Raw genomic sequence first — 524,062 nt, forward strand, 5'->3', positions numbered from 1 at the left:
CCCTTTCAGCACTTCAGCACTGCACAAGCTGTTTACCTGGACCATTACAACACCAAGGAACTGAATGTGCAAGCAAGCTGGTATCGGTTAAATGCAACCTTCCATTACCACTGAATATAATGTTACAGGATTGCTGCGCAGTTAACAGAAAGAGAAAGCAAAAAAATCTCCATCTTAAATACCGTCTTAAATATACATGTACTAAATAAGGCACTAAATCTATTTATTTCCTATGCAACCCTTAATTTGAGCCTGCGAAATTGAAAATGTTTGTGGCTGAGGAGGTCAGTTCCAAAGTGTCGTACAGGTGAATAGCAGTGGACAAGCAGAGAGCAACCGCTAGCTTTTGATGCTTCCAACCTTGCAAAGTGATAGAGATCCTTGTGGGGTATACAGACCAATGCAGGAGGATGGTTTAGGTTGAGAGGATGAAAACACAATGCCCACTAAATCTATGGATATGGTTACTATCTTAAGTCTCTTCAAGGCATTCAGGGCAGCAGGAGAGATAACAGGCATGAATGGAATTAAACTTCGCAGTCAGACCTCTGAAGTCTACCATCATTCCACATACAAAGCCCATGCTTTGTCTGGCTTTAACTGATGGACAAGGATAGGATTTAATCTGAGAATTGCCTGTAATACTGCATGTACCTACCCAGTGTCAAATTCCTCCATTTTTACAGGTAAACATTTTTGAAGAGTACTAAACTCAACATAATACAGGTCCAGAAATGTAAGTCTGTGCTCCATACAGGACTAAGTCACATTGGCATAAGAAAACGGTTAGTATGAAGTTCTGACTCCTAGAGCAACCACAGATTCCAACAACCAAGCAAACAGCATTGTTGACCAACCAGCCAGTGATACCTGCTGAGTGCTCACTTACCTCTGGGCATGGGCTGGTGCAAACTAGTAAAGGGTTGGTCAGCCCCGCTAGAAATTTTGCCTCCATCACTGACGTATTTAGCTGCCCATATTACACACGTCTCCCCTTTAATACACCAGAACCATCTCATTCCTCTGTCCAGTATAGACTGTTTTCCTCCTGTTTTATTCTTTCCCAGCTGCTGTCATTTCAAGGTGTAAATGAAATGATGGATGGGTGTTAATACTTTCTTCTGTGATGCAGGCAAGTGACACGGGACAGCTTGTTTGGCAGTGCTGCCAAACTTGATGTGAGCACGCGTCTTTGTGAGAGAGGAAAAAAACGCATGGGAGTGACAATTTTAAAGTTCACTGAAGCATTTAATCAAGATGACGTTTCAAATGTGTAGTTAGAGGCAACATCAACATACCTAGCGCCTAGGATCTCGTAAAACCTTGCTGTAAGTGATGTTTCTTATTGAAAACTAGTAACTGCTGGAGACATACAAGTAAAAATTCATGTATATATATTATTTTAATTATGTTTAAACATTGTAGCCAAACCTGAGACATTACAATATGGTGTCAGACACTAAAAAATAAAGTATGGGTTCAGTGATTTGGAATTTGTAGATTTATGGAGCTACTGAAGATTTTTAATAGGAGAGAAAATATTGTAATATACTAACAATGCTACCAAGAAAAAAGTATGAAAGAAAACACTTGCTAAATAGTCTGTACTTATTCAAAGAATCATGTGCAAAATAGAGGGGAATTGGAGTCAGAGTTTAGGTTTGAGCCATGAAGCATGGTCTGCAACACCAAGCTGGAGCCACTATAAACATCTTTTCTGAACCTCTTACTAATCCGTTGCTTTAACAAAACACCTACAACCATCCAAACTGAGAACAGTTAGGAAACAGTGGATCTTTTAAAATGGCAGATTCCTATAAGCAAAGGAAAAATCAGTACTGATTCCAGGGTGCAGTGACTTAATTCTGTCCTGTTAGATACACTTTTTTTTTTTCCAGACAACATGAAATTATACGCTTCACTGATGTCAGCTCTTAAAAGCACAACCATTAAGATATATTAGTGTTATGTTGTCTACAATGTGATGCCATGTCAGAGGAAAATGTAATTTAAATGGTATTTATTTTCACTTCCCACCAAGAGTAGCTTGCCAAAATTTTCTCAGCGATGGAAATTTACACTTATCAAAACACTACTAATTTCATGAGAAAGGTAAGGGAATTCTTGAATTTTTCCCACCCTCCTAAAGATAAGAATTTTACATTTGAAGGATACAGTGACAGTAGAAGCATAAGATAGCAAAAATATTCCATTGGGCAACAAAATAATCACAACCGCAGAAACTACAGCATGAAGTTGATGTGTTCCCTTTTCTCCAGTTCATAAAAGTCATCCCCAGGAACCAAGTCTTAAACAGAAAACCCAGCTCCTTCCTTAAGCAAATACTCTTCTAACTGCATCTTCTGTAGCTGATCTATGTTCTTGCTTCTTAGTATTTTTATGCTTAGCATTGAAGGTGTATACCCAATCCATTTATCACATGCTCCTCTCCCAGGGGCTTTTGCATATTAGACAGAAATACAATATACATGATAAAAATTCTATATAATAAATGGAAATGCTTGTATGACAAAACTATTCATTTTCTCTATCTGAGGTCAAGTTTGACATCCACAGGAATATAGTGTTACTGTATCCAGAGTGGCTCCAGCTCAATCGGTGTGACTAAGTGTGGTATGGTATTCAGATTGAATAACAGTGCAACTTTGAACATAATGTCACATGCAAAATATTTTAAATCAGCAACCAAAAAATCTTATATATATAGCTGGAAACTTTTTAGTCTATACTGAGTAATCTTTGCTTGCATTTGTGCTTTAAAATATTCAGAATCACCTTTAAATGGTTTAAATAAATCAGAGAACCAAAAACCAACAGAGTAGGTAAAGAATGGTGAAATATACAACTGAATAGTAAGCAAAAATCAGCCTGACCACCTTCAACAGATTCATGTTTGCTCTCTCAAGTGGAGACAGAGGCTGTGCTTGAGAGCAGACGGATGAATTTAAGACAAGTTGCAGCATATATTTCACCTGAGCTCCCACGTTGTTCTGAGACCCTTGCAATGCACAGACAAAACCAAACAAGCACCAGAATTTGTGACATGACTCCTTGCTGAAAGCAACTGGAAAGCTCTGGAAATTACAATGTACCTGCCCTGCTGTAGTTGGGAAGGGACACATGGAGTCAGTGTCCCAGTTCTGGGGAGGTATGCAGCTTTATAGAAAGCTGATGTCAGTGCCCCAGTTTTGGGGAGGTTTGCTGCTTTATAGAAAGCTGATTTTAATGTGCTACTTTGAAGCAACTGAATATAAACTGCTCAGTTTCTTCTTTGCCAGACAGTGAAAAACAGGAGTCATTTATGTTTGGTTTTGAAGATAGGACTGTTTCTTTTTTTTTGTTACCCACTGTTAGATGATAAGTGCAAAAAAAGATACAATTCAGGACAACTTATCATGTCTTGGTGGTGTATGAGCCCTGCCATTGCCTCTCTTCCCAGTTCAGATCAAAAAGATGAAATGCAAACAGCAGAAAAATAGTAACATTACCTTCCTGCAGCAAGAGACTCAAAGAGACTTAGGAGGTATCAATGACAGAAAATACAGAACAGCAGACCTCTCCAATATCCTGTATTTTTGAGAAATACCAGAGGCTTGCATCTCAAAGTCAATCTGTGCTCTTCGTAGCCTTGGTATCCCTTCATGTTCTGCCATTCAAAGTAATTTGTGCCAGAAATAATGGGCTACAAAACAGGTTAAGGAAAGAGTAGATTCTGGTCTTGCAAGTTTTCTGTATTTTTTTCTGTGTATCATTACTAGTTTGTCCTTTTTTGCATGAGTTTGGCTGAGAGGCAAGCTAAAGAACCAGGGAATTAAGGAAGAGGGAGAAGTCATAGTAACAGCTACCCTGGCTAGCCCATGGAAACCCATAGTGGGAAGGAGAAAAGGAGAAGGAGGAAAGAAGGCAGAAAGAAAAGCAATAGCCACAAAGATGGAGGGAGGGGGAAGGGAAGAAGAAGGGCTCTGAAGGGAATTGAAAGAAAACTTTTAATGGATTTGTACTGAGGGAAGACTGTTGCTTTAGTGAATTAGAGCACTGTATTCGTGCTATGTTTAAAGTTGCTTATTTGAAAGGTATGCTAGCCCCAAGAAAAATTTGACAATTCTCACCCTCATGACAAACTTCTGGTTTTGTTTTTTTTTTTCTGGGTTCGAAGGTATTTTTAAAGTTGACATTTTTTTGATGTAGAAAATATGTCACTAGCCTTGGACTGTGTAGCTTTCTCAGTAGGAGAGGTTTCTGAAGGGAAAGGAACACTTGGAGACTGATTTGACAGGCAATTTTTACTGTATAAAATTAATGGCAGTTGTTTGAAGCTGCTCACATGTCTGAAACATTAAAAATCCCACAGCTGAATTTTTAATCTAGGAGCATAGAAGATCAAGGAGCATTACACTTTTGCCATATGGTTCTACAGTGTAGGGCATAGTCACTTGCTTCCTTGTATGCATTTTGAACCCTCTTCATAAGTTAACCACATTCCTGTTTCCAGATCTTCTGGAAATAATTTTGGAAGCTACTATAACTATTCTGCTGCACCAGCTGAGACCCCACTTCTCTTCACAATTTACACAAAGGTGTCCTCTCCACTTTTTTTTTTTTTCACCTACAATGGATATATTTTATCATACCGTAAAGAGAGTTACTACACTTTTTTTATAGCTGTTTTTGAAATTAAAAGACTTCATTAAAAAAATCTGTTAACAATACAAATGTTTAGTATAAATAGTAGTAAGAACCATGGGTAGGCAATTTCCAGAGGTGCTATGCAGGTCCCTCCTGTAGACAGCAGCACCCTTATACACTGTATACCCATACAGGGCAGATGTTAGCACTACTGTTAGCCTCAAGGCTGCACAACTTCTTAGTATAAAATGATACAGCATTAAAAAAATAGTTCTTGCATCTTGTATTTCTTTAGTAGATTCTTTTATTGTGGTGATAAATTTGGAACAATGAGATGATTTGATTAAACTTTCTCAGCCACTGCTGAATGAACTACCCTGCTTGTAGAATTAATAAAAAGGCCAAAACACCTCATTAACATGCTTGGTATTGAGCTGGATTGGCAGCAGTGCAGTTTAATCCTGCCAAAGGGCATTTGCTGAGCAAAGTCATAAAGCTTTTAAATCATATTCTTAAAGGTTGAGTCAGGAGAAGATGACCTTGCAAAAACTGACATCCTAAACTGTCTAGACTTCCTCCCCCCCCCCACCCCAAGCCCATTCATGTTAGAGCTTCTTACTGCACAGAACAATATGTTAAATCCTATGGCTTCTCCTTGTGTAATTCAATGCACCAAGCTTCATTTTGCTGTGCATGCTGATTGGAAAGCTAGATACAAAAGCTTAGTTTGGAAAAAGCTGCATGCACTAGCATCCTCTTTCTTTTAGTATCTGAAAGTTCACTAACATCACCTGACCATCTAAAGGTAAACTTTCATTTACAATAATTGATACAGACCCACCACACCACTTTGAGCAGCACCTCACATTCTATGTAAGCAATTACAGTTCAGAAAGACATGGAGAAAGCGGAAAAAAAGCACCAGTTATGCATAATCATGCCTATCAAAACATCACAAAGATGAAGATGAATGCCATCATTGTTGTTTAAACTCATGCACCTATGCCACAAATAACTACAGAATGTTATATTGTCAAGTAAATTACATCGTGTCTCGTACGCAGCAACCGATCTAACAGCCTACCTGTGAATTCAGAAGAGTGGTGTGATTTTTGTGATATTTTCAAGAAAAATGTGATTGCGGTAAAATTTTTAAGCTAAACAAGTGAAAACTTCCTAAAAAATGGGTAGGTCCTTGTGCTCCTTTGTTTATCTAAAGTGAATTTTCATATTCCTTTTTCTAAGCTACCTTAAGTGGTTTTGTACTTAAGGTTTTCCTTTATATGTTTTCCTTTGTTAGTCCTTGCAGAATTCCCATTCAAGTAAAAATAGGGGAACGTGAGAAAATCCAGCAAAGATAAATTAAGCCAACATGACAATCATGAAGCAGCATGTGGAAGGCAAACTAAAAAACACACACAAAGGTAAGGAAGAGATGACATTATGCTTAGATACCTTCATTAGGAAAGGGACACTCACCTTGACAGTCTTGAAATACCAATATTTTCCTTGAAACAGTAATCCAGAGACAAAAATAACATAAAGTTTTCTTAGGCTATAGGAGTCCAAGGCACTTCAGGAAATGACAGTGCTGTGTGAGACTGAGGACCTATGAGAAAGACTGGAGGAGAGAAACATTCTTCAGGCCACTGTGGAGTTTGAGTATTTGGCTATAAAGATAAGCCAAAATGTTAGCCTTGGTAGTCTTCGGTTACAATCTGTAATAAATCAAAAAAGAAAAAAAAACACAACCCAAGGATATTGAAAACTTCCTTAATAGGATTTTTTTTAATGGCTGCCAGAATTATCAGTGTTAGTTGTATGAAATAACTAAAAAATTAGAATAATTCATTTTTATTTTTTCTCCTGCTACACGATGCAGGATGAAGTGGTTGAGATTTCACACATTAAAAGTTTGAAAAGTGGCAGCATTTTATGCTTTACTATGAAGTGAAGAGGTAATATGCACCCTTTGTACCACACCCGGGATTTTTATATTGCTTCAGTGTATTTTCTGTAAACATTGAAATGGAATTAAAATAGCCCCCACAAAACACAGCCATTATTACTACCTGAGCTGCAGCTAGTGCTTTGCCGTTGTCCAATACTAACACACATATATACTAAGAGTTTTATCTCTCAGCAGCTACTAAAATTAATGTCTTGTAACCTTAAATATGGTGTTTCTCTACAAAAACAAAACAAATCCTCATCACAACAGTTTTTTAGCCTGCATTTTGGCACCAATTATGGATCAATATTGTATTTATTCCTTTTGTTGTCATAAATTAAAGGTCTCTTTTTTTGTGGCTTCTCCCATTTACTCTATTGTCAGTTCCTATGATACCATTCAAGACAAAAGCCTACTCACACTGTGCAACTACTGAGGTGGTCATGTCATACCCCATGACTCAAGTTCACTTCGTGCTTCTTTAGTGCATAAAACACTACCTTGGCCTTCCCTCTCTTCTCTAATGGTTGCAGATATTCTCTGCTATATTAAGTATAACACTCCTTACTATTATAAAAAAGCAGAGATATTGTAGTATGTAGAAGCCTTTTTAAGCCTAATCTTATCAGTTAAGTTAAAAAACTTCAACAGAAATACTCAGCTCTGCTCACGAAGTTGAAGAGATGAAACAAACATGTAAGTTATAAATGGCAATTTTTCTGACATTGGAATAATTCATGGGCTAGCAAGCTAATGCTAGGCTCTGGTGTATCTCCCACTAAAGAGTAAATATTCATCTTTCTTCTGTGATCAGTAATTTTGTAGCAGGTGCTTATTTTAGTATTGAGGTATTTTGTGATAGTAGGACAAATAAAACAAAAAATTCTACAAACAGACTGATGAAACATTTCCATTGACTGAAACAAGACCATGAAATTAAGCTGATGAACAATATTCATGCTTATTTAACAATTTTGTTTGTTAGTAAATCGAAGTAGTGACTTCATTAGACCATTGTACAATTAGTAACTAGAACTTGCAAAACAGAACAGAAACAAGAACATCTGCTCTAGGAGAAAATACACTAAAATACTAGCTGCTTCCCAATTCTTCCAGAGTGCACTTATACACCAAAGAGAAAATCTTCATGGCATTAAGGGAACCTGCATTTACCATGACAGGACACCATCTGATCATATGCAAAGGTTTATGAAAAAAACCACCCACACTCCCCAAGAGGCAGCCTAGGGATGAAAGGTATTTTTCAGACTTGTGCATTGGCAGCATGAGCAAAGGTTCATCATTTAGGAGACACTTAACTCCACTCCTGCAGAGTCCTGTTGCCCCGTGAGAATAAAGTAGGAGAGAAAGTGACAGCAATTCCCCCTTTTTCTCTGTTCCTAAAGCAGTTAACTTCAGTTAGCAGATCAGATTATAAACAGGTGGCAAGAAAATGCCATCACTACAATCTCATCGTAGTTTTTAGACTGGGCATAGAGTGAAGACTAACATGAATGCCTTACAGCCATTTGTTGTGAGAAAGAGACAGCACATTCTTCTTCCTATAGCCTGGGACAGGTGAAGGGGCTTGCATCTCAGCAAAAAAACCTTACAGTTTAAATACTGAGCAAATACACATTTTGGTAAGGATAGTTACCAGACTGTATATTAGATTTCTAGAGAAGTGTTGCTGCAGTCTCTCCTACTATGCCATTTAATGTTTTGTATTGCATCAGTCAACAGCTACCTCATTACTTGCAGCCTCCTTGTTTTTTCCATTTTATTACATTTTGGTTGTCAAACAATATTGAAAAGGTATAAATCCTGGGTAATGACTTGTTTTCCCTTTTCTGAATGCTCATTCTCTGGTTCAGAATGAACCCTTTTTCCACCCCTACCCTGCTCCCCCCAGAATTAAGTTATCATTTCATCTGACAAAATTCAGTTTCTCCTGATTCTCATGGCTTACCCATGGATGCTCATCAGCTCTGCTGTGTATGAACCAGCCCAGAGGTCCAGAGAGCACTATTTGTGTCATGCTTTTCAGAAATGCAGTTTGTAGCGCTAACTTTTGAAAAGATTCTTTGGTGATATTTTGTAAAGATACAAATGAAACACAGAAGATACTTCCCTGAAGCCTGCAAAGCGGGCCAGTGCGAGGGGCAGTGCTGCTTGCCTGCTTCCCTGGCTCAGATTTCACCACATGCAAGAGGAAATAATCAAAATGACAAAAGGGAAGCACCAAATCACAAAGGAGAAGCACAGAGTACCAACTAAAATGCAGAACCTTGTCCCACTACTCAGAAGCAGGAAAGGCAGCTTTAGGAGGAGAAAAACCCTGAACATCCTTAGTAACTCAGATTACCATGGAATCGAAATTGCTGAGCATCAGACAAGAAGGATTATAGTTGACTACTTACTAGTGGTAACAGTTATCACACCATTTTCTTACAAAGTTCAGCCTGCCCTCTGTTACCTTGTTCTGGAATAGGCAGGATGACTGCAGAACACCATTCACCACCTTGAGGTCCAGCTGACTGCAGGGGTTTTCATCTAATGGCACCTGTGTTTCAGTATTGCTTGACACCAACCGCAGTGTGGGAGACTGAACTGATTTACAGAAAGTACATGTAATAAAAAAGGAGGGAAGTAAGGCTCCTCATATGTTTGTGATCATTTTTTTTTTAACTGAGGATAAAAAGGTAATGTGCAATCATACTGTTCACCTAAACATATCAATTATATTCTTAACTTGTGTTTTAAAAAGTTCACCCCTCCTCTTCATTTCTATACCTTTCCTAGGCACCAGTTGATATTTAAGGTATTTACCTACACATAGTTGTTGTCGGTATTAAGCAAAGGGCAGTACGAGCTGAAAAGAGGGATAGGAAAATACCCCTGAGAGTGATCTGTGCCATTCTGGAGTGTGAAACTGTGTGGTATCAGCATATACATGGTCTTCCTCTCTGTTAGTGCCTTTCCAACAAGGTGCGAGTGTCTGTATGCACGTTCTAGACACCTGGAGCTCACTGCTCCCATATGACCACCGATCAGCTAATTCTCCAAGCTGCTGTACCAGCTGTGTGCCCTGCTGGAAGCTGCTTACATGAGGCTAGAGCATTTTTGCAGTCTTCTGCAGGAATATAGCAGACCTCAGAGCACCTTCCCAGTATCTGAAGGGGGCCTATAGGGATGCTGGGGAGGGACTCTTCATTAGGGACTGTAGCGAGAGGACAAGGGGTAATGGGTTAAAACTTAAACAGGGGAAGTTTAGATTGGATATAAGGAGGAAGTTCTTTCCTGTTAGGGTGGTGAGGCACTGAAATGGGTTGCCCAGGGAAGTTGTGAATGCTCCATCCCTGGCAGTGTTCAAGACCGGGTTGGATGAGGCCTTGGGTGAGATGGTTTAGTGTGAGGTGTCCCTGCCAATGGCAGGGGGGTTGGAACTTGATGATCTTAAGGTCCTTTCCAACCCTAACTGTTCTATGATTCTATATGACCAGGCCCTAGACAAGCAAAGGATCTAGCTGTAGAGATGTACAGAGAGGCATATCCACTTTCCCTTTCACCACCTGGGATTATACTCAAGCATTAAATTTTTAATAGGACAGTTTTGTAGTCTCTCTCCTCTTTGATCATTGAGGAGGTTTTGAAAAATAACACATTGGTTCCCTTCCTTTTGAAGTTGTACACAGCAGGATCCTTAGTGGTAGATAAGCAGGCAGATGTAGTGCCCAGTGTTAGATCTTCACTGTCACCATAACAACATTTAGTAGGGATGGTGAGCTGCCATCATTTGAAGTGAGACCAACAAGTGCTGCAGAGCTGTGGGCAGGAGGCATGACTTTCATTCTGAGGCTGTTCCCTCCAGCAGTGAGTAAAGGACCTGGAGAAGGGCTTGTTCCTTTTGGACAAGAGGCCAAGGAGTCTCTGTGCTTCACAGAACAATTGGAAACTTTGGTCTCTGCTTGTCATTTGAGAGGAGATGAAGCTTTGCAGGCTTTGGTAATTCACAGTGCAGCTTCTCATTCTGCGTTGTCTGCAGCTCCTGCTCTATTTGTCAAGCTATAGAGAAGCTTCTGGAAATGATTGCCTTCTTCCCCTCTCTCCCTCTCTGCTACTCCAACTCTATGGACCGTTATTAGTAACAAACATAACAAGCTCAGTTCAAAATTTGAGAGTCATTTATGCATAAACACTTCTTTTAGATTTTCCTTTTCTAAACATAGTATTGGTGGAAAGTGGTAGCTGAAAAGTAATATAAGAAAAGTTTCCTTTTTCTCCAGAAGCCAGATATTTAAACTGTGATTAAATAATTTCTAGGCAATTACAAGCATTACCCACATGAATTAAAAATCCTAACTTATCTGCAACAAGATAACACCTCCTGGGGCTCATTAAAGTCATAGCTCCATCCCAGGTGCAGCTCTTCCACTGTGAAGTGCCATAATCTTTCATATTGGTTGCTTAATACTAGATTGGCAGGCAATATACATGGGTAATTAAGGACCTGGTTAAAACTGCAAAGGAGTTGTCAGAATATGTGCTTTAAGGTGAGCTAAAGTGATTCCTAAATTTCTATTGTATATGAAGGCAAACAAGAAATCCCTGAGGTGTGACACTGGATGTTTTGTGTCAGAAGGCAGTGGGAATTGGCAGCAACCTGCACATCACCAGTAGTCCTATGACAGTTTCTAGCCATGAATCACTTCTATGAAAACAGCAATTCTCTGTACTGTAAATATCTTCAACTGTCTTTTAGATTGTGACAGTACAGCATGGAAGAGCTGACACTTATCCTGCACTATATGATCACCTTGTGTAACTTGTCCACACTTTAAAAAAGTCCAACCCCACCCAACAATCCATAAGTAACAGTCTCCTTAGGTGAGATCACCTTATGTCTAACACTTGGAAGTAAGAATAGTTTGACATTCAAACAATAACCCAAGAGTTTGCTGTCAGGAAGAACAGAAGGGAAATAAACTAAGACCTTAATTTAGGACTTGCTTACCATTGTAGTGTTGCAATGTTATGCTGAGCTTCTGTAAAGCAAAATTTCTAGTGACAATGGGCACAGGCAGCAAAAAAGAATGAGTTTTGGTGACATATAGCAGCAAGTCACTAGGCTGTCCCAGCAGACATAAGTGAAAAAAACGCATTTCTCTCAGTTTGGAGAGGTTCATTTCAGAGAAGCCTACAGCCTCCAGGCAGTGTAAAAGCAAGGCTGTCCACAGGTGAATTTAGCACAAAGCTCCATGCAGAAGGTCCTGCTTCTGCCATAATTTCCCACACTAAATTACTGGCACTTTCAGCTGTTTCCCTTGGTGGCTCTACTGTTCATCTTCTTTTTTCTTCCTCATGAATTTCTTGTCCTTTATACAAGCTTCAAGATGTGATAAATTACTATGGCTTTTTTCAAAATATATTTTGCCTTGTCTGTATAATGAGGTCTATTGATCTGTTTATAATATTACAATATTAGTTCCGTTAAACATATTTACAAATTTCAGTGTTAGAGTGAAAACAAATACCACACTAACACAGACCTCTTCATGAGGTACGCATTTGTTAGAAGAATACCAAGTTTGTTTTCCATTGCTCATGCATATAGTTTTCCACTGCTTTGCTGATTATAATGAGTGTATTGATTTTCTCATGTGCACACACACAAAACTCTGCAAAAGAGCTCCGCAGTGAAAAATATCCTGCATACTAATATCCCAGCTGGTATGTTAAAGGGCTGCTTGTGGGCAGTAATGTCTACTTAGAGTTTAAAGAAACAGAGCCTTCATTTTAGAGTAAATTAGGAACAGGACAGAGGCTACTAGACCAAATACAAAGACTTAGATCAAATAACTCCATCAGCAGTAAAAGCCAGCAGTCTCTGCTTACACCAAGGCTAACTCTGAACTCACTAACTGAGCAATTTCTACCTCTGTTACTGTGAAAACTTGTAGGGATCAGAAGCCTCAGAGCAAGCACTCTGGAGCAGAATGACAAAACAGTGTATTTGTGCATCCCAGTACACAGCATTTGATCAGAATAGTCTCCTGAAACAGCAATATCATTTGGCCCAATGGCCTACATAGTGTGGTAGTGTAAATGCCAGTGCCCCTAGGCATACCAGTTGTTTGTAACTTTAATTACATGGATGTCATATGCTTTCATTAGAATTTTTTTTTTTTAGGCTGAAACCTATCCCATACAACTTGGAAAGTTTTGGGAGAGGAAATGCTGGTGCACGCTGGCCTTTGATTTGATGAACGTGAAACCTAGATGCAGTGCCGTAGCAAAGACAGAAGTAGTGAAGAAGAAAGAATGCAACTAAAGGGAGAGACCATTTTCCCGATTAAATTAAATGTCTTAGCTCATATTATAGAGGGTAATACATGTGCCACTCGATCTACCATAGTAAAAGGAAGGAGAAATACAGAAACAGAAATTTAGACTGCTGTTATCCTTACAAATACTATAGGAGAATTTACTGGCCTGCATCCACACAGTTTCGCATTTCATAGAATTAACTCTGTACTTCAGGGCCCTTTGATTACTAATTGCAGAGTGTTCATTACAAGCATGATCATCTGAGTACAAAACAGTTCAAAGAGGATAGATGAAGGTAAATTCTAAACATAAAATTAAAGAACCAGAACAAAGATGACAGATAAAAGCCCTAAGAAAGGAAGGCAAAGACTGCAGGAGACAGACAAAACTCTTGGATTCCACCCTGGCTAGAACTGGTCATGTTCAAGCAGGTGGTGGTATTCATCTGCTATCTCCAGCACTGCTAGATAAAAAGCCCACAAGAGCTTTCTTATGGACACAATGATGTAAACAATTAGATCTTCTGTTCTGTTTCTTGAATGGAAGAGGCAGTTTTATTTTTGCACCCTGTACCCAAAGCAATGAAATCCCAATAATAGAGCAGAATACCTCATGCCTCCATTCTGCCATGAAGGCAGTGCTTTTAAAACATGTACTGAATATGCCTTTAATCAATGCTTCACATTTACGTATCATAGCAGTGAGCTGTATTTAGCCCCTTTACTGAGGATCCTGCCTGTAGCTTTCCCTATTTTTTCAACATTTCACAATGAAAAAGAACAGGACACAGATGTACATCTGTCCATTCACAGAAGGCAGAGTGCACAGCTGAGATTTCTGACCAAAGGAACACACTGGCTCAATGGAGGCAGTTTCTAGAATGTTGCCATTCAATGTCTGTTTTTTCTTGCATATTCAAGACTTTAATCACCATCTTTATACATCACAGAAATTCAGCACAAGCTTCAGAACTTATCCTTGATCAGATTATAGATCTAAAGACAATGGAGGGTGGGGGGTGGGAGGAAAGTGTTTTAAGATTTAGTTTTCGTTTTCTCATTACCCTATTCTGTTTTGGTTAGTAATAAATTAATTCTCCCTAAGTTGAGCCTGTTCTACCCATGACAGTAATTGGTGAGTGATCTCTCCCCATCCTTATCTCCACTCACAAGCCTGTCATTATATTTTCTCTCCCGTGTCCAGTTGAGGATGGGGAGAGCATTACTCTCACTCGTCTGTATGGACAGCCATGGGTCGAAACCGCAGGTGACAAGGTGCATTGAAAGCTGCAGATCCAACCTTGCACGTGGGTGGATCAGGACATTGGTCGCTTGAAATTGCCCCAGGAGATGACAGTCCTGGTCGGACACTTCCTGATTGCCTAAGCACCCTTTTTTTTTTTCCAATCAGTTTTGCCTATCCCACTTGCCCTTGGTCATCGTAGAATGATGTAGAAGCACACAAAAGAATTTTAGTAACACAAACGAATTTTAGTATTGAAGAGTACTGAGCTATCTGAATGCTAAGAATTGTTTTGCTTGATATAAGGCAGATATTGGCATATGCATGCTCTTTCCGTTAACAGGGAGAAAATACATTCAAGCAGATCTGACTTAGCATTACTTTCCTGAATAAAATTCACTTACCTAAGCTAAATGAGGTTTTATAAAATAAAATAAAAAAAAAAAACACAAAACCACCACCAAACAAACCAAAAAAAATTTCCAATCGAACCCAAAACCTAACAGAACTTCTCTCTTTTCTTGCTTGCTTTGATCACCCGTGAGAAAATTAAAAAGGTTGTCACCATGTGACTTCAGCACTAAAATCCTATTGAGATAAATGGTGCAATTAACACCTCTGAAAGCATTTACTTGACCATTCATAAAGTCCAGAACATCATCTTTCTCAAAGTAATTTTTTTTATAGTTGGCATTTATAAATATTGATAAATGTCAGAGACATTAAGTAGAAATCTTGCTGTAATGTACAAAATGCACTTGACAAAAACGGGCTTTTTTCCCTGACAGGACCACATAGGTTTTTGCTATCATGGCTGAGTTGGAAGCTCAAATGTTATCACATTGGAGCTAGAAAAATCACATCCAAATCTCGATTTTCAAAGCACATTAGCTTAAAAATAAATAAAATAAAAACCCCAAACAAACAAACAACAACCCCCCACCTTTGCTTTACTAATTCCTAGATTTTCAATTGTTAATTTTAATTTAAAAGCCCTGTTACAGTGTATTCTTGTATTAAAGTTTTTACTACTTTTCATATTAAGCAGAAGATGCTTATATGGAGGAGAATTTAGGAAGTACTGCAGTTATGCAAGAGTTAATGCTTGTTTAGGTCTTCAGTAGCTTTTGGAAAAGCAGGATCAGGTACAACTAAGGGTGTTTGCCTGAATCTTTCAGAAATAATGTATTTATAAATATCTAATGTATCTTTTCCCAAGATAAGTGGTTCAGAAAATATAAAGTCCACTGCTTTTTTGTGTATACACCTACTAATGCCTATTTAGGACTACTTTAGAAGATGAACTACTGTATTCAGCAGTAGACACCTACTCAGTTTATCATTCAGAAAGGGGCATGGGGAAGAGCTCAGTACTTGGATACTGTCTGGAGCCCTGAGGGGCTGAGGGTGTTGCAGCCCCCAGTAAGCATACCCAGTGACAGATAGAATTGCTGGGATTTGAAGTCAGGCATATCCCTTGAGATGTCTGAGAATGTAATTCAGTTCTGATTCATTCAACAGGTTTCACTGGGCTTTCAGAATACTTTTCTACGGATTATCTGTCTTCAGGAGCAAGAAAAAAACTATAAATCAACATCAAGGAGGTTTGGCAATTTTACCTCCTGCTTTTCTTCAAGCATAGGAAGAGAGGGCACTCTGAGAAACCAGTATGAACAGGAAAATAAAAGGAGACTGCTTAGAGAGGTTTCCTTTACTGAGCTTTTTTGAAGGCTTTCATAGTTCCACAAGACAGATCTCTTACTTTTGCAGTTCCATCAGGTCAGATTTCACTACTGCAGAGATCTCACTGACTTTATACTTCAGTTTATAAGACACAGAAACAATGCTTAGCTTCCAGCCAAACTAAAGATCAAATACAGTTTACTCAAACAGACGTTTTGAAATAGAATAGGTTAGGTTCAAATGGTTCCCTCAACTGTGATAATAGAAACCTATAGTGTCTGCAGTCAAAGCCTTACTAACAGCTTTATGTTACTCCTCCAGCTCACTCCAGATAGAAATAAAAGTTCCAGCAATACCCTGCCAATGTCAGTGAGTTATACATCACTCTCTCAGTCCCACTTTTCCTCTCTGAATATCAAATCCTCTTATGCAAAGAGGAAGCAAGCAGGACTTTGGAGTGAGTAAGAGAAGACCTGTAGTCTGTTCACATTTACAATACAGTTTGAGATGTCTGGAAGGTTCATTTTTACTAACACAGGTTACACGATTTCTATTTTCCACATTAAACATCTATACTTCAATATTCCGCTGTTATTCTTTAAAGGAAACTATACTTCAGAAAGTATCACTGTTACGAAGAGCATGTTATACTATAGGCACAATTCTTAACTGTGTTTTCTCCAAAATAGGAATTAATCCCTTACTCATTAAGATACTTATCCTACTTCTTGTTAACACAATGAATATTTGTGTATAGTAATATACTATAATATAGGTTCTATGAACATGAACAGAAAAAAAATAGTATATTTATATTACTTGTCAAGAAAGTTAAAACTTGTTAATATATTCTTCCTATTAAAACAAATAAACCATAACACTAGCAGCAGTGTAACACAGAACATACATGTTAGAGATCACTGATTCAGAAGCTTTTATAGCTTGGTTATGCATTATGTATGCGATAAGTGACTTTCCCTTTCAGCTTAATCAAGAACAACTATTTGGACCACAAATACTCTCTGTTCTCATATTACTGAAAACAATTATACAAGTATAAGGAAATTTTGCATAATACTTATTTAACTGGAAATATGAATCGGCACTGATCCACTTAATGTTGAAGTACTGCAGTTCTGTAGTAGAAACCAGAGAGCTAGAAGTGTGCCTGAAGTGCATGAGCTTCTGAAGACAGAGGTCGGTAAAAGCATCTCTTTATGAAGGCTGCTTTAAAAAGAAGACACAGTCATTGTGGTTTTGCTAGCAGTTAAGTGAGTTTCTGTACTTTACATGAGAAGTCCCTGACCTAGATTCATTATCAGTATTTCTCAGCATTTGTATAACAGAGGTTTGGCATAAAATTCCCAGCCATATCCCAGAAGGAGACATTTTCAGGGAGCAGTTCTGGCAACTCAGTCTTTCCTTTCCAACAGTCTCTCTCCATCCCTGAGAGCACTGGAGCTCCACCCTCAGCAAATCCTCACCAACAAAGACCTTTTTCATTTGTTCTTCCATCTTCCGGTCTCTGTTCACATTTAGAGGATCAAAAAGGTAACCACATATTACTTCAGCTGAAACAGAACTCCTAGTAAGAGTATTCAGACACAGCTCTTTCTACTCTGAAGATCATAGCCTTTGATAGTGTTCACAGAGATGCAATAAATCCAGAGTATATTCTGTGGAAGCATAAAGCTAACTTATTCCTTAAAGGAAAATATGCTTCAGAAAGTATCATTGTTATGAAAAGTGCATTATACTGTAGGTACAATTCTTATTAAATGTGTTTTCTTCAAAATAGGAATTAATCCCTTACTCATTAAGTATCAATCTGGTTTTCTTTTAGCCTTGCTTTCCATAAAATATTTAATTAAAAAGACTTAAATGAAACTGGTGTTATCATATTCTCTCAGTATCAGTACTGAATTTTGTAAACCATGCTTTCATAATAAACTTTTCTATGAGAAACTGAATGCGAGCCAGCTTCAGTGTGCGCTTGCAGCCCAGAAAGCCAACCATATCCTGGGCTGCATCAAAAGGAGTGTGACTAGCAGGTCAAACGAGGTGATCCTGCCCCTCTACTCTGCTCTCATGAGAACTCACCTGGAGTATTGTGTGCAGTTCTGGTGTCCTCAACATAAAAAGGACACGGAACTGTTGGAACAAGTCCAGGGAAGGGCCACGAGGATGATCAGGGGACTGGAGCACCTCCTGTATGAAGACAGGCTGAGAAAGTTGGGGCTGTTCAGCCTGGAGAAGAGAAGGCTGCATGGAGACCTCATAGCAGCCTTCCTGTATCTGAAGGGGGCCTATAGGGATGCTGGGGCGGGACTCTTCATTAGGGACTGTAGTGATAGGACAAGGGGTAACAGGTTAAAACTTAAACACGGGAAGTTTAGGTTGGATATAAGGAGGAAGTTCTTTACTGTAAGGGTGGTGAAGCACTGGAATGGGCTGCCCAAGGAAGTTGTGAATGCTCCATCCCTGGCAGTGTTCAAGGCCAGGCTGGACAGAGCCTTGAGTGACATGGTTTAGTGTGAGGTGTCCCTGCCAATGGCAGGGGGGTTGGAACTTGATGATCTTAAGGTCCTTTCCAACCCTAACTGTTCTATGATTCTATAATTAAGCAACATAAAAGGCTCTACATATTTACCCTCCTGACTTATAATTTGAAGTCCTGGCTGGTGCGGTACAGGAAGGGTTGTAGAGTTCATTGTTTCCCATCTTACAAGTATATCTTCTGACATGACTGCACCCCAGAACAGGGCAGATCCTAAAATTAGCTTAAAATGGTCTGTGTTGAGGGGTGCTCTACTGTTATTAAAATATGTGATTGTGTCCTAAATGACCTTACATTTGAATTAGGGAGCATGAGGCCCTGTTGCTCACTGATGCTGGAGCCAGATATCCCTGGCTATGATGCACTCTTCAGAAGTCTCTAAATTACCAGTTTCTCACTGGATTCTCACCAGAAATCTTTTTCGAGCTACATGAAGGAAGAATGGGCTAAGGTCATGTTTGCTGACAGTAGACCTAAAAAAAGAAAAGTCTAAATTCCAACTTCACTGCTCTGATTTGATGTTGTCACATAATTGCAGAGCTTCATTTCCTGCCTATAAATTGAAAAGCTCATTGCAATACATTTTTGCAAGCATAATCTCATACCCATGTAATTCAATCCTTCCTGTATTTCATGCCATGTATTAAATGAGTTGCATTAGAAAACAAACTCAACGGTTGTTAGTGGTTAACACATCTGGGGAATTAAATCAAGCTTAAAACCATTGCCAAAGCATTTGACACAAATCTCAAAGGCAACTCTTAATACAAATCTCTATTATGTACCCTGTTCTGTAGTTCCTTATTACCTCTTTAGGTAGGAGAAGGAGTGCGTGCCAATTTACTCTACACTAACAACAGCTTCCAATAGAGTTGTGCACCCCTCATAAACCATGTTTTGCATGCACCTCAGTAGATGTGTGTGGGGAGGCAGATAAAAGCCTCTTCTCCAGGGAATCAATCAGGTGTAATTCCAAAGATGGTTTTGTCTTCATTTACCCCAGAACAGCAGGAACTGACCAAGGTACTCTGCACATCCAGGATCCTCCTCTGCAGGCATTCTGGGTCTACGGACTGTGCAATGTAAAGCCATGAAGTTCCAGACACCTCCAGTCTGAATTTCGAAAGAAGCACATGCTGCCTGTGGTCTGACAGACTATTCAGAAAAATGCCTGACTAGGAAAACAGTTTAGCTGAAACAAAGGGCTGTGGAGGTCATACATACAGCATGCAGGTAAAGCCTTGAACATGCACTCAGCTTCAGCATATGGTTAACCATAGGTTATCTGACCTACATTCCTCCACCAGCAGCACCCCTTTCAGACATGGTCTGTGTTTCCTGTGAAATATACACTCAGGCAAGCATATTTATTATTTACTGCCCGAGTGTACCCAGATGTGTTCCTCAAAACTTCATCAGACCGATTCTTTCATTCACACCGTTTCAAAATTTCACTCCACTGTTTCCTGCTACGCAAGGGAGGTGCAACCACTAGAAGAGGGGCCCAAACCTCTGGGTCTTACACAGTCAAGTTGGTACAACTTAGTTCTTCCCTTTCTGGTTCCTCACAGTTTTTGGCTTGTTGCCTTCACCTGGTCTAATCGAGTTTATAGACACATTCATTACTGGCAGACACAGCTCCTCTTTTACCTCTGGTATGACTAACATAAAATGGTAGAATATTAACAAACTTAGCAAGAGTGGCTGGCATTCTCCAATCTAGCCAATGGGAAGATACTTTGCTTAAATAATTTTGTGACACACTCAGAAAATATCAGGTGTTATCCTGATACAATTTGGACCCCACTGAAAGAATGAGTTACGTCTTTGTTCCAGATCTGTCCACATCTTTGTAACCTGGATCATTATTAGAGCTTTATAAAAAACAAACGAAAAAAATAAACTATAGCGCTTAACGTAAGCCATGAACCAACGGGTGAGTTCAGGTCTCTGTGATCCATGCAATCACTTTCTGCAAATTTCACAGCCTAACACTTCCAGAAACACAAATGTCTTTCTGACAAAAAACAGTCTCCCTGGTGAACACAAGGCTTATTGATTTTTATTTCTTTTGTAAGTCTCCATATTAAAAAAAAAATAAAATCTATAAAATAAATAATGCAATATTTCTTTAAAAGACCGTTTGAGAAATTGTTTATTCTGATTATTTTAACATTGAGCATCTTTAATTAGCAACTAAAATTAGTAGAGGAAAGTTGCAATAATAAGATTGCATAGGAAACAGGATTCATAACAAAATATTGCTTCCAACTGATAATTGCTGCGAGTCATTCCTTTGCACATCCAACCTTTCACAGTTGTGTTTCTAATATCCAGAACCCAAGGAGCAAAGTTTATTTTGTACATCGTGAACAGACAAACTAGGGCAAGGAAACCACAGTTCCCCCCACACTGAACAGTGTGCCAGCTACCAAGTTTTGGAAGGAGATGAGGTAGGGAGTTTCTCTGGACTACTAGACCAAACTAAAGGAAGTGATCACACACAAGGGCAGGTTGAAGGACCCATGACAGTAATTATTCTGTACCCTCCAGTTGTCACTAGGTTAGCAAATGGCAGCTTCCTGAAACATGATTCTGCTGATTACACTGCTTCTAAGGAGGGACATTGAGCCAAAAGCTTCCACCTGTGGTCACACTGCACCTCCTTCAGGAGCTTCAATCTGCTACCTAGCATGAGCATAGAATCATAGCATAGTTAGGGTTGGAAAAGACCTTAAGATCATCTAGTTCCAACCCCTGCCATGGGCAGGGACAACTTACACTAAACCATGTCACCCAAGACTCCACCAAACAAGGGCTCATCGCAGATCAATCTCCCCCAGGTTGCCTGCACACAGACACCCACCATCCCACCACCTAGCCCTAAACAAGACTCCACAAGTTAGCACAACAAGACACTGGCAGATACCGGAGGAAGAACGCCTGGGAATTTCATAGCAGCAGCTGGACCTTCGGAAGCTGCAGCCCATAGGTCTGTTGGGTTTGCTGATATGAAGCACATGGGGAGTTGATTTCATAAGTCCCAACCTTGAGATACGCACATCAGTGCCCTTAAACTGCTGAGAACAAAAGAAGTAATTTGCTGTGGCCCAGGACAATTGATCTTCCAGATGCAGGTGGGAAACAAGAAAGACAAAAGACCAGGTGGGCTGCATCCCCCATCCTCCATACTGCACACCATTACTCCTGCTCACCCACTACTTGTACAACCCTCTCTCTACTTTCAGTACATGGATGTGAAAGTGTAAGCAATATTTACATATATGAGAACATGGGTGAGCAAGATCAGCTTTGTCACTTGCCCCTCCCACAAGAGCCTGCAATGGAGGGTTCTGTTACATTCATTTCCTACATGCAGACCTCATATGAACCCTTCTCATTTCTTACCCTTCTCCAAGGCTGCTTTCCTATCTTCCTCATCCAAGAGCCTCCACGCAGTTTCCCTCTGTCTCTCTCTACTGGCTCTCCAAACGATGCTCTAACACCTTCACCCACTGCTCACCTATGTCTGGAGAGCTCCCTCTTGGAGCAGTTGTGCCTAATTAGCAATTTTGGCAAGAAAATGGAGCAGGAGCCCTTTAACCCTTTAATGATGCTTGTATCTCCATATGGGTTACTATGTGCTAAACTTGAGCCCTTACTGTAATTGTATTGCAAAGGGGGCTGGTCTGACTGCTGGGATAAAGTACACAGGAGACAAAATTTCTCTATGGGCTGGTGAGGCTGATATGGCAATACAGTGTTGAACTCCACTACTCTCATTTTTCAAAGACTATTGCAAAATCAAACGAGTGCAAAGAACTCTTGTGAATTGATCCCAGGGCTGCAGGAAATTCCTCACAGTGAAAGACTTTACGAGGTAGTTTATTTATTTTGTCAACAAAAAGCCCAAAAGGAACATTGACTACATACAGCACATAGCTGCCTACATGGAAACAGCCACCAAAAAATCAGTATTAATGATCTCTGCAGTCAAGAAGTATAAAAAAATTCAAATGAGAGGGCTCATGCTTTAACTTTGCATGAAATGTAATTTTCAAGAAACCACCCATGAAGAAAATTAATGTTTCCCTTTTTTCATTTTTCTTCATTATTTCAGATGTTATAACTTGGGAGCACTTTCTCTTTTAAAAAAAAAAAATAATCAATATGCCTCTGTGCCATTAATAAAATTATTACCTTTAAATTATAAATATTAGAATATATATTTATTAAACAGAAAAGTGAGGCAGGAATGTGAGCATGGTTGGTTAACTTTGGCAGAACCCTAATTTTTAGTATCATTTTTAGAAAGGACTGTAAGTTTCTAAGGAGATTTTAGAACTAAGAGGTGAGGGAGCAATAGAAATAAGCTTCTTCCCAAGGGAAATAGGAAGCCACATACTTTCCCACTTGAATGTTAATCAGTTTATGGGCGATTCCTAGAGAGTCTGTTGAAAAAGCCAATGGGTTTTCTCCCTGGCAGAAAGTCTACTGAATATCCATGGGGAACTTAAATGATCTTTGCAAGTGTATTTTTAAATTGATGTTCCTGAAATATCTCAGTAGACAAGGTATTCTGTATTAACTTCTGTAGTTATGACAATAGTTTCTCAAGCAGTCGACTGCATTAATCTTCATTAAACCCTGTAAAGATTTTTCCAAGACACCTTAACTGTGGTTGAAATATTCTCAGCTTTTGCATAATTTTACATAGTTTTACCTTCTTCATGATGTGCCAGGAGGAGCCGGCAGCTCCGTTTGCCTCCCACTGCAATGGCTCATTGTCCATCATGGCACAGGAGTCACCCGGGGTGATGGTGTGCCTCGAGGGAGAAGGTCTGTGGTGAGCCCTGGCCTCCTGCATAGCCAGGCTGAGGACATGGCTGGATGGAGCGCAGTGCAGAGATCTTCCAGGACACATGCTGGAGTGTTTCTGTCTTTAAAATGAAGCCATAAGTATGGGGATGTGTCTGAGTGACAGGCCAGGGTGTCTGGGAGATCCCCAGGTTAGAAACGACCATTGCAAGCAGTCTCTCTCTTCTAACTCATCCCTAGGGACATCTACTTAAAGGTCTTTTCCTGCCCTTACACAAGATTTTCCATGTTACTTTGCAGGGAGCATGTAAAATGTTTTATGTGGAGTTCAGCAGGTGCATTTTTGGGTGCTCCTAGTTGCTCCCTGACTTCTAAATCCAACTAATTCCAGAAAGTGAATGTGCTTGCCAAAGAGAGCATGGCTGTCACCTCACCAAGCCAGCCCTTGCTCCCAGCAAGGGATGCCATGGGTGCCAACACTGCTGCTGTTCATCTTGGCATGACCCTGCTTCTGGAAGCTGCCCTAGAGAGACAGAAGCAAGAACACTGCAGGTCTCCACATCACCTTGGGCACATCCTTGATCTGCCTGTCTGTGTTCTGTTTGGCCAACAACCTGGCTCATTACCTGTTCTTTTGTGACAAAATCACTGAAGTGGTACCTATAGGAAATAACAGGCCAGCTCTGGGTCCTGGAGGTGTAGAGGACTGCCTTTGATGGCTCTTGGGAAAACGACAACAGGCAAGATGGGAGCATATGTGCAATGTTATTAAAACCTAAAAGACAGCAGTGGTGGAGTGGCAGAGGAAAGCACCCATACTCTCTGAAGGCTGGGATTTAGTTACAACTTTGCCTGTGCTCCTACATTAGGTAGAACTTTAGTAATCATTCTGTACACCCACTTTCATACTTCATACTGAAATACTTGCCTCAGTGACCTCCTGCAGCAATGCAACCCACCAAATAATGAAAAACTTCATAAAGAAACACCAAATGCAGAAAAATGGACTGAGGATGCAAGAAAACAGGGCTGTGACAGCATTGCAGATTTGCAAGGTGTTCAGGTTGACATTTTTAATCTTGAAGTAGTAACTACAAAGTTGTAGTTGTCATCTTATTCATCTTACACTGAGTAAGAGTTTTTGGAGTTAGGTTATGTGACAGAAACCTGGTGGCTGAAGAAAAGGTCCCCTCAGCCACAGCTCTGAAGAACAGCTTGTATCTCTGTAGGTCTGCTTTTAATGGAGAGGGCTGGAGATGCTTTTATACCTCTGTGACTCTGCACTGTAGTTACCAAAGTCCCCATCGACCAAGTAATGACAGGAGAGTTCTGGATTTAGGCATGTTTCTATAGTAACGATAATGTCATCAGAAGAATTTGTTGGTTATCTCCTGGATTAATTCTATGGGGTCTTTCAATATTTGGAATTTAGAGGATCTTTCTGCTCCACAGAAAGATTGTTCTTTTTCTCTCATAAAGAACAACCACAATTAAACATTTTGACTGACACTTCATGTTGACTAAAATAAGACATTTTTACAATTCTGCAATGCCAACAAATACCCCAAACCAGCCATCCCCACTCCAAAATAACTAAGCATGGGAGGGATATCTGTGACATACGCCTGTAGGAATGGGGGAGGGACTGGTCTTTTCCTTTTGGTAGAGTATGGCAACGGCTCATGACAAGAAAAAATGAAAAGGTCCTTTTTCTAAAATGCAATTACTTCAGTTCATAATTAAACTATTTTACCTGATTTAGCTGAAGATGTTCCTGCTCATTGCAGGGGGGTGGACTAGATCACCTTTGAAGGTCCCTTCCAACCTGTACTATTCTACAATTCCAGGATACTATATAGTATCCTTTCATAGGATGCATGGTCTTGTTTGCAGGTGCATTCATACAGACTTTAAGGAGCATGTATTTTTATGTCAATGTGATATAAAAACTGCTTGAATCTCCATAAACACTTTGTCATTCTTTCACATTAACCTGACAGCAGGGGATCACACAACACAATTCCTTCACACTGGCTGTTTGCAAGAGGTCCTTCACACTTTCAGAAGAATCAGTGTATTTCAGTCAGATTCTGCATTGTCCTGAAATTACTTTGTGGAGCAGAGGTTAATGCTTTCAATTTCATTTATTATATTTTAAAATAATAAAGACTCATTTTTGTAAATACAAGCTCTGTGTTTTTTTTCCCTGTGTGGACAGACCTTCAGGGCAAAAGGTGCAATAAACCTTAGATGAGTTTTATGCTAAAGCTCCTTCTGGTCCTTTGACTATGAACATCAAGGGTTAGTGCAGTTTATCGGCCCAGAATGGATGAGTTTGACCTACGTGACATCCTGTCCTTGCAGGGCAAGGAGGCTGTTCTGGCCTCTATTTTTGAATCTGTACCCAATCTAGATATGGCCCTGGGCAACCTGCTCTAGCAAAACCTGGTTGAGCAGGAAGGCTGAACTAGATGATCTCCAGAGGTTCCTTTCAACCTCAGCTATTGTGTGATGGGAGGGTTTTGTTTTCTGCCTTGCCTGCTGCTTTCTGCAGCTGCCGAGCAGCTCAAAGCTGTAAGACTTCTTGTTACACATGCTCATTTTGTACAATGCTGGGCACAGGGGACAGAAGCTTGTCAGCTAGCAGGAGGCAAGGAGAGACCCATAAAGACATTACAGAGGATGTGCAGAAGTTACCCACCAGGGAATAAACATAACTCTTCTCATTCCCTAGGAGGAGTTAACACCTAGCAGGCTGCAAGGTGAGCTGCAGATGTGATGTGTGCTGCCATGGGACTTCACACCTAGGCTCTCTTCTGCTCCTGCAGGGCTCTTAAACAGATTGTGTGGGTTTAGGATGTCTGCCAGTAAGGTGCAGAATCCTTTGGTATCCTATATCCTCCTAAAACACTACTAAGCTCTTCTCAGTCTCCAGTTCTTAGTATCACGTAGCTGTTGGTTGAGCCACCTGAACACGTACATACACAGATAAACATACACATTTTTGCCAACTTGAAAAAGAATATGGTCAAATTATTACATAAAACCTATGAATAAGCATTACTAAATGACCTAATGGAATATTAACACACACACCCCTTTCACTATCACTAATCGAGTGTATTAAACTTGCAAAGAAACACAGAGAAGTCAAAAAAGTGTAGTTTCTGAACACAGACAACAAGCAATAATACCTGAACACAGAGAAATCCTGAGCTATGTGAAAGGAGCAGCTACAAGTGCATTTTGTACTTGGTATTTATGCTCTAACAATAGTGTCAATCTGGCGAAGCAAAACTTGTCACAATGAGTGTTCAGAAACAAGCAACCTGGGGGAAAAATAAATTGATTCTCTTCATGGGAACACTTGTAGATATGACAGATATCAATGTCATGGCTCCTACACATGCAGTCAGATATCTTTGAATGGGTGATTTTACAATCTCTATAGGAGAATTTGGAACTATTTGTCCCAGGTTTAAGTATTTTATTCCATAGAGTTTTCAGGATAATGCTCGAAGACTGCTAATGACATTTATGTTACCACACAGAAAACAGAACTTCAGCCACTATTTTGATTATTACTTCCAAATATGCTCAGATCCATATTTTTGGTATTTGAACCAAAGTACGCAACACTGAAAACTTATGAAGGCTGAGCACCAATTGAAAACTGGTATGAAGCCTGAAGCCTACCATGTCCATCTGCTTCTTCACACAGTCTGAGCAACATGTCCCAAGATTTTGGATTTTCCAGCCTCAGCATCTCTTGTGTTGTGGTCCATAAAATAGGCTGAAGAATTTAGTTTATTATCAGCATTTTTACTGAACTGGAATACACTTGAAATGTTCTCATCTCCTAAAAGAAAGGCATTATAGAAGGTATGTTATTTTTCTATATGTAAGAAACATTGCTACAGCTATATTACACTTTTGATAATAAAAGTAAGTTGGGTAAGTGGAGGGCCAACTTCACAACTGTGCATATGATATTCATACAGATGTGGACAGAAACCTTTAGTATCTGTGAAATCCTAGGAAATAGATAGAGATAGCATTTCTTCCTGAGAAAACTGTTTTCATTTGAAGACTGTTACTTGCTTTTACTAGTATTTATAAGAGTATTTAAGCACTCGCAGTTCAATACACATTCTCTATCTTATCTCCTTACTGCCTGAAATAAAATCGGTGTTCTCCAAATGAATGGGTTGTGATTAGGTGTGCAAACCAGGACAAAGTGCTAATAATACCTGTTAAAATACCTCTATACATTTCTGTGGGACAAATCAGAACAGGTGTCGGCAGTAAGAATTTTTTATGCAAAGTCCGCATTTCCTCTTAGACCAAGTGCTGGTTACTTCAGCCAGAAGAGTCCTGCTTTTCAGCACTTTTCTACAGGTTCATTTGCAACTTTATGAAAGTAATTTTTTTTTCCCCTTAAGACTATTCTAGATGAGTGCTGGGTCAAGCAAGCACGTTGGAAGGGTATCTCAGCTGTTCCCCTAATAGTGAGCATCCCAAGCCACTTTCTCCTGAAATCTGTTGGATATGGCCTTGAATCTGGCTCTATCTGAGCTGTCACCAGCCTCTCAAGAGCAGTAAGCTGAGCTATCCTGTCTATTTTAATACATTAGAAAGCAAAACACAGGGATTTTTAAGCCACAAAGCAAGCCACTTCCAAAGTATACGACCATCTCAACTCATCTTTGAACTGCCAACATCACATGCGAAATAAAAAACTATGCTGCCTTTCTGTTACTGGTGTCATTTTAATACATAACTTTTCCCTGTCACAAGACTTTTCATAGAAACAACACTCTATTCAAATAGCATTATCTGAGGGAGGATGAAGTTAAAGAGCTGTGACAGACTGAAGTAAAAGAAAAAGATAGTCATTATCAAATGGAGTCGTGTGACTTATTCAGTTATTTCATGCCTGTATAAACCCATACGTGCATCACATGCTTTCATTGGTTTTCATAATATAAAATAATACTTAATTTTAAGTCTAATGCGTTTTGTAGAAATACAGAAAGACATTTAAAGGTATAATGGTTATAATCTGCCTATAGCACACAATATTATATCTGGATGCATTTTATTGCCTTCCTTCATGGCACTCTCTAAAGAAGCAGCAGGTATTCAGAGAGATAATGAATCTTCCAAGCAATACATAGATTAAGCCGTTGACTGGCATATTCCTAGACAGTGCAAGTTTCATTTTTGAGTTAAGCACAACTTAATTCATTTTTGGACTATTTATGTGCCAGTGACTTTTCTATATGGGAAGGTGAGACATTGCACTTAAAAATTATTATACAGCAGAGAGTATGTAAGAATAGAGGGCTGGAAAGAAAAGTGTTTGGAAATTGACAAAATTGATACTGACCTTGCAGCCTTACCATGGTGTGCTTATAAATGCACTTTACTCTGGGCTGTGGCATGTGTTCACAGACAGTGTTTTGCACAGGACCTTCCTCCTTCAAATCACAGGATAGAGCTTCTCCTGGAGGGAACCAAGGCTGTGAAAGGAAAAGGACTAAAAACAGCTCCTGTGCCTGTTGCAGGAACTGGAAAGCACACGGTGGATGAGTCAGAAAGGATGAGCTCATGGTTAAGGCAGATTAATGCTGCCCAGGATACAATTCTGTCACTGCCTGAGCCACAGATGACTCTGTGAAGCACCACGAGTCACCTGCTGTAACTCTTTGTGTGTGCTAATAAGATGCGCTTGATGAGATTCAGGGCTCATTTGTCCAAGTGATGAGCTGCAAAAGGGTTTTAGCAGCCGTGGCTCCATGTGCTCCTAAAAAGCCAGCCTAGTTATACCAACCTAGGCACTCTTTACAACTAGAAACACCCCATGTGTAATAATGTGCAGAGGTCCCTCTGTATTCAGGATTGCCCTTCCACATACTTCATTGGGCTAGGATTGTGAACATGAAGACAACAGAGTTTATGGACTAGAGGTCTCTAATCCACAAGCATATGAGTTTCCCCTTTGAAAGCACTGATGTGAGCAGTTTGGAGGAGCTGATAGAGCAGCTAAAAAAAAAATCACCTGCTATTTTGTTTTGTCCAAACAAACCAGCAAGTGAATGAAAACTACCCTTAAGGTAATTTAATTCATTTTATATTAGTTCATTTTATTCAGCTGTTTTCCATCCTCTGTGCTCTAGAAGAATGAATTCAGATAGTGTTAGTTTTGCAAGCCAAACACCAATGCATAAGAAGCCTTGGCATTGTGACAGATTGTGAAATTGTAATATTGTATTGCTTATGGATGCTTTAATATAGTCTTTATTCAAATGATATATGGGGGAGAAATATGGGGACAGTACAATAACAAATTGCACTCGCATTTTCAAGCTATGAGATCCATATGTCTCAGCTGGCAAACTTGTTCCAGATACTACTGTTTCTTCCATGACTCCCTGACCCATACAAGCTCTGCTCCAGCCTCCACTGATTTCAGTAAGCTTTAACTCACATTGCAGAGGGCAAGTAAGGCAGGTTCATGTACATTGCAAGTCAAAATGGCATCTAGGCAAAGACAAACGCTGTTTAAAGCTTTTTGATTAGCCTTAACCTGAATCAGGAAGGAAAGATTATGCCTTCATACGTAGCTTTTCCTAGTACTGCTTTCTCATAAGCCCTTTTCAGACTGTGTTCTCCAGCTTTTCTGACTGCGACCCTTCATATTTCTAAGACCAGTGAGTCTTTTAAGCCAATGGGAAGTAATGATCTTATTTTATGGACAAGAAAACAGAGGAAGAAATGAAAGCTGACTAAAAACCTGGTTAAGCAGACAAAGCTCACAGTTCCTTATTTATTTCTTTGGACCTACGTACTTAATGTGAACACAGTCAGTCTGCTTTAATTCAGTAAACAGAATTAATATAAATAAAAAAAATGAACTGTTAAATACAAACAACAAAAAAGTACTTTGAGTCCAAGGTGAAAATACCGGCAATGTTCTTTTGGTGATAATCACAATAAATTTACAAACTATTTTTGATTCAGCAGGACAATCCTATCTGTTTCAAATCAAAAATTTCATGGTTTTTATAATGTTTTCCTTGAACTTACCAACCACTCAAAACTCTGCTCAGTGCAGTCTCTTTGACATTTCTCAAGCAGCCAAAGGAGCCAAATATGCTGGCCAGAATGCGTTGTCTGGCACACAACTAGTTGAGACCAGAGCCTGGTGTGCTCAGAGCACTACATCTGGCAGGAGGAGATAAGACAATCTCTGGGGCATAAGAAGTCCTTTACACCCAGGTGTCAGAAGACCCCTTCTGTGTTGAACTTTGCCTGTTTCCCTAGTCGGGGTTCTGATAGGCAAGCAGAGATTAAGCTGTTTTTTCTCAACCAAATGCTGCCACCATGTCCCATAGGGCCCTCCAGTGCAAAAGTTCTCACTGCATCAATAGTTTTGCTTCTCTGGATGTCCTGGTATCACCTGCCCATCTGGACCACCCCACATTTCTATGAAGCAACCTCCCATGTTACCTACACCACAGGAAGGGAGGTACCTGTTTCATATGGTTCCATCAGTATCATATGATGTTAGACCCAATTTGGACCCTACTGCAGCAAATTCATGTACAAGATTGTACAGTGCAGCTGTAGCTAGGACTAAATGGGACAGATCTTTCTAGATACATTTATTACATTCCAAGCTGGAATTCTACCATTTCCAATACCTGGAATTTGATCTACCGAACACAAAATGCTCATTACTAGCGGTTTGTAGCTAATCTGGGCTGGAAAGCAAAGGATCTTAGAATACTCTGAAAAAAGAGTATGCCATGGCAAGCCCTGCATGGAGTATGAGGAGAGCAATTTTGACCTTCATGAATATGCTGGCCAAAAGAAATAACCACCCCAGAAGACATACTACCAGTGAGTAAACAGCAGCCTGCATAACACTGCATCAAAATACCAGTGCAACTCACTAGAGGAGAAATACCTCAGCTGTGGCAGAACATCACTGTTTCTGCAGCTCAGGCAACAACAGCAGCATAACATTTAGCAGAGACACACTAAGCCTGAGGCAAAGCTAAAAGTAGAGAGATGTCATTTTGCCATGCATTGATAGAGGGAAAAACACAGCAAAGTTGGGCTTGCCAGGAAGTCTTGATCAAGTGTTGACTTGTTGATCAGTGGCTGCGTTGACTGAGTAATGAGTCCAGATGCTAGGTTTTTAATTACTTCCTGGCCACCAATGTAGGGTCCTGAAGTGTAAGATCTAACATGATGGGAAGATTTAGCAGGGCTTCCTGGCAGGAGGATTTCACTCAACTGGTAAGGTTTTTCTACAAGACATCACAGAGCCACGCTGAATTACTCTGTGTGTGGCCTGAGTTCTGCAAAACTGTTCAAGATGCATATATCCAGGTGGGCTTAGATTAATACATTTTACCCTCTCACAGCTGTTTACAGTTGCTGAGGCTAGAGACAAGAATAGGACAAAAGAGACTGAGGATCTGAAATAGGGTAGGCAGCCATGACTGCCTCTGGTGTGGGTTAGAGCTGCTTTGCACAGAAACACTCTATCTCAACAGTATTCATCTGTGCACAGTGGGCGTTAATACAACTCCAAGCCATCTTCACAAGCTGCGTGGAAGTCTTAGAGCACAGGTACTATTAGGAAGCCATTACTCTCTCAAAGCAACTCCCATTAGTTTCAATAGGAGATCCAAGCTGATATCACAGGAGGTCACAGATCCATTAAAATTTGCAAATGAAAACTGTTGCTTCCCGTGAATGAAACACTTCTACAAAAATGCCCAGCAAATTTAGACAGAGTTTAGTGTATTCAAGCCTGCTCCAAGACTACAGGAAGTGAGAATAGTCACCATTTTTAAATCAATGGTAGCTTTCATGAGCTAGGTGCAATTTTCAGAGCAATCATGTCAATTGTGCAGATAACCATTGTACAAGTTAAGAATATAAATCGTATGACATAAAAGAAAGAGAAAAAGCCAATTCCTTTTGAGTTCACATGATTGCAAATGAAAGACAGCAAGAAATATCACGGAGTCACTTTCCACAGAAGCACGAATAGCAGGGGCTTAATTACCATCAGATCATACGTATAAGACTGAAAATGTGTAATGAATAGCTAGCACTTTCTCATGAGACGACGCTTATAATCTGCCCTATTCTTTCAGGAAACATCTATGTATGCAATGATCCTGGCCACAAATAATCACTCTGCTGTAGACCTGCCAAAAGGATAACTTTGAGCTTAAAACACCTAAAAATGAGCCTTAGAATGTATATTCAATGAGGCTGTAGTTCGTATATGGCAGAAACAGAACTTCCTGCCAGCCACAGCCGCAGCAGAGATGTACAGTTTACCTTTCATGAAAACAACCTACAGTGATCTTTTGAGTTGCTTGGATTTATTTTCCTTGAATCTGACTAAGATGAAGTGTCATGTTTAGTATCTATACTGGGATATATTTGGGACAAATCTGTAGAGCTGTATTAACTGTTATAGGTTTGGAAGTTACTTGAATTTTTGCACCAAACGATAGAAAATAGAGTGAATGGGTTTAGGGCAGTATAGAGAAGCTGCTGATATCAGGGGGAGTTAAATGCATAAAAGTAATCCAATTTGTAAACAAATGAGACACAATTTAGGGAACAAACTTGCATTACTTCTTCATCCACATGTTACAGAGTCTACTAGCACGTCTCTCTCTTCAGCCTCCAGCTTGCAGGCCTGGCCACACCAACCAGTGTTTAGTAACCATTCCCTCTTGAGTCAGTGGCTGCTTTCAAGTTTCTCCTCAGGAAAGTCTTCTACTTGCAGGCTCCTGCTAATGGCTCTCTGCTGACAATATTTTATGAGGTTCTGGCTGCCCCCAGTTCCTCAAAGCTGTCTCTGCAGACCCACTCTGCAGAGCGAGAGCCCAGCCCTGGACAAGTATATGTCTATAATAAACAAAAATGTGAGGGCTCTATGTCTCAGGCTCTTGCTCTTCTTCAAGAGCACTGCTGAGTGACCTGTCTTGCTCTGTCATGGTTTCAGCATTTGACATTTCCAATAATGCTTCCCCCCTCCTTGCTTTCCCCTGGCTGCTGTGGCTCCTGCTGCACAGCCAGGACAATGGCTGTGCCAAATCTATCATGTCCAGTTTGCTCACAGATCTGTCTGCTTGTCTTTCCCTAATATCATGGGAAATAATCCTTCACGCCTCATCCCTGTCAATTTTCAAGGCCAAAGGATGGGGCTTCGAGCAGTATGGTCTAGTGGTATGTGTCCCCGCTCATGGCAGGGGGGTTGTAATTAGATGATCTTTGAGGTCCTTTCTAACCCAAAACATTCTACAATGCTCTGATTTATGAATGTTTCTTCACACAGTGTAGCTCTCTACGCACAGTGTAGCTCTCAACACTATTAATTCCTTCCACAGTCCTGCAAGAGCTCATTTAAATAATTAGACAGGAAATAGTACAAGAATGTTTAATAAGAATGTTTCCTATTATTACGCTTTTCTTACTTTACACTGATTTATCTTTTTTTTTTGTTCCACACTGCAGACATTGACTCCACAGGGAGGAGGACTCAATAATTCACAACAGGAGAATGAAAAATTCAGATTTTCATCTGTATGTTGTTAGTTTTCCTACACAACCTCAAAGGAGACTTTAAACAAGAAGTTTTAATGACCCAAAGAGATTTCAGAAATCCTCCTTATTGATGGAGTTTACAAATTCACTTGCACTTCTCTTATACCAGCATTCCCTCCCGCCTCAGATATTTCTCATAAATCCCTGAAATGGAGCTTTTAAAAGTACAAGGAAACACTTCAGCTGGGAGGATGACAGCTTGACTTTGCCCAGAACTGAGCCTGATTTATAGTGTTTGAACAAGACCAAGAATTAAAGCATGGTGTATGGAGACTGCTCTAAACTAGATGGATAAATCATCTTTATACTTGGATGCTTCTGTTTACTTAATTCATGATGCTTTTACTTTAACAACTTAATATTTCTGTGAACAATCATGAGATAGACTCTATGATTCAGAATTGCTTCACATCTGTATTAGTAAATGACAGGCTAAATTGCAGAAGTTGCCTGAATTGAAACTGACCAGGGAATATAGAGACATCGTAGTTTACTGCCAAAGTACTGAAGATTTCTTTTTATGTTTTATGCTTTTCTCCCTAAACATTCAAATCCCTCTCTTATTCACATACATGGGGACCAGGGTCAAGTCACCTCTTCAACTGAAGTAAGCAAATAGATTAAATTTTATATCTTTTCCTCCCATTTAAAAATCTTTTTGAATCCTTTTGCACAAAGCATTCAAAGACAGACCATTAGCCCTATAGCAGGTCATTAGATTCCTGCTCATGTGATATTTCTCTGCTTGTATATCCTTTACACAGTGCTAGGCAGATACTTTATTGTCACAACAGGTACTTCAATAGTGCCACGGTGCACATCAGAGCAGCGTACTGCATGATCCCCTTTCGCTCAGGAGGCTAAATACAAACCTGTTAATTGATCAGATTTCAATCCCTCTCTTTGTCTGTGATATTGATTGACCATAGACTGTTGTTGGTAGTGTTTTTTTTTATTAAATCCTGTTTATAGAACACGAGACAGGTTCATACCTATACCTACCAGTTTAATATCTTGACTAAATACTCCCTCTGTTCATGCTTCCATTATGCAAATGTCTTTAAAATGGAAGTAAAAAATAGCAAAGACAAATATATACACGCACATGTATAAAATAGGTATTAATGTTAAACATATACTTGTAGGCACATCAATCTGAAATAATTATACTTTTTAGATCTCAAAGGAATGATTTTAAAAATCTTTATCAACATAGCTATTTCGTAACATAACCCTCCTGCACTCAGTTTCCCTGAAGCACATTTACCTTTTGAGCATTACCCCTGAGCTTTTCCTGCTTGTTCCAGAACCACATTCTTTTCCTCCATGAAGCTGTACTCTGATCACGCTTTGCTCATAGGTAGCTGTAGGAATTAATTGTTAAACTAGAAATATTTTTAGAGATAATTCTATCTAGCACACACAGAATAGTCCTGAGCCTGTGCTGATAACTTGTTTGGAAAAATTGTATTTAGAGATTTGACAGGTATTTTGCCATTGGCAGGGATAGCCCTATGGTATGTGTCTTTAGACTTGAAATTACCCATGATAATGCAGATCCTTTCTCTGGATCTGGGACTCTTTCCCTTGATTTGGGCAGGGTTGCAAATTCCCTTGCCTTCCAAACTGTTGATAATTACAGAAGATAACATCACATGCTGTGCCAGTCCCTTCTGCCTTTCACCAGATGATGGTTTACTGGAGGCCCATCTTCTTCTTTTTTAGCTTGTAGAGTGTATATTTAAAAAAAAGAAATCCTCACACATCAGTAGATCCAGTTTTATTTCAAACTGAAGATGACAACCCAGCATGTTATGACTTTATGGAAACTGCATGCAAGTGTTTTGAAAGAGTTTCCACATATCATTATACAGAGCAACCTGTTTATCTGAGTTTGTTATTCAAGATCTTTATTAGGCACTCAACAGCTACTTTAGACTTCTGAAAACCACAAGTGGTCTGCAGCTCCTGAACCTCAGGCTACTTTCTCACTTGAGGCACTTGAAAACTTGTTTATGTGAGATATATATATATATGTATGGAAAATAAAGTTTGCTATGAAAACTGATCTTCCTTTTAAGAGCTAATGGGATTTATAAATCTTATTTCCTGTACGGTTTCACATCTATTTCCCCCTCCCCCCATTAGAACCTCTCTGTGCTTATGAAGTAAATGGATCTAATCTATTAGTATAAACTAAGGCAGAAAACAAGTGGAGATAATATATGACTTCCACTGGTCTCCATCAGAACTAGTGCTTTATGGTACATCAATATTCCATAGACTTTGAGCTCAGCTCTTCTGGAAAAAGAAAATGAAGGCAGCTGCTCAGCCTGCCTATAAGCAATGGGTGGTGGTGATGGTGCTGGAGTTTGTGTGTGTGCCAGAAAGCCTCAGCCTGAGAACAGAATCTCTTAGCTGTGACTAAAGGATGGAAACAGCAGGTAGCAGGTCAAACTGAGTACAAAATCCTGTTAAAAATGAAAAGAAGCACAGAGATACATGACCTGAGCAGCAGCACAGGGAGCCTGTGATGGTGAAACCAGGACGGTGCTTGCCTGGGGATGATCTTCTAGTGAAGTTTAGAGCAATCAGTGATCAGACAGCCATCATTTTAGCAAGAATCATCCTTCTGAAGTTTAAACTAAAAGGGAACATACTTGACTGGTGAAGAGCAACAGGATAAGAGCATCTGAAAAGTGCAGCCTCTCAATTACTTTAAGAGAAAAACATTTTATGTAAGAAGATGTGTACAACACTTGGGCTAAGTGAAAGTGGTGAGGAAAGCATAACCATTCTTTTCATAAATAAGTAAAAACGCTTGCCTGGGTGCCTGGGAAGCAAGTTATGGCAACATGTGTGTTCTACTAATGGAGAGAAGTCAAGGTGTGAAGGCACTGGTCCCTGACTAGTCCTGAGGACCTGCTGGAGAATGAAAACATTCAGGTAAGATGCAAAAAACAAGCCTTCACCAACTGCATGTGTCATCTTTTAAGTACAAGGGAAAGGAACAGCAAAGTGCCTGAAGTGATCAGGTGAGCGTGGGTGATATCTGCTAACACTGGTGCTGGGGAAAGCAGGAAAAAGACACTAGAATGGTGACACCACCCTTCCTCAAGAGTAAATGTGCTTTCTTGCTCCTATTGCAAAGATGAAAAAAGGAGTCTCTGTATCCAGGGAAAAGGTGCTTACACTCATTTTTTGAGTCAGGTGGGCTAATACTGTAGGAATAGAGGCTGCAACTCCTATTTGATATCCCACATATCCCTCCCAGTGTTTAAAGAAGCTCTGGGAAAAAGTCATCTATGAATTTTGGTCAAATTAAGTGTCTAGTTTTGAACACACATAAAAAAAAATGTGGGATTAAGAACATGATTTTGTTTCAGAAATGGTTACTTTAAAAAAACCATATTTTTACCCCTTCAGTTAATTTTAAAAGATCAAATTTATAACTGTCCTAATATGTGCTAACACTCAGTAAAGGGTGATTAAGAGCTCCCTCTCATAGCAGGATTTCTTTTCATATCAAATAGTCTTGTCAAGAACCCACAAACCTGAGCTATTCCTTTCAGATTCAAGTACTTTCATCTTCATTGAAGTCATCAAACCAGGTGGAAGAAACCCAATTCATTATCAATTCCACCCAGACAGAAGGCAGCAGACATCACACAAGGCAGCCCCATTGTATGGGAGACTCTGCCTTGCGTGTCGCTGACTGTTTAAACGTAGTGAGTGATGAACAGGCAAATCAAACCCACATCTGGCTCTTCCTTGCCTCTTCCCCTACCCCCTCCATCAATCAGGTCGTGTTGCTCAAACCATATGCTTTCCCACACCAAAAGCAGCTTCCAAAATGCTGCTTAGTTGCTGCTTCAGCTGTATCACTTTTATTACAGCCATTCTTTTAGCTGTTGTGCCAAATACATAGCATACCTCACAACATTAGTAGCACTGATACTCTTCAGTTCTACAGTTCTAGGGGAAGAGCTATACATTTAAGATGGGCCACATCCTGGCATGGCAGCCATTTACCTTTGGAGAGAATTTGTACTGAACACGCCCGTGACAAATCTCTTTTCCCCTTCCCTTTTCCTGGATTATAATAAACCACACCCTATGACGTTAATGGTCTTGTAATATTGGTTGAACTATTTGGATGCTAGGAGACACCACAACTGAGGTCATTTGTTCAAACAATGTATTGGATTACAGGATTCTTTATGTTTTGCTTTTCTCTGCAGGACCCATGTTGCAACACTGAAAGAAGTAGGAGCTTGCTTAATACAGCCATTCAGTGTTTTATTCACCGTCATTTTCTTGTCTAACCACACAGTATTTACGTTCTTGTGTGACAGACAATTGTCATTTCTACACTTTCTGCACACTCTAACGTCTGAATACATAATAAGTAAGCGTACATTTACTATCAGCAATATGATGTTGGGGGATGTTTACTTTCTCTCCCTTTTTACAGGTGGAGAATCAAGAAACTGAAATGTCAGACCAACCATTCATTGCACGGTCAGCTTCAGACAGGTAGGATTTCTCATTTTAGAGTACTTCTATTATAGGAACTTGTTATATGTGATAATTACATAGCTCTGTAACAACAAATGTGCTGGCCACAAGGTGACACCTGAACTAGTTCAGATATTCTACAGTGCTGGGAGAGTCACAAATGACTGCAGTATTTACATTACGCAAATGAGCACCATCCCTGCCAGCCCAGTGCCACATCATCTAGGCATGATCTAGCTTTGAAGCCCAGTTCCTAGCTATTTAGAAGTGGTGTGTTGGAGAGTTCAGTGCTTTTGTAAGTCTTACACCAAAAAATAGGGGGTTCAAATTAAAGGATTTGTCTGCACAGCAAAATGAGTTGCATAAGCTTTTGTACAAACAAACTAGTACAGCTGATGCCATAGGTGAAGGAGACTTTAGTAGGCTTTGGAATATGTCACCTGCAGAAGGACCCAGGTGACTGTGGGTGCTCACTAGTTATGACCCATGCACACAAGCAAAGCTTTTATTTATGGTTCTGTTTATGGCTTGCAGGAGCAAATACACCACATGTACTAAGTAATGGTAATTCTAAAGTGAGGCCACTCTTTGTCAGTTCCCAAGAGCTGGCATAGTCTCAAAGCAGTGATCCAGGTGGGAGCTCAGAGCTTGGAGGCAGCTTCTGGCCTGATGTCAGTGTTTCATTACCAGACAGCTCCCTCTCACAGAGGTTTAGAACACTGGGTTTGCCAGAGTTGCCCCTCAAAACTGCATCTTCCCACTAAGAAAAGCAACATGATTTATGGACTTTCTTCCACAACCTGTCACTGGCAACAGTCTTTCTCTTCATGTCACTTACAAGAGGTCAAATCATGCCCCTTCTCTACATGACTTACTTATCCTTTTGACAAAGTCCCTGTCTCTAGTCTTTCTACCCTTGGTGCCCCATCCAGTCCCGTATTTCTCCTTTCCTGCTTCCCTCAGCCACATGCTCAGTGTTTGAAGGCTTCTGCTCCACTGGATGCTCTCATAGGAACTCACCCCTGCTCTGCACAACACTTTGTGTAACACTTGTGCCCAAACACATTAGAAAGTAAATGAACATTTCAGCGTGCTACAGACTCAGGCAGAAAGCCCAGAGAGTGGTTTCTTTCTTGCTGTCTTCAAGATCAAAAATCAAAACAATTGATTGTGCTGCAAACAGCACCCGAGAGCCCCAGCCATCTCTTTGATAAGATGAGGTACAAATAGTCCCACAACAAACACAGGGCACAGACAGCAAGTAAGGCCACATAGGGTACAAAAAGCAGACAGCCCAACTGCTGACACAATAAAAGGTCACAGCTGACAGTGCCTTACTTCTTCCATTGAACACCAGCAATTTATTATGAAGACTGATCTGGTTTGAAGGCAAGTATTTTTTTTAGCCAAAAAAATTACAGGTGTGTGAAGCCTGGAACTTCTGTACTATTCATGCCAGCTGAACAGCTTGGGAGAGTCTGGCTTTATACATGTGAAATTCAGGGGATTCAGAATTTCTTTGCCTTTTTGCCTTTCACTCAGCCTTACTTTTTTTGGTGAAACAGAGAACGCAAAGCACCATTTTTGAAAGCAACAACCCTGAATACAGCCAAAAGGGTTTATACTCTGCAGTCTTCAGAAGGACGTATCAGCTGTTAAGGTCTCCATACAGGTGGCCAGACCTGATTGGAAAACGATGCAGAAAAGAGCCAAACATTGCAGAGGATGAAAGAGGAAAAGCAGCTGGCCAACCACACCCTGGACTGAACGAATCAAACAGGAGCTGGAAAAAACAATCCGGCATTTCAGAGTGAAACAGGAGCACTGGGAACTCCCTTTAGGCAAAATCTGAAGAGATAGGGAGGTTTTGGTTTATTGGTTCTCACTGAAGCCAACACAGCAAAGCTGAGGCCTATGGGGAAAGACTGAATAGGTGCAGATAGGTTACTTGCGAAAGGAAAAGGTGTGAAAAGGGATTTCTAGGTAAAACAACTCATGTGATTTGGGGTCTGTGGGTTACCTGTCAAACATCTGTGCAGCTGATCAACACAGCCTGGAGCAATAAACCTGTTTTTGTAACCATGCTGTGTGTACCTAGCTTGCTTCCCTTTCCAGAGGGCTCCAGAGGGTGTCCTCAGATGTCAAGTTGGAAGGGGTTGGAGGATGGACTGAGCACCACTTTAATGTCTGAACATCTTAATCAATCTTCCTAGCATAGACCCACCTTCATACTGCTCACTTATTTTCATTTTAATGAAGATTTAGTGCAAGAAGAAGTGCTTAGAAGTAGTTTATCTTATTGCAGACCATTGGTCTAAGCCTGTTTACACTCCTCTGCTGCATTCACATTTGCAGTAGCCCTTTGCTGAGCACAGCCATGGGCAATGTCTGTGTCTCAGCAACACCTTGGTGTTCTGGCTGTACCGTGTCCTGCTTGTTTTCCTTCATTAATATGCTGCTCAGGGAAAGTTGAGGGACCTGCCAAAACTGGGCACTTCTGGAGTCATTTCCCTTAGTAAAGCAGCACACAGGAGCTTGCGTCAGTCTGTCTTGTCTTTGTATCTTTGTCCTCTTCCCCATTTGTGTGCCTTTCTCTGCATTATTCCCCTGGTTAGCAGGCCAGAAATGAAACTTCAGCAATACAGAGAACACCTGGGAGCACAGGCAATGATCAGCCTCTGCTTGAGCCAATGGATCACTGTTAATTCACCCATGAAGAAAGTTTGGGAAGGAAAAAATAATTCACTTCATTTCCACCTAATAGCCTGATGCATTTGTAGCTGACAGGCAGCTAAGGGTAAATTGAGCCGCAAAAGCTGCAGCGCTCTGCAGCCATGCAGTACGATCATTTCCCAGTCCAGTCACGCAAAGGGTGTTTTGACAAATCAAACACACAAAAGCTGCAATTCCACAAGTCTCGGGCAATTCCCTCAGTGAAGTCTGGCGCAACAGTAAAACAAGGAAATAACCCCCAACTCCTCTGGCAGGCATCACTGGTACCAACTGGGGCATCCTGGTCTTGTGGGCAGAGGAGAGCCTTGCCAACAGCACAGCTTCCTTCAAGCCATAGCTACCCTCAGCTGAGGCCATGTGAGATGCAGGGAGAGCATGAGAGCCCCTTAAGGGAAACACACCAAGGAAGTGCTACAGGCAGGTGGAGGCCCGTAATTGCAACTACAGGTCCACAGACCCTACTTCCATACAGGGCACCTCCAAAAGGCCAAGGCCCCTATTTCAAGTGGACTTTTCCATCGTGCCCTGTGTTGGGCCCTCAGGAGCAGCACAAGAGCGTGGACTTGGCGCTTTCTCTTGAGAATACACTCTCAGCCAGGATGCTGTTACAAACCAAGCACCTTGGGCCGAGATGCACACTTTCTCTAGGAAACAAGAGAACGGTCCTGTCCACACCTCAAGCTTATCCAGAGTGCTCAGGTCCTGTGCTCCCCCCCGTAGCTGTGGGGTCAAGCAGAGCCTCAGCACGTCCTTGCACTCTACAAGCTACTGCGTGGATGAGGTTTTCATACCAGCTCAGACTCAATGTGGATGGGGTGTTTGCTCTTTTGTACACTCCTATGCCTCATCCCTAGATTATCACCTTCTCACAGGCTCTGCACACATACCATGGTTTCTCATGTCCTGCTTTGACAGGTTAGCACCAAGTGGGAAATGCATTTGAATTGCTGCATATAGGAAATACATTTGTTATGCCAGACTCAACTCAGACTAAATCAAGCCAAGCACTGGCCTTATGAGTAGATCAAATGGAGGTCATACCATTACAGGTGTGTTTTAGTGCATCAACATATACCTCCACCTCCCCACAGGCTTAAGGGGATGTCCCCATACAAAAATCTCTTCTAAATGAACACAGTGGGGTCGTATCAGACTCACAGTCTTTGGCAGCCTACATTTTACTCAAGGTTGCTTCATTTTTTGGAATTTCCATCAGCATTCATCCCTAAACCCAGCCTTCAGCTGTTTGGCATTCACTTGGCACAATGGGGAGGTTCCTTGTGAAGGAACCTCTGAGCAAGTGCTCTGAGAAGTGCCCTGAGCAGCTGGGTTTCTAAGGTGCCAGAGACTCGCCGAAAAGGCACTTTTGCATATCAATGGAGTTTAAAGCAGCCAGTCACTTGGTAAACTGAGCAGGGAGAGAGGAATCAGGAGCCCAGGGGTTCCCAGACAGGGGAACTGTGGCAGGTGATGGTCAGAGGAGAGGGAGGACAAGGGTGAAGGAAAGACTGGGAAGAGAAAGCAGTGAACAATCGACTACCAAGTGAGGAGGGCTTACTGCAGTTATGGACTGGGGACAGTGAAATGGAGGACAGCGATACGAGTGACAGCTGTGATTTTATGAAGCATATGAAAGAGTGACATGCTTTTAGGCGTTTTGAGACTTTTCCACTTGCTCTGTGATAAGGGAAATGCAGCTGCAAGAAGGCATGTGGCTCAGATAAGAGGCTAATAAACATATGGATGAGGTTTAAACCCAGCTAGATCAAAGGAATATATTTGGCTATTCTCATAAGAAGGGTTTTATTCTTGCCTTGCTATTTTCCCCTCAGATAGGAAACTCATCTTTTAGTCCCAGGGCAGTTTTTCCCTAGGTCTCCGAACAGCACTTATGAGAGTCTAAAAAGAAAATTGGCTCACACTTGCTCCCAGCAGAGCTCTCTGATTTCTCTTTAGTCTCAGCTTCTCACTCCCCAGCATCACCCTCAGTCCTCTACAACTTGCACCCACCCCAAGCAGTAGGTATATCCCCCCACCAGGTCCTGCATCCCTAGATCAGGCTAGGATGCTACACAGCTCTGGCCCTGGGCTAAGGAAAGGTGCAGAGAGCAAGAGACACGTGGTTGGTTCTTACCTTTCTCTAGGACTGAAGCCAGAGGCATTGCACATACATGGATGCACTGACCTAGATAGGCTGCCTGCAAGGCTGCTAACACCTCCTGCACTCACCAGCACTGATAAAAGACACTATTACTCTCTGCTGCAAGTCCTCATTCCATAGCTAAAGCTGTTTTACAAGATGTTTTTCCTTTACACATTACTTAGATTTCTACAATATTCCTTTTTAGCTAATCTGACCCCCTGCAGAGGAGGAGCTCTTGCCCCTCAAACCACAGACCTTTCCCCACCCAGCCGCTGATTGCTGTTACCTACACCAGCTGCCTGGCACTGGTTAAAGGAAGAGCTGCTTGAAGCCAGGCACTTTTTCCTGTAAGGAGTTCAGCAGGTCACCCTGTGCCTGTTCACTCACATTAAATCCAGTAAAGTTAGCAAATGTGTTTAGCTAAAAGAAAATTACAACATCTTAAAGATGGCATTGAGTGTGATTTTTGGGGCAGGAGTTAGTCCACTGTGGAATAATAACTCCCCTTTAAGGTAATATCTACTTTATCTGTTGAAAAAAAAAAATACAGCTATGTTTATTCTCCATTGGTATTTGCCCAACAGACAATATTGTCTAGTTTTGAAAACACATGAGGCCACACAAAAGAGCTGCCAGATTCTTACTGAGTTGATGATTCCCTTTGTATCCTCGTTTTCCTTATCTTGGGGTCCAGGCTGCCATATCTAATTATTTTAAAATGGCTGCTGCATCTTATCTCTTTTAGAATATTTTATCCTCTCTTCACTCTTGTATCTCTTCCTTATTCACAACACTGAAAGGAAAGGATTGTGATTCTTCTTCCTTGATTATTAGTGGTTGAGCTCTTTGCTTCTTAAATTGGAGAAACTTAAAAAGAACCCTAATTTATATTCAGGTTTCCTATTCTGGTTCTCTGGTGTGAGTGTCCTTCCCAGCTGCTCAGCTCTTCCCAGCAGACTTTTCTCGTATGCTGGATGATGACATGCCACATCCTCCAGTTTGCCTGGAACAAACCAGTTATGTGATGTTGGAGAAGGATCCCTAGAGACTAGAACAGGTGATAGATGAACCCACTTGCTCTGTCTGCATTACTCCACTTCTCCTGCCACATTAACCATGGATGATTAACCACATTGTGACTACTATGCCCCTCCCTGCCAGCCCAAACACCACGGCCCTTTCCACCCTTCTTGACACAGTTTTTATTAATAACTGGGTGTGTATCTAGGCACAGATAGATTTGCATATGGAGTTTGCAGACTCCAGGCTATAATTCATACCAAAGAAATACAGTATTTCACAGTTGTGCTTTACATTGCAAGGAGGAGTGAATATTACTGTTGGTGTACATGAGTACACCTATCAGCATCCATCACTGCCACAGGGCTTGGATGTGGTCTAGGGAGTCAGGACAAACACCAAATGAAGTGGCATTTAGGACAAAATTTTAAGTACTTTTGTTGGAATGGCATAGAGGGACTGAGGGTCTTTTTCAGCTGTTTGAAGTGTTTGTGAGGTGGCCATACAAGCCTTCTTATCCCCTTAGCATCTGATTATTCTTAGTTCTCCAGGACTTTCACCTGCTGTGACAGGTTGTGACAGGGTGGAGAGGAGGAATTGTGATGCTCATAAACCAAGTTTTCTTTAAGATTATTTTAAATGTGGCCTCTTACTCACAAAAATCAAAACCTGATTTACACAATCTAACCCCCCCATAGCACAGACAATATGCTGATAAATGTCTAGGTAGCTACATTTCTATTTCTTCAGCTCAAAATATGCTTCTAGTGATCAATGAAATATGAATTTGGAAAAGTGTGGATTGAGGGAAATAGGTTTTTAGCATTTTGATTATCAGAGGCAGAATGTAATGAAGTCGATTTATGCCAAAACACTCAAACTGGCATCTTATAATGTATGACTGTGCCTGTCAGGAACTATTTAGTTAATGTTTTATCATATTAGGCTTAAAATTAAGAAATATTCTGTACAGAATTACAATGCCATGAGCCTGCAAATACAAAAGGGTAGGTAAAAGCTGGGACACACAGATACAGAGGAGAAGTAAACCAAGTATATGGTTTAATAAGAACTGAGGATGTAACACTGCACAACAAGCTGCACTCGATGATGTCCATGATATGGACACTGAAATAATTGGACGAGGCCCCAAGAGTGGTGTACAGCACCCAGAAAAGAAATCACAGCTCTACTCTGGAGAGCAGAACAGTAACTGGTATCGGAGCAGAAGCTGAAATGAAAGCTGACAGTGGAGCAAATGTTGGTCGGTAAAACACAGGCTGATTATATACCAGTTAGCATTGATTCGGATGCCAAGAATAACAGCAGGCACTGGAACAGAGTAGGGGAGTGTGAGGCACTGAGAAAGAGCTCAGCACAATAGGGCAGGAGATGATTAAAACAAACAAACAAACAAACAAACAAACACTCCACCCCAAGGAGGAAGTTATTAAAGCGGCATGAACAGGGAGCCGCAGCTGCCTTCTGTGGGAAGCAAATACTGCAGAGAGCTGGCAGACTTGGAAAGCCAGCGAACGGCAACTTTAAATTACTGGAGGGGACTGAATCAGTGTTAGCTGCTAGCCAGTGTGTGTTTGACCTTGCTGGGGAAACCAGCATAAGTGCTTTTATTAATGACCATGGCAGGGAGACAGGCCGGTGTCAAAGGAGGTTTGATTTCCGGACCATCTGCAATCCCGCCTGCCAGGCGATGGAAAGGCAGGTGGCCACCAGCCAGCCCTGGCCCAAGGCTGTGTGTCTTCTCACAGGCAAGGGAAGGTGAGACCTGCCCATCCACACTTCTCTTATGCAGGGGGTCTCATTTAAATCTTGAGCACTGGCATATGGATTTGGGGACCTGATGGAAGTTACTGTACAAACAAAAGGCACTGCTTGCTTGGAGAATCACATGTTCAGGCTCTGTGTGGCAACCTCTTGCCAGGAGAAAGGGCAGGATAACAAGAAGAAACAGTCAGTAGGTTAAACCAGGTCCTGTATTTCATGATACATAAAGCTAGTGATTCTGTATCCATCAAGCCATTTTCTTCTTTCAAGCATGCATGGCCAGTATTTTTCATCTCCTTTGTTACATTTTATCAGTGAGCAGGGGTAAATTTAGGCAGGTAACAAAAGCCATCATGTTCACTGAAAAGAATTAGAAAATGTGATCATAGAATCAGCTGGTTATTACGTACAAACACATACAGATGGAGAGTGCTGCAAAAAGGTTATTCCAGTCACTGGCTGGCCTCATCTCTATAGAAGAATTTAGTATAGTTCCTCAGAAGGATTTATTTGTAAACCTGAGATGTACTGCAAGAATAAGAAAGAGCACAAGGACTTGGGTAAAGAGGACAGTATAAGATTAATTGGCAGGGGTGTTACCAGCACAGAAAGGTATCTCAAATCACAAACTGGCCCATTTCCCTTAACGCCTACAGTGCAAGACAAAGCCTGTGTTTATGATGCATGACTGGATTATTTAATAGGAAGAATTAGGTAGCCCCGGAGCTAGTAAAAGAAATGTGGTAGAAAAAACTGTTGCGTAATTCACCTGGGATCAGAGAAGGTGGTCTGCTGGCATGTGCTGAGATGCTAAGAAGGGATGCTGAGGAGAAGGGCGATCTGGGTGCACTGCAAAACGATGCGCTGCTGTTTAGCCTCCTGCCCTCAACAGCCAGGGAATAATGACAGGAGATGCAGTAGGTATCAGGTGAGATGTTTCCCACAGTGGCAGGGAAGGCCCTGGTGCTGGCTCAGGCACTACAACAGCCTCATTGAGCTGTCAGTATGCTGACTTCTCATCACCTGCCTTTCAAATAGGTGATTTTAAACAGACAACTGGGCAAAGTACTTCCCAGAAACAAGAGATGATTCTCTCCGTTTCTTAAGGGTAGATTAAATAGCCTGTAGCTGTGTTAACAGAAGACTGAGAGAGGGTTAGATTACATTTGAGCAATACATACAGGAAGGGAGAAGAATTATTTCTGTTCAGATAAAAGCTGCTACAAGATCAACCATGTGTACGCTGTCCCTGAAAGAATTTGTGCTGGAAAGAAGAAGATATTTAAGAAATAAAGTGCCAGAGCAGTCTCCTTTCAACAGGAATGCTGGGAGAGGGCATCTGTCCGTTATAAGACAATATTGGATTAGGTTACGGAGGAGACTGTGCGAATCCAGAGATGGTTCTCAGTTTTGGAAGTGATGGTGTAAGGTATGGGGTTTCAATTCCTTTAGTATTATTCAGGGTTCCAGTTGAAAGGAAACTTAGTCACGTGTGTTTGTGACTTAACCATTCAATCCCATGCTAGGCTGGTTCCCTGGTTATTCCCAGGCTCCAGGATAGATTTTGTTTCTTGCTTGAGGCTGTTGATTTTGACTTTTAGTTTTCTTTGGGGCACTACAGCTGTTAGAGGCAGCAAAGGGTCTTGGTCCAGGTGTGTGGATGCCTCAGCAGCACAGAGACCACTTTTAGGCACCCCACCAGTTTGTGTCCCCCTGATCCCAAAATAGTCCATGTCAGCTGAGAGAATTTTTTTTTCCATGAAATTTAAAGTTACATCAGATATGATGGGGGAAGACTCTCATATTTGGCCATTGACAGAACATGAAACTGAAGGCAAGAATATGGTGAAGAAAAGAATTGCCATCTGCAATTGAGAAGTCCTTACAGCTGATGGTTTTTTCCTCTGACCTGGAAGGAGGCCAGTCATGCAAACATTTCCACATGTCTGTGCTTCTGGCTGGGGAGAGACTCTCTTAGTTTTGGGGAAATCTGACTTTAGAAACCACAAATATTTGCAAAGTGAGGCTTTCGGCCTTTACCTTCCCATAGCTGTTTGTTCATCTAGACTTTCTTGTTTTATTAGAACAGGGGAATCAAATCCTATTAAGTGACAACAAATAGAGAACACTGCATTTAAATACCCCAAGATGTAAGAAACCATATAAATTATTACCTCTTGGGGTATTCTCTTGACACTTCCCAGAGTGGTATCTCTGCAGAGTGGCTGAGCTGTGGTCATGGAGCAGAAAGGGGAGATGGCAGGAGCGTGGCATCCTGTTTTCAGTGCTGCGTGAAAAATGCATGTTGAAAAACTAAAACAGGAATTAACTGAGCATTTGACAAGACGCTTGCATTCAGCACTCAGAGGAGCTCAGCCTGCTTTGCTTATTAAGAGGACATTGAGGGATGTTCACCTTCTCAGAGCAAGCTGATGGCTAATGTAATGTGGTCCATCACCTAGCAGACAAAACGTAACAAAGCCCTATAGAAATGCTGCTTTTGGAACAACTCATTACAAATTGTGCAGTCAGAAAAATGAAACAGGAAATTTTTAACAGAGAAGATAATTAGTGTCTGGGACACGGGATGAGAGCTAGGACAGCGCCTCTGTCAGACCTGGAAATCTCATCTAATACAGCTACCTCTGATGTGTCTTGGGTCCTGTAAGAGGTCAGGGAAGGGCATCATAATGGTTGTTTCTGCCTTTGAAAGACAGAAAACCATCTTTTCACCTTTCCTCTCAACATCTAATTGTTACAGATTTGCTAGTTCCTACTTCTGTTTCTTTGCAATACACTTCAAAGCCCCCCCCAACTCAGATGATTAAAAGCTAAGTAACTTCAAAAAGCACCCCTCTCCTCTTCCTCTCCTTCCCCCCTTGTAACCCTGATATAAAATTATTTCACTCTGTTCTCCATGCTGCCACAGGTGCAGCTTCTTCCCCACAGGCTGGAGCAGGCTGGCTGCTCCTGCCTCCTCCAAGTCCCATTATCTCCCCTCCCTTGCTGGCCCTCTTTGCTGCTTACCTTAGCCTCAGAGGTGATGTGCTCACTCCTCTTGCAGGTCCCATGGAGCCTGCTGCTCTCCTCTTGGTGCTCCCCGAGACAGCCCTGTCTTCTCAAGGCTGGGGATGTTGCTTGCAAGCCTTCCTAGGGCAAAGACTGCCCGGCTTCACATTCTGCATGGGACTGGAAAGGCAGGGGATTTTCTCAGCTGTGGGCATGGATCATCAGCAGCAGCAGGTCAAGCTCCCTGGGAGGTGGGGTACAAAGTAAGGTCATCTTCTTTCCTATTGATTTTTTCTTTTCTCTGAACATGCAGTTGAGTTAAATGGAGTGTGGATTTTAATTTTTGCATACTAAATTTCAAACAAGGCCTTACTGCTCTGTGCAAACAGGATTAATCTGCAAAAACAGCTAACTAAACATCTGGGGGACTTAATCCCAAAGGTGATATTGTACTTTATTACTGGATAGCAACATTTTTTGCATTTCTGTTCAGAAAGCATGCTTCAAATCACAGCTGCCAATCCCTGAAGAAATTTAACAGATCTTTGCTCATAATCAGGAAACCAGCCCAGGAAAGCAGAATAAGATTTGCTAATTCCCATTTAAGCTGCTACTACAGTTCGCTGTCTTCTATTTATGCAAAGATGCTAATTAATTTTTGCCCATGCGTGGCTGAGACAGAAGCTTTACAGTTGTAGGGTAACGCAGCACTGCAGGCCAGAATAACATCAGAGTCTAAATAATGCCCAGAAGCACAACAACGATGCACTTAAAATGAAAAATAATTTATTTATTCTGGATGAGCTGTTAATTTTTATATTCATTATGGTACTAGCAGCATGAACTTTGGCTGACATACATTGCACAGCCAGGTGAATCGTACAGTCCTTATATGCCAGATATTGTAAGTAGTTTTAGAAATAACTGGTCCCCTTAGTGGTGGCTACGGTTGAAGTTAGCATGTTCTCATGGGTGGAGATGGGTTTTTCCCAGTGACTGCCTGTCCCTTCACCTATTCCCATCACCGCTCCTCCTTCGGGCAGATGGTATACAATTCCCTTCTGCTCTCTTAATCTCACCTTGCTGCCTGCTGAAGTGGCCCAGGTAAGTACCTGTGAGTGCTTACGATGGTCAGTGAATAGCGTGTCACATCCTTGAATGGGGAAGAAAAATTCAGAAGGTTGAGTGGGTTGACTGATCTCAATAAATTGGGCAAAGAGAACCTGAGTGGTAGTTCTGTGTGGTATTTTGGATACTTCTACATATACGCTATATGCTCAAGACTGCAAGACCTCTGGGATTAGTACAAAATGGGTTTGGGGAGCTTTGAGCTTCCCAGTAGTTGGTTTCTCACTTTTTAGGATAGAGGGTTCCCTCTTCTCTTTCCAGATGGCCTGAAGCCTAAAAAAAGGAGGCAGTCCCAGGGTCAGGCAGTGCCCCCAAAAATTTTCAGCAGCGATACTTCCTGCTCACAGGTCTGAGTGCTCAGTGAATTTAATGCAGGAAAACCTGTTATAACAAGCATAATGCACTTCAGTCAGACAGGAACACTGGGGAAAAGCCAGGCTGTTTTCCTGCCTTGTACCGTATGTGGTGTAACTGAAGTAACAGAGAGCCACAGACTATAGACAAATTGTGAAAAAGCCAAATCCATTGAATTTTGTTTCAGATTACTTTTGGCAGTGTCCTCCATAGAATCATGGAACGGTTTGGGTTGGAAGGGACATTAAGATCATCCAGTTCCACCCCCTGCCATGGACGGGGACACCTTCCACCAGACCAGGTTGCTCAAAGCCCCATTCAGCCTGGCCTTAAACACTGCCAGAGATGGGCCATCCACAGCTTCTCAGGACAGCGTGTTGACTGCAACTCTTTGAGCACAATCATCCATCCAATTTCTTATCCACTGAGTGGCCCATCCATCAAATCCATGTCTCTCCAGCTTAGAGACAAGGATATTGTGTGGGGCAGCACCAAATACTTTGCACAAGTCCAGGCAGATGATGTCAGTTACTCTTCCCTTATCCACTAGTGCTACCACCCCTTCGTAGAAGGCCAACAAACCTGTCAGGCATGATTTGCCCTTAGTGAAGCCATGCTGGCTGTCACAAATCACCTCCTTATTTTCCATCTGCCTTGGCATAGCCTCCAGGAGGATGTGCTCCATGATCTCACCAAGCACCAGAGTGAGACTGACCAGCCTGAATTTTATCCCTTTTAAAAAATCCCCAGGTCTGAATTTTATCCCTTTTAAAAAATGGGGGTTATGTTTCCCCTTTTCCAGTCAGTGGGAACTTCATCAGACTGAAATGACTTCTCAAATATGATGGAGAGTGGCTTAGCAACTTCATGTGCCATTTCCCTCAGGACTCACAGGTGCATTACATCAGGTTCCATGGATGTGTGCACCTTCATGCTCCTTAAATGTTCTTGAATCTGATCTTCCCCTTACAGCAGGTGGTTCTTCATTCTCCCAGTACCTGCATTCTGCAACTCGGGCGGTGTGGCTGGAGCTCTTGCCAGTGAAGACTGAGGCAAAAAAGTTGCTGAGTACCTCAGCCTTCTCCACGTCCCAGGCAACAGGTCTCATGTTTCCTCCCAGCAAGGGCCCACCTTCTCCCTAGTCTTCCTTTTATCCCGACTTTTATCTTTCTCCTACCTTCCTATGGAAGCATTTTCCTCTTAGTCCTAGTGAAAGGCAATGAAGCCTAGTGAAAGCTATGTGGTCACTTAGCAGATGATTTTGTTCTGACACTGGCTGTCAGCCCGTGCACCTGCTCCCAGACACACTGTCCCTGCTCATTACCTAAATCTATCATTTGGCCCCAACTGCCACACATGAGGTAGTCTCGTTGTGAGCTAAAGCAACGGCTCTGACAGACCTACATCATCGCCAGAAAAATAACTGCATCACAGCTCTCATAAGCAGTGGCAATGTGATGACCTTTGAAGATAATTGAGACAAGAAATCCACAATAAAAAGCAAGTAAATCATAACTTAGGAAGTGATGAGGCATTAAAAATGACATACATCAAGTACTTAATATGCATTATCAAGCACATGAATTTCCAAACCTAATCCCTGTGACTTCAAAAATGACTGTTTCTGTCTGAAACAAGCAACGTGAAGATACACAATTTTTTTTTTTTTTTCTGTCTAGGAGCTTCTCAATACACACTACAATAACGACAGTTACTAAGGCAGAAAAGAGAAACCACATTCTTTTGTACTGGGTCACATCTGGAGTAACACTGCTTCCAGTTATAGTAACTTTCTTTTGCTTCAAACCTGGTTACTGCAAAGCACTTAACTTGAAACTGCCTTACCGGAAAGTAATAGGTAATTTTCATTTGATCCTGATTGGGACAGTCTCTTACTGACCTTAACAGAAAGCATGCTCCCCAGTGTAGTATGTCTTCTACCTGCACCAACTTTCCACACCTCCTAGATCACAGATTCAGAGCTACCCATTGCTGGGAGCTAGGAGAATATTCCAGGGAACTAAGCACATTTCAACATGCTTATGCTTGCCCTCTCCTTACACAAGTTCATATGTCTGATCTTGGCCACTGCCAGAGACATGATACTGGGCTAGACCAAAATTTAGTGTAATCCAGAACTGCTGCTCTTAAGCAACTATACTGACATAAACACCCAAGTAGGTAAATTTTGTAGGGTGGCATTAAAGCTCCAAACCACTCAAGTCTCTGAAGTTACCTACTTTGAAAATTACTCATTTCAGCCTTCAGCAGGTCTTGTGCTCACTCACACTGTGCCATTGCTGAACCTTGGGAAGAAATTCTTAGGGAAGAGGACATGTTCTCAAAGGGACTGTCACTCAGCTCCAAGATCAAAACTGAAGTGGGTTCTTCCATTTTCTTTCTTCCAACACAACCAAATGGCCTGCCAGTTCTTTCACTTGAAACAATAATAAAACGTTTATATTTAATGACTAAAAGAAAAGATAGCAAATGTAGATATAGCATGCTAGATGCAGCATGCTAACAAAACTAGTCATAGAATGTATGCTTGGATCGACTGATGACAGTGAGGATAGGACCGAGGAAATTCTTTTCTCTGTACACGTAATTTGCTCACATTTCAAACTCCTCTTGCAACTTCTGTTTCAGCACCATTGTATTATTACCCTGTGCTCCATTTGGGTTTATATGCACCCTCTTCGTGGTTTCCTTCTAGGAAAGATACACACATTGTACTATAGTTCCTGCACAATAATCTTTCTCCTTCTAATCTGGATTCCAGTTTTAACTATTCTGATCTTGTATGTTGTCTTCACATGAAGATTTAAAAGGTGTAGGAAATGAAGGCCACTGTTTTCATCAGTAGTACCGATAAGCTGCAGTGACATTTTTTTCAGATTTCCTCAAATATCAGAGTAGTTAGCTTATATAGACAAGATACACATCATGCCACTATTTTTTATTTGGTATAATCAGTCAGCATCCGAAACAAAACCAAACACACTTTGGAATGCCTTTTTTCTATATGAATAATCAACACAGTACTAAGCTACAGTTAATATCAAGGGTAGCTAACACACTGGCGTTAATGGTCCCACCTTGAGCAGAGGAGGGCTAACTAAAGGATGTGCAATCTTGACAAACACAGAAAGGATTTTTCTACAGTATGTGTACACACACATCACTAAAGAAAACAATCTCCACTTCATAGGGCAGGCAGGCAAAAGCCAGACTTTTTATTTAAGTTTAAAATAACAAATACTCGCCTACATCACAGTATACTGCTTAGTTTATCGCTGCTGCTTTGAATTCTGTGCTTTCATTTCATGTGTCTACATTTTGCAATTGTGTACACACTGCAAAATTAACTTTGTATATTTAGCATCTGTGCATATCCTTTAGAGCTTAATATTACACTGAAATAAAAAGAAATCTTGAATTTTAAGGTACTGAAAACAATCAATAAAATTCCACTGGAAAAAAACAGTACAAATGTTTCTTGTAGCACAGTACTCTTAATTTTATGTGTCATTTTAATGCCGCAATTTTCAATTATTGACTGTATAAAGAGATGCCTAGGAAAAAAAATAAAATATCTAGAATGCCATTCCTAAGTCTGTTAAACTCTGGTGATTTATGATATATGTACAGTATATAAATATATTTATGTATATATGTACATATATATTGGTTAACATTCATTATAAATAGAATTGTGTTCACTTAAGCAGTATAAAAATAGCCACTTTCCTGGGAACATGCAAAGACAGTATGCTCTCTCACCTAATCTATAAAACCCAAAACAACCAAAACCTTTAGCTCTGGTTTTCTATAAATATAATTTTTAATTGAAGACTTTCAGCTGATTTAGCCACAAAGTAAGTTTTTCCGGTAAAGATATAAAATCTGTTTGATGCAAGCTATAATTAAGCTCAAACACAGTATATTCTGGGTTATTTACTTTCAAGTCTTTTTCCCATGTGCGCTACATCTGGACACACCCATTTATTTTTTTTCTTTTACAGTAAAATATTCAGCTCTAAATACTAAAAGCCAAATTACACGCAATCTGGCATGCTCGCATCGCAGAGAAAAGACTCTCCTCTACACTACACCTATGTGGGAGGCTGTTCTAGTATGGCTATTTGTGCTCCAGATCTTTTGTTCATTGCAAAGCATTATCAGGACTCCCATACTGTAGATACTTAAGGCCAGAAGAGAGAGTACTACAACCACTTAAGTCTCATCTCCTGCTCACTGAAATTCCCTCTGCGGTCCCTGCATTCAGCACAGTGACTGGTAGCTGGACTAAAATACCTCTCTTGTTACAGCCAAAGAGGTTCCAGCTTTGGAAGTTCAGCAAGATCTTGACTTTTTAGTGACTTTTCCCAAGGGGAAAAAAATTCGGTTCCATCTGAACCAAATGTGACATTTTTCCTTTTTTCTTGCCATATGAAAAACTGAAAAATGGTTTTGCCCTGAAGCATTCCCTTTTCCTCTAAAGTGCTTTAGTACTAGTTAGAAAAGCAAAAGAAGAAAAAGGGCTACGTTCAAAGGTGACACTATTTCTGTTCCTCCATTTACCTATCAGCTCAGCAAAGAGTACACACTGGGTTGGACTGTAGAAGAAACAGCGTTGAGTCCTTCTGCCGAATAGATTTCAATCATCTACTAGGAGAATGGCATAAGGACATGACTATGCCAACAAGGACATGACTATGCCAACTGTGACATATGCTGACTCTTTTTCATCTCATTCCACATAGCTAAAAATGCACTCCTGCCCATTTCAGAGAACGGAGGACTGAAATGCATCTGTCTCCCTTCCCTGCAACCCCATCTCACCCAGCACTTTGAACTGCTCTTGCTATCTCTCAGAGTTTACAAAAGTATTTCATACGAACAACATGGAAGATTCAAGGCACACTCTCTTCAGGACAACATTTTTCTTGTGATTAGATGACCTTTTAACAAGGTAGGAAATTTGAATGTAAATGGCATGGGCAAAGGAGGGACCAGAGCCTTGTATTTTCATTCCTAGAATTATTATCTGCACCTGCAAGTTACTGAGTAATACAGGGATGATCTAGACACTCCCACCTCCAGGAGATCTATATGTACTACTCTGAAAATGTTTTCCAGATTAAGATATTTGGTGTTTGGATTAAATCTGTGACTCACTTTGGATAATCAAAAGTGCACATCCCAAAACTTGCTCTGTCCCCCAGCTGCAAGATGGGGTGTGCAATTAAATGAGTTGGACGTCAGTGAAGGCCTACTCTCCTAAAGATGTTGGATGAAGGTGCTTGTGTAAACTTTTCTCTGGCACCTCTGAAAACAGTACACCTAACTCCTTATCCCTCAAGCAAAATGGCCTAATGTTCCCAGCCACATCCTGCATTTTTTCCCTATTCCCAGGGTGGCTCCCACATTTTTCCCAGAAGTCTTTTCTATGTCAGAAATGATGAGTCCTTGTTAAAGTAGCACAGTCTTCCAGCTTTTATATTTTCAGAAAAAAAAATATGAGGCGTTCTATTTCTTATGGTAAGTAGCATAAATGCACCAAACAACGGTTTGGATACCCCTGTATTAATTGTTTAGAGAGCTGTCATTGGAAGTTGGGGACTGGGAAGTCACAAAGGGCTCGTTTGCCTTCTGATCGTCCTTCATGGAGGCTGCTTGGTCTGAGATGGAAGAGAAGGAGAGCTGGTCATGTTCTATTATATTCACTTGGTCCTCTTCCTTGTCCTTCTTCACATAAAACAACTTCCTAAACTTTTTGAGCTCATGGAGTTCACAGAAAGTCTCAAGAACCACCAACATTGCAATAAGGCCCAGCAACAGATAACCTAGGTGCAAAAAAAAAGAAAAAAGAAAAAGTGTTCAATTATTAGCAAATTAAGTGGGGCTGGAACATTTTAACCCTGTAACTTTTCCCATCCCTGTCATCTCCAAACAGTATGCTAATTTCCTTTATGACCCAGTTTCAGAGCTCTGTGATGCACTTTAGATTGTAAAATCCTATTTTTCTATTTTCATTCTACAATCAACAAGAACCCACATAAAACCCCCCAAAAGTAACACTAGTGGCTTTAAGTTTTGTTACAACTGTACAAGGGTAAAGACATTAAATGAAACAGAATACTAAAACTTACCACATGCATGCTCCCCCACTTATTTACTATCTTCATTTTTTAGTGCTCTTCAAAAGATTTTCCCTTAATATCCCTACATGTTACAAATAGAAGGAACAATGCGGCAGCTAAATATGGTTATTTGTTGTTTGTACCAGTTTAGCAGGACAAATCACATATATTGCATGAAAACTTTTGAATTCTTTTCCTTGGAAATTACAAGAAGGTACCTAACACCCTGAAATGAATGGGAGAACAAAGCAACCAGAAACGTGTACAAACCCAATAAAATGAAAATAAAAAACCCATGAAATTACTGCTATTTTAAAAACCCGATGGAGTTGCTATATCTGATAACAGCTTGAAGATCATTTGCAGTGTTTTACTAATATGCATAAACTATCCAAACCTGGAAGTGTTACTTGAATTGTATTACTGATGACTTTGGTGCTTTACTGACTGATTTTTAAAGGTAATAGCTCTCATAGACTGACTTTTGGAAATGGAGTTTCATATGGTTAATAGCCCGCTCTGCCTTTTTCTCCCCCTCTCCAAACATATGCTTCTTTTTCCTTTTAGTATTTCCTGAAATTTATTTCCTAAGTGTTCTAAATTTTGAGCCATAATTTTTCTTCTGACTTTGAGTCTTCAGAATGGCTAGAATATTTAAGAAGGCCATTACCATGTGTGACTTTCTCCATTCACTTCATCATTTAGCATCCCCATATCTACATATCTACTCTGCTGATCAATAGGGTAGTGATTAAAAGCTACTGCTGGTAAGTTAAACACAATGGGTAGAAGGGGAAATCTCCAGCAATGAAGGCAGGAGAATAAAGTGTTCTGTTGGCTAGTTCAAAGCCCTGCTTCACGGAATGAAAAAATTCAAGGCCCAGTCTCTCTTTAGATAAAACACAAAACCAAGTTCACGGACACTTTACCTATGTTAAGATGGTACAGAGGCAGAGACAAATGCATACCAGCCTAAGAAGGGGACTTGACAGGAAAGGTTTGGTTTGGCCGTTCAGCTCTTTTAGGCGGTGCATCTGATGAGCTAGGACTGCGCAGACTGAAGCTGTACCAGAAGCTGGGACGCTTCAAAGCACTGTCACTGGAGAATAATGCCCTCAGCACATATTAATTCAGAATGCCAACACAAAGGTAATTTTCTTAGCTCTACTTTGAGAAAGTCACTGATCACTATGCCTTTCCTTCTGTGTCAAATGTAATGAAACAATATAAATGTAACACTTGTGGTCTTGCTTTGCTATCATCTTTGTCTACTGGTATGTACCAGTGTCAGCTTCAGCTACCTTCTGTTACAACTGGAGTCAGAAACTTTGCTATTCTGCCTCATTTCCTATTGCTCCTCAATTCATGGCTGTCCACCTCTCATCTCACCTTATGAGATCATTTTCCTGGGTCTGTGATGCACTGAAATTTTAGCCCAAGATGCTCATAACCATTTTCATAACAATAATGTAAGAATTTTTTCCTACTAGTAATAAGAGTAATCAGCTATGGTTTAGCACAATGGAATTCTGGCCTTAGCTTCTTCTTTCTTAACTAAGAAAACTAACCCTATTTAAAGGTTTTCTCCTTGCGCAGCTACCTACAAATGCCCACTTTGCTAGCTGACAGCTCACAAAATCACCATCCCCAGAATGGAGAGGGAAAGCCTCAATTTTTTTTTGTTAATTATTATTATAACATGTCTTTTATTTAGCTGGTTAGTTTGACACTTACATGTAATTCCGATTTTATACAGCTCCCGGAATTTTTGATTGTAGCCTTCTCCTGGCACATAGTCTCCAAGGCCAATAGTGCTCAGGGAAATGAAACAAAAGTAAAAAGATTCCAAAAAATTCCAGTCATCTTCCAGGACAGAAAATATTGCTGCTGGGATTAAGAAGAAGCATGAGACAGTGATGAACCCAAGGACTATAGCATGGATGATTGCAACAATCTGCTTGGAGAAGCCCCAGCGAATGTGGAAATACAGGACAGGCCGCCTGGTGACATATACAATTATGCGCTGTACCACTGCTGTCAGGAAAAGCAGTGTGAATGGGATCCCGATGACTGAGTAGATGATGCAGAAGGCCTTTCCTCCATCAGATAAAGGCACTGTGTGTCCATAACCTGGAAGAAAGCAGAGGAGGCACAGGCTGAGCTGAAGCTGGCAGCTCACATACCAATTTGATATTGGCTACACTGTGTGAGAACCCCCACCCTTTTCCCTCTCATAAATGCTTCACTATTGCTAATCTGAATTCTGCTACTCTTCACAAATGCCATTCAAAGGTCTGTTTTAAGCAGGCAAACAAAGCCTAAGTACTAGCAATAAGAAAGTAAATAAATAAATTTATATTTCAAAATTGTGATGGTAGTTGTATAAATGCTTATTTTGGAGAAGGATTTAATGCCTAAGAAGTGGGAGCCTATGCCAGGAAATCTGTGTTTTATTCTGGGTTTTCCTGCTGACTTTTTTTGTTTAGTTTTACAAAATAATGTAGCATTTTTTACCCACCTTGTTAAGTGGAATAATCCATACCTCAGCGAAAAGTTTCTTTTACTTTGTAGCAACCTTACGTGAAAATAATTTACATTACATTGAAGTATTACAATCAGCATCCACGCTATATACTTCCATGCTACTGCAGAGTGTTTAGATGATGACCCAAAAAGATATCTAAAAGCAGAACAAATATCTTCACAGCAAAACTCCTGGGATCTAACCACTGTGGCTGGATTTTGTAAATGGCTAGCCATTTACACACCAGAGATGTCAATAGTGATCTGTTCAGAGTGCAGGAATGCATCTACTAGTGTATATGCTGGTAATGGCCAGCAATCTCTATTCCACAAAAGTGTGCAATATATCTTGTATCCAGCACAAGCAGCTATTCTGCCAAAACACAGTCTGCCAGTCAGCCTGCTTCTAAATGTAAATCATAGGCACAAAAAAGAACAGTAAATCCAGCATAAACCAGGAATGCTTTCTTCTGCTTGCCAACCAAACAAGTATTTTGTTTTCATTGCAGCAAGGAAGAGGAAATCTCTTGACATCTAGTTTGGGCACTCTATACACTGATATCAAGCCAAGCAAGTGCAGACAGGCCCTAGCAATTCTGCAGCCCCAAATCTGCCAGCTCATTCAGGTTATGCTCGTGCTGTACAGCAAGGCATTTTCCAGAGCTACTGCAACTAGCTATCTTGAGGAGCACAGGCAGAGCCCAGTGCACAGAGGGTTATGCTGCTTCTGCTTCTGAATTGGGGTCACTCTGCACTCACCCAGTCTGCCCAGTGCAACAGTGGACCAAGCAGATATTACCCAATGTCTCCTGGGAACCCCCTGCCTGCTCCCCTGTGAAACCAGCTGCTCTGCAATTGCCTTCAGGTTTTATAAGAACACAAGAGATTTCTCCTCTATATTAATGAATTTTATAGTAGAAGGATTACTGTTTTAAGTTTTCCAGTGGAGTAAGAAAAGGAAATGTTCTTTTTATTTAAGATGCATACAGACACTTCCAGACAAGGAAAGGCAGGCAAAACGTCTTATCACTATGACATATGAAGTCTTAGAAAAGAAACATGAGGCAGTTTCTCTGTGTTAGCTAACTCAACAGGAAACTTCAGTTTTATTTGAATTTTAATGACATTATGAATAATTTACCCAATGTCTTTTGAACCACAGAACAGTGTACTAATTAATGGCTTTTTTTTCCTTGCTCACCTTCTGCTTGCTTTATTTCCTTTGAGATAAGAGAAACAGCACTGCACAGGGCTCACCAGATGCAGCTGAATCAGATTTATGAAGCTGCAGAAATTTCTTACCTTGTGTTCTACTCCATCCCTAATAATGCCGGACTTTTGACTGGCAGTTCTGACTGCCACTGACCTGACACTTTCTTTGCCCAGAATCTTGCCCCTCAGAGGTATGCAGGGATGCCACTTCCTAAGTGCAGGGATCTCACTTTGTAAGTGCAGAGCTCACCACTTCATACATGAAACTATGACTGGCTTTGCTGTGAGCATGACTTAACATTTTATCCACACTCGTTTTCAAGTGTGATTTTATAGCTCTGTAGCTCACCCTTACTGCCTTAAATAATTTTGTGTCTTTAGTAAACTTTGTTACCTCCCTCTTCCAGGTCATTTATGAGTTTGTTGAATTGCACAAGCTCCAACATACACCTCCAAGGAAGAAGCCTTGTGACGTTCCCCTCCTTCCAAGAACTAACCATTTTCTCCTATTCTGTTTTCTATCTTTCCATAAAGAGGGCCAGCCCCAGTTGCTTAGTGTTCCTGAAAGCATTTTGCAACTACCAACTCCAAGTTTGGAAGAGAAGAAAGATGCGTGCTTTGAGTAGATCACAGGTTATCTAAAACTGACCCATGCAACACAAAGGAAAAAAAGGCAATTGCAATGCTTCTTCACATCAAGGTGTCTTCTTTAAGCAGAACTATAGGTGTGTTACTTGAGCAATACGCAGATCAGATCTCAACTGGACTATCTACCTCATTCTGGTACCTATATTTAAAAAATTACACTGGAAGTAGAGCAGAGAAAGGTTATGGAAACCATCAGGGGAATAAAGACTATTTTATGAGAGGAAGATAAAAGTGGTGGCTTCCTTGGCAGAGCTGAACTGAGGCTGAAAAGTGATACAGTATCTCCCTATTAATGCATCAGCATACAAGTACTACCAAGGGAAAAGAAATGCTTTAGATGAAGAATAATATCGCCACACAAACAAATAGCTTTGCTATAGCATGAATAAGTTTAGTTTGCAAATCAGCAAAAGGCTTTTAAGCTTCAGAGAAGAGTTCTGGAGCAGCCATCCACTTTCAGTACAGGGGAAAGAACGCAGCTATATTTCACATGTAGCCAGATGAAACTTAGTAACTTTCTGGATGATGCAGTAAAATAAGCCCATACATGACAAACAGAAACCGAGCTTGCAGACCTAGAAAGTCTCTTGCAAGTTCACTTCAGGGATAGCTGAGATTATGTATCTGCTCCTCAGCTGCTAACAGTTACAGGAACTATAGTACTAAAAAGCATTAACAGTTTCTAACTGAGAATCCACTCAACCAGCAGCAGCAGCAAGACGACATTTTACAAAAGCAATGCAAAAGTAATCAATTAGGAATGATTATACTGAAAAGCTTGAGCTAAATCTGTCACAATTTATAAGGCTATGGCAAGTGAGGAGGAAAAAGATCTATTTTCTCCCCCATATGAAATTGCTTTTATGTGACTTTTCCTAACAATCCCTATAATCTTAGTCATCACTGTGCAAAAGTAAGTAAAAAAGTTCAACATAGCCATACATTAAAAAAGAGGAAATTACAGATCTGAGGCAGGAGACACTCGACACTCCATGTCTGCTTTCAGACAGTTGTGCTCTATTGCCTCCCATCTCTGCTCCTGAACCAGTTTGTAGCTTCTCTGCACTGTAACCTCTTCAGGGAAATTCCCTTCTATAATCTCTCCATAAAGTGCCTAGCAAACACTACTTCTACATAAATGACTAGTAACAAAAAGTATGCCAATTTGCCTTTTGCAGTGGAAACTGCAACAATCAAATGCATTACAACTGCAATTCTGACACTCTTTTTGTTAGGAAAAAAAGAATGCTCACAAAAAGATGACCACTTACGAAGATATTTCTTTATTCTACCAAGGAGACTTGCTATGGGTGACTAGAATTAAATTGCCCATGTAGCATATCTGATAACTGTATTACTGATTATGAAGACAGACAAGATTTACTGAATGCTGTATTTTCATATGTATAATGCAAATATCAGATAACAATCACTCATTAAAGGCACTGACCTTTGAAAAATCAGACCCTCAGACAACCTGCCCAGACTCAGAAGCAAAGCAACACCAGAGATAAAAGGATATTACTCACATATAATCCCTTGTATTGTCTATTCATTGCTTAGTGGTACCATTCCTTAAACTCACAGAAAAAAAAACCAACACATGCAAGACCAGCAGAATTTGCCAAATTAAGTAAGATCAATGCTCCACCTAGCTCAGTGTGTTGAGACAAACTATGTTTGATTGATCATACAAAGAGCAAAACCCCACAATATCTAGACAGTTGAGTTTCAGTTCTGTTTTGATATGGGGATTTTTTCCTTAAAAATAATTTACTCTCTTGTGAGTTGGAGAACTTCTACTGCCATAAGTTTACATATATATATATATACACAAAAATGGCTTTATCTGCTCTGATGTAATTTTGATTGTCATAGTCTACAAAAGTTCTTATTAAAAAATAAGCTTAAAATGCTTAAATCTTTTTACATTGATCTTGTTGCTGCAAGTTATATAAGTCAATTATGTGTTCAATATCTACTCTTCCATTTGCTGTCTTTCAAGTTAGTCTTTTGCTCTTATACCTTTCTAAGAAGGCTTCGTCATGACTTCTCTGTACTTTTCAGTGGTTTGTATCGCTCTTGTGCAAGCTCCTTTAGTTGTTTTCTGTCTTACCTGTGTCTAATTGTTCCTGTCTGATGACTTTGTAGAGAAATATGCAGAAATGATCACTGAATTCCAGGTAAGATATCTTTTCTCCCTCCATTTTTATATACCATCACACTTTGTTTTTCAGAGTCTCTAGGGAGCTTACAACAATGCCCAATTCATAACAGCCTATGTCAAACCCAGCATTGCATACTAGTATTTCACAATAGTCTTCCACCCTGTGTTAGCTTGGTACTTGTTGGCACTGGGTGTTCTCTCCTTTCATCTTTCTCAGATACTGCTTTGACCAGTACAAGCAGTTTGATATCATTACTGCTTTGTCTCTTCATAGTTCGGTGCTTCCTGTAGCTCATTAATTGGTCTTCTCTGTTAAGAGACAGTGGTCTTACATGTATTTTGGGACCCTGAATTGAGCATTTAGTGCCACAGTGCAGAGGTGCCACAGTTCTATGTTCTGATAACCCAGCCTGCACTTCCACACAGAAGTGCCCAGAGGCTGCTTTGAAGGGTAAATGTTTGAATGTGTAAGTGGATCTGGCATCAGGTGAGGTAAGAGACAATCAGGGGTGCCATGACATTGGAAAAGTTTCCCCACAGACAGCCTCTCTTAGGCTATGGTGATGAAGCCTGGAAGTATGCAGGTTGTGGCACTGGCTCCTTCTCTTGCCCCTCAGTTACACTCCCAGGGTATCTGCTGTCTATAACTGTTCTCACAGTCTGGTCCATTAAGGGGAACCAGCATCCACAGCATTAAAGCTCACTTCTCTCCCTTCATGAATTAAACAGTCAATGGTTTTGTGTTGTCAGTTTTCTCCTGCCAGGTGCTGTTCTCCCTCTCTCACAGATTTTCTCAAGCCATTGCTCCCTCTGGTCTCCCTAGCCCCAAATGACCCTGTTGCAACACCAGCAGCCCTATGTGGCACCATCAAGTTTCTCAGGGTATGCAAGTGGTCATCTTCAGCACACTCAGTGTCTTCCCCAACAAACCCATTCAGATGGCAGAGTCATAATACACAACCCCAATGTGGCAGCACAACAGATAAGCTGCTCATCCCTTTGCTGGTTTGAGTCAGTGTCGCTGAAGAGAAGCCAGCCCTTTAAGGCTGCTCATAATCTTAAAATGCCCCATAGATGAAGTGAATCATGTGCTACTTATTAAAGACATGCAAAAATCTTTCATTCATCCCAAGCGTAATATGACTCACTGGAATATGATGATGACGACAATGAAGGTCAATGACAATAATTAAATAATTTATACATTTAGTTTTAGAAACCTTTGACATTCTCTGCTGTGTTTAACAGTGAAATACATCCCTCTTCATAACTGGTCTATGATCTCCTAAGATAAAAAGAACTGTCAGGTGATGGTAGATCCGTGTTGTAAGAGATCACAAGGAAGTCTCATTATTTTTTCCTACTGCAAGGAAGAGCATAGCAGCAACCAAAGTAATCAGAAACTTGCTCTACAGAGTTCAGACCAACAACATTATGATTGAAGTAGATGATTAGGAAATCTATGTCAAGTATAGCAGCTGACCAGGCCATAAATTTGCAGGCAAAAGGTCACCTATCATACAATAAGACAACAATTATAAAAATACATGCTATATTATGCAGCATGCCTACACATGCCAAACCATCTGCTCAGAATCAAATTATTTCAGAAAGGTTATTTTGCTGTTTCTGCTCCAAGGGTGCGCTCTGGCAAGGACCAGTTTTAAAGATAGCTGATAGGCAGGTAGTTAAACCAGCCTGTTAGCACACTGTTGCATATAAGCCTTTCTTCTCTACAGTAGAGAGAAAAAGGAACATAAAGGACTGTAGACAGACATACAAACTGGTCCGTAGCTAAAAATGTGCAAAACAGTTGCACTTTACTGCTAGAAAACACTTTTCAGAACTCAGTCAGAGGTTTGAGACACAGCAATACCATTAAAACCAGATACTAAAATAGCTGAATGTTAAAAAGGGGTGAAAATTAGAAGTTCACGCACACACTTTTGTTCAACAGACCTGAGAACTTTGAATTCCAGCCAGGCTGAGATAAGCTTCCCTATATGGCAGAAAGGAGGAGGAAAAAAATTCACTATGACAGGCACCTTTAAGTAGGGGAAGTACATTCTGATGTTACATTTTGCTACCTCCTCAGTTGAGCTAGTGGAACTGGGTTTGTATGCGCTGGAAAGGAGGAAGAGGCACTGTAAACTGAACTGATGAAATCATTTGGGTTTAAAAAAAAACCAAACAAACACCAACCCAAACAAAAAAACTCCAAACAAACAAAGCAACAACAACAAAGAGAGAAAGTGATGAGGAGCAGATTTGTTGGAGACCTAGTTCATTTCACTAATGAAAGCTTACAGCACAGTACATGCTGAGGGAGGAGATGACGGGTGTGGCAGAAACCTCTTCAACCAGTTTTACCACTAAAAAAAAGCTATTCATTAGGTTCATACATAGCACCAATAAGGGTGATTTAAACTTCCAGCTGAGGTGATTTAGTATAGTGCTATTCCAGCTCCCTTAAATAATACGTCCCTCAAACCTCAGTAGAACAGAAGTTGTAGAAACATATTTAGACAATTAAATTAACCATGAGTATTAGTTTTTCGCTATAATGATTTCTCACATAATCATTCCTCAGAATAGACTTGTTTTGTTTTGCCAATTTCTAGTATCTGCCCTATCAGATATTTGCAAATAACTAGTAGGGACTTCCTCCCCTAAACAAACCCCCACAGAGATTCCAACACACTGATTTGCATGTATCTACTAATGGTACATGGTTTCAGTTCCTTCTAATACTGTCCTTTGCTGCCACTAGTTATCAAAGCCAAAGACTGCTAACTCCTCAATGTCCTACTAGCTATATTTGGAGTTGCCTTGTAAAGGACCAGGTTCTTATGATCAGCTCACAAATGTCACCTGCTGCACCAAGAAAGGCTAAAATGGCTTTGAACTTAGTTTAGTAATAAGGTTGTGTAAGTAATTTGGCTGGCTGTCAGCAGCATCTGCACCCAAGAACCAAGCCAATGGCATGGATATTTTGGCTGCCATGTTAAAAACAGTTTCCAAACCAATTTCTAGCAGAACAGCTGCACATCAGAACATTTACATCTTGCAAAGTCTATAAAGCCTGCCACATCTGTTCCTGCACAGGAAGCAGTATTTCACCTGCCCAAATAATCCAAGCTAGAAACTGCATCCACCTATGCTGGGAAAAGGGGACTGGGGAAAATGTTTGTTTGAGGACAACAGATATCTCCACCCTATTTATGTGAATACATTGAGATAAACAACTTGCTTTATGGTCTTATATCTGATATTGTTTAAACTGTGAGAGGATTTGGGCAAAAATGTGGGCAAAACACTGATGTTTAGGTCCTGTTATGACTAACATGATCTGGGTCAGCCTTAAATAGTTGGTGTGACAGTGGATATAGCTACAAGCTGACATGTAACACATCCACATTCAGAAAGCATGGCGACTGTTAATCATATATAAAGAAACAAAACAAACATCTCATACTGGGAGCAGGAGTAATGATTCTAATTTCCTACTGAGTACGTTCTTAGCACTATGAAAAGTTATCCCCTTTCTTGCAGTAAACCCAATCTCAACTTTGTCTGGGAGTCCCACATGAAAAGCAAGCAAAAGCTGTTACTGACCTAGACCTATGTTCAGGGTGGCACTTCTTGTGCAAAAGCACTTCTATAGAAATAAATAATTACCCATATAAAAATGTATTTAACCCAGTATTTAAGAAATAATGTGTATAATAATGTAATAATAATTTAGAACTTAATACATCAATAAATATTCAGAACCAAACTATCAAATTGTTTATTGTCTTTTTAGTTATCATATACTTACTGTGCCACCAAACCAGGATAAAAATATTTCCTTGTCCCCAAAACATATAAGTTCAGTATAAAACGCAAGGCAGCCAGTGAACACAAACGGAAAGGTGGAAAAGAATAAGGTGATACTGGACAGTGTGCAGCACAACAGCATCCATATGCCACCTGCATCACCTCTACTAAACCAACCCTTTCAAATATTCATATACACTGATGAGCTCCCCCCTGAGCCTTCTCTTCTCCAGGCTGAACAGTCCCAGTCTCTCCCAGCCCTCACAGGAGAGACACTCCAGTCCCTTCATCACCTTTGTAGCCTTTTGCTGGACTCTCTTCAGTAGCTCTGTACCTTTTTGCTCCAACCTAGCTGCTGATGCTGGAGAATTATCTGTTCGAGGAGATATTTCTGTACCCTGTACTATATTAAGGTCGCTGCACACTTTTATATATAAATGTGAGATACAGGAGGCTGGAATATTGATGTTGGGACTGGGCAAGTGTTACCAATCCCATTTTTTATCCAGTTATGCAGCAGGAGGTACACTGTCACCTTTAATATCCAGCAAAAATGACAACAAAGCACAAATCTTTTATTCCTTTCTTCAAATTGACATATTTTCATATGACTTAGAAATGCTTTCTCTCATGCAGAGATTAAAATATAGATGTCTTTTCAAACTAAAAAAAAAAACATGTTCTTGAAGTTAGCTGCTCTCATGACCCACAGTCTCATAAAAATGCATGTTAAAAACATTTTTCAATCAAATTTGAGTGAAAAAAATATAAAGGAGTGCAAGTACACTGTTGTCATTTCATTTTTCTTGTCATTTTGTGGACCCCTGTAAATTAGATATTTAAAGAAGATGACTTTTCATTTTACAAAATGTAATCATTTTTGATATTCTTCATGTCCCACGGAGGTTAATAGGAGAAATTACAAGATATCATGATGAAGAAAATGCTTTTCTGTTGTTGGGCTGGTCAGCAAAACTAGTCCTTTAAAACGTCCAAATAGTTTGGTTTCAACAGGAGATGAGATCTTGTTCTAAAAATCTCATGTGAATGTAATGAAAAAAACCCAACATTGATCATATTACTTAAAGGACCAAGTATCTGCCAAATCCTGTCCAGAACGTATTATTCTGACTACTGGAATGTAAAATATAGCAACAGGAAAAAAAGAAGAAAACAGAATTAATATAACTGCATTGTCACCTTGTTTACATTAGTATTGCAGAACACTGGATGTGGATCTGTACAGAGGAATACTTTGTATTATGGACCTAAATTCATCATTATATGTAGGGAAGCTAGGGTTTATTTCAGATTTGTTCAACTTTGTTCACAAAGACTGGATGCCCAGTCACAGCTGAAGTGTGTTCCACTGCTCTCATAGAGTGACAGTTTCAGGCAGCCTGCACACTCCAAAACTGCTCCACAAGTTTGAACCAAAAGTGGGGAAGTGGGAATAATACGGAGACTTGTTTCAGCAGTACACTCTTCCTCTGAACCAAAACACTACTGTAGGGCCAGGAAAGCTGGCATACTTCAGAGTTTGAAGCTGAAGTTAACAGCACTTCTCAAGCATTAGCTCCTGCACTTGTGTTCAGCAGGGCAATGACAGAGTGCCTTAAAAGCACGGTTCTGAGTATGTGAAGCATTTTCAATTCTCTGAAGGGCTCCAGATTTTTTGTAGGAAAGACTTTCACTTACAGTTTCTGAATTGCTGTCAGGACTCAATAATATGAATGACAACATTATTAACACTCTATGAAGCACAGGTCACTTGAGAACATGGAAGGGTGCTCCATGAAGTGAAGGGAAACCAGATATAACCCTGTGCCAAATCAAAGAAATACTAATATTTTCTACTTCCAACCCAGACATTCTATGCTTCCTTTCATCAGAAAGTTCATCCAGGTCTTGCTTACACCACCGTGCAAGGCAATGCACACCAGATGCAAAGACTACAGTCTGATGGGCATATGGAATGGCTAGCAAGCCAGCAACTGCTGTTTTAAACAGTATTTACCCACAGTTACTATTTAATGAAGTGAAAAACATTCCAACTGTATAGCCGTGATGCTAATGATGAAGTCATTCCCATGCCAGCAGTTAAGATCCCTATGGGGGGGTTATAAGGAAGTGCTCAGTACAGATACTGCAGAATAGGAGGATGAGTTGTACTAGAGCAGTGTAACAATAGATGGAATCCACTGCACAAGAGCCAAATGTAGACAAAAGAGTAAGTACAGAAATTAGCATGTCCCTCCCACATCTGAGATGATTACTGTTTGGTGAAATGCTCTCTCTTCTCAACAAAAGTATCAGAGAGAAATACAACCCCAAAATAATAACTTTAAGTGGAAAATGATAGCATTCTTTCACGTCATACTGCCTGACACCAGATCTTGCTAATCTTGCCTGGATACATTACGGACAAGTAAAACAGAGATCATCAACCCAAGGGAACTGTTAGACCCTTCCACCACAGACTACGTAAAAGAATGCGTTGCTTGTCACCATAATGGGACCTACCATGCGAGAGACAAGGGCAGCGGGACTCCAGGTAAAGGCACATACTCCATTTGAGGACTACTAAACAAGCCTTTAGAAAGGACATGCTATCTGCAGGAAGACACTTCTCCACACACTCAGCTGGCAAAGCTTTCCCACTCACCGTGTGAGAGCCGAGTTTTCAAACCCTATCTCTAAGCTACACAGCTCCTATCAAAGTGTTCATTAAGAAATTCCTTTTTCTTATGACATGCTAAACCTTCAGCCTGATGTGAGGTTCTTGTGGGCTAGACCTGTGTTCCTACAGAGCCCTGACAACTTTAGTCATGTGTTTTGAAGTGATATGTCATTAAAAATGACTTCATGCCCTGCCATATACTTCACACAGTGCTGAGCACAGGAACAAAGACTATGTGAGTGCCTTCTGCAGACAGAGGTCTGCTAAACTTCTGCGGCAAAAGCATTCAGGCTTCACTTCTATCAAGAGACAGACAGGCATTTCTGGGTTTGTTGTTTGGGGGTTTTACCTTGGTTTTTTTTTTAAATTTGACAGGATTTTTATTTTTAAACCCAAAGTCTTTATACTAGAAATCGGTTCTCCTTAGTGCTATCCTGGATTTAAGACCCTGAAAAAGCTAAAATGCAATCAAAGCAGGATCCATCTGGTGTTGGGATATTTTCCCCCCCACAGATGTCTCAATAACAGCACATTTCTAGAAATACATATCCAAAAACCCGATCACATCTTTAGACCTACTTCTAGCAAAGATTTAGCATAAGAAACCTATACGTTGTTTCAACAGTTATTTTCCCTGTTACATTCATTTTTCCATATGGAAAAAAAGAAATTTATGAAAGTCTGCTGAATAAAATGCAAACAACAGGTCAAAAGCAAGGTGAGATTTCCTGAGGGCTCTTCTCAGAATTCAGCCAGGAAAATTCCAATTATTCTTTTATTGGTTTACTTGCCTGCTAGGCAACAGATGGTCGAAAACCTGTATGAAAGAAGAGGCCTCACCACCACACTACTTTATTATGAATGTTTCCTGATAAAACAAACTGTAAGTCTCCAAAATTTAAATTTGATAATTTAAATATTTTGCTTTACCTGCAGTCCTCAGAAATGTTATAAAATACAATGAGGTTTTGTGCAGGTCTTTTATTAGCGATTTTTGCGCCGTCATACTTAGCAGCGTTCGCACAATAATGGATTTTTAAAGCCACTGATCACCAAGATTAAAATACAGCCAAAGAAACAGGTTCATCAAGAACTTCAACATCAACTTCAAGGTATTGAAAGGCATACAAGCCTTTTTGCAGTTCTTCCTGGGAATTACATCCTGAAATACTCAAAGTAGGAAAAAAGAAATCTTAACAAGAACAATGTTTTTGCAGCAACACCAGGAAAGAGAAAACAATGCTGCTGACTACATTTAGCCAGGACCTTGTTTGTGACAGTGATCTTTTCATTTCCCATGTTAATGTGGTAAAAAACATGATAAGACTTTCACCTTGACTGCAGCATAAAGGTGATGTCTTACACAACACTAATACTTCCACATTTTGTCTTTAGATATGACAGTGTCTACCTGGGAAGAAAACTCATTTTAGAAGTTAAAATGCATTTAGCATCTAACTGGCAGTAAAGCAGAGAAGATACACAGCTTCTGAAGAGACTGGAAGATGTTTTTTTCTTTCTGGAAAAGGTCTGGAACCATGGTTTCATTTCACACTGCAACCTTCTCTTTCCCCATCTCCTCTAATTTTCCTGTAACAGGTTTTAAAGTTCTTACCAACTAGTTGGGCCTTGCACTTGAAAGACCTTGTTTATGCATGGTGTACCACAGGGATGTGCCAGCTGCTGGTGAGCCCAGCACCTGTGCAGCATGATATTCTGCTTGAAGCCTGGTGCAGTTCACTGGGAAGAGGTTTCTAAAAATTGGTAATTTGCATCTGTTACCATCCCAAATGCACACTGGGATATGTCAAAAACTTTGAATGTGTTGCAGATGAACATGATTAAAGCACTGCAGTAAGTATCAAATTAGTGAAGAATACCTATCTAGTCTCACTAAGTTACCATTTCTTGCACTGAAATGAGCCACAGTTGTTCTTCCTACCATCTGGGAACAAAAAGAAAGAACCAGCTGCAAATTAGTATGCTTCCCACCTCTATTTCTGAAACAAAAATTGCTTTATTGCACCACCAGAAAGAACAGAACATGAAAACAGTGAATGAAACTGGTATTGTTGGCAGTAAGGAATTATTACACAGTATTAAAAAATTAGGCCATTTCATGCTGTGGAGTTGAAATCAAATCTGTAAGCAGCATCTTTGCATTAAAATGCAACCTCGCATGGAAGAAAATGTTATCTACTAGATACAGCAGTGGAATTGGAATTTATACTTCTAATCTTGTTATCAATTTAACATGTGGAACTCTGGGAAATTACTAGCATCAGCTCTCTTGTTTGGCAGAGGAAGACACAGTACTTAGCTACCTTCATGAGATATTTCAGTAAATCAATCAGACATCATAATGCATTTGCATACAAATGAATCCTATTTCTGTTTTCTGTTCTAATAATTATTTCTCAGAAACACAAAGAATTCAACAGCACATAAAACAAAACAGAAGGCAATCAATTTAACACAAATAGCAAAAATTACTAAAGCAACTTAACAAAACCCCACAGAGCTCAGTGCATCAGTCTCCACTTTCACATGCAGCACATTCTATCTGGAGTATTCATTTCTAACTTGAAAATAATAACAAAGAGAAACTGAGACAATATTTACACAAGGGCTAAAGTGAGATACTTTTTCAGGTAAGATGGCTTATTCTGAACTTTAAATCACAGTCCAAAATGTGACGCTTGATGGTACTCTGCCATCTGAATATAGTCTAGCTGAATATACTCACAGTTTCATGCTCAAAATAAAACCTTAACTTACAAGGCCCAATGGGGAAATACTTCAACTGTTATGAGAACCAGTTTACTGAACCATAAGCAAATTTTATAGATACATTAGTCCTATTGAATCATTCACATGTTTAGGACATCCACATAGCAAACACTAGCTGTGGTAACTATAAAATTGATTAGTTCCACTGGAATCAGGATACCGAGGATAACCACAACTGTATGTCCTACCAATAAATAAAGGGAAAGGAAAAGAACAGCACTGTAAACATACCATTTATGTTCATAAGAGGATGAAATGCAGACTTTTTTGCCTATTTAGAAGAGGTTATTTAGAAACAAATAGTAAAGTAGCATTTAAAAAGGCAATCTACAGATAAAAGACATTTAACCAGCAATGTGAAGACACAGACAAAACGATTTAAATGCTGCGTGGTTTAGCAAAAACTATATTGCCTGCTTAGATTAACAGCAATTTGTTTTGAAACTGTGAGCCTCTCCAGTTGGTTAGAGAATGTCTCCTTGTGTGGTATTTGCTGTTTCCAGAAATTCCTACAACTACGGGATAATTTTCCTAGTGAAAATATGTCATTCTGACATCTCAAGGACAGAATAAGGTAGCCCTGCATATACGGAAAGCAGGCAACATTAAATCAGTAGTACAATTCACAAAAAATACTTCAACTGCCAAATCAGAATCCTCGACCCACCATGTCAGTCAAAGACATCAAAACTGACCAGTGATTTTAAGTCCCATGTCTTTAAATCCCATTACGTTCAGGTAGCACACATAGTAGAAACACTTAGCTATCACCCAGGCTGAAGACTGAATCATACAAAGGTTTCTCATGTTCAACACCTTACTGCCAATGCTTGCATTTGCAAACTTTGGCGAATATGAAAAAGGCTGGGTTGATGCAACCTGTTACTAAGGAAAGCAGGATTCTGTAAGTGGCATCTCTCAGACCTTAGTATAAAGGAAGGAGGAACGTATGACGGTTGGTAATTCCAAAATAAAGGCCTAGCATTGAAGAGCAATGTGTAAATTGATAGTTACATCTTTTCAAGGGAGAAATTTGTTTGCAAGTGTCTGGCCCTATGAATGCATCCAGTTTCTTGTAATTCTCAGTGATCAGAATTTGTAAACTAGTTACAGAAACTAAAACACAACAGCACGACTGCATTACTTCCATACTAGTTGCAAAGACAATGCAATTTATCACATAACAATAGCTACCCAGTGGGAAAAATTAAAGTTCTCCTTGAGATTCATGTACCTGAGGTATATCAGACAGAAGTATTTTAGTGGTGGCATCTGTACTAACAAAGAGGAGTCTTGTAAAGTTCTTTCAGCTTTGTTAGCTGTCAGTTTAATCTTGCTTGAAATAATGCTGCTTTACAAGGGGCAGCCAGCAACTGTCAGATACATTATCATTACAGGAAACACATTCTTAGGTTACCAGTTCCTTTCTTACATCTGCTGTTAATTTGGCCATGCATTTTTAATTCTTTCTGTGCTTTCACCAAGTTGTTACATGAAATGTCTAATGTAACGCTTGAGTCACTGCTGAGAAAGAAGATCCTTTTCTCCAAGTGGGTCCCCTCTTGCATTGGTTGTAGTTTACCTGACTGCAATAACTTAGAACAAACTAATCCTACAGAAAGTGAATATGTTTCTTCCAGTCAGACAAAATGACATGGCTTACTGTTGTGGTCCAGTGGGCAACAGTCCAAGTACAGGGCACAAGTTTGGATCATAGGATGGGAAGCTGGAGTCCAAGACATCTTCCTTCCACTGGCAAAGCTGTTAAGTACACTCATCCCATTTCGCTTCACATCAACATAAGCAAACATTTTACTACGTATAAGGAGAGGCAACCAGCATGCTAAAGCAGAGCAAACACTGCCTTCTTCCCATAAAGGTTACTCACACATTTGGTAAATCATGTGGGATGCATTAACTGATGTTTAGCTTGTTGTCTGCACACAATACAAACTGAACAACTTCATAAAAGGGAGTGCAATGTTTCTCCATCAAAGATACAAAAACGTGTACTGCACACTTTAATACGGCTTCTGTGAGTTCCTATTCAAGTAGCTGCAATTTCCTTTAATAGGACTGAGCAAAAAACTATTACCAAAGCAAAACAGCTGAAGTACATCCACAGGACAGGAAATCAGCTTACTGTATGGGAATGTGTCCTAGCAGAGGAAGTAACACAAAATTCACAAGTTCCTAATCTCAATCGTGCTAATATCTCTTACATGATCTTTTCCAACTGTCTTTCCTCTTTGTCTTAGTTCATCCTTTTGCAAAATACATATGAAAATATGACTCTATTCTCACAAGATGCAGAACATAACAGAAGTGCTCTAATCAGTAAAGCACATGGTATGCACATGGTGCAGAATCTACTGATAAAAGGTGGTTTAGAAACATGAAAGATTAGAAGTCGTAACGGAAATTGTGATAAGATTGTGGCATAATGCAAAGCTAAAACCTGGAACTCAAACTTCTGTTTGAGATGTTAAGGGAGCTTTTATCTTTTGCCTTGGATGAGCTTCATGTCTACTAATAACTTTTACTGTAAATGTCATTTTCCTTGAAGCAGTATACAAAATTCTGCTTGACCTGAAGATTCAGCTGGCTTCACTTAGTACAAATAGCTGTACTAAAAGATATAGCTGAAAGATCAAGATTTATCTTTGCACTATAGCTATGAAGAATGTAAATGCGTAACAACTTTAATAATGAACTAAGGCAGGCATTTGCCCTTATATTTACTCTTTTCTTATTAACATGAATTGTTGATTCACGCAGTGCAACATCATGGCCCACTGTTCTTTACTTGCCCAACTTGAGCTGCAGCAGTGGACCAGAAGGCAGGCTGGGGGCATGGATTTCTCAACAGACATGCAAATGCATCCAGGTAAATTAAACTATCTCTTACCTTCACATAAGAGAGCTTTGTTGAGAACTATTAAACATTCATAAGATTTACAGCATTTTGCATTTATTTTTGTGCATCACTCAGAGTTTACAGTAGCTAGGACTTTCAAACAGTAACACAATGATACATCTTTGGGCATTTTTGCTATGCTAGTCATTTTTGCTATACTGCTGAGTCAGCATTCCAGTACTAAATAAAAATATAACCATGAAAATAAGTAACAAGACATGCTGTGAAATGTTTAACATTTAATTGCCCATTAGTAAATTACACAGCCTAGAGCTTCCAGAACTCTTCATATGATATAGAATTTCTTTGATTTGCTTTAGGGTTTTCTGATTTCCTTTAGGCTGCAGGCTTCAAAGGGAAAGGTCTATGCCATTCTTGTACAACAGATAGTTGTAAAGAGTAAAAAGCTACTTAAATAACACAGAGTAGAGATTTCATGGCCTTCTTACATTAACCTTAAACACAGTGAGCAATTTTCACTAAAATTTTCATGAAGTGATTATATTTAGGATTGTACAATACAGTCCCCAAGAGTTAAACATCCAAGTTATTTGATTTTTCTGAACACGTTGCTACTTTCTGAACACAAGGGTTTTTTTCTCTACAATTTTCTTTAAAGCCATGTATAGTACAATCCCATCCTGCTGGGGAGGAGACAAAAATCAGAATTTTTGCCTTGCCTTTGCATTCAATGACTCTAAAGTAATAAATCCATTTTCAAACTATATTGTAAACAAAATAGAATACTACTCTAGCTTTCCTCTGGACTTTGGCACTACTTCTGTGTGTTGCAATGTCTAAGCCTGCCAATCACATTTTAAAAGGTCAACTGAGCAAAATATGAGTTCATAGCATGCTGTGTAGGTTTAAAGTAACAAAGTAAAAAGCTAAGTGTAAGAGTCAACACAGTACAGGCTTTAAAATTAAAAAAAAACATGCATAAACCCCATTCCAGACAGAGCTGCCAGCATTTGAAGTCTTCAGAAGGATTACTTTTGCCTCTTAATGCAGAGAAATCTTCTCACATTTTAAAATAATTATAGGTTTAGTATGTATTTAATCCCTGTAAGAAAAAAAAAATGGAGAAGAACTTTCTGAAACAATAGTAAATTTTACAGTTGAGCTGGCTGCTTCCTTTTCCCTTGATGCATGAGACCTTTTCCCTACAATTCTGTGTTTAGCTTAGCTATAGGATACTTGTGAGTCACCTTTAGGCACATTACTATAGAAAAGATGCAAAAGCAGATGTGCACTTGTGACGGAATTCCCAGCAGGCTTTATAATTGTGTAATTTTCTGTAAGGCAGACTATTACTCTTTCCCCAACAGAGCACATGTTTATCCTTTTAGTCTCACTGTGTATTTCTACATGAAAAGCCTGGTACACAGCTTTTACCAGCATTGCAGGAAATACGCTGAAGTAAATGTGTAACTTTGCTATTTTAATGGCATACAGTTATACCAACTAAATGCAGTGCCTTTACTGTAAGAGAATACTTTACTGTCAAGAATACTTGACCTCTTCATAAAATATTTTCAGTAAAGTTGAGAAAAGGATTCCTTGAGCAAATACATTCAGTGTGTGGAACACAAAACAGACAAGGAGCAAAAGAGATGACAAAACCTCATTCTCATGGTACCAGATCTCTCAATAGCTGCATTTGCAATGGTATGAAATTATGCTTAAAAACATTCTGTACAGAAGTTCTGGCTACTCCAGAAGTTTTCACTTCATATTAGAGGACAGTAAAAAGATGGAGAAAGCCTGTGAGCATAACAATTTGGATTCACAATTTTTAGGAGAAAGATGGAAAACTGATGTTAAATTTTCTACTGGAAAACAGTATGCAACCTTGTCAGAGGGCACAGCCTCACTTTCTGGAACACAAGCAGTACAGTACTCCACAGATTACTGGGTTGGCTTGTTCCACTGGCAAAACTTGTTTTCCAGTTCAACCTCCTCCCTCACCTACTGCCAGGGAATACTGCCTAAGTGATCTCCCTGCTTCTGTATCTGCATTGCCCCAGTTCCTCAAAGATGCTGTGAAACTGCTTAAGCTACTGGCACAGAATCAGTTCAGAGTAGAGACTATGGTACTATCTAGGAAGCGTCAGCTAGTAAATGTTTGGGGTCTGGTGACAGCTGGTGTACCACTTTGATTCAGATGTGCTTTTCTTCAAGGAAGTGTTCATATTCTGCTTTCAGAGATGAATGCGTATCTTTTTTCTTTCCAGGAAAGATGAAATCCATATGCTCTTGCAAAAACCCCTCTGATACGTCTCTGAAGCACAGCCCCTTGAAAAGCTTTGCTCCATTCATTCCTTTCAGTCCTACTCCTAACCAGGACTACATCACTGATTTGTCCTCACAAGAAACACAACCTCTTTAAGGTTTCAGCTAGGTTCTTAAGTGAAAAACCAAACTGACACATTATCTTAGGGTCTTCTGGGTCACCATCAATAACTACTCTAGGACTTTGGTAAAATTTTGTATAAGTATCATAACTTCCAAGCAACTGAGGTTGGATCCAAAGAGAGTAGGAATTTAGGTAGCTAATTCCCAAGAAACTTCCTATTGCTATTCTTTAATCCTGAAGGCATCAAAACTCTCATACATATCCTATTTTTTCTCAAATTGCTAAAATTTCACTTCTGCACATGCCAATAAATGTCCTGGTCTTCATATGGTTTAGCAGCTTGTGGCCTACTTAATAATTAACCTGGAGCAATGGCTAAAGTAGACATTTCTCCATAGATGATGATGTTCTTCTGCCCAAAAAATCCCACAGATTATTAAAACGATGACGCAGTGGGACAGAGTTAAACAAAGAAAGAACAAGAACCAGCCAACAAGTAAATGAAACAGCAGAAACTACAGACTTAAAAGAAGACTTACTTTAAACTACATTCACATAAAATGAAAATCCTACTCAGCAATGTTCAGGAACTGCAGGAATTGATTGTTAATTTTAGAAGTCCCCCTCTGAGAGTGTACATAACTTTTAGCTTAGGATTTGATTTTGAGATGTCAGTCGAATGGTAATAAAAATTCCAGCTTTGCAAAAGGATTGCAAATAAAAACTTTTTAATGAAAGGCAATTTTTTCTAGAGATTAGTCTCCTCCTTTCAATAAAGATGTAAATATCAGAGAACAAAATACAGCCAAATGGAGTAATAGAGATAATAATAGAGCACTGGGAGGCCACATAATCCATCTATGACAAACAGCAAATAATTTTAACATAGCTAAATTCAGTCAAAAAAAAACCAAAGAAATAGCAAAGGTGACATTTACAAAAACGAGTCAGTTAATAATCCCAGGGTAGAACACCAGTAACTCAGCCCTGACCCCAGTTAACACTCTGTATCATACCAAGTTCAATGGATTTGTTTGTGAATACTTCCTCCCTCCCCCCTCCCAGGTATTTCAGCAGAGGAGGAATGACCCTGGACCTGACATACAAGGATTACAGAGGCAGCCATTGCAGACCTTCACTTGTCAAAAGTTGCTGGGTTGGGTCCACTAGTAATTTAGCAAGCCAGGTGGAACAGCAGGATACCCAGTGGAGACAGAGCTTGTAAGAGACACCCCATCCGTCAGCAGCCAGCACTGCTCCAAACAATAGTACAGTCATGCTACTCCGCAGCTTCTCTGCTTTCTGCCAGGTGATGGTTTTTACTACTCATTGGCCCATAAAGCATAAACACTGGATTAGAGCTACTCTTGCTACCCTTTGTTTCAGCAAGTCCAAGCAGGAGTTTGGCACAGCTGACTGCTGTAATCTCATGAAAAACCCAGAAGTGCCACCCTGCCTGGAACACAAGACAGGACAGACCCAGATTTCCTCTCCACTACTACAGTGGAGAAAACAAGAACTTTGTCCCTTTGTCCTGGGCACACAAGAGATAATGTGACCAGCCTATTGGCTGTAACTTGTAACTAAATTGTGGCTTGCATCCCAAAGCAGAGAGCCCAATATCCTTCCCAAAAAGTTTATTACTAGTACTTTTGACAAATAGAGGTATTTCAGAGATATTCATACAAGAGATTTGTGGTTTGTGGGGCTTTTTTGTGTTTGGGTTTTTTTTTGTTGTTGTTTTGTTTTTTAAAAACAAAAACTTGTTAATTTCCTTCTTTCCTAATTTTTTTTTTTCATTGAATGTTCCCATATTTTTTGTATTTTTAGACATGGAGACCATAAGCATCCAATCTACTTTCTTAGTATTAGTCTATCCATAGTCATCTTACCTCCTCCTGCAGCTTCCCTAAATGGAAGTCGTCTTTTCTTCCCTTTCTAAAGACCGCTAGAAAACCATAGTTCAAATCCTTGAGCTGAGAATGGCATTAAGCAGAACTCAAATGAAACCTCCCACACCTTATAGACAGCATCTTACCCCTGGGGCCAGACTAGAATATGGCAGCAGTAAGTGTGAAGCTGCTCTGTGGTGTATAAAACACAAGAATTTTCCCTGAGAGGAAACCAGACACACCAGCAGACAGAATTGCTCTTTCACTTTGTGTTTATACTTTTAATTGGAGAGGTGGGACGCCTGTTTCCAGGATAGTCTACTCATCTATCTGGAAGCGGACAGCAGCTACAATTACCCCGTCCCGGGACATGCTGTAGCATTCAACTGCCCTGCTGGGGTGTGGCTTCAAACCCCTCCAGCCAGAGGAGGAAAAGAATAAGGCTTCTCACATCCTAAATCAGTGCCCAAACAGTTGGCTTATTGAATGCAACCCTTCTCCTCTGGCATCTTTCTCAACCTTACTCTTTATTTCCTTGCTTTTCTTAAAAGAACTCTAGTCTAAAAAACCACTCTGTTGCAGAGCGCAGTACAACCTCGCTTTGTATCCCAGATCATCCCGAGCAAATTACCTTTTCCTGCGATTTCATTGCTAAGCAACAAACACCACTCAAAAGAGAAACAAAGTTCCTTCCCAAAGTTTGGCATCCCCACCCTGGTGAATAGCTGCAATTTATCACACCTATTTAAATAATCTGAGTGCTACAGTCAGAGCAGTAGTACAAGGAAGCTTCAGTATTCTGCTGGTGTCAGAGGTGACTACTGATGAGACTGATCCGATTTTAAACCATCATCAAGTTTGTACGTTTTCATATAGGAGGCGTCAGAGAAATTTACAACAGGTCCCTTGACATACATTTGGTATGAATTATGAAATTTATTATTACAAATGTATTATTCAGTGTGTATTAATGAGCTAATATAAGCATCCTCTGGGACATAAGCCACATATTCTGATGCCTGCAAAATAAAATATACATCTAACATTAAATTTCAGGGACAAAAAAATAAAAAAAATAAATCTGCTTTCCCTAAAGTCTCTGTGAACTATAATTAAGTTAAATTCACGTTCTTCCATAACGTAGGAAAGACCCAATTAGTCTCTTCCACCTGAGGGCTCTAATGTAAGAGCATATGAATCTTCCAATGGAGTGTTACAAAGACATCATAAGCTTTCATAGCATTCCCTAACCTCCCATGGATTTGTTAAAATCTGTACTCTATGCTAACTATGCACTGGGTACGGGGCCTGTTCCCCTGAGGAAGCTGAAAAATGAGAAAGTCCACTTCTTGACAGAAGGATGTGGAAAAAATTATGGAGACTGACTGGTTTCTTTCTCCCTGATCTCCATATAAGCCATTTAACTTGAATGCAAAACTTTCTGTGAAGGCCATGTTGTTTCTTTACGAGTCCTTCTACCAAGCACTTTCAGGGTAATAGCCACTGTCAGTATTTAGCTACAACTACTGCATAGATGTTCCTTACTCTCTGCAGAATACAGCACCTGAATTCAGTACACCATGGATCTTGGGTGCCATGCCTTGCAATGCAGCATAATACACCCATCCTCAGTGCCAACACTGAAACCAGTACAGGCTAAATTCTGGAGAAGAACTGATATTCACTAACCACCTTGCACACAACCACATTACGGGCTTCAGAAGCAGCTGAATACTAACAGCCCTCTCCTCCCTTCTTTTACTGTCTTAACTTATGTGTCTCAGATGAGAGTCCAGCCTGATCTTAACCACAAAGTGAAAAATATGCATTGCCATCATAGAAGATGCAACCTCTTGTCGCCCTTGCTCTGCTTATCCCTAGATCAGGACAAAGCTATCCTAGCTTTCCTGTAATGTGTACCTTGCCAACTCTGTCACAACAGAGAATGACATAAAGAAGCCCTTTCTCAGGATCCCTCTGCTTTCCAAGTGTTAAATGAAATCCACAGGGATATTTGTTATGGAGGCAAAAATACTTAAAGCTAGACAGTCAGAGTAAGACTGACAGTCCTTCTGCATAAAACGCCCCTGGATAGCATTACATGGAGAAGACTCCAAAAAAAAAAAAAAAAAAAAAAAAAAAGGCAACATATAAATCCAGCCCAAGGGTCCTGAATTGTCATCTCCTTTCCTTCAACAAACAGAAGCCTCTTTACTCTCCATATCTTGCAACACAAGCAATATCAATTACTTTTTTACTCCATCCTGCTTACAAATCAGGGTGCAGTATTCCCATACTGCACCAATACAGGATAAGATTGTAGAGGCCAACCACATGCCAAGAACAGCAAAAACACAATACCTGGGAGAGAAAGCACAGAAAATTACTTCATTTTTATTATTAGAAATGAAACATATTTGTGCAGATGGCCCCACAAGAAAATCAACCAGAAAAAACTCCTTATGCAAGATCACTCATGACATCTAACACCAAGACAACTGATGATCACAGATCTGCATAAGGTCATAATTACAGAGTTTCCAAGACAGATGCTATTTAATGCACACAACTGTATATTCTTGGTGTTTATGTTGTCAATGAATAATGACCAAATTGCTTCCTCTTACACACTGCTCATGTGGCATTCTGCATGACTGCTGAAGTTGCATAGGAAGACATAAAGTTGTTAGAAGAGAACCCTGCTGCCAGTCACTGCTATAATCTGCTGAAGCTTCACCCTATTTCAGTCTGTCTATTTCACTGTCCTTTGTTTGCCCGTCCTTCAGGCAGCTTGTGACAGTCCTGTGACAGTCCATGTGTACAGCAATATAAATTGCTTTCAAACAACAATTTGCCTTACTATGTTTATTCCACAAACTCCCTCCATTTAATATTTTTTCCAAATTCTTAATGAGCCTTACCATTTTATTAAAGGATTTTCTCTAGTGAGTAAGAAGCCAAATAATATAATGAGGATGGAAGGGAACAAGAAGTGGAGTGGAGATCTAAAATTAAACTTTCCCCAATGCTTTATATAGAAAAATAAAAGGCTATGAAACAAGCCTCATCCTCTGTGTAAGGGATAGGTGTGCATTTATTTACACGATGAATGACAAACTCTGTCAGCTGAATGTAAGGAACAAATCCAGTGCTCCCTGAAATTTCACTTATGCACAAAAGCAACCCTCAGTTGTTAACACCACCACCAGGGTTCTCTCTTCGGCATTTGACCTTACTGTACTTCACAAACAGAGGGCATTTCAGGTGTACAGTTTGTAATAATGCAGCAGTTTTTGAACTTCAGACACTTACAAACAGGTCTTTGAGATGACCAGGCAGGTTCTGCATCTTGCTCACCTTTCATTTTAATGACCATCTCAAAAGAGTTGAACGATTTATTGTGCAGGTGTGGAGTAACTTAGGGAGGAAAAATGCACCTTGCCAGAAATCTGTGCACTCTAGGAATTATTTGAGCAAGTGCTGGATGTACTATACTGGTCTGGATTTATACTTGTACAAGTTCTTATTTATATTAAGCAGGAAACAAGTAAAGCTAAAGGCCACTACATGAAACACGTATTTTATTAAATGGGGCCCAACCCAAAAGAATATTGGGCACAGAAGGAAATACACCATCTGATGCCTGGCCTGTTACATCAATGATAACTAGATGAACTTCAGTTTCTGAAATTCTCAGAAATAATGGCAACACATGCATTTCAGCCCTCTGTGGTTCCTCAGTGTGTGCTATTTAAGTTTTCTAACAGGCTTTCAATTTGGACAATGGTACCTTGTGTTTTCAGTACGTTCCTTGTAGGGCCTCTGTGATCATATCAGCTAAACATGCAGGGCCAGATTATGCCTTGCCCTTAACCAGATGTGCAGTGGGAAAGAAAGATATTTGCCTGAATCCAAACACCCTGTATCTGGGTCTGAGTAGGCAGTACTAAAGTGCTGCCAACTCAGTTCCAATCCCACTGTCCTGATCATGAAGGTTTTTTGATTGATTCATCTCTGAAATCAATACTGCCAGATCTAAAAATAATAAACTGCAGGGATTGTGGATTAGATTATTATTTTTTTTTAAATGTGGGTTATTGTTTTATAGAAAAATTAATTCTAATGCAAAATAAGCTCCTGGACAAAATAATTTACATTTTGTAGTACCAGACAGTGTAATTGATTATGAATGGAAACAGGTATCATACGGTCAACACGGCATCTGAAGCTTAAAGTGTTTTATAGTTTTACTGAAAGAAAAAGAATATAAAGAAAAAAAAATAAGTGCTGATGTACTATCACAATTCCATGCTTTTCTTACCAATAGTGTTACTACTACATACATATTGATTAATGCTTAGGAATTTATTCACTGGAAGCATGTAGTTTTCACAAGCATGTCACTCTCTCCCTTCTTGAAAACTTTAACTCTAGTTATTAAGATGGGGGGCTAGGAGGAGATCCAGGGACACACACAACCTTATTTTACTTCAAAAAGAAAATAAAAAAAAAAAAAACAGACCACCAAGCAAAAACCCCACAACAACCTCCTTAGAACAAGCAGACAACCTGATCTGTACCCTCAATGACAACTATTTTTAGGACAAGCATTGCCTGTTTGAAATCAGTCAGGAAGCACCAAAATAAGATCAAGCAAGTTAATTATTAAGTCTCATTATTGATATCAGCTGATTATATTTTCCATAATAGAAATACTCCCCTGTTCACTTGGGGGCAGGGGAAAAAAAGAAAAAAGAAAACAGCAGGGCATCTTTTAGTATCAATGTACTACCTGGATTCAAAGTCCTCTGGTTGCACTGCTTTTGGGGCAATTCTTTTAAAGCTTTTCTTATTTGACAAGCCTTTGTTATTTATTCCAGTGAGCCACATTCAAATCACCTCAGCCAGCTTCCCAGCACAAATGCCTTCACTTATCCTTTACAGGAAGGTTGGCCACTACAATCGTATGTGACATAAGACTGCTGTAAAAATCATAGCATCAACTAGGTTGGAAAGTATGTCTAACCGTTACCCCAGGACTGCCAAGTCCACCACTAAACCGTGTCACTGAGGACATCTGCACATTGGCCAAAGAATGTTTTGAGCTTTTTGAAATATCAGTGAAAACCGCTATTTGGAAACAAGCAAGCATTATCTTTTGATCTTTGACGCGCAAATATTCAACCAAAATTGACAGTACAATATGAAACTGAAATATAAACTTCATTGTTACACCCAGGTTAGCAGTGTGTCCCCCAAGTGAGGCTGAAAGAAACACAAAAGAAGACCAAGAGCTTGAGAAGACATCCCTAAAAGCATTTAAAAGCTCAAAGAAAGAGATGGGCATTTTCAAAAGCACCAACATTTTTGGGGGGAGAGGGGGTGAAGCTGGCAATCTAGCTCTTAAAGATGAACGGTGTGGGTTTAAAATGCGGGTGATGCACCTTACATAAAATACTCCCCGCACACAAGGGAGTTGGGGAAGTAAGGAGTACTCCAGCATCCAGCCGCCGGCCCCGCACCATCCCCGCGGCCCTGGGGCGCGAGGGGGGCGGCAAGCCCGACCCCCTCAGTCACAGGCCCGGTTGCCGAGGAAGGCGGCCCCACACCAGCCCCATCGCCTCCCCGGTGGCCGTGAGGGGGTACGGGCCTCCCCGGAAGGCCTCCTTTTGGCTGCCGTTCGCTTACCGGTGGTGGAGAGGACGGTGCTGGCGAAGAACAGCGAGGAGGTGAAGTCCCAGTTCCAGTTGCCCGAGGCGTTGCTGAGCACCGAGACGCCGTAGTTGCTGGCCTCCAGCACCCGCAGCAGGAACTGCTCCAGCTGCTGCTCCGAGAGGCAGGCGTGCTCCTCCAGGAAGCGCTGCTTCAGCTTGCCCAGCTCCTGGCGCAGCAGGTCCTCGTAGGGCAGCTCCACCGAAGAGAACACCACGGCGCCGAACACCAGGTAGAGCAGGTAACCCAGCACCAGCAGGGCGAAGCACCAAGCGGAGCGGTGCTGCTCCACCAGACGCACGCAGGAGCTGCCCGCCAGCGACTGCAGCATCTTACCGAGCCGGAGGCCGGCTGCGCCCTGGGCCGGGGGCTTGAGGGAGACACGGGGGGGAGCGCGGCCGTTACGGCCACCGGCTGCCCTGTGCCTCTGCGGCCGCCTTGAGGCGCGGAGCGGCGCTGATGTGGCGCTCACGTGGCCGCGCGGCGCAGGTACCCGCGGCTGAGGGACAGCCTGCTGCCGCCAACCGACCGGCCACAACGCCTACGTTGGAACGGCGTTTTTTCTCCTCTTTACGTTTCTTGTCACCCAGCCGTGCGTGACTGGGCCCAGCTAGCGTTCAATGAAACCGACAGAGACTGCCCCTTAAGACAAAAGTGTCTGAGACTGCCTTGCCTCGCTGCTCCCTCCTCCGGGAGAAACCCCCGAACAGCAATTCCTGCCGCTGATCCTTTTATTTTTCACATTTCCGAAGGTGCCGGGTGAAGCAGAAGAAGGTAACACCACAGACACAGCGGTGTGAGGCATGGGGCTGAATTTCAGATCGGGGATGTGATGCATTTAAGGAGGAATCCTGATGGCAGGCGTTAATGTATTCCCTCAGGTCCTCTGGGACATAACTTCAAAATGAGGCCTGTCTGGGATGACAGAACCAGGTGGCCGCCAGAAATCTCATCCAAGCTAATTGAGCCTTTGCTTCTGTGCTGGGCTCCTAAAGATACTTACTTTTAATGATACTTTACTTTTTTTTCGTGCTCAGGGCAGTGTCCACAATGAATTCAAATCCACTGTTCAGACAGCCCTCTGTGTGGTCCAAACCAGTGATCTTCTCCAATTCCATTTCAAATGCTTCTTTCTCCATTCATCTCAAACTCTGGCCAGCAATCATACAGTTAACCTGCAGAGAAGTTCCACTACCACATGAAAAAGAGTAGTGAAAATTGTAGCCTCCCAAAGTGACCCTTAAAGTGACTAAAGGCAGCTTCCTTGGGTAAAATAGAGAGAGAGGAGATTCCCTAGCCACATCCTGCAGGACTCTGCCACTTCCCTTTCACTTCTCAGCTGATGGCAACTTCTACAATCACAGAAACAAAGTAGTGGCTTGTAAATTAGAAACTTACTGGGGCTGAGACAGTGAGTTCGTACAGAGTAAATCGTATCCCATAACCTATGTTAAGGTGTGAGGTACACTGTAGGGACTATCATGGGAAAAGGACAGAAAAACAAAAGGCACAAAACAATTCTTCATGCTAGAAACTTAAAACCAGTGTGTTAACATTTCCTTTCATACAACAGCTACATTAGTCTGTGGGAAGGATCTGGCCTAGCAGAACAGCTCATCCAGTCCCTGGCCCATTCCCTGCTGCCAACTACCGCTGAGTTGTTCCAGGGGCTTAATGCCTCCCTATTCCCCTTGTTTCACGATCAAAATGTAAATGTGTTCATGCATGCAAAAAGCAGCTGCTTAAACGCTTGGTCAAATAGTGCGCTTGGGGGATGTGGTAGGTACGTATGAGACAGTCTGAGCAAGCAGACTCTCGGTGCTGTGCCAAGGGGACATGTATGTTCTGGACTACAGATGCACATCTGTCATGTGTGTGCATGTGCACCTTTTGCATGCACGTTCGATCACACATATGGGGAGCAGATACCCTGTCTGCTTAGGTGTTTTGGTAGGAAGACGCTTTTCTCCCATGGCTGAACATCTGAACTGTTGCGAGGTAAGTGGTTCCAAAGTATTTATGCATATAAATTGTGGCACTGAACAGAGGTGCAGCACAGTGAAATTAGGGGAGAGGCTTGAAACGACCAGCTGAAGAAAATCCATGCTGTATATCATGAAGTTAATTGACAGGAGGACAGACATAGGCAGAGATATCACATCCTGTCAGCACCTTTCATCAGTGTCAGAGTACTTCTAAAATTTTATTTTTTTTTTGCTATAAACCAGTGATGTGTAGGAAAAAGACAATCTAAATCAATAGCAATGACAATTAATAATGGATACTGCCTGAAAAAAAAAAAGTAATGCAGTCACACTTTTCAAGGGACTATTCCAAATGTCTTATTGCATCACACTAAGACAGCATGCATTTAAGCATCGTTACAGAAAAAGAGGTCAAGGAACCTCAATTTGGTATGCTTGGTTAATTCCATCCAAGTACTTAATTACTTGTCCCCTCAAATTCCAAATGACTGAGTACCTCCATCTATAATATAAAACCCATTAAAAACAATATGTATGATATACGGGGCTCCATCTTGATCAAATGTACTCGGTTTGCCAGATAAAATAGGTTTCATAATACTATCTAATTTATGACAACATCTGGTGTGTAGAGTTGCATTCGTGATAGGAAATGGGCATATATTTGCTATAAAACAATATTTTCCCAACCTTCAAGCCAAATATTTATTTAAAGGTTAGAAAATGTTTGCCTCAGAACACACCTCCCTTCAGTGGTGATAGGAAACTGTGACTGGGCAGCTGAACAGTTTTATTTACTGGCTGCCTTCAGTTTTCCATTTTTATGAATCACTCATTCTCTATTTTTAGAAGTCTCTCACACTTGGAAGTTTGCTGGGCTAGAGAGAAAAGGAAGACTCTGCTGAACAGAACTTGCAGTGCTCTTGTAACTCGATTTTTCCCCCTCAGGTTTGGAGGCATGGGCCAGAGGAAACAATGGCAGAGCAGTACAGCTGTGTCACCAAAGCATTCACATTCTTTATTCCAAAGCAAATGTCTGGACAGTGAATTTTAGCCAGCATTGTTTCATTCTACTGTGAGCATCCCTCTGAATAAAATGTGAATCCAGTTAATAAAGCATACCACATCATGGCATCATTCATCTGCTAGCTACCTTCAGTGATTACTGGGCTCCTTACTGCTGGAGAGGTCCAGCTTTTAGCAGAGTAAGGAAACCCACTATTGGTAGCTACTGATGCTCTCTATTGCACCAAACTCCCCTCTGAACTACAGAAAATGCAAGTACAAGCTGCCTATCTACAAGTGCAGAAGAGAAGACACACTAATTCATCCATGGAACTGAGAGAGAAACCATATTCATATGCTGGGGTACTTGAAAAGTGTAAAGGAAGTGACTAGTCTCTCTAACTCTGTTGCCTGGGGAGACAGGACAACTCCCTTATCAAATCACTGGCCTGGCAACTTCTCTAGCGTAGTCCAGAGGCTGAGAAAAATCCTGTCTCATACAAAAGAAATGTAAGGCATTTCTCAGAGCTGTGCGAATCACTGACATTTTCTTTTAGGAGAGGTGAAATTGAAATAAAGAATTTTTGTATTGTGTTTGTGGCAGCCTATTCTTCACTGAGCTTTTTGGTTAACTGAAAAAAATATCCTATTACTGACACATTTCTAGTGAAATGCTGTAGTGCTCCAAACATGGGAAGACAAGGAGATGGTGGCAGCCTGGAGGAAGATGGTGGCAGCAGTGACCAGAGAGGGGGACCACTTTGTTCAGTGAATATAAATGACATTAGACAAAAACAGTAGCTGAAATGAAAAGCAAGAACGGCTCATAACAGTGCCCAGAGACTGGCGTATGCTGAGCAGCATATGGCAAAAAGGAGATTTAATGCTGGGACTCTGCTGCTCTGATCACTGAGCTCTAGACCCTGAGTGGGGGATATGAGGAAACACCCACGTTTGGCACTGTTACTGATATCAAGACTATAAAATGGTTTCATCACCAAAAAGAAAACCAGAAAGTGATTCAAATATACATAAAGTTTCAAGTTGACTGGAAGTTTGGTTAGTTTTGGGGGTTTTTTGCTTGTTTGCTTGTTTGTTGCAAAAAAAAAGTAGTTTCATGGCAAAATAAGAAACATTTTGACATCAGTCTTAGAAGAAAATGTTACTCCTCTCAAAAAAAAGTACAATTTCACTGAATAACCTTAAGTCCTGAGAAGCAGGGTAAACAAAATCAGTTCTAGGCAATACTTGTCCAGACAAACCTGTTCTGCACTGTAGCATGAGCTCATGGTACAGTGAGCAGAGGAGGAGGAAGTGGTGGTGGGGAGGAGTGGGATGATCCAGGACAGTGTGGGAACCAGTAAACAGTTATATGCGGAGAACATGAAATAGTATCATAGCTGTGTCACGGTGACAGCTGAATACTGAATAGCAATAGGGAACCGATTTGTCCTTCAGGATTTTTCTTCAAATTTGGTGTGAGTATAAATTCAGTGGTTATAGCACGTCTAAAGTCTGAATTATCTGTCCTAAATTGTATGTACATGAAGGAAGATAGCCATAAATGTAAGACTCTCTGAATTCACTTGCATTACAGATTCTGCCACATTTAACTGTTCCCATTAATACTTTTTTAATGAAACTGAGAAGTAGAATCCTTCATAATTTGCTGTATGTGTTAAATGAAGGCTGGACCATCACACATTTCCTGTTTCAGAAGAAAATACATCGAAATGGTTGTTTCTGAACACTACATTTGTGGACTTTTGCAGAAGTTAGTATAAGGTTGTCTAGTGGCTCTGATTGAATGTAGTGACCCCTGTGTGGGCAAGCAGGATGCAGAGTTATAAGAATCACATCCTCACAGACACCAACACAAATGTAGTTAAGCTGAGAAGCAGTCAGATGGGTTGCCATATGTTCTGTTTCTGATGGGTAAGGTGTTCTACTTCAGCTAAAGGGAATCATCTAGATTTGGGTCAAATAATATGAATGCTATGAAAATCGAAACAACACAGCCTGACTTTATAGAAAAATAATCTTTGAAGAGGGGATTCGTTCCCATCTTAATATGACAGGAGGATGGAGATGCAGTAGGATTGCAGATGTATTTAGGTCTTTAAAATTTATGACCAAGCGAACTGGTGACAGTAGAAATACTGCTGTGGAAGAAAGTCAGTGAAGTCAGTGTCGGTGCCATTTCTAACATCCTGCCTGACTGCATTCTACTTGAGATGAGGAGAGAAAGCTTGAGATTTAGTGGCTTTCTCAAAAAATCATTTTATGTTGTTAACTTAATGGTGCAACACTGTCCACAGAGGGTAAGACCACTGATCTGTGGTAGCAAAAGAATGAATGTGTCTGGTTTGGGGGCTATATTTAGGGGAATGTTTACGTCACAGAGTAGTAGTATTTAGAATGAAGAAAGTTTATACGCATGGTCAGGCACAATTTCTTTCTCGAGTGAGTCATGGCTTGTTGAACATAAATGTAATTTTCCTTAGAGTTACAGTAAGTATTCATATTTAACCAACAATCTCAGTGTCTGAGTAGCATAACTGATAGATAACTGTTTTAATAGGATAAGAATTGTATGTCATAGAAAAAGTAATTTTAGGTATACTTGCCATCAGGTTTACCCAAAGGCATTGCCCGAAATGAAAAGGAACTTGGTCACTCTTAGGAGGTACAGGTGCAGTAAGGATGAGAGCTGCATGTATGTGCATAAATACAGTCATGTGCATAGATATATGTTTTTATATAATTATGTATATAGTGTGCTTCCTCAAGCTTTTCTTTGTTACATTCTAAGTTGTGCTGTATCTTTGTAGAAAGGTAATTACCCATGATTTGTAGGATTGTGTTAATGCTGAAGGAATGTAATAGCTGAGAGCATACAGGATGTCAACATGACCTTATTAGAGTATTACATTAAACAAAATTCAGTGTTTTAAATAAAGTGACCTTGCCTTCTTAAGTCCTGTGGCATTCAGCCAGCAGAATCACTCCTTTTAACCTCTTGTTCAAGATGCTGAAAAGAGGAAGACCAGCTAAGATACTCAATTTGTACTGAAAATAAGAGTTCACAAGATACTTTGTATGTCTTCCTTCCACCCAGTATAATTTTTACTACCTCTTAACCCTTCTGGGCAGCCTGGAGTTAGAGATGGTTAGGGAAAGAGAGAAAAGTAGCTGAGGGGGACCCAAACAGCTGTGGGTGTCCAAGCCTCCTTCCTGATCTTGCCACCTCTGGGACCACTTTTGGTTTTGTCTCAGAGCGTTGTGCTGGTTCTTGGGCACTCAGGAAATGATAGCAAAGCCCACCAGCTTTCTCTGGGTCATTTTCAAAACACACAGCCCCAGGAAGGGCTACACACTGAATGGTGTCTCTGTATTTACTTTTTTCATTAGTTAGGCAGTATTTGTGTGATATCTGGTTTTGGTGAATTGAGGCCCAGCCCCAGTCTCTCAGTTTGATGCTGCCACTGGGGATTGCTGGTAGGTCCTTTTGCCTGTTTTAATACAGTCTGCATTGCCTTAGAATTTGTGTACTCATAGAACCAATTTTATGCAACAGGCTGAGTTGGACTCGTATTACAGTGGGGTATGTATATGTAAACCAGCAGTGGTGACGTCTTCACTAACAGCTAACACACCCTTTTGCCTATTCATGGAAAGGTCACATTAACTTGACAAAACAGCTTTCAGCTTCAGCTCCCTTTGCCTCTGTTTTGTCAGCTCCAGAGTGTGTACACAGTACAGCACTGCTTGCCAAGGCCTCCCTGACCTGTGTAATCAGTTCAGACTGAACAGTGTGTGTGTGTGGACTTGACTTCATGCATTTGAGTCAGTGTGCTGGAGCCTGGTCCCGACACTGACTGCTCTTTTACTTTGCATTGGACAGTTGGGCTCAGACGGCTGGCGATGTTTTTGAAGTTGTTGCCATTTGTAATAGTGAACTTCTGGATGCCTGCGACCATCATGGCCCATATGAGACCATGTGGCACCTGCACATCACATACAGGCAAGTTACTTTGCTACAATAGGAAAGTCTGGTGCTGGATGTGGCTGCCTGTCTGTAGATCATACAGGTGTCACAAGGCAGGTTCTTAGGATGACTTTCAGATGCTGCCTAGATGCAGCCCAAGAAGTAAGGGAACCTGGAAGAAGCAGGGTTGCAGCTCTGGGAAAGGATCTCTCCTTCCTGCTGCAGCCATAGCTGATAGCTAGAATGCACAGCAACTTCGTTTTTCAGGCCTGTAGACCTAAAGAATTTAAATTCTAAAAAGAGACCCATCTTACAGATCATTAGATCATTGCCAGTCTCTAATACATACAACAGAGATCCTTGGCTATGCCTGAAAAAAACCCTTGCATCTGACCTTGGATATTTCCTGTGCCGAATGGATCCTACAGTTTGAAGGAGTTTAATGTTCATCTGTGGTCTGCACAAGCTCCAATAGTTTCCTATCACTGTCTTCGTGGGATGGAAAACCCAGGGAACACTCTTCACTGGGCACACACTTTATAGCTAGCACATGGTGGGATTGAGCATTGAAACAGGCACACTACCCTCATCATTCCTGCAGAGGAAATGCATCTCTTTCTGTGGCCAGTCCTGATAGCTCTGAGGCCTAATACCACTTCATTGGGAGCACAGCACAAACCCTATTCATATATAGTGTGGACACACACACATACATAAACACACACATGTATGTATTTATACCCTATAAAAACACTGTACCAGAAACCCTTAGCCATGGTGTTTATTCATCATTGCTGAAGGCCCACAATACTGCAGTGAAGTAAGCAGGAGTTACTATTCATAGATGAGGAAACACAAGCAAATATATCTAATTTGTGATACTCCCACCTAGCCATACTATTTGGACAGGTTCATTTTCCAGGCAACAGTTCTGCTTCAGCAGAGTTAAATTTAAGAAGTCCAGTTCATTGCCTCACTGAACCAACATCTGGAACAGCCCATGGGTACCATTGCGAAATGCACCTGCTGTCATGATACCAAAGCCTGCTTCAGTGACCTGAATCTTTTGAAAATTTAGTCCTTTATTTTTATCTACTTAGAGGGAATACAAGCTGCAGTGTCCTACTTTTTCTCAACTGTGTCATCTGACTCATCAATCATAACTGAATTTGAATCCTGTTATCACCCACTGACTTTCAATCAACATAACAAACAGATCAGAAGTACAAAAGGACAGTTTTGTCACTTGGCCCAAGATACCTTTGCAAATCTTGAGTCATGTGAGATAGTTTAAGAAAATTACAGTTTCAGCAAGGCCAAATTCTACACCTTCCCTGGAAAGATACACCTTGATAGAAAACATCACAGGACAAGAGAAAACATTCTGTGAAGACAACTTTACTATGAGATTTTATGCTACTGTGTTGATTAATTTTTAATATAATTCAATAGTATTATTGTTTTACCCACTTCTGACGGAGTGCACTGTACACTCTTGTAATGTTTACCAGATGTTCATGAAGGCACATATGCTGAGAATCAAACACAAAAAATGTCTGGCTAGTTTGTCAAAGAGATGGAGGTAGGTCTATCCAGAAAAGCCTCAGTTAAAAATCTAACAGTTTTTTTGACCTGTACTTTCAGAAATGCATGAAGCGATTAAAACCAGCAACACATCCCCTAGCATCCTCACCACCAAAATCTGGTGGTTTTTTTTGCTGTTATGGCAATAACCAGTGCTCAGGATCATTGTGTTGCGAAAAGAAGGAAATGGGGCAAGAAGGCCAGGAGGCCTCCAAGGATGGATAAGGAGCTGCTAATACTCAGATGGAAAAAAAGAAGCTTACAGAAGGTGGAAGTGAGACAGGTGGCCTGGGAAGAATACAGGGACATTGTCCAGGAAGCTAGGGATCAGGTCAGGAAAGATAAGGGCCAGTTAGAATTGAGTCTGGCAAGGGATGTGAAAGATAACAGGAAGGGCTTCTATAGGTATGTCTCTAACAAATGACAGACCAGAGATAATGTGGGCCCTCTCCTGAAGCTATTAGGAGAACTGGCTAACCTTGATTTGTAGGCTGAGGTTCTCAATGACTCAATGTAGCTGTGCTGCTCAAGTCCGGGAAAGCGAACGCAGAGACTGTGAGAATGAAGACCCTAGGTCCACTGTAGAAGAGGATCTGGTTCGAGACCATCTTAGGAACCTGAATGTGCACAAGTCCATGAGTCCTGATGAAATCCATCCGAGGGTCCTGAAGGAGCTGGCGAATGAAGTTGCTAAGCCACTGGCCATCATATTTGAAAATCCATGGCAGTCAGGTGAAGTTCCTGGTGTCTGGAAAAACGGAAATATAACCCACATTTACAAGAAGGGGAAAACGGATGACCAGGGAACTACAGACCAGTCAGTCTCACCTCTGTGCCTGGCAAAATCCTGGAGCAGATTCTCCTGGAAGGCATGCTAAGGCACATGAAAAACAACAGGGTGCTTGGTGACAGCCAGTATGGCTTCACTAAGGGGAAATCCTGCCTGTGTGAGTCCCTGCTTGTCTCAGTGTGCTGCCGGCTCCTGGGCAACGCCTGGTGAAGGCTTGAGGCTCCCTTGGTGGCTCTTGCTGCTCAGCACTGAGGGTCCTGGATGCTGCATTTCCCCTTGCTCCAGTGTTGAAGGCTCCTGTCTGTTGCAAGAAAGAGCAGTTGTTTTCAGTTTAAATATCAATGGATGAAAAGTCCTTTTAGTGTGAAGTTCTTACTTTCCAAGATAACACGTTTTGCAGGACTGGCCCTTAGTGACTTACTGTGGTTTCCAGGCTGTGGTGGAAATATGCAACATACCGCAGGGATACCCCAGCTGCAGGCAAGAAGCCTCCTCTCATATGTGGCCCATGTAGGACTTTCCACAGGCAAAGGGGATGACAGGCCTGAAAGAGCATTACACAGGAGGACCCATAACAGCTTAGGAAATCCAAGTGGCTTGTGGTTAGTTCCCTAAACCAATTAAGAAACTTGAAGGTAGGCGCTCCAGAATTTTTAGCCAGCGGCTCTTTCTGCTTAGACATTCCCATTCATATTTTGTGATAGATAGGCAGACATTATCTTAGCAGAACAAAATGTACTATTACCACGGGATCGCATAAATCCTGCCTGTCTTCTGGGAAGTTCAGATTGAAAAAAATATCTGAACGTAACCATCCAAAAGCATTAAATATTTATGAAAAATATATATCACAGCATTTTACGTACAATTGTGCAATATACTTTTCGTGAGGTTGCTCCCAGGATACTTCTTTTATATCTTAAGTTGTTGACAAATGGCACGATGCTTTGCAGCAGGAAAATGTGTCTCCTCCAGCCCCCTAAATGAACTTCCTAAGATGTATTTCTTGTGCTTGATATTAAAGCAGAAAACTGAATTTTCACTTCATCATTTTATATTGAAACGGTTTTGGTTATGAAAGTAGAATAATCAAGAAAACGATTTTAAATATAGCCTCACTAAACTACAAAGGAAATTACATTGTCTGCTGAGTTTGAAAACCTGTCTGTAATTAGACTTAAATGTCACCCCTTCCAGTGCAGTTTAGCATTTCTGCAGACTATAGTCCTTATGTAGTGTATAGCTTCAGTGTAGTCTTCTTGTGAAAATTATGACCCTCTGGCATGCTTTCAGAACAGTATGTCTTTATATAAGCTATTAAACATAATATAATAGTTGATGTAGTTGTTGACTAGTTTCCTCTTGTTCCTGTAGCATAATCTGTCTCATTTGCTTTTCACTATGTATTACTGCATACTGTAAATTTGGGAGGAAAATGATTCATCTGCAGCTAAGGATAGTACAGAATTTTACTGTGTCTCTATTTCATATTTTACAAATGATGCTTGTATATATGAAGTGCTATTTACTCCATATAAACAGCAGTGGAATTTCAGCAATTGTAATTTTTCTTTTGCTCTGTGGTCTTACCATAGAAAGGAAGAAAGGAAGAAAAAAGATTATTAGTATAAAAGATATTTACGTGGTTGTGCTTCTACAGGGAAGATGCTAATTGACCAGATGCTGGGTTGTTGGTTTTTTTGTTTCATTGTCTGTATCACAATATCACAATAACACCATCACTTAAAAGGTTTGGTTTTCCACTCGAGCGCTTGTGATAGCTGTCTCCAAATTGAGGCTTGTTTTTTGAAAAATAAACTGAAGAGTATAACGTGAGTCTTAAAGAGGCTGTTGACATCATACTGATATTTTCTAGTTAGTAAGACATTGCTGTGCTTTAATGCCCTCTGGGTACACCTACAACATTCAGTGTGTGAACAGGGTAGAGAGATGGGGAGAGACATGAAGGAGCTGTTGTATCCCCTGGCAACCTCAGCTCTCCCACCATGTCTCCTGGTGATGTGCATTTCCTTAGTAACAGCCACAGTGCTGGGAATCCTCCATGATCCTTTCTTCCTCTTCTTCCAGTCCACTTCTAACATTTTATTAGCTCAGATATGGCCCCTAATTTGCTCTCTGGGTAGTGACAGGGCATGAAGGCAATGGGCAGTAGAGATGCATAAGGTCAGATCATTACCCAGAATTGATTTTAGTAAACAAAATCAACATAGATGGTTTGTCCCACCTGCATTTTAGATGTGGGTGCCCCATCCCTGAGAAGAGCAGAGCTGCACCCCCTCTCCACCATATACTGTTCATTTTTAGGAGTTCAGCCACTGCTAGATTTACGTTTAAACCAATTGAAACATAATGCAGTGGAAATATTTTCCCTTCAGGACATCTGTTTTTCAGAAAAAAATAGTTCCCCTTGTTAGTCAGGAATGAACTGTAAAAATCACACCTCAGCTCTGTCTGTACTTGAAACTTTAACCTAATTAAACTGTTAACTTCAAAGTCTGGTATAAAGAGAAAAAGATAATATTCTTTACGTAAGGTAGGTGAGGCAGCGTCTCCCATTTTGGCACATTTTGTACCATATAATGATGAGTTCAGATATTTCAAATCTAATTAGGACTTTCACAACAATCGTCATGTAAGTAGAGCTAATTTCCAGTGCAAGGAGCTCAGGTGACCTGGCCTGCCTGGCCCTACTGGCTTCCAGACAATGAAACAATGCAATTTCTTTTATCAAGAGCTTCTGGCTCCAAAGATCTGTCACTGCAAACAGCAGTGAGAGCAAATCATATGTCAACCTAAAAAATCAATATTGAAGAACAAATTGAACTATAATAGTGTGTCTGTCTGGTTATTTAAAAATAGATGAGCAAAGAACATGCAAAGGACAGGAAGCAGCGAAAAGAGAGATCACTCAAAGGTGGAAAAGTTGAAAAGAACCATTTCGTTCTGGAAACAGCCTGGTTCAATACCCACTGAAGCCAAAGAAATGGTTCCTTCTCTTGACTTTGAAAGCCTCATCCATGTGTCTTCTTAGGTGCATCATTTGTGTCTTGTCAAACACAGATAGTACTTGATTTCCTTTTTTGCTTACATGCTCATGCTAAGGCCCATTAATATTGCCTACATAATATAAAGGGAAGAAGGGTCTTGGACATGTAACAATCTAGCCTTCAGACCATAATCTTTCAAGGCAATGGAGCACACAAATCCACCAACAGAGTGAGCTAAGATTGTCCCAAGAGGCCTTATTAAAATTTTTAGAGAATGAGAGACATATTCTACTGAAATTTACTATTGAAACCTCTGAACTGTTATGAATATCCTTTGGCAATACTCTTGAGACTTCATTCTCCAGAAGATGCAACTCTCCTTTAAACTCTACAGGGTGCTTCAAAAGCCTGCAAGGGTTATAATTTTCTAATAAATATTGTTGTATTGAACAGTTCTTTTAAAATGCTCTTTCAAAGAAAAAAAGTAATGAAAAAAAGAAAAACACTTAGAAAGCAACTTTTTCACTATCAAGAAAAAGTAGAAAGGGGACAGCTGAAAACATTTGTACGCATGTATCAGTAAATGTGAATGTTGTGAAATTCAGGGATTAAAAAGAAATTAATGACACTAATGAACCGTTGACAGGAATCTAAAAATAATTACATGTTAAAAGCTTCTAAAAGTGCCTGGGTGGCATTCTAAGAAATATTAATAAACTTGGCTATTCTCTCCAAAACTGTGGAGGTCAAAAATTTTACTTAACATATCCTGCTGTCATCTATCTGTCCCAGCAGTTCAGAAATAGTCTTTAAAACCAGAACTAAAACTCTTCATACGTCATCTGGGTTTGCCATCTTGGACAACATCACAAAGATTGATTTGTGATTCCTGCTGATTTGTGATTCCTGCAGCATGTATGGAGGTGTTAAACTTGGGTGTAGAAGCAATATGGCGATTTTTAGAGGGCTTCATGCCCGACCTGGTAAGACCTGCAGGTACATTGTTAGATGTTGTCTCCCTGTGAAACTAGCACAATTCCTGTGTTTCCGCTCTGCAGCACCAAGTCTGATGAGCCAAAACACTATGAACACCTGTTGCTTTATAGTCACTGAGCCTATGGTTCAGCATAGAATCATAAAATCACAGACTGGTTTGTGTTGGAAGGGACCTTAAAGCTCATCCAGTTCCAATCCTCTACCACAGGCAGGGACACCTTTCACAGGACGAGGTTGCTCAGAGTCCCACCTGACCTGGCCTTGAACACTGCCAGGGATGGGGCAGCCACAGCTTCTCTGGGCAGCCTGTGCCAGGGCCTCACCATCCTCATAGTAAAGAATTTTTTCCTAATGTTTAATCTAAATCTCCCCTCTGTCAGTTAAAAGCCATCCCCCCTTGTCCTATCCCTATAGACCCTTATAAAAAGTCCCTTTAGCTTTCTTGTAGGCCCCCGTTAGGTATTGGAAGACTGTTATAAGGGTCTATATAGACAGCTCTATCTAGAGCTAAACTTAGTTTCTAGTAAGAGAGCAGCTTGCCTATAATGATATATTCCTCATCCCACTTTTTTTTTCTTGGTAAGGAAAGTTTAAGGTTTGTACTTCAGTAGTGATTCTCAGTGAGAAACCTAGGGAGCTTGGTGATTAGCTTCAGTAAATTCTCACAAAGCATGATCATATAAGATATGATAACACACCTACTGTCTACACAACTTCAGAAAAACTAGCTGTGATGAATGCATAAGCCTCACTTACATTTCCTATCCTGGTATTCTGCTGCCTGAAAGAAAGTTTGTCTGGGCTTTGAAACTCTTCCTATCTGATCCTGTATGCATTTAAGGGAAAGAGAAAGAACTGATATTACAGTTATCTATATAACATTACCCTGTGATTATTTCTTGCTCGGAGAAAACTGGATATGAATGGCCCCAGGGAATAACAACAGCCACTGAAAATTTGGCATTTTTGAGTTGTCTGATTTCTGACACTTTTGTTGGGTAAACATCTTCTGAGAGCTAGACTCACAGGCATAGACCTTGCTGTGTGCTCTCTCAGAGCGGTAGGGTTTCTCTGGAAACTAACTTTGAAATGCTAATTTTTTTTTTAAAGTTATTTATGAATTATTCCTCAAATTTTTCTGTGCAGCTGCTCCATTTCTCCTCACTGGGATTGCCCCCAAGAAGCAGGGAGAACCTGTGGGCTCCAATCTGTGACCAGTTGCTCCTCAGAGCCTCGCCAGGGGGTTCGCTGTGGGAAGGGCTGATCTAATACCAATGCCTTGAGTGCTGTGCTTGAGTCAGATCCTGGCTGAGTGGCTGTGGAGAAGCTCCTGGTTGCCAGTGAGGAACTTAAGTAATGAATTTCTTCCTGGAGAGGTTTTCCTGAAGAAGCTGAAATAAATGAAATATATTCGCTTGTTTTACAAGAAGAGCATCTTGCTTTTACTGAACTAATTACTTTATAGTCATATAGCTGGTTAAGTTTTTTGAATGAATTGTGAAATCTATTGTATCTAGAGCCAGAGTAATTATGACACATAAGGTGCATTTGTGATTAAAAGCAGTGACTATTCTTGCAGCTCACATTTCATCAGAGAAACTCAGAGCATTTTATAAATACCAGTTCCTCTCAGAAACAGTTGGAGGACTATATCAATTACTAATAAGAAATACCCTTGAACATTATATGCTGTCTTTTCTTCTCAACATGTTTTCCAAATAAGAACTCCATTCTGTATACAGCATATGAGCATCCCCATAGGGTTTAGGGTAAGAAATGAAACTGTAGTTGCCAGTAAAAATGACATAAACAATTCTGAAATGTAAACACTCCAGTTAGAATTTGGCTGGGATATGAAAGCTAAAATCTGTGCACTCCTAGAAATGAAATAATGTTATTTTTAATGACTACAGTGTCAAGGGAGTTCGCTTACAACTGTTTTAAACACAGCTCCTATTAACACAAACCTGAACTTTATGTTAACACAGGGTCAGACATGAGTCAAGTTCAGTGAAGTAACAATGAATCACTGAACCCGCCTATAATAGGTGTTCTCTAGACTAGCTAGGTGTTAAAGGTGTATGACTGCTTTGCTTAAGGTGGTACAACTGCAACGCTCAGCAGGGACAAGACAGGTTTTCTCTCTGCAGCACAGAGCTTGTAGTCGCATCCTGCGTCACACAAAGGATATGCAGAAATGCGTAGAGGAAGGGGAAGTTTAGGTATGGACAGGCATCTACATCACTCCATCTGTTCTCAGGCTCTCTGCAGTAGATAAGGATTTCAGGTAAGGGCAGGTAGCTGATATGGGCAGCAAGAGAAGGAAGCCATCCTGGCATCCTGCATATTCTGAAAGTGCTAGTGCTGGGGCAGGCAAGGGCTGTTTTGTCCCTGTGTGAGGGAGGGCACATGCCAAAGAACCTGCTGATTAATGGTAGGATGATTAAACCAAGGCACAAGGAGGCTGAGTATTTTTGGTAAATTGTGCAGCTAGCTGATAAGAGAGGATATTTTACAGGCAGAGCACTGAGACAGTGATGAGGTGACTAAATTAAACTCAAAGTGTGAGACAGCTAAGAAGTAAACTAACATCTTATTCCCTGCCCAGGTTCTTAGATCAGACAGTGTTACATGCTCTATTCTGTCCCTACATCTTCTGTAAGAGGCTGTCCCTGCCAATCAGTGTGAACTGCATTGCATGCTTAAAAAATACTGAGCATGATGAAAGACTCTGAACCAATAGGGTTGTAGCAGCCTTAATTAAAAATGCAATTAAACCCCAGAATGAGTTATGGTTAGGCAAAGGGGCTAGGAGAAACCAGAAGGTTTGTTTGGTGAGTTTTTTCCCCTAATACGCTGGAGTGAGAATGGAACGACAGCAGTGACAGGGCAATTAACAATGAAAAATGGATGAAATGAATGATGACTCAAGGTGGCTGGGAAAGGCTGAGTTATTTATTTTTACATCTGCCTATTATGTATGAAATAAAGAAGTTTGAATAATCAGTCTTGAATAGTCACAATGATGCTGTAAAATTAATTGTTGATTAAGAACTCAGAAAGATTAATTGGAAAATATAAAATATATGATGCAGTGGCTCCAATAATAACAATCCAAGGGAGCTAGAGGAATTCTGGAGTCTGAACGGATTGAAAAAGTCCTGTAGGGTGTATGCAACGTATGGTTTTATGTACATAAGGGCAGTGCTAAATCATGTTACGAGACTCATCCCTCTGTAGACATGATGAGGGAGTCACCTCCAGAAGACAGCAGTATAAGTGAAGACCTAGGAGTCTCTGAGGCGAGCCAGTCCATTCACCTGAGCATCTGAACTAGTGCCTCAATGCAGGTGATGTGAAATTTCCCTTTTGTTTCATACCACAACACTCTGTGGAGACACCAGGGGAAATAAAGCCTCTTCCATCCGAGATGAATGTGGTAAAATCTGCTGTTCATCCACTCGGGTTATTACAGTGTTCTTACTACCAGGATGTTAGAGCCTTACTGATACTGAGTTCACACTGGCTCTGTATCCCCTTAACTACATCAGCTTGCAAAGGAAAAAAGGAAGGAAACTCTGAGACAAAAATGAGGCATCTTCCAAACAGCAAAGCTGCCACTTCATTTGTTTGTACCAGCACTACGCTCAGAAGGGTAAACTTCAAAGGAAGTGAAGTCTCTTTTCTTCAGCAGCTAGATGAAGTCATTGTAACACATATCAGCACAGATATGGCTTTCCTGACTCTAGAGCTAAGAAAACATCTTTCATGCATCCAAAGACTAGGAAATAAAAAGTGATTCCCTCTTGATTTTATCCTTGTGCCTTTATCCTTTAATTAGAAAATATTTCCTGGCAAGAATCTGTTTTGTTAACAGGAACCAGCAGAGAACTGTAGAGTTGTTATACCTCTCCTGAAACAAGATCAATCTGCTAAAATAGTCAGCGATGGGACGAGGCAATAAGATATCCAGAGACCAGTGGCTCATCCTTCCATTGCGTATCAACCTTGCCTTCTTCATCCACTGCTGAAGATTTCTGGATCTTTGACCATTTGCATCCACTGCCTGCACACTGAGAGCAATGGGGAGTGACTGTACATGGGTAGTCTGGAGAAAGTAGTCCAGCATCGCATAAGGAAAGCCCTCGTGTTCTGGTGTGAGAAGAGATAAAAGATCTCTGACAAGCAGACCATGCATGAAATACTAAAACTAAAATTACCTACCTCGGCTACCGTGGACTTGTATCAGCATTAGTACACCACACACTGACAATGGGTGGCACCAGGGAGTTTAAGAAAGCAAGGGAAAAACTATTTTGCATATTTATTTTTCTTTCATATAGACTGCTAACTAAAAACAAACATACCAAAAACCCCAGAAGAAAGTATTTTCTTTGGTGCCCTGCCTCTGCTCAGCAGCCCAGCTGGGACAGAGCTAATTCCATTCACACCAGCATGCTGTGTCCACTCTTCCAGCTCCCCAGAAACATCCCAGAAAAGGGCAGAAGGGTGGGCAGCACACAGACAGCACATTTCCCTCATCATTTTGAACTGGAGTAAGAGTCGAGATCTCAAGCCTCCAGTTCAGTCTGGAAACAGGCATAGCGCCTCTCCACCTTCCATCTCAGAGACCAGCAAAAGCCATCAATGGGCAAGGTGGGACAACAGAAGTCCACTGAATGGGCAAATAATCTATTAATATCTGCTTCCTGGGCCTGCTCCCAGTGGCCTCCACCCTACCCATCAAATCAGCTGGAATCAGGCTAGGAACATCAAATCCCAGTGGGTTTTCCTGGTTGATTCCCCTTAATGCACATGTGCTGAGGAAGGCAGGAGAGGCGTGAGTGGCAGTTCTAACAGCTTTAATGGAGAAAACGTTAAAGAGCTTAAACAGTTTTGCATTCCCTGATTATCACAAAATCATGTCTGCAATGCACTAAAAAATCCGCTCCATAATCAGTATAATTAAATCCTTATGTTCCTGTTTTCCCCTCCCCCCCATGAGTGGTCATTTGTTAAACTGCCAGATAAAGTTGCTGCATCAGCTTTGCATTTCTCTCTGATTTCATGGTGTCATAAGGCTGGCACTATCACTCTCTCTGCTTGCTTGCATATAGGTGTGTCAGCCCTTGTCTAATAACTATTGTACTAACCAGCCCCAATTTCAATCAAATCTTTGGATGTCTCAGAGGTGTTCTAGACCTTTAAGATTTATGACAACAGAGAAATATATGGAAGGAGAATTTTCTCTATGTGCTTTTTCTGAAAGAATTGCAAAACCATCCACTTTATTAGATGTAAGAGAATCCGCACAAGAACTCAACTAAGCTTTATCAGTCCTCTGGTTTAGCAGACTACTCATAGGTAACATGATCATCCCCTACATGGGCAGAATCATAGGAAAATAAGGACCTCTGGAGGGCTTCTAGAGCAGCCAACTGGATAAATGAAACTGTGTCACACCTGATAAACATCTATCTAATCTGTTGAAGATTTCCAACCCTGAGGTCTCCCCAGGCAATTATATGAGCATACATCTTTATTCCCCACCATCTTGTACTACAACTGAAACACTATAATACATTAGTGGAGCTCTATAAAATATGATTTAAAGCCTGCTGTTCATGGCTGCGTTTGCATTTCAGAAGTCTGAGTAAGGGAAGGAAGGTAAAACAATGCTGCAGCATTGATTTCTCTCAGGGATATGATAGTTGCATAAAGGACTCTGCTAATTATAGCCACCAGCTACCAACAGACTCAACAAAAACCAAAGCAGCACTGCAGCAGTTCGGTGCCTACCACAGTCCATAGCTCTTTAAGCTGAAAGCATTTGTCATGATGAAGAACTGATTTTCGAAGGTAATGCCCCAGCAGCCCCCTTCAGTAAAGCAAGAACGGACTTGACTCTGAAAGGTCCTTTAGATGGTTGAGTCGCTGCCAGACCACTTTCCCCCAGTGCACCTTGGTTTTAATTTATGGGACTTCTCAGAAGGTGGATCCGTTATATATGACTCGCTTAACTTCAGGGCTTTAATCCCAGGGAAGCTACAAGCAAAGCTCCCTTAAATTTATGCTGGAAACAACATGGTCTATCCTTAAGAGCAGACAGTGCAATATTTAGGCAGAAACATGCTGTTCAGTAAAAGACTCAAGAATGTCACTTGTCCAGGGTTTAGCAGTAGCAGTCAAGCCAGGACAATCACTGTATCTCAGAACATCAGTACGTATTTTCCTCTGCTGAAAGGAATGGATTTAGCTAGGTAAAAATTACTGTCTTCACTGAGATTTTTCACTGCCTAAATCTGAATCTGAGGTTACATTTGGAGGGATATGTAATAGTTCTATACACACTTAGAAGCAATGCTCGAGGACAGCTGGGAAGACTGGGAAATGCTGTCCTTGCTCTTTTCTCTGGCTTGAGGAAGTCCCAACTGCTCACTCTTTCACTTTCTTCCAAGATGACACCAAACTTCTGCTCACAGGCCATCTGGGTCCCTGGGATGTGTGTACGTACACTGTAAGGTTTGGGAAAAGAAGTAGAAGAAACAATATCCACACAAAACAGTCTAAGGAATTTTCTTTGACCAGATCTTAGTCCTGTGCCTCTCACAGCCTTTCCCTGGGAGGAAAAAGTTTAGTATGAAGTTCTCTGTGGTGAAAATCCTTGATTCTGATTTCAGCATCTTAAATATCTGAAAGCTTCTGCTGTTGCTACTTGGTACAACTTCCTCCACTTCAGGGGGATCATGTTGGTTTGTACGAGGTTTGGAGCTGCCATAAGCCTATTGATGCAAAAGGATAATTCCTCAAATGAAGGAGATTAATAGAACAAGGCAGTGATGGCATTCATACTCCACTCTCCCCAAGTCTGCCATCTCGCCAAAAAATGACAAAATATTTAAGCATATCATAACTTTTTAATTGTTTGTGGCATTTAAGTTTAAATGCTAAGCAATGATTATGCTAATGAGAAATAAAGTATTTTCTTGGCAGCAGAATACTTTTCATTGGCATTGTTGTTGACTTGTTTATTTGTGGCTTTCTCATCATCATCGCTGACCCCTATTTGTATGCACTAAGTGCCATTTACAGCTGTCCTTGAGGAAATTGCTGCAGCTTCCAGAAACTGCTTTCCCATTTCTTTTTGTTGTTTCAAAAGTAACAGCTTTTTGTCTTTTCAGGCTGTTGACAACTGCATGCCATGTCATGCGGCTATTCCCTGAGAAGGGTAATGACTTTCTCACCAGCGCAGTACAGCAGTGCATTGGGAGAATAAATGTGGGGACTTGCCATTACAACAGACACAAGAGGAATGAAGTGCCGGTCCACTGAGGCCTCAGTTCTGGGTTGAATGAACACAGTTCTTAATTGCACAATGAGCAGGAGGAAATGGAGTAGATCCAGGGGGATCTGCAAAGGAAGAAAGTAAATTCTCAGCCAGAGCTTGCTGCAGAGAAATGCTCCTTTTCAGCTTGTACATTTTGAGCATAAGCAGCAGCTGTATGTAAACAAAGCCATTTTCAAAGGGAAGTCCCTTGAAAAGCTAGTGGTTCAATTATTTTCAGTTACTTGGGTGGACCAGCCCCAGGGACCTCTGAAGATGGGTCTTTGCTGAGCTGGACACAGAGAGGGGTGAACTGGGGTGGAAAGGCAGGGAAAGAGGGCTGGGCAGTTGCACAGTGCCTCTCTGCAATGTGGTGTGCAGGAGCCACCACTGCGAACACTGGCAGCAGAGAGGCTGCAGTCCTCAAAGCTTCTGCCCTGCCTGACTTAGGGCTATCTATGGATGTCTCTGCCTGTAGAGGTGCCCCACCTCCTCATGCAGGATCCTCAGCCTCCCAGCATACCATGAGGAAAGGATGTATCAGTTCAGCTGCAGTGGAAGTGATGCCCCAGTTCACTTAAGTGATGGGTCAGAGTATTGACCCACTCTAATGAATGATCTGCACGAGCCAGAAAAGCCTTTGTTGTGGGAGCAGTGTCACGAGCTCTGTGGCGGAACACTGGTGTACAGTGACTGTGACATGGGCCAGACCAGACGAACCTTTACACAGAGCCTTTAAAATGGATGTGAGGTTGATTTCCCACTTTCCCTGTCACATCAGTGGATAAATCATAGCAGGTTTTTGGCATTTCATAAGAAGATACAACTGACTCCCTCCAGTGACTGAATTATCCTGTGACACTTGTTTGAAATAATGTAAACAGAAAGTGAAATCTGTTTCAGTTGTTTTTGTTTTTGTTTTTTTTTTAATATTTATAGGAGTTCCTGAGATTTGATCATAATTTAATGGAAGGTCTAATTAGTGGGTAATTGAGTTAAACGTGAGATACTGCAAGTGCAATTCACTAAAGCTCAAATCTTAAACTACTAATGTGTGTATAGCTGTTAGAAAAGAGAAACAAAGAATAATGTCTGCTGGATCTACTGTCTCCACATTACATCTTTAGCAAGCAATAAATGACATTTATTTCTTCTTTTTCCCTTCAGGGATATTGCCTGAAAAATCTATTACTTACCAGGTGGGTGAATCAATAGATGTTATTTGTCTCCTTGTGTGAGATCTGCACCAAGCACAGCAAGGAAAACCTGCCTCTCAGTGCATGGAAGTTCACAATCGTTAATACACAAAATGGTCACTGTATAGAAGTTATATGTTAAAGCACTTTGTGCTCCATGTCACTATTTCTACACCTTTGTGCATACTTGGTGAACAGTTGTGCGATTTTGTTTTAATAAAGAGGGTATCCCATTTCCAAAATTACAGAATCATCTGTAACTACAAGAGCCACAGACTGACCAAAATAAACCTTGTTGCTTGCCTCTGATTATAGTAGAAGCAGCAGGGCCTGGCACTCTGCAGATATTTCTGAGTGCTTCCCTGATGCATTATGAGCCACTGCTGATAACAGTCCTACCTCCCCAGCATGTCTCCTGCTATATACACAGCCCCACTGTCTCTAACTCTGTTCCTTGTTGGAGGATCAGACCTACCTAGGGCACACTGCTGCAGGGTAAACAACATCTTTGTACAGATGAATGAAATAAAACCAACCAGGAATCACATAGATGCATGTAAGAACACACATTTTGCACTGACAAACATCAATTCAAGCACATCCCATTGACGATTAAGGCTGTATTCCCTGACAGATGTATTTCCTACTTCTTTGTGTTGGCTTTCATTCTTTCCTCCCTTATTGCTTTACTCAATAGCTATACCATGCAACACACCTGTAATGCTCCAAATACGAAAAACAGAACAGAGATTGAGGGAGCAGGTCACCAGCTCCATAATACAGCATCACATGTACAAGATAGAAGGCATTTCCACAGGGGTTGGAGTGAGCCAATGATGTATCTCAATTTGTTCCTTGACACCCAGGTAAACAGAAAAGAAGGGAGGAGTTAAGAAATTGCTGCCACATCAGGATCTATTTCCTGCTAACATCCAGCCTTGGTAATCACTTACACCCATGTTTAGTGCTTGTAAAACTTGTTTGTCCTGAGCTGCATTGCACATTCATTTTGCACTCTTAAGGAACAACTAGATGACAGCTCAAGGCCAGTGCGTTTCTGCCTGATTTCCTGTGTCATTCACCAGTTGCCCCGCACTTCAGAAACCTCATGATTTTTGTTTTCAGCTACCCGCAAGAAGTAGCTTTTGTGTTCAGCTGAAGGTTACTCAAGAGATTAGCCTCATGGAGATCTGATGCTCCCCATGCCAGCCTTCTGAAACATAAAGGTGACTGAAAATCCCACCACCAATGATACATTAGGATCTAGATATCCTTAAATGTGTGCCTTCAAATATTTCCCAATTCCAGAACAGGAAGGTTAGAAAAGTTACTTTTACGTAACTATTAGTTACTTTTTAAGATAAACGAGGACATTAAATTGCTTTTAGAAAAGCAAAAAACAAAACAGTGATTTAGGCTCTATCCCAAAGTCTGAATTACTTTTTAATTTGTTGCTGAATAAACACTTGGATGATTGGTTTTGCTGCACTAGGGAGTTTTCTTTCAATTTCAAGAGTTTCAGGATCAATTTTCCATGACCAAGTAGCACAGTATCTCTTAAAGATCCAGGAAGGACTGCCAGGTTTCTTAAATGTATTAATGGCTATGTTTTTATTAGTTTAGAAGAAGGATAAGGAGGAGGCAGGTGGTAGTCACTGGACAAATAACCTTCATAATGTGGAAAATACTAAGCCATTTAAAAGTTGCTGGCTGTAGTAAGATTTTTCCAAGCACTGCTGACTAGGTAGGAGATAATTCACACTCGGCTGGATGAAGCTGCCCTTGATTTGTGCAAGACAATGAAGGGGAAATAAGGCAAGAAAGTACATCTTTTTTCTTTTTTTTCTTTTTGTGGTGTTTTTTTAACTACAAGCACTGAGGTTAAGTCCACCAAGTATTGTCTTCAGAGTAGAGAAGCTGCCTGAAAGATGCCTACCTGCTCCAGGTGGCCAGGACTAAGCACCTCTGGGAACAAAGTCAGGACACTCACAGGTGGGCCACTCCACTCCTCGCTACCCAGGCTTTCCACCTGTGGATGGGAGGCCAAAGAGGAGCAAGTACAAAGCCATCACTCTTCAGGTACTGTTTGCGTTCTCATGTTCTATTTTTACACATGCAAAGCTGCAAGATCTGAACATTCATTAGTCAGCAGGGTTTGTAAAAGGCGCACCCTTAATTTTTGCTTATTTTGACAATCTTTGCCTGTGGTCTTTCTTCACATAGCTAAATGTTCAGCTTGTATTTTCTTTTTAAGATACCATATGTCCATCCAGAAATTTCCCTCTATCCCCCTTACACAGCCTGGACAACACTCATATTCTAAGTTTAAAAGTCTTCTGAAACTTTGGGACTCATCACATAACTTAAAGTTCTGATTTATAAAGGTTATTAAATTTCTGCACATCACAAAATGCTCAGTTGAAATCTGCCTTATAATTAGAGCTGAGTAAAACAAGACAGTTTTATTTCACACAAGATTTAGATGTTTCAAAAGCTGATTTTCCTCCAGTTCCCTGGTATTTCCAAAGTTTCTACAAACTGGAAGGGAACAGTCTACACTGAGGTGGACTACAAGCCCAGGTGGTCAAGCTGCCAGTGCCCTGCGAGTGCCCTGAGCAACCCAAACTTCTGGCTCTCCAACAGCCACCAGGGAAGTGAAAACACAGTTTACGTGTATGGGAGGTAGGAGACAATTACTGTCAGGTGGAAAAGTAGCTTTTGAACAAAGACACTGCTGAGGTTTTGCACAGAATTTCGTACATAATATTGATCAAAGAGGTGTTGTGGCTGCTGAGATTATTTTGAATATATACTGCCTTGCAGTGCCATGGTTATGTGTGAAATCTGGAAGAAGTCCAGATTTCATTTGAAATCTGCCCAGATTCTGACAAGAATATAACGAAAGGACAGAACAATCTTCCTTGTGACTTAGCCAAAGCCAGGTTGGATTTCGATATTCACCTAGTTCAAATGAAGCATATCTAAACCATCCATTTTGCTATCCATGGTTCATTTACTAATAGAATTTTATATAATCTTGACAGCTCTAAATTACGTTCAGATACTTCTAAATGCCTTTCAAAGCATCTTAGCTCTTGATGTGCAATGACCCAGTCCATTCCTTGGCAGCCAGACTTAACCACGCCAGAAAACAACAGATCACCACAGAACTCCCACTGTTGAACTTTGCCTATTAAAGTCCTGTCTCTCCTAATTTTACCTCTTCTGAAGAAATGAGAACTGAAGCATATATTACTTGACATCTTCTCAGGCATTTCTGTGCCAGATGCAAGTTTCCTCAGTTCACAAAAGCAAACAATCTTTACCAGAACATTCAGTTTCACATTATAGCTGACCAAAACTGACATTATAAGAAAAAATGTTACATATTTATTGGTTTATCCTTCTGCTCTGAGTACCCTGTACATGCTTTTTGTGTTCATAGCAGGTCTTATAAAGATGTCTATCAGTTTTCTAAGTAGCACAATAACCTTCAAAGGTTTGTAGGTATGATTTGGACAAGTTTTCTAGGATTACACTTAGCAGTTATTTTGAGCTGGATTTCAGCCTTGCTGAAATGAGAACAGACTAATTAGACTTGGACTCCAGCTGAAAAGAGGAGACAGGTGAGAGGGGAGGGAATAGCGGTTTATAATGATAACTGAAGTAAACAAGGAACAATTACTCAATCTTTCACCCACTATGAAAATTAGAAGGCACTCCAATTATCAGTCATCAGGTTTAAAACAAAGAGAAAGAAATACCTTTTCTCATAACATCTAATTAAGCCATGAAACTAACTGCCCATGCAAGTTGCAGAGGCTAATTGTGAAACTGAATTTAAAAAAGGATCAGGCAAATTCATGCAATCATGAATGTTCACCAGTGGTAAAGGAACATGACTGTCTAGATGCAGCCTCTGGCTCAGGAAGCCACTAAAAAAGTCAGTAGCAGGGAAGGTATCACTTTGCATTCTTCCTGCTTTTTGTGCTCTTTCATAAGGACCTGTTGCTGGTCACAAGTGGAGGCAGGATGCTGGGTGGAACTTCAGATTTACACAGTATGGTTGCTTTTATATTTAATTATGGTCTTCACTATGTTGTCATAAGGTCATTTCAGTTCAGACATTAGCATCATGACCAATACCGTAACAGAAGAGCTGTGTGAGATTCTGAGCTCTCTCAGATGCTGAGGAGGAACCAGATGAGTCCAGCAGTGCAGCTACTCTGAGCTAGGCACCATGGTGACCAATCCATGACCCTGAGACAGACCATCTGACCTGTCTTCTGCACAGCCAAGTCACTGCACTAGGACATGCATTCAAGCATCCACCTTGACAGGAGGGTCACCACAACAGCATCTTCCTGTTATGAGCAGGATGGACTCTGCAGCCTCAGCTACCATGGTCATGTCAAAACCTACATCCCCACTCAGCCTCCTCAGGACTTCTGTTGTAATCAAAGACTGTAAAGGCAAACTCTAGAGCTGATCTCTTGGTGGAGAATAATACCACCTGGATGTGGGTGTGCTGCAGTTACTGTATCAGTCCTCGCTTTTCAAACTCTTGTACAGTTGCCTCCAAATTTTGGCATATTATAAATGGTAAAAGGCACACACACACACAAAGGCGCAGAGGTCAGCACATGTAATGTGTTTGCTTTCTTTTCAAATATCACCAACTGGGAGGAAACAGGGGCTGTTTAACCAGTGTTACTCCTTTGTGCCCTCTGCTGCCTGAGACTTGTTCCCTCGCGAGAAGTGTACCCACAGGGCACAGTCCTCCGTTCAGTAGAAACAAAGTTATTAGAGAATCAAGCAGATGATCTCACATGAAAATAAAATGCTTTGTTAAAGGAACAAAAGAATCTCTTTTGACAAAAAGAAAAAAAAAGCCTATTTCAGCTATAGCACTTTATAAAAAAGCAAAAAAAGCCATGGAAATCACTGAAGAACCAAAATGGCACAAACTTCCAATACGGGACACATCACCTCACCAAAGTAATGGAAAGTCCTTTTAGGAGATCGCAAATCAGAGAGGAAAAAAAAGCTGAAAGACGCAAAACTGCATAAATGCACTTTCCTCCTAAATGAAGACTGGTTTAATTCTAGAACTAAACATTCTAGGAAAAAAAGGAGGGGGGTGGGGGGTGGGGGAGGCAGGGGGGAGAGGGGACAGCAACGTAAAACCTCCAATTATATAGGTGCTTTCCATCACAGTTCTTTCAAAACTGATTTCAGATCGTAATTTGCCTGGAATTGCTTCTTGAACAGTCCCTTGGTTTCCTGTCTGCTGTTCCAGGTTGAATGAAAGACAGAGTTTCTGCTGGTAATATAAGATTTCTCTTTTGTAAGTGTGCCAGCTTGCACTGTCTGCCTTCAGCAGACAAGCCAAATGGTTCTTCTGGGGAAATATGAATTTCCAGGCAACTGAGCTGTTGGAAGCCTCAGTGCAATCATACCAAGGCAAAAAAAAAAAAAAGTGCTAAAAAGAAAATAATCCCTTCTGTAGCACCCACAAAGACAAAACAAAGAGATCGCAAATTTATCATCACTCATCTCATTTAAATGTAGGTGAGGAAAGCATCCAAAGGGGTTTCAGGAAATTGCAGCAGCTTAGTTTTACAGAAAAGGTTTACCTGTTGATCCAGCAGAATTCTGTCAATAAACAGGTTGTAAGTGATTCTGTGTGGCAATACAGATGACACCTCACCTCCTCCAAAACAAAGATCAGAGAGCCAGGCTGTGCTGACTCTGTCCACCTTACGCCATTTGCTTCCCAATGCAAATGGCAGAACGTCCAGCCCAGCTTGCTGCTCATGGAGCTGACTCAGCCCAGGTGGGCCAGATGGGAACAGGAGCATCTCCACAGGATCAAACTTGGCAAGTGAGGCTGCAGGACCACCCTCTGCAGCAAGCTGTGGAGAACTTGGGGTGCTCCCAGCCTCAGCAGCATGTTTGGCCTCTCTGCCAGAGAGTATTACACATGCAGCAGGACTGGGAGAGCAAAGCGTATCACCAAACTTCCTTGAAGTCTTGAATGAGCACTTCTTTACTATAATTTTTTAGCTAAACAGTTTTGTATGGAAGCAACTAAGTGGGAAATGCATTTAGTTCCCCCTATCCCCTTGTAGCAGGCCATAACCTCCAGCAGAAGGGCAGCTGCCTACAGCTGGGGGTTGAGGGGCAGCACCATCTTAAAAGCAGTCAGCCGTCTGCTGGATGGCCACGTAGCATCGCCCAGAGGCGGCTGTCTGTGTCTGCACCTGAGTGACTGTGCTAGTGGCAGGGATTAATCATCAGGCTGGTTTTCCTCTGCTGAAAAAGATGTTCTTTCCCTTTTGTTCTGTCTCAACAAGGCACCATTTCATTTTGTCAAGGAATATGAAAAAGCTGTCTTGGAGCCTATGGCATCAAGTGAGGGAGGAAAAATGCTCCCGGCCACAAAGCTCTAATTAAAACTCCACACAGCTATAAAACAGAAAACCATGTTTTGACCTTAACAGTGCTAGTGAAAAAGGCTCTATCCTGGTGATTTTTGAGGCTTTCTGCCTGCCCCTTCCTGAGCAGAGCTGCAAAATCTCAGGCTGGTATCGATCACACAGCAGTGCTTGCATTCTCTGCCAGCCTGCCAGGCTGTTGTTTCCCAATCTGTGCATCACAAAGTGTTCCTGCATTTCCTCGAAAGCTGGAACATTTCACCAGTAAAACCTTATTTCATAACAAAGTCAGGTACGTGGTAAGAAGAGTCAGGTTCCAAACGGCAGCAGCGTGGGAGAGGCTATCCAGGTGTGGGGCTGACCCCACAGCAAGGTCTGTGAAAGCTGGGAAGCCTGCGTCCCTGCAGTCTAGTGCAGTGTCACAGGTGAAAAGCTGGGGGCAGGATAAACAGAAGAACATCAATCCATCTTTCTTGGCCCCCAGTGAGCAGATCCTCTATCTATATTCAGGCTCTTGGCAAATTCAAGGTTCATCAGGATTTTCTACAAAAATCCTTGCAAATCATGATGTCGTAATGTTATTGGACTGCTAGTTACCATATAATACTGATATACCGCATTACAGAGGGAGAAATCATCATAAATGTGAGAAGTTCTGTACTTGCCCAGGAAACTGTTCAGAGAGGGGGAACTTTGACAGGTGTTTCCTGCATAAGCTGGCTGCAGAAAGCATGACAAAAGCCATGTCATGCTCTACCTGGCAAGTTCAGAAGCCCTCTGATCTCAGTCCCAGGGTGACAGCACAAACCAATATTTCCAGTTCACTGTGGTTTGTACACAAAGCCTATTTGAACTCAGCCAACAACACTATATGAGAACTGGTCTTATATTTCAGTCTGGAAACCCATGCCCTGGTCTGTCAGCATGCCTGACCCATGTGAACGTGGGGCCGTTATGGAGAGATGTTGAGAATAAACAGGGGGAAACGAAATTATAAAAGAGGAGAGACCTGATGGCACAGATTCAGACTGCTGTGTATTTTTAAGAATAGTCAGTGGAAAGCAGGGATGTAAGGTTTATTTTACAAGATAACAGCAGCTAACGCTACCAAGGCAAAGACATTCCTGGAAGTTATGCAAGCAGTGTGTGGGATCTATGGATGTTTTCATTGAAGATTTACAACCAAGGCCTAAGGCTGTCTTCTGCACAGGAAGGGCTACCTTAGAGCAGCACACAGAAGGAATGAGGGGGGTCTGACCTGAGAGGGAAAAAAAAAGAGAGATAAATAGGGGAGAAATAAGCGAGTAGCTCAGTGAAGCTTATCACACTTCAATGAGAATAATCCTTTCTCAGACCACAAAAACATTTAGAGAGGAAATGTTGCAATAAACCTCAGAAAGGCACTGATGAGAGACTGTAAATTCAGTTCCAACTGTTTGAGAGGTTGTTAAGTGGACTAATATTAAGTGGGATTATAAATGTAATAGCATGTAATATAGCTTTTAAGTAACTAAGGAAGCATTATATGAACTGACAGTGGTGAACTGTGGCTGTGGAACCTTAATAAATTTATGAGAGTTTATTACTGAATTTCATTTATTGCCATCATAGGGAATGCTTGCGCATGAGAATGTTGCATGAATTGAGATAATTGATCATCCTGGGAAATGTCTAAATGCATTTAAAGGAAACTTTGAAATACCAATTTTAAATGAACAAGAAAAAATACGTTAAAATCTATTCAGGGAATATTGTTATTAGCAGGACACAGTCAAGCCCCTTAGGCAAGAAATGTTCCCTGTTACAAAATATTTGATCTTGACTGCAGGAGAAGAAAAGTTTTAAATCAGCTCTTCCAGTACAGATCCTCTTCCCAAAGACACAACAGTACCTGTGGACAGGTGCAAAATCCCCACAGAACCCCTTAGCACTAAAATCAAGTCACTAGAGGTCTAAGTAAGTATCAGCAACAAGCTCTAGTTGCCCACATGCCCTAGTTGCAGCTTTACATTCAGCAAGTTACTGCCGTGCCTGACATCCAAGGACACATCCAAGCACAAAGCAATGAGTGTTTCTTCAACGTGAGCACTGCTCAGACTGGAAGGTGGCCCCAGAGGCACCTAGCCCAGCATCTGCTCAGCTTTCCCCAAGGAAGTGATAGGGAGAAATGGGAACAAGAGGGGTTTCTGCCCTTAGGCTGAGCTAGGGGGAACACTGGGACAAATCCCCTCCCTGCAAGACTGTCAGCCACTTGTGGATCTACTTTAGCATCACCGATGGCCACAACTGAGCCCTAGAAGTGGTGAGGGAAGGAAAGAAACACATGACAGTAAAAATGATAAAAAGTCGAGAAAGAGTCGGGAGGGAAAGGAAATAGAAAGGTAATGTAAGGCATAAAAGAAACAGCAAAAGGAAGGGTTCTTATATATGGAAAAGAGAGGAAGGTAAATAAAGAGACTAGGCAATCAATCAAAGAGAAAACAGACTTGAGGGATGGGTAAAGGACAGTAAAAATAAAGAACTAGAAAGAGGGAGTGAAGAACAGAAGCTGGGAATGCAGACTCTATTACGGTATTATTGAAGTCCAGTGTCAGATCTCGTTGAACAGAAATTGGTTCTTTTTATATCTGAATAAGATTTTTGATGGATTGCATGGATTTCCACTGTAGTCCAAATTGCTCCCGCTTCAGAGAGGTTGCAATTGTACAGGAGAAGCTGGTGCCAAAACGGATATGAGAAACTAGAGGGAGGCAAATTTAAAAGGCTGCAGAGTATCCAGGGGCGCTATGAGCTACACAGTGGTCAAACCAGCCCTTGGCTGAGACCCGGAGCAAGTAAGAAAGAAATCATGTGGGCTGGAGACACATAACTCAGGTGGGACCAGTCCAGGATTGGGGCAGAGAAAACTACAGCTTCCCAGCTGAAGCTCCTTCTCTGTCTTTCCCTGACCTTCCTGTTTTTTTCTACTAAGATCTCACTCATCTTTCCAACTTACAAACCCTAAATATTATCCCTTATTCACTCCTAGGTCTCAGTGCATCAGTTTGCCTGGCCTTTTTCTCAGGCATTTTTATTTGAAAGCCTTGTAATATATCCTTATATTCAGTACCAGTGAGTACTTGTTAAATGAATTTATTTGAAGGTCTTCAGCAAATTAAACTGTTGATGATGTGAGATTGTTTTCCACAGGACAACACTGGAACAGGCCATCAGCTCCAGGAGCAGCATTGATTTTTACTGCAGCAGAACTGTTAAAACTCTAAGAAAGCATCTGGCAAATTAACAGAATATTAAATACAATCAAATAATGTAAAGTCAAGAGACATTTCCTGTGTAGCTTTGATGGAGTTTACTGAACTAATGTGTTCATTTATTAAAGGCAGCTGCTGACCTTTGGAGCCTCTCTGCTGTACAAGCCTGGGAACCAGGTGGGAGCTGAAATCAAGGGGTTTAGAAGCAGGCACCAGGGCACTGCCATTTTAAACTTATATTTGTGCTTGGCCAAAGCTTTTTTTGGTGACTTACTTCCAATCACAGAAGCATGTGTTTCATTGGCCCCGCATCATCAGGATGCAAACTCAGGTCATCATCACAGAGCCACATGTGATGCAGGTGGTGGGAAAATGAATGGGGAGAAAGAGAAATTAGTCTCCATCACCCGTACTCTTTGCCTTTCCTTTTTCTTTTACTTCCTAGCCATTAGCCCATTGAAAAGTATACCTTAGTTGTCTGGTATTTATCCACTTGTATTCATGAAGAAGCGTTGCAAGTTTGCAAAGTGATGTCTTAGCGCCACAGCATGGGCTGAAGGTTGTTCAGTACATCTCATCTGTTTCCCCTTCATGCCTTTGAAGTGCAAATCTAAACATCCTTGGTCAGGAATCATCATCAGCCTGAGAGGTTTTGAACAGAGGCTGGGCAGCTCAATGAACCAATACATTTCTAATGAAACTGTGCTTTAATGGAAAATTCTCAGTGGGCACACTTACAGCATATTTTCCACCTTATTTCCGTGTACCTGCTGGGGAATGGACATCTAGAGCAAGTAAGGTCAGAAGAATAAACTCTGACTGGAAAGACACTGTCTTCAGCTCTACTTTTGGAATTAATTTCTTGCCTTGCGTGCTCCAAAATGGGAGAGCAATCATGCCGTGTCTTGTGTCATACCCCTGGTAACAAGACTTCTGAAGCCTCTGGTCAGGTTTCCCAGCACACAATAAGTTTAGTGGTGGCTGTAGGAGTCTGAGTTACTGAAATGTTCCTGTGGTGGCACCCTAGGAGGCTCAAAGGACAGACTTAGCAATACCACAACTCTTGCTACACACCTGCCCCTCTTCCAGCTCTGTGCTATCCCATGGTAGCTCCCCTTACTGCTGTCTTCTGTCTGGATGCAGGTGTGAGATATGGACCAGGGACACAGTGATAAGAGCAGGCTGGTTCCATCCCCCCCCTCTTGGGTTCCTGCCAGCACCTGACAGTACATGCTCATCTACCACTAAAATATCAGCATGTATTATTTGCATCCATTTTAACTGATAGCACCCTTATCCTTCTTTACCCCTGCACCCTCTTTCTCGTGTTTTGAAACTATAATAATCCCTGCTTGCTTCTTCATATTTGCTAGTTTGAAATCTTGTTTTTAGAATACACACACACACTTGGGAACTCAAGCCCTTTAGAAATCAGCTTTTATGAACTGATATGCTTGTGGGACCACATGGCAGTGACCTCTTTTTGAATCTCAGCACCAAAGGAAGGAGCTCCCCTGAGTTTTCATTTGAAGTTCCAGAAATATTTTATATTTTCATTTTAAATTGCAAATTCTTGTGTATTTTCAAACTGAAATTAAACTTCTGAAGATCTCAAAAAGATCTTCCTTCTTGAGGGGGAATCCAAGGTGAACAGTATGGTTCTGATACCAGTATACAAAAGAAGTCCAAAATGAGGTAGAGAACATGATATAAAAGCAAATTCATTTTTTCAGTACAGGTCAGACATTGAGGTCGCAATCAACAGATCTTTTGCTACAAAAGATCTTTCAGGGAGAAAGCTTCTTTCATCAAAGAGAATCCCTGGACTGCAGTATGTGACTGTTAACTATCCATTCGGTTTTCATCTTTACTCCCATCTAAGTCATTTTGAAGAGCAGAGATGAATGGAAAAATAAATTATGAGGAGCACAGGCAGCTCCAGGACTAAAATGATTGATACACCTTGCAATGAAGGACATTCAGGAGTGAAGGCTGAATGAGCTCTGGATATAGGTCTAAATCCTGTAATAAGTCATCCAATATTGAATTTTTTCTTTGCAGTTAAGTAAATTGCCTAAGAAATAACAAATTAGTTGAATGCTTTCAAAAGCTTGGATCTTAAACAGAGAGAAAATGCTTTTTCTCCAAAAAAACCCCACATTTTTGTATATAGCTCTGTGAATGATTTTAAACTCCAGAGAAGCAGCACTGAAGAGTCACTTGAACACTGAGCTCAGCAGGGATTGGAAGTCTTGAGCTGCTGCCTCGCCCAGGAAAAAAGTCCTTTATTATGAGAGGTGAAGGGTTTCCTCCTGAGAGCAGTGTAGCAGGAGTCATGAAACACAGACTCTGTCACTAGACTTTTGGCTGTGATGAAGAGAAGCCTTTGCTCCTTTTGTTGGTGCTGAAATTAGGTGGGATGGGTGACCCCACCACATCTCAACTATCATGAGCTTCTCCTGGAGGAGCTCAGGGTAATGCATATACCATTACCTCCCACTTACCAGACTGGCAGAGAGCAAGCCTGGGGTAAGGGGACGGCAACCACCATGAAGTCTCCCTCCATCCTTTCCCTCCAAAAAGATGACGTGTATCACTTCTCTCTATGGAAGCCAGTGGTGACAGTGAAATCTCAGCAGAAGTCTCTCTTAGCGCCTTCACAGCCAGTCAAGGGAGAGGTTTAAGGTCTATGGAAGAAATGGGACTTGTCTTTGACTTTAGGGGAGAGTTTGAAAAAGATTGGGAAAATCTAAGCATTGGAAGGGTCAGCTTGAAGAAAGCAAGCCAGTGTTGCCTCAGAGCAGCGTCATCCAAGCAGATGTCACAGAGACTGGTTCATGCCTCCCTACACCTACTGACTTAGTGAAAGAAATTCAGTTCAGTGTATTTAAGTTCAAACCTTTACAAGACAAGGAAACACTTAGCTTTCCTTAATCACATCCTCGTGAAAACGAGCGTGTCTGAGACCAGCTCTGGAAATTCGCTCTTTGACAAAAGCAGGAACGTCTTTTGTGACACAGGAGGGAACATTTTTACTTGTGCTTCCTTCTGAAAGCCCAGTTGGATGGCCTGAAATTGTCACTTCCACCCTTTCCCAGCCCTGGCAAACAAATCAATCCCAGACTGGATGCTGGTGACAGAAATCATCCTCACATAGCCACACAGCCTGGCACAGTCTGCTTTTCTGGGTGTGCTCTGGAAAGATGCAATAGTGCAACCCCACTGCCTTGTCTCTAACATCCTGCCCTTGAGCAAACTGAGATCCTATGATGTGCTCTCACTGCCACCCAGGCTCACTCCACACAGGGGTGCATTTCGGAGCTTCAACTTCCTGCTGAGTAGAAAACAAACTTTACAGCAGCCATCAGAGGGGTCCAGTAAACCAAACAGGGCTGTGAGTGTGCACATAAGAAACACATATGGTTATACTTTTCTTACTTATTTCCTCTGCTACAGACTAGTTTAAAAGGAACTAAAATTGCTGGGCTTTTACTTTTCTTTATGAGCTAAATATATACCATACCGTTTGAGAAAAAGCATTAATGGGGGTTATTACCACTGATATTCAAAGACATCTTCTCAGTTAATGTTATGAAGTATAATCTAGTCTTTTTTATCATTTTGTAACACTTTATATTTTTCCCATTTTCCCCATTTTTTTCCTTGAAGTTAAACCAAATGTAGGTCTGACATGCTCTGTACAGTGGAGCCTACAGAAACTAAGACCTTAAAACCCTCTTTTGCTTCTATTTTTTATAAAAAAAATAAAATCCACTGAAAAGAGAAAACAATTTAGCTATTTTACAGAGCTAGAGAAAATGTATTATTCAGGCCCCTTCTTACTTCAAAGAACACCAGGCAGAATTTAGAACAATTATCAGTCAATGTAAAATAATGTATAAATCTACACCTGACTCTGTTATGAACTGTAGGCTTGAAATTGCTGCAATTACCACCTTCCACAAGGAACAAATTACCAAAAAAAAAAAAAAAAATACAGTAGATGACCTGAAAAATGTAGCAAAAAAACCCCCACAGTAAACAGCTTATACGTTTGTATGACTGTAATGTTACCTCTCATAAAACATGTGTCCCAGGCAATGGCAGGGGCATTGGAACTAGGTGATGTTGAGGTCCTTTCCAACCCAAACCATCCTATGATTCTATGTGGGAAAACATGTTATTCATATGAATTGGCATGTTTGTGATGCAGATCCTGCCAGACATACCACTTAAAGGAAAAGCATGGTGTGGAAATGTTGCCCTTTTTTCATTAAGGCCCTTGGCATGATCAGTGACTAAAACTCTGATCCACAGTGATGCCACTTTTGCTATTCAAGGCTTACGTATGTTGCATTTTAAAGATTTCAAGGAACAGACGAGTGTAGGAAGTACCTATCTTCCCTTCTCCCTCCCATCAGAATCTTGCCATAGATTTAAATTAGAATTACCACATTTGAAACATTAATGAAGAGGGAAAGGAAGGAAACATGGTTGTGCTACATTAAACCTCAGACACTCCTGTGCAGTGCCATTAGCTTCAAAGAGTGCTTCACTCTGAAGGCAGGAGATAGCTCAAAACCAGATTCAGATGCTGAAAGGAAGCCTCCCACAATCTAAAAGAATGTAATAAAAATGACACATGATGACAGCAGGGGAAGTAAAATCTAAATGGTCAAAAGAACAGCTATTTAATTTTTAAATATAACTGGACAACTTAGATGGAAAATAATAGTAAAAATAAAGAGGCTCATCCCTCTTTTATGAAGGACAGCTAAAAATAGGACTCACTAAACTATACTAAAAATAGGGCAAAGAAGAAAGCACTTACTGAATAAACAAGTCAGGAACCAAGGTCGTCCCCAAATGTACAATAGCAAGGAAACATTTCTAATTTCTTGGAGAAGTAAAATAAAAGGTGTAACAAAAGCTAAGGGGAAGAATTTATATCTGCAGTCTGCTTTGAAGAATGGTTGCAAAAGACAACTGAACACCTTTCCAAAAGCACAACTGCCACAATATGTAGTGAAGTAGAAGTGGAACACTTCTAAGGAAAAGATTTATGATAGGATGAGGAGAACAGAAGAGAAAAAGCTGTATTATCAAAATTCAATCCCTTCCACTTGCAAGAACATGGAGCATTGACTGCTTCTGTGATCTGAACTGCAGGAGCTGGTGCTTAATGCTGACCAGGGAATTTCACCACTGAGTTTCTAATGAGATTAAACCACAGTGAAAAAACACCGAAAAAGTACAGCACAGTTAGTTCTGAATTTCAAATGCTGGTCACCAGCAGCGGGAACCTTTCTCAAGAGAACAGAAGGTCCTCTAGGAAGCTGACTGGAATGAAAAATACTGTCATGTTCAATAAAATCCCTGCTTTTTACAGGGTAATAAATCTTAGCCACATCACAATCCAGATTTAAAAGGCAAAATACAGCTATCTGTGAGGGTGATTAAATATAGAGCACAACTGCAAGTAAGCCAAGGTCTCTCACTGAGCTACCAATGTTTTGGAGCCCCTTCTCCGGGCTAAAAAATGAGATTCTAATGTTATCTGTCAGCATCGTAAGTCCATTATAACTTTGCCATTTACTACAGAGGCAAGTGATGACATCAGGAAAGATCACCTGGTGCCTGCCGTCTAGCGTCCTCTTAATATTTTTCATGTCGAATCATTGGATCAGTCTGAATTATTTGTACATGGCAGCTCCTAGTGTTTTCTTAATCAGCGAATAGCTGCCCTGTACTGAATACTTTGTAGTTTAAGGGTGGGGCCTCAAACTGTATCTAGAAGTAGAAGTATCATGGAGTTCAGCCTAGATATTACTAAGATTTGGATGTGGAAGTGGATCCATTCTTGCCCAGATGTCACTGGCAAAAGACTGAGGTGCAGGGTTTTATGCATCCATAAGCTCCATCAGCACAATGTGTAGTTTAGGTCAAAAATATTTTGCAGCACTGAAGCAACCTATAGTGGTTCTAGATCTAAGCAAGCTTGAAATCAGTCCCCAAAGACTGATTTTAGTATCTTCAACTACATCTCTACATGTGATGATGCAGTCTACATTTTCCAAGTGTGAAATTAGATTAGGAAGAAGGCGAGACATTTTCATAGATGAGTACTGACTAAAACTAGAAATTACCCCTGGCAGAAGGAAAGTAAACAAGGAGAAAATGAGAAAGGTGCCAGTCTCTACTAGTGACATTCGTTTGGTAACTTGCTTGCCCTGGGGTGAAATTGGACACAGTGTGAAGATTGTGTTTGGTTTAACAGTATTTGATAGCAACTTCAGGCAAGAACGTGCCCCAGTCACTCCTGAAGTTATTAACAGATTCCTACTGGGCAGTAGGATTAAGAGGCTTTTTAAACATAAAGCTTATGCCACACAGATTTAAACAGTGGAAATAGAGTATAAAGGAAGAAATGTCTGCAGTTTATTTATACTTTTGAAATTTCTCCGAGTGTGGATTAGCCATTACAAACATCCTGAGACACTGAGACTTGTAGCTGCTTTCGGGCCCATCCAAGTTGATTCTTCCCTTCAAAGAAATAAAAAGCTGCCTTTCTTACACTAGCATGGAAAAGAAAATGCATAAAAACCACCTTCTATTGCCCATATCTTGATTTATGCAACTGTGTTATTTACTAAGCTAATAATGTAAAATTATATAGAGAATCCCAAGTCATTGGGTGATTTGAGAGTACAACCACAACAGTCATTTTAGTTACCTATATGCCAGTAAAGGGAGTGTGAATGAGACCAGATGATGGTCATGCCAGTGTTGGCAAGGAAAAACTATCATCAAAGCAGTAATGGGACCAGGAAATGGGAAAAAAAGGTTAAGATAGGTGTGATACTGAAGACAAATAAGCTTATTCCTATCCAACATGTCATGGAGCAATTTTCATTAGCTTAGTAAGAACCTTCTTGATGTCATGTCTATTGAAATTTTCCTTTCTGCTTTATATACTGCACTGTCCTTGCCGGGCTGTGGGGTAGACAGTGTGGTTTCTTCTGCTTGGAAGGACCTTCTATATAGGAAGTCTCTGTGGATTTGTAAATATAGATTTATGTTAAAAAAGAGAAGGTACATCTGTTCTTATTTCTCTCTTAGAAAATATAATCATTATGTTAAAATTCCTACACACTTAATTGGTTAGAACAAATGCTCCTCATTCAGCATCAAAGGGCTTTGTGAAAGTAATGAACATTTTCTGTAGCCTGTGAGTTTTGAGCCACAGGTATTTTATTTGATTATAGAAATCTTAAATAGCATGACCTAATCAAATTTAAACAGCGAAAGAAATTACTGATACTCTGAATGTTAGAAGACACGTGGATATAAGCCAATAAAATGGAGTCACTTCACTTGGCTAAATGAATATCTAGTGAATATTATCTAAATGTTTTTTCCCTTAGGAATGTTGCTAAGCTTAATTAAATTTATTAATATAGTTTAATAGATGGGATTTCAATAATGAAAAAATAGTAATACTATGAAGCAAGCAAGTAGGATCTTTTTCCAGGTGATCCCTTGTTCATTTTGTTACACATTAGGTTAGCAAAAAAAATTTGCTATGCCTGTGTATGGCAGGAAACATAATTCAGCATGCTGGACTTTCTGCCAGCATTACGCATACCACCCAGGGACTTGGCCACGTCACCTTAACAAGATTATTCCCATTGGTGTTAAATGCTGAAACATATTCTTTAGTGCATCCAATACGTCATTCAGTGTGCTTTGAACACATTAGTCAGGAGGGTAAAATCAAGAAATGAAAGCAACTTTGTTGCAGGAGTGACACAGCAGTTTTCAACAATACTGCATCATGGTCCTTGATTTCAGTGTCCTGTAGAGGTATTCTCTGTATACTTTCCCTTTTCTTCTGAGTGTTTCCTTCTGTTCCCTGTGGCTGAATACCTGTGCAACCTTTTGAAACTCTTGGATGAAAGATACTCAGCAAAGGCAGTGATTCTATCTCACATTGCCCAGCAAAACAGTCAGCAACCCATAGCAGTTAGTGTCCTCCTCAGCAGATTCAAAACTGACACAGCTGTCATTATAAACTTGCCCATTCTCTGAATTATCCAGTCCTTCCTCAACTACTGCTTAAGAACTTCAACCTGTGAGTCACCCTCCCTTTCTAACAAGTATGCTGAGGTACACTGGAGAGATTTCATTAAGAGTTTTCCACAGGCTGGAATAGATTATAATAAGATTACTGTCGCCAGCAGAGGGAAAACAGCAAAGGTAGATAAGAAACTCTGAAGGTTGCTGGAGGTATAAAGGATGCTAAAAAAATAAGTTTCATTCAAAATAAACAAACTGTTCAAATCCCCTTAGGAAAATGTTAGCAGTAAAGTTGCAGAAATGGTTGAAGAATTACGTGGTAGAAACCTGCCACATTTGTAGAAATGCCAGTGGAAACGAACTTGCAGATCCACATGAATTTGTGAAGACTTTGAGGTTAATCATTTAAAACAAGCTTCTCTATCTCACAGAAGAAAACTATAGTAGTCTTCTGAACATACATAACACCATGGTTCACTTTTAAAGAACAGCTGGGATAACATGCTGCTTACAGCTGATAAATATCCTAAAGCTATATCTAAAACTTTTTCCAGACACAGGAGCGGAAGTACTGGGTGCCATGAACCAGGAGACTGCAAGAGAAAGCTAAAAGGGAGCACCATTTCTAGCTCAGTTACAAGCAGACTTTTTGATAAACAGTACCAAAAAATACTGATTTCCACTCCAGGTCAATCCATAACTTCTTCATCCCCCTGTAACATTTTGAAGGAGCAACATTCTAAAGCCACCTGTGTGCTCCCATATGCTTGGAGAGAGCAAATTCAAACTACAGGCAAAGCCAATTGATTGCCACCTTAAAATCCTTCCTTTGCTATTATATAGTTTAACAACTGGGAAATTTAACAGCAATTAATATGCAGGTCTGCGGGGAATTGCTGGCAGTTACAACAGCCAATACTGCCTTAATGTTTCATTTTAGCCCCTCAGCTGACTGCATCCGCCTGCTATCTTTTGTCTGTCTTTACATTTCTGTTCTTTGGGAGAGGAATGACTTTTTCTGTCTTTCTACTAATAGAGAGCACTGCAATTCTGACTGAGCTGCCACCACAGCACAACAACAGCAAAGCATTTGCAGGAACGAATATTAGGCAAAAACAGAAGAGAAGGGAAACTTCCATCCATCCTTTCCTTTTGAGATAGGAGACTCAGCAGGAACACAGACCCTTTTGAGCTTTATTTGTTGATGGGGCAAGATTGGAGTTTGTTATATTAGTTCCAGCATGCATTTTATTATAAAGAGTGGTTTGGTTGGTTTTTTTTAAGATTTTTACCAAAATAAAATTATATACCCCTCTCTCATCTCTCTCAGTCTCCTCTTCCCATAAATGAGTGAAATTTGTCAAGCCTAATAAGGTTTGACATTCAGGGAGGGCTTTTATCTTGAGCAGTAAAATGCAAATACCAGGAAAACCAACAGAATGTTTAGTGCATTCTCTCTTGCAGGGTGCCACCACACATCCCACTTCCATAATAAAACACCCTCTCTTGTTACTAGTTATAAATATTATGAATGCACAACTAACAGTTCCCTGCCTCTTATTTTTCATATAGAGGAAAACCAGTATGTTCTATGTATTTATAGCACTTTCCAGAGATTATATCCATGGAAGCAAAAGTATGGTAGGGATAGAAGTGTGATTCTGCTTAACCAGCCTAGTTAGTTGCAATGAAATTCCTAACATGTAATGATACTCTAGTGTATCTTCACTGTAAGTACCTCAATAAAACAAAACACCCTATATCAAGCAAACAATTCATAGAGTTCTGACCTGCCTTCACAATAACTTCTCCCTGTTCTATGAATCACCACAACATAGGATCTAGTGCAAAACTAACTAATACAAAAAAAAAATGTAAAGACAATCCTACCTTTGAATACGTAAGTTCTATTTCAAGACTAACATATTTCATTCACCCATAGATTCACAGAATGGTTTGGGTTGGAAGGAGCCTTAAAAAACATCTAGTTCCAAACCTCCTGTCACAGACAGGAACATCTCCCAGTAGAACAGGGGGTTCAAAGCCCCATCCAACCTGGCCTTGAAAGATTTCAGGGATAGAGCAGCCACAAATTCTTTGGGCAACTTGTTCTAGTGTCTTGCCACCCTCACAATAAAGACCTTCCTAATAATCTAATCTAAATCTACCCTCTTTCATCTTGAAGCTATTCTCCCTTGTCCTATCCATGCATGTGCTTGTTAAAAGTCCCTCTCCAGCTCTCTGGAGAGGTGCCCTTTAGGTACTGGAAGGCTGTTGGAAGGTCTCCCCAGAGCCTTCTCTTCTCCAGACTGAAGAACTCCAACCCTCTAAGCCTGTCTCCATAGGAAAGCTGCTTCAGTCACCTGGTGTCCTGGGTTCAGCAGTAGCAGTCAATTTTTCTCCTTCTTGGTAGCTGGTGCAGCGCTGTGTTTTCAGCCTGGGAACAGAGCTGATAACACCAATGTTTTTAGTTGCTGCTCAGTAATGTTTACTCTGACCAAGGACTTTGTGAGTCTCATGCTCTGCCAGGGAGGAGGGGAAGCTGGGAGGAATCAGAGGCAGGACACGCCTGACCCAAACTGACCAAAGAAGTATTCCATACCACAGCACGTCATGCCCAGGATGTAACTGGAAGTTACCCGGAAGGACATGGTGTCTTCTGCGTCAGGCTCGTTTCGGTAGGTGGTATTGTATTCTCTTCCCTTGTTATTTTCTCTTATCATTATTGTCATTGGTGGTAGCAGCAGTGATTTGTGTTATACCTTAGTTACCGGACTGTTCTTATCTCAACCCGTGGGAGTTACATTCTTTTGATTCTCCTCCCCATCCCTCTGGGAGCAAGGAAGGGGCGGGGGGAAGGAAAGAAAGAGGGAGGAAAGGCGGTGGAGTGAGTGAACAAGCTGTCTGGCTGGGTTTAAACCATGACAGTTCTTTTTCTTTCTTTCTTTTCTTCTTCTTTCTTTCACAGCTGCCAAGAGCCGCCTCCAAAAACTGAGGGACTTTTTCTCTCTTGCAATTGCTTTGTCAATTCCCCCTTCTCTAGCAAGTGATCCCAGCTGCTTGGCTTCTGTACCTTCTAGTTTGTGACCATTGGCCCCATTGTCCCAGCATCGGAGTAACCAGGTGATGATGTGCTCCCCTGGTTGACAGGTAAAATCTTTTCGCATATTCCGCAGCTCGGTTGAGGTCCAAGGTCGATAAGTTACCTCTTCTTCTTCGTCATGTGATGATGACTCCTGATCAGATTCTGGACCGGGTGGTGAATTCGTTGTTTCTTCATCTTGCTTCACCCTTCTTGCCTCTTTTTTGCTTTTTCTCTTGTGTACAGGGGCAACCGATATTGGTACGAATTGGTCCTCTGGTTTGGCTGCAGTAATTATCACTGTGGTTTGAGTAGCGACTGTACTTGTTGCTGGGGGTGGTGTAGCTGCTGTGCTTGGAGCTGGAGCAGCTGCGCTGACTGTTGCTTTGCCCTCAGATCCGCTGACATTCTTTTCCTTTTGAAGGTGCTGGATAGTGTTGAACAAGGCCCTGTAAGCATAGGCCAAGCCCCAGCACGTTGCCATGATTTGTCCGTCTCTCGTATGGCCAAAATGACCACACACCTCATTTAAGTGTTTTACTAATTCTTCTGGATTTTGCACTTGTTTGGTGGTGAAATTCCAAAGTACTGGAGGGGCCCACTGACCTAGATACTGGCCCATACTATCCCACACACCCTGCCACTCATGGCTGTCCAGCCTCAGGGAAAATCTCTTGGTCCTCCTATATTGTTGTTTAACCCCAGACAAGACCCAAACCCGACTCTGCTTAACTCTTGAAATCAGTCAGAATGGTCCTGGGCAAAATACACTCTGTATGGGTGCCAACATGGTGATCCCCATCTGTCGTGGTTTAAACCCAGTCAGGTAACTCGTTCGCTCACTTCCCCCCCTTTCTTGCCCTCCCCCTGCTCTCGGAGGGACGGAGAGGAGAATCAAAAAGAATGCAACTCCCACAGGTTGAGATAAGAACAGTTTAGTAACTAAGGTATAACACAAATCACTACTGCTACCACCAATGATAATAATGATAAAGGAAATAACAAGGGAAGAGAATACATCATCTCACCACCAGCCGACCGATAACTCGCCCCCCAAGCCCGACCAAGCTCCGACCGATACCTCCTCCAACCCTGCAGTCTCCCAGCCCTTCCGGCTCACTCCCAGTTACCTCCTGGGCATGACGTGCTGTGGTATGGAATACCTCTTTGGTCAGTTTGGGTCAGGTGTCCTGTCTCTGCTTCCTCCTGGCCTCCCCTCCTCCCTGGCAGAGCATGAGGCTCACAAAGTCCTTGGCCAAACCTAAACATCACTATCAGCTCTGTTCCCAAGCTGAAAGTCAAAACACTGCACTACACCAGCTACCAAGAAGGGGAAAAATGACTGCTACTGCTGAACCCAGGACATTATCCACCCCTTATTCCATACCATTCACGTCATGCTCAGGTCCCACATTTTTCAATATACCATCACTCTTATCTAAGTGCATGGACCAGTCCCTATAAAGCTGCTGCGTCCATCTGGTCCATGATGCCAGGCTCCATCTCTTGTAACAGTCTTTCAGAGCAGGAGAGACTGTGTGCAGTGTTCACACTCGTGAATAACCTGGGCAATAGTGTCCATTGCTAAGTCCACCCCTCGATCATGAGTCCATCTCTATGTTGCATCTCTGCTCTGATGGCCTGAAGTGCCATGGGCCCACCAGGCTCAAAATAATTCACTGTCCCCTTAAGCAGTTTCTGCAGCTTGTTGCTGGGGACTCCATACAGCTGCCTTCCATCTCCGATGCTTCCAAAGCACTGGAGGGGCCCAGTGGACTAGATACTTCCCCATACTGTCCCACACACCCTGCCACTCATGACTGTCCAGCCTTGGGGAAAACCTCTTGGTCCCCCCATATCCTCGTCTAACCCCAGACAAGACCCAGACCTGACTCTGCTTAACTTTTGAGATCAGACAAAATGGTTTTGGGTAGAACACAGTCTGTGTGTGTGCCAACATGCTGATCCCCATCACAACCAGCAGGCAGGTCCCAAGGATGCCCAAAGGCCATTCAAAACCTTCAGAACTCTCAGTTGATGCTGCTGTACTTGTCACTGGGGCTGGTGTAGCTGCTGTGCTTGCCGGCTCTCCCACCGCCAGCTTCTCTTTTCCTGAGTCCAGCTCTTCCTCCTCTGCCTTGCTGGGAAATGCTGCCTGGTCTCCTGCATCCTCCTGGGGCTCGGCGGGCGGCTTCCGGGAAATGCTCTCGGCCGTCGCAGGGCTGGGCTCGGCCGCGGGGCTCGGCTCCTCCGCGGGGCTCGGCTCCTCCGCGGGGCTCGGCTCCTCCGCCGCCTTCTCCCGCTGCTCGGCAGCCCCTTCCTTCTGCTCCTCGACCGCCCCGACCTCCTCCACCGGCAGCCGTCCCCGCGCGGCCTCCGGCCCCGCTCCCGCCGCCGCTTGGTGCCCGGGGCCGCTCTCCCGGGCCGCTTCAGCAGCCGCCGGCTCCCGGGGCCGCTCCCCCTCGGCTCCCCACAGCCTCACGAAGATGGAGAGTAGGGTGAGGGCCAGGGCGGTGAAGAGCAGCCGCACGGCCAGGTACAAGTCCTCGGCCACGTCCGTCCCGCCCTGCTGCTGGAGCCCGCCCGTATTACAAGCCATTGCCATAAAGCACAGTGAGACAAGAACCTTAGCCCAGGCCCCACACTTGATAACCACTATCACAGCAAATATCGGCTCTACGTAAGTTACAACATTCTGAAGCTGTGAGATCAAGCGAAACAACTCTGAGAGCCAATAAATCAGCATTGTGATGAGTGACTATTAATCCAGTCAAATCTGTCGTTATCTCAACCCTTCGTGCCCCACGTTGGGCGCCAAAAAGAACTGTCGTGGTTTAAACCCAGTCAGGTAACTCGTTCGCTCACTTCCCCCCCTTTCTTGCCCTCCCCCTGCTCTCGGAGGGACGGAGAGGAGAATCAAAAAGAATGCAACTCCCACAGGTTGAGATAAGAACAGTTTAGTAACTAAGGTATAACACAAATCACTACTGCTACCACCAATGATAATAATGATAAAGGAAATAACAAGGGAAGAGAATACATCATCTCACCACCAGCCGACCGATAACTCGCCCCCCAAGCCCGACCAAGCTCCGACCGATACCTCCTCCAACCCTGCAGTCTCCCAGCCCTTCCGGCTCACTCCCAGTTACCTCCTGGGCATGACGTGCTGTGGTATGGAATACCTCTTTGGTCAGTTTGGGTCAGGTGTCCTGTCTCTGCTTCCTCCTGGCCTCCCCTCCTCCCTGGCAGAGCATGAGGCTCACAAAGTCCTTGGCCAAACCTAAACATCACTATCAGCTCTGTTCCCAAGCTGAAAGTCAAAACACTGCACTACACCAGCTACCAAGAAGGGGAAAAATGACTGCTACTGCTGAACCCAGGACACCATCACAATCAGCAAACAAGTCTCAACAGCATTAAAAGGCCATTCAAAAACTTCAAAACTCTCAAATGATACTGTAAATGGGGGGGTGTGGGGGTGGGGGGTGGGGACTGGGAGGGTAAAAGAATGTCTCCTTCACAGGTTGACCACCCAAGAAGGAGAAAAAAGATGTGTAATTGCTAAGCACTTTTATTATATACCTCCCAAAGTATAAAGGTGGTGACCATACTGGGAACATAAGCCAGATCAGTTTCATGATTAATGATTCTATTGTATTACAAGTCATTACCATAAAGTACAATGAGAGAAGAACCTTAGCCCAAGCCCCACACTTGAAAAACACTAACACAGCAAATACCGACTCTAAGTAAGGTATGATATACTGAAACTGTGAGATCAAGAGGAACAATAAATCAACATTGTGACAAGTGACTATTAATCCGGTCAGATCTGTCGTTATCTCAACCCTTTGGGCCCCACGTTGAGCGCCAAAAAAGAACTGTCGTAGTTTAAACCCAGACAGACAGCTTGTTCACTCACTCCCCCCCCCGTCTCGTTCACTCACTCCCCCCTCCCTTTCTTTCCTTCCCCCCACCCCTTCCCCACTCCCAGAGGGATGGGGAGGAGAATCAAAAGAATGTAACTCCCACAGGTTGAGATAAGAACAGTTTAGTAACTAAGGTATAACACAAATCACTGCTGCTGCCACCAATGATAATACTGATAAAGGAAATAACAAGGGAAGAGAATACAATACCACCTGCCAAAACGAGCCTGACCCAGAAGACCCCGTGTCCTTCCGGGTTACTTCTAGTTACATCCTGGGCATGACATGCTGTGGTATGGAATACTTCTTTGGTTAGTTTGGGTCAGGTGTCCTGTCTCTGCTTCCTCCCATCTTCCCCTCCTCCCTGGCAGAGCATGAGGCTCACAAAGTCCTTGGTCAGAGTCAACATTGCTGAGCAGCAACTAAAAACATTGGTGTTATCAGCACTGTTCCCAGCCTGAAAGTCAAAACACCGCACCAGCTACCAAGAAGGAGAAAAATTGACTGCTACTGCTAAACCCAGGACACCTGGTCATCTTCAAGGCCCTCCTCTGGACTCATTTGAGCAGGTCCATGCCCCTTTTACACTGGGTGTCCCAGAGCTGAATGAAGTGGGGTCTCATAAGAGCAGAGTAGAGGGGGAGAATCACCTGCCCTTGACCTGCTGGTCACACTTTTTTTGAAGCAGCTCAGGCCATGTTTGGCTTTCTGGGTTGCAAGCACACACTGCCGGCTCAAGTTGAGCTTATCAGTCAACACCCCCAAATCCTTCTCTTCAGGGCTGCTCTCAATCCATCTCTGCCCACCCTGTAGTTGTGCTTAATTCATGTACTTATCAACACCCTTCTAATCTTTCCAAACTTCACTCATGCACATTTGAACTCTGGTGAAACAGAATGAACAAAATACATTGCTTTCTAGTTGAAAAGTAAATGCTTGGTCTTGTTCATTTTCTTTGCAACTGCAGCTCAAAATAGTGAACTCTCTAAGACACATTATTTCATAGAAATATGGTAGTGTAAATAAGTCTGAGTTATGCTGCTATGCGAATACTTTGACTTATGGATGATATTTGATTTACAAGTGAAGATCTAGGACATAAACACTGCTCAACAATAAGCAGGCTTTGGTATGTGTCTCTCTACTAAAATCCCATCCTTTTCTTGAGTGCAGGGTACAAATTTGGTTTTTACATGTATTCAGTTCCACATACATCAAAGTATTTTTCAATCCTTATTCAGCCAGTGAATGTACTCAAGTGAACTTTTGTACCTGCAGTGAATGTCATGGTTTTCAAGAACCTCCTTCATTAATCACTGGATTAAGACTTTGGATACAGTTTACACTTCTCCAGAGTCATTGCTGAAACTTACATAATATCACAATTGCAGTAGACTTGTTTTAATCACAATCTTAGTTTGAGAGAGAGAGTTGTCAAGGACCTGAGCATTTGGGCAGATCTGAAGGGAACCCACAGCACAATTAAGAACTCTCTTAATCCTATTTTGCAGAGTGCATTGGATCCCCTAGTAACAAGAGACTGCAGCTACATGAGATACAACCGAATGGAAACTGCTGCACGTAACTCAGTCTACATGCCCATTCAGTCCTTGGTCTGTCTCTTGTGACTGCCAAAGGCATTCATTACTACCAGGGTTATTTATGCTGATCTGTGTGCTTGTTCACTAGGAGTGCAAATAACATTGTTGCCTGCATTCACAGAGAGAAAAAAGAAAAAAAAGACTTCAGCTTGCTAGAAAAGCAGGATTTGGTGCAATGATTTAAATAATGATGTTCCATATTGCTTTACCAGTACTTACACTTAGTTACTACTATGCAGAGCCAGGATGTTTCATCATTCAATGAAGAATATTAGCTTTATAAATATGATCAGAGACATAGATTTTTTTCAAAGCAAGGATATGGTAATATCCAGAGCTTTTCAATCCTCAAAAATTTTTGCAAATGAGCAGACATTTTCTAAGGACACTTATTTCAAAACATACTGGTTTTGGTACATCAATCACAGCAAAATATGTAAAAGGAGCTTTTTCTACTCTTTAAATAGTCAATTTGACAAATGTAGATCAGGCCTTATAGGGCTTAGTTTACAAGTACTCAGCTTACACATTTACATCTATAGTGCTAAGCCATCCTGCTGCTTCCTAATCCTTGAGTCTCTCAAGATGACCTTGTCAGAGATTCAGGGTTCTTGTTCTTCCATCACAGACTCAGGGAAAATTGAGCTGAAAGGGGAAACTACTTTGTCACCTTCCTGCAAGGTCAAATTAGCAGTGCATAAGACATTCATGACAGACTGGCATTTTATTTGGAATTTCCAGTGATGGAGAGCCCACTCTGAGACAGAACTCCAGTTTCACAGTCCTTACTATTCAGAAGATTTCTCCAATGATCAACATACTCCTTTCATGTTCATCTGCTGCATCCACAGAGAACCCACAAAAAAATCTATTCTTCTCTTCTTTCCATCTGTCTTCTAAGTGTTTAACAACCATTTCCATGCACCTCATGTGCCTCTTCGTGGTCCAAGAAACATTCTGACTACTGTGCTGTTATGAGATACAGAAAGAGCTTCCTGTCCCCTCTTTTTCTTTAGCACATCAATCATAATTTGGTCCTGTCCTTATCATAGCGCATACAATTATCTTACTCCATTTTGTCTGACTGTTTGTTTCTTCCCTCCCCTGTTGCAGAATGACTCTAAGAGCAGAACCATAGAGTTCTGGAGGACTGCGCAAGCAAGGCAGGGGGTGGCCCCCACAGGTGGCCAGAGACCAGACCTGGGAGGAGAATGTGGAGGAAGCTGTGGGGGCTAACCAATACTGTTGTGCCAAGAAGGAGTGGCTGAATACCACTCCTATATATGTGTGAACTGCGTCACAAATAAACTAGAAGTTGCTTATCGCCCATATTGGGTTGGCCTGTCTGCTTCTCCTCGCCGCTTACACTCCCCCTCCTGAGCTTTGTATTCACTAAGCAGAGATAGCACAGGGATTGTGAGATCTCCATCCTTGATGGTAATAAGAATTTGACTGGATAAGACCCTCAGCAACCTGCTCTAATGACAAAGCCCTGCACAGAGCAGGCAGTTGGACCAGAGGACCTCCAGATGTCCCTTTCAGACTAAATTATTCCATGATTAATATTTGTAGCTTGAAACATTTAGGATGAATGTCCAGATTAGCCTTTAAAGAAATGTCAGCTGCTCCACACTAATTGCCAAGCAATGGATTATGTGTAATATCTTTCTCCTCTCCCTGTGATAGATGAATCATTATTTCATTTCAAGAGAGAGGTGTGACACTTTACAAAACCCAGTGCAGTTGCACTGGTTTTCTGAATAAGTATGTCCTGAGGTTTTAATAGGGTGAGGGAATTACACCTTTTTCTTCATGTGGACCTAGTCACAAAGTCTTTGCTTCTGATTACTTATTCCGATTGACTGCCACTGGGTTTTTCCATTTCAGATTTTAAATAGGTTTCCTTCCTCCTCACAGTGGCTGCTCTGCTCACAAATATTCATATATTTAAGCATTCATATCTACAGTGCTGGACTAACCTCAGCATTAGCCAGCATAAGTTTTTAACTCTCAGCTTCGTGCTTTCCAGGGGCCAAGAACACAGCAGGAGCGATGGCTGTCACTCTCCTGTGTGACTGAGTCACTGATTCAACTAAATGAAACTGCATTAATTATGAAAGAGTTAGCAATAAATAAATAAACTCTCATCTGTGAAGATTTGCTTTATTCAGGTTTATCTCTAATCAACTGCTTCTTCAGTAACTGTTGGAGTATATGGACAAAATTTCATGCTGGAGCAACTGTACTGGAGTGCCTTTTTAAGAAGCAGCTTTTGTTGCTGATTACATTTTAGTGGGTGAATATAGAAATAAGAAGCCTACTGTCTAAGAGCTCTTGTCTCCTGCTCACCAAATATAATTATTTCAGTTCAAACTCTTACTTTTTTTTCACAGTAAAAGACATAACTCAGTATTTTAACGCACAATCTGCTCTTTTCCCATCCATCATGGGCATTGTAATGCAGCAGAGGTGAGTGTTCTGCCAAATATTTGCATTTCTTTTCCATATTCACCCACATGGGACCAATAAACTATTAGTTAGAAAATGAGATTGGGAGTCATATAGAGTATGCTTCACTTTCCCAAGCAACTAGAACAGGAATTAAATGGGTACAGGCACAAATGGATCAAGACAGCATCTTTCTGCCAGTCATGCCTCTAGAAAAGTCACATTTCTGAAATGTATGGCACAGTCTCACTACAGATTGCAGGAAAAAAATAAAATGCGAGGTGTTTTCTGTAGGTATAGTTTGGTTTAAAGTGCTGAGTGCACCAAGGCAAAGCAATGAAATGTAATGATTGCAATATTGTGAAAGTTACATATCAGATCTGCCCTGCACTCTTAAGCCAGTAACCTCATCAAGTAGGCATTTTCCTGCTAAGGAAAGCACCTTAATCATAGAACAACCATGAAGCATCTCTCCCTGCTTTTCTATGTATATGAAACTGAGCTTAGCAAAGCAACATCCTTGACAAGTAGCTTTCTGTCATTTCTGTGTGCTAGTCACTAATTTTCAGTTCTAAGAGCTGATGCTAAATGCTAAATTAGTATTAAAAACATCAAATATCTCAGGATAAAATTATCCTCTTCACTGCCCTCCTTTCTGTATATGCACCAACAGATAAAATTATTATAATTTTTTGTTCGGAATTTCTCTTATGCAAGTACTATAAAGAAGTCCATTTTCCACTGTAATGAAGTCCCAGGAGTGAAAGGATGAAGATAACCTTATACTGATGAGTAGTGAATGGTTATTTCAAGAATGTCTTCATTGGAGTTATGTATATCCCAGTGTTTTCTCTCCTGCCATGTTGGGACCCTTTATGCAACCATCAAATATCTGAAAACTAATCCACAAAAAAAAAAAATCCCCCAGTTTTTTAAGCTAATAAGAATTTACAAATGTTTGTACAGTTTGCTACCTATCAGAGCGAAACTGGAGAGTGGCAAAGTTGTCAACACTTTTAAAACCTATTCATCATTCAGCCACATAGCTTCCTTTTTTCCCCTTGGTGAGCTGAGTCTGCCAAGAATAATTTATTGCTCAGAGAAGATGTAAGAACAATGCCAAATGATGCTGCAAACAGTGGCATTTGATTCTAGTCAAACCCTCAGCATCACATTATTATTTTTGGAGAGGCACATAAAGAGTACAGCCCTTTTGGGTACAGGACGGATTGTTTTCCTCACCTGTCATGCAGACTGGCCACTTGACTGTAGGATCTGCATTTCCTGCTTGAATTATACTTGGACTTCAAGGAGGGCATTCACAGGAATGGAGAATGGCAATTGGTCCTTGTCACAGAAGGATTTGCTTGTGAGCAGGTGGTGATCTTGGAGCCAAATATAGGGCTTGAGGTACACTCTCAAGCTCTCAGGCAACACCCCAGCCCCAGTATTCACATGAGGATAAAGTCCTGGTTTCAAGCTTGAACTGTAATAATTCACATTAGTTATTAAAATGGTACTTTTCAGAGCTGCTACGTACATCTTAAAGCATGAACCTCAGAGAAGGTCATTTATTACTGATGTATTTTTAATAGAACAACTGTCTCTGAGGAAATCATTGATCTTGTGGCTAATGACCAGAATATGATACAGTTTAATTAATAATCGTATCAGCACCAGATAGCCATTTGAAAAAGAGGTTTTTCCTGACCTTTAAAGAATTTCTAATCCATTCAGAAACTATTTATGTTAGAAGCTGCACAAAAAGAAAGAGCCAAGTTTCAGGCTCAGAAAACTTTTAATTAGCACTCATTTGGATACAAAGTGAAAAGTCTTTATGGAACCATTACATGTAATATATCATTGTTTCTGCATGCAACTGCAGTCACTGAAACTGGAAGATCCCAGCCCCTGTGTACAATGAAGATGTATTCACAAAGGAGAAGAATTACCTCTACTGCCTTTACTTGCAATATGTTCTTGTTCTGTTGCCTCTTATTTTGAGCCTTTAAATAATCTGTTTGCATATCCCCCTGACCGGACAAAAGTACATGGCACACTCACATTGAGTCGAGCAAGAGAGCAAAACCAGGAGAAGAGGAGGACGCCAATAAAAAGGAACAATACACAGTAAAGACCAGTTGGTCTTAGGGAAAAAGGACCTCACTGGAACAAGCATGGCTCATAGATTATTTCATACATTTACTGATTGGGTAGTTAGCTGATGGGAAATACTAACAGGCTGATGCTTCCTTTGAACAGCAAAGATTTGGAGAATATAAAATTAAAATGTTTTATATATATATTTAGAAAAATGAGGCAACAGGTTGAGGACAATGAGGTAGCACAGAGGAAACTGGAAATATAATCTGAGGAATACTGACAGTTAAAGCCTAGTAAAGCAAAAAGGCAACATAACATAAGGATACACTAGAGAGCAATGGAAATGTTAGTTCATACAAACAGCAGTAATACTGTAAATGTGAGAAAACTGCAGGTACATTAAACAATCAAGGGAGGACAAACAAGCACCACCTCACATAGGCTATTTACAGTGGTAATAGTCTCTGTGCATGGGACAATGTAAGAACGCAATGGATTTATTTATAGATGTCTACTCTAAATTATTCTGGCCATTATGTAGCCCCAGTTTGCTGACATACTTTCCCAACTATGTTTTTTCTGTATGAGTACCTTTCTGTATTAATACCTATTTTTTCTGTATTAGTACTCTGAATTCCAGTAGCATATTCTGAGAAACAGCTGGGAAGACTACAACAGGAGAGACCAACAGGATCTACCCAGGGACACAACATTACCTCCATGCTACCACACTGAGCCTGTGCCCATGGGCACATGGCAGCTCTACACTGGTAAGTTAAGCAACGCATGTTCCGCAGACTACTTCTACCAGGTACTTGAAAGTTCAAAAACAAGAAGTCATGTTGTACAGGACCTGGTAGTGAATGTTTCCATCCAGAGGGACACGTGTTAAAAACAGTTACTGATTTCTGCTATTTATGGCATCATGACAAGTGTTCTTCTCAGCCCCTGTGGAGCTACCAGACTGTACACATCTGCCCTGGCAGGAGCCTACAGAGCTTGGGACAGTTCTTTGGCATCTTTCCCCTCAGGCCCCATGATGCCGGCTGACATCCCTTGCAGGCTGCCACCCAACCAGCTGCCTAGGCAAAAAGCCAGATTTCCTATTAAGTGAAGGACTGCTCCCTCTCAAGAGCACTTGTTTGTAGGTTCCTTTCACATCATTGCACTTCATACACTTAAAAGCAACAACAAAAAGAAGTGGTGAGGACATGCACATCCTGGGAGAACCTTCTGCTTTCTGAAAACCTTTCACTGTCTTGCTTCCCCAAAATGGCTTTCCCATTTGTAAGTACAAAGACCAGAGTCAGGGCTGGATGACTCTTCTGGTGTGCTTCAGTAAGAAAAATGTGATAGAAACTACTACAATCTGTGGATAAAATAGCAAATCACAAGTATAACAGAAGCAATTGAACTTAAGGCTCCTCCAAACACAGCCTTCTCCTTCAGTGCAGAAAATCTGGCCAAGGAAAGTGTTTCAGTTAAGTGCATTACAAAGAGAAAAAGCAAAAAGGAATCAAATGAGGCACCTTCCCTGACAGGTCTTGCCTTTGAATCACAGATTCAAAATGTACCTTCTGCCCCTATACTGCTCACAGTTTTCTAGATGATAAATCTCTTTGTTTTTCTCTACTGCCCCTACAGAAGTGTCAATCACCACTTCCATCCACTTTGTCTGATCTTTAATTGGGCTCCCCAGCTGCAATATCATACCTGTCCTTGGGGCTTATCTTTTTCAGCACAAATGCAAACTTTGAAGGACTCCGCTGTGGCAAGCTGAACTGTCTCAGAGGAGCAGGATTTTGACCTCTTTTCCTACCCACTCTTTATAGACTTGCATCACAATATTTCTAGTGCCCACAGCTGCAGTGCCAAACTCCTGGACCACACGTGATCCTACCCTTGTGCAACTCAGACACTGCTGAGGAAGGGGCAAAAGAAGTAAATAAATGAAATCCACACAGAGTCATTGCAACCACTGTTCTATCCCATAATATCACCTCTTTACCTGGGGGGAGTGAGGAGGTGTGCAGAGAGGACCCAGAGCGAGAAGCCCTGAGGAAGCATTCACAAGATTACTCCGGTTCTGACAACCCAATGATGCTCTGACTGAAGCAGATGGTGCTGCACTTGCCTTTGGTATGTTTTAGCTGATCCTCAGAGGGCAATTGCCCTTTAAAGGGATTTGCACAATATGGTCTGGACAGATACTTTTTCCCATTTTCCAGCCAAGAAGTCCTGAGAGGCCAATGAAGAAGGGAAACTAACTTCTTACAAGCTTTTTTAATCACATACTTAGGGCAAGATGAGCCAGGTCTGTGAAGGAGGAATCTAAATGAGAACAACAGTGACATCCAGAGGGCAGAGAGCAGCAAGCAGGGCTTTGTGAAACAGCAGCGAAAGAATAAATAGCAAGAGAAACAAGAACAACAAACCAAACACCACTTGAGGGGGGTTTCAAGTCAATTGATGGTAGGCATCTCACCACACACAGGTGCTGCCTTATCTACAGATCTGACTCTCCAGGAAAAGCAAAGCATAAGGAACACTTAGATGTAGAGAACTACATAACTTTCCTTTTGCAGGCCAAATGGAGCTTCATCTTCCTACAACAAACAGAGCAGGACTGCACACCAGACATGGGGCTACACAGATCAGGTTTTCTCCCGAGTAGCCTCAGCTTTCTGAGCTGACAAGAGAGCTGGAGCAGCACTATCAGTCTGTGCAGACTTGCCAGCACTGCTCCAGGTGAACATCCCCTGCTCTTTTGTCTGCAGCACTGTGTGTGTTGTGAGATTTTTCTGCAGCTTTGGCTGTCTGAAATAGCTTTTGGGCTTCTCCCCATTGCATGAGTGCTCACACCATTACTCAGTCTCTTAAGCTATTCTCCCAATCTTGCCAACTCCTCTCTCCCTCTCTTCTGAATCCACGATTCTACATGCCTTAAAAAAAATACAACCCAAGGTTGTACAGAAGCTGGTTTCTGCAGCACAGGTTGTACAGGCTGCTGGTTTCTGCAGCACAGCTGGTTTCAACAGGAGTAACCAAGTTTGTTTGTGCTAAGGGAACCTCAAGCCCACAGGATCCTTACCATCATGCACATAACACGTGGTGTTCCTGCTACTACAAGAGCAGGGACTTCAGACTCCTACATATAAGACAAAGAACGCTGTATGGGGGACAGACGTGCAGTATGTTTGACACATCCAGATCAAACCGTGATGGTATTAGATCAGATTAGACTTACTGCACATGGCAGCAGGTGCAGGTTTAGGTACAGCTCTCCTGCAGGGCAGGCTTGAGCAGGCTGGGTTTCACTCATCTGCAGGCTTAGTAAGACTTCTGTTTCCTCAGGCAGGAATAGAAATCCCAGAGGGGGAGACCATTATCCTATTTACTGAGTCACGATGATTCACTTAGCATTCAGCTTCCATCAGATACAGCAGCTCCTGGCGTTTAAACTAAATCTGTTTCCATCCTGCTGCGATTTCAGTTTCTCATTGGTTTATTCAGCTTCCCAGAAACTTCCACTTTCTGAGGCAAGAAAGCCTCAGAAAGTTGTTTGTTTATTTACAGTAAACTTGCTTTAAGTGTAAAGTACAAGGAGACTTGGTGGGGTAGGGATAAAACATGCCATATGGTTACAACCTGTAAGAACTACTTGTCTTGTGCAGAAAAGAGTTCTTATGTCATTGAAGGACATGTTCTAACCTACCAGGAAAACAGCTTCAGTGAAAGATATCTTACAAATGCCCTTTTTAAAAAATCCAGCTAACCTAAGGCTGGTAGCCAGTTACATTCAGGGTCTGCCTGAGGTGGGGATCAAGCAGACAGCTGTAAACATGCAGTTAGTAAAGGGCAAGTACACCTACAACCCAAGTGCCAGAGGTAGCAGAGGTGCACAGCAACTGCAATCCTGACCACCTCTGTGACAGTAACTAAACAGCTGGGAGAAGAGGGTGTGAAGACTGACACTGACATAATAGAACCAAGTCCCCCTTAGACCAATCTAGGACAAGGAATTATGCCAAGAAGAGTCTACTTCTCTCTCCAGAGCCCAGTGATACAGAAAATCCTGTGCTGTGCGCCAAGCATCAGATGAAGTGCGCAGCAGAACTGTAGTTCTTTTCCTCCACCCTGAAGGGTACCTCATAAATTCTCAGTGGGCATCTGACTGCCTCAGTACATCTCAGATGGACACAGGAATATTCAGAGCACATTACTAGCAAATGTTTTACTTTCAGCTGCATACCAAACCCTGCCCCTTTTGAAGTCAATGAAATTTCCCATGAATATCAATGGGATTTGGATTTTAAGCCATAAATCCATCTCTCCCCCATTCATCTTGGAAAGCATGGTTTGAACTTGAAGACACACTATGAATTATGATTTCTGCTAAGCAAGACAGACATAACAGTTTTAAGGGAATTAAATGCTATACATGAGCTGTGTTCCAACCATATTCCTTGAAACAGATGCTACTGTCCCACTTTGATATACTCTTTCAGGTTTTCCTTACTGTCTATGAGAAAAGAGGTTTCCCAGGAGTCCTTTAAACAGTATCAAACATTGCAAACCACAGAAACACAGTTCCTGAAAAGTACTCTACAGTGAGCAGAACCAATTCCAGGAGGAGGCAGGTTAGCACTGATTATATATTTCCAAAATACATTTTGACAGCTCAAGTGGCTTGATCTATTTTTCATGGCAAAGCAGCAGCTCTAAATACTAACTTTGACCTCTGTTCATACAGTTGGTGCTTCATTGCCCCTCAAAGTCTATGCATCCTGCAGGTTCCCATCCTTCAGAGCTGAGACTGACTTACCAGCAGAGATCTAAAGTGCCTGGATCCTGGCATGGGAACATTACATTTGTGAGCAATTCAGGACCAAAAAAAGCTATGCCAAAGCCACCAGGCTTCTTAAGGCAGAGTTAGGATCAAGAAAGTCCTCAGATCAGAACTGGTTCAGCTCTCAGCTCTGCTGAAGAACATCCAGGACTTTGTCCAGCTCCAACCTCATGAAGAACAGGTAATCTGAAGTCTCTTTTGAGGGCTTTAAAGCATTCCTGGGTGACTAATAAGAGGCAGAAGACCTTACTGCTGAATAAGGCTGGCATTTTCTTGTGCTACTCTATATGTTCATTCTAAAGGGCAGTTGTCTGCAACTGTTCAAGGAAGAAGCACCTTTAATGAATTAGTAATTTTTTTGTCTTGGGGCTGTATCAGAACAAGTTCTGTTCTTCAGCCAGCTTTAGTCAAGAATATTCTTCCAGGTTTTGACACTTTGTTTTGTTTATACTAATTCAGAGAAGAATACTGTCTGCTGAGGCAAGGGAAATTTCGGCATCTATTCCTGTGTTGAGGTTTTCTGTAAAGGACTATTGCCATGGCTGGTGAGTGGAAGGAGGAAGCAGAGAGCACAGGTTGACAGTTTGAAGACTGCCAAGTCCTTTCCAAAAATTAGAAGCTATCTGATGCAAGTGACAGCAAGTTCCCTGAAAGGCAACTGCTCTGGGTTTAACTGTGCCTAATAGGATAGATCTGTGGTAAACTGCATTGGAAAAGCTGCTTAAGTGGAAGTAAATGCCAATTGGCAAACTTCACAGAAAGCGAGGAGCCAAGTTGGTTGTTCTGCTCTTTATTGACCCTCAGAAAGCTGATACAACAACAACCAATAAAGAGGAAAGTAAAACCACACACTCCATCTAACAAGGAATTCTTTAAACGGGATTTTAAGTTAAATAGAATTAAGCAGAAAATATAAAATACAAGACATATTAATGACAGCTCTAAAACATTTACACAGGCACAGGTATATGGAGACAAATCATTACAAGGCACAAGAGGAGCTGGCAGTATTACATAACAAAAGACAGCTGAAATAAATTCAATAACATTTCAAGGTTGAAAAAAAGAGGAATTATGTCCAGAAATGGCTGAATTTATATTCTCTTTGCTTCAGTCTTCACAAGAACAAAGAATAGTGGCCAAATATCCATGAATTATTTAACATCTTCTTCCTCCATCTGGCCTGTTTTCCCTCCTCCGATTATCTGAGGTGGTGGATAGCATTCACCAGGAGTTACTATAAAGACAGCTAACACACTGTGAACAGTCTTGAACTACAGAGGACAGGAAAGGTCCCACAGCAGTGGTTATGATGCTTGCTCTTCCCATCAAGTTATAATAAATTAATGTAATAAAAAAAAAAGAAGGTCCTGTAAAATTATGCATTAGTCACCTTAACTGTGACAGGAGAAAAGCCAAATGCAATCTATTAAAACTACTATATGCCTCTGACTTGAGTGATGGACTAACAAATAAGCTTCTAAAGAGGGCAGACCAAAGCTTTACCCTTTTTAAGGGTAGGATTAAAACTCAGAGTGTTTCTCCTACTTATCAAAATCAATCTCAAGTCAACAAACTAGAACTAATTTTGAGACGTGCAGAATACCACACTGGAGTGGGTAGGAAAGAGGATGAACTGTACTCACATGGAAGCGGAGGGCTCCTTTGGGCTGCAGTGTTGCAATGAATGGGCACAGGGGCTATCCCAGGCACATAAATACCAGTTAAAAGTGCATCCACAAAAATGATGATGATGATTCAAAAATCATGAAGGTAGATTCTTTTTAGGTACATGAGAGGAAAAAAAATCATTTACAAGATGAGGGAGGTGGTTAAACCTCTACTCAGCACTGGATAAGCACAGACAATAATGAGTCCAGTCTTGTAGAAATTGCACTGAATGAAAAGTGGGTAGAAATTGAAGAGTGTGGAGTGGAGCAACAGAAATTATCAAAGGTTCAGAAATATCATTCGTTAGGAAAGGATTAAAGAGCTGGATCTGGTTTATGTCCAGAGGAAAAGCAAGAGGGTAAAAAAACAGTCATCTCCAAACATAAAAAGGGATTTTTATCAAGAGAGAAAGCAATCACTAAATCATACTCTCTGTCCACCTGGGAAAGGCAGGCAGTTAGTTGAATTTCTTCTTAAAACCCACCACTATTGCTGTAAAAGTGATGGACATCTGTCACGTTTTACAGGTAAAACTAATGGCATCTCAAAGCAGGCAGCAGATCCCTTGACGTCTCTTCTGGAAACTGATTTCTGTGATTTCAGTAACTTGATTACATTATTTTATCTGCCCTTGGAATACTTTTACTTCAAAGTGCCCACACTACAACTGCTAGCAAGAAAAACAGAGGTCCTTTCCCTCTGAAACCACTTTTCTCCACTATATTACTGTGCATAATGGCCATGTAATTAAGTGTCAGCAGGACTAAATGTTTTCTGTATTTTAGTTCCCAAGCACTGAAGCAACAGACTTACAGTTGGTAAATGTAGCACAGTTGTTGCTTTTGCTAATGAGAGGCAAAAAAGGTCAACATCAATACAGAGGGAAAATGCTCCATATGAAGTGTGAGGATAAAAGCAAATGTCAAAGGTAGAAATGTAGATAACCAATGTTCCTTAGCAACCCCGACTGACAACCACTACAGAGACATACAGCAGCTCACCAGGAAAGATGGTGAGGTACTGTGTGTCTGTGTAGCGAATTTCTGTTTCACTGAAATTCAAGACACTGTGTACCCAGTTTTAATTGCTAGTTATTTTAGCTTCTTCACATTAAATACATTCATGTTCTCTCAATTCCTCTATTAATTGAGGTATTTATGGATCCGTGTTAAATAGTCAAAGCTACTTAACCCAATGAAGAAGTTATGGTGCATGTAACACAGAACAGTCCTTCGTTTCCTACAGCAGTGTATCTTGTACAATGCTTGCAGTCCCACTCCAAACCTGTGTTCACTTCCTCCACTCTCTCTCAGCAGCTGGATACCCTCTAAACATGACTTCTCTCCCTCCTCTCTGAAAATATGTGAGTTTTCTCCATTGAACAGAAGAAATCTTTAATTAATATCAGGGCTGATATTTCACAATGATTTATTCACTCAGACATAAGACATGTGCCAGAAGCCTTAACCAATTGGGCGTTATTCAGCCCTGGAGGACTGTTTGAACAGTTTTTCTCCTCAAAACATGCCATTAAAATTAAACTGCACAGACCCAGCATTCCTCTCACCACTTGGCAGACACCAATCAGCTGGATAAGACGTGAAAAGGGTTGTCTGCCCCAGGAGAACAGAGATGCTGTGCTCCATCAACCCCTGCTGAGAACAGAAGGCTGCAAAGCAACCCATGGAATTTTACAGTTCTGCTCTTTCAAGAGGGCAATGAAACAACCACGGTTCAGCTCTTTGGTAGCCAAAACAATCCAATGGTGAATATCAGTGGGTAAGTCCTAACTATTTAAGAGTGATAGCATACATATCCAAGAGGCATCAGAGCCGGTAATTGCCAAGCCGTCAGGAATGAATAAAGGAGCAAATCAGCTGCTGCTATCTCAGCTTCTTACCCTTAAAGAAGCACCCAGAGCAGTGCTTTGCCCTTGATCAGAAAGGGCAGAGCTGCACGACACTATTTTTTCCCAGGATGAAATCTCTGCAACGCTTTAAGGCAAGAAGTTAGGAAAAGTCAGGAGAGGGCCATGTAGGCCAGCCATTCCCATTCTTTGCATGTTTTACATCCCATCCAAAAATGCTGTCCAAGTGAAGACTTTCTGCATCTCCAAGAGAACATTCACATCACAGTTTGCCCCTGCACAAAGTTTCATCTAGGCCCACTGATTACTCAAGAGTTGAGAACAATATTGACTGGGTTGGCTTCAACTCTCTCTATTTTTTATAGCTCAAACATCCTGTTCCCAAATGGCAGTACCTGCCTCCAAATCTCTGCCTTCTGTCCCTTTTCAGCCTGTTACACTCTTTACATCTATCCCTTTCCTTCAAGGCCATCAGCCCCTTTAAATGCTTCCAGTCAAAAGACTTTTGTCTTAGTACTTGAAGAACCAGTAGGAGCACAACTATACAAAGTCTGATGTGCACCTAAAATGTAAATGCTGAAATTGGAAAGAAAAACTTCTGGGAGGATGTCACTCAACCAAATAGACCCCAAGTGATCCAAATGGGCCTAAACCAATGCTCAATAATTGATTGAAGCAGTTTAGTTGAAGTTTTGCTTCAGCTGGAGCTAGTTTGTTTTTTTTGCAGAAAGCACAAGCCTCTTGACACCCAAGAACTTTACATGATCAGAGTGCTTTTCTATCATCAGAGAATCAGACTTTAGTGTGCAGTGCATGTCATCTCCCACAACACACCAGTGATATAGCATCTTCTGCAAAAAGAAAGACAGGCAGAGAAGAACCCCGAGTTGAGATTTCTCATGTGCTTGGGAATGAAATAGGGAACTGTCAAACCTAAGTCTTTTCTGGTATTGAACCAATAAAATGTTCAGGATACTATGGAGCCCAAAGTGAGTTGGACAAGGTTCAGAAAAGGTTCTAAGAAGATGCAGTTATGGAGTTCCCGGAGAAAGAAAGTTAGATTGGAAGCAGAAAGAGAGCTACTAGGAGGATGCTGAGCCAAAAGAGAACAGAGTAGGTCATCAGGATTTAGGGACTCCTTGACACATATGCTGGTAACAGATAGTGAGAGAATTACAGATGGGTAGTAGGCTCTCAGTTCATCCCCCTACAAGCACTGCATTTTTCTTGACGGACAGAGTGAGGAGGTCAAGATAGGAAAGAGAGCCAGCTTTGCCCCTCACTGAGCTCCACAGGCACCTCACATTAAGAGTAAATAACAGTGGATTTACTACGCAACCTGCGTGGACAGAGTTCAATTTTGCGCTGTCAACTATGCTATAGAGAAACGAGCACTACTATTTAATCCCATTTCACTGCTATCCCAAATATGCCCCAGATGATTAAAGACAAGAGACACAGGTTTTTTGAGAGCTGAAGGTTAGAATACACAGGCATCTGTCAGCAGCCAGAAATCACTGCTTAACAAGTACCTTGTGATGCTGTTCTCTGAAGAGCTCCTGATGCAGCCCTGCATCAGCTACTGACACACTGATCCATTACCAGGAGCATTTCAGCATCCTTGACTTTGGAGGCAGATGTGACTTCTGAGTCACACTGTGCACTTCTCTGAGCACAAACAACAGCGCTCAGTTGTGGTTATACCTTCCCCCAGGACTCTCCTAAGTGATTACAATAGAGAACGGTGGCTTACATTGCATAGTGTGGATTTGGCAGGTTATGAAATCCCAGGTTTGTAGAATTAATAGGTTGTTTTTTCAGCTTGATGCTGAACTAGACAATGTGATTGATTGAACCAAATCACTTCATGTTTGTGTCATGTGCCTCTCCTACAAGGCAGGTAAGGGTGGATTGAAGTGGAGGAAACCAGCAAGAGCTGCTCTGAAAAGATGGATGTCAATTGTCCCAAGTTGTTCATGCCAGATCCAGAATTGGATCATTTAATATTTTGGCTCCTACATTTACTTTAGAACTTTATTTATTTACTTAATCTTTTGCAGTTATTTTGTCCCAGAAGACTCCAAAACATCAAACACCATGTATGAGCAAGTTATTTTGTCCCAGAAGACTCCAAAACATCAAACACTGTGTATGAGCAAGGGGGAGGTCACGAATTTTATATAAAGAGAAACTGTAAGAGAGCTATTTTTTCATTTCCTCACATTGAAGAAAAAAAGTCCTACCATCAAATTTTAAGAAATGTTTGAGCACAGCTAGGATTCCCTCATCCTCATTCAAAATGTTACTTGACAGAGCTACAGTACTACTCAAGCTGATAGAAGGGGATAGTTTTCTTTTGGAAACTACTGATCCAGTAGAGCTAAAATGGTCTCTGGCCCTTGTGTTCATCCTGCCAAACCTCCTCATGCAAAGCAGTGCAGCCTTTTCCCTGTCCATGAGCCACCACATGTCCCAGGGCAGCCAGCTCCCACGCCACTTGTGTCCTTTGGGCAGCCAGCAGTTCCCAGGCCACTGGGGATGCCAGCATCATTTCAGAACAAAATTGCCACCAAGCAACAGTTCTCTTTGAACAGGGGCATTGTAAAGGACCTTGAAGGTGTCCTGCAGGATGGTTAAGGACTTGGAAGTACAAATAGTTCCAGAACTGGTGAACTTTTTAATCAAGCATAAATTCAAACTGGTTACAGTAAACATAAAGGAGAGTCATTATGTAGTATAAAAAGTGTATTTGTTACCTGGATATAAAGGTAGCAACAAGTACATCTAGGTTCCTGCCCCCTTAACTGAGTCATAAGCCAAGGAATCAGATCTGGTTCTTGAAACATTACTTACAACAACAAAAAAGAAAAAAAGAAAAGGAACAAGCATCACCTCCCCCACATCCCATGGAAATAAAGGCATCAAACTGCAGATCAGAGACTTATAATAACAAGGACTGGAGGAGACTCTAAATGGAAAGCTCAGACATTAACTACCATGACTAGAAAAGGAATACCTGTGCAGCAGGAGATAGTCACATTAGCAGGGAACCTGTGCATAAGGTTACCTCCTCCTGGGAAGAAGGGAGGCCAGCTGTCTCTGTCAACACCAGGAGATGGAGAAAGCCTCAGAAGGATGTGGGAGGGAGCATGCCAGAGCACAAGCTCAGCTATTACCCAGCAGTATGTCCTGAGGTGCCATAACCAAGCATACACTGAATGATTGTCACTTCTGCTAGCGTAGTACAACTCGAGCATTTCACTACAGAGAAGTCAGCACTGGACCACATCACCCATCCTCTCCCATGCTGGTAACAGGAGACAGTGTTGTGCATGAGCTGCCACATACCGCTCCAGCTCTAGGTCCTGCTGTCCCTGATACTCCTGCCTGATGGGACACATGCACCTTCCCTCACTCTCTTTTCTAACTGCTGAAGAGCAATCTCATTGCTATGTCAGGTGCTTCCCAAGATGGACACAGGCTTCAGGCCAGCTGAGATCTGTACAGCACCAGGCCCATAGACTAAGACAAGGCAAGAAAGTATAACAAGATGGACACATAGTTTATAAAGAAGTTTAACTCCTAGACATTTAGCTGTGTGCCCTGCCAAACTCAGGGCAGCAGAGTGTAGCCAGCTGTGTCCAGCAAAGGGTGATGGAAGCTCTTGTATGCTTAGGCTTTGGCTGTGCAGGAAGCAAGGACTGTCGATAGATATTCTACAGATATTCTTATCTTTCTGAGCACAGAGCTGTGCTTCCAGAGGGGTATTAAAGCTTGTTCTGGGATGCAACCCAGTCACGTAACTTCGAAAGAAAAATACAGATAGCAAGAGTAACAGGATTGGTTTCTCCCCACAGGGTCAGTACTGTTTAGTGAAAACAAACTGAACAGCTTTAAACATATCATAGTCCATGATATACCTATACAGGGCCAGATCATATATAGTTACCACCTTTCTCACCACCTATCAGGGTCAAAATTCTCATGTCTCTGGCTACCACATGATTTCAGCCATCAGAGCACTGCAAGTGTCCTGCAAAAAGCGGCACAGCACCAAGGGCCTCAGAGTGCCTTGAATCCAGAGAGGCCAAACAAACAAACTGACCTTCAAGAGAAGCGATCGGAGTGGGCTTTGCTGAAGAATTGCAGAGCATCATATTTAGAGGGCTAGCCAACAACCTGTCTTCAACCGCAGAGGAGATAACAATGGTACAAAGACAAGATTTTTGAGCACCCTAGGCACTCAGGACAGCAAAACCAAGCAAGGAAACAAAAAAAAAAACCCTTTGCCCTGTCACAGAAATTAGATGATTTTTTTGACTCTATTTAACTCATTACTATTCCATATTTCAGCTCTTGTGCTAAATGAGTCACCACCACAGCTTGTCTTCAATGCCCATAATAAGCAAAAAAAGGTTCTTTTCAAGACCAACAGAGTATCTGATTATATGAGCAGGAACATTCAAAAGCAGTAGCATCATTCTTCCATGGCAGACTCTCACTGGGAAAAAGTTCTTGAACTTCAGCAAATAGAAACTAACATGAATATGCTAAATACCTTGATACACATTGCCTATGCACCTAAAACCACGTAATGCCAAGGCAAAAGGAGTTTTCAAAATCACCAGGAAGGCTAAATTAGGCCAGTATCCATGATTTAAATGGTTATTCAACAATGCAGTTCTGCAATTAAAAACTGAAAGTGCCTAACCTAACCCCTCAGTTAAGGGAAGGCCACGGAACAGTAGACTCCATGAAAGTAGAGAAACTCAGTTCTTCAGTTTCTTGGCCCAGATGGGCAGAGTACCTGGGCTGAGCACCACCCCCCGAAACATAAAGTAAATCACAAGATATCCACCAGTGGGCAAAAATGGGGAAAACACGTTGTTAGGAGCTCACTAGACCAGAGTCTAACATCAAAGGCTGGCCAAGAGGGGAGGCCTGCTCCAGGTGACAAACTGTGCAAGCCAGCAAAGCTTGAGGCACAGCCTGCAGAGTGTACAACACCTACCAAGAAAGCAACTTCATGTTTGCTTTAACCGTTTTCTTTTATATACTCTTAAACAGATGTTTGCACATGCTGGTTAAAACAAGAGGAATCCCACAAAACACAGATGAGCCAATATTGGTTCAAGTGTTGTGGTTTTGTCATAGCAACATTAACAACTCTCAAAGAGCCAGTGCTGTCAAGATTTAAATGAAGCACTGATTGTAGAATGTGAATTTATGCCATCTTATGCCTAGAAGGAAGGGGCTGCCCACATACCAAGAATGGAAAATGGACAAGTCTGGAAAAAAGCCCTTTTGGCATATTGTTTAATGACTTATGGGTCCACTAGGACAAAGAACTCCTGATCTGGACCTTCCTGCTTAGCTTGCCAGCTTGCTGTGAAGCTATCTTGTTAGGGTTTCACACAACTCACTGAGAATCACATAACAGCATTTACATGGTAGCTACATAGGTATGTACCTTTCAGAGAGAACATTGCTTGTAAGTAAATTAAAAAGAAATTTGTATGTTGTTTCTTTAAGACAGAAAGATGCAGTTTCCACATTTCTGGAAGGCACATACGCAGACAAGCACTTCAAGACAGTGAGCTAATGACAAAGCTGGTCTACAAATGCAAGCACAGCAACTTGTCTCTGTCATGGAAGTGCATTTGGCCAAAGTGATTTGAACACAGCAACTGTCAAGCTTTGCAATTGCAATTGCAAACACCAACATACATAACGAAAAGTGATCTCTATCATCTACTGCACTTGAAGTCAATTGCAAAAACCAGTGGCGCCAGTTACTGAGTCATAACCTTCAAAACTTGATAGCAACTTTTTACTACAAGGCAAAAGCAAAGCATTAGTCAGAAAGGACAGTATCAATTGCAACTTTGAGAAAAATCAGTATCCCTGGGATATGAAAGTAACAGGGCCTTTTCCAATGGAAACTAACAGGACATTTGCCATCAGAACTCAGTGTATGCAGATCTCTGGAATGTGTAACCAAAGACAGCCCATGATGGATGCCCCGTGAAGATGCAGCATATGCTACAGGCACGCAGAATGCACTCATACTGGGCCCTGAGGGGGTGTACTGACCCACTATGGCAAGATAACCTTTTGAGTGTATACCTTTCATTCATCACTTACAGTGTTTGACTAAGCCTCCTGTCCTACCTCATCTCCAGCAGCTTCTAGGAAATGCGTTTGGATGCAGTGAGTAAGCAGACAGAAATTTGCTACTCACCAACAGAATTATCCCCAAATATTTGGGTTCAGTTACATCAAAGGCTGCAAGTTTTCAGGTACCACTTTTCAAGACCAAAGCTACATAGTGAACACAGAATCCAACAGCATAGCTTAGGAAAATGATGGCTGTCAGACTTTCAAAGCACTGGATCCTTATCAGGGCTCTCTTATCAAGCCACCTTTTGTAGTGGTGTTGACCATGCTTAACCATACACTCTGGCTGCTCTGCTATGCACTGTAGGACAAGCGTTCAAAGAGATGGTGTATTTTGGATAGCATTGCACCTTCTTTTCACAGTGAGTGGAGGTTAGGAGCCTAAAGACCTTGACTGTATTCTGCAAGCAGCTCCTGCTCACAGACAAAGGAAGAAAGGGAAGACAGGCTGTCCTCAAAGAAGATATTTCCAACCCATGAAAAGAGCTAGGGAGAAAAATGTCATATGTAAAATACCACCATCCCTGTCTGACATTCTGGCAAGTCTCTCAAGCAAACAGGAAATAATACTGCTACCCCAAACATATTTTATATTGAAGTTGCTAGTTATTGCAGCATTTATCTGGGACCCACCTGTAGTCATCAAAAGACTGTTTGCACCAGCTTCTTGACATTATCAACTTGTGTTATTTGCTGCCTCCTGAAATGTCAGCTGCCTAACCTTTACCAGGTTGTTCTTAATGAGTTTTCGAAAAGCAGACTCTGTAAATACAACAAAGACCTATAGTCCTGGGTAAATCTTGCAATCAAGCTAAGATACAAAAGGAACACCAAGATCTCTTTGTGCACTTCTGATTTGTTGCAGAAAAGGTCTGTCCTCATTGTTGAGCTGGGAGAAAAGAAGGGTTTTTTCTTTCCTTTTTAAAATAATACAGGCAGCGCTACTTACAACTACCTTTTTTTTACAAGCATATTGCAATAATCGTAAGTATTCCCTAGCTAGACAGGGAGACGATCCTCAGCAGAAGTTAGCTCAAGGCTTATAATTTGGGTTTCCTGATTTCTTCTAAAATGTGCCTATTGTTTAGATTAATCCCCAGTACAGACTGCTAAATGTCACTGGGCACTCTCTGACTGTCTAGGAAGTTGCAGGACTACTGGTACATCATTAGGCAAGTCAATACTAAGGGCAGATACTAAATACTATGTTCCAGATGTTATGCATAATTAATCTTCTGAAGGGAGAAAAACTATTAAAATAGATTCCTCCTGTCTGATATCCTGTGTATTGTAATTGGGGATTATTCCATTGGTAGGTTGTCACATATGGGATGATGAAAGGCATATAATAATAAGGCTGGGGAAAAAACATGCTCTTCCTTCCAGCATTAGGAAATCTTATCTTAAAGAGGCAAGGTATACATTACTAAGTTTCAGGTTATTTCCTACAACTACTAAAGTGCAGTTCAAAATTTACCTCTCTTGTCAGTTGTACATCAATAAATACACAAGTTACTAGAGTTAGGGCTTGAAATATTTTGGCTGTTTTGTTCCTTTCTGCATCCTTATCTTTATAAAAACATTTAAGAGAAGATGAGGATTCAAGGAATTAAATTCTGTACCTGAATTCCTTGCTTGTCCTTCATCAGTGGAGCTGGACCACTAATACATTTTATCTTTCAATGGATGCGATTCTGGCATTATGCTCCAGGTAGACTTTGCAGATAAGACAGCAACATTGTTCTGTTTTTTTTCCCTCACTGGGGACATTTGTTTTCACTTTATTCTAGGGTACGCTGCAGTGCTCTGCCAAGGTGGAGAAAGAAAACTGTGTTAAATTTCCTGAGGCTGATCAGCACAGATGGCTGGGTAAGAATCATTATGCCAGCTAAAAGGGCTTGGGCAGTGGTAAACACATTTTGTATTATAGGTGAAGGGAGGAATTCAGCAAATATGGTTTATGAAAAACACCTGCAGGAAGCTGATAATAAAAATTATTAATAAAATCAATACAGGTGGTGTTTTGTTGAGTTCTCCCATCCCCCCCCAGTCCAAGACTTTGAGATGTTGCAGCTTTATTACCAGATGTCTTCATAAATTTTAATAATATTCATAATTACTAACCCAGATTCATGGAGCTGGATTTTGTGAAATATTTTAATACAGAAAAAAATCAACCCACACAAATGCTCAACAGTTTGGTGCAATTTACATTGAGAGCTAGAAGATCCCATTAACTCTAAAATTCAGCAACAACAGTTGAGATAACACCAACCACCTCATAAACTACATAAAGAGGAAAGACTTCCTGTCTGCTAATGAAAACTTCCATGCCATCATTAGAGCTAACCGAAATACGGATCATGCCAAAAAACATTATCCTGAGTATACTTACTATTCCTGTTTTGAAATATAATTTCCAGGAATGCAGATGCACCTTAGCCATTACTATTTCTGAAGGACAATGTCTTGGGAGGAAAAGAAGACCCTCTTCAAGTATAAAGGAGGCCCCTACTCAACACAGATGCAGTTCCGCAACAAAAGCCATAGGGAAAAGTACAGGGCGTAAAAAACATCATTTCTTCAAGATATTCTTGAAGCAGCAAAGCTTAAATATTCTTTCCCATCCTTTTATTTATTTTTACAATGGAGAACAAAAAGCTGTTTGTTAAATTAGATCATGAATACTCTGAAGTAAGGCTCATCAGGGAAATATTGTTGCGCCAGAAAATCAATACAGGCTACTCAGAACAATAATGGTTTGAAATTAGGGGGTGCATGTTCTCTTTTCCTGACTTGGACACAAGTTTGTTGCGTGACCTGAAGTAACTTCCTTGTTCCCCACCCTATTTTTACAGAAAAATAGATACTAGTCCCTTGGAGATCTGTAGTCATCTCATATTCAAAGCAAAGCTTTGAAACCAGGTAGTGCAGGGCTTGGTTTAGTTAAGTTTTGAAGGGTCCCAGGGACTGAGAGCCCTCTGAGGACTTCTTCCAGTGCTTCAGAAGTTCATCCCAATACAAGTGGTTACCTCCAACCATAATTCTCCCTTAGGCACTTTGTGACAATTGTTTCTTGTCCTTTTGTTTTGCTCCCTGAGAGCAGAAGCAGAACTGCTTCTTGTCCTTTTGTTCTGCCCCCTTCATCTCCTCTTCAATACACCATCTTATCCAGGTTGAACTAGCCCCTTTCCCTCAGCCTGTCTCTGTACATCCCACACTATAGGCCCCTGGGCCACTTCAGCCACACTGGGCTCTTTCCAGTTTGTTGGTGGGAATACTGATATAAAACTTCACTTAGTAGGCTGTTAGCTGTACTGAGCTATGCCGGAGAGTTTGAAATAGACAAACTTTGCAAGAGCCCCAAGTCTTAAGTCCTTGTAGGCAAAGGGCTCATTAAACTTGCTCAATCACCATGTTTGTTTACCCTCAGTAGCATCCTCTAATATTTGCATAATATAGCAGATGTGATGAAAATAAGCTCCTTCTCCCAGCCTGAAGGTACAGGGATACATGACCAACAGACCTACAGCTCTCAGAGCAACAGATGTGACCCCTCGCTGGAAAAAGCAATTTTAAACACCATGTATTGAATTCAGGACCTGTTTAACAGACCCTGTTTATGATACAATGGGTATACATAAGGCACCTATTCTTATGGCCACCTCAATTTTTTGTCCTTGAATAAATCTTATTCAAGAGACCCTTTACCAATAGATGGCAAGCACTGTGTGAAATTCCCCTTAATTTCACTACCAACAAGCCCAGCTAAGGAGCAGATGTATTTTCACCATTTTTGAGCTACAGACTTACTCAGAGTTAATAAAATGGCCGTGCTTCATATAGTGCTGAAACAGATTTCCATCACTTGTGTAATTAGACACACTCTGCAGTTCATGCAAAACACCAATATTTAAGCAGCAGTTTCTATGACTACCATCATTCTGCTCATTAGCTCTGAAGGATTAACCCAGGGATTCTCTTTAATAGGTGCTAAGAAGTGAAAGTCATGACGGAACACTACTACTTGGGATGTGATGGGCATTAGAAATACAATGAATCAGTTTTCAAGAACATTGCTTTCCAGACCCTCTGTTTGTTCTCCAAGTATGTTTGTGCTTACAGCTCACAACCTGGCCTTTACAAACCTTCAAAAAGCTTTCCAGAGAGCAAACAGAGAGCAGAGTCCACAGCTGCAGCCTAAAACCAGCTCAGTACATTATATGGCTTCACCTCCCCCAGTGCTGCTGCTCTGGCCACTGCACAGAAAAATGGTCAGCAAGCTAGAGACCTAATGTCTAAGACACTACTGACAAAAAGCTTTAATATTAATAAGTTCGGGAAAGCAGCTGAAGGGGACAGAGATTTCCCTTAGGAATCAGAAGGCCACGAAATGATGAATTTATCTCTACCAATTTTGCATCTGTGACAAGAGGGATTTGATTACAAAGCTCCAAGAGGAACCAATTGAAAAAGGAGCTTATCTCTCCCTGAGAAAACCCTTGGACTTCAAAGCACGTTTTCATTCCAAAAAACAGACTAAAAAGGAAATATCTTGGAAACTTCCACAAAAAGAGGGAACAATTTTGTTCCAATGTTATTAAAGACTACTTGAACCCCTCTATAGTTTTGGTTTTGATACAGAATTTTAGAAGTCAGAGCACTGTCCAAACATCCAGAGGAATTTAACACATTTACATGGGAAGTCACCAGCTGCAGGTGCTTTTCTTGAGTCCTGAAACTAATGGCATTGCAAAGTACTAAAGAGAAACTTTGGGCTCTCTCTCTTCTGTAACAGGAATAGAAATTCACAGGAGGCTAACTCCCATTAAGACTAACTCCATTAGTTGCAGTCATTCTACAGCTGGCTGAAAAAAACCAACCCTGAAACCAGCAGTAAAAACCACAAACCAAACAACAAAAACCAACAACCAAAAAGAAACCACCACACCACAAACCCCAGAACATTAGCTCTTGAAGATTTTTGGAGCAATTATGTATTTTTGAGAGGTTAGAAGTACTGTGGGAACTTCATAATGGCTTGAAACGTTAAGTTACACCTTACATAATCGGGCACTAAGTACAGCTCTGTAGCAGCTACTTTAGTATAGTCACAGTGCTACAGTATGGAACAGCATTTAAATCTTGTCAGAATGCAGCCCTGTTGTGCTCAAAATGTGCTCAACACTCTCGGCTCCCTAGGGAAAAACGCTTCCACCCGCTCTGTGTGTGTCAAGGCAGAAATTACTTTTCAGTGAAAATCTCTTTGTTTGAGGGTTGTTGCTGTGCAAAGAATGATAGCCTTTTTTCATGCAAGGAGGGCCCCCACCTGCCCCAGACACTGATAGATACTGGGTGTAGGGCAAGGCATCATACGGCCTACGCCTAGTGTAGCAAAACAATATTCAAAACTAACACCTTGCCTCAAACCTCCAGTCACCTAGATGGGTAGGTTAATTAAAAGATCAGCCACCTCTCAAATTTCCCTATGCCTAGGTACAAAACTGATGCTTGCAGTAGCTGGCTCTGAAGGCCAAGAGGTGGTCCTCCCTGCTGCAAACCTCAGATTTAGCACATGCAGTCATCCCAGCAGCCACAGGCAGGAGAGCAGCAGCTGTAGCTGCAAGAACCTATAATCTATGGAAAAGCGACTGCAGCCATGTACTCCTAGCTTAAACTTTAGTCCCACACATCTTTGCTTTTATGCAGAGATAGTGGTCTTCATGCCTATTTCCCAACAGCAGTTTCTATCATTATTTTCCTTTAAGAAGTTCAGGTCACTAAAGGCAGTGTGGACAATAAAACATACAATAATCTCTTAAACAATTTAAGACAAGTGATGGATGGCTGATGAACCCAGAGGCAGATGAACTCAGTACCCTGGTTTCCTTCTGTATAACTGTCAAATAGATCTGGAGAAGCGCAGTGTTCCTCTGGTGGTGGGCTGCATCTCTAACAGGATAAACTTCAGCTTGCTAATTGGCACATAGCATAAATCGGCTGCCTGTGTGTGCCCACAGGTCCTGGATGACAGACTGAATGAAGCAAACTTCTGCTTAATTGCCCAAAGAGACTTGGACCAAAATCCTTAATCACAGTTTTAACGACAGGACAAGGATCCTGCTATCGTTGTCAGCTCACCAGTTGCGCTGGCTTTTACCAACAAGTACTGGAGGTGGCTCTTGGCTTGATTTCTGTGGTGTGATACCTAGGCCATGCTTACATCTAAACAGACCTTGCTATTAAGGAGGGGAAAGAGGACAAGCCAGGAATACAACACACACAGAGGAAAGGAAACCCCATAATGTTTTTGTGAGGTTTCAGAAAAACCTTTCTGTCCAGTGGAAGTGGTGGGAGGGAAGCCACCACAGGACAGGCAGGAGCAAAGCCGTCAGTCTCCTGCTTCTGGGGAGCAAGACACAGATACAGGCTCTGCTAAATGCAGAAGCAGAAATGGCCTTTTAGTGGATCAGCAGATGAATGGCTGCAGCTAAGGCTTGCAGCTAAACCACCTCAGTACTTTGTCCCAACTGTGTGCCTGCACACCCAGCAGATGGATGGACACTCCAGCCATGTCTTTTAGGGTTTATTCCCTAACTTACTTTCTTCCCTCTCACTAATACATTTCTGGGGAAAAGACTTAAAGCCCACTGGCTTTGTATCCTGCAATGAAGTTTGGCTGTCTTGTTTGAAGAATGGTGTTAGCAACTGGGGAAAAATAAGCTTCATGACATTCCCTTGGATCTACAGCACTTCAGAGGATATGGCAGTGATGCCAGACACAATGCCTGAAAACACACACCTGTTCTCACACTCCTGCTCTCCCCTTTTCACTGACAGCAGACTATGGAACAACCTATGTATTTGTTTACCAGTACCAACGTTATCATACTCAGAAGCTACTGTGAAACACTTGTTTTTAAGGAACATTTTGCTTTACATCAGGCTGGCCTCAGTCAGAAAGGTAACCTACTCCCCAGTGCCTATAACCAGCAGCAAATCTTACAAACTGTCGTGGTTTAAGTCCAGTCAGCAACATAGCCGCTCGCTCACTACCCCCCTTCCTTGCCCCTGCTCCCGGAGGGACGGGGAGGAGAATCGAAAGAATGTAACTCCCATGGGTTGAGATAAGAACAGTCCAGTAACTAAGGTATAACACAAATCACTGCTGCTACCACCAATAACAATAATGATAAGGGTTAAGTAACAAGGGAAGAGAATACAACTGCTCACCACCTGCCGACCAATACCCAGCCCGACCCGAGCAGTGACCTAGCCCTTCTGGGTAACTGCCCCCAGTTTACATACTGGGCATGGCGTGCTGTGGTATGGAATACCCCTTTGGCCAGTTTGGGTCTGGTGTCCTGTCTCTGCTTCCTCTCAACTTCCCCTCCTCCCTGGCAGAGCAAGAAGCTCACAAAGTCCTTGGTCAGAGGAAACACTACTGAACAGCAACTAAAAACGTCGGTGTTATCAGCTCTGTTCCCAGGCCAAAAGTCAGAAAACACAGCACTGCACCAGCTACTAGGAAGGAGAAAAATGACTGCTACTGCTGAACCCAGGACACAAACACAACCTACACACACACACATTCAGTATGGCCATTCTTCCCCCAGACAGAGAATCTCTTCTCAAGAGAGAGGGTCTCAAGACATTACTAATGACTAATGCATCTTTATTCTCTATCACAATACTCAAGTCAATGCTAGTACAAACAATGACAAAATGGACCCTTTTAACCACCATTTTGGAATTTATTTTTCCATACATCACAAAAGATAACTCCTGGACACTTTTTTGTCTTTCAGGAAGACAGATTGTGACAAACTAGAGTACTTTTGTATAATACATAACTGCAAGTTGATTAATCAGTTGTAATATTGATTAATGGATATCTCCTGGCATCTCTGGGATGACAAGAAAATAGACTTCACCTTCTTTAGTGTAAGTTTATAGATAAGAACAGATGTCATGCATAAACCTCACTGATAAGGATAAACTAATCAGAAAGGAGACAAATGACCAAGCTTTCTCCAAGTCTATTTCTTCTTAGCACCCTGGGATTATGACATCCAAGTCAAACAAAAGATGTCAGCTAATGACCCTTTTCAGACATCCACTTCTTTCCCTTTTAGGTACAATAAAGGTTTATATTCATCAGAAAAAGAACTAAAACCATCATGCATGCCTTCCTAGAAGTGACCACAAGTCATTTTTGAAACCGAGAAACTGCTAACAGTTGAGCATCTCCTCTGATAGAGCAAGGTTATTCACTGCAGTATACTAAAAAGCAAGGCCAGGTGAATCATATGAACACAGGAACAGATGAGACAGTGAGCACAAATCTAGTTTAGGATGGCTTTTGTACACCCTTCCCCCACAAATATTGTCAGTGTTTCCACAGGAAAAAAATCTAAAACAAACCAGATGCTTAAAAATGTAGGGGTTTTTAAGTCCCTCGTACCATGAAGGTAGACTGACATCTCTTGATTTCTCCACTTTTTAAACATTTGCATTTCAAAGAATAAGCTAGAGAGAAAGAACAGAGTCCACAGTAGAATCAGTTTAACTAAAACAATTGCTGAATATTCATTTCCTCCTCCTCTCTCCACAGAAAGCTTGGTAGTGCTATAACTGCTGTGTGATGTACATGCTGAAGATCGGAGCACTGTTGAGCTCTAAATCTGTGCTTGTTAGCAGAATTACAATTCAATATTTGCATTGCAACAACACCTAAGCAATCCCACTGAGATTCATTCTCCTACACAAAGTACAAACACATTCACATGACCCCAAAACGGCTGGATGGTTGCCAATCCCACCTCGCAGAAGCTCACATGATTTAAAGGCTTAGTCTACAACAGTGTTTTTTGCCAGGACTTGTACATCTGCCCCTAGCACGAGGCCCTGAACGAGGGAAGGTGAGATGAGCAGAAACCAGAGCTTTGATGTGTGTTTTACCATTGTGCTCACACACAGACTCTGCCGTTGGTTCTCTGCAGGCATCAGCTGAAGCCAGCACAGTTCAACATGGAGCATGTGTGGATGCAGGCATCAGCCTCATCCTCTTGTATCCTCGTACAAGAGGATACAAGCGCTGTCACTTCAGCTGGAGCACGCCATCTCCCTGTGCACCATAAGTGAACCAGCAATTGCTAATGCTTCTTTCAGTCTTCCATTCCCTGTCCTACCTTTCTCTCTAGAAATTATACCTTCTTAACATCTGAGTTTATAGCAGTTTTAAAGAGGCAAAACAGTTCTGTAATTTCATATCAGAAGAAATAATTCACACTTAGAAAGGCAGAATAAATGAATAAATTACCTTATCCTTTGATGAGATGTCCAGCTCAGGAAAAGAGGATATTGCTTGATGCTCCACAAGCAAGCGCAGCACTTTTCATCTCTTACGGTGTTGTAACAGAACCCCTAGTGATTAAAAAAGCCATGGACACGGTATACATTTACACATACTGACACACAGCTTTGTGTGCATGAATAAACACATGACTGTGGGCGTCCACACAAACACACAGACCCCCTTAAGAACTTTTATACTCAGAGGATTGAATTTAGGCTTTGAGAGCCTAAAGCAAACAGCAGGAAAAAACAAGCCACAGAAAGCCCTCAGCAGAACACTGAGGGAGCTGCTCAGCTGCCCTCACACCTTCCCCTGGGATACATGGAAGGATGAAACTCCTGCAACTCAGAAAATTCCACCAGCTTCAGTAAAGCACAGAAAACCCAGGGACTTCTTGAGGTCCACAGTCCCTAGGCCTCATGAGATACAAGAACCCCAAGTCACAGCCCAGCAAGACTGGCACGTATGCCTTGACTCGCAAACTGAACACGGCACACCCTGAACAACATGATCATCAGCTGTGCCAACCCTACCCACCACCCACAAATCCAAAAGCCATTAAGCCCAACCTTGTTTCAATTAGACTAACTGATTACTACTTCGCAGCACCTTCCCCTCATCTGGGCCCTGCTGTTGCTGGATTACTTCCCACTGACTGAAAAAGAAATTTGCGCTGCAGAGAAAGCTATTTGAATGCATTCATACTTACACTGAATAGCAATACTAAAACAAACAAACATTACATTTCTGGCAGCTGAAGAATTGTGCAGTGTTATGCAGGTGTGCTCTCCCATGGTTTGGCTGGATTGGAAGCACAGGAGGTAAACACCAGTCTATTTCAGGGACCATAGACCTACTCCACAGTTAAAGCTCGTATTAGTTCCTGCCATGTTCAGCAAGACCTTTCAAGTTTCAGCTGGTGATGAAAGCTGAGTCTTGGAATACTCACCTTTACTAGCTTAGATGGGCTGTGTGGCAGTGGTGAGGCATGGACTGCCTTTGGCACAAAGTAGGTGAGACAGCTCCATCAGCACAGGGCTGGAGTCCAGGGCTCCCCACTCAGGGGCAAGCATCCGGACATCCGAGCATGAACATCTCTTCCCCCTTCTTTGCAAGCTGCCAGGGACAAGTCAGGGCAGCCCTGGGAGCAGCTCTGCTCTGCCCCTTCCCCAGTCACTAGCTGAAACAACAACCCTGTTTTCTGTCAGTCCCATTTTCAATTTCCCCATCCATTGATCCATCGCTGGCTCAGCACAGTGGTCAGTGCTGGCAGCAAGGCCACTGCCTGCCTTTTCCTGAGACCAGCTCCTGCAGGATCGGTGTTGCATAGACCCCTAAGTCCAGAAGTTTGTTTTATCCAGGGGCTGAGGAGAAGGAAGGAGTCAGTCTCTCGTTCTGAAGCTTGACTGCAGCGTGTCTAGTAATACCTTTCACCTCTGGCTGAGTCCTTAAAATCACTTTTCTTAAAATAGAGGAATATCCTTTAATGCTCTCCTGCTTTGTCATGTTGAAAAATTACCAGATGGTTTAGAAAACAATAAAATGTGCCCAAATTTATTTGTTTGGGGTTTTTACAATAGGAAAACATCCAGAGGTGGTTTCTTAGATTGGCCTTCCTCTTGCACCATGGAAACCAGTGAAATATTTGCTGTTTCTTAGCACCCATTTCAGGGTCAGAGTTTTACTTGGAGCAGCAAAGATTCTAATTTTGCTTCTTGACCTCATTTCAATTAGCTTTGGGTGACAGAAGGAACATGTTATACCATTAGACAGAAAGATTCCCACACAGCCTAGTGCTGGAAGGCAGAGACAGCTTGCTTATCTTTCAGTGACTGTTTCTGTGGCCACAGAGCTTGACAAACACCAAAAAGAGCTGTGCTTTTGCTGTTACCCAGCTGTTTTTGACTCCTTCTAGCCTCTGCAGCATTGCTTTAGCTGATGCAAAGCTCTTCATTTTGGAAAACGAGTGGTGGAGGTGGCGTGTGGAGCTCCCCAAACTTCTAAATGGCTGGGGAAAGCAAGTTAGGACTGCTTTGTTATAATCAGAACAAAAGATAATGGAAAATGTAGTGATGTATCAGACTTATTATTATTAGAAATGGATACATGTTTGCATAAATTGAGATCCAGTCTTAAAAATCTCTGCCCCAGGATATTGTGGAGACTAAAAGCAGAGCTGGACTCAGAAAAGAGACTGGCAAGTTTCTGGATTAACCTTTTCCTTTAGTCTGCTGTGCATGCTGTTTTGTCTTTTACTGGGACAGGGAGAGTCAGACACTCTGCAAATCCCCAGCAAGTGCTCCATCAAGCCTTCAACTCTGGCGCAGCTCACTATCTCACTGCAGCAGTGAGTTCTTATCACGGGCTGTGTATTTCTTTGCAAATAGGGGAGAGGATATGTCACTGTTCCTCTGCATGTCTCTGACGCCTACCTGCTCTGTGTATCTCACTGTATTCACAGAGGTTATCAGTAGCGGTTGTAGTGGAGACGGTAATTCTGCCATTTAGAAATGTCACTGTCTCCATGCAAGACACTGGTATCATACCAGCAAGGGAGGCAAGACAGAACAGCCACTCATTTAACACTAGCCAAGTGGAGCTGGGGCCATTGAGGCAGCCCCAGCTACCGGCTGGGCCCATCACATCCCACTGGGCAGCCTGCACAGGCACAGCTAATGCCATTCATTTGCTACCGCTATGTACAACTCTTCCTATGCACGCTGGGCAGAAAACTGTCCCCAGAGAATATTGGGCTAAAGATGAACTGAGTCTTGATTCTGTATACATTTTTTCTGTAAGGACATTTTGTCAAGAAGTCATTAATTTGCTGTACACTTAGGTCACACGTGTTTAAATCATACACTGAACACATGCATATTTTAAGTGAAGGAGGAGACTGCATGCGACAGCAAGAGAAAGAATGAGTTTTACCAAAAATAAACCTAAACCACTTTAGTTGCAGCAGCTCTGAAAATATATCAGAAACTTTTCAACAGAGTTTACGTAAAAATCGCAAGTGCAATATCACATAACCATATGAGTTACACAGTATTTTCCATTTAATAATTGTGGAAAGGTGCATTTTGATATATCAAAGTAAGCCTATGCAAAGCTATGACAAGGTGCTCAGGAAAACCAGACTATAGGGCTTTAACATTTGCAAAAAAGGAGTCCACAAGGAGTGCTCAAAAGAAATCTCTTCCTTAAATAATACAAATTTCTTCTTCCAGCACTTCTTCCATAATCTGAGCACTCAAACATTTCCAAGCCCTTCCAAAAAAATAGTTAAATTTTTAATTAGCTTTTTAAAAAGACTTTTCTATTACAACACTAAGTGCTGTAACTCACAAAGAAGCTTTGTGGACAAGCTGTGTTCCGTTTTATGGTCTTCATCTTACGCAGTTAATCACATGCTGCTGAATTCATTCTCCTTATTGCACAGCTCTGTAACCTATTAAAACATTTTCCTCTTGTGTACACACACTGCACTCGTAGCTATTTTGCATTGGCTTTAACTAAACAATACAAGAATTATTCTTACACTCCTCAGTGACCCACTCCACAACTTTAGGGTCAGGGAAGGTTAAGGGCACCTGCAAGAGCTCAGAGGCCACGGATGATTTCTCACACTGCTTCCCGCAGCAGCACCTACAGCCCTAAAGTGAGTTGGAGGGCTGTGGGCACAGGGAGCTGCAGGGAGAAGGACAGGGTGGATTTGCCTCTTTGGCAGCAGCAACTGCTCACCAGCCGAGCTGCAGGAGGAGCGGGATCCACAACGGAGATGGAGCGACTCATTCCCACAGCAAGCTCAGCTGCCAGCCGGCTTCGGGAGTCAGTGCAAGCAGCAGCACTGAACCTGCAGAAGCAGGTTTCAGAAATGCTCTCTTCCAAAAGAAAGGAAACCACTGGAAGTTCAGTAACGGAAAAGCCCTGTCAGTGTTTCACAGCTGTGTCTTGGTGACCTAATTAAGTCAGATGGGACACATTCCTTAATCATGTGGCATTGATTCACGGTGAGACCAGATGGCCAAAGGGACATGATTTTACACACGAAAGGTTGTCAAGCGGTTGGCTCCTTCAGAGGAGAATGAAAACACTCCATGAGAAGCACCTGTGAGACAGGAAACTGAAAACCAGTTACCACAGAGCAAAGAATGTCAGAAGATACTTCACAAAGCCAGTTGCTAGGAATTGGGAAATAAAAACAGCATGGAGGACCTGGGAGGGTGAATATCTCCATCAGCTGGAAAACAGTGCAAGAAAACTACTGATTTTTCACGTATTTTGAAGCATGTGCAGTGAGAACACAGCGAATGCACTAATGCTGTTTAGCTGGAGGCAGCACCAGGTGGCAGGGCAGGCTTCTTATGTGGGGAACCTGCATGATCTTTCATGAGAAGTGAAGAACACCCAGATAAGCCCAGATTCCGGGGAAAAAAAAAAAGATAGAATTTAGAGAAAAAAAACAGATAAACTGGGAATGGATATGAAAGATCCAATTTCTACTGTGGGAACGATTTGATTTTGAACTGAGAAAACAACAAACAAAATCACAGCTCCAAAGAAAATTCTGTTACATCTGGGAACAAAGAGCCAATATCAGAATTATTTTGTTTAAAGGGTGTTTAGTTCTGCATTTGATTTAGACAATGCATACAACAAAGGACCAAAAAAAAGGTACATAAAATTAATTTTCAGATACCTTTAATGGGACAGGTCAATTTTTAGTGCTGCACTGTCCAGTAATTCATGCTACCAGGAATATCCTGTCATTAATTCTACAAATGTTTTTAACAGTTTAATAACTAACTGAATTTACCAGGGATAGCAGAAGTAGTAAGTCACTGAAGCAAATATTTAGGACTTGAAAGGCTTGATAAATACAATCGCATCCAACTAGCAGGACATTCTTATCATTGTGACTGAAGCTCAGTATTTTTAAACAATTTTTGATGGTTCTGGCACATTACCCTAGATAAGGAGAGTTCAATGTGCACTTCCAGTACGCTGTATAGGAGCAAACACTGTTACAGACTTCTCTGGTTTAAAAGCTGTTCCTGGTACTTTTTTTTCCCCAGAAGAAAGTATCACAGCTTCCTGAAAGAATACAGGACAAAGCATCTGTCTTGTGGGCCTTCTCTGGAAGGGAACAGGATACCTGGTTACCTAGGACAGGGGAAGGCTGAGGTACTCAACAACTTTTTGCCTTGGTCTTCACTGACTGACCACCCAAGTCACAGAAGACAAAACCAGTGACTGGGAGATGAAGAACTGCCTGCTGTAGGAGAAGATCAGATTCAAGACCATCTGAGGAACCTGAAGGTGCACAAGTCCATGGGACCTGGAGATGCACCTGAGGCTCCTGAGAGACCTGGCAGACAAAGTGGCTAAGCCATTGTCCATCGTATTTGAGAAGCTGTGGCAGTCCAGTTTGTGGGTAAGGGAAGAGCGACTGATGGAATATACCTGGACTTCTGCAAAGCACTTGGAACTGACACACATGACATCCCTGTCTTTAAACTGGAGGGACCTGGATTTGACAGACGGAACACTTGCTGGATAAGGAATTAGCTGGATGGTCACACTCAAAGAGTTGCAGTCCATGGCTTGATGTCCAAGTGGAAACCTGCGATGCGTCCCTCATGTGTCTGTATTGGGACTGGCATTGTTCAGCATCTTTGTCAGTAAGATGGACAGTGGGATTGAGTGTGCCCTCAGCAAGTTTGCTTATGACACCAAGCTGTGTGGTGCAACTGATGTGCTAGAGGTAAGGAATACAATCCAGAGGGACCTTGGCAGGATGGAGAGGTGGGTCGGTACAAAGCTCATGAAGTTTAACAAGGCAGGGTCCTGTACCTGGGTTGGGGTGATCCCAAGTACAGACAGGCTGGTCCCATCCAACCCAACCCATTCCATGATTTTAGATCTATTGACAACATTCTGAGAAGACAAGAACAGATCAGAATGAAAGGCTGCAGAAAGCATTTGACAGGGCTCAAGGAGCAAACTGAAATTTGAGAGCAAACTTGAAGGTCATATAAATAATATTGCTAGGAGAAAGACTGAAAATAACATACAACTAATGCAGAAGCATGCAGGCAGTGAACTCTGGAGGAACATTCATATTTGTCTTGTCAGTCTGTGCTCATCTCCATGTCCGTGTACAGAGACAAGGAGCTGGAATGTCCTCCCAAGGACATTCTATGCTTTAAAATGCTTAAAATAAAGCTATCATTCTTTCATGCTTTTACACCAAAAGACAGAGCAAACACCTCAAAAGGCAACATAAGGCACAGTACATGTGCTAGAATCTGATGAACTTTGGGTGCGACATATGCCCCCAGAATACTTACTGAAACAGAGTTTTACTGCACCCAGGCACAGAGGCATATTCAATGGAGACCAGTTCTGGCAAAAACTGGCAATGGCAATACTGATACATAAAGAAGAACTCTCATAGAATGGTTTGGGTTGGGAGGGACCTTAAAGCTCATCCAGTTCCAAACCCCCTGCCATGGGCAGGGACACCTCCCACTAGACCAGGTTGCTCAAAGCCCCATTCAACTTGGGCTTGAATACTTCCAGGGATGGGACATCCACAGCTTTCTTGGGCAACCTGTGCTAGTGCCTCACCACCCTCACAGTAATTTCTTCCTTGTATCAAAGCTAAATCTTCCCTAAGTTTGAACTCATTGCTCGTTGTCTTACCACTGCAGTTCACTAAGAAGAGTCCCTCTCTGTCATCCCTGTAGACCCCTTCAGTTACTGGGAGGCTGCTAATAGGTCTTCACGCAGCCTTCTCCTCTCCAGGCTGAACAGCCCCAACTTTCTCAGCCTGTCTCCATATGGGCATATTACACCTTGAGAAAACTGGTCTTTTTCAACTGTTATTGTACAGTTCGCCAGCACTGTATGAACTGCAGCATTAGCTGCTGATGGCAGGCATGCTCCTAAGAGCACCTGATCTATCTGCTCTTGAGAACCATGTGAAAAATTACACAAGGCATGCAATGTCCATGCATGAAAATTAACTAATCACAGAAACAACACAGAATATATTTACAGAAGTGATAATAAAATATGATAGAGTTGCAGAAAAATGTTAAAGCTTGCTCTCTTGGGTGGCTGTGAAATTATATACTAAGCCTGTATTACAAATTCAAATTGCCATGGCTTTCTGTAATTGCTGGCGTGCTATTTATGGGTGAGAGAAAAGTGCTGCCAGAAGCCCTGTAGCCTGACCTGCTTCTAAGGATGCATGAAGGTCACAGAGGTATGCAAAGCACAAAAGAAAAATCATGTGCTGGCCGGTATTCTGTTTTCTCTGTCAAGCCATGTGAAACTTCAGCATACGAAAAAATATAAGACAGGTTAGGGCTGTGTCTAACAGAAGCAACTGCATCTTCTTCCTTCTAGAAATAAGCATACAAAGGAAGAGTCCATTTTCTTCAATATCTCCACAAAATGAAGCAAATCTGAAACTCTTGCAGCCCTTAAAGGCATGAAAAGCATCAACAAACAAGAGAGAGGAAAAAAATGCCTCTTTGAAGGTAGCCAGGACATACAGCATACCTGCAAAGCACAACAAGCACTGATAACTAACCTGCACAGCTGAATGAGTTTTGCAACACAATAATGATTTTCTGTTAGTAAAACAGAAAAGAAGCCAATAATAGCAATGATTGCTTCCAGAAGACCCAAAGACTAGGAGACAGACCTGATCTGAACTACTTGGGCCAGGAGATGAAGGCATTGAGAGCAAAAATGTGGTCTGAGCCCTTGGTTTCCTCAAGCAGATCCTTGCTAAGCTTCTTTTATCTTATAAACACATTTAAAGTCTTCTTCCTACAAAATGTATTTAAAGTGTCCTCTTTGAACCTTGCTCCCAAAGTCTAGAAAAGAAGTGGAAGTAAACGCACATCTCCTGTGGTCAAAATGGGAGCTTCAGCAAGATGACTTCTTTCTCCTTCACTAAAGAAGAGAAAGTCTCCACAAAAAGAAATCAATGGAAATGAGGAAAAGAGATAATTCTGCACGTTTCCCTTCTTTTTGGTCCTTCAAATAAAAATTATTTAATATTCTTGTCCATATTTGAAAGCCCTTTACTACCCTTAAGCCTAATGCTGCTTCTCTTTAAATGAAAGGGAACCTAACTGGAAAATTGTGTTAAGTAAATCCCATGGTGTCTCCTCAAGCCATTCTTAATCTCTGCAGGATGCAGCTACAGCTAAAGGAACTTGCCCAAGACTACAGCTTTGTTGTTTAGGAGACCCAGCCTGTACAGCATATTTCTCTGCTTAAACTCTGAAGCTTGCTCCCTGTCACTGCTGCAGATGGTTAACATCACTACCCAAGCCTGTATATAGCAGGGGTAAAATTCAGTACAGTAACCTGTACATACGCTCCCCCAACCAATTCTGGATGGTCAGGGGTGTGCAGAAAATGACACTTTTCCTTCTGTTAACTGGTGAACATCCTGGGGAAAAATTAGGGAAGAGTTCAAAGAGTTTACACAGCATGTGGCAGAGCCTTATCAGAGGAAAAGGGTACTCAAATCAATAACATACAGGTTTTATTCCATGCAACGCCCCTCTGCCATGGTTTCATCCGCTATGTGCTCATTTATTGATAAACACCAACCCCCTTTAACAAAAACCCCAGTTAACCCTTCTGCCACGGTTTTCACTTGGAACAGCATACACTGGTGACATCTAGTGGGCACAAGAATCTTGAGAACAGCCAGGCCAGCTCCTGAATAATTCAGGACGTAGTGTTTTTTGGCTCACACTAGATCTAAAAAAATTTGCCTTCAATCTCTTGAGCTTAATGTGCACATTGTTATGAGATCTACTATCACAAGTCTGTATCCAAACCTAACATCTTACAGCTCTAAGGTCCTCCAGAGGTAGCAAACAATATTCTAGAGACAGCCGTCTATTCCTTGCTTTCTCTCTTATCACACCAGGACTTGTTGCTATCAAGTCCTCCTGATGAGGCTTTAAATGTACGATAACAGGCTTTTTGGGAACAGTAACTGTCTGCAACATTGTCAAAAGAATATTTTTTTTTTTTTAACCATGAAATTATGCTAGTTGCAGGTAACCAAAAATTGGCTCACTTAGCTTGGGCAAGAGAGGTGGAAGGCAGGCTGAGCAAATGGCTTGTATTACTTTTCAGGATTCAAGTCCCAGCTCCTTTTACACCTACACAGCACCATCAAGACCGCCAAGCTTTAAACCTTAATTATTAGTCTCGTGTTCCCAGAACTCAAACACAGGACTGAAGCTTCAAGGAAGCTAGAGACCTCTGTGCAGCTACAAAACCTAATTAAAGGCACTTTTGGAGCTGCAAGGCCACACTTGTAGCAATTTTGTGCTTCTTCTAGTCATTCTTTTTTATTTTTAGTGTTCAAAACAAGGGTTGTATACATCCACCATGATGAGACAATACAGTTGCCCTTGGTCACGATTCAGGGAAAGAAGCTCAGCCACCTGTGTGGCTCCCATTTCCCTGCACTCCACAGTCAAGCCCCTGGGTCCCCGGCAGCAGAACAGCCTCCATGAGCTCTCCCTTTCTATACAGTCAGCAGATGATCTTTCAGCTTCTGGTCTGCACTGCTAGGGCTTCACCCCCTCATATGGGAACTAAAACCAGGAATCTTTCTTTTCGTGCCCAGCCAATTTGTTTGCAATACACTCCCACTCTATGCAATTCCAGGTAAGAGACCCTGAACTAATGCTGCAGAATTTCTCTTCTACAGTCATCTTACAACCTCCCCTCAAACCACAAAGACCTAGTTCTGCCAGCTGTGATCGCATTGAAGGAAGCATTAAGGAAGCCTAGATACAATAATTCCCAGGTAATCAATGAAACCATACTGCAGGAGCAGAAAGACCTCCCTGTGAGCTTTGAACGACACATGGGGAGAGAAAAAAATCAATTAGTCCTACTATGTTTGCATAGGAATCATAGCTTGCTTAATTATCCCACTTGCAAAGGTGGCTTAATTAATAATCCTGATGCATACAGATCATAATGCCTATTAACCCTGATGGGTAAAGGAATTCTGGTTTCCTTTAACTGCTTTTGGTTTTGCTTCATCATTACTAGCAATTCTTAATAGAGTATGTTCTTGTCAGGATTTCTACCTCACACTTAAATGCTCAGGTATTTAATTACATGGAGCATAAGGTTCAGTGTTGTACACCAAAGCTAACCTGCAAGATGATCCCTACTTTCTCAAGTGCAAAGACAACTGTTTTCCTCAGCTGATGTTGCTGTTCCTAATTTCATCACTGTGAGCAGCAGAACTCAGCACTGCTCACATGCCCACAATTACTGGAGGAATAAGTAGTCTAACTGGGTTTGCTAATTGAATGGGTTAAAGTTCATTTTTTCCCCAGTCAGCGGGGACAAGCAAGTGTTGAACATTTATATTTGAATAGCAAACAGCTGCATTCTGTTGATACACTATCAGTGTGGGACAGGGGAAAGAAGAGACAGAATTTATCTCTGTTTCCTGCCTTGGATACCAAAAGATGACAGTGTCTTAAACAGCCATCATAAAAGGCTGTTGAAGGGAAAGAATTTATTTTGGTATTCGATTTTCAGTTAGGGGAAGCAGATGCATACATTAATCTTTGCAGGAGCAGAGCACATGCAGTTCTTACAGCTTGAAATTGTTCAAAAGACCTACTGTTTTCAATCTGCCTTATTCAAAAGGGCACAGCTGATGAACAAAGAATGTGATCAAGAGTTCAATCTGACACCCTGATTTCGGCCCTGGCCTAAGAAAGGTTCCAGTGATGCTGGACAAGTTATACCTTCCAGTTTTCCCCACCCAGAGAGTTTTGGTTGTCAATCTTTCCCATCTACACCTTGCAGTCAATGTTTTATTTGCTAGCAAATTACTTCCCACAAAAGAATGTGTATCTGCCCTTACTGGTTATCCTCCATTGGAATATATAGAATCATAGAATAGTTAGGGTTGGAAAGGACCTTAAGATCATCAAGTTCCAACCCCCCTGCCGTAGGCAGGGATACCTCACACTAAACCATTCCAGCCAAGGCTCTGTCCAACCTGGCCTTCAACACTGCCAGCAATGGAGCATTCACAACCTCCCTGGGCAACCCGTTCCAGTGCCTCACCACCCTTACAGTAAAGAACTTCCTCCTTATATGCAACCTAAACTTCCCCTGTTAAAGTTTGAACCCGTTACCCCTTATTCTATCACTACAGTCCCTAATGAAGAGTCCCTCCCCAGCATCCCTATAGCTCCCCTTCAGATACTGGAAGGCTGCTATGAGGTCTCCACGCAGCCTTCTCTTCTCCAGGCTGAACAGCCCCAACTTTCTCAGCCTGTCTTCATACAGGAGGTGCTCCAGTCCCCTGATCATCCTCATGGCCCTCCTCTGGACTTGTTCCAACAGTTCCATGTCCTTTTTATGTTGAGGACACCAGAACTGCACACAAGACTCCAAGTGAGGTCTCACGAGAGCAGAGCAGAGGGGCAGGATCACCTCCTTCGACCTGCTGGTCACGCTCCTTTTGATGCAGCCCAGGACACAGTTGGCTTCCTGGGCTGCGAGCGCACATTGAAGCTGGATCAAGTTCAGTTTCTCATCAACCAACTCCTCCAAGTCCTTCTCCACAGGGCTGCTCTGAATCTCTTCTTTGCCCAACCTGTAGCTGTGCCTGGCATTGCTCTGACCCAGGTGTAGGACCTTGCACTTGGCATGGTTAAACTTCATGAGGTTAGTATCAGCCCACCTCACAAGCGTGTCAAGGTCCCTCTGGACGGCATTCCTTCCCTCCAGCGTATCAACCGAACCACACAGCTTGGTGTCATCAGCAAACTGGCTCAGGGTTCACTCAATCCCATTGTCCATGTCAGCGACAAAGATGTTGAACAAGACCGGTCCCAACACTGATCCCTGAGGGACACCACTCGTTACTGGTCTCCAGCCGGACATTGAGCCATTGACCACAACTCTCTGTGTGCAGCCATCCAGCCAGTTCTTTATCCACCGAGTGGTCCACCCATCAAATTGATGTCTCTCCAATTTAGAGACAAGGATGTTGTGTGGGACAGTGTTGAACGCTTTGCACAAGTCCAGGTAGATGACGTCAACTGCTCTACCCCTGTCCATCAGTTCCGTAGCCCCATCATAGAAGGCCACCAAATTGGTCAGGCAGGATTTCCCCTTAGTGAAGCCATGCTGGCTGTCACCAAGCACCTTGTTGTTTTTCATGTGCCTTAGCATGCCTTCCAGGAGAATCTGCTCCAAGATTTTGCCAGGCACAGAGGTGAGACTGACTGGTCTGTAGTTCCCTGGTCATCCGTTTTCCCCTTCTTGAAAATGTGGGTTATATTTCCCTTTTTCCAGTCATTGGCAACTTCACCTGACTGCCATGATTTTTCAGATATGATGGACAGTGGCTTAGCAACTTCATTCACCAGCTCCTTCAGGACCCTCGGATGGATTTCATCAGGTCCCATGGGCTTGTGCACATTCAGGTTCCTAAAATGATCCTCTCCGACTGTGGGCCTAAGGTAATCATTCTCACAGTCCCTGCATTCGCTTTCCAGGACTTGAGCAGCACAGCTACATTAAGTCATTGAGAACCTCAGCCTCCAAATCAAGGTTAGCCAGTTCTCCTAATAGCTTCAGGAGAGGGCCCACGTCACCCCTGGTCTGTCTTTTGTCAGAGACACACCTGTAGGAGCCCTTCCTGTTATCTTTCACATCCCTTGCTTGTTTAAAGAACTGACTCTTGGCACCATGCAGTGCTGCCACACAGTTCTTCCATCCGTTACTTTCCTCTGGAATTTGAAGCTGGATGCTTTAAACCAAACATTCTTTCAACTTAATTGGCTTCTCATCTCTCATATCCATGCCCTTAAAGCATGCAGATACTGTGGTGGTGAATAAGGGTAGTAATAATCCAGTTCTCCCACTAGCTCTGCATATACTACTGTACAATCTGTATTTTAGGGAGGGGAGATGAGATTTACAGTACAGCTTTAGGCATTCAATTTCCATAGCTGTCATTAACTAAGGCTTTCTCCATCACTAACTGAGCCTTCAGAGACCCATTCAGTGCTCACTCTTCTTCCAATCCACAGATCTGTATAGTCAGATGCCCAAATCTAGAGGATGGAGTAATGCTTCTCCCTCATTCTTGTGCTTCACATTAATTTATTAAATCTTATCTCTAAGGTAAAGATAAAGCAGTTCCAAGAGAGAATGCTACTGTGAAAAGCATGAGGAACTTCTCATGGCCAGTAAGCTATAGCATCATTCTTCCTTAGGGAATGCTTGCACGTTCACTGCCACTCATAACTGGAGAGCAATCGGGTAACGCAGCTTTACAAAAGTAGTACTAAGCAGCAGTGGTTGAAATATAAAGTTCTTTTAGTCAGACAAAAGACAATACCTAGTATCCGGATGAATTTAGGGTGGAGGAGACCAACTAACACCATTTGCTGTATGAACCAGGAAATCAATGTGGTTTTAATAGCTTTGACCAATCATTAGAATCTTTTAAAAACACCCACCAACCTTTGTGCAATTATTTCCCTAATGTGGCAATTACTGGCTAAATCATTGCTGCCAGTTATTACTGGAAGCATTCCTTAACAAAGTTAAACTTTAACTTGCAAGGAACATGTGCTTTGAAAGAAAAGTATGTACAGCTGCAGTGTGTTTCATTCCCAGGCTAAGAGTTAGAGCTCCCCTTTGTGTGTGAAGTTAAGGCATTAACTCTGCTGTAGCTGTTGTTTACCACTGAAACATGGTGCCTTTGATCACAGCTCTCTTAAGTGCTTTACAGGAACGGATGGAATACTTGTGCCCATCTTACACACCTACAGAGCTCCACTGTAAGAGACAAAGAATTTAAGTGACTTGCCCAAGATCAAACGCAAAGCTTGCCCTGGAACCAGGGTCCAACCTCCAGTTTGCACTGCCTGTAGCTACAACTTTGCTGCTGAACTTGTTGCACTTAAAACTGCAGAAATGTAAAGCTGTTTCTACAAGATGCTATTCAATATTACATTTTCAAGACAAAATATTAAGCATGTCACAAAGTAAAAAGAAAGCATTTACTTTAATCAAATGTAAGTAGCTTTCAGAAGCTTACACCCAATTGACCTTATAAGAATTTGTAGAGCTCCTAAAGTACTTGAATTTTATAGCCCCAAATGCAAACTAAACTGGATGCATCGATCCAAGGCAATTACACAGGCACATTTTTTTAATCTTCCCTGAAATGGTACTGTTAATTATTGTTTGAAGTGGCATGGGAGAGGTCACTGAACTGGTAACACTTAGATATAGGGTTTTTAACTCTTTGATATTGGACACCTCTGTGGACAAGCCTACCTAGACAAGCTATTAGACAAAGACTCCATCTAGCACACCGATTCCTTTAGCCTAGTAAGGAAGATTTTAAATAAGGATTGAATGGAGCGGCTGACAAAAGTACACAGGAAAACAGGCAATTTGAACATGGACCTTAAAAGGAGGGGAGACATTTACTTGTAAATATCATCACAATAAAGGAGAGAGAAGAATGATTGCAACTAGTCCTAGATGGTTGAATAAAACCCCAGTAAGGATGAAGGAACATTGAAAGTCTTAATGTAATGAACACAATAGGACAATTAGTACAATTTATGAGAAGTATTGTGACCAGAATACAAATCATAAAAGGCAAAGCTTATTTAAAAATCAGAGAATGGATGGAACTATTGCTTTACTTAGCGAAGGTTCATATGCTTGCACAGTAGTCCAAAATACAAGGAAGAACTACAGGTGTTGAAAGAAAAAAAATCTCTTGTAACCTCATTTCAAAAGGAGACACCCCTCAATCTCCCTTCCCCAGACTAACAAAACCGGACTTCAGTACAGGTTAAAATTACAATGGAAAAGATCAGTTGGAAACTCTGGATCAAGGGTAGGGCTTCAAACTATTTGAGTGCGAGAGAAACGAAATTATAGAAGACTGCTGACTTGTGTAAACTGTGAATTCTTTATTGATGTGAAATACAAGGCAAAAGCGTGTAGAAAAAGTAGTCTAAAACAATGGCAAGAGCACACAGAGGCAACATGCGGTGAAATTGGAAGAAAAACCTCAAAATAAGTCATATTCTGGATACAGTAGTAATGAAAACAAAAAAATGAAAACCCACACAAGAAAAGTGGCAATACAATTCCCAGCAGGCAGCAAAGCCATCACCTCATTAGTTGATGCCAAGAAATTGTGAGTATTATCTGATTTGCATCAAACTTTTGCAAAAAGATCAGATGTTAAACTAGCACAATTAAGACCAACAGGTGAAGGCAAGACTTCAATTTAAGCAGGCAAAAAGCAACCTAGAGAAAGAAGTGGGGGGGTGGGGGAAACCATTACTAGTAGCTGTGCTTGAAGAACTTTCTTCTGAAGCTGATCTGATTAGAGCAGTCATTTCTAAGAACCACACGAGAGCAAAAGACTGAAAAGAACAAATGGTGTAGTTTTGATTTTCTTTTTTATATGGAGGTAGCACATTACAAAACAGCCAGCCCACCTTCAATTTTCCTTCAAATGCTTGAAAAGACAATAAGGATCTTTTGAAAGCACCTCAAAGATCACAAGTAACAACTACTAAGAGTTCAACAAGACCTAAAAACTTAACCTAATTTCTTTTTACAGCAGGATAACAAGGTTTCTGGCAGCTGGAGAAGCAGCAGGTGCATTTTGATGATCACAAGGCAAGGCTTTTAACACTGTCACAGATGATGCAGAAGTGAGGTCTCAGCTGGAGATTTCTGGACTCTGTTTTGCCTCCCTTCCATACTGTGAATGCAACAGAGAGCGATCTGATTTCTAGAAAGTTATATTCGGAAGGAAAGGTTGTAGAAATTGTATGGTTTACTTTAGTAAAGAAAAAAAAATGAGATGGAATATGACAAAGCTAGAGACTGCCAGCAATAGAGACTGAAACAATCTGTTCCCTTGTCATTACAAGTAGGTGCTTTTCCCACAGATGAACCACCCTCTTGGAGCATCAGCCAAGACAGTGGTGTAAAAACACAGTCTACAACACAGTGGAAAAACTTCCACTTTGCCATGTTTGGCAATAAAACTATAAAATTCTTCTGTGATGTATTTCACAGGATCAGCTTTTTATTCCTTAACAGACAAGAGACAAGTAGTCAAGCAAAATATCTGTGAACGGACTGGGGCATGGGAATGATACTGGTTACTCTTTGCCTCATACTACCCTGACTTCCACAGATATTCATAAAAAAAAAAAAAAAATCAGGTATAAATACATATATATATACTTTGAAACAAAAACTACAACTGTTGCACACAAAAGTTTAGGTAATTCTTTTTTTAAAGGCATTCACAATATAAATCCATATCGTATAGATGTTTACACAGTACTTTTTGTCAGGGAACTATCTTTATCAAAATCTGTTGGGAAACCTATAAACCAGACCCCTCTACCTGGCTCACATACAGGTAGAAAGGGGGAGCATTGTCTATTCTTCTTCCTTCAAAACCCTGAAAGGTATTAAGGGGAAATAAATACTCCAGGAGCATACCTACAGCTACAAAATCTTTTTCCTTTTAGTACCTACTACAAGCATGTAATGTGCAAACACAAAAAGTGCCCCTGACTTTCTAGGAGGGATTCAGAACCCTGTTTTAAAAAATAAAATGGTCTCTGGCACACTTTGCATCAACATATACTCTGCAATATCTCCTACAACTGTGGAAACAGTACCACATGGCAGCTCTGCAGGCCTGAGAATATATTCTCTAGTTCCCAAAACTTGCTACAGTGATTATAGGTGATGATGCCGTGCTATGACACTCTTAATACGCCTTACAGTTATTCAATGTGATGTCAGTGTGGACACTACCTATGCTTTACAACTTCAAGTTACAGATAATGACAATAAAGATTTTCTTCTTAATGGTCTGGTTCTATAAAGCAATAGAATTTGCTTAACCAGAGAAGAGCAACCATGGTAAAATAACCCAAACAAACCTGAAAAAGCACTTAAGAGGTATGCTTTCAGTGGGTCTGAATTGGCTAAGGTATGATAGAAAGTAAGACATGGCTATTCCCTTGCCCACAAACACCTAACAAGTATTTTTGTGGGTAAACTAGGCTGTTTAGCTTAGTCTGATAGCCAACTATCATGTAGTGGCATCACAAACAAGAAGGAATCAGGGCCTTGATTATGAGAATTTCTGCTGTCAAGAGTAGAGAGCCAGCAATGTTACTTTCACAGGCTCTATAGTAAGAAAAGGAAGTATTCTGATGACAACTGCAGCAGCTGATAGAATCACCATTACCTCTTCTGCCTTAAACATTTCAGGTAGCACATGCATTGAAGGAGATGTGTGCTTAGTTCCCTAACAGCAAAGTCCAAGAACGCATCTGACCATGTGCAGGCCACTTCTGGAGCCAAAGTGGATTCCCTTTGTGTGAATAACCTGCCCCTGGAAAGAGCCTGCAAGACATTATCCAGCACTCTCAGGAACCATGCACTCAAAATATGTTACATCACTGGACAGTATGCAGCTTTGACTTACCTAGACTACTGGCAGATACACCTGATGTTTGATCCATCTGCTTCGTAGCGCAAGTACCTGTCTCTATCAGGCTTGGAAAAAAATCTTGCATCCCTCTGACTGCTGATAACATTTATTGGGCAGGGTAAGTAGCATCCAGCACAAGAACATACATCACTTTCCATCTGGAAGGTAGCAGGCAGTAAAAAAGGTCTGCAAAATACTATTTCCTTATCTAGTCTGCCGTAAAAGGGAGTTTAGAAACTTCTGAATTATTCAAGTGATTTGCAAAACAGCAAGGGGAATGGAGTCTCATTCTTTCCGTTTTCTCCTGGGGCCTAAATATGCAGTCTCCCACTGCTTTCATAATGACTAGCAAGCCCTCAGATGACCAGACTATTCGTAGTGACTACTGCTACATCAAAGGTCTTAGATATAGATGAGCTCTTGGCAGGGAGACAGGACAATGAAGCAATTGTAAATCCTATGGTGCGCAAAGAACTCTGCAGTTTCAGTAGGCATGGCTATGCTGGGTACCTTTCCTTGGAGAAGTGCTAACAGCTTTCTGCCAAGGAGTTTGTTGTTGTGCCCTCTTTGCGTTCCCTTTGGAGACTAAAGTATTCACGAATGCCTTCAGAAGCCACAAGAGATTCTAGTTATCAGACCCTGTAGCTACATACTTTGTTGTGTCAGGAGAGAAAACTGATGTTCTCAGATGTAATACAAATGTTTGTATAAAGTCTATTTAGCAGTATTGCAGAGCCCTCATACTGATCACTCAGTAACACTAGATTTGACATTTGATTGAAGTTTGATTAGTTCAGTCACCCAGGCTGAATTGATGACTCTGCTTTTAAAGCAAAGTGAAAAGATTCTGAATAAATACAAGCTGTTACATTAAGGACTGAGCTTGGCCATCCTGATGTCAGATCTAAACCTACTGAAAGCAACTGACTAAAGACTAGATGTGAGAATAGTCATTATGCCTTTATTTTTGAAATGGGGAAAAAAAGGTCTCTGAAAGTACTTAAAGAATAGCAATTATCTAAACACATAGGAAAAATCTTTTACATGACATGAATACAATATTAGAACATATTAATTACAACTTGCTTAAATGTCACAAGTTAGCAGTGAAGTACCCCAGGGGTTGATACTAGGGCTGATACCATTTAACACTGCCATTAATAACCTGGATGCTGGGACAGGGTGTATCCTCAGCAAGCCTGCAGATGATATAAAACTGCAAGGAGTGGCAGACACACCTGATGTTGTGCTGCCATTCAGAGAGACCTGGAAAACTGGGCTTATAGGAATCTCATGAAGTGGGAGGAGGAATAACCCCATGCACAGTACACACTGAGAGCCAACCATCCGGGGAAGCAGCTCTGCAAAAAACAAAATCCAAGGATCCTGGCAGACCCCAAGCTAAACATAAGATAGCAAATGTGTCCTTAAAGGCCAATGGTATTTTGCTTTAGAAGCATTGCCAGAAGGTTGAGGGAGATTATCCTTCTCCGCTGCTCAGCACTGGTGAGGCCACACCTGGAGTGCTGGGTACAGCTCTGGACTCCGCAGTGCAAGAAAGATGGACTCACTAGCACACACCCAGTGCAGAGCCACAAAGACAATTAAACATTACACACTTGCAAGGTCTCTTGCCTTAATTTAAACACCTAATACTGCAATCTTGAGAACCCTCGACTTACAACAAAAAATGTACTAGATAACAGTCTCATTAGCTCCTCATAACGCATGCACTATAGTGATTTGACTAGTTATACTACAAGGTGGCTAGTGAGAATGGGAGCTTTTCCATTACCACACACTTGTATGCAGATATTATTATTACCATTGTAACACTGTCTAAAATAAACTGGTTTTGCAGCTTGTTTTATCATCTGGGCTCAACACTGACACTCAAAGGCCATGTAAATATTAGTTATCTAGACAGCCTCACTGAAAGCTCTATGAAGGCATGTCTTTTTAAAGGACTGGGCTTAAGCCTTAAATTTCACAGCACCATTAAAAATTCTGCTATATATTGCCTGTTGCCACTCTACAAATGGATACTTCATCTTCTCCTTACCAACAAACTGGCTAACACACCTGTGGCATGATGGGGGAAGACAAAAGGGAAGTTCACAAAAGGTGTTAGAAAATATTGCAAGGAAAATACCAGCTTCATTTGCCTAAAAAAAACCCAACCAAGCAAAACAACCCGAGAAAACAAACAAGCAAAAAACCCCTCACACCACAAAGTACTGACCCCCACCAACTGAAACAACAAAACCCCTCCTCCAAAACCAAAAAACCCACAACAGAAATATGTATTTCTCACCTTTGTTCTTGATGCTGAATCAGATGCAAATATATTTACATCCACTGCTCTACCTCCTCCAGGATACCCAGCCGACATTGTAAAAGCATCAAAAGACATATTACAGTCACATGAAAGAAAGAACAAGCTTATACCATATGTTTCTGCCCACATCAATTGCAAGAAATTACAGGAACATTCATGTTACTGTACTGGATAATTAATCTTAAAGCAACAATTACATTTTAATGTTCTAAGAACAGGCTGATCATAGTCTATAGTTTCTGGTTATTCACCAGAGAACTCCTTTGTATTGTTAACAATACAATACATTTTCCAAGAAAATTCAGATCACTTTGAAATACAGTAGCTACAAAACATTTATTTTTTTAAATAAAAACATTTAAATCAACAGGTTTTGTAAAACAGCATGTCAAGTGTTTTTCTTAACCTTTGTATTGTGAGCACCTTCAGTTTTATGCTAAAACAGTTAACATAAATTATTATTTGGTCAGGCTATTAACCTACATTGAAATAAATATACTTTCAACCAAGACGGATCACTTAACGTATACCAGATTCCCATACCTTTATAAAAAGTTTCTCTGGTGACAAGTGAAATACAGACTGTGAAATCATAACTGCAGTATGTTCTTCTTTTTCTCTTTTTAATTTCAGTGAAGACTGGCCTATAATTTTAAACTACGAAAACAATTATAAAGCACTACAGACTATAGCTTAGAAAAACCCCAAACGCCTGTATCACACAAGAGAAATATTTGAGAAGGCTCACCTAAACAGTCTCAGAATAAGAGGTGGAATACAAACTCCTAAATGAGTTACAACACACTGGGCTGGTCATATCACACCTCACTCTTATGGGGGTGGAAATTAGCAATTTAACAGGAACAGAAATCTTTGTTTCGCTACAAGGGATAAGCCACTGATAAGTGAAAACAATACAGCTCACGAAGTGCTTTTTATGCAGATACTACTGATTCCAAAACACAGGGTGCAAAATTCAACATTTAAAATTATATGAAACTTAAAAGTACAGAACAAAACAGAAGTTTACAAGTCAAAATACTTCAGCACCTGAGATTTTTCCTGTAGAAAGCCAGATACTTTCTTCAGGAACACGTAATACAATCAACTCCTTTGCTCGCAGTATTACAAAGGAATAATTGATCAAGAAAGAGTTGAAATATACATAATGCTCAAAAATTCTAATTAAGCCTTCAAGATAAATCTGCTGTCAAACTATACTTTTTGATCCATGTGCATTACCCAACTTGACTTTACAAAAACATTTTGTATTAAAACTGGAATTGATTTCATCTATTAAAGTGTTCTGATGAAATTAAACTTGAAAGACAAAGAACAGTATGCAACTTGAATAATGTTGACAAAAAACTAAGAACATTGAAATAGAAACAGGTTTGAACAAAATGCAATAATCTGCTATGCAAGCATGTATTTTTACAGACAACTAGTGGTTATGTCTTTACTTTTGGTAAACTAATACTTTTCTGCTTTCATCTGGAGAACCGGGAAGTTGCATTTTCTATGTTCTGCTCTGTGTGATTAAGACTTCATGATTTTGTACGTTTAATTATCTGTTATCCTCCAGGTAGCCACTGTACTGCATACCAGTCTTAGAACAGAGGCTTCTTTTTTTAATCCCTTGGTTTTGAAGCTTTAAGCAATTGTGTATTCTATTTAACAACTGCACTCCCAGACCCCAGAGCAAAGAAGAAGAAAGCATTTAAAACAAAGGTCTCAACAAAACAGTATTCTGATGGGAACACAGTACTTTTATTCTAACATGATCTAATTCTATTTATGAAGACTACTTAAATGTCAAATGATATGCAACATTAAAAGACTTCAAACACTGGAATATGAGGGATGTTCCTCTAATTGTAGAAATGCTGTTGTCAGGGAAAGTACACTGTACATTTGGTTTTATTTAATCACTTAGTGATACTGCAAAAAATTAATCAGTGTTACCAAGGTTAATGTTCCTCCCTCCACAATTAACTACTTGGAATTCTCTTGAACCTTTCTATCACTGAAAACCAGTCAAGCATATCTGTTTCAGTCTTTCCATTCCTAAAGAAGAATAACCAAGCACTCAGTAGTAACTTTAGGAAGAAAAGCTGCAGAGCTTATTTTGAAAGATTTAACACTAAATTATCATAGTTTTAAAATCTGAGTGTAGTAAAATGCAACTCCATCTCACTGAAACCAAAACCAATCATCCTTAAACTCATCATCTTTCCTCAATACAAGGTGCAGCAGTTTAAAAAACAAGAAGGGGGTCAAACCCCTCCACAAATAAAAAATTTCCAAACCACGAATATTGTTTTCAGTGCAAACACTGTAGTCTTCAGAAGGTTAAGAGTACAAATATTTACGTTCCAGTGTATCCTTACCTACAAGGAATGTTGTTTCACATTATAAAGTATGTCAAATACCTTTAATCCAATTGCTATACTGAAGTTTACCCGCTCAAATCGATATGGTGGCTGAAACCAAAGTGTTTATACAAGCAGTTAAACTTTCTGGAGAAACTAATGCACACAGTTAAAAGCTCTCAGAAAACCCAAGGGTAAAATCAGGCAATTCAGCTGCTAGTCCTTAACCAATTTCAGTATAAAATGCCAAAAAGTAACCAGATACTTAATGAGCAGTGAACTTAGCCTCCTGCAACCAGCAGCTTAAATCCCCTGCCCCCATCCCTAATTCTACAGGCCACAGAGGAAAGCTGGAGAAAACCACTTAGGCAAAACTCTTCTTGTCAGAACGCACCCTTACTGTATGTCATTCATTTTTCCAATGTGCAAAAGTTAGATTTCTAGCAAAATCCCTCAAACTTGAAGAAAAATTCTGTGACACTGCAGAGGGAGGTGGGCACGTTCAAAATATGCTTATAAAGTTCACCTACGACACTATTTTGCAGCACTGTGCTTTTAGAGTTATGAGCTGGGATTCCAAGTAACATTTGAAAAAGGCACCTACTACGCTCTCTGGATTAGCTGCCCATTTTAATAATTTTGGTACTCTTTGTCACAGTACATCAGGAAACAGCAGCACAAAGCATCAGACTGACAAGAATTTTGTATTTGTTCCCCTTTAGAAAGCAAACATTTTAAAAATGAAAGACACTCATGACAGAAACTCTCTCTCCAGTTCATATATAGATGGTCGACAAGTTTTGCTCTTCATTCTACATAAAGGCACAGTACAGTCTCTGTTTTGACCTTCCACATCAATATCAAGTAATGAGGGCATGTGGCAGTTAGTTCTTTTCTCAGTATCTGGCAAGAAGGTAACATCTGGACCTACACCACCCTCTAAACATTCAGAGTCTTTAGAGTTTGGTTTAATAATATGTGGAATAATCTGCCATGAATCGATTTTACTTCTGAGAGAAGAAGGTCGAGGCCTTGATATAATATTGACAGCGCTTTGCTTTTCAGCTGAAACACCCGTGCGACTGCTTCTTTGTTGAACAGATGGAGAGTGCAGAGTTCCAGTAACTGATAGAACTGGTAATGTGGAGTCAACGTTGGTTGAAGCAAATCCATTAGCTAGGAGAAAGGAAAGGCCAAACAAAAAAAAAAAGCCAATTTAAACCATGTGACTTCTTGATTTCCTTGCCATTTAGTAAAACAAGGTTGCTGCAAACACCTGTGGCTTTTTTCCCCCACTGGAAAAATTAAGATGCTTGTACATTTGTGGGAAGTCTCCTAAGCGATGACCAGCATCACTCAAATAATGTATTTGCATCTATACTCTGTCAGAGGCCATGGCAAATTTTTTTTGTTGTCACGAAAGGAGATATATAGACAATGCATCAACCTCCCAGTAAGAGGATGAATATTAACATTAAAGCCTCACAAATTTTTCCCGTTCTTATATATGTGGTATTACTATGCATACCACATATGCATAGAGTACCATGAAGACTATTATATTTAACCCACCATAGAAAATCAGCACTAAAATTTAGAACTTCTGAAAACTCACTAATTACAAACTTATCCATTTAAATGAAAACCACTTAAAAGACCCTTTTTCCATCTTAAATTTTTATCAGCAGCTTAACTTCAGGATTTATAGAACATGTGATACAACTTCTAGGTCAAGTAAGCACATCAACACTTACCAGGCTTGTTTTTCTTGAGGTTAGTAAGTGTGCAGCACTAGAATGATGCTCAATCACTCCCTAAAGTGGGCTGTGAAACTGTATTAAACAACTGTACTCTCTCAGAAAGTCCACAACAACCTAATACATGCACCTGAACAGTCTAAGTTTATTTCAGTCTTAATGCTAAGATAGTACATTTCAAGAAAAGCAGGTTCTCAACGACATGAAAAGACCAGGGAAACCTATTTTTTTAATACCTGATGAAAACCAGATATTGCCTTAAAATGAATTCTCTCTTCCCTTTAGATCTCCATACCCACACTCTTAACAGGATACAAGTGCAGGTGGTTTAGACAGGGTTCAGACACAAAGGGCTTACCCCCAGGCAGTTACTGTGGCTCAGCTAACACATAACTAACAAAAATCTTAGCATCTCATTAGTGAATGGATAGTTTCTCTATGTTTTCTGTTTCTATTTTTAAAAATTTCCTACATTTTAAGTTCTTAATTACCCACCTGTGATCTGAAAATTATTCCCATCTGATAAAGTTCGTCTGTGACCCAACACACTTAACTTTGTCAAGGAATCATTTTGCAGATTTTGAGATTCTTCCTTCTGACAAAGATCAAAAGGCTGAGTTTTTAATCGAGTAGAAACCGTGTTAGGAGCCAGCTGTATCCTCTGTTCTCTCCTACTTTCTGATGTTTCAGATGAAAAGTCATCAGTAGAACTACATGGACCACAGTCGTCAAGCACAGTGCTTACAAATGCATCTTCACTGTCAGGCTGAAGTAAACATTTTGTAGAAATGGAGGGCATAGAGAGAAGATTCACAGTATTTGCAGCTGGATTTAGGGTTGGAATACTTGTTTCCTCTTTCTTGGTCTGTAGTCGTGTAGGGCTGGCACTCCTACGAAATATTGAAGCTCGCTGAAATATTCCATCACGCTTCTTCTTCTCATCCTTAGGCAAGAGCTCATCTGGACCCTGTGGTCTGTTCAGCTCTCTGATATCTAAGCCCAGAGCAACAGATGCAAGCAGGACAGCACACCCATACAGCACTGAATCAGTCTTCTTTTTCTGCAGTGTCCTGCTCAGACTGTTTGTAGGTGTCATTTGAGGAGTACTATTTGTAGAACTAGCAGAGGTTCCTTCTTCAAAGCTCTCATGTTCTAGTGTATTCTCTCCCTGATCATCTTTCCACAGAGGTAGATTAATATAGGCCTGATTCGGCAACTTAATAGGCTTTGGTCTTTTACTGTCCAAACCTTCAGGGAGAAGCTTCTTATCAGTACAGACACCTATAAAACATCACAGTACACTTTAAGATTGCTATTCAGCTATTTTTTTATTGCATGTCTGCATATGTACATCATGATTTCCTTCCACTCGCAGAAGCATTAATCTTGAGGTATATTATACACCCCCTTTAGATGCAGTCGTAAGTTCAGAGACTTCATTGTAAGATCCAGAAACACACCCTAAGCCTAAACCTCTTCATATACTCTTGAGAGTTTTTAAAATAGCAGAGGTACCATTTTGCTACAATTTCATCTTTTTAGCAAATCAAAAGCAAACTATTAGAAGAAACTTGCAGATAAATCTTCCCGAGTATGTAAGTTAACTGCAAATGAACTACATTTTCCACATCTGGAAGACTTTTATTTTAAGAGACGCTTAATGTATCTCCCAACCTTTATGCACTCAGTTCAGTTCAAGAGCAGATATTTTCTTTGCATTTTCTGTGATATTTGAGGATTTGCAACACTTTTGTAGTGCTTTTCAAATAACATGGAAAGTATTTCGGTGTATGGATTACAGTTAAGTAATTTACTATTTACAATCTGCCAGGTAAGATCTGGAACACATTCTTTACAACACTTTCAATTAAGCTGTGTTCCAAAATCCAGCGATTTGCTGGAAGCTTTTCCAGGCAATTCATAAGGTCATGGCACTCCAGAGTACAATGTAAATCTGACACCTTACACCTAACAACAAAATGGAAGGTATAATTTGACCTGCACATGTTATTCTACTATAAACTACTGAATGCTACAAAATAAACACAGAAATATTTGAAATGCAAATATGTAAACTTGTATAATCCTCTCTGTATATAGGGGTTTAGAAGTAAGCTAATACATCTGTAAAATTACTATTTGTGAAGCTTGATGAAGACAAAAATGCCTTTTTCCTAGGGGGAAAAAAAAAATCCAACCAAAACACAACAGCATCCAAGCAGCTTACCATTTCTTCTTCCAGCTAGCAAAAATCTAGCCACTGGTATGGACAACAACTTATATCATAGGTTTTTTTTTTTTTCCCCTGACACTGGTAATTTAATTTTCTCAGATAAAAGAATCTGTAGTATTGAAAGTGTGTGTAAATTTGAAAATTATTATGGATATTGTAGAGCTATAGCACATTACAGTAGCAGTCATAAAAATCAACATATGGCTATCATGTTCCTGATCCTTAGGGGATTAGGTATGTTTTTCCTTGTAGTTTACCTGTAAACCCCAAAATGTTACCTAAACAACTTTAAGTTTACTTTTTTTTTTTCCATGAAAATTTAGAGAATGAGTCCCATTTAAAAATCAGGAAACTGATATCTGGGCATACATCAGGGCTTACATGTTTTTAAACTATGATTTTTTTTTTTTTTTTTTACACAACTGTGCACAGCCCACTAACATTAAAAGTCATTGATGATCATTTAAATGTCCAGACAATTATTAATTTAGTTATTTCTAAAGAGGGAAAAAAAATCCAAACACAACAACAACAAAAAAAAGGAAACACAAACCCACCATCTAAAGTGTGACTGCAGTGGGGAAAAACCCACATCTGTACATCACACACCATGTACATTTCTTAGCTGCTAATGATGGAAATGTAAGGATTTTAACAGTTGTGTTTTTAATAGACAGGATTTTGTTGTTTTTACACAGAAAAATGATTTGCAGCATGACTACTCTTCTAATAATCTGCACAGTCCTTGAGGAATTCAAGCAGTACAACGCTGGAGGTATACTTAATGCCATTAAATGACAACTTTCACTTTTTCAAAAATAGCTCTTACCTTGGTCCACAAATAGTGAAGCTAAGGGAACACCCTTCTGATTTTTCATTAAAATGGTTGACCAAGGGTTACTGCCGTCTGAAAGGGGTCTTATTCTGAAATAAGAAGTTATTTTGATATTACCATGCTTATGCACTTTGACTGAAAATTACCAAAACATCTTTCTTTTTAAACTATAAACATGTAGTACTTAACTCGAAAACAGTAAAGCTTCCCAAAGGTAAAAAAAATTATATAGCAGAGAGTCATATGATTATCAATTGATACAATGAATACGAGATAAAAGGCATGCAAGACAAAAATTTAAAGCCAATGAAAAACAGGCCTTGACCACTTAAGAACAAAAGCTGGTGAAGACCTGGACAACAGTTTCACAGGGTCAAAGAAATTATGTCAATATTGGAAATTTATTAAACACAGCCATTGTAAAACTAACAAAAAATACCATAATTCTAGTTTAGATGGCCTGGAACCAACTTCTGCTACAGGTGGATGTCTCTACCAACAAAAAAAACCAAGGTGCTATAAATAATTATACTATTACAAGAGACAAGGAAAAAGGATCACTTGCTTCAGATAGAATTGCTAATCTCCACTTCTGAGCAATCAGAAAAAATAATCTGAAAGTGAAGGTGTCCAACTGATTTTCAGAACCATTTCAACCCATGTTTGTCAGTGTAAATGATGTTGCTGGAATGACTTCTGCATCATGTATGTGAAGCCAGTCTTCTTTAATTGTACTGGAAGTGCCCACTCAGGGCCATGCTTATACTTCTTCAAGTCAGTATGAGGAAGGGCAGGAAAGACAAGCCATAAATGTCTGGTATGCATTAGTAGCTCAGCATCCCAGTATGTTCCAAGTCTCAAAAACCAGAGATAAAGAGCAACAGATAAGAGACTCTAAAACTTTAATACAAGTAAATGTTTTATCTTCAAGTCTATGTGGGGGTGCTATTTATTATTAATGTAAATTCCTAAATCAGTTAAAAGGTAGGACTGAATTTTATCTGTAACTAGAGACTGCAGAACATCTCTCACTCACTATTTGTTAGCGATTCAGTTATCAAGAAGGCTTAGTACCATCAAACAAACAAAATGTAGTAGACATACTTGTCCTTACAATCTGCACGATCCTTGCTTTGAACTGAACTTGGTCCCCATGTACAACCTCTCTTTTTAAAACTTCTCTTCACATCTTCAAACTCTTCTTGGTGATAAGTTGTGCTCCTTCCCCAAGTTCTGTTGCTTTCATCTGAAGTTACTACATATTGGATTTAAAAACAGACCAAAAAAACCCCATATATAAATAGCATTTCTAAACCCAAACTATTTTGACAGCATATTTTCTCTGTTGCAAAACAATTTTGACACTTTAAGATTAGTAGACAAAACTTGAGATATTTTTTCTTTTACCAGAACCACCAGATCAAAACCACCACACAAGCTGCATTGATACAAAAAGATGAGCAAGCAAGAAAAATAATGTATGAGCTAACCAAAGACCCAAACTAAAGATAGGCAGTGAAACAATCATATTTTCCATGCTTCATTTAACTGAGAACCTATATTTAGATAATTCAGACAAGTGAGTTAGACTGAGCACTTAAATTCCAATGAAGAAAATATATGCTGTGAAACAATTGGTATTAAAAATAAATAAAATATTCGAATTGTGACAATGATTAACATTTTCTTTCTCACTACACCAAAACAAATTACACTTTTACAGTGTCTAACCTTCATTAAATGCTTAGTCTGTCACTGTCTCCACTGTTAAACAGAACCAGCCCCTTTGAAACATAATGAAATCTTGCCTTTTTTCATAACCCCAATGGGAAGTTCACATTCACTTGTGATATCTACATCTTGCTGGTACACATATACACTGTTTCTTCGGCCATTAGTTGTGTGTGTATCTGTTTTGGGAATCACTGAGGAAAAATTAAGAGAATGTAGTAGAGGTCTTAGTCAAGCTGATTTCAGAAACGGAACTGTTTGCCTTATATTTTTATCTTTGGGTCATTGAGCCCAGGTATCTAAAGGCATTAAGTGTCTTTTGATAGCAGGTTTTTACAGCAGGGTTTAGAGGATCCTACTTCTAGGACCAGACCCAGGCAAGCAGATTTTCACATATGACTAACTAGAAAAGTAACTTGCTATCTATGTAGCATGCTTACAGCTATGATAGTGAGACCTAATAATAAAAAAATAAAATAGTTTAGCCTGTTATAATAGCATGATAAATGAGGTGGCTCTGCTGCTCCTGTGCTGCAAAGTGCTCTCCTCATGCCTAACCGTACATCTTCTAGCCAGTACAGCTTCCCCTCTAGTGCAGCACTCTACTTGCCTTCTTTATATTCACTTTTTCAGCCACATTCCAGGACCAGGCATATGTATCTTCCTGGTTGACCTTCTCCCTTAAAAACACCTTTCAAAATCAGCTCGATTTGTTTTAGTAACAAAATTTACAATTAACTAGATTTTTATTTTAACTTTAAAAACTTTCAGATTTGGAAGCTCGACTTACTCATGACAAAGAAAAGCAACCAAGTAACCAATTGTTAGATACGCCTGTTCCACTCACCTGTATTTGAGCAAGTTTTCTTGAAACAACAACACTTTGAAGTTAAATCAAGATAAAGTGTTATTGTGGGAAAGAGAATTTATTTTGCACAGGTGCAAATGGGTGTGGAAGCTAAATTGTTTCAGCCAGATACTCCTGAGCAATCTGATAAGCTTTTAGGTAAAGTCTTGGGATCCAAACTCAAAAACAGAAGTGTATTACTTTTAAAGGAGAGCCTTTATGTTGTCCTGTATATTCTAGCCCTCCGAATGCAAATGCCTGGTGAAATAAAAAAAAAACAACACCAAAACCCAAAAAAAAAACAAAAAAAAAAAAGAAAGATCCCCAGTGGCACACAGCACACATGCAAGGACTGGCACTGCTATAGCTTACATAAGGCATTTAATAAAACAACCCTCAAGTTTTCAGAATCGTGCCAATATGTGACACTTGCTTCGTTTTCAAGTATTTCCACATAAAGCAAGGAGAATCAAAGATAAGACAGTCTTGTTTACATGTTATGATGACATCTTACTAAGGAAAACTTTTCTTACCTTTCTGCAGTAAAAAAAGCAACCAACAGAAAAAATCCCCATGCAGTTTGAGGTAGGGAAATCATTATCAACAGAGATGCGGTGTTAGCTAATATTTTTTGGAAAAAAAATATAAATTCCTTTCATCTTACTTTTTCATTAAGAAAAGTAAGACAGAGTTTGTCCACCTCTCTCCTTGATCCATAACTTACGGGTAGCAATGGTCATTGCCCGGGTAACTGTATCAGTTACAGTTCAAACAAATCCTAAAGTTACTGCCAGAAAAGATATCACTTCTCCTTTTCCTTTAGACATTGAAAATGAAAGGGCAGGGATATTCCAAAGATGAGAGATCTGGTTCCTATCCAAACTTTACACAAAGTTTCACATTAGTGAAAAATTATATAATAATAACCTCAAAAAAAAAACTAAAAAAAAAATCTTTAGGTACAGAATAGTATGCAGAAAAATCCATTTTTATTTCCCCTCCTTCTTATTTATATCTGATAAAGCCAGAATCTGAAGTAATTTCCTTCAGAGGTGACTACTCTTACAGGAGAAGACAGTCATCATCCATAAGCAATCAGTTGAAACAAGTTCCACAGATTTTATTTAAAGAAAGAAGCTTAAGGCAGTCCACTCTGAATATTGGTAATTAGATAATCTACTTTGCACAAGAGATCAGACAGTACAAATGCAAGCACTGAATCCTGTAGGAACTGTTTTCTATCTCTACATAAGTAATCCCCAAACATAAATGCAGGCTTAACTGTAACAGTATAAAAAGTTTTCTTCCATATTCATGATACCTCGACTACATGAACACATCTTGCCTGCTATCATCAGTATACATAGAATAATGTAGACCTGCTAGCGGACTCACAATCTTATTGTTTCCTTCCTGTTTAAAAAAAAAAAACAAAAACAAACCAAAAAAAACCAAAACCAAAGCAGGCTTTCTTCTTTATTTTCTTATGGTTTTGTATTTGCTTAAAACTTGTTTCTCTTTTGACATAGCAGGCTGGGTTGCTTGCTGATTCTTTGGCCTTTCCATCTTACACAACTTCTTTGCTTCCTGAATCTTTCTTGATTTTATCAATTCCAACATCTAATAAAAAATTTCCATTTTGCACGGTTTTAAACATGATACTTTGCCTTTTGTCATTATAAATTTTGATTCTTCATTGTTATATCTCAGTCAGCTTACAAATGAGCTCCTGAAGTTATAAAAATTATTTAATGCATTCACAATAATTCTGAATTACTGAAAATTAGTTAACATTTTAGCAAGAATATCCCTCCCATCAAAGAACAAGTTGCAAATGTTAGAACAAGCTAAGAGACCTAGAAATGAGATAAATCTGGCTGGAGTCAGACACTGCTACTAGTGTTTCATTAAGCATATAGAACAAGTAGTCTCTATTGACCAAATTAACAAACGGAATGGTGGAAACTTACATTGTATAGCTCGAAGACGAGGAATTATTGTGGGACTACTTGATGGACTGGAGCTGTTACTGTTTAAACTCCTCCTCTTATCCAGATTGGGGGATGCCTGCACTGTTATTTTGTGCTGGAAATCTGCAAAAGAGTAAAACAAATCAGTTTTAAAGTTCTAAATAAACAACTCTTCAGAAGATTATGCTGCTGTACTACTTGTAACAAAGCTAAATAATGAATTAAACTTGATAGCATAAGAGATGTTTGTATCAAAAGCACTGACAAACTAACTTTTAATGTAATAATTTAGAACTTGAGTCAAACAGTTTCACACCTTCAGACACTGTACAATAGATTTGCACTAATATCAACAAAAGCAGGTAGGTCCAACTGGAACCAAATGAGACACATCTACATCAAACTCGTTGGTTATTACAAAGGGAAAGAAAAATCTCAGTATTTCACCTCAAATGAATCAATATTCACGGCAATCAGATTTGCCTTTTTTTAATATGCGGTTCATATACAACATGAAAAGTACTGTTAACAAATAAGTCACATCTAGGAACATATCAGAAAAGCAGGACAAAATACACTTTTTTTATAGCAATGTAGTAAAAAAAAAAACCCAACAAATATTGGCAAGTAGGAAAAATTTTATGAAATAAAATTTTATGATATGCCCCTCTTCAATCTCCATCATAAGTGCAATTAGATTGTATGCTATTCTTACAACAATTTCCTCAAGGACAAGTTCATCCTGATGATTCTTGACAACAAAGAGCTATGTTATTCTGAATAAAACTATTTAATCATATTTTCAAGTTAAATAAGAGCAGAACTGGAAACAAAGGACCAAACATTTAGTTTAAGTTTGTGATCCAGCATAAGCCAACCTAACATGTTTGACTGGGAGGCTGTAGTGTGATTTCTATGTTATTTACTGTTTTTAATTATTTTTAAAGTAAGGAAAAATAAGCTTATTTCACTAGCACTGAAACAGTACATATCTCTTTGTCTGTTTCCACCTACCAGACAGCCATGATTTGGTCAGGCCTGTGTTAGTGTGGAATTAAGTTCTTACTGCATTAGTAATAAACTGACAAGATTTCCGCTGGAAGCCACCGAAAGGAGGCCCATCAACACCAGGATGCTGGAACCACTACCGAAGGCTTTCCAACCGCTAGCACAACTCTGAGTTTCCGTAGCGCCATCTCGTGGCAACATTAAAAAGGAACACTAAACAAAAACCCAACTGTACAAACACATCTCTTTTGCAAAGAGGACATTTTAATGTGTTCGTGGGTGGAATTAAATGCTCTAACATTAAAATTATATCATATTGGTATTTTGAAATAATATCTTCCGTTGCTATTACAGTATTTTTTTTAACAAGGCACCCAAGATTGGAACCGCTGTATTGTATTTGTGACTGTAATAAGCATGCAATTTGGACCTACTACACCTGTACCTCAAGCCTTCACAAAGTGCTGCTGTTCTGCTAGGTACTTCAACGTTTAGGGCAAGCAGCACTAATACTTAATCACGTTAGAAAGTTCTGGAATGTGATAAAAAGGTGGTTTTCTATCTGCACAAAGAGAACAATAGCAAAAATCTGAACTTTGAACCAGTCTTAAACCACGTGGCTCCCATGCGAGTAACCTTTCCCTCCAGATGCAAGGGACTTCCAGCTGAATCAGGTCAACAATTCTTCCAGCTGAAATGAGGACTACTTGACAAGAACATGATATGTATAAGTTGTTTTGGGGAGATAGGGAGGTGCATATACAATTCCTACCATACTTTTTTGCACTATTGGGGTAGAAGGACCTGGCAGCGAATTAAAATAGTAGCCAATGCTGAAAATATTAACCATGGAACTCCATGGTTAACATTAACTATGGAAAGCGTGCATGTTTGATTGTAACATGTATTGTGAACTTAAAAAAAGAAAAAAGCAAACCTGAAGGCAAACTAATTCTGTGTCCATCTTTAAGTTTTAACCTGCTTCTTTTAAATTTGCCCTTCCTCTTCTTTACATTAGGTTTCTCTTGGTTTAACTGGAATATCATGATATTGAGCTCACGCTCCAGTACATCAATCTCTCGTTCTGCTAACTGCTGCTCACGGCGTTTAAGTAATTCTTCTTGAGATTTTTGCTGAAGAGCTGCTCTTGTCAACTCCTCTTCTCGTGATCGAAGTTCCTGAAGATAAGATTCACACAGTGAAACTAAATAATAATGTGAAGGTTGCATTAAAGGAGATGTGAAGTGCACAGTAGGTTTTATTTCCCAGTTTATTTTCATGATGCGCTACATACATATGCACATGCAACCTTCTGACAACCTTCCATTCTGCATAAACCAAGATTCTATATCCAGACACACCAAGCATTATACAGATTCCCTTTCAACCGTTTAACTTCAGTCACTTTACTTAGGGCAGTTAAGCACTGGCAATGGGGACAACACATCCAATCAAAGATTATCAGCTTACAGTCTAGCAGATAATGAGCTCCAAGTACCTCACATCAGAGACTATTCCACAGCATGAGGGCTGCTCTTACATAGCCCCTATGCAGTAATATAAAGCAAATGACCTGACGAATACACAAATGAATACCTTTATCTTAAATTTTCTAACCTTTCTTGTTTTTCAGCCATGTATTAAGTAGCACTTTTCTATCTAGAAAAGCAATCAGTATTACACTGAATGAGGATTACTGTAATAGGATAAACCAAGTCATAAGACAGAAGACAGCTGTTTCTTAATTAAAATCTAGCAGGTATCTGTATCAGATCAAACAATTACTAACCACTGAAGTATACCACAGACTCTCCAACCATCAATCCCATAGAATATAGTTGGTTTTCCCCCTTTATTCTTTTTCATTTTGGAGAAGGAGGAGCTTTAGTAAGGAAGATAGTTAATTTCACAAGGTAAATGAATCTCCACCTTAAATAAATAAACCTACCACCTTAAAATTATCTTCAGCTTCAAGATCTGTTAAAATATATCTGAAATTTAAGTAGACCTCCCTTCATAGTACAAGGCAGTTGTTATAGGCAGTACTTCTAACAAAAGACTACAGGAAAAGGAGAAGCTATGATGGGACTGATACTTTAAGTTTCTCATTACATATATCTTTCATTTTTACATACAATTATGTAAATGCTACCTGGGGAGAAACTGAAATCCAATTCAAACAGAAAGTGAGCATATGAAATTAAGCTATGCTAGAAGTTCTGCATAGAAGAATCTTATTCCTATTCAAAATTAATTCATTTTGTCACTGTACAACCTTACAATTGTGGTGGTGGTCAGGTTTTTTTTTTTTGCTTGTTCGGGATTTAGTTTGGTGTTTTTCTCAGAGCAGACTGCTCATCAGTATCCAGCAATACTGTATGCCAGTACAATTCCTTATCACATACAGTGAAAGCAATATATATTGAATAATTAGTTCCTGAATTATAGTACCCAGATGTTTTCAAATGAGGGGAAAAACCAGATCCGCTCTTGCCAAAAAGACTACGGATGTCAAGACAGGTTAGCACGGAGGCAAACTGGTTCAGTGAAAAGTATCTCACAAAGATACTTGTTTCTTTACAAATACCGCATACATATATTGCTTATTGTTTTTAAATACAATAGAAATGACTGACAAATTTCGTATGGTTTGCTAATTTTGAGTGAGCTTCTTTAACACAATATCTGATTTTTTTTATTTTTTTTTTTTTAAATCTGTGCTGCTTAACATACATAGTTTTGCAAAAGGTAATTCCGCCTCATGGAAATTCAAAGGAACTTGCTTACACAGCATTATGTAAGGTTTTGGGGGTTTTTGTGTGTTTGGGTTGGCTTGTTTGTTTTGTTTTTTGTTTAAGGTATTTAATCACTTCATTTAGAGATCACTGCAAATTTTCACTTTCCTCCTCCTCCTCCCATCCATTCAAACTGGACAACCTAAAACAAGGGCTGGAAGCAGAAGCATCATGAATTCAGTTTTAAAATAAAGGTACTTTAGAGTTTAAATAGAAAATATGTTTATTGCTGCATTACTGCAGTAATAAAGATGTATTAGGAGACACTGCTGATCATCCATGCTTCACTGCCCTCAAAGCCAGGACAAAGCTCAGTAACTAGGCCAAACTTGAGGGCCCATATTGAAAACGCAGGCAGTCTACCAAAAGTAGTAGTGCTTCCTCACTGAGAGATTAAGTATTTACTCCAAATAAACTAATTAAAACCAGACTTAGTGCAATTAGTTATGCAATGCTTCTACACCACTCTACAATTAAAACACCCATTGAAAAGAAGCTAGGAAAGAATTCTATATTTAAGTTGCTCAAGAACGTTTGTCAAAAGAAGATTGTGATCTTCTCCTGGAGTGGGCGTCACCATCACTCATTTACAGCAAGCCCTTGAGGAAATTCCTCCAGCTACAGAAGTTCCTCCTTTACAGGCATGAGACTCCGTGCAGCATTTTTTTAGCTTACTATTATTATATAAATACTTCATAGGCATTATTTTCTCCCCAGTACCTGACAGCAAAATTAACAATGTGCCAAATTAAATAAGCCTGCCCATTGAAAACCTTGTCTAAGTTGAAATTACATGCTTTCATTCTCAAACAAGTTTACCTAATTAGGGCAGATGCCTTTGGAGATGCATTTACTTTGGCATATAAGAAGTAAATTTCATTTTATCTTTTTCCCTCCCTAATTAAGCTTAACTCACTTTCACACCAAAAATGTGACTCCTCTCCCAGAGCTTTGCACCAACTCATTTAATCCGAAACTTGATTTAGTCAGATTTTTCTTCAACAAGGAATTGCATACTGGACTACTGCTTTCAGGGAAAAAACCAAACCGAACAAAAACACCCCAAAAACCATCTGAATGTGAATGCCTGTTACAATTGAGCATGACCAGCAGGTCAAAGGAGGTGATCCTGCGCCTCTACTCTGCTCTCCTGGGACCTCACCTGGAGTATTGTGTGCAGTTCTGGTGCCCTCAACATAAAGAGGACATGGAACTGTTGGAACAAGTCTAGAGGAGGGCCACGAGGATGATCAGGGGACTGGAGCACCTCCCGTATGAAGACGGGCTGAGAAAGTTGGGGCTGTTTAGCCTCGAGAAGAGAAGGCTGAGTGGAGACCTCATAGCAGCCTTGCAGTATCTGAAGGGGGCCTATAAGGATACTGAGGATGGACTCTTCATTAGGGACTGTAGTGATAGGACAAAGGGTAACGGCTCAAACTTAAACAGGGGAAGTTTAGATTGGATATAAGGAAGAAGTTCTTTACTGTAAGGGTACTTCAGGGTAATTAAGAACGACCTGAAGTAACTAAAAGAGAGGGTAAAGACAATTAAGTGAGCACTCATTTAGCACAAGCATATTATACAATATCATCATGGAAAGAAGATCAGTGACAGGGATCTGCATCATAAATGACAGAAAGTGAACTTGCTGATTCATGAGTACAAGGTTGACCTAATCAATCTTCTTAATATCTGGCAAGAGTATTTCCAAAAGTGAAACACCAAAATAGATCAGTATTATCAATCTGTTCAGGACTGAGAGATAAAAGCACTATTCCATTTTTGAAAATAAGCCACATGATACAGTAAAAACAGGATGAAAAGCTTTTCATCCCTACAGCTGAGGAAAATGTTTGAGAACTGAAATTGTTCAACAACTGTTCAACTGCTGAAAATCTGCAGTGGTTAGAAAGATTAGCTAAAGGTTAAATAAACTCTGGTTTGGTAGCTGATGTATTCAAATATCTAAGAAAAAAAACCAAAACACTTTAAAAAGAGCCTATGTGTCACATTTACAGATCTACAACCTGTTTTGTTTTGGGAAACTGGTGTGGGTATGTTTCTTTTTCAACTGCCTGTGCTTCTTGAATGAGGCCGTTCAGATGACAACTCTCACTACAGTAACATTACATTTCCTCTCAAACTTAACAACTCTCACTACAGTAACATTACATTTCCTCTCAAACTTAACATTTCACTTCAACTGAAACACCTCTAGCTATAGTTTCAGCAGACAGTACTGTTTATTTTTGTTAAAGAAGGAGGAGGAAAAGCAAATTGTCTGGAATTTGAGAAAAACAGCATTCAAATGTTTTTTCTAAAGTAAGTTTGCTGCAAGACAGAGTTACCTTAAAATACTGTCCAGAAATGCACTAATGGAATTTAATAGTATATCCAACTCAAGTAGGCAACTTAATAATGTTTTAATGAGAGAGTAAATCCTCTCTTCCAAATAGTTCATCCTCTCAAGTGTATCTCCACTCCTAAAACAGGTTTCTTGTATTATATTGGTAAGCCACAATTCAAAAGTTCAAAACTGCTGTACCACATAAATGCACATACACACATACCCTCCTTTCCCTGCCATATAATTACAAAAATAAACTTACTTTTTCCTTGGTCCTCAATTCATTGAATATCTGCTGAATTTCTAACTTCCAGTCATCTTGCATGGAATGGAAAGACTCTTGAGGCATTTCAGTCATAACTGCCCCTTCTATGGCAGTAAGCTGTTCAAGAATTAAGGCAAACGATGGTCGGATATGAGGGTCCTGCTCCCAGCATTCTAGAATTTATCAAAATCCCATCAGTTTTTAATAGTACATATAACTTTGAAAAATCACATGAATTTCAAGTTACTTGCTATTGTTCCTACAGTTCTAATGCATTCCCTTTACTTGCAAGGTTGCCCTAGTTCCATTTTCTGTTTACAGAAGAGGTATCTACCTACCTGTACTCACAGGACTGTTTTTGTATTGATAGTCAAATTTTTTTCATCTCTATCTTTAGGATCTGAAATAGCAAAGCTAACAGTACTGCACAGAAGGGACACATATAAAAGGTAAAGAGATTCATTAAACACAAGGAAACACCCATTAGCATACAAAGTTTGTTCTCTTTAAAGTTATTTTCACAACATGTTTGTTAGGAAGAAATAACGGGGGGAAAAAATGGCATTTGCAGTTGTTCCCCTTGGGATTTTAATCTTGATTTTGTATTGATCTGTAGTATATCCTAGCTTATCAAAGTGAACGCAATTTGAGTGTAAAAGGAAAACCAGAGCAAAAAAAGCACGTACTTTGTCACTACTGAAGAACTTAAGCAGTACACAGTAATACTGTATGACTTCCTCAGAAACACATTCAACTGTCCCTAATACCAGATTGCTGTGTAAAGAAAACCAAAAGACTTTGTACGCAGCACATTATCAAAGGGGGTGTTTATTTTAAAACCCCATGACTATTACAGGCAAAGATACACACCCCCAAAACACAACTATTTAAATAGATAGGAAGAAACAACACAGGTACCTTTCATAAGTTTTGCAAATGGTTCAGGGCAGGTGGATGGAATGGGCAAAGTAAGTTTATTGACAGCAACTCCGTAAGCCACAGCAAGGCCATCGATGCCACGGTAAGGAACTTCTCCTGTAAGCAGTTCCCACAGCAACACTCCATAACTACAAAAGGTAATGTATTTAACAGTTATTTTCTGAGTATTGACACACTGTTTACACAAGAACAAACACGTATCTGTCCAACCATGTACTGAAATTCATGAGGATTTCCTGTATCAAAGGTGAATACCTTTAAGAGACACCTCTACTTTAGTCACCTTGCTCCTTTCCACTAATTAGCGATTAACCAAATTGGATGTGACTGTAAGACTGGCTTGCACTCCTATTCAAAATGTAGCCTGAAGTCACTTTTATAGAAATGCCAGTACCATTTACATATCTTAATCAGAAGTCTGAATGACAGGAAAACAAGCAACCTTCTCCCCACCAAAATCCAACAAACCAAACCAAAAAAGCAAACCTCAGCAGAGCATTCAGGCCACTCCCTTCCAAACATTCCACGACAATTCACCTAAAATTTTTTGCCCTTTTTTAATAGTAATAGGAAACACCAGAAAAGCCCCAGCTTTCTTTGGAAGTTTGCATTTCTAATTCTGTATGTGTTATATATATAGGGCTGTTAACTTTTCACTTCCCACACAAGATGCAGCAAGACTGACATATGATTATTCACACAAAATTAATTCCTCCATAGTACGAAAAAAGCAACCCAAACAAAACAACACTGTCTCCAGTGAAAGGTGGTGGCATGAAGACAACTCTTCTCAACATCAGGTACAGAAATCAAGGATTATAGGAATTCCCATTACAGCAACATTAATCATAAAAATTTATGCTACGCTCTCTGCTCCAGAAGAGCTGGGTGTTGCTTTTACCTTCTTTGGGTTTGTATGCTTAACGTTTGGCCTGTTCAAATGACCCAAGCCACTACAAGAGGGCTGAGACAGCATGCTCATACTGCTGTTGCTGTAGAGCTCCTATTCCACCACAATTGAAATGGCACAGTTGTTTAAATCACAGCTTTCACAGTAGTTTTTGTGGAAGCAGGAACTACTCCTTTTAGAACACAATCCTAAAGTGGTCTTTACAACTGGGTTTGGTTGTTTCCTCCCTCCTGTCCAGCCTTCTCTTCCTGACAGGGAACCACTACATGTAGAACAAGAATATGAAGGACAACCTATTCCTGGCTTTTGAACAGTAAGGTGAGCAGGCAAAGGGAATACAAGGTATTGCTCTTGCCCTTCTTCTCCAGACGTGTAAAGAAACTACGTACAAGTTTTGCAGGACTGGATTGAACACTCCTACATGAGGAGAAATACATACAGCACTGGGAAGGTAAGGACTACATGTCCCTTAGTACTAGAAATACCACCTCCACTACAGCAGATGTGACAGTGAGCAGAACACACACTAGTTAAGTTTTTCTATTGTGTTCTCCGTAATGAGAAAAAGTCAATCAGCATTGCACAAGACCTTGCAACATCACTTTAATAAATAAAACTATGCAATATCAGCATAAACATCAGCAGTTTTATCTTTGTTCTGTTTATCTACAAAGTTTTGCCTATCATAAAGTCTTAGAAAACTGATGAATTTATAATGGTAACAGTTAAACAACATCTGAGGAATATAGTCTATCCCCCCAAAAAACAGAATAAAAAGGAAGTCTTGGACTTCTTAGTAATTTTCCCCCATTTTTTTTAGTCTGATCTCTGCACTTGGTTGTATACTCAAAGAAGGATAAAAGAATGAATTCCAATTTTGTTTTAAATCATTGGTATTTCTGACAGCTATGAGCACAACACTTCCTGAGGTACATACACATTTTATGTATAATGGAGGCATTCTTCTGAACTACATGGCATCGGTAAGCTTGAAGAAAGTGTAAAAATAATGCCATGCTCTCTCAGCAAGCATAGACTGTTCTTAATTCAAGGAATTCCCTCATTCAGACTATTCTATACGTATTTTAACGTGAATTCTGAAACAGGACAATTAAACTTAACTAAAAAGAAATCACCTCTTATAGACGTTGTGACACTATTAGCTTTAGTTATATTTACAATTCAAACCTTTAACCTTAAGTAGTTCGAGAGTGCCAAGAAGGTGGTTGTAAAATTTTAACCAGATCAATACACTAATAGCCTGAAAGCATCTCTTTTAATGAAAGCAGTCTTAGTACCAAATACCAAGAGCCAGGTGCTGGGGGTGGGCGGGGAAACCGAGGGTACGAACCTTAAAGACATTCTAGTCCTGCCACATTGGAGTTTTTGGGAGGTACTAATCTATCATTACTTAGGACAACAACTACTTATTAAGTACAAATGTAGGTACTTTGAGTATTAAATTTCACCGGCCCACACATAATTGCCCTACACACACAGCCAGAGCTTCTAAGAAATAGCTTTTTTTAAAAGTAAAAGCCATGTCCTTTCCCATCTTTAGCAAAAGGCCAAAAATACAGGCATAATATGCTTTAATTTATAATTTTTAAACCACAAAGCCTAAAACAACACATCTTCCAAAGTATAATAAGTATTTTCATTATTAAAAATTATTCTCCTGCCGTCAAATGTAATTTAAGTCTTACCGTATCTCATTCCAGCAATAAGTTACTGGTTTTACATATTTTAAAAGCTGATAAAAATGAAGGTAATTAAAGTTCTCAAAGTTCATTTTATTTTACAATCTATCTACTAAAGCAAAGGTTACTAATCATTGCCACATGAATCACTTCAAAATTACATGAATGTACCAGGGAAAAGTAGCTGCTAATTCTGCTGTGCAGAAAGTGCTTCCTTGCTCCTCCAAGAGCTTGTATCAATGGAGGCACATGCTACTGCAAAGATCACTGCTGAAGCACAGCACCAGCACTTGGAAATCTGTGGGCATATTTGCACTTTCAGGCTCCATACACAAAACCAAGACTGATGTACCACTAAGAAACGCATGATAATCGATGGAAGGGTAGGCCTGAAAGAGTGGAATTCTTGTTTGGGAATTAGAAAGCGTATGCCAAAGAATAATAAATGCAGTAGTTGTAACTCTGGTTTGGGAAGCAAAAGAATGCACATGCAGGGCCTGAAAAACACCAGCTCTGCTATCTAGGAGACACCTAAGAACGTGCAGCCTAGAAGGCTCTGCATGACGATACACCCACAACATTTCCAAGCACTGGCTGATTCTGGAAAACTATCAGCAAGTGTGAATGTACTTCAGCAGCCTCAAAAGCCTCCCTCCAGTAAGAGGTCTGCAGATTTCTTTTGGAGGCTCAGCACTCAGTATGCGTAACTGAAGTTCAGAAATTTCCTGAAATATACTGTGCTCTTATCTTAGAGACCCCCATACATAAAATTTGTAACCTGCATGCTTTTTAAAACAAAAAGCACTCCTACAAACAGGGTATTCTTTATTTGCATTTCTTTTGAAGAAAGAGTAAAGATAAGCAACAGAATAGATCAAGGTGCAGTAAGCAGAAAATCTTTAGAAGCCAAGAATGTCTAAACTATACTGTACAACACAGCCTTTCTACTTAAAAACCTCTCCTGTTAGATGTCCATCATTAAGCTAAATACTTACATTTTTACAAGAGAGGCGTGCAGGAGAGAAGGCGAAGAAGAGAAATACTGTAGGTTCCAAAAATGTAAACTAATGTTGCAGCAGAATATAAAATAATTGCACCAAAGCATACCCCCTCAGATACCTAAAATCACAGCAACAAGACTGGACAGGACCTGTAATTAAGCATGGAATACAGCTGATTAGGGAAACGCCTACACCCAACCTCCACCCCGCAAAAGAAAAAAAAAATAAAATATGAAAATTAAAGAAAAAAGAAAGAATGGGAAAAAAGAATGAAGCTAAAGATGTTTCTCAACTGGGCATGAACTTAAACTGATGTAAGCAAAATGCTGAAAATTGGTTCCATACACAAGAAAAATGGGTGTCACAAAACAGTAGTGCAGATACAGAATCATCCTGAGAATACCAAAAGTGTTACTTCATGCTGTAAAAGATCAGGCATCTAAGCAAAACGGGACCCTATTTAAGAATTATACAACACAGAAAATGAATAAGAAAGCATGAGAAAACAGATTCAAGTACTCCCCCTCCTTCCCCAAATAGCTCTCCTGGATCCTTCAGAGGGAAAACATTTCAAAAAGAAAGGAAACGTAGACTTTTCAGGGTGAGGCACAGCAGCTTTTACAGCCTATTGTGCAATCACTGCTTCTTCCCCACTCATAAAACAAAACTAAATTAAATCTAAAGTTAAAATTACTTTTTACAATACATGTATCCCACACTACACCACTCAAAAATAGCACCGGTATTGAGAACCATATTACTTATGTGATCCACAATAATGTCTAATGAGAAATTCACAGATTTAATAGAGGGAGTTCCTCAAGTTTAAAATTAGAGATCAAGTTAAAACAATTTTGTGCTAAATACACTCTCCTTACTCCAGCTTCTGGAATTGAAACCTCTATAAATGTAAAAGCTCAGATGTGATGTTCACTTTTTACACATGATCACATTCTAGATTCCTAAAACTAGTTTAGCATTTGGCAAAGTTCTGTTTTGCAACTCATTTTTATTTACCAGGCATAGAAAATAATAATGTGCTGGTCCCATTTCTTTATGCACTATGAGACTTTTCAGACACCTGATATAAAGTAAACATACCAATACAAGATGAATCATATATTAATGTATTAAAAGCATATGGCTGTTTTTATTAAGAATCCAATAAAATACTTAGGTATCTTAATAGATGTTTTAAATCTGAATGAGATCTTACTTTCTTTAAACAAAACAAAAAGTTTTGTTATTTTCCCTCTCCCTCCCCCAGTTTGTAAATCAAATGAAGTAAATGCTGAGAAATTAGCATATTTCTTAGAACAGCTATACTTGCTGTATGTTTGAGACAATAACCTAGGAAGCCCCACACACATAAAAAAACACATCATTCAAAAACATCAACGCAGTTCTACTGAGTGTAGTCTTCAGACGACAAACTTCTTACCTCCAAATATCACTTCCTTTAGAAAACATGGAAGACTTGATAACTTCTGGAGCCATCCATGCGTAAGTCCCTGCTGCACTCATTTTGGTTGTTCTGTGCCACTCTCTAGCCAGACCAAAGTCTGTAATCTTCAGAGTTTTATTACAAATATCATCATGTTCCATCTTCTCTAGCAACAAAACTGCAAAAGATTGAGTTTGTAAATTAATGCAATGGGAGTCAAATAAAAATACCCAGTCCTGTTATTAATTTCACAAACAACTTGTACTGCACAGATAATTGGATACTTTAAATGTTGCAAAAATATCGTTTTTTACAAACGTGAAAAACGTTTTTGACAATTCTAAGCTTTTCTAAGCTATGAAAATGAGAAACACCCACAGTGTCATAAGTTCTTTATGCAACTGTGTGAGTAGATATTAAACTAGCACAAGTGAAGAGATGTAAAGTAAAGCACATAAATTCAAGAAAGCTCAAAACACTAACATCCCACAGATGATGACAGGATGTGAAAAAGGTATTAACTTTCGAATGAGATTCTTAAGTAATAGAAATAGCACTAGTAAACCAAAAACAAATGTTAAGAATTCTTGTAAGAGACCTGGAAACCAAGCAGGATGCACTGTATCAGTTCATAAAATCCATCCTTAATACTACACCCAATCCTGGCTCCTACTCATCTCAAAAAGTGTGTAACAACTAAAAGAGGCATGGAGAAAGACACAACCAGAGTGCTCAAAACAGTATATCCACAGCTAAAAGGAATGGTTAATAGGCAAGGAGTCTTCCACCAGGAAAAGAAACATCTGAGAACAGAATCTATAACACCACCTATGGAACAAAAAAAACTGTAGGTAGCAATTGTTTATGGTTTCCCAACACAAGAAACGGCCATCATTGAGCAAAATTAGCAGATAAGAATCTTAACACGTGGCAGTCGCTCACACAACACTCAGGTAGGTGAACTCCATCATGTCTATGCTAGTAACTGTTAGCTTGAACTGTTAAAATGATCTCCTGGAACAAAGATCGAAGGTTAAATGACAAATAAGAAGAATCATAAATGCATGTATTTTCCAACTACATGTACTGCAAAACACAGTACAGGGAACTCATTAATAAAAAAGCAGATGCAGAATTACCCTCCCTCACCGAGGAAAAACTGATGACCTTGCATATGCAATCACAAAAAATTGCATTTTTACTAGTGCAGATTAATTACACTCTTACAAATATTCCAAAAATGACACAAATCCAGATGAAAAGAACTCACTTTCCATTTTCAGTAAGCTTCTTAACAAAGAGCAGCAGAAATGAAAGCCAAGATGGTAGAGAGACCAAGAGCTCACGAGACAGCACCACCAGAACAAGTTAAATTAATGAAAGAGTTTTTATACTTTTATACTGAATCAAAGACCTATTGTTTGCGATTCCATTTCAAACATGTTCGGCAGAATTCCTGACATTCCTTGCCAGTCAATGTGACCGAAACCAAAAACAGCCAGTCTTGCAAAAGGTAACAACTGGCATATGACCAAGTTTCATCCTACAAAGGGGCAATGTTTCTTAGCAGTCCAAACTTCCCTTTCCGGCCGGTAGCCAGGAAAACAGCAAAACTATACACAGATTACTTAGCAGCTAGGTAGTAAAAATGCTCAGCATAGCTGAACAGTGCTCCAGAAGTGCTTCCTTCACAGTAGCCTAGCAACCTTTACTACAGCATCCTTATGCCACTTCCACAGCAGCCTGGCCCTTGGTGGCTGCTAAACCGCAAGTCATTTTACAGCCTCGTGCTTCCTCTGTTCACTCAGCCCCCACTTGTTTCTTTTCCAAATACTTTAAATTGCCTTTTCAGGCTCTAATATACCTGCAGTGTTAAGTTAGGCAAGAGCCAGTTTAGCAGTTTTTGTTTTACTTTAACTTCTTTCAGATTTCTTAATTTTCCTCAAAAAGTTCATACAAAGTGTTTTACTGCTGGCAGATACAGCTCAAAATATTTAAAAGTACAAAGCCTATTTGAAATTAAATTCATACCTACCAAAAAACCCAAGATTAGAAATGCAGAACAGTAAGAAAATCCTATAACCACCTCCTTTATTTTGACATTAGCAAAACCAAAGACTATCACAGTTTCTGAATTACTCAAAATCTAAGAGAAGGAGACTAAGTTGGAAGTGCAGACTACTTTGCATCAAATTAATGTAAAACTTCACCTTGGACTATTACCCAAATGTTGCACATACTACAGCCAGAAACAAATATTTGACTAAATATTTTAAGGCCACATATGATTCCTATTGATAACACCATTTTCAACTCAATTCTGAGTTTAGCACACCTCCCCCTTTGTGACTCTACCTTTCTGCAGTAAGATCAAGGGGAGAGTAAATTTATCAGCACCACAGAAGCAGAAGTTAGGGTTCCATGTATCAAGCACTGCTTGAATATAGGACACAGCGCATGCCCAGAGCCATGTTCAGCTGGGGAATGAAGAGATGTTATTGCATGTTATTTTCCAATAACTCCATGAAATATAAATCAACAAATTGAAGATAAAAACAACAAATCCTGAAGTCAGAAAAAAATGAAAACATACAAATGCCATGCAGTAAAGTGGTACTGGAATCAGCAGATATGACACTATGCATATTCAAAAAATTCAAGACACTTTTGACAGTGCAGCAAGAATATGAGGATTCTAAAAGCATCCGTAACAAAGATACTGCTCTTTAACAATACAGATAACAGAAGGAAAACCAGCAGATACACGTTGTTGCGCAAGTAGCTTATGCAATTTAAAGAAGAAAATTTTTTAGTAGAAACAGGGAAGTATCAGTAGAATTGTACAGAGCAGAAGACCTCATATGAATACTGGATGACTGGAGCTGCACGTGTTCAACAACAGGAAATTAAACTGAAGCAGATGCAGAAAACAGAATAGTTAGGATCCTGTAATGTCTTTTATTTACATAAAATCAGAAGAGCTTGTCCTTTTTGCTAGGCTAAACAAAGCCTGTGAGAAGTTATGAGAACAGAAGTTAGCCATATCTAGAAACGGGATGAAGGCTTACACTACCAGTGCTCTTACTGCCAAAATACTCTCCCAGGTACCCTGCCTGATCCATCTTAGAGACATGCTCATGTCTCTAAGCGTGGGGTGCTACCAGGGTGGGGAGTTACAGCTGGCTTCTTTTTCTACTAACCTTATGGCATACTGCAAGTATTTTATGGTGTAATAGTATACAAATAAGATGTTCTGCACACTTAAAAAATAACCTATTATACAGTTGCCCAAGACTGCAGTGGAACTGGACATGCTGAGCCAGTTGGTACTTCCCAAGTCCATGTTCCTCTTATTTAAACAGAGCCAGCAATATCTCTCTGCCTAAATTCTACTGATCCCACGCAAGCCGTTATCAGTCAGGAAAGGCACAGAATTTAGACTTAAAAATGAGGAACAAGTCTTAGTAAAATCCCACCCAAACGCTTACAGTCCCCCAGCCTATTCTGTTGCCATTCCTTTCCCATCACTCCATCGCCAAACTCCCCCCTTTGGCAGTAACATGCTTTAAGCTACAGGGAGCAAAGGGTAAGAGACAAACTGCAGCAGCTCAGGTCAGAGATACGTGAAGTGGCAGCCAGGATCTGGCCAGATTTGGAAAAGAGGTGCCTTCTCTGCTCTATTTTCTTATAAGCTTTAATCGAAATTTTACTGGGGAAATTAAAACTGAAGTGAAAGCCTGCATACAGACAGATAGGCTGTAACCGGTCAAGAAATAATAGAAAAGAACACATCTCAACAGATCAGATTCCTGGGGTATATACTTGCTCTTCCAAATTCAGATAGGACAAGAACTACACCCCCAGTGCTACCTTCAGAACTAAGCTGAAAGTCTAGAGAGGAACTGAAAGTATTCAAATTGCAAGCATTTTGTTTAAAGCATAATTTTAATTTAAAGGCCCACATTCTTGCCTCAGCTCCTCTCCTTTTTAATTCTTAAAATTCACGTATCTTTAGAAACAGTATTTACAGCAAGCCTGAGGGACCTTTTAGTTGGCAGCACACCCAGGAAACCTCCTCCTAGCACTCTTTCTAGTGCTACTCTTTCAATGCAGGTTATTTCCTACAGTCTTAATTTTCTTTGTTATTGAATACATCTATTTCTCCAACCTTACCTCTTAGAGTCCCCATTTAATACAACATTTCATTTGAAAAATCTCTTGAAATCCAGACTTCATGCGTTAAAATCAGTTTCATTTATTTTTCATAGTGCACTTTCAGGTGACCATTTTCTGTTACAAGCCATTTAAACAAATTGAGTAAACAACGTATTCTAGGATAAGTGAAGTCAAAGTATTGAACACCTTTTGAACAGTTCAGATGTACTGAATTTAAACTACCTTTTAATGCTGAAACTTAAAACAAAAAAAATCATCCTGAAATACTCAAGGCCTTTCTATTCTTCCTATCATCTTTACACTACCTTTATGCCTTCTACTACACCCTCTTTATATTCTCTATTTTGTTACTCATAGAAATAAAATGTTAAGCAATTTTATGTTAACCTTATTTTCCCAAGTCAGTTATTTGCCTCTAACTGCTTCTTGCTACCTGATCTACAGTTTGCTAAATAGCTATCATGGGTTTTGCAAATATAAGCTATTTAACAGTATAGCTACTTAAATTACAATGATTATAGGTAAGACTGCCTACGTGCCCACTACATTTACCACCACTGATAAAGCTACTCTTAAAGAATACCAGAAAGAAAGATGTCATACTATATACCTGTACTTGCAAATAGATTTTCCAGACAATGCTGCTACTGTCCTGTGTGTCATGTGTCCTGTCCCATCCCTCCCCCCCATCACACACACACAGTATGTTCCCTTTCCAATTGTTTGCAAGTGAATCTGGTTCCTGTTAATTCACTAAATCAACACACAACAAAACCAGCAGGGCAAACTTGTATCTTTACGTGGGAACTAACAGGCAGAAAATACCCTTACTAAGTGTTGCATATTCAGTTAAGGACACTCAATACCTTGTCAATATCAAGAGACTCACCTCCATTATTTTGAGTTGTTTGATTCTGACTGTAATTAGAAACTAAAATTTCAGCACTGCTTATAGAAGCCATGCCCAGCTTTTAAACCATGAATTAACTAACCCACTGAAAACATTAACTGATCAGAACATCTTTAACACGTACAAAATAAGATACATTTGCCTCTACAGCACATGCTTTTGAAATACCTTTCTTTTCTCCTATGGGTTATCAGGATAACAGATGCTATCTCTGTAACCAGTTACCTGTCCAATGGTGATTATCTTCCTAGATTAAGCTTAGAGCTCATCATCAGCAAGGGAATTTCATCCTTTAAACACTGATTATGTATGTAGGAGGCCTTTCTCTTACTTCAGGGATACTCCTCTGTCATCTACACCCCTTTACAGCAGGCATATAACCATTTCGCAATTTTTATATTAAATCGAAAGCAACAGTTTGTTCTTATATGTATCTAACATCATCTAGCTTAAAAAAAAAATAACTAAATCCTACCTCACATAGGCCAACATATATTAAAAAAAAAAAAAAAAGCCTGAACAAAGTGTTTCCAATTGGAAAGCCAAAACAAGACAAGACGGGACACAAAACGTCCTTGACGGCATGAACTGACAAATACACACCAACATCAATGAAAAACACATCCCACAGTGGGATACGTGGCACAAGAAAACCACCAAAGCATGAACATGGCAGGGAGTCACCTGACTGTCTGGAGGAAATAGAGGGAAAAGGAGAGAAAGAGGGATGAGAGATTTCAACAGCTTCAACACACCTTGCATCACCATTTTTTGCTTTCCCTTCAGTTCTTTAATAACCATTATTAATGCAACTTTGAGCAAATGGAAACTTGAGAGAAAGCAGCAGTTTTAACAAGTTACTGGCACAGGCTGCAGATGCTACAAGTTACTTTACTGCCTGCCATTTGTGCATCACTTACTGTTCGCATAGTTCTGTAATGCAAAACAGAAGTTTCTATTGTGCAGTAAGAGGAAGTACCAGAGGTAACAAGCGTTTGTAATTACATATTCAAATATTCATTTAAACAGTAAATCACCAGTAAATTCTGAAAAAGGCAGGATTTGGATAATTGCATCAGCAAAAAATCAAAAGCAGACTGTACACTAAACATTCTCAAGTACTCTGCTTAATAAATTATTTAGTTCTCCTATTTAAATATTACACTTAAGAAAAGTTACTTCATTACAGCAATTCCTCCATAATTTTACAATTACATGGAAATCAGTCAACACTGAAACTTCACTTTAAAACTGAAACCACTCAGTTATGCAGCACCTACCAGGAAACTTCCCTACTTACTTGACATAGCAACTACTTTCTTTTAAGCTCTTTCTTCTTTGCTTGCTATTATTTTTTACAAAGCAATAAAACAGTGACCAAAATCCAGGTAGATTAGAAAGAAATCCTAAGAACAACTAGCAATAATAGGTGGTGAATCAGTCATTCCTAAAATATTATTCTAGTTTCAAACTCTACAGAACAAAGTGGCTGTGTACCTATTCTTTAAAGAACAGCACCTTTGTGATGAAATAGTGATTTAGTTATTTTAAAGAACTCCTTCCCGTTCCTAAAGAAACAAAATGTAAAGCAAAGTAAAGCTTTTTTATTCAAACTGCAAAAGGAGTCCTAGCCAACATATAATGTATCAGGTACAGTTTCCTCCAACAGAAGCTTTCAGAACACATATTAATCACTTCCCTAACCCAAAATTCAAGACCTAGATATTCCTTTCAAAACAAAGTAAATCAATATATGCCATACAACACACAGAAATCAACAGGGCAATGCAGCTGAGGTTCATAATCTCAAAAATAGCATCCGGGGCAAGAGGTGACAGAGGTTACCTTCCTTCAGAACTAACGAGTTCTCATTCTATCATTAGTCAAATCACTTTTTCAAGACCTAATTAAAACAACAGCAACAACAACAACAAAACCACACCAAAAAACCCCACCCCAAGAATACTTTATAGTATCTTCCGGGGGGAGAGGGAGGGTTAAGTAAATAGAACAAGACTTTATGCAATTTAATATTTCAAGCTAATCAGGAGCATACATGGCTTCTGAATACACGGAAGTATTTACATAGTTGGCATACTTTTCCTGATTGTAACATACTATAGTCAGCAATTACGTACTTCCTTGTTGCTTTATTTTTTGTGATGTGTATCAAGGTGCATTTGATGCACTGAAATTAAAATATTTATCACACAAAAAAGCCACTTCAAAATTAAAGTTTAGAAAAATTTATACTAAATACATACACAAAAACATTAAAAACACTGAAAACCACATTCTACCTTTAAAGGTGAAGTTTACTACCCAAACTGAAGCGTAAGGGTATAGGCTGATGTCACAATCAAGACCATAAGAGCTTGCTGTCACTAAAATACTTATCTTAATCTCCTCTCCAGTTATAACCCCTCATCCTGACAGCTTCCCCTCCCCACTCACAGTCTAGCAACTGGCTAGTCTTGAGAGACTCAACTAGCCAGACAGCTCAGCAAAAACTAAAGCCTACAAATAAACAGCTTAGAGTAGTTTTCTGCTGGATCCCTCAGCTGATTTAACTCTGAGCTACTGACCATGCAAGCAGAGATTCTGCTGACACATGGAAGAGGGGAAAACTTATGCCTGGAGATGGGTGGGGAAGCCTCCTTGCACAGCCAGCTGCTCAATGAAGCCACACATCAGCTGCTGTACTGAGAAGACAAGCAGTATTTCAGAATTAATAGAGCTAACCTTTTACATCTAGCTTTAGTCAGAGATGTACAGATAGAATCCAGCTTTGCTACTTTTTTCATTGTAAAGTCATCTCTGAAAAAAATTACCACTGAAAAGAACAAGTTGAATAAACTGAGGACAAAAAAAAAACTCAAACCCTTCAAATACGCCCTCTGCTATGAAACCAAACACTGATTGTAGATGCTTAGTCAAGTTTAGTCACCAAGTTTCCTTCAAACCCATCAGTTGACATGAAACTCCTTTAAAATCATTTATACAAGGAATTTTAATAGATTACACTCCATAAAGAATTCTGACTTAGGCTCCAAGTTTCCTTTATACAGAGTGTTTGAAAGAATCTTACTGATTTCAAACAATTTTTGCCAAACAACCTGTTTCAAAATAAAGGAGGGAAAACAAAACAACAAACAAAAAAAACCACCCTGCAAACAGAAAAATTTTGAGACAACTTTTAAAAAAAAAAAATACAAAAAAACCCAAAACTTAGGAGGGAGAAGAAAAATCAAAACGTATTCTGTGGGGTAGAAGGATTCCTGCATTCCATCCTTGCAGTTTCTTCAGTAGCTGAGGAACAGCCCCTCGGGACTGTGTGTTTCCAAGAACTCTAATCTTCTTTAACAGCAAAGGCAAACCACTTATTTTGAAATGAAAACGCTGCAAACTTGGCAGTGCTCTCTTTCTCTTGGGAGGAGAAAATGGAAGGGAAAACCTGCTCTTTTGACTCAGTAATTACTGTAACAGTACTGAGTTAAAAAGTACAATTCCCCCCCCCTTTTTTTTTTTTTTTTTTTTTACACAAGGAAATGAATGTAGTCAGCTTCAGGACGAATACTGGCATCTAAGCCTAACGAAAAAAAAATAAAATCACAAAATCGCACAACCATTTAATACTAAAATATACCCAGTTCCAAGGGTTAATTTGTCCCATAAGGAACCACAGAAATTAAGCAGTTACTCCCTGCATTTTTGGGAGGGCTAACTTATCAGGTCCAAGTTAATAGCACACCTGCCAAAACAGATTTTAGTCACTGTGAAGAGAACAAAGCATGATTATATAGCCAACACTAGCATGCCTAGGACTGATTCAACTAGAGTTATGACCCCCCACAAAAAAAAAAAAAAAAAAGGTTAAACTTGGCAGGAAGCTCTAAGAAGGAAGAATACTTCGGCGGTGACATTATACAAATACGTAACTTTTCCACCTTATCGTATACATCCCGTAACTTTAAGATGCAGTAAGTGGGTCAAAATTTAAGCATTCACTTACTTTTAGTTCCTTATCTGAGGTAAGCTCTCAGTAATGTGGTCAAATAAGGTAAAAATAGTGACATTAGTTTTAAACTGTCAGCCCGTAAATGTACACTTCTGACACAGTTGTTATTTTGGTACTGCTGTTATAGACAACCAAGTCATTGGTATTTGATACATTTAATATATTTGCATCTACATATAGATCATCTCTGCTGAATTAAATAAACAAAGAAAACAAACCAAAGTAACACTCCCCAAACTCAAAATAAGAAAAAAAAAAAAATCACTGCACTTTTTAGAAGCATTATTGCTGAAGGTCACTGAGCTGAACTTCAATTTTAAGAAACCATCAGAAATAAAATTCAAGGACAAAAATCACCCATGCTGCAAATACTTCTTGCAAATGTTCATTGTTCAAGGCCATCATGTTTCAGAACTTGAAACACTGAAGCATGTTTAGAAGAAAGTTTGTACTTAGTGATAAGAAAACTTACGGATTGCAAACAAAAAGCCATTCTCTTCTAAGGTCAAAGAAACCACAAACCAGCATTCAACATCCAAATACAGTACAATGATGTGTCACCTCTTTATTCTTTTGGGGTTGCAGAACTTTTTAATGAAACTTTTAATATTTGGTGAGAAGGTCCAAAGGCATGCATTGCGTTTGCAGCCTCATTTTGGGGGGCAGGGCACGTGAGTGGGAGGAGGGGAAGGGAAGAGAGAAATCTGTAACTGGAAACTCAGATAGATCTCATTTTTTTCTAATGCTAGGCTAATACTACCAATGCCCAACTTCCCAACCTACTTTGCATTCTGATTTGGGGTTTTTTGGTGGGCTTTTGTTTTTGTTTGGTTTTTGGTTTTAGGTACCTCATTGCACAAGCATTATAGTCAGCAGTTAAATGCATTTCTCACTGTTCCAGGGAATGAACAAAATTATACAATTATTTTAACAGGTAATGGGAGGTGCTTAGCTGCCTGTTTTTCTATTAAATTCTATGGAAACAGGTTGCTGGCACAGCACAATTTTCAGAGGCTGGTAGGTATGTGACCATACCCTTAGGGTAACAGCTTTTTAAAAAGAAAACAAACAAACCAAACCCAAAGTAATGCTTGAAGTCTTCACTAATATACAAATATTACAAACACTCTTATGTAAAGCCCTACAGTTCTTATAACCCTACCCCAAAACAGAACTCTCTTTCAGAAAAGATGGTCAGCAAGTGTGACACACAGACTAGACCCCCCATTGCTGGGCATGAAGAGGTCAACAGAAACATTGGTACAAATAAACCTCTTGCAGAAACCTGCTAAGAAAGAATCCAGTGCAGAGCAGGAAAAAAGGAAAAATCCAAATCTTCCAACTGCTGTAAAACAGATCACTTGGTGTCTTACAAAGAGAGCAAACAAAGACAGGGAGAGGAGAAACACATGAAGAACAAACAAGTAAGATCCGGAAAATTATCTAAGTAATATTATTCTTGAATTAATAATCCTACCTGTTAAAGATGTAAAGAGTCTCGACACCAAATAAGCAGTAGTATATTTAGAAGGTAGGAGGCTGATGTGAAATAAATGGCTACTGCAGTTAAGTCCTCATATACAAATAAAATAACTGCTGGATGTTACTCCTCCCTGGAAGCTTACAGACTATACAAACAAATACTGTGCTACAGAGCAGTAGTTCACAAAATTTCATTTAACAGATACTATATTAAAACCACTAAGTTCCTGAATATTAATTTTCAATGCTGGAACACATCATTTGAATGAAAATTAGCTGCTATGATATTTCAGCACTAGTTATTTCTACTGCAGATTGAGACAACCACAGCAATCAGTTATTCAAAACTGTTCTTTCTTGAATTCCAGCATCTTTCTGAACACAAAGTATACAACATATTTATGTGCTGCAAGTAAAAATACCAAGGAAATATAATACAAGTATAACATAAAACATCTCCTTTGATGAACTGGAAAAAGATACATTATAGCTCAAGGCTGCTAAGCATTTGCTGCTCCCACAGAATCCAACCTGCCTTCAGGGTCTCTAAAAAAAATAAAATAAAATCCCTATCTACATAGTCTGAGCACGCATCAAATAATGAAACAAATTACTGGGCGCTATGTTTTGTGAAACAAAGTAGAACATTTTCATGTGACATAATTATATTCAAAAGAGAAACTTACTAGAATTCAATGGCATGCTAACTTTTAATATTCCATTACCTTCAAAAGAGATGCTGCTTCCCAATTGACAAAAATCTGTAATCCTACCACAGTTTGCATAAGAGTGGTTTGATGTGTTGTTTTTTTTTTTTTTGTGGTTTTGTTTTGGGTGTTTTGTTGTTTTTCTGTGGGGGTTTTGTGTGGTTTTTTTTTAAGAATACTAAGTGGACAAGGTTATTAAAACTACAGCTCCTTCCTGCTATACATCTCCACATTCTTCAGGATGTATAACCAGTTTTTATGTTGTAATGCTGCGGCATTATCTTTACAGCAAAGCACAAGGCAGGGCTACTACCATTCATAGAGAAGGGATAGGAAGCCGGTGTACCTGGAACAATTTTTATCTTTATGCAATTTAAGTCATTAAGAATAGTGCAAGCATTAAAGTACCATGACTTCCTACATGAACGCACCATGGAAAACTACAGCATAATAATTTTAAACTGCTAAGTAACTTCTGGTCCCACTATTTTATCTGACTGACATTTCTCAAAGTGATACCATGTTCTCAGAGATAAGGTTGCTATGGGTTTTAGGAAAGCCAGTTGCCTTACCAAAGAGGAACTCCACTTTGTTCTGCCAGGAAAAAAAAAGTCCATTGCTCTCCAGAGCTCAGAGAGGCCAGCCAGTAGGAGCTTAGCAGCTAGACAGGAAAGTTTCAAACCAATTAAACCGCATGCAGCCTGCCATAGGAGGTGCAGGAGTCACCCAGTACTGGAGGTGGGCACCCTGGGACAACCATGCTCAGTGGAGAGGGGACACTGGGGATGTGGAAGGGAACAGCAGGGCAGAAGTTCCACAACTGAAAGCACCATGAGGAGAGGGAGATGCCAAATACATACCCCTAGTTTTCCAAGTTTCACTGCTATCAGAGTGCATCTTGGACCTTTATTTCCAAATAAAGTTAGGCTGAAGCTCAAGTCTGCTGAAAAGCCATTTCTCCCTCAGAACTACCAAAGACAACTGTAATAGAATTTAATTTTTAATTTTCTTGGTAACCATACAATAGAAGATTCTGAATTTCAAACATTTCATAACACGCAAGTAATCTTTAGAGCTCTACTTGTCATGTGAGTAAGCCTTCCCTCTTCAAAACAGAGTCAAAAGAGAAATTATGCACCCAGGCAGTAAAGTAAGTTCAGAAGATGACAGGTTTAACCCTAGTTTCTTTTTCTTTCTCTCCCTGAACAGATAGCTTAAAGTTGCTAGGTGGAGAAGTCAGAGAGAAAGCAGTTTTAATGAACTCTTGAAAACATCTCCAACGTATTTTAAAGGTATTTAGTAGAGTAACATGAGCAATTCTACTGCAAATAACCTGTAAAAGCGAAGAACCAGAGATAATTTGTTCTCTCTTTTCTCAAACTCCAAGACAGCTTCCAACATCAAAAGCAACTGATTCAACAATTCTGCCAAACCACATCACACTTCCTTTTGAGGTAAACCCAATGATTTCTATTTTCTGACTGCTTTTCATGAGACTAGTTTGAAGAATGTAATGTCAAAGTGGACTGTCCAATTTCAGTTTCACTGTTCTCTTATATGTTTGATTCCCTCAGATTTCAAGTATTGCACTCATTAGCATTGTCGCGTCCATGGTCTTATTCAACAATCCTTAAAACTCAAGCTGTCCTTGACAATTTCAAAAAAGTATAAACTCAGCACACTTCAGACAGCTGAGGGCTGCAAAGAATACTGGGATGGCAGAGGAGCTGGTGCAAGCTACAGCAAACTGAACCCTATTCCTATATCCATCTATGACAAATGAGCACAGAGTACTTTATCAGCACCATTTTAGTACACATAATCTTCACAGAATCAACTCTGTGCTTGACTTCATATTCATGGATGGGTCTATGCCATAAGCAAGATAGTCTGAATTTCTTGTAAGGCTTTCTACAAGTACACAAAGCTGGTGCACTCAAGGTAAAGTGTCTTTTTGTTTTGTCTTGTTTTTTTAAGGCAAAAGACCTGCACAGTCTGAAATCAATCCCAGAATCACAAACTGCTTTGCTAGACTTCAGAAGGTAAAACGCCTGCATACTCTATCTGAAAATATTATCAGCTTTCTTCAGAACATTAAAGAAGAATCAGGAGAGACTGCACCAAGCCCTTAAACAACCACAGGTCTTGTAACTAATGGCATATCCTTGCCCAGAAGAAAGCAATTTGATTCCCCCCCAGAGGAAAAAAGTTGCCCTTTCAAGGAGTCAGCAAAACATGTGAAATGCCCTAAAAAGACAGATGTAACTATTAGAGTCCAGACTTATAAATTCCTGTCTCTATTTTCAATAAAATTTAACCTTTTTATAATCAGCTTTCATACTTAATCAAGGCTAGGTCTGTACCCAGGAGACAGAGTACAGAACATTCAGGTATTTTTACAATTTATAAAACATCTGCTTTTCAGTCACAGTATCATTTCAAAATTCACTGATTATCCATGGTGGTTTGAAAAACTTCAGAATCTTTCAAATTTTTTTTTCTTCACATTTTAGATTACCTTCTTAATCTATAAAGCGTATCTAAGAACATAAGAACTACTTCTGAGGAAGTTATTCTCAAAATAGATGATTTTTTTTTAAGAGAAACTTCTCACCATGTCTCCTGCACAAACAGTCCTCAGTTTGAAAATCAAGATTAGAGACATGGTTACTATGTTTTAGTATATCTAAAGCTAGAAGTGGTTTTTGTACCTTTGTTTTGTCTATTTCTGAATAATATTTAAGTATAATTTTACACGGACTCCAGAACTGAAGGAACTGCTACCCACAAAACACGAGTTACCCTTTACTTCTTTGTTCAGCCTAACATACAAGTTTGTTAGTTTTTCTTCCCAACACAGAAAACATTTGAATATCTATTTCTCTTTTCTTGCCTTGGCAGAAAAAACAACTTTCTCCCACCTCCCAAAAGGAAACTTGGGCATACAAACCTAGATGGTCACTGTTGTTAAAAACCCTCTGCTCTCAAGGCTGTTCTGTTTGTGTCACTGTCTCTCCAGTCATGTCAATTTAGCATCAGTGAAAGTATGCTAAATATGCTGCCCTATAGATCCCAACTCCATGAAATTGCTTAGAGAGAAATAACACACTTGCCTTTGAAATGCTTGCTTTGCCTATTGCCTGCCAATTGCAAGCCCAGACGTATATCCTTTCTGGATCAAATACACTGGTGGAAGGGGCTCCTTGCCCTTGGCTGGAAAAACTAGTTCTTTTTTATTTTCTAGGGAAATAGTCTGGGGAGCATTCTTTACTCTGTCATGTTAAGGGCAGTCATTTTTCTAATTTGTTGTCTAAAGAAAAAAAAATCCTTCTAAGTACCTAAGCTAGTACAAAACTGATACATCTGTATACTACTTAGAGGTGCCTAATGGAGAGGGCAGAGCCACCACCATCAGCGGTTCATGGAAAGCAGCGCTGAGCAGTTGAGGAAGGGGTGCTGCTGGATCCCCGTCTTGCAACTGTAGCCACTGCTGAACTGTTAAAATCCACACTAAGCAAGCCAATCAGTCAACTCTAGCAGCTTTCCACTCCCACTGTGCAAGACTACACAGTGGAAAAGACTACAGTAAAAGAATAAAATGAAATCTTTGATGAATTGATGAGTTAACAGAACAGGTGATACTGTCACAATTTGCAGAAATTTTAAACTCATGTTATTGAACTTAATTACCATAGTATGTTATACTACTAGCGCACCATTGTCTTCCAATGCTACCATCTAGTTGTATGATCAACAGGATTCCATTCAATACTGTCTTCAAACTTCACCAAGGTTGAGACACATGGGTGAGAAAACTAAGTAGCTAAAGTTAACTGCATGTGCAACAGGAGATAGCAATGAAACCAGTGAAGAGGCCCATATGCTGAGGTTATAATCAGAAGATTTTTTTAAAATGCTCTGCCATTACCCACATACACAGATAATAACGGTAATCAGCTGACAGCAGTAACCAACTCAGCTCTAGGCGCTACGCTAAACAGCAGAGTTATGAATTGATTTCAGATATGAACTTTGCCATTGTCACCTTAGAAGGCCAGCATGCAGCAACCCACTTTATCTGAGGAAAGCCAGTAAATATTCAAGGTACAACACTTCACCAAACACGGCAGCAAACTAGGAGGGTACAAGCTGCCTACAGACAACTTCCTAGAACTTAAGGTGCTGGCCATCACCCTAACGGTAGGTTCAAGAGTTCATCATCTTGTGCTAAAAACAGAACCACAAATGTAGCTGTGCTAGGTCCTTTCTTCATTAAGCAAATAGTGAAAGTATCCTTAGCAACAGTCCCATGACTGAACCTTGTCTTAACAGTCCATGCATGATGACCTTCAAGACACACTTGCAAAGGCCTTTTAAATAAAGTGCTTTAAACTTGAATGAAGCTTTTTTTTTTTATTTCTACTAGACCACTTAAGGACTCCTAACTATAAAAAGAGAGTAACATACTGCTGTGTATTTGGCAACTCAGAATGAAAAGGAAAGAGAGTTGAGATGGCCTCAACCATATATAGAAATACATAGATTTCCACTTTCAGGTCACCAATTCAAAACACACCTATAGTGGCAAGTTATAAACACCTCTATTCTGGTAAGCCAGCCTTCCAGCATCACAGCTGCCAAAATCTTAGAAGGTCTTGCATCTACATATGGACCAAGGATTCATCAAAGCATGAACTGAGCAACTCCCTCACTCTTTCAGGTGCTTTTGTCCATGCCAACGGCTGAAAGCAAATCTGGCAACTGCACAAGAGTTTCTACTGTTCTTAAACTATTGTCTTTTCTGCCACGATGCTCTTAAGCGGGTAAATTTTACATGCATGGTAAATGCATGCAATCTAAAACAGAAATACATACGATTGGCAGCGAAACAAAAGCAATACCCTTATTAAAACTTTCCCTTTCAAGGTACTTTTGAAAGCTAGGACTACACAACCCATCAGAGCAGAATAAGTCTTGTGGCGTTGCAATCGTGGTGGCACACAGGATTTTATCCCACATCGCTTTAAGGGAGCTCCCGTCGAGAGAACAAGACTTTTGAGTGCGCTGCAAGTAAACCCTCCTCTCCCTACCTTCTACAACAACTCCGGAACAAGCTCACAGCCACGGCAACCAAACTGCCGCCTGCCCAAGCAAGTTGCAACACCCATCTCCCAGTGAAACAAGGCTCCCGGACCGGGCCCGTCCAGGCCTGGGAACTCGCTTCCCGTGCGGGCCAGTCACGCCGGGCCCCCTCCAGACCCAACCGGTCTCTCGCCGGGCAGAGGGACGAGGACTGCCCCGCTATCGCCTCTGTCGCCCGCGGCAGCCCGAAGGCCGCTCCTCCCTCCCACGCCGCTACCCCGCTCCCCGGTCGGGACTCACTGTTGCTGGACTTGAGGTCCCGGTGCAGGATGGGGACGACGGCCTGGTCGTGCAGGTAAAGCATGCCGCGGGCAATTTGCACCGCCCAGTTCACCAAGATGTGCGGGGGTATGCGGAGGCCACCGCGGGCAGCCCCGGGAGCAGCGGCTGCGGCCAGGGCCCTGTTGAGAGAGCCGCCGCGGGCGAACTCCATAACGAGGCAGAGGTTGGGCTCCCGCAGGCAGACCCCATGCAGGGCGATGATGTTGGGGTGCCTCAGCATGGAGAACAGCTTGGCCTCCTGCCGCACGCTCTCCGCTGTGGCCGTGATGTCCTCGTCGGGGTCCTGCCGCGCCGCCTTCACGGCCACCTCGCGGCCGCGCCAGGTGGCCCGGTACACCTTCCCGAAGCCCCCCACCCCGATGATCTCCTGCAGCTCCAGGTGCTGGAAGTCGATCTCCGTCAGGCTTCCCGGGGGGTTCCTCTGCCCGCCGCCGCTGCCCGCCGCAGCCGCCCCACCGCACGGCTGCCGGGTCACGTAGTTGGCGGGGAAGATGCCGAGACGGTGGCGGATCTTCCCCGCCCACCAGCCGTCGTCGCCGGACACAGCCGCGTCCTGCGACAGCACCTCCACCACGTCCCCCCGCCGCAGGCTCAGCTCGTCCTCGCCGCTCGCCTCATAGTCGTACAGCGCTGTCCACAGCGGGCACGGACCGCCACCGCCGGCGGTGGCCGCCGCCCCAGCGCCCGGCACAGCCATGGCAGCAACCTCAGCCCCGGCGGCCGCCGACGCGGGGGCGCGCGCCCAGCCGCATCCTCACCTGCCGCCGCCGAGCGGGAGCCGCGGGAGGGGAAGGGGCGGGACTCACACAGCCTGATCGCGGCTGCTGCTGCTGCTCCTCCTGCTGCCGCCACCGCCGCCGCTCCCGGGCAGGTAGGGCGCAAGCGCGAGCGGGGAAAGGCGGGGAGGGGAGTGGCGGTGCCCCTCGCCCTCCCTCCCGCCCCCGCGCTCTGCCCCGCCCCGGGGATTGGCCGCCGGCCGTCACGTGGGCCGCGGAACCGAGGGCGCGGGCGTGTAGGCAGGTGGGTGCCCGCGCCCGCCCCTCCCACGCGCGCAGACTGGCAGGCTCCGGCCGCCGCGGCAGGGGCGGGGCGCCGGCGGTCGCGAGGCTGAGGCTGTGGGTCCAGTCCAGCCCGGCGGGCGGGAGGCGAGGGGATGGGAGGGGATAGTGGGCAGGGACGGGCAGACCCCGCCGGGAGCAGCGGTGACCCCGCTCCAAGCGGGGGATGGTGCCGTGGGGACTGTGGTCTCCGGGAGGGCCGCGGCTCTCTGTGCAGGCCGCCCTCAGGCGCCGGGCCCAGCCTGCTTTGTCCCGCGGGAGCAGCAGAGCAGGTCAAGGGTTGGACCTCGCCTTCAGCGGCAGCTTCCCCTCTCCTTCACTGTGCGGTCCTGAGGCTTTACCAGAAAAAAAAAAAACCAACAGTAGTTTCTGAAGAAAACACACTTCCTCAGTCCGTGTTTCCTCTTCCCACCCACCTTCACTGCTCATGGACTCTCCCCCATGCCTGGTTCCCCATCCACACACAGACTAAAAGGATCCAACACAGTTAAGAGGTTGTCTGGAAATAGAAAGTGCTGTGTATATGCTATTTCTGGATAAAGATTTTCCTGGTTTTAGGTGGAAAAAATGCATCATTTCCTAAAATACAATAGTCGTTTCGTTGGAGGTTAGAGGGAAGTGTGTGGGCTGGGATGTACCCTCCTCTTGTCAGCGCTGTAGGAAGCATGGCTCGAAGCGGAAAAGGATGGGTTTTCATCTTCAGAGCTGATCACTTTGTGCGGCAGCACCTGTGGTTCTGGACATGGCTGCTGCCAGCGGAAGCCCATGGGTGGGTAGGAAAAGCATGGGGAAGGTGTCAAACCACACTGCCAGGCAAAGTAAACCAGCGTGGTGAATGGTGAGTTCTTGTACGAAAACCCACATCCAGAGCACTGTGCATCCCTATGTAAATACAAAACTGGCAGCTGTGTATCACAGGACTAAGGTTGCAAAATAAAGACAGTAACTTAAAAAAATAAAATTACAGTATCAGAAATCATAAATTCTTGTTTATCCCACAGTCTAAACCATGTTTATAGTTATACATGCAGAAAAATTACACAGAAAATGACTTACTGAACCATGCTACCAAAACGAAAGAAGACAGAACCAGCATGTCTATCCAGTCTTTTCCCATTTTCTTTAATATAAGAGATTGCCTTGCAGCTATTCAGAGAGGTAATTACAAGCCTTTTCCTTATCTGCATATTTGCCTTATTATAAAAGCCATACAGTGTGTTGTAATACAAGCGTGCTACCACACAAATTCCACCTGGAACTTGATCTGTTATCTAGAAGAATCTGCAGGAACTAATTAAGTATGGAATGTTTTAGGTCAGGCAAGGTATTGGTTGCAGTACAGTGAACAGTTAAATATTTCTTTAGGACTATTATTCCAAAATTCGCTCTCTGCAGTGCTATTGTTTACTAGCAATTGCTGCGCTCGGGTTCTTCTTGGTTCAGTGTTTCTTCAGCATCCAGCACGCTCGGATCTGGGTGTAATTGCTGCTCCTAGGAGTTGTAATGATGGAAACCGCGTCACGGGCAACCCCAGGGAGCGCCGTCACTTTTCTGGTGGCACCACCTAGTGGAGTCACCGCTGGGAAGAGCAGCACACCGCCGGCGAAGCTTTCGGCTCGGCCCATCACTGGCACCGAGAGAGAGAAAACGGGCCGCATCTTTGGCACTCCTGCAACCGTATAGAGTGGACTGTGCATCTGCCCTGTACCCAGCACATGTATCCGGGGCTGGAACCACAGGAACCCTTCATTCCTGCAAGTACCTTTACACCAAAGTATTTTCTGTGTCAACGTTATCCAGAGATGAGGAAGAGCTGAAAGATTTGAGTGGTGGGCAGACAAGTCACCCTAATAAGATGCAATGTTACATCAGCTCCAATGAAGCCTGTGTTACCTGGAGCTTCAAAATAATAATCAACATCTGTTGGAAGTGCCAAAATTCAGAAGAGAGCACGTTTTGAAAGAGCTTTCCATTTCCACCTTTATTTAGTCATCTTTCTTTTTTGGAGCTGTGCAGGTAAATTGTCTTATTTGCCAGTATGGAAAACAACTTCAGTAGTTTCTAAAAATTAACATTTTTAATCTCTGCACATAGAAGAATATTATTTTGCTCTTGCTATTGCACTTGACTCAGTGATTACATTTGCAACAACAAACTTTCTAATTTCCACTGGACAATGGGGAGGTTTGGATGAGGTGTGTTTACAGGAGCAGGTAGTGAGGCACTGATGGGACTGCACCTCCTTCATACACATTAAGAGAGATCGCTGCTTACCAAGGTTGCACTGAGCAGTGTTTGTCAGGCCCTGTGGCTGTAGGTCCGCAGAATTTGGAGGGTGCCTGCACCACTGAAGGAAGCGGTGCTCTTTCTCCCCTCACCCAGCTGCTTGTCCATCCTGCTGTGTCATCCCTCTCATTAAGCCAACAGAAGCATACAGCATGACCACAATGCCTGCAATGGCAGGAAGTGAGCAGAGAAGCATTTAATTCTCTCACAGATATGGTTGTTTAATAGCATCTTTGGTCTCTTACTATTGTCTAAAAAATCCACACAAAGCATGCTGGACTGGCGTGTGGAGCCCATGGAACTAGCCATAGTCAGGAGCAACAGACGTAGTGTAGATCTGGTGAAGTGATGTTCAAGCTTCTTGGCTGCCTCCATTTTGTATATGCATCCTTTGCAAAACTGATGGCAATGAAAGTCTGTACATGTTGAAAGTCCCTGGAAGGGATTGATGAGAGATGTATAATTGAAGTTTACAACTATTTTCTGAGGGTAGCAGGTGAGAGGGTGGGAGTGCTGTGTGGAATCAGCTCTGGCATTCATGGCCCACCCTTACACCTCATGCTTCAGGAGTGTCCCACAGGGATATGCCCTGTATCTTTATGCCACATCTTTCACTGCCTTTGGCCTATCCTGCTCAAAGCTTGTCCTTGGCCCTGTCTATCTTCTAGCTCCACTCCCCACTGCTTCACATCCTGATGTGTCCCTTCACTCTGTGAATTTGCTGCCAGCGGCCATGAAATCCCTTAGCACAAAGCAGACTGTTTTATCCTAAACTCATTCCCGAAAGAAAACGAATGGCTTTTAGGGACTTTCCATGCCTCCGTGCCCAAAGTACAGCTCAAACCAACATAAAAAGATCGTCACCAGCGCCGGTCAGAGCTCAAGCTCAGAAGCTCGTGATGTACCCGGCTGAATTAAGAGCTAGCAATAAAAGCAAAGCGGCTGGGGCAGTGTGACCGCTCAGGAGCGCAGCCCAACCATTGACGCTGTTGCTGCGCCTTTACCGCTCTTTTTTTTTGCACCTGTGAACCAGCCGGGCGGGACGCCGCGGTGACGGACGCCGCCGCGCCAGAACTGCCCCCCACCTCCGCAGCGTCTCGGCACTGCCTCTCTCCGCCCTGCGGCCTCCGTGCGTAGCTACCGGCACCCGGGTGCGGTCCCCAGGCCCGGCAGTGGAGCAGCGCGCCTGCACCGCGGCGGGGTCGAGAGCGGCGTCGTGTCCGTGGGGAGGGCGGCCAGTGGCAGCGGTAGCGGCGGCGCTCGGGGTGGGGCGGGCCGGGCCGGGCGGGATGCTCGGCGTCGCAGGGCACCATGGGAGAATCCGCGGGCGCCCGGCATGGCGGCGGCGGAGGGCGGCTGAGGGGCGGCGGCGGTGGCGGCGGCGGCGGGGAGCGGCCATGGTGTCGCCGGCGGCGCGGCTGGTGGGACAGGGCGTGTGGGCGGCGCTGACCGGGGGCTGGTACCACGACCCGGAGCAGGGCGCCTTCACCAACAGCTGCCACCTCTATCTGTGGCTCTTCCTGCTGACGCTGCCCATGGCCATGCACCTGGTGAGACCCGGTCCGCGGCGCGGCGGGGAAGGCGAGGCGACAGGGGAGTGGGGAGGGTTCAGCGTACCCCGGCCCTGACGCGGGAGCTGCGAGTGCGGCAGTGCGACAGGGAATAAGCAGACCCCAGGGGAGTTAAAGACCAGCCATGTCGGGCTGTACGTGAGGACTTGTGTCTGAAGGTGGATGGGGTGGGCGCATAGGTCGGGGCCGGACTTCTTCCTCAGATGAAGCGGTTGGGAAAGGTAACTTGGGAAGAGGTGCAGTGCTGGCTACTGCGGGTGCTGAATAACCGCCGGAACGTGCGTTAGAAAGAATCCCTTTTAAAGACGTTTTATTTTCAAATCTGCTCCAGTCTTAACCTCCTAAGAAGGGTAAATAAATGGAAAAATCCAAATACAGTGTAATTAATATGCCTGGCTGAATGTCATTGGTGAGTCACATGTTTTTTTTTGTGACATGCAGCTCCATTTGTGCTGAAATTTAAACATTGCAAACAAATAACCTCAGTAACTAGAGGTTGTTTGATAGACTTGGAAATTATTATCCTTGAAAATCTGAAACTTTTGCTCTATTTTTGTGAACTCTCCTACTGTGTAAGAAAAGTTTAAAAGTATCATTTGCTAGATCATTGCATCTATTTATTGGTGTGTTTTTTCAGTAGCTTAATAATGTTGGAAGCAATTTCCATATTCAATCCCTTTAGTTGTCACAGTGACTCAACTAAATTCTTAACTAAGTTCTGTAGAATTTTTCTTGTTGGATAGAGTTTCAAATAGGTCTCTTCACCCTACATGGTCAGATATTGGCTTGATTTTCAAAAGCAAAGAGTGTTCATGTGTCCCTCTGCAATCCCAGTGAAAAGCAAGTCTTGTATTTTTAATAAATCAACTGGCATACTGTATTTTGTGGCATGGATTGCAGTGAGTTCCTGTGAGCATGGTTCATGAAGTTAATGAACCCAGGTAACATTATGCTTTCCTGGGATGGATAGGGTCTATTTCCTAGGCAAACCAGCAAGAATCTTGCATTGTAGCTTTCATTGTCACAGTGGTATGTGTGACAAAAACTTAAAAAAAAAAAAAAAGTTAAAAGTTAGCTTCCGCTTCCCCCCCACCCCCCTCACTAATGTAAGTATGTAACTGAAAGAATATATGTTTCCTTGTGGGAAACTTCTGAACTAATAGCATGAAGGAGGCATGCAAGGTTCCACAAAGGAACACTGGGTACAAAGACTGTAGGTCAGAGCTAAGGTGAAAAACAGAAAGACATTATTTAAAGGGAAATGGAGGAAACCTAACTTACCTACAGCACTCTCTCAGGCTCCATCTTTGCCTGTCTAGACGGACTTGCCTTTTCTGCACGGTGGCTGACTTTCTAACAAATCATTTGGTTAAATGAAGGACTTGTGTTCTTGAGCCTAATGTACTGCTCTGGGAATTCTTTATTCTTGATAAGAATAATGCATTTATTATGCTGCTGCTTGAGAGGAATGATGTCCTTAAGTATTTGCTTTCTTGCTTTTAAGTAGTTGGGCTTTGTAAACTTTTTGCAAGATGTATGTTCTTGCCACTTAGAAACTTGAACCTTCTTTTTAACTAACTGTTTTCTTTGGGGAATTTTATTTATAATATTCAGTAATGGTTGGGTGATATTTATGTTACCCACTTGACACCAACAGTTTTGGATTCAGTGGCTAAAGTGACTAAAGCAGTCACTGATATTTCTTGAAATGGCAAGTCAAAACAAATTAGAGTTTTTTAAAAAATATTAAGATTTTCATTTGCTTGGAATAATCTTAATCACACTACTGTCAAAGAAATTCTCTGAAACAGTTTGATTTGAATGAAATGGCAAAACTGATCCAGCTGGTTTTAGATTTTTCACACTGGCTCAGCAGAGATGTGCTGACAGTAGCGTGGGGAAGCTTATAGTATCAACTTGTTTCTGTTGTGTGGATTGAGGATTTCATTCTCTAGCTTTGTCAGCATAGCTTGCTTTGGTACTAATGGTTCCTTTATTAGCTTACCCACCCCTGAAAAGGCAGATCTGTTTTCATCTCTTCCCTTTCTTAATCATTTACCCTTTGTAGTACTAAATATATGATTTAAAATGTAAATGGGATATTACTTGGAACGTCACTACTGTTAAAATCAACTTTCAAAATTGTAGTGAGATCTCTTCTAACTTTGCCATGACAATTCTCATAAGAGATTAAGAATTAAATATCTTATTCCACCAAACAGTCTAGGGTTCCCAAGTGTTTTAGAATCACAGAGTCATAGAATAGTTAGGGTTGGAAAGGACCTTAAGATCATCTAGTTCCAAACCCCCCGCCATGGGGAGGGACACCTCACACTAAACCATGCCACCCAAGGCTTTGTCCAACCTGGCCTTCAGCACTGCCAGGGATGGAGCATTCACAACCTCCCTGGGCAACCCATTCCAGTGCCTCACCACCCTTACAGTAAAGAACTTCTTCCTTATATCCAGTCTAAACTTCCCCTGTTTAAGTTTTAACCCATTACCCCTTGTCCTATCACTCCAGTCCCTAATGAAGAGTCCCTCCCCAGCATCCCTATAGCTCCCCTTCAGATACTGGAAGGCTGCTATGAGGTCTCCACGCAGCCTTCTCTTCTCCAGGCTGAACAGCCCCAACTTTCTCAGCCTGTCTTCATACAGGAGGTGCTCCAGTCCCCTGATCATCCTCATGGCCTTCCTCTGGACTTGTTCCAACAGTTTCATGTCCTCTTTATGTTGAGGACACCAGAACTGCACACAATACTCCAGGTGAGGTCTCACAAGAGCAGAGTAGAGGGGCAGGATCACCTCCTTTGACCTGCTGGTCATGCTCCTTTTGATGCAGCCCAGGATACGGTTGGCCTTCTGGGCTTCAGGCACACATTGAAGCTGGATCAAGTTCAGTTTCTTGTCAACCAACCCCTCCAAGTCCTTCTCCCCAGGGCTGCTCTGAATCTCTTCTCTGCCCAACCTGTAGCTGTGCCTGGCATTGCTCTGACCCAGGTGTAGGACCTTGCACTTGGCACGGGTAAACTTCATAAGGTTGGCATCAGCCCACCTCACAAGCGTGTCAAGGTCCCTCGGGATGGCATTCCTTCCCTCCAGGGTATCAACCGAACCAACAGCTTGGTGTCATCAGCAAACTGGCTCAGGGCGCACTCAATCCCACTGTCCATGTCAGCGACAAAGATGTTGAACAAGAGCGGTCCCAACACCGATCCCTGAGGGACACCACTCGTTACTGGTCTCCAGCCGGACATTGAGCCATTGACCACAACTCTTTGTGTGTGGCCATCCACCCAGTTCTTTATCCACTGAGTGGTCCACCCATCAAATTGATGTCTCTCCAATTTAGAGACAAGGATGTTGTGTGGGACAGTGTTGAATGCTTTGCATAAGTCCAGGTAGATTACATCAGCTGCTCTACCCCTGTCCATCAGTTCTGTAGCCCCCTCATAGAAGGCCACCAAATTGGTCAGGCAGGATTTCCCCTTAGTGAAGCCATGCTGGCTGTCACCAAGCACCTTGCTGATTTTCATGTGCCTTAGCATGCCTTCCAGGAGAAAATTTTGTGCATGAAAAGAATGGTAATTATTATACAAAGCTGCTGGGCTGAATTCAGCCCCAGTGATACACTAGTGATGCAGACATGCCACTTCGGCAATGCTTGTACTGTAGCTTATTTTACAAGCCACAAGAGAATACGTGTCCACATTTCAGTGAGTGCCCACAACAGCTTAGTGAGCGTTTCTTCTGCCTCTCGTTAGACAGGAAGCCCTTGAAGTTACAGGGTTGTTAGTTCTTATGTATTAGATCTTCTAGTCATGCTGTGATAGGAGAAGCACAGCCTGGCAGTATAAGGGTGTGGGCACATAAATAACTTGGAGGTAAATTGCAATAAAACTTACAGTGTGTTGGCTGCTTCTAGTCCCATTTGGCCATGCTTTACCCCATTTAACCCTCTGTAAAAGTAGGGATACATATATCTCTACAAGGGAGAGGTAAGCTACACTCTAGTTACTGTATTTATTGAGTAGTAGGATGCACGTTTGTAACTGAGTGGACACCTCTGGATTTTTATTTGCTACCTGTTTTCCCATGGTGTGTGATGGACATCTCTTGGTTATCAATTCAGCCAAGTTTAGAACCAAAAAAAACTTCTCTTTGGCTCTAATATTGAATCTCCCTGATACTTCTGCAAGCTTTATGGTAGTAACTGAATATTTATCTGGAAGTTCCCTCATCTGTGTTCTGTATCACAGGAAGGTAGTGATGCCCAGGTGCAGCACTGTCTTGCTCTAGATGCCTCAGATGCTTAAGCATCAGGTGGGATACATCTGGGTCTAATTGACTTTAATAATTATGTCCAATTTACAAGGGGTGTGGTATTTTGTTTAACAGTGACACACCTTTATATTAGCAAGTATATACTTCAGTCTCCTCTGCCTTTGTGATACTCAAATAATATTAGTAGACATGTGAAGAATTTAGACATTCCTCTGGGAGCAATCTCTGGGCTGGCACGAGCCCCAAGTATGCCCTTTCCTCTATGGGCAAGTCAACTCTCTTGCATTTCCAATAGTAAGGGCACATTTGGAAAGCACCAGCCTGCGTTTTTCCCTGTGACCCCATGCTGTTCTGGTAGGTGGTATAACAGAAGTTATTGGGAAACAAAGGACGTTATGGTAGAGTTTTTAATCGGGCAAGAGCAAAGAAAGCTGGAGCACAGCTTCCACAGAAATCTGTGGTGGGATGTCATGAAGCTTACTTTCCAGTGAATTTGTGGATGTTTTTTTTGTAGCTTCTAATAAGATGTCAGCTCAGTTGAAGATTTTTGTTTCACTGGGGTGGCATTCAAAAGGTCAGAGGGCTGAATGTGTTCCTCCTGTTAACACATGAGGTGTGCTGCTCTGATCTTGTCCCAGTGGAGTGTATTCTCTCAAAGTCAGTTGAAAGTAGCTGAACAATTACAAAGTTATTCATTAGAGGGAATGGAAAGACATCACGAGTACACAGGCGCATGGTGTGATTATAAAACCTCGTTTCCATAGGAAACCAGGCTAATTATAACTATAGTACTTCAAAAGTGAATTTATCATACAATTCCTTAGTGGTCTATAACTTAATTCCTCCTTAGCTCAAGCAGATTTGATAGCTTTCACCTATACATACCTGTGAACACCAACTGCAGTCATCTGACACTTGCATCCTTATGCAAGAGGCCTGATTTGGAAAATTGAGGGCTTTCCATTCTTGGCTTCATCTTTCTCCTAATCACTTGTGTGGGCAGGGACCAACATGCTGGCTTGTACTACTTAGCTTGCCCCAAGATTCAGAATATTAAGGATTCATTGGCCGCCTTATACATAGGCAAGCTTGGGACTGTGAGCATACACGACACGTACATGGGGGCAGCGCTATGTACCCTGGGCATATGGGCAAGGAAACCAAGGGCAGGCTGAGGGCCCAGCTTTCCAGCAGATCCAGTCACAAGTCAGGGGTGAAGACATGCAGCACTCAGTGGTTGCTTAAACTGGCCTTCTTTTCCACTTAGAAATCTAGGAGCCTCCTTTGATTGTCTCTTGTAGTGAGCTGTATGCATGCTTAGACTGCAGTACTGGGAGTCTATTTTTGTTGTGCCCTCTTGACATTATTCATATAATATTTATTAAGCTTTGTGAATGTCACCTATAGAGCACTTATTTTGTAGTGGCTCATTCTGAGTTGTTATTTAATAATGAGCGCTTGGCCTGTTCTTTTTAGTATGTAGTTAAAGAGATTGGAAAGTGAAAAAATCTCTCATTTGAACAACTCATTATAGATAATGGGCTATCATTCTTTGTGAAACAAGCCATTTTAAACTTATGTTTTGTAAACACATTAGTCATAAACCAGAATTCTTCACCCTCATCCTCCAAACCTCATACCCTGAGAGCATGGTGCTGCCTTGCAAACTGATCTTCTTTTTGGCCCAGATTTGCTAAATAACTGAAGGGTATGCTTAGTGTTGGTATATATATACATAGCTATACATAGCTTAGTGCCATGAGCTACTCTTAAAAAACTAAGCCTCAACTTGTAGAAAGTAGTGTCTGTTTTATCAAGGATTGTTAGTAGTACCTACATGCTAAATAGCTTCTCCACTTTTGTGCAATAGATTCTTTGCATATGAATCAGAATAGTCATAAAAAAGGATTTGCCTGAAAACTTTCACATGTACATTGTGAAGGTATGAAGTCTCAGCCAAAAGCAGCAGTAGAATAGCAATCCACTTGCTTGTAATAACACAGAAATGATTCAACATACTCATTTCAACATCAAGATAAATGCGGTGACTTGTTTCAGAGATGAAGTAAGTGTGCCTTCTTCCCTTCCCTTCACCTGTGTGGTCAGTGTGGTTTATTTATGAACCTGAAAAGAGTTCTAATTTTTTACATTCAAATGCTCCTTTACTTGAAGTGCTGATACTTAAAATGACACATTTAGGCCCAAAGTAAAGACCATTCTTGCTTCAGTAGGCTTTAGGAAATCTTCAGCATTGAAAATCTTTCTTCTTCTCCCTTCCACCTGCACTACAAATTGTGCAGGAATATAGTAATGGTCTGTTTAAAAAAACAAAAACCTGAGGAGAGATTAAACTCATTGTGAGACTGCAACTGCATGACCACAATACGTAAGGGTGTTCTGTATGTATAATGATAAAGACTTTGGCCTTCAGTTGTAACTACCAAATGTCTGTTGCTATGATTTGCCCTGTACTGTGAGGAAGTATTTACACAGAAGAATGTTGTTAGTATGTCATTTCTGTGAAAGAACTTTACAGACTATGGTTGAACTGTAATTAATTTTAATGACTAAGAAATATGGTACTCATCACAGATCAACAAACAGATCAAAGACAGCTGCAAATTAACAACAATGGACTTTATTAAAAGAATTCAAAGAGTCCGCCTCTCCAAATGCATTTTATTCTTTTGCTTTGACTAGTCCTGATTAATTATTTAAAATTCCTCAGTGGTAAAGATACTTGGGAGCACGTTTTGAGGTGTTAAAAAAAGGAGATCAAATTACAGCCTTTTACTGTTAAATCATAACTGAGAAGCAGGATAAGATGGCAGAATTTTTCAAAATTAGTTTCCTGTTCCTAATGTTTCATTTTGTGTCTGCGTTTTTATCAGTTACTCATTCAGGAAAGGCTGCAGCTGCATTATCCTGGGAATGCAGTATTTTAAGAGGTTTTATAATGTTTGTCAGTTGTGAGATTGCAATGACTTTGTTAGGAAATAAGTGATCTCCACAGCTAATCAAAAGAAGAATAAAACTTGTGAAGTGGTTTGAAATTTGCAAAGACCTTTTTTGTGAGCAGACCTCAACTATTCTGTATGAAAATGAATCTGCTTCTTGTTGTAAAACTCAATAGAGGTACAGCTATGAGACAATAATGAATAATTACTTTAAAAAAAATTTAATGGCATCTTCTCAAAATAAACTGTTATGATTGTCTTTATTATTTCTTTCTGTAGGCTTTTCCAGCAAACTCAGTTACGGTGTTTGCGTACTGCAGCTTGGTGACGGTGTTCTTCACAGTGATAAAGGTGATCAGTTACCGTCTACACCTGATGTTTGATAAAGGTGAAGTAATTCAACAAAAGCTATCAAGAAAAGATGGATGGCAACATAAAGATACAGAAGGTCCAAATGGAAACACAGCTCACTCCTCAGATCATAGGTAAGGTTTTCATTGCACATTGCTGGTATGTTCTGTAAAATGGATGAGTTTGCTCTGTGGTACTGCACAGCAGAAATGCCTGTTGGCTGTAGGAAGACTCCTTACAGTTGTGTGAGGAATGGCACTCCTAAAAACCTGCTTAGCATTTTCAGATTTGGTGACTGCAACATGCTTGCAAGGAAGCAGGCAGAGCTGCACCTGGTTCAGAGGGTGGGGCAACAACTGGGGATGATGAAGGCAGAGATCCAGTTGGGAAGTGCTAAAAGATCCTGGAGAAAACTTCTCCCAGCTTTTCTGGGGAAGCCTTAAATGCTTGATCTTTCCTCTTCCTACTGTGCTTATCTGCTGGGAAGAGTGGAGGAGAGGAAGTGGCGTGTACCCATTGGCAAAGAAAGTGCTTTACTATCACAGCTCTGGAAGCCTGAGCTCGTGTTGCCTTTGTGTGCTTACAGTAACTTCCTTCTCAGGTCAAATCTAGATGTGTAAGTCACTTTTCCCCCCTTATGTTTTATTGTGACTGCCTATGATATTTTTATGGTCCTGTTCTTGAAGAAAGCTAGAACCACATTTATTTCTCAGGAGCATTTGATAGTATTTGCAGCCTCTCAGCTGAGGATCCAGGTACTATGTCTTTGCTGCAAATAATCAAAGTCAATAAGGCTGCTTCCAGGTCGAGATGCTATTAAAAGTAAAAGTGGCATTGGGCTAAGGACTAGTGCTGACATTTTCCAGATTTGTGTATAGGTAGAATATTCGGTACACTTTTCGGTATAAATGGAGACCTCTTACTGGTTTTTCAGCCTTGAGTCATACAAACAAATGAAAATGCCAAGTAGCTTCCAGTGTTCCTGGGTGTTATGAGAGATGTGAAAAATGCTGGAATAGGTACATCTAATAGTGAAGGCAGTGTAGAAAAGCCCAAACAAAGCTTAAACCAAATTGGCTTGTTACAACTACCAGTCAAGCTTCATTAAGAGAGCCCTGTACACAAGAACTTTGAGTATTTTTTGGTGCATTCACAGTTGCTACTGCTAGTTCTGTGCAAGCTAAGTAGTATTAAGGTTGTTTGTATACCTACTATGCTTCTGTCTTTACACATGCATGTTTGTGCTGCTCTCCTGGTAGCAACATCACTGGGAGTGGCAAGGTCTACTTGCATCTGACTCTTGAGAAATGCCTCTTACGTGTGTCACTAACCATACAAGGTTTTTATTTTGGATTGTCTGATGGATTTCAGGCTCTAGTCCTCTCTAGCTCTCACCAGTCCACAATGCTATTTCCTATGTTGGATATACCTATTTAAGAGGCTCATGAGTTGTTCTAGGCTGGCTCAAATTTAAACAAGAACTTCAGTGTTTACCTGTTCACTGGCTAGTGAAATGAATGCAAACTTTCATTATACTGCCTTTATTTTGGCTAAAAAGTAGAGGTAGAATCTCTGAAAGCTTGCTTGTTAAATCACATAACTATTCCTTCTAGGAGGTCCTAGGCATAACAGTACATTATTCAGTACCTGATCAGAAAATAATGAACTTAGTATGGATACCAGAAGTTTTTAGACAGGCCCTTGTAGTTTGGAGGTTGAACAAGCTTTTTTGAAGCCATCGAACCATAATAAAATTGTGGAAAGGTGATACCTTCAGATAAATAATTTTATAGCTTATATACAGCTGTAGGGTTTTAAAAATAAGTGTTTGGGGAAAAAACACAACCTCACAAACTAAAAAGCCCAAATTCAAGCAGGCTAAATGAAATTATGTACACATCAGGGGGTTGAACAGATGGCATTGTATTTCTTACAGCAATATTCTACTTCCTAAGACACCAGCGCTATTTTATATTGGGGGATTTTGTTTTTAATTTAGTTTTATAAGATTATCTTGGTGAGGAAGGACATGCAAAAAGGGGCTACAATATTTTTCAGCCCTGTGCATTGGAGGGGGAAAAACACGCTGTCACTTCACTGTGCTGTGTTACTTTTTTTCTATTCTGTTACTATTCCTCAGCTTCTTCCCAAAGACGTTGTGATCCTCTGTGGTAAAAAGCATTGCATTATTTTTCATTTGCTTCCTTTCCAGTAATAACAGCAGGGATAATGGTGCCATCAGTGAGACCAACCAAGATGACTCTACCCAAACAATTCATGATAGTTCAAGGGTACAGGCTGTGGACTTGGAGAACTCACCTGAAGGAATGGTTAGTACACAGTTTTCTGTAATAGTGTCCTCATTTCATGCAGTCCTGCTTATCTGCTTGCTCCAGCTTATCACACGGAGTTCTGTATTGCCATTTACTGCTCACTTGAAGCGTAGGTCTGCCTTGAGGAGGAAGGGTCGTTCCGTGCATCCCACTGTGTATATCACTGCTGTCAGTCAGCCTTGGCCTAAAGGTTTGGTTTACAAAGCTGAAACTGGTATATGTAATTCTGGACGTCTTAAGACAGGTCTGTCTGCTCTGTAGAAGCCAAGTGGCCTTACTAAATCTTGCCAAGAGCAGCTAGTTTTCATGGCTGCTTTGAGAGAAAGGAGAGACTAATAGAATCAGAGCAACCTCTCATTGCCTCAGAAAGGATCTGCTCCTGTAGCATTAATAGTTTGGTTTTTTGTAACTGGACTTATGGTTAGAAAATTAACCTAACATCTCTTGAGTATTTAAACAAAGCATAAACCACCTTTAGTTAAATCTAGGAGATGTCTACCAGAGGTTAAAAATACATGTATGTGCATTCCATTCCATTGGCCATGTTTTCTAAATTAATAGTATATGAGGTGATGAAAGGGATGTGTGTAGATGTTATTAAAAGAAAAATAGGAAGGAACAATAAGAAGGCTGAAAAATTTAGGTATTCAAAAATTAAGAAACAGGATAACACTGTCTGTGTAATCTTAAATTACTCCCCATGTATACTGTGATAAAATCTTTAATTATGTGATCCCATGCTATTTTTTTCTACAGGACTCCTGCCTCAGTCAGTGCAAAGGATGGTTAGTGATCTCTAAATAAGTAGCAACTTGATACTTCATTCTGTCTTCATATCCCTCCACCCCCATCCTGTGTCCCTATTTACTGCAACTCCTGTTCTGAATCAGAACTATGTCCTCATTTCCTGGAGTGTTTTTACCTTTTCGTAGCATCTGTATGATTCACAGACATTGATAATTTTATTTTATTAGTAATTTTCTTTTATGAAATAAATTATTTTTTACCTTTTTTTCTGTCCCATTCCCCAGTATTCTGGTATTTGTCCATTCTGCAAACCCATTTCTTCTTGGGCTTCCAAACATGTAGGCTGAGTCTTGTCAAACCTAGTCCTGTTCTTGCTGCCAGAATAGCACCATGAAATTTTAGGAGATAATTATTATTTCCTCTTGGTTTTGGTGCCTGTCAGCCAGAAAAGACCCACATTAACTTTTCCCAAGAACTTTTTTTATAGTTATGCACTTATGCTTTTGATTTTAGATTCCCAAAGTATTTCTCTGAGTATTGTGCTAGTTTTGAGCTCCCCAGTGAGTTCCCACAGGCATTGACTTGCTGATGAGAATTCAGCAGAGGCCATCAGGGTCATTGAGGAATGAGGTACGTGATGTTTCAGGACAGGCAGATGGGGTGTTTTAGCCTTTATAAGGCTGGAATCTTTATTAAGGCTAAAAGAGCTTCATAATGGTAAGATGCAGAGAAGATTGAGCACTCTCAGAGGTGCCCAGTGACAGAATAAAATGCAGTGGCTGCAACTTGCAGCTGTGAAAGCTCCAATTAGATCAATTAGATTTAATATTTTTTGTGCGTGGTTGGGTTTTGGTTTTGGTTTTTGTTTTTTTTTTTTCCCTACCAAGAGGGTGGTCAAATACTGGAAGAGATTGTCCAGAGAGGTTGTGAAATCTCCATCTTTGGAGGTATTCAAAGCTCTGCTGGAGATGGCCTGAGCAACCTGCTCTAACTGTACCTGCTTTGAGTGTGTGTGTATGGCAGAGGGGATATGTACTAAATGAACTCAAACTTCCTTGCAATATAAATGATTCTAACTTAATCTAATGGCTCTGTCCTCTAGTTTTCCACTGAGAAATTGTTACCAATTGCTGGAGACCAAACTGCATTTTAGTCTTTTGGAAACACATAGCTGGAAACATGGAACAGAACATTGCATTCCTTAATGATTGAAAACAGAAAAAAAATCTGGATTAGGCAGTGCAAAATGTTTTTTAAAAAAATCTTGTTTCCCCCCTCCCCAAGCATCACACACAATTGCAGTGATGCAATTTGGAGTATGACTGTTCTACAACCATCTCTCTCACCCACCCCTTGCATTTAATGCAAGGTATGGGTCCAAATTTCTGTGATGTTAAGCAACTTACCAATTCTGTAATTAACATTTGATTAGGTAGCTATTGCTTTGATAGATGTGTTTTCCAACATAATTTAATAAATACCTGTGCTAATTTTGTGTGTTCCTTTTTATTTTTAGGAGCTGCCAACACGGGAAACTATTGAAGATCTCAGAGGTATCTTAAAGGCTTTATAAATCCCTTTAAACTTTTGTTTAATCATTGCTTGCTGCAAAAAAAAAAAAAAAAAAAAAAGACACAGAGGACCCACAGCAGGTTCCATTGTGTGTTGTATTAGTAGCTGAATAGAAAAGCTTGAGAGAACAGAATCTCAAGAGAATTCTAACAGACTAAGCTTTCTTAGCTGGCAGCCAAGCTGTTTGGGATGCAGCCTTTTGGTGAGCGTGCAAGTAGCTCTCCCCATTTTGGCATAGAGAGATAGATGAAAGAGCCTTCCCCATTCATCCTTGGGAAGCTCTGTGCCTCTGCAAAGCATTAAACCCAGAAGCCAATGATCAGATCACATCTTAAAGCTCTTATATATCTTCTTATTGTAGACTCCTCTTGTGATCGTTGAGCTTTAGCTCTGTAGTGTATGATTCAGCACACCTTGCTTTGCCTACAGTTCCAGTGCTTGAGAAGTTTCAATATATTTCCTTTCTGTTAAGGTTGATCACCATATCCTATGGGACCATTTAAGAATGGCACAAAATGATGCAACAAACTTCTGCTGCACTGGCTTATTCTTTCTTTCATCTCCCTCTAAATGGGGATAATTCTGTAAAACATTTTCATTTTAATATTAGCTGTTTCTTGAGCTATTTTGATTATTTAAATTAAATAGACATGCTGCTATACCTGTCCTGAGATGGAAGGATTTCAGCTTGCTATTATAATATGTCATATTATATAGCTACACAATGGATTATGTCGTGTAGCTAACATAAAAGATGCTTGCTTAGGAGCTGTTTTAATCAGCTACATCATCTGTGCTTCCTTTGCTCTGCTCTGGGTCAGATTTTGCTAGCTAAAGATCGTACTTCAGTAATGCACAGTGTTCATGTTTGTGAGACCTAACTCCCATATATTTTTTTATTAGGTGTTACAGTATTAGAAGATCAGGCAGCACAACCAGCTTCATCTACCTCACCCTGTGTCAAAACAGATATATTACCTGTTTCTACAGCCTCTGCTTCAGGTGCCACCACATCACCAGTAGCGACAAAACCAGCTGCTATGGAAACATTTTCTGGTAATGGAATACATGAAGAAGGAGGAGATGGACAGCCATGTGGACAGCAAGGATCCCAAGATATTATTGTGGACAGGGATGTAGCTAAAAACTTCTCCAATATTTCTTCATCGCAAGGTGATATTTTGAGGACTGGAGTTTCTTCAGAGCCATGGGACAGTGAAAATTCAGTTCTTTCAGACCATTTGAGTAATCCTAAAAGCTATAAAAGAGAGAAACTGCTTGATGTATCACCACAGACAGGCTTTACCAGTTACTGCCCACAGTGCAATGCCATTGCAACCAAAGATCGTGAGCACATGGAAAGTTCTTGGAATGGCAGTAATATCCATGAGGACCTTGATTGCTCAGACAGTGAGACTGCTGTTGCAGTTGTGGACAACTCTCTTCCTGGAGACCAGCTATGTGAGCCCATTAAAATTGTCATCACAATGAGTACTACACCAAACACCACCCTCAGAGACCTGTCAGGCTGTGTCCACCTAAAGGCTCTGGGAACTGAGAGAACGAGCTCAGCCCCTGAGTCTGGTATAGTTACGGCGGGTTGGCCAAATCAGCAAACTAATGAACAGCTCAGAATCCCTGTTATCACTTTTGACCTGTCTGATGACAGTAAAGGTAAGGCTTTCCCAGAAGTTAGTGAAAGTGAAAGAACTCCACAAGCTTTAAAGGCAGAGCTGTTGTCCAACCAGTGCTCTGGCTATGAATCGGGTGATGCAGTAAAGGAACACAGCAATCCAGCAAATAGTCCTTTAGAAACTAACACTTGTTCAGATCCAAGTCGGGAGAATGCTTCTGAAAATGTCCAGACTGTGGATTTAACTTCTAAGGAAGACCTGCAGAACCTAGACCCGCAGTCCTGTAGAACTGCTCATGAAAAGAGGCACATGCGAGTGCTAAGTGTAGACAGTGGAACGGATGTGCTTTTAAGTAAGAATTTCATGGAGGTATCTGACAAAGAAAAGACCTTACCAACTTCTAAGTCAGATCTGGAAGCTAAAGAAGGACAAGTGCCTAATGAGTCTAACTTTCTAGAGTTTGTGTCCCTCCTGGAATCCATTAATACCTCAAAGATGAAGGCATCTAATCAATCCACTGTCAAAATGGAGACGACAAAGGAAAATGGGCTTGTTGGAGGTATAATGCCTTTTTTACAACTCTCTTTGGAATTAAAAAGTGACTAGTTACATTATTTATAGCAGCTTATCCTGAGATCTGTAGTTGGGCAAATTCACAGTGGATAACTGGTTTTGCTAATAGGGCCAGGGAAGAGTGGGCTTGGTAGGACAAGGTGATTTAGTGAAAGTGTGATAGTGTCAGCAGCAGTTTTCTGAATATTTTATTTTATTAAAATTTTTCCTTTGGAAAGCCTAATACTAACCTCAGTAAGTGTCCAGGGTGTATCTATTATTCTATACTAGAACAGCATGCATGTGTCAGGCCTGGATTGCTGGAATACCAAAAATATCTTACAAAAATGTGTACAGCTACAGTTTTGCTGTAGGTTCCATTTAGCTTTCACTCTGCCTTTCTTAAGTTTTTCCTTATATCCATCTAATCCAATTCATGTCACCCTTATCTCATTGCATCTTTCACTTGTATCTATTTTTCTTCCACTTCTGTGTCTTCCCTTCTGCATTCATCCCTCCTCACTTTAGCCACTCCCCTCCTGTGCAACTCCTTATTTGCTTTCCTCTAAATATTGCTTCTCTTTCATCTTTCCCTTTGTCCTTCATAGCAACCCACTGTTGCTTTTCTAGGCTTTTCCACTCTCTTTAGCTTGGCTAAAGATGTTGCCTCCCCACAGCTTGCATTCACTTCTCTTGTACCCACCCACCTGTCCATTCTTTAGTTCTCCTAGGCCTGGTGCCTTCCTTCTGGTCTGTCTTGCCCATCTTTCCTTCTTGGACTGTTCTGCAGAGCAGTTTCTGTCCTGCTCTATCAAGTTTATCAGCCTGCCTGGCTAGCTTTGGTGCTTTCTAGTTGCCTAAGACCTGGGCTGAGCAAGCCCTGATTTTCACCAGAGCCTGCCCAGCTGGTCCCTCCTTGAGCCCAGCGAGCCCTCCCAGGTCCCTGGGGTGCATGGTCCTCTCCCTGTGCAACAGCACGCAGCAGTGCAAGGGTCACAGCAAGGAGGCTGTGACTTTTTACTACTCCTCGACAACAAAAAGGAGTAATGATAATTTGACTTGTATGAGGTGACTTAGCTGAAAAAATGCTAAAAATTTCAGAAGTAAGTTTAAATAAAAAGAGTGCAGCTAATCTAGAAAAGGCTTTTAGCCAAGTTTCCTCAGATAATATGAATGGGGAAGATTGCTGCATAAAAGAAAGCAATGGGTGTTCAGAATAAATCAAACTTGGATTCCACAGTGACAAAAAAAAACCCAAGCACAAGCCCAAAACTTTATTAATGTGTGTGTAGTTATTGTGCTTTAGAGCTGACAAATGAGATTCTTATTGGAATCCAGGATTCTGAGGAAACAGATAGATTCTGGTTGTCCCTCAAAGCAAGCTGTTACTTAAACAACCTGAACTGAATTTTCTGCTTTCCTATTTTCTCAAGTCCATATGTTTGTGAGACGGTGAAATTGAGCTGCATACATGTATAATTAAGAGGCCCTGCTTATTTCCAGTGTGGGTACAGCAAGTGTCACCCTGGGAAAGGAGCAGGACCAGGAAGAGGGGTGCCCCACAGGAGCAGGGATGGTGGCTGTGGCTCTTGTTGCTGTGAGGTCTCTTCTGCATCTTGGACCAGTGCTGTGGGAAAAAGGAGAGCTCTTGAAGCAGGGGAGAGGTAGTTCAAAGGAAGTTATTTTTAAGAGCAAGTAGGCTTTGTTTTCTAGCCCAGTCAGAACGTGCTGTTTTCTAAAATAAATTATAGTTATTACTGGCAGCTTCACCACAGTAAGACTGGATTTTAGGAACGAGAAAGCCTCTAATTTGTTTACAGCCTTGCAATTACAAATATGCTTTAACAAAACAGCATCTTAAAACAGATCTGAATAAACATTATTCCCACATTAAAGTGGTTATTCAAAAAAACCCAAGTGTGTGTGTGCGTAATACAGAGCGAGTCAAGCTATGCATCAATTGTTTTGAGGGAGGAGGTTGGTTGTGTTTGGTTTTTGTTCTTTTAGCCTTGCAAACCGCCTAATTGGCAAAAGCTGATAATAGATGACTGGTCCAAATGAGAATGAGATGCACCCCACAAAGGTGTTTATTAGCCTGTGTGAGAAACTTGGCAAATTCCTGGAAAGTTGGGTGTTCAGAGCTGTGTGTAAGAGAGCTGACATTTTGCATACTTTGGAGAAGGTGGGGAAACGTACTCATCAAAACAGTCTTGCTACTGAGTGAATGTCGTGGATGTGTCTGTTACGGGTGCTCCCACATAGAACTTGAGTTCTGTGGAAACAGAAGAGAGATCATCCTGATCACATAAGCCTTCACTAACAGGCAGCTCAGTAAAATGCTGTACAATAAAATTAAAGCCTTGCTTTATGCTACCAAGAATGCCAGATTTAATGTGTTAAAATACAGGACATACAAAAGCCATTTAAGAGCTGTTCTGTTGCCATCCCACCTCTTCTAGATCATAAGAAAGTACCACTGACACCTGTGCTAAAAATGACTTTCAGGCCAGTGTCCTTTCAGTTCTGAATGAAGCTTGTACCACCCACATAATGAAACCCCATTGGAGGGTGAATTTTCTTCAGTCTGTGAGAAGCATAAGGAAGGCCAGGTTTACTGGCTGTTTTGGGTCCCTCTGGCATGTCTGGAGCTAAGAGCAGCTGTGCATCAGATTTATGCAGGGCAAAATCTCATGTATGTCCCCTCTGGCACAGCTGGTTTGTAATCTAGGCCAGGCAATGCTATTGCAAGGTAGCAAAGCCTGCCATGGGAGTGGTGGAGAGCCTAAACCAGGACTATGTGGCCTGAATTTAGATGTTTTTGCAGGCTCTTTTTAGAAAAGGTACTCATCATTCTGGGCTGTGCGCAAGCCGCAACCTCAAGTGAGTTCTGGATCCCAAGCAATTACCCTTCTCCTATGAAAAACTAAACTGTACTCCTGTGGATATTCTTAGACTCCTCATTTTTTTTTCCCATGTGTGAGAAAGAGCCCTATTGCTTCACATGTAATCCCGGGGAAGAGGGATCTTGTGCATTGAGTCACCAGCCCAAATGAGAGCCGTGTTGAGAGGGGAGAGCAGGGGAGTTTGCTGGCAGCAGGTAGCACCTAGGGCATGAAGTCCTGCCCAGTGCCAGCTCTTCTTTTGGAGCAGCTGTGTGCCATCCCTGGATCAGAGCTCTCATCCATGGTCCAGGGAGGGACCATGTGGCATTTGATGCCCCTCTTCGGGTGGGGAAGAAATAGGGTGCAAAACTCAGTTCTCTAAATCTGTTACTTCATGTATAAGGCTTGACAGGTTGAGACTTTAAAATTTCAGTCTTTAGATCAAAGCGGTAATAGTAAGTTTGATGACAAGGCTGAGACCTGTAAACTAACCATGAGGTTACTTCCAGAGGTCTGTATTCTGCCATAATTATTAGGTATATTGATTAGACTACTTAACTGAGACCTCAAAAGCCTTGAGTTTGTTCCCAGGTCTTCTGCTGGCCTAGGATATTGTTCTGAGCAAGTCACTGTTGTGCTTAACTCTCCTCTCCCTGTGCTGTAACAGGTACAGTGAGTATCGCTAGTTTTTCCTGTTGCTTCAGGATTAATGTAGTAATCCTAATTACTGGGTAATCCCATGTAATTCTTTGGTACCCATGTTAAACTCTTATAACAATTCTTGGACTTTTGTTTGGTTTAATATCAGGTTCTTTCAATATGTTTGTGGCATAACAGGCAAATTTGAGTTGAGAATAAAGCACATAAGCTAGATGTTTCTGCTGAAACAGTCAGTGAAGAAAGGGTTGGGAATATCCTTAGGATATGAATGGGACAGTTCACAACTCATAGCTTTTTTTCATGCTGGTACTAGGCAAATCATAGCACAATTTGAAATCAATTATCTCTGCGGCCAAACAGGCAATAGATATATTTTAAAGTGACACTTTCTATTTTGAAGCATAGTGTTATGGAAGGAAATAGATTCTGTAGCACAGCAATGAATGAACAGACAAGTCTCAGCCTTAATTAGTTTAATTCTGCTTGACCAGATTTCAAACCAGATGGTGTTTGAAATTGATGGCAGTGGCATTTTTACTTACAGGAGTGAGTAACAGAGACCAGAATAGGGATATACAAGTGAAAGATGAGGGAAAATGCCTGTGAGATTCTGAAGAGATGGCACAAAACAGTAAAAGTATTTTTGGAGAAAAGTTACAGACCAATGAAACTTACTTTTAATAGCCTAATAAGGTAACATTAAAGTTGAGGTACGCTGTCAGTTGGTTATTATCATTAGTGTGTGTATAGAGGCTGCTCCATCTCAACTGTAAAACTTTTCAGCCTCCTGCCAGTGTGAACCAAAAGCTTGTCTGCAGAGATGATTTTGGGTACCCAAAAGTTGTTCTGCAGGTGGAAAAGTCACATGGAAAAGGAAATTTTGGTAGTATGACTGTGTTTAAATTAGGAGCTTGTTTGTTAGTGTTGGGATGTTACATTTTTACATGTTACTATGCTGTTACAACTCTTCAGTGCAGATAAAAATGTTTACAGAAAGTATCTTACACCCATATGGATTGTATAGGAAATATTTATCTCAATAAGACTTTTACCAGGATAACTAAAGGATGTATTTTGTGCTCAATCAAAATAGGAAAATGGGATACAGACTAAAACTTGGCTGGTTGTGCAGGACTCCTCTGAATCACCCTTCCCCAAGCCTGACTTAGCCGTGATTCCCAATAGTTACGCCTCACATACCTGAGTCATTTGGCATGTAATTTTCAGATAAATTATGAAATTAATTGCCAAGCTTGGGGCTTCTGCGAGCCCAGCCATGCGTGTGCCAGAGACATGTGGAGCAGTGGCTTGGGATAAATGGCTGTGGTAGGAGGCCGCAGGGATGCAGATGCACTGCCATGTTGTGCTTTTTACTCTTCTCTTGCTCTTGGAGAGTTTTTTCCTAGTCATTTCAGCTTTGCCAGCACACATTTCCGTGCAGGGAGCTTTTGGTGACGTGGAGTTGGTTACGTACCCTGGCAGAGCACTCCCAGTCTAGACACCACTATCTCCATTTAAATACTGAAGGTGTAAGTCACTTGGAAGAAAATGAGTAATAATCATGAAACCCAGTCACAAACCTGTTGTGGCCCACCTTTCCCATGCTGGAAGTACTCATCACAATGGTGTTGTCTGATTGGCATATAAAGCCTGTAAGAAGCAGTATGTTTATGTTTTTATTATTATGGCTCTTTACCACTGCAGGGAAAACAAGTCTGCAAGGCTTGTGGTTTGGAATGGAAAAGAAAGAGACATTTTCTAAAACCACTAGATAATCAAATTAAAAAGGCTTTTTAATTGTTTCAGCCCTAAAGCTAGTTTTGGGCAATATGGGACCAATTAGATTATTAAAACCACAGTTTCTGATCTCTATCTATTATTCTTATGGCTTGAGCAGCCCAAACCTTTAGAAGGTGATTTTTATTAGGTGTCATCACCTCCCTTGGCTGCAGTTACATCATTAAGGGGAAGCTTCACTAATGCCACTGTTAAATAAGGCAGAGTTTCTGTTTAAAATGGACTTTAAATCTTTAATTAGGAAAAGGGAAAAAAAAAAATAAAGTTGCCTGCTTCCCTCTCTGCTTTTATTTTTTTTTCCTCCTAAATAGAAGCGAGTAGGTCTGGAAGACCTATTGAATTTTCTCTCCATGCCGAAGAGACACACACAAGATTTCCCTAAACCAACCTTACACTCATTGTATTTATTGCACAAGAAGTAGGGATCCTTGGTCATTGTGTGCTACAGACAGCGGGAGACTCGGAACGTTGGCAGTGTTGTAGTGAGATTTGTTTTTTCCCTCCTTGTGGAAGCTGAAAAAAACGCTGTGTGGTCATACTGTTGAAGTTGTTCTTATGCTTCTGGATTCTCCCTCTTTTCCTCCCCACTCTGCAAAAGTAAATGTCAAGTGTCTGCAGTGAAAAGTAGTTATGTGTGAGTGTCTTGGGCTTTAAGGTATTAGAAGGGTGTGCCCTGTGAATTGATACTGGTGTATAGATGCCTTAACTCATGAAGGAGGTTTGTTTGTAGAAGTATTATTAGATCAGCTAGTATGGTTGGAGGAAGACAGGACAGATGATTTGAAAGGTCTGCCTATCCCAAAGCTTTTTTGCTTTTTTTTTTCAGTTGCATCAGTTAGACTAATAAAAGATATTATTATGTCTCTCTACAAGCCTTGAGTTTGTTTTATCCTCAGACCATCTTAGCTAGGACACCACTGTTTCTTGACTGTTGGCTCTTGCAGGTTAGGATGGAGATTATAATGGTAGGAAATATGGCTTAACAAATGATTTTTTTTTTTTTTTTTGGCAGGGAAAGGGGGAGAATTCTGTGGTTTGTTTTTTTTTCTTGATTAAATGTCTAAGGTGTTTAAACAGCAGGTATTGCAAGAAATCTGAGTAAGTACATTTCAATACAGCTTTGTGCTGTGTTTTTCTTTCAAAGCATTTAACTGGGCAACTGCACATGGTGCTGATGAAATCACTGTCTTAGTTGCACTTTAAAAGCCTAACAGATAATTCTTTTTGTTTGCAGTCAAAGCACAAAATGTTACAAAATGTTTTGCTATTTAGCATGAATGTTAGTAACTTTTGAGACTATTGCTTGAAAGTCATTCACATGTGTAAGTAAATGACATTTATATGTAGAGAGGTAATATAAATGTAATTGGTATTCAAAGTAGTAGAAATCTGATAAGTCCATGTTTTAAAATCTAGAGTTCTGTATTTTCCAAGCATATGAAAATCTACTGTGAAATTGCTTAGCCAATTTGTCCTTTGTCCTGCATCAGGTGTGTGGCCAGTGGAGAAGAGGTGTTAGCCATGTACCTGCTTTCCCATCCAAGAGCTCTATTTCCTTTGAAGGTGCTGCTTTCCCTTTTGTAAAAGGGGAATGGTCCAGTGCTTCTGGTTTTCTGCTGCTGCTATGCATGGCTTGGGAACAAATTATGGTCCCCAGGGAAGCAGCCTTTTAGCATTCTAGGTTAGGGACAGATTGCTTTCCTCTGAACCAATAGGAGAAGCAAAGCAGAAATTCTCTCTAGTTTGTCCTTTTCTTCACACAGCTTGTTCTTGAAACAGCCCATTCATGCAGCCACCTCAGTCAGAGTACCTCATCATCCAGATTTCTGTCATTTTAAGTAATTTTAGTGTTTTCAATAAGGCTAGTACTTATTGTAGTGTTTTAGCTTTTCTCTTTTAGGTGTCCTTGTTCAGTAGATAATGAATAAAACTCTTGACAGTCATCTGCAGAGAGTGGCTCCACTTCACTGCCCTGTTTTCCAGATAGCCAGATGACGGAGAGAAAAGAAGAAGTGGTGGGAACAGAAAAGCACTGTGAGCAACTTCCTAAACAGGAAAGATCAGATGTACAAAGCCAAGATCGTGCTAGCACTAGTCCGGTGCTACCAGAGTCTGCCAAATTTGCAGCACTGTAAGGCCGGTTTACTTTACAATTTTGTACTTCAAAGTTATGATGTAAGCTGTTTTGTTTCACTGAGTAGAAATGACATAAACTTTTAATTAACCTCTCTTTCTTTTTGTTTTATTGAAAACAAGAAAAAAGTTCCTCATAGTAGTTTTGAAACATTTTTGTGTCAAGTTACCAGGGCAGCAGGCAAAGGCAGATAATCTACCGGGTAACTTCTCAGCAAGACAGTTCTGTCTTGCAAGTAATAAGTGGACCTGAGGCGTCTGTGCAAGATGAGCTCTCCGTGGATGCAATGCACGTGTTCATAGATGAAAATGGTGAGTTTCTGTAGTTGGAATAATTAAAATGTGTGAGGAAATTCTAAAGAAACTTTGGATGCCCTGGAAGGATATTTCTCTTGTCTGTTACTGATTGCATGTTTTTCTGTGTAAATCAAAGAAAAGGGCTTACTAATTTAAAGTCAGGTCAGCAATACCTGGAGTTTTCAAAATCCACCAGTGACCATCAGAGACCTAAGACTTACACAGTGCATGAAGTATCTTCCAAACATCATCCTCAGAAAATGCTGGTTACGCCAGAAGACTATGTCTGTCTTTGCAGAACCACCGCTGGCTGTTTCTGCCTGGTGAAGGGTTTTGCACTGGCCTGGCTGAGCAAAATGTTCCTCCTCTTTACTGTTCTGTTTTTTGGCTGGCTCACACGGAGCTCTCTCTAACGTGATAGTTGCCTTTGTTCAGAGCTGTGGTCTGCTACCTCTTTCAAGAGAATTAATGAGTGACCTGGTCATGTCCTGAGCCTGTGCTTGGTCTGCTGCTGCTCTGCAGCTATTCCTAGAGCCTGAAACTGTGATATACTTGGTGACTGGTTGTTTGAACTTGGTGTAATGCCTGGTGATGTACTGGCCCATACCTGTGAAAGGCAGATGTCCCAAAACCTGTGTTTCCCTTAAAGCTGCCTTCAAAACCGGTATGGAATTGAGTTCTCCTGGTAGCTGGGTTTGTGACCCCAGAGATGCTTTGGTTTTCTGCCAGTTCCCAGCCCTGCTTGCAGTCCTGCAGCTCCCTGGTGTGCTGTGGGACTAAGAGCAGCAGCTGCCAGTCAGGCGAATAGCATGGCCTCTGGGTCAATGAGCAGTGACCCTTCACTTGTTGCTGCATATGCAATGAGGGAGTAGCAGTGGTTACACTTTTAACAGTTTTTCCCTGGTGTGTGCCTCCTGACCTCAACTTTGTGAACTAAAAGAAAAAATTCTATTATTTCACATTTTACGGCAGACATATGTTGATAGATGGCCTTTGCACTTACTATACATACCTTTTAGATTTTAACTGTAACGTCTATGTTTTGATTTGTCTCAGATTTCCAGTTCAAATGTTAGTTTGCTTTCTGAAGTATAAAATAAGCCTAGTACACACACTAAAAACCATGTTTATAAATGTGCATGACCTAAAATGTACTTTTTATAAACTTTGTATGTAAAAGAAATGATCACATTACTGAACTGATTTTATTTTTTTCCTCTAATGTCTAAAGGGGAAATTAGATCCTGTTATTTAAAGGCTGGCTGTCAGAAGGAAGGAAATTTTCGACATCAGCTATCAAATTTTGATTGTCTTTCAAATGCTCAGTAAGTAAGCCCTTATTTCCAAAAATGTTAAAAGTTTTCTTTGCTAGAAGCTATGAAACTGATTGTAGCTGTGAAGGATGCATGTGAAGAGTACTAGAGAATACATGTGCTAACCTCTTCTAGAGACATCAAAGCATTTTTTGTTTTGTGCTAGAACAGTGGCTGCTTTGTAAGAATATTGGTAAAGAAAAGTGAAAAAGAAGACCAGAATTACTTTCATTACTTTCTGGGAATAGCCAGAGTCAAGTGTGGTGATTATAAATAAGATAAAGTGGGACTGTTACCAACTATTCTCTCAACTTTGTCTTGCACATTCCTGTGCCTGCTGTGTCCTTTGTGAATTTTTAGTGCTGGGTCAGTATCAGCCAGTGACACTGCTTCCTGTTGATTCTAGCAGCAGAACCTTTCACCATGCACGAAATCTCTAATGATAGTTTGCCACTTTGAGGAAGTATCTGAAGAATTTTACTTTTTCAAAGGTCTTTTTAGAGAGATCCACATAAAGCCCATATTCATTACTGTGGTTTCCATGCTGTCCTATATGATCTGTTGTTTGCTTATCTGTAAAAAGAATTTTAACTATTCATAAGTATTTTTATTAAATAATTTGATGTTTTTCACATTGTTATACAGCATATGAAAAAGTTGAATGAGGCGCTGAGAAGGGTCATTGTTAATAGTAAATACTGTTCCTCAGGTGTTCAGCTTTCAGTGGAGACTTTTGAAAAGCTTGGGACCGTGTTAAGAGCAGTGTTAGCATTTTAGATAGAATGCTATTATGAGACAAGAATATAATGCTTTTAATAGTCAGTGGGCAAAGATTAAAAAAAATAATAATTTGAGTTCATCTACAGTAGAAATGTTCTGTCTTTAGAAGAGCAAAATAAAAAAAACAACAACAGCAACAAAAAACCCCCAACCTGGTAGAGTTCAATTTTGACCTAAAATCAAACATTTTACTTTGGGGCTGTTTAACTCCTTCAACTCATTTCGTTTTACCTTGCACTTAATACTCCCCTTTTCCCCCATCATGTAGCTATGAACTTGAATCTGTCCTAAATTCATAAATATTTTACTCTCTGTCCCCTGACGTTGATCAGTTAATCTGTTTTTTATCAAAAGAACAATGTTCCTGCTCGTGTAAGGTGTCTTTGATCTGTCTTTGCTAGCTGTTTATGCGATATCACTGTTTTCCTGTACTATGTTAAGTGCTGGTTTTTAGTTTGTCCTTTGCAGACCTCCAGGGATGTGATTTATTTTTAAGGGGTCTGCTAAACACTGTTAATAAAATCAAGTTCAGATATGCTTTGCAGTCATTTACATGCACTTAATTTCTAAAGGTTAGCATTTTACCTGGAAATCGTGGGAGTACAGTGACAGTTCAGGCTGGGGAGCAGAACAAACCAGCAAAGACGAGTGGGTTCCCAGGACTGTTTCTGTATGGAAGTCAATGGAAAGACAGAACACAAGCTTTTCCAAGAACAGAGCAGCGTGAAGGAAAGTACAAAGCAGAAGTTTACATGAAAATCAAGGAGTAAGGACAAGGGACTGCTCATACTGGTTTTTGCAACGGCAGTTTGTGATATGTTTAGGCCAGAAAGATTAGTTAGAGCTGTTTGTTTAATGGGCAATTCCTGCCATCTATACATAGATTGAAGGGTAGTACAGGAAGGAAATGGTTTTTGTTTTTTCTTCAGGTGTTCACCATCATGTAATTTTGTATTTAGACAGTATGGAACACTTACAACATACAGAAAACAGAGGGGCAAATCTACTCTAAAGACAGTTCAGGAAAGAGCATCTTTACCTTACCTCTTTCCCCTGTTCCTACCTGCACGCTTGCACATCACTTAGGTTAATTTCTTATCCGTGGTTAAAGATAAGCCAAATAATCACAGCTATTAATTAGTGATCTTTTTATTACTGAAGAAAAGAGTAAACAGAATAACAAAAAGCACAAAGCATAATCAATGATTGCTTGTTCCAGTCTCAGTATGTCTGTCTGTGGAGAGCTCTTGACAAAATTCAATTTCTTGAGGGTGGGCTGTCCTGTGGTGATGTTCCTTGTGTGAGTAGTCCACACAAACAGGAGATGCTGCTATTATGAAAGTATATTAGAAAAGAGACATGGGAAACCTCTGTGAGATATCCTTGGCTTATCTCTCAGCCCATGAGAAAGTTTACTAAGGAGAAGACACTGACAGTACTTCATATGTGCTTGAGATGGTGCAGAAACAACAGCTTCAGGCTTAGTGTCTGAATCCATGAATGAGCCATCTAGATTAGACTGAGGTCAGAGGATGAGGGAGAAAATGCCTGGACATAAGAGGTGGCATCCTCCTTGAATAGTAGGGATAGGGTTCCGATCCTGGGGAGCCCAGATTTAGAGTCTCAAATACGCTTACAGAGAACGATAGGTCTGCAGTAGTTGTGTATAAACTCTTAAAACACTTCACTAGTCATGCCGGCTTTACACTATTAAGCTGCTCCTAAATGGAAAATGTCAAACTGAGTTGAGTCAGTGGAGTAACTATGTGGATGAGCATAGACCATGCCCTGATGATGACAGGCCAGGTGATGGCAAGAGATCTCTTGCTTTGGGGGTGTTGTTGGGAGAAGCAGCAGATCAGAGGCACTGGCATACGAGGAGCTGTGGTACTTCTGTGACTAACACTGCAGCTTATGAAAGAGGAAGGAATTTTGACTGCGGAGGGTATGAACTCTGGCTGGTTTGTCAAAAATAACATGATTGCCTTATGAATTGGCCATAGGTAAATACCTTTTAACTAAGTTATGCAGAACTGGAGAAGGTATTTAAATATCATTCAAAAGAAGCCCTTCAAGAAAGCCTTGAATCAGACTAATGTTTAACAATCTATAATTCAAATTGTGACTTGCTGTTTCTGCCTATTGAGTCCTACTATTGTCTGCTCAGTAGTAAATTATTAACTGCTCTTAATGTCTTAACAGGCATTTCACAACACATTATTAGGAACTGAAATTAAAGTAGTATTTCAATGGCATGTAAACATTATATGTTCTTGGCATGCCTTCTGAAATTCATTTCTCACAAATAATGCAAAATCTTAACAATGCTGCTCTGTCACAGAATTGATGCTGTTATGTTGTTTGGGCTAGTTTTTATTCTTCACTTTTGTGTACTTCCTGCTCTTCCTTTGCTTGTAAATTGCTAGATGGACAACAATGGATTACAATATGCCAGAGAAAGCAGATGTCCAAGTTTGAAGGAGTCTTAAGTTTACTTAAAAACTTAAGTTAGCCAAGTTAAATTTAAAGGAAGATTTTATGTTGTAATGGTCACCCTGAAAAGATAATTCCTTTTCCATCTTAGCCCTCACTTTGGCAGGTGATTCTTGTTACTAAGTTTGGTAAGTTCTTCAAGCATTGGCAGGTAGCTAATGAATTTCCCAGTTATTGTCCATGTAATTACTCTGGCCCCACTTTTGTCTATTATCTTGCCAGCAGCACCTCTTGCTAGCAGTCCCTGTGGAATGTGTTCCCTACTGAGTTAATTACCCCTAAATTTGATGCTTATATTACCTTGCCAACTTCACCTCTAGCCATAAATTGCTTTGTGACAGGCTTTGACAAGACAAAGTGTAAACTGTTTTCTCAGCTCATGAATTATGTTAGAAACTAGTTACAGGGAGACCATCTGAATCTGTTTTTAAGTGGGAAATTGGAAGTAGCTTTCTGATCTTGAAAACCATTCTTCTGCCCCATTGCATTAAATCCTTTACCAGTCTTTGTCTCTCTTACAGTGACTCCTTAATGTTTCTATGCTGTCCGTTTTGAGGATGTGCTGAGCTTCTGGGAAAGCAGATAAGAATGAGAAAGTTCAGATTTGTGTAAAACAGGTGCCTGGTGTAAGCATGAACTGCCTTTTTGCATGGTCAGTTTGACTTCTTACCAAATGGCTACTAGGTTTATGTCTCACCTGTATAGAACTGTTACAGTTTCAAGTTAGAATTCTTCCCATTAGATTGGCAATACAGAATAAATCATTAACAAGAATGCATCATTAAAAAACGAGCTGAAAGAATGTATACTTTAAAGCATTGTTAGAGGTGTATAGCTGTTTTATGGGGTCAGGAGAAAGAACTTGGAGTTAATAAATGTCTTACAAATAAGGAGGTGTCACTGACACACCTTTTCTGTCTGCCACTCTGTGACAGAAAGCAGATGTTTCTGAGGGATTTCTTTAACTACTTTGTCTTTTGTAATTAAATAACTGAGTCAGTTCTGATAAGCAGTCAAAAAGGTAAATGTGAGCTATCATGTTATCTTGGCATTTCATGGAAGTGGCTCATAAATATCAGCGAAAACATAAACCCTTAAAAGTTTCAGCAATTAGAATCAATGACTTTTGCATGCTGCATGATCTGTCCCCCATACAGAGGCTAATAGGGCCATAAGGTATATATCAATTCTGATACATAAATATAAGAGCAGTCATATATTCTGTGCATATTTGCTGTACAAGTTAGCGTATTTTTAAATGTTTGCCTTTCTAAATGTGCCTTCTTTGCATACTGGGGCACATACTGAAGGTGCTCAGCCTTCAAAGCATGTGTGCTCATACCTGTTGAAGAAAAAAGTATCAGTATTTTATACCTCTTAGTAATGCAGCTGTCCTCAACACGTGAATGAAGTACTTTTCTTTCTAAATTAATTAAGAAGTTCTCTCTCCTGGTTTCACATCTATGAAAAACTCTGTCCAACTAATGTAAATAGTTGCCGTTGCCGTTTCTTTTCTCTGCATCCTTGCAATTTTTTCTGTTTAAAGCACAGAGTTTTCTTTGGTGTGTATGCAGAAACATATGTGCTATGGTTAGCTGCACTTCAAAAAGCATAGAAGGTGGTCCACACACAAAATCCTGATGTGGATATGGCCATACCAACTTGGGAATGTTCTCAATTTTTGCTACAAAACTGAGGTGTGTGTAGCTTTAAGGAAGAATGTGGGTTGGGTTTATTTTTTTGTGTGGAGATGTTTTATTAAGTAGAAAAAAGCTAAGGGATGCTTTCTGAGGATAGGGGCCAGTTCTGTCTCTTAAATCAAATATTAGATCTTCTAAAGCAAACTGGACTTGTGCCCACACAAGCTGTGTAAGCATTTGGCCTTTTTTCTTTCTTTCTAGAAATACTCGGGGTTTAGTGAATGCAATTTAGAAGAATACTGCTTGTGTTCTTGAGCCCATTTCCTTCTCTCCTGTGTTGAACTCCTGAGAAATAAAACATACTGAAACTCCCAGTTCTGTGCAGGATATCATTACACACATGTATTGATTTTTAAAGAGACAGAGTTGGTGTGTCTTCAGAACAATCCAGGTTTTCACTGACAGTGATTCAACTTTGTGATGCAAAAGCATTTGATTAGTTCAAATGCGTATAATAGGTTTAAGTGCTGGACCTCATGCTGCAGTTTATCACTTTGTGTGTCTGGCAACAGTCAACAGTAGCCATAAATTACATCAGGATGATTCTGTGCTGCGTATGTGTCATAGAAGCTGGAGTTTAAAATAAACATGGAAGATAGGCCACAGAAATGGATGTATGGCATGCAGCTGAAATATTTGAGAAATGGAGCAGTGTTGTGGTTCAACCCTGGCTGGCAACTAAGTCCCACACAGCTGCTCACTCACTCCCTGCCCCGTGGGACGGGGGAGAGAATCAGAAGAGTAAAAGTGAGAAAACTCACAAGTTGAGATAAAGAGAGTTTCATAGGTAAAGCAAAAGCTAAGCGTAAGCAAAGCAAAGTAAGGAGTTCACTCACCACTTCCCATCAGCGGGCAGGTGTCCAGCCATCCCCAGGACAGCAGGGCTCCATTACACCTAACACTTACTTGGGAAGACAAATGCCATCTGAATGTCCCCCTCTTCCTTCTTCTTCTTCCCCCAGTTTTATATACTGAGCATATAAATATCCCTTGGGTCAGTTGGGGTCAGCTGTCTTGTCTGTGTCCCCTCCCCAGTTCTTATGCAGCCCCAGCCCACTTGCTGGTGGGGTGGTGTGAGGAGCAGGAAATGCCTTGACTTTATGTAAGCACTGCTCAGCAATAACTAAAAATGTCCCTAAAATTGACACTTTTCTCAGCACGAATCCAAAACATTACCACAAAGTAGCTACTATGTGGGCAGTTAACTCCCTCCCAGCCAAAAGCAGCACAAGCAGGAAGAATGATTTGGGCATAATAAAAAAGAACAACTTTCTTTTCTCTTTCTTAGCTGCAGATTCTCCCTCTTTTGCTTGAAATCACTTCTATTTATATACACCTAACTTGCTGTATAGCTTTAAAAGGAGCATTATTCTACTTTAAACCTTCTCCCGCTTTCTTGATAATGAATCTTTTTTTTTAAAATTAATGTATGTAATTTTGAAAATAATATAATTTTACATATATATAAATAATTGTATGTGTGGTTTATTGTTAGATGTGGTTCATCCGTACCAATACAGTTCATGGATTTATATTATACTTTACATGTCTAAAATGCTTTGCAGTACAGATAGAAAACTCTATTAAGAAAAAAAGAATTGTGCTTAAATTTTGTTTTGAGAACTATTATTTTTCCAGCAGCAGCAGTGCCAGCAGATTAAAAAGAGGTAGCTGCAGCAAAACAGTGGCTAACAAGTACTAAGAAAACAATTTAAGTTTCCTGCCAGTACAGCTGCAGAGTGCTAGTGTTTCTGGCCCTGGGCAAAAAAGATAACTTCAAATCAATGAGTTAACTTATTTGAGTTGCATTCACATTCCTGAATAAGCTACTTGAGTGCATAATACTACGTGAAAGTATCTATCTGAATGCCTTAGTGGTACTGTATGTCTCCTGTGTAAATCCATTAATACTTTAGCTTGTTCACTGATGGAAAATTCCCCAAACCTTTGAGGTTTATTCCTCATAGGAGTAGACTATATTATTTTATTTTTAGTGTTTGTTTGTTTTATTCCTCATAGGAGTAGATTATATTATTTTAGTGTTTCAAAACACCATTTTAGAATGACAAAATACTGCATCACTAAAACATCTTTGTATATCTCAGCAAGGTGACCCAAATAACAAAGATCACCCACTGCTCTAGTAATAGGCTGCTGACTCTTAAAGATTTCTTAAAGCTGCTTGGCAGGTTGTGCAGTTCTGCAGCCAAGCACATTTTTAAATGGATGCGACAAATGTTATATAGGTCTTTTTGGGATTCAGCAATTTCAGATTAGGTGGTCACCTGAGCATAGTGCTTCTTGAACACATAAATGAGAGTGGTGTATGCATGTGCACCCTGAAAATGGGAATGTTTGATTTATGATGAAGCCATTGATTTTTCTGAAAAGTACTCTTTACAAACTCAGTGGCATTTTCCTGCTGCCTTTCTGGGGGACAGGAGGAAACCCTTCTGTGAGCTTGGCCAGTTAAAATCCTTTCCTGTATTCACATGTATTCATATATATGTTTTAGCCCATCTCACTCTGAGCATGGGACAGAAAAGTGTGTTTGCATGGGACTCCGAGACTGGAAGTATTTGCTACACACAGAGATTTTTGCTGCCACATGATGGCAGCAAAATCCTGCTCAGGACTAGGAGCCTCGGTAGTCCTCTAGCTTTTGGGATTTGCTTCCCTTCCCTCTCCTCACCGTTTTAGAAGGAGAGCTAAAAGGGTCGTTTTAAAATACTCTGGAGATAATGGAACCGCGGGTACTGTTAATGCATTAATTCCAGTAAAGCTTGATCTTCTAAATGCATCCTCCGGTTCATTAGCTAGTGCATGCTGTTTATGTTTTAAGTTTTTAGTACGTTTATCTTTGCTCTGAAATGTACTAGGCTTACAAATTACCAGTTTACATGTTTGTTAACCAAATAAAACCTGAATACTAAGAAGTCAGAGTGGATCCCATTCTTACACCTGAGTAAGGCGGTGTTCGTAACTTCCTACGTTCACATTGCCCGCAGTGCTACTGGTAACATGATTTACAATGCCTTTCTGTCTATCTGTAGTTTCTAACTCAATGAGTTTAATATATACCACTGCTCATTTTGTAGTCTATTGCAAAACTTTAATGGTGATCTTGTATCTTTTTCTATTTTGTCAGTAAATCTGTATATCCAGCTTTCCCATTCTGTAAACTCGATCATTCTATCTTATTACCCTTAGTGTTGGTGTTATTGCTAGTTAAAACACATACCAAAAATCTCCCCTAAATCCTGTTATATGAGTAGCAAAATAAAAAGGACAAAGAGGAAGGTGCTTTTTTTTTTTTTTACTGTGACTGTTTGGACATTGCTTACAAAGTTCCTTGTCCTTTCTCCTATATGCAGGTTAAAATGAAGTTTAGCCAAGACCTGCAGAACACCTTTATTAGTGGGAAATTATTTGTGATGTGCCTGTATTATGAGCTTACCTTAAGAGGTGTTCAGACGCAGGCTAGCTAACCCTTAACAAAGAGGATGATTTAGGCTGGATTATATTTCAATGGCAAGTGGTAGAAGGCAACTGTCCTCTACTAATCAGAGAGAGAGGAGGAAGATCTTTCCAGCTCTATGTGGTTGTACTAAAACATTCTGAGTGCTACATGATTGCTCAGCTAGCTGATGTTTACTCTGTGTTCTTACAAAGCTGAATTAGGAGGCAGAAAAAAGTTCCTGACTTTATAACCAGTTATCGGTAGAGGGTGCAATGTAGCTTTTGCATTTGAGCTTCATAGGCTGTATGTTTACCAAAGATATTTTTAGTTAATAATCTATTATTCAAAATTTAGTTCAATTATACCTTTGCTTACATTAGCAGTGCAGTTTAGTGCAGTAGATCTTGATAACATTAATTTGATTCTGCAAATGAACAGATTTTCAATTTAGCAAGATTCCATGTTATGCTGTGATCAGCTCTGTTATAATGATTTTATGATGAGAGAGTGTTTGCTCCTATTTACGTATGGTAATAAATTTATGGAATCTAGTTTATAGGCTTACAAAAACACAAACACCATCATCACATTTCTTACTGGTATTTGCTGTCAGTGTGATAACAATGTCACCAGATGAGATATACAGCTTCTGAGTAGCTGTGGAAGCAATCCAAAATCAGGGTGTAGCAAGTGAGTGTCATAAGAAGGTTGTGTGGAAAACAGGGGTAAGGACGAAAAAGCAGCAAACAAGAGCTGAAGGGAATGGAAGATGAGGAAAGAGTAAGAGGATACAGGGAGATGAGGATGATGAATAAAAGGTTTAGGAGGCAGATGAAGACCAGATGATAGCTTGTGACTTTGGAATTGTTGCTTTGCTAGCTCCACTTTCCCAACTTCTCTGCTCTACTTGCTTTTTCAGGCCTATGAGGCTTCCTCTTTCCCTCAGTGTCCCAGCTGCTTGTGGACTTTTCTGCTGGTGGCTGATAGGTGCAGCTATGAAGTTTTTCTGTAAATGCAAAACAGAGTATGGGCTGTCTTGGCTTTTTTTGTTATCTTCAAGTCTAGTGGGAGATTATTTGAACTCTTAAGATTATTCTTGGAAGAAGCCTTATGAGTAGAAGAATTTTGATTTCTGAGAACTGATAGAGTACCAGGTGAGTATCTTGGCCTGTCTAATCTGTCCTTTTGCCATTTCCATTCTTGGTAAACATGGAATGGAGTACATGGTCCAATCTAGAAATACTCTTGACTCCACTTGGCTTTTGTAGGAAGATAGTTAAAGATGCAGAAAGTTTTTTGATATTAACTCTACATTTAGGAAGGCACAAGCAGCTACTGTTCTATTCCCCTCATCTTTTGTTGGGCTGCCTTTTGGGCAGGAATTCCCAGGGTAGTGTTCCTGCATAACCTGGGCTACACTTGCCTTTTCTCTGCTGGGAACAGGGAGTCCCAGGTTTGCAACCACAGTGACAAGGAACTGGACAGGTCATCCTGAGGAAACAAGACAAAAATAATCCATTGCTTTCCTTCAAGCCGGACAAGGTCACCCTTGAGTAGGGCACTTCAAAACAAGAAAAAGGCATGGCTGTCCTCTATAGTCTTTATCTGTGGGAATCTTCCTCCTGGGAGTCATGCTTCTAGGCTTCCTCCCCTTTCTTCCTGCCTAAATCTTTTGGTTGAGATCCAGGATCTTGGATCAGTTCCCATCCTCTCTGTACTCTTATAGTTTTTACTGCTGACAAGGTGCTAAACAGGACCCACAAAGAAGATTCTTCTGGAGGGTTGCCTTGTAGCTGGGACATCAAGTGGGTTGTGTTAGACCAAGTCCTCACTCACTAGGAAGTCCAAAGGGAAAATATAGCTGTCCTGACTTTGTGGAGCAGATCATGCTTCTGCCTGTAGCAGGAGAAGTGGGGAATGCAGGGGAAGCCATTAAGATCAGGAAGATGGGGTGCTGTCATTTCTATTCAACTGGTAGCTCTGCTGAAGTGGCAGATGGTGAATTGTACTTCTGGGATCCAAGCCTGATAGCAATCAAGGCTCTGAAACTAAACTACCTGGCTTGGAGACCATCAGCAGGATGGCTCCTTTGGTGACATCTGGAGGCTGCTGATGTGCCTGTAGGTCCAGGCAGAGCTAGCAAGTCCTGCAGGGAAGAAGGAGAGAGCATGCATGTTTCAAACTGTTGGTGTGACTCTTCAGCCCTGCTTTTAAGCAATTTGGACATTGAACCTTATCTCTGCAGCTTAACTTATCAACCACAAATGTGTGGCACAGCCACAATTTTAAAATGCCTTTTAAAATGAGTCTAACAAGTGTTAGGTTTCAGTCTTTAGGAAGTGGTGCCAAAAGGCTAGGAAGGTTGAGTTATCTCAAATTAGTAAGATGGCTTGGGGGCAAGCATTAGGGGTATACAAAATGATAGTTTTATTCTTTGTCCTGTTGCCTGGTTTCCGGGCTGACTGTAGGCAGATCACTGTAGTTTCTTCTTACTTGTCTTTCCTTTGTGCAAAATAGGAACAATAGGTATTGACTACATTGTATGAGCACCAGGGTGCTTTCACCTCATTTAGATACAAAAGTAATAAGAGCTAAGGCAAGCATCTAGATGCAGAGGAATAATGAGCATAAAGCAGGGTGCGTGATATATAAATCCCATTTGGCAAAGAATAAACAAGAAGTATTCAAAATAAAATAGATCTTTTCCTCAAGTAACAATTATTTCATTTTGTCCTGGGCTCAGCAGTAGCAGTCATTTTTCTCCTTGGTAGCTGGTGCAGCACTGTGTTTTGACTTTCGGCCTGGGAACAGAGCTGATAACAATGATGTTTTGGTTTGGCCAAGGGCTTTGTGAGCCTCATGCTCTGCCAGGGAGGAGGGAAAGCCAGGAGGAAGCAGAGACAGGACACCTGACCCAAACTGACCAAAGAGGTATTCCATACCACAGCACGTCATGCCCGGGAAGTAACTGAGAGTGAGCCGGAAGGGCTAGGGACTGCAAGGTTAGACAAGGTATCGGTCCGTGCTTGGTCAGGCTGGGGGGGGGGGCGAGTTATTGGTTGGCTGGTGCTGAAGTGTTGTATTCTCTTCCCTTGTTATTTCCTTTATCATTGTTATCACTGGTGGTAGCAGTAGTGATCTGTGTTATACCTTAGTTACTAAACTGTTCTTATCTCAACCCATGGGAGTTGCATTCGTTTCGATTCTCCTCTCCGTCCCTCTGGGGAGGGCAAGAAGGGGGGAAGTGAGTAAACAAGCTGCATGACTGGGTTTAAACCATGACATATTTCAATATAGTTCTTACTGAAACTCCATCAGTCATGCCATGATAGCATACCATTTCTGCAGCCATACAGGTATCGCTGCAGTATGTGCAGATTTCCTCAAGTACTGTATCTACAACATAAAGGAGTAAACATGGGAAAAAGGGAAAAATAGCATCTTGCTCAGGGTTCTCCTGAGGTGAGTTTACATTCAGTACAGGGAATATCTGTATCTGAACTAGCCTTATGTTAACTAGATCATGTATTGTTGTCATCTTGCTAGGGCAGACAGAAGTTCTTGTAGCCCGAATTCTCAGTAGGATAAATTACTACTTGCTGAATTCAGTGCAGGCGATGTCAGAGTAGCTTTGTAGCTAAGTGAGCTTGTTTGAAAGCTAATCCAGGATCTCTGCAGTAACTATCCTGCAGTTTTGCTCTGTAAATAATATCGCTCTTGACCTGAATTATTATGAGTGGACAGAAAAAGGCACTTCTGAAGTGTGATTCATTGTAAGTGCTCATCTGAGGATGAGAAAAAATGAGATACAGAGGTATCTGTTTCTCTGTGGTGGATGTAGTAACCCATGTGTATCTAAATGTGGGTGTTCACTGCTTTGCGGAGCTCTGCTATTTTTCAGGTAGGGAGGTGGAAGGCTCCATCTCTTGTGAGCAAACCAGTAACATAATTACAGGCTTCTTCCTGTAACATTTCAGAAATACTAGGAAAATACTGCTTCTTAAAACAGTCTCTTTCCCTTCTTCCCTCTGCGCCCAGTGAATTACAGTTCAGCTCCTCTAGTACTACTACTTCAGAGAGCCAAGAACCGTCTTCCAGGGATCAAGCAGCAAGTGCGCTTCAGCAGCAGCTCCTGCTGATGGTGGCACGAAGGACCCTTTCGGAAAGCCCACGGGTACGTTGTAGTATCTCTGTTTCTAGCATCTTGATGAACTACTTTATAAACAAATGCTGCAGGCTCGTTCCTGAGACAGTTTTGTTGATTTTCTTTACTACTTTGCTTGGTATTGCTCTTGTGGGAGAAGATGTATTTTATCAACGGATGCAATTCAGCTGCTTTCTGCTGACACTGAGTAGTGTCTTAGGGGTGTGTTTAAAGACTCCATCACCTAAAAAGTTGATCTTTTGTCTTGTATCTTCATTCTTATTTTGTTTGAAAGAAGGAGAACACAGCTGTTAGGGGTTTAGATGCACCACCTGATTTTAATAGTATAAAGTGTTTATTCCAAATTCATTACTGATCTAAAACCTCATGTCTGGTTTCACTTTTCTGAATCAGGCAGCCAGGCTTCTGGATGTCTGTTGTGGAATGTCAAACCCATCTCCCTGGTGTAGCTGGCAAAAGAAAAAGGCCCTCAGAGTTCAGTTTGTATGGTAATATGTGGACATGAACTTTACAGTGTTTGGGGTCTGTGACCAATGGCTTAAGGCTGTAATCTGTTTTTACAATTCCATTTATAATAAGCTTAACCTTCTCTTGTCTTCCGTGACAGATGCTAACTTGATATTTCTGAATAACCTTAAAATGCCAGTTAATTATCTTTCATCTTAGAGTTTGCACAGGAACTTAAAGCTAGAAGTAACTTGTATAGAAGAACTATATTAAATTTAAAATAAGGAAAATTTTCTGAACTGTGTATTTCATATTTGAACAGAATCATTCATCTAAGGGTATCTATCTAAGGTATTTATAATCTTGTAAATTAGAGGACAATAGTCATACCGTTCCCCCCTCACCCCGCCCCCCACTTCTGAGAAAACTGCACCATTTAAAATACATCGGTCAAGATCACATAGCAAGTTTGTAACAAGGCCAGGCAGTAATTTCAGTACTTCCTGGTTTCTGATTATTTTTATTTTTTTTTTTTATTAAACATAGAATTATGAGCCTTTGTAAGTCAGGAAAAGTTTTGTCATCATTTTCAATGAACCTAGGGTTTCAGGCTCTGACACAATATAACTTATGAAGTGAACTTTTATAAGACCTTTTTCTGATAGAAGGCATAATTAGGCTTAGTGACTTGCTCAGGGCTAGTCAGAGAGTTTCCCAAACACAACTCCAGAACCTCATTTCAGACTAAGTACTGCAAGCCTCATGCAATGGACCTCATCCAAATGTTACAGTTCCTCAGGAGCCAAGATGTTCACTTACGCACTCAGTTAAACATGTGTTAAGCTGTTCTGAAGACTGACCAACAATGAGATCATCAGGAGTTGTTAGTGGACTTTATGCCACCATTTGGATTTTTTTGTTTTGTTTATTTATTTATATAGTGAGCATCTAGATCAGATGAGTGAAATTAATGATTGCAGTTGATTGAGTTTCACATTACTTTCTGTTGGGGAAATAGGACTCAAGAGAAACAAAACTGTTGACAGTATTGGCAACTGTACTATTTTGAAATATGTTTTTGCTGTAAAAAGTGCCCAAACTCCACAATTAAGTGACCTGATGAAGTGGTAATAGAAATATTAAAATTTGGAGCAGCTAAACTACTTTTAGGTGAATGGCGGGGCATCCCCTTGAATGTCTGAACTCTCAGAAATATGAGTTACTGTCATGTGCTGATAATGGCTGAGTTACCCAGCACTGCATGGTTGTACACTTTCAGTCAGTTGGGTGCATGAGATAAAATAACATAAACTTGAATTTCTTTCCCCAAAGCTTAAGCTAGCCTGTTTTGCCTTGCACTTGCCAGGAGACTGAGGATATCAGTGAGTCAGTTCCCAGGACACACAACAATAAATTCACATGTGTCACATGTAAATTACAAGTAATATTCCTCCTCCTGGAAAGTGAAAATTAGAAATTTTTCCAATAATCTGAAAGAAAATTTAACAATTCCTTCGTGCAGGTGGACAGTTTGTTTAAAAAGCCCTATTTTTTCTAACAGATACAGATCAAGAAGATGGTCATCTACTTCACACAGAAATTCCCTTCTCTGATGAGGAAAGTTAATCTAGCACAAAGATTGCCTGGAGTTCCACAATAGATATATTTGTTACCTAATTTTGATTAGTTATCTTTAACAGTGGGTGGGGGGTATAGAAGGAGGTTGAAAGCCACTAGACTTTACAGTCACTAGAAGGCTCAAATTCTTCTTGAAAGAAAAACAAGTCATTCCCTCCTGCCATAAAATCAATTATTGGTGTTCCTTGTAAAGAAATCACTACTTTGCAGAGGGGTTTTTTTGTTCTGTTGTCTAGCTTTGCAGGCTTTGCTGATGGTCTGTAGATAAGCCTCCCTACCCACAAGTGTTGGTGAAGGAGTGCAGGGGTGAAGTTGGAGATCTGAAATGCTGTAGTTCAGGCAGACAAGAAACGGCCTTAGAGTCTGACAAAAGCAATATTCAAAAGAATGGATTTATGATTGTGATGGTAAGATTAGAGACTCTTACACTAGTGATGTTTATGATGCTTGTGCTTGTTTGCAGTTGGGTTTTTCTCCTCTTGCTGTTCTTGAGGGTGCACACCTGATGTGGTAGTAGAAGCATCTCCAGAAAGATAAACAAAGCTGTGTTCTGGAAGGAGAGCTGATGAGTTTAAAGCCTAGTTGATCTTTTTGATTAAAAAGAAGGATCTGTCCTATCACATGTGATTTTGTGTTGTGCTGTAATTAGTCTGGCACATAGAAAGATCTCCAAATAGATATTTTAGACAAGCAGTGGATTAGGGCAAAAATGAGTTGTTTTTAAATGGGTATTTAGTATTTATGTTTAAAGCATATTATCACTGTTGGGCTCAAAAATTGATACAGCATCTGTCTGTCTGCAGCTATGAAGCTGGTGTGACATTTTCATTTCTAATTTAAAATGAAAGAAAATAAATATGCTTCCACTATTTCTTTTTTGAAAGAAAAAATCTTAACCTTTATGTAAATTTGGCCCTTTAAATACCTGCTTTGCTGGCAGCCATATGTCAATGTGGAAGAGTTTGATGTATTTCTGGTTTGTTTGTTTTTAAAGCAACCCAGCCAGGACCCTGAGGATTCTGCATGTTCTTCGGCACAGCGGAAGCTGAACAGACAGTTTTACAGATTTATTATATTCCCTGGCAAATGGATCAGAGTCTGGTATGATCGTCTTGCCTTGTTGGCATTGTTAGACAGGTAAGATTTCTTTTTTTTTTTAATGTAGGTCTACGTAGTGTTACAGTTGATGGCTCCACATGTTCATAAAGCAACGCAGACCACTGGAGAAAGAAAAAGTGAGCATTGTATTAGTGTTTTATATTCAGGTTGAGTAGATAGGTGCTGGTTTGCTTTACGTTGAAGAAAGTGTTTCTCTTCAGAGTTGCTTTTGGTAGTTCTTGCTACCCTTCATCTTTAATCAAAGACTTTGATTAGTGTGAGCACCAAGCCTGTCGGATAGTCTTGAATTTCCCTCTCAGCTGTTAGATCAATGGTTCTGAGCTTTCTGCTGAGAGTTTATTTTTTGTGTGTGTGCAAAAATAGAGAAGTAGATGGGTCCCAGGGTACTGTAAAAACAAAGTACTCCAGTTTTTAAGGGAAAAAAAAATAGAGTGGTATTAGGAGGAGCTCTTTCAGCTGCTCCCTCTGTTCCAGTTCAGCTTTATTTGTTCAGAGAAAATTTCTTGCCAAGGCATCATTCCTTTTTCTAGTCCTCAAGCTTCGACATTGAATCTTTAGGTAATGTATAGTGGCAACACAGCCAGTACCCTTTGCTAGTAGACATCATGGTAATCTGCTGGACTACTAGGACTTTAAAACATGTTAGCCTACATACCTAATGCTGCTGGCTCTCCTATCCCTGCTATTGGGTGGGTGCTATGCCATGTATTTTAATGTGGGCTACACATCAGAAACTTCAGATGAGCTTTATATACTGCAGAAATCAGGCCGTATAGTCAGCAAGCTTAGGTCCAGAGCAGATACTTACCTGTGGTGTCTTATCTCTCTGTTTCAATCACATGGAAAGCATGTTCTGATAAACTCTTGTTGCAGCTTGAATATTAACATTGTTTTTTTATCTCAGCTTCCATGTTCTAATAGAACGGATAAAACTAATAAAACATCAGATGACAAATTTGGTCTTTCATCTAATTCTTTGTTGTCAGATGTGTATTTTTCACTAACTGAATGCCTTATTTCCTCCTTTAAATGTTGTTTGTTTGGATGTGGGTTTGGTTTTTTTTTGTGGTTGGGTTTTTTTGGTTGCATGTTTGTGGTTTTTTTTTGTGGGTTTTTCTGTGCAATTACATTTGAGATGTAAGATTGGAGGGTGCTGGACTTCAGTTCATTGCCTTTTTTTCCTATACATTTTAGGTATCATAGTGGATAAGGTCTTTGACACAGGGGTGAAATAGTGTTGAACGGGGAAATGTAGTTTTGGGAGCATAACCTCAGATCCTGTAAATTCTGAGAGCTCCAGCACTGACAGTTCATACCACCTGCAAATGGACCTGCCTTGCTCTAACAAATATATAAATATTTCTACTTCTTTTAACATTTTTATTCACATAGGACTGAAGATATAAAGGAGAATGTATTTGCTGTACTTCTAGTAGTTCTCGTTTCACTTCTTGGATTCCTGACTCTGAATCAAGGCTTCTGTAAAGACTTCTGGGTTCTGTTGTTCTGTCTGGTGATGGCCAGCTGCCAGTATTCTCTCCTAAAGGTAGTAGCCAAGTTGCTGAATTCTCTTCTAATTTTGACAAAGACAGAATTCCATAAGCAACCTTTTTTCTTCTGTTTTGTTTTTAGAGTGTTCAGCCTGATCCTGCTTCACCAATACATGTAAGTCTCAGCCAGTAGAAAGAGTCTTTCTCCTTTATTATCACTTGTGTACTGTGAAACAGTTGGCTGTTCAGTGAAACACAGGTGTAAGTAGTTTGCTGTTCTACGTGATTTATGAAAATCAGCAAGATGTCTGTGATTTTAGACTTTGTACTATGTTTAATAAATCATAAGCTATTTGAAAAGTGCTTTTCCTTTAAGCTAAAATGCCTCTGGAGTAGTTTGCTGAAATCGAATCCTGTGGCATCAGAGAAGCCTTTTCTTTGCTTTCCTTTAGAAACAGTGACTGAAAACATCAGAATTTCCAGATTAGCGGCTCAGTCATCGGTTAGTTGGGTCTCTATTTTTTCTTTTGAAATTAATTTTTTTTCTTAAATCTGGTATTGCAGATGTACTTCTCAACAGTATTATAAACTCATGGGTGCTTTCCCTGTGTTATAATATCCTCACGATGGTCACAACCACCTTGTAAAGAAACAGTTCCTTACCCAAGTCTGTCTTCATTATAGGATTGTTTAGGAGCATCATCCTACAACTGCAGCCTGACCCCTCCACATGTCAGTGTCTCAGCAGTTTTGATTTGCAGATGTTGGAAAAAATTTCAGTGGTCACAAGGTCCCTTGCCTTGCTTTTATACTGGCTGCTTAGTTGCTCACACATCTTTAGTTTATTTAGTTTTTGAGGACCCCCAATCTTCCCTTAGAATTCAGAAACTGCCAGTCTGCTGGATCATTTCCTTTTGCCAGGGAGCAATTGGTTTTGTCAGTTTAGAGGTTAGATATACAGGCTGAGCTTGAAACTGAGGTTATTACAAGTGTGTACTACACAGTTCACTGAGATGGATTTCAGAAGATTTTTTGTTTCTTTTACATGCCAGTTATTATGGAGTGAACTTATGGTATTGTTGGTTGCAATGCATTCACAGGAAATACCTGTCTTCATAAAAAGTAGGGAAGGCTAATAGGCAGCAACTTATACATTGTGGGGTAATATTTTCAATACATTAAAGAAATTTTCTACTTCCCTGAGAAGCTGATTTTGGGGGGGACTAAAATAATATTGCCTGTTAGTTCAACTAGCACCTGTCCAGACATGAAAAGATGACCTGTAATGAAATAATTTGCAGTTATTCAGACATTAGTAATGTGTACATTTGTTTAAAGTGAGTGGCAAACAGTTTAGTCAAATCTTCATTATGAACCTATCTAGCCTGTACTTTCTTATATTATTAAAGACAAGTAGCTAATGAAGTTAAAACTGAACACTTTTTGTGCAAATCCAGGTTTGCATTTCAGACTTCCACAACATTGTTACAAGTGTTATTCTCAGTATCGTATTCTGTAAGTCATGCAGCAATCTAGCAAAGTAACAAAAAGTGTATTCCCATCTTCCATATGTTTTCCTAAAACTTTTTCAGGGATGTTTTCTTGCAGACTTTTTGGTGCATCAGATGATCTCTAATGGAAATAAAGTTCAGAGAGTTTTTCCACAGAGGGTTTTAAAGGTGGGAGGCATTACAGGTCAAGTTCAAGTAGAAAGCTATCTATTTTTACATCATATGCTTGTAACACAATAAATATTTGTAAAAGTTTGCTTGAGCTAGTAAGCACCACAAAAATAAGACAACAAGTTGGTGAGAAAAAATACTCCATGTACTGTTTCATAATTCATGTGACTACGTTAAAATGAAAGAGAGTAACATCTCTTGATGTTGATGTAAGGATGCAGAACAGCAAAGGGATTAAAGAATGATCAGTACCATGTCCATGAATGAAAATGAAAATGCAGATGAGATTTTTTAGTGTGAAACAAACCATCACGAGCCATAAATTTGCACACTGAATTAATTTCTGTTCTTGGATCCATGAGTAGCTGCTAATGCCTCATGTTTTCCATGCCTGCCAAGGAGGTTCCAAACTTCTTCCCTATCTCTGACAAGCAGACTTTGTTACTGTTTGATGTGACTTTGTCACTTCTAGCCTATACTGTTTTGAAAAACTCTACTTTAAAATACTATCCCATGAATTCAGAAAACACAGTGCCTAGGGATGCATAAGCTTTTGGCCTTAACTCCTTACAAGCATCACTGTATTCACTTCCTGGTGTCGAGGAAGAGCTAACTAACCAAACCCTACAAAGTCTGGTAGTCTGGTACAATTCTAATGGAAATAAGATTACTTCTTACCCCCTTCTCTCCCCACCCACATACCGTGCTGTGACAGATAGGGTCTCCGAGTTGAATGCTGTGTATTGCCTGTATACTGTCAATGTGTCAAGGGATGAGTTTCGGTATATAGAGAAGAATCTCATTCAGCTAATGTTTTGAATTTTTTATTCGTTTGTGCTCATTGGTTTGTGGTAATAGTTCTGTTCTGATTAGCTTTAGTGCTTTAAATTGGAACTTCCCAGATTCTACAGCTAACACTAGCCAGTGGTGTTTATTGTAGTTGCAGGTTTAGTACTATTGCCTGCTACAAGATGAGAGCCTAATATTCCTGTCAGCCTGTACTTTAGCCTTTCTAGTTCTGGAGCTGGTGGCCTTTAGTTGCTGTTCACACAGGGCTATGTGGTTCTGGGATAGGGAAATTCTGGAACAGTCTCCTCACTGGAATGGTGGGGAGAAGAAAATAGAGTCCATCCCAAGTGTGAGTTTTATTTTATCAACAGCAGAATATAGGGAGAGGTGCCAGTAACTGTAATGTATTAAATTCAGAGATACAAGAGATCCTTATCCTGTGCATTTCAAGGTTTTAGACAAGTGGCTCTGACTGAGGAGTTCCTTAATACTGGTTAGAGGCAGCAGCAGATTGGGCAATAAAGACAGTGTGGGTAGTAAATGGATATATAGAAGGATCATAAGAGCTTGGCTGTAAGTACCTCGTAAGACATCTGATTAGCTCAGGACCTAGCTCAGGTTTACAAAGGCATTTGAGCTTTGAAGGATTGCAGTCATGCTCTTAATATGATTCCCAGAATCACTTGCATAACTTCATTGTCTCAGTCCCATTACCTGGCATAGCAGTAAGCAGTTTCATAAATCCCGTAAGGCACTTATAATGTATTTTTAATTTGTCCCTGTAAGCTTTTCTGTAGAAGCGAGTGCACACACATTTTATATAAAGCCTTCTGTCTTTTTCCTCTTGCATGTGGGCACTCATAAGGAAAAAAAAAATTAGATCTTTCTGAGATTCCCCCATCAAAATGCCTTGCAGTCAAAAGTGCTATTTTTATTAAATGGAAGTGTTTGTGAAATTTTTCTAGCTTTGTTGAAAATCCTAATATTTTTATCAAAATACAAGATGCACCAGTGCTGTGTTTGTAGAATGTGAATATGTTTCTGAAACATTTGTGAGAAACATGGACCTGAAAAAGTCAGTGACATTTTTTGGCAGGCTTAGGGAAGGAAGAGTTTTCCCTAAAATTTTTCTCGGCAGATTAAAAAAGATTGTCCAACAAATGAGATGTAAAACATAAAAGGAATTTTGCTTTATTATTTAGATTCTTCTGGGGAAAGCATAGTGTAGTAGTTTCACCAAGATGAAATCTGGTTTGCATGTCAAAATTTGCATGTCAAAATGTCCTATTAGAATTTATCTAGTAGGACATCATGAGCCTTTAACAGCTATAATATCTTAAGTTGCACTGCCACATGCCCATTTTGGTGAAGGGCTGCCTAGCTTGGCCTGTCAGTGGAAGACACAAGAGAGCTCCTCTGCTTTTCCTTTGTTTCTAAAGCCTTGGAAAGAGGAAATATAATGTCCATCCACTGGCTGTGGGTTTCAGGAGGTGATGCACCATCCCAGTGATTCTCTTTCTCCTAGGTGTGCGCTGCCAGCCTCTAGCTAATCTTGTCCCAAATTATCTGCTCACACAAGGGATGTAGATGCCACTGTAATACAAGATTAATACCCACAGCCATTCCTCTTTCTTGTGTTGCCTGTTCCCCAGATGTGGGTACTGGAGTATTTGCTGTGCTCTGGGAAGCTCATTCATCTCCAGCACGCCCCAAGCAGTGTGACAGCTGTGCAGCCAGTGTCCTTCTGGGTGCATTGCTGCTGCACTGCTTTGCTTCTGTTGATCTGATAGATCAACAGATCTATCAAGATTTCTTGTTCAGGATTCTGTCTCATTCTCCACTGCCACCTGAAAAATAGGGAAGGTTGTATTTGCTCACATTTTGCTATGTTCAGATAGCCTTTGAAAGCTTCTTTCTCAGTCCTAACAAGCATTATTGATGTTAGCATGGTAAGCATGATTTAATTAGTATATAATAGAATAGAGTGGAAGGGATGATCATCCAGTCCAACTGTCTGATCAAGTCAGGGCTGACAGAAAGTTGAAGTGTGTTAAAGGCATTGTCCAAGTGCCTTTTAAACACTGACAGACCTGGGGCATTGATCACTTCTCTAGGAAGCCTGTTCTGGTATTTGACTGCTCTCTTGGTAAAGAAATGCAGTCTAAACCTCTCCGGGTGCAGCTTTGAGCCATTCCCATGTGTCCTGTCACTGGATCCCAGGAAGAAGAGATCAGCACTTCGGTCTCCACTTCCTCGCCTCTGGAAGCTGTAGAGAGCAATGAGTTCATCCCTCAGCTTCCTCCTCTCCAAAATAGACAAGCCCAAAGTCCTCAGCTAAGCGCCAGCTCTGTTGCCCTCATCTGGACACATTCAAGGACCTTCACATCCTTCTTAAATTGTGGGCCCCAGAAGTGCACATAGTGCTCAAGGTGAGGCCACACCAATGCTGAATACAGTGGGACCACCACCTCTTCTGACTGGCTATTTGTGCTGTGCTGATGCACCCCAGGATGCACCTCTTGGCTGCTGGGGCAGAGTGCTGACTCACACTGAGCCTGCTGCTGACCAGTACCCCAGATCCCTTTCTGCAGGGCTGCTCTCCAGCCACTCATCTCTCAGTTTAATGCGTGTGCCCAGCATTACTCTGTCCTAGGTGCAGAATCTGGGATTTTGACTTGCTAGGTTTCATCCCATTGATCACAGCCCAATGCTCCAATCTGTCTAGATACCACTGCAAGGCTTCCTGTCCCTCAAGAGAGTCAACAGCACCTCCCAGTTTAGTATCAACAGCAAACTTGCTAATGGTGCATTCAACTCATGCATCCAGATGGTTGATAAAAAACATCTGGTTGATAAATTGAACAGAATGGGCTCTCAGATTGAGCCTTGAGGAGCACTGCTGGTGAGTGGTTGCCAGACTGGTGTAGCCCTATTTACTACAACCCTTTGCGCTCTGCCCTTCAACCAGTTCTTCACCAAGCATTCCATGAACTACTTCAGAAGTAAGAGTTAAATATACACTACAAATGTAATTGAGTATGTCAGTGTACTGCTTGGAACTGAAAGGTGTTTGGAGCTAAACCTCTGGATTTAGTCACCAACTCCATCTTACCCAACAGTCTTCAAATAATTACCAGGCAAAGATAAAACCTTGGCTCCATAATTCAAAAGAGAAGACAGGAATGTAACATAATGATAAAAGACTTTGGTCTGGAGTGCACATCAGGATATAAATCATTAAGCAATTGTTTAGATGCAGTGTTTACTGGTTTCTTTTCCTAAAGTACATCTCATATTTAAGATAGATGAACTGAAGTTTGAAACCAGCTAAAAAGTAAACTTTTAAGTGTTGGTTTTTGTTTTTGTTTTCCTTCTCCTTATGATCTTCCTTCGATTATTTCATGGACATGTGTCCTATTTTAAAATAACGGAAAAAAGGCATTGTGAAATTTAAACTCTGATTGAACAGCTAGGATTTGTCAGTCTGACTTGATTCATATTCCATGGATGTGAGGTGCAGTATTAGCCCGCTAATTCCCTGTAATCTGCCACCTTGTTAACTGGTTGATCCCAAAAGAGAGAACAGATCTGTTAAAAGCAACGCTAACTTACAAGCTTGGCTGGCAGCTAAACAAATACAAATCAGTAAGACTCAAAAAAGAAATATATTTTATTATACTCACTTAAATTACATGTTAGAATTAAGAATGCAGCAGCTTTATGCAAGGCAAACTTGAATCTTTGTCACTTTGCTCCTGGCCTTTCACACTCAAGGAATCTTTTGACTCTTCAGCATTTAAAATGTCTTCTTTACCAGGAGAACTATGAAGATTTTTCTTAAATGTCTATTATTCTCCATGGCCCACAGCCCCACAGCAGTGTTTTGTAGGATTAGTGCAAATCAACTGTGTGAGATGTGTATGAAAGATGTAAGATAAGGATGTTTCTGTATGTTAATTCCTTTGGATCGTCATTTCAAAGCGCTGCATGAGAGACAGATCAGAAATTGCTGATGTGTCAGCTCCCTCCAGGAGGGACACTGATTTGCTGTCAAGTGGTTCAAATCAACAGAAAAAACATTGAATTCTATTTGTGCAAAAAAATGAATCTCCATGCCTCACAACGTACCTTGGGGGTGCTCTACTGTATTTTTAGTTCCCAGCATGCAATTAAAAAGCATAAATGATTGCTGGAGTTAGTCTTACCTGATTTTTGTGCCTTTTGAATGTCCTCTGGAGAAGATAAAATACCTTGTAACATTCTTCTTATTAATTAGTGTGTATAAGTCTTTAAAATATTTTTCTTACTCCTGCTCCTCTCTCCAGTTCAGTGCAGTGCATGCAGTAGGTGAATGAACACAAAATTCAAACACTTCTTTCTTTTACTTTTTTTTTCTTTTTCCAGGGGCACAATAAAATCATAATCTACAGCAGACCTGTATATTTTTGTATATTATGTGGCCTTATTTTGCTGCTAGATGCTGGATCTAAAGACACAAATCCTCCAGTTTATACAATGTATGGCTTGAAGCTCTTTTCGCCTAGATCTCTCCAGTCAGCCAGAGACCATGTAATAGGTGAGTCAATATTTTTCCTAGAACTGTAAAAATGAATTGAGTGCTAGCCAGAGAAGTCTGTGTTTTCCCATGTTGGCAGTCAAATGCACATTGTGGAGGCACAACTCTAAGTCAAATTGACAGAAACATTTGGAATGACTTAAGATGAGGGGGTCAGGGGACAGCTGGCAACCTTCCCTTATGTAAAAGGAGTTCTTAATGAAGGAAGGCTCATAGAAAAGTCTCTATAGAAAACTAAAAGTCACTGATGTTATTAGCAAAAGACATCATCTGTGAAATGCAGTTAATCTTTGTAAAGGCTTTTCTGTGCAGAGCAGTTACTGTGGAATAATCTGAGTTTTAAATGTAATGCCTAGAAGCTAATCCATGCCAAGTCCTCAGATGGGCATACTTCCATTCATGAGGAACACGCTTTTTCTAGATTTAATTTTATCTTGCTGTCCTTGTGATGTGTTAGTATGGAGCAGCCACTTCACAGTAGCTTTTCCAGCTGTTCCCTTCTGGAATTACTTTCTGCGGTGGCTGAGGATGTTCAGATATTGCCCCAAAATGGGACTGATGATCCTTTGGCACTAATTTGGAGTGGCCACAACTGGAAATACCCCATTCTGTCAGGACACTTCTTCCTGTAACACACTTGTAGTCTGTAAATGTAACGCTGCTGTAGTTGTGTCACAGATACTAGTGCTGAATTGGACTCAGTTCAAGTAGTGCCACACTGTTAGGTATGAAATAGAAAAATTTAAGTTTACATTAGAAGTTATGAAAACTTCCCTGTGTCATAGTATGCCAAAGATGACCTATTGCTTTGTGAATTTGGAACCAGGAAAGCCTACTGTAGTAGAGGAAAAACTTTGTGGTATTAAGTGTATGACCTTTGAGGTCTTTGTTCACCTGTGACTGTTGTACTTGCTTTTTGGTGTACTCAGGTCAGGCTATTACTGCCTGGAAGGCATACAATTTTAAGGAAAGGCTTCTGGTCCTTTAATGGGTTCACTGACTCCCAATTCTTCTTACCAGAAACAGGGGAATAATGAAGACATGCAGCTCACTTACTTTCATTAGCCTCTTTCATTATTTTCCTTTGGTCTCATTAAAGTTTCTTCTTACCTATTATTTTCTCTGCCTGTCAAAGGTGAACAGTAAAAATGCTGATAAATAATTCAACAGGAATCTTAAATGACACTTGGGATAGAGATAAATGAAAAACTATAGCAACCACTATAAGAAAACAGTGTGGTTATAAATGTGCTAATTTTGGGTGGCCTTGACAGCAATAGCAGAGCAGGTTCTTGACACAGGCTGAAGAGCATAGTGGAGGGAGGAAATACAGGCTCATGTCCCCATCTGGTATCTGTTCAGCAAGAGGGGGGAAGAAACCATTTCCCTTTGCTTGTCCCCAGTTCTTATTTTGTCATGGTGTATTTCTTCAAGTGGTCTCTGGTGCTGCACTTTGGCTAGTTCTTACTTTGTCTTTATGGGAGTCCCAGCTTCTGGCTGCTGTGAATCCTTGCAGGGGCTCACAGTGCAGATGCTTCTTTAAGCCATGGCAGTCTGGCATCCTCCAGCATCTTGCTGCACTGCGAATAGATTCACTTATGCACTGAAAGTATAGAAGTATTTGTTTTGGGCAATAAAATCAGGAGGGAAGTTGACTCCACTGAATACCAATGAAGTGTTGCTATCGTTTCGTGGTTTTACCTATATTCTGGATATTTTGGTTTCTCTTTAGTGTTCTGTCATCATATGGTGACTTTTTAATTTACATTTTACTCATGATTTATTGTAGCATTCAGAGTTGATATGTTGAGAAATCAAAGGATTTTTGATAATACATTACAAATACTGACGAAAAGAAAAAGTCTCTTATTTCAGGTGTTTACGACATACAGTAAGAAGCTAAAGTGATAGAAATCGTGGAAAGGAACTAGTGTGATGCTGCATGGTATACTATAATATGTCTTGAAAACAGGTTATAAAAAAATTAGTAAAAATGTGTTAGATGTGTAACCTAATTAAGAAATAGGGCCTCTGACAGGTCAATTTCTTTGCAAGTATCTGTTTAGGATCTGATTCTGTTTTATTTTAAATTTATAGTGGTTCTGCTATTGATTTGTATTGATTGGGGAATCACAGCTTGAACTCATTCTAACTATGGTTTTCATCTTGAATTCCTTATTCCAGTTGATCTTTTTGCTAGATTAACATATATAATGCAAGTAAGGGCACACACAGAGCCAGCCTTACTCCCTGGGTGCTAAAGGTGAGGTTAGTGACAAAAGTAGTTACCCACTCAGTCTATGAGAGGTTTTGTGGTGAAACCGTTTAAGCATTAGACAGACAAGGGAAATTATTTGGCAGACATTTCAGAAGAGTAAGTATGAGATGGTGGCAAAATTTTGTGATAGCAAGTCCTCTGCCTGCTACTTTCAGCAATGACAGAGCTTCTGTCAGGGGAAGAAAGCCTCTAAGACTGTTATCTATGGTATGTTCAGGAGGCAGAGAACAAGAAGACTGTTTCTCACTTAAATAATACTTCCCCCCCCCCACCACCACCCTGTGAAAAAGTTTTTATTATTACACAGCAAATGGACTAGTGCCCAAATAGGTATTTAAAAAAAAAATACCTAAATTTCTAAAATGCTTGCACTGACATTGCTACTGAATTTCCATTCTACATGTATTGACCCAAAATTTCCGAAGTCAAAACTTGTGTTTCCCTGCTACACTTACCTAGTAGCTACTTATTTAGAGGAAACCTTCAAGCAGCAGTGTTAAATGCCAGCAGCTCACATAAGCATCACTTAGTGGTTCAGCTTTTTAAGGTGTTTTTCTGTATGACAGTGTGTGACGTTTAAACAAATTCTCTCTGGAATTCATAATGCAATTCCAACTAATTAGTTACTTTAATCATCTGCTTGCCACAAGGGAAACTACTACTCATAAATTCAATCCTTTTGTCAGTGACAACTGTTTGTTTTCCTCTCTGGTATGCTCTTTGTGCAGGATGAGATAAACAAAGCTACCTTAGCTAAAGAAGTTGGTAGGATTATTCAAGTTATTAGTAGAGAGAGGGTGAGGTGAGGACACTGCTGTAGTGAAACAACTTTTCCTTAGTTTACATTCACCCCTGTATATTTTGGTCTATTGAGAGACAATGTCTCTGGTCTTGTCCTTCCTTTCCCTGTCCTTGTTCAGCTTTCTCTGAGGTTGCTACAGCAAAGGCAGTCAGTAGTCTAAGATGAGCTCTGCAAGTCCTTTTTCCAAGGAGCAAGATCTTCCATGAATTTCAGGAGTAAGGGAATAGTTGATCCCATGGCGAAACCACATGGCCTTCTGGTCAGTTTGCTGACATGCCTGATTGTCTGCCTTCAGGAGTGGTCATTGCTTGGCTTGGTGGAATATCTAAAATAAGAACAGATTAGTAAAGGAGTTTAATAATAGCATTTCCATGTGAAAAATGGAGAAGACGGTGTTTCCTTATGCTCATGTATGTGTAGTTTGTGCCAGCCGCAGGAAGTCACACTGAAGGGTGCATTGTGAATTCAAGTATATTTAAGTGAGACCGGTCTGGGTTTAACACTTGGGTATGTCATTTTTTCTCCCATGTTTGACTTCCTCAGCAAGATTTACAATGTTAGATATCAGTAGTGTACAATATGATAAAGAGAAAAGCTGTCAGATTAAACTTGGTGTATTGTTTTATTTTAGCACAAGATGCATTGGTAAGAGGAGCTGGGATTAAATATGAAATTAGCATTCAACAAAGAACACAGATACTATTGTTGCCCTCTTAAAATTGAACTGGAGTGGGAAGGAGAATAAATTGTACTAGTAATTTGTTTAATTTGCTTCTTATGAGAATGAATAGGAGGAAACTGCAGTCTTCCTGGCATGTAAACTAATACATTCTTGTTTACAAGGAAGGGTGGCTGACACACATCTCTTTCCTTCACCTTGCAGAACATTCTGGTACTAGTACAGTGAAGCAGTAAGGATATGATTAAACATGTGTGTGTGTGTCCTGGAAAGTCAACAGTATTGGAGACTTGGGTCAAGGGTGCATTTAGATGCTTTGCTAGACAACTGTGTGTAGCATTTTGTAGGGTGGAGCTGAGATTAAATGGATGGGAAGGAGGAGCGGTTGGAAATGAACAGAACATGACCAGTAGAACAACTACCTGAATTATGACTCCTGCTTTTCCCTAAAGCAGCCATTTAAATTAGCACTTCTGTATAGAAAGGAGCTATGTAAAGAGGTCAGACTGCGTTTCTCTACTGATTTTAACGCTCTTTCACCATAGTCAAAGTCTATCCTGTTTAGAAGCTGGGGAACTATTCTGGAGAAGTTTCACTATAGGTTTGCCCCATTTTTACATGCTGCTTTAAGTGTTCTCTGTTGATTGCTGGCAGAGGCAGGATACTGTGATAGTCAAGATACTTCAGATCTTAGCCATGAAAATATTTTTTGTTTCTACTGAATGGTTGCACCTGTGCTTGAACTGACACAGATTCAAGGGGGAAGGTCCAGAGTCTGCAAATTAAAATTTCTGTTCTTTAAATAGAACAAATATAACTTTGAAAGTGTAGGAGAACCAGTAAGGGGGTTATGTAAGGCTATTTCTTTTTGCCGCGGGTTTTACCCAAAATAAAGCTTAAAGTTAACCTCTGAGCTTTAGTTTCTTATATGTAATATAATAATTTATTTTGAATCCATGAGAAGGGAAGTGTAATCGTTGCTGTTAAGGTTGAGATATGTTCACTTGAATAATCTTCAGAATTTATTGCAACAATTTTTTATTCTGGTATGATGCATGTTTCTGTCCTCCATCCAATGTGATGTATGACTGTGTTATAACATATATCTTTTTTTTCTTTAGTGTTTTTATATTGCTTTCCTGCAATTTCTCTCCTTGGTCTTTTCCCTCAAATCAACACTTTTTGTATATATCTTTTGGAGCAAGTAGACATGTTGCTTTTTGGTGGTTCTGGTAAGTACCCAGCTGCAGCCTGAGCTATCCCTTTCTGGGTTTATAAACTTAGACTGGAGGATATTATTGCATGTTTTAAAGTACAGTGCATATTAAAGCTCAAACAGCTAATGGTAGTCATGTAGCATACTAATGAGAGCCCCTTGATTTGATTTCTTTCTTTATTTTGAAAAGTCACATGCAAGTTGAGCTATAGGCTGCAGAATATTTTTGACATTGAAGAGCTCTTTCCTGGTATATCTGATCTGAATCTTTACTATGCTGACAAAAAAAAACCAAAACTTCCCTTATTTTTCTTTTTCTTTTTTTTGTTAAAACTCCATTAAAAAAATAATAAAAAAATGCATTGTTCCATAGTGAGGCGTGTTCACAAGACATTGGATGTGTGATTTTTTTATCTGGTGTTATTTCAGTCAGAGGTTAAACAAGGCCCACGAGAGATGATGCATAGGGTTTTTTGGTTGGTAGTAGTAGGTTTTGGTTTTCATTATAACTTAAGTAACAGAGAAGGTTGGGGTGCATCTACACTGTCATATTGGCTTGGATGAGAAACAGACTTCCTCCTTGTTCTTCCTTACCATGTGTTTTGCACCATGGAATGGTGTTAGAGTATGCAAACCAGATTCCACTTGGATGAAGCTCAAAAGAAAGGTGCACTGTCAGGGTGCACCTACTACACTCCTAACACTAATGAGCATAGTCTGTGGGGCCTGACTAGAGACATTCTGCAGTAAGGCAGCTCAAGCATGTTTATCATGGATATGACATTCTCAGCATTATTAATCCCACAGACCCTTGCTTACTGCATCATTCTGCTTGCTACTGTAGATGTAGCCTTTGGCAAGTGGTTAAAACTAGTACAGATGATATGGGCATTCTTTGCTTTTTGTTTCAAATGCCATAGCTTACCTGGAGGAAGTACCATGTTGGATAAAGTCCTCATCCTGTCATTAATGATGATTCCAGTGTATGTTGAACCGTAATTAGAGAATGGTTTTGCAGCCCTATTGTTGAGACTGCTGAACTCCTAATTCTGTCTGACAGCTTTTCCTACCCTGCTTTTGGAAGCTCACAAAGGAGGTTATAGCAAGAGATCAGCTGGCATCCTTCTCTCTCCCTTTAAGTTTGTTCATGTAGCTTAATATGCTTCAAATCATGGTTCACCAAGCGAGTTAGGATGCTTTTAGATGATATCAGAGCCTGTGTCACAGGAGAGCAAGGGAAGGAGGAAAACTCCACACAGAATTTGACTACAAAATTGCCAGTTTGTAGATCACTTCATTCCTCCTTGGTAGCAATATGAGGACATATACTGGTATTTTAACAAAACAATGTTCAGTACAAAAAGCAATAGTGTGGGACCTCAGGTCAATGGAAAACACATGAGGTACAGTGGCACCTGGCTTTCAGTCTTTGCTGTAAACACTTTAGTCAGCTTATTTAGGGTATTAGGTATTCTCTCAACAAACAGCTTTATGATACCTGATTGTAATCTCTATACCTCTTGTGATGCAAGAGCCGTTTCATTTTTTTATTTTGATTGCACTTTCTTATTTAGGAAGAAATTAACTCACATGTAATGTCTATATTTCAGCTGCTGCTGGGTTCATATCTGCACTGTACAGCATTTCCAGAAGCTTTGTGGTTCTGATTGTTCTATATGCTTTCTGCTTCAGTGCAGTAAAGGTAAGCCAGAAAAGCACTGTAAAAATTCAAAACTCCAAGCTTAAAATTCATATAATCCAGGGAGACCAGCACTGTTTGGTGCTACATTGTCAATGTTTATCAAAATAGGCTTTACAAGCCATGCTTCAAGTTCTGCCTATTGACTACACTGAAATAAATTGAAACTGTAGTAGCAATACTGGAGTGAATGCATCTAATACCTGTGGCTGTGTACCACTTACATAAATCAGCCTGAAATGATCCATTCAATTTCCCCTACAAAGAGTAACAGCAGCCTTGGCTTAAAAAGCTGCAACTCCAAGTGACCAGTATAAGCCAGGCTGGATTTGTTCGTTTTCATGAGACTCCACTCGGAGTATTGTGTGCAGTTCTGGTGTCCTCAACATAAAAAGGACATGGAGCTGTTGCAGCAAGTCCAGAGGAGGGCCACAAGGATGATCAGGGTGCTGGAGCACCTCCTGTATGAAAACAGGCTGAGAAAGTTGGGGCTGTTCAGCCTGGAGAAGAGAAGGCTGCGTGGAGACCTCATAGCAGCCTTCCAGTATCCTATATGGATGCTGGGGAGGGACTTTTCATTAGGGACTGTAGCAATAGGAGAAGGGGTAATGGGTTTAGACTTAAACAGGGGAAGTTCAGCTAGGTATGAGGAGGAAGGTCTTTACTGTGCGGGTGGTGAGGCACTGGAACAGGTTGCCCAGAGAAGTTGTGAATGCTCCATCCCTGGTGATGTTCAAGGCCAGGATGGACAGAGCCTTCAGTGACATGGTCTAGTGTCCTTTCCAGCCCTAACCGTTCTATGATTTGTGGTTGCTTTATAACAGTATACCTCAGAAATTAAATGTCCACCTTGGGCGGAGCAGTGGACCATCTGAACCAGTAATGTGTCTACATCCCCAGGGGAATGCAATTTAGAAACTTAATGCAAGCCAGATGACTGCCACTCTTTTCCCTAATATTCCACCAGTATCCACAACTGTTGGATTAGGGATGTTGGAGACTGTGTCCATGCTTATTTCATTCGGTATCTGTGGACTTGTTATCTATGAATTTGCCAAGTACTTTCCTGAATGTGCTGGTTCTGTCTGTCTCAACAATTTTGTGCCAACAAATTCCAGATGTTCTGTGTGCTCTGCGTGAAGCAGTGCTGTCAGTCATTGATTTTAAACTGATCTGCTAATTTCACTAAGCCTTCCCTATGCCTAATATTGCATAATTTGTGGAAGAACTGTTCTACATTTGCCATATCCACTGCCTTCACAGTTTTGTAGGTATCAGTCATATCCCCTCCCCACCAGCTGTTTTCTCTTCAATCTGAAGAGTCCCAGCCTTTCTAGTGTCTCCTTGTAAAACAGCTGCCCTCACAGGGGTAGTTAAGTTAGTTGTCCCATTCTGTGCTGCCTTTTACTTCATTGTACCCTTCAGATGTAGAGACTAAGTTGTGTATGATGCTCAGGATGGAGGTGTGCTTTGGGTCTATACGCTGGCAAAAATAATTAGCAATAAAATTTTGGCTGCCTTCAAGTCTGCTGTAAAATTCCCAGTGACCACAGTTAGAGCAGAATTTCATCTGAGACCAGGGATAGAATATATCCTTTAAGAGACAGGTTTTTTGACAGTGTTTCATTACAGGCTAGATGCTATCAGTGCCCATGCAGGGCTGCGTCAGGATGTGCAGTCATTTACAAGCTGTTCTTGACATCTTGTGGGCATACGTGAGAGGTTGCTTTGTGGTGCTACGCATGCACAGCACACGCAGAGATCCCAGTATGAGGTTCTACAACAGCCAAAGATGTATCATGTCAACACTCAGGCTGGAAATTTATGTAGATGAGAGGGGTGATCAGATGTTTCTTTCAGGGAATTCTTTAAAGAATATAAGCATTTCTACAATGGTTTTGAATTATTTTCCACTTAAAATTTTGAATATGAGCTTTAAATCAAAAATGGTCTGTTATAATGCCTTAATGGTCTCTCACAGATTGTCAGAGCTTGCTGTTCATGTGTTCTTAACCACTCCCAGCAGTAAGGTAAAACGTGTTAAGCCACCATTTAATCTTGCCCTTGGGTGGCTGGAGTCCATATGCAATAAATTATGGCAACTCAGTTAGTGAGCAGTGTTCCATTAAGACACTTTAAATGTCTTTGAACTTGTTGTGTACTCCCAGGGAATCTGTTGTCAGGCTGACCCAGTAGATCAGTTATACTGGTTTCACCTGATCCAGGTGACTGCTTCTTGTGCAGTTTCCTAAAGTAACTAGTATTCCTGCTATGGTTTGTTTTTTTTTTTGTTATATTAATGATTTGGAAAGTGGCAGCTGAGATGGAGAAGGTGACTCTCTGTAAGGATGAACAAAGTGAGAAAAATCTATGATGGGGGAAGAAGCAATGAAGAAAACAGAAAGATCTTTATGGAAGGAAGGAATTGAATTAAACCTGAGTTCAACAGGCAAATATCTGAAATGACCATTTTATCTCCCGCTAAAGTTAGCAGAGGGTGATCACTTGAGGGTAAGGAAGTTGTGTGATGGATACTTTAAGAAATAGTTTTGTAATGAGTGTTAAAAAAAAAGCGCCCATTAAAATATTGTTCACTCTCCTTTCTCGGCATAATACTTAACATTACAGCATGCAGGTGGCTTTGTAGATAAGCAATCTTCTTGTGGATTAGACTTCAAACTGCTTAGAAATATGCTTTTAATGCTACCCTGAAGTTGTAGAGTGCTGTGAAAGATTTACAAGATATCTGCTGTAAATTACCAATATCAAGTGCAGACTTTCTGTTCACACAGAAATTACAGTTAATTTGAATTTTTATGGCATGGTTCTTGTGAAGGCACTTCTGAGGAGGTTAATTTAAAGCATGTAAAGATAATTCCACTTGCTTCAGCTCATAATCTCAGTCTAGTAGGGTGCTTGAAATATCATACATTTTTTTCTTCTTGAAGCTATGAAATAAGCACTTCTGTTATCCCTCTGTGTTTTTCAGTCAGGTCCAGAGATATTTTTCTTCATTTTGGACTGTTGTCTAAAACATTGCAAGAGAACAATTCTTTGGTTGGGGGATGAGGAATAGGAATTCGCTTAAATGTAACAGGAAAACATGGTCCTGAATAGGGACCACTGTGAAAGGTGATCTAATGCTCCTGTAAGAAAGTAGAACTGTTTTGATATGTAGTAAGCAACAACATCTGATGGATGAAATGAAGGTTTGGATTTTTGGTGCGCTAGAAATTGCAGAGTTTAACTTAAAACTGACCAAATGCCATAGCCTATTTCACTGAGGTGTTTGCACAACAGTGATAATTACATGGTTTTCTTTAAGATAGAAATGGCATCTCTTCTACACTTGCACTTTACAGTCATTTTTTTGTTTTTATTTTTCTCTTTTCACTTTTAGTCAGTTTGTCAAAACCAACAGAGCAAACTTTTCAATATTTATGGAGGTCAAGAAAATCATCACAATCAAAATGACTCAGGAGTGGGAAAGCTTCTCTGGCACAGGATTTTTGAGTTGCAAAGCTTATTTCTTGGCTGAAATGCAGCATCCTCAAATATAAACTCTGTTTATTGGCAGAATCTTATAGCTCAGCAGGTGTAACTGGCAGAGTTCTATTTCCTGAAATAAATTGTGGACTAGAATGGATCTTGAAGTGGTTGTGTGCTTTTTGCTGGTGAACAATTGCTCACATCAAATGCCTAGGCTGAAGTCCCATTCCAGTGGTATCAGGCTTGAGTTTTTCCTTAAGTGGCTCTTGTATTCTAATTATTACCTTGCAGGGTGAAATAGCCTAGCCTCATTTTTCTGTGTATATTAATTATTTCAAAAGGAAAGATACTATTCCTGAAGAAGCTCATTAAAAGAATAATTAATTTCCCACATACTTTTATTTTTTATCAAAATCAATGCGCACTGTTAATTTCATAATAGATCTGTGTTCTTAAGTGAGTTTTTCTTGTTAATTTTTAAAGCAGAAACTACACAACATACATACAATAGTTTGATTTAGTTGCAGTCAGATTTCAAAATGTTTTTAGTGTAGCAAGTTCACATCAATTCTTTGCTCTACATCTCCTATTTTAGAAAAACTAAAAAGGAAGAATTGAGCAATTGTTTTGGGCTATGTTCACAAAACAGTGCAAGTACTAGAGTTAACCTTCAGCATGTGAATATAAACTCTGAGAACTAAGATAAATAGGCCTGTGCTGAAATCCCATGTCTTGTCCAGACTGTTTTTTCTGGTGAATTATGTTGTAGAAAACCAACTGAGAGTCTCGTGAAAAAGCAGCTGCAGTATAGACATAACATTAGTTTAACTTAATAATTGTCATTGATTTTTGTTCAGATAAGCTGCCTGAGGAAAATTGTTCTACAGTATTCTCGATTGAAAGTTCATCCTATGATCTGCAGACAAAATTTGGTGTGCCGAATGAATTCATCTGGCAGCGCTCTCTTTCTGAATGACCTTGCAGCATCTTTGCCATCACCTGACCAGAACTGTTTCTGTCTCAAATAAAATACACATATCACCTAGAAGAGGATGGACAGATCTCCAGTCTTGTGCTAACAGTGAACGTGCAGGTTGGATCATGTGGCAGGCTGCTCACATGTCCCGGCACAGGACTTTGTCAGAAGCATGTGGTGTGTTTTGTGGAGAGGCTGCATACTGCTCACCTCGTGGGCACAGGCTGTTACAAAACCCAGCATGTACTTTCCACACAACCAAAATAAGGGACAGCCTGTTACAATGCCAGGCGCAAACTCATTGCATGATGAGGAGACCTGTGTTTGAGTTCTGTGTCTTAGACACTTGTTTGGAGATGACTGAGAGGCAAAGGGGTCCCACCTGCTGTGGTCAAGGGGTCAGTTCCCCTCCTCAGAGTGCTCCTCAGCAGTTGTACCCTTGCTTGATGCTTCTGTGGAGGAACCATGTGTCTGTGGTTTGTCAGGATCTCCTCTGATGGTGCTACTTCTGCACTGATCAGTTTTCTTTTTGTTTAATTCTGTCAAACTAAGAAGAGAAACCCCAGAACGGTTCACAGTAGGGAGTACAGAGTACTGAATCTAAAATCATAACTCCAGAAAGGCCCAAATACAAATAGCTGGAATTCCAAGTCTCCGTCCATGTGTGTGAGGTCTCGAGGATTTATGGATGGACAGGACACTGTTCATCACAGTTGTCAGTCAAAGGAGTATATTGTGAGTTAAACAGATTTTCAAGTCACTGTCTGGTAGCTGGTGAACAGAAGCTGTTCCCTCTGGTGAAGTCACCTGTATATGTTTTTGGATTTAGTGCTGTTATCCCAGTGATGCAAAGGTGGTTTGGCTACAGCTTTCAGGAGCTGTAAATCATCTCTTCATGCATCTTATCTCGTGACACATCCCTGCCATGAGTGATGTCACACCAGCTGCTTATATAGCCTTACATACAACAATACTGTGAATTTGATTTCAGACAAGAGAGAAATGTCTTCTGAAGTGCAAAGATTTGAGTTTCTCTTACTGTCTTTGAGATTATTCTTTGTCTCCCAGGCCTCTGTTGAATTATATCATCACTCCTTATTCCAGTTCTTTCCAGGTCCTCTATGAACTTTAATTTACTTTTGTGTAATAAAATGTTCTAAATCTTAAACATGGTTTTATGGCTTCTTTTGGTCATTCCGTGGATTCTTACATCTACTAGCAGCAATTTTTCACCTTGCCTTTGAAGCTATTGGGTAACTGAGTTCAGTTTAAATTATATGTGCTCACTTCAGCCTGGCTTTATTTCTGATCTCAGCTTCAATCCTGTAATCTCGAGCAGAAATTGCAAGCTGTAATAGCCACCTTAGCTTTGATATATGAAAGGATTATATCTGTTTCCTCATGGAGGTGTTTTTATTCTCTGCTATTACATCCATCAGATTGGAGACACAGGAACTTCTGTGCCATCTTTTTCACTTGCCTAGAATTGCCTGATGTGCTGATTTTTGTCTCCTGCACCATCTGCTTCATGGTCTGTACCCCAATATTAAACAGATTTTTTTTAAAAAGGTCAGGTATGTCCCCTTACTTTTTCCTCAAATATTCAGTCTGGAATTTATCTATCTTGGTATCAGGCTGTAGCATTCCAGAGCATCAGTGTAGCAGAAGAGCACACGCCCAAAGGTTTCTGGAATCAGTCAGTCCTCCTCATCTGCTTTCTGTTCCAATCAGCTGGTTTGGATTTGAAACTTATCCAGAACCAGTAAATTATCATCCAGCATTTTTCATTTATTTATATAATTTTTAACTGCTGAAGGAACTTGTGGTTTGTCTTAATCAGCCTGGAAAAACTCCAGATTTTGCTCCTGGGTCAGAAATTAAACTGATGTGAATGCGTTCACACGCGGCACAGCTGCCCCCTCCAGCTCTGTGTAAGTGCATGTTTTATAAAAAAATAAAGTTACATCATTTCCATTAAAGTTTCTTCTTATTTATTGTTTCAATGGACAGTTACTAAAAATCCTGTGTGTATTTTAAACCATTCTCAGCTCACATTGATGTAGTTTGGTTTGTTGTTTAATGAGTTTTAAACACATTAATCAGAATAACAATGCTTCTTGATTCCCGTTTTCAATGACTCAGGCTTCATCTGTGTACTAATAATTTTGAAATATTTTGTCTTATGGTTTTATAATGGGAAAGAATTGCAAGCATACATCTCCCTCAATCTGCTAACACTGCCCAAATGAATTTCTAAACAGCAGCAAATAGGCCCATGTGTATAGACAGAATTCCCGGATGTGTGAGTAACTAAAAATAAGAGTATAGGATTATTAGACAGCTTTGCTTCTACCATGTACCATCCTTCCAGCCCTGTTGGAGGCTTTGAAGACAAGGCTCATTGATTTTATGTACTTTCCAATTTAGAGACCCCTGAGGTTCATGCAAGAGCTTTGAGAGGGTTGCCAGCTATGACATGTTTCAGTGAGTGATGCTTACAGCCGTAGGCTTGCACTTTAGACATAACTTCCATAGTTATGCTCTTAGTTTTCTGCGTATAATAAGAACTTATTGTCCAGATATAACAGCAAAAGGAAATTATGCTTGCAGAATCTGATGCAGCCCAGGGTTACTCTTACGGAAGTATGTCACTGTACAAGAACTGTGTAGCAATGTAGAAATCTGTACTTCTTGTTTAGGATAAGCTCACCATTATGTGACATATGAGTATCCATGCCCCTGCCTGAAGTTGTTGCTCATCTTACATTCTAGCTGAGGGATCCTAGTCACAGACCAGGACCCTGTTGTGTAAGGTGGTGTGTGCACACATGCATACCCCAGCATCACTGCCATCCTTATGGGTTTTAAATTTCAGTCATTAAATTTTAAATACAGTCACAGATAGCAGTTGGGAGTGTGAGACACAGAATAGTGCTCAGAATGGGCAGTGATTTCTGTAGACTGTTAGTTTATTACTTGTCAAGTTTATGGAGCACTTCTGGGAAGTCATGTTTTGTTTTCCATGGGTGATGGGAATGTAAGGCTGGTGGGCATCTTTCCCTAGAATTTGTTTCTAACCAGTGTAACGTGAGGCTCATGAATAATTCCCATCTCCTGGTTGCTAGTGTTCACTGAAAAGGAGCATCCATGGTAATATAATTAAGTTTATGGTTAACCTTGTAGAGAATGAGTTGTTATTGTTTTCTCATACCTTTGGGGGTGGGGAGGATTCCCTTTTACCATCTCATTCAGAGTGTATATGTTCAGTATTTATTTCAATTTACTATCACATGCGTTGAATTGGTTACCTTCAACAGCTGTCCTATGTATTGTTTGATATGAGCAGTAACATAGACCCATGATGAGGCTGGGGTGTGGAGGTAAAGGAAAAAGATCAAAGAAAGATTAATTGGATTGCAGGGGGATAGTACTACATGACTTTTAAGGGTCCTTTCCAATCAAATCCATTCTGTGAATAGTGATAAAATCATGAAAGAGTGGAAAATCAGAGGGGGGGTGTGCTTTGTGAAGAACAACTGGAGTTTGTCTTCATATTTAAAAAGCCAGCCACTGTGCAAACACCTTCACCTTCAATGATGCTGATACTGCATCAATCTGTTAAGTCTTTGTTGAATTGAGAGGAGTAGTCTGTGGGGAGGGGGAGGAAAAAGAGTATCAAGGATTTCTACTTACCGCAAGTGGTTCTCTTTTCAGAGCACTTTTTGTCTCTGAAGTAGGACATATGATTTATTTGAGCATATCTTTGAGAGATAAGAGTACCACATGCCTTTTTTTCCCTTCTGTGACAAGAAGCAAAAAAGGATAAATAATATAGGACAGAAAAGTACTATCACCCCGTTTTCAAAATACATTTGCCTCCCAACCTCTACCAGTTGCAAAAGGCTCATAAATTCAAAGACACCTTTATCTTCCTTTTTAGTGGATTGTTTTGGGATTAGGAGATTTGGTGGTTGTAATGAAATTCCACCCCCAGACCACTGTGTCTGTTGTAACTCATCACTTTCATCCTTAATCCTGTAAGTCCATTTCACTTGTTTAAAAATGACTACATGAGTGTCTGCATCAAAGTCAAAACTGATATGAAAGTACATGTCACCTCAACCAAATGAGGTAAAAGTAGGAAATCAGACTACCTGTCTAGTATGACAGATAATACCAGCTCCCCAAACTAAAACCTGTCATTCCTGTTTTCCTACTGAGAAGAATCATCGTCCAATTATGAGCTATATTGTATTTTTTTCATCTTTTTAATTTAAAGCTCTACCAGGCAGTGGGGGAGGAAAATGACAAAATGGAGCAGGGTACATCACCCTGATGTCGGAGATATGACACCTTTGTTCATTCTCATCTTTTGCACAACATTGTGTAGCATTATTCTGGAAAATCCTGCTCTCTAGGCACATAGCGAATGTTGATGCCTATCCTGCCTGCCTTCCTGGCTTCCTGACAGCTGAGCTCTGAGGGGACAATGGCACTTTGGAACTGAGGAATAGGCCAGCTAAATGTAGAAGCTGTGTTTAATATACAGAAAATATGCAAGTAAAGACTTCCTGAGACATTAATATGGGCAACCAGCCATGTGCAGTTTTACAGTAGAAAAAGGGCAGAATGATTTCTCAAACTGGCTACGGATACATTTCAATACCAGGTATATTGCTGGGCTCTTTACAGTATTTTGCTTCGGGAAAAAGTTGCAGGGCAAAGGGGCAGTCATGCACTAGAAGCTGCTGGGTGGATCTGTATGCAGATCTATTGCCCTAGAAATGCAGTGGATATTTGAACACACTGTGATTCAGCCACTTTCAGAACATTTTGGCTTCAGTTAGTTTTCTCTGTAAAATTTCTGACCTGAGACTAAGCATTAGAAGATCTAACTCAAAAATGTATTTGGCCCCAAAACAGGGAACAATGAAATGGAGAGTGAAATTGGAAGGCAAAGTTTGACTTGTCAGACAAATGATGCTGGATTTTTCCTAATACTTTTATTTGTAATGACTGTTTTGAGTAGGATTGTTTGATAGAACTAGAAACTTGTCTCTTTCATCTTTGTGATGTTCTTTAGTATGCTGAAGGGAAAGTGATTCTTGGAATTAGAATTTCATTTTTGTGATACTGCTGTTAGGATAATGAGAATCTTGGGGTTAAATTCCAAAGAGACCTTATCTTGCAGTGCTTTGAGTGTTTGTCCCTTAAAAGGAAATTAGTTTGTCTTAGCTGTTCGTTGCACCTGAAAAAATTGGAATGTTTCTTACTTCATTTTTTTCTCATATTATTTTTGGCCAGTTTTAGCTCTTTCAGTCACCCAGAAACTGTTTCTCATCTTGGTTATGCCCAAAGTGTGCTGGCAAGTGTATAAATTGTCTCTTCTTTCCATGCTCAGGGATGTTACATAGGGTGGCGAGCCTCTCCACTGTTATGATTCAGGCAGGGCCTGGATGTAACCTACAAAGCAGCAGAAAGATTTCGGAGTGAGGTGACAGAACTGTACCCCACTGCCTGATTTAGGTGACACTGGCATTTCTTGCATGTAATCTGACCATGGGTCAAGTAACTACACATCAGTTTAGAGTTTAGACAAATACAGTGCTTTTCATTTTCCTTGCATCTCATTTTAATGAGAATTTGCCTCTAGTGTTTCATCAAAGAGGAGAGAAAACCTGCCTTTCATGTGGTTTCCTAGCTAATTGCTGATTATACAGGAATTACATAATATGATCACAAAATATGCCTCTAATCTCAGTCTTTTTCATAATAACAGACTTTGATATGAAAAAGGATTTTCAGTCCTTCATAGATGGTGTACAAATTCAGATGCTGTGCATTTAGCACTGCATATATGACATACTTAATTTTGTTATTGTTGTTAAACTCTGCATTCCTAACTTTAAAATGCTCTGCTTTCTGTCCTTCTCTTCAGGAACCCTGGGATGCACAACACATTCCAGCGCTGTTCTCTGCTTTCTGTGGTCTGCTAGTTGCGCTTTCTTATCACCTCAGCAGACAAAGCAGTGACCCATCTGTACTGATGTAAGTTGCCTGCAAATGTTATTTATTGATTACTCTGTATAGCACACAGCCAGAGTGATGCTTAGTTTCCGAAGCACAGGGATTATCTCTCCAAAGTACTGTGGTGAGATGGAAATCCCTTGCTATGTCTGCTTGGTTGGTATCAGTCCTTTTTAAATAAGTGAAGTGCTGCAGTCAGATTGACAGTATGGTTGGTGCTCTTCAAACAGCACTATCCAAATTCTCTGAAGCAGATTTCATCCTCTAGAAAATTGTGTGCTTGCCATGTAGGAGGATAGTGGTTTAGTTGAGAGGGTGCTCAGGCTACTTGGTGTTGCAGAATGTGCATTGGGTAGTGCTGTGGCAAGGAGAAAGGACATTTGATGTGCTGGGAAGATGGCTCAATTCCAGCTCTTCCTGAGGGTCACTGTCAGTAGGCTATGCCTCTCTGAGATTAACTCCTGCCTTTTCTGCTCTGACACAGTCTGTTAGAGGTAGCTGAGGAGAGGCAGAGTGTATTAAGGGCTGACATTGCAAACGAGAGATCCAGGGGAGAAGTCCTAATGTTGTGATCTGCAGGTTGAGGTGACATGAGAAAGGCCTTTAGATCCATAGTCAAGGGCAGCAGATATAAATTTTCCTTTGTGGGAACTGTGCTATATGGCTATCATGAGGGTTGTCCAGAAGCAGCTGGGCATCTACATTATGGCTTTGGGATTAAGCAAACAAGTAAGTGGATTTTGTGCAGCCAGTGTCACCATGCCATTTGGGATTCTGCTTCACAGACAGTTCAGTCTTACCCTAGAACAGTGTAGAGGGCCTGTGAAGAATCCCACGGGTTCTCTCCTTTGATTCATGAGATGCGTGTGTCTTGAGGTGAGGTTCTTTAGGTGGCATCTAATTCATTGAGTGTTACAGTATGGAACTTGGGTATGGAAGGAAGTAAGCTGTGTGCTGTATTAGGGAGATTTGTTTAGCCTAGGAGTAAAACGTACACGGATAAATTCCAAAGGAGCAGGGAAGTGGTGAGCTCTTTCAATTGTGAAGTAGTTTAAATCTATTCTTTACTCCCACTTCCCAGGAAGGATGCACCAGTTCATTAGCTTCTTTAATAAAACAGAAACTTGTCTTTCCTTAAAACTTCTGTTTTAAGAAAGTAATCTTAAACTGTTAAATCCATTTTAACCTTTAAACCTGATTACTGATTTCATAACGTTCTTAATCAAATCTCAGGCAACTGAAATAGTTGTTAAATATCTTAAAATTAAGAATATGTGTACAACATCATCAAATGTGTATTGTGCAATCATGATAAAAATGTATAATCCTTAAAAAAAAAAGAGGTTTAGGATGTATTTTTTTTTTTAAGCAGCTCCAAACTTAACTGAAGGAAGTTAAGGAGATTGGAAACAGTATTTAAGGGATGGCCTGTGGCATAAACTTTAAGATGGAGGAGGAGTTAGCACATAAGTTGTGAATTGAGGATATACAGCAATAGCTTCTTTGGCCTGTCTAATGTGGGTCTAAACTGCTTCCATATTGGTTTCAGTTTAGTTGAAACATTAATAAAAGGCATGAATGCAACAGTACCCTCTCTGCTCATTCCTCTGAATGACTGAGTTACATTGGTGGGACTGCTGAGACTTTTTAACATTTTGATGAGGAAGTTCTACCTCGTTCGCAGGTACAGCTGGTTTGCGTCAATCTCCAGCTGTACAGAGACAAGATAGTTACTGAATACATGAGGAGGGAAGGCTGAGGCTGTTCCTGCTTCTCTGCCCCCCAGGTATATTCATATCTGTCAGAAATGTTCAGAAGTATCTTAACTAAGATTTTATTTTTATTTTTTAAACAGGTCCCTTATTCAATGCAAATATGTCCCTCACTGTCTACGCCAACGTTTTGAAGATTCATCAGCAGATCCACTCCCAGAAAAGATGAGAGAATCAGTGGTAAGACCTTTTCTTTCATTACGTTCTGTTCAGAGCTCTCTCACATCCGTTTTCTCCACTGAGGAGCCTTTTAAATATTTAAATTTCAAAAAGCATAACAAATGGGAGGATATATATTCTGTTCCTTTAAATCCACAGATAGAAACTGAGAGAAGTTCTTCTAGACTTTCTTTCCAATGAGGCTGGAAGGGAGAAGGGGAATGTTGCCATTTTCCTTTTGAAGGACAACATTGATTCCTCAATACAGCTGGTGGGAAATGCACTCTTAGAGCTGGGGGAATGGGGCATTTTATCCTGGTACTCTGAGAGCTAGTGCAGATTCTGTACAGATAGTTACAGCCTGGCAACCTGGTGTCTACAAGGCGGGCATTTTCAAATGCTTTTTAAACAAGCGTTTAAGAAAGTGAGCGGTCCTGTCAAACTCCTTGTCTGCGTTGGAGGGGGACAGAGTTTGGTCCACAGCACTAACTGTATTTAAAACAACCCTTATTCATTCTTTTTCTAGGGCTAGGAGTTGATCTGGTTTTCAGGAATGCATTTTCTGTGCCAGAAGTACTTTTGATTGTATGCCCTCCAAGCCAGGTGGAGCACAGACCAGACTTGGCACCTAGAGGTGGAGGAAGCATGTGAAACTTGACTAGTATGAGAGAGGGAGGTACATGCCTGGTGCCAAGCATTGCCATCTCATCATTTCTTCTTTGCTTGGCAGGCTGTTTATTTCCTACTGTCTGACACATAGCTCTAAGTTTGTGTCAGTTTATTTTCCACTTCAGCTTAAACATCCAAAGTGACCCATCTTTCTTTTTGTCTCTTTTTATATAAAAATCCTCACTGCTACGCAGGGAAGGCTGATCTTCATGTGGGAATGTGATCTTCATGTGTTGACTTTCCAGAAGTACTAAGGGGTGTTTGACATTTCTTAGTCGTGAACTGTCTTGCTTCCTGGCTGTTAGACAACCTTTCCCCCTGACCATACCCTAATGCCTGCATGTAGCATTTGCCACCTAGGCAGTTATTCCTAAACTCCCAAATGATTGCAGAAGCAGGAAACATTGAAAGAGTGCCTGAAAGACAGACTGTCTTTTTTTGACCCTTAGACATGACCTGGGAGTCCATAGTACCTACTGATACAGGTTAGTGTGGTAGATGTCCTGGCCTCCATATGTCCCTTCAAAGGGTCTCTTCTATACATCTCTCCTGTACATCTTGAATCATTTGCTGGACATTTTATAAGGTGTTACATGGCTCACATTCGGCATATGAGTTGATCCCATGGTACCAATACTTTCTACTTTTCTTTGCTAAGCTTCTGCTTAGATTGTTATTTTCCACCATGTATCGTGTTATTTTAAAGTGCTTACTCTAATAAGGCCCACGTAAGATTGAGTGATAAATCTATTTCTTGTTGCTTGTATTTAAAAGTTTCTTGGAAACTAAACTGTTTGCAACAGGGTCACACTGCAATAAATACTCCAGCTAGTAAAAGAATAAAAAAAAAATAAATTATGTTGAAGTTTTTGCTATATTCCATGGTGTTTCTGATGTGTAGGTTATTGCCATGATTCATCGTCAGTCCATTCTTGTGCTTGTGCACTGTATGGAAGATGCAATGAAAGCTTCTGTCGCACTGTATTTATATCCCACTTGTATCCTTTGCTGCTGGTGCCCTTCTTGCAGCAGTGCAGGGTCTGATCTCGTCTGTTCTGCGGATGAAGCCTTGCCAGTGGACTGCAGAGGTTACTGTGGTTGTCCAGTGCAGAGGGCATTTCACAGTGTAGAGGGAAACCTTCAACAAGGCTTCAATACATTGGAACCAAAAAAAAAACAAAGAATGGACAAATGTTCATATAAGATCCTGTCTGTATTTTCAAAATGGAGTCATTCTGCAGACTATCAACCTGGTTTTGTGTCAGGAATGTGGATAGGTATCTAATATCTTACACTAACAGTTACCATGTGGTTCAACTGTACTTGGGCCCTTTAGCCACTGGGGCAGAAGATGCAGAAGCACAGGGAGGACTGTGATGGGACTGGCCAGATAAAAGACTTCATTTCTTCTCTTCACCATGGCTGGTGAAAACATTCCTGCCATGTTTTGCCAGTGGTTTTTGGTTTGGTTTTTTTTTGGCACTTATTAAGTGGGACACCTGGCACATCTTGCTTTCCAGGATGTACCTGGTTTGGGGGATTGATGCTTTTCTGCTTGTACATTTGCTCCATACTGATGCTTTTAGACAGAGGCTTCTTTCCTTCAGTGTTGCTGGAGCTTATTAGTTCTTTGCCACCTTTTTTTTTTACATCTCTGTCCAGGCTTCCCTCGATCTGTATGAAAACTGTAAGCAAATGTGTTTGCTTACAATGTCAATTGTCAGTGTTAATTCTTTCACACTGGGTGATGTTCTGAAGAAAGAGAGGTCAATTTCTGATTAATATAGGCTCTTTGTCTAACCTCTGTGCTATTTGGTACCTCTGTCTCAATTAAACACTAGGCAGTTTGCCAGGAGACTCCCACTGCTATCTCACAGTGCCATGCTAATAGAACAAGTAGGGGAGAGTTGAGGTAGGAGAAAATGTGTGTGCCTCAAGTTTGAGGAGAACAGTCAAGCCACAGTCTCTGCTGACTTTCTTCGGCAACAGCAGTCATGTTTTGGACGTAACACTCTTAAAAGCCCATTTTAAATAGCTTCCAGAAATTCTGCAAGGGGGTTTTCAAACAGTTCAGAAATTGGGTGAAACAGGATGTCACTATTTAAATGTGGCTCCTGGTGGTGGTCAATTTTTTTTCCTCTTGGAGTACTCATCTATGAGGAGAATATTCCTGACCACTTGCCAGTGGCGAGAGATGGCAGGATGCAACAGCCAGCCTTACCCTGATCTATACGCAGATCCATGGTCTACATAACATGCCATTTAACTAAGGACCATTTTAATCAGAAATCCTGAAGCATACAGAACCAAATCACCTCCTCAAGGAGCTGAATGCAAACAAGGTTAATACTGAAAATTAATCTGTTGTATTATGTAGTGGCTTTGCATTGATGTTCAGAATAATAAATACAGCATCTCTCATGTTTAGTTACATGACCTTTACTATTTTCCTTTGCTTGAATATCTGTGTAAGAATTGCCACCTTTGGAAGCCTGAATTATAAAGCAGCTGTGATGGATAATTGACCATTCAAATTTGAGAATGGAGCTTCCTACCATTATAATTAATTTCTTTAGGAATCCACATGGCTGATTACTAGATTAACCAGTGGCCTGAGGGTGCTAATGTGTTACAGTCAAATTCAGCTTTCTTCCTGGTCTTTGACACAAACATTTAGATAGCTAGTAAAAGGATTTGTACACAGCTCTGAAAGCATAATTGAAAATAACGTTTGGACTTGGTCATTTTAAAGGTATTTTCCAACCTAAATAATCTGTGATTCTATGTTAGTAATTAAAAAAAACCAACAACCACAAAACCAAAGTGCCATTATAGTATATTCTGCTTATAAAAATGAGGTAATCAAATGGAGAGATGTTGGTTTGAGGTTTCTTCTTTTCCTTGAGTGTAAAATGGAGAAAAATTCCACCTGCTTTCAACCCAAATTATAACAGTGATTATCTCTCACTGCAGAGATTTTAACTGTGATTAGAGCTTAATTTTTCCACATTGGGCCAATTGCAGTGAAGGACTCAAGCATCACGTTGTAGGGTATTCAACATTCAGTTTGTAAGTGTCTGACCTTGGGAATGAAATCCAAAATCCTGCTTTGGACAGCTGGGTCTAAATGAAAAATGGAGAACAGGGTTGCATCCTGTGTTTTGCAGGAGCAGGAAGGGTGGAAGCCACAGTTCCACCCACAGCAACCTGTAGGTGGATGCCCAAGTTTTCTTTCCGGAAGGTAACTTTGAATCCCCCTCAGCCAGAGATAACTGTCTAGGGTCAACTGTTTCCTGTGGGGCCCTTACCACTGTGCCATGACATGAAACGGAGGCAACCATAGCTCAGATTTGTTTTAGAAGGTAAAAAACCTGAATTCTGTGAGAAGTTTGAAAGTGTCTGCCACATCAAGAAGGAGCTCCTGTGGGGACCATTGTGCAAGTCAGCAGCTAAGCAATACATTTACATTTTGTAGCAGTGCCATGCAAAGGCAAGAGGGCAAGACTGAGCATATATGATACTTTAAACATTTTAGATGTTGCAGAGTTAAAATATCAAATTTGGGTTTAAATACTTGAATAATAATCATTGCTTTAAAAACAGGCCTTTTCCTGTATGGGATTGTTAATGTGTCAAAAGCAGTGAGAGCACCCTAAAAAGAACACTTGCTAACTCAAAATGGGAATGATAGGAAATATCAGTTGTGTGCAATACCATCAATGTAATGCATTCTCTTTTGACTGTAATCTTTTAAAGAAAATTCTCTTTGCTGACCTGGCATAGAGTGGAAAGTTAGGATGCTGCTTCCCAAAAAAATGTCCATGCTATCACCTCTGCTGATTTTACAATTTAATCCTTAATATTTGATGCACTTCTTAAAATGGCAGCTTCTTCAGTCACCTAATTGCAAGAGAAGTCATGTTAATAGCAATACTCTCTGCTTGTACAGAAAAACTTGAAAATATGATTGGAATGTGTTTGTTGTTCTTATAAGTTTGATTTAAATTATTGAGCAGTTGGATTCAACTGTGCAGGAAATGATACTTGATAAAGAATTTTCATTATGTGTATTCACAAAAGGGCTGAAATAGTGCCATATAAATCTGGTACTGTTTAACTTCCTCAGACCCTGAATTTTACAAGCTAAGTATCACTGCTTTATGTAGAGGTTGTATGCAATGTGTTTAAAAATTGGAAAGGTTAAAAAAAATCATTATTTCCACTACATACATTGGTAATGATTCCCTTACCTATCTTTATCAGAGCTTTGACCACAATTTGTCCGTACTGCTTCACATAGTAAAACTATTTGAATTGGATACACAACTTACTAGCGAGAGAAGCTCTGAACTGAATGGAGAGGACCTGTGGGGACAGGCAGGGGTCAAAGGTTTGTTCAGGGAAAAGAAGGCCTTTCCTGTGATCCCTTTTGTGTTGTGAGCAGTAAGGCTGGCTTGTTTTGAACTGATGGTCAGGAAGACTTAGGAGGACCTAACTCTGCTCTACACCTTCCCACCTATAAATCTGTGTGGAATACAGGGCTGTTAGGAGAGGGCACAGCTCTTGGAGGGGAGGGAGTGCTGCTCTTTCGGAGGTACATGCTCCTGAGCAGCCTGGGTTAGGGAAGGAGAGTGGTGATGGCTCCAGAATTCAGCGAAACCTGACTGGAGTTTCCTGAGACAAAGCAAAAGTACTTCTTGAGCCTGAAGGCATTTTAGTCCTTCTGAATTTCAAAGGCCTGTTGCAGTAAATGGAAGAGCTGATGCTTGTGACCTTTTACTAAAAAGTATCTTTCATAACAGGGAGCGATAGGCAGCCTAAATATAGTGGTAGCTACCAGCTTCCCCTGTAATTCACAACCCGCCTGTTGTTCACTTGTTCTGCTTGCTTTCTTTCTATCTCCCTTATTCGTAGGTTTGCTATCTCATTATTACTTCATTTTTCTTTCTTTTTCTCTGATGAGATACATGAAGACTACCTAGTTTACAGCACCAGGAAATGAGATGAACTTCTAACTCTAACAAAAGCGTTGCATTTCATATGAAGTTTCTAGATGACTTTGAATTAAAGCGAAAGTCAGTTTTTAAACCAAGGGCTGTGAATAGCTACTCATTCAATCACATAGCAGTAATATTGAGTGCTGAGCTTAAATGCCCCTCTCATAAATCTTAGGCAAGGTTTTTATTTGCTCACAAAAACATTTGGGTGACCTCTGAAGTACAATTCAGAAGATGGCACAGATTGCAAGCCATCTTGTTTATTTGTTTACTGAGAATGACATTTTAATCACAAGGAAAACCAGGCTGGGAAGACAGTGTTATCTTTCAGTCTTTAGAAACAAAATGACTCCTACCCTAGTTCTAGATATTTATGTAAAAGCAACCATGTCCTTTCATTATCATTCAGTGACACTGAAATCCATGAAATCTTGCTGAAATTTGGCTTTTGATACAGAAAATCAGAGAATGGGACATGTCACTTTAGAACATAATAAATGTATTAACTTTGTGTCTCTAAAGATATTACAGAAAAGCATGAGTCATTTCAGTAAAGCAAGAGAAACTGAATCTAAAGAAATCTTAATGCTTGCAAATAGGAAATAGAACCAGAATTCTGATTCCCCAAAGTAGTTATAATGTAGACATTATATTCCTTCAGCAGAGTCTGACTCAATAAAAAAATGTACTGCTTTCATTTCCCTAATTTTAAAACTATGTTATTTAAAAATTTAATTTAAAATTAGGCCTGATGAATTTCAATGTTGTTACTTTGACTAATTTAGAGTGTGAAGAAATAGTTTCCAAAAGCAAAGCAGAGTAGGGAAAATACTTCTGTGTCAGGGAATGCCGATGAGCCTTATCGCAAAGCAGACTGTGAGTAACTGAGAACAGAATCCTTTCATTTGGTTAAAATAGTATTGGCTTTCTAATTTTGTATAAAATAATTATTTTCACAGAAAGAAATCTTGAAATCGGATCTCATTGTCTGCACAGCGGCTGCTGTTCTGTCATTTGCTGTCAGTGCCAGTACGGTGTTTCTATCATTAAGGGTGTGTATCTGTCCTGTTTTTTTATTCCCCACCCTGTCTAAGGTATTATTTCTTTCATGCCAAACCACAGGGTGCTTCATCTGGAAAGAATAGAGACTGTGGGAAGAGATGTTAGTGAAAATGTATTTGTTGGTCATTGCAACATTTTTTATGTGTGAGGCAGTTAGTTTATGGATATTTGTATTAATTTCTGTGTTACTGTTTTAATGTCTCATTCCTTAAAACTCTGCATATCCACAGCTGTTTTATGATGTGGGAGCTGGGAGATAGAAAGAGTAAGCCAGATCTCTTGCCTTTTTTTCTGCAGTTAGGGAGGAAAAAAATTGCAGTGTGTGCAAAATAGGTATTTCAAAATCCATACCCACCAAGGGGTCAGAGAGTTTGAAGACAGGAATAAAAATCATTTACGTAAAAAAAAAGCAATTAATAGGAACTGTTAAAAATGTAAAAAAAAAAAAAGTTATATATAACAAAGTGTTATTTGAAAATTATAACCATGACTTTTTTTTTCCTCTTCTGGCCCAGCCATTTCTCAGCATCGTCCTGTTTGCTTTAGCATGGACTGTAGGATTCGTAACACATTACATACTTCCTCAGCTTCGCAAGCATCACCCCTGGCTGTGGATCTCCCACCCCATACTTAAAAGCAAAGAGCACCAGCAACGGGAAGTGAGAGGTTTGTAATAAAATCTTTTCTAAACAGTGATGAAATGACTTGCAGCTTGTCTTGGTTTAAAATAAAAATAAAAAATAAAAAATCCAGAAGGGACAGAGCAGGGAGAGTAAATTGTGCTTATATTTCCCTCTTTCAAATAGCATGCATAGCCCATCACTTCTGTTCCCCCCTGCCTGATCACCAGCAAATCCACAAGCCTGTAAAATTTGTCTCCTGAGACCACTGCACAGAAGGGCAGGCACCCTGGAGGCTGTCTAGTCTAATGCTCAAGCTCAGAGCAGGGTCAGCTAGAGCAGGTTGCTTAGGGCTGTGTCCAGTTTTGATTGTCTTCAAGCATAGAGACCCCACAACCTTTCTGGACAGCCTGTTCTAGCATTTGATCTTCCTTACAGTAAGAAAGGTTGGTTTGTTTACTTATGTTGAAATGGAATTTCAGTTTGTGCCCGTTTCCTTTTGTCCTGTCACTGGGCACTACTGAGAACAGTCTGGCTCCATCAGCTTTGCCCTTTCCAGCAGATATTTATACCCCCAAAATGCCCCAGTCAGGTATTAATAAGAAGCCACTTGAGCCTTCTCTTCTCAAGGCTAAGCAATCCCAAATCTATCAGCCTCTCCTCCTATATTAAATGCTCCTGTCCCTTAATGATCTTACCAGCTCTAAGTAGCCTTTCATAAGCCATTGTCTGCTTTTTGCTTTTACATTACAGTACTGTTACTCGCTGTGTTTAAAGCAACTATAACTACATTATAGTTCGTGCTTAGTACATTTGCATGTTATATAATTTAAAAACTTAATTTATTGATGAAATTAAGGCAGAATCTTTTCTGCTTTCTGATATACAACTATGTAACATTTAAACAGCAAGGGTAGTGCAACTCAGAGTTCTAATTTCCATCACAGCACTTTTAAAGATACATTAAAATTGAAAGGAACTGTGAAGCTTCCTTGAAGATTTGTTCTTGCCAGTGTCTCCTGGCTTCAGTGGGTAGTGCCCTGGTACATGTGGGTATTGGTAAATGTTTTAGTATGCCGAGGTCTGATTTCCTCTTCCGATACAGTTATTTCTACAAGCAACTAATGTACTGTGAGAAGCACAGCTTCCCCCTCACCCCCAGCTCTCATCTTGCCTTTGCTACCAGCCAAAAGCTTGCTTGTCATTTTTTGATGGATCTTGTGCCTTAATCAGTCTCAGTGTATGTTCCTAAGGTGTTTGAAGGCAGCATTGTCAGAGCACAGTCTGCTGAGGGGCTTTAGTTTGTTCTTCAACAAGCAATGAAATAGTTCAGATTGCTCCCTGCAAAACCATACATTAAGGATTTGAATCCTTAAAAAAAAAAAAAAAAAAAATCATGTTTTTCAAAACTATTACTTTCCAAACAAGGCTTGGGTATGAAAAATGTACCCAAGAGGCTTGATTGAAGGTTGCTTTTTAACTTTTACTGCAATATGCCAAGGAAAATGTAGTAGAAATGTAAATCTTATTAAGGATCACATCCAACTGAAAACATTTCTCAGGTCTTTCTCTCCCTGATAATCAGTAATTCTGATGAATACCCAAGTTTTATTGTTTATTATTTCACATAATCATAAAAGAATACTGTGGAATTTCTTTCCCTTGTCCTGATTAAGTCCATTTTCATTTGTCACAAAACATTGTTTTCCTAAACGCAGTGACTCAGCCTTTCAAAAGGTTGAGGGTAGATATCTGCCAGACTGATCTCTAAAGATGGGTTTCCTTCTACTTTGAGATGCAGCTGCATTTCCCATGCTACCTGCTGCAGGCAATAGGCTTTTTTCCTTCTTTTGCAGTCCTCATTTTATGTGCGGTCCATTCCTGCACTCTGGGGCTTAAGTACTATTGCAATGTATCTGGTGTTGTGTCTTAGAAAACAAGAGTAAAAAAAATAAAATACATATTTCAGACCCTTAGGCTGCTGCAGAGGCTTTTTATCATGTTCTGAGATGAAACAGGCCGAGGAAAAGGTTGTGTAATCCCTTTGATAGATATGTCTGACAGGCTGTCTTTTCTTCTACCCCGTAAGAAAAATGTAGGAACCAAACTTAAAGGTTCCCTGTTTGTATAGAAAGAGAAGCTTGGAAAAGGACAGTATCCGTAGTTGTCAGGCGTGACAGTGAAAGAAGTATGCAAAACAAGATATCTGTGAGGAGATTTTACTGCATAGAATTTAATTTTCAGCTTCCTAATTTTTGACAAGTGTAGTGTTACTGGGAGAAAAATGGCTGCTAGCAATTAGTGAGGCAGCTGGTAATGACAATTCCACAAGTTTATTCCTGGCTTTGTTTCCTAGACTCTGGATGAGTTCTTCAAAGTTTTGGGCCTTCCACAGAATAGCAATTATCAGACCTGTTCTCATGATGCCTCTATGAGATGACTCATTTATTACTTGTCATTGTTGTGCCTGACTGCAGGAGGAAAGGCTGAGGTCAAGATGTATGAACTTGTGGTATAATAGATGTGTAGAAACCAGTGCAGGACTGAATGAGAAAGAAACCCTGAAACACTAGAGACTATTTTTTCATCTCCTTCCTCCATGCCACTGCTTTTATACCCCACAGATTCATGTAAGCCATTTTCAAATCATCTGTGTCTTTCACTGGGCCCCCTCTGAATGTGAGCTCTTTTTTCTGCCTGCATTGTCTGCACACATCTCTCTCTACTCCTGCAGCTACTTTCTTTTTAGTCTGCTTGATATGCACATCTCTTTATTCAAGCTTGAGTTCATGCACAGAGCTCAGCTTTGGGCAGCTGGATGAAGTTCTCAAGTGGAGCTCTGAGAGCAATTTGCAGTTCAGGAGGAGGTGAGAGGAATGAATAATAACAGCTAGGCTCCAAAATGGACGTTTCACTGTGTGTGTGAACTTTTAGGAGGTAGTCTTTAGGTAATAGGAGGAAATATTCTTATGCTATAACAAGAAACAGAAATTGACCGTATTTTCTGAAGGTGGATCTTTGCAAGAGCATTGCCGTAGCTTAAGATACTGTGAGTTAAGTTTAAATTGGAAGGATTACTTTTAGATCTTTCTTTTGAGCCTGTACAATCCGAAACTGTGCCTGCAGAGCATTTAAAGTTGTTGATTCAGCATGTTGTCTTTGCCTGTCATTGAAAAGGTGTGTGGGGGAGGGTAGGATGTGTATACATAATTATTTTCATTTCTTCAGGGTGAAGTATTGGAGATTCAGTAGCTGGCATTGTTATTTCTGAGTCAATACCAACTTCTGCCGTTTTTGTGTTCACTGTTTTTCCAATAACCTTGTCTAGCTGAGCTCAGCTGAGAATAAAGGCATTATTCTTGTCTGTACACAAGTGTTTCTGCCCTCAGTTCACCTAAGTTCTCCTAGGAATTGAATTGCACAAAACATTCAGTTCTTGTTTAATACTCAGATTAAGCGGTGACGTTGTTAGAAAATTCTGCTGCTGCAAAAAAAGGTATTCTTTACTCGTGAATGATGTGATCCTGGCAGATACCTTTTACGATGGTTGTTTTAAGTGTTTCAAGAAACATCAGCGGCAGTTTCTAGCTCCTGTTAATTCTGCAGTCTTTAGGTCTCAAAGGATATGTAATTTATCAGTGAGGTCAGTGATACTTTGCAGTCCAGTGAACAGTGTTTTGCCACTATAAGGTGAGGAAGGAGAGGCACGGAGCTCAAATGAGGCTCCCTAGGTCATTCACCAGGTCAGTGCTGGAGCTGGAGAGGGCCTCTCTGGAGTCATTGCATCACTAAAAGTGCTATTTGATAGAGGGACTAAGTAATTGGATTATGTAGAAACTACCACCTAGCATGTATCATCTTAATTTCTGAGCATTTCTCATGAGTGCAGTTATAAGCAGCAAAGCAGATACTCTCTAAATTCAAATTACAAAAGAATTATGAATTCTGGTATTTCATAAATCAGTTGGTTGATTGTTAATGTCAGCTAACTCATTTCTTCTATGATATTGCAGTGCAAAAAATGCTGATAATTTTGTGAAATGATCTGTTATCTGAATTTCTATTTCAGATGCCGCTCATTTGATGTGGTTTGAAAGGCTCTATGTGTGGCTTCAGTGCTTTGAGAAATACATTTTGTATCCAGCTATAATACTGAATGCCCTCACCATTGATGCTTTCTCAATTAGTAAATACAAGAAGCTTGGTACACAGTAAGTAAATTATAACTCAAAGTATGTGATTAGTAGAATATTTGGTTTTAGACTGAAGAATGAGAAATTAAACGTGTTTCTTAAATAAGTGTACTTGTCACAGGTTTTGTGCATTGCTAGCTCAATATACAATAATCATTGGCTTTGCTGAAAGAAAAAAGCAGAACTACCTTAGCACATGCTAAGACATGACTCCAGTGAGAAAGGGAGAAATTAAAAGATTAAATATATATATATATATGTGGAATGTCTAAATGTCAATTAAAAGCAAGACACACTATACCAGACTGCAGGTGTTTGGGCATGAACACAGTGGGGTAACTAGAATTAATCAGATGAAAATGAGAAATCTAGGTTGGATATCAGGAAATATTTCCTAACTGAGGAGTTATAAGACTATGGCTTATCTCCCAAAGGAGTTATCAGAAGCTTCACCAGGCAAGCCTTTTACAGCAAGACTGAATAAAAAATTCAACAGTGAAGAATGATGGGTAGCTCTGCATTAGGAATGGTTTGAGAAAGGTAGGGATACAAGTATTTCCAGAGTCTGATGTCTCTGATATTAAGCAGAACTGGTGATGCTGATCCATGGTCTCACAGAATGATCCTTGCAGACAGCCTTTTATGGCAAATATTTTGATCAGTGACTTGCCTACTGCAGATATTCAGCAGGCTTAGTGACTGCAGCATCCCCAGTGAGCAGAGGTTCTGCAGTCTTTTTATCAGAATGACAGGGATGCAGATGATACAAACAAAGAAACAGCCTCTGTTCAGGAAAGAAGTTCCAGGAGGAGAAAAAATAGTGGGGTGGGGGGAAGGAGTTCCTCAGTATTAATAAAAATTCAGATTCTTAACTGTAAGTATATAGAAAAAAGAACTTTGATATAAAAATTGCATTTTTTTTTTTTTAATTATTCTTCTCTCTTGAAGAGCAGCACAGCTTTAGGAACTGCACAACCTGAAGGAAAAGGTGGATCCTGCTTTTAGGGGCAGAAACTAGGACTAGGGCATTAGTCAAATTTTTTGCATATTCCTCCCAGAAAGCTGCTTCTCCAAAGAGGCTGTCACCAGTCAGTCAGAGATGATAGCCTGTGTAGTTCCCCATTGGCCTTTTTCCCTAAGGTACTTGGGAGATGCCAAGGTGCTTCAGGAGTTTAACTGTATTGTCCAAGGTGAAACTGAGTTCATACTTATCCCTCTCTTTGGTTCTGCAAGGCTGAGTGAACTAAAAAGTAATCAAAATGTCATTTGTTACTAGTTAGCAGACGTGACTGAGTACATGCACAGAGCAAATATGTAGGGTTAGGAAGGTGCTATTTTTACCCAGTCATTCCTCCAAGCTAGATTGCACTTTAAAGTAGCACCTCCCTCAAACGTTCAGAAGTAGTGAGTCAGTCCCCCAGAAATCTTGAGATTAAAGACTAATTACACTTGTCTGCCTGTGATTGCTTGGCCTCTAGGGGAATACCAAGACAATCCTTTCCTTCCCCATCCCCCTCGTGTCTGTGTGATCACCTTGGATTTAAAACCTGTGTTTTTTCCTTGTAGCAGAGGTCTACCCACAACACTCCCGGTATCCCTTGTGTGACACTCCTCTTTAATATGCTTCCCCTACAGCTACTATGTAAATACCACACACAAAACATTTGTCTTCAGATCCTACCTCTTTCCTCTCAGCTCTGTAAGCCCATGAGGGATCCTGGATTCTCCTTGCTTCTTCCATAGAAAGTGTTACTGAGGGTTGTACTTTCTCTGCTTTAATACTTAAATACCCATTTCCTGTTGTTGGAACATTCCTTAGTTCTTGACCACCCAAGGATCAGACTGCATCATACCATAGAGAAGGGCAGGAACTGTCCTGGTCTGTGTCTGAAAGTATCTGAGGTGGTACATTTTGCATTATTTGATTTTGGAGTTTTATTTGATTTTAATGTATCTTTTGAAGAAGCTTCATCTTGCCTTGTGATTTAAAGGACTGAGGTGATTTGCTGCTTGAGGAGGCAGAACAGCTCCTTCACAGTCAGGAGGTAGCTTGAGCTTTATATACCCTGATATGCTGGTTATTAATGGGACCCATGCTGACAAGCTGCAATGCTTGCCCGTGTTACCTGCCACAGAGGCTTCAGAAATAAGCTCCCCTTCTTGCTCTCTCTTACTTTCTCTCTGCTGGGAATTAAGGCCCGAGGAGAAAGCATCCTATGTGGCAATGTTCTTAAAGAAGAGGGTTGATGAATGAATTATTTTCTGTTGCCCTTGCCTGAGAGCATCATTTTATAAAATGTCATGTTTGGGTGAAATTTTTTTGCATGTTAATAGATCCAGTGAGGAAAAAGTCTTCTTTTTGCTCTACGACCTCTAAGTTTTCCATGTGAAAATTCCTCAGTGTTGCAAGAATTTTCTTCTTTCAGAAGTATGAGAGATCCAATTGGTTCATACAGGACACACTAGGATGGCTTCTGTTGGCTTCAGAATCTATTTAGCTTAGTCACTAGATTTTCCATTCGGAGTTCTGGGGCAGATTGAAAAGAACAGCTTTGAAAAAGTGAGAAATAAGGTAAACTTGGCATTTCATTCCAACAGTGATGTCCTGGTGATCCTTTGGAATGACCTGCATTCAAATCAAGTTGTATCTGTGCTATGGATAAATGCCACAGTAATGAATAAATGCCACATAAAATAAAATCAACCTGAAAATGTACAGACTTATGAGCCCTGCTAGAATGATGAAAACCTTTAAAAAAGGTGTAAGAGTTAAAAAGAAGTTTAAGACCTTTAAAAGTTTAGAGCTTTCTGGCCTATGAAGTGTCAGCCATGGCAACTGCCAGAAAACCCTGAGGGTACCTAATACGACCAAATACTCCTGAGTTTGACGTGGTGCTTCAAGCCTCCTAATGAACCTGAACATGCCCAGAGCTTTCTGCATAAATCACTTGTCTCTTATTCAGACTAGGATCCAGAAACCCAAAGGTTTTGAGCTGAGAGCTGTTTTGCAGCATCCCCAGTATGTGATCAGGATTGAGCTCACAAATACTGCTTTGATTCCTTCCTTTTTAAAACCTTGACGTAGAAGGTGGCATTGACCATTTAATTTAACAGGTATCAATCAGAAAAGTATAAGCTATGGGAGGTTTGCTTTTGATTTCTCCTGCTCTGGTGGTAAGGAAATTCTTATAGGAGTGGGGAATCATACGTTCCAATTCCCGCTCCTGACCCTGTTCCTGTAGTTTATAGTGGTTGTTGGATAAAATACAGAACCATGCAAGTGTTCATGGTCTGGAGCCCAGTACTGTGTTGCATCTCAGGGGAGTGCCTATCAACAGAGATGTAGACTCATGTTCTGACTTTGACTAAAAACCTTTTAACTTTTCTTGGCACAGGTTCATCTGAGGAAGGGGGAGTAGAGGGTAACCTGGGGAGTGAGATGTGAGTCTGAATCCCTTCAGACTGGATTTGGGTTCCTTCCTTCCCAGGGAAGTAGTCTAACCAATAGGCCGCTGCAGAAGTCTAGCATAGCAGCTGCTCTTTCGAAAGAAAAGAGCCTGCTCAGCTCCCTGCAGGAATGGTCAGAAGCACTTAGCTGTGCTGGAGCAGGTGGTGGGAGACAAAGGATCCTCACCTGCAGTCTTAGGTCAGGGTGGGTTAAGACAGGGCAGTATTTTCAGACAAATCACTGTCCCAAGGATTTCATGTAGGCTAGCTTTAGTCGCCTGCTTGCAACCAGAATCTCCATTTGCACTGGAGAAAGATCCAAGGTTGGATTTTCATTCTGCTCAGGTGACCAGAAATGAAAAATGCGTGTCTGAGATCTTTCTCGGGTTTAATTCCTGGAATAGGCTTTATTGTCAATTAAATAAAATGGAGACCAAAATTGCTGTCTAAGCAAGACCATCTTTCCAATTCTGTAAAGATTCTTAAAATCAAAACTAAAAAATGTGAACAGCCTCAGGTTTCTGAGTTCAGATATATATGGTGGTTATTTAAATTCAAGGGGTGCCAACACATTCCTTCTCATCTTTCCTTCTCATCTGATTGTATTTTCTTACACAGAAAACTGTATGGTTTTCTAGAGAGTTCAGAGAGGAACATTATCTTCTTGGAGATACAGCAGCAAGCCCTTGAATTTTTAAAGATTAGATTTCTTGATTTTCTGTGTGGTCACTTACTGTTTAGAGCTGTCAGATGAAGTTCACTCTCTGAACTATAGTAAAGGAGAGTAAAATACAGACTGAATGCATTTTACAGCACATAGATTCAACACCTTTTCTTTTAATCTGATGAAGGAATTACTGCATATAGTTGACCTTGTGATCAAGAACAATGGTAAGAATTTTAAGCACTTAATGTCTATGTATATTTCTATCCAGAATTTTGTCATTTTGTGTAATGAAATTAGGAGAATAGTTATAAATTCTGTCATCAAGTGAAATTCCTAGTAATAAAAAAACCCTGGAGTTCAAGATACTTTTTTCAAATTACAGTAAAGTATTAATGGAAGTGCCAAAATACTTCCCACATGGAAATCATTGAAGATTTATGCTAAGAGCTATATAAAAATATTCTTTCTAGATTCTTGGCTTTTAATAGTCAATGCTACTCTTTCCAGTATAGTTATTTCTTCATTTCAGATTACCAGTGTGTGAAAATTTTAAAGGAAAAGCATGAGGTTACACATGGGTAAAATAAATGGCATTATTAAAAGAACATAGGATTAATATCAAATCAATAAGATGTGCAGATTTAGATACACATGACAATATAAAACACATCTGGTATTTGTATTTAAGAGCTTCATAATTTAGTGGTTTATGACTTTGATTTGATTAGGTTTTTCTTTCTGCCTTTCTTACAGCTGTGATATTATCCTGATAACAGTTGCTGGGATGAAACTCCTCCGCTCCTCATTCTGTAATCCTATTAATCAATTTGTTACTTTGAGCTTTACTGTAATTTTCTTCCGCTTTGACTACAGAGACATTTCAGAAAATTTCTTACTGGATTTCTTCATGATGTCCATTGTGTTTCATAAGGCAAGTTTTATAGCTCCTATAGCTTTATTTCGTAGCTTTACTTATCTTCTTAGTGTCATTGTGCTGATCAGTGTGTGGTAGGATTTTTTTTTTAGAAGCAATGAATGCATATATAGACACAGATTATTGGTACTATGGAGAAGAAAATGTGTAAACTGAAAACAAGGCTCCAGTTAAGTGTTGTCGCTGGCTTTGTTCAATGTTTTGCATTTACTTTTTGTTCACATGTTGCTATAGAAAGTTTGGAATTCTTGCTCTCAAGAGGAAAATCCTCAACGAGTTGGAAAGAGCCTCTTTGGTCATTAGTGCAGGGCTGCTCTCCAGATCAATCGCTTGGTGTTTTTATCTAGGTTTCCTCTGAATGCTTCTAGTGGTTGACTCAACAACTTCCTTTGGGAAATTATTCCATTATCTAATCATCCTCATGATAATAAATGTTTTCCTAATGTCAGCCTTAACATTTCTTTTTCCTATTTAAAGTCTGTTATCCTTGTAATGCTGCCCTTACCCTTAACCTCAGACCTCCTTCCACTCTTTAACATTGTTAACTCTTCAAGTGACCTCTAGTTGAATTAACTTAAAAAAATAAAACAAACCCAAACCTTTATTCCTCAGTCAGACCAGATTCTGTCTTCAGTGAAAGGAGACAGTTTCAGTGAAAGAAACAGTTTTAACTCATACCTTGATAAAACATGAGAAAGTATTGCAGACTTGCCTAAAGCCTTTACCAGCTTTTTATATTTTGTTTTGTTTTTAAACTTGGTGGTCACTGATTTCCATAACATATCATCCAGTTTGCCCAGGGGTAATTCTGTTGAGGTGGTTTTGTTGCTGTATTTACTTTTTTCCTTTTTTTTCCCCATTGGTCAGGCCTGTTTGCTTGGTTTCTTTTTCTAAAATATTCCTACCCTATGTGTGAGTATGACCCAGCTAGCACCACTTCATTTCTGAGAGGTGAGAGGTATGGTTCCACAATGACTGCTGCATGTGCTGTGGAGATGCCCAATAATGCGCATGGAGATATTTAGCCCTTCTACGCAAGGAGCATCGGCTCACACTGCTGTTCATGCCCACCTGGAAGTTTCAGGCTTCCTAAGGAAAGGACAAGTTAATTGGTGTTATGTTGGGAGTTCCAGTCATTCAGGCAGAGAGTGAAGAAGAAATACGCTTTTCCCAGTTTATTTCTGTGCTGCTGTAAGGGAGGAGTAGCAATTTGGGGAACTTGGGCTCTTTCCTTGAACTCTTGGACCACACTACAGTAGGAGCTTCACCTGCTTCAAGCCTTCAGCCCTCAGATGTGTTGCTCTGCTTTGTCTGGGGGGTGAGGCATCAAGTACTGGGGAGGGAGGGCAGAAGAAAAGGAGAAGAGATGATACAAAGCCCTGCTTTAGAACGGACCCCTGCCTCATGCTCTTTGATCCTAAAATAAGGTTTATTTTTTAAGCTTCTTACACTGGAGTGAAAGACGAGCAGTGAAAGGGATGAAGAGGTAACATTATGTCAGTTTTCAGTATTTGTTGTATTACTGTGTAGGGGGTGGATTTCTATCTCCAGATAAGAGTGTCAGTGATGCGTATCAGTCAACACCCCGTGTCTGGATAATGGCTTATTTAGGCCTAAAACTCATTCTCCAAAAACCTCTTTACGGGATCAAAAAATTAGCTCACCAGAATTGAAAGTTTCATTATTTCTTTTGAAAATGTTGACCTTGTGACCATGTCACAAAAGACTGGTGTGAATTATTGACTGGTTTTGGAAGAGAGTGCTTTAAAGGCTTTCAGCGGGGTTTGGGGGGAATTTGCTTGATCAGTTTGAAGCTACTGTTTACAGTAGAAAGAATAGTGGTAGCAATAAGAATGAGATAAATGAAAGATGCATACCAAATTAAGCAGAGATGTTTGCTAGGATAATTACTACTCTACTAGACTAAAAGCTTGCACTATAGTCACATTTTAAAAATGTAGTTTTAGCACTGATCTGTCAGCTGCTTCATATCTGATAATATTTGAAATTTTGTAGGTCATTAGTTCATCAAGTGGACTTCTTCCTATTTCATTTAAAAAAAAGAATTGAAGTCAAATGGTTGAGTTCCTTATATTACAAAAGCACATGCAGTTACACAATGATAGTTAAAGCCCATCTGAAAAACAGCATTGCAGATGATAGCAATTGAAGTCCTATTAATTTCAAATCATAAAGGGCATTAAGTTTTCTTTTACCTTAATTAAGGTCTGAGCTTTAAGTAGCTCAATACCGTGGAACTTTAGTAAAGGGTATGGTCACTTGATGATAAAGATGACCTGTTTATTCCATACTATAGGCCCTAAAGAAGCTGCATCCAGCTCTGTTCCTTTATAGGTAAAAGGCTGTATGGGTCTTCACAGATTCTGTTCATCTGTAGTTCAGTTATTTTTGTGTTCACAACTATTTAAAAAGAAAGAAAAAAACAAACTGAAATAGTCTCTGTTACCATCACCTTTGGCTGTGCAGAATTTACTACAGTCATGGCTGATTTCTGCTTACTCATTGGAAATGTCAATTTACTACCCTCTGAATTGAGGTACAATAGAAGTACTGTGCCTTAGTCATACTGATGGTAATTTTTAAGCATGGTTACCCCATGAAAGAATATTTGCATGCTCTCAAAACACTGTGGTAGTAAGCATTTATTTTCTTCTGCCAGGCACTGGGGAAGAAGGCATCTAAATTCAACAGTCATTCGTAACTGCACCAGTGACTCTTGAAGCGGATTACGTTGAATAAAACTTTGCTAATAATGTTGGGTAGAATATTTCTGAACATCTCACTGATTGTGTTTGCCTCATTTTCCCCATTGTGCTATTGATTTGATGTATTTTAGTTAAATCAGAACCTCCCTGAACAAGTTGAGGCATGGAAGTCCAAATTGCTGCTCACTGATTTTTATCTCTGTAAATAGCCATGCCACCCACACTCTCACAGAGAACAAGAGAGTCTGTTCAGTTCTATTCCTGAGGATTTTGTTTAATCAACCTGGAATTTTTTTGTCTTTTTAACAGCATAGGACTTATTAATGCATCAGTTAATTAACTCCTTTTTTAAAAAATCATTAGCTGTTTACATTTTGACACGTTATGGAGCATGAAAACAGTGCTAAAAGTTGATGAGGCACATGCACAGTGGGCTGTTTTATCTTTTAGATTGCCTTGCTAAGAGAGCAAGATAAACAGGAAAGACTTTCTTGTTTTAAGAATGATTGCAGCTTTCAATTCAAGTGGAACAGGACTTCTCCATCTTTCTTATGCTAAAATTTTCCGTGTAACTTGCCCAGTTTGTGCCCTTGGCTACAGCCTGGGATTCTTCTGTCCAAACCTCCTGTTGTCTATATACTTTAAATCAAAGCTGAATGGTCTTTTAAAAAAATGTGGTTGCTTATTCAAAAATTGAGGATGTCATGCTCTGATGTTTGCTCTGTAGGAAGTCAAACCAGATAATCAAGAAAGTCTTCTTGGTCTGTGTGACTCTGTATAAACTTTTCGAATGAGCCAGTTGTTCTCCCTAGACTTTTTAGTAGATGATGTCAGTGCAAAGGTTAATAAGAATGTTCATAGTAGTGGAAAACGGAAAACCACAAATAACTGAGAATATATTCTTCGTAGGCATAGCAAAGATGGAATATAAAACAGGAGATTTCTTCCTAGATTTCTAATAGTAGGACAATCTCTGTGACTTCTTCTGTAATAGGGTAAAAAATGTGGGAATATTAACCCATTTGAATAAACTGTTGGGAATGATGGAAAGCAGGCCTTTCTTCCACCCTTCTGATGTCTACCGACAATATTTAACTGAAGAAGAACTAAAGCACACAACATATGGGTGGTTAAATGCATGTTATATCTCATCAAGTCCACCTTTCTTCAGTGTGATAAAACAAAAAAAAACCCAAACAAAAACCCAAACCAACCAAGCAAATCCCAAAACAAACAAAAAAGAATGGGCCCAGCACTGCCCTCCTTGCAAGATGTGCGAGCTGCTTTTAAAGGATGTATGGAGTAACAACTGTTCAAGTCACAAATAAACAGATATTGTTAAGTTTGAAGTAAAAACCAATGAAAATCTTTCAAACAGCAAGGTATCAGTTTAGAACGGGCTGAGATATTAACAAAGATGCTAAGAGCAAGTCTTGTCCACAGCTCTTTTGTTGTGTTTTCTCTTAAAGATGTGGAGTTTTATTTCATCCAGTGCAATGGTAATCCTCTAAATCTTGCTTGTGAGCAGTGGTCAGTGTCTCCCTGAATTGCTTTGGAATCTCAAGTGGAGCTGGTGTTTAGCTGGAGGAGCAAAGACAGCAAAAACCCCTCAGTAGTGTGATTGTGGATGCTTCTGGTTGTAGTATGCTCTTGGCTACTACAAAGAAAAGAGAAAAATAGTGGGGTTTTTTGTTATTTGCCAGTCTACTGACTACTGGAAGCAACCAGCAGCAACTGAGGATTCCCATATGCCAAACTGCAGTAAACTGTCTCTTTTACCAGCAACTCTCATTTGTAGAGCACAACTGAGAAATACATGTACTTTAGAGTATGTTTGGGTTTTTTTTTGACAAATATCTATAGCTTCCTTTAAACCCTAAAGAAAGAGCCATCCCTAGCTTACACACTCATCTACTACACAGACTGAATGGGAATGGTAAGACTCAGTGTCATTAACCCTCTAATGTATAGGACTAAAACGTCTTACCTCTTTCAGTTTCTTGTATGTTACTGGCAAGCAGATTAATGGCCTCTTAATCTGTGTGTGTGGATGAACTAATTAGCAATACTAAAATATAAAATCACCTTATATTTTCTTATAGACAAGTCCTCTGAGGATTCTGAATTTGTCTTCATGCATAAGGCAAAATAATCAAAGAACCAGAGCTTGTTAACTTTGCCTTCATTAACACTGAATTCATTTGCCTAAGTACTCTTACCCCTGCTGAGCTCACTTAAGAATACAATTTCCCTGTTGGATTTTTTCCTTCTTTCCCAGAATACATTTTCCAGTTAATAAGGAATCTGCATTTTTTTTTCTTTTTATAGGAATTTTTCTCTTTCTGCATACTTCTTTCTGCCACAATATCCAGTATCACACATTTATGAAAGATGAACTTCATGTCGGAGTAACTCCAGCTAAGACAGCCAGTTTGTAAGAAGCTGCCAGACCTGTGCTGGTCAGGCTTAACTTTCAATATCCACACACAGTCCCTTGGGCAGGAAAGAAATTATGCATGTCGTCTTGTTTTCCTTCATTTTATGAGAAAGTACTACCAAGTGCATTGACCTTCTTGGTGCTTTGTTGAAGTCAAGTAATTAACCTATTGGATCTTGTTATTGCCTTTGTGGCAATAAAACTCTTGGTTAGTTGGCATGTCCCATTGATTGATATAGGTGCTACAGAGAAGTCAAAAGCCTCACATTTTTTTTCCCCTTCTGATTTTTCATCCTCCATTAATCTGATGTTTCACTTCAAAGCTTCTGGCACCAAGTCTGTAATTCATATTTTAATCCATTTTTTGCTATTCTTGCATACTGAAATCCAGTGTCTTAATCAGCTGAAACCTCTTGGCTCACAGCTGTTTCCTCAACTTTTGATATCTGGTATATAAGCCCTGTTAAGACACTTTCTGCTAAGTAAAATACCCAAGGCTACATCTGATATTTGACAGGATAATCCCAGTGGTATTTTCCATAGAGTCTTTAACTCTCTTGAGCTCTGTACAGTTCCATGTTTCCTTTTAATATTGGAGAAATGGTTTAATTGATTTTTCATTCAGCCTTCTGTCACTGACCTCTTTGCCAGACTTCATTCCTCACACTATTCCCAAATTGCATTTTCTATCTCTCTTTTTTTATGTTTTTTCCTTTAGAACAGACAAATGCACTTGGGTGCAGGGAGATACACACCCACTCCCTGGCTCAGTCTTGTTCTCTACACACTGAGGACTGTACTCATGTACATTCATGCTGATAGAGGTGCATTCTGTATCTGTTGATGCAGGCACTGAAAGAGAAATCCTGACTATCTGGCAGTTCAGCATGCAACTTGCTCTGTTCATTTTTTATCTCTGCCTTTAGTAAAGATTTCTGGGGAGATGCAGCTTTGGCAAGAGCCATGCCTATGAAGGCTTCACTGAAGAGGCTGGATCATCTGATTTATTTCAGTTGTCTGGCCCTCTGCAAATTAAGCTGAATAGCTTTGATCTTGTCCTTTTTGACCACTTTGGGAGATATGGGAGATGGCTTCTTACTATACCACAGGCTCTTTCCCTTGGATCTTGCTGTCAGCTGTCAGTGTAGGAAGAAGCAGCATTTGCCATGAGCAGATCCAGGACTGTTAGTTTTTATCATTGTCTTATTGTCATAATCCTCATCAGACTTACTTCTGGCTGATGGTTAACATTTAACTTCAAATGTAAGGCTTCTGAGGCTTGTTACTCAAACTGTTTACACCATTCCCATTTTGTACACTGTCAATGTTAAGCGCTGGACATTGTGTTTCAGGAATATATTCCTCAGAGGTTTATATCGGAGCCTTGGACTGATTATATTTTGATCCTCTTGTATGTGTTGCATTAGACAATGATCTTGAAATCCCACAATATAAAGGCTTCAAATGTCTGTAAGCAGGTGCAAATAAAGGCAGCCTGGAAAGTATTTGTTGTAGATTCAAACACAATGCTGTTCAAATACACCAATAGAATGTCACAATGACTTAAGGCACAAACTTTAAAAACCTTTAATATTTCCAGTAAACTTTGTTTCATAGGATCTTATAAGTGAAGCTTGTTTTAAACGATATTAAATAAAGACCAGAAAGTTAATGATTTGCAAAGCAAAACCATGAACTGGAATAAAATTGTTCCACTTATGTTTAATTTCATATCCATAAACACATGCTCACAAATTTTCCTCTGATGTATCTTAATTTTTATTGACATGCAAAAAAATAAAAAAAATTTGCCAGAAGCTATTAGAATTTACTTCCAAAACTTGGAGCTACCAATTGACCAGAATTAGCTTAACATGAAAAAATTAAATACTCTCTAGTATCTGAGAGCCTTGAGTTCAAATCTATCTCAAGTTCTCAGGATCTGAATGGAAATATAAAGAAATAAATGTTCAAAGCAGGAAACAATTGCTTTCTGGATTTAATTTTTTTAATCTCTCAATTTTGTGTTACACACAGAGCATATAGCCATATGTATATGACAGTTATTTTTGTTTAAAACCAATTTCTGCATCCATTTTTTTTAAACACAGTGAAATTCAAGCTTTGCAAGAAAATGTTAATGTTTATGCATTATTTAGTCCTAGTATTGCCAAGGAGTCTGCCCACACAGAGTCCCAACAGATCCTAAAAAGATAGAAAGGCTGCCAAAAGCTGAAAGCGTTGTGTTGTCTCCATCTTGCATTCAGTGTAATTTAAGTTCAGATGTTAATCTCTGCCTACTTTATTGAAATCTTCCAAACTGAGAAAAGGACATCACATTTTAATGATGTTTCAGACTCCCAAAATCTTCTTTCTTTATGTATGTTAACTAATTTCCATTAACTTCTACTTTGTAATGTTATTTAAATTTGACCTTTAAAGATAAGTTGTTGCCTTTGTTTTACTTATAGACATATAGAATCCTAGCTTATGTGCCAGAGGTATGTAAAGGCTTCAGAACTCAGACTTAAGCATGATTAAGATGATAAAATGTGTGTGTCCACATAAAATAAATATGAAAGATGGATGCATGTTCTGCTCTTCAACTTGACAGTAGTGGGAAGATGCTGGTTTAAATTCACTGACTATCCTGATAATTTAAATTCTTTGTCAAAGACTTAAAACCTCTTTACTGTGCAAAACTGTCACATGAGTAAAGATATCTAGGAATATCTGAACTTTATGTCCCCTAAATAATATATATTTTTTTCTGCTTAGTGAACTCTAGAAAACATGGAAGATCTAAGAAGGCTTAATAAAAATATTCTTTTATAAATCATCCTAAACTGGGTTGTAGAAGACCTCAGCTTTTATACATGTTTAAACAAGTTGTTAGAAAGGGTTAAAAGTGCAGTTGTGCTTGAGGTTTTGTTTCCCACTTTCACTTTAGATGGGAAGGTTTCCTTTTTGTATCTAGCACTGTTTGATAAAAAATATCCCTCACAGCCTCAGGAACAAGTTAATCGCCCTCATTCAAACAAAACTTTACTGAGGATAAATCGTGTATTTCACAGGACCACAGAAGGTCTGAGAAGTCCCATGCAGGTCCCATGGTAGTGTTTTTGTCGAGTTTGTTTAAATGTACCCCTAATTAATTCTTCACTACTTAGGGTGTCTTCATTTCTCCATGCTTTCCCGCAGGTCTTACGAGCCTACAGTTCCTGAAGGCTATACAGTAAGGACCAAGACAAAGAAGGCATTGAGTACCTCCACCTTCTTGGTGCCCTTTGTCACCAGGGCCTCTGCCCCATTTAGCATTTCCCCAGTCTGTTTTTGCTGATACATTGTAGAAGTCCTTCCTGTTGCCTTTTACTTCCCTCACTGGATTCAACTCCAGATGGGTTTTGGCTTTCCTAACCCTCTCTAATCCTATATAATTTCTGCCCCCCCCCCCCCCCAAAAAAAAACAACCCCCCCCCCAAAAAAAAAAAATTGAAGATTTTCCTTTTTAGCTGGATCTCTTAGAGTTATTGAAGACTGAAATGCTGTTCTAGTTGAAATGAGAGTGACTGTTTCTGAGGATCAGCTTCCTTCTATTTATGAAGGCAGTTTTTAGCAGCTTCAGTTTCCTTCTGTGAGGAAAGCAGAAGTGCTTTGTGACTCCCTGGAGTTCCTATATCAGATACAGGAGAAAGCATATTGTAAATTGGGTAAAACTGACAAGGAGAAATATTTTTTTCAGATGATTCAGGCAAGATAAAAGGGAGAAAATTTAAAGCCCCATCCCCACCCTTCCTAAATCTCTATAATTTAGTTGTGAGAGATCATCACCTTTAGCAATTATAGTTAGATGTGTAAAATGCTAACAACATGTTACCCTAAGATGCTCTACAAAACATGTCCTGGAAGCAGTGATTTGGGAATTAATAGAGTCACTTGACATCTCTTAATGAAATCAGTAGCTTGAAAATCACACATTTCCAGGCCTTTAGGTGCACTGTCACAAGGCTCCCAAAACCCAAGAAATATTCATTAGAGTGTTCTTCTTACCTTTATGTTTTGTGAATGGAAATGAGCTCCATTGCCTGTCTTGTAGAAACATTAGCCAAGAGGCACATGTTGAAAGAAACAACATCAAGTTCAAGCAGTGGTGGGTGTGGAAGTAGTAGGGCTTGTTAGAAGCAACAGGGAAGCTGGGCTCCATGGCCTGTTTAGCAAGAATGTGTAAATATTAAAGAATGATTAAAACAGTGTAATGGAACAGGAAGCCAGAAGGGTTTCCTCATGGATTTGGTTTCCTAGCAAATGCAAAACGTGAATTTTATTTGAGGTTTGAAAACCTTTTGATGAACCCAGATATTTGAGCACAGCTGGAGTGATTTGTGGCTTTGTGATTTCAATCTGTAACAGTCAGAACTTTGCTGGCTGTGCTGCAGTTTCCAATTTTTGAGGTTTCAGATGTGAGTCATCAGCTTTTTCAGCCCTTCACTTAAACATTTTAGCAGATAAAATTTTTCTCACGGCTGCTTATTCAGACATTTCAGATAAATCAAAATTAAGCAAAACAAAGCATCCCCACAACCTGCCAAACAGGGTTCAAATAAATAAAAGCCGATTCTGTTTCAGTTCAATTTTACTTGCATACTTTATATGATGTTGTAGTTTTCAAGTTGCATGTAATAGAAAACAAAATTGCCAAAATACGTATTTCTCATAGGTAGGGGTAACCAGAGCGTGCCTTAAATCATAAGGGCTTTTTTTTTTTATCAAGTCTTTGCTGGTTTAAAATAGTATGCCTGTGCAAAATCTAATATAATCCATATTTTGCATATTGCAGCTAACTTGAGTCATGCCAAAGCACAGAAAGCATGTGAAACGCTGTTTGCATCTGGACTGGAAGGCTGGAATTTGAGTTAGTGTGACACTCTTTAAAACAGGAGTTAGCAGCTGCTTCTGTGATCATTTGGTAGCACAAAGACCAAAACACATTTATGCTATTAATCAGTCTTACTTCCCTCCCAATTAATTTGCAGTTATTTACAACATCTCATAGAGAAGGTCAATGAAACATCTTAAGTGCACTGCCATTGTGGATACAGATGACCAAGTGTTACTTAACTGGGTTACTTAACTGGGCTGGTAACTTACGGACAGAAGAAATGAGTTAGCCAGCGAAGGTGCATCCTCTCTGACTACCAGCATACTACTAAATGAAGTGTGCCTAGAACCATGCTCTATTCTTGAGGCCAGCTGTCATGGGGAAGCTTGCGTCCATGCTAATAAACTCTCCCAGTCTGTATGCAGGGTGGAGGTATGGAACTGCCACCTGGAAACAGATCATGGAGGGTTTTCACTCAAGAGGATGCCTGGGGATTGTTTGGAAGAGTGTGTGCTGAGCTAGACCAAAACATTCCCAGGGCCCTTTCTAACAGTTTAGCAACATGCATAATACCAGTGCCCGGGAACATTCCCTGAAAGCATTTAATATATGTGTTAATGTAGCCTCAGTGTCTATCAGGATGCTGGCAATGTCTTTGTTTTTGTTCACTCAATTGAAAATTTACTGTAAGAAATGAAACATACTTCTGCTGTATGAGCACAAAATATTGCATGTACTCCTGTTTCACTGTCGACTTGCTATGTGTGTTGAGCACTAATGCCTATTGACGGCCAAATCTTTCCTGACACTTTGTCAGGAGCCTACTCTGCAATAAGAATCTGACGGCCCAATGCCGACAAGACATAAGATCTGTTTTGACCTGATGCCAACAGAGCTGGCCGAAAAAAAAATATATCCTGGGGAATAAGTACACATCATTCTTCAATTAGAAACTGCTAGTTGCAGGACCAAGCATATTTTACAGGAAACAGAAGCAAATTCAGTGTGTGTGTTTCAATTTGTACTGCACAACAATAAAAATTCATATTGATACAAAGTTTTCGTGGTAGGATAGATTTGATCTTGAAAATGCAGCTACAATTCATGTTTAATGCCAAACAAATGCTTACATAGTGATGGTTTGTCCCATCAATTCAATAAATGAATATGTTGTGTTCTTGAAAAATGTCTGATTTGTGCATGCAGAGCCACACAGAGCTTCATCTGTTCACAATATTCACTTTCTGCTGGAGTCTTCTCCTCTAACCTTCTGACGGGTGGTATGATAGATGCAGTGAATATCAGAACCTGTTTTCCCACTTTATAATTAAAGCAGACGTAGTTTTGAAGAAAGGTAATGTGGGAGCTGCCTCAGAATGGTGGTTAAAAATGTACTTTATTGCAAGTTTGAATTTCAAATGAAGAACGTACTTTGGTGCCTTTGGTGAAGTAATGCCTTAATTGCCTTGAAAGCTAATGATATGATATAATTTATCTATTTATCTTGCATTCATTCTAGGGCACAGTTCTAAAAAGTGTCACTTTCAGCCATGAGTGTTGAAACTTTATCAGTGCCTAAAAAAATCACCATGTGTTACTCTTGTCTTTTTGGTTTTCCAGCTGTGGGACCTACTGCAGAAGTTGCAGTTCATCATGACATACATTGCACCCTGGCAGATTGCCTGGGGGTCGTCGTTCCATGTTTTTGCCCAGCTCTTTGCAATACCTCATATCCTTTTTAAATTTGTTTTTCTTTATTCTTAAATTCCTCTTCATGTTTGTAATTGATTTACAGTGTTTGAACAAGGTGTGAAATTCCTAGATAATTTGCTCTCAAATGTGAAAAGGCTTGGAGCATCTCCTGAGAAATAGTTTTCTCTCTGTCTTGGCTGCATGGGATCTGAAACTGGGAAACTGAACTCCGACTCAAACTGGCCTGTTTATGCCTTCTCACTTCCCACCCAGCCACAGCCCTCAGCACTGACTTTGGATGCATCCAGAAAGAAACTTTGTGATTGATAAATTAGCTCCAACTTGGGTGGACTTCTATGTATGCAGAAGCTGGTTCTGTAAAGTGCGGGACATATGGCTGACAGAGCTCTAAAAAGTTATTTTCTCGGTTGCTTCTACTTGGTATCTCGGGTACAAATTCATTTCAGTGAGCCAATTTCTGTTACAACTGTCCTAGTTTTTTATTCTGTTTCAGAAGCAACTGGATTTTAGGATTTCAATGTACATTTTTCATTGTGGTGCTGAGAAACATTCTTCTTTTTAACACTGCCATTCTGTTTTATCACTAACAATGTATGTCCATCAGCACTAAGGCAGTCCTTCAGAAACAGGAAACCTGGCTTGTGACATAGAGTAAGGAAGTAGGCCTGTTAGGTTTTGGCGGTAATTTGATATTTTTTATTTAGACATAATTAAAGTATTGGTGTCAAAAGGCTTTTTTTTTTAATTGCCTAATAAAGGCAAATTGGATGCTATCAAATAAAACCCCCCTGATGACAGATAATTGCCCACTGTACTTATCAACTGTACGTAAGGGAGACAGGTGCTGTTATTCGCTCTCATGACACATTTACATATATGAAAGAGTTAAAAATCACTCTTCACAAGTCAGATGGAAAATGTCTTCCAATGTGCATTTAGTAGAGCATTATGTCTTTCAGCAAAAATAAAACTGTTGCTACTGATTATGTCTTAGACACGAACACTTCACAGCGGAGTCATAAATGACTTATCATGGTGGCAATTTTTAAATCAAACATGACATTAGAGCTCACTTTAGAAAACATGATTTGCTGTCCCTATCTGTCCTCCTTGTTCTCTTTTCGTCTCTTCAGTTCCCATGCTTCCTTTCCTTATCTGACACTTGTAAATGCTTGTTACTCTTTCACAGCCAATGCTGGTTATGACTATGGTGTAATGTGACAGTTGAACCTTTTTGATGCTCTGTGCTCTCTGTTGCTTTTTGAACTTCAGACTCAGAGGGCAGCTCATTTTCCAGTCTCGGTAATGCAGAAAGACACCCTTCCAGGCCACTTTCTTTTAAAAAGTTTGAGGGATTTGGGGAGGTATTTTAGCAAATATTCACAGGTTGCTTTGAAAGCATGGCTAGCGAGCCTTTTAATGGAAATATGTTACCACAATGTGCTGCATGTGTTTAAAATGGTTTTTGTAAAGTCGAGAGAGACTTTATGTGGGACACATAAAGGGATATTTCTTGTGAGGGTAGGCTAAAAGGCTATTGTTACTGGGTGATTTTATCTTAATTTTAGTTGGAGTTGCACTTGATTGCTGTACTTCAATAGTGGCTCCAGCACTTCAATTACTTCAGTTGATAGCATCCTTACTTAGCACCTTCCTCCCAAGAGAGGTGTAAGGAAGGACAACTGGTCTCTTATGCCATTTTGGAAACCTTTTTCCTGAGCTTTCATAAGCATGGTTTGAATTAATGAAGAATTAAAGCCTAGCATTTCATTTACTCAGGTTGTTTTAATCATGTTCCTTTAATTTGTATCTTTTTCAATACCCTTATCCATCTCCTAACTTGCTTTCCAGCCATCTGAAATAATGACTTTAAAGTAAGCTATGGATTCAGGCATTCGTTATGATGTTTATGTGTGGTACTTACCATTTCCCTCTCCTCATCTTCTCATTTTGTATGTATTTCAAAGCATATGAAATGCTGAATATTTTTTACTTTTCAGTCAGCATGGAATATTAATTTGTCAGTAAGAATTAACATGAAAGCATGCTTTTAAGCCAGCAGGCTGGATTATAGAGGCATAGTTGTTTCTCCACATACTAGATTATTCCAAAGTAAGCAGAAACTCACAGAACAGAATACCAGACACTCTAGGAGGCAGACTCCAGTGCAGAGAACAAAGAATTTCCAAGAAAGTGCTATCTGGGGGAGGGCTTTCCTTTCAGCTTGGTGTCAGGCTCTGGAAAGGTGCTTTGTGTTACAGAAGGTACACTAGGCAGTGGGAAAAGGGCACTTACTGCTCTGCCCACACTCAGGATCTGTCCTCAGGCAAAGATTAGACAGGGTCAGCCAGTTAATAACATATTCTGTTCAGACATGTCACCTCCATTATAGCTGTGTAGCATTGAAAGCCACCTATTACATGTTGATAATTGGCTATTTGGCACTGCTTGCCTTTTCCTTCCTTACCTTACCACCTCTTTGGTGTATAAATAAGAACAAAAGCACAAAAGCGGTTCAAAGAGCTGCCTCAATAGTGGTTTAAATGTATAACTAAATCATTTCTGTTACCTTAACTTGCAGTTTTCAGACTCTGCTATGCTTTTTTTTCAAACCCTGGCCACCTCAGTCTTTTCTACACCGCTGAGTCCATTTCTTGGCAGTGTCATCTTTATCGCATCATACGCAAGACCGATCAAGTTCTGGGAGAAAAACTACAAGTAAGACTGTTCAAAAAATTTCTATACTTGTTATTTGTAAAGGTTTTGCCCTCATTAGTTTCATCTCTGGAGGTATTTTTCTTTCCAGAGATGATCCTTAAATTGTAGCGTATGAGAGGTTAATCTTTGAACCTTGATTCTGGTGTTTTACTGTTTCATGATTATTTGGTTATTCTGCAAATGTATTTAAGAAATTATCCTTATGTTACAGATGAGGTGTCATGTTGCATTTATTGTACAGACAGACAGTAATGAAGCTGTGAAAAAAAAAAAAATCAGTAAAACTCCCACTTGTCAGCCTTTTTGGTCTCGCCTAGCTAGTGTTAGCGACTAAATCTGTGAAGCCTTTGGCACTAGAAGTCAGGCTGCATTAATGAATTATATACTATCCTGATTAAGTGTTACCATTTGGGATGTGGCAAGTAACTCTCACAGTGAAGTGATGATGAGTGTGCATTGTTATTCTTGCTTCATCTGATCTAGGAGTTCGACTTAAGAATTGGTTGGTTTTGTCAGATTGTAGCTGTCATTCAGTTTGACAAGGACACAAACACAGAATATTGAAAACATTGAGTAAAGAGCTTTTGCTCCTTCTGCCCAGAAAGATTTAAAAGCTCTTGGTAACTGGGATCTAATGGGCTTCCAACAAGAGTACTGGAGACCTGTAAACACTTCCAGATGGAGGTAGTTTTTTGCAAGGAATGAATGAACAGTCTTCAAGGTTAGGGACTGGATTCAATAATTAAGGGCAGGGGGAGGGTGGTAGTCCTTAGAGTCCTGTGCTCTGGGCAGTGTGTGAGCTCTTCACCCCCTACTAACATGTAACCAGGCTTGGAGTAACTTACTGCAGCTGCATAAAGTGAAAATTGTATTGGCCAAATTAGGACTTGGCCAGACCAGTGAGAAGTGTTACACTTACCCCACTTCCTGTGTTGGTGCCACTAATGTATCTGAGCACCTCAAGAGAATTCAAAACTAGAAATTACAGTGATTATTTTTTCCCTTATTTACGGCAAAGGAGTTTGTTTGATTTTGACTTGCATCTGTGAGTACGTATGTACTCATCTATAAAGGAATTACTCAGACAAAGCCAAATCATATAAAGAGGCTTTTGAGGGGAGCTGAGTTTTGTATACTGGGGCCAAATCTTAACAAAATTCTCTTATACATCTTTTTTTGAGGGGTCAACGGGTTCATTATTTCACAGGAGTGAAGCTGAGGGGAGTCACGGAAAGGCAGGACACTGCCACTAATCCGACAGACTAATTTACATTTTTGGATGGAAAATTTGAACATTATTAAGTAGGAAGTGGAGATTTTAACATCTGCTACATTTTACTTCAACCACAGTGTTTTGAAGGTGTTTCTAGGTACCAGTTAGCGAATCAAACTTGGTTGTAGGCGCATCACTTCCATATAGCTAGGTTAGCGTAGAATCTGTATGTTATTGCAGGTAGAAATAGAACGGAGTGGTTTAATTTAATTTTGGTTTGTCTAAGGCTTTTGGAATGAGATGAACAGAAGATATTCAAAGGAAATTTCAAAAGATGGTTGATGCTTGATACTTAGATAAGGGAGGGGTCTTGTTTTCATCGTTATTGATCATCTGTGACTCCCACTAAGGGAAGTGAAGAAGTTGGTGCTAATAGTTTCTGAAAGCAAAGCTAGCTAATTATTACCCATAAACGATAAAACTTCAAGCGCAAAAAAACCTAGCCGTTTTGATACATTAATCTGCCACTGTTCCTTCCAAAATAAGAAGTAACTACAACTTCGCCTTCAACATGAATGCTTAAATTAGACTCTGTGGAAAAAAATCATGCTTTGTTTATAAGAAATTCTAATTTATCTTTTGTGATCTTCTCACATAAAACCACAAGCTTGCCCCTCATAAACCTTTCAGAAGTGGAAAACAGGCCCGTAGAAGATTCAGACAGTCATCAAAGTGAAATAAATGTTTGGCTGAACCTGTGGTATCCCATAATAGGCACATGTAATGATTTCTCCTAAATTTATATGAATTTTGTATCTAGGTGATTCTCCCTTGCCTGATTTCCATTTCAGTATTTCGTTGCTCACATGAAGAATTGACCAGAGTGAGCATTGAACTGAAGAATTCCTGGTTCACTGAAGGGACACACTGAAAGACAGAAAAAGTCAAGGGAAGGGAGTAATTTTGTATTAAGAATAGGCAAATTTTATATGGAATACTTAAATATTTGAATTGAAATAGGTCTTGCTTTACTGCTTTAAATCTTGACCTTCAACATCTGAAAATTCAAAGGGATGGCATAATTGCTTTCTTTCAGAGCTGTGGAGTTAAATAGGATCAGAAACTTGAGCTGGAGTGGAAATTCAGCTGCTGCACTGACCTGTTTTTGGGCTATGGTGCCCTCTGGACAGATGTGCACTGAGTTCTCAGGTGCTGTAAGACAGAACACACAGATGGAGAAGTTGGTGTAGAGCTTTCCTTTTTGGCATGCACATGTGCAGCTAAGGGTATTACCACAGAATCATACAATGGTTTAGAGTTGGAAGAGATCTTAAAGCTCATACAGTTCCACCCCGCTGCTATGGGCAGGGACACCTTCCACTAGACCAGGTTAATCAAAGCCTCATCCAACTTGGCCCTGAGCACTGCCAAGGGATGGGGCATCTACAAATTCTCTAGGCAGCCTATTCCAGTGTCTCACCACCGTCATAATGAAGATTTTTTTCCTGATACTGAATCTAAATCTCCCCTCTGTCAGTTTAAAGCCATTCCCCCATGTCTTGTCACTACATATCATTGTAAAATGGAAAGTCGCAGGTTAGGTACAGCACAATCTGAAACACACTCATTTGAAGCAGAAGCTCTGGCAGATTTTTTTATTATTTATATTTATTATTCAGTAGCTTTATATAGCTTTTTTGTTTTGCCTGCTTTGCATACTCACTTTCAAACACTTCCTTGCTGTATTGATGGCTACATTAAATTATCTCATTTATATTAGCTACATAAAAACTCATTTGCGTTTATATGAAGTAGAGGTAGTCAATTCCATGGTTATATCTTCTATAATTTAAACTCTTAATTGGACTAACTGAAAACAGTTTTGATAAGCAGTCTAGATAGCAAAACATCACGGTTTTGTTTTTCTTCCAACTCATAAATTAGGTTACCTTTTTAGAGTGTCATTTCTGTTCATCGCTATGCTCACACTTAACTGCTGTCAAGCAGACTTCATTTTTTCTTTGTTTCAGTTAAGGAAAACTTATTTTTGTATCTCATTTGGGCTAACAGTGTGAAATGAGATGAGGAAAAAACAGCTGGTTCATTTTCTGTAAAGTGAATCCAGAGTTGAAGCCTTGGACATTGGCAGTAGAAAATGCCAAGTTTATTAATAAAGCTGGGCTATTAAGCCAGTAGCCCAAGTGGTGAGCAACTGTTCCGTCTGTTCCTTAAAGTGTTGGCTTGATTTACTCGGTGTTTTCTGAGTGCACATAGACATATCTTGCATTTCCAGTGATTCATTTAGTCCCATTTTTCTCTGCTGGCAGAAGAGGAGTTTGATTCCTAAGGTTTCTGACTGGGCATCTGCCACTCTAGATGATGTGAGCTGGAGCTGAAAGTCTTAGAGAATTAAGATGATGGCTTGTTTGTTTTTAAAAGGAGATGGAGGAACTTAAGTGGGTTGGAAAAAAAAACCAACAATCATTTTGACAGTAAGCAAACTGTGAAATTCCGAGTAAGCTCTTCAAAATTCAGGAATCACACTGTGCCTGTTTGCGCTCTTGCAGTGTGTGTGCAGAGCATGGGTGTTCTTCCCTGCATCAGCGAATGCTGTTTGTTTATAGTGTGCACTTTGGTACTCACTGCATGCAGAGCCTACATGTAACTGAGGTCAGAGATCTTTTCTTGGGGAAAGAGAAGGTTGGCTTTAAGAAGAAGAAAAAATAAGGCAATAACAAAGGTGAGTAAGAAAGAGCTCCTCATGCAACCACTTATTTACAGCTTCTGCTGACATTGTTGAAAAGAAAAGGGTGTGAAATCAGAAAGCTGGCCTGCTGCTCATGAGCTGGTTGCCTCGTGGGAGTCAAGATATGAGACATTTTCTGTCTTTCAAAATAATTAAAGATAAAAAAATTGATGCAACACCAGCTTTGTGCTGGCCTTAGCCTGGGTCCTGCTTCCCAGTTTGAAGAGTCCTGGTTTAGTCTTTATTTTCACAGGTGTTGGAGTGATTAGGCTGTAGATGTCAGAAAGAGAAGAGGAAATAACAGAAAATCTTGTTTAATGTATAGGCACTTTAAAACATGAAGTGTTTGTTCAAACACTGTTGTGCTATTCCTCTGCTTTGCTTCTTTTCTTAAATACTTGGTCACGCTGCAGCCTGACCCTGTCCCACTCCTCCCTTTGTCTTATCTTGCTGTGTATCTTGGACATGGCAATGGACAGAACAGAGTAGGAAGTTTACTTTCATTCCCCAGTGGATCTAACCGCTGGATCACATTGAGTAGCCTATTCTCTGCTGCAGCTGTGATTTGTCACTGCCAACAGCAAACTGCCATCAGGAATCTGGAGATTTCACTGCCTACAAGCCACTCATCTCTCCTGCTCATTCCTGTTTGTGTTCTTCTGGTTCAGCGCCTATTTTGGGGTAAGGCACAGCTTGCATTTGCTTTGAAGGGTCTTGAGTGACTTACAATGTTATGTAACTAAATTAGTTTAGAGACTGTGATTAAATTGCCAGATATCTCAGAAGAAAATTACAGGACACCTCTCTATGTTTGAGAATATGTGAGCAAGCCTTTCTTTTCTCAATCTTTTTAAATATCACTGTGTTACTGTTCCGGTCATTGTGGTCTGGAAAATAGCCACCTACAAGGTTAATACAGCTGGGAATGGAGGGTGAGCAAAGCCTCCCCTGCCTCAAATCTAGTGAAGCTGGTATTTTCTTTTATCCTACAAGCTCACTTAAACTGCCCATCATGGACAGCCTACAGGTGGAATGGGAAGAATGTTCCCAGTGTAGATGTCATTTGGGTTGACCCCATGTTATGCATGTGTGTGGGAAAAGGAGCTGTGAAAAGTCATCTTCTACTCTCTCCCTTTTTCCCATAAAATAATAGGCCTTCTACTTCCAAATGCTTATTTTAACACATCCTGGTGCATCTGGTTTCCCTGTGACGCTGCTCATCTGTTACAGCTGCTAAGACCCCTGTTCTGAACACAAGATGTCATTCACCCATAACTTTCCATGGGCCTTCTTTGGGAGCTGCATGTTCGGACCTTTCTTGTTCTCTTTTTTAGGGCTGTGTTTCTTTTTTTTTGGTCTTTTCTTGCTATGTTGTTTGATTTTTCACATGTTTGTAGACCTCCATAGTGGTGATGTTTACAGAGGAAAACTGCAGCAGATGTTTATAGTTCACTAATGCCTTGGACATTGGTTTACAATGAATACATTATAGAAATGTACATTAACCTCTGAAGTCAACAATCACAGCATAAGTCAAGCATAGGAGAACCATTTTTTCCCCCTAATCGGCAGGAGTTTGTGTTAGCCTGATTTCCTCAAATATCACTTCAGAAATGTTATGTTTTGACTGCTGTCACTGCCTGTTCTCCTTACTTAGAGTTCAAACTTTTCTGAATACTTCCAGCCACCTGGCATGAAAGCCACATTGCAACCATGAGGTTTAGTGTTCATTGTGATCATTTTGGTTTCTTCTAAACTGTTTCTTTCTCTGCTAATTTTTGTGTTTCTCTCTAGCTGCTTCTGCTTCTATACTGTCTTTTATGAACTGAGCAGAAAGAAGCACTGTATTCCAGTTGCACAACTTCAGAGTGAACTGAGATCCTATTTCCTATGCTATTACTTAGTTTTATGAATGATAGCCCCTTTGATGGCTGTGGCTCTTTTAAGAGAGGTCTTCACTGAGTTGGCCTGAGAGCTCCTTCAGGCTTTTATTCAGTGTCAAGTTAATTTAGAAATGGGAAAAATAGTATAAGTAAGTATCGGTGTGTAGATAAGACAAAAATGGGTGCTTATTAGTACCTGGGACTTACAAGTCAAAACAAGTAGGACCAATGAATGAATGGGTTTTAGTCTGAAGTTTTTGTATGTTGTCTTCAAATTAGAAGAACTGCTTTGTCCTGCTTGCAAAGCATGTAGAATTTGATGAGAGTCTTGCTGGAGACTTCGAAGGAATTTTGATCCTTGAGCATCCAGCCTAGACTGGTACTGAGGGATGTTTAGGCCTAGCTTGTGTGCCCACAGCTATAGCATTTCTACTGATTGTAGTGGTACTTTCTGCCTGGCAGTGATGTAAAAGCTGGAATGTTAGCAAACTGCTAATTTTTTCTTCTACTTGCAGATTTCCCAATAGAGTTTTCTTCTTTTTTTTTTTTTTTTTTTTGGCAGGGGAGGGAAATGTTCCCTCTTGAAACAATGAGTATAAACTGGCCTTTAGGACGTTGTGCCCTATTCTCCAGGTGCATGTGGCCATGGTTCTGGCACTGGGGGGGGAGAATAGAGAAAACCAAAATGTTTGAAGAACAAGGAAGATTCTTGTCCATCCTTCAGCCTTAGTTCTTTAATAGCCCTCTGAAGTTACTTGTTATTCATTAGACTTACTCATCTGACTGTCTTCTCAAGAACTTTCCCTGTACTGCCTGTCTACTTTACACCTTCACATTGCATACCACCAGTACTACCCATGGGCTTGTACCTGCAGAACTTGCCTGGTTTGGGAGTCTTTAATCCCTTTCAGCAGGTGTGTGGGGCTCTGAGGAGCAACAAAGCCACAGCATTCAGACGTGGGAGGTATTGCTTCGGGTAAAGTGCCAAGCTAGAAAAAGCCTTAGTAGCAGTTACACTCCCCTCAGCATCTTGAACTGTGTGTGTGTGTGCCCCTTTGGCCACTTGCTGTAGCACAGAGATATGCACATCTCTCCAAACCAACCCTCACCTCATGCTTGACTCCATGTGCAGAGTCACACTGAACTGTGAAAATGCAAGGGCTGTCTGAGAAAGGATGGGTGAGGAAAACCAGGCACCTTTAATCCAACAGATCTGGTATTAAAATTAAGTGTTCTCTGAGTTGCCAAGAGTTTCACTCTCAAGGGAGGCTATACAAAATTCAAGTTGTATTTTAACTGTTTGGCAGTATCTTCTTAATGGTAACATCACTTCTCAAATTTTGCCCCTGGCCATCAACAAGACAAATTGAAGCTAATTGAATAGGAGCCGTATGTGTGATAATTAATTGGGAGTGTATTCTGATTCAGTGCTTTGTAGTTCCCTGCTGAGTTAAAGACGGATTCACAACTCCAATTCACTGAATCATTCTAAGAGGACAGAATAAAGACAGAAGGGACGCATCAGACAGAATGCATGCTGAGACCAGGCAGGAACACAAGCAGAGATCAAAACCACAATGGGATAAATGAAAAGGGAAAGGAATGGGGAAAAAAGGAAAATGTGTGCAGTGAAAAATCTGAGAGGATAATGCAACAGACATTGATAAGCAGGAACTCAGACTTATAAAGAAAATCAGGAGCGTGATATAAGAGGACTTTTAAAGATATTTGGAAAGGAAGGCAGCAACAGGCATAAGAGAGGGAGGAGAATGGACTCGTAGGATCAGAAATAGGAAGCATGTCATATTTTGAGGGCTTGTGTGGATATACAGTGGTGTTAACACTTTATAAGCTGTTCATCTAATGCTTAGTTTCCAAATTATGTAAATCTAATGAGATCAAGTAAACACATGAGATTTCTGTCATGTCAAATATTGGAGACCTGTTAAAATGGATTGACTGAATTTCCATAAGAATAAGTGTTCTCAGCAAGCTTCCATCCCATACCCTTCAATAATGTAGATCACCTTCTGGTTTAGATTTAAGAGAATCAGACATTTAGGGGCAAGATGAGGTTTGGAGCACTGAACACAAACATTTGAGAAGAGGCATACTCCAGCAACTTTTGTCAAGATGCGAAGATGGGAAAAACTGAGATCACAGAGATGTTGCGCAAGTGTAACTGTTCTGACTGAGGTGATATGTAAATTGTGTACAGATAGCAGCTGGGAATATTTCATACTACAGCTTGCCCAAATCCTGGGTTGTCTCCTTATGTACTGGACCCAAACAGTCTTGGGGCTTCTAAAAGCAAAATGTAAAATAACTCTCACTTCTTTCTGCGATAATGCAACATACAGAATTATTGTCACCATTGCTCAGAATGGTCTCTAAAGCTTTGTACTAGTTGGGACTAAGTAAATACTGGATGAAAGCAAGAAGTTTGGGGATTTTTGGTGCTTGTTTTTTGTTTGCTTCTTTCCCCTTATTTTGAATCCTATGTCTAGAAGTGTTTGTTCTCAAAATGCCGGAGATTTTTTTTTCAGTCTGAAGAGTACTGTAAGAGACTATCATAATGACTGCTGTCAATGACTAACACTCTAAACAGTCCTTGCAGTGAAATATCTAGAGGTATTAAAATCCCTGGTTATGATCAAATTTTGTACAACTGCACAGTAGCAGTAAGATTTTTCTTGTTCTTCAGTGTAGTATCACTGATGCTATACTTGCAGGTTGATGGCACTGGAATGGCTTGGTGAGCTTCTGCTTTGACTCTCTTCATCTTTTGCTGAGAAATACATACGTGGAAAAACCCTATAGTGAGCTAAACTAGTATTTCTGATGTAGGCTTTCTTTGTAAGACATCATTCACCAGTCTTTCTCTTATTCTTGTATTTCCTTACACTTTTGTGCCATCTCTACCTCATAATTTTATTTTTAAGCAGTGCCTTGCTCTGTGGAGTAAAGGAGGCAAACATTTTGGCCTCGTTAGCTGAAGCAGCTGCCAACATTTTGGTAATTTTTTTTTTTTTTGCTGTCTGATCTCACTCTCTTTTTCTAATGAAAACTTCACCAGGACTTTTCTCATCACCTCCTTCCTATCCTCCAGGTCCTTACCATTTCTCAGGCTTTTGCCCCGTCACTCATGAGCCCGTGAATTCATTCTGCAGAGTTCTTTATCCAGAGCTGGGCACAGTGGAGTACCTTTCCTATAATGTTTGTATTGGCTCATGATGGGAAAATCAGAAAACTAACACTCACATACACTCCTTCGTATACATGGTTTTGTGTGTAATTAGTATATTTGCTTTTAAATTTAAAGTATCTCTATGAATTGCAGATAGTGAGGTATAGCTGTGATGCATGATCCCATGCTAAGCCTCAACCTTACACGAATGTCAGGGTCCTGGCCTTTTTTCACTGACACAAGAATGAGTACAAACATCTCTGTGCAGTTGGCATAATCCTTCCACTTGTAAAGTTTCTTGTATTGGTTAGTATAAAATACATGAAGATAGTGACTAGATGGCTTTCAAAAGGAAAAAAATACTTGGACAAGTGGAAAAAAAATAGGTAGCAAGGTAGGCAAATAAGACAAAACCAGGGATATTGATGACAATTTGGTAAAGCACTAGTGAATATTTTAAATTATGCAGATGTTTAAATAACCTAGCTTACAATAAGAGGTGAATTCCCCAGCTAAACCTTCGAATATGCATGTATGTGGGATGCTTAATCTATGTTTGGGCACTCAGCTTTTTATCAATTTCACACCTCTCCCTATTGCTGCAGGAGCACAGAAACCTCACCTTAAGAAAAGGCTTAAGAATATGCCAAATAAACATGCTCAGTAGTATGAGCACCTAACAGCAGTATGAGCTGAGGCCAGCAGTATGAGCACCAAACCAACCACAAAAAAACCCTGAAAACCAAACCCAAGAAGGTGTCAGCATGCACCTTTTTAAACTTGAAAACAATTATTGATGATAAGGTCTTCCGATGTTTTAGAAGGATTATTCAACAGCATTGTCTTTATCAACTTTATCTCTTAGCTTTCTCCCAGTTTCCTAGTGTGCAATCAAAGTCACTTTTTATTATTGTTAGATGAAACACTAGAGCAGTCAAGGAAGGAGGGGAGGAAAAAAGCATGAAAAATAAGAATCAGAGAAAGTGATCAGGAAGGAGAAGTTTCTTTCGTTTTTAAGAGATCTTCATCAGTGTGAGTTAAACCTAAGGCATATCTGCCATGCAGTGGCCCAGAAAACATGGGTATGGTTATGCACGAAGGGGCTGTCACCCTTTGCTGTTACAATGACACTGAAATCATTCTTTGTTTTAGATGAAAGTGAATTAGAACAACTTGGGTGTCCTCACACTTCCAATTAGTAGCATCGTTTTTGCCTCTGGTGTCCTTCAAATATTCATGGATGCCTGGTTATTCTTCCATCTCCTCATTCTCCCTCCTGCCTCACTGTTGTAGCCTACTACTACCACTGTGTTTTAATGCTAAGCCTTCCATTTATAGTGCCAGCAGTGTAAGATTTTCACATGGAAATGTTGAAGGTTTTTTTTCCAGACTCCCGTGAAGAATAATAATAATAGGGCTGCAGCATAGTAGAGTTTCTGTCTTAGATTTGCCTGTTAGATGTCATGGAAAGGCAGATTAAAATTCATTGGGCATAGACAAAGAAAAACTTTGAATCTACCCTAGAAATGCATCTCTTGCATCCCCCAGAGAAGAACTGCTTTTCTTTTGTTCTCTTTCAAAGTAGAGATCCCCTACTTCACAGCAGGAAGCCTGGAACTCTTGAATTGGTGTTTTGGGGCAAAAAACAGCACCAGCAATGCAGATAGAACAGCTGCGATTTTATTTTTATCTTCTGGAAATAAGCACAGCAACAACCTTTTTTTTTTACTCCTCAAATTCCCCAATTCTCAACATCCACTGTATGTTCCCCAGGGTGCCTGAATCCCCCTCAGTCTTTTTCCTACCTTGCTAAGGAAACTGGGAGAGTAAAGTGAAAGAAGAAAGTCTTCCCAGGTTGAAAAACAAGGCAGTATTTTTGGACAAGGCAAGTAAAAGTGACTTCATCCTTTTGCAAAGGGAAGCAATAGTTATAATGGAGTGAACGGTGCTATGCAAACCAGTGGATTATCTCAGTGCCCATGTAAATGATGAATTGAAAGAGCATGAGATAGATATTTCAGGAACTAAGCAGATGTTGACTTTAAACAGTCACTTGCTCTCTCGGGCAAGTGCTGAAGGACCTGCACTCGATTTGCATAGAATAATGCAATTTAGGAAGAAATTCAATTACTGAGCTAATTAGCATCTTGGATGAGTGGTAACAACCAAATTTAAAGTAAGATTTCACTGGAGGAAAGCCCAGGTCATCCCCTGGAACACTCAAGGAGGTCCTAGTTGACAGTGAAAAGCCCAAGAGAAAAGGTGTCCCTGACTTGATTGTTAGGCACGGTGTATTGTAGTTTAATGTTATGCAAATTCCCATTGCTTCAAGAAGGTCCTTTGATTACTAATAATTGTGGAAGAGTTTTAAAGTCCAAAATGGATTATGTGACCGGATTTATTCAACCAACCGAGTTTCAGGAGAGGAGTTTGCTTTACACCTCTATTACCTTTGGTCTTAAAAAATAATAATAATAATTTAAAAAAAACTTCAAAATATGTCTAAAGATTTGAGTTTTTCTCATAGCATCTGAAAAGGTAAATCCTTCCTTGTCTCATGTCCTGAGGCCCATATTTTAGCTGCTTAAGCAACCATGACTGTGCTTGGAATGGAAGTTAAAGCTGCAATCCTGGTTTTGTTTTGTTGGTGAGAGCTGTTCTGTTTCTTTCTCTTTTTCCCAGTCATGCTGCATTATCTGTCTCAGAGTGTCCTGAAGCACTCGTGATTTTCCTTGGTTGTATCATGCATCTTTCTCTCAAAGAAAAATAAAAAGGAAAGAAACGGAGCCAGAGCTGCATGCTGGGCAAAAGGATTCCTACTCATTGTAGATTAGAATTTTCTGAAGTATTGCTTGATTTGTATAGGTCTCAATATGCCTCAAGAACAGAAATGCTTTATAGGTTGGTAAAAATTGGGGTGAAGAATAGTATTGGCTTGTACCTCATACTGCCACACTCATTTCAGAGGGACTGAAAGTTAATAAGGAGCCTCATAATCTTAAAACATATGCATTTGGAAATCAGCAGCATTTCTCTGCTGAGAATAGAAAATTGATTGAATTCCATAACCTAATCTTTATGCTTACTCTTGCATATGTTGCAATTGCAGGTGGATGTATATCAGGGTAGAAGAATTCTGACAACCTTTTGAAGTAAAATCATTCTTTATATTCTGAACTGCTTAGAAGGCCCTCTCCCCCACCCCACATTGCCATTTTCTGTTGCAGAGGAAATGAAAATTGCAGTTACAATAAGCTGAGCCAACCAGAGGCAGGAAGATAAATAATACATCAAATAAAATGCTAATCAGTGTAGATAATGTACTAATGCTAATTGCAAATAATTCTAATTAAGGCTCACATTCTCTTCAACTGTATTTCTTGCAAAGTAAAGAACGTGCCTTTTTAAAGCAAAAAAAAACCAAACATTGCTGATAGCAAGTGAAAGTAAAGCAGTTCTGTTCCTCTTCTACTTGTGGAAGCCTGTGTGCAATTTTTCTGTTGGTCAGTTTTCCACAGCTTTTTGGGAAGGCTTTAGAGGGTAGATGAAAAGGCTTTCCAACATTAGGGACATCAATGACATCCTTCCCCCAGTTGGCTTCAAGCGTGAGCTTATAGCCCTGAAACTTCCATCCTTTTAAAAAACCTGTACATTGACACCTAGGAGCCAATACTGAGATGAGTACATACAGATTCCCAGGGGGTCTCTGCTGTGCTTCAAAGACAACGTTGTGCTGGGTTTGCACCATCTGTCTGCAATGTTATTTAAGCTGTTTAAAAGCCTCCTATACAACATATACCCTCTTTGATGCAGTCTTCATGCAGGTCTCATAGTGAGTATATTCAGGCTGTTCAAGCTGACTGGCCAACCATCAGCCCATTCAAAAACTCCACAGGGCCTTGTGCTTCCCACCCTAGTGAGCCAGAGCCAGCCTGTCCTGCCTGGCCGTGCTGCCCAGGACCATGCCTGGGTGTCTCCCTTGGTTCCAGTGCCAGGAGTGGTGTTGCCTTGCCACTTTCCTCCTCTGTTTGCAGGCTGTTGGACAGATTAGACTCTTGCCGCTGTCACATGTAACCTTATGCTGGCTGTTGTTTGGAATAAATGGCTTTGCCTTTTCCCATTCTCTGCTTTAACCCCCTTTTTCAACGAATATTCGCGTATCTGATTGGTAGACCTACTAAGGCTAGGGATTGAGGGCAAAATTTCTGAGGTGGTGTTCTTCATGAAGTGTCCTGAAATCCTAAAGCTCTGCTGCCATATCAGTATTTCAGGGAAAATTGCATTTACTGTAGTATTTCTGTTAGCCAGGCTTCCACTTGTACCCTTCAAGGCTTGGGAGATCTGTGGATTTCTGGTGTTGAATATCCCTAGTCACCACAACATCACACCCTTCTTCTGGACACAGTGATTTACTTGTTGCTTATTTTCAGACTGAGTGTCTTTTGTTACAGGTAGGAATAAAAGCTCAATCCAGTCTGTCTTTTAGTTGCTTTCTCTCTCGTAACCATTTTTTCTATGGTATTATACTCCACTGCTACAATGAAAACTGAACAGGGAATGTGTCATTCATAAGAGAGGCAGGGTTATCATCTATATGGACCAAGAGCCTGTAACTTACTTTTTTTTTCAAGCAATAAGAATGACCAGAGACTGACTCCTTGCTTCCTAGCTAAACATGAAACTGAGTTAAGTGTTTTTTTGTTATTGTTGTTTTTCCATGTATGTTATATGTCCACAGAAATATTTTTACACAAAGAAAACCCCTTGAGTCTAGCTATTTTCCTTAGGGCTTAGAAAGGAAGAAAGACTGATTTAATATTCTTTCTATTCACTGTTTTGGTGGCATGTGCCTATGTGCTGCATACCACAGATTCTCTGCCCCAGAAGAAGGAAAATGGGGAAGAGAGAGTTTGAGGAGGGGGACAGGGGATGGGGGGACACACACTTCTGTGTGCTGATAAGATGCAATATCAATGCTGAACGGAACTAACTAAATATATGCCTACTTGGAATAAACTTGATGAATGGATTAGAGTGTGAACTGCATAATGATGTAAACACAGAAAGAGAAGATATGTTAAAAAGAAAATACAAATGTGATTTTGGGAGAGTCTTATTTAAGAACAAAAGTAAAAAGAATTGGCTGTACAACATGTCTTTATTTCCAGCACCAAAAGATCGGACCATTCCAACACCAGACTGGCAATTCAGATCGAAAAGGATGGAGGTATGGCCTGGAAGTTTGGGTGTGTTGCTTGATTTGCAAAATGTGATTTATTTACACTGTTGAGGCTTTGCTGGGCAAGCTGAAGAGATGCAAAGGATTTAACTGCTGTGTGAACAAGCCAGAGCATTTTAAATGTAGTAGAGCATCGGTTTAAGTTGTATGACTTGGTAAGTAAAGGTTTTGTTAAAAAGCAGCAGGTTAGTGGTGTCCTAACTGCTGGCAGGTATCACCTCTTCCCTGGGAGAAACCTTTCTGGAGATGGGGGAAAGGGAAATCAGAAAATTTGCAGGAGGGGGTAAAAAAAGAAGTAAGAAGGATGGTGGGCTTCTCCTCTGGGTGCCAGTGCAATAAATGAGCTCTGATCCATGGCAGTGTAAAGCACCTTCCTGGGCTGCACCAAGTGGTTCCTGTGAGGCTGGGAAGCGAGAGCATTTTTGAGGGAGACAGTGGACATGGAGAGTGTGTGGTACCTCAGCTGATGCTCTTCAGCACCTGGTGGGACAGAGCCCTTTCCACTGGAAATCAATACCAGTGTTTCATGCCAAATCCCCATTCCAGCAGGAGAAGCCAGGGTTTCATATATGAGTTTCTTCTGCTTTAGTGTTTTGCAGCTGGTTTTATTTTGCCCCTGAGGTATTAGGGGCTTCTATTGTAGAGGTATAAGATTACACTGTAATTATTGCTGTTATATTTTTATTTACACACACACCCCCTTTTATCTTTATCCATTACATCAAGGCATGAAAAAATATGCATCTTTAAGCAGAAGTGGGTGTAATCCAGGGTGTCCAAGAAGGCAAGAGAGGTATTAGCAGTTTGAGGCATATATAATGCTCTTTCATTATTTATCATTTCAAGGCAGGGAGTTAAGATGTTTCCCAAGGCCATTCCGTCATCTGGTAGCAATAACCTTTAGCACTATTCTATATGCTAATAAGTTGATTATGTTTTACACCCCATAGCTCAAGCAAAACATTCCTTTGTGTGTGTGCTTAAAAGATTTAATTAGATGACTCATTCAGATTTTGACTAAATGTACTCCGGAAGGTGTATAGCTGAGTATGTCTGTATGTGCATACACACCTGCATGTACATCCATACCACACTGGATGCATAATGGCCTTGGTGATGAAAAGCAGTGTAGCAACATGCTCATTCCTGCTCTTCTGCTGAGGAGCAATTTGTAGGGGAAGCTATAGCCTGTCACCCTCTGGGTTTTTTCTTCTTGTTAGTTCTGCTTCTAAATATGCACATACATAAATATGCATGTACATCTGTACATGTGTATCCACATGCACGCTCGTGTATAGAAATACACCTGCAAGATGTTGGTTTGTATGTATATAGCTATTAATGCACCAGCATTTTAAAAATATTGAAGGTGAGATACTGGTGCATTACAGAAATGAAAAGCAGTTCTTGTGTCACGTATGTATTGTGTAAAAGAGTACAAGCACAGGAGAGCACCATTATAGATTATGCAGCACTGTGTTAGCATTTGTGAAAGGTTCCTTCGCTTTCATGGATCACCGTCATGAAGTGCTACTTTTAATCCAGTTAAATGCCATAAACTTTTAGGAGATGACACTTCCAGACTGTGATGGGGTGAAGAACTGGTAACAAGCAATGTGTAATTGGACAGCTACTACTTTTAAACAAGTGGTAGCAATTCTAGTTTTATTCTTTCTTGATATACTCAGAGAACTCTTGTAAAATATGTATCTTCATCTTAAGTACCAACAGATACTTCATGGAAAAGCCTTCGTGGAAAATTCCTGTCCTGGAAGACTAAAAGAAAAAAATCCCACCAAAATTCCTGGAAGCTGGAATATCTCAGAAATAACAGTCAGATTTAAGCTTATGGGCTGAAATAATGATGGTTTCTGGGTTCATAAATTAAGGACAATATGTTGACATAAACTTAGCATTGCAGAAACTTTCAGTGGAGCTAAAAAATTCTTGCTGTTGTAAAATATGGAGGTGATTTAATTTGGCCTGAAATAAGTCTTAGCACTAATTTGAGGTTCTCTTTACACTATTCTTAATATGAAACAAAAGTTTCATGCCTGGTTCTCTGGAGAGCTAAAAGCCACCTGGGAAATACAGATTCTATAAAGTCTGAGGAAGATACCCAGCTAGAGGAAGAAGCTTTATGCAGGAACAAAAAAGAATCATAGAATCATAGAATAGTTAGGGTTGGAAAGGACCTTAAGATCATCAAGTTCCAACCTCCGTGCCGTGGGCAGGGAGACCTTATGCTAAACCATGTCACCCAAGGCCTCATCCAACCTGGTCTTGAACACCGCCAGGGATGGAGCATTCACAGCTTTCCTGGGCCACCCATTCCAGTGCCTCACCACCCTAACAGGAAAGAATTTCCTCCTTATATCCAATCTAAACTTCCCCTGTTTAAGGAGGTGATCCTGCCCCTCTACTCTGCTCTCATGAGACCTCACCTGGAGTATTGTGTGCAGTTCTGGTGTCCTCAGCATAAAAAGGACATGGAACTGTTGGAACAAGTCCAGAGAAGGGCCACGAGGATGATCAGGGGACTGGAGCACCTCCTGTATGAAGACAGGTTGAGGAAGTTGGGGCTGTTCAGGCTGGAGAAGAGAAGGCTGTGTGGAGACCTCATAGCAGCCTTCCAGTATCTGACGGGGGGCTATAGGGATGCTGGAGAGGGACTCTTCATTAGGGACTGTAGTGATAGGACAAGGAATGTGGGATTTTATGCAGAATGGCTCAGTGTGTTATAAATTTTCTTCTTTACAAATGTGTGCTGCTCTGGTTGCAGGAAATGATGACAATAATCTCAACTCCATTTTTTATGAGCATCTGACAAGATCTCTGCAGGAGTCTCTTTGTGGAGATTTGATTCTGGGCCGCTGGGGAAACTACAGCACAGGAGACTGTTTTATTCTGGCATCGGATTATTTAAATGCCTTTGTGCACTTGATTGAAATTGGAAATGGCCTTGTCACCTTTCAGCTCAGAGGGCTGGAATTTCGAGGTAAGGAACCTTGATGATTTAAATAACAACAAAACCAGCAACAAGCCCTGTCTGACCTTTTCATCTATCGCAACCCCTATAGCAGGACTTAGAGTTTAAGGACCTTTCTCTCTCTCTTTTAACAAATACTTGTCTGTTTGTCTAAAAGCTCTGTACTTCTTCGTATTATGGTCTGAATAACAATGTTTTGAAGCCTAGATGTTCAAAAATTTGGAGTCATGTTCTGCAGTATCATAAGACTTTCAGAAAGGAGGCACACTGAGTTATTTGCTTGGTTCACAGATCTTTTAGGTTATGATTAGTTATGTTTTCAGATTATTTCTTTGAAAAATTAAGTTATTCTTAAATTTGATCAACCACCCAAAACTTGTCTTGGAAAAAAACCTAAATATCATTAGACACCTCCCATGGAAAGCCACCTGTGTCAGATCATGCAAGATGCTGGTGCTGAGATGGTCTCTGTCACAGCAAAAGAGGAGAACACAGGCAAGTCAATCAGGGTTTCATATTTCTATTATTTAGAAAGTGCTGACTTCAGTTGAAGTGACCTTACTTTGTTCCTGCTTGGTATATTCCTCTGTTAGGACACTTCTCTTTTAAGGAATGGCAGTTGTGTCCCTGTCCTTGGTGGTGTGGCTTTTGCGAGGCCAGTTGCTCATAGTGTCATACTCCTTCCTTTTTGTCTGTTGCTGTCCCTGGAGTAGGAACTAAAATGAAAGTAAACCCACAAAACTTTTAAACAGCTTGTAAATTTTGCTCATGCTACACATGTTGGCTTCCTGGGTTTGCCACTTACATTTGTAACCTTCAGAGATAACACTTTGCAATTGCAGGTGACAGGAGTTTTGAAATCTCAGAATAAACAGTTTTCCAGTCTCCAGGGCTGAGCAACCAATGGGCAGTGTGTAGAGGAGTGTATAATCAAGGAGACTTTTCAACAAGATTAAGTATGAGAAAATAGGTTACAGACTGCCTCTTTGAATGCACTGAGGTGTAGGAGGATTAGATGAGGAAATAACATGTGTGGGCTCAAATCTTGACTCTGTGACAGGCTCCCTGTAGGATGTTGAACAGGTTGCGGTAAATGCTCGATGTTCATTTTCCTTCTTCTATAGTGGGGATGAAGATCACACTCCTGTGTCTTAAGAAAGGGTATGTAGAAAACAGTAACCTGAAACAGCTTGGTATTGTAGTATCTGAAGAGATACGTGTTCGGTAAAAAGGCAGATTATAAGGAAAAGCAACTGGAAAGAGAAATCATTTCTTTATTAGCCTCGTAATTTCTTGTTTATAATGATGATGATATATGTGTGGATTTGTGGCTTTCTTCAACTTCAAAGACATCTGTGAAAGTATTATCTTCTTGTGTGCCTACAAGGTGAGCTGTGCTGCTGCTGTGTCAGAGAGAAGTGCTGAGGTTAAGTACCATATAGAGTCCACAGGTACTTAAAGGAAGTAACTTAAAAGCTTATTTTGGATAGATTTGGAATTTGCTATTACTTCTTTCAAATCCAGGCCAGACAAATGCAGATTTATATTGTTCTGCAAGAACAGTTAAATACTGCAGCAGTACAAATCTCTTGGTCACAGTACCGCTGGTTTCACAGGCCAGTAAATCTCAGAGATAATTGCTTTTTCCTTTTTTTCCTGAAGACATTTTTAGTCCGCCTGTCCCTTCTGGTTCCTCTTCTGTTGCTCACAGCCATAATTCCTAATGGAAACTCTGAAATAAAAAAAATAGTTCATTCGTTTCTGCAGATCTGAAAAGTGACTTTAAGGAGGGATTTATGCATGTTAAAGAAGAGTTGTACCTTGGACACTGTTGACAGTTTGTTCAGGTTTGTTGGGGTTTGGGGTAAGCAGGAGCATTTATGTTTCCATTAACTTGCATTCGAATTTTAGAAAATTATTCTTGCTGATCATCCTTTTGTGTTAAGTTCACGGTAGGATCTGAAACACACAGAAGAAAGAAATCTCATTTTTATAATGAAATTACATGACTTTCGTGAACTTTTTTTCTCCTCTATGCAGTTGCCACCTACTTCTGGGTCCCTATCCATCATCACCATCCCCAGATAGATCCAGAAAAGTAAATCTTGGAAACAGAGATGAAAAAACATGAGAGGATCCTCAAACCATGTGCTAGCTGGATAAAAAGCCTAGCAGATGGGTTGAGTGAACTGGAAATTTAATGGTGAACAACTAGTTTTGTTGTTAAAGTGGTATAGTTCTAATGCAAAGTGGTTTGGGAAGAACTTGGTCTGACTCTGAGCCAGTATGGTTCATTACCGAGCGAGTGCCATTTTGCATTTGGATCAGAGAGCAAAGTTCAAAAATTGCAATCAAGGCATCTCTGGATTCCCTAAAATCAAAGTTTAAGTAATTAAATGGGTCTGAAAATTGACCTTTCCATGCAGGTTACCTAACGCTGTTCAGTGTTAGTACTGCAGCTGTTTCACTTTGTGAATAGATCCAACATGTTTGCTGGCTGCACTAGGCTGTCCCAAGGAAGCTGAGATTGAGCTGAAACTCTTCCTTGGCAGGTTTTCTTTGTTCCTTCCTTTGAGTGGGATCGCTGCCTGCAGGGGCAGGTAGTTAGAGTAGGCTGTGCCCACGCAGTAGCAAGAGCTAGCTCCTGCACAGACCAGGCACATTCTTCCCCACTGCATATCTTGCAAATAGCTGGTGTGGGGTACAGCTGAATAGAGTAGGGTGTTTTTCTGCACAAGTGGGAAGAGAGTATGCAACTGCCCTGGAAAAAACCTGGTAGTTTGCAAAGTCAAGAGGGAGTTGTTAAGCACTGTGCTCATTTCCCCTGCTTTGGGCATCTTACGTTCTTATTTTTAGTCATCCGGTCAGGCACTGCTTTTCGTATAGGACCTTGATTCCTTTTCATTGTGCAGAATGGTTTCCCACAGAGAGGGGAAAAAAGGGCCAGAGGAGGAACTTGAAATCTGTAATTTCTGAGCTTTGGCTGCTTGACTTCAGTTTCAAACAAGTAATTTTAATTGAGGGCCCTAAAAATCTGCTCTTCCTTAAATAGGAAGTCTGTGTTTGCTTTGGAAATGAGTGAATCACAACAGTGTTCTCTGTGCCTGTGACTGTGTTCTGTTTGTGAGTAAACCAAAAACAATATCTGCATTGTGGAGCTCTGGATTTTCCTATGGGTGTTTCTCGCTGTGTTAGCTGGAAAGCTGTGCTAGCAATACTGCCACAGTAGTGGCTGAAGAAGGGGTCATAGAGTCTTCTGATTTAAGTGTACTGGGAGCAGGAGGTACTGCCTCCTCAGTTTGCAGGCCAGCCTAATTGGGAATTGGCATTATAAATGACTGATCCAGATGTCTTTCTAACTGTATGTAATAGAAGTATTTGACTCAGATCTTGAATGAACACCACCACCACTGCCCCCTCCAAAACCCTGCAGGCAGAGCAAAAAGATACAGGCTGACAGAAGGAAGTCAGCAAAGCTTGGGTTCCTCTCATCCTTCTTTAGTCCTGTTCAATTTAAGCACCTTGCATGAATTAGTTCTTCATTCTCCCTTTCTACAGGCAGAGAGGTGATGAGCCTCCGTCGTGTCATTCATCCTGTGTGTCAAGCAGGGGGGAGGCTCAATACCTCCAGGCACTGAGAGGAGACACCCAACTCAACTCCTCCTTTATTGAAAATGAAGAGAGTGTAGTAATGAGCTCAGATCCAGTGAAAACTTTCAAGTAGCTGCATGTTGGTTTTGGGGAATCAAGCCTTTCAGTAACTCTACTGTCTGTGTTAGACCACAGCAGTATGCTAAAAGCAGCCTGCCAGAAGAAATACATGATGTATCATTTAATTTGAAAGGAAGAAAAGGGAAAACCCACAACCAGGGAACAAGAAGAAAGAATGTCAAAATATCTAGTTCACTGTAGAACAAGGAAGACTTAAAAAAATTTTCTGTCTAGTCTGTGCCTCTATAAGGTGTATTTTGGAGAATATCTCCTTAGGCATTACACATGTGCAGAAACCATGTATGAATGGCAGTGCTGAAATATTGAGGAGACCTTTCCTCTATCATGCCCAGTATTCTTCTATCATGTAATTAACTTCTAAATATCTGCTGTGACTTTTTGTTACTGCATGTTGCACATGCAATATTCATGCTTCAATTGGAGCTTCATTAGATGAATCAAGGAAAGAAGCACAGAGCAGACACAGATGCAATTGTACGTAGTAAAGGCAGCTGTGACAGCAGGGTTGGATTGCCTGTGGGGCTTTCTCTGTGTTGGCAAACTTATTTCCCACACAAAATGGTGTATGAACACAGCCAGTTTAGGGTATATGCTTCAGGCACAGTACTGATGTCTAAGAAATATGGACAGTTACTCATTTCTGCAGTGTATGTGTATGCTGCATGATTTTTTACAATAGCAAGTACATTACCAGTGTAAGGAATATTTATTGGTGTTTTATTTTCCTGTCTGAAGGCTCTGTAGTGCTAGCAAGAAGAATTATTTGTTTTAAAAGTGGTTGCAACTTTACTTTTTGCTTTTACAAGTGAATTCTTGCTGTTGGAAAATAGAAGTACCCACCTTCATGTCTTCCCTAAAACCACACTTGAGGTATGTTCAGTGTGTGCACCAGACCAAAAGGTATTGATAAATTACAAGGATTTCAAGGAAAAGCTGCTATTTTTAACACATCTCTTTGGAGAGAAGGTTAAAACCCGAAAAATAGATTGTTCATGGGAAATAACAAAGGCTGAGGGACACAATGCTTGCCAGTATTAGAGGCAAGAACAGAAAGAGTACAGAGGGTTTTCTTTAATCTTGGTGATTTAATTGGGAGAATTGGCATGGAACAGGGAAGAGAATTTGTTGTATGCAGGAAATCTTTCTAGATGTGTAATGATGCTCTAACAGTAGAAGCCACTTAGGAATTTCAAATAGCCTTAGAATAGTTTCTGTAACACAGAGTAGACTAAATATTTGATATCTTTTTTTCACTTTCCTCCCTTCCAAAATGTTATATGTGTATATGGGTACAATGGAGAAGAGTTTTGGAAGGAAGGAAAATGTTGTTAGACGCACTGCAACCTTTTCATTGGGAAAACGTTTTTGCCAGAAATAGGATGCTGCATCTTGCTTTGCACTCCGGAATAGGTGACGTGAAAGGTTTTCATGGTATTTGGTAGCTGCAAGTTTAACAATCAACATCCTTAGAGAATTCTTTCTTCTGCCTGGGCTTCCATAATGTGCCCCTGTGGACCAAGAAAATGGAAGATTTCTGAGGAGAGGGGATGCCTGTTAGTAGAGCAACTGATCTGGTTTAAAAAAACAGACTATTTTTCAGGCATCCAAGCACCTGAAGGAGCTGAAAGCCGAAGCACAGTTTTATAACTAACAGCTTTGATCTTTTGAGAAATTGATACTGGTTTTTAATTTCTGAGATATTTATTTGAAATAACCTGAAACTATCAGAGCCTGTAAACTACTCTTCTTAATCCCAATTCCACAAGGAAGGAGCCAAAACTGTTGCTGGTTTCCAGATTGTGTCTAGTTCTGGGGTTCATGGGTTTCCATTTGGGAACTCAGTTTGCTCCTCTTTGAAGTATTTGTTGTTCTGTGTTTCTTGTTGTTCTTTGTTGCTTATTTCAGGAGAGGATGTCCTTTCAATGGCTGTAATTATGCTTTTCATGCTTCTTCTGGGTGATAATTTACTGATTATTAGGTTGCTAGCCTGAGCAGAGAAGTGTTGGGTGAGAAAGAGCCTTATCCATCAGAATTTGGGACTACTCGGATTTGCAGCAGAACTTGGTGGAGCAGAGTCAGATATTTCCACTGTAATGCATTTATTTCTAAAATACTCGTGTGCATGATTTTGCCAAAAAAATGGTGAGCAACCAGGCATTTCTGTGAAGTCTAAGTGACGAGACCTCTGTACAGTCTACAAGAGGAGTTTACCCTGGGTTTCGGTCCATCTTTATGGTTCCCGTGTCTGTACCCATCTCCATCTCTCTGGTGTAACACCTAGTTAAATACCCAAATCCAAACCTGATTGTTGGTGTCACAGCATTTTAAGCTTGAAGTGCCCAGTGCAGGAGAGTGATTTATGATCTTTTTAACATCTGTGGGGTGGGGTCAGTTCATTAATCCTATGAGCCCTTTCTATATACATTTGTACCCTACTTGTTTATGATTGTCAGTGATCCTTAGTGCTCAGCCTATTGCTACCTTAGTCAAAATAATTAGTTCCCATTCTGGATGTGCTGGTAAACTATAGTGTTTTGTGAAAGTTAAAATAGCTTCTAGAAGTATGCTTTTCCTTTCACTCACTGAATTTTCAAAATTGAATTCAAAAGCACCCTATGATTTCAGCCTTAAATTTTAGAAGGTTGGGTCATTAATTTAGGTTTATTTCATGTATCCTCTTGAAGTGAGATTGCAGTCTATAGTTTCAATTTTCTCATTTCCATTTAGGTCAGCTCATTCTGGCTCTGCACAAGTCAGTCCTCAAATCCTGATGTGTCAGGAAAATAGAAAAAGCTCCAAGTTCTCACCCTGATTTTCTCTTGAGCTCACATAGATTGACCTTGCTTTGTTCAACTGGCACATGTTTTTGCATTGATGGGTTTTTGGCACCCCTCCAGTGTTAGATATCTTACAAATGAATCGGTCTCTGTACTCACAAGGGTCACAGTGAATCACTAAGTTTGAGTGAAGTGGAAGAGCTTGTTTTCTTTCTACTGCAGAAATAAATGTAAAAAAATGTTTTCCCTCAGATTTTAGGATGACTAATTAGCAGTGAAAACATTTTCCTATATTTTAATATTTAATGGTACTACAGTTAATTATATTGCAGAACTGAAGTGCATGTTCCGCTCCCTGCTTTTCGGTTTTGATGAATAATTCTGCCAGAGTTGCTTGAACTTGATAATTTTTTGAGAAGCAATATAAAAATTGTAATTGAAATCATCAACTTACAACATATGCATAAAAGTTTAGAGTCATCCTTCTGTAAATGATATACACAAATGCTTAACATCACTTATTGTGACATATCTTTTGGCTCAATGCATAAAGCTGAGCACATGCTCTTAGTGTCTGCAGTACCAGTGTCTAGCATAACGGGCCAAAAAGGACTGATGCAGGCACTGGTAAAATGAAATTTCTCAGTAACAGTGTCGTGGTTTAAACCCAGTCAGGTAATTCGTTCGCTCACTTCCCCCCCTTTTCTTGCCCTCCCCCTGCTCTCGGAGGGACGGAGAGGAGAATCGAAAAGAATGCAACTCCCACGGGTTGAGATAAGAACAGTTTAGTAACTAAGGTATAACACAAATCACTACTGCTACCACCAATGATAATAATGATAAAGGAAATAACAAGGGAAGAGAATACATCATCTCACCACCAGCCGACCGATAACTCGCCCCCCAAGCCCGACCAAGCTCTGACCGATACCTCCTCCAACCCTGCAGTCCCCCAGCCCTTCCGGCTCCCTCCCAGTTACATCCTGGGCATGACGTGCTGTGGTATGGAATACCTCTTTGGTCAGTTTGGGTCAGGTGTCCTGTCTCTGCTTCCTCCTGGCTTCCCCTCCTCCCTGGCAGAGCATGAGGCTCACAAAGTCCTTGGCCAAACCAAAACATCCTTGTTATCAGCTCTGTTCCCGAACTGAAAGTCAAAACATTGCACTGCACCAGCTACCAAGAAGGAGAAAAAATGACTGCTACTGCTGAACCCAGGACATTATCCACCCCTTATTCCATACCATTCACGTCATGCTCAGATCCCAGATTTTCAATATACCATCACTCTTATCTCGGTGCACTCTTAACTTAGTGCATGGACCAGTCCCTATAAAGCTGCTGCATCCATCTGGTCCATGTCAGGCTCCATCTCTTGTAACAGTCTTCCAGAGCAGGAGAGACTGTGTGCAGTGTTCACACTCATGAATAACCTGGGCAATAGTGTCCATTGCTAAGTCCACCCCTCGATCATGAGTCCATCTCTATGTTGCATCTTTGCTCTGATGGCCTGAAGTGTCATGGGCCCACCAGGCTTAAAATAATTCACTGTCCCCTTAAGCAGTTTCTGCAGCTTGTTGCTGGGGACTCCATACAGCTGCCTTCCATCTCCAATGCTTCCAAAGCACTGGAGGGGCCCAGTGAACTAGATACTTGCCCATACTGTCCCACACACCCTGCCACTCATCACTGTCCAGCCTTGGAGAAAACCTTTTGGTCCCCCTATATCCTTGTCTAACCCCAGACAAGACCCAAACCTGACTCTGCTTAACTTTTGAGATCAGACAAAATGGTTGTGGGTAGAACACAGTCTGTGTGTGTGCCAACATGCTGATCCCCATCACAATCAGCAGGCAGGTCCCAAGGATACCCAAAGGCCATTCAAAACCTTCAGAACTCTCAAACGACGCTGCTGTACTTGTCACTGGGGCTGGTGTAGCTGCTGTACTTGCCGGCTCTCCCACCGCCAGCTTCTCTTTTCCTGAGTCCAGATCTCCCTCCTCTGCCTTGCTGGGAAATGCTGCGTGGTCTCCTGCATCCTCCTGGGGCTCGGCGGGCGGCTTCCGGGGAATGCTCTCGGCCGTCGCGGGGCTGGGCTCGGCTCCTCCGCGGGGCTCGGCTCCTCCGCGGGGCTCGGCTCGGCCGCGGGGCTCGGCTCGGCCGCGGGGCTCGGCTCTTCCGCGGGGCTCGGCTCCTCCGCCGCCTTCTCCCGCTGCTCGGCAGCCCCTTCCTTCCGCTCCTCGACCGCCCCGACCTCCTCCACCGGCAGCCGTCCCCTCGCGGCCTCCGGCCCCGCTCCCGCCGCCGCTTGGTCCCCTGGGCCGCTCTCCCGGGCCGGTTCGGCTGCCGCCGGCTCCCGGGGCCGCTCCCCCTCGGGTCCCCACAGCCTCACGAAGATGGAGAGTAGGGTGAGGGCCAGGGCGGTGAAGAGCAGCCGGACGGCCAGGTACAAGTCCACGGCCACGTCCGTCCCGCCCTGCTGCTGGAGCCCGCCTGTATTACAAGCCATTGCCATAAAGCACAGTGAGACAAGAACCTTAGCCCAGGCCCCACACTTGATAAACACTATCACAGCAAATACCGGCTCTACGTAAGTTACAACATTCTGAAGCTGTGAGATCAAGCGAAACAACTCTGAGAGCCAATAAATCAGCATTGTGACGAGTGACTATTAATCTGTCAGATCTGTTGTTATCTCAACCCTTCGTGCCCCACGTTGGGTGCCAAAAAAGGACTGTCGTGGTTTAAACCCAGTCAGGTAATTCGTTCGCTCACTTCCCCCCCTTTTCTTGCCCTCCCCCTGCTCTCGGAGGGACGGAGAGGAGAATCGAAAAGAATGCAACTCCCACGGGTTGAGATAAGAACAGTTTAGTAACTAAGGTATAACACAAATCACTACTGCTACCACCAATGATAATAATGATAAAGGAAATAACAAGGGAAGAGAATACATCATCTCACCACCAGCCGACTGATAACTCGCCCCCCAAGCCCGACCAAGCACCGACCGATACCTCCTCCAGCCCTGCAGTCTCCCCGCCCTTCCGGCTAACTCTCAGTTACATCCTGGGCATGACGTGCTGTGGTATGGAATACCTCTTTGGTCAGTTTGGGTCAGGTGTCCTGTCTCTGCTTCCTCCTGGCTTCCCCTCCTCCCTGGCAGAGCATGAGGCTCACAAAGTCCTTGGCCAAACCAAAACATCCTTGTTATCAGCTCTGTTCCCGAGCTGAAAGTCAAAACACTGCACTGCACCAGCTACCAAGAAGGAGAAAAAATGACTGCTACTGCTGAACCCAGGACAAACAGGCAAGTCTGTGGCACTGAAATCCAGCCAGTGTATTATGAATTAAAGTAAGGCTCAATTAAAGATGAATGTTACTGGCAGTCTTTCTAGACTGCAAGAATTGGGAGGGAACCAACATGTACTTGAGCATCAAGCCTGCATTTTGTCGTTGCAGACTTGAGTCCTTTCACTAGATGTCACTTGGAAATGCTTATCAGCAGCATGATGACAGGGATAGGGATTTGGTGTCTTGTCAGAGCACTGGCCATGGTTCAGGTTACACCTTTAAACTTAACAGGGATACCCCAAAGGCTGTGCAAGCTGTCAAGACGCCGAATCCCCAAGGTGGTAGTACCCAAGTCCATCAAACAACTTTTGTTAAGTTAGTGCCTGTTTGCCAGATGTTGAAGACCACAGCCCTGATTTCGTGCTTTGGAATAAATCTGCAAAATGACCACATGAGCTCCTTTGGCTGGTTCTCAAAGCTTTTGTAATAACACAGTCCCAGTTAGAATGCTTGCCACGTTCAACATCGATTGTGCCCACTGCAATGTGATTTTAACTTTAGTTCATTAAAATTACCTAGCAAAGATGAGTTGCAGACATTTTTACCTGTTGAATTAGCTGAGAATGCAGGTAATTGTTCTAGCATCTTCTTCTGTTTGCTATGCATGTGATGACAGCTTCCCTCAAACACTGAGGGTCTCTTAAATTCACCTATTATTTGCTTGCCAGTCTCATTAGGCCCCATATTTTGCAAAATATGTGGCTTAAGAAAACTAATAATTACAGAATCTGCAGTAATAGTATTTGGTATTTATTAATAGAGATAAGACAGAGCACACAGAAACAACCAGCATCCGATAGGAATGAAATGCTATATTTCCATGCCAAAAGAAGAAAAGATTGATTTAAGACTAGAGTTAAGTAGACTGAGCAAAGCCAGCTCTAATTCCCTTAGCTGGAAGGCCTTCAGTGGCAACTGTTTATTAGGCTTGTGTTTTTCATCACTTATAAACATTTGGCAATACTTAATTTAGAACCTGTGACGAAGTTGTATCTTCTGTTAAATTCAGTTTCATACTGAGAGACCTTTAAGCTTTCAAAAATAAACATAACAGCAATAGTAACAGCACCAGCGTGGAACAGTCATTTTCCTCTTTCTGAGCTGCATACAAAGGAATATGCCTTTCCCTGTTTGAGTACGATGTATTTTGACTTGACTTCAGCAAAGCATCCACTGACCCAGAGCAGTTGCTGCTTGTTTGCTGTTGAGCAATAGAAATGTAGAAATCTGTGAAATACGTAGCAGAAGCAGTCCAGTTCATGTCCAGACCAACTGGGAATGTCAGCTTGATAGGTCACGTTTTGTACTTTGTGGCGATGTCAAAAGTAAAGATGTTTATATTTGAGTGAGTTGAAGGCATTTAATAATTTGCGATATTGTCCAAGTCCAAGGAGGAATATGCATCAGTGTGTGAACAACACTGCATACACAGTATAAATTTTCACTCAGAAAACTGGACGGAGAACACTGGAATATACTGGATCTTTTCCCCCCGCATTTCTTAGGGCTACAATCCTGTATTTTCTCACACATTTCCTTCAGATCTTTCTGTTCTTCTTTTTTTCTTGTATGTTTTTGCTTGATGTCGATACATTTTAGAAAGTGTACAGACAAAAAAGAGAAAGTGATAACCAATACTTCAACATATTTAGTTATATTTTAAAAGGCTTTCTTAGTCCCGAGAAAGGCATATGCTGAGTACTACTTCAATTGGTACAAAGGTAAAGTCCACAGATTGTTGACCAGACAGTTGTAATGGGACCCGGGTAGACAGTCAAGGGCTGTCATCACGCTCCACAGAAAGCTGCGTTTGGGATGCTGCCTTGCTCCAGGCTTTCTTTCAGGGTGCTGGCAAACTGCAGGCAATTGGAGCTGGCACTGTTCTTTCTTGGTCCAACATTCAGATGATGAATATAACCGAATTATTCTCCCATTTACAGTGACACAACAGAACAGGTATGTTGGGCCTGGTGGGGGGTTCATAGCTGTTGAACTGCAGCACACTGTCTAGCACTTTCTTCTCCTCTTGAGATCATTTGGAAGCTGATGGAGCCAGCTCTCTTGTGGGGTGATACTGAAACTTTGGCAGAAGTCCCGTGTGAGATTTATGTGCAACTTGCATCATAGGAATGGCCTTGAAAGATGGTTTATGTATAAATTCAGTGGAGAATAACTTCTGCAACAGCCCACAGAAAGTAAATTTAAAAGACCCATACGTCAAGAACACAGAACCCACATATTTAGAGAACAGGGGAGTGTGGGAGGTTGCACAGGTGTCCACCTTGGTTCTGATTTGCAGTGCTCTATGTGGTGTAGAAACCACATTCATAGACTTCAAATCCCGAAGGGCTCAGCTTGACCATCTAGTGTGCACAGCACAGGCTAGAAATGCAGATCTGTTGTTTCTGCATCTGCCTCAGGACTTTTTTTTCAGTTAACATCTCTTTTTCAGAAAGATTTACTCTATTTTGATGTAAAGCCTGTGTAATAGGCTAATTAAAAAGCTGCTCTGTCTTCATGATATACTAACACTAGTGCTATTCATTAGAGATGTTTGATCTGGAGTAGCTTTTACTCTAGTGGGAGAGGGTGGATGTTATTTTTGGAACCTGCTTTCCAAGATAGTTTGCTAAACCCCAGATTTTACAAGTGCTCTGGCACACTGCAAAATCTTTGTTTGCATCCTGTACATTACTTGAAGAAGCAGTCTGAGACTTGGGTCAATTTGCTTAATGTGCCTGATGGAGCAGGATTCTTGAGCGTTGACTACTGGTGAGATTCTATTAAGGCAGAAGCTGTGCTCTGTAGTTTAGCTCAGATCAGAACTGAACACCTAGAACATTAGATCAGGCCCTTTGGCTTTTGTAGGTGATAGTAAATAAATAATATACAGCTCTTTATTTGCTACTGCTCACAGATCAATTGGCACATCTAATATCTTGACATAGCTCTTTCTATTAGATTTGCTAAATTCATAGAGCCTTCAGTTGTACTTTTTCAGCTTGGAAGAAGTCCTTTGTTTCCTCCTTCCCCAATAACTGGCAGCATACTCTCTTTTTCTCACTGCCAAGGGACATATTGCCAGCAGAGAGAAGTGGAAGCTATAACAGAAGGAGATGAAGACAATGAAGGCTGCTGCTGTTGTAAGCCGGGGCACTTGCCTCACTTGTTGTCATGTAATGCAGCCTTTAACCTCCGATGGCTGACATGGGAAATAACACGAACCCAGTACATCCTGGAAGGATATAGCATCATTGATAACAACGCTGCGACAATGCTGCAAGTGTTCGATCTGCGGAGAATACTTATTAGATACTATATAAAGGTAAACTCCTTGGCAAAGTGTACTTTATTCCTAGGCAGGTTTGTAAAATTGAGAGAACTCTCTGGCTGGCTACAGAAGAAAGAGTGTTTGAAGTTTTTTACTTTATGTTTATTCACTTGCACTACTGGCAGTCAGACTGACTTGATGTTAGATGGGGATAATTAATTCATATCTCCCTTTGCTACATTTGATTCTGACAGCTTATACTTACAGTTAGTACAGAAAATCGGAGGCATGCTTAAGCAGAAATCAAGAAGGTGAGTTAACATCCTCTAGCGATAAAGTCAGAGGAAGCATCCTTACAAAGCAAAACTTCACTGACAGTTTGTTATTTCTTCTTGACTTGGTCTTTCCACTGTTTTTTCTGGCAAACCCAGAAAAGAACAACAAGCATAAAGTTCTTGGGAAACCTCTAAAGAGCTGTTTCTCAAATGTACTTTCATAATAGTGCAAACCCCCTTTTTACCTGCTGTTTTACATATATACCACAACACATCTTGTTTTATTCCATCGATTAAACAGTAATTCATTTACATCACTTCTATATTTGTGCTGTTATTAAGATCACAATGATCACACAGACATTATTTGTCAAAATAATTGAACCTTAAAATCTAGCATGAGATCTTCATCCTTTACCAGATGGTTTCCAGTCCAGCAAACGAAGACGTTGCTGAGCTTCATTGTATTCTACTGAATCAACAAGAGCCAAATTCTGCCTCCTATCCCACTGGTACTGTCACAAAGCCAGTCACTAAAGCTCCCAACCATCGCTGACATCTCCTTCCTACTTACATCTCTGCAGCTGTAAAAATCCTGTCTAACTTTGAGAGACCTGTTGTAAATAAATTAATCACCTTTTTTTTGCAAGTGAGCCAATGCAGTAAAACCAGGATTGTTGCCTCACAAAGCTGCTTTGATCATGGAGGCGACTACTTTGTAAAATGCAGACTGGGATTTCATAAATAATTTTACAGGCAGTAGGGCCTGGTAGCCAACCTGCTTGTTTAATTAACTAATTAGAAACAAAACTGCATGTGAGAATGAGTTTTTCATTTCAGAAGTGGGGTTTGTGGCTATAAATTAAATTGGTTTTAAGTATTGTATCTGAACTAAAAAAAAAAAACAACCAAAAAATTGTATCTGAACTAAAAGAGCAAAAACAACAAACCACCAAACTTCTTTAAACCCTAATGAATATATTGCTACAATTGTTTCATTCTACTTCAGAAAGTAACCTGGACATAAATGGGTGCAAGCTGATATATGACTCAGCTTTTGATGTTGAATAAGACTGAAAAAAATCTCAGTGTAAGCTGCTGTTTAAACTCAGCAGCTTATAAGTTTTTCTCAATGAAGAATTGTGCATTGTAGACTGGAACTTTTTTATTGCCTTTAAGTCAATTAATATGTAGAGGACTTGTAAGGTTCATCACATGGGAAGTGAAACTTAACTGAAAGTTAGTTTAGGGCTTCTGGTTCTGGATATAGCTGAGAAGCTGCTGACATAGGTAGGATCACTTAGACAAACTTTTGTCTCATTGATAGAGGTGTGGCTCATTGATCTGGTTTTGAGTAAAAGGGAGGTGGGTTTAACAGGCTCCACACTACTGAGGTATGCTGGGGCTCCATCTCCACTGTATGCAGATGTTGCTATGTCCACAACCTACTTTGAAGATGTGAAAATCAAATCTCTTTTAGTCAGATTTAGTTGAACCAGTGCAATAATGCTGCATTGACATGTCTTCATCTTCAGACAGAGGTCGGTCTTTTAATCTACTTGCCATTTTAGGGAAGGATCAACACAAGATAATAAATAATAACCTGTTAGCAGTTTTGATATTAGCCTGGGCTGGAGGTCTCTTCGGTAAAGGGAGAGCATGCTCAGGAGATCCCTTCTTTAGAATGGCGCTTCCCAAAAGACAGCTATATGGAGATTTTCCCCTCCTGTTCTTCAGGTTATTGGTTTCTTCCATAAAGAGCTTTGATAAGATTTGGTAAAATCCTTAGCACACCCTCAGAAGGTGAGAAGATCTTATTATGTATCAGATCAGCTTTCATCCTGTTTATTTAGTACTTACCTACAGATAAACAATATCAGAAAGAGAGTTGAGAATTCATTCCTTCCCCAGCTCTTTCTTATGGGGGAACCTTGAGCTGTATAGACCCTGCACAATTCCACTGTGAACATTGTAGAGCCCTGACATTTTCCTTTTAATTGCATAGGAAACTGATATTAAGAAGAACCCTAGTTAATGCAGAATTCAGGTCACATAAATCACAAACTCAAAAACACTTGGGCTAGAGTTTCTGCAGCAACTGCATTTCCATTGCACTCAGCATTTGGAGTGCTTCCAGTTTATTCCTTGTGGCTTACAATATTGTAAATATTTACCCCATTATTTCTGAATTGCCATATAGCTGAGGATGTATTTGTGCACAAAACAAAGAAGAGGAGAATTTAATTAGGTGGCAGAAGTTCCTCCTCTTTTTATGTCTGATTGTAAGTCTGATTTTTCCCATCTGAGCCTGCTTCTCTGTAAACACAGGTGAGACTAATAAATAAAGCAAACTCTTATCTTGAAGATCAACAATGAAAATGTTATGCTTTGTTTCAGTTCTTCTGTCCGTCAAGAATAATTATCATATTGGTCTTTTAAACAATGAGTTGCACTGAGTGTCTTATTCCTAAGATGTATTTATTTCATTTGCAGTTTCATTGACAGCCCAGAAAGGCCCATCTTTCTTCTTATAAAAGGATTTTATTCTCCACAAATAAAGTGGGTCAGCTCCTGTAGCCATTCTGCATGTCTTTTGAAATGATATCCTGCCCAGCTACTGTGAGATTTTTCCCTTGTGCCTCTTCCATCTTTTTTCAAGATATTCTTATTTAAACATCTTTTAGTATTCGTGAGGTCTGCATTTGCTGAGTGCTGTGTTTCCAGCTCTCATTGTTTCTGCATGAATCTTTAAAAGACTGATTTGTTCTCCACAAGTCCAAAACTTAAAGGTCCATCCTCAGTCTGTATCTGTCTGACTTGTCTTTTTCCTCTGGAGTTTAATTTTTCTCTTGCTTGTGTATTTTTCTGCAATTTGAAAGATAAACTGTGCAGGGCATCTGGGAGTTTTTGAAGGGCTGGGAGTGTTTCTGCCCTTTTTAATCCATCAGATTCTCATTTTATACATTTATTTGCTTAATAATATTTTAATTGCATGGGCAAAGTAGAACTACATCTTCAGTTATGTTCACTTGCTGCTCGTTTGCTTTGGAATCCAATTCTAAAAGAATATATTAATATTATAATATAATTGTAAAACATAATGGGACTTTCCAGCTGATGCCACTTCCCATTGCAGTACTGTGTCTTCTCCTAAGTTTCATATTCTTTTGAAAATATGATTTAAATTTGGTTCAGATAGATAATTTATTTATTTATTTATTTTATTTTATTATTAATCTGATGGCTCCATACACAGCAGTTAAAGGGACCTAAATGTAGAAACTCAGGCATACCTTTGAGATACGAGTGTTGCTGCTTCCAAATAATTCTGCCTTTGGTAAAAGAGCTCCTGCAGAATGCTGCTTCTCCTTCAGTGCTTTAAAAGCAAATTCAGTTACATCACGTATCAGCTTCTGAACCTGACATACAAGAAAAATCCATTATTCTGTATGGCCTCATTGTGATGTTACTAAATACAAAAAGAAAACGGCAATTAAAACAGGTTTTCAGACTTGTGGTTAAATCATGGTTCATGGAACTGTATCTGTTAAAGAATTAGGAAAGCTTCATCCCCAGAAAACAAAGTTTATGGAGGAAAAAGAGAGTCGTGTTCTGAGCATGTAGCCAGCTACTACTGTGTTTTCAAAATATGCCTAAGCTTTATCAATATCACCTTCTTGGTGATAGACTATAGAACCCCACTAATATTCAGTAATTTATGCCTTTGAATCCTGGAACTCTGTATTCTTATCATAGCGTATTGTTTGTACTTATTTTTCTTTAAGTCAGAAGAGTATTAAAAGTGCGGCTTCTTTTTCTGTTGTCTGCTATTTAGATATCAATTATTATCAGCATTCTAACTTGAAGAGTTTTGTGAAGCAATGATGCCAAGTAGTAAAAAATCAGAAAAATACGTACTATTATAGGTAGTTAATGTGGTCCTCTTTGATTTGCCCTGTTCTGTGCAAAATTTATCTGTTTTAATCAGAAGTAGAGTATCTAACGTTTGTGCATTTTGTCGACAGAGTATAATATACTTTACAGCAAGTTCTCCCAAAATCCTTGACTGGATAAAAGACGAATCCATCCAAAAGATATTGCAGCCTTATGCAAAGTGGCATTATATTGAACGTGACTTTGCGATGTTTAACATTAACATAGATGAAGATTATGTTCCTTGTCTCCAAGGAATAACAAGAGCTAGTTTCTGCAGTGTTTATCTGGACTGGATTCAGTTCTGTGCAAGAAAAAGGGTGGAGGTAAGCTTGCATTTATTTATCTTTTGGTAGTCACAGTTTTAATTCCTGGGATGAGAGTTAAATGATGCATAGTTACTCTTCCGCTTGCTCAGGATTAATACAATAAAATTTATTTCATTTAAGCTGTCAAATTTTACATAAAGGGAAAATGCATATTTAATGGAATGGAAATATGTATTATGGAGACTACACCCATGCAAAATTTAAGAAGCATTAGTGTTTGAATACAGAACCAACTCCTTATTGTGCACACTTCCAACACTGTTCATTTCATTAGCTCTAGAATGTGCAGATACAACAAGTGCTTGCAGAAGTGCGAGCAGGGAATGTCATTCGGGGAAAGCTCCATTCAGGGAATGTCATTAGTCATTCAGTGTTACCGGTGTTGGGTCCCTTTGTACCCTTTCCAAAAATTTGCCTGCATGTGGGTATAGCTGGTCTTCAGATGGTAGGGAAGTGCATAAGAAGCTCAGTGGTAGTAGAGGTCACCTCTTAGAGCTCATAATTCAAATATGAACGATGCTACAAAAATGCATGAAATGATCTCACAGCTCTAGAAGGTCAAGGGCAGGTTTTCAGCTACATGTTCAAATGCTTTGAGCCACTAAGATTACTGATGGTCAGCAATCATTTGTTGGAAATGTGTTCCTGTATTTCCATGGAATACTCAAAATAGGCCAGAAGGAGAATGCAGTTTCAAACAAGCATGTTCCCTTGATTTAACTTTCTGATTATTGCTGATGACAGCAAAAAATGAGAAGTGTATCTTTCCTGGCCACTATGCACTCTTATTTGTACATTTTTCATTCAGGATCACAGAGTGCACGTCCCATTTGCTACCAGTGACCTTAGCTGGCATAACATTGATGAACCTTAATGTTTCTTCTCCACTTTGGTTCCTTCTCATGTCTTTAACCCTAAACACCATTCTACCAGTTCCTCTGTGTATCATTGCATTGATACTGGTTTTATTGAATTGTCCTCTGAGCCTTCCCCACCATCTTCTCCTACTGGGAATGTTTAATCTCTTTTCCATCTCCATGTCTCAACTCCCAAGTTCTGACACTCGAAGAACTGTGCGGTGCAGGGACAGCCACTATGAAATGATGCTTTTTCACTCGTTATGTGGCTGAGACTTTCAAATTGAGTAATATATTTAGGGATACCAAATAGATTTAAAGTTTATCAGTTAAAAGAGGAAAGGAATGCCTGAATTAGTGCACACACACACATATTTACATGGTTTTTGCATCTTTTTCTTTTACCTCTGTTTTTGTAATTCACTGACTATATAAGAATATAGTCCATGTTGGTGATAAGGTGTAAAAAAACCTTTACTGTACACATAGAAAAATCAAATGACACATGAAAATCAATGCATTTTAAGAAGGAGCTTCAGTCCCCATTACAATTGGCTTCAGTTTTAGAGTCAAAGAAAGCTACAAGAGGTCACTCATTGCAGGGGCTGAAATAATAGTCTGTATCCTCCTGAAGATTCACATTCATGAAGGGTTATTTCAGTTTTTTTCCTCCTGCTTGATAGTTCTCTTTGCAAAAATTTCAGTAAAGAAATTCTTCTGAGCTAGGAAATGAAAATGAAATGTTTTAACTGCTTGTTAAAATGTGAGGTCAGTGTCATCAATGGTATACATTTTAGACATAGTAATTCACTAAAGATGTGTCCCTTTAAACCTTTCCAAATAGATTGTTATTCTGGAATGTAAGGTGGGTTTTCTTAGGCACTGTGTCCCATGAAAAGGGGTTTGGCCGCCTCAGGCTGAAGCATCTCTCAGCAATAAGGAATCTGCTCTGACTTAGAATGTCAGATCTGGGAAAAACAAACAAACAAACCTGCAAAAAAAGCCCACTGCCATCAAAGCTCCCCTCCCTTGGGGTCTCTCCACCTGAGATTGAAATGTTCTGTTTCTAGCCAGGGGGCAAAATAAGCTTGAATTTTGCAGAAAGCCTTTGATGGCAGTGATCTCCCTTCTTGCTCTGTTTAATTGCAAGGAATTGCAAAGAATGTTTCTGTGTGTAAGTCCAGTTACATGCAAATTTTGTGAATGTTACCATTTATACTATTGCAGTGCTTATAAAGATGGTATTTGCATTTAGAATAACATGAGGTTATTAAAACTTTGTAGCATCTGGACAGTGATGAAGATTCTCCTCTAGTGACACTTTCCTTTGCCTTGTGTATACTGGGTCGAAGAGCTTTGGGAACTGCAGCTCACAATATGTCCATCAGGTAATTTTTAAGAATCGTTATCATAAAGCAAAGACCTGTTTGTCTTTTTTCACTTAATGTGGTATCTCAGCAGGAGATCAGATAGTAAAGTCTCTTTCCTCTACAGAAGAGAAGCCTGTTTCCTCTTTCTTCTATAAAATAATTTGTTTTCTGCCATTGCTGGTCATCTTTTACTTTGGTAGCTGACTGAATAATTGAGTTCTTCATTTCATAGGGCAAAGCAGAATTTTGCATTGGAAGAATAGATACCAATGGTTATTGTGTTGACTTATGCCTGGCCTGGCTCAGCATTCCGAATGCTGGCTCCCTCCAGAAGAGGAAGAAACTGCTAAGTCATCTGACTGAAATCTAGTTACCTAAATAATAATATATCCATAAGGGTCCTGTATTTCTCAGGGCTATATTCACATTTGTTTTGCCACTTCATTCTGGTGACTGAGGAAGGGAGGACCTTGCATCTTTTGAGACTACAGCTTTGTCTATTCTCAGTCTACCTCACTCATTCATTCATTGATTCATTCATTCGTCCAAAACACTTCCTGGAAAGTTTAGTTTCACTAAAACACGCTTGATTAAGATTGCTTCTGAACACATTCTTCATCTTGCATCTCCATTAAGGAGTCTTCCATTTTCACTAGCAGTTCCGAGTCGTCTGGATACCATTATACAAGCTACAAGGTACTATTTACATTGTTCTATAGATAAGGCATTTTATTAATGAAATAATCTTTATGTTAACAAAATCAAACTTCTTACCTAATTTTAGATTTTTATTAGATGTATTTGAACTCCCTGTGTTCACAGGAGTTTAGTAACAGTAGAAAGTTTGAGTAAATACATTTGCTAGGTGACCTTGCTGCATTGGCACAAAACTGTGAGGAAAGGCAGCTAGCCCTCTATCAATGTGCTCCTTAGAGAGGTTTTGTTTTACTAACAAGCAAGCAAAGACAGCATGTGTGATTTTGAATGCATTCTGTGTTCCAAGATAAAACAGTCCTTTTAATTATTCATTTCAGCTTTGTTATCTGTTTAGATGTTTGTAGTATTTGGTTTTATGTCTTCTTTTTTCAGTCAGTCATGCAAGATGTTTGTGGCCCACAGCTTACTTCTTGGTGTGCTGCTTCTTTCTGCTTTCTAAAGCGGCTTTGTCATCTCTTTTCTACTAGTTTGCACATTCCCTTCCTGTAGTAGTTTTCTTCTAGGTTGAACTTCCTCTCCCTTCATTTCTATGCACTCAAATTAGTGTGATATTTAGTAAGCCATTGATATTCCTAAAATTGCCTTATTTTTTTAGATGATCCAAATTGATGTGCATTTATGATTTGTTTTTCTTTTGAGAAAAGATTAAAGTGATTTTTGGTCTGGAGCTGCAATAGATATGTCACAGCTGTATTAGAAACGCTTCTAAAAATATCACACAGGCTTCCTAAAATTGTCATTATGTTGCATGTACTTTCCACCAGATCTTAAAACCTTCATTACAGTGTTTTGGCACTAATACAGATACAATAGCAATGTCACCTATTTGTATTGGCTTACATGGTTAGTAGCTAATGCAAAGAGATAATATTATCAGAGGCTTTCTAGAGCTTAACATGGAAAGTATGAATGTCAGGGATAATTATTTGCAACGTTTTCTGTAAAGATTTAATACTAATTGCAGGAGTTGGCTGTAGCATGGCTTTTTAATACCTGCAAAATTACCAACGAACTAGATCAGTTCCTCTCTTTTGATGAGTGGACACTCCATACTTAAAAATACTTTCCTTGGTGAGAAAAGATCTGTAGAAAGGCAAAAAAAAGTGGTAGTCCTATGCAGCACACAGCTCTATCCCTGTTTTTCCAAATCTATTCTATGTAATCCTGTATCTTTAATTAAAGTCCTGGCTTGCTTTTTGTTAAGCGAGTGCTCCAGGGCAATACTGAATCATTGTATTTTTAAAATGTATTTTGTGACATAAAAGGGATTAAGTGGAAGCTTCTGTCAGTATCTTTTTCAGTGCTACTTCACAAAAGCTTTCCCTAGAAAAGTTTCACTGTGGAAAAACTGTGTCACTTACTCACCTGGTTAAATTACCTCTAATCCACCTCAACTGTCAGAAAGATTTGGAGGACAAAAAGGAATCCAAGTAGCACAGTTCAAGTTATAAATTGCTGCAGCTACAAAACATGACTTCAGCTTGGTGAGATAACTAAGGAGCAAGGTGGGTATGCTACCCCCTGATATAAAGACCTTGATCAACAGAAATCCCCCAAATACACTCACTTCAGCACAGGGGGCAGCTCTTACTGTACTTACTGTATTTACTGCTTCATAGAAATCTGCACAACTTATTTAAACGCAAAGCAGCAGTAAGTCAGAGAGGCTCCAGTTGGTGTACAAATAACGCAGCGTGCCAGGGGTAAGAGGACTTTTCCAACATGTACAATGTGCAATGCTGCTGAAGCCAGAAAGAGATGTTCCTGAGGATCAGCTTTAGGCACTGAAGGCAGGTCTCTCTCCCCTCTCTCTGATGGAGATACAGCAGCTCTTACAGAGGGTGATTTAGGGCATTTTTGCTGGTCCTCACCCCCCAGCTCTTGGGCTGTTGCAGATCTGCATTCAGTCAGATGGGAGCAGTATCTCTCATTCAGTCAGATGGGGAGGAGTATGCTTCACAGTCATTTTCCTTGGAAAGGTGCCATGATATTCTGGGGACCTTTTGGAGCCTACTTGTGCTGAAGAGTGCTTTAATTTTCTTCAGAGATGGTGTCAGAGCAGGCAGTTCCACAGCCAGCTGTGTGCATGAGGGGGATGTACTGCGTGTGCAGCTGTTGGGAGTTGGCTGTTTTGTAAGACATCGGGGCTCCTAACACACGCTCTGTCACACTCAAATGCTGGACTACAAAAAATGACATTACTTGGATTACTCTGGTAGGCACTGAGAAGTGACCTTGAACTTCATGAATATGAATTCTGGCTGTGAAGCATCTTGTATACAACGCTGCTAGAGGTTTCGTGATGAGTTTGAGATGTAATGGCCAGATAGGCATTGTATTCTTCTCATGCTTATTTCTATGAAGTGTTTTAGATGTGTCCAATGTAAGCAAACCAGCCAGGAAGCTGTGCTCTGCAGTCCATGTTTTGTTCTTGGTGGTAACTATGCAAGTTGTAGGGAACTTTCTCTGGACTAAGTCTAGCCCTTGCTGTAGCTGAAGAAGGAACACTCATCTAACTGCTGCACAGAAATAGTAATGCAAAGGTAATGTTATGCTACAGAATTGAGATTCAGGTTTACACTGTGTATGTAAACTACCAATTTGCACTCATTTACACATGATTTTGTCTAATCTATTAATCAGTAAATGTCACTGTGTAAACCAAGATTTTAAATGCACTTTTATAATGTATGTAAATAATTATTCAGTGTCCTCGTTCATGTAAATGTCAGTAGAAACCCAACATTAGCACTAGATTACACAATAAATGCATTCATTAAGAAGGCAGAACCTTGCTATGCAAATCACTTGCTCTTTTAAAGTACCATTAGGAGGCATCCTGCACAAAATGCAGTTTGAAGAGTGAGATGACATTACCATTCAATTATTCAAATATGAGTGATATGTTTAGGCGTACATTTGTAAAAAAAATACTTAAAACTCCTATTCAGCCACTAGACCTGCTGGTAAATAAATGCTTACGCGTATACATGTAAATAAATGTACACAGTTCAAGTCTGGAAAAATACAAAAATCTCTCAAGCATCTCTCATCAGATACTTCCAACACTACAAAGCCTGGATGCTCACGTCCCCTGAGCTCCCTTTGGGCATTATCACTCAGAGTGGACAGAGGGTTACTCCAAGGAATGCCTCTGCCTGGAGGAGCCACTGTTCATGCTGAAGCCCAGGGAAGCAGCTGGTCCTGTTTGTTCTTTCCCTCCTGGGCACCACATTGCACTGCCCAGCATCTGGGGGGAAAGAGGTGGAGGGCTACCACTGAAAATACTTCATCCAGATAAGCTGGGACATTCAGGTCATTACCAGCTCACAGGCATGCGTGTTTCTTCATTCCTTAAATAAATCTACAGTTAACACTGAGAGAGGTCGATAAACTGCAGACAGAGGATGGGTTTTGATGTGCAAAATACACACAGGTATATTCACCAGCTCATTCGTTTTCATCCATGCTGTTTTCAGGCTTGCAGCAAATGCTTTTAGTTTCAGCTGTTGGACCAATGTAAGGGGTGCAGTAAGAGTGAATATTTGTTTTGGCTCTGTTGCCTTCCCTCTGGTATTTGTGGTGCTATTTAATCCCCTTCTTTCTGTACATTTGAGGGGCCGACAGTTCCCACACACCTACTAGTCTTGTTTTAAAATAGCTCACAGTTGTGGCAGCAGCTTTTCGGGTGTTTAGCTGAGAGGGTTAGAAATGTTGCCAGAAATAGTAGTTTTGTCTCTTCCTGGTTAACGTCATTCCTCTGGCATGCAAATTTACCTCAACTAGTTTCTAAAATATTTTGAATGAGCCTGTAACTACAGCAGATTACTAATTGAGGTATGGTAAAACTGGGCCAAGAATGCAGCAACAACCTTGAGTAAGGACTGAGATCAAAGCTGTTGGCTTTACAGCTTCCTTATAATCTCACTAGAGTCTTCAGGAGATAGCATAACAATGGGAAGAATAGCAGTGGCTGTATTTATGTGGATTAAGGGCTGCCTGTTACAGCAGTAATGGCTTGAGATAGTGTCACATTATAGGCAGAATGTACCCAAAAGCCTCATTACAATTGGCGGGAGAATAAAAGATGTCCAGAGTTTTGTGAATACAGCAATCTCCTCCAGACCTCTCTGCTGGAAAATACGATACAGAAAATAATTGACTTTCAGCCTCTCACAACTACTGTCACCACTGCTTTGCTCCTTGTAGCAGTCATATTTGTTCTTAAAAATGCTCGTTAGGGAATTCATTATGCAGAGGTATGAGAAATGGATAAAGTCTTCCCAAACTAAGCACAGTGAGAACTGTGTGTGCTTCTCTCCTCTCTGTCTGCTGATGCTCAACTGCAGTTTGCATAGCTGTCCTAGTCCTGGCCTTGCTTTCAGTTGGTACTGCTGTTCACAGCAGCCTATTTAGCATGTGCTGATGCCTGTAAGACACTTACATGGTGAATGCAAACTCTTTGTCTGCTCTGGTGTTCAGATTTGGCTCTGAGAGCTTCTAATGGCGTAAAAACCAATTCTCCTTCCTGCCTACTCCTCCCTTCATCCCAGCCAACTTTTCAGAGCAAATATGGGGGGTGCTACATGGGGAAAAACTATACTAGACTATACTATCACCATTAGGTGCAGAGTTCATGGTAGGCTATTTTCCAGTGTCACCCTGGGAAGAATTGTTAGATACAGCAGTGTTTTTACCAGGCAAGGATTCAACTATGTATGCTGGATGTTGTCTAGTGGGTGGGCAAGTGAAAGGACCCTTCCTGATTTCTAGACTTTTCAGAGGAGATGATAGTCACATATTTCACCACATATTTCACACTGGCTGCACCCACTATTTTCCCTCCTCCCACTTGCCCTCTAGGGCTTTCCTAGCTATTAAGTAGGATTTGGGGATATTACCATATTCTAAATTGTGGAGATGATTAACTGAAAGTCAACGGGGATCAGGACCTGCTCCTTGAAAACCCGTAACTCCCATTGAAATCACTGCTTGAATGTTTTGAAGATCCATGTGTAAGTGCCTGTCTCACACAGGCATGTTTTAATACATAACATAGTACTAATAAATGCAAACCAGTTAAGAATTCACAGGAGCTTCCCAATGCTTCTCATGTTCCCAGCAGCAACAGCAGCCCTGCCTTCCTGACTGGCCTTGCTCCCACTGATTAGTTGATTTTTATAACACAGTGCTTTCACAGAGAGAACTGGTATCCAGCTGCTCTTCTGGTAACAGCATATATATCTTTCCATTTTAATTTCTAAAACATGCTAAGGGCAAAATTAGAATGTTTGTGCTGCAGATAGGCCAAGCAGTTCTCCCTCTCAGAGAAAACATCTAAATGACTCTTTTCTTCTCCCAAAATAATTAAGAGAGCTCAATTACGTGGAAAGATTATGCATTCTCTAGAGAGAGCCAGGGCAGTAATGAAAACTGCCAACATCTTAATGCAGCTTCTCCTCAGAGCCTTTACAATCTGAAAAATCAACTGTTGTAAGAGTGAGCGAAATCTTGGGAGGTAGGTGAAACCATGTCCTGTGGGTTTGCAGGAGATGCCTGTTTTTAACAGATGATTCTGCTTTCTTCAGTTTCGAGCTCACTTCTTCAGGGCAGTATTAGGGCAGCAGTCCTGCTACAGGCATTATACAAGTGGCTGTGGTGTTGTGGGAAGCTTGTGGTTCAGGGTGCAGATTGGAACTGAAGGCTAGTTGTTTTTTTTTCCCTTAGAAAAGCCCTTTTGAGGCCCTTTCCTAACAGCCACTTGGTTTTGTACTTTTACCTCTTGCTTAAGTCTCAGGTCCAGACAAACCAATATCCAAGGTCAGGCAGAGCTGGTTACGTCTAGTTTCTTATATTAGAAAAAAGAAACCCAGTGCACATTTGCTTTAGGGCTCGTTGTTTCAATATGAAATGCCTGTCATTTGACTCATGCTCTCACCTGGTTTGCTGCACAGTCCCTGAAGCTAAGTATTCTTCTCAGTACATCTGGGTTAATGTTCACATCTGGGTTTGAGTTTCACGACAGAAGTCTCAGATTTGCTGAAAATACTTTTTACAGCTGTTTGTTTTTGTTTTTTTAATTTCACCTCACGAGGAGAACTGCTCACAGGGCTGATCAAGGCACCTTCACATGAGCGGGCAGCTCCTGCCGCCAGCACAGCACTTGTGGAGCAGCTGGCACTCTTTGACTTGGTCTCTCTGGCACTGCTGCAGAGTAGCAGCACCTTGCGGCACTCTGTGACCCAGCCACCCATCCTTAGGACATCCTTCCTTCCAGGTGCCACACTCGTTCCATGGCTAATTGCTTACAGGACAAGCAGAATGAAAACCACCGACCCCGAGGAATGCTTTTGCATAAGAAGTGTGTGCTGCAGCCCCGGCTTTATACCCACTGCTCAGTATGTGGCCAATGGCTGGCAGGGGTCCAGCCTGGTGATCTGGGAATGACTTTTGTGAGTGACTGCTGCCTCTCTCTTACAGCTTGGACTCTTTTCTTTATGGGCTCCATGCACTGTTCAAAGGAGACTTTCGGATAGCGGCAAAAGATGAGTGGGTCTTTGCAGACATGGATCTATTGCATAAGGTTGTTGCCCCGGCAATCCGAATGTCTCTGAAGCTACACCAGGTAGTGTCTTCTTTTATTATTTAGTTTTAGTTTTAATTTTTAATGTAATACCTGTTTTCTGAGGGAAACACAGGAAACCTTAGAAACTGTCCAAAGGAGAGAGGGAAATGGAGTGGTTTTGCCTTATTCTGAGAAACTTCCTTAATCAAAATGGAAAAGCTTGGCTTTTATTTATTTTGCATTCCCTTACCTTCTTTTCTGTACCCCTGCTACGCATTTGAAACCATTCATATTGCAGAGCTTGACCCTCCATTTTTCATCAAAACAAAACTGACAGTCATCTCTTATCTTACTTGTGTGGACACTGTAGTTTTAGATTGAAAAAACCTACATGAATTAGACTGACTCCACTGCTAATTTATCAGTCTTTTCATGAATGGCAATACACATGTAATGCTTCCATATGTTAAAAGACAGAGCTGAGAGGAGAGTGGTTTGAAGGGTCAGTGTCATGGCTGTTTGTTTGATTATGTGAGGTTGATTCTGACCCCATTCTGTTTTCAGTTGTAAAAATCTGGCACATTTCTATTGAAGTTGCTCCAATTTCTTCAAGTCAACCCCTGTATAGCTTGGAGTTAACAATGTTCTTGCTCTGACACATGATGATTTAGTATCGTATGCTTTTATCATGCATGGTATTTATAATTGCTCTAAATGTAACTGAAGTGGAACTGCTGGGAATTAATATGAGAGAGTTTGACACAATAATTTTATGAATGTTATCGCTGGCTGTGTTGCTGTGTGACAGCTATAATAGTAACACAATATTGTGATAGGTACTGATGGATTCCCAGTCTGTGCTTTTGTTAGTGTTTTTTTGTGAATAAAAATAAGGATTTCCAGAAGAACTGTGCAACGCCCCACGTGATTCTGATCCCCCTCCAGCTTACCCAAAAGCTCTGCCTCCCAGGGTCTTCCCACTCTATAAAAAGAAAGTGGCTAAGTTGGCATCCTCTGAGTGTCTTTGCCTAGTGGAGGCATGAGATCAGAACAAGTTACAGTAAAACAAAAATTGTACCTTTCTATATTACTGTTAAATTACTTGTCTACATCCCCAAAGACATGCTGTATCAAGTCACTTGTGGGGTCAGCTGGCAACTGTTTGAAAAGCTAGATTTTGTTTATTGTGTTTTCACAAATATACCTGACTTTTTTAATACTTTTTTTCCTGTGCTACCAGGACCAGTTCACCTGCCCAGATGAGTATGAGGACCCAGCAGTTTTGTATGAAGCAATCCAATCTTTTGAAGAAAAGGTTGTGATTTGTCATGAAGGGGACCCAGCCTGGCGCAGTGCTGTGCTTTCCAATAGAGAGGAGCTGCTAACCCTGAGACATGTGGTAGATGAAGGAGCAGATGAGTATAAAGTTATCATGCTCCACAAAAGCTACTTGAGCTTCAAGGTTATCAAGGTACATACACCATCTTGCTAATATTGTGGTATTTTCTTGCTAATATTGCGGTAATTTAGGGCTATGGTAACTAATAATAGTTCTGAGCAATCTGGCCAAAAGGAGAGGTTGATTGTAGTTACTGGAATGGGGATTGGATGCTAAAAAAGCTCTCTTCAGTTGACTTCCATTTTGCACCCATATGTTTGTGTATCTGAAATATCATTCCCAGCTTTACCAGGGAGTAGCTGCAAAAGTTCACAGGACCTATTGGTGCAAAGACATGAGGGTTTGCACACACAGCTATTGCCCTTCTACCTACATTGTGTCATTCAGTGTCCCTGCCCATGGCAGGGGGTTGGAACTATTCTATGATTCTATGATTCTGCATCTTAAGCAGCAAACACTTCCACATGATCCACATGTTTTTAACCCATCTGTAGGTCAACAAGGAGTGCGTCAGAGGGCTTTGGGCTGGGCAGCAGCAAGAACTGATATTCTTACGCAATCGTAACCCGGAGAGAGGAAGCATTCAGAACAATAAACAGGTCTTGAGGAACTTAATTAACTCTTCATGTGATCAGCCACTGGGATATCCAATGTATGTTTCCCCTTTAACCACCTCGTACCTTGGGACACACAGCCAACTGAGGAACATTTGGGGGGGACCTGTCAGTTTGGACAACATTAAAAAGTGGTTCAAATCCAAATGGTTAAGGTAGGTGTTACATTTTGGTTATGCAGATAGAGACCCTGCAGTCTTAGTTCCACTGTATTTTCTATTAAAAGAGAGCAATTCCATAGTATGAGTAAAAAATTAATGGCAAATAACTCAGAATATAACAAAATAGCCCTACAAATACAGCAGAAAGCAAATTTATTACATATTCATGGCTTTTAAGCGAAGATTTCTGCATGTTCAAGACGATTCATTATCAAATCACTTAGCACTACAGACATTTCCCTTATTCCAGGAAATTTTACTGTTTATGCCTTGTAAATAAGGGCATCTTTTCTGTAACTCAGTGACATGTCAGAACATGAGTAAATGTGTTGGCGGGTTATGCTCCAAAGCTTTGGCAATATAGATTATCACTCCTAAGTCTGTTCTTGACCAAAACACTTCTAAAAATTTACTTACTACCAACGAAAACTGCCTGACTTCCCACAGGTAAGCATGATCAGTGTCTGACACATTCTGTCTCTCATTCCTGCATACCCTGTTCATACAGCAATAACTCATTCTTGTCTCATTCCCTCCACCTGGCCTATCGCCATAGTGGCTGAGGAGAGGCAGGGGACCAAGGAGAGACTATAGGAGCCACCTTGCATGTTAAGACCTGTGCTTAAATGCCAAGATTAAACCTACTGGCTTAATATGTTGGTTTCCCACCACACAGCTCATTCCCACTGAGCTCCCTCCAGTCCATTCCTCTTCTTTGCTACTCAGTTACCAATGCAAAATCCGATCTTTAGATCCCACTGTAACAGCCGATAGTTTCACTGGGCTCCAAAGCCAGGTAACATGGACAAGGAAAGATTTGGTGTGTGTTGTATAGAAGTTTTGTTCCCAGGAAGCTTATCATACCATCTTTGTCATCTCATAAAAGGCAAAAGACCTGCAGCAGTACGAGAGAGTACAGTTATACATCGTAAGGGCACTTAACAATGGTGACAGAAATTTTTGTGCATAATAAATGGATGACCACGTGTGTGTTCCTGCCAACAGAATGCGGAAGGACTGCCATGCAGCTCACCACGAGAGAGGAAATGTTGAAGAGGTGGATGGTGTAGGGGGTTCTTCGTCTAGCAGCAATCGCGCAGGCAATTCAAGCCAGAGCAGTAGCTCGCAGCCTACCAGAGATGGAACACCTCAGTTGCAAGCTTCATCTCAAGAGGTCCACCAGCGTGCAGGTACCTGCACAATTTACTTGGCTTTCTCTGTAGTCCTCTCCTGAGGGGTCATGCCACATAGGCACGGGTTTTTGGAGCGTGCTTATATCCAGTGGAAAACTAATTTTAGAAAGAGGGAGCTTTGGCTTTTCTGATGACCAAGCATGCAGAAGAGATGGCTTCCTGATACTGTTCCGAGTATTTATGGGAAGGGGGGAATAAGACAAATGTGATTCACCAAAGGTGCTGTTGTCAAACTTCTTTACATGTAACTTTTGGACTAGGAGGTTCCACTAGCAATGCCAGAATGAGAAATGCGGGTGTGAGAGAGTCTAGCTGTGCAGCGGAGAGAGCCCGTACCACAGTGAGCCTGGGATTCCTGTTGGCTGGGAAGTGAAAGTATGAAAACATCTTAATTATCTTGGAAGGACCATGACAATTTATTTGAGGAATTAGTTTGACTGTTCATCAGCACATGTGGAGAACAAACAAATTGGAAATAACTTTTTATGTTTCTACAGCAGTTACCAAAAGAAAATTAAATGTTGTCAATTGTTCTGTCAACTAACATCTAAGCCCTTCTCACATTAAATTATGGAGTCAAAAATACTGCAGACATATCCACAAGGTAGAACTACTGGCCTTCGCACTGGAAATATACATTAAGTTTGGCAGTGGGTCACTGAGAGACCAATTGCTGTGGGATCAGGACTTTTAACACCAATTAACTCAACCTTTCAACAAGTTGTGGTTATTACTGTACACATTAAAGGACAGGACTAGAGGGCTATGACATTTGTTTGTTTCCTGTTAGAGCATTTTGACCTCTCATTAAAGATAATAGACAGGACTAGAGAAAATCTTGCCCTGAATATAAATCATGTTGCAAGAATAAAATAACTGCTGCTTTTAATTGAGTTTAGCATTAGAGGAATCCTCATGTGCATACTCATAACTTGACATGGCAGTAATCAGAATGGCAGACTTAATTGTGAAATAATGATCCTGAGCACGCCATACAATAATGAAAGTTAATTATGAGTCGTTTAAAAGGGTGTACTGGGCGCCCAGAAAACCACAATCAAGAGAGAAGGTCACAGTTAAGTAGAGCAACCTGGCTTTGAGGTAAAATGAAGAAATGCACAACAAATGCAGGGAAGTGGAAAATAGCAAATGCAAATCAGTTTTCAGTCCTTAGAGACTACTGATAAGAGAAAGAGAATTGAAACAAGGAGAAGTTTCTGGCTAGCACCATTAGGGCAAAAAGATGAAAGTGGGTTTGTGGGGTTTTATTTTTAGAGATTGCTAGAAGAAAAAAAAATCCTAAACAGTCATCTCAACCCACACTATACAGAATGGCAGAGTTGTCAAGGTGTAGAAATGAGAAATGTCTGGTTTGTGTTGTGAAAAATGCAGATGACCTGTTTCTGTGATCTGATCATGAAGTAGTTCCATCCTAACAGCTACAAAGAACATGAAGGAGTTGCTATAAAAGCTATATGCTTAACTGAGCAAATCCAAATGACTCTCATTCAGGAAGGTTTTTAAGAGAGAACTGGTTAAATAGCAAGCTCTTTTTGATCTTCAGTAGGTATCGGGACACTTCAGGCAGTTCCAGAGGATGGGGAAAGAACTCATGCTATGCCCATTGCTTAAAAACCAGAATGATAGGGTTACTTGGATAATGCATGTCTGTCGATCTGACTTTGGTTCAGGATGCTGTTGGCCTGCTATGCGCAGTCCTAGTGCCCTGATTTTAGAAGGGCATTTTTGATTTGGAAGAGGTTCAAAGAAGAGCCAAAAAATGATCAAAGATCTGGGAAATACATCCTGTAGATTAAGAGCTTTCAAACAATTTATATTATAACAGATGCTTTGATCACAGTCTGCAAGTACTTACCTGGGCAACAAAAGATGCCCAAAGACTGCTGATTCAAGCAGACTTGGATGTAAGAGAGCTAAACAAATTCAGATTTGAAATCAAGAACATACTTTTTAAAGTGAGAGTAAATAAATAGTGAAACAAGCGACTGAGGGTTAAAGAGGGTTCTCCGTGACTGGAGATACTGGATGCATTTCTTAAAAATCGCAGTAGCAATTAGTAATACCACACAGACGTTAATTCCAGGCAGTTCTATGGCCCATGCTATACAGCACAGCAGACTAGATGATCACATCAGTCCCTTCTAGACTCATAATCTATGAATTGAGTGCATTTAGTGTTTTCATATTTCATATTTCATTTTGCAACCTGGTGCCACTGAGTCTGCAAATGCAATGAAAGCCCTATATAAAAGTGCAACCAAAATCAGGAGCATTGGTGGATACGTGTGGGGTTCTTCCCCAAAGTGTCCTTATTTCATGATGCAGTTTATAGAACAGCCTTTGTTTCCTAAGTGTTTTCAGGGACAAGAGTTATTTATGTGTAGACACGGGTGGTCTCCTGTCCAATGCTCTAACCACTGCATTTAGGATGAATATAGAATACTTTTGGACAGGGGTCAGCTTGGCAGTTTAAATCACAAACAGATGTTTGGCCACGTTAGCCCCTGCACAAACTAACACACCGCAGCCCCTCTGTTCTTAATTCCAGTCTGTTCTTTTTATTCAGAAAGGGTAACGTAGTCAAATAACCATCAGATGTAGAAACCAAGCACTTCAGCAAAACCCCAGGGTCTGAAGAAACTGAATCCCTGTGGAGGCCAGATATGCACTCAGCTGCCCGCGCAGCAGCCAGGCCTGACCCCAGCGCAGTGCGTGCCCTCCTTGTTGATCACATCTAAGTGCCAAGGACATTGGTAATGTGGCACACAGGAGCCATATGCATCTATCCTGTTGCTCTTAAGCAGAGACATTGGGGCTTTTATTACAGAGAATGCTGCTTTGCATTGCATGTCTTAGGAAAATTTTATTGTTTGGAGTAAAAAAAGAACTACAGATACAGTGTAAAAGGGGTGTGAAAGTGTCCAGTGCTTGCCAAACCAACTAGGTTTTAGTCCTGCGAAAGAGCTCCAGTTAGGTTGTAGACCAGCTCTGCCATCTGACTTTCTGCCAAATAACCTAAATTCCCTTTGCATCAGCATCTGAAAAATGGGGCTAATGATACCAGCCTCTGGAATGTGGGTCTGTGGATGTAAAACAGCATGTTTCAACTATATAATGTGAATAGTCTGGATATGAAATTCTGCATTACTGGAATCCTCATGAATGCAGCAAACAGTCATGTTTTTAGAAGATAGGGTGAGATTTATATTCCTTTATGCCTGCAAAATTTCACTGTCTGGAGGAGTTTCAGTGCTTCCCTCCCCTCCACAGTTTGGGTATTGGGAAAAAAAAATAAATTACCAACCTAGAAATACCTGCCAAAAACACTTGTTTCTGTGCCGATGGCTCTCAACAGAATTTCTGGCATCAACTCTCTACCCCACAGCTATAGCAAGGAAACCAAAATACCAGCTTGTGTTAATATTTGGAGTTTCCTGTAAAGCAGAAAAGCCAAGCAGGCACTTGCATGACTGGGTATGTGCTGTGTAAACCTGGGCTAGAGCCTGTCGTCAGAAACACGGGCTTGCCGTATGTGCCAGCCTGCTGTGTGCCATCTGCAGAGCGCCTGGGTACAAGCAGGTTTCTGGTGTGTTGACTGACCAGTAAGTTATTTTCATTCTATGCCTATTTAACTATGCAAGCATAAGAAATACAGAACTTACTTGTTTGAATAATGTAAGGTGTTGATATCAGTGTTAAAAATGGGGGTGTACATGTTCAGGAAGATAGTTGTCCAGGCACGTGACAAGAGCTTATCTAATACTCTCTGTATCCAACTCTCTATATCTGGTTAAGAGACACTTCAAGAGCCTTATATGGGTCTCATTCAGACCTCCAACAGACTACCCTAACTCAAGGTGTTCACATCTCTTCAGTCTGTGATATATATATCACTCTTGGAACTCAGACATAGTTTAATGTTAGTCTTAACAACTATCTGAATGCTGCAGTCTTCCACTTGGTTTAATTCTCATTTTCTCTTTCCCCATATGCAGGAATAATTCTTCTTAATGTGCCACTGTTTTAACTCACAGTTTTTTTATTTTACTGTTGCATTTAATTATACCAAGACATGTAAGTCAACGTCCCCTACTTTAGTGTGGTTGTCAAAGGGGAGTGGATTTATAGCAACACAATGCTCAGCCATTCACTGGGCAGGTTAAAATGTACATGGCAGAATAGGTGTGAGCCTGTGATTAGATCACTCTCCTTGGGCTGTCTTTCTTATTTTCCTCTCTTTTGACTGAGTGCAGAACCACTGGAGCTGTTCTGCCCAAAAGCCTGTAGTGGAAAACACAGAAAGGTTCATGGGTTTAGCCATTTGTTATTTCTGGTATTCTTGGGATTTTTATGCGGACAAAATTGGCACTGATATGCCAATAGTAATATGCGCAAGTGGGGCACTGTTAGCATGGAGTTCATCAGGACGCCACTTACTTAAATATATTAATCTTTCTTTTAAAGGCAGGAGAAAACCCAGGAGTCAGTCCATCCAGGCACACGCTGCTTTAAACCAAAGGCCTCCTGCTTCCAGTCACTCTGGACCCATTGTAGAAAACCGCCAGCCTTTCATGCAAACATCTACATCTGCCCATGAAATTGCCCGAAGGCTTTCTAGTAGTCAGCTGTCACTCCACAACTCAGCAACATCCGTGTTTTCCCAGTCCCCGGCTGTTCCTGTTGCAGGCCAGCTGACTGTGCAGGACAGAGCTGCAGCAATGCTCAGGTCCAGTCTGGCCTCTTCCACCAGCTCAACTCTCAGCCTGCTGTTCGGCAAGAGAAGTTTTTCAAGTGCTTTGGTGATTTCTGGGCTCTCAGCTGCAGATGGAGGTAACACCAGTGACACCCAGTCATCCAGCAGTATGAATATTGCCATGGGTCCATCTGCTAGAGCAGCAAGTCAAACAACTCGGGTAAGGCTGAAGCCAAAATAGCAGAATGAACTGCTGTCCTATCAGGTTCTTGAACAGTCCTCACCACTATTTGGTTTCTTCCTTCTCACTGGTCAGAAAACAATCTTCAGAAACAACATCAGGATTTTGGTATTTGTTTTGGAGTTTGCTGCATCACAGTGAAAATGAGACTGTTTAATATTAGCATGTATATGAGAGTGATGTATTTTTAAGTAATTGCATACTTAACAGCAGGGTAGCTGTTATGTATGCACCTGAAATTGCAAAATGGGGCAAAGTCCCTCTACTTTACACTAAAAACCAGGGACTTACGTCTCCATTTTCTGCAGTCCAGGTGATGAGTGCCATCATAAGCAGACTAAATGGCTCCTTCCCTGCTTATGCAGGACTTAAATTATTTGTTCAAATAGGAACCATTCCCAGTCAACAGGGCACTTGTTCTGTCCCTTGCTCTCACCAGAAATTCAATCCAGGATGTGAAAACCTTGTTGCTGAAAGGGTTAGTCAAAGAAATCTGTAGGAAATATTTCCCAAAGGAAACCTGAATGCTCTGTGATTCAGCATTTGCTAACAGCAAAACAGTTCACACAAAGAACTTCAAGCCCTCTTCCCAGTAGGCTCCCATTTCTGTTCCCATCTTCCCTGGAAAATTCAGTGCACACAGTAGTGTTATTGTTTTATTGTCTACTTAAGTACATTTATTTAACTTCGGTTGCTATGAATTGCTATCCTGAACTTTGAAACTTTCATCACAGCACTACAGAGCAGTAATGTGAGAAGATGGACTAGAGATAAAAGGGCAACTACAACTACAGGTTGAGTGACAACATAATTAAAAGAGACTTTTACATTTGGCCTATTAAAATGGAAACGAAATTGGCAACAGGGGGAGACAGGGATATAGAAAGTCCAAATCACTTTTCTGCTACTATCATTCTGAACTGTGTATAACTTTCCTAATTTTCAAAGAATTCTCTAAACCTCAAGTGAAAAAGGCTCCTTAGTCTGTGTGTATTTTGCTCACACCCCAAAACAGTAGGATTGGTATATTTCCCTGGAGTTTTGCCATGAACTGCAACAGAAGCTGACTGAGCATTACTCATCTGGGTTCAATCCTGCTTTATTACTCTAATGAACATTAATATTTCTACATGTACAGCTGAATGTATCAAATGACAAGGCATCATTCCAACTCTCAAAGAGTTTATAGCCTAATTTGCAAGAACAGAGCCAGTCTGCAGTACTGAGTACTCACGGTAGGATTCAACTTGTCTAACTTTAAGCCATCTAAAATTTGGGCCTGAAGTCACAGTAGGTTGTTGCTGTGGCCTCTGTATTCAGTGGAGAGGACAACCTACTTCAGCCTTACAGCTCTCAGGAAGAAATTTTCCCCTGGGACACTCATATCTGTCTGCCAACCATTGACAGTTCAGATGATACACTACATGATTCAATTTAGATGAGGTGAGTCCTGGCCAAAGTAACTGCGCAGAATCCAGGTGACTATTTGGCTGAAAGTGGTAAGGAGGAAGTGTTTCATTTAAAGGTTAACACAGCACAGTTCTGGAAAGTTTTTATACTAATGGACTCCTTACAGTGGGAGTGCATAACATTTCCAGACTGATAACTGCATTCCAGTTTTCATGAAAAGGTTTCTTTGTAAGCTGGATTTAAAATCTGGTGTATAAAGCAAGCCCCAGAGCAACCTGATTTAATTTCTTAGAAGTAAACCCTACTTCTAGCAGTGGTTTGGACTGGATGACCTCCAAAAGTCCTTTCCACTCTAAATTATTTTACAGCTCACTCTAAATTATTTTACAGCTCTCTCTACATGTACATCTGTGGTACTAAACCTCAAGCTCCTGGTCTGCTTTTCTTTCCAAATACATGTGTTTCCAAATACATGTGACACAAAATCCCTTGTGAATAACACAGGTTGAGAGTCCTCTGCAGTTTCAGAGAATGACATTCCTAAATCAATATTCATATTTTCACCTGTCACTTCAAAATTTAGCAGAAGTGTTACTCAGAAGTTTCTTAAACTACTTGACCTTTCCTTTCTTTCCAGCAACTCACCGAAACTTGTGAAGCAACCGATGCTACAGAACCCAGACCGCGGCGAGAGGCAGGTCCAGCCCATGCCATCTTCATGAGTCAGAACCTGGAGTGCAGGAGGGCCAGCCAAGAAGATATGGCCCTGGAAGACACCGCTTCCCAGCAAAGCCTGTCTGAGGAGCAATAAGGAGCATTTCTAGCGCAAGGGCCATGTGGTTCTTTGCATTAAAGACAGAGTGAGGTCAGGGAGCTGCACGGGGGTTTAGGTTCTTTCAGATGTAACAAGCAACCTCCAAATGTTTATTTTTCTAACTTCTACACAAGAACACTAAGGGGCAGATGTTCTTCAGCTAAAGGCCTTGGCATGGGTAGGGTCTGTAAGATGTCCTAAAAAACACACAGTGCCACTTCATCTCAGGTTCTTGTAAATCCTAGAACAATGACTACAACTTGTTCAATGTTCTTTCCCCTGGAATAGCTGGAATCACAAATCAATACAGTGGAAAATATTATACAACTCAGTGAAAAGCACACAAGACATCTCTTTCCTGCCAGAATTAAACAGCTGATTGCATGCAAACTAATTGGCATTTGATATATAACATATAGCAAAAGGCAGCTTTGAACAGGGGCAGTGAATATGTAAGAGGATAGTACAACATACACTGTAACTTAGAGCTACATCTGATTTTTGTTGAGCTTTTTTTTTCCAACAGCAAATCTCGTATTTTTCTTTAACATGTTATGCAGGTGGTAATTCTGAATAGCAACATAGCATCACAGATTGATATGCTGCATGCATTCAGCCATACTGAAATATTGTGTGAACGAGCCATGCTACACAGATTAACAGAAGTCAAACACGAGGAAAAGTATCCAGTGCATGGAAAGCCTTCAAAGCATATGGTGCACCTTATTTGCAAAGAAAGCAGCTTTGCATAAACAGCTGCTCTTGCATATTATCTCGTGCTCCTGGTTGGTTTACATCAGTGTTTCTCAAATTTCAGGCAACAGCCCCCTTGGAAGTAGCAAAAGGGCCCAGGGGAATTCTCCTCAAAGACAGGAAAGTGCAATGCAGGCTGTAATTATTGTATGGAAGTGTTTGGATTAGGAAGGGAGCAGCTAAATGCCTTTAATTGCCAGACACAGCTCAGTGTCCATGTAACACCTGTAGCCAGTAACTACAGACCATTCTGCTTTCCCACCCCCAAAGAAACTGAGCTGCAGCCAACTTAATAGTTGCATGAAGACAGATGATGCAAAAAGGGAGGCCACGCTTTTGCAAAGTTTGACAAACACTGATTTACAAGAATGAATGACTACTTTGGAAGCCTAAAGGCTACAACAAATCCTGCCTCTATGACAGCATCTAAACACACATGTGCCGTATTCTCATTATTTTTTTAATTAAAAACATTGCAGCTATCAGTGTCTTGCCATTCATCTTTACTGTAAGTATCATAGATTGTTTCTAATGCTCAACACGGTGATGTGCAGCCAGGCTGTCCTGTCCCAGTTAACAAGAAAGATTTAACAAGAGCTGCTGTAGCTAAAGTCCCATTACTGTTAGGCAATACACAGTTGCATTCTGAGCTTCCTACTGTGCCACACTTAAGATTTAAGTAGTTGAACTAAATAACACCTGCTGAAAATAAAATGATCCAAGTACATTTTGTGTGGCAGCAGTCTTTGGGTTTTTTTTTTGTATTTTGAATTGCCTTCTGCCTTATGAAAATGAGATATCTATTGTCTTTCTTTCACTTCAGATCTTGATGAATTGATTATTTGTAAAGCTCGGAACAACCTAGGCAAAATTTTGTTCACGTTTACAAGGGCAAAAGCAAAGTACTCATGTACAGCCCCAAGACGTAGTCTTCAGTGCAGTTTAGGCCCTACTAGTGTCTCCTGCAGCATCCAGCTGCAATGTGAAAGAGGAAATTGAATACGCCTGCTACCTTCTGACCATTTCTGGCAGATTGTACCTCACCTCTTACCACCCTGCTCATGAAGTGCTTCATTGCAAATGAAGAATGGAGGTTATACAGGTAGCTAGAGGACTCTTACTAATAGCCACCATCCCTGTTTCTGCCCTAGGGGCTTTTGCATGGCAGTCTACTATGACAAACCATCACTGCTTTGTCTTCCTAAGCCTTGCCTTGTGTGGAGGCAGGGGAAACAGATGGCTGGGGAAAGCACTGAAAACTTGCCCATATTCAGTTAGCCTCTAATTTTCACATCTTTATCTTAAGTTTGAATTAATTTCCATGAAAAGTAATTCATCCCAGTAGTTCTAATCAACCTAAATTAATCTGTGTATCTAGCTTAAGCACACTAAACCAGATTGGGAAACAGCTGCACAAATCCTTCCAGCAGCAAGTTGCTGTATCTGCTTAGCATGGACCGAGGCCCAGCAACATCACTTTCCCCCAGCACCACATCTTATGTGATTAATGTTTATCTCCATGGCCTCTGGTACTGCACCATAGGATACTGCACCTGCCTCATAGTTCTGACTCAGTTCAAGCCACTGGAGCATAGCTCCTTCAGGACAGCTGTATATCATGAAGCCCAATCTCCTGCTGCACAGGGTGGCTGCCAGAACAGGCATCCCCTAACTCCTTTGTTGAGGCACAAGCAGGACAGAGCAGGTGTCAAGGTGAGATTCAGAAATCAGTTCCTTTTCTAGCCATGTGGTAAGCAGTTTTTATTTGGCCTTAAATTTGTTACTGTAACATAGTGAATTGAAAAAACCCAAGGGTGACAACAGTAACAAAGACAAAATTACCAACAGTAACAAAGACAAAAAATATAAATTGAAGGTGACAGCACAAACTCACCCATGTTACATTTCTCCATCATTTTGGAGATAGTCTGCATAAGACTTACTGCAATATGTGGTGTTTTTAAGTATGGGCCAATCCTACAGAATAATCGGACATGATAGTTAGAAATAAAATCTGGAACTGGGTATGAGGTTGTACTGATTAAACACATCTTAGACCTCACACCGTGTCTGCATGAGGCAGACAGGCCCAATTGCTCTATACATGACAGAAGATGCATTTCAGGCTTTGATGCACACAAACGAGGTACCTAACCCTTACACAAGACCTAGTTTAAACAGTAAGGTGGGCAGAACAGCTCTGAATAGCACCAAATGGCACCTGAGTCCATAGGAATGCCATTCTCAGCACCATACAAATACACAAAGGCTTTAAGCCATTTTTTTATTCTTGAAAGACCTAAGCAGCTTGATACTTAACCTCATACATGAGGTGCTTCAGAACTGTAAGATGGAGGTGCCTGTGACACCTCAAGAACGCCCACCTGAGCAGTTTTGGATTCTGAACAAAAAGTAAAGGCAACTTAGACTGCTTTTAAGTGAGCTGCAGCACTGATGATAGGTTTCACAATGCATAATGCTATTGTTAAAACCTGGCCCTGTAGCTGCTCAGGCTGATCAATTTGTCAGTATTCCACGTCTGATCTCTTACCACAGCTGTGATGCAGGAATGATGGCCACCACCAACACACAAGTACCTTTCCCGTGCAGTTCCATCTTGTGTTTTGGTGCTATGCTTAAACTTTCCAGAGCTGCAAAGTCTACTGACTTGGCAGGGGCTGAAGGCAGAAGCCTGGCCATTGCTCCTCCAGCCAGCCCAGTACCTTCTTGTTTCTACAACCTGAAAGCAGTGATACTCTCATCTTGCTAGCAAGCTGAATGCATCATTTGAGGGAATCACTCAACCCACAAAAGCATTTGGTACGTGGTTCTTTCATACAAATGTCAGAAGGGATGAAGAGACAGAGGCCCTAATTGCCTCTAACCAGCTTGACTCCAGATAAGCACTGCTAAAAAGAAACATCAGGAGTGATTTCACCCACACTGGCTCAGTGGGGCCCTTGCAACCAGAGGGCACAGAGGAATGCATACAGTACAGCAGGCTACAGGAAGGAGGATAATGAGTATATAGTAAACCATGCAAAAACACAGTACAACAGCCCTTGCATTAAATGTGGGATATTTTTTGTTTTACTAAACTTTCCTTTCACTAATGGACTCTTGTTTACATCATACAGTAAAAGCCATGTGCTACATTTGTAAGGATGAAACACAGCCCAAAGATGTGGTAAAAAGACCGAGTAACATCTACCAAACCCAAGCACAGGCTGCTCAACTGCTCACATCTACTAGGGATATACTGCCCTTCAGCCCAGCTGTTGCCACCACAGCAAGCAAGTAGGAAACAGTGATGGGTGCAATGTACGAAATTCATGTCTGTTCATCCAAAAATACAAATGCTGGAGGCCTTGGTTCTCTCCATTTTGAACTACCATCTAAACTTCTATATGAGGAACTGGAGTTCTCATTGTGAAGTCTCACCTCATTCCCACAGATGGAAAATCTTGGCATTCACTGCAGTTAAGACAAACGTTAACAAAAAGGACTTAACACTGTGAATCTTTTTCCCTCAACAGGGTGGCCAGATACTCTGAATATCTTACTAAGTTCTTAGGAGGCTCTGCAGTGTCATTCACAGCATTTTTTAAATGCTATTTATCAGAATAAAGCAAGAAATGTCATCTGCATTTAGCTCCAACCCACAAACTGACTGCTCTTCTCTTGCTGGGGAATTTAAGTTAAAGATTAGCTGAATTTTGTGCAGCTCATTTTAGAAGATTAGAATTACCAGTGAAATTCTCCAGCATGTAATAATCATCTTCTCATCAATGCGTATTTTTTAGCTACCCAATTATTGCCATATTTAGATTACTCCCTGGATTGGGAGCTTGTATTTAATTACAGTATTTCACTAGTGCTTGTACACCCTTAAATCTGCAACACAGACATACTACTTATAATTAACTTTGCAGTAGGTCCAGTGTTAAAGACTCACCTCTCTTATACAGAGTTTTACAAGTCAAAAATTGTCTAATGCATGATAAATAATGCAGGCCATGTTTATGCCATGCTGTGCACAATTTGATGGTGGAATTACAAGCCTCCTTGCCAAAAAACGTCCTTGATTCTCAGGCTTCAAGAGAGTAATTGGTACCTCATATTTTCCCCTTTTTTGCACCAATTAAAACCTGCAGGTGCACTAGTGCTGTCATCTGGAATCTTGCTGGTACATCAGAGGTTATTTTCCCCAAATGTGTGCTATTAGGAAATTCAGCCCATCAGGGGAATTGTGAATGCGGTGTTTGTTGTTACAGTGCTCTCAAGGCCTTCAAATATTCTACTAGTGCAGGACCAGACAATAAATTCTTACCTCTAAAGTAAGCCCAGGTGTCATAAAAACTTAAGTTCAGTTGGAATACTACTTTCTCACTCATTCAATGTGTATTTGAAACAGGTGAATCATCTCGTCAGGACTGTCTCAGATTTAAAGGCCAGACATGACTGTTAAGGTCATCTAGGATCTCCTGCTGAACACAGACCACAAAATTTCTCTTTCTTTCTCCTGAAAAGCACTCTATCTCAGAGAGAAGCTGGGCTTAAAAAAAAAGAACAACAACAAATTAAAGACACATCAATCTTGAGATAGGTAGCAGAAACCAAGAGCCAGTGATGGCAGCAGCAAAAATATACTTGATTTAAAAGTGCAGACACTTCACTCACAGTTCCAGTGAAGGAAAATTCCACCTCCATTTTGGAAGTTTTTCCAGTGACTAACTACCCTCACTATAAAAGGTCTTCCTTGCACCATGAGACAGCAGCTTAAAAGTACTATATGCACAATGGTCAAACACTCCCCAAACTTTTTATGAGTTTTCTTTTTTTCCAGTCTATTAAATGGTAGGACTACAGTAGGCACCATGTCACTGTATGCAGGGCAATATAATGTACTTTCATAAGGTACAAATACCACTTTAAGTGACTAACTCCTAATAATAGTGGCTGAACTGGAATTTGGAAAACTGAACTCTGCCATTGCTCCTGAAGGAACTCCCCTCCCTAGCCTCTACAGAGAACAGCCAAATACCTCAATTTTTTATTTAGCTTTAAAGGTCAGTCCTCATTTAAGATTCAACTGCAGTCCCACTAAAACCTTGATAGACTTTGGGTAATTATTTAATAATTGAAAGAACTATTCTTTTGCAGCATATTTTACAGCTTAAGAGATTTAACACTGAAACAGTAGGACATCCAACACTTAAGTGCAGAGAGGTTTCTGTTTGAAAGTCTATGGCATATAGCCCTTAAAAAGTTTCCTTTGGTCCAAAGTCCTTCACCTCTAACAAGGTGTCATGTCTGAGCAGGATGCCTGAAACAGTTAAGGGATTACTGCCCCTTCAGGGCACAGCCTTATTTTGCAAAAAGCAGCCAGGAGCTTAAGGGAGTGGAACCCTAAAAGGAATTCTCTTGTTCCCAAATATAAAGACAATACTATCATCCAAATGGATTTGGGCAGAATGGCAGTGTAATAGCGCAGTCAGCAAACAAGGCCATGGCATCCTTTAACATGGCATTTACTTCCCACCACCTGTGGAGTGACAGTTTGTACAGACCCTTGTTCTGAATATGGGAAATAAAAAGGACATTCCCTCCATGCTCCAAGCTGTTTCCAGGAAACCTGTAAAAATGCCTGTTCCCATCTAGTCCCCTCCAACTCTGGGTGTCAGTTTTACAGAAACAAGTAACTAAAACAATATTTGAAAATGCCTTTAAATAAGCTGCTTAACAGTTGTTGAAAGGAACAGAAAAAAAGATAAGAAACAACGGAATTCTCAACAACTTTTTACAGCCAGAGATGATTATAAACTGTGCAATGAAAAAGTATGCACCTGGGAAGGAATTCTGCTTTCACAACACACGAAACTGATTTAAGTTTTTTTTTTCATTTTTCCTGAAGACATCTGCACAACTCATAGGGAAACACACTAATATGCTGAAACACTTCTTATTTCATCATTAACATTGTACAGAATTGAATAAGAAAAAAATAACCCCATCAAACATAAGTATCAATAAACAGACTGTAAAACCTATATAGACAAATGAGGTTATTTAATATACTATTAAGTCAAGCCTGACTTAATAAACTATAATATACTATTATATAGTATAAATAATATACTATATATAGTATATATATATGTTATATATATAAATAATATACTATATATATATACTATAAATAATATACTATTAAGTCAAGCCTGACTTAATAAACTCTACGTGAAAATACAAGTTGAGATTTGACTGAACTTCATAGACTTGAAGATTTACATATGCAACTTTTTTAAGCAGGTGCAAGGCAGGACTGCCATCAGAAACTTGAAAATAAATCCAAAATGCAGCCCTCTTATCAACTACTCTCTGGGTTTACAGTACTTAGAACAGGGCAACACTGGTTATTTTTCCTTCTCATCCAGAATTCTGTTAATGTCACTTACTCAGGACTACAGAAAATCTCCTTGAAAGTTCTAGCAACTGGAAAGACTGGAGGGAAAGCATCTGCTTATTCCTTCTACCTCATTAATAGTCAGCACCCATGTTGAATCACACTTGGATACACATGAGCTGGGTCACTGGCAGCAAAGATATTTCTACATAAACCAGGCAGAGCACACATACATCTTGGGCAGGGCTCTGTTTTGTTATACCAGGTCCCAAGTTCCCCATACTGAATTGCTGTCTAGCAGAACATGTCACACCACACTCTGAAAGACTAAGATGCTTTTGCATGGTGTAACTAGAATGAGAGTCGGACCCCCTAACTTCCAAATACCCAGATCAGAACAGGATATTAACTATGCATCTATTCAAATTTTTGAATGGATCAGCTTGTAAACTGAATAAACAAGAAGCCTGCTAGCTCATTTTCACATTTTAGAGCATTACCAGCTTTACCTTGCTTACCCTGAAGGCTCCAGTAAAGCCTCCAGGGACTAAAGCAGGAAGGACAGACTAGAACATCTGCAAAACCTTGTAATGTTTTGTTGAAATAGAAGCTTTAGTGTTTGTAGGCAACAAAATGTCTTCATTTTCTGCAGGATTCCACAGCTGCCAAGATGTCTTGAAAAATGCTGTTTCTGTTTTCTTTACTAACCTAGAGAAAGAGAAATTAAAACTGATGTAATTTGATGAATAACCTCTATATTAGTGTTTACTTCAAAAACAAACAAAGCAGAAATTCAAATGCATTTCTTTCTCAGTGAAGGAATGCTGAGTGTCAAACACCTGCCACCTTCTGCTACTGAGAACACAATAAGCTAAAGCCACAAACCTGCATATGTAATTGCACATTCAGTGATCTTTTTGATTTAATTACCCATGGTATTTTGCCGTATTATTCAGGACTTGAATAACTAACAAGAATCACTCGAAGAACCAGCATGTTCTTTTGTCATTACTAGAAATCCTTTTCAATTACCAAACATAATTTTCCTGCTATGAAGTAGTTCTTACGCCTTCAGTACTTGAAAGGGTTGTGTCTATTAGGATGACAGAGCTAGTTAAAAACTTGTGTAATGAAAAAAAATTAAAACAGGCTCAGTAGCACAACTCTAATCTGAGAAGCCTTAGCATTGCAGGATAGAAACACAGAGCTGGTGGGGGGTATAAATTACACCTTCTTGGTAGACTGGGTACTGATACAGAGCCCAGTCACCCACAGTGCATTACTCAACCAAAACCTGGGGAGATGGCTGGGGTGATGAGAGGGTTAACAAGCAATGATGAAGTATCAGCAAAAGCCTCATTCTAAAAAGCCTAAGGAATTTTCCCAACTGTTCAGATCCCTGCAAAGAGGGCAGGAATAACTCAGACAAAGACAGATGAGCCAAAAAAAAAAAAAAAGGGCATTCATTTTTTTGACAAAGTTTGAGAAATACTGCTTTATGAGGAAGGAGACACCACACTATGCATGGCATAAACCTCTCTACCAGCAAGGTTTCACTGCTTTCCTTGTAGCTGCATTTAAGATCGGATCAGACAGGTTTCCCTTCCATCCCTTCCAGTGCTACAGTCAATTCTGAACAGGAGAAAGTATTACTGCTGTTGTTTTTATTATTACTAAATGGGAGCCTACTGCTATTTACAGCATTTAGACAGGATGCCTGGAAACTAACACCGTAAACTTACAGATGGTGGCCCTGCCTATGCCACCTGAATTCAAAGATTATCAACATGGGGCTGATGAAAAAGTGACATAAAAAAAAAAAAAACAACAATCAAACAAAAAAAGCCAACCAAACCCAAAGGAAGGAAAGGGAAGATCTGCCTGAAAATATTGCTGGTTTTATTAAGTATCATTCCAAGCCTATTGTAAGATAAACAGAAAACCCCATAATAACAAAGACAGCAAGACAACAAAGAATGAAACTGCTCTTCAATAAAGGTACTGAGAGACCCCAAGGTAAACAAGGCATAGAGCATAGATCAGCCAAACTCACTGCAAGTGTCCTGATATCCTGACTTCCAAAAGACCTTCTGAACATTTTATAGCTCTTCCCATTGTCTCAAAGCCAACAAAAACTATACAACATTTTAACTATCCCTTTTCCATACCTACATGCCAGAAGTCCAGTGAGACAGCACAGAGAAAGTGCCAAGTGCTGGGAAATTTTCACAACTCTTTTACAAAGGCTTTTTCATAGATAGAGGTCTCCTCTTAAGATCTGGAGACATTCAGTGCAGGCAGCTTTTCTAGAGAGAACCAATCTCCCAATATCTATATTGAGTGCACAAACAGATGGGTACCTCTTTAGGCAGGGAGCTGAAAATAACTGTAGATGCTGCTTATTCTAAGCATTTAGGCAATTTGGAGGAAACTACCACCTAGACTCCAAGCAGGGAACAGTAGAGGACAAAAGCTTTCTTCCCCAACTGTTAAGAGTACCATCTACGAAACCCCTCTTGTGCAATCTGTTCAAATGGAACCTTTTTCTTCTTCTGATCCATTTAGCTATTTATTTTCTTTCTTAAAAGGCATATGCAATCAAACTTCACTAATGGATTTCATGGAAGCAAAATTAATAGATGGGAAAATGGGAAAAAATGAGTATGTGCCAGCTGCTAAGGATAATCTGATCCTATTTACGACGCTGTCTGCAAAACTACACAGACTATATCATTACCTCTGCAGTGCTAAAAGAGCCTCTATAGTTTCACTGGAAAGTTTGGTTCTCAGCAAAATGGAACTGGGCAACAATGGAAAGAAATGTGTTAAATATCAGAGCTACTCTCATTAAGTGCTCTAAGCATAATAAATTAAACATTTGGGACCAAATTGTCAAATGCTTTTAGGGCATCTGGGCCCGTTTACACCAACTGAATGTGCTTTCAAGACAAAAGGGACTGTAAAACCCCAAACAGCTGTCTCTCTGCTCTTAGTGTCAAACATCAGAACTCTCCTCCTGACACTAAGAGAAGAATGACAAAACTCTACTAAGTTACTTGAGTGCAGCCTAACTCCTTATGAAGCGACAAAGCAGGCATAACTTTTTTGGAAGGTGGCCACCTACTTCTGCACACTTCGAGGCACCATAAAAGTTAGTAAGGAATTACTGACTATGAGCTTATTTGGACACTCCAGGTTCTCCCCAATCCACAGCCCTTGAAGAACACAGCTGGTGAGTCAGTATTTACTTCAGCTAGTAACACCTCTGACTCCCCAGGGGCAGGTTCTGTTCCTACTCAGGCACACGTTTTAACCAGCTGGGAAAGAACACGTCTTGTGTCATTGGAGCAAGTGAGACAGATGCCCTCCTGCGTAAGACTTCAGCACAGCAGGTCTCTGCCACCTGGGAACTATTGCAGTCTGCCACACATTTCACACCCATGCTTTTGGCTAATGGATTCACCAGAAACTCTACTTAAACAGAGAAACCTGCACCTCAGAAGCATAAACAGGATGGCTCATTTTTGCAGTAAAGAACACACTGCTCCACTGACATTTACAGGAAGAGTTCCACTGGCTGCAGTCAGTATTTAAGAGAAAGGTGTATCAGCAGACTGATATAGCTAGCAACTTGGGGCTGAGTGGCATATGCCCTCAGAACACCACCTATAAAGGGAGACAGTAGAAGCCTCAAAAGCTTCCCTGAGAGCCAAATGCTGTTTTCTAGCACCGTGTTTCCTCCTCACACACTAGCACATTATTGTCTTGTCATGACTGCAGTGTAAGTACTGAACATCTGTTACTTTCAGGGAGGCATTCTCCATTCCCTCTTCCCCAGTCATACCACTGTAAAGTAAGCCACATAAAATTCACATTCACATGCATCCCTGTTCAGCAGCCTAACAGCACACATAAGCTTATCAGTAGGAAACCTGGGGTTTTATCTCTGAAAGGAACAGTAAGAGCCAAATGCTTACGTGAGTAAAGGAATCTTGTCTCGTCTTTGCTCATAGGGTTGCTTTAGCACTTAACAGGCATTTAATTTAAAAAAAAAACAACAGAAATTGAAGATGATAATGTGACCACCACCAAAAAAAAAAGCTGAGGAACTTTTCCAAGCTCTACAGTTTTACAAGTCTCACTTTGAAAAGCAAAAAAGAAGTTGGAGGCTTTGCTTTCTCTGCAATAATTAAGATCATTCAATGCAAACTGTTGAGATAGTGTATTTTCCTTACTGATCCACTCGGATGAAAACTCTGACATGCATCTGATAAAGAACAGGCTGCAGCAGTATACTGCTCTACAGCATATTAACCCTGCTACTAAGCCAAGATGTTTACCTCCCACTTCCTGAATTTATAATTTATAGTTCAGTTTTGGATATATAGCCTTACTCTCTCCTACAAATAGTATACACTGAGTAGAAAAAGAAAACAAAAGAGTGGGGGTTGCATTTAGCTTGGTTTTGTGAAGCATCCAGGACATTTGCAGATGTTAAGGAAGCTTCACACATGTATTCCTGTGAACAGGCTACGTTTTGTTGTGGTTAAGTTTTTGAGAACCCCCCTGTAAGTGATCAGAAATGCACTTTGAGACCCTAATATTCTGAAAATGATGTCTGTAAAGTAACATGATGAATTCCAAAATTGATTCACTGACTCCATTTACAAGTGTCTGTCCTCTAGAAGCGATTTCTGCAAACTCCACTACATTTTTTTTCCCTTGAATATGATTACTAGTAAGACTTCTGCATGTTAGTCTAAAAAAGAAAGTAAGTTCAAAAATCTGATTGTACTTTGAAAGATTTAACACTCAGGAATAATGAATGCATACATGGCAATAATACTAGAGCAAGAAAACCTTTTAAAACAACTATATCATTACTTCTGCAGCCCCTCACAAGCAAAGCCAGCTGTGTAAGACTGCTATGGTAAGTGTCAAATGTAAGTTTTTTTTTTCTTTTTTAATAAGGTGAACACCTGCCCATTAAGAATAAAACAGAAACTGAAAAACTCATTTCATATAAGCTACCCACAGCTATCAACTGGTAGTAACAATTGGTTTTTAAGCAGAGCAAAATACAAACCAGCAACCTAGAACAGAAGGCTCTTTAAGGGTATTAAATATTACTCACATTGAACACTTTAACATCTTTTCTATTTCTTATTTCTTCAACAAGATCCAGTGGCTTTCCCTTAGGTATTGGAATAGTTCCAAGCACCACAGTCCCTGAGCCAGTGAGTGTCTGACGAACAGCTTGAATAAAAGCCTGGCTGAAGAGCTCCATTTTACCAACCTCATCTATGACGCAGATTTTTTTCTCTGCATCACTGCTACGGTTTACCTGTGGAAAAGTGCATCAAGAGACTGTAAACAATACAGAACTTAGAACAAGTAACAGTAATAATTTCTATGCTAATAAAAGAAATAACTCCAAAAGAAATCAATTCAATTGTAATATAGGTGGAAATTGGAGAAGTCAAAGCTGCTGCTGGTGACAGACTTATAAATCATTTCTATTTCAGCACAGATTTTTTGGAAAGATGAAAATATATATACAGCATAAAAGCTCACTACGATATGAAATATCCATAATATCAGTTTGCCTTCAAAGCAGAATTCTCACAGTGGTCCTACATGAGCTATCTGACAATTGTAAACTGCATGTTGTCTACTAGCAGCCATCAATCAATCTGAGGGACACCAATTTTTCAAACTTCACTCTTCCCATCAAATTATGCATTTAGAATAGATGAATATCCACACAAGTATTAAAAAAAATATAAAAGATTTGCATTAAACCTTGATTTGGAAATGTCTCTTCTTGTAGCTGGGTCAAATAATGGTCAAAACTAGCATGTCTCTCAAAACAATTGGCTTTCTTCTAAGCTATCTGGATAAGAACCAAGCTATTTCCAAGCCTCTCTCACATCAGAACACTCATCTTCCATTTCTTTGTCAAGATACAGCTCATTCTATAGTCCTACCATCCCCCTGGATTGCAGGATAGGCACCATACTAGCAACTGACCATATCTGTGGTTTGTTTGCTTTTTTCATAAAGCGAATACTGTGCCAAATAGCACTGTGCTGCAGAGTGGTGTGAGCAGCAGGGAAGTCTAAGAGAGAACTTAGGTGAATGCCACTGGAGAAAAGGCAATTTGGAAAGCAGAGGAACTTTTCAGCAGAAAAGGAAGTGCACTGCCTACCCTCTCTTGGTAAAAGTAACCTTGAACTGTACTCCATCACTTACAGAAGTGAGGAGGAAATCAACTCAAGTCAAAACATCACCGTAGATTCATGAATATATACCAATACCAGCCATATCACACAGAACATAAAAAAGAAGGAAAAAAAGAAATCAAAATATTTTCCCCTGTGAAGGCAAAGTATTTGTTTCTGGGAAAGTGGAAGAAGTGTATAACATGCATCCTAAAATCTTTTCAAGCTAAGTCTCTGCTGAGTAGCTGTTTTATCTAAAATCCTTTTATAGATCAGTGAGCTAAAAAGCCAATACTAGTCACTAGGTCACACATTGAGAAACAGAACATTTTGCTTTGAAAAAAATATCCTCAGTCCTGCCTGGTAAAGTTTTCAGACCTGACAGATTATCCACTGTAGGATCTATCCCTGTTCTTACTGCAGTGAATGAGATCCAAGCCTTGTGAGCTGAATCTGTCCTGAAGACTAAATGGGAAAATGCCCACTCTGTCCTGCTCTCTGATCAAACCAGACCATACCTATGACTCTCCTGCCCTCTTTCTTCGTCACTTCTTGTTTCTGTTCTATGATATTCCTCACTCTCCTCAACTTCCATTTTGTGCCACTTACATGCATGACTGCATTCCCACAAAACTGATAACTGATTAACAGCACTTTCAATGACAAAGCCAATTAACAACCAGAAAAACTCAACAGTGCTAACACCCTTCTACAGCAAGATCTCTCCTGGACTTCACATACAATCAGTAAAAGGATTCTGAGTACAGTGCTGGCTTAATGAAGTCTGTTTTATTAAACTATCTATTTCCTAACATAGTAAATCAAGTTACAGTGAAATTAAATAAATGAAAATATGCCCCATTTTATTCATACTTCCTTTCTTCCCTGCCCCCAACATTTCTGCTTCCCTGCTCTCAGACTTTAATGTTCCTTCACAAAACCAAGAATCAGGTCCTCAATCTTATTCTTGCTCCTTGCACCTCTGGTTGTTGGGGTTTTTTTTTATTCTTTCAAAGTTCAAATAAAAAGTCTCTTCTTCCTTGGCCCCTTGAGCTTTGGCAGAGCAGAAAAATCACAATACGATCTTTTTAGTAGTGCAGTTCAGTAGCTGCTGCACACTGCTTATGATATATGTCAAAACCAGATCTGTTCTTGTTTAATTTTGGAGAGGTAAAAGGTAGGAGTGAGAGAGAGGAAGGAGAAGGCAAAAGGCCAGAATAAAATGTCAGGAGAAAGATAGGAAAAAGACTGTGTAGAAAGTCTTGTTACAGTCAGACCACTCCTTCTGCAGCAGACTAATTATCAGGCTGCTATTATCAGTTAAAACCTACCACTCTGCAGGTACTTACATAGTGGTAATAAAAAGTAACCAGTGGATTCAAGAAACAAATGTTTCTACTGGAAGAAGATGGGAATTGGAACAAGAGGGGAAAAAAGGGCTGTAAAGAGCAGCAACAAAGGCCTTTTTCTTTCACTCACTGATTCCACCCAGTTCTGTGCAGTAGGAACTCATGCATTTTGTTTGCTTTCCAATATGCAAGACAGTGGCATTGGAAGAAACTTCCTATCAGCTATCTCTCAGGCTGAGGAGGTCCTGCTCACAGAGTGATGTCAGATCAGGAATGAGTGGTGACTGTAATCTCCCCAAACACCATGTTAAGCACAAAAGAGCAAGTCAGATTTGCCCCTCCAGCTTCCTGATGTCAATTGGAATAAGCGATACCAAAGAAATAGGCCATTTATTAATATCTAAAACTAGCGCTCTAGAAGGGCCTTCCAATAACACTGATTATCATAAAGCATCATTTTTTCAGCAGCTTTGATAGAATACTCACATTTCTCAGCATAGGTAGAACCAACTGCTCAAATGAAACAACATCTACAACATACTGTCCGACCCGACATTCACATCTTGAAGCAGAAGAATCAGAACTGAATTTGAAAAAAGGAGATACACAATTCCTTTTAAGTAATGAGTTTAATGAAAATTCACTGCAGTCATTTCAAGTGGATTTATGAGAAGTTATCCTAATAAGTCAGATCCCCTTAATTCTTCTAAGGAAAGCAAAGAAACTCTGTAAATCATTCATTAAGTCACATTGCGTCAAGCACACTATCAGGTAATAAATACAGGATAAGATACCTTCACAACTATGCAAACTCCAATTTGAACAGTGTAAGGAAGGACAATGGGATCTAAAAGCCAGAAGGTATATTTACAGTGAAATCAAAGTACATGCCTTCAGTTCAGATCTTTGAATTTGGTGACATTACAGACACAGAAGTAGCCCAAATCCCAGTATGGGCTGCAAAACCCCTAAACAATCTCAGAAAAATATTCAGTTTGCCTCTGCTGCATCACACTATCCTACGCAAACTTCCTTTATTACCAACATGCAAATTATTTAGTAATATCACCTATGTCTGAGGGAGATGCTAGTGGCACACCTGGACCTAGACTACATTTTGCACAAGGCACGAAAGGCTAAGTCAAACAGGAGAGACTGTGAGCCCCTCTGCCCTTCAAGAGGCCCCCACTCTTAGTGGGCATCCAAAGCTCTTTCTTACCTAAAATTCACATATGGGTTTGGTGGGTCAGTCAGTGGCTCTGGAAAACAATGTTATATGCAATTTCTTTTTTATTTTCCACTTCTGTCTCTATAAATTAACTTGTGGAAAAAATTATGTTCCTCCTTGCCTATAAAAAGTTATTTCTGTAAACCAAGAGCCTTAGCCTCACAATAAAAGGCTCGGCAGTGCTTCCTTCCTATCTGGTGTAAAATAAGCAGTAAGAAAGAACACCCTTCCCTAGTACATTTTCAGTATTTCATTACACAGTAGAAACATACATTGTCTACATACACCATATAGGTGTCCTGGCTGATACAAGAACTGAACAAAGAACCTGACCATAAAAGCAATATGTGTGCTGGAAATCCCCTGTTGAAAGAGCACTTAACATGCCGACAGGCTAGAGCAGAAGCATAAAACAATAGCCACTTGCAGTTATTAAAATCTCAGTACCTGACTCTAGATAATGGTCCTCGTTTTCCAGACAAAGTGACAACATCAAAACCTGTTCTCCTGCCACCTTCTCTAACTTCCTCTGTGTAAAATCCGTCAATGGAAGTGCCTGCGGATTTTAGAGCTTGAGTGACTTTCTGGATCAAAGTAGTCTTTCCAACCCCTAAAAATGAAAAAACAAAAAGCACACAGCATTAATCTTCTACACTAAAATCCCATTTTTAAGCACCACAGTAATGATTCAGTTCACCAGAAGCATTGATTACTTTCTGAAGTCCGCAAATTGCTTTTTTAAAATGGTAGGAAAGAATAGAAGCACCTTTTAAAGTTCATCCTGTACCAACACTGTAATGTTTTATTAGCCTTTAAGAAGTGAGTCTACAGTGAAGTCTTAACAGAATGGTACAAATATTCCAGACTACCACTGAACTTTTTATGTTAGATAGCACACGGTCAAGCCGCAAAGCTTGCCCCAAGGCAGGTAAATACACAAAATCCATACTTCTACACAACTGATACTCAAGCTAGCTGGAAGACTGACTGATGCATCTCCCTTTCCACCACTGCTGTTCACTACTCTTTAAAAACAGAGCTGAGTTTATCCCTCGCTCATAAAGTCAAGGCTAACTGCTATTACCAGAAGCCTACCTAACACAAAGGACACACTACCTCTATTGATGTCCTAGAAATTGGAAGCACCCAGTGCCCCTGAGATCAGGTCCTACATGGCAAAAAGTATTTCCAATAAGAAACATGCTTCTTATGCTAACTGAAGTACGAGGTTTTGACTAGATATAGGGAAAAGGTTTTTTTATCATGAAGACAATCAAGCCAAGGGACAGGCTGCCCAGAGAAGCTATGTAGTCTTCAGGTTCTTTGCAGTTTTCAAGTCTTGACTAGATAAAGCCTTGAACAACCTGGTCTGGCCTCACAGCTGACCCTCCTTTACATGTCCTGAGGTCCCTTCTCACATGAATTATCCTGTGTTCCTATTTTCATACCCTGACACAGATCCTTAAAACCCTGGCCACCAGATGTTTACTGGCACAGTCTGATGGACCTTCTACGGTGTGAACATCGGCCATGTTCCAGACACCCTCTTTTACCACAATGATCTATTTTTTTCTCCTTTATGATTGCACACATACTTCCCTTGACAATCTCCTTTTAAACTCAACTTTATCACCTCACACAAAATTTAGTGCTATCACTTAGCTTTTAATAATTGCTGTAACAAAGTCAGAAGATATAAAACATCCTGCAGAATAAACCTTCAAATTCCTGGAGACAAGGCATATAGACCAAATGTAAGGTGCCCAATGGTGCGAACAGATGGCATTTTAACATGTACATACCAAATTCCTTGCTTAAGTTTTAAGCACATTTAGGACCTACTTTCTTAGTAGTATCAATAACAAAATGTTCTGTGGCTTCAAGGGCACCTAGTCAAACCATTAAGCCAACTTTTCAGAACTGAAGCCAAAGGGATTCCTGGCATTTGAACAACAATAAAATGACAAGTGTGGCACTGTCGGTATCTACCATCTTTCTGAGGCCTTGTCTCTATAAGCAAATTCATACTAATCTGGCTAAGTAAATCTGCCATCTCTACTTTTGTTCACTCAATAAATTGCCAAAGAAAGCTAAAATGATTCAAACTAAGTTTAAGAAAGCTTAAAATTCTACAGTTAGCTAATCAAAACAGTACATTCCATTTCAGTTAAATGAACAGAGACAAGGCCTGAGCAAGCCTTCCTGGAAGGCTGCCTTCATTCAAGCGCACAGAAAGACAGAATGATGGTGGTGGAATGTACTGCTATCTCAGCCTAGCAGAGCAATTAATTCTAAGTTAATCCCAGACAAGACAGGCATTGGCAAAAGGTTCACTGAAAGGATAATTAAGCCCACTGTTTTACTTCCAGACATAAAAGAAAGCTTTGCAGTTATAGTAACTGGCTTATTTATCAAACATTTAGCTGAATCCTCATAACTACATCCCACAAACTACTCCACCACTTCAAACAAGGTCCGCCTACTTGGGATACCAATTACTACCTATGATGATGGCTTGACTTCACGAACAAAGGTTTAGGAAGGGCTTTACCCATGCTTACTACAAGCCTGCTGATGATTAAAAAGGCCAATGTGGTACAGGCAAATCCAGTTGCAAAAATCACAGCAAAAGGTCTCCTTAGGTGGTATAGGTGAGGCACGATTCTTTCTACATTGTCTTTTCTCCTCGAGACTAATTCTGCTTGTGTTCTCAAAGGAGACAACAGCATTACGTATGGTGTGCCTCCAAGTCTCCCAATTGGAGGCCAAGGTGGACCGCTGGTGGTAGTCAATATGGCCAAGGCTGAGGTATTGTTTCAGGGAGTCCTTATATCTCCTCTTTGGGACACTTCTCTTGCGGCAACTGGTGGTGAGTTCACCGTAAAACACAATCTTAGGGAAGTGGTGATCCTCCATCCTGGAGACGTGCCCTGCCCTGCCCAGCGCAGCTGCGATTTCAGCAATACGGCCTTGTTATAAAAACCTAAAATCGCCAATCTGTTTTAACTGGTTTTTATTGTAATTAATATCAAAAGGCAATAAGCAAGCAGCGCTGGGTGCGCCAGGGAGTCTCTACTCCACCTAAGCCGCACAAGGGGAACTTCTGGGGATAGTCTCTTATACTTTTTGGTCTTGGGTTTCAGCCAATCCTGTTGTCTTCTTTTCCCGGGCTTCCTGGGTTTCAGCCAATCCTGTTGTCTTCTTTTCCAGGGCTTTTCCTCCTGTTGCTGGGGTCTTGCCTCCGGGTGAAGAAATATCTTAGAAAGGTTACTAAACGTCTTGGTAATGCATTAACAGGAAGATGTCTATCACAAGTCTGACCGCCATCTTAGCCCCCATAAATTCCACTCCTTATATGTTTATTTGTTCAGCGCACAGATTTCACAACGTTCTGTAACAGGACATATCTCTAAGTTACCTACCCCCCCCCCCCTTTTCTAAGAACATTCATGCAATTTAAACAATGAATTTCTTTGCACAATATTGCGGTTGACCCAAGGGAATTATTCCCTTGTTTCTTCTTCCTCCTCACTGTGGTATTGACAGGGACACTTATCATACCCTTTGCACATAGCACAATGATCACAAGGGATTCCAGCTCCACACAAAATGCAGTGATCACTAGGACCCCTGAGCTGCTGACACGAATCACTCTGACGTAACTCACAGCCTCGATACCAGATAACTGAGCATTATTTAGGGTGAAAGTGCTAAACTGCTATAATTAAGTTCCAGAAAAGGTGAGTGCTCAGAAATGTGTCCTGGTTGCAGCTTAACTCAAGCAAGTTAGCTGTCCAGGAGTTGTTTTTTTGGTTTGTTTTTTTTTTTTCCCTAACATCGAACTGCTGGAGCCAAACACAAATCAGAAGCATCCAGAAACCTACATGACATGGGATCAGACACGGAGCCAAAATGGACTTTGATTACGAGCAAATTAACGAATGCGACAGCTCCGACCTCCACCTGCAATACTCAGGGAGTGGAGCAGCTACAGGCCTACACACCGGCAGCCGGAGTTGCCTGGCAGGCAGCTGCTGGGCCCGGTTGCCACAGAAGGGGCCCCGTTGCACTCTGGGCCGATACTAGGGTCCACCAGCAGGTGCCTTCCCTTAGCTATAAGGGCTTTGCAGCCCCGCAAGTTCACAGTGCGGGCCGGGCCGGGCCGGGCCGAGCCGAGCCAAACCAGGCCAGGCCAGGCCCCCGGGCAGCCCCTGCGGCGGCAGCGCCCCCCCCACTCCCGTTCCCCAAACTCCTCCTGCCCCCGTTACCTGGGGGTCCCGTAAGAAAAACGTGCTTGGACATGGCGAAAGCCACAAAACACGCTCCACCTTCTCCGCACCAGACGCGGCCCGGCTGGCGGGAGTGACGCGCTGCACCGCCCCTCGCTCCGCCCCCGGCCCGCCTAGAAGCTGCCGCCGCCGCTTTTTGCTCACGGGGTGGAGTCGATTGTGTTGAGGCGCAGTGGGGCGGTTGCGGTTGAGCAGCGCCGAGTTCGGCCATCAGTACACGTTCACCTCAGCACCACATCGGCACCCTGAGAGGTGCCCGCCGCGAGTCACTGTACCGGGGGTGCCTGGTACGGCGGTTCCTGTGGCCCTGGGTTGCAGCGCCTAGGATAGGGTTTACGTGCAAAGCTCGGACAGCTGCTGAGGAGACCCTGGCTTTCCCCATGGAGACCCCGGAGCAGCCCGCGTGCGCCGGCGGGCCGAGTCTTCCCGCCCCGAAGGGCCACAGGGCTCCGACGCTCGACGCTGAGGGTTGACGGGGCCTGCCCAGCCTGTGGCAGGCTCGGAGGCGTGGCCGGGAGATGGGCTGCTGCTGTGGTGCTTCGCAGGAGGTGGACGTTGGTTTAGGTTAGGGGAGAAGGGGAAAAACCAATTAGTTTACTAAATGTGGGTCAGCATTTTCTTTATCGAGTCAGCCTGACCTGTTCAGTTTCTGACCATGTTAAGAAAGCTCTCTGTAGAGAGCAGTAAACAATGTGCACCAGGATGCAGCAAACCAGTCAATTAAAAGATGAAGGGGCTGTCTGATACTTAAGTGCAGACAGCAAACGTAACTAGGATGTTAATATGCAACTAGGGGACTGTTATGAAGCTGAGCGAATAGGGTCACAAATGAGAAGGCTTGGCAGGTTTAACAAAGACACTGACAGATACCTGTCTGCATCCCAAAACATCATATGCATGTGGCCCTCTGTATTTGTTTAGGCTTGGGTGATGGGGAGCTGTAAAACACCAGGGAAAAGGATTTCTCTGTGGAAGGCTGCAATGCACGTGTTGAAGTCTGGGTGAGGTGATGTCCTACCACTGAAATGTGCTGATCCCTGCCTGGCCATAAGCAACAAAACGGTTACCCAAAAATACTGAGGTATGGAAGGGGTACATCCTGGTTGTTGCTTGCTTCGGCTTGAATGGATCTCTTAAGGTTCAGCACATCCTTGTCTGGCTTTCATTTTCAGTAATTTCCCAAGGATTTATAGGTTGTTAATCATTTTCACAAAGTCAGTATCCTTGTCAGCCAGATGAAATCCATAGATCAGGAAGCAGAGTGTACATCTCAGTAGACAGGTATTTCCGTCTATTGAACAAAATATTTTTGATGCATATGTCACATATGGCCACTCTTCTTTGCATTGTTTTTTATTCCTAGCAGGATGAAGAGCAACCCTCTTTTAGTGATGTGCATCTTTAAATATACAATACTTTCAGGGCATCTAGGATCAGTGTAGAACAGTGGGTCACCTAAAAAGGTGAAGGATGCAATCAGCTATTTCACTGCATAATAAGAGTACCTTGTACCACTATGGTGCTGGCTTCTGAGGAAAGCAGAAGTCTCTTTCAGTCTCAAGTTATGCTCCAGTTAAGGGTCAACACCCTCATGAGGTAGAAATTATCATCACCACTTTCAGAAGGAGAAATTGCAACAAAGTGGTGTTATGAGGTAGAGTTAATAAATTACACCTTTGATCCCCTTGGTGGGATGCAGAATCAGAGCTGATGCCTAGGATCCCAAGATAATACAGAGAGTATGGAAGCTTGCCAGTAGGAAATGTAAAGAGGATGCTTAGAAACACTCCCTGCCTAGCCTTAAATCTAGTGCAATGTTTCAGGATGATAGGAATATTTCTCTTTAGCTGGGATAGATAAATCAGAACTTTCTACAGCTGCTCTATTGTTGGAGGTGAAGCACTTCTGCTTTATGTAATAGGCTACCGTTTAGTCAAATAGTAGGAAACATACATCCTTTTCAACTGCAGCCTCAAGGGAGTTGAAATCTATATTGTCCATTTGCCAGGAGAGTATCATAGAATTATAGAATAGTTAGGGTTGGAAATAAGCAAATTCACAGGCTCTTCCTATTAAGGCTGAGACATGGTACAGACACAAATCCAAGCTGATTGGGCCGCACAGAGCACAGTTAAGGTGTTAATGTAGAGGAGGGAAGACCTAGTTTCTGCCTTCTGCAGCATTGTACAGTCACGTATTACATGATCCATATGCTTTTGTTTTATATAAAAGTTGGGGCATCATCAGAAGAAAAATTTAAGACCGGGGTTGTTTGTATCATAGTTTACAACATCCATACCTTTCTTTGGCCTAACTGCTTCACTGTGTCTGGCCAGGAGTCAACTCAGAGGGGAGATCATAATTCGGAATTCTTGTTTGCCTGTTCTCTGCTTTCACCAATAACTGGATTTAGCTAATATATCATTGTCTTACATAATGACTTTTATTCCTCATTTCACATGAGTAGTATGGAAACTGTTTCATGCTTAAATAATTAATGAAAAAAATTGACAATTCTGGCATCCCTCTTGGGGAGCAGGAAGGTAGAGAGGTAAAAAAGACAGCTTCCCATGTCATCTAAAATGAAAACTGTGTTTTCCTAGTTTACATTCCAGTACTTTATGTTTTTTTTCAGGAGCAATGCACTTGTGATGTTAACTTACAGCTTCCTGCAGGTGTCTGTCAGGCATCTTTAATGCAAAGAAAGAACCACAGAAAAGACCTGCATTACTTACTACTAACACAAGACTACTAACACAAGAACAACACTTTCTAACTGTCTACTTCACCTTTACCCTGAACTGTGTAGAGCTTACTGTAATTGATTTTACAGGTAGTTTTTTTTATATAATATTAAATTATTGGCTGGTTGCCCAGGCAGGCCACATAAAGAGATTCAGACCATATTGTTTTGTTTGACATAGAGCTTTAGTAGATATTATAAATTAACCTTTAATTTTCAGAAGCACATGTGGAGAATTATAGGCTATCACTACTGTTTGACAAAGACCCTGATTTTTGGTACCATATTTGGAGAACCATTTCATCCTGTTTCCAGATACAGGACTCTGACACTTATGTTTTTATGTGGCTAAAACTTTGGTCTTGCAAACAAACGTTTCAGTAAAGTAGTCGCAGCATCAAGGATTAAATTAGCATTCCACTTTGATTTCCATTGTAACTTGTACCATAAAATGTTCTCTCCTTCTGGATGTACTTTCCTGTTAAGAGGACCTTATGCTTGCTAAATGAATTGGAAGTTTTACGATATGTTGTCAAAGATTTCCTATTCAAGTTTGTTCCCTTTGATATATTTACTTTATAATCTAGTGACCACACAGAATGTGCACTTTGCTCAAGAAGCATGAGCTGCAGTGTGCAAATTGTCTTCTGTATAGCTATGTGCTATAACCAGTAGTCTTTGGAGTTAGCCTTTGTGCTCTCCTAGTGATGGGATTTTTACATTCTTGGCTAGAGATGGTTAGCTGAAATAAGTAGAAAAGCACATACACTGGAAGTCTGGAAAAGGAAAAATAGACAACACAGGTTTTACTCCTTTTAGGATGAGGAGAGAAGAACCCAGCTTTTCCTCTTCTAACATGGGTAACTTAATGAGAGGTCATTTATTCCTAAAAGGTTTTCAGCTAAAAATATTTTCCTGTCCAAGTACCTAGACTCTGGCTTTGGTAGGAGACATTCGGTTAACTAATTCAACTGATGCTGAATTAAACTGTATAGTTGGGCAAGGACATGCACAAAGTATTTACAAAAGTCTGGTGCTTGGAAAAGACCTTTTCTGGAATACCAGGGCCAGGCTGTGATTCTGGGTGACCTGTGGAGACCTTGGAAGAAGCTGCCAATCATTGTTACAAACTGTTGATTAAGCCCTAGGGAAGCCTGTATTGCTGGATGTTCACTAAAAAAAGACTTGGATAGAGTCCTAGATCTTTATGTTGAATGGGGTAAAATTAATTAACTACAACTTTCCAGACCACTGACTAAGAAAAGAGACCATTTATATTTATGGTATTCCCTAGAGTAGAAGCTGGAAGGAATGAGAGTGTAATCTACCGTCTTTGATCTGCACCCTCAACTGGGCAGTAGTTTACATTTCAGCATTCTGCCTCAAGAAAGGCTCAGTACATTGCTATGGTTTTAGCTCTTGGTTTATCTGGTGTTAGGTTTATTTTGTTGTTGCTTCTTGTTTGTTTTTTTTTGGTTGTTTTTTTTGATGGTAGGTGTGCGGGTGGGGGGTTTTGGTGGGTTGTTTTTTTTTTGGTGGGGGGTTGTTTTTTTTTTGTTGTTGGTTTGGTTTGGTTTGGTTGGTTGGTTGGTTGGTTTGGTTTGTTGTTTGTTTGGGTTTTTTTTTTCCCACATGGGGGAGGGAATGGTTAGGTTGAAACCCTTGTTCTCTAGCTGAATGTGTCTTTTTGATTCATGGTACCTCAAGTTTGTACAGCATTTTATTGCATTAGGATAGGGAAGTACACTTCATTTTTTAAAAGAGATTTAATTTTAGATTTCCTGACTTTGTTCTTGTTCTCACTTGCAGAGAATGCTTCTGCTCACAGATAGTGGGGCTAACTGTATACCACTGGCCATCTACTGATAATAATGATGGTATTTCTGATGTGACTTTGTTTTGGCTGTGGAGTAATCACGTCATCAGCAGGTGTCTAAGAATAAGCACTTAGCATCTACAGCCTGCCAGTCTGTAATCTTAAACTTCCCAGAGAGATAAGCCATTAGCTGCATGCAGGGCCTTCTCTAGATGAAAACTGTGGTACTCCCACTGTCAGTGACTTACCTATGAATCTTTTGTGTGTGGTTCATGCAGTAGAAATCCTTTATGTTCCATCAGTTGTTGTGTTCCCAGAACAGAATTTCCTGTATTTCCTGAAAATACAGACATAAATTATATCAAATGTTACAGATACCCTCTATGTGGAAGTTGGAGAATATTTGTGAAATTGAATTTACTATTGTAAACAGGGACCAACCAACCTTCAAAGGATGTAGTACTCTGTCTCTACCAGCATGGACCTCTGGGGCAATTGCAGCCAATTTAGAGAGAGGAAAAATATAAAAAATCTAGTAAGTTGGTGTACATGGTTTTGAGCACACATCTGGATATGAGAGGAATGCCCGTATAATGGTCTGAAGGGAATTATGAAGCATAAACAGGATTCTTATTAGGCAGGAGAGAAGCCACATAGAGCTCAACCCGTAGCATAAATCCGTAGGAAATCAGGTTTTATTGTTGCCATTCTTGATGAAACAGCTTGCTTGTTTGCTTTTTTCAGTAATCTCCCACCTCCTACTTCTTCAAAAAGAAAATGGTCTTCTTGAAACCATATAACATTTTGTATGGTACTCATATTTTTAATAGAATTAGCGAGAATCATTCACTCTGTAAAAAAAAATCTCCAGCTTGGTTTGTTATGGGATGAGAAAAATGTTAATCTGTTATTTTGACATACTTACCTTCAAGTTTCAAATTTCAGCTGAATTCTCCTGTGCATTAGATGTCAGTGGAATAATCTGTAATTGATGAAGAACTTCATTGCAATAGAGAACAAATTTTCATATTCCTAATTTTTTTCATGTGCTGTTCTTAACATGTAACAGTTTTGTCAAGAAAATGTCATTCTTATGATTGTTGGTTTACATAGACAGGAACGTAAGTGAATTTCTGTACTACTTTGAGTGACAGCTGGCAGAGTGCTTGGTACAAGCTGCTATATGGGAACAAGGGCACCAGGCAGTAATTCCTGTAAGGAAGTTCAATCAGAGAAACCATAGGATGAAGTGAATACAGAAATCCCAGGAAGTGAAGCAAATTATCTCCCACTGGGACTTAATCTTCTCATATGCAGTAAAAAAAAAATAAAAATACCCAAAGTTAACAGGTGTGAATACTGAAGAGAATCCAAAGAAAAGCTAACAGTCTGACAAGCTGTAGATGTATATCTGCAGTTAGAAGAATGTAATTTTCAGACTTTTTTTTTTTTTTCTCAGATATGCTCCCTTTTATGATTAACAGCTTGTATGCATAAAGGATGCAGTGGTAAGTCCTGGTGGACAAGTGTAAAGATGTCTTCCTGTCCAGGAAGGTCTTCATTTCTCTTTAGTATCCACACAGAAGAGGAAATACGGAGTGATCATGTAGGCTGTTAAAGAGTTGCTGAATCTGATAGCTTTAGGGAGGAAAGGCTGCTCCTGTTCCATGTTCCCCTATTCAACTAGTAGCGAGACGGAGCATGTATTCCCAACAGACATACTCACACACAGTGTATGTACTTATATATATATACACACATGATTGTCCATATAGATCAATGCCAAGAGAAAACACAGCATAAATAGCAGCAATGGATTCATCATGTTCACCTCTTTGGGTGATCATTGTGAAAACCCTTTAATAGAAACTACAGGTATGTGTATACACACAATATGGTTCCATCCAGAAGCTGGCCTTAGGCACTCAGTCTGTCCAGTAGCTGGCTCCTGAGTTTCAGTTGCTGGAGCTGGATGTACAAGCCCCTGAGTCTTGCAGCCCACTCCAGTTGCTGCTAACTCAGACCCTCTTGTGTACACACACATACACACAAACACAGACACACTCAGACAGGCGTACTATGGCTCCTTCAGGAACAGGCCATAGCCTTTCAGTCTGTCCAGTAGCTAGCCCTGGATCCTCTTGTCTTCAGTTGCCTTATGCACAAACACATAAATGCAAACAAGTCTCTCACCTGACCCACGGATTTTACAGTGTCTCCAGGAGCTGATTTGCCTGCCAGTGTGCCTCTGTGCTCCTTTGTGTGCATGGAGCCTTTAATCACAACTGAACAGATGAGGTGAGCAGACAAGGTTTTTTTCTGCCCTCATAAAGTGTTTAAAGAGACAATACAGTCTATCCCGCCCCTTGCTAGGTGAAATGTCTTCAATCCTTCATAAGTGGGCAAAAGGATCCAATGTCCTGCCCCAATGGCTGGATCTGCAGGTAGTGCAGTGCTTCACTGTCATTCAGGTTTGGTTACAAAACTATACCATGCCTGGTTTGCTGGGACTCTGCATATTTACAATTAATTGCATTCTTTCCCCCAACATCTGTCATTTCATTGCTAGTCATTCAGTATCATAAAGTACTTCTGTAACTCTTGCCATTCAGCTTTTGTTCTTCCCTATCTTGAATAATTTAGCGTCAGCAGCAAGCCTTTGACTTTACTGTCCACTCTTCTTTATATAATTTGTGATGAAGTTGAATATAATAGCCCCTAGTGTAGATCCAGATGGAAACATTGTGAAAAAGTCCATTTACCTAACATTTTCTTTCTTGTATTTTATGCAATTAATTACCCACAATAAGATTATTCCATGGCAGTTTGGCTCTTCAAAAACCTTATGTGAATGGCCTTTTCAAAGGCTTTTGGAAACCCAAATGGACTTTGTCAGATTATCTGTTTCTATGTGTTACAACAAAATCCAGGAGATCTGCGAAACAACTGGTTTCTTGCCAGGACCAGACACCACATTCTTACAATAAGTTTCCAGACTTTCTCAGGCACCTAGTATCCCATTTGGTTTTTAAATTAGTTACTAATTTCAAAAGTTATTAAGTCTCAAGAAATGGAGAGACAGCATTGCTACAAAATCGAATTTCCCTAAACCAGAAAGTTTCTGATTTTTCCAGCCTTACTCACATTAGTAATACATTGAAATGCTTTCAGTTAGATTTTATTATCCAGAAGGATATTGATCAGTATAAATGGAGTTGGCAGAAGGTTCCATAAATTGATTTCTTTTTCTTTTATATATTCTGTTTGGGTTAAAAACTTTTGATCATTCAGTGTGAGCAGAGACCATTATATATATCTTGTTATTATCTGAGTTACAACAGATGAACTATTACCCACTCTTTCTGTGTGAAGCCTAATACATTCTGGTTGTTTGAGGGTTTATGTTTTAGAAAACTGTCCAAGTGGGATGGTGAAGTATCTACCAACACATTTCAATAAAATATTCCAGTAGTTAATTACCTTCATTTACAATTTGCATTTTGCTTCCTGTTCAGATTTTTTTAGCTTCCTGTTCAGATTTTTTTAGCTTTGCTTTTCAACCACTGAATCTTGTTATGTCTTTGTCTGTTTAATTAAAGAAGCAGGATGCTGTTCTACTAATTTGATACTATGTGTGCTTATATTTATGTCAATATCAAAGAAATGCCTGTACGTTTCTCTTGCTACATCTTCCCCATCACCTCAGTAGTTAGCTTAAGGGAGATCCTGTACCCCTGCTCTTGTTATAAGAACAAACACGTTTTCTCAAGAAAATTCAGTAACTGGTAGTTACTTTTTTATTACTTCTTTTTCTACCAAGAGAAGAACAAAGGAAAGAAATTCTGCATGCTCAATAAATTTCTCTTAGTGCCACCTGTGGTTTTGCCCAGCCACAATGAGGAAGGCCACAGAGAGTAAACAGTCTCTCCTTGGTAAAATCTATACAAACTCTGGCATGGCTGCCAGTCATTTCTTGCCTGATGTGAAAAACAAAACCCTGTTTCAGCATTAGCAGTTAATGGTATTGAAAGTGCTGAATAGCCAATTCAGCTCAATATTACTGTGAAAAAAAAAAAAGTAACTTGAGCAATCAGATGGATGAAATTCAATTTTTAAATTATAAAACCATCTTTATGGTTACCATGTGCTTTGGTTACTATTTTTTATCATGTGTTTTCTAGCTTAGCTACATTTGTCAAGTTACTGGTAATGTAGTTATGTTTAATTTCTCCTAGAAACCCTTGCAGAGGGCTGCTTATAATTCTGTTTCTGTCATTACAAATTCTGATTCATCAGTTTAGATCGCTGTTCTGAAGTCTTGGTTGCTAGGAACAGTGGTTTGCCTCCTTGCCAGGAACTGAGGATTTGTTTTCTTCCCAGAAGAAAAGCTTGTTATTTACTTGTATGTAATACGTGCTTTGGCTGCATGACTGATATTTAGATACATTTGTAGTTTAGGTGTTTTTCAAGTAAAAATCCTTCATGACTGAAGCAAGTGGGTCAACACAAAGTGGGTAGAAGTATCATAGCAAGGCAATACACTTAACATTTAAAATTTAATAAAGAATGGATCCCTGCATTATGATCCTGTGTCAGAGATTGGCCATTATCCTGCAATAACACAATACAAAGGTTTGTATTCAGTCTTACTACCATTAATTGTCATCATAGGTCCATGGACCAGTAATGTCATGGCCTGTGCCTAGGGGAAGCCTCCTTCCTTCCAATTTCATTTTGAACACCTACTTTTGCACTAGGAAACTTTCCCCATTTAGTATTATTCCTGTTCCATAGGGGGGAAATTTTAAATCTCTGTTAACCTGGAATTAAGTTTAATTGTTGGAAAGTAAATTTTGGAAAGTCACATCTAAAGATCACCTGAGCAGCCTGGTGTCAGAAGGAGAGCTGACTGCTCTGACTTGTTAAGCTAATGGGAGATGACATGACAGAAGTCCTTTTTTAATTAGGGAAACCATGAAGGAAAGAAAACATGGGAGCTGGGGGGACAGTTAAGGCTTGGGAAGATGCTCTCTTTTCCCTCAGTCATAAGTCTCCTGACTCACGCTCTTAAATGAAAGCATCAACTGTTGTATTATTTGCCTGAATTGTGCTATAGACTAGTCTTGTGCTGAAAGAATAGCAAAAAATGGTTCTTTCTGTGTTGTTGTGAGTTCCTAATCTCAAGGCATGGCCTTTGAAGGTTGGTTAGTTGGTTGGTTGGTTGGGTGGTTGGTTGGTTGGTTGGAAGGAAGGATTATAGCCCTGGGTTGCTTGGACCCAAGGCCAGAAAAGCTTTGTTGTGGCGTTGCTTCCCCCTTGTTGGGTGAAAGTGGAACAGAGTTAAAGGAGCTTGGGCAGTGTTTAGGTTTTTTGCCTTTCTCCTTATACTACCATGAAGTTTGTTGCCTGGTGACAAAGCAACAAGTTCACTGCTTTAGGCACTGCCAGGGCCCTGGCCTCAGCCCCTATCTATTCCTGCAAAGACTCCCTGCACCCTGGCAAGTGCAAATTTACTTCGGTCTCAATTACAACGTTGCAGTCAATACCACATCCGTGTTATCTTTTCTCTGTTGCAGGAGTCTTGACTTTGGTCCTGCTACCTCAATAGGCAGTCTTCCTCTTTTTCCACCTTTATGGATAAAAAGCAACTCATGTAAGTAAGGATGATGTGACGAAGTCAGAAACAAATTGCATTAAGGAGAGTAGCTGGACCTAGTGAAAATTATCCTAATGCATTTAAAATATAAATGTTACTCTATAAATGCTTTTTGTTGATGTTATTTAATTCGAGATAGAATGATAGAATCATAGAATAGTTATGGTTGGAAAGGACCTTAAGATTGTCTAGTTCCAACCCCCCTGCCATGGGCAGGGACACCTCACACTAAACCATGTCACCCAAGGCTCTGTCCAGCCTGGCCTTGAACACTGCCAGGGATGGAGCATTCACAGCTTCCCTGCTGCTGCTTCACAGCACCCATTCCAGTGCCTCACCACCCATACAGTAAAGAACTTCTTCCTTATATCCAATCTAAACTTCCCGTTTAGGTTTTAACCCATTACCCCTTGTCCTATCACTCCAGTCCCTAATGAAGAGTCCCTCCCCAGCATCCCTATAGCCCCCCTTCAGATACTGGAAGGCTGCTATGAGGTCTCCACGCAGCCTTCTCTTCTCCAGGCTGAACAGCCCCAACTTTCTCAGCCTGTCTTCATATGGGAAGTGCTCCAGTCCCCTGATCATCCTCGTGGCCCTCCTCTGGACTTGTTCCAACAGTTCCATGTCCTTTTTATGTTGAGGACACCAGAACTGCACACAAGACTCCAAGTGAGGTCTCACAAGAGCAGAGTAGAGGGGCAGGATCACCTCCTTTGACCTGCTGGTCATGCTCCTTTTGATGCAGCCCAGGATATGGTTGGCTTTCTGGGCTGCGAGCACACACTGAAGCCGGCTCATGTTCATTTTCTCATCGACCAACACCCGAAGTCCTTCTCCACAGGGCTGCTCTGAATCTCTTCTTTGCCCAACCTGTAGCTGTGCCTGGCATTGCTCTGACCCAGGTGTAGGACCTTGCACTTGGCATGGTTAAACTTCATGAGGTTGGCATCAGCCCACCTCACAAGCGTGTCAAGGTCCCTCGGGATGGCATTCCTTCCCTCCAGCGTATCAACCGAACCACACAGCTTGGTATCATTGGCAAACTCACTGAGGGCACACTCAATCCCACTGTATGTCAGTGACAAAGATGTTGAACAAGACCGATCCCAACACTGATCCCTGAGAGACACCACTCGTTACTGGTCTCCAGCTGGACATTGAGCCATTGACCACAACTCTCTGTGTGCGGCCATCCAGCCAGTTCTTTATCCACCGAGTGGTCCACCTATCAAATTGATGTCTCTCCAAATTAGAGATCCTTCTTGTTTTACATTGGGTACAATTAAAAAGCCAGTAATTACCATATATTATATGGAACATAACTATTTAAATTTTGGAAATGGTTCTGTCAGGCTCAGCTGCCTGGTTGCTAATGTTTTAAAGAGCAGCCTGTATGAATATACATTGAGACAATCTAAGTGAGAGCCAAAAGGTCCAATGGAGATTTCAAAGCAAAATTTTGATGACTAATACCATGATGCATTTTAGATACCGTTATTCTCAGTGTTCTGACCAGAATGGGGTTTTGATTATTTATGTTCTGTTTCTTTCAAATTCCCTTCTATGTTTTGTATTTAACTGTTGTAGCATTTGGCACTGCCTGTCTTAATCCATTTTAGTTGTGATGTAGAAATTCACATAGCACAACATTTTCCTCCAGAGGCATAAACAGCATTTCGCTGTGTAAATTGGCAGAAGGGAGGACAGTTATTCCCATGGTATGCATACAGCCCATAAATGAATCCTTCTGGATAAAAGATGTACTGTAAGTGTAAGATCATTATCAAGACTGTTATAAAAACCTGAGTGTTGCTTGGAGAGTCTTTAATACACTTCTGACACTCTTTCCTTGCTGATAGTTCAAAGTTCTTCAGTACTTTTTCTGCTCTTCTTTGTTCATAATGTTTTGGGGTTTTATTTAAAGAGAATAAGCTGAGAATCCTGGCTCCCACAGCTAACTATTATTCAGCACAAGTTTGTCCCAGAGCCTTTCCAGTAGAAGCTATTAGCTGTTATAAAACCTGTATCAATCAAAGCAGCATACAAAGAATATACCACTATTTAAAGTACTTCATAAGTTTGGCATATAATTCCTCAAGGGATGGAATGGTATTTAGGCATCATACCTAGTGAGTAACGATAGTAATTGTGATTGTCTGAGAATACCAGTCACTGATCTCTCAAATTACCATGATCAACAGAAAGCTAAATTCTGTTGGGAGGAAAAGGTAGGGCAGTTTTTCTGGTGATAAAAGAGAACATCTTTTTACCCAGCCTAGTCTCCAGTTACAGCAATTTTGGACCTTTCACAAGTAGTAAAGCTGGGAAAAAAAAAAAAACAAAGTTTAAAAGAAAGAAAAAAGAAAAAAAGTAAATTGTGTTCTTGCTCCTGCAGACTCTGAGCTGGTGATGAATGAATCTTCAGGGGTTTAAAATTCAGTCCAAATGAGCATCCAGCACTTCAGATTGCTATCAGATACATATATGAACCACTCATATATAGGGAGATGTTACGTAGGTTTACCATCCTTTGCTGTTAAACTGAAATAGCGTGAGAAAAACTTTCTTCATTACATCTCACCATTTTTTGTATCAGAAGAGAAGTGTGAAATAAACTGACTGAACTTTGGGAGGTTTCTTTAACACACTAGGCTCATTTCAGTTAGAGAGACTGAGAAAATACAGAGATTTCCTGTTTATTCAAGTTATTTTGTCCTTTCCCACACTGATTGGACAAAAATCCAGAATTTAAATACCTGACTGTGTCTCTGCGCAAAAGAGTATTCTTTTGCGCAGAGACACAATAACAGGCATTTCCAGTATACTCTTATTGCTACTTGTGGATAAAGATCAGCCAAATGTTAACACTGCAACCATTTTTTTTTGCAACCAATGTTAACATTGCAACCATTTGCAGCCATTTGCAGAACATGAATTATTTCTTCTCACTTCAATGTGTCAATGTAATTAATTCATATTGGAGAATAACATTCCAGTTTTAATTTAACTAGGTCCATTTAATTCCGAGTCCTTGCTGGAATGTAGCTTAAACAATGAGTGCATCTTATGAAAATATACAAGAAAATATCATCTGCTGCACTGTATTGGCAACCACCAGGGCTAATGAATGGTTGTCAGTATCAAAACAGATGTCTGTTCACAGTTAAAAAAAAAAAAATTCTTTACCAGTTTAAGTAAATTCCTAAATTAATTTAACTCTTGTTTGCTGTCTGTGATTCAAATTGCTTTGCTATGGTCAAAGTGTAGGTAGACTGAAAGGTTTCTGTTCCCCTTAAGAAGTCTCACTTCAGTGTGACATCTAAGATGCCTTGTGGAATCTGTAAGGACAGTTTGATTTGATTAGGATTATCTGGTCAGTAGGAGAAAACTTTCATCATTTGCTGAGTATAATCATCTTCTTAGGAGCATTACAGTTCAGAATGCTGAAGTGAAAATTGAACGTTTAAGGGAAAGAACACAAATTGTCATATACAATCAAGTGAAATAAAATAGAAGCTACTTCAGTGCACTCCATATGTCACATTCTTGGCAATCCTCAGCCACTAGGTCTTGCATCCTCTTACATCTACTCCACTTCCTACTGCTAACAATGTAGGTACCAACCCTCAAAAGGATGAACAAACAGCATGCAAGGCCCATAGCACTCACTGAAGAGGCATTAAATTCAGTTCCTTCTTCCTCTTGAGATAAGCAGTTCCTTTAAACCTTTCTTGGTTATCCAGGTCACTATTAGAAAAGTCCATTTTCTAATGAAGAGTTTCATTTTTTTCAGTTGAGACATTCAGTGTACAGAATCTGGTGAGGACTGACCCAGCAATACCAATCCTAGATTATTTCCCTGCATTTATAGAGATTTTTAACCTTATGACAGTGTCTTTAGCCTGTCAAGTTTCACAGCTGCATGTCCACCTTCATGCAGATGTATGCATTAGACATGTTTTGAACACATTTTTTCATAATGGTGGCATTAATACTTGAATAACCTCATCATGACATACATTTCTACGTACATTCTCTTTCCTCCAGCACTTTTTCTCCAAAGTATTTAAGAAGATTAACTGATTTTTCAGAATGAATCAGAAAATTACATGTTGTGTTTTATCTTTATCATACTCAGAAAATTAGTGTTACAGCATGTCAATAATTCATGGTGACATATAAAGCAGACTGAATTCAGCACAGATCACAGAGTGGCAAACAATGCTCATTATTTAGTTTAGATTTATGGACATCAAGGGGAATTAAAAAGAAAATCTGTAGGTGTTACCAAGGCTTTTGCTGTTTTGTCAGGATAATCCCCAAGTATTGCACATAGTTAAACAATTAGAGAGGTTAAAAACAGTGCACAAGCTTAGTGTCACTCCATGTAAGCAGTCTTTTACCCCTTGCACTGTGAAACCTTACTGGATTGCTGTGTTTTCCTTACTGGAAAGTGCAATCTTTCATTTTGTAGCTGAAGTTTTGTATGTATCTTAACTGTTTGTTGTAGGTATGAACTCCTTACCATAAACGATTCTCAGTACGATGCTGAACCCAAACACATGAATAAAACCCATGTGAGGATGTTTTTCCAAATGGTTTTCAGTCTCCACAAAGTAGCTTTACCTGAACTACTTAATGGTTCAGAAATATGGTTGTGGGGGTTTTTACCCTCTGATCTTAGTCTGCACGATTAGCAAGCACAATGCACTGATTATCTTGTAGGGGCCACTGAGCTCTGACTTCTTATTTCTTTGATTCTTCTTGTGTTCATTTGCTTCTGCACTATATCTCCCAGCCAACAGCAGGAGCAAGGGAAGGGAGAGGGTACAAATTGAGAGAACTTCCTGTGCTAAGAAATGAACAAAGCTATGGATTATCATTGATTCCATAATTACACTTTATGGCGCATGGGATGTGTGTGAAACCCTGGAAGAATTGTGGTGTGTGGAAAGTTGGTTTCTTTGGCTTCTCAGTCACTGCAGTGATACATTCAGATTTCCTTTTCAGCTTTGTTCTTCCTTAATCTTTTGCAGGGGTAAGTCTTCAGGGGTTCCCGTCTATAAAAACACTTGAACACTTGTGTTCATGTAATTTTTATTCCTTTCACACAGAGTCAGAGAAAAAAATTGCTTCCTTCTCTTATGCCTGGTAATAGCATATGCATTTTACAGCCTCACTAAAATAAAAATCAAGAGACAGAATGTGGCCTCTGCAGTGAGACTGAGCAGAAAGTTTGGCTCACTGTGTTCTGACAAGATGGCAGAACACTCTCTTCTATTCCTGCCTTTTATTCATGTAGAATTGGAAGAACCTCTTTTCTGTATATTTTGTCCTGTGAGATGGAGGGACAGATTTAGGCAGCATGTTTTGGGAGCAAAAAGATGTAGATCCCAGTTACACAGTGGGAGCTGTGTCTTGAGAAAGAATGCCTCAGAAAAGACAGGGACAGGCATTGAGGGGTAGTTGTTTGAACGTGTGCTGGTTTTACAGAGGCTGAGTAGTTAACACAGTCCTTGGCAGTATTGCAGGTGAAATCTAGAGCAGGGATGGAAAAGCACATTCTATCATTATACAGCATTAGTGCATCTGTTACTGGGCTTCCTTGTCCTGTGCTGGTGTGTTAATACACAAGGGAGAGGTGAGACAGTGGTGTAGAAAACTCATTAAACCTCCCAGAATAAATGGTAACCTCTCAAATGCACCCATTCAGGTGACTTGAGGTGACTTAATCACTCTTAATATACACAGGAAGATTTGTAGTAGCGCAGTTTTAATGAGCTCTAAGAGGGGGTTGGACCCACTCATATTGGAAATAGAATGCCAAATTTTCTAATGGGATGGTAATTAGCTCCTGGGACATGGCAGTCATGATGGATTTTGCATCACTTCCAAGACCTTAAATCTCATTGTGCACTACTCCACACAATTAGTTTTGTCTGCAGCTCATTAAAGTGACTTGGGAATTGCTGGGTGAGGCTGTCTGCTCTGGCTAGATGAGTGCTTTCTGTTTTAAGCTTACTTGTAGTTGACGTATAGTCCTTTTCTACAGAAAGTTCCAAGGTTCAATTTTATTGAAAGTACGAACTGCCTGTAAAATTGCAGATCGCTGGAACTTGTGTTGGCAAGAATGAAGATGCTCTTCCTTGTTGGGGTTTTTCTCTAGGCAGCATTAATTTTTTCAGTGTGGTCTCTGCTAATCCTGATCACCTATGTCCTCACTGGATCTGCGGTGAGCCCTGGGAGATCACTATGTTCTTGCTACTGGTTTTCAATAGCACTTGACCATGTGAGAGTGATTCCCTGCACTATTACACACCACTTAGCCCTAGTGGAGGGTCCTGTAAATGCCACTGAATGCTGCCATGGTACTTTTGATGTGGCAGAATCCAAACTTCTTAAAACTGTATGTACAACTATGGAAGGATTAGGTGCAGCTAATTCAGGAGAAGTTGTTCAACTCCATCTTCTGTAAGTGTGGATTTCAATTGACTTGTGTTCAGTGTGAAAGTGTATTTCTTTCAAAGCTGGCTATAACAAACTGAAGGCAAGTGCTGCAGTTACTTCAGCACACATAATTTACAGCGGTGTGGGGAAGTAACCCCTTTCATCCCAAAAGAGATGGACGTCTGCTGGACACATTCTTTTCTATGATACCTTTGTTACATGGTGTAACTGGTTTCTACTAATGTGAGAATACAATATATCTGGTGGCCTCCCATAGATAGACATGTGTTTGATAGAAGTGACCTGTCTCATGTCTCAACAGTGCAAGAGGGAGCTCCAGGAAAATCAAAATCCTGTTTAATTTTGCAAGAGGGAATGTGTCTCATAGTGCCTAGACTGTCATCATCCCCCACGCAACCTTTGTATTCTCTACACGTCTGCTTCAGTTCTGCCTGATGTGCTGAAGAGATGTCATCCACAAGAAAACCCCCATCAATTCACTGGGTACAGAAGTTCTGGTAGATCCAGAAGCAGTCAGAACCTGACCTTGGCTGAACTGGTCATGTAAAGATACCAAAGCATCTATTATTGTAGCAGGTTTAGTTGTATCTGTTCCAACTCACAGAAAAATAACTGTAAAGGGAATTATTTTATTAGCTATAATTTTAGTTAACCACTTTACTCCCTGTCAGAATAATCTCGCCTATTTATATGAGTGATTATAGTAACATAAATCTTTTAGTATTGTGGTTTCTGGACTAACTTGCTTGTGGTTCATTGCAACAAGGTTTTTGTTTGGCTGTTATAAAACCAGTGGGTTTTTTGGTCAGCTTGGTTTGGAGGAAATTATTTGTGGCAAAGTCCCCAACATAGGGAAATGCATCAGTTCTCAAAGCTGTGTAAGGTAGCTTCCCCAGGCTGCCTGGGATTACACAGGAGTGGTGCAGTTAAAAAGAAAAAGCATGTTCAGAGAAAGAGTCTCAAAGAGACCCTTGTCTTTTTAATGTAGTTCTGTTCCATGTTTTATTCAGTTCACATTTTAATCATGTTTCAAGACTGAAGCAGTCATTCAGAAGAGGAGGGAATCATCCATTCACCTTCATGGATGTAGTGATATATGTTGTAGTTTCTGAGTTACCTGCATCTCTTACTTCCCAGTGGTCCCACCCACAACCTAAGGAGGATGTGTCCCTTGCTGGCTAGTCCTACTGTTCTCTCCCCACTGTGCAATTCCATCTGAGCCTGTCTGCAGTTCTCAGAGGGTGCATCTCTACAATTGCAATGGAGTATGGCATTGAGATGCCAGAGCTGTAAATGAGTTGCATTGGTATTACCTCCTCTGTGCCTGTCCATGTGCAGATTATAGCTCTGGGAGGATGAAACACCACCATCTTCATATTCCAACAAGGTATCCTGCAATGCTGACACGCTTGCACTTCATCTGGGTAGGCTCTGCGCTCTCTCTCCAGCATCTCTGCCCTCTGCTCCCAGCATGTGTTGTGGACATGCGCCCTGACTACCTTGAGAGTTTTGATTTTCTCATAGAACCCCAAGTTAAAGCAACAGTTTGCTCTTGACCTATTACAACTCATAAACCGGATCATTAGTTCTTGAACAAAACATTTAGGAGTAACCCCCCATCCTTTTAAGCATCCATAGCTTAGTAGTTAGTCCCCTGCCTTTCACTAGGGCTCTTCATAGGCCAGCACCACAGAGTACTGCATACAGCTGGCTCTGCTTGTTGTGAGATCATTCCTGTTAATAGAGATTGACTATCCTCAAACCAGTAGGTGTTATCAACAGGGGCCTATGAATCTAGTTGAAATACTCCATGCTTTTTCTTATGAGAGGAGAATGTGACACCTCAAAAGACTTACCTTCCTTCTTTTGGTATAGAGGATTTACATTAATTAGTTCTCCCTGCCTTAAGTCTGTGAAGGGAGTGGATTTTTATCTTGCTTTTCCAGCTCTGTAGACAGAAAGTCCTTAGCTGTACGTACAGCTGTCAGAAAATTCACACTGTCAGAAAATTCAGTACTTTTTGAGTTTTCCACAATTCTGGAGCATCTGTCACGCTGTCACACAGTAAATACTGATTTACTGTATTATACTATAGACACTTTATGCCAATCCATTCAATAACGGCTATTTAGGGTTTGATTTTTATCACACTAGCAAGCTTTTGAAGAACAGGGTAATGTAGACTACAAAGAAATTTTTCTTGCCCCTTCAGCCAAGGAAGGAACTGCTTAAGTACAAGCAAAGATGTGTGCCTGTAGATAGCAACGAAAAGTCAGACAAATGACAGAAATTGCAGTGTTCAAGACCAGGTTTCACAGAGCCTTGGGCGACATGGTTTAGTGCAAGGTGTTCCTGCCCATGGCAGGGGTTGGAACTAGGTGATCTTAAGGTCCTTTCCAACCCTAACTATTCTGTGATTCTATGAAATTGCAAGTCCTGTTCAGTTATTTGAGAAATAACAATTCAATCCTGCTGTAAAATGTCTAGTACTTTCAGGGTGGTAGTGGAGGATGGTTTGGTTTATGACTCTGTGAGCTGGTTTGCCAGTTCTGACTCCCTGCTATCTCAACAGCCACAAAACACAACCACCATTGATGCGGCTGTAGAAAAATCTACAGTGAGTTTTCCCATCAGGGACCATGAATGCTGTGTCATGCTGCTTTCTGAGAATGAATTCTGAAATTGTATCTGGTGCTGTGTACCTTTATCATTTACTTCTTCCCTTCCTCTTCAGGACAAAGTTGAGTGAAGGGAACTTTGTAGACTTATTTACATCTCAGTGCAGTGTGAAGGGGTACAAGAGCACCTTCTTCCTCTCAATGAAGCTGCAAGCTTCCATCTTGTCTTCTTACAGCATTTTTTTAAGTCAAGAAGGCTTTTGGGATCATACCTGCCAGCCCCATGAACAACTTTTGGGGTGGACCAACAGGCTCAGGCAGATTAGCAGGAGAGCACTGATCTCAGAGGTGTTATAATCCCACTAGCTTCAGGAGGAAGCCAAGGAGGAGGGAAGAGAGAGCCCATCCACAAAAAAAAGACCTGCAGTACAGTTTTGTGCTGGTTTAGGCAGCAAAGAGTACACATAGGAGAAGAATAGTATAATGCCCTAATGCTGAAAGGTTATATGTGCAGCCCTGCCATCCTATTAAATATCAGCAAGCCCAACCACAAAACACAGTTCATATAAAATAGGTTTGATTATCTTTGCTGCCCTTGGAACTGCTTGTTTATGTTGAGACAATTGCAGTAATTCCCTTCAGTGGAGGTTCTGAGAAAGAAGAAAAGCACTTCTATTCATTTTGGGACTACAGGACACATCTGATGTTTTGATTTTTCATGTCACGTACTCAGAGGATATGGAGGTGCTCCTCTGTTCCTGTGGTCTGTGGGGCCATCCAGTTTTCCATCTGAGGTCCCCTCAATAACCTTAAGGGATTTGCCACCTTGACAGACTGGTGAGCTCAATAGGACAGCAGAGAACTGTGAAGCAGCACCCAAAATAATGAAATAGCACTAAAATCTTTGCCTGCAAGGAGTCTGACTGGTGAGGTATTTAATATTTATTATGACTATTTACTTTAAATATATTGTACATCCATCTACATAAAGCAGTAGTGCAACTGTGCAGTGACACACCTGGGAGAAGAAAGAACTTTAGTGGTTTAAGACTTGGGCAGCACAGACCGTCCCAAAGGCTCCCAGGGCATGGCGTAAGGAGGAGGGAGGGGGAGACCACAAAATGGCGGGAGACTGGGATGGTAGCACAACCTTGCACGCTCTCTTTCTGCTGGTTCTACTGACAGGCTGTCTCCAGGCTTCAAGCAGGCATCAGGAGATCCATCAAGAATCTTTATGTGGAAGCCCCTGCTACATGTCCTCAGTGGCACAGTGATGATCCAGTGACCATAAACTGAGGTCTGGTTCCAATGGGAGCACCTTGGATTTGTTTCTTGTGATTGAACTACAATTGCAGCAGTTAAGACTTTGGCATGGTTGGAGCACTAGGAATGTCTCACTTTCCCATGTGTCTGCCTTGGTGTCCATTAACATGTGAGATCACCTGACTTCCTTTCCCTCAGTCATCACACTCTTGGTGATCTTCTTTCCTTACCCAGTGGCCTGTTTTGTTTTGTTTATCACCAACACTGTAAAATTTTGTTTAAATTGTGCAAGGCATTGAAAAGAGGTGTGAAGGACAGGCAATACACATAGAAAGCTGGACTCAAAATGTAAACTAGATGACTTTTGAAACTGGCATTGGATAGTGCAAACTTCCTGTGTGTCAACAGTTAAAAAATAAAACAAAGAACAAAGATAGGGAAATAACATAAAACATTTCTTCAGAAGAGTGCAGTTTAATGGGAGGCAGTACTGTCAGCACACAGTGGTTGAGACCAATATATTTTTGTGCCCAACTTTTCTTCTTGCTGTTTGATGTGTTATGTCTCTGGGACAGCACCATACTCCTATTTCAGCTCATCGCAATGACATCATGGAGCTCCTCCCAGAGGTGCTGCTCTCTAGGGCAGATTGTGTGGTATTGTGCAGTGTTTGCCTTCCTTGTTTTTAACCAAGTTCATTGTATCTGTGCTCTGGACTTTCTTCTGCAGCCATTTCAAATTGCTACAAGGATAAATCAAGGGTATTTGAATAATGGATATTCAATGTGGCTTCTCACAGGAAGCAATGGCTGCTTTTGGTATCTGAAAGGGGACAGTAAAAAAGCTCAAACCACTGGAAGGACAATAAGCATGGTTTGGATTCCAGTTTATTACGCAAATAATGCCATTTAGTGCTAGATAGGAAACAATTTGGAAATGTTAGCTCAAATGTCCAAACTACCAAAAGTTCTTCCACCAGCTGGCACCCTCGTAGGCAATTTCTTATTTGGTCTCTCTGCTTACTGTTCATATTGTGCCTGTTGGATAAGAAGAGACTGTCAGCTTCCTTAAACTATCACATGCATCACTTCTTTTTTAATGGAAAGAAAATAATTTAGTAAACTTTATAGTTTGATTACTCATCAAAACCAGTATAATGCTTGGTATTTATAGACAATTTCTGGTGAATATCCAGCAAATCGGAATCTTGTTAGAAAAAAAATTATTAATAATAATCCCTTATTAGCATAACTTTGAGAAAGAAAAAGGTGAATACTTTTTCTCTGAGAGTTGGCTCAGGAAGTAATATTTTCTGATTGTGTATCTGAGGACAACAAACTCAGATATTACCTAAACAATTCTTTTTACAGATTATAGTTGTGCTGGAAATATGTTTACTTTATTATCTGTAGTTCTGGTCTGCAAGCCTAGCATACTGTAAACTTGCTCTGATGACTGTCAGCAGTTCTGTTGCAAATATAATACTGGATTTGTGGGAGTTCTTACTGAAAGTTTATTTGGAGTTTAATACCAAAGGGTCAACTTGAGGTACTTACTATTACACCCCCCCCCCCCCCCCTTTGTTTCTTAATGTCCTATAGGAATAAAAAAACAGTATCTGTTTTCCTCCAACTTAATTTTGATATAGGAATGCTATTTCAGAATGCCTCCCATTCATGGTACTTTTTTCTTCTAGTTGTCTTTGGGGTTTCTGGAAGTGAGGGGTGTGCTTTGGGCTGGATATTCTTAACAGTTCCTTAAGGCTAGTGAGTTCCATTACTGCACGCACACATTCCTAATCACGTTGAAGTGACAATAAATATCAGCTCAATTTAATTATTTGCATCTGCCTACTAATATTTCAGTCAGTTTGGAAGAAGCCACCTGTGGGATATTTTTCATTCCTTTCTTGTACGTGACAAATATGGATAGATAATCCAAGGTGCTTCAAAGAACCGGTCAGGGAATTGCTTATTTTCCTCATGAAAGGATTTTTATAAATGAAAATGCTTGATTTTTATGAAAATCAAACAACCCCAAAAGGTCACAAGTCCCAAAACTATGTAGGGATTTTCTTTATGAGGAAAAACACATCTAAACCAGATCTTTTAATTAAAAGTTCTGTATTTTCACCTTTTACCAACATAGTTTCTTTAAATTTTTTGGTTTGGTTTGGTTTTTCTGGTGGGCTCAAGCAACTTCAGTTTCTGATTTTCTTTCTATGAAAAAATGTATTCACATATCTTGAAGTTTGTTGAGGTATGTTTTATAAGGTTATAGAACTAAAGCATTTTTTTAACATTAACTTAAGGTGGGTGTTTAACATTGTTTTAAAAACTGAAGGCAGTTTAACAAAGTCACGCAAATAAAATACCCTGTCCTTTGTCAGACACTAAGTGTGGATATTTTTAGATCAGGAGGAAAATGTTTTGGATATGTATAAACTTCAGTATTTCTAAAACATACTGTCTGGTTTGCTGACTAAAAATTTCCAAAACAGTATAATAAACTGGAAGATTTAGTTATGCTGTGTGGCATCTCTGTGAGAGTATTTTATTCCTACACCATGAAAAAAAACACAAACCCAAGGGTTTTTTTTTAAAAAAAAGGAAACAATATCACGTGTTTTATGGGACAGTACCCCACCCCCACAAAGTTATATGCCAAAAAAAAATGAAAATCTATCTAAAAGATCTGGGGACATATGACAGAAAATATGTTAAGATATTTCTCTACCTTGTGATAGTTGAACTGCTTGGTCAAAGTGAAAGGAGAGAGGGTGAGTTCAGCAAAATGGGATTAATAGACTCAGTATGTTAACAAAGTATGGAGCCTACTTGGAAGAATAGCTGTCAAATATACAGGAATAAGTGAAAACTATTAAACATTTAAAGGCTTATGCTTTCATCTTGCTAAAGGGAGATAACCTTCTAATAAAGGTGAAGCAGGTTCTGTGTGGTGGGGAATGCATTAGGCTGGGTGCACACTAAACTTCTGTTTCTCAAACTATGGCGTTCATGGAAAGGGAACCTTGAACAGCTGAATCTACTTTTTAAAACCAATTTTTCGCTACTAATACATATTTCTGGAAAGCATGCATTTATTTGCCTTTGCTGCCAGCAGCTGCTCATGCTCCAGAGCATGAGCCAGAATCAGTGTTTAGACTTCTAGCCAGTATTTGCAGATGCTTTTCACTCCCTCAGTCTGGTGGGCTTAATGGCTTCTCCCAGTGGTAAAATGCTGATCAACATGGCAGTAGCATCAAAGGGAAAGATTTACTGCTGATAGCCATGAAGGCATGGTTTGTGTGATCTCAGATGAAGGTTGTTTGAAAGAAGGGAAGGATAATCACATGAAGATGGATAGATCCAAATAAGAGAGGCATGCATGTCTGAAAAAAAAAAAATGCGATATGTTTGCCTTCCTGTAAGGAAATCTAGGAGTTCCTAGAGGCCTATCATGAGAGATGGTTTCCTCCATCTTTGTCCTACTCTGCAGCAAAAACTTAAAAAATAAACAGGATGTAATCCATACGCTCAATAAATGTATCCAGTTTGATCAGCCCTTTCAGAATGGGGCTCAGTACAGGGTGTAATACACTGACAAGAACAGGACAAATGGGGGGTTTTGTGTTTTTATCCTAGCCTAATGGAGGTGGACACATCAGAACAGTTTGACCTCTGAAGTCTTTCCTTATTTCAAGTCTGTTAATAATAATGAGGCTCCCAGGCAGAATGATCTCCCCTTTTCTGTCATATCTCACTTTCTTTATCCATTCCTGGCTCCCTGCCTCTTTGTTCTCTGCACCAAAAGCTCATTTACTGGTTTTCTTGCTGGCTGTGGCTGCTGGGGTTCACTTCCTTTCTGTGCATTTTCTTCAAAAGCCTTAAAATGTCACATAACTCTATGTCCTGCTGAGATGTTCTTGTCTTATTAATGTACCAACGGGTGTTTTTTAATGAGAAAACATGAAAGTACTATAAGCCTTCCTCTGCGCCTCCCCAGACTGATCATGAGAAATTGATGAATTGTGTGAAGTCTGCAAGATACGGGAATTCATTTTAAGTCTGGGCAAATATGCACAAATAAGAGTTTGTTCTTTAGGAAATGGTTTGAAATTGGCTTTTCCAAATAGCATGCTTTGACTAGGGCTCAGGGCTCTGAGGCTGAATACAGTATCCCCAGAATAATATGACAAACGAATTCCACTAACATGATAAAGACAACATAGTTCATGGACTTTGGAACAGACGCTTACATTACCTGTTCTCACTGACTTTCATCTCTGGAGTTAACAATTTGGAGCTCATATATATCCTCTAGCTCATGAAGTGGGTGCCTACTCTCCACTACTGATCTCCTAAGGAAGTGATGTAGCATTGCCCCAGTGATGGGGACCAGGTTCCTCATCTCAAGGCTGGGCTTGTTTGTAGGCTGAGGTAGCAGGCATCCCACCAGTGCTTTTGAAAATCTGGTAGGTGTTTGCTCACAAATTCAGAAGCCTCACTGTCAAGTCTTCCATGCCAAACTCTTGGTCTAAGTTGACATTTGCTTTGGCTCCACTTTTTGTTCCCCAGTATTCATTGTGTAAGAGAGAGAGGAGAAGGCAGGAGAGTCAAAAACAAGCACTAGGAGGGTAGGCAGCCATCTAACTGAAAGGACTAGATTTTTCTCTGCACTGTGTTTTAAATAGGTCTGCAGAGACCTGTTTGTCTGTCTGAAGTTAAACTGTGTGAGGCAGGCCTGTTGCAGAAACCATGGCGCAGAGTCCATCCCGTATCATCACCTGCAGGCAATTCTGCATAAGAAAATGCAAGGGCAGAAGAAAGGTTCACCTAATCACTGTCCTGTCACCAGTGATAGCCAAATGGGGGAGCCTGGAAAGAAGTATAAGAACAGAGCAAGCCTGCAGTGATCCCTCCCCAGGATACTCTCCCAAGATCCAGGTATATTTTGCTCAGGGACTCACTAAGACAGTGTTCCTAAGGCACTTCCTTTGTAGTCAAGAGTCCTTAACAGATTTTTTCATTGCAAATTTGCCCTTTTTTAATACACATATATTTTTTACATGTGTTCCTTTGTTAAGATGTTTTGCAGCTTAACTGTGTATTATAGTATCAAGAATCTCTCATTTACTTTGAACTTTTTGCCACCTGCTAATTTCATCTAATGCCCACAGCTATAAGTGGGAATTATATTTTAAGACCAGAGTATCTCTTGCTCAGCATATAATGTGTGCTGAAATGTGTGCTGCATGGGCAAACGGGAATCATAAAACAGAGATTCCCCTGGTCCATGCTTTGTGAAGGCACATCACACTACCACTACAACTCCTGTATCGCAGGAAGAGTTTCCAAAGAGTGACTCACTTTGTATTGTCATGTACAAAAAATTTAAACCCTGAAATCTAATGTGGAGCCTAGGGGAAGAGATGTAGGAAATGAATGATGAGGAAGGTTCAGCTGAGACTTTGTCTTTACACATGCTTTAAATATGGTAACCTAAAAACTCTATATAATTAGGTCAAAAGTTCAGAAGAAAATAAAACGCTAAGGGAAAAGTACAGCAGGGGCTTTCCTTAAGAAATACATATCAAAATGTTAAATTTTCCTTGAAAATAGGAACTGTGAGATGTAACAGTGGAGCACAAGCAAGACTGGATACATAAGTCATTGATGGCAACAGATCATTTTTATTACAAATTACATACAACAGCAGGGAACACCCAGTGTTAAAAGATAACATATGCATATCCGCATATTGACACGTTCTTTTTTTAAATCTGGACTCCTGTGTTGGTGTTTTCATTGGCAGCAGGAAAATAAATTTTGCCTAATCTCTGATTTTCATTCCGGATAACACCTTCCTTTTTCCAGCTGCCAGTAGTTACAAGGATGTCAAGCAAGAGAAGTAGTTTACTGGTATGAACTGGTGCCTTGGCCTTGCAAATCTCATAGTCCTGACTCCTGATAAACTGTGCTGTTTCCTTTGTGGGGTATGTACCTTCAGTTTTAAGGGGCTTACCAGCATGAGTGAGATTTATGGAACTGAGATCTTTGTGAGGAAAACCATAAATGCTGTGTGCTCAAATGAACTTTCTGTGCTATAAAAGCATATAATTAATTCCTTTTGTATCATACTTGTGTTTATGTATGTGGGGCTAAACCTTATTGTGATTACAAAATCAAAGGGAAACCACTCAGGAGCTTCTAGGATTAAGGTTTCATTATGCCTAACATCCATCCCTTCTTCCACTACAGATTCACAGGTTTTGAAACAAAAACCCACTATTTGGTGATTAACACATCAAAGTTTGGGGGGGTTCGGTGATCACAGTAGTATGCAAAGCAAATGCAGAAACATCCATTTTGAAGCGTTTTACACATAACTTTTCTCAAATGCCATCCCTGCCAGCAGGAGTCTGAAACAGACAGTTGCAGCTAAACCAAACAAAAAAAAAGAATCTCTTCTTGAACTGTAAAAACAGGATCGTAGGAGACTATGAGAACTCCTTGAAGCCACTCTCCCTAACTATTCTGACCTGACGATTGTCTAATCTCTTCTTAAAAAACCCCACTGATGGAGACTCCACATCCTCCTCAGGCAGTCTTTGAGTGCTGAACTAAGCTTCCCACTAGAAAGCTTTCCTAGCGTCCCATTTGCATCTCCTTTGTTCACTGAAGCCATTAATGCTGTCCTATTGCAACAGGCACCGGGAAGAGTCAGTCCCCTGCTTTGCAGTGTACGTGAAGTTTACAATTTCCTCTGCCTTCTCATTCACAGATTAAATCTCTCCCATCCCTTTGATCATATCCTGCTGCACACTTTCTCTAGATCTCTTCCTTGAAGTGGACTACCAAAATTGGATGCACTAATCCAGACCATGTCTTACAGCACTTCACAGAGCAGAAGTTTTATAAATTTCTTTTAATCTATTTATATATAGCTTAGTATGACATTTAGCTTCACCCATCTAAGGATGACCTTTGGTTTTTCTGTGACAGAGCAGTACTGTAACAGGAATGGCAAACCTGTGGTTGCTGAGCCACATGTAATTTGCAAGTGGATCACGTATAGCTTCTCTGTATCAGGCTACATAGGGTACCTGGAAGCATTCCCTGTGAGTACAGCCAGACAGATGGCTCAGGCACTGGAATTTGTTCCTTTGGGCCGAAGTGTAGAAGACTCGTTTCCAATTTGGATCAAAACCTGCAGTACTACTTAAGAAACCATGCTTGAAGAAACTGGGATGAATCTTGCCAATTGAAGGCTGCCAAGGAATCAGCTAAACTATCATTGTAAGACAGGGCACTGGTTTCCCTGACCATCCCTGCTACAGAGAGTAAAATCTAGCCAAACACTCTTCATTTGTAGTACTTCTATTTAACTACAAAGGCAGCACTGTCAAGCCAGAAATTGGCTAAGCTGAAAGTATCTAAAGGGACAATTTCTGCTGAGTTAAGCCCATTGGGTATCACTGGGATGGAGAAACAAGACCACCAAGGAAAGAATCTCTGGGATTCACTTCTGTGATGCATAACAGAAAACACTGACTGGAGGTAGGCTTAGACACAAAGTACTGAGCTGGTGTGTTAGCAACCAGAACCAAAGAGTTGCACAGCTCCATGAGAAGCCTGTGAGGGCTGCTTGTCTTCTCAAGTACAGACAAGCATGTGCATCTGTACACAAGCTCTTCTCTACTAGAACAACCTTTGAATGAATAAACACTGATAAGAGGCTTAAATATTGTGCCGGAACTATGTTTTGACAGCTGTCGCTTGTACTGTCCCCTCCCAGGTCTATCTTTTAATTACATCAAGTTAACACAGTGTTTCATCTGTCACCCTTGCCTGGTAGCAGAAAGGGGCAAATTCAGCCATGGGATGAACAGATTTAGCTTTTCTCACTGCCATGACACAGTGTTTGCTCCTCTCCACTTGAATCACTTACTAACCATAGTGAGTTATCATGGTTAGAAAAAGAAATGGCTTGTCTAAGAGTTGAGCAGTGGTTCAGGGAATTGGCATGTGCTTTGTATGACAATCTAGTCCAGCAGCTAAGGAATTTTTTGTGCATCTGTTCCATGTGGTGTAATTCTAAATCCCAAGGGACAACTGTATTTTCATCAACTAAAGGGGGCTTGAGAACTGACTAGAGAATGAGCGAAAAAAGTAGTCTTAGCAATTGAGTGATTACTTAAGCTATGTTTGCATCTTTCCATAGCTACTTGAGTGTTGCTGCAGATCCAAATTGCTGAACTATTCTCAAGAAAAAAAATGGAGAGCCTTAAAGATTAATGTTTCCTCTGTGTGCTGAATGATAGATGGGAGATGGAAGCAGTTACCTTTAGTGACACGTTTATGTAGGTTAGGTCAGTCTGCTGGGGGTGTGATTCAGTATCACACATCTTCAGGTATAGGTTCCGCAGTGTTGCTGGGATCTTGGATGTAAATGAGGAGTCTTGGGAATACTCTGCAATGGGGCTGCCTGCTGGAGGACAAAAAGTGAAATTAATTCAAAGAAAAAAGTCCTCTAACAGCTTGGAATATAGCTTATTTTTAAAATTACCCTGGAAAATGAATTTCCTTTGGAAAATGTGTTACTGGGAAGATCTCTGAATAGACTCTTTGCTGACTGTTGCAGAACTGTGTTAAGATGGAGCAAAATATAGTATGGTACAAGAAATGCTATAGCTTGTGTGTATAAGCTCAGAGTATTGCAAGGTTTTCTAAATACCAAGCTTCTAAATTTGAGGAAGACTGGTTAGATTATTCACTACTTTCTGCCATGTATGGATGTGCACTAAGAGAAGGCAATGTACACACTTAGTAGTTTCTTTGAGATGCATCATTAAGTAAGAATAATGACATTCATGATAGTGATGATTCACTGGAGCTGAAAATATGTTATCCTTTTGAACTAGATTTTATTTTCTGTTTCTCTCCTCCCATATCCAGGAAGGGGAGAGGAAGCAAAACATCTTCTTGTTTGTTCTGGGTTTTTTAATGAACTAAAAGGAGGAACAGTTCCACTTCCATGCATTTCTTCCAGCTCCAGCCACCTCTCCAAAGGCCACTGTGGTGGAGGTAGGTCTGTCTGCCTGTTAGCCTGACAGCTTTCATGGCCAGCTAGCTCCTGGCGAATGTACCCAGGAGAGACCACACCTAGGGGCTGATGTCAAACAGGGCTATTGCAAAGGACCGTCACTACTATGTGTTGGCATGAAAAACTCCCAGTTTCTGATTTCTGTCGCACAAAGCTTTACCATTTTGTTCTTTTCTTATTTATATGCTAACATTCCTGAGTTCCCTTTGAGATAGTTCAGACATTACTGAGATAACAGACACAACACAGGTAACTTTTCTCAGAGAAGGACGATCTCTTGTGTTCATGTCTGAGCTGGCAGATTCTTTTTTTCTTTTAATGTGTTTCTGTTTTTTCTTCATTTTGAGATACCATTTTTTTCAGTAGCAGATAACTTACCCTACTCACCATCCCTGCCATGACAGGCCTCCTATTTCCATTCTGGACTGCAGTCTCACACACAGTGAGGCAGGAAACCTTAGATGACTGAGCATTCTCTATTCAGAGAAAAATGTCCCTTAAAGGGATTTTTCCCCCTCTTCCTGGAAGGGGTTGTCTGCAGGTCAGGTGGGTAAGTTGGAATGAATCACAGAGGAGAGAATGAACTGTCAGTTTGGGGTCATCTTTTTTCTACCTCCTGTGTCTCCTTCAATTTGCCAGTCTCACTGAAGTTAGATCTTTCAAGATCTTTCCTAAGCGCAAAAGGAGGCAAAGAAAGAGTATCTCTCATCTTTTCCCTAGTTGTCAGCCAAAAGCTGGTCAGACTTCAGCACCTGTGAAACTGTGAGGAGTCATTTCGCTGCTTCTATGCTACTTCCTGCTCATCTTGGTGAAAAGCCTCCTTTCTTTTGTAGAAAGGAGAAACTACCTGAAATGCTGTGTGAGCTGACATAAACCCAGATCACCTTCCTGGAGAGAGAAGAGGTTTGTGGTAGCATGAGGGATACAGACAGCCTTCCACAAATATGCTGTATACTGCAAATTTGAGACTTCACTGCAGCAAGAAATGAAAGGCTATGGTATGCAGCATGGACTGTGGCTACTTTGGAGACTTCACCTCCCTACAGCCATTTAACCTTGCACAGGCTCTTCTTGTCTTGAGGGCCCTGTTGAAGCTAGATTCAGTAGAGCAGTATTTCCATTGTGGCAACAGAACTGGTTCACTGTTGCTCACTACCCCAGAAAGTGACAGCCCTGCCCTTAAAAGTCCCTCCTGCCAGAGCTGCTCTGCTGCAGATGGGCAACTGCAGATGTACTGAGGAGCTGCTAACATTGCTGCAAGCAGCATTAACTTTGACTGAAATACATGCTGGTCATTAAGGGTTATGCCCTCTCCAGTGACTGCTCACTGGCTTCTCTGAACCTTGCAGATACCAAACTTTGCAATGATGCTATGGAAGATACCCTGCAAACTCACCAGGAATATGGGGCAAAGTTCTCTCCCATCTCATCTATGCTTTCATCTTGTCTTCCAGTTTGCAGAGCACTTTTCTCCGTTCATTGCTGTGTAGTAGATAGGAACATTTGGCTTTTTGCAATCAAAGCAGCTGTGGGGGTCTCTGTGGGATTCTTTTAACATGTAAGCATTGCACAAGTCCAGCTCCAGGAAAAGAGGCCAATATTTTCTTTAACACATGCTGGCATAAAATAGGAACAACTCTTCTAAAAGCTTAGAGACTGAGATGGCCTTGGATTAGATCCAAGGACCTCAGATTAATTACAAAACTAAACCAGAATGAATGTTCTTTTACAGTTCTGCTGCACAATGGTCCCTGGACTTACTGAACCTGCATGTCATATATATAGATAAGGATGATCTGTACTGAAGCAGAATAAAGGGCACATTTACCTAGCTGTGAATTAAGGGCCTATCCTTTGCTGAATTTTGTTGTTACTTTACTGTATTTGAACAAATGTAAGAGCAAAATCATATCTGATACTGAGGAGAGAAGATTGCAAGGCAAATTCAGCTTGTTTTACTCAGGCTTGTTCCTTTGCCAGAAATCTGCCTCGTCTCTCCTTAAAGTGATGCTATAATGTTTCTTGTTCTACAGAAACTTACAGTGCATGCAACCAAGGTCATCCGTCCTCCTTCTTTTTTAGAGGCTGTCAGGGTAGAGCTTCTATTAATTAACTTGCAGAGTAAGAACCTGAATAAATTGTAAAGAACACCCATTGCCTTTCAAAAAGACATGAACACTCCTTTCATGCTTTTCATAACAGCAGCATGCTTTGGAAATAAGGTTACATCTATTGGAGTCATTATGACCGAGGCAGCACAGGCAGCACAAACTGCAGGCAGCTTTCCAAGCAGAGAAAAGAGCTGGGGCCTGCAGCATTTTGGGAAAGACAGCATTTGTGAACAAGAGGAGCCCCAGGACCTACACTTGCCAGGAGCCACTCGTTCACACAGAAGCATGGTACTACATGTAGGCTGATTGACACTGTCTTACCCACCAAAGAGGAAGCATCTCCTGCTGGCTTCCTACCAGCACACAGAGTCTCTAATTTAGGAAAGCAAAGTACAGTCTTGTATGCCAGTCCTGAAAAGCTACAATCCCTGATGTGGAAACAAGGATGGGCAAATCTGAATAACTCTAGCCAAGAATAAAAGCACACTCGCTTCTAACTGGAAACAATTTCAGCGCATGGTGAGATGGAGGGACTTTGTTTGGCCTGGAAGAAACTCAGGAAGATCTGATTTCTGCCTCCAGCAAGTAGGGCTGAGGAGATGGAGCCAGGCTCTTCCCAGAGGTGCACAGCGATGGGCACACAGTGGCATCAATCACACACTACAGTGACAAAAACACCAGCTCAGTACAGGGATAAACATCCAGAAGGATGCAGCATGCGGACACATTGCTCAAGGAAAGTGGGATCTCCATCCTTGGAGGTATAAAAAGTCTGGCTGGACAAAGCCCTAAGCAACCCGCTATCACTTTGAAGGTGTCCTTGCTGTGTCCAGTGGAGTGTTGAATAAGACAAGCTCCAGACCCACCTCAATTTTAATTTGATTCCAGGTCATTACATATGTTATTTCCTAACTAAAGGGACTGTAGAAAGTCACTTCACTCTATTTGCCTCTGCTTTCTTACCTTCATATTGGAAATAGTATTTTACTTCCATGAAACTTATATTCTTCATTATTATTGTCTTTTTAAGTTCCAAGGGTCCACTTGAAAGTATACAAGTCCTAAAGAAAATACCAGTCTTTAGGAAGGCAAAAACTGAAAAAAACACAGGCCAATGGTTCAAATATTCTGACACTGCTGTAACACCTTAAAAAAAGGGTTTCTTTATGAGAGGAGTTGAAATCATAAAGGATATTTGTCAGTTTCTCCCTTTCTCCTATGTCTCCAGAAACAAAGTGGGGTTTTAATCTAAATAAGCACCTTTTATTGGAGCAACAATAGTGCCATCTGGTTATTCCACATAAGAAAGTGCTTAAAATGATTTAGGAATGGCCCAGAGTTGACTTGCACAGAGCCTGTGGGCATCTGCAACATGAAGCCGAATTTGAACAGTTGTAAGAGCCATGCAGGTGGAAGGCAGGGTAGGACAGCACGTTCTCTTTGCAGACACTGGGAGATAGTTCCATTTCCTAGAATGTCAGTGATGTCAAAAAAATATCTCCTATACAGCTACCATCACCTCCTTCCCTTTAGAGCTTTCCCCATTAGAAAAGGCAAAGCTTATTCCAGTAGTAATGCTATAAGCATTTCATTACTCCTTCTGCAGGCAAAGGTTTGTCTATGTATGGATACATGAGCATGGTCAGATAATGAGCTGATTGGTTGAACATCTGCAGGTGCTCTATAATGACAACAATTAAGCTATTCTGAAGCTATTACCATATTAAATAAACTTACTGAAATGATATTAATTAGAATTCATGTTCTAGAAATGAAACAGTACAGCAATTACATTGCTATTTAATGACCTGTAAAAGTAAAGTATTAAAAATGGTAAATTTTCTTTATGTAATTAATTTAAGGCTGGAAGACAGTGGGTCAGACTGCTCCCTGTCATAACTCCAGCCATTTCTGTACTTATGCAACATGAATGATTATGATCCTTTTTACATTTTATCTTGAAAGAATAATTATTTGGCATTTGAGATCTAAAGCTCCCCAATAATTGTGCCAAAAACTAGAAATCAAAGTTCAGCTGATCTCACTGTGAAGTCTGAAATTTGGTAGGGTTTTGGGAAAAGGCTCAGTAAGGTTTGTGACTGAGGTTGTCAGCTGACCTCAGCGATGTGTATTTTACAGACAAGATTTAGCAGTGATTACTCTTTTGCATACCATCTTCAGGCTCTCCCTTTACTTATTTTCCACCCCACCCCCGGCAGTCATAGATAAAGTACTATTGACGCACTATTTGCTATGAATTTTTCAGATTCTGTGACATGGTGACTTCTCCAAGCTATATCCTTAAAAACTGAAACAGATGGGTTCTGCCTAGCTCTCTGAGGAGTTACAACATTGAGACCTGTCTGTCCTTGGGCACAGAAGCCTTTGCAGCTGTATTAGTCTCTTGAAGCACTGGGGTTATTTCCCTTGTGTGCTCAGCATGGAATATGCTTGGAGCTTTGTTGTTGCTCTTAAATGGAACTCTTAGGGTGGGCTCAATGTGCCTGGCAGCCAGTCCACTTAGGACCCCTGAAACAGCCCTTGCTTGTTATTTTGTACTGCCTTACAAGTGGGAACTCTGGATACCAACCAGTCATGAATGACAGCACTGTGAAATGAAGAGAGTAAGCTGGAGCAACTGAAACACTTGTGGGTTGCTATCTGCAAAAGCAGTAGAAACCAGTCAAGAGAGTTCCTGTCCCTAAGCTATCATCCAGTGTAAGCTAAGTCTGTAGAGCGACCCACCGGTGTTGCTTTTGGCATGAGGGAGCTGTGAGCCACAGCTTCTTCCTTGCTGATGACTGAGCTGTAGTGTTAGAAAAGGGATAGTCATGATGCACATTACCCTTCTGTAATACAGGGCCCTAGATCCTAACTGCTTGTCTGGGTGTTTTCTATTGCATGCTTTTCATGGAAAAAGCAGAGCCATAGCCTAGGGCACATAACAAAAACTTCTCTGGACGACAAGCTGCTATATTTACCCTGGGATCTTCCATAACAGTGCCTATTTTCAGACTGATTTTCTTCCCCTGCTGAGAAGGAAGAAGCTGTAGGATTTTAATGATTTATTTGATGAATCTGAATTTTATTGTTGTTTTATCTATCAAAATGTTCAGGGACCGGAATCTACACACAGAAAGGAAGGTGATTTCTTTTATTTCCTTATACTGCATGGGGCAGTGGCAAGGGGATATTTCCATCTTTATTGCAGTAAGCATTTGCCTGAGGAACAGTGGGGCACACAAGTCTGCAAGTTTGAAGAAAAACAAGATGACAGTCAAAACTGGGAGCTGAATGTTGAGCTGTTATTTGACGCAGGTTCTTAGCTTTCTAATCTTCTCCCTACATACTCATTAATAGGCAAAACTGTTAAAAATAATCTTACCAACCCAGAACTTCTTGGTTATAGTCTCCTTTACATTTACATTGACATTGTTGTAAGGACTTGGCGTATTTAATTGCAATAAGTTATTGAGTGTGTGTCTATGTGCTTATGTGAAACTGCAGATATAACTGACATGCCCTGTATGAAATCCCAGGAAAGTATTTCTCTTTAAATATCAAACATTATTTAGCCTCAAGTGTTTTAAATCAGGCTTAATCCCTTTTGCCTCTTAACCAGACTGTAGTACCCCATAATTTTAAAAATAGCTTCATATTCGTGAGCAGGGAAACACAGTCTTGACAGACCGCCCTGGTTGTCCTCATAAACTTTTGAGGCAAGCTTCCAAGCCTTCAGAACAAACATAGTCAGAAGTCAGAAGGCCCATGATTTATGTCTCTCCTCTTGAATATCTATAAAAAGGGATGATGGGGTGTTGCAAAAATGGATTAATGGATTGTACCTGGAGCTTTGTGATCCTTCAGACTAAGCTGTTATAAATGTTCCAATATGACCTTTTGCTTAGCCTCTCTGTTGGAGATTTTCCCATAGACACTGTGGACTGTTCTTTGGTGAAGCTCTCGTACGTGGCTCAATTTCCAAACCAAGTTGTGTTCTGTATTAGTACTATTTTAATGCTATTTTATGAAAATAGCAATGTCCTTGAACAACTTTTCCTTTTGGTATGGATGGTAAAGGCTCTGAATATAACATTCCTTATCTAACTTCGGAGGCTATTTGTCCAAAGCCCCGTATATTTTGGAATGTGTATTAATAATTGAATCTGACCTGAATTTGTTCCTTGCAAATTTAGCACTAACTACTGAGTCCCTAATAACAAGTTCTCATATTAGGGTGCTAAAATTTACTGGGGAAAAGGTTTCTCAGGTTCCACCATTTGTTGTGTGAATTTTCACAGGGTGCAGACAAAAATCCCGAAGTTCTACATAGCACATTGGTCTCATTGTAAAACCTGCAGTAGACCCTCTGTGGATGAACTTTGCCTTGAGAGGTTTGCAAATTCAGAAATCCAGAAGGTTATCTATTCCTCAGAAGCTTAAGGCCTGTCCACCTCAACAGCACCATACTGTTGTTTCTTACATGCTGCTTTTGATGATTAAACGGAGCCATCAACCCATGAGAGACAAGTATGGGGGAAAAAGCCTGAAATAATTGTTCCCTACTGCATGAGTGAGGATTCAGTTTAAGGATCACACAGCATTATGGGTATTAATTTTAGACAGTCACCTTTTAGAAGCTTATCTTAACCTAATTAAGTGTCTGTTTTCCCCTTAGGGCTGGCACTTTTACTAGATGAGATAACAGCTGCATCTCTGTGAGAAGTCTTGTGAAGGGCAAAATATTTGTTAGCGGTTGCTATTTTCAGCCTTGCCAGAATAAACAAAGAGCTAGCCACCTGCAGTCATTTCTTTTAGAAAGTCAGCACAATCTGTACATATTCCAGGGTCAGCAGAGGCAGGCATGATGAGAATGGGCAGGCTCACCCAAAAGCCTTTGGGAAGATGCTTCTGGAGGGAGTGACAGCCTCTTCAGTTTGGAGACATACGGGATTGTTACATGATTAATAGCGCTCTTCTAACAAGGCTGAGGAATACATGGAAGAACAGAGTGCTTTGAAATTATTACTGCATCTTGGGATAACACAGTGTGAGACCCACATTGGCTATAAACAAGAGAGCTAGCACAAACAAACGGGGAGTTCAGGCAGAGGCAAAGGCAGGAGAAAAGAGGAGTGGGGTTTTTTTTTAACTCCTTTTTATTTTTTTGGTAATAATCCACAACTACATTTCAGAACATATAATTTTAGACTCTAGTTGTCTAAACAATACATCTTCATCTCAAAAACAATTAGGCTTTGGGCTTTATGTGCCTCAGAGGGTTACATAAACTAGATCCAGGATAACTCCTTACCCAAGAAAAACATTCCTGACTGCGTGGGAGAGCAGATGGCATTTAGGTAAACTGTATTTGTAGGAACCCCTCCCCATGCCATTAGATGGCAAATGGCTACCGTCATTGTTGTTCCCCTGCTTGGGTTTGTGGGAAGCTATGGGAAAAGTAGGTGTTTAACGAAGTATGCCAAATACTGTGGTGATGAAACAGAGGGAGTTAATGTGTAGACAGTTATTACAAGGGTCAGCACTGTTGTACCTTTACAAGTGCCTGTGGTTTGTGTGCCACATTAGACCCCAACCCCAGCTACAGGGGAGAGAAGGGGGATTTGTGTGCTGGCTCCGTTCTCCAGAGCAGGCAAGGAAAGGCCAGGAGTGAATGCAGCCACAGGTGGCTTTGTATGAGGAAGAAGGATCCACAGCTGCTCCCTATGACATGCCTGAGGGCATCTCATGCTGGGGAGAGCTGTGTGGACTGGGACATAGCCCTGAAACCCCTTAGGCAATCTCATCTTGAAAGGCTGTGGGTCTTTGGAAGACCTACATCAAAATCTAGCTCTGAATTTGACATGAGCTGTCTCTGCGGTGGTAAGATCTGTTGTACTGAATAAAGGTATCTGGAAGAGTGTCATCGTCTGGAGGCACCCACAGGCCTTAACGGCCCTGATAAGCCCTACCTGGGACCACCCTGCCCATGGCCCTACTTCATCCCTTTGGGTTGTCAGGCCCTTCTCTAGTGATGTTGCAGCTGTGCTGGTCTCTAGCTCTCCATGGCTGTGTTGAGCTACAGCCATATCCTTGCTTGTCCCTCTGGTGACAGTCAAAGCCCAGGGAAGAAATCACTGCTCAGAGTGAAGGTGGACTGATGGGCCACTGGCATGGAGGGTTAGTGGATGTTTCTCTAGGTCTTAGGCTGTTTATTTACATGTACTGAGGGAACTGGAGGAGACCTAAAAAGTTGTGCTAGAGCTGATCTCTCCCTGCTGTTTGGCAGGGTTGGGTTTGAAAGGAAGTTATTAAAGTGTCTGGTTTCTGTCTACTCTGCTTACCTGGATGACTGCATATAATTTATGAGTAAGTGTGAAACCCTTGAGCCTCAGTAACAACTTGGAGCATTTGCCCAGAGAAAGGTTTTCCCATCACCCTGTTCTTGTTCCTTGTGGTCTAATTCCTTTCCCTTGGTTTGTTGCAGGTTACACAAGGGTTTGGATTATTCTGGGGACTACTTTTGTATTGTAAGTATTTTTACCAGTAGCATTTTTAAAGGAGGATGGATATTGGCAGGTGGAGAATACCCAGATGAAAATGCAGTATTTAGTTTTATTGCCATGAGTGAGAAAGCCTGCAAAAAGTCAGATATTCTGGGTCAGTAAATGAATATTTATTATTTGAAAATGTATTGTGAAGACGAAAAAGCTCAAAACTTGCCACTGGTGAATAAACTGTATTGTTTCTGAACTCAGAGTTATGTAAGAGAAAAACAAATGTCCTCCTTTCTATGCCTGGGGGAGTACAGGAGGCTAGAAGAGCCTGGTAAAATTATATATTCTGCCTATTTGTAGAACCAGTGCTAAACAACAGAGAAAAGTGAAGATATTTTAAAGGCCTAGTTTTGCCCTTCAGTTAGTATTGTAACATTTCACAGTCTTTCATAACTTCACAGCAGGTTGGGGCATTGTGGAACAGGAGGCCTTCCTGTCACCAGCAGCCATTTTAAAACCAGAGTTCTTCCAGCACACTGTCAGTAACTCCAGCTCTTCATGTGCTTTTTCATTGCAGCTTGTGGAGAAGCAGCTCTCCTTTTTGCCTTTACAACACTGGCAATGCCAGTGTAGGGACCAAGAAAATCAGTCTTTTAGAAAAATAACACTAACTGTGCCCAATGCTTTTGGCACCTCAGAGACAGGGCGCCATCCTTGATCAGCCAAGTGTGCAGAAAGAGATGCTACTTGTAGGCCCCCAACCTATCTTTATGTTCATCTGGTATTCACCTGTATGGTGTTCTCAAGCTCCAAAGTTCACTGCAGTGGCACTGGAAATAAAGACTGATTAACCATATGTGTAGGCTGCTGAGAACAATAGCTATCATATAAAAATAACCTAAGTTAAATTTATAATCATTCTTAGTTGATCTGGGAGGTCTTGACCATCAGGTCAGCCTAAAAGCATCTCCAGTGTTACAAATCAAGTTAGCCTGTTCTGATATCTTTTCTGAAATTGTAACTAAGGTGCGTGTCATGAATGACCCTTTGCTTTCTCCATCTCTCCTCTTGAAGAAGAGATGTTTCCACCACAAGCCCTTGGAAAATAATGGAAGTCAGAATGATCTGAGAGAGCCCCATGTGTGCTTTCCCACAGGATAAAAGGATAGAGAACAAGGGTGTCTGGGATGCAGCTGACTGCAGTGATTACTTTAGCACTGTGGGGATCATCAGCATGTTGTCAAGGATGCGTCACTGGGACGGTGCATCCAGCAAAAGCTGTGAGTTCAGTAAGGAAGGGCTACTGTACATTTGCCCTTCCCATAATTTTTACTGGACCTTTAGTTATACCCAGTACAGACATTCTGTAAAGTCATAGATAAAACAGCTTTTAAAACTTAGCATATCATAATTCAACTAAGTGCTTTGTTCACAATGGAAAGATCTTTTCAGCTTATCTTTGAAAGACAGGATTTATTGTGCCCTGGCTCTGTGATAAATTCTCCAGTTTGCCCTCTGTTGAAGGGAGATCTCTTCTATAATTTAAAGCTTCTTACTCTTGAATTTTATGCTCTGAGGGCTAACACCTTTATATGTGGTGCATCCAAAGAAAATCAATCTAAGAATAGCTGACTCAAAAAATATGCTTATTAAATGTATTTAGTAAGATAACAGATTCTCCTTGTTGTTGCCAATCTGTAACACTGAGATCTGTCTGCACCTCCCTCCCTTTCTGCTTGCTCTGAGTAACGATTTACTCATGGAATTCATAGTTGCATCTTGTTAAATCTGAAAGGTTCCAGCTAAAAGTCAATATCAAATGAACATATCTCCACACTGTAAAAGCACGCAACCCATCTCTTTTGCCTAAGGGACAGTAACACAGAAGGCAAAGCTCTTGCTTCTGCCATGAAGCCTCCAGTCCAAGCTCTTGGGAAATCTGACTTAGTAATTTTTTCTTTTGTTTACAAGTTACAAATTCACCTTTTGATAATAGATTCAAGCCTGAATAATGTAACAGGAACTCTATTAAATGCTCCAGATCCATGCTTAAAGCAATTGTTACTGAAATACCAAATGACTTGAGTAAAGCCACTTCAGACTTGGCTCATTGTACATTATCCTTTTGAGAACAGAAACCAAGTTTAGAGTTCAAAAGTTAGTATTATATCATGGACCATGCAAAAAAAGAGCATTAACCAATAAATGTATTCTGTGCTACCCTAGTAGCTGTGAAATAGCTTTCTATAGGGAAAGTGTTAGAGAAAACATATTAAGCTCTTGCATCACATCTAATGATTATCCATGAACAGCAAAATCAAACTGAATCAGAAAATGCAAAGTACATTTATGGGTGGTACTGTCTTCTTCCCTTGAGAAATAGGAATGGACTGATATGGTTGTGGGATAAATTTCAAATTAAAAATAGCAGTTCCTACTCTGATAGTTACATGTTTAAGTGTGTATTTAAAGGATACATTTTGGTTAGTTAAACCTAAATTAATTCTAAATGCAGAAGTTAAAGAACTGTCTGATAGGTGTTTTAAAATCCCAGTATGAACACAAGGTTCAGAATGATTTATTAAGCACACTAAAGCTGGAGTCATGCATAAGCAATGAAGCATGCTGTAGCTGTCTTCTGGCTTTAGAAATTCTGCTGCTGCTTTTAATGTTCATAACTTTTAAAGCTGTTTCTCCAGTTATGCTTCTGTCTTCCTTTACTGAAATGAAAATGTTGGTCCATCTGTGATATGCCATATGCTTTTCTTACCAATATTACTGTTTAAATTTGGTATTATTTAAGAAAACATTTCTTGAAATAACTCTCTCCTAAGACTCTCCAGAGAGTCTTCTTCTAGATGTTATAGATTCCACCAGTGTTTGCTGAGATGTGAGACTGAACTTTCGCCTTTTGTCTTGGTTTAACCACGTTTTCTTCCACTAGGAAGAAAATTAACTCTATCTCAGACAAAACCAGGACTCCTTTGATCAAGTTGTCTGTCACTCAGCTTTATTCATACTGGTGCTCAATACACAGTACTCGTCAGATAACAATAAACTGAAAATATGTTTTCTTTAAAAAAGATTTTGTAGGTATGAAAGTGCTGACTGAATTGTGAAAATGAATGAATGGAAAACTCACAAGTTTTGCAAAGTGTCTGTCTTTTGCATGAAGTGTGTGACTCAGTGCAGCCTTGAATCCAAACAGTATTAAAAATTAAAGGAGGAAAGGATGATGCAGCTTTTTATTCGGGGGAAATATAATCCAAGTCCAGCTGTGAAAATTCAGAAAGAGCTTGTGCAAAGTTGAAAAGAGAATGCTTAAATGTTGGTAGGAAGGTGAAATGTAATCAAGGGATGCACTAGTGGAAGGAAATAGGGAGGGAAGTTTAAAGCCATGATTGGTTTCCTGGCTTGAGTGAAGTTCTGGAGATCTCAGGTCCAAAAAGGAAGTAAAGATTGGATGTAGTAGGATATGGAGGCATGAAAGCACATTTTGGCTTCACTTTCTGCTTTATTCTTGGAGTTTACTTGAAGACCTGCAGTATCTCTGCTTTTCCAATTAAATTCAAGACTCTCTATCATAAGTGCTGGGATTTGGAGGGGTCCTGTCATTTGGGAAAAAAAGACCACTTCAACATTATGCCTTTCCTTAGGGAAAAGGAGCTTATACATATCTCTCCTGGACTGCAGATTGGAATCTCCCATAAACTAAAGGGGGATATGCAGTTCTTGGGTAGGAAAAAAAGGGAGCTGGTCTTTTCTACCCAGGCACGCACTAGGATCCATGGGGCAAGGCTTGCAGGGTTTCAGGTCCTTTTCCCTGCGCTTTCTGTATGAACCACTGGATGCCTAGCATGGCCTCTGGATGTGGTTGGTTAGCAGAGGGCAAACTGCTTCCAGGTTAAGCCTAAGATACAACACAAACAATATGGCACTGAGGGACTGGGTAGAGGCATGCTTTTAGCTTATTACAGATTCTCTGTAAGGCTCTTTACACAGCTCTGGGAAACCTTTTCTGTTTCCAGGCTGATCTTCAAGGCTACATGTATAACAGTAAATACATCAGGCCAAAATCTATCTTTCAGCCCATCATCAAGTGGCAGAGTTGTGATCATTTCAATATCAATACATTCTTTTCCTTCTAGACAGGGACAGTCTTACCTGCTCTATGTCCCCAGACCATGCTGTTCTCCAAACCAAGCCTGCACATGTGGGACAGGGCTCGGTGCAACTAAAGCCCAGCTGGTGAGGTGCAGCCTGTTAAACAGCATGGCTGCTCATTTACCAGGGCATAGGTCTGTGCTCTGGCCCTGCTTAGTTTTATCATTTTTGACATAGCCCAAGTACTATGTCCCTGTAAGCATCTGAATTTCTTTCTGAGTTCTCCTGCCACAAGCAAGATCTGGTGCCTGATGCTTTGTAGATGACAGTAATCCTCTTCCTGATTACACTTGGAAGGAAACTTCTTCCTAAGCACTGATGGTGAGAACTCTATACTGTAAGTCGTTTCCAACCTACACAGAAATGCAATTTCTACTTAGTGGAAATGCAACTTCTGTTCATGACTCATATCTACGTCTCTTTAGAACATCTTGTCTTGTTAGTGTAGTTTTGTAATAGTTCAGTTATCCTCTTAAGGCAAAGTTATTAAGGGAGTTGAATGAGTCTGAGCATACTGTTATGGCTTAATGCTATCATTACAAAGTTTCTGTGTAGTTCGACCTTAACAATGAGTAAAGATGAGTGAGGAACATAAAGGATTTCTTTAGTCTCACTTTAAAGCCTTTTTTTCTCCTATTCAGCTGCACTTTAATCTATTAGCGTTTTGGTGGCTTATAGACTGAAATATGTTGTGTTCCCTTATTCATTGTTTGTTTTCCTGGACAGGCTATCCTTACTACTGATTACCTGCATGTTGCCTGACTGTTTTCCTTTTGAAATCCAAGAGGAAAAATGCTGTAACAATCACATAAACATTCTGTAAGTGCCTGGAAGTTAAAAAGGAAATGAGTAATATCCAGCATGTCAAGAACAAATTATATCAGACTAATCTGTTTTTTCCTACAACCATGTAACAGGCTGTTTGGATAGGGGAGAATCAATAGATGTCACAAGTCCTGACATTAGGATGCTCTAACATGCCTGCAGATAAGCTAGAGAACATGCTTTGGAAGTGAAATTTCTCATGCGGTATGTGGCTTTGTGTTCCCAGTGCATAGCTCTCCATGGGTCACTGCCCAAATGGACATAAGCAGTAGTGAGGCATTGTAAGGGTCTGTTATGACTCTGGACATACTCAGTATCTTCATTAACAGCTAACTGATGGAAGGGGAAGGATGTGTATTACACTCACAGTACTCACATGGTAAACAGGTTGAGACTGAAAGGTGTGTGAGGTAGTTCTTCTAATCTGTTAGGTCCTAGGGAAGCTTCCACTGGAGTGACCGTGTATAGCTAAGGGTACTGCATGTCAAGGAAGATGCATACAGCTGTGATCAGAAAGCAACAAGAATGGCCAGTGGCCTGTGAGGAAAGGCTGAAAGAGCACTGTTTGCTTAGTCCGGAGGTAAAAAACCCCAAGTCTTAAGTACAAAGAGAGAGCAGGGGAATAATCTGTCCTCTTTGTCTGTAGTGTGTAAGATGGGAAAGAGTGGACTTCCGTATCACGGGACACGGAGGCTTGACACTGAGAAAAACTTTTAACGTTCAGGATAATAAAGCACTGGAACATGTTGCCTGGGGAAGATGCATCATCTGTCTTACTGGGGTTTTTAAAAAATGAGCTAGACAAAAATCTGTCAGGACTGATACCGTTACAAGTTGATTTTTTTTGCCTAAGGGCAAGGAGATGGGTTAGATGAAGTCTTCAGTCCTTCAAGCACTATTGTCTGTAGTTCTGTAATGTCACTGCTGAATTCAGCACTTCCACATTCATGTCTGAAAGCTGGCTGAATACATAGGGAGCCTGAGTATTCACTCAGACCACTCCCCTGTGCTTTTTTCTAATCCATAAAATGAAGCCCAGAAGGGGTAGACCTAATTATGTTCTAGTTTACAGGCACAAGTATTAGGGAGGTAAGAGATAAAGAACAAAAGCTTGGGTGAGAAACCCCTTGCCTTCCCAGTGACATCCTGCCAAATGTACCAAGTTCATCCTTGTTATGCTCCCAAACGGCCCATCAATGATTGCATTAGCACAAAGTATCATCATCTGAGAAGAATTCATATGCAGAATTCATTAAATTAAAATTTAAGGCAATAAAGGAGGGCTTATAATGTATTTGCAACATTATCAGTAGCAGTGTTGCCAGCATATTAGTGACTATGATGGATTCACTACTAGAGAATTCATTAAATTTACAAGAGTCTCCCCAAATGATCCACTGGCTAAAATACTAATTGCTGCCCTTGGGAGCGTTTTGGCCATTTAGTTTCCAAGCAGAGCTTACTCTGAGAACAGGATTATGCTGCTGCTATTTGCTTGAATTTAGGAGTAGAGTCAATTTTTGTTAGGGGTTTTTCAACACTGAGGACAGGTTCTGCTTGTACAGGGCTTGCTGCCTTACTCAGTGTAGGGCCTTGTGAGAAATAATCTTATGAGTGAAAAATACATCACTTGTTACAAAGTGCCCCAAAAGTAAAAATATAAACAATAACCAATCTTATACTTGTGCAATGAAGCTTAATCTAAAGGCTGTAATGGTTTGGTTGTGTAGTGGATGGTAATTATTTCTGTCTGTGCAGTCACCTTTGCGAAAAAATTGCTGAAGCTTAAAAATGAATGTATAAAGGAATCCTCTACTTTCCTTCTTAAGCTGGTGGGTACTTTAAGGTTAATGGTTAATTTTGCAAAGTCAAGTGTTTCCACATATTTGTGAATGCGCACTGGAGAAATTCTCCAGAGATTGAGGTTGTAATGCTCTTCAGCAGTGTGGGTCTGTGGAATTCCTCTTGAATGAACTCAAAGTGCAGTAGGTCACAATCTGGATTTAATTTTCCTATTTGTAAATTCTGATTCTGATTTAGAGAACTGGAGACTGGCTGATGCAGAAAAGGCCTTCTCCAGACGCTGTGATATTATTGCAGATTGGTTTCTTGACTACAAAATTGAGATCTGTAATAACTTCCATGGGTCAGTAGCTGCAGCGTTGATTTCTTTAATGGAACTAGAACTATAACTCCACTGAAGAAAAGATGAAGCATTTTTGGATGAGGTGGCTGATTATTTTTTTGACAGACCCTTAGTGTTATATACCAAATATTAAAGAAAACAATGATAGCAATAACAGCTGTCAGTGGCTGAGAGAGGACAGGGAATCTAGGACTTGTTCATCTAGTGCTGATGGGCTGATTTTCTTCTCAGACCTTGAAGACCACCACCTGAATCACTGTCTAACTGTAAGGTGAGCATTGGGGTAGGACAGAAGTTTTCTGGCAGTTTGTTTCAAGGCTCCAGGTAAACCCAGACAGCTGCAGTGCTACCTTGCACAAACTTTTTTTCAGTTTCTTTTTATCTTGCACAAGATGCAATCCTGGCTTGCCAACCTTGGGAAATTATTGACTCATCCATTGTACTTCCCTGTTCTCCGTAAATTGCAGTGTGATTCCCAATTTACCTGCCATATGGCCAGTTCTTAAAAATCTAACTGCATGAGCAATCTGTGCCCAAGACCATGGGAAAGGAGCACATTACTTACAAAGTATGTAATCAAGCAGTGTGATCCAACCCATTAACTGGGTGACATCCTTCTCTTTATTTGGGCATTTTACTGGCTCTGGGGTTTCAAGTGGGACCTGTCACTTACACTTTCTGATAATAAAACTTAATTGAAATTTCATTCCTGTACCAGCAAATGCCAGGTCACCAGATGGTTCCTAATTGTTATGTCCACATATTCTATGCTGGATTGCAACAGACATTTGTGCTAATGTTACTGGGACAATTGCTACATGTACTTTGTAAATTTTCTAATATACATATCTTATTGTTTAAATTAGGTTAAAAGAAACAGTTCAGTATTTATTAAACTGTAAAGTAATAAACTTCCACAGGGAACTCTTAAAGTTGGGATTTTTTGATTTGTTTTCTAAATCATCAGTAAAACCCTAACAGGTTTTTAAGCACAATCAACTAGTGGGTCCTTATCAGAAAATCAGGATTCCTGAGGCTGTAAAATATGTGGTCCAATCGGGGAGGTAATTTAAGACAAACTGTTTCATCTTATCAGTATGTGCAACATAAGTGACATTTATCCTGAGACAAATGCCTTCCAGGATGCGGAATGGGACACCCAAAGTGGCAAGTTAGATGAGATGTTAAAGGACAGACAAATGGAGAAAATCTGACAGCTATCATAGGTTTATGAAAGGCAAGAAAGAATACATACTAGGTAGATGTGCATCACCACACTTTGTACTTCTCAAACTCTTGCTCAGGACCTTTTTGACCAGTAAATAATACACGCACTGTGCTAAGCTTAGAAAAAACATGTTGTGAGCTCACTCACTCCAGTAGGGCAGGCTTGTCCATGGCAGAAAACACAGGCCTAGAGAAGCTGTGGCTTCTCCATCCCTGAAAGAGTTGGAGGGGGCTTTCAGCAACCTGGTCTAGTGGAAGGCGTGCCTACCTGTGCGGGGGCGGGGCTGGAGCTAGATGGTCTTTAAGGTTCCTTCTAACCCACACCATTCTATGATTCTATGACAACCACTGAAGCCCATTAAAGTTGTAGGCATGGGCTGGACTCTGCTGCCCTGCCTGCCTGTGTCCTTGTAGGTCCTTTCCGTTTTGGTCATGTACATGAAGAAGTGGTAGCTTGTCCTCTTCCTCATAGCTGGTTCTGTCACTGCATGTGGGATAATGAAGAAGTATGAGGTAAAGTGGTTGCAGAGGATTCTTGTAACAGCAAGAATCTGTCCTGCTCTGACTAAATGGCAAGAGGGAGCTCTCATGCAGAATTGGTCGTAACTATTCATGTCTCCTCAGGAGAAACAAACTTGATACCAAATGACAGAACCAGCTGCCTACTTAAGATACAGGATCTGAAGACAACCACAAAGATAGCTTTTGGAAAACAGAATGCAATAATAAGTGATATGGTCCCTGCAGGATTTCCTGACCACTTCCAGGACTGGTGATGGGAGGTTTCCTAGCTGATACATTTCAGCAGCTCATTTGCATCAAGAGACATTTTTTCATTTACCCTCCAGATGTGCCTAAAAGTCTTGGTGATGTTCCCCAACAGCTGTCTGGAAGATGACAGTAAAAGAGAGAACAAGTAATCCCTGACACCACTGGTGGTTTTACAGCTATTTCTAAACTTCAAGTGGCAGGGCTTCCCTCTTGCCTTCTTCCGCTGTTTTTGCTTCACTCAATTAATTATCTTAAATTATGGTGGCAAAAGGTGTTTCGTGGTGTGTGTGTTTCTATGTGTACTGCTTGTTTTAACTCTTTGTCCATAACTACTCCCAAACTGAAAAGAAAAAGATCAGCAAGTTGCGGTGTTTTGTGGAGGGATGGGCTATTACTCATTTTAAGAGTCCAACCTAAGATGCCATTTCTGATATATAAGTAATTTTTATCCAGATTGTCTTAAAAGACAAACTCTTCCTTGTGCAACCAGGAAGGTTATTGCGAGACCATTTGAGATGCTTAAGTTAGGCAGGGGAGCAGCAAATGAAACTAGGCTTCCTCCAAGAGAGATTCATCCCTAAAACGTGCTCCCTCCTTCCTGTTCTTCATTTTGATGTCCTGCAGCTCAAAAAGCAAGGCCGCTGGGGCTGTTCCAGAAAGACATACTTTCTTTGAGCTGGAGTGCAGACAGCAAACTCCTGTTGTTAGTATTGCATCAGTACTGCTTTACTATGCTTTATGCTGTACATGTGATCCATAACTTTGGTATTTACTCCAGTTGCGGAACTGTTGGGAGGCCAGTGTGAGATGGCTCCAGTAAAAGCAGGACTGCTAGCAATGTACACTATTGCTAAACTCAAACCAAAACAAAATGCTTATCTTCACAGTTCTTCCTATTGAGATCAGAAGTAATAAATAGAGTGAAGGAAGCTGTTCTCAAATTATTTGGGATGTTAAGTGGAATGAGAAAGTGCTTAGAAATATTTCTCAAATGGCTCCTGTAAACATTCCTTGAATAGCTTTCCTGTGTCTAGGGTTTGGTGTGTGTTTAAGAAGACAGGGCTCTTTCTGGAAAATTAATTTGGTCTTCCCTTTGGTCTGTTAGAAATCTCATAGAAGCTAAGGAAACAAAATTTCAGGTCCAGCTTAAGACCTCAGAAGAAACCAAATAAAGTTTCAGAGGAAGATCTGGAATTTAGCCCCTGACTTGACACCAAACTTAGAGAAGTTTGCCCATGACTCCATGTTCTCCATATGTTCTGAACGTATAAAACGTGATGCCAGGAGCAGGCAACAGATGTTTCTTTGACTGACTCCTGTACTGCTATAAAGCTTCAGAAAAACAGAAAGCAAATTTCAGTTAGGACTCTACTGCAATTAGTGCTTTCCTCAATGCAGCCCTCAACTGTAGCAACCCAAACTAAATTCACAGAGCATGTGTGTAATTTGACAAAATTTAATCAACTAAAAATTTTGAAAAAGGATGCAATTAAAAAGTGGTATTGCTAACAGGGATGAATGTCATGGAAATCAGTAGGTCAGAGAATCTGCTGCTCTCATTGAAAATGAACCAAATTTTGTGTTGATAGAAAGTTTTGATAACAGTGAATCTGTTCCCAATATTTTATAATTAAAAATATGCATATAGGAAATGTACATAAATATGCTGTTTTGAGGTTCTTGCCTGTTGAACTGGTTAGATGCTTATTTTGAAGAAACCCTATGCATCTATTCCATTTACAAATGAAACTGCACAATGTTCAGAGGGCTGTAAAGTAGCATTACAGGAGCAGTGGGAGATGAGAGACCTGCAACAATCAAAAGGTTGTTAACTGTTGTTTCAGAAGAGTACAGCAATGGCTATGAATTATGGCTATGAATTATAAACCAGATTTTCTTACATACAGTAATTCTGTTGCTGAGTCTTATCAGAGTTATGGATAAGAAAATTAAAACTGCATCGTGTGGTGTAACAGAGCTTCCCTTATTTCGCGTTCTAGGCTAGGAAGGTTTGACCTTTTTTCTTGAAGTTTTCTTCAGTACCTATGCTTTTAAATTTTGATCAGCATTATCATGTATCCTAGCATTGATACCAGCAGTCAGGAGTAAGAAGACGAAATGTTAAGGACTTCAAAGTCCGTGATCTGGAGGTTTCTGTCTTATGTCTGGCATGTTCATGTGGACAGTTACTCAAAGCACTGCAACTACCCACAGGCAGAAAGAGCAGAACTGAGATGAAAGAAGGAAACACAGATGTACAGCAATTCTCAGATTTTTTAGTGAGGGTTTTTTTTTTTTGAGAATAGTTACATACCAATGGGCACAGAGCAGGAAATGAAGGTGCATGGAAGTAGGAAGGGAATAAACTATACAGAGCCCAGCAGACAATTAGCAGAGCTTCAGTCTGATGTCAAAGACAAGAACAAGCCAGTGAAGGTATCTGAGAAGTGTTTGGAGACTTTTTTGATGATAAGCAGAGCAAGCTGAGTTCTAGACATTGCATGAAATATGTCAGGAGGAGAAGCTGGAATAGACAAGGCATCAAGGGGAACAGGGATTTTGGGGGAAGGTTCTAGAGATACTGTGAGGAATACCAGACACTACTGTGTGGTGGAACTGAAATTTAGGGGAGAATCAAAGGTTATGTATTCTTAGTACATAAGCATGAAACAGGAAAAATACTCAATCTGCCAACAGTTAAAGACAAAAGAGCTGGAATTTCCTTGACACCAAGGGAGTTTCTTTCAATCATGATACCACTAAATTTTCCAAATGGCCCTAAAAATATTTGTTGAAGCATAACTTATCTTCTTCCAAAAACATTTTTGCATTCCAAGAGATAATACTGTTAGAGTGTTCTGCACTGGTTTCCACTCTGCAACCTTTTGTGACTAATCCCTGTGGAATTTCAGGGGATCTGACCATGTAAATACCTTTAGTTCCTTTTGAAAACCTGCTATTTTCTGTTAATGGATATGTAGAGAACCAAATTCTTAGCTGATTTAGCTCAGATACTGCTACATATGAAGGAAATTTACTAGTCTATCATTAAAAATGTTTAAAAAATGTCTAAGATTAGAATAAACATAAATAAACAGAATATACATCTGGAGGTTTTTTTTTACTTAACATTTAAGGTTTTGTGGTTTTGGTTTGTTGGGTTTTTTAATTTTTAATTAACTATACCTCAATCAATCTTTAAATGCTAATTTAGTTAGGAGTAACATGTATCTCCAATGTTATTTGAACGTTTCCTCTAGCAAGCCATGTTATTTTAAACAATTGGTTAAGTGAATCACTTGCAGAGGTCTCTGCAGAACTGAAGATTAATGCTGTTTTCTCCAGCATAAGACATTCAAATTCATCCTCTAGAAACCAATAGAGAACACTGACTACCCTTCTGGGAAAATGCAAGCAATTCCTTAAAGTTAGGTGAGGTTTACATTACAGTTGTCATATAAAAAACAGTCAAATGAAATCATAAAAGCCAAAACAAAACCAGTTTAATACCGGTAAGTCAATGCTAAACACGAAAGAGGCAGTGGCTGCAGCTCATCTGGGTGACTTCAACATAACGGAGCTGCATACATACAAGGAATTTAAGATGAGGGAAGAATCTGAATGTGAACAAAACTGAAATTAAAATCAGTGTACTGACTAAAAGGAAGGATAGAAAATGCAAGCAGCTAGCTGGTAGCAAACATTAGCTATAGCAGATGTGACTGCTATTAACTCTAAATGCACATTAAAATAAAGCCAGTGTCTGTTCTCACAGACATGGCCTCAGTCATCTTAAATGAAAGGTTAGTTTGGAAATCAAAACTTTAAAAAGGGATTAACAGCAACATTTGAGAGAGGCAGAGAAGCCTGCTGTCTGATAACCACAAGCAAATGTTCACAGTCCTGGATGGTCATTCTGCAGCTCTAAATGAGCACTGTGCCATTTCACAGGAGCTGGTGAAAATCTTGCATGTAGAAGTCGACAAAACCTTTTAAGGATGGGAATGTAAGAGTCAATAATTTGTCTTCTTTCTAGACAAACAAAGCTGAGCAAGCAGTAAAGTAGATGCTGGTGACAAATGCCGAGAAAAGGGAAGCAAAAGCTCACAGATTTTCAAATAATGACTAGCATTTAACTCTAAATAGCACTTACACAAAGAGAAAAGGAATGATTACAACAGCAGGCATCATAAAATACTGGGACCTAGAAAATGAAGGTACCAAGAGCATCAGTAACTCAATGAAAAAAATCAATTGCACAGTTACCAAGGCTGGATGTAATTTCAGAAAACTGAAAGAAGTAACTTCCACAACGATGAAGGGATTATAGGTTGTAAAATAGGTGGTAGGAACTTTCATTAGAGAAATCACAAACACAGTCAGAGTGCCAGGAGCTGAGGAATAAAAACTGAAGTGAAGGAAATGTGCTTGGCTGGGACTTCTTAAAAATGTTCCTAGCCACTGGCTGAGACTGATCAGAACTACTTAACAGCAGGAAAAACATTACAGTTGAAGAGGTAAAGTGACCCAAACTGTCAGTATTTGATATCCTGCTCTTCCCATCGCACCATCAGTTATACAGTTATATTGGCTATCTAAATTTATTTTACTAAACAGCATGCTGAAATAACTGTTTAAAAGACAGTCATAGAAAACTTGGCTTAGGTCATAAATTCTGAGAATTAATGTGTATATCAAAGAGTTTATTTCTCAGTTTGGGACTGATGGTGAAAACATTAAGTTCAATTTTATTTGCTTATTTAATCACCCTTCTCTTAAGCAACAAAACTATGGGGGTTTATGGAATAGCCATCGACCTTATCTCTAGAATATTGTAGCGACTTAAAACAAAGACCAGTTGCTAAAGTAACAAGCCAAAAGTAAGAAGTCAGATAGCTTTGTTTAGTGAGGATCTATAATAAACTCAGGTAATTACTTTCTATATTTTAATTTCATTGTAGTAAAGTTAGAAGTGTAACTACCACCACCACAAAACTTCAATTTGAAGTAACTATAGTTTACTGCTCAATAGTGTGGAGCAAGGAGTTAATGAGTCAATGCGACCAAAATGAAAACTACTGTAAATTCTGTGAAAATACAGTTATATATGAAATCTCTGAGGGCTATGGGGGATTAGGAAATAGGGAGCTTTTAGTAAATATTTTGGACTTGTGACACTTTGACTGTGACTAGCCATGACTGTCAAGCATGTAACAAAGACATAAATGAGACTGTGTGTTTATGGGATTGCTCAACCTGCAGTAACAACAGAAAGCTCTTAGACGCAGACCCCTGGGGGACTGCAAGAAACCATCTTGGTTTTACATCAGTCTCACAGTGGGTAAGGGCCCACACTGTAATTAGAGTACTAGTTAATAACCTTTCCTGAAACTTTGACAAAGAACCATGGATGGAATGCATGTGGAAAAATAAGCTATTCTTGCTCAAAAAGCTGAGATTTCAAACCCAGGGTTTTCTGTTTAGTGAGACAAGACTTGATCCTTCATCTGTCTTCTCTTTTTCTTGCCTGTGAAGCAGACATACTTTCCCCAAAAAATCATCCTCTTTGACATACTATTTTCCAGGACACTAAGGTCAAGATCAGACATGTTAAGTAGCAAGTAAGAGCTAACTTGAGATACTGGCTTTTTCCTGCAGAGGTCTGCCCCTTTCCTATATTCAGATCAGGATGAGAACTAACTTTTCTGCTTCTCAGTGTAGATACTTGTTTAACATGCTGATCACCCTTCTTCCTTGACAATTGTGGGAAAATTACTTAGTGGAGAAATTAGAGAAAACTGGGGCCTAACAGAAGATGTAGTAGTAAGGAAACTTTTTTAGGGTGAAATACAGTTGCTACTTCCAGAGACAGCTGGCATACACGGAATCTACTCCACCACAGTTCTCTAGGCAACCTGCCACCTTAGTACTCGTCTTTCCTGGGAAACTGACAGGCTGATCAAATATAAGGGGTTCAAGGAAAATCCCCTTTTAATGTGACACTGATCTATCAGGCTTCCTGCTCTCCATCTAACAACAATGCCTCTCTTCAAACAAGGTTAAGTGAATCAATAGATTCACCGCTAGTTCTGCTGATTTTTAAGTCACGGTTTCTCTTCAAAGACTGGACTGGAGATAAAGCTGAAGGAACCGGCAGAAGCTCTGAAGGACTTTCAGCTCTTTGACTTGTCTTTGAAATTCTGGACCTGCTGGATTCCACCTCTGTGTCTGAGCAACCTTGCTTTGGGCTTTCAAGCCACAGAGGTTCAGGATTACTGTCAAGAGCTTCTGAGCCTCTGTCTGTATACTCAGCACTGGTGAAATCTTCTGAATAAACTGTGTTCTCAGGACTAGTAACAAAGTCATCTGAGTAAATAAATTCAGAGCTGTCTTCAGCACTCCTGCTGGGGCCTGGTTTATGATCACTTATAACAGATACATTATCATGCTCCGTTGTTTTAGGATGGATGAAGTGTATTCCCTCCCCATTACTCTTCTTTGCATTAGCATCTGATGGGAAAGCTGCTGGGAGTTCAGATTTTGCATGCGTTTCCTTCTTGGCAGATTTTAATAGAGTTTCCTCCAGTAAGGGGGGGCGTAGATATTTTGCATGGATGTTCCTTGCTTGCAATTTCATCACTCTTCAGTGGACTTGCAGTGGCTTGTTTCTGCAGGTCAGGGGACACATCTTGTGTCACAGAAACAGACTCTGGGAGAGCACTGTTTTCTAATGAAGTCTGAATAGCTTTATCGAACTGATTATTCCGCTTTGAACCGTCTCCCTTGCTACAACACCTGTAAGAAATCACATGCTGTTCTCCAGCACTTCTGAGCAGCTTTCTTTTGGATAAAGGGCTTCTCTCCTTCATCATCTCTATTTGCTTTTTTCTGTACTGCTCTCTCCTTTCATGAATTACCAGTTTATCAGGGTTGGTTTTCTGCAGCCGTAGCCTCAGTGTATTTGTCAGCCCATACAACAATTTCTTTCTGGGAGGTCTGTTTTCCTTAGTTCCGCAGTTCCTTTCAGAGCCCATCTCTACCTGGGGTACAGCTTTCATAGATCCTCTCCCAGCCTGAGAAGATGCTGCAGAGATGGCCTCTTGATGGCCTTGCTTGAGTTGAGGGCTGGTAGCTCCAGTGCTCTCATCAGGCCCCACAGGTGCCTCTGCAGGCTTGAGACCAGAGGAATGGCTGGGGTTGGGAGCCTGTGAGGCCATGCCATTGCTTCCTGGAGCCCGGTAGAGCCAGGCAAGCGGGGGATGCACAGCACCAGGCACAGCACTGTGGGTGAGCACTGACAGCTCTGCTAGCAAGGCACTAAGTACCGGCAGCTGCCCCAGGACACTGCAGAGCTGTGGAGGGCTGGCTGGGTGCAGCAATGAGGGTCCAGCACTGGGACGTGGGGGGCTCTGGTCCTTGCCTTTCTCCTGCGGTCCCCAGGCCTCGACACGTTCCCACTGCCCTGCAGCCGCTGCTGCTGGCGGCAGATCTGGCTCAGCAGGCTCATGGCTGTAATAGAGCATGGGAGGGCAAAAGATGTTGCCCACCAGCTCCTCGCCCTCCTCTTCCTCGCTCCCCAGCTCAGGGGAGGTGGCAGGCGGCGTGGCAGCGCGGGGGCTAACGGGGCTCGGCGGGGACGGCTGCTCACCGGCCTCCAGGCTGCTGAGCCGGTAGCTCAGTACCAGTTCCCCGACGGGGCGGCCCGCAGCGTCCCGCAAAGGGAAGCGCCCGCGGCGACAGCAGGAAGCAGGCGCCCCGGGCCGCTGCAGCACCTCGGCGGCGGCGGGGGCCAGGGAGACACCACAGCTGCCGAGGAGGCGGGAGGGCCCCGGGCCGAGCCCGGCGGGCAGCGCCAGGAGCAAGACGCGGAGCGGCCGGCGGCGGAGCGCGGCGCAGAGCGAGCCCCGGCACCAGCGGAAGAGGCAGCGCTTGCCGCGGCCGAAGGGGAAGGCCCGCCCCGGGCGCAGGGGCGGCGCGGAGGCGGCGGGGCGCAGCAGGAGGGTGGGGAAGTCCAAGAGGCGCAGCGTTACGGCCGGGCACACCACGGGGCCCGGCGGCGCCACCACCCACACCGCCTCCATCAACACTTCCAGCTCGAACAGCCCCGAACCCGCCGCCATCGCGAGTGCCGCGCACAGTTCTCGCGAGAGACGTGCTTGCTGAGGCCGCCCGTTCTCCCGCGAGAGTTGCGGCGTCAGCTTTCCCGGGAGTCGTTCCCCCAGCAACGCTCCTTTGCAAAGCACCCTGGGAGTTGTAGTCCATGCTGGGCAGTCCGAGTCCCAGGCGTCGTGTGTAGCCCACTGTGGGTCACTAGCAACAGCCACAGAAGCCGGGGCGGGACTGCACGCTGTGCTCTGTCAGTCAGCGAGTGGTTGTGGAGGCCGGGAGGGATGTTACACGGTGTCCTGCTGCTAAAAGACTTTCCTTTCCCCTTTCTGTTACCCTCTTTCTTCCCCTTTCCTTCCTCTGCCAAATTAGTTAGTTTTTAGAAAAGCCCAAACCAGCAGGAAATAGTTAAAGAATCCAACCGTTCACTGTTGGTCTCATCCTTTGATCATTTTTATTTAAAGGACACCTTTCATTAGCTGTTATGTCTGAGAGCACAGTTAAGGAATTTGACATCTAAGTTGTGACCAGGGCTTAAGAAGTAAATAATTAAATTCTTCTCAGTTCCTCCACTGTTTCTATTCTAAGCACATGATTCTAAGAGCTACAAGGCCTTTGCAGTCAACGCTGCTTGTGTTCAGGTGTTGCCATTGTACTGATTATCGTGGTAGATGAAACAAATGGCCAGTCTATTTTGCTTCCACGTTCATCTCCCGCCATCGGTCATCTGCTTTCCTTGTGTTTCCTTTTCCCCCACCCCTGTTCCCATCCCAAGAGAGCCTGACAGTTTAGTTGTCATTTTCCATAAAGGAACAATGGCCAAAGATTCCCTGATACACTGAAAATGACAGGAGTATTTAACAGTGGTCAAACAGAGACTTCTTGCGATCCCCCAGGAAGACACTGGGTAGGCATTTTGCCTATTTTGCAGGTGGGAATACTATGACTATGATGTTCAGTCCAGGATTTCTTGCCTAATTTTGAAACTTCCAACTTGTGTAGGCAGGAACTTCATGTGTCGTAACTGTGACTGGAGTTAGGGGGTAAATTACAGAGGAACCAAAGCCTTGTTTTAGGTTGCTGGGTCTCTGCACTCCCAGTACTTTCATAAGAAACTGAAGTTTTCAGTTTTGTGTCCCTGAAAATCAGCCCTGTTCCTGTATTTCATTTTTTACAGACAAGATAAATAAAAAATATTGAGTATTTGTGAAACTATAGGCGTTAGTAAGCTGTGTAAGATTGGTCAGCAAGTTAGTGACAAAACAGCTATTTAAATAGAAAGGGGTATTGATTTTTAATTTTATTCTTGTTGGTGTACTTTATTAAGTCAGTCCTCTGGTCACGAGAGCATATTTCTCTTCAAAATAAGAAGACAACAATATTTTGTTGTTAAATTGCAAATTACAAAAAAAAAGAGACCATTTTCTTTCCAATAGTCCTAGTTTCTACCAACTACCATTTTAAGGAGACTTGTGATAACGCTTCTTCAGTTTGCATGTCACAAAAGAGTGGTTCAGAAAATAAGCATGGCTGAGAGAGGCAGGGTTATGGAGCCAAGCTTTATTACCTGCTGCTGCCACAAAGACAGCAGGTATGTATTAGGATCCACATTGGTTACATTTAGTAATGTTCTATCTTTTTAAAATAGCTCTGGTTCTTCTCAATGCAGTCTTTTTAGTCCTCCTTTCTCAGAACTAGACTTCAATTCTTCTGGGCTTTTTTATAAAAGACTGAGATATTTTGCTGATTCAGCAAAGTCTTTCACTGACCTTATTTGTATGTTTGAAGTGCTAACATTTCATCTCAAAAACTTCCAACCCAGACAATTTGTATCATTAGCAGCAACTCAGCAACTTTGTTCAAATCTATTTTCTGAAGGCTCTGAAATGCCTTTCTTTGCCCTTAATTCCCATAAAATTACAGTTTTATTGATGTCTCTACAAAGAGATTTTTCTACACAGTTGTATACCTGTTTATGGATGGAGAAGTATGACTAGTATGACTGTTTTCTAGTATTACTAGAAAAAAAGTCTTGAGAAAACAGATTTTGCTACATCTACAATTAAAACTACTTGTTCTGGTGTCATTCTAAAGATTGCTTTTTTTTTTTCAGATCAGATGCTGGAGTAAAGAGCCATTGTTTGCCTGGATATAAAATTGCTCTTCTCTCTGCAGAATCTGCAGGCTGATGTTTGGAATTTGTGCAAATATTTAGCCTGGTGGCACTCTGATTCAGAAAGGGGTCAGAGAGTCTGCTGGAATATTCATCTGCAACATAATAGCAGTTCTTAAAATACTTGGGCTTAAAATGCCACCCAGAGAAGACTTATTTAGTCTTTTCTCAGTTGTCTGTTGAGTCAGCCACTTGTGAAAAGGCAATAAACAGGAAGAAATTCAGGAATAAGGAAGCCAGCCTTCAATAACTCTCTGAGTTTTCATGACCTCTCTTCTTCAGTTCAGAAAAAATGGGAAATTATAAAATACATGAGCAAAGCATTTGAGGGTTTTTTGCAATATATTTAGGTTTCTCAAAGAAAGTAGAAAAGGTTTCAAAAAGGAACAAAATCAAATGAGAATGTTAAATCTATGCAGAAACTACTGTTTGCGTATGTTTCTGTTGTGTTGTGAAGTGCTTTGCAGGGAGCTTTGCTGTTTCCTATGTCCAGATTTTCTACTTAATGATCCTTAATTTTGTGCTGACAGATCTAGTGATGTATGGAGCAGTCTGGGAACAGTTGCAATGATAATATTGGCATAGGCATTTTGATATCTATCAAAATGAAGGATGCTGTGGTTTCTCCCTGCTTCTCAGCATGTACCCTCGTGTCCGCAAAGTGCCCCATCAATTGGGTGATCAGAACAGCTGGTACAGAATCTATTCAGACGTACAACTCCAAAATACCTCCGTTGCATTGCTACCCTGAAGATGATTGTTAACTCCTCTTACTTCAGTGCAATAGCTCTCACGTTTATTTTCATTCTCTACTATCTTTAGCAGACTTTAGGAGTGTTAAAATAAACACCATTTGCCTAGTTGTGTGGCCCTTCTCCATTTGGCAAACACCAGTCTGTCTCCTGTCTTTGTAACGGTTTCATTGCTGTTCTTAGGATTTTACTTTCTCAGAGTGGTGAGAGTTAAGGCTTACGGCAGTTACTTCTGCAAAGTCAACAGGGTGGCACACAAGATTGTTTTCTCATTACCTCAGGGAGGAGAAAATGGTTTGACTTTAAGATACGTGTGAATTTGTGGCTTTCACAGCCAGCTTGGAAATACAACCCGTGCCAGCTTGCCTTCTAATTCCAAATTTCTTCAAAGAAAGATTCATGGGACTGCGGCAAAACACAGCTTCTCCTTCTGTACTGAACAGCCCTCATAATCTTTCTTGGATCTGGGGATAGAGTCCAAGCAGACTCTTAAAGGAAACATGGGAAAACCTGGCAAATACTATAGAGAGAATGACACTGTGAGACCCAACAGGATGTCACAAATACAGGGGCTTAGACAACCGTATTGAACACGACAACAGGACATATCCAAAAATGTCACATCTGAGGTGATTTCCTTCATTTAAAAAGAGTTCTTATTAAAGCCAATGGACATTTTTGCTTAAAACAAAACAATAGTGAAGGGTCAACCCCAGGATTCAGCCCATTGACTATTCTTTGCATAATGCCCAGCAACATGCAAAGCCAATTTCCTTAAATAACTGGGTGTTATCAGCACATGGAGCCTTTACCATCCGTCTTTTATTTGATATAAACCACCATGAACTCATTTGGTATTAATGCAAACCGCATTGGTTCACATGCTGTCATGTATCATGGTTTAGATTGTGTTACTCCCCACCCAATAGCTGGGAAGCTCTCAGAAATTTCTTGAAGGGATTGATTTATTTTCTTTGGCTTCACGGTTGCAGCCCATACTTGTCAAGCACATATGTACTGCATGACAAAAGGATTCCAGGTGCTTAGCCATCCGAAGAGGACAGCTTCATCACATAGCAGCACAGTTGCGTGCATACGTTTGAGAGGCAGAGAATCTGAACCAAACGTTTTCTTCAAGGTGTGGGGGTCCTTCCAATTCCTGTTGTAGCAGGAGAGCAGGGTAGGTCCTCAGGGTTTAGCATACTCTCTGTAGGCAGTGATTTCTGAGTCGCCACTTCCTAAAAAGCTATGTTTACAGCATTCCTCTAGCTCAAGCTGGGACCCACTGGGGGCAAATTGCAGTTCAAATATCTGACAGAGCTTCTGACAGTGAAAGCTGTTGTAAGCCTCAAAATGGTTCTTAAAGTCAATTCAATAGTTAGATGTTTTTTCATTAAAATAAAAAATTGGAGATGTCTGCAAATATTTGAGTAGGAAACATTTAGTATTGTGTGCATTGTACCATCACACTGATGACACTCGTTATTTAATCTGTCATAATTACCATTGTAAAGTATGTTTTTTCAGGAGGTTTACTGTACAGCTGTTTTGCTCACTGCACATTTTCAACTTCTAAGAGGTTTTCCTTTTTCCATTTAAAAGCAAATTAAAATCAATTTGACTGGTTTGGGAGCTCTCCTTTAGAGACAGCAAACCAAAAAGAGCCAGGGATGTTATGCGGAGCTACAGAGATTGACTAGATATTCCTCACTGACTGTGCATGAGGCTGAGTGATACCCAATACCTGGTAGGAGGGGGGCAGAAATGTTCCATCCCACTTAGTGAACAGGAGGTGTGAAACTGCTTGTGGAGATAGGAAAAGGAGAAACCCATTAGCCCTGTACTTTACATGTCCTTTCTTGTTCTCCACAACTACATGATGGCTCTCTATTGAATGCTTTTCTCTGACTTGCCTGGCAGTGGGATTTCCAATGTAAAGATGAGGTCCTTTTCTTGGCTAAAACAGCTTTGTTCCAGGGATCTCAACAGCCATGACCCTCTGCATGCTTCATCCCTTCAAGCTCTGTACCCTTACTCTTACTCTGCCAGGTGGCAAGTATGGAGCAATTCCTACTGGTGACCTGCTCATGTCTGCAAATTTCTGACTCTAACTTACTACGTGGTGACTGTGATATGAAATTTAAATGTATGGACAGGGCAAACTCATGGCCAGTTACATCAATTTATTAATTAGGAGGAAAGGATAAACTGTGTTTTAGGATGATAAATGTGGGAATCTGCACACCTAGATTCAACTCTCTCTTTTGCCATAGGTTTCTTCTGGAAGATCTAATTTCTTTGTTCCTGAGTTTCTCTCATAAGACATGACCAGTGTTTCACAGAGATGCTGAGTGAATAAGTGCCCACTGTAAGAGAAGAAATCTCTGGGACTCACAGAGCACATCCTGCCATCCCCACAGGTCCCTGCCCCAAGGAGTGATGGCAAGTGGCTATCATCGGGATTGTTTTCCTTGTCCCCGAAATGTAGTACCACAGCCTGGTGGTGAGGCCAGGAGCCCCTAACAAGCACTGAAGAGCAGCTGGAAGTGAGCAGTTCCTTACTGCAAGACCCCACGAGCTCCTTCCCCCATTTCAGGAGTGGGCACTGCAGCACAAGGGGAGATGCTCTGAGAGGCCGGTGCCTCTGCATATTTTGCCGTGTTGCCATGCCAAGCTCTCAGGCACTGAAAATGTGGCAGCCTGCCTGAGCTAATTATCAACCCAGCTCTTGAGAGGGCTAGTTCAGGCACAGCACTGCTGTGCTGACACAGCTGTCCTGCTGCCGGTTCCTCGTCTGGCCCTGTCTGGGGGATCCCAGGGCTCTGTTGCCTGTAGGAACTTTTCACAGGTAGTCGCAATGCTGGAAAACTAATTCACTGCTATGCAAATAGCCCCGTGGGGTAAAGCTAAGGAGGAAAATAGGCTTGTTTCTCTTGTGCTACACCATGTACTTTGCGTGGGCAGAAAGATAGAGCAGCGTCTGTAGTAAGCTCCTGACCCAAGGTCAGATGAGAGCTGTGCCAGTGCAGAGGTCTGTGTGGCCAAAATACTTCCTTGTCTAACTCCACTGTCCTTCTCTGAGCTAATTCAGGGATGTCTTTGGCCCAGTAAGGTCTACTGAGGCAGCTGTGATTGCCCTAACACAAAGTTTCCTGGTTTTGCTGGTGTGTATTTTAAGCTTATTGCTATTTCCGTGCATTTCCTATTTGAACAGTTCCTGTCGGAAGCATGTATTGTTTGGGGAGACGTGGCATTAATTACCATGTGAATTATTTGTTGTGCGGGTACCGTGCAGAGCAATAGATGGGAACTATTCCAAATGGTCTTTAATGAGTTCAGTCATCCAGGATCCTGATTTCCATCTCATAAATAATAAACTGTCCTCGATATGCTAACTCAAATTTACCTTTAAATTGCTTATTTTAATTTTGCAGAGGAAATAATCAAGAAGAAAAAGTTCTCAAAAATGCAAGCCTGCCACAGTTCTGTGGCAGGTCACTCGAAGGTTGCAGTATCTCGTCCTTTTCCCCACACTGATCCCTGAGACAGTGAGCACATGACTAGGCTGGTAATGGCTTCACGTCACGAAGAGTGAAATTTGAAAAGTAGTGAATGAAAATATCTATGAAATCTTTGCTCCGTAAAGGAAGAGTCTGTAATATAACCTTACACAGTGAGCTCTTTTGCATCTCCTTTTGATGGGATCTCCAGTCTCAATTTCTGCTGCTGATCGTTTGCTCTTCGGGCCAATGAAGGAGGCCAGAAGTGTTGCTCTAACAATAGACCTCGCCTCTGGCAAGGCAGTAGCGTGTGCTCAGCAGTGACCCATCTGCTTCATCAAATGCAACATCAACAGCCTTTTAGACAGGTCTCATCTAGTATTGCAGTCGCGGGTAAAGATTTTTCAAAAAGCCTTCTCGTATTTGTGGATGCTTGTGCGAGGCATGAACGTACCAGTAACTGGACTAATGATTTCTTACTCTACTGACTATAAATAGAAATATTTCTGCTCCAGGCAGTAAAATCGTTACACTTGGAGACTTTGGTACCAATATAACAGTTAGCGTGAGATTTTTCTGTTCCAAAACCATCTTTTTCAGCCTTCTTTTTCTATCATCTCAGCATTTTATCTTCAGTAAACATGTATCATGACTTTACATGAGCCTGTGGTCTATGGGCTGTCTGTAAGTCCAGACTAAGCAATAGTGCATAGCATAGCATAGCAAAAATACTGCAAGAGAAAAAGAGAAAGGAGTATATTTTGGGCATGTATTAGCTGGTCACACATCATTCAAATTTGTTAAGGTTCGATAGCAAATAAATAGACAGGAATAGAAGGCTTGGATGGTCCTGCAGGCACATCTTACTGGCATCACAGTTGCAGAAATTTCATTTCAAGAGACAAACCAGTGAAAAAACCCAAGCAGGTTACTCTTATTTCCTGCCCTGGAAGGAATGGCAGCTCTTTGAAAACGTTAATATCCTCAGTCAGGCCTTGCAAATATTAGTTCTCAGTTCCTTCAAGGGATAAAAAGAGATAAAAATAGAAGCCAGTCTGAAAACTCCCAGAGGCTGACAAATACATTCATTCATTTCTTTACAATGACATCTTTCATGAAGGCCCTAACACTGGAAATTCTCAGGGGAGGATTCCTTCCCCCCAATACTTTCTCACTTCTGTTGAAAGCTATCTGTACCATTGCAAGCAGACAGGGGATAAAGCACTTTCTGAAAACTCAGCTGTGCTTTTGTAGACTGATCTTAAACCACAAAATGGCCCATTCTCCTGAGTGCACCAAGAACGTGGAACTGCAACTTGGAACAGCATAGGAGCGTCTAGCTGGTGGGATAGTCCATGTGAGAGGGGATGGCTGTGTGTGATTCACACCTCACGTCTGGGTGTGAGAAGCATGCTGCACAAAAGAGATGTCAGCTTTGCTGCAGCTTCCACTTCACTCTCTATTCCTCTCATTTGTACATATTCCCAGTTTACTCATCTCCACTCTAAGGTATACATACATCCTGCTTAGCAGACGTAACCTAGTCACATTTACACATTTTTTCATTCCAGAGCAAAGGATTGGCCACACGGGTGAGCTAAAGATATAGAGCTGAAGGGCACCACTGGAGTCATCCAGTCAGTGCCTCACAAATTGCAGAAAGGCAGTCTGCCCATGAGCTGTCCTGTGCACTGCAGCTCATCTTGTCCCAGGATGCTGTACATTTCCAGGTTTTCACAACAGACCCCAAGACCATGCTAGAAGACAAATGCCACAGTAATTATGCCGCAGGAGGAGAACAGGAGAGATCAAGGGCTTTTCTGAGTCCTGCCAGCTAGCAGATTTTCTGGGTGACATTTGCAGATGCTTCTGGACCATGCACTATGCTGCAGAGGAAGGCGAATGAAAACCAGCATCTCTGATGAGCTAATCTGGAAGAGGATAGCCTCCTCCTTCCGGATCTGGTGATTAGCTCAGCTCTGAGCATGCCAACAAGCACAGGCATCTGGTGGATGCTGATACCTTTAGGGAGCACTGGTGAAACTTGTGTCCCTCATGACTATGTTTATGCCCTTAACTGACCCAACATGACATAAAATACTCTATCTTAAATCCCAGTGAAAAAAGGTTAAGGGGGTCAGGAAAAAGTATACCCTGGGACTATAACCTTAATTATTGAACTATACTAGTCTGATTTTACTCCTATAATTTCCCTTGTACACAACAAGATCTCCAGTGGGGGGTTATTTGTTTCTTTTATAAGCAAAGGCTTTGCTTTGTAACATGCTGCTGTTTGGCACAGTCTCTGATTGTATAAAAGGCAGATCTTTAACAATGAGCTGTGATCTTATCTGATGTGCAAGCTGGAGGATATATCATCAATATAATTTGTGGCAGGATATTTGCATAGATGTGGTGCAGTTTGTTGGAAACTACTCTGAAGTCACACAGGCAAAGAAGAGACAGTATTAGCTTAAATAAGTGAGGTTCTCTGCTTTTTAACAGGGCCTGTTGTGATAGGAGGAGGGGTGATGGGTTTAAACTAAAAGAGGGCAGATTCAGGCTTGACATAAGGAAGAAATTATTTACAATGAGGGTGGTGAAACACTGGAACATGTTGTCCGGAGAGGTGGTGAATGCCCCATCCCTTGAGGCATTCAGTGCCAGGCTGGATGTGATTCTGAGCAACCACATGGTCTAGTTGAAGATGTCGCTGCTCATTGCAGGGGGGTTGGACTAGGTAACCTTTGAAGGTCTCTTCCAATGAAAACTATTCTATGATTTTATGATTCTATAACAGCTCCATGAATATGTGTTCTTTCTGGAATAGGGAATCACAGTTTGCAGGTACTTAAAGCCAGCTAAGAGAAAATAGCTGATTGTGATATTCTGTCACTAATATATTGGATCACATATTGAGAACCAGTAACCTCCTACAGAGAGTTTCATCAATAGTTCACAGGTTCAAGTGTGGCTCTGTAACTCCATTGCTGGCATCCAAAGGCTGTTCTTGGCCCCCAGGAGGGCTGAAGGGCATGGCCCAGAGAAGGGGGCTGCTGTTCTGAAGTCATTAGTAAGCAAAAGGTGGCATTCTGCAAACAACCACTGCCATCACAAACAAAATTAATTGGTTCTGCTGCTGGTATTCTTGAAAGGCTGAATGAACACTGGCAGCACTATTCAGGAGACGAAGCTAAATTATCATAATAGGACTTTCTGGCCAAAAATTCTGTGCGTCACTGAGAGGTACTCCCTTTGTGCCAGGGTTGAGATATTTATTAGTATAATTTAGGGACTAAGTGCTGCTCATGGTGTCAGTGGGTCTACTTATACTGTGAATGAAAATGTACTTTAGTTCTACAGCAGTAAGTCTGGCCACTTTCACATATTCTGTGTTTGCCTGAAGAAAATAAACCATGTTGTACTTTACCTACAGTTGTAACCTAGCAAGAATACTAGGGAAGGTGGAAACATCCACTTTGCCCAGACAGCCAAAACCTTCCCTTTATATCATGCCAGTACTTACAGCTTCTGGAACCCTGATGTTGCAACAGAATGTGTGAAGGCCAGAGATAATGTAAAGGTCCAGATCTGGAACTGAAGCTTTCTCAGTGTGAGAAGTATTGGTGTTGGTTATGCTCCATGTCTAGCTGTTTTTTAAGTTGCAAAAGATTTCCATTTCTAGTATAGCACCCTGTAAAAAAAGAGCATGTACTAACTTCTCTTGTTAAAATTCCTTGCAGTTTCTTAGGGTTTTTTTCCCTTTATTAGTTAGGAATGGTGGAGGTCGGTTTAGCTTTGTAAAGGACTGTTTCAGAAAGGATAAAACATATTAATCATGCTGCAAGTCCTGCTTCTGGCTGATGGGGTGCCTCTCTTGGCTGGTGTACAGGCCTGTCAGAGCCCTGAGGGAGCTGTGTGAACACATGGGCACCTGATGTATGGGTTATCTTGCAGGGATGGAGAGCAGCTGAGAGATGAAAGAGTGAAAAGCAGCAGAGTCCTGCCAGATGCAAAAAGTAAATGAGCAGAAGGAAACCCAAAACTATTTATTTTCACTGTCTCTTTCTTTGTACCTCTTCGGACAAGTATGATATTCAAGTTAACCACACTATTCTTTTATCTTGTCCTTGACTGTATCTTTGCATTTATTGTTAAGTTTTGTCCTGTTACCAGCTTCCAAGAATGATACACCAAATCAGTTGTTTTGCTCACAGCTGTAAGTCTCCAAATAGGATGAGTGAGTTTGGTTTCTTCCCTAAAAGTTTAAAATGTCCTTGCTTGCTCCTAGGGTCCTCCATGGGCTGCTATTCTGGTTAAATTCAAGAGCATGGTTCTGGAGTGTTTGCTCCATCAAGGAGTCTTCTTGCTTTGACAGCTTGCTCCTGACCTGTATGTCAAAGAAACTGAAACAAGGGCAGGGTGAGGCCAGGATAGGTTTCTCACTGATGTAGCTCATTAGAGGACTTCACTGCCTTGCGACTCAGCCTTTTGGTTCTGCCAAGTTTCTTGATAAAAGCTGCAGGAGTAACAGTAGGAAAGTAGGTCAGGAGTAGATCTTGTAAATCTACTCAAAGGGCCGAGAACACAGTTAATGTAGAGAAGAAGACAAGAGAAAAAAAAAGAAAGAAAGAAAAAGGAAGATTTTAGAGTGAAGAGAAGGACAGGAAGGCCAGAAGTTTAGGTGGGACTCCACGTGTGAACCATGATATCTAATTATGCACCTGCTTACAGATTCCTTTCTTTTAGTGCAAAAAATTGTTCAGTTTCTTCTGCAGGGCTTTCACTAGTGCTTCTAAATCTCTCATTCTGAAGTTGCTCTTAGCAGTAAGGCCAGTCTGCTGCCTGCAGGGGTTTTGACTATGTGGTGGGTGAGCAATGTGCTGGCCTGCTGTATACACATTTCAAGTGTGTAGCTGCACCCCTACTGAGACCCAGGGAAAAGAAACATCAGAAAAACAAGGGCTTTTGCAGGATAGACAGTTTCCTTTGAAATGTGGTAGGCATGTGATTTCTTTAAAGGGAAGAAAATCAATAGAAGGATTTTTTAGGTTGGAAAAAACACCATCCCCAGTGTTGTCTTTAGGAATGAACTTTCAAAATAGATCTCAGTTTGGGCAACAGTCAGTTCTCATCCAGCATGCACACAGCATACATCTCGGCTTTCTGTTCAGCTGAGCATTTTGCCATGCTGGCAAAATTTCTTACATATAGCTGGTGTCATGATATTTTTCTATTTAGGTCTAAGATCCTTGGAGGTTTCTGTAACACACAGTTTAACCCATGCCACACTGAACTGTAATCTGATTTTAAGCAAAACCTGGCTGTGGCTCTTCTAGCACATCCATAATTCCAGCCACCTTCCAGAAAAAATTGTATACATCTACATTTTCTATGTATTTCTTCTGCTTTATATTAGAACCCTTGTTGGCTGTTAGGTTTTTTGCTGTTCATTTCTTTCTGAGTGCTTTTAACTTGTTTTTCACTTTTGTTCTCCTAGCAGCTAGAATACTAGTTTAAGAAAGCATGTTAATGTGATACACTGTTTCAGCTGAGGTAAAAGCCCTATAGCATATGCATTTACTCAGGAGAGAGGAACAAGATTTATTCTTACCTCTCATGTAGAAATTTCCCCTTAGAAATGATTTTGCATTTAGAGAAGCTTCACAAGGGTTGGGCACTTCTGCATTTGGTGGTACAAGCCAGGGCACTTCTCCACCCTCAATCAAACTGAATACAGTGCTGCTGCCAGCTGCTTTCCCCCTATTAATAATTAATATATCACTTGATAGGCAATGAACATTTTATAAAGGCTATTTAAGCAAAATAGAGCAATGTAATCTCTCTTCTTCAAATTCTCTCATTTTCCTTCTGAAAGTTGGACACCTCTGCCAAGAAGACACGACCAGGAGACTCGTCATTATCATCGTACCACAAATGTTCTCCTTGGTTTTTATTTTTACTTCCTCCTTATGACACTGGGTTTCTTGCTACCTAGCCTCAAGGTTTCCCTACAGCCCATCACTGAGCAGCCTGTCCTGGTACAGTGAGGGCACAGGCCAGTTCTACACATGTAGGTGCAGAACTCCAGTATGTGCAGGAGTCACAGGTGTATAGCAGTAAAGCTGTACTGTTTTGAAATTAGGGTTGGTTTTGTTTATTTTTTGTTTTAGTTTTTCTGAAAATCATGGTGGTTACTCTTTAGACAACTCCGTATTTATCTGGAAAACTGGTCTGATGTTGACAGGGTAGTTCTCACCCACAGATTCCCTCCTCCTGCAGTTGCATGCTACGGCATGACCTGGAAGTCTCTCTAAAGGCACAGGTATAGAATCATAGAATTACAGAATTGTTTGGTTTGGAAAGGACCTTAAAGCTCATCCAGTTCCAACCCCCTGCCATGTGGAGGGACACCTTCCACTATAGCAGATTGCTCAAAGCCCCATCCAACCTGGCCTTGAACACTTCCGGGGATGGCACAGCCACAGGTTCTTTGGACAACCTCTACCAGCGTCTCACCACTCTCATGGTGAAGAATTTTTTCCCAATGATAGAATCATAAATAGTTTGGGCTTGGAAGGGACCTTTGAAGGTCATATAATGTCTAATCTAGATCTCCCTTCTGTCACTTTAAAGGCCAGGGAAGGAGCACGGAAGTGGTACACTGAGGGTTTCGTAGCCCGCAGGGGGTGGCAGTGATGGATAGGGGCTATTTATATTTTGGGCAGTGACCACAAAAGTCCTCTGTGGAGAGGCCTTGGACCACTGGCTGTGCTTGTTTCTGCATTGGAAGAGTCCCCAGGGAGTAGCACACTGTGAGTGACCTCACACAGTTGGCAGAACCAACCAGCCTTGTGAAAACCTTCCTGCACATTCTCACTACTGTGAGTGATGAAATGCCATATTTACTAACCTGACAAAATGTTCTCTGCTCAGGTGGAAGTTTGAAACCCTTTTTTTTTTTTTCTTGGCCATTGTCTGGACTTGTAGCATGACTGCAAAGGTGATGTGTGCAGTTTCCAGATCACTGGAGGTATCTGTACCACCTGGCAGGTGCCTTTTGTTTCTGTTTGAATGCCCTTGGTGTGTATGTGGTGCTGCTTGGTCCACCCTCAGCATTCCCCTGGGCGGTGCTGGTACCAGAGCCGAGTCATGGGTTGGTAACAACTGTCCCTGGCTGAGGATTTGTTCCGTCATGTGCTGCAGTGCCCTGGCAGAGAAAAGACCAGTAAATGAAATGCAGTATATAATCTGCACTTTGCAATGAAGGATTTAATTTACCTCTCGGCATTCTGTGCTTGATTTTTGCATACTTCTCAAATCAAATGTAACACTTCCTAAGCTACATCAGACTCTTCTCCATTTTTGTTTTGTTTCATGTCATTTCTTCACGCCATCTTTCAGTGGTTAGCATTTCTCAAGTGTTTTCTCCTGGAATTGTGTAATCTTTTGACCATAATAAGTATATAATAGTTGGTGCAATTTTACATAATTTGCTGTTTGTAGTGTACATTAACTTAATGTTCCTTATGAGTTACGAGATTGTCTTTAATAATGATTTATGTGTCTTACTGAATAGTTCTTTCTCAGGGATCTCAGAACTGGGTTTTAGTTAAAGAAAACCCTGAGTATTCCTTTTCTTTCTCACTCTCATTTGTAATTACTATTACGCTTAATTTCTAGGCAATTTTCAACCAAAATTATGTGGCAGGCCACTGAGGAGTTAAGATTTAGACAAAACAGAACTGATAAACCAGATACTATTTGGGGGATAGGCACATAAATATTTGGAATGCTATCAAGCAGTTGTTATGGTCTTTTAACCCCTCTAAGCTGGGAGTTACTTGGGTATGGGGAGAAGATGAGGCTATTTTCTTTTCCGTGTAAGTTGGATGATGCATGTATACGGATTGCTTACTGATATGATTCAACTGTATGAGCAGAATAACAATGATCTTACTCTGTTCTCACAGGAGTGTCTCTCAAAGATTATCTATATACCTGAATTTTGTCCCCCATCCCCTTGCTCTGTCTTTTAATTAAATTTTACCCTGAATTGATTACATCTAGATTTTCCCATGGGGCTGTAGAAGTGAATTTACTTTCATTCTCCTATCTGTAAAGCTTGTTGTTTAAATCTTTTCTCTCTCTGTCTCCTTTTTTCCAAAGAAGATTTGCTGATTGCAATTTGATTACCTGTTCAGCTTTTTACAAATTATGTTACTCTAATTGAAGCCTAGAAATAGAAATCCAATAAATGCATCCAAGTTAACCTCAGAAATGTTTGGTTTCGTGCTATCCTGTTCTGTTCATCTCAACATTCCATACTATAGTAGATGATACTTTTTAAGCCTCTGTAGAAAACGCTAAATTAAAAAAGAAACAAACCACAAAACCCCACCGAAGCAGAATACTTGCATTTATTCAGTAGCTCTCTTTAGAGACTGCAAATGTGGATAGTTACCGAATCTATTGTCATTTTCTAAATGCACCTGCTTGGTGGAAAGCAGGACTATTAAAGCCAGGTTTTCCAAACAGCTCCTAAGGAGTTTAGAAACATTAAGTTTCATTCAAAGGCAGATGTACACAAGCCAGAGATTCCTCTTATATGGGGAGGGGGGTGTTATCAGAGGAAAAAGCAAACTCATTTTGTGTATGTCTCTGAGTGAATTTTGCTTGTGGGCAAATCTGGCTATCTGCAGCAGAAACATGATATTCTTCAGCACTTCAAGATGGCCCAAATTCTCACTTATGCATTAAGTTGTGCATAAATGCTTGTCTGGCTGGAAAGGCTTTGCTTCACAGTGTAGTGTCCCAGCATGGTGGTCCCAGCAGCACTGTCCCCAGCAGAGTGTTGCCCATGTCTTATGCACAGCAGCATTTCCGTATTAACCATGTGCTGTGGGATGCTGTGGAGCTGGCTGCTTTCTGGATGTTCACCTTTCAATCCCACGCTTCTCTGTATTCTGATGTGTAGTACAGAATCTGTGTACTTCAGTGCAGCTTAACTGAATAACTCTTGTGTCACCCAAGCCCCATAATGCTATAAAGGCTGGTTAACATATATATGAAAACCATGGCTCACCACTCCACTTGCTCTTGTCAAAGGCTTTCATCAGGCAAAACTATCATGAAGTCATGAGCGCTACTGAAAAGGTCCAGAAATGGGAATAGCAAGTGGAGAACTCAAGCATTCCGCCTTGGGTACTGGATGGGGAGGGGAATCTCCTTGGTACCCTCTCAGTGCATGGTGCTAAATCAATTAATGCCTTACACAGAAGGCCTTTTGCTGCCAATCACCTGCAGACAGTAGCTGCTCATTTGGCTGGGAAGTCAAAGACAAGACACATGTGATGATGAAACCACATTACCCCCTTGTCTGAATGCTGCAAAGCTGCAGGAGGGGCATCCAGCAGTACCTTAGGGTATAGAGTAAGCTATAGAGCAAGTCTTACGTGTACAACAGTTGTATTCAGAGAGTCTCTGTAGAAAGTATCACATCTCCCAGGATCAGAGATAGCGTACTACTCGTGAAAATAGGATGATGATGACAACCCTGCTAAAGCACACTGAAGGCCAATTTGCAATATGTTGCTTGTATTGTTTGCTCAAGCGACCATTAGAATCCGTTTGCCTGTAACTGTGCTTTCTGTTGTTATATTATTAACAATGCCAATATGCTCCCCATATGCAGTTCCATTATATGACTTCACAGGGTAAGAGCGCTGGGACACATCTCATGTGGGGAAGAGTGTTCACAGCCCAGGCTTTACGGGTGCCTGAGAACAGCATGTCTGATGTGGAGAGGTGCTTGCTTTGCTGCAAAGGAAAATGGCGGGGGGCTTTAATCTGCTCCTGCCGGATTGCTGCGGAGGAGGGGGAGGAGGGTTTTCTGCCAGAGGTGTGAATCCTGGTAAAAGGCCACATCCCTTGGGAGCGGTGGATGTCTGCAGGGTGGGATGGGCAGAGCAGCCACAGGAGCACACAGGAGGTGCTTCTTTCCTCTTGTACTTAGCAGCATTACTCCCAGATAGTGCCTGTGGAAGTGAGAGAGGAGGCAAACCATGTTTTCAGGATTTTGTGCTTTTCAGAGTGCTGTGAATGCAAAGAGGTTGTTTTGAGACTATTAGCCACTTACACATATAATAGAAAGTAAAAAATGCAGACCAGCAACCTCAGACTGTTCTCTTCTACAAAGAGGTCTGCTTACAGGATTTAGGCTGTGTATAAAGTCTTTGCAAACAGCTAAAATGTAACACAAAATACTATTTGTAAACGTAAGCTTTTTCCTCTCACAGCTCACACCATAGCAATTAAGTGGGTATTACTAGGTTTTGGTTAAACTGAACTAGGAAAAATCTTACTAGTGGTTCTCTTACCTCCAGTAAAACAGGTTGGTCATTTCCAGTAGGATTATCTTCAAGGTTTCTGTGTAAAGATGGTTATTATTTACTGTATTCAAGATGTCTAAGTAGATTTAATAATACCTACTTAACTAAAGGGCTAGGGAACACTGGCCCTTTAAACAAAAGCTGTGTGATGCTGAGGGATTTAAGACATGACTGAGCAGATGTCTTTGGTTAATGGTGTAAGAAGAGGGACTGACTTGCTCTTCGAGGTGCAGCAAGGCAGCTTGGCTCCCAGTGCTTAGCTCATGCTGCAGAAAATAGTGTCTTTTCATCAGCATACTCCGGCAGCCTCAGCTGAACTGCGCAGAGCCGTGTGTTGCACCTCCGCCTTGGGTTCGTCTGTAAGTGCCTGTTGGTTGCTGGCTGGGGTACTCGCAGCTGCATCTTGCACCATTTGCAGTACGGGTAGCCACTGGATATTTGGGGGCTTCCTTTGTGCCTCTGTGGCCTTCTTACAGCACTGATTTAGAGCTGGGATAAGGGTGCTCAGCCTGGCTTTTTGCTTCTGCATTTTGGAGAGTGCCTGATCTTGCAGGGGGTATCTGGACAATGCAGCTCAGAGGAGGATGCCCAGCTTCATTCACACAATAGACTATGTTGGCCCTAAAGACTAGTGATGACGGATGTAGTAGTCAGTGATGGTCATTTGGCAGAAACATTCAGGTACTGTGAGGATGGAGTGCAGGCAGACCTCTGAGCCTGATGCTGCCTAGTTTCCTACCTTCACCTCTGCCACTAAGATGGTAATGATTTTTCTTGAAGCATCTACGTAATATTTCTGATATGTGGGAGATATATTTGACTTCCTGAAGAAGGTCACTCATTCAACATGGACTTTGTTGAGAATCACTCGCCAAAAGCTGACACTAGTTGCACCTTTCCGAAATTTACACTGGCTTTGGAGAAGTGTCAGAAGCCCAAAGAGCAACAAATTCAGGCTATGGTGATTTGTTCTAAGGCTACTCCATGCGTGACACGTGCACTCTGGTGTCTGTCTTGTGTTTGTTGAATCTGAGCTTTCACTCAGTTGTCTGCCCCTTTCCTTGTCATAGTTTATCACTGGCAAATAAGCAGTGGTGAAGTTAAAAAAGAGACCTGTAACCATGTCAGGTGTTGGTGTTTCAGTGCAAATTTCCCTTGCTGCTGGTTTACAGGGCAGGGTAGCAGGCCAGGCACTCATCTGTCCAATGCTACCAACTAGGGCGAGGGAACACATAGCAGAGGGCAGGGCTGAGGCAGTTTGCCCCGGTCTGGGGAAGAGCTTAACCTCTAGCCCAGACCTTGTTACAAGTTTCAGCACAGTTTCCATGTATCAGCACACTCTATTCTGTCCAAATACACATGCAGAAATAAATTAAGAAGTTTTTATTGGTCTTGCAGCAGGCCAGTCACTTAGCATTATCATCAGGCAGTTGGCCATGGGCATGTTTGTCAGTGACCCAGAGGAGGCAAGATTCCTCTTGCTTTCTCTCTCTCATTTACCTTCCTGCAGATGGATGCTGCTGCTCTTGTGCCTGGGTGCTGCGGGAGTCTGGGTGACATAGGTGGGTGCAGCACTAGCTGAGGGACCTGGGCAAGGTGGCACACACCCCTCTGCTTAAATGCTGCCTGATAAGCCCTGCTCTTAACCCCATGCTGTTTGTCTTATCCATGGCAAAGGGGTTGTTACTGATGAGATTCTCAAGGCTGACTGTAAGACTGAGCTATATAGCTGCCATTGATATTAATGACAGTTACATGGCTAGACCAACCTTCTGGCTTTGGGAATACCAGCTTCTCCCAGTCTGTGCTTGTTTACTGGAGAGCCCTGCTGTAAGAAGTTATAAAGTAGCAGGGGATGCAGTATGATTCAGTTGCTGCAGAAGCTAAAGAGAATTAAATGTTGGGTTTTTTTTGTTTTTTTATTTTGGTTTTTGGTTATTTTTTTTTCTGTGAGATCCTCAGCTGCTGTAAACTGGCTGCTCTCTGCCAAAGTCAATAGAGCTGTACCAATTTGCTCCAGCTCAGGATTTGGATCTTTCAGGCTGCATCAGGATATCTGCTGTTTCCCTTTGCAGGCGTGTGAAACACTAATGAATATGTAACAAGATCTTGCGGTCAGGGGATTTCACTAAATAAAAATATATTAACAAAAATCAATGCAGGGCCTTGCTCCTGTCAGCATTTGTTCTGTTCCCCTCTGCCATCCCCATTCCTTCTTTGTTCACTGCGATTGCATCTGCATCACTATGGTAACTAATGAATGATTATTTAATTTACCAATCCCTGTATGCAGCAGTTTAGTGTTTAAAAATTTCCAGCACTGTCTGTCATACACATAGTCGCACATACAGTGTGTGACACAGGTAATACTATAGGTGCTTCATATTCTTATTTCAAGCTAAATCTGTTTACCTGTCTCTGCAAATGGGATGTGAGAGCTTTATCTACTGTGACAATGGCCACAAGCTAAACAATATGTGCGGATAAACATAGTTGTATTATTTCATTTTTTGCTATCAGTACATGTCAGCTGTCAGCGAGTGCACCTGAAATGAAGGCAGCACCATTTATATCCCAAAGGATTTCTGCCCAATTCCCAGATCTTAAGAGCTATTGCATGTTCACAGAAAGTTGTCAGAAGAAAAATGGTATTTCATATTTGTAAGAGCCAGTCAAAAACTGTTATTTTGGAGGAGTGAAAGGTGAAGAACATCTGTCACTGGCTTTCCAAAGGGATGGTGGGTCTTCAGCCATCTGAAGTCTTCCAGAAAAGGAGAAGTAATTGCTGGAGGAATGCTAGGGCAGCTGCATGTTCTTCCTTGTAGGTGTGGACTGTTTGGAAAATGTAGATCAGCATCTCCTTTCATCATGTTTCCTCCTAGCTCTCTACCTATTTCAGTGCTTTGATGAGCTGGAGATTTTCAGGAGGTTCCTAGACACCCAGGTCAATTTTTATTGGAGGGGTCTCGGTTTTATTCTATCCTAACAAGTTGCGTAGCTGACTTTTAACCTGCAAAGAGAATACTTTCTCAATAGAGCGTGCTCTTGCTACAGGTGAAGCAGGTAGTCTTAAGGGTTGGAAGGGACCTTAAAGATCATCCAGTTCCAACCCTTCTGCAGATACCTTGTTGACCACAGGCTGCAGAAGGTAGCCTGCTTCTTTTGCTTGTCCTTTGAGCCATCCTGGGAGGCCCAGAGGTAAAAATTCCAGGCTGCAGGCAGTTGCTTCTGCCTCACTGAGCTGGGGTGTGCACATATGTACATATGCAGAGTGTATTTGTAATGGCAAAACTCAGAAACAGCTGTTTTGCATAGGTAAAGCTGAGATCTCCTGGGTACACTCCACTTGCCCAAACCATTACCCCAGCAGCAGCTTTTGACATGGCGGCTATGCTTCATTGCGGTTTCATATCTGAAAGAGCAGGACCAAGGGCTCCTAAATCATGTCCTGTTGTTGATATGTAAGTGTGCAGTGATCCATGTATGTAGTTTTATTGCTGGTTACATGAAACAATAACTGGTTGTATGATGGCCCCCAGTTAACCTGTGGTAAGGTTAAAGCAGGAGCACTAGACTGGAATGAACTATTATATCCCAGGGTTAATTTAAAGCTAAAATGGGACCTAGAGCTGCAAAATTGTGTGGCCTCTCTGCAACAAATGTTTCAGTTCATTGCATATCAGAAGCAGAATGCTTTAAAAAAAAGTCTTGTTCCTGAATCCTGCTTTCCCCCGAGTGTGAAGCAGTAGAGCCCTAGTAAAGAGAAAGGCAAAGTATGAACCTGCAACTGCTCAGCTTCTGCAGCTTTCTCCCTCTAAGTCTACGCTAAACCTGGATCTTTGCTCCTGAACTCCAAGGAACCTCATTTAATCTGGACTTGCATTAGAAGCCCCTACAGGTCAGGATGTGCCCGTTGTGTGCTGCACTGCTGGTCACCTGGAAGCTACTGAGTGTCCCAAAAGAAAATTGCTGCTGTCTTAGAGGGATGAGTCACCTCTGACAGCTGGGTGAGAGATGATTTTCTACTTGTACACAACTTGAGGTTTAAAAAAAACCAAACCCTTTTCTGTTCCACGTACAGCTGAAACCAAGTTCCTTCTATTTGTAGGGGAAAAAATGCAGAAAGATCCTCGCTAAGCATGGCCAACGGTTCATTCATCAACTGACATCAGGTGAAAAAGATTCAACACTGCTGACCTCTCTCATTTCAGAAAAGTGCTCTGACCACAGAAGTACCAGAGATCTCCTCTGCAGCCTGTGATGTTTTTATGCAAAATGGAGTGGTGCCAGCCTGTGACAGTGACAAGCTGATTCTGGTAGGTAGTTAACCGCTTGGTGATTTATAGTACCTGCCTAGCGCACAGGGGTCCTAAGATCAGGTTTGAGAGAGCACAGGGCTTTAGGCTATTGTCAATTCTAAGCCTCTCCCAGGTTTTGACCATAAATCACACCCTAGAGGTGAAAAATCCTTCCTGACAGAAGTTCTGGCAATGCTGCTATGTTTCCCTGCAAAACAGTTGTTTCAGTTGTTTGCTACTTGCTCATTTAAAAAAAAAAAAACCCAGCACATTTCATTGAAGAACTTCATGAACATCTCTTAAGTGTTTGGCAGCACTGGATCTCTCAAAAGGCTCAGAAAAATTCAATTAAGCTTACTGTGTTTTGAATTGCAAAGGCTTTGATGAGTTTCCAAAGACTTTTTTTTTTTTTCAGAGTGGTCCATTTTATATGGCTTGCTAGTATCTGATATGCATCCTTGACATTGTAGCTCTTCAGAGGACTTTGGGACACAAGACCCTGGTGCACTGTGTAGTAGAAAGAAAGAGGATTTCCAAAGCATAAAAATTTTACGCTTCCACATGGGTGAAAAATGAGAGGAAATAGCTATTTTCTCACATTTTTAGTAGAGCAAATTAAGAGAAATCTTTGAGTACTTGATGCCACAGAAGGGTTTGGGGCTGGCTGATGATAAGGCATAATTTTTGTGGCTTTAGCAGGATCCACGTGGACAGATTAAATTGCACCAATTGCAAAAGCTGAGAAGCCATTCTAGTGTCTGTGATGGCCCCCAACATAGCACAGACCTGGGATTCTCCTGCTGTTGACCTGGTTGGGAAAGTAAGTGGCCTGCTTTGCTTCTTTCAAATGGATACCATCTGAAAAGCGTAGCTCTTCTTGCTCCTAAGCAAGTTGCCCTGCTTGTTTTCTCACCTCAGTCTCGCCTGGGGACTCTCCCCTGCCTTCAGCAGAGGTCTGCTCAGAGGACTCCTGTGTGGGATTTCTCAGCTCTTAAAGAAATGAGAAAGGTTGATGAATTTTTAACAAATCTTTCCCTTCAGCTGTTTGTCAGACAGAGGAGATAAATAACACCTGCAGTCCCATCCCAAGTGCTTTTGCACAATTCCTATCTCAGCTACTAACAGAGAAGTGGCATTTTTTATTTTGCCCAAGAGGCTTACTTAACTCATTCTTGGCTGCTGGCTGCAACCCATCATCTGGGATTTGTGTTCCTGATTTCAGCAGATGGACAGAGAGCTGACAGAGGGCTGTAAGACAGCACTTGAGCCTTACTTTTGTGGAAAAAAGAAAAAACAACCTAGTAAGAAGAAGACAAAAGCGTAAAGAGAATTTAATCTGTTTGTCTGCTTGTGGGTACTGTACCAACGGGAAGAAAATCAGTTTAGGTAGAATAGTGAGAATGCTATAGGCAGACTGAATCAAGGAGCAAGAAAGCGTGATCTTGGCAGTAATGCTGTAAGAACTGACCAGAATGATATTGCAAAAGGACTGTCTGCTCTTTGCATGTAGTGGATTCAAGGAGAGAACATTTCCTTCTCCCCACACTGAGACCATCTCTGTACTGAACAGGAGCAGTGTGGTGCAGAGATGGCATGGTGCCTCAGCCCTGCATAGGGAAAACCTGCACTTGGCTTGTGTCAGACAGGTGTCTCAGTGCAGATGCTGTATTGCCCTGTCCTGCTGTGCTTTTGCTGGCTCTGGAGCTGGCTCAGGCATCTCTGCTCTGCACCTCCATGCTACTGGAAGTATTTCCTTGGAGTTGAAATGAAATCCTTGGGGGACTACAGCTTGAATTGCTCAGGGTGATTGCCTGAGCGCGTGCATGAGTATATGACTCTTAGTGTGTAACAAATCTGTTTTGTGTCTTGAGATCAGGCCTGAAGTGTCATTTCTCTGCCATTGGTTTCTCCGTGGCTTTGAGAAAGAGCTCACTCACTAGCTTACAGATTTTATCTCAGGTATACTTAAAATAAACCTTTTACTTAACTATCTTTACTTAAAACTCCAGTGCTCCTGGCTAGAGTCAGCATTTTTAGTTAGTTTTCTACTTAGGAAGCACTAATAAAACATGAGCAAGGACATAACAGTCCTTTTATTCTCCAAGTACCAGCTAGAAAAGCTAGGCTTTATTTGTATGCTTCTGAAGTAGCCAGGGACACAAGAGAGATGAGTACACTTCAATGTTGCTCCTTTCAAGTGTCACCTTGGGGTGACATCTTACTTATAAAACTGCTTGGGGTTCTCTCAAGCTAAGATTGCTCCAAGGCAACACTTTTGATCAGGCATGACAGTGAAGTACATCCACTGAGGCATAACGTTGTTTGTGTCCTGCACAATAAATGGCAGTTGGATACAGGGATGATCTGCAGCAAATCACTACAGGCTACCACGCAGCACCGCTGGCTGTCCCATGGGCATGCCATGGCAGCCAGGACGTGCTAGTGGCCTCCCCAGGTGCTGGCTGCCAAACGGGGGTGCAAGTTTCAAAGGCAAAAAGAGCAGTGTTCCGAAATGCTGGTTACGTTTTGTCTGTCTGTTGGACTTTCATTTATTTCTTAACACTTCAGCAAGAAACAGCTTTGCTTTGCTTTTCCCCGCCCATCGCTGGCAGTCTATTATTGCCTGGTGTGAACATTTTCAGTACTCTTCCCTTTTTCTTGCCAAGTACAGTAACAGGGGGAGGGGGAACAGACTCATGCTGGTGTCAGTCTCCCTGTGCTTCTGCTTCTTTGCAGAATGGGGAAATGGGTTTTCTTTTTTTTTGTTGGTTTTTTTTTTGCCATTTTTTACCACATTGTGTTGAATTGCCACTCTATGCTGAGAGAGGCTCATCGTAACATGCCCTCTTGCCACCAAGTGTGTTGTAACAGTGCTGTGTGAAAGCCTGAATCTGTTTCCAAGCTGGTGAGAAAAGGAATGTACTGTCAAACCAGGAGGGTGAGTACTGAGCACAAATAAGGGTCGATACACAGTTTAAACAGTATATTTAAACATGTGTGTCTGCACATCAAGAAACCTGCTTTTATTGTGAGGGTGACTGAGCACTGGCACAGATTGCCCTGGGAGGTTGTGGAGTTTCCATCCTTGAAAATACTCAAAAGCTGTTTGGACATGTTCCTGGGCAACCAGCTCTAGGTGGCCCTGCTTGAGCAGCGGGGGTAGACGAGGTGACCTTCAGGGGTCCCTTCCAACCTTAAAGCTTCTATGATCTTATGATTATGGATATTAGGCTGTTATAGCCATAATTTTGTCAGGTCATAAGGGAGATAAGGTTTGTGAGTATTTTTAATGGACCAATAATGTTTATAGAAAAAAAAATGGACAGACAGACATACTTTCTTCATCTTTTGTGTGCCTAAAATCTTGGGTATTGATGAAAGGCACTGACTTTATCCACAAAAAAAAAATTGGTTTAATATAAACACGTGAACACAATGCAGATCTTGATAGTCCTCATAATTAAGGAGAAAGGCAAATATTCCCTTATAACTTAGGAATGTGAGCCACAACCAGCACATGTGTGCCCAGAGCAGAGTGACCTCTCCCTGACACCAATAGCTGCTTTTTCCAAAGAAAAGCCCTCAACATTCAAATGTGGAAGTGGAAAGTCTTCAGGAAACAGAGAAAAAAAGAGATGCTCACTTCCAGTTTGACTCAGTTTATCAGGCAACTGCTTCTAGTTGTCATAGTTCATTATGTTGAGATATAAATGGTATGAAAGAGTAGGGAATTTTTTAGCAGAATTGTTGGATTAGGCTTTTTGAATCATCTAAGTAAATCTCCATGATATAGATGCAACCAGAAAGATACTCCACTGAACAATATGAGGTCATAAGCAGTAAGAACTTGCAGGATCTAAGGGAGTGAGATGCTCAGCCATCAACTCTCCAAAATACCTGCAAACCAGGGGCTATACTCTAACTTCCAGATTGGTGCTGCTGGAAATTGCCTACCCTAGAGTCAGTTATTGGAGTCCCTGCTTCCTCAGCCTTGCCATTTAGTCCCATACCTACCTAATGTATTTCTGACACATTTCCACAATGTTTAATTAGTGCCTCCGCTCAAATATGACCTGTTTGCCAGAAACTGATGCCCCCTCCAGGTAAAGCTGTGACCTGATGCCAAAAGAGATTGACTTGAGGGAAATGCACGTAGAGGTAAAACAGGAAAAAATTAAAAAAAAAAAATGAACAAGGCAGCGAGGCCATTTCATGGTTTGCAGATTGACTTTTTTAATGACATTTTCATTAACAGTTCTTGATGCTAAATGCCATAGGTTTCTCCCTTTAGAGCTGTCTGCATTAATAATGAGTGATTCCGCTGGGAAGTGATTTACATAAAACATGCTTCTCTTGTTACAGAGAGAAGCTCTGTGCTGGGCCAGAAAGAGAAGAAGGAAGGTAAGTGCACTCTGTAAATGAAGGGCAGTTTCCTATGTTTGGCCATAAGCACCCATGAAAAATCACTCTCCTCCACCAGCACCATGGCCTGAAATGTTTGCCAGCTCAGAGTCCATACGGCATTGAAGTGAATGCTTTAACACAGGGCTGGCACAGAGTATCATGGTGGAAAGGCTAGGATCAGCTGGTGTAGAGGAGATGTAGACAGGAGTAAACTTGGCTTAGCCTTAAATGAAGGGAGTTTTCTGCTTGTTTTGTATCAGTTCTGCAGTGCAAAGTGTCTGGGGCCTATGACCACAGCTTTCTGCATTTCTCCTGCCTTAACTGTCATATAAATAGTTTCATTTTTTTGTGGTATGTCAAGTTCCAGACAGACACCAAAGTGAAAACACGACAACTAGAAACCAGAAGATGAAATATCACCTTTTTTTTCAACTTCGTGAGAAGTCATCTATTTAATTTCTTCTTAAATATGACTGAGACTTTACATTATGGCTTTTTCTCTGAGTTGGATACAAGGCGGCATGGACCATTTATTGCTAAGTCATCCCCTGCGTGTTTTCTTGTTGTAGAGGAAATGGTTTATGTTGTCTCATAAATAAAGAGATATGCAGCTTCTTAGCTTCTTCACACAGTGTTCCAATAGATTAGTAGGAAACATGATGCTGAGACTGTGATCTCAAAGTAGATTCCAGTCAAAGTAGATACCAAGAGAGATCTGAGTTACTCAAGCTTTCTAAGACTTCGTGATCTAAGCTGTCCAATGCATGCTTTCCTAGTGGGAAACAGTGACCTCCAAAATGTCTCAGCTCTCTTACCTAAGCCACCTATTTTAAGGTGAGCTTTGTTTTCTGAAGTTTCTTACCTCTCTACATTGACTGTGGAGAAAGTTATAGGTGACTTAGCATCGATCTGAAGAATTTCAAAGGCTATCTTTGCAATTTAAGGGACTTTTTTAAAGAGATGACAGAACAGTTTGGAAATGGAAGCAAAGCTGCCATGAGTTTTATTTCATTTTATATTTTCATATAACTTATGAAATGTCATATGTTTTCATATAACAGCCTGTTTTTAAGTAAGATGAAGATAAGACTTCCCATAAAAAGTCATTGAAAAGGCAAAAATTATGATTTCTTGTCTGTGGTAGACTCTTACACCATTGAAATTATGTTGTGGATACAGCTGAGAACTTAGATTTCTGAAAAGTAACATCTCAGATCACTGGGAAGTTACTTCACGAAAATAAGGGATCATTTGTACAGAATTAAGTAAAACCTTTCTGTTTCTTGCATTCCCATGGAAATAGGTTTGTTGTCCAGCTCATTAGAAATAAACATTTTGCTGGTACCTCAAATAGGAGGACTAGTCTGATGATGCCATTACAAATCAGAGAAGTAATCAAAGGCTTTGGAAGGTAAGCACTTTTATTCCTGAGCCCTTGTTAATTTGCTGGTTCGAAATTAAGGACTTTGTATGAAAACTTACACTGGTGTGTGGATTCATCTCACAGAAAGTGCCAATAAAAATTCAGTTGATGCTTTTTAATGGACAGATTTATTTTTGGAGTAGTTAGGAGGGCAGTCTGATGTTCTTGGTCATGATGTCCTCTGTCAGACTGCATGCAGACTGAAGTGATTTGTCCACATTGGCTTAGTTGTACTGTAGTACTGCACTCAAACTATCCTTTCAGCAGAATAAATTACAAAAGCGGCAATTAAAATTGTTTCACATTTTACCTTCCTTTTCTTTACCTAATTTCTATGTCAGCTGAAACCATCAAGATCTAGAAAGTGAAGTATCCCTGATTTTCGTGGGGGATTGTGCAGATCAATGTTTCTGCGAAGTTGACTGAAATGTAACTGTAAGCTTTTGGTCCTTTAAATAGCCTTGATGAAATGTTAACAGTTCTTCTGTATCATATCTGTAACAAAGTAGGAAGATTAGAAGTGAGGTTTGGCTTCAGCAAATCATATTATTGTCTTTTAAATTAGTTCTGCTGTGGGCATGGTGCCTGTAGTTTGCTTAATCTGTTAAACCTTTTTTTGTGTGTAAATTAATGTTTTGGACAATGATGAATATAAATAATTTACGTCTACAGCTTTCATGTTGTATGTTCGCTGAGCTGGATTTGCAAAGGCATCAAGCCAGGATGTAATTCCTGGCTTTATTAGGTTATGAAACAGAATCTAGCCAGAAGATACAACATCCTTAAGCTGTAACATCAGCAGCAACAGACAGACCTTAATGCTTCTGGACCTAATGGAATTAGATTTCATGTATGCTTAATGAATGCAAATGCCACTTAATTTTTACAGCTTGAGTTGTAATTCATTGCATGTGACACATCCGCTACTGGAAAAAATATTCAAATGTGTGATTCTTACACCCAGTGTCCAATGTAAAATGTATCCTCTTAGGGAAGAGGCACTAGAGAAACATGCCAGCAATATTACTGCATAATTTAAAGCAGCCACAAAAGAAAAATGTTAAAATATGCACCAGGCAATTACAAGTGTTGTGTATGTTTTTATTCTCCTATGCTGCTGTTCAACAAGGAGTAGTAAAGACATTTAAAGCAAGTGGCAACCATAGCAACAAGGAATTTTCGGTTCAACCTGGTGCTGTATAACTTCTGGCACATTTCTGGATACTCTGTCAAGTGTTGATTCTTCCAAAAGATACGTGCAGCACTTTCAGTTCTGCCTCTCAGGCACTGGTGCCAGAGAGATACAGGAGAGCCAGTTTCAGCACAAGCCCAAGCAGAAGGGTTTACAGCTGGGTTACACCAGAGCTGGTCATGGCGCTTGCTTGGTAGTGGTCCCTTGGGTTTGTTAACTATCAGAAAATAAGTCACATTCTGCTCTCTCTGAGAGAGAAAGGAAACAGATGTGATGTGGAAGAAGTTTTCTATCCCTTACCAATCCCTTGCTCTATTCATCTGTGGCTGTGAGAAGTCGCAAGCAGAGCTTTGCTCCTCTGACTTGGTCACATCAGCTACCTTGCTCTGGGGGGGTACAGAAGGTCCCCTCAAGCACAGCTCCTCAGGAGTGTGATTGTGTCTTTAGGCTTTTGCTTGTGCTTCCTGGCAGGTCCACTTTTCTTGTAGACAGCTAGGTGAATGTTGATCCTGCAAACAAGTCGGTGAATGGAGTATAAGGAGTATGGGTGATATGCTGAACTCAGTCATGCCTACAAAGAACCCAGGAAATGTATTAAGTTGATGGAGGTCTGGGGGTTTTTCAAAGACAGTCCAGTGTTTAGTCACTGTGCATTTTCCAAAATACAGTGAGTATGCATAATACTCACTTATGTCAGACAGTAGTCACAAATAAATCTGCCTATTGATCACGGGTACTGAGGTATGTCTCTTACATTAGTAGTCTTGTTTTCCTTAACCTTTCCTGGCGTTCACCTTAGGAATACACTTTGCATGCTGCAGGTCTGCAGCTTCTGGATTGAAAGCCACTACATCATGAGGTCACTAACTAAGAAACTCACTCATTTTTACAAGTAATTTGCCAATTGCTTTTTTCCAGACAATGTGGAGTTGGGATTGGTCCCAGAAACAATGCACTTGAAATGCGCATCTGATCATTTTATCTAACACTCCTTTGAAGGTTACTTATCATGAGATGCTGTGATAGCACATAGATCTCCTCTACCTCATTACACTTTAATTTGGGATCCTGAGACTATAAAATTGTTTCATAAATTATCTGGAAATAGCTATGGCTGACTCTGCATCCCCAAGGGGGAAACCTATTGCCTTTTGGCAAGACATATGAAGTTACCTATGATCAAGGCAGCACATTCTTAAATACTTTATCTCCATATGTGTAAACGCTGTATCAAGTTACAAGAGTAGGAGCAGAAGAAAAGTATTGCCACTTAAGAATATAATTGTTTAGAAAGGAGTGGATTAAGTGAGGCAGAAATCTCAGATCTGCTGCTCTCATTTTTTTCAGTAGCACCATTTTTTGGACTGCCTGGGATAAAAAAAATGCAGAAGGTGGGTAGTGTTATTTGAACAAATTTCCCAGCCACTATCGCATGTGGATAGCCTTTGTATCGTGCAGATTGTTTTCTTCCATGCACATATTTTGTGTCTTGTATTAGAGCACTTAAAGCATATCCAGCAGAGTTATACATCTGCATAAATATTTGATGACTCTAATCGTGCAACCTACACCATACTTTGACCCTTGGGCATGTAGTGCAACTAAATGTGCTTGCAACCTGTATATAAAATGTTAAGGTGCTCAGGGAATGTGTGAGATTGCCTGAAGCATCAAGTTAAAGCTGTTTCAAAATCAGAGGAAAAATATGTTCTTGTTTTATAATTAGAGTTACTGTTAAATGATTTCACATTATTTGTTTAATTAACATAAAAATCATGAAGTTCTCATTGTCACTTCCATTATAAACAACTGTCCTTCAAGGAATCTTTTACATGTGAAAGAATCTTATCTCTAGAAATCTAGTAAGAAAGATATTTGGGGCATAGGATGGTCTTAATACCATTTTTGTTCTTAGCAAAATTTTTAATTATGGGTTTAATTTATCTAGAAAAGAGGTGAATTATAATTATAGCTCCTAGAAAATCATGCTGCAGGATTTCTGTCTTTTATTTTCTGCTAAATACAATTTTTTTCTCTTAAAAAAACAAACCCTGGTTATTTTTATTTTGAAAAAGCTGCCTCTGAATTTGTTCTTGACTCATTGATAAGTTGAAACACTGATGTTGAGAAAGAAGAACACTTTTTTTTTCACTTCTTGTCCACATCCATCTTAAATGCAGAAAACCTGCAGTCATTCTTGTAGGTGGGCATAAGACCGGGATTTCCATCCTGTGGAAAAATCTGGTCCTTCTAATTTTTCTTCATCATGGCTTGGAATAAAATGTTGAGACAGGCTGGGGAAGTCCCAGTCTTTCCAGTCTCACATTTACTGATAATTTTTGTTAAACTGAAATGCTTTATTTTTTTATTTGTTAATATTTTTTTTTTAATATTTTTTATTTCTTCTTTTAATGTATCCAGGAGACTGATAATCTGCTTCCAGTTCCTCTGCTTTTCATTTTCCTCCCCAGGTTAAATGTCTTTATTGGACTGAACCTGTTTGGCCACACCAGAGTCATACATTACCCATCTAGGCACAATGTTTCAGCTGAAGGGGTAGCATGAGAAAATGTCCTCTTGGAAAACCTTGTGTTGTGCTGAAGTTTTGTGTGTAGCACTGCAGCAATTTGGGTGGATGCAGCTTAGTGCTCAACTGACACACTGCAAATTCATCTGAGATGTTTCTCTTCAGGCTGACATGATTCAAAGGCATTTCATTTTTGTGTTCTAATGAAAAAGTGAAAAATTACCTTTCCACAGAAGTTTTGACTTTACCAAGAACTGCATTTCCAGTTATAAAGACAAAGATATTTTTCCTGGACAGCATAAATCAAAGTTGTTTTCTTGATTACAAGCATCCCAACCTTGCCTACTGGATAGAGAAAGCAGAGCATGTCCTCCTGTACTTCAGTGTAACAGCTCACCCTCAGCTGTCCTTCTTAGCCTGGTTGAGGGTAATGGGAAAGGACCCACGTTAAAAAAACCTGCTTTTCAAAAAGAGGAAAACGTGTGTGAAGAGTGGAATGTGCTTCTTTAACATGTACCAGATAATCTAGGCCAAGCCCTTGGCCTTCTGCTTGCTTATCCTCCCCTTCCATCTGTCGCAAGAGCCTGGGGCCATGACCAAAATGAACGTGGCAGGCGCTCCTGATGGGATCCTTCTTGCTGAATATAAAAGTCTCCAGTCTCTGCGCACTGAGCCAATCACCCTGAATGTCCAGTATCGTTAAGGGAAGAATTAGGCCCTTTTATGGCTCTCTTCATTTGCCCTTTCCAGGCACTCATATCGGGACATGAGCATCATGCCCTGCAAGTATCCATTCACTCCCCTGTCTGTGCAGATACTCAAGGCAGCTATCTCAGGGGCAAAGGTCTGTGTTTTGTTAGATCAGTCAAGGAGCCTGTGAAGATATCCCCTAACTCCAGATATAAGGAAGCATGACAAGTATTTTAAAATTGGTAACAATCCATCATTATAAATGCTTAACTGAAATAGCTTTGTTACTTGTTATGCGTTGTTACATTGACATTGTTACACTCTTAATGACATACTCTTAGCCTGAGAAATGTTAATAACCGTGAATATGTGAGATTCAGATCCAGGAACCATCAACTTATGAAAGTAAAATATTTGCCTTCAGCTTCAAGAGAGATTTGCTTTTTATAGTAAAACTAGCTGGATTTATGAGGCTACCACTCAATATAAGGGGCACCCGTAAGTAGTTTTGGCAAATTTCTGACTTCTAAACGGCCTGGACTGTTTTACAGAGCGGCATCCAAGACCCATCAAAGTACATGCATCCATAAATCTGAGAAGGTATATTTATAATGAGCTATCTATCTGAGACTGTTACAATTTTTAATTTGCTTCTGAAGGTGAAACCCTCAGTTGCAACTCAGAGCTAAATTATATGGACTGAGGGATTTTCAGGTTTTTGAACACATAGAGGATATTAGCAGCTAAGGAAGTGTTCTTTTGTCCCTAGCGGAAAATTGACTTTAAATGAAGCAGAGGAACAGAGCAGTTGGATATGGAGTCTCTTGGGATAGTTGGCAGAGATTTTTTAAGCTAGGAAACTGCCTGCTTTTCTTCACTGGAAGAAACAAGATTTGGGAAACAATTCAGCAATTTGCAAGCATCTAGCATCATTTGAGATGCTCTAACAGTATTCTACTTCGCCTCCTACCTCCCTCTTCAGCAGGTAATAGCCTCCCAGAAGTCCTGTCGTGGATGTGGCTTGGATGTCCAGGAAGTCTCAAATGGTGCTAGGTATGTCCGGTATACTTTACGTCTCACCCCAACAGAAAAAATCCAAGACTCCTGCTTGAAAGGGCAATATAGCTCATGTGGAGTGCTCTTTTTAAGCATTTGCCATCCTGCATAATATCAGCATTTTTTTCCTATATTAAAAAAGATTAAATACAAATGGGATTTCAGTGAATTTTTATACATATGAATTCTAAATCAAATATTCTGAGTGCACCAAATGTGCACTCTTTGCTTGAAAATGACACATATATGGGTAAACATTAGGTTTTCTAGGGCAGAAGAAGAGGGCAGACAAACCACTGAAGTAAAAAAAAAACCTTTCAGGACTTTTGTTCTGTAACACTGTATTTGGCTTCCTGTAAAAATTAGCTGTGAGAGTGGAGATGATAAGTAGTGTGTCTATAAAAGCATTCACTGGTGTATTAATGTATAATCTGCTAGGAGATACTTCCAATTCAGCACGACACTGCACCCTGAAGTGCACTTGGATGGTGCTTGAAGGTCCAGGTGCTCTATCGCTTGCCAGATGGAGAGTGTGAACTAGAGGAAGGTTGGAGTCACTCCTAGCTGCCTCCCAGCTCAGTTTATGATTGGAGTCATCCAGGGTGCACTTAATGTCAGCTGCACAGACAACTTTTGTAAGAAATCAGAAATTTGAGTAACCTAAGTATTTTTAATAAATTTAAATCATTACTTCCTTTGTTGTTGGTATACACACATACAGTTTAACTATAGCAAACCATTCATGGGAACTGCCACTGTAAAGGGAGCTGTTGTAAGATAGTTATTGGAGCAGGTTTTGGGCTGAACCTTGTTCTCACGTTTGCTTAACCTGGTGCAATAGATAGCAGGAAGTGGCAAAAATTGACACCATGCAGCCATTGAGTCATCCAGGCTGGACAGGCCCTGAGGAGCTCATTTTCTCCTTGGATAGAGGGATCCGGGATGGGTCTTACTTTCTGCATGCTGTGTGTGTGTGTGGCTTTAGTGCCTGTGTGATTTGGATGCTGGTAGCACATGTTTGAAAGGAGGGGGACTGACACTGGGTCTTGGGACCTTCCCTATCTAGAGCTCTCACTGTGTCTTCATCTGAACCCGGAACATTCCTGCTCTTCCAGTCCCAGGATTCCCCTCAGGTGTGTTTCAGGTTGATGAATTTATGGGGGCTTAAATGCTGATGAATGACTGCCAACATGAAACAGATGCTTCTTGTGATATTATGCTAGAATTGGACCCTGCTTTTGAGAACAGAATGAATGGATTAAGTGCTTTCATTACTTTTGCCCTCTTGAGAGATAAAATATCTGCTTGTCTTCTGGAAGACTGGCCAGGACGTGTGATTACTTGTGACATATTGCTTTGAATTTGCTCGTCACTGCAATCTCACATCACTTTGTGGAGTTTTAGTACGTGTTGTTCTATGCTGAAAATCTATTTGATTTTGGGAGACTGCAATAGAAGTTTACCACTGTTCTGTACTTTATTAGATGATCATGCTGGCAGGTTGCCATAGCTGCAGGTGCTGAATAGTCGGAGCTCTTCCTTTTCCATCAGGACCCCAACTTCTCTGTCAAAAGAAAGGAAACATTTTTTCTTCTGTCATGTACAGCAGCAGTTTACATCATCGGTACTGAAGAGAATGTAGCAAGAACACAGGAAGTGACTCACCAGTGAGAAACAAATATAAAGACAATTTAGAAAACTGTCATTTACACAGACTAATGGAGAGGCCTGATTTTATACTGTCTTGCACCTGCATTATTTGCAGAACAGGTATAAAAGGTATAAAGATGTGAGTCCTTTTATTCTGTGTTATTATCTTCATACAACCTCACTGTTTTCTAGTTCTGCGTTGCACTGGTTAAATGCATAGTTCAGGTTTCTGAAGCGGATTTTGTTCTATGTAAGTGACACAGCCGTAATTATAACAGCCTTCTTGAAATAATCACTCTGTCACAGTTGCCTTAAGGAAAACATTTCAGATCAGTGACTAGTGAGCTTTTCTGTCACATTAACCAAAAAGTCATAGCCAGTTTGAATTTGCACTAATATAAATCAGATGTGATCAGCTTTACACCAGTGTGACTTCAGTCCCAAGCACAATATTACTCTGTTTCTCAAATTAACTGTTCTAACACGCTCACTTATCTTCTTCCTGCAGTAAAATAAATCCACATTTCTGTAGGAAATCCTTTTGTATATACAGCTACCATGCTTGTTATGTTAATTCATTGCATGGATAAAATCAACAGGTAGTCTTTTGCAGTTTGCTTTCCACGATACAGGATGTATTTCTTACCATTGTGTTCAAGATGTGTTAAAGTAAGCATTCTTGAGCAGATACAAGTTAAGTCTACATTCCAAACCAGTTCAAGAGGGTTTTTTAATCCTTCATATGGTGTAGTTTATAAAAAAGCAGACATACTTTTTGCTGAAGTAGAAATGATGCAGAAAATAGCTGTTCAGTCTCTCCAGTGTTTATAGGACAAACAATGGTGGAAATACAGAGGTTTTATTTCCTTGTGCTGTGCTTCACATTTTAGACAGCTGACTTAATCAACAAAAATCTTTTGTTGATATAAGTGAAGGAAAGATCAGGATCAAGGTAGATTTCCCTTATAAAATAAACTTTACTACTTGTAGACCACAAAGCCAACATGACCTTACTGTGGAAGGTGATAGCAAACTGTAGCCCTGCAGATACTGGGGGGGGGGGGGGGGTGTGTGTTGGAGGGGTGGAACTAACAAAAGAAAACCCCACCAAAATTCAAGTTCTTGTCACACTGAAATAAGGAATCCAAAATCCCCATGAGCTGAAGAGGAAAATAATTCGCAGTTACAAAAACAATTTCAGTTTCAAAGAGTTTGTTTGTTTTGAATGAGTGGTCTCATTTCTTTTTAATTATGGAGATTGTATTGGTGTGTTTTACCTAAGCATTGTGAGTCCTACAGTGTATTTCATATGGGAAACTAATTGATATTATATTGCATATGTTTGTTTTGGGTTTCTATTTTTAATCGCAAATGTTAAACACTAACTTATTAAGTTTCAGACTGAAGAATCCAGATCCCTCAGTCCCATGTTAATTGTGCATCACCCTCTGCTCTCTTGCCTCTCGCGAATCCCCAGAGCTGCTTCCCTGAAGTGATTGCAGCAGCCAAGCTGGGCATGGGCCAGTCATATCCCATAGGCAGCTGCCCAGAGATTCACGCATGGAGTGAGCTGAGCCCTTGCTTAGGCTTGAAATTCAACAGCTTTTCCTGGTTTTGTAAATCTGGCCATGGTGGAGCTTGCTTGTTTTCAGCTTTGGGTTCACTGACTCTTCCTTCTGGGTCTTGAGGAGTCTTGTGTTTTGGCTCAGTGATACTGACCCTTCTTCCAACTTCAGTGCTGCTCCTCTGTGACTTTCCTGACAGCTGCATTTCTTCCTTGGGTATTTGATCACCCAGGTACTTCTTTCCTACTGCCTAAGCTCTGGACTTCTCACTAGTCTGTCTACAAGCATCCCAGCCCTTGTGGCTGCCATCTCCCTCCAGTTTCTGCTTGTGACGAGTGTCTAACACTTCCATTTTCAGATGACTGAAATGGTACATTTACTCCACAAACCGTCTCATTGGTGCCAAATGCCCCTGTCTGCACACCCTAATTGTAAGTGCTACAGGCCTGTCAAATCTTGCACATCTGAAGCTTTGCACCTTGAGAGCTCTGAAGTGGAAAGAAACAAGCCTGTTATTAATGGACTCTGCTTTCCCCTCCAGAGCCAATTCTTCTGGATGACCTACTACAGCATTTCTCTAATCTTCCAGCTCGTCTTCATCACTAGCTTTCAGACATACAACTCCATCAGCTTGAGAAACTCAGCAAGCCTGGAAAGGAGCGCAAGCAGGCAATAGACTGCAAGAGTGTAGAAGGAGAAGTTGGAAAGGTGTCTTAATTATTTGCATTCATTAAAATGAGGGCACAGTGTATTTTATCTACATACCTGGTCTTTTGAGCAATATTGTTCACAGCCTGTGTTATGAGATACAGAAACTTGGTTGGCATTGTATCTGTCCAGATGTCGTCAGGTAACAGCCTCGTCCTGGTGATCCCCTTTTTCTGTATGCATTTGATGGTGAGTCCTGTCAGTGGAGGTAAAAAGGTAAAGACCTAAATGCACAGGGGACTGACTACACAGCAACATGAACAGAGCATCATAAATCAATCTTTCCTCAGGAAAATAAATATATCCCTGCTGGCCCCAGCCTGCTACAGAGGGAGCATAAATATCTTCTAAATACAGGAAGTGGATCATGTTTCTAGAAGAAACTTTACTCTCCAGAGTTTATTATGTTACAGAGCTTCTTTCACATAAGTCAATGTAAAGCTGAGCTAAAATTGGTGTAAGTGAGATCAGGTCCTTTATCGTAGGCTGAGATATTTATAAACAGCTTTGTCTTCAAACAATGTGGACCATTCATCATGTGTCTCAGCCTTAGAAAGTAGTGCACAGGTCTGAGAAGCAGGACTGGAGTTCAGGTTGCTTTGAAGGAGGCAATGTTCAAAGAAAAATGTTGTCTTTTCTCTGTGAAATCATCCCAATTTCCATGATACCACACCAAGCATGTTCTAAGGGGAGTATTTCTCCCTATTAACCTTAGTCAGTGCTGCTGCTTCATCAGCTGCATGAAGGCTCTTATTGCCTCAAATATATTAAGCTACATATTTCTCTCTGGCAAGCCCAGGTCAGCTAAGGAAACCAAAGGAATTCAGTAAGTTAAACATTTTGGAAGGAAATGTGTCATGCCCATAAAGAAGGAACTCCCTACAGAAATATACTTCCAGCAATGAACTCTGAATGAGCTGTGGAAAGAAGTATTATTTATTAAATGGACAAAGAAACAGTGAACAGTGCACTTTGACAAGCAAAAATTGGTTAGAAAATGGAAAATCAAGTATTTGAAAATTGATATTCTGAATAGGAATCCAAGTTTTAAAATTATTGAAAAGGAAATTCCTGCTTAAAAATAATTTGAAAATATTTAATAATCTCAATCTGGTAACATTGCAATAATTTAGTATCAGTTATTAAATATAATCCCTTTGGATTTAAAAAGAAAGTCAAAATTATCAGGTTAAATATAAACAGTTTTGCTCACAAAACCAATTTGCATTTAACAAGATGGAACAGTTGATAGAAACACAAAGCTGTAGAAATCATTTATTTAATCTTTCACTTATTCATAATTTGGCCCAGATCAACACACTCGCTTTAAAAGTTTCACTTCTGGAGAAGCTTTAAGGAAACATTTGGCCACCAAATACATTTTAAGCAACACTGGGACAATACTTGTGTCTTGACAGAGCACAGTAGGCTCAGGGTGTTCCTACCAGCAATCTGGCTGCTCCTGATTACCCTGTGAAACAGTGCTTTTCTCAAATGGGCAAGTGTTGGGCTCCCTCTCACCAGTTTGAGATTCAGCGTTACAGCTGCCCTTCCAGAGCAGAAAATCACAGACCAAATTGTTCTACTTTCTGCAAACGTATGTTGTCCTTTCAGGCCATCAAAGTTGTGCATGCTTATAATAACTAAAATTCTGGCTGGGCTTTATTCTCTGCAGAACACAAGCAAACCAGCTTCCTTTTTGTGAGTTAAAGTTTACTCTTTCCTATAGCAGTAACAATTATCAGCCTCATAAAAATAAATCCTGCAGGTTGCTGGGACTTTAAATAGTAAACGTGATAATCCTCTTATATTTATACTTCTCTTTCTAAAAGGAAATCCTTTAACCTGAGGTAACGCTCTCATTTTCCACACAGAAAGAACAGTCAACTAACCTTAGAAGCCAGGCTCACAAAACTGACCAAAATAGACCTCTGCTGAAAGAACAGGATGAAAAATAGGTTGCAAAGCCCTTCTTCTCAAACTTGCATGTAAGAAAACTGAAGCCCTGGGATACGTCTCATCTGCTCTTTTTTTGGTGAAAGAAGATCTTTATGGGAGCAAAGCATATGAGATGTAAACTAAGCAGAGATAATGCCAGTACATGTTCTGCCCAATTTTAATACGGATCTTTTCATATGGATAATTTCTTCCAAGATTCTATGGAATTAAATATGCTGTATGTGCCTTCTAATTTTATTTTTAACATGCCACAAATATTGTTTTTTTTTTCTGTTGTGCTGTACAGTAATGATTTAGCATATTTTTATTTTCTTTTGTGCTTCAGCTCTACTACCTACAAAATGGGAATAACGTGTTCCCTCCTAAGAAAAACAGTATACAGGGAGCAGTATAAAAGACCAAGATGCTAGTGCTCTTCCTGTTTCTATCCTTTCTGACGCAAGTGTTCAGCTAAATATAAAGTGTCATGATAGATTGTTTCCATAGCTGGAGAAAATGGTGATGGAATCAAGGGTTTCTTTAAATTTCTTCTTTGTTGAGCCAGACTCTTTTGTTTTTCTGACAGCACAGGGGTCCAGCTGGTCCATGTCCTTGCCTGCGGTGTTGAGCCCCTTTCCGCCCAGCACGTAGATGCAGAAGTCTCTTTGTTGTAGTTTTTCTCAGGCCCATGCTCCTAGTGTTGTCCTGACTCTGATCTGGTGTTTCTTGGCAGCCTTCTCCCTTAGCCTCTCTGTTTCTGTTTGTGTTTGTAATTGATACTCAAGCCTTTGCAAATAGAGAAACTGCTCTGCGCACATGTGCCTTTGTTTAGGGTATTCTGGGCTTGCTTGGGAGACAGGGGATGCCTTGGACCTTCTCTCTGGCTCTGTAAGGCTCTTCTGGAAGTCCGTATGCTCCATGCAGCAATTACACCCAACCTTTAGCACTGTTTTAAGAGGATAATGATACCTATTGTGAAACAAATTATCAGTGATACCGTTGTAGCATCTGATCACCTAATTGCATATTTCATCTTCTTCTCATATAAATAGCAGCCATGAAAGAAATATGATTAATATTGCAGCTAAGAAAATGTTCCAGCAGCTGTAATTAGGGCTGGATAAATCGTTAACTGTGAATAAATAATCCAAAGTATTCATGGGCCTTTTGGTTTGTGAATCAATTGGGAAGTTCTAATTTTTCTCTTTTCCTTTCTTTCTTTCTTTCATTTTTTCCCTAAATGCAACTAATGTAGCAAAAAATGCCAAATTTCCATAGTGTTCAAATCATCTACTTTATGGGGTAGAATTGCTTAGTCAAACTGCATGGTGCTGATGGGTAAAACTTCCTAAAGAGCATAACAAATTAAAAATCACCATTATTGGGAGGGGATGGGTGCAAATCCCCCAGAGGTATGAATTTTCAAGGCAACTGAAGACCCACCTTCAGCTGTCATTGGTGTCTGCCAGCGTGGGAGATTGAGCACTGGTCCATGTTCCCAGGGCTTCCCATTATGGTGATTGGGTTCTCATGTGAGTAAATAGCATCGAAGAGCAGAGATGGGTTTGGTCAAGCTGATCTGTGTTTGGAGTTCAGGTGAGCATCCATGACTGCTACCAGCCTGGATTGCTACTGCTCTGCATTTTGTGCTGATAATTCTTCCAGCACACAAAGAATTCTGTATGATGTTACAAAGTGGGAGAGTAATTTTTATGATTTTTCCTTGGTGTGAATAATCCCTCCAAGGTCCATGACAGGGAAGAATTCAGCTGTGCCACCATAGCATTTGCTTTAGGTCTGGTGCACCCAGCTCACACACAGGTGCTGCATTGTGTCAGGATTTTAAAGTCGGCTTACTCTTTTTTCTCTACTTTTGTCTTCTAAAACTCTCTAGCTCACCAGCTGCTCAAAGAAAAGGCACACAGAAGGGTTATTCCTAATTCACTTAAACATACTGAAAACGTTTCCTAAACTGTGACTGTTTTGCTACAGTGAACTCATCCCTCCAGTGACAGCTCTGAGGGGATGGTTTGAAACCATTTAAAACCAGCCACTGCTTCAGAAAAAATTTTGTCTGTGAATGCTCAGTCAGTCACAAGTCCCTCATTTCCCCTGTTTCCCACACAGGTGAGATTTCAAGCAACCTGCACCTAGCATTAGCAGAAGTGCCACAGAAGGCAGTTCACAAGCTCTAGCTGTCACTCGGGAGGGGTAGCTTGTCATCAGCATACCTTGAATTTTACAGTCGTTAGGTGCCGATTGGTCCAGCAAGATGCATATACCGCAGCATTCTGTTTGTTGTTGCAGTTGCTGATATAAATTGAGTAACCCTCTAATTACCCAAATCTCGGGACTAATAATATACATACTTTATTTTCCACTTGATAAAATTTATTTGAGACCCAGAGGAGCACAAACTCTATCTGCTTAAATGCCAGTTCTGAAAGCCAGAGGCTAATTACAAGTACTCCAACATATGCGTGGGGGTGTCAGAAGCATTCGGGCTCAGCCTTGAGCTGACTAAGCTGAGTTTGCAATTTAGCTTAGAGCTTGTCTGCTGTTTTTGGCAGAAGCGGCAAAATTTATGATGTGTCCTGGTGACACTGGAAACACCCTCGTGAACATGTCTGAGTTGTTTTGTTAGCTTTGCAAATTTATGGCTGGAAAGATGAAGTCTCACCTTGAAGAAAGATCAGAACAGATCACATTTCAAGGTTCTGTGGAAGTACTGAGAGAGTCATCGTACCTTTTAGAAGAGACTCCAGGCAGGCTATTCTCCAGAGGTAGGTAGGCTGTTGTCAAATGGTGGGACAGGTGGTGAGAGATGCTAGTTGTATTGATCAAAGATATAGTGACAGAGAAAACCAGTGGAGGGGTCTCTTTGCCTGACCCGTGTTCCTTTCTCCTTAATCTAAACCACCAGCCCTGCTACATTTGGTATTTAGATATAAATGATTATTGATTCTGACATGATTACAAGCAAGGGAATGGTTTAAGATGTGACCTTCACTACAAAGGCTGCTGGGTAGTTCAGCTTGAGAGATCCATCATGTGTGCTTTTAAACCTCAGCCACCCTGCAACTCACAGCAAGGCCAACTCAATGAATCAACTGAAAACAAAATCAAAGTGGAGAGCAGAGAGGATTGTTAATATCATCCTGGTTTCCTTTACATTGGCATAATTAACATTTATATATAAACTTATGTTTGTTGACATATTCTAAATAACAACCTATGAAAAATATCCACTGGGTGGGTGGTGAGAGGTACTGTGCCAGCAGAGGGGTGGTAAAATGCAATACCCATATGTTCTTCATTTGCTCATCTTGTCCTTCTAAGGTGTCTTGTCCTTGCCCCACGTTAGAGAGGGGGGACTGTTGCATGTGACACCCAGCACAGCAGGGAACAAATTAAGAAATGCTGCTGCCGACAGTGTTTAGCCATCACTGCAATCCGAGTATCTAATATGCTTTCATAGGAAGTTTGTATATTTATGTATATTATGTGCCATATACATAAATGCAAGTGTCTGTATATCTGAGCACTTAATTAAATTAAAGCAGTAATCTGACAGGGTTTTGATCTCAAGGGTTCCTAAACTACAACAGCATCACAGGTTCTTACCTTCTATTTCTGCCCAACGAGTCAGATGCTCTTTGAAACCACCTCTTATCTTCCCAGATTAAAATGCCTTGCAACACTCTCAATAAAACCACGTATCAGACAGTGGATTTGGTTTGCTGCAAAGGGGCTCCGCACTGTTGGCTAGGTTTTTTTCTGAATCTATGATACTGGTTTTCCTGCCTCACTTCCAGCTTCCAAACTGCAGCAAGAGAAAATTCAATAGGGTTGAATATTTATGACTTTTCTCTATAAAAAGTTCTGGAGCTGACATGAAAAAAGTACTCTGCAGTTATGAACAGGAAGAAGCAGTCTGTAAAACTGAAGGTGGAGGAGAGGTCTTTTCACTGCTGTTAAATTCCAACCTATGCAAACGGTAGCTATGTAAGAAATCAATAGCAAAACCCCCATAGACTTTGATGGGAGTACAATTAGGTCACTGTTGGTTGTCTTTGAAGTCCCAAGCTGGGTATGTCTATTGTTTGCTTGGTTGGTATTGTCTTGAAAAACCTACTGACTTTTTTCCCTTTGTTATGGATTGCTTACCTACATTAACTGCAGTAATTCTTACACTAAAGCCTACTTGTACTGAAGTAGGCCAACTTTCTTTTAAATTGTATGCAACTTGTTTCCTGGCCCTACTGTGGTTCAAAAGACTGCTAGCACTGCAAAGTGTTCCTGTAACACCTTGCACAGAGCTAACAAGCATAGTTATTTGAAACTTACTGTGCCTTCCTATAGGATTATTGTGAAGAGATAATAGCCCTCCTTTGAGGCACTCTGACACTATATAGCGGTGATTTGCACCCACTTCTGGTATCCTCACAGGTGCCTCAGGTGTGAATAAGACTTGGACCAAGGGCTGTGGATTCACTCACCTGCTGCAAAGCAGAAGGTGTGGGCAAGGGCAGGTGCCAGAGGCCCTGCTGTGTCAGCATAAGTTCTCCTGTGCTGAGTTGGGTCAGGGGACTAACAGATTTGACAACATTATATTATATTATATTATAGTATAGTACAATAATATTATTCTATTCTATTCTATTCTGTTCTATTCTATTCTATTATATTCTATCATATTATCTTTTGTTTTGTTTATATTGAGCTGGATCTGCCCATTCCTTTGATCACCCCATAGCCAGATGATGATGACTAATGGCAGAGCGGAAGAAGGTGAGGGGTGTTTGATGAGGTGGGAAGGAAGGTGGGTTCACCCTTTTTCGCAGCAGCCCTAAAGCTGAAGTATGATTTAGCAAAGGTGCAGGAGCCTGGGCACCTCATGGGAGGGTGCAGGAGGTCCCCATAGGAGCGGCCGCAGCTGAAGAACACTGCTTGCTGCACTTGTCAGGGCAGAGGCTGTGCAGTGGGTGCTCGGGGTGAGGAGGTTCTCACCTTCCTGGGCTCCTCCCTTGGTGGTGGGTGAGAGCTGAGAGATGATATCCTCAGCTGGCAGAACTTGGGACAAAATCACGAAGTTCAGAGGAGCTGCCCCATCTCAGTGAGCTGCAGATACACTTCTAAGGCTGTGTGAAACCCAGCACTTCTGAGCGGTGGGGGGAAGTCCTTGAAACCAGGACACCTGGGTTTTTCTCTTGTCCTGGGTGTTTTTCAAAGCTCACACGAAACCTTGCCCCAGCACTGCCCTGGCATTAAGAAAGCAGAAGATAAGACAGCCTCCTGTTTGAACAGACAAATATTCATAAATACGTCTTGGGCAGTTTTCCCTGCATGATGTCCTCTTCTGTGTGCTCGTTTGGAGAAGCTGGTCTTTACTTCACTAAAACACTTTTGTGCAGCATTGCTGATGCAGGGTGGTTGCCACGTCCCCTGCAGAGGGAACTGATTGATCCCTGTGTATACACATATATAATCTGTTGAGTGATTCTTCACAATAAGAGGCAATTTGCAGAAGTAAATTATTATTACTATGACACCACTATTTCACTCCTTTGGAACAAGGCCATTTTCCCCCTACTGTCAGCATTCCCTGCTAGACAAATAGTAGTGCAGATACTCTCAGGGTGAGTCACCAGGCTGCTGCAATAGGATGGCAGCTCATCCTCAGATAAAAAGCCCATTACCAGTGCCATGTGTTCAGTCATCACTGACTCAGAAACTGGAATCCCAAGGTTGCTCTTGAGTCAGCATCGGTGTGACTCTGTCACTAGGCTGCCTTAGTCTGTCTGACATTTTCACTTATGAGAATACCAGGCTGCTGATGTCAAAGCAGGACCTGTGTGACTCCAGTGGACTCTGGATAACCACTCTAACACGTTTTCCTAGTGGAAGTAATTCCAGGGTAGGGGCTTCCAAAGCTGTGCTCATGCAGAGCCACTTCACAGATGAAATGGCAACCTGAGAGCCATGCCTCAAAATTAGTCTTGAAAGCTGTACTTTTACATCTGGTCATATGAACAAGTGTTGTCCTGAGGGTGACAGTCCCAGCAACGGTTCATCCTTGGCAGCAGCTCAGTGTTCTCACCCTAGATCCCCCTCGCCATCCTCTGGGGCCTCTATTGAGTCCTGGTACAACCCTGAAGGAGTTACCTGTACATCCATCATCAGTCATTCAACTCAGTGATAAGCACAACTCATAGAACTATTTGTAGGCCTCATTCAAAAGCTTCACTGGCTTCTAGTAGCTTACAAGTTGCTCTTTGGAAAGAATTCGGTGTGGAGTGGGGATTTGTTCCTTAAGTAATCCTGTAGCAGTAATGTCTGCTTTAATGTATACTGAGGAATATCTTGAGATCTTGACTTTCTCCTGACTACTGTTAATGTTCAGGTATCTTTTCTACTTGGGAAGGCTGTGGACTGGCCTAAACTGAGAGAGCAAAGATGCTTGTCTGAGGGTGCCTACTTCTTTCATTGTATTCTGTTTAGTCACTGTGGTATATAGAAAGGGACGCCTTGTCCTGTAACGTCAGAATTCAGCATAGTTTAATGTGCTGTGGTGCATGAGCTGTACATGATGGTAAGTTATTTGTGTCCAAAGACCATGGCAGACAGTGGCTTGCAGGTTGAGTGCTGGTACCTATGTTTACCTCCTCTGGGATATGATGAAGGGCCACATCTCTACATCCAGGGCTTCATGCTAATAGGTAATGGAAATTACAGCAAAGTCTACAGCAAGCTTGTTCTGAGGAGTATGGCACACCAATTCTTACTAACCGAACTGCTAAGAGACTTGATAAAGCTATTGAAAACCATATCCAGAAACCAGTGACAAATATGGAACTTGCTTACCCTTAGTAGTTTGGCTGATTTAATTACCTTGAATTAAGAATCAGCACTAAAAAGAGAGGAAGCTAGACCTGCAGGGTGGCACAAGTCAGTGCACTTTCACTGAACTAAATGGAGCTGTGGCAATGTACACCAGTGAGCCATCCAGTTCCAGACCTTAAAAGCTTTAAGCTGATGAATATTCCCTGCTGAAGGCTGATTATTGTTGGTATGCTTTGGTACAATGCCTCTGAAGTGCAGTACTCTACCAGTTCAGGACATTCCTTGAGTCTCAGGCTTGTTTCACTTCTGTTCAGCTTTTTTTGGGCACCAGAATTCACTCTCATTTCACAGGGATGTAAGTCTGGAATGAAGCCACAATACACTGGCAACACTCCTTAAGGTAAAACAAGAAGTGTGTTTGTCCCTGTCTGAAAGTTCTTGCTGGCTTGATAAGTTGGATGTTTTTCAGGTTATTTTTATTTATTTCTTTTCTTTTTCTTATTGCTCACTCGCTACAGCAAAAGGGCTAGCCACACTTACAGTATATACAGATGTACATGCCTTGCTCTCAGATTCCCTGCAGGCAAACAGTGATAAATGTGGAGAAAAAGAAAGATGGCTTTTAAAGAATGACCTTAGGAAAAAGAAACTGCAGAAATAGTTGCTGTGCCTGGTGTTTCATCTGTGAATACCCTGGGAAACTAATTCAAATGCAAGTGGGAAATGCATCCCTACCTTTGGGTAGGGGAAACAGAATTGTTTTGCACATCAGCTAGCTCTTTGGGGCCAGTGCTCTACTGATGTATCCTTGGGTTTCTTCATTAAAAGGGGAAAGCAGTCAGTGTTGGAAGATATTTTAAATGAAATATTAAATGTGCAGTAACTCTTTTATTGCCTAAAAATCCTTATTTTTCTCATTACCTGTCAGATCTCCCCTTGGCTTGAGATGCAAGTATCTTCAGGTCAGTCTCCATCACACAGCAGCTGGGCTGTTTAGTTAACTGTTTCCAAGACTTACCTCTTCTTTTTCTTTCTGTGAAATACGTTTACAGTGTGTTTGGCCTGATTGCCTTTGGCATTGATTCTGTCTGGTACTTGACCTAGTGGAATGGTTGCACCATTGGATATTTATATAGAGAATCTATGTTTGTTTCATTAGTTCCACTACCAAAGCTGGGATCCTGCTGTAAACCCTTTGCTGCCTTTGGGTGTTTCTTCCAGAATGTTCTTACACATAGAATTTCTCAGATTCCTCTTGTTGACAGGGAGAAATTACAAAGCGAATGACTACTGACAAAACACTTAGTTTGGAAACTGACTGTCATTCAGGAGCATAATTGTTAAATGCAGGTTAGCTATGCACACAGGGAGATAATTTTGCCTTGTTCTTAGCAATGGAGGCAGAGACACCATCACTGCCCTGTGTTCCCTCTGATCTCTGATGTCACCCAAACATTTCTGTGCTCTGCAAGCTCAATGCAATTTTCTGACTGCCATTTCTTGCCAAGGCTTATTTGGCAAATGCGTGTTTGAACCTTATGTAACCTTCAGCTTTCTCATGAGGTAAAGAAGCAGAGCCTGAAAGTCCAGGTGAGGGATCTTAAAAATAACAGAGGAAGAAATAGTAGGCAGTAAAATGAAAGACTTTTCTGACCTTCTTTTTTAGCCTATTTTTAGTTACCTTGGCTGAATATAGCCTTGCTTGCCACTAGTCATACAGATCTCATGCTTGTCATCTTTGAATCTACATCACTCTATGTTGGTCTCTAGGAAAGAGAACTCTGTCTTCCAGGGAATTGATCTCAACTTGTGCTGGGATGTGAGAAAGTGATAGAGGTAGTTCATAAATGACGTTAGGAAAGAGCTACTCTGAACAGTATCTCTGAGTTAGTAACCTTATCTTCTCTTTAAAGTCAAAGAAGTGTTTTCCTTTCATATATACAAAATTGATTAGATTACTTATTCCCTAAAACTCTTGATTTATTTCCAAGAGAGGAAAGCTTAGCTCAGTTGTAAATGTATGTTGACAGATGCTGTAAGGTCTGGTGAATCCCACTCTTGATAGCTGTAAGGATACAAAGGGGAACTGAGGATACTTACAGTTTGCAGGAAGTGCCAACCCTCGATTTAGAACAAGGGAAGAGCTGTTCAAATTAGACGCAACTGACAAATCAGCCTTAATTCAGCAAATTGTTTGTAACATCACACTCAGCACAAGCAGAACATGATGTTTCCTGTTCTCGGTGGGCTTTTTTAGACATGGCAGAGAGTCTGATATAGCATAAAATTGTCACAGAAGACTGCATATGGCTGATGCCTTATATAGTTTTAAAGATTTAAAGGAAATTCCCATGACCGCATTTGACCTTCCTGTTTTTTAAAACACAAGCAGCATCCACATAGTTGTGCACCTGTGTGTTATCATGTACTTTGCACATGATGAAGCTGCTGAGTTACATTAAAATTGGCAGGATGCAAATTGATATACCTGCCACGACAAGAGAAAAATTAAGTTGTCTGTAAAATACATGCTTTCACTTTAACAAACTTGGTTTAGCTATGGCACAAAATACTCATCAGAGTACTAAATAAAATAGTCATTTTGGTGAATACAGGAAGAATACCACTCTTGATGCGATTCCCTTGTTGAGTACTTCTGGGAAATAAACATTGTCATACTGGCCCATTTTGCTAGCAGCTCATCTCATTTATTCACCCGAGATCCATAGAGTTCAGTTTTAATTCTGCAAAAGGAAAATCTTGTCATATAAAAGATGAGCTCTAAGCTGTGTATTGTGACTACACAGAAAATCATACTGTACCTCAAATCACAGATTTTTTGGTACTATTTGGATCTTTATTACTTCAGTGAAAAGAGCAGATGACATGACTAATCCTTCTGATTGATAGACTAGGACCAGAATGCCCAGAACCTTGTGGGATTGAGTATCTAAGTCCCAGTCTGACATGATTCATACCCACAATTGGCATCAGAGACTGTGTGCAATCTTACTGGCATCTCTGGAGACAGATGCCCAGCATACAATCAAGAAGGTCTTTGAACACCTGGAGTTTTAGCTTCCAGGTTGAGAAACATGTATTTAAAATATAGCACTAATGCCCACAAAGGCTGGGATCTAGTTTCTGTTCACTTCTAGACCAAGTTTTGCTTCACCTGGGAAATGAACCATATCTCAGAAGAAAGGTGTGCTGTTTGACTGAGTCAGGAGGATGGATCCTGTGTAGAATGGATGACTAGAGGCAGAAGTAGGTTCTGAAACTATTTCAAGGAAAATACAAATGTGATTTCAGGCCTCTGCATACGAGTTTCTTCCTGGGGAGAAGGGGATCTAATCTCACCTAACTTTAGACAACTGCAGTGAAGGTGCTTGCCTTTGGGATAACTTCCTCAAGGTGCCTCAAGGTAATTATTCATTTGCCCTGTCCTACTATCTGTCTTAGGATAAGATTGACTTCTGTTGTGCTTACAGAAGTCTGTTTCTCCATTGACTACAGAAAGACACTGAAGGATAGATGAGGTGTACATGTCTACACTGTAATCATCTGCTGTTAAGAGGTGAATGTTACCTCTCCACCTCTTGTCCTAGGACCCGTCTCTGTCCCTGCAACTGAGTCAGGTAGCAGTGTTCATCTGCTATTAAATACTTTCCTACAATTTTTCTAATCCTTCTGCTGAATTCTCCCTAGCCTCTAGACAACATGGAAAAATGCTTTTAAGAGGTCCCAGTTAGAATCAGGTGTGTCCTGGAGTTAAACCATGACAAAGTGTAGAACTTGAAGCTAGGCAGATACTTAAATTACCTGATGAGCAGATATTGATTTAGACACAAATTATACACCCATAAGCAGGTGGATAATTAAGCACTCAGTCCCCAAACCTATCAAACACTTGCGTGTATGATATATTGCATCATAGGTAGAGTGATTTTATATTGTTATAAGCGATAAGTAGATAGATAGAGTTCTATCTACTCTTACAGAGAAACTGCTGGAACCAACTGTCCAAAGACTTTGTTGTAACCACATTACAACATTATTATCTTCTCCAAGGGTGCCAATAAGGATGAATTAGGCAATAATGCAAATCTCTTTGAAATGAAAAATAACACATGGGATCATTGTTTCTGTACCCTTTGGGTGCAAAGGCTAAAATAAAGATCCTTCCTTCTTTCTCTTCTTTCCAATAGCCTGTCTGTTTGTACTCTTAGTTTTATGATTTCCTCAAGCTCATAAATCTCATGCAAGAGGTAAGGGTTGTAAGGAGAGAAAAATCACCCTTATCAGGTGATTTTACATCGTTCCTCCTCATTGCCCTTGTATTCAATTATTTTCATCCTTAATGGTCTTCTTGTTTTCCCTGTATATAAATCAAGCTACAGGGACATGCAAAATTAAGTATGCAAAAATCAGCTGCTTGCTTTATTGCCTGAAAAGGATGGGCTACAGAGGTAGTTCATGCTGTTGTAGTTCAGGGAAAAGTGCCTGAAAAAGAGTTGCTTTTTTAGGCAAAATTTTCTTGATGCTGTCTGCACCTTCTAGCCTGTATCTTTAAAAAGAGGGAGAACGTGATCTTGTTGTTGCAGTACTGCAGGTGAGTGGGTACCTTGTTGTTGTTGTTGTTGTTGTTGTTTTGGCCTGCAGATCAGTGTGTACCTTGGCCATGCTGGGGCAGCTGACAGATCTTAGGCAAAGTTCCTTCACCTCTGTGCCTCTTTTCCATCTAAATATTTGCCTTTTAAAAGGTCCTTGTATTTTGCACCAGTAAGACTTTCTATTTGTAGATACAATTATTTTGCTATGGCATTCTTCATAAGAAACTGAATGGACAATTCTGGAGAGAGGGAAGATTTTAATTTATCTTTTTTACATAGGAGTTTTCTACTCAATAAATGTAGTTCGAGTGTAAAGTTCTGCTTTTTGGGTAGATGCATACGATTGCTTAAAAAAGCTGGCAGATTTTCTTACTCCTTTCCATTTTACCAACTGGAATGGTGTTTCAATCCTAACATGAACTGTTGGTACGCTTCCCAGTTCCCTCATTAGAATAAGCCTGGTGGTATTCCTTACTTATTTGATTGTAAGCTTTTCTCAACCATTTCCTTTTCTTATACATTTAAAAGCACTAAAAAGAACAGGATCTTGATTCTAGTAGAGGCCTTTGGGCATTGCTACATTAAAATCACAATAAATGCTGAAATTGTGCAACCCTTCAAGGCACAACAGAGTAGGTCAAATAACTGAACTGAGGTAGGAAATGTTAAATGCCATGTTGATTTGGAAATTGTATTTGATACTGTCTTAAAACATGTGTTTCAATTGGTATAAGACTCATAACTCTTTTTAGGTCAATGGATCTCATACTGATTTAACTATTGCCATCCATTTGGATAGTAATGGTTTGGAATGAATTAGCTAAAATTTTTTCTACTACAGATGGTGCCTCTTCTACATGATTTGAAAACGAGCAAAGCTTAGAGGGAAGGACAGAGACCATAAAATAACACAGTCATGAGAAACCAAAGTATGCATCTCAGAGGGAAAAGATGTTGAAGCTGGAGGTTTGGGGCAGTCTAACTAGAGGAAGACAAAATGCCAACTGTTCACCTTTGTGCAAATCAACTGGATATTTTGTGTACAGAGATCTTGGCAGCAGCACTCTGTGGGTCAAAGAGTACTTGTTTCCTTTCAAATGATTTTCAAAAAATGAAATTATAGAATTAGATCTGGCCAGGGATGCCAAGGGCAACAAGAAAAGCTTGTGTAGGTATGTCAGTGATTAAAGGAAGACTAGGGACATTGTGGGCCCTCTCTGGAAGGAAACAGGAGACCTGGTTGCCTGGGACATGGAGGAGGCTGAGGTATTCAGTAACTTTTTTGCCTCGCTTCTCCTTTGACTAAGAGATACCAGGGCAGTCAGCACGCGGGAGGCTGACGTACAGTGTGCTCCCTCTATACTGATTATTTACTGGGGTAACACATTTCTGTGGATAAAACATTGGACCGAGATCCAGGAGAGAGACAAGATAACTCTTGCCTCGGCCACAGAGGTTCATTCTGGTCTTGGAGAAGTTGTTCAGTGTCTCTGCTGGGAGTAAGGGCTCTGCCCTGTCTTACAGGAGTGTTGACAGAGGGTTAACTTGTTCACAGCAAATAGATCCTGCTACAGTTGTGCATTGGCTGAGATGCAGAAGGCAGCACACGAGAGGGAAGACAGAAATTACAATAAGGGATAGATTAAACACACAGGACCAAGGGAATCAGGCTACATCACTTGGCTTCACAAAGATAAATTGATTAGTCCTTATGAGGTGCTAAGATCTGTGAAATCCATAGAAAATCCCAAATATAAATACACAGACTAACAGAATATCCGCTTGCACTTCTATGAAAATCCCTGCCAGCTATTTTTGTCTTTTTTCTTTTTAAACTGAACCTAGTGCTTACAGCATTATTTTATTATTTTTATTTTTAAATTTTGTTTTGTAGAATCTGTAGAATTACACAGTGAAATATTCAGAGCTGGGGGGGAAAGCTTAAATTCAAAAAACCCCCAAGACTGAATTTTTTTGGCTGTAAGACAGGCCAAGCTGAAACTTAATTGCATCCCTGGAAGCTAATGTAATGGCCGTTTGCAGTGTGAGGGCACATTAGGGAGCTTTTTCCATGCACAGCTTTCTTTTCTAATATATATTCAAATGTAAGAGCAACTTCTTGTTTTAGAAATACATCCAGAAGTAAATCCTATTTCACCAGTGCAGTAACGGAGCTGGCTCTGGAGAGTGAGGAGTTACACTTGCAGTTCCCCATTTGCTGCTTTTGAAGGTGTCACCTTCACACAAAGCATCAATCTGTTCCACACTGCAGAGGCCAAAATGGCTTTTGTCACGCACAAAACGTACTCTGCTTCTGCTGAACCCCCATTTCTGCACTAATCAAAGTTCTCAGCACTGATTTCTTTAATTGCACTGGTGAAAAGTGAATGAAAATCGATGTCTGATGTGTTCCAATCTGACTGAATTTGCCTACAACAGGATTCCCTTGATTTTTGAAAGAGCTCAATGTCCTTTAGACTCTGACATGAAAAAGCCATTTTTCCATAAGCACTCTTCAAGTACATGGCACAGTGGCGGCGTGAGGGGGTGTCTGCATTCTTCTGAGCATCCAGACAGAAACATCTGCCTGGTAGACCAGGGAAGCATCCATTCCCCTCAAACACGTAATTTATACTTTTGCTGGTGTTTGTAGGAGGTGGTGTACCCAGATGGGCACACTAATGACTTACCTAGTTAAGTCACACTGGTGACTTAACTCAAGGGCTCTGCAAACATGCTTTGGTAGTGTTAACAGGTTCTGCAGGTGCATGTCTGGCTGCAAAGAGCTTTTGAAAAGCATTCTGAAGGCAAGAACAGTTTCATGCTGGTGTAGCTCAAGTCAGTGCTTTTACACTGAGTAACTACTTGGGTTTGTAACTGCTGTATGTCTTTAGCCTTCATAACTCAAGGAGTCAAGAAGGACATAAAAGGCAGTGAAGAAGGAGCCCCTTATTCACCTGGCAGCCTACAGTGGGGAAGCAAAGAAGACAAGCCTGGGGCATGCCCATGTGGATATTAGTAGTGATGCCAGGGCTCCCTGATTTTATTATGCTGTACTTTGTTGAGAGGCAAATGGGTCTGTATTCAACCCTTCTCTCCCACCTTCTCCCCTGATTTCCCCCTTTCCCCCTTTTTTCTACTTATTCTCACAAGTTGCTCACCTCCCCTTCTTCCTCCTTCTGCTTGTATCGTCAACTGCTAAAAATATGCTCACGTCAGGATGGCATCTCCTGGCAACAATCTGGGAATAATACAGTTGCCAGAGCAGACACAAAACTTGGCCATATAAAGTGTTCCCTGGGTTTGTACTCCATGGCCATGAACTGTTGCTGCAATGCCACCGCAGCTTGCCATGCCAGTGAGCAGAATTAAACAAGGAATGTGAAGATGCTCCCTTCTCCACTCTCAGCAGCTGTGTTTGCAGAGAGTTAAAAATGCCCAGGGTTTTTCTGCTCTTATCTCTTGATCATGTCTGATAATTGTATGTGCCCCATGGCTTATTTCCCTATGTTGGAGGAAATTGCCATTGCTTATGCATTCCAATTTGCAGAGACCAAACAGCTGAATGCAAAGGACTTCCATACAGAAATCAATGTTTGCATCAAAGGTCAAGGAAAATGATCAGACAAATAATCTCAGTCCATCATGTCCATTTTGCCTTGAGAAGACCAGAAAATCACACATACTTAGTCATATTGCTAACAATAGCCCTCTGACTTCAAACAGGGCTAAGATTGTCGTTTCTACTGACTTATTATAGGTTGAGAGTAATTCATTTCTTTGTTGTCAAGCAAAACAAACTATAAATTCTTAGTGAAAGACCTACTGAAGGCAGACAAAAGCATGGTCATCCTAAATCTGTAAACTTTTGCTGCTTTGCCAGAATGAAAACATTTCAGAGAAATTTTCATTTTTGTTTTCCTTTTATTTGCATTCACTTATTTTCAAATTTTCAGGTGAGCATTCCTGAAGTCTAAAGGCTTCTGGTCAGTTCTGAACAGAGGATATAAGAACAAGACAGCTTAAAAAAGCCCCCAGACAAACAAAAGAAACCATCAAAGAGCCCCTTAAAAATCCCGTTTTGATAAGATTGCATCTTACATAGATTTCTGAACGCCTCTGCCTTTGCAACATTTATTTTTTATTTACAAAAAGTGTTGGTCTTCAGGTAACTCCAGTGGAACATTGGCAATGTCTTTGTTCCAAGTAAGAAAGCACCTTACTTCCATGGGAACAGGTGGCTCAGAAGATGTGAGTGCCTGTCACCTGGAGAAGATAAACATATTGCACTTACTCCCTTTATTTATATCCTGACGATGCTGACATGACAATTACATGACTTTGATTTTGGTTTTTTTTTTAGCCAAAAGAGGTCAGTTTTAATTGTCATCTTAAATACAGTTGCATATTTCAGCTGAACGTTTGAATACCCATTTGAGACCTGTTTTTGTAAGTGAAGAAAATCTCATAGCCTTGATTTCTACTGTTTTGACACTTTCTTTTATGAAGGTGTCAGCCTCTGACTTGTAGTGCAATTATTACAGTGACGCTGACACCTATGTATTGGTGCTATTGGCACTTCCATTTCATGTCTTCTAGATAAGAGATGATTTTTGGAAATCCTTTGGCTGAGTTGTTTGCCTTAGGATGTGCCCGCAATGCAAAAATAAACAAACCACAGAATTTCTGACTTTTCAAAGCTGAGGTGAAAATCTTCGTTGTCTTTATATGTGACACCTTCAATGTGCGCTAATTTTCAGTTGAAGCTGCATTTATTATAGGTGTTATTTCATGTCATGGTAGTAGAGAGACACAGAGGACTAGAATAGTTCATATTAAATTCCTGGAGGAGATTCTTCTTTAAAATACAAGAATCGGTTCAGATTGTTGCAGTAGGCATAGAACTTGGCAGTGCCACTTTCTGGCTGACTAGCTCCTTGAAATTATGGTCTGTCAACCAGAACCAGGAGCGAGAAGTTGAAAGACTGTCATGACATTCATTGGCATTTTCACCACTAAAATGACTTGGCTGGACATAAGAGTAGATATTATTGCTGCTCAATACACGCAGCCATCCTGGAGGTAAGCAGAAGAAATGCCCTTGCTGTGGAAACTCCAAACAGCCCAGAATTTGTCAGTATCTCTAGGACACCAATCAAATTATAACCACAGAAGTTTTCTCAAAAAGTTTGCATTTCACTAACCATGTTGCTTTACATGGTTGCTTCAATCTGACATAAACTTGGGCTGCCATTCGTGCTGCCATGGGGTCATGTTTCCCCTCGTAACCCCTGCTTGTGCCTGCTGCTCTCTCTTTTGTGCTGACATGAACATTGATATGATTCATGATGAATCAGATGGGAGAAGAGATGCAGCCAAAAAGTACCTCACCTGAAAGTATGACCTACTGGGTCACTTGTATGTGCTTGCCCAACACTGGTGTTGGTACAAGGGAGGCACCAAAAGCAAGGAGCCAGATGAGGGAACTCACTGGCCGTGGCCCTGGATCTGTGTTGCAGAGAATAAAAGAAAGTGTACTTCAATCATCACAAGTACTCTCAGAAAGATCTTAACCAGTCCCCTTGCAGAGAGCAACTGGAGGACAGGCTTGGTTTGTCTGGTCAGAAGAGTGGGTGAGGAAGAGTCAGATTCTCAAGTCCTGATCCTCATGCCAGTTCATGAGTCAGATACACAGAGGTGTACCAGGTTCACTAGCAATCTCAGAAGTTCTCATGATGCTCATCACGATTCTCACGAAGTGCTTAGTTCAGTCTGATTCAGAAGCAACTCCTTCATAGTCAGCAGAGTTATGCTATCATAAAACCAGCATGACGGGACAATCAGGTCTTATATCAATAATTACCCAGTTTCTTCACTTTGAGCATTCCCATCTATTTTAGCAATGATTTCCACATCTTCATGATGTGGTGTTATCTTGTCTGTCAGACTGGCACTGTTTGATTTTCTCCTGGTGCCAACCATTGCTCTCAACATCACTTTCGGGGCTTTGTTTGAGGAGCAGAGAGCTGCCAGCACTGAGACGTGTGTTGGCAGCCCCCCCACCATATGCAATCAGGGGGAACAGATACATGATGCCTTAATAGTGATGTGGAAGAGGAAGTCTTGTAGTCTGCTCTGATGGGTACTCCAGCAAAGGTCTCTTAATGTCCTCTCATCTAAGTTTTCCTTTTGAACTCCAATTTCACTAGTGTGAAAATGGTTGCTGTATTAATTAGTTAATCTCTCCTCTGGAAATCTTCAAATCCAACAGTTGACAACACAAACACATCTATGCTTATCCATTGCTATTAGTAGTTTTTTAAAAGATCCTGGGTAGATGGCAGTTTAAGAACCCACATAAGGCAGGATAAAAAGAGGGTAAATTAGTAGTCCTCATAAATCAATTTTGCAAGAAAATACATTGCTTCATGCTGACAGCTGATGAATGACAAGTTTTGGGAAGCTTGCACCACTTTCGTAGGGTTTTTTTAACGTGTCTTCCTCTTTCCACAGCGCCAGTTGTGTGGTTTATTTCACTAAACGTAACATGTACACCTCATTCTCCACTCCTTGCAGCCTCCTGGCAAAAGAGTCAGCGTTCACCTCAGAAAATTCAAAGGTGCACGATCAGGGTTGCTAAAGGGCTTGAATTAACTTGTTTGGAGAGCTCATTGAACTGTTTGTTTTTTTACCTGGAGGAACCATCAGATGCAACACAGCAGATGTCCAGATCTCACTGTCATCTGCTGCTTTGCCGTAGAATATTTTAGAGACAAAATACGAAGCCTAGCTTTTTTATCAACTTTTCTTTTTCTTTTTTGGACAGCTTAAGCTATATGAGATGATTGTACCCACCGTAGCTTCCCATTGCTGCCAGATGACTGAAAAAGAAAAGCTGAAGCTAAATTTGGGTGTGTTTTTTCTTTTGGAATACATTTAGTGTGCAGTCCCTTTTCTTTCTCAATTCAAGCATTGCTTCTAAAGCATATCTGTGAATCACTTTTAAAAGCATCAGCCTTGGCCATTTCAAAGCATTATCTGCTTAACAAATTCAAAGCAGATTGACCTGTTTCCCCATGCTAAAACAGTTTAAGTGACTTGTTAATCTTAGAGGATGTTTCCAGACAGTAGTTTTTTTACTTCTAGAGCCTGATGGATCTGATTTTGATGCCCTCAAGTCAGTACTAATTTACCCCACATGTGCTAGCATACAATTAAGCATGAATAAGAGTATCACCATCAAGCCTATATAAACTTGTTTCAGGCTCACCCAGTACACTTTATTCTGTTCTTTCACCATTCCCATTTATCTCTTCCCCTTTGATAGTCTTGCCAGTTCAACAGCAGATCCTATCCTCTAGGACAACTTTCTGTTACTGCTCTTTGACTTTCAAAATCATTCCAGGTGGGACCTTATAGTAACGAAACCTGTTGTCAGTCAGGTGTAACATTTAGTCCCTGTTAGAGAAGCAACAAATGTTGGGTTTACATCATGATAAGGTTCCTCAGTGCTGGCTGATCTTCCAGTGTCCAGATCCTCCAGATGTGAAGCTGGCAGAGAGCTGCAGGAGGTCAGCACACACTGACTTGCCAATGCATTGGAACCCGGCAGTGGAACACAGGCAGTTCATAAGTAGAGCCTGTTGGGTTTCAACTTAAGGCAAAATGTGCATGTAGCCATTTAAAAGAAGACCATGCTATATAAAAAAAAAGAAAAAAAAAAGGTGCATTTTGGTGTCGTTGGAGATTCAGAAAGTTATCTCTGCTTCAGGCTTGATCCTGTTCCTATTGGGAGTGATGGGAGCTTTGCTGCTAATTTCACAGGTAGTTGCACTGGGGTGAGTAAGCTAGGAGTGATATTTAAAGAGAAGCAATGCCAGCTAGGTAATTACTTTCAGAGCACTGGGGAAGGCAAGCGCATTTTGTATCTTGCTGTCCGAAAAGACAAGACTGTGACTAGCCCACACAGCTAGGGGCAGACTGCAGAAATTAATCAGTCTCCTATGTTGGGGTTCGCTAAGCTGTTCTGCAAGAAAGCTTTACCTATGGGTGCTAATGTCTTCCTCTACACTCCTTCCCAAAGGATTGCTGCTAGTCACTTGGAAACCTGCCTCAGGGCCATTGTCTGTGCTGGAGTCCTTGATTTATCCCCTCAACTCCCCATTATCACCACTTTTCTTCAGCACCCATCCTGCTTGAAGCAGCATCTCTTCTAGTATGTGGTGCCTTGCAACCCTGCTGCAGTGCTGCTTACTGCTGCATCCTTGCACTACAGGGCTGCCAAGAGGCAGTGATAGAGCTGAGGCGGCTTGCTGAGGAACTGAGGGCAAGGTGCATTGTGCTTTAAACATGACACTTGGCTGGTTGCTCATGAATCCAGTGTTAGACTGTTTCCAAGAAACTTTCCAGCACACATAGGACAAGACATGTGTAGGTCTCTCTTGGGCAGATGCTCTGCTTAATGAGGTTCCTACGCTGCCCTGCCCCAAGTGGGATCCTTGTGCCACACTTGTGAGCAAGGCTGGCAGCTGTGTTAGACTTCCTCGGGAGCAGCCCATCAGAAAAGGGTGCTGGCTGCCACCTTTTCTTCACCACTGTGCAAAGCAGGTTGGCACCTGGGTTGCCACATTCCATGCAGTGAAAGCCACTGTGGTCAAGGAGCCAGACAGAGATGGCAGAGCTAAAGAGGGCTGCTATATTTAGCACTGAACCAGGGTGAGCCACGCTTTGCATGAGGAAAGATGGATTTTCCTCAATGCTCTGGACAGATTTAGGAGTATGCACAGCATCATTATCGCATGTTACTATGTCTTCATTATTTCAAGAGTGGCCTGTTTTAACTGGCTGTAAGACAGCACTTCACGAGGCATTAGGCGTAATTAAAATTAACTTCCAACTGCCAAAACAAATAACCAGACTAAATGCATTTTCCTTTCCTTTATTTATTTGAGTTGTCTTTGTTCCTTTACTGAGTGGACCTTCAGAACTGTTTTTCCCCACCTTTCTCAAGTTTGGAGTAACCTGAAGGAAAAAGCTGGTGATCACTAATGTAGTGAGTATCTGGGCTTGGCTCCATCCACAGTAACAGCCTATGCAGAATGAGGTGGGATTTCCTGTTTGGGGAAAGGTAAAAGGCACAGTGCAAAACCAAAAGCCAATTTACAGCTTTTCTACAGCTCGCCACGGAGTGACATTATTTTGACAAGCGAGAGGCAGAATAGCTCACTGTACTGAAGGAGAAACCTCTGAGCAGCCAGAATCTCCCTTTGTAATGTGTGTGAAAAGCAAAGTAGGCCAGCGAAAGAAACAGTTCTCTCCTAGTATGGTCATGCTTGCTCAACAAAACTTAGAAGATAGTATCTACAGAAATACCAGTCTTTCAAAAGCAACAAGAATTAGGAGATTACCTGAGTGTCACTACCTCATTTACTGAATCTGTGGAAAACTCTCTGGAAACTTGATCTACATGCCTGCTCACTTTTGACTATTATGCAAAACATAATTACATTATCAACCAACCAGTAAAACAGGCAAAACCCCGTAGTGAATGCTACTGTTCCACTGATCCATTTAATGGATGAATGATCTTTTCATTTCGCCTCCATCTGACTTGTGAAGGAGAAAAAGCAAACTAGAATAACAGCAATAAAACCACGAAAAAAGGGGATGGGGATGTCTGCGTTGTTCTGTGTGGCCCCATACAAAGACTCGCTTTTGACCAAGTTTGCACTGATGTGTTTGCACTGATGTGTGCGTTTGCACTGATGCATGTGACTAAATTTAGCACTGCTAAATTTAGACCTCTATGTCCTGAAAGCAGTACAGCCCTGTACCGTGACTGCTGTGCTACCAGGCTCCACAGACCTACCCCTCAGCAGGGCTTGCTATTTTGAGTACCGCACTGCAGCGCCTGGCTGGCACAACTCCTGCTCTGGCTCTAGGGCAGCCTCTCCAAGTTTAGGCCAGCTCCACGGTGATTTGTAAATGTACCCAAGCTCTGAACCACTGTGACTTTTTTCATGCAGGGAGAAGAGAGGGAAAAGACCACTGTTGTCTGGCATTTGAAAGCTGTGTACATTACCTCTCCTTCCTGCGTACCAAATTCTTGCTGTAAGACTGATAGAAAACTCACTGAAGAAAACTAAAAGATTCCTACAACATCATTAAGCTTTTAATCAGGCCGAAGAGCAAGGTTGTATGTTTACCTGGCTGCTCCACTTCTCCTGCATCCACAGTGGCAGGCTGTCAAATCCAGTAACTGACATAAAATAACTTTCTAGCATAAATTGGGGAAAGCAACAACAACAAATGGAAATGATAAAACTGAGAGGGAAAAAAAAAAAAAAGGCTGATGTGTTCTTAAGTTTCTCAAGTACACAAGTAGCTAAAGATCAAATAGGTATTAGCTTGTGTGTCTTGTCATGACCCTATCGTGGTGCCCCGTCAGTGTGTTCAGCCAGCCCAGAAAACCTGAAATGTCCTTGTTTTCCAGGTCTGGCAGTGTGAATGTGTCTCCTAATGACTGGATCATTTTGCAGACTCTGGCCACCGAAGTAGCTGTGGGTAGCGGAGCTGCTCAAATTGACATCAGCTGGCTTGGCAATAAAGCCTCCGCTATAATGCTCCCTCTCGGATTGACCACCCCAAACTTCTACTGCTCAAACCTGCTTTTGCCCTTGTGCAGAAAGTCTGCCCAGGAAGGGCACGCAACTGAGCAAAGCTGCCCTTGCCCTGGCTCTCCTGGGGTGCCAGGCCTTGCTGCCAAAGTAATGCAAGTAACTCGTTGGTACATGACAAAACCGGGTCAAAGAACTCCAGAATTGGGTCTGAATCACTTCTAACTTCAGCACAAAGAAGCCTGAAGGTATTTGCAATGTTTCTTCTGTGGCCTGCTCATTTCTGAAGCAGAGTACTCAGTGAATTCACAAGTTTTAATGCAGTGTCAGAAGAAACACAAAGGTAATGTTGTTACACTACTCCAAGTGCCGGGTGAAGAGTCATAGCAGGAAAACAAAACTCACTGAACTGTTAGATGTCTCATGATAGATGAGTCAGAAACTCTTTGTTTCCTGCTACACTGTTACCAATTTAGCAGGCTTCAAAATGAGAAAATGAAGCTGGGGATGACAAAGGAGAGGTAATTTGTGAAAAATGCCCACAGCTTGTGGGGTAGATGAAAGACAAGATACAGCAATTACAAAATAGCAGGAGACATACTATGTGGGCAAATGGTGTATCCGGGTTCTTCAAGTATCTGAGCGGTTGAAATCCAAGTTATCATTCTTTCCAATGGTTTTCTGTGAGGAGAAGCAGGTGCCTTCTCAAAAGGCCACAGGCAGACACATCAGATACATGTTCTGTCTGGTACCAAATGAAAGGCAAACATTTAGGCTTTAATGATCCTCAGTTTGCATCCTTTGTGAATTCCAGAGGGGTTTCTGCTAGGAAAGTGTAGAAAATATGCTACCAGTGGGATGCCACAGCACGGAACAAGAGCAGAAGTTCAGAGTACAGAGGTTAAGGCCTAGGTTCAAGATTACTCTTCTCATGTAAGCCAGACTTATCCTTGAAATACATTTCGTGTGTGTGATCCAAGTAAGGCTTCATCATCTACCACATAACCCCAAAGGTAAAGAGTTACATACAGCTTTGGGCCATGTGTGAACCATCAAAAGTAAGTGAATTTGCGTTTTGATGTAACACTAGAAACAGTTTGCTGAACTAAAACAAATGACTTCTATAAGATTGGTGAATTCTTCTGTGAATTAAAATGTTTGGTATTTCAACTCCAAATATTGGTCAGCAGAGCAATCCTGTATAACATGCCTACAGAATAAGCTGTGATTGTTTTCTGTCATTCTGCTGTTCCAAACTGAATGCCTTAAAAAGAAAAACTGGGAGATGCGAGGTAGAACGGGAACTTAGATTCTATTGGAACAATCTGAAAAGTAACTGAACAGTTCAATAGCAACAAAGATTGATGGTTGAGGAAGACACGTCCCTGGGGTCCTTGACAGTATGACATCTACATGCTCCTGTATTTCAGGAAGGAATTTAGAACAATCTTGGAAGGAATACAATTCAGAGAAAAGCCATGAGAATTATTATGGGAGATGAAAACCAGATCATAGCAAAACCTCTGAGTGCACTATCTATTTCCTTTATAAAAGAACTGATTGAGGAGTAAAAGAGTTACAGTCTGTATGTACCAGCACTGTGCACACAGCATGAATGAACTTTTCATTACAGTGCACAAAAGTATAACAAGATATATTAATGGAAAGGCAGGCAGTTCAAACTTGGAATGAGGCACACATTTTTAACAGTGAAAGTAATTGAAACAATTTACCAAGGACCTCAGTGAATTTTCCATCAACGAGAATACATATAGAATCACTGGAAATTTTTCTAGGAGTCACCTAGTTGAAACAAAAATTAACTCATGGAATTTTAATGGCATGTCACATACAGGAGGTCAGACTAGATTATTACGAACGGGCCTTTAGAACTTTAAAGTCTAAGAATTTATGGGAGATTGAAAAGATATTAACAAATTTTCTTTCAGTTGAATGCTCTTAACAAAGACCCATCTCTCTATCAATGGATTTTCCATACTTTCCATCACTGTCTTAAGTCTTCCTCAAGTAAATTAGATTGGTGTAGTAAAATCAATAGTGATTTCGTAGTGTCTTTATTTCAGCCTGCCTTGGTTGAAAGAACTATCTAATCTAAATATTTCATTCAATTTGAGAAATAACCCATCCAATTATATATCATTAAAGCACCTTAAAATGAAAGTTTTAATGAACATAGTAAAACCGTCAACTAAGAAATGCCAAAGCTTTAAAAGCCCTTAAAAAAAATTAGCTCTGAGCATTTTTCTATCAAGAGCTAAGTATTCTTACAAAATAATTTTGTTTACAGTTTCTAATTTCAGATTTTTCTGAGTTAGTTAAGTGCACAAGTTCTGCAAAAGTTCTGGTTGGTCCATTTGGAAAATAGTCTTTATATGCTTTAATAGTTCCGCTGCTTTTCTTTCATCTTTCAAACATCCCAAACTTGTTCTGTGGTAAAACCAAGTCTGGAAAATCTCAGTCCCAGAAAACATGCTTGTGAAATTAATAGCAAACAAGAAAAGGGGGAGCGGTCATATTAAAAATTGAATTCTGTGATAATTATAATGGAATTTTGGTGTATATTATCAGATTTCCTGACCTAAGATGAAGATATTCAGAGACCTGCCAGCAGAAGTTGCCTAGGGGATGTGCTGAAGCAGCCTGTCCATTGATGCCTAGGCTGTCTTTTCTCCCTGGCTGATTTCATTCACATGCCTCATCATGCCAATTTACTCCAGTCCTCTCCCCTCCCTCCTCAGCAGAGTTGGATGTTGCAACCTATTTACAGTGAGGAGATTCCCTTACTGGGTGAACTTTCTGTTACCTGGCAGAAGAAATTCCTTATGAATGAATGCAGCCTCAAGTATCTCTGAAACAGCTAAGGTATTAGAATTGTCTTTTCAGGTCACTGAAGGGTTCCAGTAAAGAGCATAGCAGCACTTTGCCAGAAATACGGAAGAGTACTGATCCCATAAAAGACCATGAGAGATATATTACAAGTAGAAACTGAACGTCTGTGTTAGATATTGGCTATTATTGTTCCAGTCCCACTGAAAAGTGATGTGGTGGCTGCAAATTTCCCAGGCTCTATGCAAGTCAACTCGCACTGCTGCGGAGTGGTTCTGTGTTACCCAGCATGACAATGGATAGGGAACTCAGACCTGGAATACCCATGGTACTGTGGGATTGGCAAGGCGCAAGACAAGCTCACCTTTTTCCTGCTTCTCTCTGCCTCTCTTCTTTCGCATCTATACTCCTAAGGTTTTGTGCCCATTTATGTCAGGTGGAACCTGTGCTAGAAATGTATGAAATCAGGCACACTCTTGTCTCACCACCACTAGAATGAAGCCAGTTGGTGGCTTTCCAAGAGCTCCTCAGCAGAAGCAAGGCTACATCTGCCTTGCTCTATCATAGTCTTACCCTTGGAGATACGTCCACTGCCAGGACACCAAGGTCCTGCTTCCTGTTACATTCAATGAGTGTGAACCTAGCTTATTGTCTGAAGCAAATGTCAAAAAAAAAAAGAAAAAAGGCCTTTCACAAGTGAAATAGTTGAGGAATTAGTGAAACTGTGGTCTTAAAAGAATGGCTTCTTTCCACAGTGAATAGAAGCCAAAACGGCTGTGAATCTCATTTCAGCATCTAGCAGGAAAACTGTCAGCCTGGTTATAGTAAAGATGATAGTATTATGTTGTTTAATCTTATCTGGGTATATCCCCTCCAGTGGTTTCCTGCTGGTAAACCACAGAGAAGAGAGGCAGTAGTAAGTAAAGTAGAGGAAGTGAGATGAAATATAGTATGCTCCTTTGGTTAATAGGGGATTCATATGAAGGATATTGCTAATTAAAACAATAGTATTTTCCACCATCTGGGCTTTCAAAACCAGTTTCAGAGGATACAGAGGATGTTTTGTTTCACTGAATTGCTCGTAGTTTAGGAAAGCCACTGGGATGAAATATTAGTATTGCGGTAAACTCTGCTTGTGCTTTAAGAGCAACATGCAAAATAGGCACTTTACAGATGGCGAGTACGTGGTTTCACCCACATAATGTCCAAATGAAAGGCCAGCTTCGGGTTAGAAGAGCAAAATCCACCCTCAGCCTACTGAGAGGTTCAAGAAACTGCCAAACAGTTGTGGTTACTGGAATAAGAGCTCTTGTGTCCCCAGGCTATGGGTGTGCAGCTCCAGGGCTCTGCTGCTGGATCCACAGAAACATGAAGTCTGGGGATTTGCCTGCAGTGCTGACCTTCACACCAGCCTGTGCATGGCATGGTGATTCACAGGGTGTGTGTGAAGTCAGCGGCTGCTTCCCTGCTCCTGCTCACAGCTTTCCTCTGCTATGACCACAGGGAGTTGAGGTTGCTCCAAAGAATTGCCAGAATTCCCATGCAGAGCACCTCGCCTCGTTAACTGCATCAGGAAATACTGAGCAATGTCAGCAAAAACGTTTGTGAGATGACATCTTTATGCATCGGTGAGATGTGCTCAGCGCTTACTTACTTCACCTGGATTCTAGGCTTATGCCCAGGGCTGAGGAAACAAACCTAAACTTTCATCAGCTTGTCTATTCATGAGTGCCTTGTGTCAGCAAAACATGCCTCATCATGTGGCTACCGGATGTTTTCTCCTGCACCACTTCCAAGCGTCCCACTCTGACCCACTCCCCTAACAACAAATGGAGGAGTCCACTTTTGTTGTTAGAGTTGTCTTCATGTCATTGGAAACAAACAGTCTGTAAGCAATGCTGGAACAATTCCCTGTGTACTAATAGTGGCTGAAAACTGGCTTCAGATGAGGCTGAGCTGGGTACTTCGAAACTAAGTATCAACAGGAGAAGTGAAAAGATACTGCAAGAAAAAGTTGGCCTCCCTTTTAATGAGAGCTGTCCGAGCTGTGGCCTGTCTGTATCTTCTGTTTTCTGCTTTTACATTACCTGGCCCATAGCTGAACTGTTATAATACCTTCTGGGTCCATTTTGACACAGGCTGGACTGTCCTGCTTATCCCACATCCGTGGCAAGTGAGTGTCCTTTGATAGACAATTCAAGTAAAATACATACATCCTGGAAGAATTAGAGGTGAAAGGGAAAATCAGTCTCCTCCTTTCTTCCTCACCCTTTTCTATTGCATTTTGTATTTATCAGGTTTTAGTTTGGGCAAGGGATTCCTCTAACCATATTTGCTTTTGTGCTCTTGAAGCTTAAACAGTGCTTTATTATTTATTGCAAGAAGTTCCTGTTTACCTCTTTTCACCTGTGTTCTGTTTTTTCACCTTGTTCTTCTCTTGTTGACTCCCTGAGGGTGCACAGATGGTAGCCTGGAAGCCAAAAAGGAATGATACTGGAGGAGTGGGAGAGAAAAAAAGTGAGAGGGGGAAAATAGTAAGAAAGGGAAAAAAAGCAGTGAGCACAGCAAGTCTCCAGACTCTCCTCACAGCAAAACCCTAACACGCATCAGTGTGCTGGATCTTGTCAAGAGGCAGGTAATGTGTAATTTTGGGATTGCAACCTAAACAACATTTAGCTTGTTGGCTGTAAATGTTTAGACCTGCTAAACAAGGTATCACAGCTCCGTCACAAAGTACATTCTGACAGAGGACAAATACTGTGTTCTTCATAGGGCAGTGCCTTGGTAATCTGTTCTTTAATTGTGGATGTCAGCCTCGGAGGCACCACACAGCAGAATGCCTGAGCATTCCTCATGTCCCAACCAGGCACCGGCTGAAGACACAGCGTGCAAATTCCCCCTCCGTGCAGGAAGGAGTTAGCCTCACCGCCACAGCCTGGTAAGGACCCAGAGGATGAGGCAATGCCGTGACTTACAGATAACTTCAGTCAGGTTTTTCTCAGCGTAGCATTCTTTAGGATAGTAGGTGAAACACCAAAATAACCCTGGAGAAAGCTGATTTGCATCCAAAAGTGCTTTATAAAGCGAGCCTTTGAAGTTCGCCATTCGGTGAACGCAAACACTGTTGTTAGCATATGAAATCTACGGCTCTATTACCAACAGGTACGGTACCAGCTCCCCGGTTTTGGGCACGGACCCCAGCCGCTCTTACCGAAGCGCCCTGGCGCGCCGCTGACGCTGCGGGCAGCCCCGCGCAGCTCGGGCACCGCAGCGCCCCCGCGCGCTTCCCGAGGAAACCGGGCGGGCCGGCAGCGCCGAGCCGGAGCCGGGCTCCGCGCTGGGGAGCGGACACGGCCAGGTGAAGGGAGTCGGTGACGGGGTGCAAAGAGGCGCTGTTAACCTGAGCGCGGGGACGGAAATACCCGGCGTGATGGCAGCTGGGGAGAGGTTATCTGCAGAGAGAGATCGGAAAGGGGAAGAGAAATCGGGAAGGGACGGAGAGGATTCTGTCTGAAGAAGATCCTGAGAGAGCCTGGAGGGCCGCTGTTCTGGTCAACCAGCTTTCCTTCGCAGTATGGACGGCAGCAGGGAGATAAAGGTTCAGCAGCAACTGCAGGCAGCCTGTCCCCGCGGTGAACGGGGCTTGCTGAAAGAGAGCCAGAGCAGCCGGTAATGAGAACTTGGTCTGCACAGAAACCAGAGCCAAGTCCTGCCGGCCACGCTCTGCACACTCACACCTCTCATGATGTCCTCTGTTTCCACTGACACTCTCTGGGCAAGCTTTTAAAGGAATGAACCTTCCAGGAAGCACACTTTCTGTTTGTAATACGATTAAAATGAAAAATGCACTATTCCTTTCACTTGCAGTTTTGGCCCTCTTTTAAGTTTTTTTTTTTTTTCTGAGGCTCTTTGTCAAGACAATGATAATGTTATTCCTGCAGTCATGCTTCAGTACAGAGGCAGCCTGCTGCCTAATTGGACTAGTGATTTGGGGTAGCATTCCAAAACACCATTTTAACCAACACAGTAACAAAGGTGGCATCCAAACACTGACGAGTGATTATGATGTTTGCCACTGCTTCCACAGTAAATGTTCACACCTTCCAGCTTGTTCTAAACCTGCATGAACCTGTGCTTAGATGTATGTTTTATGGACTGTATTTCTTGAGTTAAAATGTGTATTAAAGGAACAGTTAAGAACAACACCCACCCCCACCCCAAATCTGGCCTGCTCTGGGTGTTTTGGATCTTT

At 40.7% G+C, this 524,062-nt stretch overlaps 5 protein-coding genes and 5 long non-coding RNA genes across 12 annotated transcripts; 2 read left to right on the forward strand and 8 right to left on the reverse strand.

The window, feature by feature from the left end:
* Positions 1-53,763: 53,763 nt before the first annotated feature.
* KCNK1 (potassium two pore domain channel subfamily K member 1) lies at positions 53,764-86,099 on the reverse strand. The gene is made up of 3 exons (XM_062641956.1): positions 85,398-86,099; positions 58,440-58,835; positions 53,764-56,408 (listed from the first exon to the last, which is right to left on the reverse strand). Exons 1-3 carry the CDS (start codon positions 85,750-85,752, stop codon positions 56,149-56,151), a joined length of 1,011 nt encoding a protein of 336 aa, XP_062497940.1. The 5' UTR covers positions 85,753-86,099; the 3' UTR covers positions 53,764-56,148.
* A 12,944-nt stretch (positions 86,100-99,043) lies between these two features.
* LOC134175592 (uncharacterized) lies at positions 99,044-162,219 on the reverse strand. Its single transcript, XR_009969060.1, has 3 exons — positions 162,114-162,219; positions 105,129-106,187; positions 99,044-100,168 (listed from the first exon to the last, which is right to left on the reverse strand). It is a non-coding gene; the product is annotated as an uncharacterized LOC134175592 (long non-coding RNA).
* Positions 162,220-182,406: 20,187 nt separating this feature from the next.
* On the reverse strand, positions 182,407-223,747 carry MAP3K21 (mitogen-activated protein kinase kinase kinase 21). Of its 2 annotated transcripts, XM_062641962.1 has the most exons (11): positions 222,919-223,747; positions 206,241-206,421; positions 201,168-201,316; positions 200,247-200,422; positions 195,780-196,020; positions 193,835-193,957; positions 191,095-191,211; positions 190,391-190,541; positions 189,281-189,375; positions 186,714-187,499; positions 182,407-185,637 (listed from the first exon to the last, which is right to left on the reverse strand). In XM_062641962.1, exons 1-11 carry the CDS (start codon positions 223,655-223,657, stop codon positions 185,213-185,215), a joined length of 3,183 nt encoding a protein of 1,060 aa, XP_062497946.1. In that variant the 5' UTR covers positions 223,658-223,747; the 3' UTR covers positions 182,407-185,212. The 2 variants fall into 2 exon arrangements, with proteins under 2 accessions (XP_062497946.1, XP_062497947.1); XM_062641963.1 differs by lacking the exon at positions 191,095-191,211.
* A 3,922-nt stretch (positions 223,748-227,669) lies between these two features.
* Positions 227,670-382,340, forward strand: PCNX2 (pecanex 2). The gene is made up of 34 exons (XM_062641709.1): positions 227,670-227,854; positions 235,396-235,601; positions 237,680-237,797; positions 240,064-240,100; positions 241,023-242,312; positions 249,628-249,775; positions 249,944-250,089; positions 251,306-251,399; positions 263,859-263,994; positions 267,065-267,207; positions 268,582-268,735; positions 268,822-268,854; positions 275,555-275,726; positions 280,607-280,717; positions 282,312-282,403; positions 292,804-292,913; positions 294,748-294,844; positions 301,449-301,541; positions 302,067-302,217; positions 306,241-306,382; positions 311,232-311,409; positions 323,075-323,183; positions 325,756-325,885; positions 340,083-340,141; positions 342,936-343,151; positions 356,071-356,324; positions 360,571-360,804; positions 362,949-363,052; positions 370,232-370,376; positions 371,557-371,787; positions 372,210-372,484; positions 373,496-373,680; positions 378,169-378,617; positions 380,686-382,340. Exons 1-34 carry the CDS (start codon positions 227,702-227,704, stop codon positions 380,857-380,859), a joined length of 6,369 nt encoding a protein of 2,122 aa, XP_062497693.1. The 5' UTR covers positions 227,670-227,701; the 3' UTR covers positions 380,860-382,340.
* Positions 377,726-380,422, reverse strand: LOC134175584 (uncharacterized). Its single transcript, XR_009969052.1, has 2 exons — positions 378,682-380,422; positions 377,726-377,985 (listed from the first exon to the last, which is right to left on the reverse strand). It is a non-coding gene; the product is annotated as an uncharacterized LOC134175584 (long non-coding RNA).
* On the reverse strand, positions 380,934-387,686 carry LOC134175583 (uncharacterized). The gene is made up of 2 exons (XR_009969051.1): positions 386,354-387,686; positions 380,934-386,319 (listed from the first exon to the last, which is right to left on the reverse strand). It is a non-coding gene; the product is annotated as an uncharacterized LOC134175583 (long non-coding RNA).
* Positions 387,687-388,614: 928 nt separating this feature from the next.
* On the reverse strand, positions 388,615-401,194 carry NTPCR (nucleoside-triphosphatase, cancer-related). The gene is made up of 5 exons (XM_062641655.1): positions 401,088-401,194; positions 397,267-397,429; positions 396,078-396,174; positions 393,156-393,365; positions 388,615-388,729 (listed from the first exon to the last, which is right to left on the reverse strand). The coding sequence occupies exons 1-5, from the start codon at positions 401,119-401,121 to the stop codon at positions 388,661-388,663; spliced, it is 573 nt and encodes a 190-aa protein (XP_062497639.1). The 5' UTR covers positions 401,122-401,194; the 3' UTR covers positions 388,615-388,660.
* A 21,351-nt stretch (positions 401,195-422,545) lies between these two features.
* LOC134175740 (uncharacterized) lies at positions 422,546-426,418 on the reverse strand. Its single transcript, XR_009969132.1, has 2 exons — positions 425,936-426,418; positions 422,546-422,709 (listed from the first exon to the last, which is right to left on the reverse strand). It is a non-coding gene; the product is annotated as an uncharacterized LOC134175740 (long non-coding RNA).
* A 25,603-nt stretch (positions 426,419-452,021) lies between these two features.
* Positions 452,022-456,767, reverse strand: MAP10 (microtubule associated protein 10). The gene is given in 6 exon segments (XM_062641987.1): positions 452,022-454,088; positions 454,091-454,159; positions 454,162-454,264; positions 454,449-454,465; positions 454,522-455,113; positions 455,115-456,767. Coding segments are annotated over 6 exon segments (2,415 nt in total). The 5' UTR covers positions 456,639-456,767; the 3' UTR covers positions 452,022-453,978.
* Positions 456,768-479,955: 23,188 nt separating this feature from the next.
* LOC134175615 (uncharacterized) lies at positions 479,956-489,142 on the forward strand. Of its 2 annotated transcripts, XR_009969076.1 has the most exons (4): positions 479,956-480,676; positions 482,101-482,139; positions 488,035-488,216; positions 488,957-489,142. It is a non-coding gene; the product is annotated as an uncharacterized LOC134175615 (long non-coding RNA). The 2 variants fall into 2 exon arrangements; XR_009969077.1 differs by lacking the exons at positions 488,035-488,216; positions 488,957-489,142 and adding an exon at positions 483,446-483,943.
* Positions 489,143-524,062: the final 34,920 nt, after the last annotated feature.

Source organism: Pezoporus occidentalis, unplaced genomic scaffold, assembly GCF_034315485.1.
Source record: "Pezoporus occidentalis ecotype Australia unplaced genomic scaffold, CSIRO_AGI_Poc_V1 ctg7, whole genome shotgun sequence".
Lineage (NCBI taxonomy): Eukaryota > Metazoa > Chordata > Aves > Psittaciformes > Psittacidae > Pezoporus > Pezoporus occidentalis.

Coding starts and splice junctions, on each gene's coding strand:
- NTPCR (XM_062641655.1), bottom strand. CDS start 401,121: ATGTCCAAGCACGTTTTTCTTACGGGACCCCCAG. Junction 396,175..397,266: donor GGACCATTATCTAGAGTCAG/GTACTGAGATTT, acceptor TTTCAAATTCAG/TTCTGATTCTTCTGCTTCAA. Junction 393,366..396,077: donor TTCTACCTATGCTGAGAAAT/GTGAGTATTCTA, acceptor ACTTTTCCACAG/GTAAACCGTAGCAGTGATGC.
- PCNX2 (XM_062641709.1), top strand. CDS start 227,702: ATGGTGTCGCCGGCGGCGCGGCTGGTGGGACAGGGCGTGTGGGCGGCG. Junction 292,914..294,747: donor AGTGACCCATCTGTACTGAT/GTAAGTTGCCTG, acceptor TTTTTTAAACAG/GTCCCTTATTCAATGCAAAT. Junction 363,053..370,231: donor GCTCACAATATGTCCATCAG/GTAATTTTTAAG, acceptor TCTCTCTTACAG/CTTGGACTCTTTTCTTTATG.
- MAP3K21 (XM_062641962.1), bottom strand. CDS start 223,657: ATGGCTGTGCCGGGCGCTGGGGCGGCGGCCACCGCCGGCGGTGGCGGT. Junction 201,317..206,240: donor AAAGGAAGTGATATTTGGAG/GTAAGAAGTTTG, acceptor TACCTTTTGTAG/TTATGGAGTGTTGCTGTGGG. Junction 196,021..200,246: donor AATTGAGGACCAAGGAAAAA/GTAAGTTTATTT, acceptor TCTTATCTTCAG/GAACTTCGATCACGAGAAGA.
- KCNK1 (XM_062641956.1), bottom strand. CDS start 85,752: ATGCTGCAGTCGCTGGCGGGCAGCTCCTGCGTGCGTCTGGTGGAGCAG. Junction 58,836..85,397: donor CACCGTCCTCTCCACCACCG/GTAAGCGAACGG, acceptor GCTTTCTTCCAG/GTTATGGACACACAGTGCCT. Junction 56,409..58,439: donor GTATAAAATCGGAATTACAT/GTAAGTGTCAAA, acceptor TTTTGCACCTAG/GTTATCTGTTGCTGGGCCTT.